We start from the raw sequence: 576,716 nt of genomic DNA on the forward strand, positions 1-576,716 counted from the left end.
ATTACAAGCCCATCCATGTCCTCGTCCCTGAATATGTGCCCTACCCCACCTGGGGGTGTTGCTGTACCGGCTGCGGCACTGTGTGGCACCGACACCTCAGGTGCCGGAGGTGGTCTGTCTGCCTCACGGTGTGGCACAGACACCTTAGGTGCTGGAGGTGGTCTGTCTGCCGCACTGTGTGGCACTGACACCTCAGGTGCCGGAGGTGGTCTATCTGCCGCACTGTGTGGCACTGACACCTGGGGTGCTGGAGGTGGTCTGTCTGCCGCACTGTGTGGCACTGACACCTCAATTGGTGGAGTGATTAGCCCTGCCACTCAGGGAGGCATGGCCACACATGGGAGCAACGAGGTGGATGGTGTGGGGCAGCAGCATTCAAAATCACCGCACCTTGTGGCAGCAATACCTTGATGAGGATCTGCAGGGCATGGTAGATCCCAGCTACATTCTGCTGATGTGCAGCGGTGGCTGCCATCCTTTCCACCGCCATCCGCACCATGTCCTCCATCAGCCTCCGCATGTGTGGCAGCTCACGGCTGGTATCACTGGACCCACTCTGAGCGGACAGGTGATCTGCTCTCCGCGTCATGACTCCAGCGATGTCAGTAAGGGCTCGTTGGATGCCATGGAGCGGGGCTACACACCCAAGGATGGCATCAAGTTTGTTTGCCATGTTGCCTAAGCCCAACCGCACCTGCTCTGCGGTCTCCCTCTGGCACTCCAGTACATGGCGTTGGAAGGCCATGTGTTGTTCCTGGGGGACTTCGGGGGGGGGGGGGCGGGGCTGTGAGTGCTTCCTGCTGGGTGCTTTGGGTAGTGGGTGGGGTCTCCTCAACGCAGCCGGACTGCCCTGATCCTGGAGGTGAGTTGCGGATGAGGTCCATGATGTCTTGGATGGCTTGGGTGTCAATGCAGGTGTTGTCCTCCTCGTCATCAGTGAAGAGTGGCTGGGACTGCTCTGCAGGAGGTGTTGACAGTGCCCCTGCAATTTGAAGGGGAGATGGTGTATTACGATGTGTACACATGTATTAAGCCGCATGGTACATGTTGATATTCAGACAGCATGGCATTGTACATTGTGACAGGCTATGGATCTGGGCGAGGACCCAGAGTCATTCTGGGTGTGCACTATGCTCTGCTTGATTATGCATGTGTGCCATTGTGCCCATCTCCACCCATCCCCCCAGTACCTGGTGGTCACTCACCCTGATTCGGTTCTGTTGTGTCCTGTCGAGCAGTGTCCGATCCCCCGACTCCGGCCACAGTCTCCACACTGATGACTGTCGACACCAGCTCCTCCATTTCATCCAGCTCGAGCTGTGGCTCTAGGCCCCCACCTCCAGTCTGTGTTGCTGCCTACCGGTTGTCGGAGAGTTTCTCCTTGGTCCGCTGCTTGATGTAATTCCATCGCCTCTTGACCTCGTCCATTGTCCTCTTGTGCTCCTCGACGGCATTCACCTTGTCCACAATGTCCCGCCATATTCCATTTTTGGTGCCAAATGAAATATTGGAGGTGACAAACAGTTGTTGATTGTGGTCCATCACCTACATGACTATGATCCTGTTCACCTGCGGACTGAACTTCATCTTCCTCTTCATCTTGTCCTTGCCCTTACCTGTCCCCGAGGTCCCGGGCTGGTCGTCCGGTGTGCTTTTGGGGTTGCACTCGTCCTCTGCGCCTGCTCCAGCTGCCTCCATGGTGCTTGGGTGTTGGTCAGTTTGTGTTTGGGTGTTTTTTCTACTTTTATGGTGATTTTTCCCACCTGCAAGGTGTGTGTTGCAGGCCTGGCACTGCTTATCGCTGGATTCCTCATCGTGCTTGGGCCCATCGCAGGTTTTTTGGTGTTATAGTTTGTGTTTTTGTCTCCATCAAGATGGTTGTATCGCGGACGTTGTCCACAGTTTCGGCAGACTATCGCATGCTACCGCAGTGTTGTGTCCACGTTGACACAGGGTTATTTTCGCGTGATGGGTTGCGATGTTGAAAGTTGCGTTACGCTACTCTTGCGGTTGTCATCACACGTTCTTGTGAATATACTCCTTAGCGTTTACTCATTGTCACCTGGCGCATCTTGTTTTACAGTCTCTACCCACTATAGATATCTGTGCAAGAATGTCATCCTTTTTATGAAGTGTTTTTTATGCCAGGAAGAACATACTAATAGAGGTTACAGACAATCCAGTTGGATTAGACAGCAGTCTCTAGAAGAACCATTTGGGTAATTTAATCTGTGTTGCTTTTTACACGGAAATTATTAATTTATTGTTTTTACATGTACATTTATTAATAAGTATTAAAGCAATTGAGTGGAAATAGGATCGCATGGTTGATCCAGACTTGAGGTTTTTAACCTCCTGTATTTTTCACCATGATTACACGTTTAGAACTGTAAACGGACATAAGTTAACTTAAGGTATAGATGATTTTTAAACTGGTATGGAATGAACTGTTTTTAAAAAAAATGAAATACGATTTGTTAGTGCTTGGTATCTTGTATTATATATATGTATCTATGTGATAATGAAATGAGATTGATAATGTACTGTTTTATGTATTATATATGTTTACTTATGTTTTATGTGCTTTTAAGGTCGGATATATTTTAACCGAATAAAGATGATGAACTGAACTGAGTTGAAGATGGAAAATTGACCGTCCTCGCCCTATGGACCTTTCAGCTGCCTTTGATAACATGGACCTATAAATGGTTCTGCGGTAGATGTCAAATGTTAGCCAGATTTTAGTATTTGTCCAGTCAGTCTGCTTTTTTCATGTTAACTGTGCATTTTGTGCCATCTATTCTCCTGTTTTGAGAGCATCAGTCAGCACATGATTAGATTACTAACCTCCTTCTAGGCTGACCTTCCAGACTTCTTGTGCACAGTCTGCGAGTAAACCAGTCTGCAGCTGCAATACATGGTCTGAAATGGACAAAATACTCATCTGTCTCATCTGGTCGAAGGTCGCTGCGCCGTCTGCTGGTGATGCTGAGGGATCTCTTAATGTTACTGTGCTTTCAATGCAAACATAGTGTGGATCCAGGTAGTATTTTTGGGGCTCTCCTGCCTAATTTCGCTCTGCATAACCTGAGAGCTCTGTTGAATATTTCAGGCAGGCCACACCCTCCTTTAAAACAACAACAAAAGGAGAACAACATTTTTCGGTTTTTACTGGAACAACCTTAGAGAGAATTAAGAAAGTCGTTGTCAGGTAGCCTATCGCACTTGTATGTTGTCCTTGGACAGTTAGCTGTTATGCTGGGCACGTCAGTGCTAGAGACCTTCTTGGTATAAGGTGCTTTATAACTGTAGCTAGTTGACAGATATCTATTGGTGCTTTACAAATATAGTTAGAAGATATCGATTTGTGCTTTACAAATGAAGTTAGTTAGCAGATATCTATTGGTGCTTTACAAATGCAGTTAGTTAGCAGATATCTATTGGTGCTTTCCAAATGCAGTTAGTTACCAGATATCTATTGGTGCTTTACAAGTGTCGCTAGTTAGCAGATGTCTATCGGTGCTCTACAAATGTAGTTAGTCAACAGATATCTATCCGTGCTTTACAAATGTAGCACAGCTCACCTCTGCATCAGTACACCACCACCTCTGCAGCCCCGCCATATCACCAGTGCAGCACCCCTTCAACATAAGTACTGCAGTATCTCAGCATCAGCACAGCATCACCTGAGCACAGCACCAACTCAGCATCACACAGTACCACCTGAGCACCAGTGCAGCACCACCACCATCTCTGCATGAGTCAGCACCACCTTAGCATGACTCAGCACCATCTCAGTATCACTCAGCACCACCTCAGTATCACTCAGCATCACCTGAGCAACACTACAGCACCACCTCATGATCAGCACAGCACCATCTCAACATCAGCACAGCACCACCTCCTCATCAGTATACCACCACCAGTGCAGCACCAGAACAGTATCACCTAAACATCAGCACAGCACTATCTCAGCGTCAGCACAGCACCACTCTGCACCAGTACACCACCACCAGTGCAGCCCTTCCTCAATAGCAATTCAGCACCATTGCAGCACCACTTCAGCATCAGCACAGTATCATCTCAGCATCAGCGCAGTATCACCTTTGCACAGCTCCTAGTCAGCATCACTCAACAACACCTGAGTACCAGTGCAGCACCACCACACCTCAGTATGACTCAGCACCAAACTCAGTATCAATCAGCGTCACTAGGGAGAGGTGTGGCGCCGCGGCCAGGGCATCTGACGCTGGAATCTGGGGACCACGGTTCGATCCCCGGCTCCGGCGGCAGGTTAGCCCAGCACCATGTGACTCTGGGCAATAGCTCGCTTAATCTTCCCGACGGCCCCCAGCGCCTAGAGACCCTTACGGGTGATTGTGCGCTTTACAAATGTGGACTTTTTTTAAAACTTTTTTTACTTGAGCGTCACCTCCACACAAACACACCACCATCTCAGCATCACTCCGCACCACCTCAGTCTGCCCCTGAATCTGGCATCTGTTCATTCTCCCCTAGTGTCCGTCCGTTGCTCGTGTTGTAATTCAGGTGCTATTTCTCAATCTCCAACCCTCGTTGTTTATGTCCTCCCACCCCTAAATAACAAAAAAATATAGAACAAGCATTAGAGCAGGCAGGAAGAAGTTGGCAGCATTACAATGACAACATTTTTTATTTTTTTAATATGGTCGTTCAGTTGTACATAATCTTTTTTTGATCATATATAAGGTAACAAAAATTCTTATAACACTTTTTTATTATAACTTTTCAACATGCTACACAATAGCTACACTCATCTACAATTTAGCTTAAAGACATTGGCAAAGCCTTTAGCTCTGGCTACACACTTATAAGGTCCACAAGGAAAAACCTATTGGTTATGCCATTGCTTGTTTTCCACTTGTTAACACTACCTGGGCATTGGTTGCACCTCATGAGTCACAATTTAACATCCAAACATAGCAATAAGCAAAATAATGGGGGTGACCAGTCAACCTTTGCTAGGAGCCTTTCACCGAACTACAACACGTCGCTGCATTTTTACCAACTACTGATCCCTTTGAGGTAAATGCATTTTTTTGTCGAAATCTGCAGAATATGTAGCAGATTAATGATTACGTGTCAAATGCGGCAAATCTTTAATTATGCGAAAAACGCCACAGCCGCACAGTCGCATAATTCCAGTGACGCGGGTTTTAGCTCAATTGAACTGACATTATTCAAAGCGGAATCTAAAAGCAAGGACAAAAGAGCAGAAATGTGGCATAATTTTGGCTTGGGTGCCATCTACTGGTAAATTGGATCAATTGTCTTTTTTTCTGATTCACCTGAACGTGTGTTTGTGTTCAGAAATGAAGAAAAACCAAAAAGGAAATGATGTTAAATCACTGGAAAGTTGTAAGGAAGTTAGCACATTAAACACTCGCATGTATTAATCTGTAAACATGAGGAGACGCCGGTAATTTTGAGACGAGTGAGGACGTTGACATGATTCCAAAACCTTGCCACATAAAAGTTGCATTTTCTATTACTGACTGGTCAAACGTGGGTGCAGGATATAAGAAATAGCTAGTAAATGGAGTAAGAAACAATGCTTCTAGATTAAAAATATAATTAGATAATTCCATACTTAATAAAATATAATTTGTGTACGACTCGTTAAAGGTTGATAACAATTCTGGGTGGAGTATTTAATTTTTCCTCACTTGGATTTTCAAATCATGCTTGTACACGATGACATGTTAGGCCTTGCCGCTGTTCTGGGTAATCTGTCCATTCGTTTTTGCTGCTTTTCATGGTCCTGATATAGTTTTGCACAATGAATAGTTGTTTTTTTGCACCCACTGGCCACCACAGTTCGTTACTTGGAACACAAGTCCGAAGGTATTAATAGGAAGGGGTGGTGCTATGTGGAATGAGAAAAGGCATCTGTCTCTGTCCCTGTGGCAGCGACAGAGGGTAACTTGGTTCATCACATCAATCTGTCTTCCTCACGTTTCCATTTTCCAACCCTTCACCTCTTCTAACAAGCATAGCAAACATAATAGGTCTGACGTTTTCTGGCTAGGCAGTTGTTGGGCGACTTTGTATGTGTTGCTTCCAATTGTCCTAGAAAGAAAAAAACACAACTAAGCCATCTTTTGAGCTATACCAACATGGAAAGTGGGAGTAGGACCCTTTGTTGAACAAAGTCCATTAGTCGAGTTAAACTGTACCCTCAAAGAAGAGTCTTACGAAAAGGAGTCAAAAAATGAAGTTTGTGTGGGGCGTGGCTTGACGCGCTGCAGAGATGGCTGCCCTTTTCTGAGCTCCGTAACACTGACGGTGCGGACTCTCATTTAATTATGATGTGCCACATGTGATTTTTTAATCATCTTTAAACTCTGGAGAGCGGTGGAACACCTAAGGAACATCAGGACGTGTTTTGTTTCCTCGTGTCAATCAATTTGAAGCTGTGACACGAAATAGAGCTCTGTCAAGATGTTTCTCAATATGGCGGCCGCCGGTGTTATTCTTCACAGAACATGACAACGGGAAGCTAAATTTAGTTATCTAAGCTTCTAATTGCGATTTGTATGTGGCCCAAGGGGCTGTGCTGTATTATCTTTACTCGATACATCGCTGTGTTTATAAATACCATGTTTTGCGCAAGGCTGCTTGCTCTTCAAAACTGGACATTTTAAAATGGCGGCAGCTGACTGAAACTTCTCCTCATACTGCAATCTCTAATAGAATGCCTGTAATTTGGTATTGCACAGGATTATAGTGCTGGCTGCTTACACCATGTAAGTTGGGGGGAGTAGGAGGAGTGAAGACTAGGTCGTCCTCCAGCTATACAGATTCAAAAAGAAAACCCAAAGTCTTGGGTTCAGAGACCAAGGGCCAGATGTAGGTAAATCTATTTTACTGACTCATAAATACCGAATTTTACCGATTCGGTATTTATGAATCGGTAAAATAGAAGTACCGAGATGTAGGTAAATCCAGATGTGGATTTACCGAATCGGTAATATTCGGTATTTACCGATTCGGTAAATACCGATCGGTAATGCCCATTCATTCCTATGGGCTTTGAAGCCCATAGGAATGAATGGGCATTACCAATTCGGTATTTACCGAATCGGTAAATACCGAATTTCACAAGGGTGCAGGGGGTGTCACTTTGACACCCTCTAGCACCCCCAAAACAGGTTCGGGTGCCATGTGGCAGGCATACATGCCCTAACAGCAGGTCTGCCTGTCATATGGCACAGGTGTGCATGCACACATGTGCATGCACACCGGAATCGGTATTTTACCATCAAATTGAATTTGATGGTAAAATACCGATTCGGTAAGGCTTGTGGGACTCAGAAGAGTCCCACCTACATATCAAATTTACCGAATCGGTAAAAATACCGATTCAGAATTTTACAGAATCGGTAAATTTACCGATCGGTAAATTTACCGATTCTGTAAAATTCAGTGCCCTACATACCATTTCTGCAATACCGGTCGGTAACGGCCGAAAATACCGATTTTTGGCCGTTACCAACCGACCTACATCTGGCCCCTAGTCCATAGATTTAAGGCTCTTGACTCGTGAAGTTTAGAGAAAAGCCTTGAAGAAAGAGAAATATCAAAATGACAGTGTCAAAACTGCTCAGATTTCTTACATTAATGACACTAATGGCTCTTGGAAATTCCATTCTCAAGAAATTCTGCAAGTTTTTCATGACTTTTATGAAAAACTTTGTACTCCCAAGGATCAATATGACTTATCTGTGTGTCAGCAATTCTTGTCTTCGATTCCTACACATACTATTTCGCAGTCGGAGATGACTGCTCTAGGGCAACCGATTGATTCCGAAGAGATAATTCAGGCCATTAAGGCGACTCGGTCGGGGAAGGCTCCAGGGCCTGATGGTTACCCTATTGCTTTCTACAAGACTTTTTCATCCTCAATAATAAAATATCTGAAGAAAGTTTTTGATAACTTTGTAACGTCAGGTAAAGTCTCTGGTTCAGCCGCTGAGGCTACTATTTCTGTGATTCCGAAAGAAGGGAAAGATCATTCTGACCCTAAAAATGTCATTCCAATCTCGCTACTAAATATGGAGGCAAAGATTTTTGCCACAACCTTGGCTAAACATTTAGAGAGCCATATTCCAAGCCTTATCCATGGTTCCCAGACTGGTTTTGTAAACGGGAGACTTGCTAGAGATAATTTCCGTACCTTTTGTCATATATTGAATGAAAGCGAAGCTATCTGCTTTGCCATAGGCTCCAATTGCCATTGATGCCGAAAAGGCTTTCATGGCCTTTTTGACAAGCAGTACTCCAATCTCATAACTTAGGGGATTCTTGTATCAACATGGTAATGTCCCTATATGTGCAACCTAGAGCTAATATCAGAGTTAATGGGGCTACGTCTTCCTTTTTTAATCTACGTCAAGGCACTAGACAAGGGTGCCCACTATCACCCCTACTTTTTCTATTGGCTGTAGATCTACTCCTTTGGGGCCCGATGTAGGTAATTCTTATTTGCCACTTCTTAAATACCGAATTTTACCGATTCGGTATTTAAGAAGTGGTAAATATGAAGGGGGGAGATGTAGGTATTTCCAGATGTGTAAATACCGAATCTTTAAGATTCGGTATTTACCGAATCTGGAAATACCGAATCGGTATTTCCTATTGATTCCTATGGTCTGTGAAGCCCATAGGAATCAATGGGCAATACCGATTCTGTAATTACAGAATCGGTAAATAACGAATTTCTCAAGGGTGAAGGAGGTGTCACTTTGACACCCTCTGGCCCCCCAAAACAGGCTTGGGTGCCATGTGGCAGGCATACATGCCCCAAGGGCAGGTCTGCCTGTCATATGGCAGAGGTGTGCATGCACACATGTGCATGCACACCGGAATCGGTATTTTACCATCAAATTGGATTTGATGGTAAAAAAACGATTTTGTAAGGCTTGTGGGACTCAGAAGAGTCCCACCTACATCTCAAATTTACCGAATCGGTAAAAATACCGATTCGGTATTTTACAGAATCGGTACATTTACCGATCGGTAAATTTACAGATTCTGTAAAATTAAGGGCCCTACATACCATTTCTGAAATACCGGTCGGTAACGGCCGAAAATACCGATTTTCGGCCGTTACCGACCGACCTACATCTGGCCCTTGGTTACTTAATTTAAATGACAATATTAAAGGCCTTCAATTTGGTTCATATACAATTAACACGGCTTGTTGGAACTGGCCCTTCTTGCAGGGTCATCCCCAAACTTTTTGCTTCTTCCTCCCTTATTTTTCCGGACCCATGGCTGTTGGCAATAAGACTCTGCGCACTTTACCACTGCTGATCAGTGCTAATGTGCATAGGCTCTCTGTGTAAATTGTTCTTGTTATTGGATATACATGATTGGCATATTTGTATCACCATGAAGTCCCTAGTAAAGTGCACTGGGTGTGCCAGGGCTGGTGATGACAAATGCTACTAGTGGGCCTGCAGCACTGATTGTGCCACCCACATGAGTAGCCCTAAAATGGTGGCTCTGGCCTGCCATCGCAGTGCCTGCATGCAGTCTGTGTACTGCCATGTCCTCCTGGTCAGTGTCCCCACTGACCAGGCCAAACCCTTACCTTTTTGTGCACATTAGTCACCCCTATGGAAGGCCCAAGGTACCCCCCTGGGCAGGGTGCAGTGTATGTGAAAGGTAGAGCATGTATTGGTGCAGGTGACATGCTCTGGTAGTGAATGGCAGCCATTTTCGTTTTTCACTATTGTAAGGCTATCTTGCTCCATAGATTAACATGGGGGATGCTGGCTACAGTGGCTACTAGCATTTCTTCTCATAGGAACAAGATAGGACATAAGAGTCTAGTATCCCTGAACTCAGAATTTAATAACACATCTTTTAGGAAAGGTTGTTTTTAAATCCTGTGTTTGAGAACAGCACTTTTAAAAAGTTGCTGTTCTCTTGTCTGACCCTTCTGTGTGCCTTGGCCTGTTTGTGTATTTACTGTCTGGTTTGAGAGTGACAGGGGCTGGGGATTCCCCAGGAGGCTGGCTGAGTCAGCCCTAGGCTGAATGACTGCATTTGCAACTTGAGTGGTGGGAAGAGTTAGCACCTGGGCCTGAATAGGGCTGTGCCTGCCTTCCACAATGCTGGCTCCACCTCCTGCTGGGCGGCTGACGACCCTGCCCCTCACTCTGCAAGGAAAGGAGAAGCCAGGAAAACAAAGTACTCAAGAAACACCCAGAACTGGTTCAGACCGGGCTCAGGGCCCACTTGCACAAAGAGAACAAAGACTTTTAGGGGTATAAGTACAGGACCCCTGACAACAGAAAATGAGAGCATCCTGGAATCAAGAAGGAACCTCTGCCAAGGAGAAAGCTGAAACTGAAGAAGGAAGACTGCCCTGCTGTTGCTCTGCTGGACTGACCTGTTGCTTTGCTGCCAAGGAGAGGGGAAGGACTTTGCTGTTGTGCTGTGTCCCCTGTCTTGAAGGAAACTCCAAGGGCCTGAGAAGAGCTGACTCCCTGTTCTGAAGTCCCAGGAACAGAAGGACTTCACCCCCAACTTCCCTGAACTCTGCTGAGAGAGTTCTGTCCTTCCTAGAGTGCTTGATCCAGTTGTGGGGCCTCTGGAAGTTGTACCTGTGCTAGGAAGCTTGAAACTTAGCTTGAGAGACTTTTGCAATTGAAAAGTTATCGCATCGCTCGCTGCAGAGCGCATCCCCGACAGTGCGAGGAAATTCCTGCCGCTACGAAGGCCGAGATCGTCGCAGCGCCTGTTGCCGCTGCCAGAGCCGTCGCATCCTTTGTTTGAGGGATGCACCAGACCGGTGTAGGAAAGTCTAACATCGCTGCGAGTGTCGTCGCAGAGCCTGTCGTCGCTGGGTGAGATCGCCGCACCGCTTGCTTGCGGACCGCATCACGTCGCTGCGAGTGTCGTCGCAGAAACCATCGTGTCGAGGAGCTGCGAGAGAGAAGATCACCGCTGGTCCGCGCATCGTCGCCCCGGAGATCGTCGCAACTCCAAAGATCGTCGCATCGTGCCTTTTGCGAGAACAAACTCCCTACGGAACCTCCGCACCGTAATCCATACAAGTGGCCTTCCTCCCCATACATTCCGGATTCGTCGCAACACGCCCGCTGCTACAGCAGGGCTGTCGCAAACGCCTCCCCAGGGTCTCAGGAGCAACGCATCGCTTGTTTTCCACCGCACCAGCTTCTGCTTTTGGAACTTCGTCGCAACTAAAAGGTACTGTCAGTAAACGTGATGCAACTGTGAACTTTTCACGCATCTGTGGATTATTTTATCGCAACCTGAAGAATTTTATCGCAAACCTTAAGAACTCTTTTGAAACCATATCCTTGAACTGTGTATGTTGGATTTTTGTCATTTTGGTCTTGTGTAGTTTAGATTAAATACCTTTATTTTTCTAAACTGTTGTGGAGTCAGTTTGTTGTGTTTTCACTGTGTTACTGTGAGTGTTGGTACAAATACTTTACACATTGCCTCTGGTTAGCCTAGACTGCTTGTGCCAAACTACCTAGAGGGTGAGCAGGGGTTATCCCAGAGGGTTTCCTACTTACCCTGACTAGAAGCAAGGGTCCCTATTTGGACAGTGGTACCTACCCCTGCCAACTAGAGACCCCCAGTTTTAACACGGCTGCTTACGCTGACGATGCTCTCATCTTTTCTGAAGACATTGCTACTGCCATTCCTGCCATCTCTAATACCATTAAAGTGTTTTCATTCATTTCAAGGTATACTCTGAACAGAGACAAGACGGAAATGTTTCCTTTGAATGCGTTGTGCTTCTCTTCTCACATGGGTAACGCCGGATTTAAATGGCAAGCGACTTGCATTAAATACTTAGGAATTTGGGGGCATATTACCAAGCAATAGCGATAATTATCGCTATTGCTTGGTTAGAGACAAAAATTTACCGCTGAGCTGCGGCGATTTATATCGCAAATAAACCTTGGTATTACCAAGGTTTATTGCAAATGCGATAAAAATTGGCCGCAATGCATGAATATCGCTGAAAAGTCAGCGATATTCATGCATTATCGAGCTAATGCTCTCAGCCATGTTATCCACCTCCCATTGGATAACATCGCTAAGAACTGCTCAGGGCAGGTGTTAGCTTTTGGAGATATTCGCGCTTAGCGCGAATATCTCCATAAGTTGGTAATAGGAGATAGCGATGTTAGCGACTGTTTCCAGTCGCTAACATCTTGGCACGCCCACTTTGCATGTCATTAGTGATAAATATCACTGACATGCAAAGTGGGGCCCAAGATGGTCGCTATCTCCTACTAGCTGTCGCTAACTGGTGTTAGCGACAGCTAGGTAATAGGGAGATAATTTTATCTCCGCTTTCTTGGCTTTTAAAGCCAAAAAAGCGGAGATAAACCCCCTTGATAATATGCCCCTTGGTTTTGCAATAACCTTTTAGTCACTATCTCTTATAATGAATCCCATGTACAAGCTAAGGTTAAAGATCTTTTGTCCTCCTGGTCTCCAAAATATATTTCCTGGTGGGGAAGACTTCAAACTATTAAGATGATGATATCGCCTGTAAGATTGTCCTGCTTCTTTTCCCGTGAGATTGAATTACTTACTTCAAAGTTTTTAGGAGTGACAAACGTGCCAGAATTGCATATAAATATCTTAGGAAGCTATCTGACTTGGGTGGATGTAATTTTCCAGATTGGAACTTGTATCAAATTGCTTTTTTTATCGTCTCTCTCGTGCTCTTTGGTTTTTACCAACTTCACACCATATCCCTCCGTGGATATATATTGAACGAGAGTTGTGTTCTCCAATTTCTACCCCTTCTATTCTCACTGCCTCAAAACTTGTGTTACTTCATTCAAGTCGTATTATTTCTGACACAATTAACGCTTTAAAATGTATAGATAAAAAGGCTTCCATTCCCATTCATAAATCGAGATGGTCCTCATTGTGGTATAATCCTAAAATTGTTACTGATATTGATCCTGTTACGATGTTTTCCTGGGCTAATAGAGGTCTTACGTTGGTTAAACATCTTTATGACTCCAATCGTGATCCTCTTCCTTTTTATTCTTTGGCCAGCAAATATAATCTTAACAATATGGATTTCTATTATTTTTTTAAATTAAAGGTTGCCCTCTCTAAAATGACCCTCTGTACAGACTCGGTTACTATTTCATTTTTATCCATGTGGTCTCTGGCAGGTTATACTGCCTCAAAAATATATACATTTTTATCTGCGCCACTTCCCTCACAGGTTACTATTACACAAGATAAATGGTCACATCATTTTAATAGTGATATTTTCAAACAAGAGTCATGGAAGTTAATTGGGAAGGTTTCACTACGGAATAAGATTGCTCCTACTCTTATGCAATCTAAATTCTTTACTATGAATCTTCTGCATTGGACCCCCGCTCGCTTATACAAACTAAAACAGAGGGATAATGATCTTTGTTGGAATTGCAATTCGGTATCAGGCACTCACCAACACATGCTTTTTTGAATGCTCGTTACTACAATCCTTTTGGGATTTAGTTCAGAAGCATTTATCACTAATCTTTGGTATTCCATACAAGCTCTCATTACCTATGATATTATTGGGACCGTGGCTGCTTGTACTCCTCTTACCTTGGAATATACTGATATTCAGCTGTTAGATCTACTTAAATCAATTGCTGTCAAAATTATTTTAATTGAGTGGAAATCCTTTAATCTCCTGTCTTATCATTCTTGGTGGGCTTGGGTATCATTTCTTCGTGGGGCCCATACTCCGGTTGCAGAGGTGGAGTGGAGGTCACTGGATAAATATATGAATCTGTCTTCTCAAGGATTGATAGGCCAATATCCTTTTGTCTCTACTTCATAATTTATTTTCCTTACTGCTGGAGAAGTCCCCCTCTAGCTATCTATCTATTCACTTATTTATTTTTCTTTTTCTTTCTCGTCCTCTTTCTCTTCCTTTCTTTCCTTGTACCTTCTTCTTTCTATTCTTTCCCTTTCCCTTTTTCCTTTTATTCTGGTATTGTTTGGGTTGTGTGCAATACATCTGATTTTTTGTTTTCAATCTGTTATGAGATACTCCTTGGATATTATATATTGACTCAGTACTTTTTGAGATCTCATTATTTTTCTGACATAATTCTATTGTGGTGTCTGTATTTTCTTAAAAGCTTTACTTGTCTATTGACCATTCTACTCTATTGTATTGCACTTATTATAACTGTATGAATTCTTACTTTTTTAAATAATAAAGATATTGAACAGAAAAAAAATGAAGTTTGTGTTATAATTGGTGAAGCTAAAAGGCATAAACATAAAAACATTGCGTAGTGGATATGTTTGACACTGTCAATATTTTTTGGTTCTTTTGTAAGAAATCTGTTGTGAAACAGGTCTTCACTGTGTGAATCAAAAGGATGTACATTAAGTACATGAAATTACAGCAGCAAATTAAAACAAATGAAATTGGAAGGGTGATAAGTGAATGGCAAATCCTTCCCACAAAGATAAACATGATGCACTTCCTAAACAAAAAAAGCCATAAACCAGCATTTAATATCTTGTTGTTTTCTTACCTTAATAATGTTCCCCGCATAACGTTTGATCCGTGGAACCAATATCTTGAAATTCGTAATTCTAGCTCTATTGAAATCATATATCTTGCTCTGGGCTTTCCTGGGATAATGTTTCGGTCCTACTGTCAAATTATTCGATATTATTTACAAGTGTTCTATAATCTGGAAAATTCTTTGAAAGATTAGATGGGGAGGAGTCTCGCGGGATTGGCATTGGATTTATACAGTTAGTAACATTTATTCCAAAGCTTGATGCAGATGGATTTGAAATTTGAAGAAGTGTTATCATGAAGCATAATAGTTTACTGAAGTTTCGTTTAAAAAAGTTTTTGAAGATGAAAAGTTTTCAGGTCAATTTTAACATTGTTTATGGATTAAAAGATTGCTATTGAGTTGTATGTTTGTAAATTGTGGAGTGATGCAATTTTACCTGGAGGCCCATATATGTCCCATTGTAAGAAGAATATTTATGAAGTTTAAATTTGGTCAAATTCCGTTTGGAAAAAACGTTTAGATCGAAAGGTCGAAGTACTATTTTCATCCAGGTTCTCAATATTGGGGCGCTAAGAAACAGGATATGAGTCATGTTTTTTTTTCTGTCCGGGTCTTGTATATTTACAAATAAAATCTATTTATCCTGGTTTTTTTAAAGTATTCAAAAGTAACGCACGATGAAGTACTTCAATTCTTCTTAAATCCACTGACCGTGAATATGTGTTATTGCTTGATTACATTATCTGGATCTTTTCTTAAACGTCAATGATCCTTGTCTTTAAAAAACAAGTTATACTAATGATTATTGGCTGTATTTTGGTGTTATGAAACTGGTTATGAATTTTGTTTTAGGTATTCCATAATTATAAACTATTTACTAGTAATGCACAAGGTTGCACTTTACTTATTGTTACTCTAGTGTCTGAAGGTGAGAGATGATGTGGAAGCAAGTGGTACTCTTTCAGCAAGGGACCAGGATGAAACAAGAACATGAACTGCCAGGGTGCAAGCCTCGACCCTCTAGGAACTGTCCCATCGAAAGGTACCATCGAATCCATTTCAAATACAGTAGGAAAAACCTGAAAAGTCCCTGAGGTAGTGTGTTTATGTTCGAGGAAAACATCATTCTGGTATGTGGCATGCAGGGGCAACATGGGCAGTGGCACTGGCCCCTAGAGTTGGAAGGGGTTTACTACTCCCCAGCTATGATTGTTTTTCTTAATTCCCAACCAGAGGTGGGGTGGTCCATTTGCCTTCCTTGCATTAGAGCCTGTGACACCTCTGTACACCTAAGGACAGTCCCCTTGTGTTGAGGCTTGTGACTGCAGGACCCCATAGGCCCTTTCTGGTTGCAGGTTCAAGCTCAGCAGTCTTACTTGTAGATTGGGTTGCAACAAAAGACTTCCACTGAAACGGTGCACAATGAATGAGGGTTAATGGCTCCTTATGTGGAGTAAATCAGTTGTCTTGGGTTCTCAACATTGAGGGGAGAGGTTGCATGAAGATATTTGCTGCACCTCGCAGATAATGTGAGATGCTGCACATGTTGGGGAGACACAGCATAAAGAACAGTCTTCAATATAGCTGGAACACTCTGAGGCAAGGAGAATCCTTGCTTATATACATTCTTGTCCCCAGAGGTGACTGTCAGGTGGAACAAACAGTCTCATAGAACTCCAAGCTTTACAATCCAGCGGTAATTGGAGCCCCAACACTGTAAACTGTGCCACAACTGCATTGATTAGATAGCTACTCGTGCCCAGGTCCACTAGGTGCTCATCTGTTCCCATACCCAAATAGAACATTGAAGTTTTTGTAGACTGTGTTCCCTCTACTCGTACCATGCTGGCTCCACCCCTGTCCAGGATCAGGGGCTGCTCCTCTGCCAAGGGGGAGGAGTGTCGCCCCACTGCTTTCAGAGCAGTGCAGAGGAAAAATAAAATGATAATAACGGCACGTTATTATCGTTTTATTTTTCCTGTTCCTAGGTATGGGTAGGCCGGGCAGCCAGATCAGGGGCCAGGGGAAGGAGTGGTGAGCACACTTTTAGTGGGCATGACTGTTTGGCCAGCCATCTGGATTAAAAGAGTGCAATGGAACAACTTAAAACATTCGGTTTTTCTGATGAAGAGTCTGCTCTCTTGGTAGGCACCAACAACTCTTTTGGCAATATTTCGAATGTACCTAATCATAATAACGAAGTTTTGATCCAACTCATTAACCTTAAGAAGAAGACCATAATAATAGAAGCCCATGGGGATTTCATGTAGGAATACCTCAAGGCCGGAGTGATACCACAAGGATTAAAGTAAGAAATATCCCTGGTTTGTTTGTTGAGTTCAGGAAATTTTTAGAGAAGTGGAGCATGATAGCCAACAGATGCTCACGAGATTTAATGATATTAATAATTGAAACTGCTAAAGAATTACTAGCTGCCCTAAAAAAATTATTGTTAGAACTAGAGGAGAAAATCATAAAAGGTAATTCATTAGAAGAAGCTAAAAAAAAAAAGAGGCAGACAAATAACTATCATCCTTCTCTGATTACATTATTAAAAGAAAAACAGACAAATTAAAAAAAGACCTATGGTATTACTCTGCAGAAAAAACTTACCCTTACTTGCATGAGAATTGTTACTAACAAAGTCAGCAGCCAAATGAATACAGTGCTAGACCATATGTAAGAACTTTTTCTGACACTTTGGATTCAGAGGGAGAAAGCAACCTCCAGTATCTAGAACCATTAAGATCAAGTTGCCCCTATAATACAAAATATCAGCCTTTTTCAGCGCAGCGTGGGACAGGCAGGATCAGACAACGAGTAAATATTTAACCCCAAACGAGAGGGAATTCCCAACCCCAAATAGGAGGGAACTGCCAACAAATAGAGAATAAACATCTACTAGAAACCAGAAGCAGACAATACTGGACATAGACAATACTATCCCTATATTCAATTTGTTGTCTGAATCGCTTGATCCGACCTGTACTCGTTTGCTATCAAAAGGTTTGTCGTATGTCCCACATTGTCAAACTAACAAATTTGAATTATACATCGATATACAAGCCTTTTTTGGCAAAATTGGACTAAAAAAATATTTAGCAAATGATTCCAACAACCTGGTGGTTTCTACCACGAGCACTAACTTATCAGTTCCCTCTACTTTCATTCCCTCTCTAGACCAAATAGGTCCTGAAGTTGCTGTTTTTGAACAAGTAGTGTCGAAACATCTTGATTTAGCAACCCGATTCATACCTAAACCCAGATACAATCTGGACAAAGAGGAATTCTTGTGCCTCAACTCCCTGGCACAGAATAAGAAAATAACTATAAAAAGCTGTGACAAAGTGGGAGGCACTGTGATTCTAGACACCACCACATATGAGGAAAATATGCTAACCCTTTTGAATGACCAACAATTTTATATCAAACTGACTGCAAATTCAACTAACAAGGTCAGTTGAAAAATCAGTCATCTTTCTAATGCAGCCCTACTAAAAGGAGAGATTAACAGAAAAGTACATGAATACTTGACTAACTCTAAAAGAAAAATGCTGTGTCTATATGGGGTACCTAAAATACATAAAGACCTTTTGGACCCCCCATATCGTCCAATCGTATCAATCAATCAATCAATCAATCATATCATTTGTAAAGCACACTACTCACCCGTGAGGGTCTCAAGGGGCTGGGGTGGGGAATGCTGCTACTGCTCGAAAAGCCAGGTCTTGAGGAGTTTTCTGAAGGTCAGCAGGTCTTGGGTCTGCCGTATGTGGATGGGGAGGATGTTCCAGGTCTTGGCGGTGAGGTGGGATCTGCCGCCTGAGGTCGCTCTTCGGAAGCGGGAGACTGTAGCGAGGGCTAGGTCGGTGGAGCGGAGCTGGCGGGTGGGGGTGTAGAAGCTCAGTCGTCTGTTGAGGTACGTTGATCCGGTGTTGTGGACTGCCTTGTGTGCATGGGTGAGAAGCTTGAAGGTTATCCTCTTGTTGACCGGGAGCCAGTTCAGGTCTCTCAGGTGGGGTGTGATGTGGCTGCGGCAAGGGATGCCGAGGATCAGGCGTGCAGAGGCGTTCTGGATGCGTTGGAGCCATCTCAGGGATTTGGCCAAGGCTCCTGCATGGAGGGCGTTTCCATAGTCCAACCTGCTGCTGTCAAGGGCCTGGGTGACTGTTCTTCACGTTTCAGTGGGGATCCACTTGTAGATCCTACGGAGCATACGGAAGGTGTTGAAGCAGGAGGAGTAGAAGGCGTTGACCTGTTTAGTCATGGAGAGGGTGGAGTCGAGGATGACCCCTAGGTTGCGTGCGTGGTCGGTGGGTGTTGGAGCGGTTCCCAGTGCGGTCGGCCACCAGGAGTCATCCCAGGCCGAAGGGTTGGATCCGAGGATGAGGACCTCTGTCTTGTCCGAGTTCAGCTTCAGTCGGCTGTTCCTCATCCATTCAGCAACGGCCTTCATTTCTTTGTGAAGGTTGGTTTTGGCGGTGTGGGGGTCCTTGGTGAGGGAGAGTATCAGCTGGGTGTCATCGGCGTAGGAGAAGATGTTGAGGTCGTGCCGATGGGCGATGTGGGCGAGCGGTGCCATATAGATGTTAAACAGAGTTGGGCTGAGAGATGAACCCTGGGGTACGGCGCAGATGATCTCGGTGGCTTCGGAGCAGAAGGGGGGAAGGCGGACGCTCTGTGTTCTCCGGAGAGGAAAGAGGTGGTCCAGTCCAGGGCCTTCTCTTGGATCCCAGCGTTGTGGAGGTGTGTTCGTAGTGTGTGGTGACAGACCGCGTCGAAGGCGGCTGACAGGTCCAGGAGGATGAGGGCCATCATTTCTCCGTTGTCCAGCAGGGACTTGATGTCATCGGTGGCGGCGATGAGGGCAGTCTCGGTGCTGTGGTTGATGTGGAACCCGGACTGGGAAGGGTCCAGGATGTTGTTCTCCTCGAGGTAGCGGGTCAGTTGTTCATTGACGGTCTTCTCGATGACCTTTGCCGGGAATGGGAGCAGGGAGATGGGCCGGAAGTTCTTGAGGTCCTTGGGGTCCGCCTTGGGTTTCTTGAGTAAGGCGTTGATCTCGGCGTGCTTCCAGTTCTCCGGGAAGATTGCTGTCTCGAAGGAGGTGTTGATGACTTTCCGGGGATGGGGTGCGAGGGATGTGTTGGCTTTGTTGAAGATGTGGTGTGGGCATGGATCTGACGGAGATCCGGAGTGGATGGTGTTCATGATCTTGATGGTGTCATCGTCGTTGATGTTGGTCCGGTAGAGCAGGCGGTTGGTGCGGATGGTGGTCATGGGGGTGGAGGTCTCAATGGTTGTTGGGGCGGTCGTGGCGTTGAAACTGTAGTGGATGTCTGTGATCTTGCGGTGGAAGAAGGTGGACAGCGGGTCCCACAGGTCTTGTGAGGGTGGGACGTCGTTGGTGTTGGAGCTGGGGTTGGAGAGTTCCTTCACGATGTTGAAGAGTTCTTTGCTGTTGTTAGTGTTGTTGTCTAAGCGGTCTTTGAAAGAGGTCCTTTTGGCGGATCTGATGAGGTGATGGTGTCTGTGGGTGGCATTCTTGTGGGCGGCGTGGCTGTCCGATGTTCGTTCACGGAGCCAGATCTTCTCCAGCTTTCGGCAGGTTTGCTTGGAGGCCCGGAGGTCTTCAGTGAACCAGCTGGCTTTCTTGTTGGTTTGATTGTTGGAGGGTTTCTTGATCGGGCCGAGGGTGTTGGCGCAGTCGTTGATCCACTGTCTGAGGTTGCGGGCGGCGGTGTTGGGGTCGGTATGGTCGGCGGGTGGGCTCTGGTTGAGGGTGGTGGTTAGCTGGTCTTCGGTGACTTTGCTCCAGCAGCGTTCAGGCATCCGTTGGGTGCGGTGGTTCGTGGTGGGTTTCTTGAAGGTGAAGTGGATGCAGCAGTGGTCGGTCCAGTGGAGTTCGGTGGTATGGTTGAAGGAGACGTGGGGGCTTGCGGAGAAGATGGGGTCAAGCGTGTGACCGGCGGAGTGGGTGGGTATTGAGACAAGTTGTCTTAGTCCGAGGTTGGCTAGGTTGTCGATCAGGGTGGTGGAGTTGGTGTCGTCATTGTTCTCAAGGTGGAAGTTCAGGTCCCTGAGGAGGATGTAGTCCGTGGAGGCGAGGGCGTGTGTGCTGACGAAGTCGGCGATGGAGTCGCTGAACTGTGGTCGGGGTCCGGGCTGTCTGTAGATGAGGGTTCCTCTGAGGGTGGTGTTGGGGTCGGTGTGGATCTGGAAGTGCAGGTGTTTGGCGGTGCTGAGGGTGTCGTCGGTGTTGGTCGAGACTCTGAGAGTGTTTCTGTGGACGATGGTGATTGCTCCTCCCGTTCTGTTGGTGCGGTCCTTGCGGGTGATCTTCTAGCCTTCCGGGACGGCTATGGCTATGTCGGGTGCCAAGACGGGGTTCAGCCAGGTCTCCGTCAGGAAGGCGACATCTGGGGAGGTTGAGTCGAGTAGGTCCCAGAGTTCAACGGCATGTTTTCGGGCGGAACGGGTGTTGAGAAGGATGCATCTGAGGTGGTTTGGGTCTTTCCTGGTCGGCAGCATGGTGAGGCGGATGCTTGTGAAGCTGCAGTTCTGGCAGGTGAAAGCTCTGTGGGTGCGCTTCGGGGCGGCCAGGAAGCAGGTGTGTGATCGTCCGGTGTTGAGTGCGTGGAGGGTTCTGACATCATAGTGGTGTCGGGCGTCGTGGCGTTCGTGGTGTCCAGGGGTCCTGGCGCTGGGCGTGGTCCAGGCACGGACGGGCACAGATTGGCTTGCCGTAGGTGCGCCAGCGGGGGGGGCCCGCTGACCACGGCCACGCCAGGCCCGCGGCTTCCATATGAGGGGTTGTGGGAGGAAGGAGCAGCTGGGAGGCGGGAGCGGGGCGGCGAATGGGATTGCAGGTGGGCGGGGCCGCAGGGGCGCAGCAGTGGGGAAAAATGGGCGGGGGCCGCGGGAGAACTGGGCACAGGAAGGAAAAACAAGTTTAGGCAAGAAAACAAGTACAGGCACAGAGGAATAAAACAAGTCTGGGCAAGAAAGCAAGTTAGGCACAGGGGAATAAGAACAAGTCTGGGCAAGAAAGCAAGTACAGGCACAGGGGAATAAAAACAAGTCACGGGCAAGAAAGCAAGTACAGGCACAGTGGAATAAAAACAAGTCTGGGCAAGAAAGCAAGTACAGGCACCGGGGAATAAAAACAAGTCTGGCAAGAAAGCAAGTTAGGCACAGGGGAAAAATACAAGATTAGGCAAAAACAATGCAGGCAGAGCCGTGCACCTATCCACATTAGGTTCAATAACTGAACCATTTTCTAGATACATAGATCAATGGCTTCACCCATATATCTCTATCCCCAGTGAAATGATTTCAAAAGTAGAAGATCTCCCTTTCAATCTTAACCAAGACACTTTAGTGACTCTAGACATAGAGGCACTATACAGTAACATCCCTCAACAAGAAGCTTTACAAGCAGCGTCTTGATTCATTGAGACTTACAAAATCCCATGTCCTAAAATATTTGTTTTAGAGTGCCTTATGTTTGTCCTCACGGAAAAAACTTTCGAACTTGGCAGCAATCTTTACAAGCAAATCAGAGGTGTAAGCATGGGGGCTACAGTAGCACCGTCGGTGGCTAATATTTACATGCCATTATTCGAACAAAAATTCATAGATAATGAAATAGCCCCTATCTATGAATCTGTAAAACATTGGTCACGTTACATCGACAAAATTTTTTTCATATGGTCAGATACAGCAGAAAGCCTGGAGGAATTTCTACTATGGTTAAATGCAATCAATGTGAATTTAAAATTCACTAGCCATAAAAGTAAACAACAAGTAGAATTCCTTGACATTCTGATAAAACTAAATGAGAACCATTTGGAAGTGGATTTTTTTATTAAACCATCTGCTAGAAATACCTTCCTGCACTTTGAAAGTTACCACCCCAGGACTCAGAAACAGAGTATCCCTTTTAGGCAGTTTTTACGATTGCGACGCAATTGTACAAATCTCACCGATTATGATCTCCAGGCTGCCACCATGAAATTGAAATTTCTTGAGATAGGGAATCCTCAGAGACTGGTGCGAGAAGCATTAAAACGGGCTAGATTCTATGATAGGGACTACGTGTTAAGACCCAAGATATCTACTAAAAATGATCAGTTAGTGTGTATAACTAAACATTCAACTATGAACAACCAGGTCAAGCAGATAATTAATGCCAACTGGAACAGTCAACCCTCATATCGTGGAACTCCTCCTGGCATAGCAGTCTTCACTCCAGCGAAGGGCTCTCACTGGCCCTGTGCACAGCAGAGGGGGTACAGAAGGGTACAGGGACCAGCACACAAGCCCTTGCTGCGGGACCTCCTGGTAGAGTGTCCCCTCGTGACCAAAGTCCACGCACAACTCAGCACATGGATTTTCAGATCCTCTATATATACACTCCTCACCCCACCTACCTGAAAAGGCCAGAACCTTCTAGAAGGCTTTCTGTGAAAACCGGTCCCAACTGGTTTTTGGGGAGGTGTAAAGTACCCTCAGCCAGAATCATCAAGCAAAATTGCGATCGCAATAGCTGCGAATTAGCTATTGCGATCGCAATTAACAGAAAAGCAATTCATGATGTGAAAAACACAGAAAATGCGAAATCGCAAAAAATAAATAGCGAATTCGCAAAATACATCGCAGAATCTAGGAGGAACCCCTATAGCGAATCCGAAATAGCGAGAATCCATGGATTCTGCGATTTCTTTGGTGAATTCGCTAAATAATCGCTAACGCGATTCATGAAAACTCGCAATTAGCGAGAAAGCTGAAAATCGTAATTTGCGACGCGCAATTTAAGGAGAACCAAAAGCAGGTGGTAACCAGGAAGGAAAAAAACCCAAAAAAAACTTCTAACGAGCCACAGGTGCAGTCCTGAACAAACACACTTAAGGAAACACAGTAGGAGCATGAGGACTCACACAATGCCAGGACTCTACATGGTGGTCAGGCGGCGAAGGCTCCAGGCTGCAGCACGGAACAGACGCAGGATCCAGGAGCGAATATTCCGCCAGCGGGTCACCCTTCTGGGCCAAACTGCAGAGCAAATATACTCTAAGTACCGCCTGAATGAGGCAATGATCATCAAGTTGATCCGGGAACTAGACCCCCTGATGCAGCACCCAACAAGGAGGACCAATGCCGTGCCCACCCATGTCCAGGTCTTGTGCAGCCTGCACCTACTGGCCTCTGGAAGCTTCCAGGGGATAGTCGCGTTTGCAGGGGGGATATCCGAGAGCACCATGTCCCGCTGCCTACGGAGTTTCCTGGAGGCTATGCTGACCCGGCTACACCACTACATCTCATTCCCGACCACCCAACAGGACTTGAATGAGACCAAGCTCCATTTCTACTACGTTGCGCAATTCCCACATGTAATAGGATGCATTGACTGTACCCACATCCACATCTGCCCACCAGCACAAACGGAATACATGTACCGCAACCGCAAGTCCTACCACTCCCTCAATATCCAGATGGTGTGCAACGCTAAGACTTTCATCACGGACATAGTGGCACAATACCCGGGGAGCACACATGACTCCTTCATATTCCGGCACAGCGGCATTCACACACGACTGGCCAGGGGAGACTTTGGCGAAAGTAAGTACTAGGTAAGTACACATGCCCCCAAATAGTACACTGTGATCATGTAGCTGCGCAGAACAGTCACTCACCCTCTGCTCCTTTTATTTAGGTGACAGCGCCTACGGTCTCCATGAGTACCTCCTCACCCCATATCTCAACCCTGCAACACCACAGCAACGGCGTTACAATGCTGCACACATACGCACAAGAAATTGCATTGAGAGGACATTTGGCCTTTTGAAGAGCAGATTCCGCATACTTCACAAGACTGGTGGGGCCTTCAAATACGAGCCTGAGGTCTGCTGCCGCATCGTGGCCGTGTGTGCAATACTCCACAACATGGCTACCAAGTGCAGGATACCTGTTGAGATCTCTGGCAGTGAGTCGGAAGGGGACAAACGCCCACCTGCACATGTGCGTCATGCACGCGGGGAGAATCCTGCAGAAGGACACAGGTGTCGCAACCACATCACTATTAACTGTTTCTAGTGCAGACATTCCCCTCACACAACACTGCACTCATGCATGACAAATGTAATAATGACATGAGTCGGATTTACGTGAGACCATACATTCTTATTGTTTATTCACAATAATGTGGCCTTTGTTGTCCATGATTGCACATGGGAACAGTATTGCGTCATACGTCCCCATGCAGGGGTAGAGGGCTTGCTTCCAGATTCTGCATGGCCCTGCAGGCAGAGTGAAAAGTGTCACTGGCGCCTCCGTCCAGACGCACCCAGTCGCCTCTCGGTGTCCTCAATTGCAGTGTTGGCCCGTGATGCTGCAGTGGGCCTGCTGCTGCGGCGGCGTTCAGTCACTGGCAGCAAGGACATGCTGCTGTGGCTTGGCGTGCCCTCGCTGGCATCATCACCACCCCCTGGTTCACCATGGGCAGTTGGCTGCAGACTAAGCACTGCTGCTGTCACCTGTTCAAGTGCCCTGGCAACGTCCTGGCAACACTGGACCATTTGCACCTGCATTGCAAGGGACCGGCGGGAAAGTTGTGATGTTGCATTGCCAATAATATGATTGGACCTGGTGTAGGCTGACAGGCGGGTCAGCAGCTGGCGGTGGCGGCGGCGGGTGATATCCTGCTGGGATACCAGGATCTGGTTATTCTCTCGAAAAGCTGCGGTCAGCTGTCCCACATGCTGCGCGGTATTAGTGAGCTGCAGATGTATGGCTGCCAGGTGAAGCGCCGTTCAATGGCCAGGCCAGGATCCCGTGCATGGACAGCCCTGCCCGCGCGTGTTGAGGCGTCACGCTGCTGGTGCGTCAGTCCGTTGGACTGCGACCTGACTGCGGCTGTGCGCCTCGTCTGCCTCCTGGCTGCTGGTGGTGTGGCCTGTACCACTGCCGTGGGTGTCAGTTGGGGTGGTTGCTGGGCACCTGTGGCTGCAGGGGTGGCCCTGTCCACATGGGGTGGTGGTGGTGGTACTGCTGCAGGTGGCTGAGATGGTCCTGGTTCAGGTTGGCCCTCACCCTCAGTGTCCTCCGGGTACTCATCTATATGTAGGGCCTCACTGTCGGTGCTGGGCTGTTCTGCTGCACCTGTAATGTAAATGGGTGCATGATTATTGATATGTAGCTTGCACATGAGATGTTGCTACATGCATGCAGGCCTGCTTTCCCTGACTGGCTTTTGGAATTACTTTGAATTGACAGGTCTGCCAGTGTTGGGCTATCTGGGAATTTGTATTACACTACAACTACCACAATGCAATAGGGCATTTCAGGTGTGCATGGCCTGCATTACTGGGGTTGTCAAATTGCTAGCTCAGGGGTCATGGGCATTGTTAGGGGATGGGCTCGCAGTCGCATGGCACTTACCTTGGGATTGTTGGGTGGGTCGGGACGAGTCAAGCTGGGTGACCCCCACGCAGGCTTAAGGAGTCAGGGTGTCCTCCACGAGGTCCTCCAGTGGGGTGTTGGGTGTGGCAGTGGGGTCTCCTCCACCGGTGGCAAGTCGCTCCCCCAGCCTCTCCGCAATTCGCTCTTTGGCACGCCCTCTGAGGTCGTACCACCTCTTTTTTAAATCGTCTATTGACCGCCGGGTCACCCCGACAGAATTTACCTTGGCGCGGATGCGCAGCCAGATGCGGAGCTTGTCAGTCTCTGGCACCCTCCTGGAGTCCTTGCCAAACAGGCGTGCATGGTCCTTACAGACCCCCTCAATGAGGAACTCAAGTTCTTGCTCCGAGAACTTTATCTTCCTCTTCCTCCCTGGGGCACTGCTCCCTTCTGCTTCCTGGGACATTTTGGAGGTTATGGATGTCCTGCTGTGGTGCTGCAAGTTCACTGTTGTGGAGCTCTTCCCAGTACTGCTTCCACTTTCAGGCTCAGTGATCTGAATGAGGGAGGGAACAGCCTACTACCTGGTTGTGATGTCATCATTGGGCTCGAAATGCGACTTCCCATTTTTGCGATCTCGCAGTTAGCGAGATCGCAAATTGCGATTTCGGTAATTGTGAAATCGCAATTTCAACCAAGAAATCGTCCGAATCTGCGAATATTATGCGATTGGGGCAAAATCGCAATCGGCAATTGCGGCCGATTGCGATTCATTTTTTTTCCTCGCATTTCTTCATGAATGTCATTCTGCGAATTCTTAATTGCGATTCTGTAAATATCGCAATTTGGAATTTGCAGAATGTTGCATTGATGAATCTGTCTGCCTGTCTGCCAGGCTTCCCTCCAAAAGCTGGGGGGTGTGAGACAGACAAACACAGGTGCGTAGCCAGCCTTGGTCTCTTCGAGCACAAAACCTGCAACCCTCTTCAGGCAGGCAGGCACAAAGCAGGGCTTTCTAAAAGTGACATTTCTAAAACATTGAAAATAAACCCATGTACACCATTTTGCAGCATTCATCATTTCACTGCTAACCAGCGCTAAAGTGTCCAGAACCCTGAAACCCACCAATACTATACAGCAAAAAGGCTAAGGGGAAGGCAAAAACTTTCGGGATGACCCTGCAAGCAGGGCCAAGTCCAACAATGACACAGCAGCAATTTACTTTCACAAAGTATAAATAAAAACGCATTATTATATTCACATTCAAAACCAGCACAGTTGAATCATACTCTAAAGACTAACAAATACACATTATCAGCAGGGCCGGACTGAGAACTAAAAGCGGCCCTAGCAAAGTGCTCGGCCGGCCCCCTGGGGGCCGCCAAGCTCTTTGCCGGGCCGGTTTTCGGCCGATTTTGTTACAGGGTCGCTTTTGCAGCTATGCTGCTAAAACGGCCCTGTAACAAAAACGGCCGCCTGGGCCCAAAACCGGCCCCCACCCTTTCGGCGCACCGGGGGATTGCCCGGTGCCCGCAACGGCCAGTCCGGGCCTGATTATCAGCCAGATTCATCAACGGAAAATCGGCTCGCAAAGGGCCAGATTCTGAGAATCTGGCCCTTTGCGAGCGCAATTTTTGCATTTGGGATTCATCACCCCAAATGCAAAAATCGCAAATTGCGAAATCGCTAATTTGCGAGGAATTGCATTTAAGGAATCTCTATTTGAGATTCCTTAAATGCATTTCATGAACCATTTTTGAATTGCGAAATATCAATTTTTTGCCGCTATTTACCGCGAAGTCTGACTTCGTGTAAATAGAGAAAAAAAAGAAAAATGCACTTTAGTGCATTTTTCTACGCTGTATGTTACACACACACATGTCCTTTGGACATGTGTGTGCGCAACATCAGTCTACATTTACATTTCAGGGGTGCTACAGGGTGTCCTTTGGACACCCCTGGCACCCTTGAAATCGCATCCTTATTTACGATTAGTGAATTGCTAATCGCAAATAAGGAATGACTCCCCATTCATTCCTATGGGCCTTTAGGCCCATAGGAACAAATGTGGAGTCATTCCTTATTCGGATTAGCAATTTGCTAATAGCAAATAAGGAAGCTGTAGAAATCGCAAATAATAATGCGATTTCTACATGAATCCCGTTTTGCGAGTCTTTAATAGCGATTCCTTACTAATCGCTATTAAGGACTCGCAAAAGAGGACCATGATGAATCTGGGGGCATGTGCATTGTATTTTGTTTTCGAATTTTGCAAAGTGGACAGAGTCGTAATTGTGTATTTGCCCCACTATTAGACAGCAAGTCGCATACTAAATGCTGATGAGCACTGTTTAAATTGAAGAATAATCTTCTGACTTTGGGACCTACTAAGGACATACGACATTTTATTGCATTTTGCTCTGTGAATGCCTGTCTCACTCACTCGATATATGAAACAAGAGGGTGATGCTCTGTTGAATTGATGCTGCCCTCTAGTGTTCGATTTGGAGATATGTCTGAGAGAACAGAAAGGAATATTTATATGTTTAGCTTAGTATCCATGACTGCCACAGACATTACCCAACAGACACGAATCAGATGCTGATTTTTAAAGGATGACATTACTTTATTTTAATTATCTCCCACCTGATATTGATCCAGATTCAATGTTAGTAAATGGAAAAAACAAATCCCCCGATTTTTCTTCACTCCCTCCCGCTTCCCTGTTTCGAAATGTTGAGCGTATTTACGAAAGCCTAGTGTTTACTGGACCGGTGGCGACAATGAACGGTCACAATGGTTGGGACAATGTAGTTTCCAACATTGACGCTTACTGAATGAGTCCTAGTTTGAGTGTCTTCAGTGGTTGTAGCGAATAAAGAAAATGATGGGATCTTTGAACCGGAGTACAATGATGATGGGGTCAGTGAGTGTGGAGCGGGATCACAGACGAGGCTAACTATTATGTTAGCCTCACCTATAGATAACGCAATATGAAGCATAATGCAGACACCTTGAATGACAAATGAATGTAATTTACATTTCTAAGTAGCAAATGAATTTTCTGGTAGGAAAGCTCGATTGGTTAAAGCGATCTCTTCGGTGTCTGACGGTGTCACGGTAATGTTCACGGTCACTGATGTTAATCCAGGTCAGTGCACTGGGGAAATAGTGATATCTATTTATAGTGCTAAGAGGTCCATGCCTGTGACTGAAAGCACTGTGAATATGTAAGTCATTTTAGTGCTTTAAATGGGAAAAAATACGTGCAGGTACTCTTAAAATGAGCTATGAGCAATGTTCCCTCTAATTTTTTTCCTCTGTGTGCGGCAGTGGATTGTCTCTGTGCGCTGCAACCATGGCTATGTGCGCCAGGAACCAACCCGCGCGTGTCTGCAGCGCCAAATGCCACTAGTTTTTGGTGCCCTTCTGCCCTCTGTCCCACTCGTTTTTTGTGCCCTTCTGCCCTCTGTCCCACTCGTTTTTGGTGCCATTCTGCCCTCTGTCCCACTCGTCGTTTTTGGTGCCTTTCTGCCCTCTGTCTCACTCGTTTTTGGTGCCATTCTGCCCTCTGTCCCACTCGTATTTTGTGCCATTCTGCCCTCTGTCCACTCGTTTTTGGTGCCATTCTGCCCTCTGTCCCACTCACTTTTGGTGCCCTTCTGCCCTCTGTCCCACTCATTTTGTCCCTTTCTGTCCTGTGTTCCACTAGTTTTTCCCTTGTTTTTTGTGCCCTTCTGCCCTCTGTCCCACTCATTTTTTGTGCCTTTCTGCCCTCTGTCCCACTCGTTTTTGGTGCCCTTCTGCCCTCTGTCCCACTCGTTTTTTGTGCCTTTCTGCCCTCTGTCTCACTTATTTTTGGTGCCCTTCTGCCCTCTGTCCCACTCGTTTTTTGTGCCCTTCTGCCCTCTGTCCCACTCATTTTTGGTGCCATTCTGCCCTCTGTCCCACTCGTTTTTGGTGCCTTACTGCCCTCTGTCCCACTCGTTTTGTCCCTTTCTGCCCTGTGTTCCACTCGTTTTTTCCCCTTGTTTTTGGTGCCCTTCTGCCCTCTGTCCCTCTTGTTTTGTCCCTTTCTGTCCTGTGTTCCACTCGTCTTTTCCCCTTGTTTTTGGTGCCCTTCTGCCCTCTGTCCCACTCATTTTGTCCCTTTCTGTCCTGTGTTCCACTCGTTTTTTCCTTGTTTTTGGTGCCCTTCTGCCCTCTGTCCCACTCGTTTTTGGTGCCCTTCTACCCTCTATCCCACTTGTTTTTGGTGCCCTTCTGCCCTCTGTCCCACTCATTTTTGGTGCCCTTCTGCCCTCTGTCCCTGTCGTTTTTGGTGCCCTTCTGCCCTCTGTCCCACTGGTTTTGTCCCTTTCTGTCCTGTGTTCCACTCTTTTTTCCCCTTGTTTTTGGTGCCCTTCTGCCCTCTGTCCCACTCGTTTTTGGTGCCCTTCTGCCCTCTGTCCCACTCGTTTTGTCCCTTTCTGTCCTGTGTTCCACTCGTTTTGTCCCTTTCTGCCCTGTGTTCCACTCGTTTTTTCCCCTTGTTTTTGGTGCCCTTCTGCCCTCTGTCCCTCTTGTTTTGTCCCTTTCTGTCCTGTGTTCCACTCGTCTTTTCCCCTTGTTTTTGGTGCCCTTCTGCCCTCTGTCCCACTCATTTTGTCCCTTTCTGTCCTGTGTTCCATTCGTTTTTTCCTTGTTTTTGGTGCCCTTCTGCCCTCTGTCCCACTCGTTTTTGGTGCCCTTCTACCCTCTATCCCACTTGTTTTTGGTGCCCTTCTGCCCTCTGTCCCACTCATTTTTGGTGCCCTTCTGCCCTCTGTCCCTGTCGTTTTTGGTGCCCTTCTGCCCTCTGTCCCACTGGTTTTGTCCCTTTCTGTCCTGTGTTCCACTCTTTTTTCCCCTTGTTTTTGGTGCCCTTCTGCCCTCTGTCCCACTCGTTTTTGGTGCCCTTCTGCCCTCTGTCCCACTCGTTTTGTCCCTTTCTGTCCTGTGTTCCACTCGTTTTGTCCCTTTCTGTCCTGTGTTCCACTTGTTTTGTCCCTTTCTGTCCTGTGTTCCACTAGTTTTTTTCCCCTTGTTTTTGGTGCCCTTCTGCCCTCTGTCTACTCGTTTTGGTGCCCTTCTGCCATCTGTCCCACTTCCTTTTTCCCTGTTTTTGTGCCCCTTTTGCCTCCTGTTCCGCTCGTTTCCCCAGCCACTCTTGCCTTTTGTTTAAGTATTGATGTTAATCAGACCCCCTTCACGGGCTCCGATTAACAGCAATACTTAAACAAAAGGCCAGAGTCTGCCCTGCGCTTTCCTAACAAAAGCGTAGGCAGTTTCCAAACTGGTCTACGCGTTTCAAACTCTCAAAAAGTTATGGAGTTCTCGTTAGGACCACGTAGCTGTAAGACAAAAAAGTAATAGTTTTGTGTAAGCTCTGGATGCCCTCAACCTCCTTTTTCTACTGTAGTGAATCAGCCACTTTAGTGGTCTGATGCTCTGTGATGACCCTCGATCACCACCTTGTGTACTGACTTTAGTGTGCTATGTTACCTTAGCCTTAATGTAGGATGGTCTTGCATATGCCTATTTCTCTTCTGTTCTATACTCTTGCTGTTTTTCAGTAGAATAATGCTTGCCAAAGAATAGAAGGTATGGGACTGAGGGATTAAGTGCATAGTGTTATTTTAGTTAGGTGAATTATGACTTTGGCCTATTGGCTTTGACGTGGTCTAATATCATTCTGCTTTCCATGTAGTAGAGGCCTATGCTTGAGCAACTCCATATTCTAAACTGCAGCCATCTTCTGAGCCTCTTTAGGTGAGAGGTTATATTTTTAGTTTTCATGTGTTGTTCGCTAGCAGTGAACCAGAGAGGACCGGTTCTTATCGGGTGGAATGTGCTCTCTTCGTGTGGAGTCATAGCAAAACGCTTGGCCAGCTGCTTGTTGTGCTCTTGGTACGAGGTGGTACAGGAATCTAATGAGAACTGTAGGGAGAGCTAGCTAGAAACTTCGATGGAGAGCTGCATTCTATATTAGAGAAAGGGGGTCCGAGAGAGGGTGAGATGCTGGTCTGGTGGTTTGGTGGTCTGATGATACATCACGGTGCAGACGTGCAGTCGTGTTTGTGGAACAGAGAGTCCTGACTCAACCAGAGAGGGAAAGAGAGACGGACCCTTCTTCAGATGACAAGACGCCTAAGATTATGGTGAGGTGTTCATGGTGTACTTATTGTATCTAACTATGGGCCAGATGTAGGTAATCCTCATTTACCGACTCTAAAATACCGAATTTTACCGATTCGGTATTCTAGATTCGGTAAATGAGATGTAGCTAAAAATTCGGTATTTTTTACCGAAGCGGTAGGATTCGGTAATTACCAAATCGGTATTTACCGATTCGGTAATTGCCATTGATTCCTATGGGCCTTGAGGCCCATAGGAATCAATGTCAATTACCGAATCGGTAAATACCAATTCGGTAAAATTACCGATTTGTCAAGGGGAATAGGGTGTCACTTTGACACCCTGTTGCACCCCTGTTTTTGGCTTGTGTGCCATGTGGCACACATACATGCTGTGTGTCACATGGCACAGGTGTACATGCACAGATGTGCATGTACACAGGAATTCGTTATTTACCATGCAATAGTATTACATGGTAAATAACGAATCAGTAATGGCCTGTGGCACTGTTTGAAGTGCCACCTACATCTGGATTTACCGATTCGGTAAATTTACCGATTCGGTATTTTACAGAATCTGTAAATTTACTGAATCGGTAAATATACAGATTCTGTAAATATAAGGCCCCCTACATGTCAAACACCAAATACCGGTCGGTAAAGGCCGAAATCGTCCGTTATCGGTATTTGGTGTCCTACATCTGGACCCTAGTCTTTCATTTTCAGGCTCTATGTATATGTATGTGTTGATGATTGCTACTAATGTTTACTGTGATGTTTAGTTATTTCTTTCTTTTGTCATCTTATTATCATGTAATAAAGAAACCCTAGAGCATATCATTTGTTTGTATTCCTTGTGTGGGAAGGTCGGGACCCTTTTTTACCAAGTACTTACAGAGGGATGGGCGATTCCCTCTAATGGATAATTGTTGATACGGGAGGGAAATCGGCTTCCATCAGGGATGTCTAATTTCTAATTATTCTATCCAATACATTGCTAGGAGGAGCATGCGTTGTGTACCCTCTCAGATGGGGAGGTGTTGTGATTTGCTGCGTACCCTCTCGGATGGGGAGGTGTTGTGATTTGCTGCGTACCCTCTCGGATGGGGAGGTGTTGTGACTTGTTGTTATTTGCGAGCTCCTCTGCAATGGTCCTATATGTTGTCAGTGTTTATTCCTTTCATGGGTAAGTATTGTGAAATGTGGTGTCTTTCTGGATCCTGAGAAAGGATGTGGTAAGTAATGGCCTGGTGACTGACAGAAGCACCAAAACATACAGAGAAGTAGGTCATTATATCTACTTGGTGCCAGATTGTGAAACCGCTTACCTTAACACTGTTCTAATCACCGGACTCTCAAATTGAAGACTATAATAAAAGACAGAAATGCAAACTCTCAATGAACCACTTATGCTAACTCAAACCAACGCTGGACATACCGCACATTCAAACCCGACTTACAAGAGTGTTCTCTCGAGGTGCTCGTCTATTATGAAGTGTTGAATAGTTGCAAGCAAACCTGTAATTAAAAATAATTCCATCTGAACTTCGGTTTACTTTGTTATGCATTTAGTCAAAGCGATGGCTTGAGAGAAATATAACTTACAATGATACAACACAGTCAGTGGTGGTATAGGCTGTCACACTACCAATCTTAAAAATAAAGTGTAATTTCGTTGCAATGTAGTCAGTCCAAATTATTGTTAATAAAGTGATGGTGCCCCTCAAGGTAACAGTAGCATCCCACTACCAAAGATGTCGACTTAAACTAAAATCCCAAAGGAGATCAGTTGTAATAAACTAACTAAACAGTTGTTGTACCTCTATATATTAGTTTTACTTAGAAGCAAATGCTTCTAAAGGAGATAGTTCCCTGTCCTGACCTTCTGACAGAATCACATCCAATATTTGACTGTATATAGAGAAGATCCAAAACATGAGATATCTTTACTGTTTTAATGTCATATTTTGCACAGTTATTGTTTGTATGATGCCATATTGTTAATACATATTACAAAGCTCGTTGTTAGGAGTTCTTCTGTACATATATCCCAAAGAAAAAACACAACAGGCAGCCGACACGTGTTTCGTTACTAGAAAGTAACTTCCTCAGGGCTGCAAACAGAAAATTACAGGGATAAGCAATCTGATTTCTGTCATCATTTTATCTTTTATGCTTGTGTCAAAAAAACTCACAAAGTCAATTCTGACAGATCCCAAGAAAAGACCGAATCGTGATGTTGTCTTAAAGCAGAGAGTGTGCAAAAAAGGATATTTAAGTGAACAAGAGTTAGAAACGTGAGAAAAAAGGTTTCTAAAAGTGAATAAAAAGGAGTGACCCAAGTTGAAAAGATAAGTAGCATGCAATGCTAAAGCGAAGATGGTAGTAATCGCCAAGTGTTTCTAAAGGCGATGAAATGATACCTTTTATTGTTTCCTAGTAAGGATACTTTGTATGCAGCTTTTGAAATTTCAAAAACGAGGGAACGATGAGCCTGCGAACCAACGAAAAAATTTCTTAGTCATAGTTATGAGCAATTCTGGAGATGCCTAATTGTGTTTTGGACAAAATTATGAGATTACCTTGAAATAAGGGTTGAGTTGCCTCTCAATCATGTTGGTCAACTTGCTATTCTTCAAATATTGTGGAGTTATGATCCTAAAAAAGGGATGTCCAGATATTATTAATTTGTAACACGCATTTCTCAAAGGAACCCATAAAACAGGGTTTATTTAGAGACCTTCTTAACTGTGAAGAGGTACCTTATCCAACAGATTTGCTCTGCTGTGTATTACGTATTTATCCACAGCCGATTGATGTGAGGGCCAAAACGAGATTAGATGGACCTGTATTAAAATTCTAGGTGACGATTTGTGCCTCACCTCCAGCAGTACTTTTTCAGGACCTTATATCACAACTAGCTTTTTCAGGACCACCACAGATACAGAACTTAGGCAGGCCACACCGCGACACCACCCGATTGAGAACGTGGATCTTAGATTGCCAGGCTAATCGTCTCTTAGATCCGCTCGTCAAGTAGGCATATCCTTTCTCACCATAATTGACAGGATGCACAACACTCTGATTTATTCAGCTGGACTGCTCTAACCCGATTCTGCTCCAAAGAGGGATTGGGCAACACACTTAATGTAGGGACCACCACCCTCTTTTTGAATAATAAACTCTTAGTAAACGTACACGAAGGATCTGCCTTCAATTCGTCAATAGACTACCCCAACTTTAACTCTCTTCACCACTGAAACAACAGAAAACCACTAAGCACTGTGAGAAGTGCTCGACATGCCACTTTTGATGATTCATCTGCGTCATCTTAACCTAAATCCCAAATCCGAAGACTGTTATTGCTCATAATCACTATAGCAACAGTTATTGAAAACTACAACTTCCAGCATACCATGCTGGGTTACGTAGGAGAATTTATGCGTCGAGAAAGAGCAGAGAAGTAAGAGTCGTATCCGAAAAAAAAGGCCCATGTTTAAAGAAAGTAACACATGCCGACATGGTTTTTATATACATTTACAATCATTTTAAATTCACTTTCACGATTGTTCACAATAAGAGAAACCACAATTCCCAGCAAGACCCAAGGAAAAACGTCAGTAATATCACGTGTACCAACGTCGTGCCAGCCGATGCTCTGTTCGCTTGAATGTGGAAGTAGGGATCGAACCCGGCGTTCCAAGAAAATCCCGAAAGTGAACTAAGGTAATCACCGAAAAATACTATGTGACCAAAGGATGTAGGAACGATATACAGTCCGACGATTGGGATAATGATATTAATTCACACACCGGTTTTGTTTACAGGCACTTTTGGCTCCATTTAGAATAAAGAAATTGGCATCTATTGGAAACTGAAAGGATAAACTCTAAGAGAGCTCTTGGCGCCAAGTAAGTTATATTTCCCTCAAGCCATCGCTTTGACTAAATGCATAACAAAGTAAACCGAAGTCCAGATGGAATTTTTTTTAATTACAGGTTCGCTTGCAACTATTCAACTCTTCATAATAGACGAGCACCTCGAGAGAACACTCTTGTAAGTCGGGTTTGAATGTGCGATATGTCCAGCATTGGTTTGAGTTAGCATAAGTGGTTCATTGAATGTTTGTATTTCTGTCTTTTATTATAGTCTTCTATTTGAGAGTCCGGTGATTAGAACAGCGTTAAGGTAAGCGGTTTCACAATCTGCCACCAAGTAGTAAAAGGAGGTTGAGGGCATCCAGAGCTTACACAAAACTATTACTTTTTTGTCTTACAGCTACATGGTCCTGATGAGAAATCCATAACTTTTTGAGAGTTCGAAACGCGTAGAGCAGTTCTTCTTTCAGCTATAGGAATTTTCAATAACGTATAATTGTGAAAAAATTGTTTGATGTACTGGTATATTGCTTCCCATGGCTGTTTTCTGTAAATAACAAATGCAAAGTTTTTTCTTTTGAAATCATGACTTGGAATGTGTGGGTAGGTTGAGTGGTGAATGTAAGAGAGTGTGATGAGAACATGAGAGAATGAGAGAATGATAAAGAAAATAATGTTTTAGGTAATATGATGTTGTTATGAGGTGCAAATGTCAACGATGTGTTATAATTGTATAAACTGTGTAAATGTTGATATGTAAAAAATTGAATAAAATGAAAAAGATTCATTCTAGACAGAAAGAGAAGTCTAAGAAACATATTGTTGGATATTCAATGTGTCTCTCCAGACCAAAGGCAGAAGTAAATTAGCAGTACTGTGGTGTAATTTATTGAGGCTTGGCCTTACAACTGTTAGCCTCAACCCAGTGGTGGTATCGGCTCTGACAGTAAGCCAGCAGTTGAAATGATTGAACAGACTTGGCTTAAAACAAATGTGCCAGGGTAGACTGTGTGTCTCTTGCTTGGCCTAGTTATCACACATACCTAGCATCATAACACCTCAGATATTCTGTCAAATCACAGAATTGAATTGACAATTTCACTTATTATCGTCCATCTCTCAAACATGCCATACTCCTCAATCACTGACGAGAAAGTGAAGCCGAGCCCGTCGCACCAATGTAAGGGAGGAATGAGTCAACATTGCATAAAGCTGCAGGACCAAGCTGGAGAAATTAACCATCCAGCCAGAGGGAATGAGTAACAATGACTGCAAATGTCCCATGAGGACAACAATTAACATGCTTGAAGAAGAAAAACTATTTTAGAAGGACTCATTCAACATTGTTGGTAGTTCTGATGCATCTAGTTTAAACAGAGAGACCTGGAGGGAGCAGTCTCAATTTCCTGTTATTCTCCACCCATAACACATCCTGTATGAACAAGTAAAGAGAGACATGTGCACTAAAAACTTGATGGATAAATAGACATGGGGAATTGGACTCAATGAGCACAGTGTTATGGGCCTGTAATATAAGTTGGGAGTATATGGTAAAGTACAGGTAAAGGATTGCCCAGCATAGCGCTCGCACCTCGCGCTTTTATCGCGCTGTGTTTTTAATTAACCAGTTTTCTATTTCTGTTGTTGCATTATTTGTATCCCCTGTTTTTAACTCGGGTGTTCTCTCCCTCTTACCTGCACATTAATAGTGTAACCACCGCTGCTGTAGCGGGTCCGGTGTCCCGGGGTGGCTTAATCTTCGGCCGCCATCTTTTAGTGGTGTTTGGCCAGTAGAGGGGCGGGGATTTCGAGCGGACTAGCGCTCTGTGGGTAGTTGCAGTCAGCCTACATAAGGCGACCGGTCCTTGGCTCTCCCTCACAGGTAAAGGATTGCCCAGCATAGCGCTCGCACCTCGCGCTTTTATCGAGCTGTGTTTTTAATTAACCAGTTTTCTATTTCTGTTGTTGCATTATTTGTATCCCCTGTTTTTAACTCGGGTGTTCTCTCCCTCTTACCTGCACATTAATAGTGTTACCACCGCTGCTGTAGCGGGTCCGGTGTCCCGGGGTGGCTTAATCTTCGGCCGCCATCTTTTAGTGGTGTTTGGCCAGTAGAGGGGCGGGGATTTCGAGCGGACTAGCGCTCTGTGGGTAGTTGCAGTCAGCCTACATAAAGCTCCCTTGCGAGCGCAGCGGGATCGCGCAGCGGGGGCGCCTCCACAGCGCCGGAGTCACGCCAGAGTCCAGCCCGTCTGCGCCCGTCAGCGTCCCGGAGGCGGACGGGGCTGGACGGTGTTGCAGGTTTTGCTTTGTGGTTTGTATTATTACGGCTTTGCTGTTTTTATTTTTTTAAGTATGCTGACGTACTCTTCAGCTGAGCTCATTGCTTTACGCCTCCCTCGAGGAAACTGTTCCTATATTTTCCCTGGTGGTAGGAAACTAAGGAAAGGCTGTCCGTCATGTGCTTGGCGTTTCCCAGTTGCAGCTGCAAACGGGCCTGACACTACATCTGCCCCCTTCCAATGTCTCCTCCTCAATACCAGGTCAGTAAATCGCCATTCTACTGACATTTGGAATCTATTGTATAAGTCAAACATTACGTGTTTGTTTTTGACCGAGACTTGGTTGGGTGACTTTTCTGCTCCAGATCTGGCCAATGCCATCCCCCTGAATTACAACATTCATAGGAGGGATAGAACATCGGGCAGAGGTGGTGGAGTTGCTCTTATCGTGGAAGAGAGTATTTCTTGCTCTACTTTCCCGGTGGAGAATTTGCAGGGATGTGAAGCACTTGGTTTCACCTTACATCTCTCCCCCCTCCAGGCCTGTACTGGGATACTTGTATATAGAACCCCTGGTTCTTTAGGTCCTTTTTTTGACGAACTACAGGAAGCACTTGCAGTCCCATGTATCAGATCGGATCACTGCATTCTTCTTGGAGACTTTAATGTCCATATGGACAATAGCTGTGACCCAGACACTATAAAATTTATTGATACCATGACTTCGTTAGGGTTATCCCCCTTTTTGATAGGCCCTACACATAATAAAGGACATACCTTAGATCAGGTATTTTCAACGAAACCCATTTCGGTCGGCTCCATCCAGCCTGTTCTTTGGTCGGACCATTTTTTAATTTCTTTTTCTCTCCCTTTCACTGCCCTATCTTGGGTGAGAAAAAATGCAGCTACGCGAAGTTCACGTCCGTTTCATTTACTTTCTGCGGACATGCTATCCGAGGCTCTCATCTCCTTTCCTTGCCCTCTCTTGGGAAGTTTGGAGGAGAATCTTGTCCACCTACACAATTGGCTTTTAGCAAGATTTGAGTCCTTAATCCCCAAGAAAAGCTCCAAATCCGGAGGGCGTAGGGAGTCAGCCCCTTGGTTCTCCCCTCGGCTGAGGTTACAACGTCAGGAGTGTAAAAGGGCTGAGAGGGCCTGGAGGCGGGCTTACGATTCAATAGAGAAATTGAAATTTCGGGCAGCCATTAAAGCCTATCATCATTCTATCTGGGACGAAAAGAAGGCCTATTTTGAACACCGTATTGATGAGGCTGATAATGTCTGCAAAGAAATTTTTAAAGTGGTCCAGGATTTTATTTCTCCTGTGGTTTGCACCCCTAACCACACTCATACTGATGTGTGGATACAACAACTTGCCACCTTCTTTGTCAATAAGATCACAACTATCCAGGCCTCTCTCTCCAGTGTGCAATCTGATCCATGCCACCTAACGCTACCATGTCCTGTGGAAGACCATGGCCCTTTCCTCTCTGTATTCCCCTCTATGGATCCTAGTACATCTTTGGAGCTTTTGTCTAGCCTGAAATCCGGCTCTCCATTAGATCCATGTCCGGCTAAATGCTTAGGGAAAGTGGCTTCCGCCATTAACATCTTGGTGAACCCCCTGCTGAATACATCTTTGTCGACAGGGAAGGTGCCTCAGGCCTGGAAGCGAGCCATGATTCTACCGCTGCTCAAAAAACCCACCTTGGACCCCCTGATACATGCTAATTATCGGCCAATCTCCCTGCTCCCTGCGATGGCAAAAGTGGCCGAGCGTTATGTGCACAGGATAATTTCCAGCTTCATCGAAGGAAACGACCTGTTGCACACCTCGCAGTCCGGCTTCCGTACTAATTTTAGCACGGAGTCGGCTCTGCTGGAGGTCACGGACGCCATCAGGGAAGTACTCGATCTGGGGGGAAAGGCCGTGTTAGTCATGCTTGACTTGTCGGTGGCTTTCGACACCGTTCCCCACGATGCCCTCCTTGTAAGACTCTGGGAGTGTGGCCTTCGTGGAACGGTGTGGAACTGGCTAAAATCATTTCTGGCCGACCGCCGACAAACGGTCTGGGCGCCTCCTTTTTCCGCTGATATGGCTCCGCTAGAGGTGGGAGTTCCGCAGGGCTCCATTCTCAGCCCTATGCTGTTTAACATCTTTATGGCCCCTCTGGCGGAAGTCGCGGAATCCTTTGGCGCCCAGATCGTGTCTTATGCCGATGACACCCAACTCCTGTTCACTTGTGACAGGGCTGGGTCATTCGACGGCATAAAGATCAGGGATTGCCTTGGTGCGGTGTTTGAGTGGTTCAGAGGTCATGGCTTGAAATGCAACTCTGACAAGTCAGAGTTGCTTTTTTTCGGTTGCGCACCGGAACTTGACTGGAAATCCTGGTGGCCACTGGATATGTCTCCTCCTGACAAAGTCGCTGTTAAGGCCAAAAATCTGGGGGTGATAGTAGATTGTGACTTATCCTTTGGACCTCACATCTTGTCCACTGTTGGGAAATGCTTCGGCATCTTACGGATGTTGAGGAAATTTCTTCCTCTACTATCACTCAACCACAGGAAGACAGTCGTTCAGGCACTAATCGGGTCGCGACTGGACTACGCAAACGCTCTCTTTGTGGGTCTACCGAAATATCTTATGACCCGTTTGCAAGTGGTCCAAAATTCGGCAGCCCGTGCCATCTTTGGACTCCCGAGGAGAGCTGGTGCCACTGCCTTACTGAACACCCTTCATTGGCTACCTATCTCCAAGAGAGTCCTTTTTAAATGCCTGACGGTGGCCTTTAAGGCCCTTCATGGTATTGGCCCCAAATATCTTGGGAAACGTTTTTCCAGGTATGTGCCAAGCAGGACTCTCAGGTCATTGGGTCTGTCCTTGTTGACTGTCCCTGTAATTCGCCGTGCTCGTCTGGGAGGTCGATCCTTCCGCTATCTGACATCCAAGGCATGGAACGAATTACCATTGTCCTTGAGATCGGCCCCTTGTCTCCTTGCTTTCAGAAAGGACCTGAAGACATGGCTTTTTAGGTAACAGTTCCTTTCTCTTTTCCTTTTGTTGTGTGGTTGCTTTTTGCTGTTCCTTTCTTTGCTAAAGCGCCGGGATGCTCCTATGGAGTTGCCGTGCGCTATAAAAGAATTAAAGTAACATAACATAACATAACATATATTCACTGAAAACAAACCAAAGGCTAAAGTGACATTATATTTCAATGTTGAAATGAGATAAGAACTAACTTTTAAAAACTCAAAACTCCCTGAAACTGCTCTCATCACTGCCACAGATTACATAATCATGACTATGGGCAGAGGAAAGCGGTGGGTCCAATCCCCCTAGACCTATTTGCAGCATTTGAAACAGTTACCCACCCCCTTTTTCTTTTAACACTTATATTACTTCAGAATCAAAAGACATGTACTCTGATAGATCGGTTCCTTCCTGATTGGAAGAACTCAGCCAGTCAGCCTGGCACCAGCCTGGCCCCATACACCTCGGACGTCTGGGACCTCATCTGTGAACATCATCCTAGAGGTATCTGGATTCTTATTTTCCACCAAAGAGCCAGGTCTTGAGTCTCTTTCTGAAGTCTGCCAGCAGGGAGTCTGTCCAGATTCGGAGGGGAAGGTTGTTCCATGTCTTGGCAGCATGTATAAGAATGAGCAGCCACCGCTGTGGCTACGATGGATGCAAAGAGTGAATGCAAGGGTGAGTGAAGGTGTCAGGAGGGCTGGTGGGAGTTTAGTTGATGGTTGATGTAGGCAGGCCCTAGATCATGGAGGTCTTTGTAGGCACACATGAGGATCTGGACCTGGCATTTCTTCTGGATGGGGAGCCAGTGGAGGTCTCTCAGGTGGGGGGGCAATGTGAGATTGTTTGGGGAGGTCCAGGATGAGTCTGGCTGCAGAGTTCTGTATGGTCTGGAGTCTTCTCAGGAGCTTGGTAGAGTTTCTGGCATAGAAGGTGTTGTTGTAGTCGAGACACCTTGTGACAAGGGCCTGAGTTACGGTCTTTCTGGTGTTGGTTGGGATCCATACGAACATTCTGCAGAGCATGTAAAGTGTGTGGAAGCAGGAGGAGGAGACTGCGTTGAATGATTGTTTCATGGTTGAGTGTTGAGGATGAAGCCGAGGTTGCGTGCATAGTCGAGGGTGTGGGTGTGAGTCTGAGTTCTGCAGGCCACCAGCTATGGTCCAATGCGGCGATGTTCCTGCCATAGATCAGTACTTCAGTTTTGTCAGAGTTGTGTTGGAGGCAGTTGTCTCTCATCCATTTTGCTACATTAGTCACTGCGTTGCAGAAGTTGGTTTTGGCATTAGAGGGGTCCTTGGTAAATGAGAGGATCAGTTGAATGTCGTCTGCGTAGATGATTTTGTTGAGTCCATGGTATCTGATGACATCTGCACGGGGATCACGTAGATGTTAAACAGAGTGAGGCAGAGGGATGATCCTTGTGGTACACTGCATAGGATTTCATTGGGTGCAGAGGTGAAGTGAGTCAGTTGGTTGCTCTGTGTGTGCACAGGAAGTAGGCGATCCACTTGAGAACATATTGCTGTTTGCCTGTGTTGTAGAGTTTGCTGATGAGGGTGTTGTGAGAGATGGTGCTGAAAGCAGCAGAAAGGTCGAGGAAGATCAGGGCCCCAGTTCCTCTGCAGTCAAGGAGTGTTCTGATGTCACCTGTGGCCGCAAACAGTTTGGTCACAGTCCTGTGGTTGGTACAGAATCCAGATTGTGAAGTGTCCAGTAGGTGGTTTTGTTTCAGGAATTCAGTGAGCTGCTAGTTGATGGCTTTCTCGAGTACTTTGGCCAAGTAGTGGAGCAGGGAGATCGGATGATAATTTTTTAGATTGTTGGGGTCGGAAGTGGCTTTTATTTAGGAGGGGGCTTGACATTTGCGTTTTTCCATCTGTCTAGGAAGGTTGCAGTGGAGATGCAGCAGTTGAGGATGTTGGTTAGTTGCGCACTGATAGGGTTCGTTGCAAGGTTGTAGAGGTGGTGGGGGCAGGGGTCTGTGGGCACCACAGAGTGGATGGAAGATATGATGGCTGAGGTGGTCAGGATGGTGAGTGAAGACCAGGTGGTAATGGTTAGGTTGATGGTCGCTGGTTGGTTGAGTTAGCTGGAGTTTATGGTGGTGGGCTGACATTTTAAATTGTTGTAGATGTTGGTTTCTCCCTGAGCCAGACCCTCTTCAATGCATACATGACCACAGTAGCCAGCATCCCCCGCTCACATGACATCAAAGTCTACTCTTAACTCAATGTCATGTACATCATTCTCTCTCTCACAGACAAGATGCCTAGTATCTGGATCAAGTTCAATACCTGTATAACTGAAATTGCCCAATGGATGAAAAACAACTGTCTAAAGCTGAACACCAACAAGACCAAAATTGTGATCAACAGAGTAACAACTAATTTGCACATGAATGGGTCTGAACTGGGGTGGCAAAGTGAGCTAAAGAATGATGATGGATTCAACCCAGATCTGTGACTGGGGGTGAGTGTCTGAAAGTTTCAGTGCTCTGTCCATCATCTCCTTGTGTTTACTTTAATTGCCATAAGTTGGCAGGGTATGCCCAGACGTGGGTCCCTTGCTCACTTTGCCACTGGATTCAAGCTAGCCTGGCTGATGAGGGGTGTTACCCCGAACCCGGTTCCAGGATGCTTGTTTCTGGTCCAGGGAAGACCAAGCTTGGCAGTTCGGGCTGGACTGTACCCATGAGGAACAGGGTCAAGTCTGATTTGACTGGGTCTGAACTGGGGTGGCAAAGTAAGGTAAAGAATGAGGATGGATTCAACCCAGATCTGTGACTGGGGATGAGTGACTGAAAAGTTTGAGTGCTCTGTCCATAATCTCCTTGTGTTTGCTTTCCATTACTCTGGACGAAAAAAGTCCATGGGTTTGCAACAAAACTGCCCTGCAGGCATAAATCAACAAATGACATGAGAACGTTAGAAAACAAAATTATAAGTCTGGTGGTGAAACACATAAAACATAAAGAAACAGCAGCTGAAGCATGCCACTAAGCCACAGAATGGCGATTTTCATTCATTTCTTCGCCACCCAGAAGGATAAGGGTATATATATATATCTGCTGTAGACACATAAGTACATGGAGATCACATATTGTGCAAAAAATACAGAGCAGTAATACTCTGACCACTCAAACACAACCTACTGATATGCACAAACAACCACGTTCAAATTGGTGTATCTTTTATTTGGGATTCATCAAATAAAGAATGGTTGGACCAAACAGCAAACCAGGGGCAGCAAACCACGGCAAGTGGCGTCAGATAGCTAGTTAATCCTATATAAGAGGAGACACACAGCCAATACCCGGGCTGGGAGAAACAGAATCCTGGCAGCGTAACCCAATATGCTGCAATGTAACCTCCACACCTGGGATGTGTAAGTTTTAAGCATCCAAAAGGCACGAATGAGGGATTGCCACCCAATCCTGTTGTAAGAGGCGATGCAGGGAGCAAAGGAGGAGATGCTGCGAGATGCAGCGCATGGAGGGGGTGGAAGACTGCTTTAATTTATTGCTTCCCAGCAGGATATAAGTCACAAACCATTCATCTAAGGCTCGGATGCAAAATTAAAATGGCTCATCTAGCAGTACACACTCAAGACTCAACTGCAATATCAATTTTAATTAGGGATAGTGTGGGTCTTAAAAGCAGCATTGTCTCAGTCATTCACAGTCATACACAACCTTCAGGCCCTACAACATCACAAACCAGTCCTTAAATGGCACAAGCCCTCACTGGTACAGCCCTCAGGCCACTCCCACTTACCTACTCTATAACCGAATATATGCACAAAATATTGACAACATCCACAATATTGATGTTCCTACTGAAATAAAAAACAGACTCCAGTCTGTGATGGAATGTCGAGAGATGAACATCAGGGTTCACCTAAACCTGACAGTACTGCAATCGATCCTACTTAGTTTAACAATGAAGGCAGGAGAACAGTAGCACTATGGGGCTTGGGCCCTCACAGACTTCGGGGAAGGTGAGTGGACTATATATAGAAGTAATTAGACACTTTGGTGTTTTTCTTCTTATTTTGTGAAAGTCAGACTCCTTCCCCTAACTTCTTGTCCATGGTAAAGTTCCCTTTCAACATTTGCTCTTACCCAGCAGCTTTTGCCTCTGACATTTTTTCAAGTGTACATACACTGAGCACTTACTGTATGGAGAAGAGAAGGCCGGGCTCAAAGAGACTGCTTCATTAGCCGAGTTTCCGCCCTAAATATAGATTTGTGCTGGCCTGAGAACAAGTAGATGCCGCACTTGTACAAATTCACCGCAATCTGAGCCTTTAATGAGTTAATGGCCCTCTGGGCAGCAGGCCTGAGAGTGAGGGTGCCATGTGTGCAGTACACGCCATCTCAGTGCTGGGGGACAGTACCAGCCCTGTGTGACACATGAGTAAACAGCTATCCTGTGTTCAGACCTCAGGTTACGGTAAATATCTTCCGCACATGCGCTAAGTATGGCTGACTGTCCCCTGCTCCTTGATGTAAGAATTCTAACCTGTTTTACTAAACCCACCCAGTATCTGCACCCCTAGTGCAAATGGATATCGATACATTTTTAGGTGGACACACCGCCACCTCAAGTGGATCTTCCATAAGATGGCACTGCCCACCTTTCTGGTGACAAAGGAGAGGTCGCGAAAGCACATCTGGGGCGTAGAACAGCGTGAAAATCACATTTGCTGAACAGGCGCTATACTTTAGTGGGTACTAGGCTGAGAGCCCATGGATTACTGTCAGGAAATGTGGTGTGATGCTTTGATTGGGAGACCTTGCAGTATAATACATTATAGTCGCAATTAATGCTAACTAACTAATTCAGCCAGTGGCAGAATTTATTAGTAATTCTGTGTTACAAAAGTAATACAGAATTACTAAATTCCTCCAATTGTGCCAGTGGAATTAAAAATTCTACCCACCCTTATGCCCAAGTCAATGCCATCACCACCTCATGGTTAAATACTCTGAAGATCCAGAGTAAAATTTTCAAATGGCTCCTAATCATCATCCAGAAAACCGTCATTCACACCCTAGTCACAAGCAAGTTGGACTAAGGGAACACCCTCTATGCTGGGATCAACAAAAAATTTGCAAGAAGGCTGCAGACCATTTAGAATTTGGTGGCCAGAATAACTCTCAACCTTTCATGTCACACTCAGTTCATACCACACGTGTAGTATAGCGGTCACGTGCAGCGGGCGCGCCGATTGTGCGCCGAAGGCGCGCCAAAGGTAAGCCCGTCTACGCCCGTCCGCGCCTGGACCGCGCCCAGGGCCAGGACCCCTGGCCCACGAAGACCCCGACCGACCCGCCTGACGTACTCCGCCGCCACCCTCACCGCTCTCTACACCGGCCGACTCCCAGATTGCCATCAAGCCACTCCACGACGTACCCACGGACCTTTCAGCTGCCACGCCTGCAAGTTCACCTGCATCCGGACCAGCCTCGCACCAGCACCCGCCAAGTCGAACACCAGCAGCACCCACCTCAAGTGCATCCTGCTCAACACCCGCTCCGTCCACAGACACGCCATCGAGCTCTGGAACCTGCTCGACACCACAGCCCCTGACGTTGCCTTCCTCACGGAGACCTGGATGAACGCCTCTTCAGCTCCCGACATCGCCATCGCCATCCCGGAGGGCTACAAGATCGTCCGGAGGGACCGAAACGCCAACCAGATGGGAGGAGGCATCGCCATCATCCACAGGAGCACCATCCGTCTCACGACCAGCACCGACAACACCCTGACCAGCGCCGAACACCTGCATTTCCAGATCCACACCAACCCGAACACCACCCTCAGAGGCACCCTGATCTACCGACCCCCTGGACCACGCACGCAATTCAGCGAGGACATCGCCGACTTCGTCAGCCCGCATGCCCTCCCCTCCGCTGACTACATCCTCCTGGGAGACCTCAACTTCCATCTGGAGAACAACAACGACCGCAACACCAGCACCCTGCTCGACAACCTCGCCAACCTGGGACTCAAGCAACTGGTGTCCACCCCCACCCACCTCGCCGGACACACACTCGACGCAGTCTTCTCCTCCAGCACAGACATCGACTTCAGCCACGCCACAGAGCTTCAATGGACGGACCACAGCTGCGTCCACTTCACCTTCAAGAGAACGACGACCCACCAACACCAGCAACAGGCCGCCCGCAGAAGCTGGAACAAGATCACAGCAGACCAGCTCGCCACCGCCCTGAGCCAGCACCCTCCTGCCAGCTCAGCGAACCCCAGCCAGGCCGCCGACAACCTCACGAAGTGGATCAGCAACTGCGCGGACGAACTCGCCCCACTGAAGACCCCGCCTTGCAGACCCGGCAGCAAGAAGGCCCCATGGTTCACCGACGAACTCAAGAGCTCCAAGAAGAACTGCCGAGCCCTCGAGAAAGTCTGGAGAAGGGAACCAACACCGGACAACAGGACCTCCCTCAAACTTGCCACCCGGAAACACCACCAGCTGATCCGCGCCACCAAGAAAACAGCATTCAAGGACCGGTTGGACAACAACGCACACAACTGCAAGGAACTCTTCAACATCGTGAAAGAGCTTTCCAACCCCAGCGCAGGAAACAACGACATCACCCCATCGCAAGACCTCTGCAACTCCCTCGCTTCATACTTCCACAACAAGATCGCGGACATACACAACAGCTTCAACAACCAACCAACGCACACCATGACCGAGCAACCACCCCCCACCACCACCCTCCACGCCTGGACCCCGATCAGCACCGAAGACACCATCCGCACGATGAACTCCATCCACTCCGGATCACCGACCGACCCCTGCCCTCACCACGTCTTCAACAAAGCCGACGCTGTCATCGCACCCCACCTGCGGGACATCATCAACACATCCTTCGACACCACCATCTTCCCTGAGAGCTGGAAACACGCCGAACTCAGCGCTCTACTCAAGAAACCAACAGCGGACCCCACCGACCTCAAGAATTACCGCCCCATCTCGCTCCTCCCGTTTCCAGCCAAAGTCATCGAGAAGACCGTCAACAAGCAGATGGCCGCCTTCCTCGAGACGAACGGATCCCTCGACCCATCACAGTCCGGCTTCCGAGCCAATCACAGCACCGAGACCGCCCTCATCGCCGCCACCGATGACATCCGAGCCCTGATGGACAATGGAGAAACAGCGGCCCTCATCCTCCTTGACCTCTCCGCGGCATTCGACACGGTCTGCCACCGCACCCTAGTACGGCGCCTCAGCAACATCGGAATCCAGGACAAGGCGCTGGAATGGATCATCTCCTTCCTCGACGGAAGAACGCAGAGAGTCCGCCTACCACCGTACAAGTCAGAGGCCTCCGAAGTCATCTGCGGCGTCCCCCAAGGATCATCTCTGAGCCCCACCCTCTTCAACGTCTACATGAGCCCCCTCGCGGCCATCGTACGCAAACACAACCTCAGCATAATCTCCTACGCCGACGACACCCAGCTGATCCTCTCCCTGACCAACGACCCCGCCGCCGCCAGAGCCAACCTGCACGAAGGGATGAAAGAGGTAGCCGAGTGGATGACGACCAGCCGCCTGAAACTGAACTCGGACAAGACGGAGGTCCTCATCCTGGGCTCCTCACCCTCCGCCTGGGACGACTCCTGGTGGCCTCCCGCCCTGGGCACCACACCCAAACCGACAGACCATGCACGCAACCTGGGCTTCATCCTGGACTCCTCCCTCTCCATGACCAGGCAAGTCAACGCCGTCTCCTCGTCGTGCTTCAACATCCTACGCATGCTACGGAAGATCTTCTGGTGGATCCCCACCGAGACCAGGAAGACCGTCACCCAGGCCCTCGTCACCAGCCGACTGGACTACGGCAACGCCCTCTACGCCGGTACCACCGCCAAGCTCCAGAAGAGACTCCAGCGGATCCAGAACGCCTCAGCCAGACTCATCCTCGACATCCCACGAACCAGCCACATCTCCGGACATCTGAGAGACCTTCACTGGCTCCCCGTCAACAAAAGAATCACCTTCCGCCTCCTCACCCACGCACACAAAGCCCTACACGACCAAGGCCCGAGCTACCTCAACAGCCGAGTCAACTTCTACGCTCCCAAACGCCACCTCCGATCAGCCAACCACGCCCTCGCCGCCGTCCCCCGCATCCGAAGAGCGACTACGGGAGGAAGGTCCTTCTCCTACCTGGCCGCCAAGACCTGGAACTCCCTCCCGACCGACCTGCGCCTGACCCAAGACCACCTCTCCTTCAGGAAGAAGCTGAAGACCTGGCTGTTCGAGCAGTAGCGGCACCCCCCCCCCCCCCAGCGCCTTGAGACCCTACGGGTATGTAGCGCGCTTTATAAGTGTCACTGATTGATTGATTGATTGATCTCCACTGGCTCCCCATTCACAAACTAGCACAATTCAAACTTCTCACCCACACTATCAAGGCAATACATTACACTGGCCCAGCATAGCTCAATAATCGCATTTGCTTTCATAAACCTTCCAGACACCTCCACTAGTTCAGACTCCTACTTGCACAAATCCCACACATACAGAAAACTAAATCCAACAGGCAATACTTCTCCTACATTGCTCCTGACATATGGAACGACCTACCACTAGACATAAGGACCTCCTCCTCAGTTCTTGAATTCGGCAAAAAGCTGAAAACCTACCCTTTTGAGTAGTCCCACCAGGCCTGAGGTGCAGCTAGACTTACTCCTGTTCAGTGTTCTACAAATCTATATAACAAAATCTTACAAATTTGTCTTTTTTCAGTACATTTCTAAGATTTTATTTATTGTAAGCTAAAATCTTATGACAATACCTATAACGTCATTTGCCTTTTTTTTCAGTAATTTTCAAGGTTTTATGTTCATCATATCCACCCATTTTCCCCGTTGAGCACAATGTTTTTCCATACACAATGATAGTTTGGGCACGCCCAGCTCCCATGGCACCCAACCTCTTCTGAGCACAGGCTTTGTCCATGTGTGGTGTGGGGTTGGCCACAGGGCCTGCTCTCCAGCAAGTCCCTGGGGCCAACACCCCAAAAAAGCCAATCCCCTGCAATCACATGTCCCTGACCTCCGCACAATCACCTGCACATTTGTGTTGGGGGATGGCATGAGGCCCCCCTCTCTGAGGTGATTTTGTCCATGGGTACCCAAATTCTGGGGCCTGATGCATTTTTATAACTTGAGGGAGTTATAAAAATGCCCTTCTGACGTAGTGTCTTAGGGACCTCTTGTCTTTAGTTCCATGGCTGCACTTGGTGGTCTGATTTAAAAAAAAAAAAAAGACTCAAATAGTATGTTTCATGTTTCACTTCTAATTATGCTTTCTTGAAAATATAATCACTATCAATAGAAAATTGTAATGTGCCCACTTTTAAAATGTACATTTGATTATAGTTATTGGTTACTTTTTGACAAAGCAAATATGTCTTTTTTATATGTGTTGAAGTGCTGACACCTTGATAAAAACAATAAGACCTTTTTACCTTTTGACAAACCCAATAGGTCTGCCTTACTCAAAATTACATCCTTTATATTGTTGCATGATATAGTAAACCATGTGGGGTGGATGCCCTCATGGGGTTGGTTGTATGCAGGCCCTGTGCTCAACCCGACAACACACTTGGCCAAAGACAGTGTACAGCGGTTGGGTGGGTGCAAACCCCCCCCCCACGCATAGCGATTGATATCTAACTTTACATTAAAAAACATAAGTTCACTGAAAAACAAACGTTAACGTGACGTTATAGTTAAAAATTGTAATATTATGCTGTATTGTGCAGCAGTTCCAGTGCAGAATTTTGGGAGGTGATGTGTCGTGCTGCAATGGTTCTGCTGAGACCACAGCTGGGCTGGCAGAGCACCTTCAATCCCACTTTCAAGGGTCCAGGACTAGGGTGGCACCACTTGGGAGGACAGACCTGCTGGCAGGGTTCAGCTGCTAGATTCAAGGTTGTTGGAGCTTATTCTGTCTCTGAGGATCTGTTCAGAAGATCAGCCACCTAGCCCTTGGAGTCACTCTGGTAGTCCTAGGTTTCATTTGCAGACCCAGTCCTTCTTTTGAGTCCTCCACAGATCCAGATGTTTACTGTAGAGTTGGATCTAAGGATCCAATATTTAACCAGGTGCCCACATTGAAGTAGGAAAATGGTCTAGAGTTTTCCACCCCCAGAGCTGTTTACAATTTCCTGCCTCACTCACCTGGCCCCAGATTGTCTGGGGTCACAATAGACTAATGTAAAACCCTTTGTGATTGTGCTCAGGTAGGGCTGTTGTATGAAAATGTGGTAGGTGCCAGCTCAGCTCTCTCATCAAATCAGAGATGGCCCACCAGGTGAAATCCTATGACCCTTTGTCTCACTGTCTGGGGGCAATACACAAGGACCAGCTTGCTCCCAGCTGCACCTAGTCATGTGACCCAGGGAGAGGCTGCAGGCACCAAATGGTTAGGACAAGACAATACCAACATAAAACTTAAAAGTACATGTCCAACGTTTTAATACACTGCACCGGGCTTTCTGAGCCATTCAGGACTACCCTTATATGTATTAGAAAGAAATATTTGGACCTGGCAAAAGGTTTAGTTTACCAGGTTGAAATGGCAGTTTAAACCTGCACACATGGGCTACAGTGCCATGTCTGAGACATGTTTGCAGGGCAACTTAAGTGGTGAGTGGCACAATCAGTACTGCAGGCCAGCTAGTAGCAATTCATTTTCAGGCTCTGGGTACATAGGGTACTACCTTACAAGGGACTTACAAGTAAATTAAATGTGCTAATTGGGTATAAGCCAATTCTACCATGTTTAGGGGGAAGAGCACAAGTACTTTAGCCCTGGGTAGCAGTGGTAAAGTGTGCACAGTGCAAAGGCCAACAAAACGAGATCAGGAAAAATAGAAGTGTTGAATGCAAAATCTTTGGGGGAAGGCAACCCTATGGCTGACAGGTCAAACACGTGTTATCAGCAACACTTTAATAATTTGTGCCTAAGATTCCCTTATCACAGTTTGTTTTGGTGCATTTTGGCTCATTACATCTTTCTTAATTTTTCTAAATTGTTTTTGGAATATTATTGTGTTATCTTTAGCATTGTTGGTTCTAATTGAACTTGACAAAAATTCCCCACAGAAATTGCTTGCTGCTTGTGCCATTGCTACTGAAGAGGAGAGCAGAGTTTTACTGGGACTTTTTTTGAGAGCTAACTAGGGTGTGTTTATAAAAGTCGGTAAGGTTCCCCTGGCCACTTTAATTAGCCACTTTTTGAAAAATATAATTTGCAGAAAAATATCTCATGTTTTTTGGAACAAGGCTCTGCTGCAAAAGGAGGAACTCACACTGACATGTCACTGCTGGTCTAGTGAGGGCTTTCAGATGGTTGCACTTTACTCTCTTGCTATAAGTACCATCTCAATGCTTTGCTGCCTAGAAGTATTTTAGATTTGCAGTATGTGCTCTACAAGCAAAACAAACAGACACTGTGTCTGCTGCTAAACATCTGCCTCTACGTGGCTGGACTCTGGGCAGTGTCTTCCAGTTCCAGTTGTATGAGTGAGAGAGAAACAGAGAGAGACGGAGCGAGAGAGAAAGAGAGACAGAGAAAGAGTGTGTGTCTGAATGACCTCCCAACCACCCTTTGGGCTTCCTTATCTGCCAACCATATTTCCAGGATGTAGCCCATTGTCTCTCAATTCCCCCTCTGACTAATAAACCAGGCATTATCAAAATAAGAACATCTACAGGAATGGCACAGAATCACTTTTGACCTCATGGAGACATCACAAGTAGTCACACAACATGGGATCCAGATGAGACCAGTTAATCTAGATGGCAGCCTTGAAATAAACTTTGTGACATTAATGACTGAATTATGTGCATTATGGTCAGATGTAACCTCATGTAACATCTCTATCATTAAATATTCCTGTGTGGTGATTTGTTGCCAGTTATTTTGGAAGCAGATGTAAAACATGAGTTTCAAAAAGTGCCCGTATTTCTATGAGTTCATGGTAGTGCAGAAGGCATTTTATTATCGACCCAATATTATATGCTGTTAGGATGTTTTGGATGGTACAATAGTTTAGGACAAATATCTTGGAGTACCGTGTAGCATCGTTACCTCCAACGTACTCAGGAAAATCAACCATACCCACCTGTTGTTAAGGTAGAATCCGTTTACAATACCCTCATCATATCATTTGAGTTGTTTTATCTCATTTTCAGACATTTGACATTTCTGACATAGCCTTTAACAAAATGCAATGCAGCAACGCAATTTGGTGTTCTACATTGTGTGAAAGGGAGATTGTAGAAAGGTGCCATATCTACTAAGATGTGGTACACTTCTGTTCTCTCATAGCAGTGGTGCATTACCGGCAGCATGGTGACAACTCAAGCACTCTTGTGCCATGGTGTAAGGGATCTTGCATTACAGGCAGGAGTGTTTTTGAGCAGAAAAGGACACTGTGGGACTGGGCCCTTTCCCCAGAAATTTTTTGCTTTTTACCCCTTTTAATTTAGAATGCCCCTATTGAAACAACAGTGTGTAGGCCTTGTGTAGTGGAGAAAGGCCTGTGTAGTGTAAAACTAGTGTTAAAGTACAGGTACTTCCTACCCCTAACATGGCCGCCACTGACCTCTGCTGCTGCAGCGAGGTCTACGTTGGCGCATTCTAGTAGCCAGGGGCTGACTGGAACCCTCAGGCAATGTATCCATCTTAGCCTGCCAGCCTGCCCATAGGTAGAGTGGTGGAACCTCCTGGAAGCCTCTGGAACCTTCTGGAAGAGGTGAGGTGACACCAACTGCCACTACCAACTGTCAACTGGCACTATAAAAGGAGAGGGAGGGAAACTTTCCTGTCAGAGACTGAGGGGAGACCTGGGGAAGAACCTACGCAGGAGGATAGGCAGTGAGGGTCAGGACAGGGTCTTATGATACTGGAAGAGACAGGGCCTAGGTGTTGCCTTTCAAGTGTTGAGGTATCCTGTACACCCCCTCTGATCTAGCCCCGCGGAAGGGAACCCCGAGGGACCACTTGAGGGGATTGGCTGAGGAGATCTAACACCAGCCACCAACTTAACCCCCTTCAAGGAAACAAGAAGCCAACTGCTATTTACAAGGGCGCCAGAACATAAAGCGCCAAGAAGAGACTGAATCTCCACAGGACATTTGAAGAACCACCCAGGTATTGGCGCTGTGTTGCTCCCTGTGCCCCCTGACGCCATCTGGGATCCTCTTTCTGGTTTGCCACGAACGTGTGGTCTGTCCTGTTGGTTCTACTGAACTACATGTTCTGCCTGAGCTGCGTTTAGCTCTCCCTGACTAAACTACCTGTACTGCCAGGCGCTGAACTGAATTATTATTGGGACTGCTGTCCTGCTGCATTCCTAGCTAGAACCCTTACAAAGCGCTAAAGACTGCCTGTGCCTATAAATCACTGTGACCTGTGCCTGGACTGCTGTGATCAGCCTCCTTGCGAAGCGCTGTGGTTTTGGAGACTTTTGTGTCTGCTCAGCGCTGTGGTGAATGCCTGCTGTGAACCGTGCTGGGAAAGCGCTTCGAAGTAAACTGCCAAGCGCCTCTGCTGCCCCTGGTGAAGCGCTGTATCCCCGACTGCCATCCTGTCAGGAACTACCGCTAGTGCCCGGTGTGCTCCCAGGCGCTAGATCGCCCCGCAGCTGTGCTATTGTGAAGCGCTGTCGAGCGCCTTGCCGACTGACCCCAGAGTGCTTATCTCAGGTGCCTTGGAATTTCCTCACGCCGGTACTGTAGCGCCGGCATCTTGACCCCCTCGCGGCGGCCCCCGGATGCCAGGAGAGGGCCGCCGAAATTACACGGGAGGAGTAGGCCACGTTAAGCCTTGAGGCCTGGAACGCACACCACGTGACGGGGGTGCCGCATCAAGAGCCTCGCCCCTGCCTAGCCCGCTCCTGATTGACTTCCTGCACTTAGCCCTCCGTGCGAGGACCCTCACCCGGGAAGGAGGGGGAACCTAGAATCACAGCGGAGGAGAGGAGCCTCCTCCGACTTGCCCCCACGGGTTTCCTGCTGCCTCGCGACCGGCGCTGGTGCAAACAGCTCCTTCCTGCACCGCGCCCGGTCGAGCGAGGCCCCCAAGGAATGCGCAAGGGCCCGGAAGGGCCGAACAAAAAGGTAACTCCCTATGGGAGGCGGGCGGAAGGCCGGAAGAGGCCCCGAGTTCACCCCTCCCCTGGGAAAGCTGAGACTGGGTCCCGTTGGCCCCCCTCCCAAGAGCCTCGAGTGTGGCGAGGCCTTACCGGAGCCTAGACCACTGGGGGCCCGGATTTATAAAAGTTAACCCCTGACTAAGGGAGGAGATATTAATAAGAAGACCAGTTAAAAAGAAATGTTGGTCATTGCCAAAGAATGTGTTGGTTACATATTTTAGGGAATGCTTGTGTTAGCCTAATGGAAGGTTCTGTTCTGGCATACTAAGATGGGGCCTGGGTTCTACTGACCTGTACATACCTAATTGAATGCCGGTTACTGTAGCCTTATACATGGTTTGTTTTTGACTAAATGAAATGATCAGTTTTAGCCTGGTGCATGGGTTATCCCAGCTAACTGAGGTGCTCACCTGTGCTAGTGGCCCCACTAATTAGTGGCTAATGCAGGTGTAGGCCTACAGGTAATGTACATTGGCCCCATTCAATGTTTAGAAGCCCCCCCCCCATTGGAGGAAGGGAGGGGAAAGAAAGTGCCTACAGGCCTACTGGGCCTTTGAACTGTGCCAGGAGTCTATTTTCAGCCCTGCTGAACTGCCTATCGAGACCCTTTATATTAGAAAGGCCTTGGGGGGAGATATCATATACTCAGTAGCCCCAGGATATGTGTGAAGTGCTCAGGCCAAGTGCATACATTCAATGTAATGCAGATTTTCTACAAATGTATAGGTCTCCTTGCCTGCTGAGTACTGGAATGGGAGTAATCCTCTAATGAGAAATTGATTCCTAATTGAGGAACTGGTTATTGTTATCTAAAGGAAATGGGGGGCCCTACCTAGTGAATTGGGGTCCAAGTTCTAATGGGATGTTTACCCAGTGAGGTGTTTACCTAAAAGGATGCCCGTTCTTGCTATATAAAATGCCTATGCTTGATTTCTAGGGTAATGTTGATTCCTGATTAGGGAAGGGTTGCTCCTATTTCCCTGAAGTGTTTACTCCTGATTAAGGAGAGGTTTACCTTGGTTAACTAACTGTTCTACATAAGGAAATGTTTAGACTTGCATAGGAGGATGTTGGCTAAGTGGCTACAGGGGTATGATGAAATATTCTTCTTGATTGAGGAGAGGTCGACCCTGCACAAGGGGATGGCTGAAGGGTTTACTTCAGTTACTGAGCTGTTTACTCCAGCCTCATGAAATGTTTTACTCCTGCTTCCCAGAAGGTGGTATGTCAATCTAGGCTACGGCTAAGGGAATTTGTTACATTTACTGAAAGATTGTATATGCCTAATCCAAGTCTTTTAAGCGCAGGCTTGCCTGTTAAAATGGTTAAACCTACCCACGAGGTTGTTTACTCCTAATGAAATGTTTACTTCCACGTAGTGCTATATTTATTAGAAGCCTACAGTGATTTATTTACATGTTGCTGTTCTGAAACGCTCAGCTTTGCTTGGGGAGTAATAAGTAGAAACCTACTGGTATTTATTGAAATGCTTTCTGTTGTAAAACGCTCACCCTTGCTTGGTGAGAGGTGGGTAAAAAGCCCACAGGGCTAATAAGATGACCTATCATTTTGGTTGTCTCTTTAATGTATTTGATGCAGGTGCTGACCAGGGGCAAGGCATAGGTCAGGCCTGTGTTTTACTAAAAATGTATTTATCCAATATTTAATATTTATGGAATATCTAATATTTATTCAACTGAAGTTTAATGCCAAGTGTTGACACACATGTATCTGAAAAAAGAGCTATGAAGCTAATTTTATGATGAATTCCTAATACCCTGATCCTGCACTATCTTAATAAAGTTGACTTGAGTTTTTACACAAGCTCACTGGAGTGGTGTCACTAATTGCGTGCCCATGTTTCTGTCTCAGTGGTTGCGTGTGCTGAATGGTCGCTTAACACATATGCTTTCGGATGCCTACCCGCTCGTGCCATGCTACCCTTGGGAAGCTGGTGACCCCAGTTCCAACATATTGGTGTCGAGCGGTGGGATCCAGGACCTGTGACCATGCAGCACCCTCCATTGGGACAGGGTGCACAGCAATTAGGCTGCACACAGATTGTGTGTGCAAGCCTTAGTAATTGACCCCTCCACTGTCTAGCCTGTGAGTGTATCAAGACCTGTGGGACCTAATTCTGTCACCCACATCCTAGAATCTTTTCCCAGGATTTATCTGAGTCCCCACCTGGCATAATGGAGTTTTATCAGGGGATGGGGGTGCCTGTTGGGCGGAGAACCGTGAAGAAGGAACTCTGTACCACTTTGGGGGCACGGATAGAAGCCCACCCAGAGGGGAGAGGAAATGGGGGACAGGAGGGGCAGGTTTCACCCAGGGAGGCGGGCACACCAGAGAAGCCTGATAGGGGGTGTGCGTCGTCTAAGATGTTAGAGCATGAGAGGGAGAGTGAAAGCCTTGCATTGGATGAAAGGAAGCTGGCGCACAGGCTTCAGCTAGAAGAGTTAGAGCTGAAGGCCTTGGAATTATCTGTACCAGGTGCTTCCAATGGTGGCAGCGTACCCGAGGTTCAGGGTTCAGACCAGTCACAGGGTGTAGAACCTGGACTGGGGTTTCAGGTTCAGGAGTTGCCTGACCTGGAGGGTGGGGTACCGGTAACTAAGGACCCTACCGGTGTGACTTCCAGGGGTACCTCTCTGGGTAGGAGGGTGCGGAACCCTGGAAGGGGGTGCGGAGGGAGGAAGGACTCTCCTCTGGCACCGGTCCAGCCACAGGGCGCAGATCCTGGGTTGGGTGGCCCGGTTCAGGGGTTGCCTGACCTGGCGGGAAGAACCTCTGTATTCAGAGTCCCCCCAGTTGTTGTGACTCTCAGGGGTACTACTCCAGGTGGGAGGGTGCAGAACCCTGGGAGGGGGTGCAGGGAGAGGGAGGACTCGCCCCTGTCACCAATTCAACTTAAGGGTTTAGACCCTAGGTTGAGGAGGAGAGTGGAAAAGGGTACCATGGGCCTGGGGCTACTGCCCCCCACTCTGAGAGAGAGAGCAAGGGCCAGAAACATCTGAATTGTTTAGAGGTCCGTCCTGGCCGCACTCCACTTGGGAACACCAGTGGGGTGGTTTGATTGCTGAAAAGCTGGCGAATGCCATGGTGGTAATGGGCCTGCGTCCACCTTTTTCCGCCCCAAGCAGGAAAGCCCATCAAGCAGAATGATTGGTCTACCCTGGCTTTTGGCTGGGGGGGGAGATGTGTGGGACTTTGCCCTTTCCCCAGAAATTGTTTGCTTTTTACCCCTTTTAATTTAGAGTGCCCCTATTGAAAAAACAGTGTGTAGGCCTTGTGTAGTGGAGAAAGGCCTGTGTAGTGTAAAACTAGTGTTAAAGTACAGGTACTTCCTACCCCTAAAATGGCCGCCACTGACCTCTGCTGCTGCAGCGAGGTCTACGTTGGCGCATTCTAGTAGCCAGGGGCTGGCTGGAACCCTCAGGCAATGTATCCATCTTAGCCTGCCAGCCTGCCCATAGGTAGAGTGGTGGAACCTCCTGGAAGCCTCTGGAACCTTCTGGAAGAGGTGAGGTGACACCAACTGCCACTACCAACTGTCAACTGGCACTATAAAAGGAGAGGGAGGGAAACTTTCCTGTCAGAGACTGAGGGGAGACCTGGGGAAGAACCTACGCAGGAGGATAGGCAGTGAGGGTCAGGACAGGGTCTTATGATACTGGAAGAGACAGGGCCTAGGTGTTGCCTTTCAAGTGTTGAGGTATCCTGTACCCCCCCCTCTGATCTAGCCCCGCGGAAGGGAACCCCCAGGGACCACTTGAGGGGATTGGCTGAGGAGATCTAACACCAGCCACCAACTTAACCCCCTTCAAGGAAACAAGAAACCAACTGCTATTTACAAGGGCGCCAGAACATAAAGCGCCAAGAAGAGACTGAATCACCACAGGACATTTGAAGAACCACCCAGGTATTGGCGCTGTGTTGCTCCCTGTGCCCCCTGACGCCATCTGGGATCCCTCTTTCTGGTTTGCCACGGACGTGTGGTCTGTCCTGTTGGTTCTACTGAACTACATGTTCTGACTGAGCTGCGTTTAGCTCTCCCTGACTAAACTACCTGTACTGCCAGGCGCTGAACTGAATTATTATTGGGACTGCTGTCCTGCTGCATTCCTAGCTAGAACCCTTACAAAGCGCTAAAGACTGCCTGTGCCTATAAAGCACTGTGACCTGTGCCTGGACTGCTGTGATCAGCCTCCTTGCGAAGCGCTGTGGTTCTGGAGACTTTTGTGTCTGCTCAGCGCTGTGGTGAATGCCTGCTGTGAACCGTGCTGGGAAAGCGCTTCGAAGTTAACTGCCAAGCGCCTCTGCTGCCCCTGGTGAAGCGCTGTATCCCCGACTGCCATCCTGTCAGGAACTACCGCTAGTGCCAAGTGTGCTCCCAGGCGCTAGATCGCCCCGCAGCTGTGCTACTGTGAAGCGCTGTCGAGCGCCTTGCCGACTGACCCCAGAGCGCTTACCTCAGGCGCCTTGGAATTTCCTCACGCCGGTACTGTAGCGCCGGCATCTTGACCCCCTCGCGGCGGCCCCCGGATGCCAGGAGAGGGCCGCCGAAATTACACGGGAGGAGTAGGCCACGTTACGCCTTGATGCCTGGAACGCACACCACGTGACGGGGGTGCCGCATCAAGAGCCGCGCCCCTGCCTAGCCCGCTCCTGATTGACTTCCTGCCCTGAGCCCTCCGTGCGAGGACCCGCACCCGGGAAGGAGGGGGAACCTAGAATCACCGCGGAGGAGAGGAGCCTCCTCCGACTTGCCCCCACGGGTTTCCTGCTGCCTCGCGACCGGCGCTGGTGCTAACAGCTCCTTCCTGCACCGCGCCCGGTCGAGCGAGGCCCCCGAGGAATGCGCAAGGGCCCGGAAGGGCCGAACAAAAAGGTAACTCCCTAGGGGAGGCGGGCGGAAGGCCGGAAGAGGCCCCGAGTTCACCCCTCCCCTGGGAAAGCTGAGACTGGTTCCCGTTGGCCCCCCTCCCAAGAGCCTCGAGTGTGGCGAGGCCTTACCGGAGCCTAGACCACTGGGGGCCCGGATTTATAAAGGTTAACCCCTGACTAAGGGAGGAGATATTAATAAGAAGACCAGTTGGAATGAAATGTTGGTCATTGCCAAAGAATGTGTTGGTTACATATTTTAGGGAATGCTTGTGTTAGCCTAATAGAAGGTTCTGTTCTGGCATACTAAGATGGGGCCTGGGTTCTAATGACCTGTACATACCTAATTGAATGCCGGTTACTGTAGCCTTATACATGGTTTGTTTTTGACTAAATGAAATGATCAGTTTTAGCCTGGTGCATGGGTTATCCCAGCTAACTGAGGTGCTCACCTGTGCTAGTGGCCCCACTAATTAGTGGCTAATGCAGGTGTAGGCCTACAGGTAATGTACATTGGCCCCATTCAATGTTTAGAAGCCCCCCCCTTTGGTGGAAGGGAGGGGAAAGAAAGTGCCTACAGGCCTACTGGGCCTTTGAACTGTGCCAGGAGTCTATTGTTAGCCCTGCTGAACTGCCTATTGAGACCCTTTATATTAGAAAGGCCATGGGGGGAGATATCATATACTCAGTAGCCCCAGGATATGTGTGAAGTGCTCCGGCCAAGTGCATACCTTCAATGTAATGCAGATTTTCTACAAATGTATGGGTCTCCTTGCCTGCTGAGTACTGGAATGGGAGTAATCCTCTAATGAGAAATTGATTCCTAATTGAGGAACTGGTTATTGTTATCTAAAGGAAATGGGGGGCCCTACCTAGTGAATTGGGGTCCAAGTTCTAATGGGATGTTTACCCAGTGAGGTGTTTACCTAAAAGGATGCCCGTTCTTGCTATATAAAATGCCTATGCTTGATTTCTAGGGTAATGGTGATTCCTGATTAGGGAAGGGTTGCTCCTATATCCCTGAAGTGTTTACTCCTGATTAAGGAGAGGTTTACCTTGGTTAACTAACTGTTCTACATAAGGAAATGTTTAGACTTGCATAGGAGGATGTTGGCTAAGTGCCTACAGGGGTATGATGAAATATTCTTCTTGATTGAGGAGAGGTTGACCCTGCACAAGGGGATGGCTGAAGGGTTTACTTCAGTTACTGAGCTGTTTACTCCAGCCTCATGAAATGTTTTACTCCTGCTTCACAGAAGGTGGTATGTCAATCTAGGCTACGGCTAAAGGAAAGTGTTACATTTACTGAAAGATTGTATATGCCTAATCCAAGTCTTTTAAGCGCAGGCTTGCCTGTTAAAATGGTTAAACCTACCCACGAGGTTGTTTATTCCTAATGAAATGTTTACTTCCACGTAGTGCTATATTTATTAGAAGCCTACAGTGATTTATTTACATGTTGCTGTTCTGAAACGCTCAGCTTTGCTTGGGGAGTAATAAGTAGAAACCTACTGTTATTTATTGAAATGCTTTCTGTTGTAAAACGCTCACCCTTGCTTGGTGAGAGGTGGGTAAAAAGCCCACAGGGCTAATAAGATGACCTATCATTTTGGTTGTCTCTTTAATGTATTTGATGCAGGTGCTGACCAGGGGCAAGGCATAGGTCAGGCCTGTGTTTTACTAAAAATGTATTTATCCAATATTTAATATTTATGGAATATCTAATATTTATTCAACTGAAGTTTAATGCCAAGTGTTGACACACAGGTATCTGAAAAAAGAGCTATGAAGCTAATTTTCTGATGAATTCCTAATACCCTGATCCTGCTCTATCTTAATAAAGTTGACTTGAGTTTTTACACAAGCTCACTGGAGTGGTGTCACTAATTGCGTGCCCATGTTTCTGTCTCAGTGGTTGCGTGTGCTGAATGGTCGCTTAACACATATGCTTTCGGATGCCTACCCGCTCGTGCCATGCTACCCTTGGGAAGCTGGTGACCCCAGTTCCAACAGACACCCTAGTGCATAAAAACAATCGTTAGAGGCATAATCTGAAGTCAGAACACATGGAAAGAGTAAATAATGCAGGGAAATTTACATATTTCCCCTTGTCTATGCCTCACTTTGGTAGGTGCTCCATTTTGGTACAAACCCAGGTTTACTGTATATAGTGAAACAGACTTTGTGTCAAAATGCAAGGGTGAATGCATGAGAACACCCATTCTCCACCTTGTAATGCAATTCAGCGCAAGGAGCTGTGTGGAATTACTTTTATTTCCAAGGCCATGCAAGGTGACGCAAATCCCCCTTGCTAGTAACATTTTGCGTTGTGGCTGAGCCAACAAAAATAGTAAATCTTGGCCCAGGTCATGTACAGCCTCAGTACTTTGTTTCACTCTTGCAATCCCTCTTCACTCTGATGTACTATAGTGTTAATGGATTTTATTAATATAGTGAGATATCTCATCTCCTACAGCTCACTATATCTTTGATAGCTGATACTTTGGAACTAATAAGGTGTCACTAGGATCAGCCCTCCTTCTGTTGAGACAAGCAGATGATTTGAAAACAACTTTTTACAAATCAACCTATAGAAGCATGAATTAGGCAGTTTTGCTTGCCTTGCCTGGTAATGCTAATTCACAAATCGGCAAAAGATTAACCTTCCATTCATGATTTATTATTGAGGCTTGCGCTTATTCTTATACCCAAAATACAAAATGGCTGCCGGTGCTCAGTATTTATGCCATGAAAAATACTGCTCATTGGAGAAGCTTAACTTGTATATTCAGTTTCCTCAATCAATGGAGAAGATTGGCTTGCTTGACTTCATAATGCCATCATACAGCCAGGTTTAACAGCTTGATTGCATGATTTGATAAGTTGCTAGACACTGGTGACACAGTCCAGTAAGGTTACACTGTTCTCCAGACTATTTTACAGACATGTTGCTTGGGTTAACACAGACAGGGTGCCATGATCACTGTGCCATAGGCCTATACCTATACTTCTCTGATGAGCACTACTAGGCCAAAACCAGTCTGGGGTTGCTTGTGTCCCCGCTTGCAAGGAACATGGCCTTGTAGCTTGGGCGAAATTGTTCACTTTGGAACAGGACCAAGTCTGATTTACATGTGGCCAATCTCTGTCTAGCTGCATAGTGAATTAAAAACCGATGGAATGAATTCTTTATAATAACCATATTGCCTAAGATTTTTTATTCACCATATTTTAATGCTTGTAGCAGATGTAGACAAAGGGGAAAATAAAAGGATCGTTATATTACACAGTAGACCTGCACCTGATGAGAGGTCAACACATGTCATAACTGAAAGTATTTTTTAAAATTGAAACTTTGGTAGGTTATTTTCAGATTGATGAAAGATTTCCTTTGGTGAGCTTGCCACACATCCCACATTTCACAGATACAAATAAGATCCCACTGCCTGAAGCCTGAAGCCTGAAGCCTGGTAACTGGGTTTGGTGTTCCAGGAAGGTTTTGTGCCGTAGAGGAGTCTCTAGGGACGGTCCACTATACCATCTAATAAAATGGAGAACTCCATTCCAGAAATGTCAAGGTCACTCTAGTCATCTCTTGGGGGGGTGGAGGGAGGGAAAGGGGCACAGAGCCTCCATATAGCACGCCTAGGAGTTTATCACCACCCAGGAGTGCCATCTCATGGTCCCCAAGGAAGGGCAGGGGCACCACCAACAATTTAAAGAGTGGTCTGATGGCTGTGAGAAGCGGAGCAGCCTCCAGCAGCGTCCCACACTGTAACTCCTAAATGTCACCCTATGTCTCCCAGGACATGGGATAAATGACCTGAGGAGGCTGTTCATCATTTCTCCAGAAAAAAAGTAATATACACATTGATTTTAATTAATAATGCTATATTAAAAATAGTATACTATGTTATACGGTTTGATCAAGGTCATGAAAATGTTTTATTGACAAGCACAAAGTTAGCAGTCAATAATTCTATATTTTAATGAAGGTCATGGATATATTTTCAACTGCTTTATTGGCAAACACCAAGGCTAACAATCGATCAAGACAGGTCTTAATGAATCACACTGTAAGATGGCTTCACACATATTGATTTAATGGCATTGCATCCGCCTTTTGTGGTCTATTTGTGTTTTAAATTAATGTGGTGACACTCTGACAAAGCCAGTAGGTCTGCAGCTTGATAACATCCCCCATATGTTATCTTTAATATATGTGGAGAATACTGAGGCCTTTGGATTCAGGACATGCTAGGGGTGTGTACTAATAGGAGGGCCTCACCATAAGTATTTCCATCAACATATTTGTGAACAAATGCATAGTATTCAGAAGTGTGAGCGAAATTAAATCTTTTTTGTTTTTATAAAAAAGAACACTGACTGAACAATGATTTATTGAGTGTTAGTTTTTGGCTACCAGTGACCTAGGGTACTATCCCACATTACCTCCTTTAAGTAGACCTTCAACTCTGTTTTGCTACCCTGAGAAATTTAAGTGCTACAATGTGGCACTTGGTTCCCAGTTAACGTAATTTTGCAGAGTCATTACTTCTGAAGGACTCACATCCTTCTCACCTATTAACCCACTTTTTTTCTACCTGCCCTCACTGCAGTGACAAACACTAGCACAACACTTCCCCAACATTCATTTTCACTGTCTTTCTCAAATATTTTCACAAATGACACCTTGTGTGTTTCGAAGGAATTTTCCACCTCCCTCATGGGAAAATCCAGATTTAGAGTTAGGATATTGTATACAGAACCCATCCAACAATTACCAATCAACCCGGTCAGCAGAAATACAAAACATTCTCCATTATGTGAATTTTCCAAAAAGAGGCGCACAATTGATAATTACAAAATGTAAGCATTATAATTAGAGATGTACATATCCATCCTTAATCACATTCAATTTCACATAATAAACATAAACATGTTTTCACTGACATACAGATAAGCTTATATGCACTCTTCATAATATTGAGTGTTCACATGAACGGAACAACGTTTCTTAAATACTATACTACAATGATTATTGTTGAGCCTGCTTTTAATTACACATTACCAAATTCTCTCCCAAAATTCTAATTAATCTGCCAACTATTGAGCATGTCAAATTGTTTCTTTTCAGAGAAATAATCAGACGGTAATTTGTAAAAGGGGTCATCCAAATTCATTTACATTTTATAATGTTAAAACTCCCTTGTACATGAAAAACACCAGAATAGTTACATTTCATACTTGACACAGGCCTGATAACTTATGTTTCATCAGCTACAGTCCAATACATAGCCTTACCTGGATACCCTAAACATTCCTGAACTGTTTGGATGCACATATGGTAATAGTTTCAAAACTCTTTAATGTAGACTGATATACTTATAATGTCCGTAAATGTTGCATACAATTTCAAGCTAACGTTAAGCAAATCCTTCATGTTTTTCATCCGTTTCATGTACAGAGATGACCTCTACTTTATAATATATCATCCCTTTAATCTAAATATAGCATGAATATCTTAAATTCATCAAATGCAATTTCATAATTTGTCTCCAAGGTAACCACAAAGCATTCCTGCACACTTTGCACTTACTTGCCTCCGGTAGACAAAAACAATATTATCTAAATGTGTAACACCTACAGTGTTTGAAACGTCTTTCGAACAATGTTGTTGGACAGCCATCTATGAAAAAGGACACAAAGTCCTGATATATAACAAGGGTGCTGTGTCGTTTTAGTTGGCAGAGTGATCTTGTAGTGAAAGAAATAGATTCCCTACCCAATGTATTTATTTTTGAGATTTGTAGATTTTGACAATACCAGGGTGAGCTCCTTATCTACAACAAGCATTGAAAATGCAATAGGTCTCGCCTTTGATTAAGTTGAAGCCATTTGCTTTGCTAATGGTATTATATAGCAAAGCAAATGGCTTTCACTTAATGAAAGGCGAGACCTATTGCATTTTTAATGCTTGTTTTCTTAAGTCAAACAGAGGCAGGGCAATGAGTTTTACTCAGGGGGCAACACTGTAGCTAAGTTTCTAATCTCCTCCACCTAACGGAGTAAGCTTTGACTGCTCGTCCTTGCTATCCTGAGCTAGTCAAGTGGCCAAAGGGAGTAATTTGTGTATCCAGCTATAGTGCAGATGTATTGCGACCCTGGGACACTGATGGAAATCAGAAATATCCACATGGGATACAGCCAGCGACCACGGAATACCCCTGAACCCCAAGAAAATGACTTAAAGATGAACAATAGCAACTTGCAAATTAAATCAAGCGTTGGAAACATAAGTGTACCTTAGTAAAGTTATAAGAGAGGTCAAAGCCATACACCTGAAGCCGAGTAATCCAGAGAAGCAGTAAAGGTTGGGCAGTGATGTTAAAGGTAGACAAAAAGGAAGACAATCTTGAGGATATCGCAAGGCAGAGGGATTGGGGAGAAGGAGCAAGGGGAGGGTAAAGAAGAGGATGGAGAACAAATATAAAAAAGCATTGACATAGCCAATAGGTCTCGCCTTTGGGACCCTATAAGTGTTTTGCCATGCAACAATTTTTGTTGCACCAAGGATATTGTGCTGCATAGCTAAATACTTATAAGGTCCCAAAAGCGAGACCTATTGGCTATGTTATATATGTTAACACTGTCTAGGCAAAGGTTTCACCTCATTAGAATCAGTTTAATGTTTAAATATAGCAATCAGCAATTGAACGGTGACCAGATAACCAATGGTGTAACGAAACTTGAGGGGGTCCCCCCTGCAAGGTTCATTGAGGGACCCTCAATGCGGCATTTAATCAGGAGCTCTCAGGCCAGAGTACTTTGCTGAGGTGGCCCCCAGCAGCTTGGGGCACCCCTGCATTGCAGGGGCACATTGTTATGCCACTGCAGATATTTTTGGGAAAGGGCCTGCTGCTGCGCACCAACACGCGTGGCAGCATATTTAGAAACATTTGACATCCTTCTTCCCAACCTCCCCGCCCACCTTCTCTCTTAGCAAGCTCCTTAGCACATAGTCAAACTGAAATGCACTGGTTTATTTCCACTGTTATTTTCATTCTGCTCTTGATGAACCTTACCCAATTCAATTCCAAATCGAAAAATGTACGATGGTCCTACTGTTTGTTCACTGTGTCCTATTCATTCACATAACATGTTACTGTTAATGTATCATGTTTTGTTCGAGCATCTCTGGACGACATTAGCGTGGAGGGTTCAGAATAATTATTCACACAGTGAGATAGCGCTTGAGTGGTAACGTAGAGTAATGTTTATCTTTCACGTGTTCTAATTTGTTTAAGAAATGCTAAAATTGCTCCCACCACAGTGAATCTGCAGATCCAGTAACTTCATATGTTAGAATAATATATATTTTTTTCAACTTGATTTTTGGGGAGAGTTTAAAGACTTTCCTGAAGGCTTGGACGCTACGGGGGTGCTGGTCATTTTATTCTTGATTTTATTGCCCATTCAGGGCTTAGAATAATTTCTCATGTTTGCATTCTCTGTATAACTCTGCATCGAGAGCCTTCATGGCATTGACTCTGTTCCGCTTTATTTAAAATCTGGTTATAAAAGAAACCCTCGAACTTATATTTGATCTAGAATTCAATTATTGAGTGGGCACAATTATTTAATGAATTGTATTTGCGAGATTTTGCTGTTTAGGAAGTGCCATAATACGGCAACACATTCCCTCAGGGAACTGAAGATTAACACCGTCTCCGAACCAGTGAAATATGGGAGCTCTAATAGAGGTATTTTGGGGGTATCTAAATTTTGGGTACTCTTTTGCTCCCACAGGTTGAGAAGGTAGGTACGTTGGGCTAGATGTACAAAAAGGCTGCTCACCAAAGCAACAATCGAGCCAAGGCACGCAGCAGTAACAACAGCTCTGCTACACAGTAGTATCCTAGTTATGTCACCCATCACAGTAACAGACAGCTCTGTCCCAAACATAGGAGCAGCTAAACAATGCCACGTGGTACATCAGCGACCCAGTTCTGTCAGGTAGCACAGCGGAGGCTGCTCCCTGCCTCACAGCACTGGCAAACCCCCAATTTCTGGCAGGCACAGCGCCCACAGTTCTGCACACAGCACTGACAGCTCTGTTACAGCGCAGAGAAGCAGCTGGCTCCACCAAGCATTAAAGAACTGCGCCCAACACGTCAAATAAACATCCCAGACGAGGCACATCCCAGAATTTGCCATTGATTAACCTAACGACCATCAGAGCCGGCTTTAGGGCAGCGCGACCAGTGCTGCCGCACAGGGCGCTGACCAGTGGAGGGGGGAACTGACTTAGGGAGGGTGCTGTGTTAAGCAATGTCTTATGATTAGAGATGAGGTCCACTTTTGCCCGGTGGTAGTGAGAGAATCCGAGGAAACAGTCATGGGGTGTGGGGCACCAAAAGTGATTGTCGCACTTGGCGCCACCAGCGCTAAAGCCGGCACCGACCACCATATGCGCTCAATCTAGGTTGAGTGAAAACGTAACTCTGCCTGGCAGAGTAACTTTAGGTTGGTTTGGACTCTTACAGCCTTATTGGTAATTTCAGACCTATACAGTTCCACCGGGGCTTCTTACAGACGCGGGCACAAGATCACACATTCAAAAAAGATAACTTCTGGTGCTGGGATGGGGCACATATTTCAAACAGGCCTGGGGTGGCGGCCATGGTTTATGAGACGAAGTCGGTGTATACCGTCTTGCATGCATATACCCCACTTCTGCGGGAGAGCACAGGTGTGTAAAAGCTGTGGTGTGCGAGATTAGAAAACAGACACACAGAAGCAGCCCCCCTCATAAAATACCCAGGGCTGGTTGTCTGGGGCTGGCCAAGCACGCCTGCTCTCGCGTGTGCTTCTGACAGCCCCTCTTCCACCCTTGTTATAAACACATTCCTGCTCTCTGGCACTTTCCTCCCCCTTACCACGACGAGTTCCTGAACTTGAGCGGTGGCTCTTCCCACCTATGGTAATTCTCGGGGCTGGGACAGCCCTTCCGAGCTCGGCACGGAGGGGAAACCAGCGCTGGGAGCAGTGGCGCAGCCTATACCCACGGTTGCTGTTTGCACTGTGAAAGACAACAATAATCAGGGCTCTGTGGCCCCAGTGCCACTGCACCTGCTGCATCAATGGAAGCTACTCCCCCGACCATAAGCTGCTCTGCGTGGAGCTCCCCACTGGGACAGGTCAGTTGTTGGATGTGATACAATTCTGGGGTTAACCTGGCGATCGGGAGCGTCATCCGATTGCACCCCTCCCCCCCTTTCAAGGAGCCTAGCATAAGCGCTTTTCTTTTCCCTCCAACTGGGGGGGAAGGAATACATTCTCCTTGGGACGTATCGGGCCCGTTGAGCGAAAGTGCGCTGCCCACGATCACACGTGTAGCAAGATGGAAACATGTCTTCGAGGGGGGGGGCAGAAAAAACTAACTGTCAACCTTCGTGCCCTACCAAGCGAATACTGAAGTCAACACCGCTTATGTTCCACAACAATCCAGTAAACACAGCTACATCTCTATACATGTATTTAAAAGCTCTGCGCCGAGTGGTATAAGAAGCTAGTAGGCAATCGAATTAGATGCCACAGAGACAACCGTATCACTCTGGACCCACCCCAGGCATTGGTTATCTACCACTCTGCATCTTGTACATACTAATCTGGCAGACAACAAACCGCAGAATCGGCAGCGGAGATATATAAAAACACAAGATTATGGCAAAGCTCAAATGAAACAATAAGAGAGGGGGGCACGGGAAGCTGCACCCACAGGGGTGTCCGCAGGAATGAGGGCACGTCCTCCCCGCCTCATATATTGGAAAAGAGTTTAACTCACTATGGCACCTCAACACCACACAAGCAGAACCCGTCGGAATGCTGGCACTTGGGTGCCCGGAAGAGCGAGGCGGGAAATGTTATGCTAAATGCACTTGTATAGCGCTTAGTACCTCGTTCATAGTATCCGCATCGCTTAAATAATTCGTAGACGCAGATAACAACAGCAAGATCAGGGAAGACAGAGAGGAAAATTTCACATTAGTTGCTAATCCTGATGGTCAGATTACTGATCTGTCGTGTGTTTAGTGGAATGTGTAACATGGAGTGGTGCGGAACCTGAAACATGAGAGCAGCCCGAGGATCCAGAGATCGGGGAGTCCCTCCCACTAACGATGCCATAGCGGGCCGGATCCCCGGAAGCAAGACCGGAGTGGGATGATTGGAAGAGCGGCGCAGCATGCCTCGGGTGGGAGGTTGTGCAGAAGTAGGTATCAAAGGCAGGTGCATCCGACCAAGGACACCCGCTAGTCGCAGATACTCCAAGGTCGAGTCAAGGCGGAAAGAAGCACGCACAGGTGAGGTGCGCATCATTATTGACCTCTGCACAAAACGCATTGGCAGAGAGGCATTTTATTGTTTTAAATGTCGGAGTGCAGGGGGTGTTGCGATTGAGGCTGACCCTCTGAAAAAAAGAGTATCTCGGTCCGAAGAAAACAATTCGGCACTGGGTGAAGGGTGGGCGAAGGGGGAGGGGGTCTGAGGGCGCCAGCTGCTCGCTCCCGTGAGTGAATAGCCAATCGGGTGCTCCTGGCTTGTGGGTTATTCGTGTTTGCTTGCAGTATGAGAGAGTGTGTGTGTGCACGTTTCAGCTGTCCGCGTCAGTTTTTATAGTACAAATGCACTTATCAGTACAAAATTAGTCCTTATGGCATTACCAGATGGGCCAGTCGGCATAGGTGTCTCGTGATAGCCGGTAAGCAGTCTGCCTTTCATCCACCGGATTCCCTTTCCATTCTAAGCTGACCCGAGGATGTAAGACGGGGAAAAGAGATGACGGTTCATTCTATAGACACAGCATGCATACCCCCCGGCGCCATAAGGAAGTGTTTTCAAGCATGGTCGTCTCGGGAACAATTTGGACAACAGCGTTAACGGGGGGAGTGGGGCACGGGGGGAGGGGGGTCTGTTACAGGCACGAGCGCTCACTGTCCATCCTCCAGCAGTGCGCACAGCCAACTACACAACACTAACGAGAGTAGGGCAGGCAGGCTCGTGGGAGCGGCGACGCATGACTCACGTCGACGCGAACGCCCAAGAGGAGAGTCCCAAAACATTGGAGCGCACGTACGCGAGGATGTGCTCTGCGGAAGAGGGGTGCGCGTTCGACTTTCGAGCCTAACTGCGCGTTCCAATGTGAACAGAGAAATGAAATGTTGAGAAGGAATTAACAAGACACTGCGTCGCCAATGTGCGAGACCTAACAAGAGCCCGGTGAGGTAAGAGGGAGGAGGGGTGTGTGTGTGTGTGTGTGTGCCTGCGTGTGTGTGTGTGCGCGCGCGTGTATGTGTGTGTGCTTCCGTGCGCGTCCACACACCAGAATCGCAGCGCGTGCCCCGGACTGTCTCCCTTGAGAGGCAACTCCATGACAATAGGTCTTGAGAGCGAGACCTGAAAAGTAACAAATGTGGTAGTGTTCCAGGTATTCTCTCAAAATAGTTCTGTTTTTAGCATGACCAAACTGTAAACCACCAAGTACTCCATTGTTAGTTTGATGGTTCCTTTATAAGGCATTTTTTTACAGTTTTTTTAGTTTTTTCCTAAGTTTGTGAGAATAATTTTATATACTACCATATCAATCTAATTGGGTATAACAAACCAGCCCCTCTAACAGAACCCAATAACATTATTAGTGAAAGTTAAATGCATGATGAATGCCCAATAACAGAATGCAGTGAAGGTTCTGGCAATATCTATGAGAAATATGTCAGGCTACATTTTGCATGTAGTGAATTTAAACACATAGGCGCACATTAGAATGGCGGGTGGACTTTGTCCACCTGTCAACCCGTCGTAAAAAGGGCCCGCCCGCCATAAGGGTTGGGGTCCCGTGGGTGCCATTAGGATGCGCCCGCCACAATGGCGGGCGGTGCACTCAGCACCACGTGCCACAATGCCAGGAAGGCATGTTGTGCACTTCCATGCACAACATGGCAGGCACCGCGCGGTACCTGCCATGTTGTCCATGGAAGTGCAAGGGGGTACCATAGGTACCCCCCAGAGTGCCTGGGGGCCCGCCACAGGCCCCCACAAGCAATTCCCGCATGCCATTGGTGCCACAGAAAGGCATGCTTCCGCCCTCATAGTAATATGGCTGGCGGTGTCAAAAAGACACCGCCACCATATAAACTGCTTTTCCGCCCGGTAGGCAATCGGGCGGATTGCCTACTGGCGGAAAACCGGCAGATGGTCTTCCCGTCCACCGGGGTCCCCCCGACATGGTAATGTGGCTGGGGTAAATTAGTAGCGGGCGAAGGTTTTTGGCGGGCGGATCCCCACCCCGATACGGGCGGTGGCGATCTGCCCATTATCCTAATGTGCCCCATAGACTCTAAGTATGCACAATGCCACAGCTGAGTTGGGAGACCTTCATGGAATCCACATTTGATCACTTGTATGTTAAAGTGCCACTCAAATTGAATACATTGAGGCTACTATCACACAGCATATCCCATATAATATGAGTCAGTAGATTCATTAGGATTCAAGGTAGAATGGATATTATAACACATCTTGTAACAATCTGCTTTTCACAAATGAATTAAATCTAAACAGAAACAAAGAACTAACATTACACTGGTTATGTTGTGAAATTATAATTAGGTGACAAAAATAACAAGAGCCATTATCCCAAAAATATTTTATTGAGTTACTTTTTTTAACACCTCCAACTTCAAAACAGAGAAACAGTAATAAAAAATACCTAAAAATGTAGCATACAATATTTCAAATATAAAGCAATCTCAGATTATTTTTGGGATATGTAACCAACACAGTATAACTTGATGTAATAGTATACATTTATGCAAAATCATTTTATGTTTATATGGCTATGATGATGACAAGTAATTAAACGTAACCTAGCATACTAAACTTCATACACAGTACATCAATTTTCAAAATGAACAAAACAACCGAATAGGTACTCATCAGAAGCCACATTTTCTTACTAAAAGTAAAGCTTTGTGTCACATAAACTACGTACATTTATGTAAAAAATAGTCCCATGTTATATCGCATGACATTGTATCTACTCCTGTGACTGCCTCCAGTTACATGTTTCATGTGGCATGTGCCTATATTTAACAGCGCTAGAGGCTACAGGGACAAGACTTGTTATGAGTAGTTTCTGTTTTCCACAGCTGCAAAAGGTTTGTGCAACAAGTGAGGACAACATTCTTATAAACAAGCAACACACAGTCACCATGTCCTTAGCTCAAGTTAATGGTTCACAAAACAAGATCAGGATTTTTTTATTTTATTTAGACTGCCTATTTTATAGTTTATGAAAATGTGTTTTTCTCAAAAGATTGTTGGCTATTTTCCAAAGAGAAATTCATTTGGCGGTGCAAGGGTACCAAATGCTGTCCCTGTGTTGCTGCATGCAAAAACCCATGATTTAACCCTGCTTGGTTACCCTTCTCCATCTGACATTTCCTTTTGGACCTCTTGATATACTATGCGCTTTCTAATTCTTTGAATTTCTGTATAACCAAAAGCATTAAAGAAGTCATATGTTACAGCAAACGTACTTAATTGTTTTTGATGCACATTGTTCGACATGGGTATTTTATTTCACTGCGGATGCTTATTTTCAACAAACCATTACTTCTACAACTGTTCCTTTACTTTAATTACATACAATTGAAACATACACATTATACTTTTTCACATTTTTGGCAATACATTGAAAACTTTTAAAAACAATAATACACTATGATTAATCAATATAAAAATGTCTAATTTGCATTCATACACAACATCATTGATATCTCTTAATGACTGCATTCTGAGATACAACAACGCATATATCTTAAAGACATAGTGAGATCATTGTGGTAGTTGTATACACATTTGTTCTGCTACATTTTATAATTAATTTGTACTTTTGCACATGGAAAACTAATGCCAGACAAGGTTAGTCAGCTAATTAACATTCATTAACAAACAAATGTACATGTACAAACCAGATGGTCCATCTTTAGTCCTCTACTGCATTTTCTGAGTAAGAAATTTTCTTTTAGCAGAACACCTATCATCCCAAATGTAGACACCACTACTGTATGTGTTAAGTATAACATACTCCTATCTCAGAAATGGTGGAGACAGTACTACTCAAATGTTTTGTATCTTGGGCATAGAATTTCCAGGACACAAACCATCAGAGAAACCATAAATGTCCTGATACATCATATTAATCAACAAATCAATAGTATTAGTAAGTGCTTTCTTTTTTATTTCTTCCAGAAGTATTTAAAACTACAATAATATAAACATTGAAGACTCATGGATTAGTTAACTTACATTGTTAAACAAGTTGTCTACCACTTTCAGCCAGGTTGAGAATTGGTTTGACGCTTCATTAAAATGGTGCATTTTCTTTCATGTAAGGTATGCCTGATAATTTGAAAAATACTTTATAGTGCTGTAGAGTTTAATGGGGAAATACTGTCTTATCCAATCTTTCTATTTCAAACCAATACATTTAGCAATTCTCCACCTCTGAATTACCTTAGTGTGACATCATCAGTCAGGAGAAAGGGAGTACCCACATGGTCTATGTTGTTCATCACAGCTGATAGCTATCCTTTTATCTTCTGTGAAACTCTTCCAATTAAGCTAGCTTCTTTTTATTGGTGTACATAAGTATTTCCATGTACACTCTGCTACATTTATTGTAATAAATGAAATATGATCTGCACATATTTTAATTACGAATATACATTTTGTAAAGTAATTTTCGCATTTTCATGAAACATACAATTTACTGCAAGTTTAAAGGTTACTTATGGAGAAAAAAATTGTCCCCGAGGACATCTTGGTACTAATAAGATATGGTGTGACCAAAACAAATCTAATTGGAAGAGTTTAATGGGTAGATGACCTTGTTTTAAAAGCGTTCATGAATTTACAATGATTTGGCGGATCATAAGAGGTAGACAATAACTAGCATCAGATTAGACCCAAAGGCTTCCTCAAATTACAAATGGGGGCTAGAGTCACTGTAGCGAACCAGATTTGGGTCAGAGCTCTGAGATGTTCCAGGTCACTACATGAAACATGTTTTTCACACTACTTTTGCAGCACCTCTTTTGTACATATATATTACATATGTTTTTGATGTCAAAGTTCATTGAGTTACGTCATAGTGAGCAATCTAATCACTTAATGAATGATCCCTGTGGTGAGCACCCCTTTAGAATTCAGCAGTAGACTTTTGTTCTCAATGTGGAAGATGTTAAACTATTTTAAAATCTGAAGGAGGCTTCTCTGTCCCCATATATTTTGAAGTTAGATCACCTTACTGCTTTAGTACGTGACATACATGGGTATATGCCTTTCTCTATTAACCCAGTAATTGTTTCTATCAAAATCATGTAACCAGAGCCTGAATCAAAATTTTTGATGCTTGTGTTGGAAAGGAAATAAAATCTATGAGGAGTGGCATGAAGTCTAATTCTGAATTTTGATATTCGGCATTTTCTCGTGTTTCTCTTAATGCAGGTATCCCCATATCGATTTCCTATCCTTTCTTCATTTTGACTTCTTCTACTACAACATTCAATGTTCTTTGCAACCTGTTGCTGCCACCTACAATTTACACTTAAAATGTCATCCAGTAGGATTTCTCACATAAAATAGTGCTGGTCTAGCAGAAGATATATTTCCACTCACAGTTCACACCCTGCGGTCTAGCCTTTGCAGTCTGCTGATGTAAAGCTGTATTCAATTGAATTTTCAAAACTGAATTAAAGGCTCCTACATGGATTGGTTTACTGGACCCCAGAGACATTCTGCAATCTATGAAAGCCAAGGCAGGTATTCTGAAGTCAACTGAAGGTACAAATTAGGCATTGCAATTGCAGATAGGTATTTGATTGCCAGCTACGTAGGAGAACGTAGCATAGCAGAAGCAGAAAAGTTTGTTCCATGGGCAGGTACTTGCAAAATGTATGCCAGAGATTAAGTATTTCCTAGACGAAAACACTGCCAGTTTTTTTCTCATATTAAATGTGAATTTAACTCTAACAAGGTTAATTTATTTTCAGTAAGTCTGACCAATATTACTCAGCTTTTCTTTAGAAACATATGAGATGAAAATACATCTGAAGAAGAGATACCATATGTGTACATCCTGGTATGTTTCAAATATTTGACATTTAGATACCGTCAAATTGGGCCATTACTCAAATTGCATAAGTATTCTAATGTTTTTGGCTCAGCATTACATCTTTTTCCTTCTTTTTGTTGTTGCAGATAAGAGTGTGGTACAGAGGTGAATCATTGCTACCACTTGTTGGAGTCCCACGCCAGAAACCATCCTGTAAATGTGGACGGCTCATGCCCTTGCTTCACAGTAATAATTGGAATGCCTTTGTCTCGTCCCGAAGGATCTGTCTCAATGTACTGCTTGGCTGTAAAACATTAAAGATTTAATTAAAACAGAAACATTTGTATAGAAAGATCCGTTTTGCAAGAACAGAAATATTATATCACCAAATATGATTTTTTGTATTGCTATATAAACACACATTACTTAAGTCTTAACTCATTAGTATAATAATATGATACTAATTTACACAGCGCGAACAGAACTCTCTTATGCGATGAGTAGCTGTCGTTGTTTCTCGTGCTGTGCAAATTTATAATTTTGTCTGCAAAGTTTAACAAAGATGAAAAGTTTTCAGAATTTGTCACCTTTCCAAAGCTCAGTATCCAAATAAAATTAGCAAAAAAAATATCTTACGAGATGTTTCCCATAAAGTATCATCGCAATTTAATTTTTCTGAAAAAAGTAGGTTTCACAGAGCTTTTTTCCCTGTGAAATATGCTTTTGATGAAAGTTTTCTTCCACTATTTTTTTAACTTCAGCAACTTCATAATTTTGACAAAGAAAGCTAAGTCTTAAAAGTCTTAAACGTCACACTCCTCAAGTTTCCATCCGAATCAGTGCCAGGCTTTTTAGTGGTATTGGAAGAAGAAATGCTTGAGTTGGTCTTGCCGCGACTGAACCAATAATGTATCTTTTGTATCACTAGTTTGTCAGCCAGAATTATTCCCAATTAGTGATAATGTTAATTATACATCTGATGTATTCTCCTCCCACTCAGAATATGGTTATTATCTAATGTAAAGTTGCTTTTAAGATGGGTATGTGTGACAAGATATTTCACCTACGAAGGAATCTGCTAAGCTGAAATATCTGTTCCATTTTAGTTAAGTACAACTTGTGTATCAACTAAAAATAACAGTAAGCAAACGTGAAAATGTGGTATATGTAAATGTTGTGTGCAGCAATGAGACCTCTATGATTGACAAAGGCTAATAAGACTTGTGAGGAAACCCAAGGTAAGCCCAGAGAATAAATACATATGCAACAAAAGATAAACAGATGGCAAATCTTAAGGCATTCATGTAATTTATGTCCCTTCACTTTCTATGTAGATTTGTATCCTTGCTCTATCTTTCAGTGAGCATCGATGTGAGAGATCTTACACGTCATCCTGAGGTGTCCTCATTTTTTGAGAAACCTTGTAGACTGGCATATACTTAGAAACGTTCCTGCCTTCTGAAGGAAGTGCAAGGTCAATTGAATATATTCAATCACCAGCATTCATGAGAGACACCAGCTGAGCTTGTTCAGTACGACAGCATCCTTCCACTTATAAAGATGCAGAGAGGAATGTAAAATTAATATTGTCTGTTTCTGGTTTTGTGAAAGTCAAGCCTAATTTGCTGAAGGATTATAACATCCTAATATTTGCTGTAAGCTAGGGAATTGATGCACAATGATGACGCATGTCAAAGACGGTACCTGCCACCATATGTCAACAGAGATTTCAGGATGTATTCAAGTGTGTGGCCCCTCTCACCTAACTCTGGGAGATGCTCATGGCCTAATCACCACTGTTAGGATGTCACTTTTTATCTTTTCACACAGATCTCTTAATTCCTTTCTAAGGCATTACCAGGGCCTCACATCTTCTGCCTGGTATTCTCCAAGAGCAAATGTCGAGTTGGTTACAATAGCATACTAAGATAATGAGAAATCCGTCATGGTAGTACACCCAGCCCATTACACAAAGGCTCTTCTAGTTCCCATCTAATACATTAGTAATTTCTTTCCAGCTTCTAGTTCTCACGTAGTGCCTCGAATATTATAAATTCGTGCCATATTTTTCACTTAATTTGGAAAAAATATGAAGCTATTGGAGAGGGAAACAAGACACTGCTGGCAAAGACAGAAAGAACAGTACAGATGGAGACCCCCTCCACCTCCTGCACGTATTTTTCCCTCCCACTTTCAGGAACTTGCAAATGCTCTCATGAGTACGCCTGGAAAGCAGCTCCAGTTGCAAACTTCCAGACATACTTCTGGGAAAGCCATGAGACATGTCTAGTGAGATCCCATTCCTGCTGTGCAGAATTCTCCGGTCCTGCTAAGTTTCCCATGTCCACGTGAGATTATGTGGTACAGTCCAGGTTTTTTCTTTGAATTTTAGGACTTGTAGTCATGTTGATCCCTGTATAAAACAAGACTACAATTCCAATAATTCAAACTGGACTGGACCACTGCATCACACATGGACATGGCTCTCTATTCTAGAAGGTCGATTGCTGGTAATTAGTAATGCAGGATAGGTATTTTTCTATAGTGAATGACCCTGTTTAATGCACACTTGCTTATCATTGTGTGAAATGTCTTTTTATAATGTAGGCCAACAGTATTTCTTACCAGACTTTAGAGATTCTTTTCGTTCAACTTCATTAGCATCTTTTCCAATCCAAAGAAATATCTATAATCCAATTAAAACATGTTATAATATATTGTTGGAGAAAACACATTTTCATAAATTCTCTGCAAAAAACTGTCATTTCTTTACCGCTTGTATTCAAAAGGTTTTGAATAGAACTTTTTATTTAAATAAAACGTATTATTAAGCAATCAAAATTGGTACTTGCTTTAAGAACGTTGGAAAGATAAAAAGCTGAATCGACTTTGCTTAAATGCTTGCCTTTGATTTCAGATTACACACAGACCCCAATAACAATTGCTCAGCTTGCTGAACTATTTTATCAGCATGCCAAAAAGTGTCTCTTTTCAAATTCTTGATCGTAACGTCAAAACAGAGTCCACATTTTTCTTGACATTCTTTAACTTCGATATCGTATTTATTTTTAAATGCCAAGACCGATAATAGCTTATGCCTACTTTCCACTATATAATGTGGCTGAGACCAACTTTTTCACTGATAAAATAAAAAATGCAAAAAATTCATCAAAGTAACTTTTTAATACAGTTAAGACCCTGTCTAAAATTATCAAGACAAGCCCTGTTGCACCAGACCAGCCACTGTGTGGCAAAATAGCAGACTTCTTCCTCTCTAAAACCAACATGTATCTAGAGTTTACCACTTTGACAAGAAACATCATGACATTATTCAGACATGAATCACTAGTGTATACTACTACGTCCAACAGCAAACATGCATCACTCCTGCTAACCACTTTTATCCCTCTGACGGAAGACATGGTGGCAAAACTAATTGAAAGCTCCAAATCAGGTGCCCCCTCTGACCCGTGCCTCCCACAGGTTTTACATTCAGTGACAAACACAATAACGCCCCACCTTCAGAACTATTGAATAATATATTACTCATTGGATGCTTTTTAGGTCGAGCCTAGCATTGCAGCGCATGAGCTGCTCGCTCTGCGAGGCATGCTTAAGTAGGGCATGTTTTAGAAGTGGAGTGGAAGCCCCGCCCATCTTTTTCATTGGCTGGCGTCATCGTCCATGGTAAATGCTGGCTTCAGATTGATAATGAGACTTCTTAGTCCCTCCTTGTTACTGCCCTGTCTCCTTTTGTTACCGCCCATCGGGACTGGATCTATTACTTGCTGTGTTACACGAATCTACGACATAATATCGACAGACAGAATATAGACATACAAAAATATTGTCACAAAGATTTCGAAATCAAAAATATCGGAGTTCCATCTACATAAAGGTAAGTACAAAAATATCGAAAAAAAAATAGTAGTACAAAAATATCGAAGTTAAAAATATCGTTTTTTTAAATGTATTAATAATAATGTAAAAATAATTTTAAAATACATATAATTTAGCAATTTAAAAATATAAACATTAAAACATTAAAAAATTAATAACTAATACATACACATTTAAAATAAAATAAAAACTACATATAAATTAATATATATACTTACTCTACATATTGCAACAGTAGGAAAAGCGTTGGATAGCATAGGGGTAAAAATTACTATTCCCACTCCAGAGAGTGCAACAGTTGGGGAAAGCATTGGATAGCGTAGGGGTAAAAATTACTATTCCCACTCCAGAGGGTGCAACAGTAGGGAAAGCGTTGGATAGCGTAGGGGTAAAAATTACTATTCCCACTCCAGAGAGTGCAACAGTAGGGAAAGCGTTGGATAGCGTAGGGGTAAAAATTACTATTCCCACTCCAGAGGGTGCAACAGTAGAGAAAGCGTTGGATAGCGTAGGGGTAAAAATTACTATTCCCACTCCAGAGGGTGCAACAGTAGGGAAAGCGTTGGATAGCGTAGGGGTAAAAATTACTATTCCCACTCCAGAGGGTGCAACAGTAGGGAAAGCGTTGGATAGCGTAGGGGTAAAAATTACTATTCCCACTCCAGAGGGTGCAACAGTAGGGAAAGCGTTGGATAGCGTAGGGGTAAAAATTACTATTCCCACTCCAGAGGGTGCAACAGTAGGGAAAGTGTTGGATAGCGTAGGGGTAAAAATTACTATTCCCACTCCAGAGGGTGCAACAGTAGGGAAAGCATGGATAGCATAGGGGTAAAAATTACTATTCCCACTCCAGAGAGTGCAACAGTAGGGAAAGCGTAGGATTGCGTAGGGGTAAAAATTACTATTCCCACTCCAGAGGGTGCAACAGTAGGGAAAGCGTTGGATAGCGTAGGGGTAAAAATTACTATTCCCACTCCAGAGGGTGCAACAGTAGGGAAAACGTTGGATAGCGTATGGGTAAAATTTACTATTCCCACTCCAGAGAGTGCAACAGTAGGGAAAGCGTTGGATTGCGTAGGGGTAAAAATTACTATTCCCACTCCAGAGGGTGCAACAGTAGGGAAAGCGTTGGATAGCGTCGGGGTAAAAATTACTATTCCCAATCCAGAGGGTGCAACAGTAGGGAAAGCGTTGGATGGTGTAGGGGTAAAAATTACTATTCCCACTCCAGAAGGTGCAACAGTAGAAAAAGCGTTGGATAGCGTAGGGGTAAAAATTACTATTCCCACTCCAGAGGGTGCAACAGTAGGGAAAGCGTTGGATAGCGTAGGGGTAAAAATTACTATTCCCACTCCAAAGGGTGCAACAGTAGGGAAAGCGTTGGATAGCGTAGGGGTAAAAATTACTATTCCCACTCCAAAGGGTGCAACAGTAGGGAAAGCGTTGGATAGCGTAGGGGTTTAAATTACTATTCCCACTCCAGAGGGTGCAACAGTAGGGAAAGAGTTGGATAGCGTAGGGGTTTAAATTACTATTCCCACTCCAGAGGGTGCAACAGTAGGGAAAGCGTTGGATAGCATGGGGGTAAAAATTACTTCTCACACTACTCCCCCTTTAACACACAACACACTACACATACAAAAAAACACAATTAATATAAATATCAATTAATCAATTAATAACAATTAATATTACTAAATTGATGTAATTATAAATGAACTAATTAACACATATTAATTACTAATTAATTAACAAATACCAACAAATAAATACAATCTCTTTAATTAATTACTTTTAATTATATCACACCCTATCCCCCATTAACCCCTACCGCGCTGCCGCGTTTTCCCGCTGTGCGCTGAAATTTAAAAAATGGCTTGTTTATGACAAAGCCAGCTCGTCATCCGCGTAGCGCAGGTAACGCCCAGGACGAGCTGGCTTTGTCATTAGCACTGAAGGGGTTAAACACACATCCCACTACACATAAATAAATCACATCATTTAATCACTTAATAATTATTAATTACCAATTAATTATTAATTAACAATAACTAAAAATTAAATATATTAGCACATTAACTCTAATTAATTTAATTTACTAATTAATATTATTTAATTACCAATTAATTAACAATAACAAAAAATTATATATATTAAAACATTAACTCTAATTAATGTAATTAACTAAATAATATTAATTAATTACCAATTAATTATTAATTAAAAATATTTACAAAAATATATTAATTAATTAATTATTATTAAATTACTTCCCACCCTATTCCCCTATAAACCCACAACCCACTCTGATACTAAAACGCAAAATGTAAACAAAATTACTAATTTTCAAACATACATTACAAAACATATTTAACAAACATATAAACAACATAATAAAATACATAACACTAAACAAAATTTCGATATTAGTAAATTTCGATATTTGTAACATACATACCTTAAAAAAACGATATTCTGTCTGTCGATATTTTGGACATCGATATTCTATACCAGGGGTACTCATAGTACGGCCCGCGGGCCGGTGGCGGCCCGGCAAGCCTCCCTTGGCGGCCCCCGGACCTTGCAGACACGTACCATTTAAAAACAAGCATTAGAAATGCAATCGGGCTCGGATTTATTTGAGTTTGAGCTAATGGCATTGTAAATGCCAATGTCTTTTTGCCATGTGTTATGGAGTGTGTGCATGTGGTGTGTAGTGGAAGTATGTTAGTTGAATTGTAATTTTACCAATGGTGGCATGCTGTGCTTTATATGAATATGTTTAAAAGTAAAGTGTACCATACTGCGATTGCTTGGTGGAAAAGTGCACTGCTGGCTGGAGGTGTGTGTGCCTGGTGGAAGGGTGCACTGACGGCTGGTGGGTGTGTGCTTGGTAAAAGCGTGCACAGATGGATGATGGCTGTTGGTGTTTGTGCATGGTGAAAGCATTCATTGACGGCTGGGGGTGTGTTGTTGTGTGTGTTGTTTTCTGTGTGCTGGTGAGTGTGTGCTGGTGAGTCTGTGGGGGTGAGCCTGGGGAGTGAGTGTGGTGGCGAGTGTGTTGTGTTGAGTGCTGACAAGTGTGTGGTGTTGAGAGACTGAGGTGTGTGGTTTGTGTGTGCATTATGTGTGTGTGGTGTATGTGTGTGTGGTGTTTTCTGCACACTCACACACTGCCCCGTAACATTCACACACTGCTCACCCGCACACTCCCAATGTCACCCTGCATAGTCACACACTGTCACATAGTCACACACTCAGCAGCACACAGCACTCAACAGCACTCTGCCCTCAACAGCACTCTGCCCTCAACAGCACTCTGCCCTCAACAGCACTCAACAGCACTCTGCCCTCAACAGTACACAGCACTCTGCCCTCAACAGCACACAGCACTCTGCCCTCAAAAGCACACAGCACTCTGCCCTCAACAGCACACAGCACTCTGCCCTCAACAGCACACATCACTCTGCCCTCAACAGCACACAGCACTCAACAACACACAGCACTGCACTCAACAGCACTCTGCCCTCAACAGCACTCTGTCCGCAACAGCACTCTGCCCTCAACATTATTCTGCACTCTGCACTCAACAGCACTCTGCACTCAACAGCACTCTGCACTCAACAGCATTCTGCACTCAACAGCACTCTGCACTCAACAGCACTCTGCACTCAACAGCACTCTGCACTCAACAGCACTCTGCACTCTGCACTCAACAGCACTCTGCCCCCAACTGCACTCTGCCCCCAAAAACACTCTGCTCCCAACAGCACTCTGCACTCAACAGCACTCTGCACTCAACATCATTCTGCACTCTGCACTCAACAGCACTCTGCACTCAACAGCACTCTGCACTCAACAGCACTCTGCACTCAACAGCACTCTGCAATCAACTGCACTCTGCACTCAACAGCACTCTGCACTCAACAGCACTCTGCACTCAACAGCACTCTGCACTCAACAGCACTCTGCACTCAACAGCACTCTGCACTCTGCACTCAACAGCACTCTGCCCCCAACTGCACTCTGCACTCAACAGCACTCTGCCCCCAACTGCACTCTGCCCCCAAAAACACTCTGCTCCCAAAAACACTCTGCACTCAACAGCACTCTGCACTCAACAGCATTCTGCACTCTGCACTCAACAGCACTCTGCACTCAACAGCACTCTGCACTAAACAGCACTCTGCACTCAACAGCACTCTGCACTCAACAGCATTCTGCACTCTGCACTCAACAGCACTCTGCACTCAACAGCACTCTGCACTAAACAGCACTCTGCACTCAACAGCACTCTGCACTCTGCACTCAACAGCACTCTGCACTCAACAGCACTCTGCACTCAACAGCACTCTGCACCCAACAGCACTCTGCCCCCAACAGCACTCTGCCCCCAACAGCACTCTGCCCCCAACAGCACTCTGCCCCCAACAGCACTCTGCCCTCAACTCAACTCAAATAAATCCGAGCCCGATTGCATTTCTAATGCTTGTCTTTAAGAGGAGTTGTCTAATGTAGCAAGTTTAGAGTTTGGGTGGGAATGCGAGACCTATTGCATTTCCAATGCTTGTTCTTGTTTAGTCCTACTTATCCTAATGCAGGGTGTGAGAGCACTTTACATCAGACGCGCATATTACATATACAATAAACTATATACGTATGTAAATTAATGTGCAGGATGTGGTACATAAATCTAGGGGATTGCAAGGTGTAGAAGTCACAAATCATCTTCTATAGCTCACTGTGCAATTATCCTCGCAATGCGCTCAAACGTACACAAGCTAGACCTGCTAAACATATATGTAAGGGCTTTAGATCTGATGTCACTTCTTGTGATGCCACTTCCTGTAACGTCAGGGCTTTTGATGCCACTTTCTGTGATGCTACAATTCCTGTGATGCCATGTGCCGTGATGTTGTGCACCGTGATGTCGTACACCATGATGATATTCGCCGTGATGTCACTTGCATACTGCCTAACTAGGTTACTCACCCCAATTCTTTCTTTAGGACTTATGCCCTGTGGTCACACCATCACACTTCCCACGAACCGCTTATATTTTAGTGTCTTGCTTTTTCATATTCTTTGCAGAAAAGAATACAAATAGAATCTGGTACTGAGAAATTAAATGCACCAAAAAGAAGTTAGTAACTTTCAAATATTAAAATCTGTTTAATGCCAGTCAGTATAATAGAAAATGCTGTTGCTCAGACTGAAGAAATATGGATTCAGTCTTTCTTTCAATGACCTCCAAGTGATAAAAAAATTAACTAATAATGCCTTATTTCTGCTGAACACTTTTTGTCTTCAGAGAAATATAGCAGCTGAAAGAAAATCTGGTTCCTAAACTGTAGCTGCAATTCTGCGCTGTGACCTGCCGTTCACCTCGGCTGGCGGTAGGCGGTGTGACATCAGAATTCAAACGTAATAAATTGTTACAGTGATGAACTATGCCAGTTAGTTATTACAGCCGACTAGAGATGTCAAACGTTGCATGTAATAAGAAAACTCCAAGTAGGCTTTTCTATCCGGCTTGCAGGCTCCCACGCGTTAACCTACTTTTGGCGGAACGGTAGGTGCCCCTGACAGGAATGCCAATTGCGGGGCTGACGGAACTGCCGGAGGCGATTGGTTTCTGCTCCAAATGTCCTTAAGTAGGCCTCGCATGGCGGAGAGGGTTCTCCTGCGAGGGGTAGAGCGTCCACAATCACGGGACATGCCAGAGATCACAGGGGCGGCGGCTCTCGGTAGACAGACCTGCCGGCGCTCTGGCCTGCGGGAGGCGGTAATGCGTGCTCCCTTCCAAGCGTCCAGAAGGGGGTCCCCTGGGGCCTCTGCCGCTCGCACGCAATGAAAGCAGCGGCACTTCAAAGCGCCTTGACACACCGTTGCAGACTGAGGAGGTGCTGCAAAACGTTCCTGTCGGCTGTGGGACCCGCAGCCGGAGAGACGACTGTGAATCACTTAATCTCACCGTGCCTAACAAAACAAGGAAGCTGCGCGCTGAGCGCTGCAGAATTGTGAACGCGCCCGGCCATCTGCAGTCACTAACGGAGGCACCCTGACAGCTCCTAATTACAATTTATGTACTTCTTTGCGCAAGCACGCACGAAATATGCCTCAAAATGGCGGAACAAAACTACATTTACCCTATCACTTCAAGCCTATTAAAACGAAAACACAAGGAAGACGAATCACTGGCCAGATGACAGAAAACCCTAAGGAATGTCTGGAATTTCTCTCTCCAAGGCCCTCTTCTTCTTTTTTTTCTCCTTTAACATTAGTTCTCTAACTCCTCCCCTTTCAGGGGGAGGAGTCCGAGCCCTAAAAAAATGTTATCAAGAGAACACCACTGGTTGCAGCAGCCCGGTCTCAGAGAGGCGCTGCTCAATGGGGTCCGGGAGATTCGAGCCATAGAGTGGAGCTGCAGGGGCCTCAGAAGAGGTGAAACAGAACAAAGCCTCATTAACACGGTAATGGTCTTTCAATGACCTGTGAAGTGCTCCGGTGGTAAAATGATGCGAGCCCCTGCTGAATGAAACAGCCTGAATACAGAAACTGGAAGCAGCGGTAAAATAAGGTTTATACACTGAAAGTGCCGCCCAATAATATTCTTAATTTGCAAACAGTAACCGTTTCCTGTATGAAATTAAATAGTCCACCTTCAAACGCGTCATCTTTCTGCACTGCCGCCATAAATATTTCAATGCTCGTTTCGGGCTAGCGCGGCGCAAAGGCAAATGTTGACGCTTTTGTTCTGAAATGTTGAGCTGACTGTAGGGTTGGCTTTTTTAGACGAGAGTCAGAGTTGCGTATTCAACCATCCTACACATTCTTTTCTTTCATTGCTCACCTTTCAAATGTGATAATGAAATGTCTGCCTGTGGCAGGCCACGTAATTGAATTGATTATGTCCCTGGGAGAACTCCAAAGACAGGCAAACTCAAGAATCGTCACCTTTCTCGGGAATAGGAAAGGGCTGAATAGCATTTAAAGCTAAACGAACAGGGCGAAGAGATGAGAAAATGTCTCCACATAAGGTGCTACTAAGGATTCGCCCAAAATTGCATCAAGTGAGGTAGTCAGGGATTAGAAAGATAAAGCAGAGAATCGAGTTATATAGTATGTTTAGGTGTGTGATAATCACGGGGTGCTATATGAAGAATGCTATGCACATGAATCTGCCTTAACAGACTTGTCTTCTATGCTACTATGCTCACTCACAAGACATTAAAGAGAGAGGGAGAGTCAGGGGAGAGAGGGAGAGTCAGGGGAGGGAGAGAGTCAGGGGAGGGAGAGTCAGGGGAGGGAGAGAGTCAGGGGAGGGAGAGAGAGGGAGAGTCAGGGGAGGGCGAGGGAGGGAGAGTCAGGGAAGGGAGAGAGTCAGGGGAGGGAGAGAGAGGGAGAGTCAGGGGAGGGAGAGAGTGAGGGGAGGGAGAGAGTGAGGGGAGGGAGAGAGAGAGAGAGTCAGGGGAGGGCGAGGGAGGGAGAGAGAGGGAGAGTCAGGGGAGGGACAGAGAAGGAGAGTCAGGGAAGGGAGAGAGAGGGAGATTCAGGGGAGGGGGAGGGAGTGAGTGAGACAGAGAGAGTGAGGGAGACAGAGAGAGTGAGGGAGACAGAGAGGGAGGGAGACAGAGAGAGGGAGGGAGGGAGACAGAGAGAGTGAGGGAGGGAGACAGAGAGAGTGAGGGAGACAGGGAGAGAGAGAGACAGGGAGAGAGAGGTAGGGAGAGAGACAGGAAGAGAGAGCGAGGGAGAGAGAGAAAGCGAGGGAGAGAGAGGGAGGGATGGAGAGAGGGAGGGAGAAAGGGAGAGAGGAAGGGAGAGAGAGAGGGAGGGTGGTAGAGAAAGAGAGGGAGGAAGGGAGAGAGCGAGAGAGAGTGAGTGAGTGAGTGAGTGAGAGAGAGAGTGAGAGAGAGAGAGAGAGAGAGAGAGAGAGAGAGAGAGAGAGAGAGAGAGAGAGAGAAAGATGTGTGTATGCTGGGTCTGTTGGCTCAGTGGACGAAGACGTCCGCTGCAGGGGCCTGTGTTCAACCTCATGGTCACAGTTTTTTTTTGGCTCTAGCCCCGCCCCCCCTCTTTCACTGACCCCGCCCCTAACAGTGCGGCCCTCGGCCACAAACCACACTGTAAATTTGGCCCCTGAGAGAAAGTTTGTGAGTACCCATGTTCTATACCCTCGAAATTAAAACATCGATATTATTGTATATTGATATTTTAATTTCGATATTTTGTCTCACTACCGTGTTACACTGTCTCCTTCATTAGTCTGTAAGCACTATTTTTTTTTCATTCTGCTTTGGCAATGACGACAACTTGTTATTATCAGACAATGGTTTTGTTATTCCTCTAAAGTAGCAATACAAAACTTCAGGAAACGCTCCTAGCTAATCTTTAACAAACTTTAAAGAATGTTTGAACCCCGGACTTCTGGGAGGGATGGAGCGCCCCTGTGGTGGTCTTGCATGCCTTCTCTGCGTGACAATCTCTCAGTTTCAGTTAATAAACATGCCGTCAGTGCTGGCAGCATGGCAGGTCGTTTGTAGAACAGTATTTGTATGCTGGCTTCCATGTGAAATTCAAATATCGGCAAAGCACGTCCATCTGCCGAGCCTGCAGTAAGGCTCGTGAAATGCCTGGTTAACACTTTCGCCGTGTTAAGGTTCAGGCACCACACATTTTCCATAAAAAGGACAACGGCTCATGAGCGCAAAAGATGGCATTTCGCTACCGATTTTTAGAGGGAGGAAGGGGCCCGTTTTCAAGAACATCAATCATGTCGGCACCGACGATTCCACTTGTGTTTCGTTTTAACCTAGAAACAGAATGGTCGTTTGTGTGTTTGCTGTGACTGCCATCTGGTGGTCACATGAAGCAAACGCGTTTGCAATGATGTAGGTCTCACATTTTCGCGAATCTGAGCTATGAACATTGCAAATAACAATGCATTTTATTTTTGTTTTCGTTTTTAAAACTTAAATAAAAGGCATTGTCATTTACAATGCCAATAGCTTAAACTCACGTAAATACGAGACATATTGCATTGCAAATGCTTGTTGTTACCCTGGAAGAAAGCTTCCATTCTGCCAGTCTTAAAAAAACCCTGGCTAGATCCCCAGGAAGAAAAAAACTACAGGCTGATTTCTTGACTCCCACTTCCAGCAAACATTCTTGGAAGAAAATCATGGCTTTCTTGGAACCATCTGACATTCTTGATCTGTCACAACATGATTTCAGACCTAGTCATTACAGGGAGTCAGCTCTTACAGATGGGACGGAAGACATCAGATCTATTGTCAACAAGGGTGGGAAAGCATTCTTGATTTTACTGGATCTCTTGCTGCTTTTGATACAGTGGACCGTTTTCTTTTGTTCGACCAGCTGGGACACATAGGCATTAGGGGCGGAGCATTAAAACTACCAGGCTTCTTTTTTTAACAAATAGCCCTACTCTTTTAACGTGTATACCCCTGTCATTGAACTCATTAGATCATTTGGCTTCTCAGTATTTTCCTATGCTCATGACAACCAGATTGTGGTGTTTGTCTCTTCAAACACTGAAGCAGTAACCAAGCAATGTAATGCTTTCAGGAAAAATATTGTTGCATGGATGCTGAAAAATTGCTTGAATCTCAACTCTGAAAAACTGAGGTGCTGCTTTTTGGCAGCAACACCGCCTTCTGGTACACCTTATGGTGTCACTGCCATCTAGGCTCACTTCCTCTGCCATTCCAAAAAGCAAGGAATCTAAGGATCATCTTCAATGCCAAGCTGGCGTTTGCTGATCATATCAGGTAACATCATCCTGTTTCTTTATTCTAAAAACGTTCAAAGAAATCCTTCCCTTTCTTCCTGTAGAGCTATGGAAAACAGTAATATTGGCCTTTGGTAATCTCAAGGTTAGTTTTCTGTGACACTATATGCTGGCACCAAGCAGTGTCTGCTGAACAAACTACAAATCCTGCAAAATGCTGCGGCTCGAGTGTTGCAGAAACTTCCCAAGTTTAGCTCTATCTTATGGATCATCTCAAACCTACACTGGTTGCCAATCTAGGAACTGTTCCAGTTTAAGGCCCTGTACTGGGCCCATGAGGCCCATAACAAGGTCGGCCCTTTTTCCTTCTAAAATATCTTTAAGTGGTATGAGCAGTCCCTAGAAGAAAAAAGGCCCAGTGGGGAGGAAGAGTTTTTTCCCACAGTACCTGTAAATGGTGGAACACATAGCCTGATTATCTTAGGGTCCAGCCTAGCCGGCCAATTTTCAGAAATCGGTTAAAAACCTGGCTTTTTCCTCAAGTAATTAACTAGATCCTGAGCTTGACCATCTTTTAGGACGTGATATAGACACTAGCATGAAGATGCCAACTTGTTTGGTATTTCTCGGGCTCCATAAAAAACATTAATATTTTATTGTCCCCAAAAGTTCCGCGTGTATGCCCTAGCATGATCCTTATTTGAAATGTGCGCTCTTTGCAATCTAGAGAGAGTAGAATATGCATGTGAGTCAGCCACCCAGAACTGCTTCCTTGGTGGTATGAGCCTTCCAGCAATCTTCAACCCACCACTGCAAATAGGGAAGCAGTCCCTAGAATAAAAAAGGCCCAGTGGGGAGGAAGAGTTTTTTCCCACAGTACCTGTAAATGGTGGAACACATAGCCTGATTATCTTAGGGGCCAGCCTAGCCGGCCAATTTTCAGAAATCGGTTAAAAACCTGTTTTTTTCCTCAAGTAATTAACTAGATCCTGAGCTTGACCATCTTTTAGGACGTGATATAGACACTAGCACGAAGATGCCAACTTGTTTGGTATTTCTCTGGCTCCATAAAAAACATTATGTGTATAAGATTGACACTCTGCACTCCTGTGGGAATCTATTTTACTTAACCATCAATTGTTGGTTCTGTATAGGTGCTGTCGCCTGACCTGACTGGCTCACGTCAGTAACAAAATGTAAACACAAACAGATACTGTTTGGAAGCGACGCACTATTCACATGCCCCCTCGGGGTGCTCTATATACCATAGTAATACATAGTTTCACAAAGGTTTGAAAACATTTCTCAAAAAACCATTGTTTAAGTTCATTCAACCCAAATAATATGTATATTTCTGTGCAACAAAAAGGTACAGACAAATCAAATGAAGAACATTGTGTATTTAATCGAAATTTTTCTTTTTTCTTTTGCTTTGTTCTTCTGTCAGATGATACATTGCTTCATGTACATCCCATCCTCTTTTTCAGTTAATCCCAATGCATTTCGGTATGATTATACCTTCATCAGGGGAATACTGAATCTGCGCACTGATCGACTTGTCCTCTCAAAAAGATCCTGTATCGATTCGTATCCTCTCGTGTAATACAGTGTAAACCTTGTCCGCTTTCTCGCTATCTGGTAGAGAAAACACCTCTCTTCTGCTCGTCGTCTTGCGTGCTCCCAAGACGACGAGCAGAAGAGAGGTGTTTTGCATTGAGGGTCCATAAAAAACATTAACATTTTATTGTCCCCAAAAGTTCTGCATGTATGTCCTAGCATGATCCTTATTTGAAATCTACGCTCTTTGCAATCTAGTGAGAGTAGAATAAGCATGTGAGTCAGCCACCCAGAACTGCTCCCTTGGTGGCTGGTTACCTAAATATTTCTAGATGGACATGGACAATAGAAATGATGCACCATAAAAGAATCGACATTCATCATCCGACAAAGAATGATGGAGATCTTGAGACCCAATTTGTGGCTATTCTTTCTTCCAAATAAACCTCCAAAATGAAGGTTTTTTTCTGAAGAAGAAAAAGAACACTGTCAATGGCATATAGAAAGTTTTCTCAATGCATGACAAGGACATTTTTCAACTATTGCAAAAAGTAAATGAAAAGATGGTGAAGCTTCCTTTAATTTTGTGGATAAGGTCCTGGCAGGAATGTCGTACCAGAATACACATTGGGAGCTATTTGTTCGGTGTGTCCAACTGGGGACGGGATTAAAATAGCCATTGAATGTCTACATCCAGTAGATTATGTGAAGAACTAAGGCCCAGCATTAAAAGTAAGTAAGGAAAACATACATAGTCTTCAGTCAAGTAAATGCAATTTCAGCCAATGCAGTCAACACAATTTGAAATGCAATTTACAATATTCACCAGATGGTAGAAGGAGGAGAAAAGTAATGCTTTTAAGGGCAAACAATCGAATAATACCTTTTTATAAAAGCCTGCAAGGCAAGAATAAACTTTTTATCTGTTCTGATGTAGGCAGTGGTTTCCCTAAGCATCCATCAAAGTGTCGTGTTCCTGAGATATCTAAAGGATAGCGTATTTCCATAATCAATGCAAAGCAAAGCAAATTAGTCTTTATTCGATATTTTCAATCATAAAAGACACAAATACAATACATGCAATATCATAAAATACCTTAAGAAATAGTCATTGCGATTTAGAATTCCTTAAAAATATCATTAGAAAAGGAATTTGTCGTTAAAATTGTATGGTTCTATATAAAAGGATTTAATGTCATTTGATGGTGGTAAAAATAGTGGCTAGGATTGATATCCAGGATTAAAAGAAAAATTTAAAACACCATATAAAAAAACAGATTATTCATGGGAATACAATACACAGAGGATACACCTCACTAGATATATATGCAAGTTAATTAATGCAGAGTAGTAACTGCGGTAGCCTCCAAACTGGTTCTTCTAAGGGCCCATGTCCAGCTCAGAAACTTCGCCAGAGCTATAGCTACGTCTTCGCGTGTATCTGTTTTCAAGATACGCAATGCTGTTTGGCAAGATCTTGTGCCAAGGTTTAAACAGATTGTCTTGAGCCATTTGTGTCGAGGACCCTTATATGCTGGGCACACAAACAATACACGCTATAGACTCTTCCATAGTTAAGCACATAGGGCATTTAGTGTCTAAAACATTTTGCCACTGTGACATAAAAGATGTTATGGGGAGGGTACCCACTCTAAATTGGGGATATAATTTCCTATCGCAAGGTCTTGCCATGAAATCCCAGTATGCTTCAGGCCTGAATTCATACTTATCTTCTGAAAAGATACCTGTCAAGGAGGTGCTACTCACCAATGACATGGACTTGTAACTGACCATGTCCCTATACAGTGCTTTGTAATCCTTTTTAGTTGGAAACAGATTCCCTACTGGGTCCTCCCACAGATGGCTGAGCCCCATATCAAATAATGTGCCCTTGATCTTTTGTAGCCAATTAATTTTTGAAGACGTGTCTGCTTCTCTAATATGCTTTACTGCATTAGCATATGGTGCTAACTCTGGTGTTGTCCATAATCGTCTCCAGTAATCCAGAGGTCTAAAACCCGCTGCCTCCTCAAATGAAGTACATCCCAAATCTAATAGTAAGGGTTTAAGAGGAGTTGATTGAGGGAGATCAGTTAGTGATATCAGGAACTTATTTTGAGCAAGGACTAGGGGAGCTAGATTTTCAAAACCTCAGTGCTCTGCACCATAAATTATCGATGCCCTAATTTTCCCTTTATAGATTGTTTGAGCTGGGCCTACGGGTTTAGTATAGGAGAGTCTGTATTCTTTTAGTAGGGCACCTGCTAGCTGGTTATGTCTGAGGACTAACAAATCTATCTGGGGTTTCCAGTTCATCCTCTTACCCATTGTTACACCCAGGTGTGTGAAGGTGTCAGTTTGCTCTAGGACGCATTGTTCATCATTACTCTGCCTTTTACTATTTTATGTTTATGCAACACCATGACCTTGGTCTTATCAACGTTAACTACTAACTCATGGTCATTGCAAAAAACAGTAAATCTGTCGAGGGCACGTTGCAGACCAGATTGAGTTTTAAACAGAATTAAAATATCGTCTGCCAACATTAATAATGGAACCTTCGAGCCGGCAAGAGTAGGGGCATCAGTTGGGTAGGCAGTATAATATGAGAGAACCTTGTTTAGAAACAGGGAGAAAAGTGTCGGGGCCAAAACGCACCTTTGCCGTACCCTCTTATTTACTGGGAAGTGATCTGTTGTTTCGCCCTGTTGACCCCACCGTACCTGGGCATAATTAGACTCATGCAGTTTAATGATAAAAAGTAGGAGCTCAGGGGGCATCCCTGCTGCCTTTAATGTGTCCCATAGCTTCTGTCGGAGCACCAGGTCAAATGCTGATTTTAGGTCTATAAATGCAGCATATAGAGTCCCACCGGCTAAAATCACAGTGCTCCAATAAATCATCATGAATCTAAAGACTTGGTCGATAGTACTGACATTGGGGCAAAAACCCACTTGATAGGTGGATAAAATTTCCTGATCATCTATCCATCTGTTTACTCTACTCAACATGAGTCTGGCCACAATCTTTTGTAATGTGCCGATTAGGCCTATTGGCCTGTAATTACTTGGACTGGCGCGATCCCCTTTTTTTTTTGTATATTGGGATTATTTCTGCCCCATGCCAGGATTCTGGTATGGGGCACCTCTAGCCAGGTCATTGGATATGATATGGATGTATTTAAGCCAATTCTTCCTGTTGTGTTTAAATATGTCGGCCGGAATACAATCCGGGCCAGGGGCCCTGCCTGCAGGGACACCGTCCAAAACTCTTTCAATCTCCCCTATACGAAAGGTAAAACAATATTAGAGGTTATTTCAGGGTAGTGTATGGGGATGCCTATTGTGGAAGCAAATTGGGCCTAATAGTGCAAAACCCATTGTTCTGGTGACACATTATTGACTGGTACAGGCCCTATGTCTCCGCTACCCCATTTAACTGTTTGCCAAAATTGCGGCCAGTTTTTACCATTACTTCCATGTAGCAAATCCTTCCATCTATTTTCATCAAAATTCTTCTTTGCCCTGTGTTGTACATTTTTTGTATTCTAACCTTGCATTTTTGACCTCCTGTGGTACTCTCAACCTGATTGCTTGAGAGAGGTGCCTAAAAGCAATCCTGCATGCCCCGTCATACCATTTTGCTGATTTTTGAATTACATGCCCGGTAGAACTTTTGTTTTCAGTAAAAAAAACTTTCAGCTCATCAAAGAGGTCCTCATGTACCTTCATAATGCCAGAGAGAGAGTCATCATGAGTGTCTAGAGTGGAGAGAGTTGTTAATGTACTTTAAAGAGATAGCTTTATCAGATCTAAAGTGCTCTCATCTTCTGATACCACTGCCCATTTTAGCCGACAACAATCTTGGAACATAATTACATCTGCTGTCACTATTTCGGTACTTGCCCTTGGCGGATCCTAACCCTTTAACTCTAGAGTTAGCAATAACGGATCGTGGTCACTCTCCATTCTACGTAGGATCTTCATATCCAGAAGTCTTGGCCATCATTCTAAATTAATAAGAAAGTAGTCAATTCTGCTACTTCTTATCCCATTATGAAAGGTATGGGTGCCTTCGCTGTCTGATATCGACCTCCCATTAACAGCCCTTAGACCCCTCTCAAAGCATAAGCTTTTTAGCTGGAAAGCTGCCTCAGTCCATTCATTAATTGGGGGCAGAGTTAAAAGCGGAATCCCTCAATTAGAATCCTCATCACTGCTAAGACTGCAATCTTCATGGCCGTGGGGCTCAGAAGTGCAGATGAAGTCACCTGCAATTCCCAAATGATTTACCCAATTCATGGGCACAATAAAGGTATCCAATTTCCATAATCACTTCACTGCAGCCTTTGCTATGTTGGTGTACTTGTTTAAAAGGGTGGTCAGTATTCAGATTCTGGAACTAAGGACGATTGGTGATAAGACTCCAAAACGTAAGCTTAGTGTATGATATATTAAATTAAACAAACTACATGATTGCAATAGGCTGAGAGTGTTACTACATGACAAGTTTACCAATGAGTAATTCTATGTACACCCAGGCATAATTTAAATTACGATGGAGTAATCAGAGTAATTTTAGTAATTCAGCACTACTCTTTGACACAGAATTACTGATAATTAACCAATATCTCCAGCTTATGTAACTCTAAGTGATATGGTAGGGAATAATCCTACTGTGAGAGAACATTTAATGAGCGCAAGCAGTCGCTCACACCCACCATTTATATTCGACTACGTCTAGGGCCATTTATTAGTGCAAAATGCATCACTACATCTTTTTTCGGTATAAGGGTAAATTTTTTGCTAAGCGCTAAATACTGAGAACAAGTTGGGGGAAAATCCTACCCCAAGTGCACATTTAGCGTTACTTCATGGTGCAAAATAAATTCTTGTGCCTATTTTGCACACCAGCGACACTTTGCTCTAAGAACACAGTGCTAAATGACAGGAGTAATTTGGGGGGAATCCTACCCCAGAAGCTCTTTTAACGAGCACAAACAGTTCCTCACACTACTATTTAGTGTTCTGTTGCATTTAGTACTATTTCTTGGGGCAAATGCATTATTACAGAGTTTCTCTTTTCGCATTATTTAGCATAATCTTGTGTCATTCTCAGGTAATTCCATGTGATTACACTACACTGAATTACAAAAGTTATGACTACCCCTAATTGTAAGGTAAAAGGGGTCTCTTAAGGCTATAGAATATATATGGTTCAATGGAACACTTTCCACAGACAGGATGTGGACCATCACTCCTTTGTTTGTCAGCAAATGATAGTACTGTAGCAATCTCCTTCCCATTATCACACATTTTGTGCAATGACATGAGGAAAATGGCATTGAACTTTGTCAAAGAAGCATGGAATTTTTGGGCAGTCTGCCACTGTCATGGGTAGGATGATATCAGTCAAAAGAATACAAACTTACAGCCAGTGTTAGAATTTTACTATGTGTGGACGAATGCCTGGGCATCACAATTTCAGCTACAGATAATCATGTACATGCAGTCACTTAGTCTCACTCACAGTGAGTGAGACTTCACCAGTAAGCGGTCCAAAGTCAATATATCAGTGGGATTTTGCAGGTCAGAATCAGTATTTCGGTGCATGTCTGCTAAGCTTATAATAGGAAAGTGCTAACATGGCTCAGAAGGGGTGCCCTACTTTTAAATAGCTTTGCACTGAACATTTTGAAAATCTTATTAGTGCAATAGAGTCCTTGCTAACGCACAGCATCATTCCGCTAGCAAGGGACCTGCTTTGCTAATTGTTCACTCTTGCACAATCTACCTATTCACTGAGTGGCTTATTTATGAGAGGCCTGTGTTAATTTTGCACCATATAAAGTGGTACATGCATGACGCAGGGCTCCGAATCAGATTTATTAAGCTACGCAAAGCATCCTAGAAGCCAGCACTCACTTAGCAATCCACCATTGAAGCTTACATGATTTATCACCTGCTGCAGGAATACCTCTCTGGAACACTATTTGTGCCATCCATGCTCTGTTGAGTGCTAAGTGCTTAAGCTCTAGTCTAGCCGTCTCTATTTACCATGCAGTTGTGGTGTGTTCAATAATAGTATAGTTCCTATCTCATTCCCACCTTCTAAGAAAGCCATGACCTTCCAAGCTGTTGTTGTTTATCTTAAAGCATCCATCTGTTTCTTTCTGAAGAGAGGTGGTTAATTCATCATCCATCAACTACCGTGCATTTAGTTGCAAAATACCATGCACTGCATGGGCAATGCTGACCAATATCTCAACAGGGCAATGGCTAAAGATACCTCAAGGAAGGATGTGCAATACCATTACCCAATCCAAGTCAGTAATGGGATTGAAGAAATAATCAATTCAGGAGAGATACCAATGTTTAGCCAACTACAAGCCCCTTGGGTCGCCATTGCATCACTTTATTGATGTACTGGGGGCGCAGTGTGCCTGTCCTTATTTACAAGGCAACGTAAAGCCACCCTGCGTGGCTTTTCATGATGTAATAAATATGGCCCCATTTCATGCATTATTGTGCGTGAAAGGGGCATTCCATGGGTGTTGCTGTGGGTGTTCCTACTGTACATCCATGGAACCTGACGCATTTCCAGATTTTCAAGGGCTAATTTAGAGCCCTGACGAAGTTTGAAAGAACGAAACGCGTTGGCTGTGGTTCAATTTGAGAAAACTTAACTTATGGAATAAAGGACAATTTGGATATACTTGAAGCTCTTGTTGACTTCGTTCCTGGAGCACCCTTCTTATTCTAAGGTTTAGGAGAGAAAATGTGTTGAAAAATGCTTTGTTTTGGCCTTTCTGTATCCAAACTTTCTTGTGGGGACAACACCCGCCAAACTCCCCCTAGTAGTGGTTGCTCACTGCGCTTGCTACCTACACACCATGTGGGGGCTGGTCTCACTTTTACTTTGTTCTCTCTGATTCACTACTTGTCTATTTTAGGTGCTCTCTGAAAGAATGTCTATGGGTACATATGGCTGGGTGGGTAACCTGATGTTCTTTAAGATCATCATCTACTATTTACTGTGCTTTGAAAGTTGATACAATTGAATATGTAAGGAAAAATGTGCTGTAAAATTCACCATTTTGGTCTGTCTTTTTCCAAAATTTTCTTGAGAGGACAAATCCCCCGAACCCCCTTAGTAACGGTCGGACTCGCTCGCTACGTGCCGGAAGGGGGCTGGTCTGGCAAAATTTGCCAGGGCTGCTTTCAGTTCCCAGTCCGACCCTGCTTCTCTTTGCTAAATAATTTTTTTACAGTTATGCAAAACTATGCATACTTCAAAACCACCACTTGATGCTTTATATTAGCATTAAATGCATAAAACAAGGATGCATTTTATGCTGAAAAAACACAAACAATAGTCACTTTTTCCTTGTACTCACGCCAAATGTTTGTCAATAACATAGCCTAATTATGCAATGTGGCATAAAACAGCACAATTTAAGGAATTTGGCATAACAAGAGTAATGGAATATTACCTACATTATTTACGATTATGCAGTCATAATGCAAATTTGTCCTGGGCATAGTTACTACTTCAACAAATCCCATCAGACTGGTGCACAGTATAATTGTGGATAGTCAGTTGCCCTAAACATCCATATTTAGGGGCCGATTATGATGGCGGACGGACCTGAGTCCGTCCGCCACCATAGAGAAGGAGGGACCGTCCGCAGGGGCAGCGACGGTCCCTCCGTGCAAATTAGGATGTGACCGCCACCCTGGCGGTCACATCCTGTATTTTTATCATTGCGGCGGGTGCTGCTTGAAGCAGCACCCGCCGCAATGATAAAAAAGTAAGTTGTGCATTTGCATGCACAAAGCGGCAGGCACCTCGCGGTGCCTGCCGCTTTGTGCAGGCAAATGCAGGGGGGGGCCATAAGTATCCCCCATGTGCACCCCCCACCCCCCCTTCACCCCTGGGGGCCCGCAACGGGCCCCCAAACACAAATCCGTATGCCTTTACACGGCGGAAATGCCGCCGTGTAAAGGCATCTTTCCGCAGTCATCCTAATATGGCTGGCGGTGTCTGATAGACACCGCCAGCCAAGTTAATGCTTTTCCGCCGCGGGCGGAATCCGCCCGCTGCGGAAAAGCGGCGGACAGATAGTAAGACCCACCAGCCATCCTAATATGGCGGTGGGTCTTGCAAGGCTCCCCGGCTGATTTCCCGCATCCTCCGGGCCGGCGGTGGCTTCCGCCGGCCCATGGATGCGGGAAATCCGCAATCGTAATCGGCCCCTTAGAACAGTGTTTCGCACCGAAGTCTTTAATCTTCAAGACCAGCAAAGAAAATTGGGAGTAAAGAATGATATTAAAGTGATGTGCAGGTCCTGAAAATCCTCGCACTGTTGTTATTGGATTGACAAGACACAAGAAATATATTTCCCACCTGTTCCCATGTATCGAGCAACATGACGTCATCTTCTGCAAGGTCATCCTGTGTGAACTCTCCTGGAACTTCTTCAACCTTTAGAAATAAAAACATGTATAAATATTTCCTCATGTAGTGTGCACCTAAATGAACTCTACTGCTGCTGCCTGCGCCATAAATGTAGCTTACTATAAAATAATATGTCTGTTTGACAAAGGTTTGCTGTACAGTTTTGGATGGCAACAAACAGGAGTGCATTCATTTTGAACACTTTTATCAAATACTAAATAGAGAGTTAAGCCAACATATTTTAAAGCACTACTCACTTGAAATCAAAAAACATACTTTCAAAGTCAATGACCTAGTTTGCATTTTCAGTTTTAAGCCAGACTTATTGCACTCAAATTGCCAAATAACAAGTACAATAAGCACTCAGATTACCCTAGCATGTGCAAGGATATAATATTTTTGCAGGCCCTGAACTGCAGGCCACATGCATTCATTCATAGCAGCATATCCTTATACCAACTTAATTTTTCTTCAATTAAACACTCATGCCAGCTGACAGAGACCCTCACTCATACTAACTCATCCAGGGCCCTCACTCCTTCACTCACTTACTGCCTCACCATGTATTCTACCACACCAGGTCATCAAATACTCTCACAGCAATGCTCTCATGCATTCACTGTCTCACCAAGCACTTACTCACACCAACTGACTTTTGACATTCACTCAAACTCCCACTGACATCAATGTAGTTTTGCCTTCACTCACTATCTAAAAAGGCACACAGTAACAATAACTCTAGCATGCCCCTCACTCATGCAGTCATTTATTGTCTCACCATGTATTCTACAACACCAGTTCATCGAAGAGTCTCACTCTCAGAAAAGCTCTCATGCATTCACTGTTTCACCAAGCACTCACTGGTACTACCCCACCTTTGACACCTATTGATGCAATCATTGACACCAGGGTACTTTTGCATGTATTTGTCATTGTTTCATGTGGCACACAATAACACTAACTCTAGTGTGACAGTCATGCACTTCAACACACTCAGGAACATGAAGCAGAAATCATGGCAGCAAGACTCTGAGAACCTGATCCCACCTCACCACTCCCCAAGTAGATTGAACATGACTTAATATAGTAAATACCAGGCATTTGGAGACTTAAACATAGCTTATGTATCTGTTAAGCACACACGTTCACTCAAGGGCATCTTGGCGCTGAATAACAGTTACTCAGGTCAATAGTGCCCATTTTATCGACCTCAGAAAAATGAAAGACTTTGTAGACTCACTGGGCTTCGAGCCTGTGACCATGAGGTTAAACACAGGTCCCTACAGTGGACACATTAGTCCATTAATCCACCAGGACTGGCTTCCAAACAGGAAAAAACGTTACATTAGTAGTGAATTTCGGAAGAGCTGTAAATACAGAACGAAACTGTGCATTATGCAAGGTGCACTGGCAATTAATGACCCTCTACAAATACTATAAATAATACAAATGAATACCACAACATGCACAACATGCAGAATCCTGTATTTTTATATAAGTGAAAAATTAAATAAAAAAATAACACATTTCTTTATAGGTCTTTCTTGTGCTAAATGAAGGAAGTTTAGTAAGTGAAAACACGGTGATGACATGGATTCCCAACATAAGAATGTTCTACCAGCAGAGGAGCCACGAGCTGGGGATGTTCTAGATACTGAGACATAATCTCCGGGATGCATTGTGTAGTCTCCTGACCAGTGCTTCAGATGGGCATGTACTGTCAGCTACAGAGTACCACCAAAGTATACACAAAGGTGATGATTGGAATGCTTGAATTAATCTCAGCCACTGGTAATTACTCAGGCAGCATCCATATCCATCGTTATGTTGCATAACATGCCACCTCAGTTTGGACCCAGCTATATGCAAATCAGTCTTGACACTGTTCCAATGGGAGCAGTCCAGCTCGAACTGCCAAGCCAAGTCCTTCCTGGCCTGTACACAAGCAACTCAGGACTGGTTTCATCTAGTTCATCTAGCTAGGGCTCATCAGCCAGGGAGGCTAAACAACGTTTACCACAAAACTTTTTCCCCGCAGGGAATTATAATGCGGTTGTTACAACGACCGCGTTATAATTCGGCATACCATTACTCCGCAAGTCGGAACAATGACTTGCGGACGGGGGAGAAGGTGTTGGATTTAAAATCCAACACCTTTCCTAGTGTCCGCAAAGACTGGAGTTGGAATAGTAAATTAGACTATTCCAACATCTAGCAGCCCCCCTCCGCAAGCCGTTGTTCCGACTTGCGGAGTAAGGGTATGCAGAATTACAACGCGGTCGTTGTAACAACCGCGTTGTAATTCCCTGCTGTTCATAGGACCCATGTCTGGTCATACGTGTCCCATTTAGGACAACACACTAAAGTTGTAGCATCCTCCCCAGCCCGGTTTCATGCAAATGAATTACGCCACTCACGAAGCTCTTGATTACACGTCTTTACTTCTCAGAGTGTAGCCGGTAACTGAAAGGTATAGTGTCATGAATTTTATTTACCACACCCAATCACGTAACACACTACACTAAGGAGTCCATTAGGGACTATAAGGGTCCTACACACAATTATACACAAGACACTACAAAAGTGTACAAAAAGCATGTGCACTGGTTTCATGTTGACTTCTGGGGAAGCAGGACTATATATTCATTCTGGGGCAGAAGGATGGTTTCTTGAGAGTCACCAATATGTGTGTGGTAAGATGTGTATCTTGCCAACCAAAAACTGACATCTGGCCTTTTTGGCACTTTGGCTGATGCATGCTATTCACAGCAGGGTTGTGTGCTACTGCTGTGAGTGTTACATATTCCAATTTTAACAAAGCCAGAGCAGTGGGCACTTACAGGCGGCTACTTCAGTTGTTTGTATTTGTTCCCAATTTTTATGAACAAAGTGGGATTGCTTTCTGGTCCCATCACCACGTTCGAAAGCCAAAAAGTGTACATATGCAAAATGTGGTGGACTCATCCCATACATGACTAACGTCTCAGCATGCCAAAGCCTGAAGTGGGCTAACACAAACAAGCCAAAAGCTGAAGAGGGCTGACCAAAACACCTTTCTCTACATTAAATGATTTTTATACAGCGCAAACTCAACACAAAGGTATAAGATAGCTTTTCAACAGCACCAGTAGTATTACAGATGGACACATTCATTTTGAGGTACAGGGAGATTGTGATTTGCCTAGAATCACAGGATGTTTGAGTCTCCAGCCACACTCGAACCTGGTTCTCCAGCATCATAGTGTACCGCTCTAGCTATGTGTTATCATTTGAGTTGTCCAGCACTTTCTCCTTACACACAAAAAAAACGCTCTGCTGTAATTCAGGCGTCACAGCACAGCTGGGTTGCACTCGGCAGCCCAGCTGGGAACCCAATGATGAAGCATTGCACCAACTAGGCTGGTGGTGAGGTTTATTTTTAAAACCTAATAATTTTTATTTATCATTCCTGTGTATTACAATCTGTCATTTTCACTTTTGGATCCACGCACTGGAACGTCCACATTGTTGCATATTGTTTGTTGAGGCAACATGATGGCTAGCCTCCAAAACAGAAGCTGTCTATTGTCAGACTTAAAAAAAATCACTTAGTGAGAAAAAACGGCACACCATTTATTCATCAGCACTATTGTTGATAAGGCAATGTACGAAAAGCCATTGTTTGACCAAGTGCTTGTTTAAAAGTCATGCAGTGATTAATATATTATGGCAACTAGTAATATCTTTGTATCTGGATGACCTCCCCCTGCTCCCTCCCATCTCCCGGAAACTGCTGATCCAAGGCCTTATTCTATCTAGGCTGGACTACAGCAATGCCATCTATCTGGGAGCCCCCGAAGCCACCTTTAATATTTTACAGAGAATTCAGAATGCCGCTGCCCGGCTTCTCACTAATACCCCACCCAGATCATCGGCTAAGCCAGCCTTAAAGCAACTTCACTGGCTGCCAGTTAGAGAAAGAGTGATGTTCAAGGCTCTCTGCCTGGCCCATAAACTCCTTCATAACAAAGGCCCCCCCATCCTCAAAAACTTTATCACCCCTTACAAAGCCACCAGTTAACTCCGGTCGGACCACGAGCACCTCATTACAGTTCACAGAGTGAAAAAGGCCCGCACGGGGGGACGGGGATTTTCTGTGAACAGGGCGAACCTTTGGAATACCCTCCCCCGTAAATTGAGGATGGAATCTAATCACCTCCTTTTCAGAAAATCACTGAAAACGCTCCTCTTTCCCTGATCTTTCTGACTTCCCCAGCAACCCAGCCTCTCGACTGTCTAGGTTCCAGCGCTGGGATGCTCACGGGTTACTACGCGCTCTACAAAACCCTAATAATAATAATAATAATAATAATAATAATGACATCATCATAGGACTGATTTATAGCAGATACCACAAAAGGTATTACTTCCTTGTTGGTAAGATCAGGCATGCATATATTTAAAAACTGGCCGGACATCTATTGTTCATGTATGTAATGTAAACCTACGTCGTATGACTACCTGCATTACAATGGGGCCACTGAGGCATTGGTGGGGCTGATTATTGAATTACAGTATCTCCCTTGGTGACCTACCATTAGCAGAAGAAGGTAAATCCGACATCTACACTTCCACCTTTACCTCATGGCCAGACGGGAAAATGCTTGAACCATAATGAGCAATGATGAGAAAGGGGACATGCTCAAACTGATCTTAAAAGCACCTTCAAAAGTGGCAGTGTTGGGGCTGGCTGACCACGTTGATAAAATAAGTAAGTCAATTCAGTAGTAATACTGCTATCTCAGGAATTACCTTTGCGATTCAGGTGTGCTACAACTTGATGTAATGGTCGCTACTGAGGCACCACTCTAAAACACTGAGCATGTGTGTTATGATATAGGTGCAGTATTGTAGCGATAACAACTTTTTGCCACAAAAGTACTCCTATTATGTTTCCTATAATGTTTTTTGCAAAAACTCGGTTTGCTAAATATACAGTAATGGACACATGGGAGCTGATGTCCTAAAACGCAGGTCACAAATAGTATATTTGTACAAATAGTGCACCAGTTTTTTTTTTTTACCTGGATTTCATTTTGTAGCACAATATATGCAAAATAGGTCACAACACAAAATGACCAGTTGCAGAGTGTGACAGAATGACCTGCCTAACAAGTATTATTTACGCAGGTAGATCATTTGCAGCACTTTGTTATTGCGTACAAAGGGATTGTGCCCTGCAAGAAAGAATAGATTTAGTACTATTTAAAAAAAAAAAATAGGCCACCATCTCCACATTTTAAAAAAACGTGGCCCTTGTTCCTTAAAAGAACAGAAGGAAAAAAAGTTTCCAATTTGGGAAGACATTGGGAAGTAGGCAGTCTACTTCCCCGGACGCCACACAAAACAATTCCTAAATGGGAAGCTGTCCAACGTGGCCAGTGTTCCCTCTGTAAATAGATTGCCACATCCTTTGAGGTGTAGGTAATGCTCAGGGCTTTGCCACAACGATTTGTGTTTCAAACCAATGATTCTTCATTGTGATTTGTAATTAAGACGGAACTCCACTTTTACACCCCCGTCATAATTGCAATTCAGAATGAGTCTTAAAACTCTTTTTGTGTTTTTGTAAGTTATTCCGAATTTTAAAACGGTTTGGTACATTAAGAAATGTGATTCTGTGATTGCAAACCTTATTATTCTGACAATTGCAGGGCTGGCAATTACAAATCATTTCATACCTCGTATGGAAGATCTACTCCCACTCTCAATACCTTCCTCTACTAACACAGTTGTAGCCTGGATCTTCCCTCTGTGTTTGAGCCTGCCTTGGTTCACAATGCATCCCCATGTATGGATACCAGTAGCTCTGCAAAATGCCTAACAAGCTCTGTAAATAAATGAATATTAATACATCCTATAACTAGCATTCTTTAGTGGTCTCCTGAAGAAGATGGCATCATGTTTTTGTTATTCAGTTATCTTTCAATATAAAAATCATGGCACAGTGCCACTTACTGTTTGTTAGATTGAATAGAGCAAGCAGAGAACATCACAAAAAGCTATGATGAAACATTAGAGTATACTCACAATAAATCTTCCTGTTTTGTTAGAGCATCCGTAGAGTCGGGGTGGGTGGTCAGCCAGGTTAGACTGGAGTAGAGGTGAAGTCTGGTACTCGGTTTTACCTCCTAATGCTTTCCAAAAATCCTCTGTGAACATCAAAAGAGTAAGGTCTTTATTGGCATTGGGTATCATACAAAAAGACTCAAATGTTTATAAAGACTAAGGGGTACAACAAGTGAAGAAAATAATTTAATTGTGGTCCGAAGAGAGCTTATCTTGAGATGCTACTAAGGGCAATGCCTCGGTATGCACAGCTGAAGGAGTTTGCTGAAAATTATTTTAAAAAACTGAAATTCGCTGAAAAGAATCCGCTGTTTAACCCCTTGCATGCGGGGCACGTTCAGCGGACATCGCGTGCACTACCTCGGTAGTGCTGCGCACGTCCGCTGAACGTTCCGACCCCGCCCGCGCAATAGAACGTTCCGCACCAGCCCGGAACGTTCGGCGCAGCAGAGGGGTTAAAGTGATGTTATAGTAAGGAATGTTAATAAGGTCTTCCCTTAAAGTAAAAAAAAATGCTGACATGCACAAAACTAAGGTTAGGGATGTTATAGTTAGGCTTTGAAACAAGGTAAAAGTAATGTATAAATTCTCCAAAACACTGAAGTTCACTAGTTATAATTTACTGAGCTAACTATAACTTACACCCCTGCCATGCACTGCTTATGACCCAATATATTACATCACTCATAGCACTTTAAATAACATTACTGATGACATCATTGATAATATCTCAAATTACATCATATTTAAAATTATTAAATTCCTTGCGAATCTTGTTCGTAAGATTAGTCCATATTTCCTACACTGACTTGGTTCATAAAAACATCAGTTTGAATCACAAACTGCATTTTTATGATATCAAATTAAGTAGCAGACACTCTAACAACTAGTTTCCTTGCGTTATCTGTTTGCCTTTGGGAATATGTTAAAATATTTTCCTTTCAGAGGATTCAAACGAGTGTTGCTCTCTCAAAGTTGTTTATTGAATAGCAACAATGCAAATCTGTTTGCAGTGCATGTATTACAAATCAAATTATTCATTTGTTTACAGTCAAACCAGTGACATTGTGATAAGAGAATTCAGGTAGTCTGATAAAGTGTAGAATATAATGTGTGAAAAATACAGATTATGTTCTTATGGAGGACCAGCATAACATCTGTGCTAGTGAAGTGGGGTGAAGTGAAAGTAAGTGCATTGAGACACCAAATGAGAGATTGAGGAGTGTGTAAAAGATACCAGCTATATCTATATTAGAATAAAGAGAAGGCTTTGTGGGGGAGACCAAGTATTTCACTGTGGGTGGGTTCAGGGTGTGAAAAACCTCATGCTCCTCACTATGGAGTGCGATGAGCCATCAGGACAGAAAAGGTATAACATTATAGTTTCAAGGGACATGACATTTGAAAGAAATAATCTACTTCACTATGAGAGTATGGGGCCTTGGAAGGCAGGCCAGGCATACCAAAATGGAAAGTAAGGCCAGGGGTTGGCAGAAGAAAGCAAGTACATCATCACTGTGGATGTAGGAGTGGTCAATGTGGGAGGTTTAGAAGCAGCCAGGATAGAACATCTGTGACCCATTGAGAAGTAGGGGGGCAGAGTGTTTGACAGACTAGGCCCTTCTTAGTTATAATGTGTTGTGAGTGTAAGGTAGATCAGGTAAATCGGTATGGGAAGAAGCAGCAGGGAGACCCAGTACATGAGTAAAGTAGGAAGGGTCAAAGCACATATGTCATTAAGAAGGACAAAGCACATAAGTCATTAAGGGTGGGTGGCAGTTCTGGAAATGCTATATGCAATGTATTTCACAGTGTGAGGAGGGCAGTGTGAAGAACAGACCATGCACATTTTTAACAGAAGTAGAAATTTCATCAAATACCTTGACCTGTACTATGGACAGGAAGAAAGGGTGTATGGGAGTAAAGGTACCTACATGGAGAATAGTGCCATAGCACCAAAGTTCTTTGGTTTGTGATGTACAGGTAATATAGTAGAGAACAACTATTTCCTTTGAACATGATTACTTCCAATGATTATTTAAGCTTTGTCTACATGCAATAGATAAGAAATTCAATGCCTACCTGGTTCTTGTCCTTCTGTGATTCTAGTGGGTTTGCATTTTAATATATTGGCTACATATTGAGCTCCATTTTCTTCATCACTGCTAGCTCCTTTCCCTATCCAGGTGTATCCAGAGTTATTTTTAAGTTTTAGAACAAATACATCATTTGAATTCAGTGACATTGCCTTTGCATCAACCTAGGATAAAACAAATAAAATATGTCAATAGAAAAATAAAGGTTCAAATGTAAAAAGACAGAGTATATGTCGACGTTATGGTTCTTTCTTGTGATGTAGGGTGTTTACAATTTATAAAATGTAACCCATTGTGGCAATTATATCAAACAAACTGTACAAACATTTTGAATCTAGAGACCATTTTCTAAACTAAAAATCAAAAGTTTTTTTTACCTCATAACACCATTGTTTGCAAATTTCAGCCTGACAACTGACCTATACTGCCCCAGGCTATTTGCAGTATCCCAATTGTCCTGCGTACCAGCCCGTCCAGTGACCAGGTTGCTAGTTCCATGCAGGTGTATTCATAGGACTCATAGAGTTAAGTTCTTATTGTGCCATTCCAACTAAAAAAATCCTCCTAAATCTTAGCGTGTATATTGGTCTTGAGTCCTATGTCCATTTTACAAATAGTTTTGACCGCCTGGAACCAGTCCAACCCTTGAGGTGGTACAGCATCTGTCCATATTTTACAAATTTCTCTCCTAGCAGAAGAATCAGGTAAAAACGTAGGGCCCGCCTATTCTTTGATAAGGGCAAGATCGGCTGATCCTCTAGCCCTAACATAATCAACGTTAAACTGATTTTTATATTAATGCAGAGAATTTAATTTATTGCCTTCTCCACTGAAGACCAGTAGTCCTGTAGTAGGGGGCATTAAAAAAACATATGTCAATTGTCCGGTCTCAACATACCACATCTGTGACATCTTGGTGCAACATCTGTTACAAATTTTGCCAATTTATATGGTGTCCAGAGAAATCAAAACTCTAATAGTCTATTTTAATCATTCTGGTAAGAGAGCTGATATTCGGAATGGGTTGGTATCCCTTGCCAGCAGAACGTGCTGAAAAAAGCAATTTTTAAAAAGAGGGACAATGAAAAAAGACATTTAAAATGTGTCTCAAAACGTGCATATCCAATCACCCAAATTAGGTTTTGTTTATCTTGGAAAAAAGACAAACTAGTTAGTGAATTATAGGAAAGAATCCACATGAGATATAGCTACAACTGATTTGTACCTTTAGATTTTGATGGTTACAGAATGAGGTTCATTTCTGGCAAATACCATTTGTTCCATTGCATCTTACTCCTGGTATAATACAATACATAGTCCTGTCCTGTGTAATGATGGAAATGTCTTTGTTATTCTAATCTTAGTAATCCAGTCATAGAAATGTGCTCATTCTATTGTTGTATCACAGAAATCTGTACTACAACAATGTTAAACACACTATGACAGTTGTTAATAAAAATACGTTATTAACTAAAACCAACCAAACGTACTTTGATTTTCGTTTTTATTTGATCAATTATCACCTCAAACTGGAAATTCTCTGTTGTTCTGAAATATTTATAATAAATACATGCTAAGCCAATTGATTTATCTGCAACAAGGATACAATAGTTTGAAATATTTTGTTGTTGTGCCTTGATGAACTTTACAGTGCTTGCACTGTTGGTTAAAATCTATTGATGTGTTATTTATTTATTGTATTCACTAAATGATTAACGAAAAACGACCTCACCTTTGGAGGAAGACCAATGAATCTCTGTGCTGTGAAATGTCAACACTGGGATATCCCCATAACGGTTGACTAATGCCACTACTAAAATATTTAATACAAATTCACAGACCATTTACAGCCTACATTTGCAGCCAAAGCAGCTCCTTTTATGCCTGACTGCTATCCACAAAAGGATACCTGTTAATATTAAGGATTTACTACTTTTTAGATGTACACCAGAGCAGAGTATAGTTATGCACTAATAAATTCCATTCAAAAGGTATGAAGAGGAAGGTTCAAGTTGTGGTTTGCCTCCAAATCTTGTGAAGAGCTACAAACTCATTAGGTTGTTGGTATTCACAAATTCTTCTCTGACCCTTTCTCAACCTTGAAACAAAGAAAGGTTGAATGCTGCAAAATGCTGGAGGACCTCGTTTTTCAGAGTAGGAAGGAGACCCGAGCTCCCAAAGCGTTGTAGTTTTTTACAACTTAACATGCACCAGATAGATGCAAGGCTACGGTGCAGTGAGCTGCCGGAGAAGTCATGGACATAGCCATAGGGTTTGCCGGAGGGCCCTGTTCCAGACTGCAGTCTGCTTGAATTAAGCTGGTTCTTGACATAGGGGCTTTCCCGGCATCGCATTTCAGGGACCGTTACATTTTTCCTGGCACTTAACTCAGTGATAGTTGCAAATGGCATCAAACCTGGAAGGTCGGTTCTAACGTTAGTGTTTTGCCTATTTCTGAACCTGCAAAGTGGCCTCGTGAGATGCACACCTTCAACCAGTCCTGACTTTGTAAAGAATAGCTTTGTGGGACTTGTAGTTGTAAGTTTTCCAATACAAATCTCTACAAGGTAAACGTTGTTGATATAAAATAAAAACATTTGCAATGCAATAAGTCTCGCAGTTGCGAGAGTTTGAGCTATTGGCATTGTAAATGACAAAGCCTTTTATTTATGTGTTTTGAAAACCTGCAAGAGGTGTGTACACACGCACTTTGTACTTATAGTCCATGCTTACAAGAAGAAAGGCTAAAAGTAACTGCACCTCTTTTACAGCCAGCTTTGGTTCTCCTAATCAAGGACTACAAGTACAAAGTGCATTTTTACAAAGGCATTATCGTTTACAAAGCCAATAGCTCAAACTCTTGCAAAGGCAAGACCTAGTGCATTGTAAATGCTTGTGATATATTCTATCATGCTTTTTCTTTTGCTAACATTTAAAAGAACTGAATGAGTCTTTATTCCTATTGTCATTTCAGACGAGTTCTGAATCTTGCTAAATAAATATGATATATTTAGGTATTCTTAACGTATAATGCCAAGAATAAAAAAAAGAAACCTTCTCACACAATGCAAAACTTAGTCGAAAGCTAGGAGGTCAGGGATAGATGGGCCACGTGGGTGAGCACTTCTTCTAATACCTAATACTTAATATGCTGTCACCACCAGCATCTCTGCCATCCTCTGATGCAATATTGGCATTAATAATACCTGGGTAGAAGATTGGCCAGGTGGGAGGATCATCTTCTGTCCAGAGAGCATGCTGCATTTGGAATCCATATTTCCAAAGGACTTCAAATCAGTTTAACTCCTCCCTCAGACCTCAGTCAATATTACAGAAGGCCCTTAGTTGGTGAGCAAAACTTTTGGATTTGGATGTTTCCACTTAATAAGAAAACAAAGTATGGCAATTGAATATTATTATTTTTTGCGATTGAGTTTTGTTTTTTTGTAGAAATATTTCTCTCTATTATCTTTCCAAATTCAGCAAAAAAACATACCTCCACTATCCTGGTGATGGATGCCAGGTTCCTGCGAACTTGAAACAGGCGTACAACAGCAGGAGGGACCTGCCCTCCTTTTCTTGATGTTCCGTCTTTGTAAATTATGAGTGGTTTATCTTTAAACAAGCTCAGCATGTGTGAAGGCTCTTTACCCTGGGAGACTCGAACCTGAGCATGGCATGGAAAGTAAAAAAAAAGAACAAACACAAGTTTAGTATAGAATTGCAAGAAACAGAAAGTAGCCATGAAGTAAACAGCAAACTGGTTTGTGGCATGTTCATTTACATTTCTGACATTTGTTTACATGAAGTTTGCCTCTCGTTTTCTGGCATCTAGATGAGAGTTTGACATGTTTGCAAGAATAACTCAAGTGTGCTGGGTCTAACTTCGCCAAGGGGACACTTTTTGTTGCTTTGAAGATGGATGGCATTTTTATGGAAACCTAGAGACAGCACTTCACATAACTGCTGTCATTTGTTTTAATTATCCCCTCTCTACTCCTTTCCACAAATACTTTTTTCTCTTACCGTTCATCACTAATTTTACACTTTGTGTATTTTCATATGATTAAATATTGTTTCGGAGTGAGATGCACAGCAAATAAAGAAATGCAAAAGCACATTACGTTAATTGGAATATTTTTTGACAGAGTTTCAAATGTTACGACACAGTTAACAAAACGTTTAGAGAAGATGTAAACCCATGCATGACAGATTTAGATCTAAAAATTGAATAATCTTTTTGGAGATTCCCAAACATCCCACCCCTGATAAGAAAATGTACACAATACTCAAAAAGATATCCTATACCTTAATTGGAGACACCATTTAACAATGTAAATGAATCCTAATAAGAGAAATCACAAAGGAGCCTCAAAGGCTGTTTTTAGACCCTCACCCGATCATTGGGTCTCACTATGGTCCCTATCAACCAGGGTGAGTTCAGCCATGTTCCAGGGAAGACTCTAAATATGAACATTTGCACACATCCGTAGTTTTCCACATCGACCAATGTTCCCCATGCACACTCCAGTTCATTGTTTGCATTGATGGCAATTTGCCTGATTATGGGATTCATTACTGGCCCCATTAGAATTACAGGGCAACTTGTAATGATGGTGCCTGCTTTCACAGGGTGGGAAAGAGCATGTGGTGCTGCATGGGACACCACATGACTGTCCCTCTGCAGCCCAGTTTGAATGCAGATTTTGGCAGCCCTACAGACGCCCAGTGGTCGAAGTGGGGAAAAAAATGTAGCGCAACTATGGGCGGAGTATCAGGAGGCGGGAATAACAGAGGATTGGGTTAGTGGGCGGAGTCAAGAGATGTGGCTAAAAAGAGCAAAACATACCAATTTTTTTGTATGTTTGGCATTTCACTGGCCAGTTACAGCTTATAACATTATTTAATACAACCAATGGATACACGTTTATTTGAGGTTTAATATATGAGTTAATGACATTAAAATTCATTTACAATGTGGGATACGTTTTCAATGACAGAATGTACCAAATACGCTTATAATTGGAACCAGACGCCATTTATCTCTAGAAAGAGAAAAAAACAGGGAGAAATAAAGATATTTCTTCTTGTTGTGCCTCCCTTGGGGAGGCGTAAGATTTCCTTACATTTCCAGGTTTACAAGTCCTTGTAAATCTAGGAGTGCATCAAAAACCATGGGAGGTACATGGGAACACCCACCACAAAGTGTGCCTAGTGCAGAGGAAGGCAAAGCGGCGATTTGTGCTGTGTCGCATTACTCCATATTTATGAAACTATTCAAATCTATGCAAAGTGGCTATGAGTGGCTTCATAAATATGACTTGGAGATTTGCGTTGTGCATTTATCACGTTCTGTGTTGCAAACATGATGCAAGGTCCTTGTAAATAGGTCCCTTAGTTTGGTGTGCGTGCAAATCCTGCATTGTCGATCCCTGGTGAGTTGCACTACTACTGCTGGAACAAAGTCAATGGAGGTATCAATGAGTGAGGCAGAGTGGCTTCAAGGGTCCTGTGACCTCAGTGACAAAGCCTCTGTTTATCTAGGGTGTGCTGCTTCGCATGCCTGCATGCAAAACTGGAGGTGAACTTCAGTATGAATTGTGGTGGACAGGGTTTCAAAGTTAACCCGCCCTGGCCACTGGTAGGGTCCACCTGCTAGTGCTAAGAGACCAGGCCTTCTATGGTCTAGTAGGGGAATGTGCTCCCTCAGGAGACTGTTCTGGTCATGAAGCCTGATCCTGATTTCCCAGTTTCAAATTCGGTAGCTCTGGCCATAGTGCCACATCTCCCACCCCTACCCCCCCCGAACACCTTTTGCCCCACTGAGATAAACTTGCACTGCCTTCAGCTACAACCCGATTGTGCCCAGTTAGAAATACCTGGATGTGACTTAATTTTTGAGAGTGAGAAGTGAGAAATTGTGCTGGACAGTCCTGCTGGTTTTGTTACTGAGGGCCGGTTTTTCAGCCCCCAGTAACAAAACCCGTCTCTCACCCTTTCAGCCTCCTGCCTCCTGCCTCCCACCCGATGCCCATTACACCAGTCCTGCCTTGGTGCCTGGGCCTATTTGTTTTCACAGTCCTACCTTGGATGGGGTACACAAGTGGCTCTGGTGCTCGAGTGTCACAGAACTAGACACCTAGGGCTGCTTTTTATTTCATATCCTTAAAAAAGGTAAACAGTATTTTTAAAAAGACTGCATCCCTGAACACAGACAGAGCAGCATTACCCATTTTATGAAATAAAATAAGGAAAACAGTCAGAGCGCATAGAAACTGCACCCTTCCTGTTTGTATTTGCAGCAGTGCGCCATGTGCGCTTTCGCTTTAATAATGCCTGCTGTTTACTTTAAATACACTTGTGAGATGCCAGCTTCGAAGCCAGTCGTTGTTTTGCGCTCCCCCAGCCCGCTGCCAGTAGTAGAAAAAAATGTTTGAGGCGTTTCAGCATTGCACGTCCATGCATACAAATAATGATAATGCACTTACTGTTCTATACTATATGTACATACTTACATTTAAGGACTGGGCTAGTGGTGGGAGGTTGAAGGTCGAGTTAGACCTCGCTTGAATGAGTTGAGTAATTTTTATTATTATTGTAACATTTGTTGAGCGCTACTGTTACCCGTAGGTGTCCTGGTGCTATGTGAAATCTTGCCTGAGGATCGAACCAGTGTCATGCTAATCAGTAAACAGCCAGGTTTTTAAAGCTTTTTGAAAGGCCATAAGGCTCGACATACCTCTAAGGTATAGGGGAAGCTTGTTCCAAGTTATTTATTTATTTGAATTACGTAAGGTAGAGTGTACCCCTGATGTGATTTGGAAGACATTTATTTCCATGGAAGAGTTTAGAGTAGTCGAAAGAGTTAGAACTTTGAGGGAGCACATTGGGGGGCAAGACAGGGCTTCTCGCGATGAGAGGATGATGGCTAGCTGATCTCATGGAACGAATGGGAGTGTTCAAAGCCACTACCCATTGGGCGAGGTAGAAGGGAATGACTCTGAATGGCTTCGCAAGCGAGACTTGAAAGACTCTTGTAATTCACCCTATGTGTGGCTGATGGCTCACTACTTTGTGTGTGTTTCCTGGGGCAGGAGGGGTTAGACGTTGTGTGCTGTATGGAATGCCAGAGTGTTCACCACGGTAAACAAATACATTATTATTTTATACAGTAGTTTTATGAATCATTAGAACTTGTTTAAAGACAACCTTTGTTAAGCTTTAAAATTGTTAGTTTGTGGTCAGGTGGCTGACTGTGGTGAAAATTCTACTTGAACAATTATAAATGTCTATACTTGAACTGGTATGAAGTGGTTGAAACTGGATCCATTTGCATCCTATCAGTTGTTTATTGTGCATTATTGTACATATGATAAATACAAAATGTATAAAATAAAGAATGTATGTAATTAGGAAGGGGATTTGCACTGGTTAAATACTAGTTTCAATCAATATCAATCAATCAATCAATCAATCATAGGCATTTATACCGCGCACTACTCACCCGGAGGGTCTCAAGGCGCTTTGGGGGGGGGGGGGGGGGTCCGCTACTGCTCGAACAGCCAGGTCTTGAGCTTCTTCCTGAAGGAGAGGTGGTCTTGGGTCAGGCGTAGGTCGGTCGGGAGGGAGTTCCAAGTCTTGGCGGCCAGGTGGGAGAAGGACCTTCCTCCTGTTGTCGCTCTGCGGATGCGGGGGACGGCTGCGAGGGCATGATTGGTCGAGCGGAGATGGCGTTTGGGAGCGTAGAAGTTGAGGCGGCTGTTGAGGTAGGTCGGGCCTTGGTTGTGTAGGGCTTTTTGTGCGTGGGTGAGGAGCCGGAAGGTGATTCTTTTGTTGATCGGGAGCCAGTGCAGGTCTCTCAGGAGTCTGGAGATGTGGCTTCGTCTGGGGACGTCGAGGATGAGTCTCGCCGAGGCGTTCTGGATCCGCTGGAGTCTCTTCTGGAGCTTGGCGTGGTTCCGGTGTAGAGGGCGTTGCCGTAGTCCAGTCGGCTGGTGACGAGGGCCTGGGTGACCGTCTTCCTGGTCTCGGTGGGGATCCACCGGAAGATCTTACGTAGCATGCGCAGGATGTTGAAACAGGACGAGGAGGTGGCGTTGACTTGTCTGGTCATGGAGAGGGAGGAGTCCAGGATGAAGCCCAGGTTGCGTGCGTGGTCTGTCGGTTTGGGTGCGTTGCCCAGGGCGGGGGGCCACCAGGAGTCGTCCCAAGCGGAGGGTGAGGAGCCCAGGATGAGGACTTCCGTCTTGTCTGTGTTCAGTTTCAGGCGGCTGGTCGTCATCCACTCGGCCACGTCTTTCATGCCTTCGTGTAGGTTGGCTCTGGCGGTGGCGGGGTCGTTGGTCAGGGAGAGGATCAGCTGGGTGTCATCAGCGTAGGAGATGATGTTCAGGTTGTGTTGGCGTGCGATGGCTGCAAGGGGGCTCATGTAGACGTTGAAGAGGGTGGGGCTGAGCGAGGAGCCTTGGGGAACGCCGCAGATGACTTCCGTGGCTTCTGATCTGAATGGGGGCAGGCGGACTCTCTGTGTCCTTCCGGCGAGGAAGGAGGTGATCCATTCCAGTGCTTTCTCCTCGATTCCGACGTTGCTGAGACGCTGCACTAGGGTGCGGTGGCAGACAGTGTCGAATGCCGCGGAGAGGTCCAGGAGGATGAGGGCCGCTGTTTCTCCGTTGTCCAGCAGGGTTCGGATGTCGTCGGTGGCAGCGATGAGGGCGGTCTCGGTGCTGTGGTTGGCCCGGAAGCCTGACTGAGATGGGTCGAGGGATCCAGTCGTCTCGAGGAAGGCTGCCAGTTGCTTGTTGACGGTCTTCTCGATGACTTTGGCTGGAAACGGGAGGAGCGAGATGGGGCGGTAGTTCTTGAGTTCGGTGGGGTCCGCCGTTGGTTTCTTTAGTAGAGCGCTGAGTTCGGCGTGCTTCCAGCTCTCAGGGAAGGTGGCGGTGTCGAAGGAGGTGTTGATGATGTCCCGCAGGTGGGGTGCGATGACAGCGTCGGCCTTGTTGAAGACGTGGTGAGGGCAGGGGTCGGTTGGAGATCCGGAGTGGTAGGAGTTCATCGTGCGGATGGTGTCTTCGAGGTTGATCGGTGTCCAGGCGTTGAGGGTGGTGGTGGGGGGCGTTGGTGCGGTCGTGGGGAGCGTTGTTTGTGTGCTGAAGCTGTTGTGTATGTCAGCGATCTTGTTGTGGAAGTAGGAGGCGAGGGAGTTGCAGAGGTCTTGCGACGGGGTGATGTCGTTGATTCCGGCGTTGGGGTTGAAGAGCTCTCTCACGATGTTGAAGAGTTCCTTGCTGTTGTGTGCGTTGTTGTCCAGCCGGTCCTTGAATGCTGTTTTCTTGGTGTCGTGGATCAATTGATGGTGCTTTCGGGTGGCGAGCTTGAGGGTGGTCATGTTGTCCGGTGTTGGGTCTCTTCTCCAGGCTTTCTCGAGGGCACGGCAGTTCTTCTTGGAGCTCTTGAGTTCGTCGGTGAACCACGGGGCCTTCTTGCTTCCGGGTCTGCTGGGCGGGGTCCTCAGAGGGGCGAGTTCGTCCGCGCAGGTGCAGATCCATTTCGTGAGGTTGTCGGCGGCTTGGCTGGGGTTCGCTGAGCTGTCGGGAGGGTGCTGGCTCAGGGATGCGGCGAGTTGGTCGGCTGTGATCTTGTTCCAGCTTCTTCGTGCAGCCTGTTGCTGGTGGTGGTGGACCGTGGTTCTTCTGAAGGTGAAGTGGATGCAGCTGTGGTCCGTCCAGTGGAGTCCAGTGGCGTGGCTGAAGGTGATGTCTTTGCTGGACGAGAAGATGGAGTCGAGTGTGTGTCCGGCGAGGTGGGTGGGGGTGGTCACCAGCTGCTTGAGTCCGAGGGTGGTGAGGTTGTCAAGCAGGGTGGTGGTGTTGCGGTCGTTGTTGTTCTCCAGGTGGAAGTTGATGTCCCCGAGGAGGATGTAGTCGGCGGAGGGGAGGGCGTGCGGGCTGATGAAGTCGGCGATGTCTTCGCTGAATTGAGTGCGTGGTCCCGGGGGTCGGTAGATCAGGGTGCCCCCGAGGGTGGTCTTGGGGTCGGTGTGGATCTGGAAGTGCAGGTGTTCGGCGGTTGTCAGGGTATCGTCGGTGTTGGTCGAGATGCGGATGCTGTTCCTGTGGATGATGGCGATACCTCCTCCAGTCTGTTTGTCGCGGTCTCTCCAGATGATCTTGTAGCCCTCTGGGATGGCGATGGCGATGTCGGGCGCTGATGATTCGTTCATCCAGGTTTCCGTGAGGAAGGCGACGTCAGGAGCTGTGGTGTCGAGGAGGTTCCAGAGTTGGACAGCGTGTCTGTGGACGGAGCGGGTGTTGAGCAGGATGCACTTGAGGTGGTTGCTGCTGGTGTTCGGCTTGGTGGGCGCTGGTGCAGTGCAGGTCCGGATGCAGGTGAACTTGCAGGGCTGGCAGGTGAAGGGTCCGTGGGTGCGTCTCGGGGTGGCTCGGTAGCATCCAGGGGTTCGGCCGGTGTTGAGTGCGTTGAGGGTGGCGGCGTCGTACGTCCAGCAGGTGGGCTGGGGTCTGCGGGGGCCAGGGGTCCTGGCACTGGGCGCGGTCCAGGCACGGACGGGCGTAGACGGGCTTACCTTTGGCGCACCTTCGGCGCTCAATCGGTGCTCCCGCTGCGCGCGTCCGCTGCGCGGTCGCTCTGGGGGCGTCATAAGAGGGGAGCCGGGAGGGAGGGTCTGCGGGGAGGCGGGGAGCGCGGGAACCAATCGGCGGGCGGGGTCTCGTGGGAAACCGGCGGGAAAAGCCTGGGGGCTCGGCGGCGGCCCTGCGGTGGCTGGGGCGGCTCTGCGGCGGCCCTGCGGCGGCTGGGGCGACGTGCAGTGCGAGGCTCAGGCAGCAGCTAAGGAGGAGCAGGCGGGGGGTGTGGGGGCGACCAGGCCAAGGGCGCAGTGGTCGCAATATAGACTAATGGATACCAATTCTAAGATATAGCTGCAGTGAACATAGATGTTCTCGATTTTATTTCCAGCCTGTGCCAAAATCCAGCTGGACAACGTTCATTACTCTTGGGTTTTTGTTTTTGTCACTATTTAAACCTTTTTCTTTGCTGTTAATGACTGCATTGCTTAATGCTCCTAACCGGGTCCAGTGAAACTATGTGTAATTAATAGAAGTGCAGTTCAGTTTAATAACCGCTGATCACGTGTCTTGGCAGATTTTGTACATTGCTTCATGAGTATGTTTATAAGGGTCGATGCTGTTGGACAGAGATCATAATAAATTGTATGGAAACCCCTCATGTTCTCTGTAGATTGTAAGGGGGAAATTTACAAGCCCCTTGCATCTCTTTTACGCCGCCGTTGCGTCACTTTTGTGACACAGCGGCAGTGCAAAAGATGCGCCATGGTGCGGGGTATTTACAACGTGACGCATCTCCCAGATGCGTCACGTTGTAAAGCCCTGCGCTAGAAGGAGGCGTTCCTGCGCAGGCGAGGGGGGGGGGCGTTCCGGTGCAGGAACGCCTCCTAAAAGTGGCTGAGTGAAATCTACAAGATTTCACTCAGTCACTTTGGGGCACATGCTGCATCAAAACCCTGCACCTGCTTGAAGCAGGCGTAAGGATTGATGCAGCATTGTGAGAATAGGTCCCCCAGAGCAATGCTGGAGCTGTGTCGCGCTTGCGACAAAACTCCAGCAATGCGCCGCCTTTACGGCACAGATGCGTCACTCATCTGTGACGTTTTTGCCCCATGGTGCGCTGCATTGTAAATGCAACGCATCCATGGTGGCGGCGGCATGGCGCACAATAAATGGCACATCCCTGGGGATGCGACAGTTATTGTAAATCTGCCCCAAAGTTCTTGCTTTGTTTGCTGGTTTTACGTGTATACTGTGATTTTCTTTGTATCTGCTTTTTTAAATGCGAATTTACTAAACAGCGCTCGCTATACAAGACTGTCAAAGTTTGCTTTTCACAAACATGGACAAGCATTTACAGTGGAATATGTCTCACATTTGCGAGACTTTGAGGTATTGACATTATAAATGACAAACCTTTTATCTGTGTTGGTTTTGAAAACAGGTAAATAAAAGGCATTGTCATTAACAATACCATTACCTTAAAATTTCGCAAATGCGAGACCTATCAATCAATCAATCATACCATTTGTATAGCGCACTACTCACCCGGGAGGGTCTCAAGGCGCTTGGGGGAGGGGGAATGCTACTGCTCGAACAGCCAGGTCTTGAGTTGTTTCCTGAAGGCGAGATGGTCCTGGGTCAGCCGAAGGTGGATGGGGAGGGATTTCCACGTCTTGGCAGCCAGGTAAGAGAAGGATCTTCCTCCGGCGGTTGCTCTTCGGATGCGTGGTATGGCTGCGAGGGCGAGGCTGGTGGACCGTAGCTGGCGGGTGGGCGTGTAGAAGGTCAGGCGGTCGTTGAGGTACTTGGGGCCCAGGTCGTGGAGAGACTTGTGTGCATGGGTGAGGAGCCGGAACGTGATCCTCTTGTCGACAGGGAGCCAGTGCAGGTTCCTCAGGTGGCTGGAGATGTGGCTGCGTCGGGGGACATCCAGGATGAGTCGGGCAGAGGCGTTCTGGATGCGCTGGAGTCTTTTCTGTAGCTTGGCTGTGGTTCCGGCGTAGAGGGCGTTTCCGTAGTCCAGTCGGCTGGTGACGAGTGCCTGGGTGACAGTCTTCCTGGTCTCGGTCGGGATCCAGCGGAAGATCTTGCGAAGCATACGCAGGGTGTTGAAGCACGATGAGGAGACGGCGTTGACTTGTCTGGTCATCGAGAGGGAGGAGTCCAGGATGAAGCCCAGGTTGCGTGCGTGGTCGGTTGGCTTGGGTGCGGTGCCCAGGGCTGGGGGCCATCAGGAGTCGTCCCAGGCGGAGGGCGAGGATCCCAGGATGAGGACTTCCGTCTTGTCTGAGTTCAGTTTCAGGCGGCTGTCCTTCATCCACTCGGCGACGTCTTTCATCCCTTCGTGTAGGCAGGTTCTGGCGGTGTCGGGGTCTCTGGTGAGGGAGAGGATCAGCTGAGTGTCGTCGGCGTAAGAGATGATGTTGAGGTTGTGCTGGCGTGCGATGGCTGCAAGCGGTCTCATGTAGACGTTGAAGAGAGTGGGGCTGAGTAAAGATCCTTGCGGGACGCCACAGATGACTTCGGTGGCCTCGGAGCGAAACGGGGGGAGGCGGACTCTTTGTGTTCTTCCGGCGAGGAACGAGATGATCCACTCCAGTGCCTTGTCTTGGATACCGATGCTGCTGAGGCGCTGGACTAGGGTGCGGTGGCAGACAGTGTCGAACGCAGCGGAGAGGTCCAGGAGGATGAGGGCCACTGTTTCCCCTTTGTCGAGCAGGGTCCGGATGTCATCGGTGGCTGCGATGAGGGCGGTCTCGGTGCTGTGGTTGGCTCTGAATCCGGACTGTGAGGGGTTGAGGGATCCGTTCGTGTCGAGGAAGGCGGTCAGCTGTCTGTTGACGATCTTCTCGATGACATTAGCAGGAAAAGGGAGGAGCGAGATGGGGCGGAAGTTCTTGAGGTCGATGGGGTCCGCTGTAGGTTTCTTCAGGAGGGCGCTGAGCTCGGCGTGCTTCCAGCTCTCCGGGAAGGTGGCGGTGTTGAATGAGGTGTTGATGATGTTCCGGAGTTGGGGTGCGATGGTGGAGTCGGCCTTGTTGAAGACGTGGTGAGGGCATGGATCGGTCGGTGATCCGGAGTGGATGGGTTTCATCGTGCGGGCTGTGTCTTCGGTGGTTACCGTGGTCCAGGTGCGGAGGGTGGCAGTGGGGGGCGTTGGTTCGACGGTTGGGTGCGTGGGTGGTGCGCCGAAGCTGTTGTGGATGTCAGCGATCTTGCGGTGGAAGAACGAGGCGAGGGAGTTGCAGAGGTCTTGTGACGGAGTGATGTCGGTGGTGCCGGTGCTGGGGTTGGAGAACTCCTTGATGATGGTGAAGAGCTCTTTGCTGTCGTGGGCGTTGTTGTCCAGTCGTTCCTTCAGTGATTTCTTCTTGGTGGTGCGGATGAGCTGGTGGTGCTTGCGGGTAGCGTGTTTGAGGGCGGTCATGTTGTCGGTGGTCCGGTCGAGGAGCCAGGCTTTCTCGAGGGTGCGGCAGGTCTTCTTGGATTCCTTGAGTTCGTCGGTAAACCAGGATGCCTTCTTGCTTCTGGGTCTGCTGGGAGGGTTCTTTAGTGGCGCGAGGTCATCGGCGCAGGCGGTCAGCCACTGGGAGAAGTTGCGGGCTGCTTCGTTGGGGTCCGTTGTGTTGGCGGGTGGGCTCTGGCTGAAGGAGGTGGTGAGCTGGTCCGCGGTGATCTTGCTCCAATTCCTGTGAGGTACCTGTTGCGGGTGGTGGTGGGTCGTGGATCTCTTGAAGCTGAAGTGGACGCAGCTGTGGTCGGTCCAGTGGAGTCCGGTGGCGTGGCTGAAGGTGATGTACTTGCTGGAAGAGAAGACGGGATCAAGCGTGTGGCCAGCGTAGTGGGTGGGGGTTTTGACCAGTTGCTTGAGTCCGGTTCCAGCAGGGCGGTGGTGTTGCGGTCCTTGTTGTTCTCCAGGTGGAAGTTGAGGTCCCCTAGTAGGATGTAGTCAGCGGAGGGGAGGGCGTGTGGGCTGATGAAGTCTGCGATGTCTTCGCTGAATTGTGTGCGTGGTCCCGGGGGTCTGTAGACGAGGGTGCCTCTGAGGGTCGTCTTAGGGTCGGTGTGAATCTGGAAGTGGAGAAGTTCGGCTGCGGCGAAGGAGTCGTTGGCGTCGGTCGTGATGCGGATGGTGTTCCGGTGGATGATGGCGATGCCTCCTCCGGTCTGGTTGATGCGGTCCTTCCTGATGATCTTTTACCCGTCCGGGATGGCGATGGCGATGTCGGGTGAAGAGGAGGCGTTCATCCAGGTCTCCGTGAGGAAGGCGACGTCCGGTGAAGTAGCGTCGAGGAGGTTCCAGAGTTCCACGGCGTGCCTGTGGACGGAGCGGGTGTTGAGCAGGATGCACTTCAGGTGGTTGCTGCTGGTGTTAGTCTTGGCGGGTGCGGGGCAGGTTCGGAGGCAGGTGAACTTGCATGTGCGGCAGGTGAAGGGTCCATGGGTGCGTCTCGGGGTGGCTTGGCAGCAGGCGTGGGTCCGGCCGGCATTGAGTGCGTTGAGAGTGGCGGCGTCGTAGGTCAGTCGGGTCGTCTTGCATCGGCGGGGAGGGCCAGGGGTCCTAGCGCTGGGCGCGGTCCAGGCGCGGACGGGCGCAGACGGGCTTACCTTTGGCGCACCTTCGGCGCTCATTCGGTGCTCCCGCTGCGCGCGTCCGCTGCGCGGTCGCTCAGGGGGCGTCATAAGTAGTACGCCGGGAGGGCGGGTCACCTGGGTGGCGGGAGCGGGGCGGCCAGTGGGCAGGGGGGGGCGGAGTCGGCTGGTGGTCAGTGGCGGGAAGGAGGGCCGAGGGCGGCTCAGCAGCGGCTGGGTCGTCCGGCGGCTGGGGGGGAGGCTAACAGGTAGGGGAGAGCAGCAGAAGGGGGGGAAATAGGGAATAGGGAAATAGGGGTACAGAAGGCAAGGGGCAAGGAGAAGGTCAATACAGGAGACAGGAGGCGAGGCGAGGAGGAGACAGGAGGCAGAGAACCAGAGAAAACCAACAGGCAGAGGGGAAAAACGGAGGCAGCAGGAGGGGGGGAAACTGAAAGGCAACGCAGTCAGCCGGCAGCAGGCAGCGCACTGGTGGTCAGCGGGCAGGAGCAGCGGTGGTTGGGGGCGACCTCGCCTGGAATAGGCTCAGCGGTCGCTCAGCGGTCCCTATTGCGTTGTAAATACTAATTTTTAAAAGCGCCAAGGTTTGGGCACAGTCTGCCAGGAATTCTTTGTGGTCAGTCTGAGTGAGCCCAAAAACAAAGGGCAGATGAGGTCAAGGGTGGTGTGTAAACACATCCTGATGTGACCATTGTATTGGTCACAGTGGGGGCAGGCAGGGGGCCGCCTCACTAAATGAGGTGTAAATCACTGCAGCAGCGGGGCCATCAAAAGAAGCCGGTTTCACTGCTGATTGATTGCTCCTACAGTGAAACACTTATCCTACAGTATTGTCGGGCAGGGTCCTGGGCCCAGATACAGACGGGAAGGGGGCAGAAGTCGTGGCGACTTCAGAGGCTTTCCTCCATCTGCATCACACAGGGCTGGACAATCACGCTGTACTTTATACATTCGTACCATTCCTGTCATCCTGGGACGCATTTTTAAAATATAGAAGTAGGGGCACGGACTATGTAAAATTTTAAAAGTAAGGGCACGCCGTGCCCTTCCGTCCCCGCCCACTTCTACCACTGCAGATGCCAGTATCTCTACAGACCAGACAGCCAGAGGTCAGAGGGCAGTGAGAGACAGCAGAAGGTTTACCATTGTAAGTTACAGTGTAACCTTCAAAATGAGACACTTGACAGAGGTAATGTCCATCCATCTGAGGTTTTGATTCCAGGATAGCCTTCATTTAGCCCACTGGACGAATGCCTCACCTTGACCTCAGACGTTAGGCAGTAAGCAGAGTCATTATTGTGAAGATACTACTTCATAGATTGGGTTACTTTTCAAGTCACCATCACAGGAAATGCTGCAATTCTCATAGCTTGTTGTTTATTTTAATTACACAGCTCATCTTCCTTTCTACCTCGCTGCTGTCAGCTGATGCCCAGCCTGCTTCTGGGGAGCATGCTGCGTGCTACAGTGACATGTCTGCAGTCTGAGGATAGATAAACTGTTGAGAACGAGCCCAGCTCAACATGACCTTTCAAGGTCACAAGTCACAAGTCGCCAGACCCTTCTACCGCTGTAGAGGACCTCACTACTCGCCATCTCTACATTTGTGCACCCACCTATCTGGCATAATCTCTGCAGAGTTCGATTAGTGGATGGAATCTGGAACAGTAGCGTTTCACGATTGGACACTTTTAACGTTACACTCGACTCCAGATTTCATTGTGAAAATGTGTACCTGATGTTACATTGCTGTATTTTAATATTAATGTTTTATCCTTATGATGTAGTTCCAGCTGCGGATTCATGCTCATAACCCTCTTTGGTCTTCATACAAAGCCTTGCATGTCATAGATTGGTACATGGTCCCTTTTCTCCGATTGGTTGTCGTTGGCAGTTCTCTGATTTCTTCTAATGGGCTTTCTCTTACAGTCCCTCACTAAGAGTGGCCAAAGTCCCACTGTATTAAGGCTTTTGGTAATTTAGCATCTGTCATGACTGATACCTGCTGTAATGGTAATGCCAAGTTTGCAATGATATAGACATTATAAATTCTTACCTTAGAGGTTCTGCTGGAATGTGGCATAATTTATGGATAAAGAGGCTACACAATCAATTTCTGCTTTTGAAACTGTAATTCCAGACCTATATCCAGGAGCAAGTTCTCCATGTTTGACGTAAAGGATTTGTCCCCAGTAAACAATGTGGTATATGCAGTGTTATCGCATGCAGTTATACTGTAGGACTCGTAATCCATTTTGGGTCAAAATTACTGTTTCTGATCAAAGTTGAATTAAGATCAAAATTGTAATGGGGTCGTAAGTTTACATGTTTGAGGCACTGCAGACACATACCTGGACAGCATTTCCATTGAGGGAGCGGTCAAGCTGTACAGTCAGAAAGGCGGATGTTGTCAGCTCATCTCTTGTTGCATTCATTCCTTGCCTAAGGAAGAGAAACAAAGAAGCAGCATTAGAAACACACATGCCCGTAGAATATTGATGTTTTACGCACCAAGACCCTCGTGGTTCTGGGGCGGACTCTGAACAGAAACTACGTCATATAGGGCAAGGTACTAAGGTGTGTTTAATTTTGAGTATGAGATAATGCACAGTGTTTGAGTGCATGCTGAAGAATAAAGAAGTATTTGACTGCAGCTTTTGTGTGACGTTTTTCATTTGCATGCTCCAGGGCTGGGGAAGACACAACATCTGGCTATGAGTAGGAGATCCGTAGCCCGAAGAAAACAAGAGTGCTCTCCCTGAGAGTTTGCAAGGGTACTGAAAACTGCTTGTGCATGCCATGTGTGGTTCAAATCGATACAAAGCAGTCTGCAACTGGTACATGTGGAGTCAAAGCCCTACTCCAGCCCATGCACGGCTAAAAAAGACAGTGAGGGCACACAGCAGAGGAGCACATTCAAACGCCCACCAAAACCGCTGGTGAAGTAGTTGACAGAGATGCTGCGCTGCTCCCCGAATACGGAACAATTATTCAAATGAAGCAGAACGGTAATGGCAGCGACAACCTGGTACGAGAAACAGAGCATTTACTCACCATCAAAGACAAGTGAAGCATTGTATGACCTTAGATTGGGTGTGGTGACACAAGTTCAAGCAGACTGAAACAAGTTCAAGCAGAAGGGTTGTGCTTGCAGAAGTTGCAGAGGGCAGCTGGGTACAGCAAAAGCTGCCAGGAACAGCACTTGCTCTCATTGCCAGAAAAAGGGAGCGTTAAATAGAATGCAGCCATGTTCCTACAGCCACTACCGCCCTTCCACACTTCTAAGAAGCAGAACATTGGTGACAGGTGGGCTGCAAGGATCAAAACATTAGAAGACTTCATAGATGCACTAGAAGAAGAAGATGAAGAGCAGACCACCAAATACTTAAAAAATCGTGCTAAAGAAAGGTTCACAGACCAAAAAGTAAACGAAGTCCAAGTTCAACCTCTACAATTGGTTGGTGAAACAATAGACACATTTGTTGAAAGACTTATTACACTCATCATACATTGCAAGTTCTGTGATTTCACCGATGAAGAAGCCATATGCTTCAGAGCAGGGACGGCTTTAGCTTTAGCCCTGGTGGCGCCCAGTACGACAATGTTTTTTGTCGCCCCCCAATGACCACCTCCGCCACGGATTCCCTCCCTACCACCCTTTAACAGTCTCCATAACCACTCTCTCTTAGATGCGTTTAATTTGATAGTGTCACTCATAAAAGTGATGGGTGTCAGAGCACTTTACATAACACACACTTTGCACAGAAACTCTCAATCATAGGTGTGTAAACCAGTGTATAGGACATGTTACATAAGACAGAGGACAACAAGGGGTGGATTCACATGTCATCCATACAGTTAGGCAGTATAGTTGAAGAGTACTTGGTTTGGAGAAGCACAAACTCTGATTTTAAAATGTAACACAATGGATTGGGGCTCTCTTTACTAACAAGAACTGATTTGTACCCAAAATGAACCTTTTTGCAACATTAGAATAATGAAAGTCTAGGGGAAATTCCATATGCTCTAATCTATACCTTGAAGTCTGCACGCAGTTCTTTGTTGACAGTTAATAGCTCACTGTAAACTACAACTGACAAAAGGAAATCTCTGCCAAAAGCAGTAACCCACTGACCTGTTTACATTACATTCACTTTGTGATCTGCATGGTACATGTTCTTTGCAGCTGGCATATTAACCCCCGGCACTACCTTACCATGAATCAAAACTTGCACAAGTCAAAACTTGTACAAGACAAAATTCTGATCTTGCCAGAAAGAACATTAATCACTGGAGTTTTCTTGACAAATTAATTGTTGCCTGAAAATTGCTGGAGGCCAAGAACATCGCAGCAGGTGCTTTTAAACACAATATAAACTAGCAAACAGGCACCCCCATGCGAATTCAGCACCCGGTGCTGTGGCACCGGTTGCACCAACCTAGAGCTGGCCCTGCACCAGAGTCATTAATGGCTACCTTTCAGATTCGTTTAGAAGGCACATGTTGAGAGAAACACATAGCCTGGAGTAAATGTTGATGACTGCCAGAGCAGAAAAATGAGCAGACCGACAAGCTGCTGACATGTAAGCAGGAACAGTTCACAATGGATCAGCCCTACCCGTGAAAAGCAAGCACAAGCAAAAACAAGATGCACTTAAGTCGACATCTTTAAAGTAATCAAAATTATTCTTCCGATGTTGATTTTCCTTTCCTTATGAAGATGAATGATCAGCCATCAGGCAGATCTGCAAAGGTTGAACGTTTAACAGTTTATCCCCTATGCCTTACCTCGGTCGATCAGGGTTAAAGGTGTACACCTGGCCCACTTCTGAGCCACTGCAAAGCCAAAGGTCCTTCGCAGCGACAATGCAACGGAAAAAGACATTGGTGCAAGCCCCCATCCACGTTCTACAAGGGACTTCATTGAGTGGCTGTTTGCTCAGCTTTGCACTGCTGCTCACATGGTGTTGATATCCCTCAACTACAAACTCTGCGCTCAGTCTGAGATCATGTGCCAATTTCCATTGTGTTTTCATGGCCTGTAAAAACTCAAGAAAATGGAAGTAGAGCTTCATATCACTGAAGACATTGCCCTGGTGCTCATCGACACTGTAGAATTGCTTTCCATCTACAAGAAGCTGTAGAGAAAGAGTTGGAAGCGCTTTTAATGCACAACATCATGGAACATTCCACAGGGCCCACACCACGGGTTTCGCCCATAGTTGTAGTACCAAAAAAAGGACAGTAGTGGAGAAGTGTGTTTTTGCGTTGATATGCGTCAAACAAACAAAGCCATAGGGAGGGAGAAACATTCTGGTTCACATATAGCAGACATGATCATGCAATTAAACTGAGCCAAAGATTTTTCCCATCTTGTCCCGAATAAAGGATACCATCAACTTGAACTGGAGAACTGCTGGTACATTACTTGCTTTTCGACTAATGTTGCTATCCTCTGCTGCTGAGATATTTCAGGGTGTTATTCGCTGAGTTACCCAACCTGGAACGCATGCTTTCAAATACAGTGATGAAATACTTGTTTTTGGGAGAACACAAGAAGAATACTATAAAGCCCTTAACCAGGTGTACCAGTTACTTGTTGATGCCGGTCTCATTCTGAATGCTTCCAAGTGTGAGGTTCACAAATCAAACTCAAGTTTTTATGCACATATTCTCTGATTTTCATATTCTGTGATGGCTGGAGGACTCCAGATCCAGCCAAGGTGCAAGCATGATCATCCCCTTGCCCCCCAAATGTTAATATACCACAATCCAGATGTTAATATACTACAATCCTTTCTATGCATTGCCAGTTTTTGATCATGATACATTTGCAACTTTGCTACAGCAAGCACCCCATTTAGAGACTTCACAAAGTAAAATGATCTCCAGAAGGCGACAGGAGTTTCAGAAACATTAAACATGCGATTAAAAATGCAACTGAGATAACATACTCTGACCCCAAGTTACATACTGAAATATTGGTCGATGCACACCCGGGAGGGCTGGGGCAATCCTTGCTCAACATATTGAACATCCAAATGTTCAGAGACACATTGTGGCCTATGCCAATCAGAGCCTGTCTGAGACAGATCGTGCATACTCCCAGCTGGAAAAGGAGAGTCTAACTGTGGTGAGGGCCAGCGAACAGTTTCATGTATTCTTATACGGAAAATGATTCACTGTCATCACAGATCACCCGACATTACTCACAATTTTTGAGAACCCGATGGCTAAGATGCCCCCAAGCATTGAGAGGTGTGGGTTAAGACTGCAAGAGTATGACTGTGCCATTGTGCACAAATGGGAAAAGGAAGAAAATCCAGCAGATTACTTTTCACAAGTGCTGTTACATCGTCATAGTTCGACATCCAAGACAGCTGAAGCATATCTCAAATTTATCGTGAGGTCCAGCCGCCAGTGACTCTATTGATAGAATAACTCATTGATGCCACCAATGCAGATCAAAACATGATTATCATTAAAGAATGTATTGCTACGCAATCACAGAGGAGAAGTATCCGGCCTCTTGCTAATGATGCTGAATTCCAAAAGTTCCAAAAATTTGCATGGCCAAGTTAGCCATTACTCCAGAAGGCATACTACTGGAAGGCTCAAGAATCGTCTTACCTGAAAGCGTATGACAGAGGGTCATTGAGCTGGCCCATAAAAGACACTGTGGCACTATAGCCACCAAAATAGTCCTACAAGATCGAGTGTGGCTTCCTTGAGTAGATGAGTGAGTTGAGAAGGATCTGAAAATGCACCACCTTTGCAAATGCTTGTCTGCTAATGTGACACAACACCTAGTGTTGCGTCACCGAGTCTGACCTTCCTTCTCATCCCTGGAAGAGAGTTGCAGTTGCATTCTTGGTATCTTTTGGAAATGGGCACCACCTCATGGTAGTCAATGATGAATATTCACGGTTTCCTTTGGTGGAAGACCTATCTTCAACAACCCATGACAAGATCATAGAACAAATTCATGACATCTTTGCAACGTGGGACATTCCCGAAATCTGCAAATCTGACAATGGCCACCCTTTAACAGAAAAGAGTTCAAAGAGTTTCTTCTCTGACTCAATGTCAAACACCAAACGAGTACACCTCTGTGGCCCCAAGCCAATTGTGTAGCTAAATGATTCATTGGCACCCACAAGAGAGTCATCGAGTGAGCGTCCATAGATGGAGTTGAAACAAGCCATTTGCTAGGCCCTCAGGGCCTATCAATCAATTCCTCACTCCACAACTGGTAAGAGTCCAGGTACCTTGCTTTTGGGCGAGCCGTCAGAACGAAACTACCCCAATGAACCTCTGATCAATCAGTGAATACTGGTCAAGTTCGTGACACCGACGCGACCCGGAAAAGGAAAATTAAAACATGTGCTGATTGGCTTCGTCATGTTCAGGAGACAAGATTTTGGTTAAACAGAAACAAAGACTGAAAATGGACACTCCTTTTGCTGCTTATCCTCTAGAGGTTGTGGTGTGCAAGAGACATATGATAAAAGCACATCCTCCTGGACAATCCATCACTCGGGACACATCACATTTCAATGACACTTGTCGAGTCCTCAAACCATGCGTAGAGCAGCACTGTGAGCAGGTCTGGCTCAACCACCTGAGCCTTTGTCACCATTGTCTGATTAGGGTAGACCTCTATCATCTCGGACCACCAGGTCTGGCTGACAAGTGTAATCACTTGGCCAAGTAATTGAAGAAATTTGATTTTTGTAAGGTTCACCACTTTTTATTTAACACAGGGGGAGATGTGGCATATTGATGTTATACACACTAGGACCCTCATGGTTCCAGGGCGGACATTAAACAGGCACCAGGCCATATATGGGAAGGTGTTACGGTGTGGTTAATGATGAGTTCGAGATAATGCCTAGTGTGTGAGTATATACTGGAGAATATGAGAGGATGTGGTCTAACGGCTAGAGAGGTCAACCTCGAAGCTAGGGAACCAGGTTTGAGGCTCGACAGAGATGCTCAACATCCTGTGATTCTGGGTAAATTACTTAATCTCTCCGTGCCTACCAAAATGAACGTGTCTGTCTGTAACTGGTGCCAATGTAGAGTACTCTGACGCCTTCGGGTCGAGTTTGCGCTATTTAACCACCCCCCCAAAAAAAAGAAGTGTTTGACTGCAGCTCCCATGTGGCGTATTTCATTTGCATGCTCCAGGGCCGGGGAAGATGCTGCACTGCTGTTTACAACAAAGCAACAATCTTACAGCTTGGCTGAATGGGGAACATCCTTTACAACGCAACTTTTACAACGAAGAACCTTTACGACGCAACCATTACAACGCAACTTTTACAACGACTTGCGCTGGGGGGCGCTCTTGGATAGGGAATAGTTTCCAACACCCTCCCTACTATCCACGGGGACTGGAGTTGGAATAGTAAATTAAACTATTCACTATCCAGCGCCCCCCAACGCATGTCGTTGTAACGACTTGCGTTGTAAAACTTGCGTCGTAAAGGCATGCGTTGTAATAGCATGCGTTGTAACGTCATACATCCTGGCTGAATTCATCATCCTTGTCCTTGCACAGCTAAATTGGTTACCTCTCAAAAACTCAAAACTAAATACTCATTAAAAAACTTGCCTAACGTGCAATGGTCTCCATCTAAATATCCCTAAATACCCCACAAAGAAATTGGAAAATTAAGGAAGATCCAGGAGCAGAAAGCAGATACAACCTCCTACCTGATACTCCACGTGTCCACTACGAGCTACCCTACTTAGATTCCTTTGGGCACACACTGAAATCTGAAATATACGTCCAGTCCAGATAAGAAATGCACAACACCCATCTTCCAACAAGCTTTCAGAGGAAATTCCTCAAGTCAAATACCAAAATAGATAAACTTTAACTGATTCTTCCGTTGTCTATTACCTCACGATATAGTCTCAGAAAGACCCCCATATAATAGAAAAAGAGATTTAGACATTCTATATCTCCGACCAAAAATGTAAATGAGGTTTCATAAACTTCTGATTTTATGCAACACACATGAAAGTGACAGAATGGCATTTTTAAAAAAGGTTTGTTTATGTACAGGAAGGGACACCTTCCTGTACATACGCAAACCATGGCAATTTGCTTTTTCCATGTGTGATGCACAAGGCAGCACACTTGGAAAAAGTAAAAACAAGGAGAAATAAAGCATTTATCTTCGTTTTGCCGTTTAAGACCAGGATTTTCCTGGTCTTAACTTTGGTGCTGCCTCCTATTTAGCTGTCCTTGTGAATAGGGGGCAGCGTCAAAATCAATGGATGTTGCAGTGAACCGCCCACCACTGCACGCCCCTTTCATGCTAAATACAGCATAAAAGGCATATCGCCATCGCAACATCACTGAAAGTGGCGTTGTGGTGCCGATAGGGGCTTGTGAATATGCCCCTTAATTTAAAAAAAAGACTGAAGTGTGCGGCAAACTATACTTTTTAGATAGGCTTTCATCTGCGAGGGACCACCTATTTTCCTAATGGAAAGAAAAGACCTCTAGCAACACCATCATTGATCGATCAGTTAAACAAACACCCACCAAGCCAGATTCAGTTACTATTTGTGCCACCCAAAGCATAATCCAACCACGACCCTGACAACACTCTTGCAAGCAGAACTATTGAGAAGGTGCTGGGCTCAGGGAGGCTCTCGTCAGATAACCTTCCGCCTTGACAGGAAGCGGTCAGAAGAACCCAGACCCCTTAGGATGCAATAGACCAGAACATCTTTGAAGAAGCAGTAAGTTGATATGTTATACGATATACAACCCGTATTAAATAATTACATCACTGTGGGGACTGAGAGGGCTGACCAACATAAATGAGACGAAGGGGACTAAGGAAATTTGGCTAAGAAAAAACGAATTAGAAAAGATACGATGCGAATATTATGGCTATAGTCAAATTCTAAATACCTTTTAATGGCCCAGCCAGCCCACAGTTGCATCGGAGGGTGACATTTCTAAAAATTAGAAGTGCTGTTCACTTAAGAAATGTAGTGCACAAACGACGGTATTTTTAATGTGGGAAAAATAACATTGGAAGTTTCTCAATATAGAAACAGTCTCATGTGATAATACAAACATAACTAGTTCAAAACTCGTTTTTTTGTTGAACACTAGAACATTTAAATAGGTTTTAAACACAAGGATAGTATATTCTTCAACAGTGACCAGTTTGCTGTACAAAGTCGATGTATGTTTAATTAAACAGAGGTAAACAGGCTAAACTTACCAGGTGTAGATGATCTGTCCTTTCGGGTACGTATACAATATAATGTAACAGTCACCGCCAAAAAACTGTCCATAGGTGCCAGGATCTACCGGGATCCTGCCATTGCTTTCCACACGCCAGATCTGAAACAAAAATGCACCCATATTTTTATTACAGAAAAGGATAGAACTCAATAGATGATGAATCATGAATACTGAATTTAAAATTCCGAATTCATAGAAAAGAGTACATGCACTCGCACACACAGGTCAAATAAGGCAACTTTTGGGAATTCACACACTTTCCCAGTAGGGTGCTTGGAAGTTGAGGCAGTCACAGGTTTCCAAACATACTATTAGGAATGCTATGCAGGCCTTAATTTATTAAAAAAAAAAAAAAAAAAATGTGTGTGCCAGAGCCCTTCTGAGAAAGCTACTGCAGACTGCACCACCCTCTGCTCCTGCCTCCGCTGCCAATGACGCCATCAACAACTACTAACCATCACGCTCCTACAAGTGTGACAATTCAGACTATTCCAGGCAACCCAAGGCTATGAGAATGTCATTAGTAGCAGGCATTATAATTGTTTTTATGTATATTGACTAATTAAACACAGGTGCTCATCTCAAATTAGACAGACAGTGTCACCATGTGGTGGACTATCACTAGAGCCAGTGGTGACAATTAAGTGCTGAGCACTGGTTCCCATCGGCTCAAATTAAGCACTGATGCTGTGTGACGTGTGCTATGACCCCAGTATGGAGATGTACAGACAAAACAACTCAACCGTGGTCGAAGGCACACTTAAGTTCAAACGTATTTTGTTTTCTTTTTTCTATACGAGTAAAGTAAAGGTTCCATGTATTATATCGTTGTACAAGACAGAGTTGCAGAAGCATACTTACCTAGAGTATTCTTTTCTGTCAGTGTGCACCATCCAACTGAACCCTGCTTTTTTGACTGATGCTGCCTGGGGCACACTGATGCTGCTCTAGGAAATAGATGCCTTAAATTATACGACACTAAAGGGCATATTTACAAACAAAACGCCAGAGCGCAGTGCTAAGCCAAATTTGACAATGCCATGTTCGAACATTTTTTAAAGCAGGGATTCGTCGTACTCACAAGAATGCAGAGCACCCTGTGTTTCTCCCAGTGCTTGTGCAAAAAAGCTGCCTAATACCAGGGCAGGCACCCTGCTGCCATTTTGCAAGTGTGCCTGCGTTACAGGGGCGATTATTTATATGAAAGAAGGGAAATCTTTCTGCACATAAACAACCAATAATGGTGCTTTTCTCTTTCTATGTGTGCTGCAGGATGCAGAACACATAGAAAGAGAAAAAAACCAAGGAAAAACATGTATTTCTACTTGTATCGCCATTCTAAGACCAGGTATTCCCTTGCGTTCATTTTTGGTACAGCCTCAACCTTATAAATCTGGGGCAGTATAAAAAAACAATGGGTACTGCAGTGTAATGCCCACTGCAATACACATTACACGCCCCTTTGCTGCAGAGAACTGCGGCGGTAAGGGGCATATTTACAAGGTGGCGTTAAGTCATGCTAAGTGGCTTATTGCCACATTGTAAATATGGGACATGGAGCTCGGCCATTGGAGCACCCAAAAAAGTGATGCTCAGGTAGCGATAGGGGCTTGCACCTATGCCCCTAACTATCTTAATAACATTACCCTTTAATCCAGTCCAGTTATGATCAGCTTTATTGAACCAATATGTTTTAAAATCAAATTTGGATCAAAGTGTTTATAGCACAGGTGGCAGGGCCCATAACAGTTTGGCCTCAACTCTGTTTAGAATTAGAACATTGGAATGTTGGGAGCTCCATTGAAAACAATGGAGTGCTCTGGGCTTATAATGGCTGGTATAAGCCTGGAGCTCCAACTTTCCAATGGTTCTTTGTTCACAGCTCTGGCTGTGAACAAAGGCTTCAGGGAGCCTGATGGGATTCCAATTCCCTCACGCTCCCATAAGGATTTTCTTTTTTTGTTAGAACATTCTGCCCTCTAGTGGCAGAATGTTCTAATAGCCTTATAGCCCTTCGTAGCTGGGCTATACAGCTATGAAAGTCCCCCTCCCTTTAACGCTGGAGAGGGCCTTTAATAGCCAGTATAGCCCTCTACAGGGGGCTATAAGGCTATATTAGATCCCACCATTCAACATCCATCAGTTTGTGCACTAATCTATTCATTCAGCTGTCTGTCTAAGCCCACCCCTTCATCCATCTATGTGCCTATTCATTCACCTATTGACTCAAATATTGCAATAAGTATATCACTCATCAATTCAAACACACAGAAACAGGCCAATCAATGAACACGCACTTTCATTCTAAAAAAGCTAGAACTATCTGCTTTGTAATTATTGCTTTTATTAGAGCAGCATAGTATTGCCATATAGGTGCTGATGTAGTTTGTTAGGGGTTTGTCTACTCTGCTGCCTCATGATGGAGGATGATTGACTTGTTCATTTCGAAGTCACTTTCTGTAGGCCATGATGCTTGTTGGATAGAGCCCTCTCTCTTAAGAAACTGGCAGCTGTTTACGATAGCTTTGGGGTGTTCTATGTTTTGATACTTTAGGGTTCAATATGCCAGCCACTGCCCCCTTTGGAAAAGGTTATATTTACAAAGTCTCTATGCATCCAAACATGTGAGCAAAGCTAACTAGTGGCTGCTCCTGTATATGCAACGAGGGCTTTAAGTGGGATAAAACAACTGGGGGTGGTGATCTCTTAAAGGGGTGTGGTCAATGTAATTAATCGATATGGCTTAAAAACACAGTAAGCATAAAATCTGGTCTTAGCTTAGTGTGCAGCCTGATTTTGCTGCTTCTGTCACTCCATCCAGATATATAATACAACAAGTAACATCACCGACAGCAAGCCAGGACTATTGGCTTTGTCAATGGTTGTTAGTTGCACAAGATAAATAGGCAACAACTATGGCTTCATTTATATAATAGTAAAAATGCTCCTTCTCTGAAATGACGAGACTGTGAAAGAACGATAACAAGACTCTTTGAAGTTAGATAAAATCAGTGAAGGGTGGTACTGCAGCAGAGTTATATTTTTTCCCCTGAAGGTGGGGGCAGAAATGGAGAGCCCAATAGGGACCCATCTCAGTACCTGCTTTTTGGAGCTTCCAGTGCTGAGCACCGGCAAGACCCGGCCCACTTAAAAACCTACATGCAACCACAGAAAGCTTGATGTCATGTGTGGATAATACGACAAATGTCTATTCTTCAACTAGAAAGACTACAGGGCATATTAACAAGTGAAGCGTGACGTTAAGCAAAAATTGATAACACTGCACTCCACCATTCCGAATATGCAGGGATGCGCCGTATTTACAATGGTATGTCACAACCCTGCTTTTTCCCTAGCGGTGGCGCTAAACTCAACTGCCTAGCGTCAACGCAAGCCCCTTCCACCATAGTCCAAGGGTGCCTGCATTGAGGGAATGATTGTTTATGTGCAGGAATGTGTCCCTTCCTGCATATAAACAATGACAAATGGTAATTTGTAACTCCTATGTGTTCTGCATTGTGCAGCACTCATACAAGTTGCAAATCGTCATTGATGATTGTTTATGTGCGGGAAGAGCCACCTTCCTGCACATAAACAATCATTCATGCCGATTTGCTGTTTCACACATAGAAACAGCACAAACTAGGAGAAATTAAACATTTCTCCTCATTTCACAGTGTTAAGACCGGGTTTTGCCTGTTCTTAATTTTGATGCTGCCCATATTTACGCCACCCTAGTAAATAGAGGGCAGTGTCAAAATCAATGGTTGTGGTGGCAAAACACGCACCACAACACCCATTTTTGGGGGGATTTTTATATAGCGCAAAATAGAAGGTATCAGTGCGCTGTACATGAGCACCAGTTGTGTAACAGACGTACACAATCATTTTTGTTAGGCAAAGGGAAATTAGGTGATTTTCCCAGAATCAAAAGATGTTGACCGTCCCTTCTGAGACTCAAACCCGGTTTCCCAGCTTCGAGGTTGGCTGCCCTAGCCATTAGGACACACCCTCTCCCCCACCCCTTGCCCGCCCCTTTCATGCTGAGTGTAGCGTGAAAGGGGGCCTTTTTACAAGGCTGCGTTAAGCCACTTAATGTGGCTTAACGCCGCCTTGTAAATTGGGTGAAGGGATTATCGCCACAGGACCGTCACAAAAAGTGACGTTCCTGTGGTGATAAGCCCTTGTAAATATGCCCCAACATGCTTAATAAGAATTATACACAGATGAGTGCTATTTTTTCACTGACTCAATCTTAAATCTTCTCTGTAAGGAACTGTGAATTTTCCGATTTGGATCTGGAATATGTGTGTATTATGCACACTTATATATATGTAATTATGATTACTAAATACATGAAAAAGGTAGCCATTTATTTCAATGTTATTTTTACTGTGTTAGCCCATACAACGACAGTGTGGTGCAGGCATGGCTATTGTGTTAGTGGTTGCACTGATGAATTTAGCAGAAGAAATTAAAAGCACATTGAATGCCTGCATGCGCTCCAGGGCTTAACATGACAAATGCATTAAGCATGCTGAGCCCCTCAAACAGGTCCAAGTGCACGGGATAACCCAGCCATAGATGGGTCTTTGATCTTGCTTATTAATACTGAACTTCTCACAATGCCACTGGGCAAATGTCTGCCATGTGATTCAGAATGCCAACATGAGACCTATTTCTACACCATATTTATTCTCATTCCTTTGCATTACAAACCAAACAGACTTGGAAAATATTGTCAGAACAGAGAGCTCTCACAGGCGATTCTTTCCAGCAGAAGTGGGTGAATACCATTTCTGATATTATTTATTTACATCATAGGAGCCACTCCCGAGGTTATAAAATTAGCAATCGTTACAGAGACTGGAAAGCTCTTCTAATAAATATTTGGCAGACCAAAAACAGATACTTTCTTTCTGCAGTCACCTTCTCCTGTCCATGAGGCTGGCTCAAAAAGGAACACATGGACCTCATTTTTGGAAAAAAATTCTATTATCACAAAATCATTCTGTGTGGATTTAATCGGAAGAAAAGAGATGATAATGAAACAGAGCACATCTGTCATAAATACATTAGAGCACAAATTGATTAGCCCAATTATTGCTTTTCATAGAACTCAATTCAGCCAAATGGAGTTGTTTATTTTGATTATAAAGCAAAAGAAAATATACACAAAAAGATATACTTTAAAAAAAATGTACATATAAAAAAGTATATATTTTTGTGTATATATTCTTTTGCTTTATAATCAAACCTGTCTCGGCTGAATTGCCATCTCTTTTCTTCTTGATTAAATCCACACAGAAAGATTTTGTGATAATTGAAAATTGTTTTCAAAAATATGTTCCATGTGAACACAAGCTGAGAAAAAGGATGAAAGGTGTTTAGGCCAAAGCACATTGATAAAGGCAATAGTCACATAGACTATATAGCGCCCAACTTAGAACATGCATGTATGCCTTTTCTGCCATGCTGTCAACATAGAAAATTCATCAGCAGATGAGACAGAAGGAATGATTCTGTTAAAACTAGTGAGACAACAACATGAAAGAAACATGTCGGTTAATGTGACTTCATGCTCTTCAAATGGGTAATTTTTGCTGAGACATACACTCAACTTTGACCCTGGAAGATCCCTAGCATCCCAATGTGGTTCAGTGGCGGCAGCTTCACATTTGTTGAAGTATAGACAGATGTGAATGATGCTGCCCGTGAAAACATAGTGCAACAGTTTTGCAGAATGTCAGTGATCATTGATAGTGACTTAGATACAAGGATTCTTTCCTTTTTTTCCTCACGTACATGAAGGATCCCAGAAAGAGATCAACCCTATTTTAAACAATTGCCAGAGCAAACTAATGGACACAGTTAGGTCACTCACCAAAATTGTGTTAAACCTGGAGGGGATGATGAGTATAGGTGCAAAAATGTCTTTCTTATGGGCAACAAGACAGCTATTGTACAGCTGTAGCATCGTAAGAGTCTATAGACAAAAAATAAACCTAATTTCATAGATCTAATTTCAGCAGAGGCTGCCCCTAAGTTCAAAGGTGACTGTTTAGGTGAAGTTGATCAAATTGATAGAAATTATGGTTTGTCCCTTTTGCTCAATAACCCAAGAATGGGATGTTCTCAACTCACTTTTTAAAATAAATAGCGTTGGGACATAGAAGCTCCACATCAGGAACTAGGCATGTCCGTGCCATATGCAATCCAACCACCCCTCTCTTTAAGAGAAAGAAGGCATTTAACTGAGGTTTTGAAATTAAGAAATTAAATATTATTAGAATATTCGGTCCAGGAAGTAGTTAATCCCACTTCATTTATCACAGCACATCTAATTAAATGCTCTTGATGTGTCCTTTGTATTTTCTCCATGCAGAACATACCCATAGAGCTGGCAGTGGAGGGAAATGTAAAAGGGGATATCATACAGAAACCACTTCAATTGATATACCTTTTGAGGAATATCATTCAAGTTTTCAGAGAAAAAGTTATCAATCGAGCTGCAAACTTGTGGTCCTTCAGTTTTTCTGGTTACAATGAATATTTTTTATTTTCTTTATATAAAAAGTTTGATGTAGTGCTAACAAGACCCTTTCAGGTATCAAAGTGCTGTGCATCAGGGAAGCAAAAAGGTGAGCATACAAGAGTTTACCAATATGTGCAAGAAGAAATAGGAACTGAAAGATTGTAGGATCGTATTCAGAGAGACCAGACTCGAAATGTCATCTAAATATTATGCAGAGTGGCATCGTAGAAAAAATAACGATGGGTATGTAGTATATGTTGCTGTATACCATCTATCTTTTGAGTAACACTTCTCCCATAAGATTTGTTGGCATGATAAGCTCACTGACATCTATTTAGTATTTAATTCATACAAAAGTTTTCAGGATCTTCTTTGGGCAAAGAGATATTGTAATTTACCAGTGTTCTGTTTTGTCTGCTATAACAAGTCAGTGATTCACCAAGGTGCTCAAGCCAGTGGCCGTTTTCTGTCAAACCAGTGTCAGTAGCAGGGCTCATATACCTCAATACAAGAAGAATTGTTCTGTCTGGAAGTAGTTTAGTAGAGTCCTCTAAACTGGACTTAGTAACCCCCTTCCAGCACTTCCCATCCCTGGGAGAGACCTTCTAAAATGTCATAGAAAATGTAAGAAATATCTTTTATACCCTGCTTATGATAATAGAAGGCTTGTCCATGTCCTCATCACAACACCATATCCACTGCCCGCTGGCTGAAGGTCACTTATTTGTTTGCTGACATCTAAACCTAGCCCCTGCTACTCACTATTAGTGGGCCTCCTATGCCAATTACTCACTATCCTGTCTGCATACCAAGGCTGAACATATTGAACACACGTACATAATTTTACATAGTCAATTATATTTACCACACATGTGCAACATTCTTACTTGCAGTCTCCTACAATGCATTGACACAGCTTAATGGCAAACTGAATCAATCTTCCAAACCTCTACTATAAATAAACAATTACACGAAAAGAAATAAAAATACAAACAACACACTAAATACTATACATATGCTGAACACAGATGGAAGTTTGTAAGTGGGGAAACCTTGTTATTTATAGGTACATATGGTGAGGAATTTGCCCTTTTTCACAGTCTCCTCATTTTTATTTTGCCTTTATGAGATGGGGTTTGAAGGCCTGATTTGGTGCTGAGAACAATGAACCTGATAAACGATTCATGCCACTAAACATGGTGGAAGATTAGCCAACTCCAGTTGGCATGTTTACCTTAAGTATGGCCACAGGAATATGGCAGAGGAAGTGCAATGGTGCATAAAGATTAATAGACATGGGGATGTCTCTAGAGTTTTACACTAATCACGAGTGAACTCAAAAGCACTACTTCACCATTTATTCATTTCAGCAATCCCTCAACCCAACTTCCTTCTGTATTGACTGACGTGGGTTTGTATGAGGCATTGTCTCTGTACGGGATAATGTTTACAATTGTGTCTTGCACAATGTTTGCTAAAGAATTGCTTAATAAAAGCATGAGTTAGGACCTACCATTACAGTTCTTAATTACTGTTAGCATGCTGCAGTGGACAGTCAAATGAAACAATTTTTACACGTATAAAAGCATTAAGTCAACTATAAGTATTACTTTTATAATTTTACGGGATAAATGCCTAACGTCCAATAGTAGAGCATCCTAATATTTTGGTATATTCCTGGAGTGAAAAGATACAAAGTTCCTTTTCACTACATTTGCTGTGGTCGCATTTTCCCATGGCAAAAATCTATTTTTTATTAGTCAGGATGGGAAATAGATACAAATCTCAGAGGTACACTGGTCATATTTTTCAATCATCTAATTGATAAAACTCTCTGATCGAAACTCTCCTCGATATCTACTTGCAGATGTCCGACTCCCTTAACTTGGCTCGCCAACTCCACCAATCTCTTCGATACATAATCTCAGAATCGACTATGACTAGGAGATGTCTCTTGCCACCTAGATTAATGAGGTCTCTTCCACTGTTTCTTTCACTGGACACTTCTTGTCTAGTTCCAGTGGCGGCTGGCAACTCGGAACAGTGGGCGGGGAGGCGGGTCAAATGGGTGGTGGATAGATGCATGCATGCAAGGTGAGCGGGGAGTAAACATAAAAAGGAAAAGCCACTTAACTTACTTCCTGCACAATGCCTCACATCCTCCATGCTCTGGTCTAATTCTCACTCATCCAAGCTCCAGCCAATCGCTCATAGCAATCCTGGTGCTGCTCTCATGCTATTAGCCAGCATGAGAGAATGCCCAACCTTGGCATTATCCTGGATCACAAACTATCGCAAGATCTTCAGGACTGTCACACAGGCCTTCATCATGAGCAGGCTGGACTATTGAAACATGCTTTACATGGGAATCACTGCATGCCTAATGAAGAGACTCCAAACACTCCGGAACTCAGCAGCAAGACTTATACTCGACTTCCCCAGAAAGACCCATACCACACCCCACCTCAGGAAATTACACTGGCTCTTGATTCAGAAACAATGCCAGTTCAAGCTGTTGACCCAAGCCTACAAGGCTCTGCATGATGAATAACCAGCATACATCAACAAGCACCTAACCTTTTGACCAACCTTCCAGACTCCTTCAATCAGCCTCCCTCTCCATTGCAAACACCCCACACATCTGCCAAACCTACAGCGGAGGACGTTCCTTCTCGCATCTGGCAGCCAAAGGCTGTTACAACCAGCACCTGCACCTCAGGACTGCATCAACACTCTAACAATTCAGACGAGACCTAAAGACCTGTCTCCACCTACACGCATCAGCAAACAGCCCCAGAGCCTCGCGACCCTCACAGATGATTTGCCACGCTCAACAAATGGCTGATTGATTTGATTGATTAATAACACAAAGGGTGCTGCGGTCCACTTGTGGCTTTTAACTTAGAGGTTCTGGCCACTCTATGAAACCATATTAGGGACTTATTGGTAAGTCAAATATGCCATATAGGTGTATACCAATTTCCTATTGTTGAAAGGAGGGATATAATATAATATGAAAAATGAAATACATAGTTACCTCCACCTGCCCAGAGCCATCATCTACCATATTGTGCTGAGCTGCCATTTGCGAAGATTCATGTAACTTTGAGGCGTCAAATTCAACCTGGTTAACATGAGCAATTTTCTCCGTGACATACGCTTTTCCAAAGCCATTAGTTTGATCTTTATCCCTCCAGTCTTTGAAGAATTGTTTGAAGATTGGAGTTTCTCCCCCTTCTGGAAAAACTTGAATCTAGGGAAAAAGAAAATAATTTTAACATAAGTCATTAACGTTACATATTGCACATTGAATCTGATTTAATATGAGTAGTAATATATTTTATGAAGAACCCAAAAAATAGTTTACAGTTGAGAAATTTGAGTATTACATATGGTTTAACCTCATTCTATAGTACCGGCCCCAATGACATGTAAAATGTGGGATGACCAGTGGTTCTATCTGTAACATCATGTGCAGCATTTGTGGGCTATTGTCATCTAGCACCTTTTGCTGACACATTGAGGGTGTATTGTTTTAATTCATAACCATGACAACTCTTGTCTGGAAGCTTTTTAGGAGAGTTTTTATGTTTTTTCAAACATAAGTCTCTCTTTAGGATAAAGAACATAACATAACTACACTATCAGTACACAAAAAATATATATACACAATGCATAACTGTTTAATATGGTCCTATATTACTAACTCGTGGTTCAGGTTAAATGTATTAACAACTCAGTCTTCAGCCTCATGCTTTTTTAATATCACCAGAGCCTCTCGATATGTTTTTTTAAAATATAAACATGATTTATTAATTGATGTTAGTACTCGTAAGAAAGGTTTAGAGCATTTGAGCATCATCCGAATAGTAGTGATTGTCTCCTTGAGAGTGCAGCTATATCTGTCAATATTATGTTTGTGTTGGGGATAATATCTTAATATTTAATATGTGTTTTTGCAACAATGTGTATTATTGTAAGTCAAATGTTAAATGCAAAGCACATTGTAAGGCAATTTAAACATGCATTCTAAAATGTACTTTTGTTTTGCAGTACATCAACACAATATAGTAGTATTAACATAACATATATAAATCAACTTGCAATGCGGGACAGGTGAATGTTTTCCTGACATGGTACTGTGTTTACAATGTTTGTTTTCGCAGACTGTGTAGGACTTAATGCTGGATGCTTGCAACAACGATGGGCCTGCATGGGCACTCTTGTCAGTTTTATGACTAGTGATGCCTTTATGGTGTTTGTTTTATTTGCACCGAATACAGCTATATTGAATTGACTAGTGATCTAACAGCAGCACTGTCATTGTGAAAGTGTTTTCTTAATCAGCAGTAAAAGGAAGACGAAATACCGTGCTATCCATCCATTTAACACGTTAATGTGCTCAGGGAAGCTAAATATACTGCAAATCAGCCATGGCCACTGCAGGTTAGAGCAGTGGGGCGGTGGGGCCAGGTGAGGGGGGATTTCGAGAGACGACCGTGAGGGAAAATTAATTATTTATTTAATTTTCCCTTGTGGTCATCTCTCGAAATCTCCCCTCACCTGCCCTCACCGCCCCACCGCTGTTCTCTGCAGCGGTCGTGGCTGCTGCAAATGAATTCAGCACTGTAAATTAAAGAAAATAATTAAGAGTATATATTGCTTACAGTTGATTTTCTGTCTATTTCTAAGGGTTTCTACTCCACTTGGATAAAGGTCTTGGGCAAATGAAAAAAACATGATTGTTTAGTAACTTAAACCTACAGTTTGCCAAAATGTCAGTGGATCGTTTCCCACCAGTTTCTCTCTGTCATTCATGTGTGCATGTCTGGTACACCTTGACAAAAGGCGGGCTAGGTTTAAAGTATAGTTATCAAACAAAGCCCCTTCTCCTCTACAAAAGTCCTAAATAGCAGCAGTTGATAATCGAGGCAGATGCTCCTATTTGTGTCCAAGAACAGTGCACTCCCATTGTGATATCTACCACTTGTACGAACCATCAGGTTGTGAAATATGTGGTATAATTCCCCCATCTCACCCAAAAATAGCATGAATTCAACTCATATTTCTCATGGAATTTAACTTGGAATTGACTTGCTGAATATTTACATATGTAGGACAGAAAACAATGACTTATAATGGGTTTATCAAATAAGTGTGCTCTAGTCTTGATAATCTTTCCTCTGCTGTATATTAGGCACAACTTGTAATGGACTTAAGATCAGTGGGTTTAGGGAGTATTGTGAACCATATATATTTTCTTCCTTTAGGGTCTCCGGGATGAATTCAGAGAGACCTGGAGTCGTGCCACCAGCTTTGTAATAGCCAGTACAAAGTGGGATAGAAGTTACGCAAAATGTTCTCCTTCTAGGGAAAAATAACTTTACACATTCCAACTTGACTCTGTGCAAAGTTCAACAATCTCTCTGAAGTCGATGAAGTCCATGGAGGCTACTGTTATAGCGGTCAGTTGTGCAACCCCAAGGTTACTGCCTGACTATAAACAGAAGCAGATGTATCTGTGCACACAAGAAAGCAAATGCAAAACAACAGTTGATGCAGAACAATGTCATACATTCACCCCAGTACAGAGATCTAGGCCTAAGTCCATCGTTTTTTTGCACTCCACACCACCCCAGTTCAGACATGGCCATATGCAAATCAGCCTTGACCCTGTGCCTCATGGGAACAGTCCAGCCCGAACTTCCAAGCCATGTCTTTCCTGGACCGGAATCAAGCATCCTAGGACCGGTTTCTGGCTATCAGCCGTGTTCAGCCAGGATAGCTTGACTCCAGTGGTGTGGAGAGCATGGGACTCACGTCTGAGCATACCCATCCTACCCGGGGTGACAAATGCAAAACAACAGTTGATGGACAGAATGCAGAACAATATCATACATTCACCCCAGTACAGAGATCTGGGCCTAAATCCATCGATTTTTTTGCACTGCACACCACCCCAGTTCAGACATGGCCATATGCAAATCAGCCTTTACCCTGTGCCTCATGGGAACAGTCCAGTCCGAACTGCCAAGCCATGTCTTTCCTGGACCGGAATCAAGCATCCTAGGACCGGTTTCTGGCTATCAGCCGTCTTCAGCCAGGATAGCTTGACTCCAGTGGTGTGGAGAGCATGGGACTCACGTCTGAGCATACCCATCTCACTCGGGGTGACAAATGCAAAATAACAAAAAAAGAAAGCAAGCATATTCTTCAAAGGCCTCTCTCACATGTCGGGGCAGATTTAGGAGCCCCTTGAGTCACATTTGGGCTGCCGTTGAGTCACTTCTGTGACGCAGCGGCGGCGAAAACATGCACCACGTTGCACGCTATTTACAATGAGACGCATCTAGGGAGATGCGTCACGTTGTAAAGCCCTGCGCCACATGAAGCCTGTGTCAGGTTTCATGTGGGCGTTCCAGCGCGGGGGTGGGGGGGGCGTTCCGTCACTGGAACGCCACGGAATAGTGCCTGAGTGAAAACTACAAGATTTCACTCAGTCCCTTTTCCGACGCCGCTGCGTCAAAACCTTACACCTGCTTGAAGCAGGCATAAGGCATGACGCACCATGTTGAGGATAGGCCAGGTTGGAACAGTGCTGGAGTTGCGTTGCACCCGCAACACAACTCCAGCACTGCACCAACCTTACGCTGGCAGATGCGACACGCATCTGTTTATCCTTGCGCCATGATGCGCCGCATTGTAAATGCGTCGCATCTGTTGTGGGGCAAGGGTAAACTTGCATCACGTATCTTTCCTGGCTCATCCCTGCTGATTTGTAGGGATGCGCCAGGAAACGTAAATCTTTCCCCCCGTATTTTGGATTATGTGATGTGATACCTAAAGCTGCCACATGAAGACAAATTAGTGAGACTTGCGCCCCAGATTGGAGTTAATGAAAAATAAAATGTCCTTCTAAATGTAATTATAAATAGGAACTTGAAATAAAATAGAATTTTGACTCCTTTCAAAATTAAGGATGGATTTGCTCTTTCACTAGATCTCGGGGAAAAAAACCTGCATCTGACCTTTTTAAGGTGTTCTACAACAATCTCTAAATATTTTGATGGATGCATTCACCTGTTTTGGATGTTTTTTGCAGGGATTAGCATTGGGATGGTTTTAATTTGTCTTAATACAATCACATATTTTCTAGGTCTGTGAAAAAATTAATTTGATTTACCTCACATCAAATTTCTGCAAAATTACACAAAAGTAAATTTATTATTGCGAAGATGCATTTTCCGATAAAAGTAGTACAAATCAGTAAAAGCACTGCAAACAGCTGCTCGTGTACCCTTGTACTCAGGCATTTGCAGATTTCCACAATGAATGCATGTTTGCAGGACAATTTTACCACAAATGACGCATAAATAAGCGAAGTAGAATAATTTCGAGAATTATTTGCAACAAGTGTAATGGAAATTTCCCTGAAATGACCCAAATTACGCTAGTGTAAATTATATTTAACCCTCAGGCCTTACATTTTTATAGTTTTCATGTCATGCTTTAGAAATGCTTAAATTCAATTGTATCGTAATCTGTAACGTCATAATGTGTACAACGTCAGTTTATAGATCTTCTTTATTTACCCTCCAAACTCACAGATGATTTGCATCAAATTCACTAAATTGTTCACTGCTGGGGCTGAATATGTAGCTCGAAGGAAGGGATTTTCAGGTAACTCATAACTTAAGTGGGATGCAAAGGCAAAACAATGTTCACAATTTCATAGACGACCAATACGCATATGCATCACTTTTCTCTCAAACTATGCCCCTACATCTCCAAATACACATGCCAATGTCATAAAGTCAGATAGCGATGTTTGCAAAATTTCTCTCATTCACACACGTTCACCAACAAGAAGAAATCCTTATAAAAATGTTTTGATGAAGAACTCAAATAATTACTTTTGTAGCCTTTTTTTTACTACACATTCTCTTTTTAAACGTTTGTGAACTTCACAAGACAAGATTGCAGAGTTTTAAGAATACATTTACAAATGTTGAGAAAAAACGTCATCACTTTGCATATTATACTTTTAACACAGTTCATGTTTTCATCCACAAATGCAATTCTGAAGCTAAACAAAGTGGTCACTGATGTAAATGCACAACAGTTATAGCTCAGAAATGAAACATCGAATTATGTGTAAAATCCTCGACATGGAAATTGAAGCTCCACCTTACCTGGGTGTTAGCAGGATACTTCATTTGTTGAATAAATTCTTCAGCTGTCTTCATTGCTGCCTTTCTTTCATCTGGCGTTGCATTCTTACCTAGGAGTACAAACGTGATTATTTCACTTATCCTTGATAAAAACTTAACCGTTGACAAAACAATGACATTGCATATGTCAAAACCACAAAGTATGTAAAAGCAAAATCTTATTAAATCCTTTTTATAGAATATAAGGAGTTTTAACTTTCTACTTGAATATATGTGCACTTCTGTTGGAAGTTGAATTCAGTACAATAATACATATGCCAGAACACTTTTGAAGGAAACTCTTGATGCCATAATAGCATCAAAATTCAATTTCATGTCATGAGTACCTAATCCCCTCCTGTTGGCGTGCTGACTGCTAGCTTCTAAAATATTGTGACTTTTCAAACCAACATTATTTTTGTGTGACTTTTGTAAAATGATCCACTTAAAATGCCCATGTACCATGGAGCAGGGAGCCTTGTCAAGGCATTAAATGGATCTGATCAAGGATACTCTGTGTGGGTCGAAGACTATACTCGTAGGACACTAAGGAACTCTAGTTATAGCTATGGGTCCCTGCCAATCCCAGAATAAGATATTGAAAATGTCCAAGCACCCACTGAAATATTGTAACCAGAAAAGGCCCCATTCAGCAGCATTTCCTTCTTAATGTATTTTAAAGTCTCTATTGAGGTGTAATCTCTATCTATTGAAATCGTTGTGTTTGACAAATCAAATAAAGGCATTGACATTAACACTTTCTCTTCAGTTAACACACTTGAGGTAGATTTGCTGGTGTGCTTTTAATAATTTTGCCCATTCATCTCTTGAAAGACAATTGTGCATAGTTCCAAAAATTCCAATATAAGCAAAGGCAGGTTCCAGACTTTGTGACTGGGAAATCTAAATCTAAAACCTGATTTCCCACTTACAAATGTATAGCAAATGGACTCATTCAAGACAATGCCTCCTAGAGGTCACTGGGAAGCATATAGATTGATGAGATCATCAGTCAGACAGAATGTAGCTGTTAGACCTGCCTTATTTTGGCATGGGTTCCCCTAACCTTTTGCTTACTGACCTCCTATTCTTGACTATGTGCTGAACTTCTTTTATGCTGGGTTTAAGACTGTGCACACTTTTTAACTGCTGACCAGTGCTAAAGCACATGTGCTCTGTGTCTGAAATGTAATGGCATTTGGCTTCTCCATGGTTTGCATATTTGATTTACTGATATGTCCCGAGTACAGTACACTACATGTGCCCAGGGCCTGTAAATCAAATGCTACTAGTGGGTCTGCAGCACTGATTGTGCCACTCACACGAGTAGCCCTTCAAACAAGTCTCAGGCCTGCCACTGCAGAGCCTGTGTGTGCTGTTTTAAACTGACATTTCGACCTGGCAAGTTCACCTACTTGCCTGGCCCAAACCTTCCCTTTTATTACAATGAATTAAAACCCTAAAGCAGGCCCTAGGTAGCCCTATGGGCTGGGTACAGTGTTTTTAAAAGGTAGAACATGTACTTTGGAGTTTTACATGTCCTGGTAATGAAAAACTGCAAAATTCGTTTTTCACTACATCAAGGCCTATCTCTCTCGTAGATTATTAATGGAGCTACCTTGTTATACTTTACAAGTGTCACTTCCATTTGGGAAAAGATAGTAAGAGTAAGTATGGTGCCTCTGGACTCACAACTTAAAAACACATCTTTTAGTGAAGTTGGCTTTTAAATTGCAGGTCTGAAAATGCCACATTTAGAAAATTAAGCAAAAAAACACGTAAGAGGATGCACTCCTTCCCTTATGACTATTAATGTTAAGTTAATACATTTAATTTGAAAAGTGCGTGCGATCAGTGACTCTGAATCACCCCCAGTCACAGTGAATACTGATGTAATCCATGAAGGAGCACTTTCCTTACACTCCAAACTGTCGCACTGCCAATGTGGAAAAAATTCCAGCAATATAACAATTTATCCAGGTTATCCATAGTAAACACACAATTCCAAATATTAAACGCTTCATTCTTCCAAAGTTATACTCTGCTCTTTTCATTACTGCAGAGACAATGTGATTGCACTCAAATTCTTTATTAAAGTCTTCTCATGCGCTGTATGTCCGTCCAGGCTTTGTACAACAACACGTTGAGGTCAATCATTTCATGGAATAGACACGTATATTTGTTGGAACTGGCCCTTCTTGCAGGGTCATCCTCAAACTTTTTGCTTCTTCCTCCCTTATTTTTCCTGACCCGTGGCTGTTGGCAATAGGACTCTGCGCACTTTACCACTGCTGATCAGTGCTAAAGTGCATATGCTCTCTGTGTAAACTGTTATTCTGATTGGATATACATGTTTGGCATAATTGTATCACCATGAAGTCCCTAGTAAAGTGCACTGGGTGTGCCACGGCTGGTGATGACAAATGCTACTAGTGGGCCTGCAGCACTGATTGTGCCACCCACAGGAGTAGCCCTAAAATGATGTCTCAGGCCTGACACTGCAGTGCCTGTGTGCAGTTTAGAACTACCATGTCCTCCTGGTCAGTGTCCCCACTGACCAGGCCTAACCCTTCCCTTTTTGTGCACATCAGTCACCCCTATGGAAGGCCCAAGGTACCCCCCTGGGCAGGGTGCAGTGCATGTAAAAGGTAGAGCATGTACTAGTGCAGGTGACATGCTCTGGTAGTGAATGGCAGCCATTTTCGTTTTTCACTATTGTAAGGCTATCTTGCTCCATAGATTAACATGGGGGATGCTGGCTACAGTGGTTAACAGCATTTCTTCCCATAGGAACAAGATAGGACATAAGTATCTAGTATCTCTGAACTCAGAATTTAATAACACATCTTTTAGGAAAGGTTGTTTTTAAATCCTGTGTTTGAGAACAGCACTTTTAACAGTTGCTGTTCTCTTGTCTGACCCTTCAGTGTGCCTTGGCCTGTTTGTGTATTGACTGTCTGGTTTGAGAGTGACAGGGGCTGGGGATTCCCCAGGAGGCTGGCCGAGTCAGTCCTAGGCTGAATGACTGCATTTGCAACTTGAGTGGTGGGAGGAGTTAGCACCTGGGCCTGAATAGGGCTGTGCCTGCCTTCCACAATGCTGGCTCCACCTCCTGCTGGAAGGAAAGAAGAAGCCAGCAAAACAAAGTACTCAGGAAACACCCAGAACTGGTTCAGACCGGGCTCAGGGCCCACATGCACAGAGAGAATAAAGACTTTAGGGTATAAGTACAGGACCCCTGACAACAGAAAATTAGATCATCCTGTAATCAAGAAGGAACCTCTGCCAAGGAGAAAGCTGAAACTGAAGAAGGAAGACTGTCCCGCTGTTGCTCTACTGGACTGACCTGTTGCTTTGCTGCCAAGGAGAGGGGAAGGACTTTGCTAGTGTGCTGTGTCCCCTGTCTTGAAGGAATCTCCAAGGGCCTGAGAAGAGCTGGCTCCCTGTTCTGAAGTCCCAGGAACAAAAGGACTTCACCCCCAGCTTCCCTGAACTCTGCTGAGAGAGTTCTGTCCTTCCTAGAGTGCTTGATCCAGTTGTGGGGCCTCTGGAAGTTGTACCTGTGCTGGGAAGCTGGAAACTAAGCTTGAGAGACTTTTGAAATTGAAAAGTGTTGCATCGCTCACTTGAGGAGTGCATCCCCGACAGTGCAAGAAGTTTCCCGCTGCTACGAAGGTCGAGATCGTCGCAGCGCCTGACGCCGCTGCCAGAGCCGTCGCATCCTTCGTTTGCGGGACGCACCAGACCGGTGCGGGAAAGTCGAACATCGCTGCGAGTGTCGTCGCAGAGCCTGTCGTCGCTGGGTGAGATCACCGCACCGCTTGCTTGCGACCGCATAATGTCGCTGCGAGCATCGTCGCAGAACTATCGCATCGAGGAGCTGCGAGAGAGAGGATCACCACTGGACCGCGCATCGTCGCCCCGGAGATCGTCGCAGCCCCTACGAGATCGTCGCATCGTGCCTTTGCGAGAACAGACTTCCTAAGGAACCTACGCACCGGAATCCATACAAGTGGCCTTCCTCCCCATACAGACCGGATTCGTCGCAACACGCCCGCTGCTGCAGCGGGGCTGTCGCATCGCCTCCCCAGGGTCTCAGGAGCAATGCATTGCTTGTTTTCCACCGCACCAGCTTCTGCTTTTGGAACTTTGTTGCAACTAAAAGGTACTGTGAGTAAACGTGACGCAACTGTGAACTTTTTACGCATCTGTAGAGAATTCTATCGCAACGTAGAGAATTCTATTGCAACCTAAAGAATTTTAACGCAACCTTAAGAGCTCTTTTGAAACCATATTCTTGAACTGTGTATGTTGGATTTTTGTCGTTTTGGTCTTGTGTAGTTTAGATTAAAATACCTTTATTTTTCTAAACTGTTGTGGAGTCAGTTTGTGGTGTTTTCACTGTGTTACTGTGAGTGTTGGTACAAATACTTTACGCATTGCCTCTGGTTAGCCTAGAATGCTCGTGCCAAGCTACCTAGAGGGTGAGCAGGGGTTATCTCAGAGGGTTATCTCCTTGCCCTGACTAGAATCAAGGGTCCCTATTTGGACAGTGGTACCTACCCCTGCCAACTAGAGACCCCCAGTTCTAACAATATTCATACCCAATGCATTTCGAGCCTGTGTGGCTCTTCGTCAGGGGTCTCTAAAATAAAATAGAAACCACTCAACCAACTGATCTATGGACATTCACTGAATGCTGAACAATCCTATGATTCCCCAAAACATACCCCTAATCTGAACACCCTCATTATCCCCCTTGTCCCAAACACAAGTACTCCACTGTGCACCGAATGAAAAACCAAAACCTCTGAATAAAACCCTCCATGAAAAATGTACTCTTGTAACAAAACTGCTACCCGAAAAAATAAGTAAAAACCTGTGACTTGTCCCAGTGTGTCAAAATTCGTTTTTCCTCCCATGTTCCCCAAAATGTATTTACATGATTCACCCTCGGACAGTGTCCCATTATTAAATTGCTTGTGAAATGTTACCTTGAAAAACGCTGCAACCAGCAGCTTAATATCCTCGTACTATTCTCCTTATTTGTGGCAACCCTTAGCTCTAGTTCAAGATACCTATTATATTCACCCTCGAAAATGTAATAATTATTAACCCCTGCTAAATCACATGACTTCTTCCCAATGAGTGTGCTTCGTCCTGACGGAAACTTAAAAAAAAAAAAAAAAACTCCCACAATGCATTATGTAGTGTTTCCCTGAAATCATCAAAACACCTTCACTCGTGCTTTACCCTCTTCTCAAATGAAAAATACACATTCTAACTGAAAACCCACAGTAACCATGTCCCACATTAACACCCTCACAATGCATACTGATTGTAATTGAAAGTCCATCACTATCAACTCAACCGCAAGATGATAAACAGTTTGTTTTGTTGAAAAATATGCAAATCTAGACGTGGCTGTCACATAGTTTGATTGTTGCAATTCCTTTAAGATATTCGTTGGTGACTCCATAAGCTCCACTCCACTTTTTCACTGTCTCCGGGCTCCTCTGCTGTGAGTTACAAATCTAGTCCTTGGCCCTAGGTAGTGAGTGGTTGGTGCTTCTACCCAAGGCAACAATGTATTGATTGACACCGAAGCATTGATAGGAACAGCACATTCTTTCTGGTATCGATGTATTGCAGATGCCTCCACCGAACCTGTGGGCTCCGCTCGCTGACTGCATGATGCAACAACCTCGACTTACAATGCAGCCCTGGCTTTGCCGACATAGCACCTCTCAAGAACCTCTGCTGCGTGAGACTCAGACACTGCATCACTACGTCAGCGACACACTGTACCTGGTGCATTCGCGCTACTGTATCGTCTACCGCCCAGCGGTTCGACACCGACACCTAGGAAGTGACACAGTGCGCTCTTGAGATTGACGCATCAACGACGTTGCCTGACTTTGGAACTGATGCATTGCCTTTGACAGCGAAGCGTCCACTACATTTTTCAACGCATCGTCCACCGATTTACAACACATCGAAGGTTCTATCAACGGGTCTGCGTGACTCCTGTAACCAGCCTACGCTCCATTGCGGTCAGACTGAACCTTTGGATTTGCTTTGGTCAAGTGCAACCAGATAGCCCCAGTTGGAGCTATTGACTTCTAAGCACTGCATTTTGATTTATTCTTTCAAAATTCGTATCTTGACTCACCTATGTTGGTGTTTTGTCATTTTGGTCTTGTTATACTAAGATATGACTTGGCTAGTTTTCTAAACTGGTGTGAAGTACTTTTGTGGTGTTTTCACTATATTACTGGGTGTGTGTGCACAAATACTTTACAAATTGCCTCTATAGTTTTGCCTGACTGCTCTCTGTCAAGCTACCAGAGGGTAAGCACCTATAAACCTTTGGTACGTACTACACTTACCCTGGCTAGGATTATGGTTCCTGCTTGCACAGAGTGCATTCCACTGCCAACCAAAAACCCATATTTTTAACAGTATCACTCTGACATGAAGCGCAGAGTCACATTACTGAATATAAAGTCAATATACAAAGAATATGTCAATTAGAACAGGGATCTCTTACCTTTCCATACAAATATTTTTCTGTCTGAACTGTGGTCCAAAATGAAGCATTCCTCCGATTTCAGCATATCAATAAGGAATGGATTTTCCTCAGCAACCACTGTTACCTTCATGGAGCCACTGGCATCTGACACCTGAAAAAATAGAATAAATACAATGGGACATGATGGCATTTTAAATTCTTGTGAATTCTAGGTTAACATTAAGGGTGGGCGGCCAGCTACGCTCCGTGCACGGAGTGCACGTAGTGCGTCTCCTACGCATTTTGCATAGCGGGCGTAGCCAGGCGGCACTACGCGCGCTCCGCAGACGGTGCGTAGCCGGCCGCCACCCGCCTCCCTCCCGCCCTCCCTAAATACTTAAAAAAAAGGATAGAAAGCTTTTAAAAACACTTACCTTGTCCGCCGCGTCCCCGGGGCTCCCTCTCGCCGTCCCTGGATTCGCGCCGCCATTTCGGATACTAATGCGCATGCGCGGGCGGCCGCGCATGCGCATTTCTCATGAGGAATGTGCATGCGCGGGCGCCCGCGCATGTGCATTAGTATCCGAATCGGCGGCGGCGCGAATCGCGGGACGGCGAGAGGGAGCCCCGGGGACGTGGCAGACAAGGTAAGTGTTTTTAAACGCTTTCTATCCTTTTATTTCAGTATTTAGGGAGGGCGGGAGGGAGGCGGGCGGCTCGGAGTGGGGCTACGCGGAGTGCGCGGGTGGGCGTAGTTTTGCGCCCACTTCGCGTAGCTCCGCGGAGCCCCACTCCGCACACTACGCCCAGGGTTAGTTAACATCAAACAGCATGATATTAAAACTTTAATTTTCTCTTTTCCATAGATTCTTTTAAATTTTCTATTGTTAAGTTCTTCTCAATTTGTTACATCAGTCATGCCTTAATGAAGACAACCCTGAAGTTGTTAGATCATATTTAGCGCTATCTTCCCACTCGGATGTAGTAAATCAATTTGGGACATTTAAGACTGCGGTACTGCGGTGTGGGCTATAACTCCCCCAAAAGGAACACGTTCCTTAGATTAATAGTACCTACCTGAGCAGTAGTGTAAGTGAGGGGTAGAGTGCAGGGCAAAGAATGTAAAATGAGATTAAAACTATATCTTGGTGGACCTAAGGCTATGTTTACTGGATTAAAAATGAGTAGAATCTACAACCAAAGTGTGAATGCAGTCAACATGTTTCAGCCTTTTTGTCAGTGTCATATTCCAGGCACACTGCACAATTGTGCATAAAACAATGAGGTATACTAAGGTAACATGCTGCAACCAATGGTCCATATGCTTGAGAATGGATCCACCGTATCCTAACTGGGTGAGTTAAAAAGCCTCAACTCCAGGCCTTCTGTCAAGGATAATTCAGGCCACTGCTTTACTGACTGCTGTTTGTGCTGCTCATATTCCCGGGTTGAGGACAACATCTTTTGTGACTTGTACACACACAGTTCAATGTGTGTTTTTGTTCTGCAAAATCCTGCAGAAATGCTTTAGAACTTCCTTGATAGAAATGCCCTATGTATCATAAATTGACACCTGGTAGGTAATCCTGGATGAAATACCACTTTTGGTTAGGTATGTATTACCCACCATGCTTTAACCAACTTGGAAATATAAAAAAAAAATTATGCTTAATTTTAGCTGCATTGCCAACCACAGATGCTGAGATGTTGAGTCACATAGAGGCTGGAGCACATCAGGGTATGGAGAACGTGATTTCCTTTGATGATTTTGTGAGATTTGGGGAACATAGCACAAGGAAAGGAGACACCTGACAATTTTTGACCTAATGACGAGTCTGGCGATCCTCTTACCACCAGACTTGTGATGTGGCGGCAGTAGCGGTCTTCCGCTTGCCACATTACGACCCAGGAGGTCGTGCTCCCTGGGAACGTCACCAAGGAACTGTCGATCCCTGGTGTTGGCGTGGCAGTTTTGAGGCAGTAATATGCTTGGCAGGACTGCTGTGGTCCCGCCAAGCATATTGCGACTTTCATCCCCGCTACTGATTTCATGGAAGTCTTCTCTCCAGGAAAACCGCAGTGGTGATGAAAGAATGGTGGGGGCCCTACAGGCCTGCCTTCGGTCTCATTCCATGTGGATGCACACACGGGGGGCACAACCTGTGTCCCCCTGTGCGCATGCACCCCCAGTTCCTTCATGGCATGGCCTTACTAATCCATGCCGTGCAGGAACTGTTTTTGACATTTCCATTGTGGTGCCTGTTTTAAAAGGCACTGCCGTGGGAAAGCCCAAGAATCCCGCCAAACACAAGTTTAACTTGTAATCTGGTAGGCGGCCTGACCATGAGTTGGGAGTGGGCGAGGGGATGACCCACCGGCGCACTGTTAAACTCGTAATTGGGCCCTTTGTGTTTCGTGGTGAATAGGACTAAATAATGGATGTTAAATTAATGCAGACCTCTATAACAGTTTTTAGGATACACTTCTGCACAGTAGCTTATAAAAAAATGGACTTGCCAATTTTCTAAAAAATTATCATGAATCTCTTACTGATTTTACCCTTTAACCCTTTAAACTCTCTTGCTTGACAGTGTGAGAGCTGACTGCACCTAAAAACAAAATAAATATGTACTGCTGGCTTCATCAAGGAATTCCTGACTGTTTGACAAAGGACCTTGAGGAGAATTGTCTCCAGCTCTTTCCTAAATCTAAGGGCCCGAAAACCTGCTGTACGGCTAGTCATCTGCAAAAATACTACGGGCCAGATTAGTTTTTGCATTAACATTAGTTAATAAAATCGGAATTCTTTCCTTCATTCTTTCATTTTTGTTGCATTTTATGATTATATTTTTTAGCTAGATTGGTTGGGAAGCAGCGTTTACATCACATGCGCTTCAACGTATGTGATTACATTGCGGTCGTTACAACGACTGCGTTGTTACAACGCAAGTATTACCATTTTACGACTTGCTGTAGGGATGCGCTAAACTAAGGAATAGTATAACTTACTGGTCCAACACCTTCCATACTGTTGCACACGCTGGAGTTGGAATAGTAAATTATAATATCCCTAAGTCCAGCACGCCCACTGCAGCAAGTCGTAGAAATTACTTGTGATGTAATGGTTTGCGTTGTAACAATGCAGTCTTTGTAACAACCGTATTGCAATCGCATGCGTTGTAGTGCATGTGATGTAATATCGCAAATTCGGACATTTTATATTGTTTATTTTCTAAACTCTGTTTTTTGTTTTTATTTTGCTTTGTTTTTATTGAACATGTTAGCAGTTTTGAAATCCTAACTCAAAGTTGTCTGTCCATATTGAAAGTGAATACCTATTGCTAGGTATAAAGCCACAGTTAGAGGTTCTAATGGCAAGTCAAGTCAGGCCAATTGAGTCTGGCATTGACAGCATACAAATGCAGCCATTTTTACTGTAGGGGTTGAAAATGTTCTTTTTGTGTCTTCTTTTATGGGCCCTATCTGTATAATACTGTATATACGGTCAATGCATGACCAGAATCAATAGTTTAGTTTTCTCGTGCAGCAATGATCCAGTAGTTTGTATTACACAAGAATAGAAAACTTAGTTATGTCAGAAAAGCTCCTTGTAATAGTCGCGGGTATTCAGGGGTAGACTGTGTGAGTCATGGTGTAATTAGGATGCGCCCAATTGTTTAAACATGCAAAGATGACACACTGTTCTGGTGTTAGGTATTATTCTGTTAACAGTATGCGGCTTTGTGGGTCACCCGGGCATCAACCGGCCTGGGCAGTGAACTCCGCTCCGCTTGCGGAGATTACGGAGTTTTCTGCACTCTGTGCTCTACGGAGCTCACGGAGTGCAGAAAACACCGCTCGGCGTAGTGCAGCAGAGATTTTTGGTGAGAGGTAGAATTTCTACTCGAGCGTAGGAGGATCAGCGCTAATGGCAGTTCGCACTGCACTCCGCCACTTGTGGAAGTCCACAAAGTTCTTTTGTCACTTTGCGGAGTTCCGTGTAGCGGAGTTCCATGAACTACGCCCAGGCCTGGCATCAACACAACCTCAGCTATTTGATTCATGCCATTAACCATTTAAAGATAGTCTGCATCAGCTTCTACTTATTAGTTTATATTGTTCGATTTTCCCAAGCAACTTTGAAACCCTCTGGCTTCTTCTATCAAGATACTCTAATATTTATGTGTGTCCCAATGTACAAACTTGGATGATAGCCCTTTGATGTTACCTCCTACCATTCCGATGGTAAGTTAATTGTTTACATGTTATTCAAATATAAATGCATGTTTGCTTGGTGACTGAGATTTAAATCTGTAGGATATTTAGTTTGTGGCCCTAAACAAGGTTTTTTTTGTTTATGCACAGCACCTATTTGGTGAATCCTGTGCTATTCAAGAACAACCCAGAACAACATGAGTGTGGGTTCATGTTGCTGGAGTCACACTGGTAGCAACTTTACCATGAGTACATCACTAGCACAAGAAGGATATCAACGTCAGGCAAAGAAGGGCCTGTCAGGTTTTTGCTGAGGCTCCCCATGGTGAAGCAATCGCTGTCTTTCATTTGCCCATTATTGAATCAGAGGATCCAAAGAAGCAAAAGCAAAGAAAAAAGAACAGCTTTAGCAGGTTACACGCACCACACACCACAGAGGCTTGCATCAGATGTCTCAGACCCATTCCTCACCCAGGCCTCTTGCATCCCTTTGTGCGCTGATGCCAGCTGGCACCTCTTCTGAAGCTGAAGCATTCATTGGGTGCCCTGCACCAGCCACAGTGGGTGTTAGAATGTGCAGGTCCACATTCATGAAAGACGCCTCATCCTTCACTAACCTGGACAGTGCCAATATGGTGAAGGGGTGGCACACAGCCAGAAAGAAGTAAGTTTGGCAGTGTAGCAAAATAACAACATATAGGAAACACAAGAGGCCAACTAAGGGGAATAGTAGCAACAACTTGCAATAATTATCGCAAACCGCGCTTAGTGCGATTATTTTTACCGCCTCCTATCGCTGGATTTTATCGCAGAGGTAACACAGTATTACCAATGTTTATCTCCATGGCGAAAAAAAATCCAGCGATAGCGGCGAATCCCATCTTTAACGTGAGATTTCCAGCAATAAAAATCCTATTGCTAAGGAAAATCTCGCTAATAGGCAGGTAGGGACTTAGCTGTAGAATCTACTTCTCATTGACTATTATGGCTAAGTCAGGTTTTTACCAAGTTTAAAACCCTGGCGCTGATCGCGGTTAGCTCGCGTTTTTTTATCTCGTCGTGGGTATTGCTAATAGGCGATAGCTGTGTTAGCGACCGCTTTCAGTCGCTACCAGTTTGGGTACACCCACTTTGCCTGTCATTAGCGATAAATATCACTGACATTCAAAGCGGGCCCTAAACCGTTCACTATCGCCTGGAAGCTGTCGCTAACTGCTGTTAGCGACAGCTTGGTAATTGGGCGATAAAAAAATCGCCTCTTTATCAGCAAAAAGTGCTGATAAAGCGGTGATCTGGCCCTTGCTAATATGCCCCTAAGTTTTCAATCTGATGCGCATATTCCCTAATGAATTTGAGGGTGCTATTGAGGGCATGTCATCTTTCCATGCCAATACTAGAATCTGAAGTCACTATTTCACGTGGTTTGTGATCTCCCTTTGCAGCACAGCCTGGGCTCACATGCAGGAAGGAGAGACTGCAGACATCCAGCAAGTAGGAAATCCATCAGGTCAACAAGGCAGCAGCAAACAGGGGACTTGAAGACAGGTTGGACTGGCCTGTGCGGCAATCTGCTAGTGCAAAAAGAGATGGCCTGACAGGTCAGTGTTGGTCGTTTTTTTGGCTGTTTGTGGACCCATAATATGGTCTGCGGGCCTTTTTTGGTGTTGATTTGGCGTGACGCAACAGCAACACAAGGTTTTCATAAATCTGGGCCGTAGTCTTTTCAACTGCAAAACATATTTTTACATTATATTAAAGCTAGTTTCCTAGTTGAAAAAGTATTTTTGACGGGTAAAAGTGCCATTGGCTTCATTGAGAATTATATAAGGACAGGTTGTTAAAAAAACACTTTTCTCTTACTTAAAATTTACAAATTTACAATATGTATCAATAGTTTGCACTGATTGCAATTGCAGTTGCAAACTATTGATCAATTGCCATCTCTCGATTTGGGATGGTAGCTGATTTGCAAAGGGAAGATGTCTATGTGGCACAGATTCTCCTCTAGCAATTGTGTCTGTGGCCATGGTGGGGCAAGCAGAGGTTGTGGGGACCACTGTCAGCTCCCCCATATGATGCCAAACTGGAAACATTGTTTTTGTTTTATACAGCACCATCCCTTTAATGGACACAAATGCTTTTAAAAATAAAAATGTTTCCCATTGTAAATGAAAATGCAGTGATGGAGACCTGCAGTCTCTTGCGGACCTCCAATTGGGTACCAGCGAAAACAACAAAAACACACCCTCACATGAGCTGTTCGACAACCTCGCTGACTTCTTCCATGAAAAGATCTCAAGTATTATCACAGATTTCAAACCCCAAACTACACCTCAACAGATTCACCTTCACTGCAACTGACACAAACCACAGACTGACCACCTGGACCCACCTCTCCACCCAGATCAGCACCTCCATCATGCAATCCATCCACTAAGGAGCTTCCACAGACCCATGCTCCCATCACATCTTCAAACTCGGAAACCAGAAGATCGACCCGGAACTTACTACCCTGTTCAATACCTTAGTCACCACTGCCACATTTTCCGATGCCTGGAAACACACTAAAAACAGCCACTATTAAAAAAAACCTTCGCCGACCCCAGTGAATTCAGAAACTACTAGCCAATCTCCCTACTCCCATTCCCAGCCAAGGTACAGGAAATGATTCTCAACATGCAACTCACGACACACCTGGAGCAGAACCAGCTACTCAGCGCCTCTCATTCAGGCTTCTGCAGCAATCATGGCACAGACACCACCCTGATCATAGCCACCGACGACATCTGAATCCTCCTCGACTGAGAAGAAACTGCAGCTCTGATCCTGCTCAACCTTTCTGCAGCCTTTAACACCGTATCCCACCACATGGCTGATCGAAAGACTCCACCACATCGGCATCCAAGGGGATGCACTCAGATAGATCACCTCCTTCCTTACTGATAGAACAAAAAAGGTCTGCCTACCCCCTTTTATTTAGAAACCCAAAGATATCGTCTGAAGTGTCCCCCAGGGCTCATCCCTGAGCCCCATGCTCTTCAACGCATATATGACCCCACTGACCAACATCGTCATATCTCATGGTCTCAACAAATTATCCTACACAGACGACACCCAACTCATCCTCTGACTTACTGATGACCCCAACACCACCAGGACCAAATTCCACAGATGGATGACAAGCGTCATTGACTGGATGAAGAAGAACTGCCATCCGACCAAGGACCTGCACTCATACCAGCCAACCACGCTATCCGCGGAATCATCACTGATAGCAAACTTACCACAACATCATAGATAAACACCATCTCCTCCGCCTGCTTCTTCACTCTGCTATGTAAGACCTTCAAGTGACTACCACTACGCACGAGACCCACCTTGACACAGGCCCTCATCACCAGCCAACTAGACTATGGCAATGCCCTCTATGTAGGAATCGCTGCACACCTCTTACAAACTTCACACCGCACAGAAAGTCGCAGCCAGACTCATCCTTGACCTCCTCCGATGAACACACATCTAAATCCACCTCAGGCAACTCCACTGGCTCCCCATACAGAAGAGATGCCATTTTAAGGTACTGATTTACGCACACAACACTCTACACAACTAACGACCCATCTACGTTAACCACCGCCTGAACGCTCCACTTTTACACACTCCTCACATCTACCAATGCAGAAGTGTATGATGCTCCTTCTCCTACATCACAGCAAATACCTGAAACAGCCTCCCCACACAGCTCCACACCATCACCTCACTTGCAGAATTCCGAGGGCCCTCAAGATCTGCTATTCGACTCCGCCGTTCCGGGGCCTTCACGCGTCTGGATACCCTATCAGGTGATTGGCAGTGTTTTATCAATTCTGATTGATTGATTGATCCCTGCATGCCAGCTATTTATAGGAGGAAGCAAATTTTAATCTGTTTAATAACTATTCATTTGCAGGTGCCCTTGTGTTCCCTTGCACATACGAACTTTGCACAATAGCAGATGGGTTACATTGCAAACTGCATTTACATTCGCAAACGGATGTATGACGTTACAACGCATGCTATTACAACGCATGCCTTTACGACGCAAGTTTTACAACGCAAGTCGTTACAACGACTTGCGTTGGGGGGGCGCTGGATAGTGAATAGTTTAATTTACTATTCCAACTCCAGTCCCCGTGGATAGTAGGGAAGGTGTTGGATAGTAAATTAAAACTATTCCCTATCCTAGAGCCCCCCCCAGCGCAATTCGTTGTAATGACTTGCGTTGTAATGGTTGTGTCATAATGGTAGTGCGTTGTAACAGTTGCGTTGTAAAGGATCTTTCCCTTCGCAAACTAGTGGGAATGCAAATCAAGTATTCCTGGTTTGTAAATGGGAATAGAGGCTCTGCTTCTTGGATGTTTTATAGAACTACGGCTGCTCTAGTGAATCCATCGTAATTGTAAGATAAGGACACTGTCCTTCTCAGTCTCTCCTTTTAAAGCGTGGGCTTCAATCATGCACCCAAGATAGTCTGCACTATAAAGGCGTCACCTTTCCGTGAGTTTCCACTTCAAACGTCAATGCATCTTTATTTTTAAAGCACATTGCTTATTTTAATTACCCGAATTACATATACCACACAAAATGCATTTTCGAAGACAATCCAAACGAAATATTTTCAGGTCACATTTGGACAGTTGGAGTAAAATCTGCTAAATTAATAACAACCATTTCTAATAGTACAGCCAATCTGTGGAACATGCTATTACTATTTTGCTGTGCTACTGACCAGGTTGAGTTTAAAGAAAACCTTACTTTTTACCCAGCAGGGGGCGGTAGATACCAACTTTCCAAAGAGTATACAACACATTTCAGTTTCCAGATTTTGATCATGTGTATATTGTGCTGTAAATCATCCCGAGCACCTTTTTTTAAGAAAAAAACGTGCACTGCTAGTCATACATAAACGTCATCGCAATCGTTTTTTTGACAATCTGGTGTGTGCGGGTGTGAAATAAGTTATCTTGAAATCAAGACTTAAATATGATTCTCTTACAGATCACGTGCAGACAGACTCACCATGTATAACTTTGCCATTTTCCTGTGGGCGACATCTGCAACACTGTCATCGTTATCGTCTCCTTCTGGAATGGCAATCTTTTTCCCCAAAACCTTCAGAAAAACACAAAATTAAAAATTAAATGAGCATGTTTTCACATTCAAACTCGAATTTTCTGTTTCGAGATAACACCAAAAGTTGTGTACAAGTTTGAAAACCAGGGACCCTTTAACACAAATTGCACTCGGGATCCAACGGACTTGTGCACGCGCTATGTATATCCCCCAGGGCTCTTTGGTATCACACATGGGCTGCAGGCACAGGTGTGGGCCCTTCTGTAATACTGATAGCACTAGCTCGAGAGGGCCTTCCCTCATTTGCATGGAGTCGTAGCTCCCCTTGCGCCCATGCTATCTTATAGATGTGGGCACAACGGCAAAGAAGCCACCAAGAGGTGCAGTGACGGTGCACAACAAAAGGTGGCACACTGTCAGTGGTCCACCTAAAGCCAGCCCTTTGGGAGGACAAAGGGGATCCCACGGACCCCTCAGACACAGTGGCGGCTGGTGACATTTGAACGTGGTGGGCGGAAAATGATTTCTGCACTGTAGCTCACAAGCGCAGCGCGCTTGCCCGAACACCCTTGAGAAAAAATGTGAAGATCGAGTGGTTCATCACAGTACCCTCTGGTTCACCACTGCCACCCTCTGGTTCATCACAGCACCTCTGGTTCATCACAGCACCCTCTGGTTCATCACTGCCACCCCCTGGTTCATCACTGTCGCCCTCTGGTTCATCACTGTCACCCTCTGGTTCATCACTGCCACCCTCTGGTTCATCACTGCCACCCTCTGGTTCATCACTGTCACCTTCTGGTTCATCACTGCCACCCTCTGGTTCATCACTGCCACCCTCTGGTTCATCACTGCCACTCTCTGGTTCATCACTGCCACCCTCTGGTTCATTACTGCCACCCTCTGGTTCACCACTGCCACCCTCTGGTTCACCACTGCCACCCTCTGGTTCATCACTGTCACCCTCTGGTTCACCACTGCCACCCTCTGGTTCATCACAGCACCCCTGGTTCATCACAGCACCCTCTGATTCACCACTGCCACCCTCTGGTTCACCACTGCCACCCTCTGGTTCACCACTGCCACCCCCTGGTTCATCACTGCCACCCTCGGGTTCATCACTGCCACCCTCTGGTTCATCACAGAACCTTTGGTTCATCACAGCACCCTCTGGTTCACCACTGCAACCCTCTGGTTCACCACTGGCACCCCCTGGTTCACCACTGTCACCCTCTGGTTCATCACTGCCACTCTCTGGTTCACCACTGCCACCCCCTGGTTCATCACTGCCACCCTCGGGTTCATCACTGCCACCCTCTGGTTCATCACAGCACCTCTGGTTCATCACAGCACCCTCTGCTTCACCACTGCCACCCTCTGGTTCACCACTGCCACCCCCTGGTTCACCACTGTCACCCTCTGGTTCATCACTGCCACTCTCTGGTTCATCACTGCCACTCTCTGGTTCATCACTGCCACCCTCTAGTTCATTACTGCCACCCTCTGGTTCATCACTGTCACCCTCTAGTTCATCACTGCCACCCTCTGGTTCATGTCCCAAGGGGTTCAACTCTGGCACAATTATGTCCACTGATGACATACTGGCACAGTAATGGTCAATCTTGGCATATATAGGGCATCCTTGGGTGAATCATAGCATAATGGTCGCACGGCTATCCTCATCAGAGCATGAGCACGCGGGGCTAATTGTGGCCTTTATGTCACATAACAGTGGCTGTCATTAGAATATTAACGTCCGTGACTGACACTGTGTGGTGTTTATGCACGAGGGTAGGCAGCCGCTGCACACTTGTGGCGCTGGTACAATGTTGACATCCTTGGCACGTCCTGGTAACACATGTTCTGACGGCGCAGAATCAGACAATGTGATGCAATTGTCTATGGAAATTGAAAGCTGACATTTGGGGGAAAATAGATGAAATCGGATTTTTGAAACAATAATGTACTTTTCTTTAGAAAAAGGAAAGATTTTTTTTGTGCGTTCACCAGAAATGGAAAGTGCATAGTGGATAGAGCACGTGTATTTTGAGAATCTGTCATGCTGGTGTTTGAAAACAGAATGATAAATGAGCAATCCCCATTTACAGCTGCTCTTTGAAGGGTAGTTGGGGGGGATTTACAGCTGCTCGTGTTTCCTCTGTGCCAGGGGGCACTTGCTGCTGTCATTGTTATTGCCTTGGTCGTGTGGGCGCATCCAATCCCCGCCCCATTAGGAGACCGGGGGCTGCGGCATGAGGCAACCCCCGGTCTCCCAAGGGGGAGGCTAGTGCGCATGTCCGCGCCGGGCAGGAAAATGACCTGTCCGAAAGAGGACACGGCACTAGCGTGTCTGCACAGCCCCGCCTCCCCCTTTTACTGATGGTTTCTGGTCCGGCACAGTAACCGGCCGGCCAGAAACTCGTTCCTGAATGTGTTAGGCACACATTGGCAGTCCGGATGGCGGTGGTGTGCATTGGGAGGGCAACGCCCCAACGCCCCAATGGACGCACCGCCGCTGCTCAGACATCCACCTGCAGGCAGATGCAGTCACTCACTGCACCCACCCTCAGGGAGATCTCTGTCCCCTCACTAAAGTGCAGGCTGCCCGGCAGCCGCTCCACATTTCACTGAATGCACTGCCTCTGGGGCAGCCACGAGTTCGTGACTGCCCTTTGTAGCAGCGCATTCACTGTAACCGGGAGCACTGTTCATGTTTGCGCCACGGCGCACCTGTTTAAAGATGCACCATTACTGAAACCGGAACAGGGAGCCAGATACATATTGTGGCCCCAGATTTTCATTCCCTTCACTGAGTCTGAACAGGCATCGCCCTATGATATATCACAGCCCCCCATTTTTTTGTTAAACATCTTTTTTATTGATTTTGCTCAGTACATCTTCCTTTCGCACACTGTACAATAGCACGAACACTCTCCTTTTACAACATCAATGACATATTTTACAATTTCGCAACCCTTCCACCAATTTTCTGTGTCATCCCCGAGGGATCACCCTTCTCTCTTTCCAGTATTTTCAATGTCTTCTTTACCTTCCCTTGAACCGTATATGCTTTTTTAGATTCCTCTATATGTCTTTCATCTCCCCCAAATTTTATCTCATTTTCGTGGGCAAACTCTTGCTATGTATGTTGCCTTCTCGGCCCCTGAGCGCCAGTCTAAATCATTTTCCCAATCCCGAGGATCCGGTGCCCTAACCATAGCCCCAGATTTGTTTCAAAAATTGGCAATGCAAAGGAGGCTGAGGTCCTTTGGGAACAGCATTCCTGACCTTATTTACATTTACTTAACCCCTCCCACGCTGGTGACGGAACCGCTCCGTCACGCCCCTCGGGTGGGCTATGCTTGTGACGTAGCAGTTCCGTCACTGCCCGCTCACCGCGCCTGCGCGGCGCTGATTTTGCACCTGCGCGGCGCGTTCTATTGAGCGGGTGGGGTCGTGACGGAACCGCTCTGTAACAAGCACAGCCCACCCGAGGGGTGTGACAGAGCAGTTCCGTCACCAGCGTCGTAGCGCCGCGCGGCCCCCCCGCCCCTTAGCGCTGCGGCGGAATTGCCGCCGCAGCGAAAGGGTTAAACAGTTCCCTTTTTGTTGAGAAGTAACCCTTCCCGCCCCCTTAATGCTGACCTTGAGTTGCCTCAGACTGATAGCAAAACGGGGGTTGATTAGGAGAGAGCAGGGACAGATATCTAAAGGAGAGACACATCTTCTCACCAGGGTGCCTGTGATCTGAAAGCAATGTAGATGCCTGCAACTGATTAATGAGCAAAACCAAAGGCTGCTCCAGAGGCTTTAATTGATAGACTCCCTTGAAACTTCATGATGTTATTCTCTTTGAGAGGTGATGTAAGGGTGTTACCACTTCTGGAATGATTCCTTTTAATGGAAACGTATAAAGTTCACATAAAAAATACTGCACTGTAATGTGCTTTTTGTAGTTAGACAGTCGCTATTTATATGTTTAGTGCAATGACTGCCACCTACCCCATTCATTCACACTATACCAAGTGGATATGCACACATATAACAAAAAAATCAGTAGGGTTTGCTTTAAAGAATAACTCAATTTGCAACTGGCGGAGCAAGAGATGAACACAAGAATCATTTTCAAGAGTAGAGTTTAGTTTTCAAACAACAATAGTGCACCATGGGATTTTTATGTGATGATGTCAGAAAGAAAGCATCTTCACTAATCTTCTCAAACATTGGCTGAAATAGCAACTTGTTGTGGCTTAAAAGTGAAACAAATCCCCTATGTCTCAATTACATATGGGATAATTTACCCTCTGGTGTATATTAAAAGGATATTGCAAGTCACCAAGGAGTGACTATAGGTAAACAAGACCGAAGGCCGATTTGCTTTATCGGGTGAAACAACTCTGAGGTGGCTTGTATAATCTAACCCTGGGCAAAGCACTACGCTACGCTCGCGGAGTTTGCGAAGTTTTCGCAACTTCGCACTACGCGAGCTGCACGTAGCACAGTGCGAACATGCGTAGTGCAGCGTAGCGTAGTGCAGCGGTCATTTTTTGCTTGTTCGCGGTCCTGAACGTCATGTTCGCGACCGCGAGCAAGCAAAATGCCATCCCGGCGAGATTCTCAACGCGAGGAGGTCAGGTTTCTCATTGTGAGTGGCTGCGCATGCTCGCGACTGCTCTCAATGAGAAACTACCTGTTTGCGTTGAGAAAGCTGCCGCTCGAGTAATAATCTACTCGAGCAGCAGAAAACTACAGCTCGCACTGTGCAAGATGCCGTTTTCAATGCTTGCACAGTGCCGGATGCTTGTCCGCACTGTGCAATCATTGAAAACGCATTTTGCACAGTGCGAACATGCTACTACGCAGCTCGCGTAGTGCTACGTGAAGTTCGCGTAGTGCGAAGTGCACTTCGCGTAGCTTCGCGTAGCGCTACTTCGCGAACTATGCCCACCCTAGTACAATCCTTTCAATGTATGACAGAGGTATTTAGGGGGTTAGTTACAAGCTCAGTGCGCCATCGGAATGTCACTTTTTATGACGCTCCTGCAGCGCAGTGGGCTTAGCCATATCTACGAGGCCATGTAAAGCTACCCAGTGGGGCTTTGCATGGCCTTATAGATATGGTGTGAGGCTAGGCAGTGCAAGTCACTGCATTGCCTCACACTGCAATGGGGAGCTGTGCCATGGGTGTTAAGGCGGGTGTTCCCACATAACACCCATGGCATTTGAAGCATTCCCAGATTCACAATATGATGTAAACCTGGGAATTCATCAAAAGCCTACGCCTCCACAGTGGAGGCATAGGAGTTGTTTTTGTTTGGAAAGGTGTACCTTCCCCCAACAAAAACAACCTAATTTTAACACAGACACACTTGCACCATAGGGCAAGGCAGCCCTTTTTTGCGCCAACGCTGTGATAGAGGACAGGAATGCGCTATATCTCATAGATACGGGCATTCCTTTTTTAGGTGTAGCATTCGAGACCTCTTGGATATACTTTAGTATATCCTTATATAGTTTAGTTTAAACTTCTATGTGTATGTACTTTGTGGGCTCTGGAGATCAGCCCTAGGACTTGTCTGCTTCCGCTTAGGGACTTTTTTTACTTTTCAACTGCCTCTATTTAACTGTCTTGATGAATAACGACCAGGATAGGTCAGTAAAATACCAGAATTTCTTTCTGTTGAGGGACTTTCCTTTTTTTATATATTTCTGGCAACTGCCTCTATTTAAATTTGATAGAAAACGACCAGCAGAGGTCAGTAAAATACCAGAAACTCTTAAGGATTCTCTAGATTCCAGTCCATATAAATTGTCTTCCACAAGCACCCTTAGACAATAATATTGTTTTCGAAACTTGTATTTTCAGTGATATGACCACGGAAGTCCCTGATTCAATATTAAAAACAGAGCTTTGGACTATACAATTTCCCGCTGAAGGCAATATTTCTCTCCAGGTGTTCCCATACCTTTTGTGGCATGCAGTTTGGTGCTTACTTTCCCTCCAAAAAAACAGTAGATGTTTCAGCACCCAGGCTAATGTGCTGCATAGCTAAATACATATAAGGTCCCAAAGGCGAGACTGATTGCATTGCAAAAGCTTGTAAAGAAAAAGACGTCTCTCTTTTATGTCTGTGCCATGCTTGCTTTTTTGAGTTTTGCTTTTCCCCTCTAAATCTATGACTGTAACCACTCGAGTGAGATTTAAAAAACACAACGTTTGTTAACCCTCAGACCTTTGTTTCTGCCAAAAAAATATATTTTTCCCAACTTTGCAAGTATGTAGAGAAAGTGGACCCCCTGCACATCCCAGCGGCCATTAGCTACTACTTAAGCATTTCCAAATGATGGCATGTGTCGCTTGCATGGCTCCTAGTTAAATCTGTTCTTGCCTTTTACAGTCCTGTGTACAAACACGTTTGTAAAGATTAGGAATGGATTAATGAACAGGCTCGCATAGGACAGCTCTGTGAACTACATCGACCCTCTGTGGACATGGAAATGTGGATGTGCTGTATTGTTTACAAAGGCTGAATGTATTCTCAGGTCCACACACATGGCCTTTGACCAAATGTCTCTTTTTTTCCATTTTTCTTCCGTATCTACCTAGTGATGTTAATGCTAGTGTATGAATGAATTGAAAAGCTTTTTATATACATTGTTTTGTAAAGGTCTTTCATGTTCTTTATATTAATCAGCATACACTTATACCCTCCCTGGTTTAGGACTGCGTGTGCTGCTTACAAGAGACAGAAGCAATTTGTAATCGAGACCAAAAATGTTACTCTTTTACGCAAACTGTGTTTCACTCCAACACTATTTAACAGGCACATTTTGGGTCGGAAAGATGGGAAAATGAACAAAGCATTTGCACTGGAAATGTTAAACCCCAAAATGAAACGTTTCCTGATGTTGTCCTCCGAGTGATTCCAGTGCATTTAAATGGACATTTCAGAATGGGCCAGTGTCACAGTGTCAGCACAGTCACCTCACAGGGTCCAAGGCTGGTACCCTGGTGACTTTTATTTATGGCACTGCTTGTTATGGCTCGTCTCTTATGAGGTGACTGTGAAACATTGCTTTATGGAGAGTCATTGCAGAGTGCCAGTGTGGGCAGAGGGGTCTCTGTTTAGCAGGGTGCCATTCACTGTGTGCACGCTCTTGTGCCTTGTGTGTGGGCACGGTTGGCTTCACAGCGTGGGTGGGAGCTGGGGCTGGATTTCTGCTAATTTCTTTCCATGGTCTTACAGTTTCTTTTCCTTTTGGTTCTCTTCTTTAGTTTCAGCTCTGTGATGGCATTACTGTTTGCCCCCCATGCACACTCATCCCCCCCCCACTCCCTCAAGCTTGGCCAGCCATGTGTAAAATGTGTCAGCCCCGGGACCTGCTGAGGGTGCAGCAGGCAGAATGTAACATGCCACTGCGGATTTACTGGTATCCAAGAGCCATTCTCATGATTAGGGTCAGCGGTAGCAACACCTATTATTTTTGCAGCACAAGGAGATTCCAAAGCTGTGAGAGCAAGCGCTATATAAATTCTGGTGTTTTGTCTGATTGCTAACAGATTGCTCTGCATCTATGCACATGTAAATGTAAATGTAATTTGCACTTGTATAGCGCCTATCACCCAGGGGTCTCTAAGCGCTGTACGAATACCACTGTGGAACCCTTCCTGGCCTGTTCCTGTGAGGTGTCCACTCCTGGGCACCCCCAAGGTGAAGCCAGGCATCCTAGCGTTGTTAGGGCTGGTGTGGAGATTAAGCAAGCTATTGCCCAGAGTTGCAGAGTGGAACCCATGATTAGAGTAGGCACCTGAGGCGAGAATTATCGGGTCCGAGGACATTGAGCCCAAGACCCTGCCGCGACGGGGATGGAACCCTGGTCCCAGGCCACACCTCTGCCTCAGGGTCTGCTGCTCTAATCAGTGAGCCACACTTCTCCTACAAATACAAATATACAATTCATGGGCTAGTCGCCTTCCTTTTTTTACGGTCTTAGTTATATTTGGGTTTCCCATAAACAAATGTGTTGAGTTGTCATGCAGCTTAGTAGTTACACACCAGCTACAGAGCTGTGTGTGCCCAGTATGTAATGCCGCTCGCCGAATCCTATTATGATCATGTATTACGTTGTAACAGAGGGTCTTTTCCTGAACATCTCTTGTAAAGTCTCTGCAATTAGGCACTTCCATTGCCGAGATCGATTGGCAATGCCAATGCTTGTTATGTCTACTGTCCTTTCCTGGTCACCACAGGCTCTGTGGCTGAAAGCATTAACATGAAATGTGAAAAGTAAAAAGTCAGTGCAGTGATGGATGAACCCAAGAATATTAATTGAGCAAAACTATAACAGCAGCAAAAGAAGCTTCACATTCTATTATCACTTTTGTGATGCAAACCCATTTCAAAAGTTTAGTAACACTGGCCCCTCGTTCCAAACACTCGAATTCAGATATACTCCAAAGGTAAGACTGCAGTAAGAACCTTCCCATATATGCAAACATTTGCTCTTGTGCTAACACATGACATCAAGTCTTGGTCTCAGCTGGGAGTAAATATTTGAGATTAGGGAAGTAAAGCTGATAAAACAGCAGGTGTACCACATAATCTAAATGTTATATTTATATGCTATGTGTTTCATCTATTAAATCTACTTGAAGAACACCTTTGGATTGCATCTTTTATTTATCACAACACTAAAATATTGGCACTTAGAGTGTTTTTTTTTAATACTGTTTATTTAAAAACAATTTTACTGTGTGTGATATATCAGTTGCTTCAGGTACAGATCGCAGTGGCCTTCACGCACACACTGAGAATCCTTTTGGTGTGTGTATGTGTTTGTGTGTGCGTAGAACATGTGTGCTCACGCAACTGTGTCTTTCCAGATCTGTGCATACTTAAGATGTGCACAACAAAAAGAGAACTTTTTGTATTTTTAGTAACTCAGTACCACCTTTCCCGTGACCCTGAATCAGCAGTTCTACTAGCGCACACGAGATTGCTTCATAAGCAGCATAAATCTTTAATGAGTTACATTAGTTGCAAAATGCATTTAGTACTTAAAAAAGTATTTGAAAAGCCATTATATTTTAAGATGTTCTATAATGCATATATGCAAGAACAAACTACAGCCATTCCTCGGCAATACAGCTCTGTATACCACGAACGTCATTTATGGGTCGCCAAGGGGCTGCAGCTGCGACCCCTGGCTTTCCACTTGCTACCCCTGGCACTGCTTTTGCGACCCCTGGCCTCAGAGGTTGCAAAATCAGTTCCTTGGTAAACTCTTCCTAATGAACGCTGGTTGGAGCTCCACTTGCCTGGTTTCTGTACATTTTTTATTATACAAATAGTGAATAACATTATTCACTATTCGTGTAATAAAAAAATGGAGTACATTAGGTGGAATATGACCCTATCTGGAAGCTAAGGTAAGTAAAAATGCTGTTAAATGTATGAATTATGCATGCTTGTGGTGAGAGTGTGTTTATATGCGCAAGAGTATGTGAATGTGTTAGTATGTGTAAGCATGTGCGTGTGAGTGAAAGTAAAGGTCAAATGGCGTGCAATGCCACTTCCGCTTCCCCTAGTGTTTTGGTGAATTGAAGTCCATTCTGTAAACATGTCTTTTTCTCCCTTGCCATTATAAAAATGCATTAAAAGGATTGCTAACATATCAAAGAACATAAGGAATGGCAATTTTTAATAATACGCTTTAAATTAGTTGTTCATTGATGAGAGAAAAACAATATCTCTCTTTATTTATTTTTATTTTATTTTATTTATTTTTGAAGTTTTCTATAGCGCTAGCTAGACCCGGAGGTATCAGAGCGCTTTACAACCTTTTTTCATAACAGTGTATAACACCAAGAGTGTCCAGGCAAATAGTGAGTCCAAGGAGGTTCATTAATCTGTACACGTCTGGTAGTAATCGATGCAGAGTTGAGAGTTTGATGTTCAGGTAGGGGGGAGTATTGTTCAGAATAGGGGGGAAGTGATGTCAGGTGTGACTTTAACGTAGTTGATGTGTCTTCTGTCTTGTGGTCGGGAATTAAAGCAGATCCGTTGTTACTTTGTGAGGACTTTATTGAGGAAGAGCGCTTTGAGCTGGCTCCTGAAGGCTTTGTAGGAAGAGTTCGTCCTAATATGTATGGCGGTGTTTCCCAAACTGTGCGCCGTTAGGAGTTGCCAGGGGCGCGCGCACAAGTTGGGAAAGAGCTTGTGCCGAGATAGCAGCTAATCATGTGAGAATGTAGTAATTAAAAAATGATGCGTCTTTTGACGCCCTCTGACAGATTCCGCCACCAACGTCAGTACTGCTCTCTAATTAGGGCTCCACTCTACACTGTATTTGTTTCCGTCTGCATTGTTTTTTCATTTTATCTGCAGTTATCCGTATTTAGGTTTTTTTGAGACCATGAACCTGGAACTGGTATTTTTCCTATTTTCTTTCACCAGAAAAGGAACACAGAGCGATTTAAAGAGCTGCTCCATATTTCACTTAATGCACTACCCCGAGGGCAGCGCGAGTTTGTGGCCTCTCTGGGGCAGTGCATTCTATGTCATCCAGTGCACTCTCCCTGTCTACACCCGGTGCACTTTCTGAAAAGTGCACCATCGCTCAAACAGGGAAAGTGCGCCGTATTCATAATACTGCCCGAGTGTCTTAACTACAGAACATGAAAGAACTTTCTAAGCATTATCTGTTGATGATTGATATTTTTGATGACTGGCTTGATTTGGTATACAAATGAGAGATCTTTGTCATACCTTATCGAAACATCGAAGGGAATGTACTGGGACCTCGTTTTCACTGTAAACTCAGACACTGAAAGGTTTTACCCAATACAGTTTTATTCACTAGAAAACCTAGCAACGTCTACACATATCCTGAAATGTATTTCTGATTGGGCTGCGTAGCTCCTATTTCTCTTGATTATTTGACAGAAATCTTTAAGATTGTAGGCGGTTGTCAGGATTTCTCTTTTTGTTCGACTTAAGTGAAGAAAGTTGTCTGTCATCCACCGGGGATGTGTTTCACAGGAAATGTAATATTTGTATCCTGGTCGAAGGGCTTGGCCAGTTGACGTTGACCTTCTCCATCATCTGCATGGGAGATGATGTGAACAAGTATCCTCAAGGAGATGTTAAAGAGAGGTAGAGATAGGGTAGAAACTTCAGGAACCCCACACAGAATTGGCCTCAGAGCCAAAGCTGATGATCCCATTTTTATTTTTTGATTGTGCCCGGAAAGGAACGTCTGGCACTGCTTGAGCAATACCCCCCTAACCAGTGCTTAATTTGCGCCAGTGGTTTCCGGTGCTCCGCACCAGCACTTAATTTGCGGCAATTGCAGGGGTTAATTTTGGCCGGTGCTTGAAGGTGGGCCCCACGGGCACACGTTTTTGGAGACTGGCGCCTGTTTTTCCTCAACAAACTTTTATCCGGGGCAAGAGACCGAGAGAAAAATGCAAAAGGGAGAAGAAAGAGAAATATGGAAAAGCCAAAGCAAAGGGAGAAAGTAGGGATGAAAAAGAACCTGCGAGTGTGAGCAAAAGGGGCAGGGAGTGTCAGATGTGGATGAAGGTTGAAGTGAGTTGGAACTATGGGCACAGAAAAACTCAAACCTCCCATAGTTTAACAATAAAAATATCCAGTCCTGAATGTATAATTCGTTTTTTTACGTATCAGAATCTTAGACGGGAAGAACCGGTGTCCTGTGAAATGTTCCACTTTGCTGTGAGCAACAAGCATTGGCAAAGGCATTAGGTCTCACCTATGCAAGATCTATTGGCTTTGTCAATTATTTTTGAGCCATGCTGTACAGCAGCACAGCTTCTGTGTTCCATTGCTAAAAGCAATGAGGGCGGCAGGATACTGAATGGGAGGGGGAAGTAGGATGTGGCGCTAAAACAGAGCTACCATCCTCAAACCTGGGGTACCTGGTTTGAGTCTTGGCATCAGCTAAACATCCTCTGGATCTGGGCCAATCACTCAATCACCTTTTCTTTCCAAAAATAAAAAATGTGAAGTTGTTCGATGTAATTAGTGCTCATTTGAAGTGCTAAAAAAAAGAAAAATATGAATTTGTGGAATGTAACTGGTGCTCCTGTAAAGCGCTGATCCCTTCAAGTCGAGTTCGCGCTATAAAATAAAATGGCAAAAAAAAGAAGAAATGGTACATTAATCACAGCATTAGCAGCCAATGGACACTAATTAACATTAAGTAATCTGTACTTTGGTCATGCCCTCACAAACAAAATGAAGTGATGCCTCAAATATTCTGCCAAATTCGAAGGCAGCAAAAAAGAGTGATCAGGATGCCAAAAAATGTTAAGTAATGGGTGGGCTAAACGCCCCATTTTAGAGGAGTTTTTTTAGACACAAGCGATCATCACCATAGCGCGCTGCCTGCAAGCGAGACCTAAAAACGGGCTTACATTCCTCCACCGGTAAAAAAAAGTGACATGATGGGGAGCCACGGCCAACTGCCAATTAGGTCGAGGGAGCCACAGGTCGAAAAAGTTTGGGAACCACTGATGTATGGGGATGGCATTCCAGATTTTGGGTGCTTTCCGGTGAAGGACCTAGATAGGGTCTTTTGTTTGCAGGTTTTCGGAGGGGTGAGTAGCAGAGAGTTGGTGCTTCTGAAGTATGTTGTCTGTCCCGCTTTTTTGAGTTTGGCAGCTAGATAGGTGGGTTTGCCATGTGCAGAGCTTTGTGTGTGAGGCAGGCAGTTCGGAAATTGGCTCGCAATTCTACTGGGAGCCACTTAAGTTCAGTTAGCGCGGGAGTGATGTGTTCGTATTTCTTCACTCCTGACACCATTCTGGCTGCTGCATTTAGTGTTGTTCTGAACGGAGCAAGGTGAAGTTTCGCCGTGCCTGTGAGGGTGGCGATCCAGTAGTCTAATCTGGATAAGACAAAGGACTGTGTGGCTTGTTTAAGGTTCGTTGGTGGGATGAAGGGTTTGATTTTGCTTAGTAGCTCTAGAATGAAGAAGGCACCTCTTGCGGTGTTCTTGATGTGTTTGATCATATCCAAGTTGGGGCCCAGAGTGATGCCCAATGACTTCACTGAGTCTGCTGGGATGAGAGTACAGTCGAGAGCATCAATAGATTTTATCCATTCTGTGATTAGCGGGGTCTTTTCCTTGCGTGCTAGGAGAAGAATTTCAGTTTTGTTTTGATTAAGTTTCAGATGGTTAAGGGACGGCCACTTTTGTACTTCTCTTAGGGTGATGTTTAGTCTATGCATGTCTGCTAGGGAGGAGGTTTCTAGGTAGATCTGGGTGTCGTCGGCATAGAGGTGGAAGGGAATGTTGGCTTTTTTGAGGATGATGGTGAGTGGCTCCATGTAGATGTTGAACAATGCAGGTGATAGCCTTGGGGGACACCTCTGTTTATAGGGTGTAGGTCGGACGTGGAGTTTCCTATCTTTATTCTTTGTGAGCGGTTTTGTAGGAAGGAGGTGAACCACAGTGAAACCACCTCTTTTGCTCCTACCCTGTCTTGGAGACTGTTGATGAGTAGTTTGTGGTCGACCGTGTCAAAAGTCGTCGAGAGGTCAAGGAGTAGACAGCAGCGGTTCTTGTCCAGTGATTTGTGCATATCATCTATGACATTTAAGATGGCAGTCTCTGTGCTACAACCTTCTCTGAAGCCTGATTGGTGTGGGTCGAGGAGGTTGTTGATGTCCATGTGGTGGGTGAGTTGACAGAGAACACATTTTTCTAGTAGTTTTGCTAGCAAAGGAAAATTGGAGACAGGCCTGTAGTTGTTAAGATCGTTCGGGTCAGCACCCGCCTTTTTTATTAATGGTGTTACCTGGCCAATTTTGAGGCAGTCAGGTATGATTCCTGTTTCCAGGGAGCTGTTAATAATCCCAGTCCAGATGGGGGGTAAGGAGTATTTGAGTTGTTTTGCCAGTTGTGCGGGGAGAGGGTCTTCTAGTCCTGCATTGCTAACAACCACTAACAAAAGACTACTAGAATAGTGCTTTGTTTAATGAAGTCAGCATGGGTTTTGAGATGTATTATGACCACATTCATTAGATGGACTCTTTAATGGCTTCCATCAGGTTTGTGAAAATCGGGCCAATGATCACACATATGTCTAATGACATAATGGTCGGAAATTATCATATGCTGTGCAAACATGGATGCACAGAAGTTTTGAAGTGGCCAAAATAGTGGGAGGGTTCCTGTGAAGCCATACATTCACTGGTAAGTAACATGTATAACTATAGAAGGCAGAGTGCTTGTGGGAATGCATTTTATTTGCTGTCACTACATAATACTTAGGCAGCTTTAGGAGTTGGGTGATTTTCTGCCTTCTTAGTGAAACAGCAATTCAAGGAATCTCTATTTAAGGAAAACAAGTTGATTACTTTAGAAGGAGCTAAGTTAGAAGAAATCGGAAACTGGTGACAGGGATTTTATATAAATTAAGGAAAACAGCCTATTAGGAGGCTATTGCATTATGGGGCATTGGCAAAATATCAAATATAATCAAAATGTGAGGTAAAAGTTGGCATTATTATAACTAAGAGAAACTTTCAGAAAAGGTAAAACTACTGATACTGGATGCCATGCACTTCTTTCAATATACTAGTGGTAGTCTCTTTTTTTATTTTTATGATCCAAAGGAGCACAGAGGCGGCTGATGGAGCTAAGCACAAGGCTGAGAGTGCAAAGGGTGAGGGAAGTGGTGCGAGGGGTAAGAAGGAGGGACTTAAGATGAGGAAGAGGAGAGACATTGGAAACATGCAAAACAAAACAAATAACAGGCAAGGGTGCAAGCAGCGACATGTGGAAAAGGCTCAAGAATGCTAGAAGGTAAATAAGAGGGATTTTGAGGGTGGGTTCTCGGGAGAAATTGTGGTTTTGGGGGTAAATCGTTTGATAATATAGGAATCGTTGGGTTTACTCTGTCAGCATAGATAATGAAAAGGGAAATAGATATCCCAACATTGTGGAATCGTCAAAATATGTTCACGTTTGTTAAAACACTTTCAGCTCATAAAGTCTTTTATGTGAATTGATAAGAACAGTTTCTCACCCCTTTTAAAAAAGAAATAGGGTTAACATGCCAGTGCAAGTTTAAAGGAACAAATGCGAAACAATATTTAAACCTGCTAATGAAGGGTGACATGGAAAAAGTGTGGTGTAAAAGACCCAACATTTTTTAGAGTCTAAATTATCTAAATTATAGGTGTGCAACCTTGAATTACTGCAATGTTATTTCATCAAGACACCAAAGAGACTAGGAGAGCAGAGCTCGAGCTGTTCATTATGTCGCTTAGAAACAAGAACTGAAAAATACACCTTTATTAGCAGTTATCATCTATAATTTATGTCATGTATGGCCCACCCATGCCTACGCCAAGTCTTCTTGGCGCTATGAGATACATTACAATGGTAAAAGGTCTATGGAGATACTAAGAGGAAGTTACAGGTTAAAAAGTCAAGTTTTTAGTGAACACCTAAAATGTTGTACAAGCCAGAGGGAAGTTATTCCAGTGCCTGAAGGTGATGACCGAGAAGACCTGACCTCCAAAATGACAGTGCGCATTCTAGGGATGTCCAACCACTGGCTGACCTGTGAACGCAAGGGAGGCTACAGATTGTTTAGGGATGTGAACACTGTTGATTTAGTGTAGATGGTGCAGAAAGACTTCTTCACGTTTGACATGACCTCAAATATGACTCTTGAGCAAATTAGCAGCATTTGAAGCAATCTTAGAACAGGGGTACTGTGCACAATTCCGTTCTGCCTATTACAATACATACAAACATATTTTTATGAGTTGAAGCTGTGGGAGAATGTTTTGGTTGGTGCCAGTTATGAGAAGTTACATAGTCCAGCTTTCACTGGGTTCATGAATTTATTACTGTCATATTTACGTTGGGCTCGAAAAGGGGTCGGATATTCTTTACTCACCATGTAGTAAAAGAAGGGTGTGACTGGCAGCACCATTTGGAAAGGGACATTAGATATATGTCTCTACTGATGTCTGTGTCATTCACGGTGTGCTAATGTGTTACCTACAAGATTCACGGTGTGCTGATGTGTTACCCGATTCACAAAATTAATCTGAGACAAAATCCTAACTTTACAACTTTCGGTATTCACAAAAGGCATTTAGGAGTAGTAAAGTTAGGATTTTGTTTGGTCTTATGACAAAACCGTAACTTAAGCTAAACTTGCTCTAGAATGTCCAGTCATGTCCAGTCATGCTTTCTCTAACGTAGGATCATAGGGCCCGATTCACAAAAGTAAACTGAGACAAGATCCTAACTTTACGACTCCTAAATGCCTTTTGTGGAAACCGAAAGTCGTAAAGTTAGAATTTTATCTCAGATTACTTTTGTGAATCGGGCCCTATGATCCTAAATTGGAGAAAGCATGACTGGATATTCTAGAAGCTTGGGCTTCTACAGATAGGGTATGGCCCAAGAGAACCCCGAGACTCTGGGCTACTTTGGAATGGGCTGGTGTGGGGAATCCATACATTTAAGGCCATCATAATGCCTCTGATTTAACTTTGGCTTACTGTACACATAAAATGTCTGCTTTTGCTAGGTTCAGACGCAAAAAATTGGAAGACATCCACCATCGCACGATAGTTTGTGTTTTGGACAAATAATTGAGAACTTGCTGTGGACGGGCTTGCTCAGCTAAGGAGGGATAAAACAGACAAGCTGGGAACCAGCATACGGTCTACCCTCGTAGTTAATGAACTTGCTGAAAAGGGATTGCATTATATAGAAAAAGCCACACCGTGCACACAACATTCAAAGCAAATACAATGAAATAGGCAGGCATTATGCACATCCTTACAGAATCCAGCCAAAATAAACCCTAGGAAGGGGCAGGGCACGCAGCAGCCACACAGCAGCTGCTCGTTTATTCAAGTGCTAACAGAGTATGTTTAATCTAGTATTGCATGGAATTACTCACCATGTAGTAAAAGAAGGGTGTGACTGGCAGCACCACTGGGTGAGGGACATTAGATATATGTCCCTGCTGATGTCTGTGTCATTCACGGTGTGCTTACGTGTTACCTACAAGTGCTGTGGAGAAACCCGTGGATTGTACTCCAAGTACTGAGCACTCCAGTACAACAGGAGTCGCTGCGCTAGCTGTCACTGTACACAGTGCGCCCAACCAGGAAGTCTCTTGCATTGTGTACCATCAGTTAGTAGGATCTCTGGTGGCACTAGTAGTTATGAACTGTAAACCAATGCCTCTGGTGTGTCCTATAAATGATCTAAGAATATCAGCCAATAAGAGCAGTGCTGGTAGACACAATGCGCAGTATTGCCAAGTTGCTCCCAACTCGAAGTGAAGCACGCATCTGAAGACTGCACACACTACTTGATCTGTGCTGCACTCATACTATATCTGCATGTTGGGTTGCAGTCTTAACTGGGATTCTTTGGTTAATCAAGGTATTTTGTAACACAAGGGGAGATTTGTGTTCTGAATGCACTGAGCCTCCATTAGCACAGCGAGAGTTCAGAACAAAACAACATAGACAGATACTAGACCGCAGTGGCGTAAGAAAACGTGAGCACCCCCTGCAAGATATACAGAAGGGGCGCCTCACACTCATATCAGTAGGGGCTGTGGGGGGGCCCCCTCCAGCATGGGTAAGCCTGGGTGCCCACCTGCTCCATGGGGGCTGCGGGGGCCTTTGTTACGCCCCTGCTAGACTGGGGCCACTTGCACGGTCAAACGTGGCAGCTGTGGCTCCAGGTTTGAAGGCACACATGTTGCTGTTAGGAGTGAGTGCACGCCCTAAGAGTGTGGATCCCCTTGGTGGAGGCTCCACACGTTGTCTGATCTATGAATAGAATTCTCAGCAAGTTCACATAGACGGAAGTGGCAAGAGTACGCCTCTCTCCCACCCCCACCTTGGTAAAATCAATCATCTTCTGCCCCAACAATCACTGCCTGTCTGCAGCCTGTCACTCACTGACATGTTCCCGCCTCCTACACCCTTGCCACTGTTGAAAGTTTTACATTCCATAGTCACAGCCCTCCGGTACACACTCTTTCACTGCCCTCTGGCTACCAGTGCCCTACTTTGCTCTCTGTTACGGGACACTTCAGTGAAAGGTTACAAAAAAACAGGTAGACATAATCTGACTTCAAGTGTTGTCAGACCTGGCAGTTGTATTTTAAAGCAACAGGGGAACCCAAAAAGGTCAACCAGGGACCTTGGCAGTTGTGGCAACTGGGGTGCCGGGACACACTTGTGTCCCTGTGTGTTGTGTGGGCATGTGTAACTGTCACTGTGAGGACAGGATTGGTCCTCATTGTGTGGGGTAATCTTGTTTGAACCAGACAAACATTGTCTTTGTGAGGACTGGTGCATTATGAGGATCGGTCTCGGTAGTGTGTTTAGGTACTATAGAGCGAGTGTATCAAAAAACAAAAAGTGCCGGTATATTTGCCCCAATCCGCTTTACAGCATACCCTACTATCAAAGCACGTGCAGAGTTAGAATAGTAATTACACACTTCATTTTGGTGATTGGCCGGTTCTCATAATAATAGGTATGTTATTGTGTGTATGTTTACATTATGGGATGCTCCTTTGACCCTAAACCACTAGCATTGTGGGTGGTATTGTCAGTGACTCAACTAAGACTTGAGCATCAAGAGCTCACAACCGCTCCCCCAACGCTGGGGCCCTACACTAACTGCATTTCTGTATTCTTTATTTCCTGCTTCCATAACATATCTGCACACACTCACTCACTGCCGCCTACACCCATTGCCCACCGGTGCTCATTTCTTCTTGCATACACTGAGCTCTGTCCTCCTTCAGCCTCTAGCCTATTGCACTTCTCCAGCATTCACTGTTCTCCTGCACACCCCACACTCTCTGCCTGCAGCATGCTGCCACTCACCACTCCCCTGCAAACACTACCCTCATGCAGTATGTCTGTGATTTCAGGCGCTTTTACTGCACTTCTAAGCTGAGTTCCTGCATCAGAATTCTGCAACTGGCAGCATTACAAACGGGATTCTCATGTCCAGCATTCAGTCACCTTGAAGTCGCATATTCAATCCTGGTTGAAATCGGATGTGGAGAGAGCCTAGTACCAGTCACACCACACATGAGCAGTTGGACGGTGGATCATCGATTAGCTGCAGCTTGAGCATTCGATGTGAACCAACATCATAGCACTGATTTGTCACAGGTCATGTTTATAATACAGAACTGTCACTTCACCATTAAATAGTATAGAAGGTACTCAGAAATAGTTTACACCTCCATCAATCAATGTTTTTCTATCTAAAGTAGTCACAACACAAACGATTTAAAGCACTTCTTAGTCAGTGGTTATTTTGTAAGAAATTAAGTGCCGGGGCTCTCCTCAGGAGGCAGCTTCGACCAACCCATTTCTCCAGTTAGCGCTGCCTAACAAAGAACCAACAAACCGTACAAGTGGCGAGGATATGGCATAATGGCAAGTGCTGCTGACTTTGGCGCTGGGGAACCAGGCTCAAGTCTCGGCGTTGGCCCAACATCCTGTGATTCTGGGCGAATCCCTTAATCTCCCTGTGCCTACCAAAAATGAATGTGTCCTTAGCTGGTGCTCAAGTGCTGGATGATTAAGTGCCGGTGCTGAGCAGCAGAAACCACCGGCTAAAATTAAGCTAGTAAGAACTAGCAGCAAGGAGCTTGATTTTGTCAAGAATAAGCCGACGCTTCCTTTAAATGGAACAGTAAATCTTACCCAGCGCCCAAACTCGTTTAAAGTGACAAACGAATTCCATTCTATAAACGCTGCATTGTAAATAAGGTATGGTTCTTATGACTGCACATTTCTGATACTGATGATCAGTATTTTTATAGACTGCTAGTGTTGATTGCAAACTGATCACCTTCTAATAAAAACAAACTTTCCAGGATAATAGGCCTTGGCTTGGTTCGCATTGAAAATGTGTTTGGGTATGTATAGGAACTTAAAACCAACACAAAAAATTATTCAAAGCATAGCAGACAAGTTGGAACACAACAGCAGAGTAACCAAATACAAATGGCTCCTGGTTGGCTACACATAGCAAAGTTTCCTAGTTTGTGTGGCAAAGTAACAGGGTATATACAGTGCTTGAAATGGAAAAATAGAAGTGCAGGCACTTTGTACCAGAGTACCTGCTTGTTTCTGAGAAGTGTCGGTACTCTCCAATTAAAGTATTGTACTTCTCTTGAGAAGTGACGGTACTCTCCCTCTCAAAATAAAAAAGTGCTAGTACTACCGGACAGTACCAGCCCATTTAACCGGTTCGGCGCTGATGACGAGCTCAGCTCGTCATCAGTTGCGCCGCTCGCACGCTGACGACGAGCTGAGCTCGTCATGTAACGCGGCTTTTTTAAAAAAGCCGTGCAGCGCGATAAAAGCCGCGGCACGCATGCGGTTAAAGCACTGGGTATATACATCAGAGTAGTGAAAATGAACTGGTAGACCACTAGTTAGCAACACGTACTCAGTCCATAATCTGCTCTCTCTCATCCCCCCAAGCCGTGCTGTACTCTTTCTACCCAGGGCCGGACTGACTACCGAGCAGTTTGGAATGCTGCCGAGCTGGGGTCTGATTTCACTGCAGTGGGGGTGGATTTGGTTCATGGAGACCTACGTGTGCTTCGAAATAATGAAAGCAAAAGAATTTCGTTTAGTACACGCAGGTGCCCATTCAGGCCCCAGCTCAGCAGCATTCCAAACTGCCCGGTAGCCAGTCCGGCCCTGTTTCTACCCCCCGCTGTAACCGCTCTGCTGTGACCCCTCTCTTCCCACTTCCTCCTGTGCCTTCTCCATATCATCCTTGACCTCTCTGCGGATGCCCAGGTTTTGGAAAAAGCATCTGGGAAAGGCAAATCTAGTGCATTTGTAAATGTCAAGGTGTAAACCTGCAAAACTCCCAATACTCGCTTCTTTTGAAATGCAAAATGGCTCAGGGCCTTACTTCCTGTTAAAACCTCTCACTGAGTATCTTGTAAGCATGTTGTTGTAAAGATACACCCACTCATGTTTTAGAGCTGGCCTAGGGGTCTCTGGGCCTGCTTTAGAGTTTGATGGACAGGGAAATCTATTGCAAACATGATGAAATATGCAGCACGCCACTCCCTCGCTCCGCCTGCTCTGTCTTGACCTGGGCAGTACACCAGTTTTCTAATGGCAGTGCCACTGCTGATTACACCTTTGGAAAACTTACTCTAATGTCCCAACAAAGTAGAGGCTGTCAAAGTAATGACATCACATCCCCCACCATCCTGAGGCTGGATTTACACAAGTTAGGCCAGCACTTGTGTACCTACAGCAATTAAATTCACCCCGAATTATGTTTTCATGTCGCAAATTTCCTGGTTGCTGCTATGCGCGTCAGGAAAAAGTTCAACATCCCAGTATCAACCCTATGCGTCTCTGATTAAAATATTATATTTCTTGGTAAATTGGTTTTAGGGTCAAGCACATCCAGATGGTAGTATTTTTTAACATGTTTTTTTAATTTATATTTATGTATGTGTTAAAACTATGTCAAATTGTATAAAATGAAATGTTTAAATATGTATTTTTCCTTTTATATACAATCAAGTTTTTAATTGTGTATTTAATTGTTACTTTATTGTACCATGTCTTTTTTGATATTAAGTTATCGAATAAAGGAATTTTGACTGACTGACATCCCCCACCATAGTTAGAGTGGACTGTCTGATGTCGTTTTTTTCTGTCCATCGCCGACTGGTAAATCCTGGTGGTCTCAAAGAGAAAAAATAATAACCCCTCCACACCTTGTGAAAACCTCGCAGGGATTTGTGGCCATTAGTTTTTGGTTTGTTTTTCTACCTAAACTCCCTATGCCTTGTTCTCACTCCTGCAGGCTCTTGCTTTCTCCCTCTGGCACAGTTGTTTCCATCATTCTCTTGCTTATCCCCACCCACTTGTGTTTTTTTGCTCTGGGTCAAGGTCTGATAAGATAAAATAAGGGTCATACTCAAAAAGCGTTGGCAAGGGCAATATGTCTCACATATCTGAAATCTATTGATTTTGACAATGTCTTTTTTTTTAAAGTTATAAACCTTTTTTAAAAAGGGCTATGATGAGGAAGAACTGTGCAAAAAAGCACTTACAGCCTGATTCATCAAGCTAAATTGCACTTGCAAAGGGCATGATTCTCAGAATCTTGCCTTTTGCGAGTGCAATTTTTGCATTTGGGATTCATCATCCCAAATGCAAAATTCGCTATTAAAGAATTCGCACATTTGCGAAGAATTGCATTTAAGGAATCTATATTTGAGATTCCTTAAATGCAATTCATGAATCATTTTAAAATTGCGAAATAGCAATTTTGGGCCGCTATTTACCGAGAGGTCAGACCTCGTGGTAAATAGCAAAAACTTAGAAAAATGCATTTAAATGCATTTTTCTAAGTTGCATGTTACACACACACATGTCCTTTGGACATGTGTGTACGCAACACCAATGTAGTTTACATTTCAGGGGTGCTACAGGGTGTCCTTTGGACACCCCTGTACCCTTGAAATCGCATCCTTATTTGCGATTAGCTAATTGTTAATCGCAAATAAGGAATAACTCCCCATGCATTCCTATGGGCCTGTAGGCCTACTAAATACCCTCGGGAGTCTAGGTGCCAAGCTCTGATGAAAGGTAGCCTACTGGAGTGCAAGGGGCTGTGGGGAAAGAAGGAGCTATGCATTTAAAAAACAGGTTTTCAGAAAAGTTAGCAGATCAGTCTGTCTTTTCAGTTCAAGAGGGAGGGATTTCCATCTTAAATCAATGCGTTTGTTTGAATGATAAATTTCGGAGGATTAACTCCATCTGTTGCATTATGTACCAGTTAATGCGAGTTTTGCGAATGCTGTTTTGATAATTCACATTTATTTAAGTTCATAAAAGAACAAAATTAATGTGTGCTCTGCTGGGGTAACAATTGGAATGCCCTAGCGGTATGTATATTGACCTCTCGTCACGAAAGCTTAAAACACATTCAGGACTTGAGAATTTTTAAAGTGAGTTCACCCCACTGCATATTGGCCCTACCTAAAGAGGTCGAAACAAATTACTCACAGCAGCTAGTGGTAGGATGTATTGCAATACACTTTCATTCTGCTGCTTCATTGATTTCAGCGGCATTTAACTTAATTGCTAGCACAAACATTCAGATTACGTAAGAGTTAATACACCATAACCAGGAATTTGGCAGCACTTGTTCGAGTGGCATAAGTGCTCCCTGGCAGGCACAGATTTAAGGCACCAGTGGAGACAATCAATGCCCTTAACCTGGCCACAGGCGCTTTTTAGGTCGAGGACCGACGGCTAGCTTGCCAGCCGGAAGTCGGAGAATTATTGATGTTCAGTACGGCAGTTTAACCCGCCTCTCTGCTCTGTCTCTCCTCCATTGGCTGGCTTCCTAAACGGAGGCCAGCCATTGGAGGAGAGAGGCGTCCCTCTAAAGAAGCTCCGTCTCTTTCGAATTCGGGGGTGGTCTCGCTCTATTGGTTTCACTTTTAAGCCACGCCCCGAATCCGAAATTTGCAGAGCTTTGCGGCCGCCATTTTTTTTTCTTGTTTTGCTCTGTGGTGCGTGTTGCCGTTCTCAGCAGCCCATCGGAGAGCACTGCTTTCCACCAGACTCTCTTTGCCCGAAAGTTTTTTTTTAATACTGCCTGGGAAAAAATGAAATGTCTGAAGAGGGCCAGTGCACTATTTTGGTGGCCGTGGGACATCAAAGGGATTGTTTCGTTATTTGTTGACTATAGCGGAGCCTTGCAAACTTTCTTCTGGGTTTAGTATCAGATGCCATTCCCGTGCCTCCCCAGGGTATTTACTATTAAGCCCGGGAGCTCAAAGACACCGCTTCCTCCGGCCCGCCAGCTTTCCACTTTTATAGTAAAGCATACCAGTGTGCGGCTGTAAGTTAAGACTTCCACACTTCAGCCTCGTGAAAATGCTTGTCTGTGCCCGGGGGGCGGATCGGGTTGCAGCTGTGTGCCGGCGCCTCACCTTGGCTTTGCCCTCGGCACACGCAGTTTCCCAGCAGGCTGACTAATGTTCTGACCCGGCCCGGGCCTGGTTGAGCAGCGCCTGTCAGACCTGTTCGCGTGCTCAGTGTCCTGGTGTCCGTCCTGCAGCCCGGTCAACGAGGGCACTTGGGAGACCTCTCACTCCCAGTGAACCCAGGGAAGCCCTTTAGGAGTAGGCTAACATTTTGGCTGATGAAAAAACACGTTTACCTGCATTTTCATCATTTTCGAAATCATTCGCAGCTTTTCCCTAGGAAAAACACATTTACCTGCATTTTCATCGTTTTCGAAATCGTTCGCAGCTTTTCCCTAAGAATATTCAGCTTTCGGATGGGTGTGGTACCTACTTGTGGGAGACTCGTGCACATACCACGACTTGCATGTACGGGGACTTATCACTTTGCACTTCCCGTTTCTGACTAGCGTTTTTCTTTCGGGAGATGACTGGGTCAGGAAAACCTAAAATTATTTTTTTTTCTGTTGTTTTTCACAACATGAATCCTCCCGCGTCCTGACAGCTGAAGCTCTGCTGCTGCCGCGAGGACATTTGTAATCAAGGTGTGTGCAGGTGTGTTTGCAGGTGCATTCACCCTGCTCCCCTCGGGCCTCGGCGCACGCGGACAGCGGGCCGCCTTTCTGAGGGCAGCTGTCAGTGAAAAGCCTGCAGGCGCCACTCCTGCCTACACTACAGCAAGTGGCCCTGAGTCCACACCACCGGCCAGGAAGTGATGCGCTTGCGAGGACACCCTGCATGGTGACGGGACACTGTGAGGGGGCAGACAGCACTGCTGTGAGAGGACTGCGAGCTCTCAGGGGAAACAGTGAAATAACTGGGATTTGTGAAGAAACAGTACTTGTGAGGGCAAAAAGGGGATGTGAAACGGGACACGCTGCACTGTGAGAGGATACTCCATACTGTAAAAGGGCGCAATTCGCATGGTGGAGATATACTCCTTTGTTAAAGGTTACAGCATATTTGCTCTCAGTGGACTCTGCGGTGAAAGGATGAACTTCAGTGTCAGCACACACTGCAGTGTGAGAGGAGACTCTAGGAAGTGAGGCCCGCTACATTGGGAGTGTGCAGCACTGTTAGTGACTGTGCCGCATAGCATCTGGGTACACTGTGCACTTTCAAGATATACAGTGCACCGTGAGTGGATCTACGGCACTGCGAAACTACATACTACAGTCTGTGAGGATACAGTGCACCGCCAGTGAATCCACTGTGAGAGGGCATACTGGCACACTACGCAGTGAAATGATACACGGCACCGCAGGTGACTGAGCTTCACTGTGAGAGGATACACTGAACCGTCATTGTGTCCACTGTGAGAGGTTAAACTGCGCCGTGAAAGGACACAGCGCGCCAGGAAATGGTTACACTGCGCTGTTGAGTGCAGAGTGCTGTGTGCTGTAGAGTGCTGTGTGCTGTAGAGTGCTGTGTGTTGTTGAGTGCTGTTGAGTGCAGAGTGCTGTTGAGTGCAGAGTGCTGTTGAGTGCAGAGTGTTGTAGAGTGCTGTGTGCTGTAGAGTGCTGTGTGCTGTAGAGTGCTGTGTGCTGTTGAGTGCAGTGTGCTGTGTGCTGTTGAGTGCAGTGTGCTGTGTGCTGTTGAGTGCAGAGTGCTGTGTGCAGTTGAGTGCTGTGTGCAGTTGAGTGCTGTGTGCAGTTGAGTGCAGAGTGCAGTTGAGTGCAGAGTGCTGTGTGCTGTAGAGTGCTGTGTGCTGTAGAGTGCTGTGTGCTGTTGAGTGCTGTTGAGTGCAGAGTGGTGTTGAGTGCAGAGTGCTGTTGAGTGCAGAGTGCTGTAGAGTGCTGTGTGCTGTAGAGTGCTGTGTGCTGTTGAGTGCAGTGTGCTGTGTGCTGTTGAGTGCAGTGTGCTGTGTGCTGTTGAGTGCAGTGTGCTGTGTGCTGTTGAGTGCAGAGTGCTGTGTGCTGTTGAGTGTGTCTGTGTGAGGGTGGCTCTGTGTAGGGTGTAGCTATTGGCATTGTAAATGACAATGCCATTTATTTAACGATTAAGCTATTGGCAATGTAAATGACAATGCCATTGATGATTTAACCCCTTCCATGCTGATGACGAGCTCAGCTCGTCATCAGCGTTACCTACAATGTGCTGATGACGAGCTGAGCTCGTCATGTAACGCGGTAATCTGAAAAATGCCGCACACAGCGGGAAAAACGGCCGCACGCATGCGGTTAAAAGAAAAAAAAGAAATTTCATGAGCAATGCCAATAGCTCTACCTTTAATGATGCCGAGACCATTGCATTGTAAATGCTTGTTGTGATCTGCTTCTCTATACCAGCTGGGGAGAAATTCACTGATTTTTCGACCTTTCCAACAACCTCCGTGAGGCGTCCTGACTAGGAGACGACACACTCGAATCTCACAAATTGTTGTTAAATTTGCACTTATTAGTTACTAACTAAGGTTTCTTGGATACAAATGAATGCAGTGGATAAGAGCCGCCGTTAGTACATCCATTGCATATTGAGGCAGATTGGCCTTGACGTGACTTTCCATTTATTATTTGATAACATGTAAACTTGAACCCTCAGCAGCTAAAACTACACTTAGTTTGTAGAAGTAAGAGGGTTCTTTTTTTTGTTATGGTGGGTGGGGGGAGACAGGGGGTAATAAAGACAACGGAACAGTGGGGTTGAGAAGGAAGCTGCCACACAGACAATGAGAGGGTGGAGACAGGTGGTAAGAGGCGACATGGACAACGGGTATGAGATTGTAGTGGCAATGTGAACAGCAGGGGTGAGGGGCGAGGGAAGAAGCAACATTTACAATGGAAGCGTAGGGGTAGGGGTAAAACATTAGAATTAAAATGAGTCCCTCAATCACAGCGGCAGCAGTAGGACTCTATACCAGATGACATAATCTGTACATCCATGCTCCCAGGTAAGAAGAGGAAGTGAAGCCGGCATGCTCGGCCCAATTAGGAGGCTGAAATCTAGAGTGACAATGAAGCTGAGAGAGCACAAATCTGAAAATGTAGAAGTGCACCATATTTACAAGCATGTAGTATTAGCTTAGTGTGGAATATACAAGAGTGTCAACTTATATAGAGAAAATATATGAGTGTTTGTTTTTAATTAGAATAGATGCATATATAAGTGTGAAAAACTAATGTAGAGGTTGTAGAAATGTTAAAATGATGTTGGAGTCACACGTTAGATGGCTAAGTGAAAACGAAATGTAATTCTGCAAACCATGAAAATGTGTAGGCCACATGGCATTTCACAGGAAACGAAAGATGCTGCTACACTTTTAGTGACGTGGATTCTAATGTCATTTGAGTGCAAATGTATTATTAGGCATAGTATTGAAGTATATGTTTTACATAGATGTGTTATATTTTAGTATATGTGCGTTAGTTAAATCGTTTAACCAACGAAATTAAATGTGCATATTGCAGAGGCCCGTTTCATGTAATTCTGGTAGGCCTGAATAGATAAAGTTGCTTCTTTGATCTGCAAGAGCTCGTTAAGGAGAAGTCGCACAGAGCACGAACGATAGGTCTGTTCAAGATGTTTTATGACTCTTAGATATGGTAGAGACTGGAATTTGGGGCCTACCAAGAGAGTGTCTGTCTGCAGGTGCAAGGGGAACTTAAATCAGAGATAATGAATAGGCCCTTGTTCAGAGGCGCCAGGCACAGGCCTGTAGGAGTCTTCAGGAATTTTAGGGGGTACCGCTTGGACGGAGAGAAGCCTGGGAAGCAAGGTCAACTTTAATGAAGAGTCCAGAGGAGCACCAGCCCGGAATTTGCCGCTTAAAACTGCACCACGTAAGAGGCGTCTACAGGGGCGTTCCTATTGGAAATGTGATTTTTGTATTAGGGATAGCACCCCGGGGTGGAGTTAGAGCAGATGATCTGAGGAGCCTAAGAGAGCGGATGGGTAGGCAGATAGAGAACTAACAGACTTCAATTTTGAGACAAAGACTAAGGGAAGTGTGTGATCTTCTTTGGAAGTCACCACTGCTGACACCTTTTTAGGTAAAGATCTTGTTAAGTAGGGATGTCACTTAGTCTAGTGTAGGGACAGACTAACCTGTATTTTTCTTTTCTGTAAATGACTCTCAAGTTGCAACTCACAGCGATTCTTGCAACCTTAATGGTCTTTGAGATATTTTTGATAATTTCCTTTTGTCGATTGAGAGCATTCAGAGATTATCTTTTTATACTAATACCTGTATACCTTTTGAATCTTATTCTGAGATGTTTGTATCTCCAGATACTATTGACTTTGAATTAAACTTTTTAACCTTCTTCAGTGGTAAGTGGTTCTTTAGAGTGGTGTAAGTTCATTCTTGATTAACCTAGGAGTGGATTGCCTTTTACTCAATGACAGGTACCAACGATTCAGTCGACCTGAGCTGGGATCTGGTAAGATAACAATAGACCAGAAATCCCGCGTTATCAGTTGGTAGCAGAGTGAGGATGGTTATCTTCTTGAGGAAGGTAATCTAGACTAGGTTAGTTTACCCCAAGGTCCCTAGAGTTCGAGAGGTGGCCTGCCAAAGAAGGCGCAGACGGAGAGAGAAAAGCAGCAGTATCAGACGAGAGTGAGTATAACAAGGGTCATGCGTGGACAGATTACGGTGTTTTGTGTTGTATTTGTATTGTAATGTCTTGCGGAGTTGAATGCCTGTAGCGTGATTGTGAGAAGGTTGTGAGCGCTCGCAACCTGGTAAAATCTTACGTTCGTGGTAGAGCTTAAGTGGTTCGGGTGTATCGAACATCCAGAGTAATTGTCAACCAGAGTAAGGGGGTCATGAGGTACCATTGACCGCCGCAGGACCGAGATAGGGGGAGTGTAAGAGTGAGTGTGTGAGTAACGGACGCTGGTCGAAAGTTACTGTGTGTAAGTAACCTATCAGAGAAGGCGATTGTCTGGACGTAAACGGAAAGACATTTCGCCAGTTAAGGTGACAATTACAGATTGACTGTGGGCGTACAGTCAAAGAAAAGTGATCGCTTGGACGGAAGTAATCATTTTTTCGAAGTATGAATGGGACGCATGCATAAACGCGGAGACGAGCTGAAAAAGGAGGGGAACTGCTGCGAAGGGGGACGAGTGACGTCGGCAAGAGCCGCGCTGAGATAGGGTGGCTAGTGAAGAGCCGCGACGCGATAGGACGGTTGGTGTGACGTCGGCAAGAGCCGCGACGGGATTGGGCGGCTGGTGTGACGTCAGGGAGAAGTCACGTTCTGATAGGCCAGTTAGCGAGAACCGAGCTGAGATTGGTGGATTGTCATCAGGAAGTAAACAAATGCGGAGAAAATAGAAATATTGTAGGTTTTGAACATGAAGTGTTTTAAATGTTTGAGAGAGATTTTTAAGAGAAAAAGAAGGAACTCTTATTACGGGGAAGAGGCACCGCCGGAGGGTACACCAGCTTATTATATGGCAGCGAATGTTGGCTTGCATACAATACTATGGATTAGTGAATGGAATAAGATTTCGGAAGGGAATGAAGAACTGACGTTTCCTAAGTATGGAACGTTCAAGTTAGAGGCGTTACATAGGCTGAAATCAATTATGTCCTCATTGAATCCTCAGCCTAGACCAACCCAGTTCGAGGCCCTTAATGCGTGGCTTAGGGCGGCACACGACAGAAATATGAACAGGCGCCAAGACAGGTTGAAGCGATCAGTAAGGGCAGTGCGAGATGCCAAATGGGATGCGGATGCCAAGAGATGGAGGGTACAGGCTATTGAGGTGGATAAGTTATACCCAGTGAGAGAGGTGACAGGAGAACAGAGGCTCATGGAAGAGGATGAGGAGAGCGAGTCGGAGGTCAACTTGATAAATAGGTTGCTAATAGATAGACCGCCTCCGAGCGTTGGGAGAATGGAGGATAGGGGACTCGCAAGGGATGATGGGCCTGCCATAGAGGGATATGTGACAAACAATATATGTTATCCTGAGCACTCTGTAAACTCTTTCAACAAAGATTGCTTTAAATTTCCTGGTGGGAGCCCTCGTCGTCGCACGTAGCCTGAACGTGCCTTGGAAACTGAGATAAATATTGAGGTTAGGACCACTAGCCTCTAGACTGGGCTCTCCAATTATCACGAAAACACAGTTTTCTCATAAGGTTATTCACATTTATTTGCAGTTCAAAATTTTTCAAAATCTGTTTTTAGACTTGATATTTGCTGTTTGTATTTCTTGCCAACATAATACCATCTTATGTTGTATTAACCATAGTTGAATTCATCCAAAGCTTTCAAATTTTCAAAATACCCAATGCATTTCGGGTCAAACAACAGCCATGACCCTTCGTCAGGGGTCTAAATAAAGGAAACCAAACAGGACCAAATTAGTCACCCGGCAACATGGTCAAAAATCTCGCTATGGCTCTCACAGTAACGGAAAACGAAAAAGGTGGTGCAAAAAGAACCCAAAAGAACCCGAGTCAAACAATACATACCTGGCTAAACTATGCAGAAATGAGCAAAAGGAAGCTCCACCTATGTGCTTATAAGAAAATCTACGCATTAGTTGCTGGTTTAAGATAAAACGCACTGGCATAACTGTACACAAGCGAAATGCAAACCAATAAACAAACTTACAGGTTTAAACGCGCGTTCGCGCTTCAGTGGATAACAACCGGTTTGTCACTCCCCAACTAACTGCGTACTCATAGGTTGTACTACATGTCACGTGATCGCGGTTGCAACCTATAGCGTTGCAGGACGGCGGCCACGTGAACTGAGTATAACGGCTTCAAAACAACAAGACAACAGTGATCGCGTTAAATAAATATGCATTAAGCGCATAGTGGACACCAAACGTAAAACATTGCGACTGCATGAAAGAACTGAATGAAAAACGGAACACACATGTATACAGTAAAACAAAAAAATTGTCAAAATAATTTGACAAAGCTACTATCGAACATAATCTCATGGCAACTAGACATATATAATGTAGGGAAACAGGGTCTGAGCACAAGACGATGAATCATAGAACCCACGCGTGCTCTATGCGATCATTCAACCCAATCGGCTGGGCGGAGTTCAATTTTTTAATCCAATGATACTTTGCTTTGAGTCTTTGTTTCACAGGATCCATGTCAGGGCGCTGATGGATGACCTCTAGAACCATGAATTTTAACTGCGATATCTGGTGGTTGGATTCTTTCCAATGGCACGCTATTGCTGACTTCAGGTTACTGAGCCTGATGTTACTTTTATGTTCTGTGATACGGATTTTCACTTTTCGCTCGGTTTGACCGATATATACCTTGCCACATGGGCATTTTATTAAGTATATACAATTCATAGTGTCACAACTGCCAGAATACTCCAATTCAATAGGGAAGCCTTTGGTTGGATGCATCAAGGTGTTACCGCAAATGACGTTGTTGCAATGAATGCAATTAAAACATTTAGTCATTCCTTTCCAGTTCTTTTTCTCTTTACTAGGGGTATTCAGCAATTCCTTCAAATTTTTGGATCTTTGATATGCAAAAGTGACATGATCATTGTATATGTCTTTTAAATCCGGCTCATTTTGTACCAAGTGCCAATGTTTGTTGATGATTCTTTTGATTTTTGCAGAATCAGTGGAATATTTCAATACACATACGGTTTTTTGAATGGTTGATTTGATTTTAGGTGTCAATAGATCAATTCTCTTTATTTTGTCAACTTTTGCTAGGGCTTGTATGAGAATATCATTAGGGTACCCTCGTTTTTTGTACTTGGCTGTTTGTTGCAACATTGATTGTTTGGCTTGTTCTCCATCTGATGTTATTCGCTTCAGTCGAGTGTATTGCGAGAATGGCAAATGTTTTTTCAGTGGCTCCGGATGGAAGCTTTGGAAAAGTAAACTCGAGTTTCTATCAGTGGGTTTTTGGAACACTTTAGTACTGATCTCATGATTGACGATGTTGATGTGTACGTCAAGAAAAGATATCGCGTCTTGAGATATGGTGTAGGTAAATTTGATCCTTTCATTTTGATCATTGAGTGTCTTAATGTTGTCTTCCAATGTTTCTCTAGAGCCGCACCAGATCAAAAAAATATCGTCGATAAATCTTTTAAACATGGTCAAACCTTCAGTCCATGTTCGGTTGCCAAGTATATGATCATTTTCAAATTTTTGCATAAAAATGTTCGCATATGAGGGGGCCCCCCCAAAACCCATGGATGTTCCATTAGATTGATTATAAAAAACTCCATTCCATTCAAAGTAACTGTGATACAGTGCATACTGCATCAGTTCCAATATCAAGACTCTCTGATAGTCTTCTAAGTCACTGTTCAATAAACTCCATTCCAACGCTTCAATTCCCTCTTTGTGTGGAATTGAAGTGTATAATGCCACGACGTCAATCGTGCATAACCAATATGTGTCGCTGGGTGATAGTTTAACACTGTTTAACATATTCAAAAAAGAAGTGGTATCCTTGATGTATGTAAGGCTTTTTTGAACAAGCGGTTGTAAGAATTTGTCGACGAACTTGCCAATCGGTTCCGAGATCGACCCACAGGCCGAGACAATGGGTCTGAATGGTGGTCTCATGGGGTCTTTATGTATCTTGGGCAACATGTAGAGTTGCGGTCTCCTGGGAAATTTAAGATGAAAGAAAGCGTGAGTCTTCTGGCTTATCCATTTCATACTCAATGCGTGGTCTACAATTTGGTACAACATTTTTTGATACTCTGATGTTGGATCTGCAGTAAGTGGTAGATAAATGTCTAAATTCTGAACATGATCATTAACGCTGGATGTATAAAATTCAGTATCCATGACTATCAGGGCGCCGCCCTTATCGGCTTTTTGGAAAGTAAGCTCTTTATCATTGCTGAGGTTTTTTAGCGTGTTCCATTCTTTGATGCTTAAGTTTGATTTCTTGGCTTTGCTAAAGGAAATTTTTTGAATTTCAGACATCACTGACCTCTCAAATGCTTCTAATGTTTTGTGGGTGGTTGGAGCACAAAAGGTGCTTGGTGGTTTGAATTCTTGATCCCACACTGGGATGAGATCGGTTTGACTGGTGTCTTTAAAGAAATATTTCAACTTTAAGTTCCTGAAAAACCTAAAAAGTGAAAGTTCTGTCTCTCCAATATTCGACCTGTATGTAGGTACGAATGTGGTGCCTTTATTTAGTACTGCCAGCTGCATGGAGGTTAATGGTTTCTCCGAGATGTTGATCACTAGGTTGTTTTCTGTACTTGACTCCGTGTTCGCATCGCGATTTCCTCTGCTGTTTCTTTTCCTTTTTGCCCTTCTTGTTGCGACATTGTAGGTGGAGCGTTTGCTGCTGGACTTATGTCTAAAAAAGTTGGTTGTGACACGTTTGTTTGGCCGGCTGATATTGCTTCTGCTTGTTTGCTGGTTTTCGTTAAGGGTGGTCTGTTTTGCGCAATATCTGCGTCGGATACCACGCTTTCTTGAGAGGATGTGGTTGCTGATTGCTTTTGTTGAGCTTGTGGTTGCCATTTCCTCTTATTGTATATTTCAGCCCAAGAATAAACCTCTTCCAATTTGTAATCTAATGTATCACGGCGATACTTGCGGATTTTTCTTTCGTTTACCTCCTTAGCGTATTTGTCAAGTTTTAAGTTTATATCCTCCAATAATTTTTCTAGATCAGGAATATTATTCAGTTGCTCTTTCACAGTTTTGATCTCTTCTTCTATTTCTATCAGCACTGTCGATAGTTCCTCGACTATCAGCAGTATCAAGTCTAGAGAACACTTGTTCAGAATTTGGTACCACTTTTCCCAAAATTTTTTGTTGTTAGAGCAAAGCATCGGCTTGAGCGCTATCCTGAGTCCCCTGGGGATCCTTTGGTTTTTGTGATAATGAATGAGAGTGGTTGCATGCAACCTTTGATTTATTTCTTTTTTGCTTATATATTCGAATTGCCTGAGAATTTGCGCGGTGGTAGTTTTTTGAGGGGTGATTCGTCTGGTCTCCTGGATGAGTCCATATATTTCATTGGCGGCTTCTGTTGTGTAAACTAAAGTTGCAGCTCTATTGGTGGTAGAGAGTGCTATATCATCCAATTGCATATTTGAGATTGGTGCTCAAGGATTAATGAGGCTGAAATCCTGTGACAAACAATATATGTTATCCTGAGCACTCTGTAAACTCTTTCAACAAAGATTGCTTTAAATTTCCTGGTGGGAGCCCTCGTCGTCGCACGTAGCCTGAACGTGCCTTGGAAACTGAGATAAATATTGAGGTTAGGACCACTAGCCTCTAGACTGGGCTCTCCAATTATCACGAAAACACAGTTTTCTCATAAGGTTATTCACATTTATTTGCAGTTCAAAATTTTTCAAAATCTGTTTTTAGACTTGATATTTGCTGTTTGTATTTCTTGCCAACATAATACCATCTTATGTTGTATTAACCATAGTTGAATTCATCCAAAGCTTTCAAATTTTCAAAATACCCAATGCATTTCGGGTCAAACAACAGCCATGACCCTTCGTCAGGGGTCTAAATAAAGGAAACCAAACAGGACCAAATTAGTCACCCGGCAACATGGTCAAAAATCTCGCTATGGCTCTCACAGTAACGGAAAACGAAAAAGGTGGTGCAAAAAGAACCCAAAAGAACCCGAGTCAAACAATACATACCTGGCTAAACTATGCAGAAATGAGCAAAAGGAAGCTCCACCTATGTGCTTATAAGAAAATCTACGCATTAGTTGCTGGTTTAAGATAAAACGCACTGGCATAACTGTACACAAGCGAAATGCAAACCAATAAACAAACTTACAGGTTTAAACGCGCGTTCGCGCTTCAGTGGATAACAACCGGTTTGTCACTCCCCAACTAACTGCGTACTCATAGGTTGTACTACATGTCACGTGATCGCGGTTGCAACCTATAGCGTTGCAGGACGGCGGCCACGTGAACTGAGTATAACGGCTTCAAAACAACAAGACAACAGTGATCGCGTTAAATAAATATGCATTAAGCGCATAGTGGACACCAAACGTAAAACATTGCGACTGCATGAAAGAACTGAATGAAAAACGGAACACACATGTATACAGTAAAACAAAAAAATTGTCAAAATAATTTGACAAAGCTACTATCGAACATAATCTCATGGCAACTAGACATATATAATGTAGGGAAACAGGGTCTGAGCACAAGACGATGAATCATAGAACCCACGCGTGCTCTATGCGATCATTCAACCCAATCGGCTGGGCGGAGTTCAATTTTTTAATCCAATGATACTCTGCTTTGAGTCTTTGTTTCACAGGATCCATGTCAGGGCGCTGATGGATGACCTCTAGAACCATGAATTTTAACTGCGATATCTGGTGGTTGGATTCTTTCCAATGGCACGCTATTGCTGACTTCAGGTTACTGAGCCTGGTCAAGTACGGAGTCAAGTACAGAAAACAACCTAGTGATCAACATCTCGGAGAAACCATTAACCTCCATGCAGCTGGCAGTACTAAATAAAGGCACCACATTCGTACCTACATACAGGTCGAATATTGGAGAGACAGAACTTTCACTTTTTAGGTTTTTCAGGAACTTAAAGTTGAAATATTTCTTTAAAGACACCAGTCAAACCGATCTCATCCCAGTGTGGGATCAAGAATTCAAACCACCAAGCACCTTTTGTGCTCCAACCACCCACAAAACATTAGAAGCATTTGAGAGGTCAGTGATGTCTGAAATTCAAAAAGTTTTCTTTAGCAAAGCCAAGAAATCAAACTTAAGCATCAAAGAATGGAACACGCTAAAAAACCTCAGCAATGATAAAGAGCTTACTTTCCAAAAAGCCGATAAGGGCGGCGCCCTGATAGTCATGGATACTGAATTTTATACATCCAGCGTTAATGATCATGTTCAGAATTTAGACATTTATCTACCACTTACTGCAGATCCAACATCAGAGTATCAAAAAATTTTGTACCAAATTGTAGACCACGCATTGAGTATGAAATGGATAAGCCAGAAGACTCACGCTTTCTTTCATCTTAAATTTCCCAGGAGACCGCAACTCTACATGTTGCCCAAGATACATAAAGACCCCATGAGACCACCATTCAGACCCATTGTCTCGGCCTGTGGGTCGATCTCGGAACCGATTGGCAAGTTCGTCGACAAATTCTTACAACCGCTTGTTCAAAAAAGCCTTACATACATCAAGGATACCACTTCTTTTTTGAATATGTTAAACAGTGTTAAACTATCACCCAGCGACACATATTGGTTATGCACGATTGACGTCGTGGCATTATACACTTCAATTCCACACAAAGAGGGAATTGAAGCGTTGGAATGGAGTTTATTGAACAGTGACTTAGAAGACTATCAGAGAGTCTTGATATTGGAACTGATGCAGTATGCACTGTATCACAGTTACTTTGAATGGAATGGAGTTTTTTATAATCAATCTAATGGAACATCCATGGGTTTTGGGGGGGCCCCCTCATATGCGAACATTTTTATGCAAAAATTTGAAAATGATCATATACTTGGCAACCGAACATGGACTGAAGGTTTGACCATGTTTAAAAGATTTATCGACGATATTTTTTTGATCTGGTGCGGCTCTAGAGAAACATTGGAAGACAACATTAAGACACTCAATGATCAAAATGAAAGGATCAAATTTACCTACACCATATCTCAAGACGCGATATCTTTTCTTGACGTACACATCAACATCGTCAATCATGAGATCAGTACTAAAGTGTTCCAAAAACCCACTGATAGAAACTCGAGTTTACTTTTCCAAAGCTTCCATCCGGAGCCACTGAAAAAACATTTGCCATTCTCGCAATACACTCGACTGAAGCGAATAACATCAGATGGAGAACAAGCCAAACAATCAATGTTGCAACAAACAGCCAAGTACAAAAAACGAGGGTACCCTAATGATATTCTCATACAAGCCCTAGCAAAAGTTGACAAAATAAAGAGAATTGATCTATTGACACCTAAAATCAAATCAACCATTCAAAAAACCGTATGTGTATTGAAATATTCCACTGATTCTGCAAAAATCAAAAGAATCATCAACAAACATTGGCACTTGGTACAAAATGAGCCGGATTTAAAAGACATATACAATGATCATGTCACTTTTGCATATCAAAGATCCAAAAATTTGAAGGAATTGCTGAATACCCCTAGTAAAGAGAAAAAGAACTGGAAAGGAATGACTAAATGTTTTAATTGCATTCATTGCAACAACGTCATTTGCGGTAACACCTTGATGCATCCAACCAAAGGCTTCCCTATTGAATTGGAGTATTCTGGCAGTTGTGACACTATGAATTGTATATACTTAATAAAATGCCCATGTGGCAAGGTATATATCGGTCAAACCGAGCGAAAAGTGAAAATCCGTATCACAGAACATAAAAGTAACATCAGGCTCAGTAACCTGAAGTCAGCAATAGCGTGCCATTGGAAAGAATCCAACCACCAGATATCGCAGTTAAAATTCATGGTTCTAGAGGTCATCCATCAGCGCCCTGACATGGATCCTGTGAAACAAATACTCAAAGCAGAGTATCATTGGATTAAAAAATTGAACTCCGCCCAGCCGATTGGGTTGAATGATCGCATAGAGCACGCGTGGGTTCTATGATTCATCGTCTTGTGCTCAGACCCTGTTTCCCTACATTATATATGTCTAGTTGCCATGAGATTATGTTCGATAGTAGCTTTGTCAAATTATTTTGACAATTTTTTTGTTTTACTGTATACATGTGTGTTCCGTTTTTCATTCAGTTCTTTCATGCAGTCGCAATGTTTTACGTTTGGTGTCCACTATGCGCTTAATGCATATTTATTTAACGCGATCACTGTTGTCTTGTTGTTTTGAAGCCGTTATACTCAGTTCACGTGGCCGCCGTCCTGCAACGCTATAGGTTGCAACCGCGATCACGTGACATGTAGTACAACCTATGAGTACGCAGTTAGTTGGGGAGTGACAAACCGGTTGTTATCCACTGAAGCGCGAACGCGCGTTTAAACCTGTAAGTTTGTTTATTGGTTTGCATTTCGCTTGTGTACAGTTATGCCAGTGCGTTTTATCTTAAACCAGCAACTAATGCGTAGATTTTCTTATAAGCACATAGGTGGAGCTTCCTTTTGCTCATTTCTGCATAGTTTAGCCAGGTATGTATTGTTTGACTCGGGTTCTTTTGGGTTCTTTTTGCACCACCTTTTTCGTTTTCCGTTACTGTGAGAGCCATAGCGAGATTTTTGACCATGTTGCCGGGTGACTAATTTGGTCCTGTTTGGTTTCCTTTATTTAGACCCCTGACGAAGGGTCATGGCTGTTGTTTGACCCGAAATGCATTGGGTATTTTGAAAATTTGAAAGCTTTGGATGAATTCAACTATGGTTAATACAACATAAGATGGTATTATGTTGGCAAGAAATACAAACAGCAAATATCAAGTCTAAAAACAGATTTTGAAAAATTTTGAACTGCAAATAAATGTGAATAACCTTATGAGAAAACTGTGTTTTCGTGATAATTGGAGAGCCCAGTCTAGAGGCTAGTGGTCCTAACCTCAATATTTATCATAGAGGGATATGTACCACTCCCTATATCAGAGTGGACACCGCCCAAAAGAGAGGAGACACCTCAGCCTAGTACAGTACCGACAGTAGTCGGAAGGTTTGTGGTGCAGAAGGTACCGGAAACAGAGAGAGTTGAGTCCTATGGGTTGCCAGACGCTCTACAAGTACCCGTTACCATAGGTCCTATAGTATCGATTTACAACCCCGAGAGAGACAGAGAGGAAGAACAGATGAGGTTAGATAGAGAGAGAGCAGAAATGGAAAGGAGAAATAACACGACAAATGCCTGGAGACAATTGCCAGGACCAGTGACGTGGAGCACCCCATTTGAGCCAGCAGTGGGTCCCGCAGCAGAACAGGGGGGTCAGAGAGGACCGATGGACTTGAGGGGACCACGGCCGAAATCCTTTAATGAGCTGAGGGTCGATTTGAGAGAATGGGAGGGGTCCACAGAAGCACCAACCAGTAGACCTAGAACAGAAGCAGAATGGGGAAGCCGAGGCAACGGAACATTGTCTCACTGCGGGGCTAGTGCAAGTAGTCAGGAGTGTGAAGGTAACAGGCCGGAGAGTAGAGGAGCTATACGTCATACTGACGGTGGGAATGAGCAGGAGAGACGAGAGAGGAGTACAAGATGTGGGGAGACACCTCGTTTCATTCAAAGCGAGGGAGATCAGCGGACCCAAGAATACAGAGAGAGGTTTAGATGTACGCACCATGCACCTAATGAGAATGTACAGCACTGGAGTCGTGGGAGCACGGGGAACAGTGAAGGATCTTGCCATGGGTCGAGAGATCAGGGACCACCGGCAAATGATGAGGACAGGGGGAATAACGGGATGTCTTACCATGCATCTAGGGAAACCATGCAGGATGGGACTGGTGGGATTACGAGAAATGGGAAAGTGTTTCACCATACACCCAGAGAGGATGGAACTGCATGGGACCTGGAGAGGTGGGAACAAGGGAGGACTCCCCATAACTCGCCTGAGCCTAGACGTAGGACTCGGAGCTGGGATGGGAGAGATGTGAATGGACCCCATAGAACTAGCATACTGAGAGCTGCAATAAAGGCCAAAAGACTTGATGTCAATAGCTTAAAATCTGATCTGGATGAGATAATAGATGGGACGTTGCCCTTAGAAAGGATCGACCTGTATGAACAAGATGAGCTACTGTTCATAGCAAAAGATGTTACCAGAAAGGCAAGGGCAATTCATGAGAAACTGTCTGGACTGGCAGACAAGTATATGGTAGACTTGTCCAGAACGAGGACCTTACAGAGTAACCATAGGTTGCAGTATTCAGATCAAGACTTAGATGAGAAGAGAACTACAGGATTAAAAACACACATTAGGGAGTTGATAACAGGAATAAGAGTGTGGAGAGATCTGGACAAGTGGGAAGAGAGGTGGTCCAAAAGGGGTACTGTTAGGAGGAGCACAAGTGTGATGTCTCCGGAAGGAAGGGTAATGCAGATGGAGGCATTTCCTTTGAGAGAAATATCGAATGGGAACTATGTGCATGTGCCCTGGAGTAGAGGAGATTTGGCTGCATTTACCAACTCATTTCCTAAGTTAAGGGACAACCCGGTTGAGTGGTATAAGCAGGTAGAAAGATTTGTGAAAATCTCGAAAGTATTGTGGATTGATTTGAACACCTTGTTTGACATTGTGGTGCCAGGAGATTTGTGGACAGCATGCAAGACTAGTGTCGAGTGGCCAACGGTAGAACCCGAAAGGAATGCTGCCACAAATGGTCCGTCTGAAACTGTAATGTTGAAATATGAAAGAGTCATAACTTGGCTGAAGGAAAAGGTCCCACCACAAGACATAAATTGGGTAAAAATAGACCGAACAAGACAGGAACCCAAAGAGACAGTTCATGAGTTTTATGAGAGATTGCTGAAAACATTCAAACAATACAGTGGACTCGATGTAATGGACCCCAAGGACATAGGACAGTTTGTGTCAAAATTTGTATTGGGGTTGAGACCTGATATCTGTTTGATGATTCAGCAACACTTGATTTGTTGGCAAAACAGACCATTAGATGAGATTTTGAGGTATGCCAGGTACTGCAGTGATGAAATAGACTCCAAAGCAAAGAAGCTAAAAGAGAAGCTGATGGTAGCACAGATGCAGTCAGCTGGAAAGGGCGGACAGCAGCAGCAGGGTAAGATAACAATAGACCAGAAATCCCGCGTTAAAATGTAAGCGATGGGTGGGCTCCACTGGTCCCTGGCTGTATACAATATCGTCCTCAAGCGAGAGCATATGCAACGCATGCGCTTTCGCAGATGAGACCTAAAGAGGGGAGCGGGTGGGCCCCATCTGCTTTCAGCAGCTCAAATTATTTAGATCAAGGTTGTGTGACCTTCACCAATCTAACAGCGCAGTCTGCAGTGCCTAAAATAATGCATCTTGTGTACTGATGATCCAGGCCTCCAATATTCTACGCATAAATGTCAAAGTAAATGCACAATGAAAGAATTGTAAAAATGTATATCACATTAAGCTAGAACCTAATAAATACTTTCTCGTGATTTCATTAAAAGAAGTCTTGTCATTGATGGATGTAGAGTGTTGAAATTTGTTTTTATTTTACATTAGGAAACGACGTCAGTTGCTACAATTGCCGCATTCAGGCTCAGTTTTGTTAACCAAATCCGTTTCGAAAGGCCAGAAACCACAGGGTTGCGTGGGAAAGACGGAGTCGCAGAGAGCACACAGGCCGTGGCCATATCAAATGCACAGCATCACCACATACTTATTTTATGCTAGCCAGTTCAAGCATGTAAATCACAATACTTCAGCATCCTAATTTGTTAATGGTTAAGGTTTCAAATAAAATGAGGTAAACATTACTTATATAAAAGGAGCAATTTCACGGTGTGAATAAAGAAATACAAAAAAAACAAAAAAAAACGAAAGGAAACATCTTTGTCTTCATTTTCTTGCCATGTTTTGTTCACGTTGCATTTGAACATATTTTTCATGAGATAATAATTTTCTAAAAGATCACGTTCTCCAAGTGCTTCTAACTGCATTGCTCTTAGCAGTCCAATCGGCTGACGCTGATATAGAAGAGCTATATGTCTCATCTATTCTCTTTGCTTGAGTATTTTTATTAAGTAAAAAAGTTAGGCTGATGTCAGAACTGTCTAAAATTATAGTAAAATATCTCAATTGTTGTGGCATGCGATTGGTTTTGAACTAGTAATCCAAAATTGATCATTACTCATTTACAATGGCTGTGGCTGTCTCAGACATTAAAGTGTAAGGTACACTTATATTGTTTAATATTTCTGTGAGATCACCATACGAATCTAATAGCCAGGTCGATTTCATATAGGAACTGAATGATAATAATAATAAACGCCTCATTACCAGTTGCCCGGGGTGGTATTTCTGCTGAGAAAACTGTTCCAAGCAGCTACCAGATGTCTTTTGTTTCTGAACCTGAAATTATCGCATGGAAGCTTAACTAGAGAGAGAGAACTGGCGTGAAGATAATTTCCTCATACTATTGCTAAAGTAATTCATATTTTTATGTTTTTTGTTTAGGGATAACCAAGCGATCCCAAACTTCCACTGCTTTGCACGTGCTTTGGTCATGTCTTTCAAGCACTATACAATGAGTGGGTGATGTCAGCCATGTGCGTAAGACTCTTGGAATAGGGTCAGATTACCCATTGGGCTGAGTTTGAGAGGCCTGCATGCTACCAGGGTGGCGATTCACACCCCAAAACATTTTTGAAAGCAATACAATTGACTAAAGCCAAAAGGACCAAGACTGGATAAAAGGGCAGACCACCACTGGTTAACTGTTTTTGAGGGGTGATGAGGTCCTGGATTTGTGTCATATTGGGTACTCATTTGAATGACCGTTGAACCTGATGTCCATGTAGTGGGTTACCCCAACCTTCTACCTTCAATTCTCCTGTTTTTTATAACTTTCTTTTTTGTAGGCAGTAGACTCTGCAAACCTTACCGCTGCGAACCAGTGCTAACATGCTTGTGTTCTCTCCCTAAACATAGTACATTGGCTTCTACCCCATTGGCACATTTAATTGACTTGTAAGTCCCTAGTAAGGTGGTACCCCATTTACTCAGGGCCTGCAAATTGAATGCTACTAGTGGGCTTGCAGCACTGGTATGTGCCACTCACATAGCTCGGTAAAACATGTCCCAGGACTGCCATTGCAGTCTGTGAGGGCTATATTAAACTGCCACTTTGACCGGCAAAATACAATTTTTGCCAGGCATAACCCTCCCTTTTAATACATATAAACCACCACTAAGTTAGACCCTAAGCAGTAGGCCCATGTAGAATTATTGGTGGAATTTGGGTTGACTCTACTTTCTGCTTGTAACACAGAGTTCAGCCAAATTCTGGCAATTGATACATGACAGAATTATTCAGCCGTTCACACCTAGAGGGAAGGAGAGGCTTCACAACTCACGCTTGTGAGAGCGAGCAAGATTTGCAATCTAGTGGCATGATTTCCAGTCGCCACGGAGCCATCCAGTGCCATCTTATGATGCCAGCGTATCTGAGCAGTTGTCTTCAGAGAGGACTGCTGTTCGAGTAGATTTGATGCTGCTCGAGTAGATTTTCTTTTCGAGTGTCAGTAAAGTCAACCCGAATGGCCGCTCGCTTTTGCCCAACGCATGGTACCATTTGTGCTTATTTTCATTGCTGTGCACACTACCAGTGCTAAATTGCAGTGCAAGCAGCAGATTTTCCACCCGTTGGCAGAAACCAGCGGAATCTCACAGATTTTTCTGTAACTCCACAGAATTCCACTGAGTGAAAACCCATGAGTTCCGTCTACCTCTACTAAACAGTCCATAGGGAAGGGTGCAGTGTATTTAAAAAGTTGGACATGTACTTTTCAGTTTTGCATATCCTAATAGGGAAAACTCCTAAAGTCGTTTTGAATTAAGCAAGGGAGAAACAAGGAAAAAGTTCACTAGAAATTACTACCAACCTTACTATTCACTATTGAAGTAATCATTTCTAGTCAACTTTTTCCATGTTTCTCACGTGCTTAATTCAATGCAAATGTAGCTCATTATTTATTGCTTTATGTATCTGTGATAGAATCTCTCTTATTGACAAGACAACCTTTATTTTATAGTTTCATCAATTGTTTCCACTGTGGCCCTCTTCCTGACGAAGGCACCCCTGCAGCGCTGAAACGCACGTAGAATACCACCAGTCATTCGAATTTGTGCCACTCAATTTCTCATTGAAACTGCCTTTTATATATTATGTTATCTTATCATTTTGTGCAAATTGGTATCATTTCAACAATGTTTTAAACTGTTTTCAGTGTGTCTGTGAGTCTGCATGATTGACATGAAAGTGAATGAATGATTATTATAATTTTTCTAACTGTTTAATACTCAATAAATGCTCATTTTGTATTTTTTACAAATAATTGGTTGTCTTTGGTTCTTTTTGACATTTTCACTGTTTATTGATTAGCATTCAATTATTATTTAGTGAATGGCTGCCTTAAATCTTTACATTGATTGATTTCTTTCCCTACTTTAAGGAACCTCATCTTAATTAGTAGGGGGCCTCTTTGTTTGCGCTCAAATATCCACATCTCTGCACACCTTAACAGTCTCCACTGGCTCCCAGTCCAGAAATGCCACCTCCTCATCCGGCTTCCACATCCTGCGGAAGTTTGGCAAGATTTCCAAATTGTACCCACTAAATATGAGATGAACGGTCACCCAGGCTCTCATCACAAGTAGACATGATTACGTAACTGCCCTCTACGTTGGAATTCCAGCCCATGTCCTACACCAACTCAAAATCACCCAGAACGCTGCTGCAAGATTCAGCCTGACTATCCAGTGAAATAACCACATCTCTCCACAACTGGACAATCCCCGTTGGCTCCCAGTCCAGAAAAGATGTAAGTTCAAGCTACTCACCCACACCTATAAAGCTGTACACAACACCGGTCCAACTTACTTCAACCACTGCCTCAACTTCTACCAACCCATCAGCCACCTTCAATCTGCATCCCAGGAAAGAGCACACCTCCCTCCCATCAAGAAGACCAGAAGCAGAGGGCACTCCTTCTTATGCCTCGCAGCCAAGACCTGGAATGGCCTCTCAAACACCTAAGTACCTTATCCTCCCTCATAGACTTCCAAAGGAACCTCAAGACATGGCTCTTCCAGATGAAACAGGCATGGTTTACTTCTCCCATTCAGACCTGCCCTGGTCGGAGCTTAGATAACCTCATGGGTGATTAGCTGTGCTCTAAAAATTCACATAACATAACAGAACCATTGCAAATTTCTGGTTATACTAACTGAATTGTTGTTGCTTTTGTGCCAATTCATTTATAACACTTTACTCTATTTTTTAAAATTGGTGTGGAATTTGTTTTATGTGTTGTGTTTTCACTTTATCAATGTTTGAGTGCTGCATACATACTTTACACATTACCTCTAAGTTAAGCCTGACTGCCTTTGTGCCAAGCTACCAGAGGGTTAAGAAAATGTTAATTTGGGTCTGCTTGTGTTTCACCCTGACAACAATGGTGGTGGCTGCTTGAGTAGGGTTTCACCACCTTTAGCCATTAACCCAATTTCCTACAATGACAAAATACAATTGCGGTATAAAATGGGTAAGTGTGATATGATGACTTGAGGGACAGGAATGCCCTTACTCAAGAAAAAATTGTTCAAATTAGGGATGAATTTTATGCGGACTGAAAAATGATGCAAAACAAATGAGAGGTTTCCCCCTTTCAGTACAAAGGGAATTGGGCCGAGGGACAGTCTCAAACCCAACATTTCTTCATGTGACAATTTTTTTAATAAATGCTAACCCATCTGGAATAAGGGTAGGGCATCTTCTTTGCATCTCAGAGAAGGTAGCAGAATTCCATTCTCATGAAAATTGTAGGCAATATTAGAAACGACAAAGAAGGCAGTCAAGATAAAACATACTATAAATTGTGGCTCTTTTTTTGGATGACTGAATATGTTTCAATTTGCATTTTTTTGCTAGTGTCTTGAAAAGATGATAGCAACACGTAATTATTTTGGTATTTTATAGCACTACATAGTACGTCATAAAGGAACTGATATGATTTGTGCACAACTACGTTGTCATGTTGCGAGAATACATAATACATGTTAAAGAATCTGATAAGGATTCTTTGCAAACACAAGATGAGCCCCCCATGGGTACATAATAAAGTAGATTAAAAATTTGGTATCGATTATATTGGGTCATTTAACCTTATATGGGAATTAAATCCTTGCTGCAAGTGTTGGACACATTAGCATTCTGAAAGATTTAGGAAGTGCTACTTTGCAGACATTTTAGACTAATTTTTCAAAAGCTATAAGAATACTGATATTAAAATTTTGAATTCTACTTATCATAAGCATGAATGAATTGAAACATATATTTTTGACCATTCCTCATCTGAAATTGCAATCTACGTTATCTTTCATTACTGCCTCTTTGGAGGGCTTATCTTAATGTATTGAGGTCCGCTTTCATGATCGTACCCCTCACCTGCCACTTGCTTCCTAAGTAATCATCATAAGTTGTTTACCATCTATATGTAAAGGTATAGCACATCTATATCACTTTTTACCATGCAGGCGACAGTCCATAAGAACCATTATGCTCAAAGATTTCTTTGCGGAGTAATTTACAGGACTGTGTAAGACTATTAGGCACATATTATTTTGGATCAACTGTATAGGAGGCACCTTTGATGTTTACCGTCAACTGCTGTCATTTTTTGTCTTTTACCTTACTTAAAATCAACCAAGTCCTATAAGTAACTGTTCACATAGTTATGCAACGTTACTTCCTAAGTCAATATTTTGCCCATCATTTTCAATATGTTCTCTAATGCATGATTGAGACTATATTTTAGCAACAATAAATATGTGCCTTGATGATACATAAATAAACAGAATCCCTTTAAAAAATCTACCCTTTTTAGGTCAAGAATCAGTGCGCAGGCACTTTCTGCAAGACATGTTGTAATCACTATATTGACTGTAATCCTGCCTGCTGCTTACCATAGGATTATTCCTGCATTGCTCTTCTTTGCAGCCTTCTAATTAGTTCCCAACCAGATACATCACTTTAGTTTTGTTGCTCGGGAGCACCGCTCAACTACAGATTGACTTCTGTTCATTTGAGGTCACCTGCTTTTATCAGGTATTATTTCTTTGACCCCTCCTCGCATTCCCCCTGCCCTCCATTTTTCATAAAAAATAAATTCACGTGTTGCTAAGCACTTACAGTGCACACACCGTGCTTTCAAGGCTCCAATTTTTTATTATTTATTTGATGTGCCACCAAGCATTTCTTGCCGCCAAAGCATTTTTTTCTAGGCTCCACTTTTCATTTTTTTTAATGTAAAGCAAAGCAGTTACAGTGCAGCACACCACACTTTCAATGCTCTGTGGGACCTGTTTTACAAGCTGTAATACATTTAAGCCTCGGGACTGAATCGGTGTCATTTCATGTAGTCTCTGCTTTGAAGATTTGTTTGTCATTCTATGTTGTGTGGTTTAGCAACCTTCTCGCCTCCTGGGCAGCTGTGCTGGTAACCTGCCTTTTCTTACATGTACATATGGCCTATGACTGTACAAGGAAGGTAAGTAAGTAAGTAAGTAAGTATATTGTGAAGTTAATTAAAACCATTACAAAAATTGACCATCTCTTATAAGCAATAAAACCTCAGTTTAAAAAAGGCTAATAGCCATAGTTAAAAACAAACGTTAAGATTGCGGTGAAGATCCACTCTATCTAATCCATAATATTTTTTTTTCGTTTCAGTTGGCAGATATTAGCAGCAGTTCGTGAGATAGAATTACCCCCCTTATCAGAGTCTTGGCTGCACAGTGATGACAGGCCAAGAGGTGCCGGTTTAAAGTGCATAGTGCCACCTCAACTTCCGTTGGTTTGTGCAAAAAATATCATGTAGTTAGCCTATTGATGATTTCCTTTAAGGCGTACATGTGCAAAAGTTCTTGAAATTGTGTGCTTAAAACACTGTTACGATTGTATGTGCTTTTTTAAAACGAAGGTCAGCTGCAGTTAAAAACTTTACCAGACAACAGCTTAGTTGAGTGTCTTCGCCAGAAAAGCTTGCAAGCACCGCTAGTCTGCACGACCGTATTTGGTTTTTGTTGAAAATAGGTCTGAGTAGTAGCCGGCGCTCCTGCATCAGCTCACGGCAAATAGTTATAATATGGACTATGTCTTCCTCTCCTTCCTCGCAAAGACTGCACATTGCTAACTTTGAAGGGCGCAGCCAAGGGGGAAGATGGTGTACCGTCAGTAATATACCAGGCCGAAATTTACATGTACAAGGAAGGGGCTGATGCAGAGTTCAAGTTCAATCAAGCTGTACAATTAATGCGAGACGTTAGCATTGCTGTCAGCCATGGCCATTATTCCGTGCTGATGCATTAATTGGGCGTCTCAGCGAGTAATTGTTCGCAGAAAGGTATCAAGCTGTACCCGCTGACAAGCTACTGTCAGAAAATAACATTTGTTACTGTAAAACATATTTTCAACTGTTGTCGACCCGCATATATGAGTTATGACTTGTCATGTACCCGGTGTAACATTTCTTGAATGCCGACCAGTTTACTGGCTTCCCAAACTGTGGAGCTTAATAGTTCTTAAACAATCGATATTACAGAAAAATAAATGCTTATGAACGGTTACAAATAGTAGACAAATCCAGCCTCACAGCACTTCATAAAACCATTTCTCTGAAAACACAAGATATTGAAATACAGTGGACTCTCAAAAACATTAAAGTGCATAACAGGATATTGAGGTTGAAGGGTTAAACAAAGAGATACTTTTATCGTAAAGATTGTCATCATACACTGTTACTTTTTTACAGTAAGCACATGGTTGGCTAAGCGGCCATTGTAGAGCCAGAATATAGTGTTATAGCCTGCTGCTGGGGGTATAACAGTTCTTAGTGGCCCTGAACCTAAGTTATACGCCTGTGCTGCAGGCTGCCCTCTTTTAAGAGTGCCCCTTATCCTGTCTCGTAAACATCTCTACGGTGCCTGTGTATTCATGGTTGTTGTAATTATAAGTGCTAGGAGTTTAGGGTCGAGGGTTATAAGGGCATGTTTGAACCCCAGATCAGATTTGATTTTTTTCCACCTGAGCTGTCATGATGTAGTGTGGGTGGAAGTTACTGCTCTAGCTTAGGTCTGCATATTAAAAAGTAGAAAATAGATAGTTTCTCATAGAACTTGGGAGTGTTAGTTTAAGCTGCTAAGCGCTCCAAGCAGTTTTAAAGACTGAACTCAGACCTAGTAGGCCGGATACTAGATAACCAATCAAGAAAACCCAATTAAAGAACCCCCTAGTTTCTCACTTGATGAGTTAGCACTCTGAAGTGATCACATGCTGGCATTTAGAGCTCTATAAAACGTAATAAGGAAGATCGATAAATGGTCAGAATTTCCTCAAATTCAGGGATATTGCAAACATCTACTGAGACTTAATCATTGTTAGAACCGGGAGTCTCTGGTTGGCAGAGGTAAGTACCTTAGACCAAGTAGGGACCCCTGGTTCCGGTCAGGGCGACGGAATAACCCTCTGAGATAACCCCTGCTCACCCTCTAGGTAGCATGGCGCGAGCAGTCTAGGCTAAACAGAGGCAATGTGGATAACATTTGCACTTAACACAACAATAATCCCCAATCCACCACAAACTGAGACCACACAGGTAAGTATATTTTATAAAAATATATAGTTTTATCTAGTTTCAGCATGTAAATGAAGCAGTTGCATGATAATCACTTCTTTAGCAAACGTAGCATTTTATCTTAAGGGTTGCATTTAATTCTTAATGGTTGTACTTGTAAATAGGAAGTTCTTATGTGAAAACAAAGATAGTCTCAAGTCTCTCCAATCAGAAGGTAAAAATAATGCCACTGATTTCTAATCACTTAGCTCTAAAAACGAGCAGTCAAAGCAGTGCCAATCCTAAGTTATCCCCAAATCAGCTTTCTGAAGCAACGAAGCCCAGGTGCGGCAAGCACGCCTCACCGGATAGTCCTGGGACTCCTTTGTTGCCGATCTCACTCAGCATCGCATCCCCGAGGGACTCAGGCGCACCGCACCCAACGGAGCACACTCGCTCCTTGCCCCAGCCGGTCCCCGCAGCCCTCTGCCCACTCTCGGTTCCTCTGGGAGCGGGGGGGCGCAAGTTTGGTGTTCCGAGCAGGGACAGACAGGCCAGGGGCAGGGGTACTCACGGCGCTCCCACGGCGAGGCCCTCAGTCTTCCCCGGTCCCGGCGGTGATTACTCGGCAGCTGCAGCGGTTCGATGACGGGGACCAATCCTGTCGCGGCGTTTGGTCGAGCCTCCAGCAGCACCCGGAGTCAGCCAATGGCAGTGCGGCTCCCGGGAGAGGCCTTCAATGACGCTCGGCTCCTCCACCAATCACAGCTCGGCAATGACGATGACGCTGCGCCGCACGGGCCAATCCCGTCGCGGCGTTAGTGAGGGGGCTCGGTCCCCTCGACCAATGGGAGCGCGGCGGCTTCGATCTCCGGCCCCGCAGCTCCTGGACACCGAAGCAAGTTGCAGGGGGTGTTGCTGGCCCCGGGCCGCGATGGTGATTTGACGGCAAAGGGTTTTCGAGGGCGCTGGTCACGAAGAGACCCCCCTCTCGACCTCCCCACCACTTTGGAGCGGATTCCACGAGGGGAGGCGCCACAAGCCTCCGACCCTCGCTGGAAATGTGCCGATGAGCACACCGATCCTTTCCTCACGCTCCTCAGTCAAGCACCACACGTTCCAGGGCACAACAGCACGATTTGGCAGCTGTTTTCTGGCAAAGCTTTAGGAACCTGTAACCCTGGGTTCCCAACAGGAGGCCAGCTCTTCTCAGGCCCTTGGAGATTCAGTTGTAGACACAGCACACAGCAGAGTCTTGGCAGTTTCAAGTAGGCAGGGTCACAGCACACAGCAAAGTCCCTTTCTCCTCCTTAGCTTCCAGTTGGACAGTAGAACAGGTCAGCCCTTAGAGCACACAGCAAGGCAATCTTCCTTTAGTTCTCTAGCTGTCCTCCTTCCAGCCGAAGTTCCTTCTTGGTTGCAGAATTTCAGAATCTAACTTCTGTAGTCAGGGGTCCTTTCCTTATACCCCTCAATGTCTTTGAAGTCTTTGTGCATGGAGGCCCTTGGTCCAGTCTAAACCAGTTCTGGGGGTTGCGGAGCACTGAGGTGTCTCTGGTTTTCTTCTTCCTGTCAGCTTCAGGGCCAGAGGTGTCCGTTGACCATCAGGAGGGGGCTAGCAGTGGGAGGCAGACCAGCACAGCCCAGCACTTATCAGGCATTCCTTCCTCCCACCTCCCAGGCAGGCAGATGTGCCCTTTCATCCCCGGGATGGCTCCGACCCTCTCCTCTGGGGCTCTGCAGCCCCCCCTGTCACATCCAGACCAGGCAGGCATTCCACAAACCCAGGCACACAGAAAGGTTTAGACAAGAGAACAGCCACTTTCTAAAAGTGCTATTCTCCACCACAGGATTTAAAAACACCCTTCACTAAAAGATGTGTCATTAATTTCTGAGTTCAGGGATATCTTTCACTTATGTCCCATCTTGTTCCTATGGGAAGATAGGCTGGTATCACATGGGCCCAGCCTCCTCCATGTTACTCTATGGAGCAAGATAGCCTTTCAGCAGTGAGCACATAACATGGCTGCAGCCCACTACCAGAGCATACTACCTGCACTAGTACATGCTCTACCTTATCCATACACTGCACCCTGCCCAGGGGGGTACCTCGAGCCTTCCATAGGGGTGACTGATGTGCACAGACAGGGAAGGGTTAGGCTTAGCCAGTGGGGACACTGGCCAGGCTGACATGGCAGTCACTGACTGCACACAGGCTCTGCGCTGGCAGGCCTGAGTCACCATTTTAAAGCTACTCACGTGGGTGGCGCAATCTGCGCTGCAGGCCCACTAGTAGCATTTGTCATCACCAGCCCTGGCACACACAGTGCACTTTACTAGGGACTTCGTGGTGATACAAATATGCCAATCAGGTATATTCCATCAATATCACAATTTACAGAGGGAGCACTTACACTCTGACACTGATCAGCAGTGGCAGAGTGTCCAAAGCATCTTAATCAGCAAAAACGAAATCCAGCACAGCATCACAACACATGAGTCAGAGGCAAAAAGATGGGGGAAGAACCACGCCAAAAGGTGTCAGGTCTAACACGTGTCCCCTCCAGCTGAAAGTGGGGAGAACTACCCAACCTCTTGGGAGTCCTCATCACTAAGGCGGAAGAATCTGGACAGACCGTCAGCATTGGCGTGTTCTGTACCAGGGCGGTGCTCCACCGTAAAGTCCATCCCCTGTAGGGAAATGGACCACCTCAACAATTTTGGATTCTCACCCCTCATCTGCATTAACCACCTGAGGGGCCTGTGGTCGGTCTGAACACGGAAGTGAGTCCCAAACAGGTAGGGCCTCAGCTTCTTCAGAGCCCAGACCACAGCGAAAGCTTCTCTTTCGATGGCACTCCATTTCTGTTCCCTGGGGATTAGCCTTCGGCTAATGAAAGCCACTGGTTGGTCTCCGCCCTCATTATTAATCTGTGAGAGCACTGCTCCCACGCCTTGCTCTGAAGCGTCAGTTTGCACAATGAACTCACTGGAAAAGTCAGGTGCCTTAAGCACCGGTGCTGTGCACATGGCAGTTTTGAGGGTGTCAATAGCAGTTTGACAGGCCTCAGTCCAATTCACTTTCCTGGGCTGATTCCTAGATGTCAGCTCTGTCAAAGGGGCCACAATGGTGCCATAGCCTTTGACAAACCGTCTGTAATACCCGGTGAGACCTAAAAAGGCTCTCACCTCAGTCTGGGTCTTGGGGGGTTCCCAAGCCAGAATGGTATCAATTTTTGCCTGTAGGGGCGCCACCTTGCCGCTCCCCACCTGGTGTCCCAAGTACACCACAGATCCCTGCCCTATCTGGCATTTACTGGCCTTGATAGTGAGGCCTGCCTTCTGCAGAGCCTTCAACACTTCAGTGAGGTGTTGCAGGTGTTCCTCCCAAGTGGAGCTGAACACCGCAATGTCATCCAGGTAGGCTGCGCTGAATTGCTCCAGCCCTGCCAGTACCTGGTTGACCAATCTCTGAAATGTGGCGGGGGCATTTTTCAACCCAAAGGGCATGACACGAAACTGGAAGTGTCCTTCTGGCATTGAAAATGCTGACCTCTCCTTTGCCCCGTCAGTTAAGGCAATCTGCCAGTACCCTGAAGTCAAATCAAAAGTACTCAGGTACTGGGCAGCTCCCAACCGATCCACCAGCTCATCAGCTCTGGGGATGGGGTGCGCGTCATTCTTGGTGACCGCATTGAGCCCACGGTAGTCCACGCAGAACCGAAGTTCTGGGGTGCCACCGGGGGTAGCAGCTTTCTTAGGCACTAAGACCACTGGGCTAGCCCAGGGGCTGCTGGAGGGCTCAATAACCCCAAGCGCCAACATCTTGGAAACTTCTTCCTTGATGCTAGCTCTGACCTTGTCAGCCACTCTGTAAAACTTCTGTTTCACAGGCAGACTGTCTCCAGTGTCCACGTCGTGGACGCACCACTTGGTGACACCTGGGGTCAGGGAGAACAGGGGGGCGAACTGACCCAAGACTTGGCGACAGTCCTCCTGCTGTTCTGGAGTCAGGGTGGGGGAGAGGACCACACCATCCACTGACCCATCTTGCTCCTTGACTGCCAGGAGGTCAGGGAGTGGATCACTATCCTCCTCCCCTCCAACATCTGTAGCCATGAGCATAGTTACTTCAGTCCTCTCAAAGTGGGGTTTGAGGCGGTTCACATGCAGCACCCTCAGGGGCTGCCTGGGAGTCTTCAGGTTAACCAAATAGGTAACCTCGCTCTTGCGCTCCACCACCTCATATGGCCCAGACCACTTGTCACGGAGCGCGCAAGGCTCCACTGGCGCCATCACCCACACCTTCTGACCAGGTTGGAACTCAACCAAAGAAGTGTTCTGGTCATACCACCTCTTCATTTCCTCCTGGCTAGCCTCCAGGTTCTCTTGAGCGAGCTTCCTGAAGCGCTTGGTCTGGTTGCGGATGGCCAGCACATAGCTGAACACATCCTGAGGGGTTTTCCCACGGGATTTCTCCCACCCCTCCTTCACCAGAGCCAGAGGCCCTCTGACAGGGTGGCCATACAGCAACTCAAAGGGACTGAACCCTAAGGATTTCTGAGGCACCTCCCTGTAGGCAAACAACAGGCATGGCAACAAGACATCCCATTTACGCCTCATGGGCTCTTCCAGGCCCATAATCATGCCCTTCAATGTGCGGTTGAATCTCTCAACCAAACCATTTCCTTGAGGGTGGTAAGGCGTGGTGAATTTGTAGGTCACCCCACACTCACTCCACAGGGACTTCATATACTTAGAAATGAAGTTTGTCCCGCGGTCTGAGACGACCTCCCTAGGAAATCCCACCCGGGAAAAGATCCCCATCAGGGCACGGCCCACCACTGGGGCGGTGACTGTCCTGAGCGGGAGGGCTTCCGGGTACCGAGTGGCATGGTCCACCAAGACCAGGATAAACCTGTTGCCTAGGGCTGTCTTGGGATCCAGGGGCCCCACGATGTCAATGCCCACCCGCTCAAAAGGGGTGCTCACCACGGGAAAGGGTTGGAGGGGGGCCACGCGCTTCCCTCCACTCTTGCCACTGGCCTGACAAGTCTGGCAAGACTTACAAAAGGCAGAGACGTGTGTCTTCATCTGGGGCCAGTAGAAATGGGTAACAAGCCTGTGATAGGTCTTGTCTTGCCCCAGATGTCCTGCGAGAGGCACGTCATGAGCCAGACCCAGTAGGAAGTTCCTGAAGCGCTCCGGTACCACCAGCACACGGGCTGCACCGGGCTCAGCGAACTTAGGCTCACTATAAAGTAAGTCATCTTCCCAGTAGATCAAATGCTCCTTGGACCCCGCAGCCTGCTGCCGCACACCAATGAGAGAAGGGCACTCCTTCTGAGCCTGGCAGAATTCCTCCCTGGAGGGACCACCCTCTTGCTGCCACTGGGACAGCTCAGGCAATTCCCCTAGTTCGGCCACCTGCTCCCCTGTAGGTTCCAGGGCATCCCCTTCCGGGTCTGCCTCCTCCTGGACCGTGGGAACAGTGGGGGCCGGTTTCCCGCGCCCTCTACCCCTTCCTCTCTTGGCAGGTCCCTGGGCCATTGTTCCAGGCTCTAGCTCTGTTAGACCGCCCTCTCTTGCTGTCATTGCACGGGTGGACACACAGATCCACGCAGGCAAACCCAACATTTCCAAGTGAGTCCTGTGCTCCACCTCTTTCCAGGGGGAGCTCTCCAGTTCATTACCTAATAGACAATCTACAGGCAAGGCATCACTTACAACAATCTCCAAAATACCGGAGACTCCTCCCCATTCAAATGGAACTTTGGCCAACTTGCAGTAGCGCACTGAACTGTCAGCTGCCACCACAGGCCGGAGTACCTGGGGAACAATTTGCTCTTCAGACACCCACCGACACCTGACAGATGTCACGCTGGCCCCTGTGTCTCTCAGAGCCTCCACCTCCTGTCCATTGATGGTCACCTTCTGCCCGTATTTCTTAGTGTTTTGGGGCAGCAAGGTTTCCTGGGCCATCTCTTGGTCTCCTAGAGAGACAAGGGTCATCAAAGCTAACCCCTCCTCCCCACTAGAAATCAAATCCCCTCCCAAAGCTACACTAGCTAACGCCGGAGCTGGAGCTGGAGCACCAGTGGGTGCAGATTTCTTCTTTGGACAGTTTGGAGCAATGTGCCCCACCTCCCTACATGCATAGCAAGTGAGGGTCTTCTTGTCCTGCGGGCCCTTATGGGGCCAGGACTTCTTAGGCTTGGGGGGTTGAGACACCTTCTCTTGGGAACTACTTTGGGGCCCTTTAGAAGACTCCTTTTGATTACCCGTGTCCCCCCCACTCTTCTGCTGGGGACCCTGTCCACCTTTGGCTGGGGTACTTACCACCCCCTTGTGGACCCTGGTGCTAGTCCACCGGTCCGCCTCTTTAGCAAGCTCACTGGGATCAGTTAACTTGCTATCCAAAAGATGCTGGCGCAGCTCTGGGACACATAAACTACTTAAGTGCTCCCTACTAATCAAGTGACACAACCCCACATAATCAGTAACTTTGCTGCCCTTCATCCAACCTTCCAGTGCACGCGTGTACATACTCACACACTCCACCCAAGTACTTGAATCAAGCTTCTTGAAGTTCCTAAACTTCTGGCGGTACTGTTCAGCAGTGAGCCCATACCTGAGGCACAAAGCCTCCTTCATGGCGGAGTAGGATAAAGCATTCTTTGCTTCCAAGGGTGCCAAAACATCCCTCCCAGAGGCCTCAAAATGCTTCCACAATCCTGCTCCCCAATTCTTCTCAGGCACCTCATTCATCTTTAAGGCAAGTTCATACGCTCTGAACCACGCATAAATATCCTCACCCCTCTGATAATTCTGTACCAGATCCTTTGGTATGTATACCTTACCCGCCTGTTCTGGTTGTGCGCTGCCACCATTAGAACTGGACCCCCTCTCTTTATATTTGAAGTCCAACTCCTTCATGCTCCTCTCATGAGCCAATTGGAGCTTCTTTTCCTCCAAAGCGAGAGTATGTCTTCTCTCCTGCGCCGCTCTCTCCTGCGCCTCTTTCTCAACTTCTAGGCGCAGTCTCTTTTCATCGGCTTCTGCTCTGAGCTTCAAAAGCTCAATCTCATGGGCCCTAACTCTCTGATTCTCCTCCACCTCCTCTGGAGAAATAATCCTACTGGAGTGGGTGCTGCCGGCCCTAGACGCTGGCTTCGCCACTGGCAAATCACTAGGCAGAAAAACAATCTCCTGTGCGCCACCCTCTCCAATAGTAGCTTCTGGTTCACCATGTTTGGCCTCCCACCAGGCCCTCAGAGCTGTCCGTAGCTCTTCCTTATTTGCGCCGCCCCTTACTGGGCATTCAAGCTGTCTGCAGACTTTTCTCAGTTGCTCCTTGTTATAGGTGAGCAACTCCTTGATGTCAAATTCCACTTCCACTTCTACATTCACGCTTTGCGCGTTCTGAGACATGGTACTTCCTACCCTTTTTCAACTAAAAAGGTTTCACCAAAAAAGAAAAAATCTTGTGCAACCTGTTCTGCTAAACTAGACTAGTGATGTACAAGAAATCACTGCAGGTCAAGTGCAATTATTAGTTCAAAATCCGCACCGCGAGCCACCAATGTTAGAACCGGGAGTCTCTGGTTGGCAGAGGTAAGTACCTTAGCCCAAGTAGGGACCCCTGGTTCCGGTCAGGGCGACGGAATAACCCTCTGAGATAACCCCTGCTCACCCTCTAGGTAGCATGGCGCGAGCAGTCTAGGCTAAACAGAGGCAATGTGGATAACATTTGCACTTAACACAACAATAATCCCCAATCCACCACAAACTGAGACCACACAGGTAAGTATATTTTATAAAAATATATAGTTTTATCTAGTTTCAGCATGTAAATGAAGCAGTTGCATGATAATCACTTCTTTAGCAAACGTAGCATTTTATCTTAAGGGTTGCATTTAATTCTTAATGGTTGTACTTGTAAATAGGAAGTTCTTATGTGAAAACAAAGATAGTCTCAAGTCTCTCCAATCAGAAGGTAAAAATAATGCCACTGATTTCTAATCACTTAGCTCTAAAAACGAGCAGTCAAAGCAGTGCCAATCCTAAGTTATCCCCAAATCAGCTTTCTGAAGCAACGAAGCCCAGGTGCGGCAAGCACGCCTCACCGGATAGTCCTGGGACTCCTTTGTTGCCGATCTCACTCAGCCTCGCATCCCCGAGGGACTCAGGCGCACCGCACCCAACGGAGCACACTCGCTCCTTGCCCCAGCCGGTCCCCGCAGCCCTCTGCCCGCTCTCGGTTCCTCTGGGAGCGGGGGGGCGCAAGCTCGGCGTTCCGAGCAGGGACAGACAGGCCAGGGGCAGGGGTACTCACGGCGCTCCCCCGGCGAGGCCCTCAGTCTTCCCCGGTCCCGGCGGTGATTACTCGGCAGCTGCAGCGGTCCCGATGACGGGGACCAATCCTGTCGCGGTATTTGGTCGAGCCTCCAGCAGCACCCGGGAGTCAGCCAATGGCAGTGCGGCTCCCGGGAGAGGCCTTCAATGACGCTCGGCTCCTCCACCAATCACAGCTCGGCAATGACGATGACGCTGCGCCGCACGGGCCAATCCCGTCGCGGCGTTAGTGAGGGGGCTCGGTCCCCTCGACCAATGGGAGCGCGGCGGCTTCGATCTCCGGCCCCGCAGCTCCTGGACACCGAAGCAAGTTGCAGGGGGTGTTGCTGGTCCCGGGCCGCGATGGTGATTTGGCGGCAAAGGGTTTTCGAGGGCGCTGGTCACGAAGAGACCCCCCTCTCGACCTCCCCACCACTTTGGAGCGGATTCCACGAGGGGAGGCGCCACAAGCCTCCGACCCTCGCTGGAAATGTGCCGATGAGCACACCGATCCTTTCCTCACGCTCCTCAGTCAAGCACCACACGTTCCAGGGCACAACAGCACGATTTGGCAGCTGTTTTCTGGCAAAGCTTTAGGAACCTGTAACCATGGGTTCCCAACAGGAGGCCAGCTCTTCTCAGGCCCTTGGAGATTCAGTTGTAGACACAGCACACAGCAGAGTCTTGGCAGTTTCAAGTAGGCAGGGTCACAGCACACAGCAAAGTCCCTTTCTCCTCCTTAGCTTCCAGTTGGACAGTAGAACAGGTCAGCCCTTAGAGCACACAGCAAGGCAGTCTTCCTTTAGTTCTCTAGCTGTCCTCCTTCCAGCCGAGGTTCCTTCTTGGTTGCAGAATTTCAGTATCTAACTTCTGTAGTCAGGGGTCCTTTCCTTATACCCCTCAATGTCTTTGAAGTCTTTGTGCATGGAGGCCCTTGGTCCAGTCTAAACCAGTTCTGGGGGTTGCGGAGCACTGAGGTGTCTCTGGTTTTCTTCTTCCTGTCAGCTTCAGGGCCAGAGGTGTCCGTTGACCATCAGGAGGGGGCTAGCAGTGGGAGGCAGACCAGCACAGCCCAGCACTTATCAGGCATTCCTTCCTCCCACCTCCCAGGCAGGCAGATGTGCCCTTTCATCCCCGGGATGGCTCCGACCCTCTCCTCTGGGGCTCTGCAGCCCCCCCTGTCACATCCAGACCAGGCAGGCATTCCACAAACCCAGGCACACAGAAAGGTTTAGACAAGAGAACAGCCACTTTCTAAAAGTGCTATTCTCCACCACAGGATTTAAAAACACCCTTCACTAAAAGATGTGTCATTAAATTCTGAGTTCAGGGATATCTTTCACTTATGTCCCATCTTGTTCCTATGGGAAGATAGGCTGGTATCACATGGGCCCAGCCTCCTCTATGTTACTCTATGGAGCAAGATAGCCTTTCAGCAGTGAGCACATAACATGGCTGCAGCCCACTACCAGAGCATACTACCTGCACTAGTACATGCTCTACCTTATCCATACACTGCACCCTGCCCAGGGGGGTACCTCGAGCCTTCCATAGGGGTGACTGATGTGCACAGACAGGGAAGGGTTAGGCCTAGCCAGTGGGGACACTGGCCAGGCTGACATGGCAGTCACTGACTGCACACAGGCTCTGCGCTGGCAGGCCTGAGTCACCATTTTAAAGCTACTCACGTGGGTGGCGCAATCTGCGCTGCAGGCCCACTAGTAGCATTTGTCATCACCAGCCCTGGCACACACAGTGCACTTTACTAGGGACTTCGTGGTGATACAAATATGCCAATCAGGTATATTCCATCAATATCACAATTTACAGAGGGAGCACTTACACTCTGACACTGATCAGCAGTGGCAGAGTGTCCAAAGCATCTTAATCAGCAAAAACGAAATCCAGCACAGCATCACAACACATGAGTCAGAGGCAAAAAGATGGGGGAAGAACCACGCCAAAAGGTGTCAGGTCTAACAATCATGAATTTGAAGTGGACAAAACATTGACATAGGTCTTCTACCTTGGAAGATTCTTTGGTGTCCAAACAAGAAATAAGTATTTTAAGTTTTTTGATGCGTCTTTACTGATACCCCACATAGGGTGTACAATCTAGGTGCTACTTATTTCTAAATTGCCATTTCTCTTCACAAACCACACTTTGCCTAAGCCTGAAACATTCTCATAATTAACTTCTCATTGGGCCCTAAAGCTGTTTTAAAAAAGAATTTTAAGACGTGCACTTTGTGAAGTAATAAAGCACATATGGAACAAATAAAATGTTTAAGTAAAAAATGGAAATGCCCCTAGATATTGATCCAAGCCTAGAGATGGAGTTCAAGCCAGTTATCTAGTGTATGCACTTTCCTAAGATGAACCAATGTTTTGAGTCTGTTAAATGAGAGTGTTTGATGAAGGTCAGAGTGTATGGGGATCATGAAGTTCCTGGTGTAGTGGGGTTGAGTGGTGCAACTGGACAATAACGAGAGAGATGATGGTTCTGGTGGAAGTCTTTCAGTTTTATGAAGGCATTGATTAAATGACTACTTCACAGAGGGGAAAAAGCGTGTTTGTGTTTTGAAAAGTTTACATTATATTTATGCAGATGCGCATATTACAGTGTTCTTTAGAATGTCATTGTTGAGTGAAGGCCATTTTGCCCCTTCTCGGCCTTAGTAATGCTGAGCAGCACACACTAAAATAGGACTTTCGACAAACGCCCAACACAGCCAACTATGCAACTTACTGGCCATTATGCTATCTAGAGACACTTACTGCCTAGAGTTCCTTACACATAGTAATAACGTTGCTGTGTATGGCCCCAACCCGTCTGCCTGCTCTGTTGACTGATACCCAGGGGCAGAAGAAGAATGGGGGTGCTATACATGTCACAGCTTCTCCTCCCTGTCCCAAATGTATTTAGGTCGAGCGTCAGTGCACAGACACTGTCTGCAAAACATTCTGTAATCATTATACTGACTGTAATCCTGCCTGCTGCTTACCATAGGATGATTCCTGTGTTGCTCTTCTTTATAGCATTCTAATTGGTTCCCAACCCGATACATCACTTCCGCTTTGTTGCTTCAGAGCACCGCTCAACTACAGAGTAATTTCTGTTCATTAGTTGCCGTCCGCTTTTATCTGGTACTATTTCTTCTACCCCCCACCCATTCCCCCGGCCCTGCATTTTTCATAAAACATAATTTCAAGGTGTTGGAGGTGCCGCGGAGCTCTTTGCCAGGGCCGGATTTCGGCCGTTTCTGGTACAGAGCCGATTTTCCATGTACCAAAAACGGCACCTAGGGGCCCAAAACCGGCCCCCACCCGTGCGGCGCACCGGGGGATTGCCCGGTGCCCGCTATGGCCAGTCCGGCCCTGCCTCAACAGTTGTCGCAGCCCCCCGCTATTTTAAGTCTTCCACCCATCCCTACCAAGCCTGCATGTTTAAAAACTGAGGACATGAAGACATTGAGACAAGTTGTTCGTACAAACCAACAAGACCCCCTGTGAGTTTTCGGTGTTGGACTTTTTTCTGTTTGGTTTTTATGTACGTTTGAGAAGTGTTACAAAAGGGGGTGGTGATGGACGGAGAAGTGCAGCACAAAGTCGTTTGGTCGACAGAGTTAACTTGAACATTACCCGATATTAACGCCTGAAATTTAAATAGTGGTTTGAAAGCACTAGCCTCGTGGTTCTTGGTGCTGACTTTGTTCTCAGCTGTACCTTCGGATACACAATATTTGTCAAAATTGCATGTCAATTGATGTTAATAAAGCCATATGCAGTTTTAAGCTTTGTCCTGATGGTGATGGCAGAATTCAGAGTTAAATTCAGAAATCCATCATGCTGTTAAATAATTTGTGATAGTGCTTGTTTGTACATTTTATAACTTGCCTGGTTTGATGTCGGAGGATTTTAGGTTCAATGTATCATAATTGCTGAGTAATGTTTGACTTCAGAAGCTAGCCAGCAGTACATAACAGAAAACCAATTTTTACCCCAGGGATCCGCAGCTCAAAGTATATTCTAAGTGTTTCGTAAGTAGCCCAGCACGCTGACTGTGCAGCGCTGGCTACTAAAAGCATATCATATTAAAAAAACAGGTCTCTCATTACCAAACGTTCGCGCTATTGGCGTTGCAAAATATATACCACATACTTGTAGGGATTATGTTAGCACTTTAGTATAGTAGGGGACTAAGGCCAAGACTTACAAAAAATCCATTTGCAAAAGAATGATTGCAAATTGTGCACCAACGTTTTGCAAACTGATCATAAAATCGAATATGCCAAAGAGAAAGAAATCGATACTTTGTTCTGAAGAAGGAGTGATGGTGGTAATCATCAAGCATTATTTGTTTTTAGTATTTAAGATGTTCTGTCACTTACGATATTTGTCTGACACTTGCAGATTCTAATGTAACTCGTGCCCTTTCAGTGCAAGTGTTCGAAAGGCAATCTGTGATATCTCTTGTTCTGAAACTTTGCCTCCACGTATTATCATAATGTACTTTGCATGTCAAAATGTTCAAGAATTATAGTGTAACTCTTGGTTTAGTACATCGTGTCGAACAGAGGGTAAAGGTGGCCATTGCAATAGAGAAAATCATGACATAATCAAGGCGTTGGTGTTGTAGTACATAGGCCAGGAGTGGAGAAATAAATCAATGATTAACTTCGTAGTATGACTGTGCAAAATATATGAGCAACCCTTAATGTATGAAGCAAATGACATATTAATTCACTGTTGGGAGCAGCCAATCCTGCAAATCGTTGCAGAATGAGTGGAACATCAAAAATGACCTTGCCCCTTGTCACCCCAGCCACTGGAATCTGATTCATTCTTGCCAGATTATAAATATCATGCATGGGCCCATCCTTATAAAAATAGTTCAAAAGGTTCTCTTTATTTAAAAACTGTCAATAAATTGAACACCTGTGCTAAGTTAAACAATCTTGGAATTTTAATGAAGACTTTTCCTCCCTCCCTGACTTTGCATTTAGTGTCTCATTAGTCATTACAAGTCCCCTGCAAATCGATATTCAGCACTCTTCTGCACACTTCTTTGGACACAATTCCTCATTTAAAAAAAATGATCACAAATGCTATAAGAAACTGACTGCAAGTAATGAAAACACATTGTGATTGGGTGCACCCACATTTCGATATGACATTTTTCATTCAGACCTCTGATCTCAGAATGATGCATGAACAGCTGAACATTTTGGGACTCATTTGCTACAAAATGAGTGCTGCAAGCTATTTTACTGTGCTGAGCTGTGTCATTTTAAAAGCACTGGGATGCATCACATTCACAACAATACATCACATCTGTGTGCTTTCCCCTGCACTGGCGCACAATTGGCTACCATGCACCAGCACAGGCACCCTTGCGTCATTTTTCAAGGTTGCCTGTGTTGCAGAGATGATTGTTTTTGTGCAGGAGGCACCTGCCTGCACACAAATTATCATGGATGGCCTTTTCCTCTTTCTGTGAGTGCTGGAGAATGCAGCATGCATAGAAAGAGGAAAACACTAGGAGAAATAAAAGTACTTCTGAGACATTACCAGCTTTACAAAACGCTGTAAGTCTGGGAATGTTTCAGGGTCCATGGATGATGCGTGGGAACACCCACAGCAACACCCATAGAACACCCCTTTCATGCAGAATAATGCATGAAAGTAGCCCATATTTACAAGGCCATGAAAAGTCACACATGGTGACTTTACGTGGACTTGTAGATATGGGTAAGCGCATTGCGCTGCCAGTGAATCAAAAAAAGTGATATATCAGTGGCACAATGGGCTTGTAAAAGAGGCCCTTTGTGCACCCAAAAAAATTGCAAAATGTAATGTGGCGTTTAGTAAGAATTTTGCAATATATTTACTAACATTTGCATTGGAGCTTACTCTGTGCGCGTAGGCCTTCGTAATGGGCAGTAATTAGATAAATGAAGTCTATTGTGTTGCAGTGACATGATCACCCTCGCAAAAATTAACATAGCCCTATTTTTCAATTTAATTAAACAAAGTAGCATTTTGGGTTCAATTCAGATCTGAAGCTGTGTTCACATTTTAGAGTTCTGAAATCAGTTAAACACTTTCCCAAAATATTATATCATAAAGTTTGTAATGCCTGACACAAATAACTGGTTTCCTGGCACCGAGGAAAAGAAAGCAGCTGCAGGGGCAGGACCAAAGATTTTAGCTTCTTCTGAAACTTACTATGGCAGGAGATCTTACAGATGAAGATGGGTAAAGAGTTCCAGTGGTTGGCCACGAGGCCGGAAAAGGAGCAGCTGCCACTGTGACAACGTTTAAAAGGGGCGTGACCACCAGGCGGTTGATCTATGAATGAAGGGGGTGATGAGGGTGCTAAATAGATGAGAAAGTTCCTTGTAAGATAGATGAGTCCAGGATAGTTGAGAGCCCTGTGAACAAGCCAGAGTGATTGGAAGACTGACATTTGCCAGAGAGGGGACCAATGCAACTTCTTAGGATGAAAGTAAATACAGATAGGAGTAGCAAGGTTAAGGATCAAGTAGGCCACAGCATTTTTAACAATCTGCAGGCGATGGAGAAGATGGGACAGAATTTCCAGGTAAAGAGAGTTTCCGTAGTGCAGAGGAGAAGTGATGAAAGCCTGATGACAGCCTTACTTGCAATAAGAGGAGAAAGGGGAAATAGTTCATAAGCATGTTAAGGATAGAGGAACAGATCTCCGCAACCTGGCTACCTTGTCAGGAAAGTGTCAGGTTGCAGTCTTTTCAAAAGCCTAATTTTGTGCCAGATTCCACAGGAACTTAGATAGGGTCTAGATTAGAGGGGCACCAAAGAGAAGAAAGGAACTTTGGTATTATCCCCATTTAGCTTAATGAACTTCAACTTTATCCAGCTGGACACTGAGGACATAAAGAAACTTACTTGAGTGACGAGTGAGAATTGTAAAATTTTAAAACAAAAGTGCCGATCATTTTTAATGGCACCTTTGTACGTCCCCTGCATGCAGATCAGTGGTATAACAGATGTCATTTTGTGATGTGACTGATAAAAGTTTTAGAGGGCAGAAGAATCAAGAGCAAAAGAGATTCATGTATGGAAGTTGCCTGTTGCAGAGGAAATGTAATTGGTTAAGTCAAGAGAATCTTCCCTTTTTAGAGTGGGCCGATGATTCTGAGAGAATTGGCTGTGAGCAGGAGTGACCTGCAATTGTCGTATTCCTTATTTACTCCTGCCTAATGATTATGAATCTGACCCTATGTGTTCTTGAATGTACGAATAAAAGAACGTTTTTTAGCACAAAAGCTGCCAATTGTTTACCTGATGCTGACTGGCTGTATAAGTGCAAGAATCTGATTTGACAATTAGGAAGAGCCAATTCCACATGCTTACAGAGACTGAGGAAAATGTAAGATACTATATGTTTTTTAACGTTTATTTGATACAGGATTTTATCTCGTTACAATTGCATGTCTACTTTGTAGACATTTTTAAAGTTGCTTCACAGGCTATTATTGGTTCATGTTTTTAGCCAATATTCGTCAACTCCTCTAAACTTCATCTACGCAAGAAAGGTTGCAGATTTTGCCTCTACCTTCCTTCACAGTTTATGTAATGTTTGAGAGGTGATCTCATAAATCTGAGCCTAGTCCGTTGGTTTTATCCAAAGCTATCAGAAACCCATGTTCTGTGTATTGGGTGGCAGTGTCCACGTTAGAAATGAGGTCTTAAGTTGGCAGAGGTATGTACCCCATCCACGTAGGGACCCACACTCTAGACAGGTTAATTGTAGTATATTAAATGTTTACCTGTGCTCACCCTATGGTAGCCTGGCACAGAGCTGTCAGGCTAAAACTAAAGAGACAATATGTACAGTATTTGTGCACATACTCACACTACTACAATGAAAACACCACATAAGTACTCCACACCAGTTTCGAAAAAGTCAATATTTATCTGAGTAAAGCAAGACCAAAATGACAAAAACCCAACACACATATATCAAGATATGACGTTTTGAAGATTAAATCAAAATGCAGTGCTTAGAAGTCTATAGCTCCAACTGGGGCTATCTGGTCACGCTTGAACGGGACAAATCCAAAGTTCAGTCCAATCGCGATGAAGCGAGGGCAGTACACAGGAATCACGCAGACCACCTTACAGTACCTTGGATGCATCGGAAACCAAAGACAAAGCATGGCACAGAGGAGGTGAGGCGTCATAGATGTAGGTGGTACACAGGCTGTGAGAATGTATCAATGTCACAGCGAGATGCATCAATTCTATGGCGTCAAAGTTGAATCACTGGGCTGAAGGCGATACACCGGTCGAAAGCCTTGCAAGCTGGGACTGTGTTAGGGTTGGAGCAGTGCGTCACATACTTTGGTGAGGTGATTCTCGAGACTCACGTAGTGGCAGTTCTTCTGAGGTGCTGTAGCAAAGTGGGGGTTGCGTTGAAAGTAGAGGTTGTTGCACCACACAATCGGCAAGTGGTGTCCAAGTCTTCGCTGCAAGCAGCATTGATGCATCGGTTTTGCTTGGATGCATGGGTTACAACCTGACACTTTGAAGTTGATTCATCTGTTTCATGGTTGCAGCACTAAATTCACCTCTAAGGGCCTAGACTGGGTTTGGCACTACTTGGCTTGGCAGGACTCACAGCAGAGGTGCCCATGTGCTGGTTTCAGGCGGCATGTGAAGTCGTTGATGTCCCTGAGACTTCAGTAACAGCATACCAGCTCAGTCAAGTGCTTGGAGAACCTTAGAAAGCAGTATATAGAGAGTAAAGTCCAGGCCTCTCACTCCCTTGCAAGAAGCAGCAGGCATAAGGCCAACACTGCAAAGCAAGCACGAAAGTGGCAGTCCCTCATGGCAGCAAAACACCTCTTCTTCCTGGCAGAATTTCCTCAGCCCAGAGTGTTCTGAGTATATGGTGTCAGAGGTCCAGTACTTATACCAATTGTAAGCTTTGAAGTAGGGAGACTACAAATAAAGGTCTTTGTAGTGTACAAGACTCTGCTTTTCCTGGACCTGTCTCCAGACATACTACAGGGGTGTGTGCAGCTCTTTGTGTGGAGACAAGCACAGCCCATTTCAAGTGCAAGTGTCAACTCCGCCCATCACTCTAGCTCAGGAAGACCCAGCAGCCTGGTGATGGTCCATCAGGATATACAGAGAACACCTCAGCTCCGCTTGTGTGGGACTGTCTAGAGTGAATTCACAAAGCACAGTTGTCACCCAGAAGTGTATTCTATGGTCAGGTAGAGGCACAGAATGGTTTAAGTAAGAAAATGCCAACTTTTTAAAAGTGGCCTTTTCAGACCTGCAATTTAAAAACCAACTTCACTAAAAGATGTGTTTTTGAATTGTGAGCCCAGAGACACCAAACTACAATTTTTCTATCTACTCCCAATTCGAATTTACACTTGAAAAGTGTTAAAGGCAGCTCCAATTCTATGCTATGGGAGATATAGGCCTTGCTGTAGTGAAAAAGCTAATTTAGCAGTTTTTCACTACCAGACATGTAAAGCTCAACAGCACATGTCATACCTTTTAAATTCACTTTTAAATGCACCCTGCCCATAGGGCTACCTTGGGCCCACCTTAGGGGTGCCTTACTTGTAGTAACAGGGAAGGGTTGGGCCTGATAAGTAAATGAACTTGCCCATCAACATGGCTGTTTAAAAATGCACACACAGGCTCTGCAGTAGCAGGCCTGAGGCAGATCTCAAGGGCTACTCATGTGGGTGGCACAATCAGTGCTTCAGGCCCACTAGTAGCATTTGATTTACAAGCCCTGGGCACATGTAGTGCACTGTAGTAGGTACTTATTAGTAAATCAAATATGACAGTCATGAAGAAACCAAATGGCATTATATTTTAGACACAGCTCATGCACTTTAGCACTGGTCAGCAGTGGTAAAGTGTCCAGAGTCCTAAAGCCAGCAAAAATGAACTTCAGCACACAGTCAAAAACAGGAGGTCAGAAGCAAAAAAACAGGGGAACCATGCCAAAAGATGCCAGGTATAACAGTCCACCAGAGATCTGCATTGATCAATACCAGAAAGCAAAAAGAAGAGACTATTTTCCCAGTTATACAGCACCCATGGCAGCTCCGTGTCCTGTTGGACCATACTGTCCAAGAATAGGATGAATGTGTTAATATAAGCACTCTCAGCCATGCCACTCTTGAATTTACATGGCCACAGAAGAACATTTCCTACCCGGAAAAAGGGCATAGCAACTGTGGACCACCTGCATAAACATGACAAAAACAAAGTCTGCATGAATGCCTCCTTAAGTGTGAGCAAGCTCTTTTCGATTCTCTTTAAAATTCAACTACCTTGCCACTATTTGAATATTGTAGTTGCCATACTTCTTCCCTCCGCTCAGCCCAGCTCTCCCTTGCAACGGTACCACGCACACACAAGACCAGAACAGGAGGACGATCCTTCTCCCTCCTTGCGGCCAAGGCATGGAACTCCCCCCCTCTCCACCTACAACAGACACCAACACTCCCCAAGTTCTAGAAGGACCTCAAGAACTGGCTCTTCGACGAATCATCGTGAACCCCCAGGAGCTTTGCGCCGCCCCCTTCCCCCCCACAGCGTCTTGAGACCCTTTTGGTGCGTAGTTTCACTTTACCTATCCCCTGATTGATTGATTGATCATGCTAGAGTCTTGTGGCTACTGCGTATGATACATGCATAACCAAACAAACCAAAACCATTACCGTTCATGAATTCCAAGGTGATCAGGTATTAGTTGTCTGAAAGGAACTGTCACTACTCTCCATTTAAGCTCCTATCTTTCAATGGAATAGGAAGATTTTCTGTTAGTAATATTGGGTTTTTGCCAGATCAGCCTACACCATTTTTTTATGGAGGACTGCAAAGCCTTTTCTGAAACCACTGAGAAGAGGGTTAAATTGAGCACACTTAAGATAGATACCCAGGTAAAAAGAGAGCTGCTAGCAAAATGTGTGAAAATGCTAAATATTTACTTAGTAGAAGTGGTCACATGTCTTGTCTCCTGTGAGTAGACATGCTTTATAATTTAATTTTGCCATGAACAACTGAGAAAAATCAGAAGCATCATTGGAGTGTGCCGAAATGTCACAAAGATGCTGGTAAGTTATTTTGTATTATTTGTGAGTTTTGCTAATATACCTCTTGTCATAGTGCTGTCTATGCAACTATTTACTTAACACCAGCAAGACAGGCTTTAAATTCTCTTATCTTTAAAGTTTAGGAATGACAAAGACGCCAACAGCTAAGAAAAACCCCTTGATATTGAGGGACCATTCACAAATATGAAATGGATTCCAGAAGCTTTGAACCCATCAGCTACTACCACTGACTCAGTGGTCCCAGAAGCATGGAGGGATATTGGTCCTGATGTTTAAGGAGGGGGTATTAACAGGTAAGGGTAAAGTGGGTTTTGGATAATAAGCACTTGTTATCCTGAACCCTGAGATGATAAATATGTCCCTCTCTCTCTCCGGTTGACTATCAGAAACTCTGATTAGTTTTGTCACTGAAATAACCAGCATTATCTACACTGCCTCGTGAAGGCAAATGGCTTCGTAATCTCACTACCCTAAACCATTGCAATAGATTGCATCATTAGGGACTTTGTCCACAAATAAAGACTCTCTGACCTACTGGGCCTCTATCATCTATGTCCAGAATGTAGATCAGTCTCAACCCCAGTAGGGACTGAAACTCTCAGGAGCTGGCCCACCCTCAAACACCCCTCTACTTATTTAGCTTGCAGGTGAACACACTTAATCTAGTACAAACCTTGCCAAGAAGTAATGGATTTCAGAATATGGCAGGCAGTCTTCTGCTGGGAGAAAAGGAGGTGAAGGCAAGGGCCTCTACTGACCCGGCTGACCTGGAGGGCTGCCCTTTAACTTAAACTAATACCCTAAGTCAAAGCACTCTTGCCCAATCCTGTTCACTATCTTTCATTCTGTTTTCAAGCAATTAGGAAAGCAAAACATTTTCACACATGTTCTACTAAACATAAAAACGAGTATTATAAAAGAAGTTGAACAGTACTTGACCATAACTGAATAGGTCAAACAAAGGCGACTCACATTTTTTTTTCTATCAGAAGCATAATATACTTAATCGAATACCTTGCTGTGAAGTGCTCTGGAGGGTGCTGGTGGGTGGTCAGGTTTCTGGGGCGACTTTGCTGGGACCACTGCTGGTGACCAAACTGGCTGTTCTGAGAATCACTTTGGGAGCTTTTGGTGATCTGGTCATGTTGTGTGGGCAGACCGGAACCCTATGGCCCACATTCACCAAAGACTTGCATCACTTTTGGAACTCTTTTGCAGCACACAATTGGGTGCAAGCACAACACAACCCTTAAATGTGATTTGTCAAGCCATGGAAGGCCACCTTCCATGGCCCTGAGTGACTTGATAAATTCAGGGTAACACAATGCAATGCAAATTGCTGTGTTGCGTTACTCTTCGCCAGGGAAACGTTCCATGGGTGGTGCATGGATGTTCCCATGCAACACCCATGGATTTGGATGCATTCTCAGATATACCATAAGTAGTACACCTGGGAATGTGCCAAAACTACTTTGTCTCCCGAGGGGAGTCATAAATAGGTTTATTTCTACTCGTTTTATTCCTCTTTCTATGTAAAGTGCGATCAAGTGTTGGAATCCCTACCATGGCTAACTAAGCTCGTCTTGCTTCTGAGTTCAATAATCCCAAAATCATTAAATTGAGCTATAGCAAACATCTTTTTTTCTAGCTTTACAGCGCACGAGGAGCCAGAAAAAAGGGAGGGTGCCTTAACACGAGAACCTCAGTCGACACTAGGGCTTGTGCAGGGTGTGGATGACACTGACAGCTCCAAGAGCATGATGAGGGTGGTGGGGCAGAGGAACATATTTATGATGCCTACGGAGGCAACACACACACAGCCTGGTGACACCATGGTTGTGTGCTGATGATAGCTCGCTGCAGTCACACTCCTAACCTGAAATTCCTGCTGTGTTCCCTGGGCTCACGTCGCTGCTTTAGCACACAGACCAGTGTATTTAAACCAATCAGTGAGGAGATGTTTTGGGTAAATGCTGCATATTATTAGCAGCCTAAATAAAGAATGTGCTGGGCAAATTAATCTCAGCTATGCCTGTTCTGGAATAGGTTATCTGAGGTTACTGGAACTAAAGGGAAAGAAGGTAGCAAGTGAGAGACAAGCGGGGTCGGGGGGGTGAAAAGTGTGCAAAGAACGAGTTATCCAAGTGAAAGACAAGGGCACTGGGGTGACGGGAGATGGAGGAAGAGGAAAATGGGGTTGAAGTGACGGGGAGATGGTAGGGGTTCTTAGAAGGGAGCAGAAGAAGTATGAGGGGCAGAGTGCAAAATAGAATGTTCACTTAAATTGGGGCGAAAAAGGTTGGGGCCAAAGCTGGGATGTGCAGGACGTGAATAGTTGTTGGGATTGGGAACAAGAAGTACTTTATTATTGACACTATTTGAATTTGTTTGCCATGTAAAAATTGTTCCCTGCATAAAGTGCTGCGCATTTGTGTCTTTTCATTTGGCCTTACAGGGATAAATTGGGGTGTTCTGTTTATTGAGCCATTTTAAGGTGACAGAGAGGGGACATCGAACCTCGATTTTTCCTAATGATAATCTGAACAGTTATCACAACACACACTAAAACCAAACTGACTCTGTCCACGCGATTAATAATGATTCAGCGCTGATTCATTTTGATCAACCTTGCAATGATGAAACGTGGACTCATAAAGCCCTTTCCAAATGAATTATTAAGCAAGCACAATGTGATACCCGTTCACTGCTGCTGACGTCTCTTTGCTACACTTAGAGCCGCTAAGTGTGATTATGTAGCATAGCAACTGATCTTTGTAACCCTATGTCCAAATCCTAAAGTCGTAGTAGAGTCTACCTTTCATCCTTCGGAGGTTGTTAAGAGGAGTGACTTTACCTAAATTAGTGTAGGTGCACTTCATTAGTTCAATAAACAGTGAACAGTGTGGCCTCCAGCCCCGCCGTGACACAGCACAGTTGTGTTGTTTTGTGGAAATAGTGAATGGAATGTTGTAGAGCCCAGGTGGCGGGTGGTCACTGCAGTACCAGTGTTGAGTGGGAGGTTTGTTGTCTGGCAGCGCATGTGGCTCAGCAGACAGTATGAGCTCATGGTGAGAGGCCACATAAACCTGGCTAGTGTTGTATGTTTTGGTGGACTGCCTGCTGAGCTCTTTCAACATGTCATTGGAAACAGTTGCGTAAGGCACTCTACCTTCGCTCTCAGCCTTTCATCCTAGCCAGCAAATACAAGGAGCGCATTAGGCTTGTGTTTTACTTGTACTTACAGTACAGTATTGGCATTACTACTCATAAATAAATGTACGAAGTATAGTCAACAGGCAACTTTCAAGAAGTAGACCCGACCCCCTCGAAAGAGGAGGCGGACTTCAAGGTAGCTCACACAGCTCTTCACCAAAGACGCCATGGTAAATTGAGTGCAATATAATGAATGTGATTACACTGCGCTATACAAAGAAATCGAAAGTACGTCCTTAAACTATCCCAGATGCCTCTTAAGATCTACCTTCCCAAGATGGCCACAGTAGACACTTACTTGTCTTAAGTTTTGCCCGTTCAGCACAAGTAGCTGTCTCCATGGGTCAGAGATACAGGAAACTGCACTGAAGTTAAGAGTGCAAACGGAGGGGCTTATTTATGAGCCATTGCGTCATTTTTGTGCCGCTGGACGCACCAGCAGGGTAACAAATGCGCCACGTTGCATCATATTTACAAAATGATGCATCTAGGTAGATGCGTCACTTTGTAAACTCCTGCACCACATTATACCTGCAGCAGGTATAAAGTATGCAGGGTGGGAGTTCTGACGCAAGTAAGCCTCATAGAAGTGACGCAGTGAAAGTTATGAGATTTAAATGAATAAACAAGTGTGGCTGACCACAGTTTAGCACCTCAGTTCCTAGATTAAAAAAGAAATTTAGAAAATCTGTGCAACTACTTCCGGAGTTCGCCGCACTTCCACTCCACTGGAAACCAGATAGATAAATTCGTAGAGAGAAGGAAGGTGCACCAGAGCAGAGTCAATGGGCTCCAGATGTATCCAGAGAATATCCTTTTTTGTAGTATTAGTTAAAATTGGACATCAGCCAACACATTTCGTTCTGAATGGAACTTCGTCAGGTCTTAGCTATAATGGTCTCTGTCCAATCGTTCTATATATGTGTGTCAATAAATCCCAGAGGATTGTAAATCCAGACGAGGGACCTATACTGTGCACGTCGACATCGACCGGGATTATTGGCCGCAACACTTGCCTTGAAAACACGTGACGCAGAAGAGAAAGAAATATTATTTGTGACGTTACAGCGTTAACGTGGGTGTGGAGGATTTGGCCAATACTTTGGGCCACCCATTCAGGACGCTTCTGGAAAACTATATGATTGAGACTTGGGCCACCACTTTGGGCCACCTAGTTTTGGATGTTATGGGATATCATTCAACTGATAAGTAGCTATGCTTAACAGACTCTATCTACCATGTTTTGACTCTGGGATTTATTGACGCGCATATATAGAACGATTGGACTGAGACTATTATAACTAAGCCCTGGCGAAGTTCCATTCGGAACAAAACACATTGGCTAATGTCCAATTTTAACTAATGCTACAATAAAGGATATTCTCTGAATACGTTTGGAGCCGAATTGACTCTGTTCTGGTGCACCTTCCTTCTCTCTACGAATAAATCTATGAGATGTCACGGTGTCACTTCTAGGACGCAAATGCATCAATATCTTACGCCTGCCTCACAGCAGGCGTAAGATTGACGCAGACACATTTGAAATCAGACTTGCTCATGTGAAATTACCCATTAATGGATTTGCGTCACTTTTGTGACACACTCCAGCAATGCGTAATTTTTGCTCCTATAGATACGTCAGAAATACTGATGTATCTGTAACTCCTTGCCACATGATACATCATACTGTAAGTATGACGCCTCCAGCACGTCGCAAGTTGGGCGCAATGAAAAGTGATGCATCACTGTTTTCACGCAGCGATGCGTCACTTTCCATAAATGAGGTCCGGAACGTTTAAACAGGTATTAACTTGAGTGTACACGTTTTGTTGTTCCTGGTGCCGTTTGTAGCAGCATGTAGGTGTAAAATCGATCCTTGCCTTTCAAGGATGCCAAACTATACCGGACTCATGCCCCGTGCCTAAGAATCAATAAGCTGTACAAGCTGCTCTACTGTTTTTTGGTTGGGTGAGCAATCCCCTCAACCATGCGTTTAGCCAGCAGTTTACCACCCAGGCGGCCACAATTTACAATACTTTGGAAAGAGAAAACATCACCGACTGTTGCCACTGACAACGGTGCGAGTGCTCCTGAAATAAAGGGTTAAAATGACCCCTGCGTATGTTATGGGACAATAGGTCATTGCTGTCGCAAGGGCTGAACACGGAAAAGAGGCATGATGCATGCATGCCATGGACCAATGGGGAGAAGGACTAAAGGAGCGATATGGGAGCCAGCAAATGTCAAGCCTATGGACTGGCTGAATCCCACAACACTAGATACAGCATATCTCGGTTCGAGACAGCGCATGCATGGCGTCTAGAGCCGAGACCTGAACAGCACTGAACAACACATGTAACATTTAGGCCCTTGTTTAAGAAAGGAAAAAAAGATGTTTGTTATTGCTAGTGTCCATATTTCCTCATGAAATATTCTCCAGAAATTTGCATAAAAAAGGTGGCAGTAAAGATACCACAAAGCAAATATGTTATACTGATGGTTGTGGTGATAAATTACGGGCTATTGCTTCTAAACAAGTCCCAAAAAAACACAGACGATTGCTTTTTTGTTGTGTTTTTTTACACTAATTAGGAGAAAACAAGTGATAATTGGCTTTCAAAATTGAAAAACAAAACAACAAAAAAACAACCATATGAAGGATTGGTCGACTTTTTCCAGCAAAAAATACGTAGGATTCCTTTTAGCATATTTAATGAAAAAAGAAATGCAAATTGTGAATTTTGCCAGGGAGAAAAACTTTACAACCTTCTATATAAATTAGTCTTCTGAATAACCTTTCTTCACTCCATATTAGAAAATTAACATTCGTACATGATTGATGTTTGGAAGCATGTGTCTACTTGGTAATCTCCCAAGCATGAATTTCTAAGAGAAATTAGTTTCTTGAAGTTTGTAAGTGAGGCATCATGAAAAGAAACTTCTCTACACTTGTATAACTGAGCATGAAACATTTAACATGGCCATAAAGAAACCACTTTCATGAATAGATAACACACTTGTCATTAGTGAAGCGTCTGTCAAGGGACACATTTATCATGATGATGAAGAGAGATGGATGCCGGAGTGGGAAGCCTTCCTGCTGTTACAACTTTGATGCTGTGGGGAAGAAGGGAGCACTTCGCTGTGCAGATGGGAAATGTTCAACTCTGGAGGATGCAACCTATGAATCCCAGACATCAATAGTGGATAGTCTTAACAGTGTAATGCCCAACAGGGCGAGTGCGTGTGGGTGGTTGTATGTTACCAGGATGTGCGTGAATTTAAAAAGAATGAATCTACATTTCATTATGGTAAATGGCTAGTCTTAGTACAAATAAACATACCATTATGTATGTGCGTGTAAGTGTGCATGTCCCCGTTGGAAAGTGGCGTTCTTCCTTAAACACCTTTTTGACATATTACGTGAGTGTTTTCTTACTGCCCTGCATGCCAAGTTTAAATAGCAGTGTGGCTGACATCTTGTTTTCAGATCCAGTTTGTTCAGATATTGCTAATTTACGATAGAGGTTTATTTTGTTTGATTTTGTAATGTCCTTGTAGGTGGACTTAACCCATCACCATGAAAAGAAATATTATTGTACACAGAGAAGTCAATCAATGAAATGGAAGGGGCATTTAATTGATGTTTAGATTGGGTGGGTGCAAACATGTTTGGGAAAATTGTTCCAGGTTACATGGACATCAAAAAATTGGACTTTCCTCTTCTAGGTTTAAATCATGATTTCCAGTGCCTGAGTATGCCTCTAAGCTGCAACACGTTTAATAGCTTTGAAATGTCCTCTTAAACAGTTGGGACATGTGTTAAAGATGTTTTAATTAGTTTACAATTCAAGTGAATTTCCTAAATCTATGCTGCCCTTAGTTGCCCGCCCAGGGGCTTTAAAAATACCCCTCTCAAAAGCAGACCCTCTTCCTTCCCCTTCATAATTCCTGATGGATTAGGGAGATCACGGAGTGGATTCTGTTAGAATGGCCACTGTCATACTACTGAGTTTTGCACTATGGGGAGCCTTTGTGAGTTTTTACCATAAATGTGTGATGAACGAATGTGTTGTAAAAGCACATGTGTTCTAAAAACGTGTGGTAAAAAATGCATGGTACAGGTACAGCGTGGTAAAAACCATGTTGTAATGGCTGTTTCCCCTGTCCTGCTTTGATTTTATTACTGCCTGCAGGTACTCTCGACATATGCCACATTTGCATACAGATGTGTTAATAAAACTTTACCTGGGAATTAGAGGAACATAAAAGGAGTGCTGTATCTACTCCATGGTGTATATAACTGTTGGCTCAAGACGCACAAATAGTTTTCAGCTCCCACAATCTGTTACTTGTTACAAGTGCCAGAGGGGTACATCTCACATAGTGAACTGTGAGAAAGATATACTCCTTCATTTGTTATATTTGTACCTTTTCGTTGTGTTCACTGCTGAGACAAAGGGTCAGATTTATCAAGGTCAGAGTAGCATCAAAAAAGTGTTGCAAACCAGAGTGAAGTCTTCCTTTGGGATTTACTTTCTAGCTGGAAAGTAGCCTATAACAAAGCTTTACATTACTTTGAATCGAGGGACCTCCCATGGGCGGAACATGCGGGTTCTCATGCAACCACCCATGGGTGTTGACGTAAAACCTTACTTACTAGTACTTGTGCCAAACAAATGACACTTCCTCATGGCAGGTGAAACATTGGAAAAAAGTTTTCTTTTCTGAAAACATTTCTAACTTTGATTGTATGTTGTAATGTTAAGGCACACATGCCACGCTAGAACATTTTTAAACTAACTCTAAGCCAAGTATTTTGTACTGGAAGGCTACCCTTCCAATGCAAAACGTATGCTATACATGACACACACACTCCGCAATGTGGTACAAAGTTGTGCGCGTGGTGCAAAGCCGCCTAAATTGCGCCTCCTTCTCAGAGGATGACAGCAACAGTACCGCATCTTAGTAGATAGGGCGCCGTTCTCCCTTTGATACAACGCAGTAGGGCAGCTTTTGCTGCTGCACTGCGTTGCTTCAAAAACATTGTAGCTTTATCTCACAAAGTCTAACAACACCACATTAAAACAGAACAGTAATACTGATAAAGAACGATTCTGCATGCTTTTCCCACCCATTGTAAACCCGCTGATACTAGAATGCACATCCTGTGAACCTTAACTGTACACAAAAGCACCTGGCACACTAATATTTGACTGTGTGTTCCTCAAGAGCAGAATGGGATAAATCAGTTGATTTAATGCCAAGCCTCTGCTGTGTCATGTATGCAGATATTCTGTCCACGGTGTATATGTTATATGGAGGACAATAATCTAATATTTTAATACCGTGCATTAGAGTGACTTGTCATTATGACACTGCCATTACCAATGCAAAGTAAAAATTGAGTTTGTGTTGGCTTCCTGTGCCCCAGCATATCCTTGCATATCTCCCCTATGGCCGGCAATATAAGTAGCTAAGTTGCTGGCTTAAAATGTATGACCGACCCTTTTTGTATTTAGGATGGACGAAATCCATCCATTAATCACAACCCACAAACCGAACCATCCTAGGGTCAGGTTCATTATTGTACATGAGTGTGAGGAAACGTTTGTCCTTGCTCCACAAAAGGACCGCCCACAAAATGGAGGTAAATCCATGTACTTAGAGTTTGCACTTTATATGGGAAAGAGATATAAAATAAAGTGCATCTGTTTTGTATACCCAGCAATAATTTTACCCTATCATAGATGTATAAAGTAGAAATGTAACCACCATCTAAACTAGGGCTAGCGAGGCTGGGCTAGCACTGCTAGGCACCGGTGGGCGCTGACAATCTTGGGCCGGCGCTGAGAGTCTAGTGGGAGTTCACGGACACTGCTGGGTACTGATGAGTATTGGTGGGAGTTTGCAGCCTCTGGCAGGTTAAGCCTCACACAGACTGGCATAGGTGCAGGATCTGGCTGGCTTCAGTTGGCAATAATGGGCACTAGCCTCAGAGAAGGAGACTGTGCAATATGCAGTGGCCCAGTAGGATTTGGTAGGCTCTGGGATGCTGTAGCGGACACAAGTCTGCTCCCTTCTGGGTCTGGGAAGCATAAGCAGATATAGTATCTGAGTACAGTTGAGCTATTCTGGGTATTTCTTCTCCTGTTGGGATTTGAATGCACAGGTGAACACTTGCACACTTTGCAACTCCCTGGCCGGGACTAATATTCTCCGGTAGACACATGCAAACACTAAGGACAATGGAAGGGCAGGAGGACAAGGGAAGCATGAGGACGCTTTAGAAGGCCCTGGTAGCTCTTCAAGCCCATCCGACCACTGGCAATCTAAGGCACTGGCATGCAGTGGAGACTATCGTCTGACTCCTGGACGTTAGCTGTAAATTTCAGTAGAAGTAATAGTGAATAATCACCAACGGGTGACTGTCTCAGCCTGTTGCACAACAGCATGACGTTTATTTCTAGATTTGAAGTGTAAATGGTCTCACAATAATGCTGATGATGCAAAGCTTTGCGATGATTGGAATTTATGCAACTTCTCTCCAATAAACACAATGAGTTGTGACTAAACCAACTATCATATTGCAAGAGTGGCATACTGCCTCCAGTTGAGCATTTGTCTTAGGTCACATGATGCTCTTTCCCTGCTCATCACAAATAGATGATAGGGGCATATTATCAAGAAACGGCGTTAACATTATCGCCGCATTAGCGGCAGAAAACTGCTGCTAAACCGGCAATAATGGGCTTGATAATACGCCCTTGTGAATTCCCATAGAAGCCCATGTTCTGGTGTGAACATGAGCTTCTATGGGAATTCTCTACGGCGTATTATCAAGCCCAATGTTAATGCCGTGCTTGATAATATGCCCCTAAATGAAGAGATGTGAATCAGGAGCCCCCTGGTGGTGAGCTACCATTGCAGGGGTCCCAAGTCAGTCTGTTCAAATTGTAAAGGATGATTAAATGAATTTCACAGAGTTATATAATATTACCCCTAATGACAAGACAGCTCACGTGATAATGCTCACCACTTTAATGATCAATGTTTACATATTTTATAAGGTGTTTTGTTGAGTACCATCATGTTGTTTTGCCACGGCCTCAGACAACTACGTGCAAGCCACATGGGCGCGTTAGTCACCTATGATGAGTGAAAGGAGCAAGGCCCCTTTTGGTTAACTTATTTGGCATGCTCTTTCAGCAGGTTGTAAACCATTGATTCAAATAGGAGAGTAAAGGCATCATTCGAGTTCCCTCTTAATCGCTATAGTGCTTGTAACAGGAGTTACCAGCCCCTTATCAGAACTATGGGGCATATGTACAAGGGAAGTGGTGGAGAGAGGCGTTAGCCTTCCTGGTTTAATGCCTCTCTCTGCCACTTCAGAAAGGCTGGGCTGCACCATATTTACAAGGATATGGTGCATCCCTGCATTTCCCCCTGTGCTGGCGCTACACTTAGCAGCTTAGCACCAACGCAGGCACCCTTGCACCATAGTGCAAAGGTGTCTGCGAGCAGGGGAAGATTGTTTGTATGCAGGAAGGTCCCCATTCCTACACATAAACAATCTTTAAATAGGAAGGTCCCTCTTCCTGCATATAAACAATCTTTAAATGCCGTTTTGTAACTTCTATTTATGCTGCTTAAGGCAGCACACATAAAAGTTGCAAAACGGCAGTTTGAAAAAATGTTTGTTTATGTGCAAGAAGGGGGACCTTCCTGTACATTGACAATCATTGCTTTTTGCTGTTTTCATGTGTGCTGCACAATGCAGCGCACAGGGAAACAGCAAAAACGAGGAGAAATTAAACATTTCTTCTTGTTGCGCATGGGTAAGACAGAGTCCTTAAGTGCTCAGACTTCAGCCTAACCTTTACTGTAACCATGAAATTAAAACTGAGGGTTTTGTCTGTGAAGCACACATTCGTGTTATAATTGTGCTATGTTTGCACAATTCACAGAGGCTGCAAAAGCTCAAATGAGTCCAGATTCTTCAGCTATTAAGTCATTACAGCCCCCGTTTGTTGGCCCAGTTCCTGGCAACAAACACAGCAACTTCCTCACGAGCTGCCTTAAAAGTTGCTGACGTGCACTTCTGCTAAATAGCAGGTAATCCCTGCGTTTGATGTCGCACTTTTGCAGCTTCCCACCTGTTTCCTAGCTCCCTGTCTCAACATTCAGTTGCCATGGAGATATCTGTATGGGCTAGAATTGTGATGCCAAGAGAAGAAGGGAAACCTTCAGCACAAGCTTGCCAGTACATTTAAAACTGAGAGAAACAGAGGGAACAACTTTTATATTCCTATGTAATGTTAAAACGTAATATTACAAATATGTAGACGTTATATGTATCTGTTTGTACAAAAGGGCAAAATTAACTAGCTCGTCTGCAGCTAATATGTGTGCATTACATCAGGGGGAACAATATTTAATATCATTATTCTCAGAGGCGCAGATTAGAATTGTGGAAAATTATTTCGAATATCCTTTTAGTCGAGAAACACAGAGACTGTTTCTGAAAAACATTTTTAAACTAAATGATGTTATTATCTGTGTTTATGAGAACAACAGTGGTCCCATGCAACATTAATCAAGTACACAGATAAATACAGACACAATGGAACCTGTATTTGAATGACTTGTCCAGCCAGACAGTGGTCACAATCATTTAATAAATTCAACTGGGTAAATAGAGAATATCCTTCGACACTCTCACGTCGTGGGGTACAAGCCTGTACCACATTCAACCACACATAACACTTTCAAAGTGTACAGAAAGGGCTTTTAGGCAAAAAAAGCAAAGTTGTTCTTTAAATCATAATACGAACAAGTATTTCCAAACTGCGCCATTACAACGACATTGTACATATTATATACACATAGTATATGGCACACAATTATGTCGACGGCGTTTCGATCCCACTTTTTAGATCAAAGGGATCATCATCAAGACTTTTAAATTAGTGCCTAATACTTTCAAGCATCTACAACCTAAAAGGAATTGGAGAAGGAAAGCTTTAAAACTATGAAACAATGTATTTGTCAGCGTGACATTGAGTGCAAAATTGTGATTGAAAAACTGTCCAAGGATTATTCAGGTGACCAGCTGATGGCATGTGCATGGCTGAGGATGGACGTGACGATCAATAAAAGTGGCTTATCTGTGAGTCGATAAGGTGAGATTAAAAGGTGAATTCATAGTGAGCTGCGAACAACCGTGCGCCTAGCCTATCAGGTAAGGGGAAGTCAGGAGGAAGACGTTCCTATTTACCGAAAACGGGATATTTAAAAAGGGTTAGCAAAACCCCAGGCCGGCGATTTCCAGGTCGGGGATGATGTGAAGGACGGCGCGGTGAAGATGATGAACCGGCGCAGTGAAAATTAAGAGCTCACCATGCGATAACGTGGGATACGGTCAGATTGTCAGGTTGCCACGGTGGGGGCCAACCATGCTGGAGTGGACCGGTACCTAAAATATGGAGTAATACAATCCGTCAAAGTTGTATTCTGTCCGCGAGTGTCATGCAGAGGCAGGACTGTGTTAGCGTTGTAGAACTTACCGGTTTAGTCGGTATCAAGGGAGTCTCGGCAATGCGAGCTGGATAAGGCTTGCGGGAGGCGGTGGCCACGCGCATTCTTAAGTTAGACGAGGAGGACGTGATGGAAAGTGACGAGGGGCTAAATGGCCCTGTATTGCTCGCGAGTACGGCGGCCACATTAGAGAGACAAAGTGAGCCCGGGAGGGTGGGTGAAAGTGACAATAGTGCTCGTGGGTGACAAGGTGATAAGTCATGGTCATCAATTAAGGACTATAATTCATATCCACTAAGGTACAATAAATTAAATAGATCTGCAAATTGAATGAGAAAAAACAATAAAATAAAACTTGCAGATTGAATGAGAAAAGACAGGCAAAGCAAAAACCAAGATAGATAGTTATTATCTGTGTGGCACACCCCATACTCTTCAGTTGTGTGTTAACTCTAATCAGGTGCTAGAAATGTTTCATTTAATAACTCATTAAGCACCTTTATTTATTTTGGTTAACATTGGTGAACATTGATCATTTTTGATAAGTCTGTAGTGTGAGTTGTGCCAGTACTTAAAGTAAGCTTCAGTGGCGGCTTGTGCTTAATTTTTAGATTCTGTCAGTTGTAGAACTGAACTGCTGGGTGTATAGTGATTAGTATGTTATATAGTTGAAAGGACATTTAATCAAACATTAACAGTATGATAATATTATAAATGAATATCCTGGTACATAACATTCAATGTCTTGCAAAGACAACATTTTCCAAGCCCAGAAGCCATTAAAAAAACTATAGATTTTTTCAAGCAATGTGAACTACCTAAACTGAAGTGTTGGAGTCCTCGAATCCCTGTAGCTCAAGTTAAAAGCCTTAGTTTCTTAGATACATAACACACCACCACACCACTGACACGTGATGCCTGCTGATAACCACACAAGGTAGAAGGTCATTCACAAGGTGCAAGTGATAAACATTGCATTTAATACTTCCTCTTAGGAAAGGCATACAGTTCACATGCAAATCTAGGGCAGCCTGCCAGTTCACCACATTGATCAGATGCACTTGAAGGGCCAGATTTACAAAAGTGTTGCAACGCAGTGCAGCAGCCAAAAATGCTCTACTGCGTTGCATGACAGAGAGAGAGCAGGAGAACGCCATATCTACAAAGACATTTTGCGTTTTTTTCAGGCAACTTTCCAGCACAAAACAAGTTTGCACTGGCAAGTAAATAACAAAGAAAAAACATTTTCTGCTGGTCTGCGTCACTTTTGTGCCATTGTGTTCAACAGGTTAGTGGATAAATATGACAAAAAATCATGAAACATCTGCAGATTATCTCCTTACGGCTATAGTCAGATAACTCATCCTTGCAGGAGATTTGCCATTTAACAGATACTCAGAAGCATCTCTATATTCACAATTGGGGTTAAGTGTTGCCACCCCACTTCCACTCCATAAGGATGCACAAGAGTTGCTACTACTAAATAATGTGTATTATGTGGTTGACGAACTGTGCTGTGAATCCACGGGAACAAAAGACGTAATACCGTAGCATGAAGCTTGGTCAGTTGGCTCAGTGGGTTAATGCATCGCCTTCAGGGATCTGTGTTTGCCCTCCTGGCCCCAGGTTTGAATCCTGGTGTTTCCACTCAGCCTTTCATCCCAACAAGGACTTTCAAATGAATATCATTGAGTAGAGTAACAATAAACATCTGCTGTTCTGCATCATGATAATCACTAACAACACATAAGTTATGTTATGAACTGTACAAATCAGATATTTCTTAATAATTAAGCAAGGGTGACTGATCCAAAGCGACTTGATTATACAGAGTGGACCAGTGCAGAAGTGATTTTTGAGGCACCAATATTTGTACTGCCGCACCATTTCAATGGCAAGAACTTCAGCCTAATATTGAACTAAGCAAGCAAGTAAAGCAAGGATTATTCTCCTCCCCACCAAAGACTTTTTAGAAAACATGAGACCAATCCTTTCATATTGGACGTCCATTTCACAAACAGATTTGGTCAAATCTGTAGGTATTCCAGGCCATTCTGAAGAGAAAATCCTGAAATCTCCCAGCATTCAAAGGTCTTGTACATAAACCACAGCATTATGTCTCAGCAGCAGTAAATCTAGTACATTCTGGTAAGTAAATTGTGAGCCGCTCAAGTGCTGCTTTAGGGCTGCATTGACTGAAGACCCCTCGTTCCATCCCGCCTTAGGAACAGTCGCCTCCTGCTCCCTGTGTACCGGTGGTTCCCTGTGTCCAGCAAGGATAGTGCAGCCCTGCTTTTGGGAATCCACTCCTGAATGTACTTCATTTAAGAGCCACTCAATGCCTCTCCACAGACATCCTTGCATTCAAGAGCTATGATGGCTCTTCCGTTCACCAGTTCTAAAAAATAAACCTCCATTGAAATCGAAGTACTGATGTTTCATTAGTGTAATGTGTGTGCAGTGCTTCAGAAAACTAGCTTAATCAATGACGGTGTAATATCCTACCTAAAGTGAACCCAGCTAGATGTCCCAAGGCTGAGGAAGGACCAACACTCCTTCTTTGTATGTTCATCCTCTACTGTACCCATGATGGTCAAATCCTCTCTCACACCACTGTCCTATTCTGGTCTGAAGATGTGGAGGTGTCAAGCTCCTTCAGGTGTGAGCAGTTTCAATCATGGTGCTTCAGGCAGGACGTATCTGGGTCAGACTCATGATGCTCTCTTATATCAGGACTATTGATCACTCCTCATCAAAAAGGCGGGTCTCAGTTGCAGTCACTTAGACATGAGGGTTCTCTAACAGGGTCCCTCATAGGAGAGGTTTTTGGTAAAAGACGTTCAGACATCAGAACAGATGCTCAACATAATACATGTATTTATTATTTTTTTACAATTTTATATAGTGTAAACTGGGCCTGAAGGTATTGGAGTGCTTTACATGAGCAACAGCTACATTACACAAGGTCACATTCTATATATTTTTTTTAGGCATGGGGAGATTAAAAGATTTTGGCCAGAATCACGGATGCCGAGACTCAATCCTGGTTCCCCAGTTTCATAGTCGGCAGCTCTGGCTGTAGCACCACATCCTCTCAAAGACTTGCACATTTGACTCTGGCCTGCATAGATTTGAGTCTGGCTCTCCATCAGTGCTTAATTTGAGCCGATGGTTTCCAGTGCTCAACACCAGCACTTAATTGTCAACACCCGTACTTATTGCAGCTACCACATGGTGGTGCTGTTTGTGTAACATAGAGATGAGCACAACAAGAGTTTTGTATTAATCAAATAGACTTTAAAACTACTAATTCATACCTCCCACGCCATTGTTATAGTTTTTGGGGACCTCAAACATTCTAAATTGTCACACTTTTCGCAGTGCGATGGCTAGTTGTTGTGTTTGTACTGTCAATGGCAGTGCTGGCAGTGGCAATGGGTGTAGCAAGCTTTGGTGGCATACTGACGTGGGCCCTGGCACTTATATTTTTACAAATTAAGCACTGCTCTTTGTCCCTATTGCACATGAGCTCCATAATAGCGAGACACTATGAACCATGATGTTGACGTGTAATTTGTGTCAAAGACAGAAGCAAGCTTATCTCAAGCAATCTGATTGCTGCAGCAGCCTGAAATCCTCCCTTTATGCTAACATCCACCGATCTGTGAACTCATGGTTTCATTTAAAAGCTTATTCCATTTATGTTATATTATGTGTGTACACACTCTAAAGGCAGAGGGGCTATGAAGTGCATATGTTACATTTAATGCATTCATGCATTTCATTTATATTTCATATTTGCAAGAGTTTTCCTGTAAGGAGCGAAGCGATCAAATTCACCTTTGTACTTGGATGAGTTGCCAGGTATAATTAAGTCAGTAACAACGTAACTGGTTTCTCTCTGCTGTAATTACCGGATAAACCTGCACTTCTGTATGTGGTATGTGGCCCTTAAAGCCACCTTTGTTTGATTGTAAATCCACCAGATAGTTCCTGGAAAGGTTCAACGTTTCTTGTGTCATGACTGAACTAAGAGTGGTGTAACTGGATTTTGTATGCTGGAGCTAATGTTACCTCTCTTCAACAAATATTTGACAATTAATTTTCAAAAGGGATTTTCTCACTCTTTAGAAACGAACTGTCAGTCAGGTATATTTCTGCTATCAGAGGAGTTTTGAAAAGTAGGTGAGCATGCAAGGGTGCTTGGGTCAATGAACTGAAAGCTAAAGCCACAGTCAGGTGACAATAATTACAGGTTTAGCTCTCGCACTTGCCTGAACAACTGAGAAAAGGTAGCCTGACCTATATATTCGCTCCCTGGAAAAATTCCACCCACACCTTCCACATCATTATGTCTCTCCTTAGAACGAGTCCTGAGAACCCAGAAGATGGCTAGTTACACAAGTAGCCAAGCAAAAGACTTGGGGTGGCAGTGGAAATGTCTGCATGACATAATGCAATTTCCCCGTATGCATTACCTTCATTACAGTCCTGCTTTTTATTTCTTAGTGAAATGATGCTCATGTGGCTTGGAGCCCTTTATTGTATTCCCTTGTTTCTTTCTATGTCATGGAAACTATAGAATGACTATAATGAAGGCTACATTGCAATCCAAACTTTATTTCACATAGAAACAAAAAGTGGACTTTAATACAGGCAAATGAGCCTCCAACATAGCCTGACTTAAGTTTATTTAGCGCCTGGCTTTAATGGGCTAACATATAGTTTGAGAGCATGAGCACCTACTGCTAAGAGCTCCAAAGCAAAACAAACAAAAAAATATATATAAACCCTTCCCTTCTATCCCTCCACTATCCTTTTCAATCCAAATAACAGACTAACATGTCTACCACTTAAATTAATTTCATATTTCACTTCACCAATTCACCACTAACACTGTATGGGTTCCAGAGTAGCGTGCAACTTGCCGAAAAAGCACTTCAACACCCCATCAGGCATGGCCGTTTCTACCATTAGGCAAGACTAGGCAGCCGCCTAGGGTGGCAAAATGGCTAGGGCGGCAAAAGGGGGATTTTTTTTATTTATTTGAACCTACGAAAGTAAAGCTAGGTGGCCGCCTAGTCCTGCCTAATGGTAGAAACGGCCGTGCTCCTCCTGCAACACTTCACTATGGAGATAAATGAAAACCTGCTTTGTCTTTCCGCCCCACACCTCCCTTTGTTCAGCCCTTAGACTGCGACCTCAGGCCCAGGGCACAACAATGAGCACTTCCCCGGGGTCTAGGAATGGGCCCTTCGGGGCATTGGGTGCCCTTTGCAGTATTGTCAGTTTAACTGGCTCCTTTATTGCTGAAAAAAGCGCAATTAAATAAGGGGTAGGCGGAATCTGCCAATCAAACTTCGCTCTCTTCTTTCTCTGCTGGGCAGCAGTTCCCACTTTCAGTTAAAAATGAATGTGTCCTCATGATGTAACGTAACTTGTGCTTGTGTAAAGCGCTCTGGTACCCAATACTTATGGGTCAAGTTAGCGCTATATAAAACTCTGTAAAAAAAAAAAAAAGAACTGACCACTAGCCTAGTGTCATGCCCGATACCGCCATCCGGTAGTGACTGTTTAGGCCAACATCAATGTCCACGCTGGTATTTTTGAACCAGTGCATACCCTGTTAAAAGTAAGACTACAAATCCCAGAATGCAGTTCACAGGTGGCCGCAATCCCGGGATTGGTTAAAGGTGTTCCACCACATGGAACCACTTGTAAACTGTGGTGAAGTGTGCATTCTGTCTTGCACCGGCTCAAATTCTGGTCAGGATTACTCTTATAGCGGTACCACGCACAAGCTTGTCAATAACTTCTATTCACAGCGCCAAGAAGCAGTTAATTCTGTGTTGTACGCCAATATTAACGTCTTGCCATAGTCTCTGATTAGCACTGATTTGAGCATCATGAACTATAATCTCCCAGACGTGGAAATCTTTTAATTGTTGTGATCAGCCTCTATAAAATGGATACAATGGTAGATGATAACTAGTTTAGGTGCCTCAGTGAAAGAAAAAAAACAAGCGTGGCAAAACCACTAGGTCTGGCCTTGGATGATGGAGCAAGTTATTATTTTTGTTGTTTCTGGTTTTGAAAACGAGGTGCACTGGATGCCTCGTTGTATTTAAACACAAGGCTCTATTGGGCACCGGTGTACATAGTTCTGTGAGTGTATGGCTACCGTAATGGTCTGGCCTGGGCCTTTCGTTGAGGTCGTTTGCTGGACTGACTGTTGTGATCGTGTTTCCTGATAGTAAATGAGAGTAACATAGAAGGGTTTGGCAGTAGAGGGTGTGCCTCTCTAGCCCGGATGACAGGGGGAGAGAGTGATGGTAGTAAAAGGGAGGGGGTGGCATTTTTCAATTCTCGCCTAGTGTGGTAAAACCCCTAGAAACGGCCCTGCCATCAGGGGTAGCAAGCGCTATATGAATGCAGAACTGTATACCTGTTCTACCCCTTCGCTATCCTTCTCAATCCAAATTACTGACTAACATATCTACCACTCAATTTACTCTTATATTTCACTAAACCAATTCAACACTAACACTGTATGGGTTTCAGAGTAGCGTGCTACTCGCCGAAAAAGCACTTCAACACCACATCAAGGGTAGCAAGCTCTATGTAACTGCAAACCTTTTTCCCTTCTCTATCCCTCCACTATCCTTCTGAATTCAAATAACTGACACATACCCACCACTCAAATTACTTTCATATATTTACTATACTAATTCACCACTAATCATTTTTGGGTTGCAGAGTAGCGTGCAGCTCGCCAAAAAAGCGCTTTGACGCCTCGTAAGGGGTAGTAAGCGCTATATAAATGCAATTACAATACAATACAGTAATCCCAGACATGCTGACTTTACCAATGCTTGCATAGCATTGTTTTGCCATTTAGGCTGCTTTCCTGTTCGTCTTCTGCCTTTTTAGCCCTCTTTTAAGCTTTAACAAATTGTCGTGTTTAAAAACATTAAAAGAGAAAACTGTTTCTTTTATATGTAACCAAGTGTCTGAGTACCTTCATGGAAACTTCCTTTTTCCTTGACCCTCATCAGGCTGGTTTCCGCCCTCTTTATTCCACAGAGATGGTGATTGCGGCAGTAATGGACACATTGAGAACCGGTGCCGACAATAATATTCCTCAAGCCCTTGTACTGTTAGATCTGTCGGCGGCTTTTGACACGGTCGATCATACCATCTTGATCGACCGTGTCAGCAATGCCGGCATTCGCGGCGTTGCCCTGGACTGGGTTCGTTCCTTCTTGCAAGGCCGCTCCCAGGCAGTCCACCTCTCCACCTTCTCTGCCCCTTTTATCCCCCTCACCTGTGGTGTTCCCCAGGGCTCAGCTCTTTCCCCTCTCCTCTTCAACTTATATATGCAACCGCTCATGGCATCTCTTCGTCACTTCCCAGCTACTATATATAACTATGCAGATGACTTGCAACTGATTTTTCCTTTGGATACCTCACCCTCTTCCCGTCTTAACTTCCAAACTACTATGCTACTCATCTCCGATTGGATGGCTCACAGCCAGCTCATCCTGAATCCGGCTAAAACGGAACTTGTGCTGGTGGGCGGCCCTTCCAACCCTTGGGATGACAACTTTTGGCCCTCTTGCCTTGGCTCTCCCCCTCGCCCGGTCAACACCGTGAAAAGTCTAGGAGTGATCATCTCTGAGGATCTATCCATGAAACATCAGATCTCAGCAGTAACATCTTCCTGCTTTTTCCAGCTGCGCAGGATCCGCAAGATCTGTAGATTCCTCACCAGAGAGGCACTCATACTAGCTGTATTGGCTTTGGTCATCTCCAGGGTTGACTCTGCTAACATCTTGTATGTGGGGATCCCGGCCTACCAGCTTCAAAAACTTCAGCTAATTCAGAACCAGGCTGCCCGCCTGGTGTTTCACCAACCCAAACACCAGCATGTTTCCCCCCTCCTGAGGAGCCTCCATTGGCTCCCGGTGGCTAAACGGTGTTTCTTCAAACTTGGTTGTACTTTATTCAAGTCCCTTCACAATCTCGCTCCTGAGTTCATCTCCTCTAAACTCAGGCGCTACCTCCCATCTCGCAATCTTCGATCCTCTGCCGATAATCTTCTATGCATTCCATTGAACCGCCGCAAAAAACACGGCGGCCTCCGTTTCTCTTTTTTAGGTCCCACCTTCTGGAATTCCCTCCCTTCTTCCTTTCGCCATTGTCCCACCTACGAACTGTTTCGAAAAACCCTGAAAACTCACCTCTTCAAGTTGACTCTTGAGTAATTCTCCCTGCCCCGGCTCGTCAGGTCTGTTATGAGCGCCAAGAAACCGTCTCGGTGTACGTGCGCGGTACAAATTGTTTAACATAACATAACATAACATATCAATGTTTTATCTATCAGTACTTTTGTTATTTTCGTTGTTTCATTTTTGTGCAGGGAAGACCTTTTCTCAATGCAGTCGCAATTCAGATGCCCTGTGCCCCAAGGGTGGAGAGAACTCGCCATTGATTCAACCAGCTGGTTTGAGTATTTTTTGCTACATGCAGTCCTTTTAAACTGAGAGGGTATGAAACATATGCAATCCGTCGGTCAAAAGTGGGCACAAATTGTTAACGGTTTTCTTACTCCTCTGCGGTATCACACTGCACAGTGTTCCATTGTGTCAATTATACAATCACACTGTATGCCGTTGTATACAGAGAAATCCCTAGGATATCAAATAAACAACTTTTAATCACATTTTCCATTTCAGAGGTTTTCCATTGCTTTGTAAACCTATGGCACAGGGGCAGTAAGGAAGACAACTGTGTTTAGTCAAGTACCAATAGAGCTTCTCTGCGTGTGTGTGCGTGTGTGTCTGTCTGTGCGTGTACGTGTGTGTGTTAGACAGTAACAAGACAATCAGTGCAGACTGACTCTGTGAGTACTTAAGGCAGACAATCAATCCATATCTATAAGGAATGTCGCACTGGTATGGTTTGTTGGGATGAGTTTCAAGTGTACACATTTCACATTAACACTTTGCGCAGGGGGAGTGTTGTCGTTTGTAGGTTATAGAGAGCGCAGTTCATTGAAGACAAATAATAGTGCTGTGAGGGTACTGAGTTTCTGAAACATCACACTATATGTATAACCAGAGCATACATTTAAGAAGATTAGGATAAAGTAAACCAGGATTTGGGCTGCTGTATTTTAGACGAATCTACTTGAAGGTTGTGGAATTGTGTGAGAGTGTTCTTCATGAGGGAAGTGCACATCCAGGATGAGTTTATGTTGCCTTTAAAGAAGAGAGGGTGTATTTATGTGGATGTGATTGTGTGCAAGTGTTTGTGTATGACAAGTTCTCATATGTCTTCAAAGGAGTATGCCGTCATTTTTTTAAACAGTGGTTGAGACACATAGAGAAGGAACGAGTGAGTCAGTAGCTAACTAACACGTCAGTGATTTTGTTACAGTATGCATTGTGCTTAATCTGAACCGGTAGTTGCAAGTGGGGCCAGCCATCACTCATTTCAGGGGACCACACTTATTTTTCCTCATTAATCTGCGACCCACAGCAAGAAAGGCAAAAGCACACAAGGGCGAAAGAAGGAGGAAGAGAAAGGCAAAAAAATGACACAAGGAGAAAACAGAGAATAAAAAGCCTGCAAGGGCGAGATAAGGTGGCAGGGAGGGTCTGGTGGTGGATAAAAGAGGGATGAGATCCAATCAGGGCTACACAGCCTTGGTGTTCAGCATCCCCTATATTCGTTTTACCCGTCACAGGCTTCAAGTTCTGACCAAAACTATGTGTCCCAGCACTTATTGTTTTACAAATTAAACAAAGAGCGCACAAGGAGTCAGAAAAAAAGACATCATAAAACTGAAATTATCAGATGAAAGTTGAGTACATCTATAGAAACATTAGGATATCTGTTAACGCTGTGAGTACATACAAATGTATTTTTCTAACGTATTGCGTTACAGCATCGAGCTGATTTCTCATACGATCATTATAAAGCCAGGCATTATTAGGTTTTCATTTCAGATATTCAAGCAACTGTTTCTGAGGTCTAGAACACAACATGAGAAGTGCGGTCCACACTCAGGCGGTCAAGAACCTCAGGGCGCAGAACAGAGAGGTCTGGGTAGGCGCTTACCTTTAAAAGCTCTGGTGATTCACTCCCTTCTTCCACCACGATCAGCTGCGCACGCCCCATCCTTTCATTGTCTCGAATCCCACAGGCCACTTGGGCAGCCTTGAAACGCTCATACTTGTTGCACGTGGAGCCACACCACTGGTAAATTTCCTAGAGTAAGGATTTAAAGAATTACCATCAAATTTCTGTATAGAGCTGTCGAAAAGGGATAACTAACTTGAATACTACAATTTCCCAAATGCATTTGGGGCTTATTTATGAGCCCCTGTGTCCCTTTTGCGCCACCAGTGCGTCACTTTTTGTGACGCACCAGTGGCGTAAAAAATGCGTCATATTGCGTCATTTTTACAAAGTGACACATCTAGGTAGATGTGTCCCTTCGTAAACCCCTGCGCTACATTATACCTGCGGCAGGTATAATGTATGCAGGGTGGGCGTACCCCCCGCAAGAAAGGGTCATAGGAGTGGCGCAGCGACATCTATGAGATTTTGGTGCACCACTTCTAGGACGCCAATGCGTCAAAACCTTATGCCTGCCTCATGGCAGGCTAAGGGTGACTCAGGCCCTTTCACATGGGGGTTGCCCCATGTGGAAGGAACATTGCTGGAGTTGCGTCAGGCTTCGACACAACTCCAGCAATGCGCCACTTTTTGCACTGACAGATACGTCAGTTACACTGACGTATCTGTCCTTCCTTGCGACATGATGCGTCATATTGTAAATATGAGGCATCATTGGTGTCAGAAGGAGGGTGCACTGAGAAGTGGCGCATCACTGCGTGAAAGCAGCGATGCGCCACTTCTCGTAAATAAGGCCCATTAGTTTTACTGTGAGCTTTTCCACATCTTTACATATTGTAGATGTACAGTTGTGTTTCCTTCTTAGCTTGCAGTAGCCTGGAGCTCCTTCCTGTGTTTATGACCATAGACAAAGAGCAGAGTTATATGTGGTTTGTACGTGTCAACGTCTCTGGCTTGAACCAGTTTCTTCTCATGATGCGGTCAGGGGCGACACTGGTGAGTGTGAATGACCCGTAGATGGAGGCGCCACTTAGCCCAGCTTTTAAATGTCTCTGAGTCTGAGCTAACCTACTAGGTTCATAGGACTAAAGTATTTTAGTTACATCACACAATGCTGGAATCTCTGGAGCCATTTCTTATTTCTTTCTTGCTTTTCAGGGTATGGGAACATGAAGTAACAAGCTAATATGAAAATGAGAGAATCACATTGACTTGCATCTGTTGTTTTCATGTACCAACATACTTACAATATTCGGGTTAAGAAGTGAAGAGATGTATTGCACTTGTGGGAGGATGGGTGAGAAATATGGAACTTTTGGAAATCAATAGCTCCTCGTTGACCAGATAATGCTAAATAGACGTATTATGTCTGGTGTTCAAACGTGTTCAAATGAAGATTAGTACCCTGAAAGCAATTCAATTGTATTCCAGTTTGGAAGCCATGCAGTAAATTGCTTGAAAATAATGTTCACATGACTATTGACTTAATATTTATTTATTTATAAAGTTTTAACTTTGAATTTAAATGCCAACTTTAATCACACAGTCATTGACAGATACTCATAGGTTATTTTTCCTCGTTATATCAAAATCTTTAGATTGTTTCATTTTTCACTTATTCTTTACTGAGAAAATATGAAGGAAATGATCATTACTTCCCCCAAAAATATGAACAGGTCTAAATTCTAATAACACCATCCAAATTAATTCAGGTAAATCCAGTCATGCATTTTTTCTTAAGAAATACCAACGCATTTGTTTGGCTATAACTTCCTCGAAGCAAGAGCCCTGATTGATTGTACTCAATTTTCCTACACGTCTGTCAACACATGACAATGCGTCGAACACATTTACTCCTCTGGGTTGGGCAAGAGTTGGCTGGGTGTATGGTGATCTGTCATTTAGTTCTAACATTATCCAGTGCTTAGGTTAGTTAAAAATAGTGCCACCCACATGAGTTTTAGTTCCTGCTCCCTCACCTCCTTTTGAAAATACCGTAGAAATAATTGTATAACCAATTTAAACTGTAATACTTATCAATAGTTAGTTTTGATAATTCTACCAATAAATAAGAAATGGTTAGCATTGCACAGAATTCCAAAAAGTAACACATTAAAAATACTCCAGTCTTGTGGTTAGCAAATTAGACCTTAGCTCATGCGGTCATCATCATGTGATCTTCTAATTGCAACATGTGATATTGCAAAAAACTAATGCAAATACCGTATTTTCAATTTTCACAACTGGATACCAATGTCAACCCCTCTTCTGGTACATGAGCTATTAAGAGAAGAAGCTTATACATCTCTAAATTTGAATGCCAGAGGCTTCAAAGGAGCATCCCTCCTCTCCTAGGTAGTTTTATTAACAAATCCCAGTTGCTGACATTGTGTTGGTTAAATGCCCTGAGATAATGTATTCATATTTCTATTTGTAGAAGAGCAGCCTCTGTGAAGGTGAAACGAAGAGGTTCTGTTGTCCATCCTGGTACCTTGCACGATGCAACCACATGACTCAGCAAACACCTAGAGATTGGCATTAGAGTGGGCTTTCAGGTTCACCCTGACTGTAGGGTGTCATAAACATGTGGCATTTTAGCCTCCTGCTATACCTCTGAGGGAACTTAGGAAGCTGACTTTGACTGTAAGCAGAGGTGGAGGGGATCACAGAGCTGGGTGACTTGAGCGTGAAAGGATCAGGGGGTAGATTGTATTAATGTAGTCCAATGCTGAGGAAGCCACAGCTAGGACCAAGGTGATACAACCAGGAAGGTTCAGCAAGGAGAGCACGGCATAGAGTAAGTACTCACAGGCGTCAAAGACACACAATTCTCAAACTAACTTGCTGGAACAGGGCAGTTTTTAGTGGAACTTAATCACAAGATTTACCCCATTCTGGATGTGATCCGGATGCGGGACAGATGAAATTAAATTTTGTTGTGTCAGTTGAGCTAAGCTGCAGGATTTTTGTCTTTTTTTTAGCATTTTCTGTCTTGTAGCCCCTCCACGCAGAAGCGGACTTGCTCTCTAGCTCTTCTGTTGTTCTTGGTACACTGGTGCATCATCAGTGCACATGTTGCATGCAGTGTTGTAGGATATGCTGGCTTAAGTAAGAAGTGCTTGTGAGTATGTCCGCACTAACATCTTTGGGTACTATGCGTATTCCTAAACATGCACAGGGTCGGGCTTGGACGGAAATTAGGCCCTGCACTAAAACATAAGTGGTTTCCGTTAGTGAATTAGATAGCTAAAAATTAGCCCACGTTTGCAAATTGGGGCAGTTTTTAACTTGTAAATACACACTGTGTAGTATGAGAGTATGCAAAGTATGAACAACTGCACTTATTTGTGCTTGCTACAGGAAATGTTTGTTTTAATATTATTGAAATTCACAGTAAAAATCAGCGCAGCCAACAAGAAAATATGCACACAAACAGCCAAAAAAAGTCCCATACACTGACTGGTCAGACCAGCCCTTCGGGCACTGCCTGATTTAGTCCAACTTTGACATACTATATACCCGAGTAGTCCATTTGGAAGCAAATCTGTTGGATTATGCTGTGAGAACTGGGTCATGTACAATGATGCAAATGAGATAAGAATCCAGTACCAGCTGGGGTTGTTGGGGGTCAAGAGTGTCAAGCGTATGTGTGGACTCAGTATTTTGACATTTGCTAAAAGAGTGTATACTGCCTCCTGGCTAGGCCCAAGCTCTGCTGAACCTCTGCTTGTCTGACCTGCTGCTGAGCTTGCCCTGTGTTAAAGCTCCTAACCAAGCCCAAAAAGTTATGTATCGCTGCTGAGAGAATGAATCCATTCAACTCCTTAGCATGAGGCGGAGGTGTGCTTTAAGCTACAATATCAGTGACTCCGATGTTGATACGCTACTGCTGAGCCTGTTGTATCCTGCACTATTCAGGGAGAGAGGCTGCCTGGGGGCAGTGGTTAATTTGTAAAATATTAAGTGCCAGGGCTCTGGCCAGGAGGCCACTGCAGCTTGCACCATCCATCGCCCCTGTCATTGCTGCCAAAACAACTACTAACCATCTTTCTCGCATGTAAATGCGACAGTTCAGATTATTCCAGGTCGCCAAAGCTAAAGGTATAGCTGGAGAGGCAAGTATTAGTAATTTCTTTATGTATATTGTTTTCCTAAACAACTGTTATACTGCTCATCTCTAAATTTCTTGAGCAGCGCAACCTTGTGGCAGACTGCCCTAAGTGTGATGTTGACAATCAGGTGCCGGTGCCGAGCACCGGAAACCAATTAAGTGCCAGTGCTCAGCACCAGAAAGCTCCGGCTCAAATTAAGCACTGCCTGGGGGATTGAAGGCTTAAAGTGCTGATGCAATAGTGGCCACTCAACTTTCACACATTGCTGTACCAGCCTCTCCTATTTCATCAATTACTTTTGTTGTTTCTTTGCCCTTGCTGAACGTAGCGTTTGGCTATTTGGTTAGCCAGCACGCTGTAGCTGCCATGCAGACTTTATGACTGCATGACCACACACAATATTTGTGCACACCTACAAAGTAAACACACGCTGTTTTAGAACACCTTATGTAAATAATATCTATCTCTTACACAGTCCTACACACGGTATTGTAATCAAATTAAATGTGTTTTCTATTCTTTGTGAAATGTTTGAGCACAGTTGCGTGGTAGGTGGGGTGGGAGTGGGTGAAGGATACATCAGGAGTCTGGGTGCTGAGTACAGTGTGAGGATATTATTCGGTGCTCTGAGGTTGCTGAAGGGGTTCTTGTTCTAGAGCGGCTTCAGCATTCATAGAGGGTGTGATTAATTCATGAACAGCTGCCAAACTGGGACTTCCATGGAAAGAGCTAGATTGTTTTACAACAGAAATTCCACAGTGGTGAAGTGCCTGACATCGGAGGGCAAAGTATATATGTACTAATTGAACCGCAGATTTTTCTTGCTTGGAGAATTACTAATAATCACCTAAAATCCTCAGCCAGCTATTTGATACTTTAATCTTATGTTTCACTTTTTTGTCTAGCTGGCTGAAAAGAAGAGAATTGCGTATTATGTACAGGATAAAATAGTAACAATGCCACTATGCCACTAACGACTGCTTGTAAAAATAATACACTGTGGTCATACTGAGAAAGAGGGCGTGAGTCATATGCAGGGAGGGTCACATCAGTCAATCATTAGACTAGGAACTATTTCAAATGGTGTGCAGAGATACGCAGTAGGTGAATTCCCCATTTGTTACCTCAATCTGTAGACACGCAGATATTCCTCGTCAAACACTGTTGGACATGTTCCTTCTTAGAGGATTTCCCTAAAATTTTTGCTTTTTCCCCTCCAGGTTTTCGCTGATTCTCTTTTCGTGGCCTTAGGACTCTTTGCACTTTTCCACTGTAATGCAATGTGAATGCGCTCATGCCCCTCCTACCCATGCTAGGAAGTGGTGCTTACTTGATTGATTTAGGTGCTGTACCTGTGAGTGCCCTGTAAAAAGGTACACCACATACCCAAGGCCGGCACTGCACTGGCTGATTGATTATTTGATGGATTTACACCGTCTTTTTATGTAACAAGAGTGTATTGAGGGCACTGTGCGCACTTGGAGAGTGCAGCCTTGCAATGTGCTCCTGGCTGTGCGTGCATGGTTAAATGCTCGTGAATGTTCTTCTTTGTTTCTAGCTCTGATCATATCAGAAAGAAACATTGATACGGAAAAGGTTTTATCTGTTACTAAATGAACGTTCGTGTCAGGAAGTAGATTATGCTAAACAGTTTGTGGCTCTCGTGTAGAGAGGGGCGCAGGAAGTACAACCGCACGGCAGCGCAGCCAGGGCGCGTGCAGTGGTTAGAGCAGGCTCGTCTGGGCTGCCGGAACTGCAAGAGAGTTACGTCACTGGGGAAGAATAACGCGTGACTGTAAAGACAAACCCTAGTTTATGTAGAATCGCTAGAGCAACGTATGAAGATATTTTTAAAGAGAGGCCAGACACATGGTCTATTCAGAAGTGGTCTGTTATTTTAGAATGCTTTTTTACACCAACATACACGTTCTGTGCACTTTCAACAGACTTTCTATTGAATATCTTTTAGAAAAGGAATATAGACCTGCATGACAGGCCAGGTTCTCTTTGAAATACCACAACCCTAAATATATTTTTATCGCTCTGGTGTCGGAGACTCCGCCAATAAAATGATAGGCCTGTCCTTTTCTCTGACCGACTATGCAGTTGTAAGGTTACTATTAATAAAAGTAAACATGTATTTTGTGAATTCCAAAATAGTGGTAAACTTACCCAAAAGGGTAAGTTTACCTTTGTGAATCAGACCATACATGTTTGGGAATCAGGCAGCAGTGGCCTAAAAATAAAAATTGGCACAGTTGGTAGTTCCTTTAAAATATTGCAAAAGACCATGTCATGTTGCACATTTTAAGAATCCCTTGTTAGAAGCTCTTTTTCGAAACTGTGGGTATATCTGTGGTAAGCCACTCACTACAGTTTTACATACTTCTCCAAACTGTGTGGGGACCAGTTCCTCAAATACAGTTTCTTAATGTATTTCAACAGACTCTACATTTTACAAAATGCTTTGTTTCATGTCATGTGGAATCCAACATGACCCACACATTCTGAACTAGATAGACTGGGAGATTACACCCACCAGCCAAGGTTTGATGTCTTATCCTAAGGGTTTGACTATTCACCCCTTTCCTCCCGTAACATTTTGACAACTTGCATTTAGGCAGAGAGACAACACTGCAGAAATAATATGTTTTTGTTTTCCCGTCTGACCTCCACTTTACAGTTTTGCGTCTTTTTCTTCTGCTATACCACATGTATTTATTTTATTGTACACATACTGTACAAATTTTCCATAATGTAATTTATAAAGAGCTTTAATTTCTGCAAATGACATTACACTTTTGCGAAGTACAGTCAATAAGTTATGGAAAAATGTGTACCCTTTGGAGATGAATTCAGTGTAATGGAAGAAATTAACAACCTGGCAGGCTTGTGTTTTATTCAAGCTTGGTATGCTGCTGAGAGAGCACTAGTCTGAGAAAAAAATGTATAAGTGCATCATATTTACAAGCACGTAGTTAGTTAACATATACCTTGCACCAGAGTGTCTTATATTTAGTAGTGAAACGTATAGAGTGTTTAAGTAGGGTAACAATAATCGTAACAATGTGAGACAATGTAGAAATGTTGGAATGAATATGAAAACCTCACGTTCTCATGTTAAAGGAATCATGTAAGAGTTAAGTGGAACTTTACGAAACCAGTATATTGTGTAGGCCTCATGGCAATTCACAGAAAATCTAAACGTGCTGCTAAAATAATGTGAGGTGGGGTTAACATGGTTCTTCCAAAAAGTATTATCGAATTTAGTTTGAAATATATGCTTTATAGATGTGTGCTTTAAGAAATGTATGTTAGTTAAGAATGCTGTTTAAATCAAGTTAAATGTTTTCAGAGTGCAGGGACCCGCTTCATGTAAATCAAGTAGGGCCCGAACTGATAGGGATGTTCTTTTTGATCTGTAATGTGCTTGTTAGAGGAGAAGTCAAGAGGTGCCAAGTACAGAGCTTTCCATAATGCTTTATGACCTATAGATATGGTGGAGTTTGGAATTTGAGGCCCACTGTAGGACGGCCTGTATGCAGGTGCGAGGGGTCCTAATCAGTCGAAATGAATGGAGCTTTGTTCAGTGGCGCTTGGCGCAGGCCTGTAGGAGTCTTCAGGAATTTCAGGGGGTATCGGCGCACTGGAGAAGAAGCCTGGGAGCCAAGGTCAACTTTAACGAGGGTCTTGAAGAGTACCATCATGGAGTTGCAGATGTCTGTGGGACACCGAACCGGGAGGGTCAGGGAAGTGAACCTGATCAGAACTGATCCGATCATTACAGTACAAATACTGTTCCTGCTACCGGGGGCGGAGACCGAAAGGTTGCTGACACTCGACATCGTCTATCCTCCTCTCCTAAGCGGAATAAGAAAATTGATTTTAGAAACAGTTGATTTTCCGGTTTGCTGTTCACGATATCCAGTGTTGGAGGGAACTCTTCTTCGACTGGAAATGCTTGAGCGGGTAGTGGAAGTTCTTGGAACACTCATTGTCTTGGATTAATACCTTGTGGTAAATGTCTTCAAAGGGGCGCAGAACTGGGAAAGTGAAGAAGGTGATCCTGGTCAGAACGGACCCCTTTGTAACTGTGGATGTAGAACTGATAGTACCAGGAGTAGAGATTGAAAAGACATTAACTCTTCATTTTGTTCGTCCCCTGGTCCAGAGTGAAATAAGGAGAATAATCCTAGAGACAGTTGAATTCCCATGTTGCTGCAAGGAATGCCCAATACTTGAGGGAATGTTTCTTCGTATGGACATTTATGAAGACGTAGTGTCACTCCTTGCAACATACATAGATTCTGCTTGATAAAAGACTTTTGAAAAGGACTTTGAAAAATATTGTTGCAGGATAACCTAGCGCTGAGTGGAAGAAGAAAATGATAGGGTCTCCCTTTTAGAGGATGGAGAAGGGCTAGGGTTGTCTATTTTCTACAGGACTTTAAACTGTTTTGCGGAGCAAATTGTCAGCTTCTAAGTGTTCAAAAGAGAGACATTGTTTGAAAGAAAGTCTTTGTTTGGAGAGAAGAAGAAGTTGATGCTGGAAGAACATCCATAACTACACTGTTTGAGATCATGGAGGCTGGCAACCCGAACCGCAGGGCAAAATGTATAGTTGGCACACTCTTAGTGGTGGTGATTTCACTTATAGTTTTAGTGGTTACTGTTTCATATATAGTGGGAAACGAGAGAGATGCAACTGCAGTTAAGGAAATCAAGGGAGTGTCAACACAGAGGACAATCACTGTTAATAGTAGGGGAAACATCAATGATAAAGACAAAGCGTTGTTAGAAGCGGAAATAAAAAGATACACAATATAAGAGTCTGAAGGCATTGGAGACAATGAAAAGAAGTGGTACTGCCACGACTTCACTTTGAAGAGTCCTACATTTTTATGATGGTGTTTTGATGGTGATGACCTCTGAAGGTCATCAAAGGGGGGACTGAGAGAGCACTAGTCTGAGAAAAAAATGTATAAGTGCATCATATTTACAAGCACGTAGTTAGTTAACATATACCTTGCACCAGAGTGTCTTATATTTAGTAGTGAAACGTATAGAGTGTTTAAGTAGGGTAACAATAATCGTAACAATGTGAGACAATGTAGAAATGTTGGAATAAATATGAAAACCTCACGTTCTCATGTTAAAGGAATCATGTAAGAGTTAAGTGGAACTTTACGAAACCAGTATATTGTGTAGGCCTCATGGCAATTCACAGAAAATCTAAACGTGCTGCTAAAATAATGTGAGGTGGGGTTAACATGGTTCTTCCAAAAAGTATTATCGAATTTAGTTTGAAATATATGCTTTATAGATGTGTGCTTTAAGAAATGTATGTTAGTTAAGAATGCTGTTTAAATCAAGTTAAATGTTTTCAGAGTGCAGGGACCCGCTTCATGTAAATCAAGTAGGGCCCGAACTGATAGGGATGTTCTTTTTGATCTGTAATGTGCTCGTTAGAGGAGAAGTCGAGAGGTGCCAAGTACAGAGCTTTCCATAATGCTTTATGACCTATAGATATGGTGGAGTTTGGAATTTGAGGCCCACTGTAGGACGGCCTGTATGCAGGTGCGAGGGGTCCTAATCAGTCGAAATGAATGGAGCTTTGTTCAGTGGCGCTTGGCGCAGGCCTGTAGGAGTCTTCAGGAATTTCAGGGGGTATCGGCGCACTGGAGAAGAAGCCTGGGAGCCAAGGTCAACTTTAACGAGGGTCTTGAAGAGTACCATCATGGAGTTTACCGCGCAAAGATGTACCACGTGAGGGGCGTCCCGAGGGGCGTTCCTATCGGAAATGTGATTTGGTATTAGGGAAAGCGACCCGGGAGGAGAGTAGAGCAGATGATTTTGGGAGCCTAAGGAAGCGGATGGGTAGGCAGATAGACTGATCAGGAGAGACCCGTTATCAGAGAAGAGACAAAGAGAAGTGCGTGATCTTCTTAAGAAGTCACCACGGCTGACACCTAGAGGGGTAAAGATCTTGTTAAGTAGGGATGACACTTAGTGTAGTGTAGGGACAGACTAACCTTAATTTTCTTTTCTGTAATGACTTTGAGGTTGCAACTTGTATCCATTTTGGCAACGCTCATGATATTCGAACTTGTACTCATTATTCTGTTTTGTAGACTCAGATTATTCAAAGAATTTATGTTCATAGTGATACCAGTTTATCTTTTGAATCTCATCTTAAGAAGTTTGTATCTTCAGTTATCTTTGACTTTATATTAAATCTTTGAAACTTAATCCTGGTCAGTGGTCATTTAGAGTGGTGTAAGTTCTTAATTGATTGACTAAATGTTAGATTGCCTTTTACTCAATGACAGATACCAACGATCCAGTCGACTTGGTTTGGGATCCGGTAAGGTAACTAGTAACCAGTAATCCCACGTTAACAGTTGGTAGCAGAGTAGGATGGTTATCTTCTTGAGGAAGGTAATCTAGAGAGGTTAGTTTACCCCAAGGCCCCTAGACATCGAGAGACGAGCAGCGGAAGAATCGTGCGCCTGAGGTGCAGACGGTGCGAGAAAAACGGTGCGAGAAAAGCAGCAGTATCGGAGGAGAGTGAGTATAACAAGGGTCATGCGTGAACAGATTGCGGTGTTTTGTGTTGTATTTGTATTGTAATGTCTTGCGGAGTTGAATGCCTGTAGTGTGAATGAGAGAAGGTTGTGAGCGCGCGCAACCTGGTGAACCGGTTACCTGGTAAACGGGTGAACTGGCAAATCTTAAGTTCAGGCCAGAGCTTAAGTGGTTTTGGGTGTATCGAACATCCAGAGTAGTTGTCGACCATAGTACGGAAGTCATGAGGTACCATTGACCGCCGTGGAACCGAGATAGGGGGAGTGTAAGAGTGAGCGTATGAGTAACGGACGCTGGTCGGAAGTTACTGTGTGTGAGTAACCTATCAGAGAAGGCGATTGTCTGGAAGTAAACGGAAAGACATTTCGTCAAGTTAAGGTGACAACTACAGAAAGACTGCGGGCGTACAGTCAAGAAAGGTGATCGCTTGGACGGAAGCAATCATTTTTCAGAGTATGAATGGGACGCATGCATGACCGAGGAGACGAGCTGAGAAAGGAGGGGAACTGCTGCAAAGGGGGACGAGTGACGTCAGAAAGAGCCGCGCTGAGATAGGGTGGCGAGTGAAGAGACTCGACGCGATAGGACGGTTGGTGTGACGTCGGCAAAGAGCCGCGACGCGATTGGGCGGCTGGTGCGACGTCAGTGAAAAGTCGCGATCGGATAGGCCAGTTAGCGGAAACAGCACGGCGATTGGTAGATTGTCATTAGGCAGTAAATAAACGAGGAGGAAAGAGAAATCATGAAGTGTTTTAAGTGTTTGAAAGGGATTTTTAAAAGAAAAAGAAGTGAACATTATTACGGGGAAGAGGCACCGCCGGAGGGTACACCAGCTCATTATATGGCAGCGAATGTGGGGCTGCATACGATATTATGGATAGGGGCTTGGAATACGCTTACGGAAGGAAATGAGGAAATGCAGTTCCCAAAGTACGGAACGTTTAAGCTAGAGGTGTTACATCGGCTAAAAGCAACCATGTCCTCATTGAAACCCTCACCTAGACCAACACAGTTTGAGGCCCTTAATGCATGGATCAGGGCGGCACACGATAGAAATTTGGACAGGCGTCAACAAAGATTGACGCGATCGGTAAGAGCAGTGCGAGATTCCAAATGGGACGAGGAGGCAAAGAGATGGAGGGTACAGGCTATTGAGGTAGAGAAGTTGTATCCAATGAGGGAGGTGGTAGGTGGGAGGAACCTCATGGAAGAAGATGAGGAGAGCGAGTCGGAGGACAATGTGATAAATAGATTATTGATGGACAGACCACCTCCGAGAGTTGAGGAAATTGAAGATAGAGGGCTCGCAAGGGAAGATGGGAATGCCATAGAGGGGTATACACCACTCCCTATATCGGAATGGACACCTATCAAAGGTGGGGAGACGCCTCAACCTAGTACAGTACAGAGTGTAGTGGGAAGGTTTGTGGTGCAGAAAACGCCAGCCACCGAAAGGGTTGAGTCTTGTGGATTGCCAGACGCTCTTCAAGTGCCTGTTACCATAGGACCTATAGTATCGATCTATAACCCTGAGAGAGATAGAGAGGAAGAACAGAGGCAATTGGATAGAGAAAGAATCGAGATGGAAAGGAGGAATAACGTGACAAATGCATGGAAGCAATTGCCAGGTTCGGTAACGTGGAACACCCCATTAGATACAACTGTAGGTCCCAACGCAGGACAGGGAGGTCAGAGAGGACCGATGGACCTAAGGGGACCGCGGCCAAAGTCCTATACAGAATTAAGAGCTGATTTGAGGGAATGGGATGGGTCCGCGGTAACCCCGAATAACAGGTCAAGAACAGAACCAGAATGGGAAAGCAGAGATAACAGGTCCGTATCTCATTGTGGGGCCAGCGAAAGCAGTCAGGGGCGGGAAGGTCAAAGTCAGGAGAATAGAGGAGTTACACGTCCTACGATTGAGAGGGAACAACAAGAGCAAAGTGGTAGGAGTGTAGAGTGTGAGGAGATGTCCCGTCTCTGGGAGAAAGGTGGAGACCAAATGGTACAAGCTTTTCAGAATAGGTTTAGGTGCCTTCATCATGTACTAGGAGAAGACGTCCAACATTGGAGAAAAGAGAACAGTGATAGGTCCCGCCATGCCTCGAATAATCAGGAATCACAGGGAAATAGTGAGGATAGAGGGAGTAACGGAATATCTTACCATGCATCCCGTGAAACTAGTCAGGATGGGGAACGTGGGGCTATGAGGCGTGAAGGAGTGTTTCACCATCCACCCCGAGAAGATGGAAAGACATGGGACCTAGAGAGATGGGAACAGGGGAGAACTCCCTATAACTCACCAGTGCCTAAACGTAGATCTCGGAGCTGGGATGGGAGAGATGCGGATGGAGTAACTAAATTTAGTGTGTTGAAAGCTGAAATTAAGGCAAAGAGACTTGATGTCACCAGTTTAAAATCAGATGTTGATGAGATAATTGATGGTACATTGCCTTTAGAAAGGATAGAATTGTATGAACAGGATGAGTTATTGTTCATGGCAAAGGATATTACTAGGAAAGCTAGAGCGTTTCATGAGAAACTGACCAATTTGGCAGACAGGTATGCCGTAGATTTATCGAGGACAAGGGCATTGCAGAGTAACCACAGATTGCAGTACGCAGACCAAGACCTAGATGAGAAGAGAACTACTGGATTAAAAACACACATAAGAGAGCTGGTATCAGGAATAAGAGTGTGGAGAGAACTGGACAAATGGGAAGAGAGGTGGTCGAAAAAGGGCACTGTTAGACGGAGTACAAGTATGATGACCCCAGAGGGAAGGATAATGCAGATGGAGGCATTCCCTTTGCGAGAAATATCGAACGGAAATTATGTACATGTGCCCTGGAGTAGAGGAGAATTAGCTGCGTTTACCAACTCATTTCCGAAGTTAAGGGACAATCCAGTAGAGTGGTATAAGCAGGTAGAAAGGTTTGTAAAGATCTCGAAGGTATTGTGGATTGATTTGAACACGTTGTTTGACATTGTTGTTCCATCTGACTTATGGACCCCATGCAAGACTAGTGTTGAATGGCCGAATACTGAACCAGTGAGGGATGCTCGGACTAATGGACCGTCCGAGATTGTCATGCAAAAGTATGAAAGGGTAATAGCCTGGCTGAAAGATAAAGTGCCTCCACAAGATATAGATTGGGTAAAAATAGACCGAACGAGGCAGGAACCCAAGGAGACAGTTCACGAGTTTTATGAGAGATTATTGAAAACATTCAAACAATACAGTGGACTAGATGTAATGGATCCCAAAGATATAGGGCAGTTTGTGTCAAAGTTTGTCTTGGGGTTGAGACCTGATATTTGTTTGATGATACAGCAACATTTAATCTGCTGGCAGAACAAACCACTAGATGAGATCTTGCGATATGCGAGATACTGCAGTGACGAAATAGATTCTAAAGCGAAGAATCTAAAGGAGAAATTGATGGTAGTGCAGATGCAGTCAGCAGGGAAGGGTGGACAGCAGAAGCAGGGGATGGGACGAAAACCAAACGGTCAGAACAAAGATAATGAAGAAGGGCAGAGACCTAGGGTAGACTTTGCCACTTTGAAGAAAACGACAAAGTGCCATTTGTGTCACCAGGTGGGACATTGGCGACGCGAGTGTCCCTTTAACCCTGAAAATGGAGAGCTAGAAGTAGAAGAGCAGGTTCAAGAAGTTCCAGCTCCAAAGGTGACAGTTCCAGGAAGCAAGGTGGCCAAAGGGGGGACTTCGGCTCCACGGGCACAGTTCCCACAGCCACCGAAAATAGCGACAGGGGGAAAAGTCTTTAAACAAATGCCTCTCTTTATCGAGGAGGAAAAGTGTTATTATATTGATCCATTAACCGGGCAACGTGTGAGTAGTGAAGAGGACTGTACCCTCGGGGCAGTCCTAGAGGTGGATCAGAGAGGACCGTTTGTTGAGGCAGAAGTGGCAGGGTGTCCCACAACGTTCTTAGTGGATACTGGAGCTACTCGATCAACTCTGAGGTCAGCAGTGGTTCCAGACTTGCCGATGTCGGGGGAAACAATTCAGGTGGTAGGAGTCGCAAACAAAAGGCTGACTAGTCCATTGACAGAACCAGTGTCTGTGAAGATAGGAAACCATATGAACGAACATCAGTTTGTGGTTTGTGATTCGAGTCCTGTATGTCTGTTAGGAAGGGATTTGTTGTGCAAATTGAACTGCACCATATACTGCACCCCACAAGGAGTGGAGGTACAGACTACAGACGATGACGCTACTTTCAAGGTAGCCAATTCAAAATCCTGTGTAGAATTATATCCTACTCTGACAGTAGAAGATCTTCCCCAAGACTTGCGAGATGCAGTAGCGCCAGAGGTATGGGATTTCACAGGAGAGGAAATAGGATTGATTAAAGGGGTAGAACCAGTTAAAATAATGGTAAAGCCAAATGCTGAGTTTCCAAGAACGCCTCAATACAAATTGTCTCAGGAAACGATTGCAGGAATAAAACCTGTGATCGAGTCAATGATACAACAGGGAATACTGAAAGAAATCGTGGGTAGTCCCTGTAACTCCCCGATTATGGGTTTGCAGAAACCTAGCGGGAAGTTCAGGATAGTTCAGGATTTACGAAAAATTAACAATATAGTCGTTTCATGTTGTCCCGTGGTACCGAATCCATCAGTGATACTGTTTCAAATACTATGTCAAGCAGAATGGTTCACAGTGATAGATCTTTGCCAGGCTTTCTTTTCAATCCCATTGGATGAAGAGAGCAGATACCTTTTCGCTTTTAAAATGGAAGATCGCGTTTTAACATGGTGTCGAATCCCACAAGGATTCACAGACAGCCCCTCTATCTTCAACCAGTTGTTGAAGAAGAATCTCGAAAATCTAGTACTGCCGCAGAATTCGGTTCTGGTCCAGTACATAGATGACCTACTTGTTGCGTCAGAGACTGAGGAAGCTTGTAAAGTAGATTCCATTGCCTTATTGAACCATTTAGCTGAAAATGGACATAAGGTATCTCCGAGCAAGTTGCAGTACTGTCTAACAGAAGTACAGTATTTGGGGCACCGGTTAGAAAAGGGAAAACGCAAGGTGTCCCCAGAAAGGATTGAGGCAATAATGAAAATGAATGCGCCTACGACACAGAGAGAGGTTCGGATGTTTCTAGGAATGGTTGGGTATTGTCGACAGTGGATAGTTAACTTTTCACTGAAAGCAAAACCCTTACAGAAACTGACGCACAAGGAGGTGAGTGATCCGGTACCATGGGATGACGAATGCCTAGTGGCGTTCTTGCAGCTGAGAGACGACTTGTGTCGTGCTCCGGCTCTGGGGATGCCCGACTACGAGAAATCATTTTCACTCTATTGCTGTGAGAGGGAGGGATGTGCTTTGTCAGTCTTGGCACAGACCCACGGAAATGCCCGTAGACCAGTTGCATACTTTTCGGCTACATTAGATCCGGTAGCCGCAGCGTTGCCCGGATGTCTCAAATCCGTTGCTGCAACGGGTGTCAGCATTGAAAGGAGCGAGAGTATTGTGATGGGACATTCGTTAGTGGTGTATGTACCGCATTCTGTAGAATTGTTAATGACCAGGACGAAGACGCAGCATCTGACTAATAGCAGGCTCACGCGCTACTAACAAGTTATTCTTGCCGCGGAGAACGTGACCCTCAGGAGATGCTCTGTCTTGAATCCTGCTACTTTGATGCCATTACCTACTGTAATAGAAGGCGAAGGATGTGAAGACCACGATTGCCTTGATGTGACTGAACTATGCACGAAACCCAGACCAGATATTGTGGATGAGCCGTTGTCTGACCCTGATGAAATTTATTTTGTTGATGGCTCATGTTTAAGAGACGATACTGGTCGGTTGAGAGCAGCTTATGCTGTTTGTACCATTACTGGAGTTGTGGAAGCCGCTTGCCTGGAAGGAGTACATTCCGCACAGGTAGCAGAAATCATTGCCCTAACTCGTGCCTGCATAGCAGGAAACGGGAAGAGAGTCACCATCTACACTGACAGCCAATATGGTTTCGGTGTGGTTCACGATTTCGGGCAGTTGTGGTCTCAGAGAGGTTACATGACCTCCTCTGGTTCGCCCATTCGAAATGGAGAATTTGTGCGATTATTGTTAGAAGCACTACAAGGTCCAGCTGCCATCGCAATAGTGAAATGTGTCGCTCATACTAAGAATACAGATTTTGTGTCACAAGGCAACAGGTACGCTGATGAGGTCGCACGCTATTGTGCGGAACAAGATTATTCTTTTTCAAAAGTGGAAATAGATGGTGCTGAAGAAAAGACAGAATTAAGCATGATGTTAGAGACTGTAGACACTTGGGAGGATTTAAGAGTGATGCAGGAGAACGCACCTGAAACAGAGAAAAAGGCATGGGAAATAGCAGGTTGCGTGCAAAGTGAAATGGATTTTTGGATTTCAGCAGATGGGAGGGCTGTGTTACCTGAGGAACTAGCGAATCCCATGGCAAGGCAAATACATGGTCCTGTACACCTAGGAAGAGACGCTATGATGAGAGTATTTAGGCAGACTTGGTATTGCCCTAAATTTAGAATAGCAGCAGAATCAGTATGCAAGCGATGTGTTACCTGCCAACAACTGAACATAGGCAAAAGGACACCAGTCACACTGAGTCACATTGGGAGGTCAGGGGGGCCTTTCAATAGAATGCAATTAGACTTTATTGAAATGCCAAGAGTTAACCGCCTTAGGTATGTGCTGGTGGTTGTATGTATATTTTCCAGATGGGTTGAAGCGTACCCTACACGTAGGTGCGATACACTCACAGTGGCTAAATTGTTACTCAGGGAGTTGATACCGCGCTTCGGGGTGCCTGCCTCTCTGGAATCGGACAGAGGAAAACATTTTAACAGCGAAATAGTGAAGATGTTGTGCTCCACATTAAAGATTGATCAAAAACTGCATTGTAGTTATCGACCAGAAGCCTCAGGAATTGTGGAACAAGTGAACGGCACTCTGAAGAATAGATTGGCTAAAGTAGTGGCGTCCACATCTTTGAGTTGGCCAGATGCTCTTCCTTTAGTGCTCATGAGCATGCGCAGCACACCTGACAGGAGGACAGGTCTCTCTCCACACGAGATTCTGATGGGGAGGGCCATGAGACTTCCCACAGTTCCAACTGCTGCCCTATTGAATATTACAGATGATCTGATCTTGGATTATTGTAAGGGACTGTCTGACGCCATCCATTCTGTGTCCCTTCAGGTGCAGGCGGCTGAAGTTCCAGCATCAAGGAATCTGTGTCATGACCTGAACCCAGGAGATTGGGTGTTGGTCAAGAAGCACGTCCGGAAGAACTGCCTAGATGTATGCTGGCGTGGGCCCTTTCAGGTAATCCTGATCACGAACACCGCGGTGAAGTGCGGGGGGCTGCCAAATTGGATCCATGCATCCCATACTCGAAGAGTTCCAGCACCTCTAGAAGAAACAGCTCCTATCCCAGACGAAAGTCCAGACGTGGAAGAAGAGTCACAAGAGGGGATCGGATCGGCTGAGGGGGTGTCGGAAGAAGTTGGGAACGCATCGGATCCAGAAGAAGAGAGAAGACAGGACGGCAGTGAGACTGAAGACGCAACCGAAGGAGAGAGCTGCAGTGAATACGACACAGACACAGATCAGTACCAGAGCGACCAAGAACCAAGTGTGAGGACAAGAAATAGGGGAACAAGGCTTAGAGCTGCCACTTGGCCAGAAAGGAGAAGGAGGCTAAGTTTAAGGTCGGCTCAGGAAGAAACGCTTGCTCCTATATCCGAGGACTCGGATCCAGAAGAAGATACCCAGGATCAGGCCGAGGAGGGTCTTAGAAGATCAAGAAGGGTGCGAATGCCTAGCAGAAGGTACTCTACTCCCGATTGGACCTACCTCGTTGCAGATGTCTGTGGGACACCGAACCGGGAGGGTCAGGGAAGTGAACCTGATCAGAACTGATCCGATCATTACAGTACAAATACTGTTCCTGCTACCGGGGGCGGAGACCGAAAGGTTGCTGACACTCAACATCGTCTATCCTCCTCTCCTAAGCGGAATAAGAAAATTGATTTTAGAAACAGTTGATTTTCCGGTTTGCTGTTCACGATATCCAGTGTTGGAGGGAACTCTTCTTCGACTGGAAATGCTTGAGCGGGTAGTGGAAGTTCTTGGAACACTCATTGTCTTGGATTAATACCTTGTGGTAAATGTCTTCAAAGGGGCGCAGAACTGGGAAAGTGAAGAAGGTGATCCTGGTCAGAACGGACCCCTTTGTAACTGTGGATGTAGAACTGATAGTACCAGGAGTAGAGATTGAAAAGACATTAACTCTTCATTTTGTTCGTCCCCTGGTCCAGAGTGAAATAAGGAGAATAATCCTAGAGACAGTTGAATTCCCATGTTGCTGCAAGGAATGCCCAATACTTGAGGGAATGTTTCTTCGTATGGACATTTATGAAGACGTAGTGTCACTCCTTGCAACATACATAGATTCTGCTTGATAAAATACTTTTGAAAAGGACTTTGAAAAATATTGTTGCAGGATAACCTAGCGCTGAGTGGAAGAAGAAAATGATAGGGTCTCCCTTTTAGAGGATGGAGAAGGGCTAGGGTTGTCTATTTTCTACAGGACTTTAAACTGTTTTGCGGAGCAAATTGTCAGCTTCTAAGTGTTCAAAAGAGAGACATTGTTTGAAAGAAAGTCTTTGTTTGGAGAGAAGAAGAAGTTGATGCTGGAAGAACATCCATAACTACACTGTTTGAGATCATGGAGGCTGGCAACCCGAACCGCAGGGCAAAATGTATAGTTGGCACACTCTTAGGGGTGGTGATTTCACTTATAGTTTTAGTGGTTACTGTTTCATATATAGTGGGACACGAGAGAGATGCAACTGCAGTTAAGGAAATCAAGGGAGTGTCAACACAGAGGACAATCACTGTTAATAGTAGGGGAAACATCAATGATAAAGACAAAGCGTTGTTAGAAGCGGAAATAAAAAGATACACAATATAAGAGTCTGAAGGCATTGGAGACAATGAAAAGAAGTGGTACTGCCACGACTTCACTTTGAAGAGTCCTACATTTTTATGATGGTGTTTTGATGGTGATGACCTCTGAAGGTCATCAAAGGGGGGACTGAGAGAGCACTAGTCTGAGAAAAAAATGTATAAGTGCATCATATTTACAAGCACGTAGTTAGTTAACATATACCTTGCACCAGAGTGTCTTATATTTAGTAGTGAAACGTATAGAGTGTTTAAGTAGGGTAACAATAATCGTAACAATGTGAGACAATGTAGAAATGTTGGAATGAATATGAAAACCTCACGTTCTCATGTTAAAGGAATCATGTAAGAGTTAAGTGGAACTTTACGAAACCAGTATATTGTGTAGGCCTCATGGCAATTCACAGAAAATCTAAACGTGCTGCTAAAATAATGTGAGGTGGGGTTAACATGGTTCTTCCAAAAAGGATTATCGAATTTAGTTTGAAATATATGCTTTATAGATGTGTGCTTTAAGAAATGTATGTTAGTTAAGAATGCTGTTTAAATCAAGTTAAATGTTTTCAGAGTGCAGGGACCCGCTTCATGTAAATCAAGTAGGGCCCGAACTGATAGGGATGTTCTTTTTGATCTGTAATGTGCTCGTTAGAGGAGAAGTCGAGAGGTGCCAAGTACAGAGCTTTCCATAATGCTTTATGACCTATAGATATGGTGGAGTTTGGAATTTGAGGCCCACTGTAGGACGGCCTGTATGCAGGTGCGAGGGGTCCTAATCAGTCGAAATGAATGGAGCTTTGTTCAGTGGCACTTGGCGCAGGCCTGTAGGAGTCTTCAGGAATTTCAGGGGGTATCGGCGCACTGGAGAAGAAGCCTGGGAGCCAAGGTCAACTTTAACGAGGGTCTTGAAGAGTACCATCATGGAGTTTACCGCGCAAAGATGTACCACGTGAGGGGCGTCCCGAGGGGCGTTCCTATCGGAAATGTGATTTGGTATTAGGGAAAGCGACCCGGGAGGAGAGTAGAGCAGATGATTTTGGGAGCCTAAGGAAGCGGATGGGTAGGCAGATAGACTGATCAGGAGAGACCCATTATCAGAGAAGAGACAAAGAGAAGTGCGTGATCTTCTTAAGAAGTCACCACGGCTGACACCTAGAGGGGTAAAGATCTTGTTAAGTAGGGATGACACTTAGTGTAGTGTAGGGACAGACTAACCTTAATTTTCTTTTCTGTAATGACTTTGAGGTTGCAACTTGTATCCATTTTGGCAACGTTCATGATATTCGAACTTGTACTCATTATTCTGTTTTGTAGACTCAGATTATTCAAAGAATTTATGTTCATAGTGATACCAGTTTATCTTTTGAATCTCATCTTAAGAAGTTTGTATCTTCAGTTATCTTTGACTTTATATTAAATCTTTGAAACTTAATCCTGGTCAGTGGTCATTTAGAGTGGTGTAAGTTCTTAATTGATTGACTAAATGTTAGATTGCCTTTTACTCAATGACAGATACCAACGATCCAGTCGACTTGGTTTGGGATCTGGTAAGGTAACTAGTAACCAGTAATCCCGCGTTAACACTGCTGGAATCAGTCATTTCCCACACTGCAACAGCTACCAGTGTGAAGTGGGGGTTCTGATCTGTAACCCTCCCCGCTCTCCAGTTTCTTTTCTTTTGGGGGGTACCTCCTAGTTTTTGGATCTCTGCTCTGGATAGTCCCTAATCAAGCCTCTCTTACTGTAAGCTTCTGCCAACATGATTTTGAGCTGTAAGCACCAGTGTCTAGTTTTTAAAAAAAAAGTCCGCTGCTGTAAGGGGCACTGCGCTGCTTACACATGAGCACATATGCACATGCGTTTGCACCTGTTTGCATGCTGAGAGAGGAAGTCTGTTGTCTGACTCACTCGGGCATGTATGCACAGGAAGGTCTGTCTCAGATGTTACCCACGATAAATTGGTTAAGGCCTTAAAACTAATGTGGGATTGCAAAAAGAAATGTTCCCTTTTTTCTGATTAAAGATCGTTTTATTTCTGATTAAAGTGTACGTCTGAAATACTTAACTGTTTTACACCGTGGGTGACAAATACAGTTTTGGATTGACTCAATGTAGAAACGTCATTGATATACATTTTTCTACGCTTCCCTGGGCCCTAAACACATATAAAATATGGGGCAGATTTATGAAGGCCTTGCGCCGCCGGTGCGTCATTTTTAACATGGGAAAAAGTGACGCACCGGCGGCGCAAGGCCTTCATAAATCTGCCCCTATGTATTTTGCCCATATGTGTTTCAGTATTTACTTTGACAGTTATATTTCCCTGAACAGCTGGTTGGCCTGCAAGAAGTCAAAGCCATCCACTAAACATTAGGCACATTTGGGAAGGTAAGCCTTCTCCTAAAAGAGTAAGGAGGTAAGAGCAAAATATGACTAGGGTGATTAGCTGCCTTTCTCTTACAAGAATAAGCATGCCCTTCTCACAGAGACAAAGGGAAAGCAGGCAGAACTCAGACATCAGACCCACCAGGGGCTCCCTTTAAAGGTTTGGAGGGAAGAAACCAGTTTGGCAGTGTTAGTTAGGGGTGGAGCCAAGCACAGAAGGGAGGTCTTCCAGACAATCACTTGAGCCTGCCATCTTGAAGGATCCTTGAATCCTGTCCAGCAGAAGGGCCAGCCTGTGGAATGCCGCCAGGAAATGACAGTTAGCGGGGGCAGAGGTAATGTGGCATCTGTGGATTGTGTTCTTTCTCGAACTCTCCACCTTTAAACCCCAGAACAGGGACAAAAACGTTGAAGTGGGTGGAACCACAGAAGGACAGACTAGACCTCTAAGGATTTTTTTCTAGAACTGTGGCCTTGTACTATTGGGACTCTGTTATATTTAGATTCAAGAGCCAGTGTCACTAGAATCCTCGCTCACTCTGGAGGAGAGTAAAGGGTAGAGTTTCTAGCGGCCCTAAAGGAAAGGGTGCCCTTGGAGTTGTGGGGGTAACCCTGAAAGAGTTGCTGTTGAAGTCTGATGGACACATGGGCACCCTGAATGTGGCCCGGAGACCTGGGGTTTAGGGACTGTAGATAGGAAGTGTAATCTAGACTGAGAGCCGACAGTGCTGCTGTTGGAATACCCCAGAGCAGGAAACTTCCAAAGTTGGGGCCATACGCTAGGTCGCTAAAGGTCTGTATAGGTAAGGAAAGTGCTTTGAAACAACCCAATAAAACCATCTGAAATTGTAAAGGCCAGCAGTTCACCCAAAACCACTTCTGGTGGATAGAGCAGGCCACTAGAAGCAAAACAGCAACACAGAACTTAAAATGGCCCACTAGGGCCAGAGATATTGAGGTTCAAATTGTTCCCTCATGTGCAGCATTTCATGTGGTCTTTGAGGAACACAGAGTACAGAGAACCTTTACTGAGATATGATTTATCTCTCCCAGAGAGCATGTGAACTGATGGCCCGCTCTAGAAAAAAAAAGTCTGAGTGCATCTTATACATCCTAGAGAGGTTGCCCCTTTGAAGAAGTGAGGGGCCGCCATATGAGACCAACTAGCCTTGGAAGCCCTGGACCCCATCTATGCAGTCTGTGACAAGAATTAGGCTCTTTAGGGACAAAGAGAACCCAGTGCTTTCCCTTCCCAGTCCTTGTTCAAAGAAGACACACACAGGGCTGCAGGAAGCAGCAGGCTTGTCCATCCATCCCCTCAGTGGAGTGCGATTGGCAAGGGTGAAGAAGGAAGACCACTTATGACCACTGCATAGTGCAATAGGAATAGCATGCATGTAATTAGGAGACCTGCTTGGGAGAACCAAAGCTAACAGGCACGTTGAAAGGGCATAGGAAAAAAAACAGCCAGGTTATCAGCTGGGTTCAAAGAAAGCTCTGAGGCATCAAGAATCCCCTCGAGCGTGCTGTGAATGTAGCAAATACTCTTTTCTTTTGCCCCAAGGTAGGCAAGGGAGGTATTGGAAGACAATGACGGGTTCGTGGCCACCCAAGTGAAGCAGTGCCCCCCTAGGTGGAGCGGTGGACCCCAGCTCCCCCACTGCAGTCTTTTAAATTGTGTTACCTTAAGTCTCCCAGGTGAAAAGTGCATGAGCATGGGACTTCATGTTCTCCCAGATCTTGGGTTTTAGGTCCAGATATTTTAGGGTGCACAGATCTTATTTTGTTGGGTATGTAAAAATGTTAAAACTTGAATAATTCTGGCAGCATTTGAAATGTTCTTCTATTGGTGAAATGTTTTATTGAAACCTAATGGCTTATATTGGATTGTGTTAGGCATTGAGGGTAGTTTCTTGTGTTTATATGAGTCATGGCCTTCTGGCTAGTGCACAAACAGTTTGAGGTACTTGTGACAGATGGCGTCTAGGCTATATTTAGGAAATTATAAGGTAACCATGATGTCTTGTGCATCCCCTGATCCCCTGCAGTTTTCCAGGCCCTTTAAACCGAGTCTCCTGAGGCATTTCCACCTACCAGTTTGAGCATATTTGTGAAATTGTCCTCAATATTAGGTTTTGTGTTTAGTAACCTACTTTTTACACACTGGCTGCACAGTGATTATTTAACTGTTGTTATTATTTTGTGTTGCTGGTTCTAAGTCTGTAGCCCACAGCACTTCCCTTGATTAATCCTTAAACTGCATTACCCCACTACCCTCAGAGTCAAATAATAAAGGCAGAACATGATTCCCAATTAGCGATTCGAAGCATGGGGACTCCCGGACCCTAGAAGCAAGAAATTCCACTTGCTAGAATAAGTAAGCTTCCGAGCCAGATTCCTCACAACCAAGTTTTTTGTAAAAAGCACTATGAAAAATACTTCTCAGTTCTCCCAGACAGTCATGTACCTATCAGGTATGAGTCAAACTTAAAAGAGTGATTCAAAGGCATTCTGGGTGGCCTGATTTTTACTGTTTCCCCCAACCTGTCAACCCTGGCATCTAAATCCTGTACTAGATCTACAGAGCACACCCCAGGCGTAGTTAGAAAAGTAGTACACATGTACCTGTAGATGTTTGTCTACGTGTGTTTTCAAGTTTAAAACTTTTTGATATTCAACAATATTCACATAAGCACTCTGGAAAAGCTGTTCCTGGCACATGCTTCCAGGCATGCTACTGGAAATGGGAGGTATCCCTTCTCTCTGGGTCCTACGCATGCTGCGTGCCAGTCTCTGTACATTGGTGAGGTCTGCACAGGAGAAATCAAGGCCCTTTTGCAAAGGCACACTTTTTCCTCTACTAAAACATTTGTTCCCACAGACAAAGTCCTTCTCTTACACCTTACAAAATGTGGGGGTGATTTGTTCTCCTGCCAATCTTTGAATGCAATTTATTCCAACCTCTTTTTGAAGTAAATCTCAAACCATTTTTAGAACGGGGAAGGATGAGAGAGGAGTTCATCAATACCTACAAATGTGCATGTTTCTGGACATTAACAACATTCCAAAGCAAACCATGCCATTTGGTCATAAATTAGTGGATGAGATAAAATTTACTTCTACGAATCGAGGCCACACTATTCTGCTTAAAACCATCAGACTGGCTAAATGTCTGCAAACATTTACTTTATTTAAACTAGTAAACCCGGTATTCCAGGCAGTACAAGCAACTTCCTTCAGCTGCCTCTCATAGACCACTACAGCCTATATCCCAACATGGAAACTGCGCTCTGCCAGGCAAAGCATCCTCACCGCCCCTTAACCATGTTCTGCAATATCAAGTTTCTAAACAAGGATGGTATCATCCCTACTTCACATGTTCAAGACTTCCCTTAGTGTTCTCCTCTTCCTGTGCAAAACAGTTATAGTATAGAATTTCTTATCATACCAAATATCATGAGGTGCACCTTTACTTTTGCCCACTCAAACTCATAGTGACAACATGCACTTATTGTTTTACTGTGCAATGTAATTGTTGTAGAAATGTTCCTGTTCTCCTATTGCTATCTGTTTCCTTTGCTGCAGCGGGCATTTATATCTATTGTTATCAGCTCTGTTACTGAAACCATTACTTGTACCTTAAATCTCGCGTTTCTGTTTCATTCTGTTAAATCCTCCCCACCTTCAATCCACTGCTGGGTCTAGTCTGATGCACTTATTTGCATTTTGATGCTTTTTCTGTTTTCCCTTGTGGTAATCTGTGCCTGGTCGCACCCCATCCCCACAAAAGCAATCCCAATTCAATTGTAGCAGAGGAGGAAATACAAGTCTACACATGTTGGGGCCTCCCACCCCAGTAGCCTTTCAAACCTCTCTCAGGCCTGCCATAGCAGTGCCTGTGTGTGCAGTTTACTGCCATTTCGACTGGCCATTTAAAACTACTTTCCAGGCCATGAACTCCCCTTTTATTTCACATAAGTCACCCCTAAGGTAGGTCCTAGTTAGCCCTAAGGACAGCGTGCTGTGTAAGTAAAAGGTAGCAAATTAACTTTTAAGTTTTGCATCTCCTAAAAGTGACACACAGGTAAATTATTTTTTTTACTCCTGTGACGCCTACTCCTCTCATAAATTAGCATTGGGAATTCCTTTATACACTTTTAAGCTGTAATTCCTGATCAGAAAGGAGTAGCTGCATCATGTTTTATATCTTTGGAATGGTAATGATAAATCCTCTCTACTGGTACAGCTGGATTTAGCATTACTATTTTAGAAATGCCATATTTAGAAAGTGGGCATTTCCCTGCTCTTACTGCTCTGTGTGTCTGCAGTCTGTCTCCAATACACGTCTGCGGTGGGTGACAGCTACACTTTGTGCATTCCCTCTAGATGACCACAAACAGAGGAAGGGTGGATGTGACAGAGAGATTATCTGCATTCATCTAAATACTGATAGCTCATCTTAGGCAGATAGAGAGGGGGACGCTGACATTTACACCTGCTTCCCACACAAAGGGCTGGTTATCCCCTACTGATAGTCCAGAGTCAGGACTGGGAAGAAAGTGGGACCTGTGCACTTCAAGGTCCTGCTTTGAAGTCACCTCCACTTCAAAGGCACAACTGGATATAAGTGCTGGGTCTTTGACCCTACAAAGACAGTACAAAACTGGACCTGTGAAGAACTCAGCCAGGACTAGAGACTGCTGTGCTACAAAGATGCCACTCTGCTTCACTGATGCTCTGGAAGAACTGACTGTCTGCTGTGCTGCCCTGCTGCCTGCTGATCTCTGCCCTGCTGAGCACAAGGACTGCACCCATCCCACTTGAACCCAGAGTTACTCAAAGGGCTTACTGGCTTGTTCCATGTTCTGATATTTCAGGGCCATCAAAGACTTCCTTCAACCCTGAAACAGCACCTAGATTCTGTCATCTGTGAGTCGTGCACTTCCAAGTGGTGCCATTCCAGTCTAGGGCCATTGAAAGGGGACTTCTGCTGTACAGAACCATCAAAATCGATGCAGTGACGACTCTGCATGGATTGGAACCCACACATTGCCCTATGACACCATTGCAAGAGCTGATCAATGACATTACATTGAAGGACTGTGTAGCTTAATGATGACGGACAGCATGGCTCAACGATGACACAGTGCCTACGTCGTTAAGGGGTTCATCAACAAAGCCTTTTTCACCTATGCAGATCGTGAACTGATGCAGCGAGTCTTCGACGTCGATGCTTGCTCCATCCAAAGTACCTTTTCAGCAGTATCTGCGAGAGTCCTGAAGCCGGCTTCCCCTCCACCATGGTTGAATTTAACTTTGAATCTACTCTGTTCCAGCGCAACCTCAAGTAACACCCTCAAGTAACCTCTAAGATCTATTTGCCCCTATGAACTACTTTTGATTTATTCTTTAAAAATGCATAACTCTGGTTCTAGTTATTGGATTTTTGTCATTTTAATCTTGTTTTACTCATAAACATTTAATTTATTTTCTTACCCTGTTTGGAGTATTTTTCCTTTTCAGATAAACCTGGCTCCTTTGTGCCAAGCTACGAGAGGGTGAGCACAGGGTATCTTTTTGCGTTTGTCTAGCTTACCCTAAGTGGCGATTCCTGCTTGTACAGGATGCATATTCTGATAACCAGAAACACCATTCCTAACAGTGGAACACTCAACCTATCATCTGCATTTCCAGCCATAAGAGAATATTGGATAATAGAAGGCAAGATGATTATGCCACCCTTTGACTTTCTGAAGGGTTCCTCTCCTAGCCAGATGTGACTCTTAAGAGAGAAGATTGTATATTTTTCTTTCTTGACACTAACATTCATTATTAGCAGTTCATAACTGAAATAAGGACTATATGTTTTTCAGTTGTGAATATCCAATTCGTTTTACGTATTTCCAATACTCTCCATGCCACTGACTTTATTTATTAATATAGCATATTCATTTTATATCAAGACATTGCTCCTTGACTAAGCATATTTATTCTCAACAGATTGCTTGATTCTCCTTCATATCTTCGCCAATATACAGGTACACATGACAGCTGTCTCAGAGACACTGAACCTAACACACCTACACTTGAATGTAGGAACAAAAGACATAGAACGTGGTAGAAGGAGACTGGTAGAGGAACATTGAGAGAAAGGCACTGGGTCAACACCTTGGATCCTGACAAGAAGACTCTCACACAAGATAAGAACACCAGACCATGGACACAGATACCTGATAGTGGAGACATGAATGTGGGGTAATTTGAACATGAGCAAAGGAGCAAGGGCCTAGTGGTAAACTCCACATTACCACAAAGACATTAGCATGGAAGCAAAGACAAGACACCAATACACAGACATGGGACATGCGTGTTTGGACAACCCAATGGGTATATTGTGCAAGGACAACAGGAATCTGGCACTGCCTGCATACACCAGGACACTAACCTTGAGGCATAGGCAACATTAACAGGATACAATGCTACTCTGCCAACCTACTCCGCCTTGAGGCATTACAGTCAGTAACTGTAGCTCTTCTCGTGTGAAAGAAAAATAGCAATTCAAGTCGAAATCCACTACTATGTGTGCTTTGAGTTTTGTTTTATAATAGCTAGGCTTTCAGGAATGTCATTTAGCTCATACGTATGGTACTCTTGAGTGTATTTTTAGGTCTCGCCTGAGCCAGCGCATGCGCTGCCTAGCGAGACTTTTAGTGAGTGGGCATTTTAAAATGCGACCACACGCTTTCTGTGTGGCCTCAAGCATGCGGTTACGCGCACAGTCACAAGCAGAGGCGCCAACTGGCTTAGCTCTCTCGTCATGCGCTCAGCGCATCGCTCGCGGGCACACAGAAAGCGTGTGGATGCTGCAGATGCTTTCACCTTTGCAGCTGCGCTCCCACTGCTTTCACTTTTGCAGCCGCGCGCCCACTTGCTCCAAAAGGGTGTGGACGCTGCAGCTGCTTTCACTTTTGCAGCCACGCTCCCACTGCTTTTACTTTTGCAGCCATGTGCCCACTCCTCCGAAAGTGTGTGTACGCTGCAGCTGCTTTCACTTTTGCAGCGGTGCACCCACTCGCTCCAAAAGCGCGTGGACGCTACTGCTGCTTACACTTTTGCAGCCGCGCGCCCACTCGCTCCGCCCTGTCCGTGTCCATTTTGAAGACCGCTTGTTAATTTGTTGCTCTGCCTTCAGGCACGCGGCTTCATACGCCACCGCGTTGGTCCCAGCTCTGATAGAAACAGGTCCCCGCCATCATTTCTTAGTGGTCACTTCACCCCAATAATAATGAACAAGTCCAGCAAGGCTGGTATTTCCTTTAATCTCTCTCCTCATATTAAAAAAACATACAGCCAGCCACATCATTATTGCGGCAGGCCCAGAGGAGCGTTTCCAGGTCATTACTCCTCTTTGTTTGAGGGCCTCTGGGTCCTAAAGGGGTTTGCTTTGCATGCATTAAGGCACACGTCTGCAACAGCTCCCCAGAGCGCTAGGTGTTAATGTGAAAGATTTTCCGCCAGGCTGTGAACACTCTGCGGCTTAGCATTCCCAGTCAACGTACATTTATGTTTTTATTTCTTTGGCCTCCTGGCCTAATTTATTTTACAACGCACGGAACCCTGGACCCCTACCCCACCTTTAATTTCGAATTGTCAGCATCCAGACCACATTAAAGTGGGCTCTTTTTTACAGCTGCAAGCAGAATTCGTGGCCAGTTTTTAACAGATGTATGCTGTGTTATTTCTATTTTTTTTACACTGTGCCCGCATTATATTCACCGGCTTTTCCATTTTTAATTTTTTTCCAGGAGTGCGCGTAAGGACAGGATTTTGTAGCTGTCACCTTCAGAGTGTATGACTTCCCTTTGATACAGTCCTGGGGTAATAATCAGTATTTAAACTTCATAGCAGGCTTTGTAGACAGTAGTTTTCTTCCCAGGTACTCCTTCTGCCAGGCTGCCCCACAGACTATCAAGGAATCACAGTGTAAAAGGAAAACCTCCGGTCTTGCTTTGATAACACAAAATAACAAGCATTGGCATAGCCAATAGGTCTTGCCTTTGGGACCTTATAAGTGTTTAGCCATGCAACAGTTAATGTTGTTGCAGTAAGGATATTGTGCTGCATAACTAAAGACTTATAAGGTCCCAAAGGCGAGACCTATTGGCTATCCCAATGCTTGTTTTATTTAGTTTTAGCAAATGACCTTCGGACTTCTATCAAATTACGTTTTTGCTTGTCAGGATTGTTTGGTTAATGTCCTATCACCTATACATGTTTAGTGAAGACCTGCTTACCAGAGTGGGATAAAAGAGCAGCGATATTATTTATGAAATATCTTGAAAGTGAGTAGTAGTTGTTGATAGAAATAAAGTCAATGGCTTTGAGGTGGGGCACACAGTGGTACGCCATCCCTGTTCTATAAAGACCGGTGATTTCTCTCTCCTTTGGATTCAAGGATGTCAGTTAGTGGTCACCTGGGTAGAAGCAACCTCACCTTGCTTTCCCCATGGTAACCCTAACAGTTACCTTTCTACACCTTGTACCTTGGGACACGAAAGCAGCAACAAAAATATGAATATGGCCCTGCAAGGTTTGTCCTATTATAGACCCCTGCAAGAACCTGAACGTTTCTGAGCAGCCAAGAAGTCATCCCTGTGAAGTTAAAGAGTGTATGATGTCACTTGACATCACGTCATTGAGGGTTAGAAATCAGACTCTTGATTTTTGTGTGCAATTATACCAATATTTGTGAAATGTGTTTTTGATGCCAGTGGCTATATGTAGGGTAAAACAACGCTTTTCCTCCTGGGGAGTCATAACATCTCTGTTAAACAGTATTGAAGTTAGAAGGAATATATTTTAGGGCCACAGCATAAAAGCAACATCTAAAAAAGATGATAATGACTTTGAGGCGTGCACATACTTTTACATTTACTAACTATGGCAATATTTTGAAATAAGTATTATATTTAACCAATCCGAGTATTCTGATAAAGCGAGTATCCTGATAAAGCAGGAAACTACTTTGATGTGTGACTGGGTCATATAAAATATAATCAAAAATCTGCAAGACATTTTTAGTTCTAGTGCTTACTAGACAATTCTCTAGTTTGAAATTGGCCCACCATCCTTTGTCTATTCTTCTCAACTGTGCCTTTTTCACTGACCCGTCAGATCATGTCCAGCTCCATTTGATGCTTTGTCATCAGATACAACTATCTGGGTTGACTAATAGGACTGATTAATTTTCAAGAAAATGTGAATTCTGGAGGTAAAACCTTCGATGGCACAAGACGCAACATTTATCCAGACACATGAACTCCAATCCATAACAGCCTCACTTACATCCACAAGGTCCCACGTGAGGACGTTGACAACATTTCAGGATTTACCTTTCTCTAAGTAACCTACATTAAATGATTGATGTTCTATTGTCTTTAAGAAAACGTTTTTAACTTCAAAATCTACATAGTCTCTAATAGAATTTCTTCATTTTTATTGGTTATGGCTTTATGTATACTTACTTTTACATCAAGCTTGATTGGGAAATTTAATGCTCCACTTATTTTACTGCATTGTTTTTGTAACAATTGTTATACAACATGACACACAAACATAACGTTTTGCCTTGCTACTCTGGAGAGCTTATCCATATGGGAACTAAGGCTACCCTTAAAGGAAATGGATGGACCCTTGTGGATTCCTCCGTTAGGGAATGATTTAACAAATAGCCCACCTCAAGACTGTCGACGCTCTCGCCCTGTCTTCCAGTCTGAAGTATTTTTGCAAACCTATGAGGGAATTGGCTAAGTGGGCTATTTGACAAACCTCGCGAAATGACTGCAAAGTCATGGTTTGCTGTGCGACATGAAGTTGGTAGTGTTACTGGAAACTCCACAAGAACATTTGCCCATAAGTAAAGTTGATTTTTCAGAATAAATAATTCCATAAACTGTGCACAAATATATTTCATCTTGATCCACACACACTCTGTGTAGAGTTCAATCGCACTTTCTATTGAAAAGTCATTTTATTTTGTCTTTAGCTTTGGCCCCTTTCAAACGGTTTGCACCAAATTTGGCACCTCTTAGAGTAAGATCCAGCATGGCAAATGTTGTACAGTTCTGATCAGGTGAAAAAACGAAGAGGGGGTCATAAAGATTTGTTTTCCCATTTTAGCTCCCGTAGGACACTGTGCTCGCACATACAGCCAAAATCACTGAACAGATTACATCAGACATGGCATAAATGTAGAATTTTACTCAGAAATTGTGCTTTTTATAGTTTGCTGTAAATATGGTCAGGAGTTTGTAAGATATTAGCATTTGAAAAATGTGCTACATGAACTTGAATGGGTCAATTATTTAGTATATCTCTTCAGCTGACAAAGTATTTGTTAACTTGTTTATAACTTTGGCACTGTTTGTCAGATATGTTATGAAATTTGGCAGACACTTCTGGCCAGATTTATTAAATTCTCATGCTGCGCAGCAGCTAACAAATGCTGTTCTGCATTGCGTGTGGAGGATCGAGCAGGAAAGCAACATATCTACAGAGATATGGCTCACTCCTCCCCTCTCTCTAGCCCTGGCGCATAATGTGGCTGCTGTGTGCCAATTACAAATCTTTGCACGATAGTGCAAAGGTGTGTGCATGAATCTAGCATAGGTTTTGTACTGAAGAGTACCCTTCCATGACAAAATACTATGCCTAGACATCTTTTCGAACTTTCCCTACTTTGTAAGTGTGCTGTACAGTGCAGTACACATGCAAAGTCAGAAAAAAAGGAGAAATGAAACATTTCTCCTTTTAACACCTGTTTTCAAATGGCATTAGTTTTTGTTGCAAAACCCTTTGTGTCACAAAGCATGGGTGTTTGCATGGGAACGCCCATGTAATGCCGTCTAGACGCTTCGCACTACTTTGCGTTACTTTTTTGGCAATTTATAGTGCAAAACAAGTTTTGCAATAGAAAGTAAATAACAAAAAAACATTTTGTGCTGGTACGCATCAAGGTTGTGACACAAACACAGCGCAAAATGGTGGTAAATCTGGCACATAGTATGTTGAGATTACTATTGGCATTTCAAATTGTACAGATCCTTCAAGGGGGGCCCAGTCAAAATACAGGGAGTGAGGTGCAATAAAGTGTTAATTTGCTAATAGATATGGCAGTGCATTATGAATCTGCACACAATTTGGCAGAGGCTGGGAAGGATTCGTTTTCTATTGAGAAGCGAAGACTACAAAAACAGACATATAGGCGGGCTGAAAGGAGATGGAGGGTTAACTATGAGGATAAGGAGAAAGAAATCTACTGCAAGTCATTAGCAACCTACAAGAAACTAATAGCTGAAGATAAATCGGCTTATTTCGTAAAGAAAATAAAGGAGGCCAAAAACTCAATTAAGGAACTCTTTGCCACTGTCAAAAAGCTCACTGAGCCAGCAGCTAAACATATAGAAGGCAGCTTAGGTCTATGTAACGAGCTGGGGCATTTTTTTTATTGACAAAGTAAAACTTATTTACGAATCTATCTCCACCCCTAACAGTGACAACCATTTAACAGGAAATACTCAGCCTAGCCCAGATAAACACTCAGAATCGGTTAATACAGATTTTCAGTTTTCAGCCCTGTCCGCAGAACAGATATGTAAACTTATACTGACAACTAAGTCAGGGGGTCCAATGAACCCTTGTCCTCCTAAGGTCTTGCACATGTTTCCAGAGCTACTCGTCAATCAACTCCAGCTGCTCTTCGCTTAAATAATACAGGCAAACTGTTTTCCGAATGCGTGGATAGCTGCTTCTGTTCTGCCACTCCTGAAAAAGCCTAACCTAGACCTGTCGGTCCCAGCTAACTATAGACCAATATCAAGAATTCTCTTCCCTGCCAAAATTTTAGAAAAGCATTTGAACACACAGCTCTCCGGGTTCATTAGGGCCTCCCAGGCATTAGATGTTTCACAATACGGGTTCCAGGAGGAACATGGGACTAAACCGCTCTGATTATGGCGGCAGAGGAGATCAGGAGTATGCTGGACGCAGGCGGGAAGGCTGCCCTGATCCTGTTAGATCTATCGGCAGCCTTCGACACCGTCAATCATGGCATACTCCTGACCCGTCTAGAGGAAATAGGTCTGCATGCAACTGCAGTCGCATTGCTGGCCTCTTTTCTGGGAGAGAGATCCTTCACGGTTCCGCTTGGGGAATTCTCATCAAAATCCTTTAAATCCCCCTGGGGGGTACCACAGGGCTCGTCACTAAGCCCAACCCTCTTTAATATATATGCTGTCCCATTAGCAAACATTATTAGGAACTGTGGATATCTCCCCATATCCTATGCTGACGACACCCAAATAGTGGTGGCGATCTCGAACAACACAGATGAGACAGCAGACACATTTAGGCTCTCTATGGACCAAGTTAGCTGCTGGATGCAATTAAATTGCCTAAAATTAAACGGAGATAAGTCAGAGGTCATGCTGCTGGGGGCTGGACCGAGCATTTGGTCACTTAATTGGTGGCCTGACAGTCTAGGCAATTGTCCGTCACCAGTGGACAATGTAAGGAACTTGGGGTTCATAATTGACTCCAAACTAACATTCAAGGCCCAGATCAATAAACTCTCCTCCTCTGTATGGCACACGCTGAAGCTGATATGAAAGCTGCTGCCATATATCCCTTTAGATACCAGCAAAACCCTTGTCACTATGCTGGCATTATCCAAAATGGATTACGGAAATGCTCTGTATGCAGGGCTTTAAAAACAGTTACTACTAAAGCTTCAGCGCTACCAGAACGCTGCAGCCAGGCTAGTTTTGGACATCCCTAGGTTTGAGCCGGTGGCCCACAGATCGAGAAGTCTCCACTGGCTACCAATAGAGAAAAGAATTCAATTTAAGTCAGCTTGCCTGGCGTGTAAGGCCTTGCATGGGTCATGTTCCTATTTTCTGAAAATTAACCTAAAACAGTACGATCCACCAAGGACTCTTAGGTCCAGCAGTGCTAAGCTACTCAAGACTCCCGGATTTAAACAACTAAGATGGGGGGGGAGAGGCTTTTTGCTGCATACACCTAAAACCTGGAACCAGATACCAGTATCAATAAAAAACATCCCATCACTGCTATCTTTCCGAAAGACCTTAAAGACCTGGCTCTTCTCAGCATAGTTCTGGTTCTTCTAACGCACTGTTCTTCTCCCACTTCCGGCAGGCATAGTCATTCCTAGTGCCAAGACGCCCTCGGGCATTCGTGCGCTCTACAAATTTGGTAATCAAATCAAATCAAATATTGGTATGCCAATGTCTGTACCAGTCCATCATAGCAGGGGTGGTCAAGCTTAAAAGGGGGGTACAACAACATTTATATTTGCTCATAACTTTGGCCATATTTGATGAATCTGTTTCAAAGATGGTAGGCGGTGAGTACGTTAAACCCAATACAGATACATCTGGTGTTGGGCAGAGTAAATAGTGAAGGAGTTAGAGTGGTCAAAACAGTTTTAGGAGCATATTCACATTCAGTGACTTTATGGTGGCAATAGGGGCTTCACCTTATTCACAAGGCAGCATTAAGCCACTTAACGTGGCTTAACGCTTCTTTGTGAATAGGCCCCCTTTCATGCTGTGTTTAGCGTGAAAGGGGCGTGCAGTGGGTGTTGTGGTGGGCGTTCCACCACAACACCCATTGATATTTACAATGCCCCCTATTCACAAGGGCAGTGTAAATAGGATCTAACGCCAAACTTAAGACCAGGAAAACCCTGGTCTTAAGTTGGCGATACAAGGAGAAATGCTTTATTTCTCCTCGTTTTTGCATTTTCCATGTGTTCTGCCTTGTGCAGCACACATGGAAAATGCAAAATGCCATGGTTTCTTTATGTACAGGAAAGTGTCGGTTCCTCTACATAAACCAAGATTTTGTTTTAAAAATGCCGTTTTGTAACTTACATGTATGCTGCATGAAGCAGCACACATGTAAGTTACAAACTGGCATTTTAGGTTTGTTTATGTGCAGGAAGGGACACATTCGGGTACATAAACAAACCTCCCTGCTTGCAGACACCCTTGCACTCTGGTGCAAAGGTGACAGCATTGGCGCTAAAGTGTGAAACTTAGCGCCATCGCAGGGGGCAAAGCAAGGCTGCACCATGTCCTTGTGAATATGGTGCAGCCTTGCTTTTCCAAAATGGCGGAGAGAGGCGTTAAGCCAAGAAGGCTAATGACTCTCTCCGCCAGTTCCTTGTGACTATCCCCCTTAGTTTACTTAGTTTAGTTTAATAACTTTAGCACCGTTTGGTGGTAGCACACACAATTTGTTAAAGACTCAGCATGATTAGCTTACTCTTGGTTTTCTCAATTTCATGTTAGTTAATCAAGTGTATATTTCAAAGGAGAGTCATATAAGAGTTATTTCTAATAAATTTGCACTGCTTGTTAAATCCACAAAAACTTGGCAGATGTTCATAAAATTTAGGGGTATATTATCAAGGGGTTTATCTCCGCTTTTTTGGCTTTAAAAGCCAAGAAAGCGGAGATAAAATTATCTCCCTATTACCAAGCTGTCGCTAACACCAGTTAGTGACAGCTAATAGGAGATAGCGACCATCTTGGGCCCCGCTTTGCATGTCAGTGATATTTATCACTAATGACATGCAAAGTGGGCGTGCCAAGATGTTAGCGACTGGAAACAGTCGCTAACATCGCTATCTCCTATTACCAACTTTTGGAGATATTCGCGCTAAGCGCGAATATCTCCAAAAGCTAACACCTGCCCTGAGCAGTTCTTCACCATGTTATCCAATGGGAGGTGGATAACATGGCTAAGATCATTTGCTCGATAATGCATGAATATCGCTGACTTTTCAGCGATATTCATGCATTGCGGCCGTTTTTTATCGCATTTGCGATAAACCTTGCTAATAGCAAGGTTTATCTGCGATAAAAATCGCCGATGTGCGGCGATAATTTTTGTCTCTAAACAAGTTAGAGACAAAAATTATCGCTAGTTGTTGGTAATATACCCCTTAGTTGCCACCTGGTTATGTCCAATTTTGAACAGATCCATCAAGTGAAGGCAAACATAAATGGGGACAAGAAAAACTTCTTTCAATAATAACTTTGGTGCTGTTTCATAAAACAGCATGACATTGCAGATAGTATATTAAATCCAGTGCATGGACGAGGAGGACCGGCAACCAATTTCTGCTGTGCACAGCTAAAGTGGTTTAGAAATAGGGCCTGGATGAGGGCTGTGCAGAGCACAGATAGGGTATTTACAGGTGAATGTGGTATATAACAAAACAAACTTCACTGAAAAACCACAGTTTACGTTATGTTATGGTACAGTGAACACAAAACTGAAAAACCTCTACGGTTTGCCAGATATGGCGTGCAATGCACAATACACACCATGACCCAAGCTCCTCGCCATGCTCAGTACACTCTATAACCAATGGCTTGTTAAAACCAAATCTGTCTACAAAGACAAAAACCATGTCAGGGTTTTTTAAGTTTTGTGTTTGCTGAAGCATTACTTCCTTTACTGTGTTTTTTCAGTGAATATTTATAGATCTATACCACCCTAACTTCAGAAAGGAACACGGAAGGTTTTTATCAAGCTTACATTTCCTCGGGTACTGGTAGCCTAAAAAATAAGGCTACTAATTATAGTAAACCTTTTACATAAGTATCTCAACAATTTATTAGCTATCTCACAATTTATAACACCCTATCTTTTGTAAAGATATCTGACTATTTTCATCTCTCTGATATAAACCGTGGACACAAGATAAGGAAATGCTGAGCATCACTATCACGCAGGCAATTGCTTTCCAATATGGAATTTCCTTTCAATTACCTTAAGTAATTTGAAAAGGCATACTTAGAAATCCCATTTCATTAATCTATTTTCAAACACATAGGGGGTCATTAGGATGACGGGCGGACTTAGTCCGCCCGCTATCCTATCGGGACCGCCCGCCATAAGGGCGGGGGTCCCGTTTGTGGTATTAAGATGCGGCCGCCACAGTGGCGGCCGCATCTTGCATTTATAACATTGTGGCGGGCGGTGCTCTCTGCACCGCCCGCCACAATGCCATAAATGCATGTATGCATTTGCATACACAGGCACCGCGCGGTGCCTACCGCATTGTATATGCAAATGCAGGGGGGTACCACAGGTACCCCCCCCGTGTGCACCCCCCATCCCTCCTTTACTTTGGGGGCCCGCAGGGGGCCCTCAAAGTGACGACCGCATGCCTTTCTGTGGCGGCATTGCCGCCACGGAAAGGCATTGAAAAATGCCCATCATAATATGGCTGGCGGTGTCTGATAGACACCGCCACCATATTATTCCTTTTCCGCCCCGGCCGCAAGGCGACCGGGGTGGAAAAGCGGCAGACGGTCTTTTCGTCCGCCGATGTCCCTTCCGCCATACTAATATGGCGGGGGGGGGGAAACGAGTGTGAATGTCGGGCAGATTGTCCCCGCCAAGCTGGTGCTGGCTACCGCCAGCACCGCGGGGCCAATCCCCCCGACATCATAATGGGCCCCATAGTGTTCTTATAATAGATATCTGTGTTTCCCCACTCAGCTAATTCTTAATTGTATGATGTTCTACATTTGTTACGTTATGTTTTGCATATTCTGAGTTTGTTTCTTTGCTCATATATCCAAACACCATCAATCTACTTCTAAGGTGGTCACTGATTGATGCACATATATCTTGGAATTACAGTGTTCTGTGGCCCCACTGAAATGGCTGTGAATTAGTTGTTAGTGTTATTGTAATGCCAATTTTCACTTTGTGCTACTTCCTCATCAGCATGCTTAACAGTAACGAGGAACAGTAGGTGGCTGCGTGATAAAGGTTATTGGGTAACTCATCAGAACAGTTCCAGAAGAGCCCCCAGCTTAACCCAGTTTGCAAAGAGAAGCAGTTTGGCAATGTTATCAACTTGTGGTGCATATCATACTTTATATGAATTAATATTAGCTGCACTTATAGGATTGCTAAAATCCTCTTTAAAATGTGATTTCATACTTCTGCATCTATAACTTAGTAATTACACAAACGTGAGCACCATCATGTAGTCGTCCAGCACAAACCACCAGAGCCTTTAAAGACATCCAGCAAACTATTTTCTCATTCCTGTGTCATTCTCATGATGTATGTGAGGTTGTTGCAATCACTTAGATTTGAACACAAATTGTGACTTTCACACACCTCAAATCTACATCTTGAAGACTCTCACCATGTACTCTGGATCTGCCCCTAGATTAATTTCTTACATGGGTGTTTTTTACCCTTGCAGGCAGCTTTTGCTGCATACCCAAATGGTTTCATCATAAGCAAAATTTAAAATATATTTGCTTATGTATTTTGAAGTTGATGCTTTCATTGATTTATCTTTATACATATTCAGAAGTATGGAAGTTATGAACCTTGGAAGAAATACTAAAATGCCTACAGAACCTCATTAAGTAATCTGAAGGACATAATCATTAGTAAGTCGGAAACTCTTCCCACCCTCTCCCAGTATCTCTTCTGAATTTACTACTTAAATCTATACTTACACGTGCAGAGACTCCGTAGTCGGGTTGGAGAACTCCGCATACATAAGTAAAGGAAAAACGTACATTTTTAGTACGTTTTCTAGCACTAGAAAACATAGTACAAAGTGCAATTTGTGAATCAGGCCCTTTAGGTTTAGGACTTCCTCTTTCTCGTTGTTGGAACTGGCACGTTCTGATTGCTGAGGCGAGGCCCTAACCATGCAAAGCCTACCACTCCCGTCAGGGGTGGGTGAATACACTCACTATATAACCTATGTACACTCTTGGGCAGCTTAGCACTGAGCAGTCAGGCTTATCACAGAGGCAATTTGTGAAGGATTGACACAGCACTCTCACACAATAAATGCACTGAGCAAAAGAGACTTCACATGTGATGTATGTTAATAAAGTTTGTATTCAACACACACATTAATTACCACAACATGAACATCATGTCTTTTCGGGCATCAATCACATTCGGAAATATCATTAGCAGTACTAGGCCTAACCGTGTTAAAGTGACATCAGTAATATGCACACTAGGAAAATATCCTACTTTATGCCCCAGCACCCTTATGTGGTGCAAACCATTGTCAGAACTAAGCCCAGCTTGGCAATTATTATAATTCAATACTATACAGTTTTAGGATGCACCCCAGATCACTACGATATCAGAAATGTGTACGCACAGATAATTACAACACTTTTAAACAGCACCGGCTGTAAACCAATGTCAAATGCAGTATTCTTTTGGCAAGAACACAATGTCTAAACAACACACATACACAGCACTGTAATGGAGTGCAACTGATATCCAACAGGTCAGTTGGTCATACACATGCAGACCTCATGGTCCAAGCCCTCCTCCACCATTCAGCTAACCCCGACTCAATACACCCATGTGCTGGAGACAACGAAAAGCCTCCCCCCTGAATCTAGGTAGATCTTGGCCTGAGTCACACTTAGTCAGGCTAATTATGCAGCAGCCGACAAGGGGAGGTTCGGCCACTACTATGGAAGTTCACCCACAGTATGCAGATGATTCCACAATGTGTCTTCCAGCACTAGCTCAGTTCTCCGAAGCACAAGGGGTCACACAGTCTCTTGACGCACTTCAGATCACTCTCTAAAGCGTTCCTTTGCCCAGTCAATTACTCTCACAAACCACGCCCAATCCAGGCAATACTACCTGGCAACACAAAGTCGTTGGACACGGTGAGGAGACAGAAGTTGGTCCCCTGCACTGCGGGTACAAAAGGAACAATCGAAAAATGAGGGATGATACAAGGGAGGGGCACCCCATCAGACACACATCAATTAAAGTAGCACTTAGGCAATTCGGGCACCCCAGAACATGAATCTGCTTCTCTGCACCTCTCTGGAAAGGGGAACAATGTCTAGTACGAGTTGATCTGAGTCACACCAGACAATTACAGACACACGCAAAGAAGAGTTGCAAATTCTGTACCTCCTTTGAAATGAAACACAATGTCTGGTGCGCCTTAATACGGGCTGCCCAAGACAATTCTAGTCACACACAAGCTCAGCAGTGCCTCATGAGGTAGAATGAGGCACTACAATGGCTACGCTCCCACCTCCGAGGGTCACAACCTGTGAATCGGACACAGCACGCAATGAGCATACAGTCAGTGTGTCATATGAGAGAGATGCAGCATGATTGAGGAAGCGGGCCACATGGGGGCCGGGACCCGGTGAATCCACTCACCACCAACAAGATGCTTATGTGTCTTGAGTCCCCATGATTTAGGGGCCAGACTCCTTTAATGTGGGCAGTACTTTTGGGCTCCGCACAAGGCAATCTGGTATCCAGGCACAAAAATTAGCTTGACACTCAAGCCACACTACCAGTTGGGATCCGGCAGCCAATGTGGACACTTAAGAGGGCAACAAATCAGGTGGGGGGGGATGAACCACTTGTCCTGTGTTCCCAGGGTCTATGGTAAAGTGCACGGGGTCATATTAGTAAAAAACCCTCATATGCAAACACAAACGTCAAACGTCAGGTGGTATATCTTTGTTCTCTGCCATTTTAGTGTCGCAACTGCATTATCATTGGGTCTTTTCCTTTGTATGTTATGCTGACCTCCATATGGAGGAAGACCAACTGGAATGACAGTAGTGGCCAGGAATAAAAGAGGGTGTGTTAGTGATTAAGTGGGTGTGGTTTAAAATTCCTTATGACCAGCCTCAAGTGTTTTTATTCTGTGGATGACTGGCATAGGAAGCTAAAAACAAAAAAGTATGTGTTTAGGCCTAGTTACTAGCCTGTCGCACTTGTGTAAGCGATCAACATGTTTCTGCCTCCTGGCATCTCTAGAGGCTTTCATCAGGATCAGGTGATAGGAGTATATTTTGGCTCCTAAGTGGAAAAATGGTGTACTCACCACTTAAATTTTATAGAAGGTAGATACATCGAGGGAAACGGCCAGTTACAGCAGACCTGTTGTGGTGCCACTGTTGCAGAGACTTGTTCTGACACTGATTCCCCCCACTTAAGAGGGCACCACTCTCCAGGTGTCACAAGTATATGGTGTGGGTCCCTCACAGAAGGTCTTTGATGTCCCTGAGACCTCCACAAGAGAACAGGTGGCAAGCAAACAAGAACTTCGAGAGTACACGTCAGGGTGTCATATAGCAGCAGGTAGTCATCCCAGCCAGGCCATTATTCAGGAAGGGTGCACGGTCCCTTCCAATGGCAGTAATCCTTCTTCTGCACAACAGATTCCTCTGGCGGTGTGCACCTCGGAGTTCCAGGATTTCCAGTGCTACGTCCCCACAAGTGTATCACTACCCTGATGAAATATGGCACAAGTATTTCTACTGTAGTGTGCCTTTGAAGTTGGGGGCAGTTCAGAGGGTTCCCAGAGGCCAAGTGTCAAAACATTTCCTAGGATAGCCACCCAGGCCCTCAAATGGCAGAGATCTGTGGTTCCAGTCGTATGCCCAATGTTCATAGCTATCTCTGGGGAATTCACAGATGTTTTCCCCCCAGCCTCCATTGTGGATTGGAGTAAAACTAAAAGGCACACAAAAGTTATTAGATCAGAGACATGCCCACTTTCTAGAAGTGGCATTTCTAAGGTATTAATGACAAATCCCTCTTTATCACAGGAGAGGGTTTGTCATTGTGAATCCAATTATGAAGCTGCTCCACTGTAATTAATCAAGTAATTTCAACCATTCCCCCAGTTAACTTATGGGAAGAGCGAACCTTATAGGTAGTGAAACTACACACAGGTATTCTTCACTACCTGGGCAGGGACCACATGTGTGTACCTGCCTTGCCTTTTACCTACCACTTGCTTCACCCCTTAAGACTTAACCTAGGTGTGACCTAGTGGTAGTGAAAGGTCCCCTCAGGATTGGCCAGCGGATTAGAAAGGAGAACCTGAGCATAGGACCAATTGCACACATAAAGGCCTGCAATGTCAGGCTTGACATATGTTTAAAAACTTTTTAGGTCCAAGTGCGCACCCACAGACCTACAATGGCAGGCTTGAGACATGTTTAAAACCATCAGGTAAGCACCACTTCCTAAAGTGCTTAGGAAGGGCGCGCGGACTTTCATACTGCATTTACAGTGGAAAAAGGCCTTAGCCCTAAGGGCACTAAAAGAGAATCAGCAAAACCCATGAGACATAAGAGTGTCAGGTCTAACACTCACTATCGATTCCTGTGTAGCAAGGATATGGATGTCACACAAACCCTTATCCCCCAAAACATTTACAATAAAGGAAGAATGTCCCATTCAACGAGCTGGTGCTTGATGATACCTGCAAAGATTTCAATGCATCTACAAAAGGGTCTTTTGACAGGGTATGGTGGCTTAGTGGACTTATGTGCCCACTGTAGGGACCTGTGTTTGACCTCTTGGTCACAGGTTCGAATACTGGTGGCTGCACTCAGCCTTTAATCTTTTTGAGGTTAATAAAATGAGGACCTTTGGGTAACAATAAACATCTGATATTCAGTGCCAAGATTCCCTTCTGGGTAAACGTGCACTTTACAGATACAGGTTGTTGCTAAGACTATTTTCTATTGAAAATCACACTCAGACAAAGGTTTGGAGTTTTAGGTCAAACGTATTTCAGATCCTGAGTCTTTTCAATACAAAATTTACTATGTAAGTCCTACTCTGCATAGCTTCATAGTCTGACCCTTCAAAGAATATGGAAGTGATATTCATCAGAAACATGTGGTTGCTAAACTGTCTGATTAGAAATACTATTTTTACTATAGGTTTCTCAGTACTAAAGTATGTTGCTACATAGTGATTTTGTGGCTTTTTAAATCACAAGATCAAAAGACAATGATGCTGGTAGGTGACGCTGAAAAGAAGAAAACCTCAGACATAGAAGCAGTTTCCTGTAACACTATTCTTAGAAACCAGTCAGTCTGCATTTGAGATTGTGTTCTACTTCTTCTTTTTCTTCTTAGTGTTATCGCTGCTACAAGGTTGCGGATTACTACTACTACAACTATTACACCTCCTCCTTTTCTTCCTGCTGCCAATACTGCTAATAATATTAATAATTCTGCTAATGAAAATAACAATATGTAAACATAAGCAGCAGTTTATTTTTTACAATATAAGTATAGGTCGACATATTTTACTTGACATGTCACTGATTACTTCTACCAGATCCGGAAGGTAGTGGGGAAGTGCTATGGTGCCATGAAAACTCTGAGGAAAGTTATAGATCTATTACCATCCAAAGCCAGGAAAACCATAGTACACGCAGTAATCACTTCGCAATTAGATTATGGCAATGTACTGTATTTAGGTGCTTCCAAAAAAAGGCCTAGCTAAATTGCAAAGGGTGAAAAATGCTGCAGCACGCCTGGTTCTCTGCCTTCCAAGGAGAACTAATACTAAGAAAGCTCTGACTACCTTACACTGGCTGAGAGTGGAGAAGAGAGCCATGTTTAAGGCAATGTGCTATTGTCAACGCATCCTCTCACACAAAGGACCTAGATACCTGCAACCACTGCTGACTAAATATATCCCAGGACGAAATCTGAGATCCATGGACATGGCTTTAGTGAAGGTCCAAAGAATATTCAAAGCCAGAATGGGGGCTTGCTCTTTCAGGTATTTAGCAGCTAAAATCCAGCACACCCTGCCAATCACCATAAGAACGGAACTCAGCGAAGGTTGTTTCCGCAGACAGCTGAAAACATGGCTGTTCTCAAAAACGGACGAAGGGACAGAGTAAGAGCCATGTAGGAACAGCAGTTACTCATCTGGATATGTCTTAGCGCGGGGACACACTGTTGGTGTAACCATGCGCTCTACAAATGAATAAATACATAAATAAATAAATGACACACCAATACACTCTATTGTTCTTTACTCCATACAACGTTACACCACTCCACTCGACTCTACTCCACTGTACGAGACTTTATCTCATGCTATGCTACTATACAACAATACGCTCTAAGCAGCTCCACTGTTTCACACATTACTGAACGCTATAAAAATCCACTCTACAACCCTCTACTACACTGTATGCCACTTACCAACACTTTACTTCTTTCTATACTCCTTCACTCTGCTGTACATCACTGTACTCTGCCGTATGCCACAATACAACACTCTACTCCACCCTACTCTACAATACTCTTGTTCACTATACAACACTGTACACAACTCTTTGTATGCCACCGCATCCCTCTTTACTCCACTCTACTCCGACACAGTACTTCACTCTACTCCACTACTCCACTGTATGCCACTCCACTCTATGCCATTGTACTCTATAATGTATGCCCATTCACTCTAACACACTCTACAACACTGCACTGTACTGTATACCTCTGTACTCTACAAAAGTCAACTATACTGTATGCTACTCTACTGTAGTTTACAGCACTTTCCAATACTGTACAACACCCCACTACACACTACTGTGCAAAAAGGTACTCCAGTTTATGAAACTTTACTCAACCTTATGCTACACCACCCACTCTACTGCATGACATACTCCTATAGTCCATGACATGCCACTCCAACATATTCCACTTTACTCTACTGTGCAGTATCCCACTCCACTGCACTTCACTCCACTATACTCCACTCTACTGCCATTTATCCTATTCTACACCACTGCACTATACTAATGAATGAATGAATGAGGGCAATTTGTATTGCGCTACTAAAACCCGAAGGTGTCAAGGCGCCTTTGCCACTCCACTGTCTGACACTGTACTCCACTGTATGCAACTCCACTACAAACATCAATATTGTCACTGACGTTATTAATTTCTACGGTTGTTTTTGAAACAAAAACAGATCTTTTTCTCACACCTAAGTATAAAGTTACTTTAACCTTTGTTTTTTTCGGTGAATATATATATATATAGCTAGCTTTGGAATATCTACGTGTTTTCGCCCTCACGTAAAGCAGACTGGTGGGAGAAGCACATGGCCTGGGCAGGGGAAAATGAAATATGGCTTGACAAGGTTGTACTATGGGCTCGAAACATAGATGACCTCTTCATTATATGGAAGGGGTCGTCAGATGAGACGATGAACTATGTGGCAGCCCTGAATAATAGCAATTTGAACCGAAGGTTCACAGAGTGTATGGGCAGGACGCAGGTTCCATATTTGGACCTGTTGGTGCACATTAATGACAATACTATTGAGACAGCTTTGTATCGAAAGCCCACAGCGGGAAACAGCACCTTACATGCTGATAGTTTCCACCCAAAGACTGTTATCAGTGGGGTCCCTTATGGAGAACTAGTAAAGCTAAGGCACAACTGCTCTATGGATGAGTATTTTCAAAAAGAAAGTCAGGATGCATTAAACAGGTTCAGAGATCGAGGATACAGGCAGGAAACCTTGGGGAATGCAGTGAGGAAAGTAGAAAACATACAGAGAAAAGATCTCCTAATAACAACCAGGGAGAAGCCGGGTTCGGCACTAGAAGAGAAGGGAATGGTTAGAATGATAACAGAGTATACGACCAGCTCTTCTGAAGTATTTCAGATTTTTCGAAAAAATTGAAGGGTCTTAAAAGCTGATAATATTATAGGGCCACAGATTTCGCAAAGTCCACTCATACAGGAGAGGTCACGGAAACAGCTTGGTGTCCGTGCGCTGTATAAATATTTTTTACATTACATTACATTACAAAGACCAGATAGTGAGGAGTCATTTCACCAAGGGACCCAAAAAGAACAACCCGGTTACAGGGCTTTATCCCTGTATGAGCTGCAAAGCTTGCAGAAATAGTCAGAAAACGAAAGACTTTCAGGTACCGGGTAGAAAGACTAAACGAAAGATCGAAAAGTTAATGAATTGTAATTCCGATTTTACTGTGTATTGTTTAACTATGTTGGGAGTATGATTCACCCAACTAAGAAAAGGATCCTCGACACATGCGTGTCATAAAAAACTGTGATTTCACATACCCAGGTGCACGCCATTTCCAAGAGAAACATAATTCGAACCAGAATCGCCTTAAGTTTTTCTGCATAGATCAGGACCCCAAAACAGAGAGAGGAAGGGATAGAACTATAAAATTAAGTAAGTTGGATTCTCAATATATTGTTGAGTTGCAGACAAGACCCCACAAGGCCTAAATAATGAAGAGGAGATTTGGGTTCATATCTGATGATCAGACAAAGATTTAATGAAACGAAACCTGGCTTTTCAACAAACCTGAGTGATCCTCTGCGGCTCTGTCTCAGGCCTGTCCTCTTGCAGCGCTGGGACGCCTCAGGGTAGCCACCGCGCTTTACAAATCGTCTTTTCATTTCATTTAATTTCATTTCACAAGTGGTTAAAAAGTTGCTGTATAGAGGTGAAAGCTATTTTTTTGTTTTTGTTTATGTTAGTAGATCATACACAGAGAATTGACTTGAGATATTGCAAGCATTAGGAGAAGATAAAAGGATTAGTGTACATAATAATTTTCTGCCGGAGATTAACTATTGGTGACATACATTGTGGGTAAAGTGCCCATTCAGGGCTAAATAACTACGAGAAATACTCAATGTAATGCAGGCTGACCCGACAAGGAGGAATTTTGTTTGATCGAATAATAACGTCTTGCATACAAAGGTCCTGAGGGGTAGGAAAGCCCATTCAGGACAGAATTTGTAAACGGCGGTTAATATACAATAACAATGTCAATTCATCCTAGTGGAGACAAAAAATAATAATGAATTGATGAATTATACATTTGTCTTGATGTAAAAATAATGTAATTGGATTGAATTCCCACAAGATTTATGAAATAATAGATAGGTGGTGTGGAGTAGGATAGATTAATTTAAACCATGCCAAGATGGCCGCCGTAGAAAAACCACGATGCTGAGCCTGTAAAAAAGCATTGCTGTTGTCTCTGTTCATGATTGGAATGAATTGTGGTTTCCTTTCTTTGTGTTTACAATGAATTGTATTTTAAATATGTTGTTCCTGTTGATCCCACCGACATTGAGGAAGGTGTGCAGCCGGAACGTGTCTGTCCGGGTAGTAGTCGTGTGGCAAATAAAACTTTAAAATGTATTTTTCCAGTGTGCGGCTCACTTTGTTACCGTGGAGTGGAGGTCACCTTTTGGAATATAAATATATACATATATAAAACAATCTGTTTTTGTTTAAAGTACGACCTTAGAAATGTAGTACATATAAAAGAAACAAAGGTTAATGTGACTTTATAGTTAGGTGAAAATTTCAATGATAATGTAACATTTTAAACTAAAAAACACTGAAGTTCACATGCTATAGTTATCTTTAAGTGCCCTAAGGTAACTATAACTCGCACCCTCACCATGCACAGTCTTGTCATCAATGATGTCATTTGTAATGCTGCAGTGATGTTATCAGTGTTGTTATAGAATAGAGCAGGTCATGAGTTATGCAATATATGGGGTACTTAGCTGTGTATGGAGATAGCACGAGTTATAGTTACCTTAGGGCACGTGACAGGGCACGCTGGTCTAAGTATGCCTACCCAGCGCAGTGGCGAACAGAGGATCTCGTGTGTTGGGTACCTGTTTTTCCTTTCCAGATATGCAACATGTAAATTCCAGTATTTTATAGGCTCTCAAATGAACCCTTATGCATATTCATGGGCTTATTTGTATGCATGCTCCTCCAGGCAAGAACACTAAACTCTCTGCAAGATAATCAGCGTCTCTAACACTGGGCTGACAGCTAACCTACTGTAGTCATGGATTTTATTTGGCAGTCTAATCAAAGAAGAATAACAGCGGATTCAGGAACAATGTGCTTTAATTTGCTTGATTCAGTTATGTAGCTTCCTTGACTGCATCAAAGACTGAAAAGCTCAATGTAATGCAAACACTGCTCCCTCAAACAGCTGCTGTAGAAATGTATTGTAACTCTAACATCAGGTTGATAGAGAACCCAGTGTAGTCCTAGTGCAGATGCCTTTTATTACATTAATGTTGAGTAGGATTGCTGTACACTACAGAATTACTTCCTTCATCCAGACATCACACATCAGAATTCAGATGCCATGTCACAGTATTTTCCTAGCGAAATCTGAATCTGGAAATCTGTATACCCACAGGGGAGCTTCTCATCTTGCACCCTCTACTGTACTCACGCTACTTCATGGTTACCACGAGCAGCTCCACCCCAGACACCTGCCATCTCTTTGGCACTCCAAGAAAGCTATCAAGACACACTCTCTTCCCCTTCTTCCTACCTCCAAATGGCTCATTCCTTTGTCTCCTTCTTTCACCAGGATTATTAAAGTATGCTATGCTTCCTTTATGAATATCCCTGCATGTCTCTATTACTCTTCCTAGCAATACTGTTGGGAACTGAGGTCATATAATAAGTGAAGGCCACTAAGGCGGGCCTTACAAACGTCTCATCAGAAGGAAACAAGGAAGTCCAACTCTTATAAAGGTCTTAGTTATCAGACTTCAGCAGAGAGTGAAGCAGGAAATGTTATTTATTTAAAATGTTCCAGGGTAGAAGGATTTATTCACCTATGATGTCAGGTATGGAAGACCGAGACCAAAGACTAGCCCAGGAATGTTACAGTTACCCCGGGAAAAAGTGGGAGCCATTTGAGTTCCCAAACAAAACACAATCTTTTTCAGGTCAGTAACAATACAACCAGCAGTCATCTGACATTTAGCATATATCCTAATATTATATGATGGTACAGTGATTCAATAATGAATTAGGAATAAAATAGCTGCACTCACTAAGAGTGCAGAGTTTTTCATCTCAAGATCCTACATAAGGTGATTTGAGGTTTGAATGTTGAAACAATGGGGCATATTATCAAGGGGGTTTATCTCCGCTTTTTTGGCTTTAAAAGTCAAGAAAGCGGAGATAAAATTATCTCCCTATTACCTAGCTGTCGCTAACACCAGTTAGCGACAGCTAGTAGGAGATAGCGACCATCTTGGGCCCCGCTTTGCATGTCAGTGAAATTTATCACTAATGACATGCAAAGTGGGCGTGCCAAGATGTTAGCGACTGGAAACAGTCGCTAACATCGCTATCTCCTATTACCAACTTTTGGAGATATTCGCGCTAAGCACGAATATCTCCAAAAGCTAACACTGCCCCTGAGCAGTTCTTAGCCATGTTATCCAACGGTAGGTGGATAACATGGCTAAGAGCATTAGCTCGGTAATGCACGAATATCGCTGACTTTTCAGCGATATTCATGCATTTCGGCCAATTTTTATCGCTTAGGAGATAAACCTTGATAATAGCAAGGTTCCTAAGCGATAAAAATCGCCGCAGCACGGCGATAAAAATATTGCCGCTAAGCCAACATAGCGATAATTATCGCTAGTTGTTGGTAATATGCCCCAATATTTTTTTGTCCACTGCATCTATTTGGTGCAACAGTTGTATCTTTCTTAAAGATGTTGGATACCAAGATAGGTTCAAAAGGTTCGCCAAGGATGAATGTAGAATAATTACTCTGAAGTTATGGAATAGCCTTTTAAATCAAAGAAAATATTTTTACTAGAAAGATACCGTTGGCTATCCCATGATCTATTTTTCTAGTCCTGCCAACAGGATTGAAAATTGTTGCATTGATGTGACCCCTAATAAAGAGTGGTGTGCTGCCTCCACAGGACTAGCCGGAAGCTGGAAAGGTCAATGAGTGGCTCCAGATAAATACATTGAATCCAGACTGACGTGTCTCTACCAGACGAAAAGAATATAGCTTCACATGTATGCTTTGAGAGTGCCCACCAAGAAATTATCTAAAATAAGCAGAGAATACAACACTACTGAATAGTTAAGCAAAACTCAGACATTACCCACCATTTGATTCACTATTTTCTTTGTTTCTCCTGAATAATAAGCCACACGTATATTCATCCCTTCACAAGGCCTCAACCTGCACTGCATGTGGGATAGGCTGTCTAGAAAATTCAGATTGGGCTGGTGATCAGTGGGGAGTACCATTTCCATCAATTTCAAAAATAGGGGTGACTTCCCCCTTAATTGTGACAAGTAGGCACCATCAAAGTTATAAAGCTACTGCCAATTATGCCATAAAAGGTAATGCTCAACAGACTCTTGCGGGTTAATGGCACCCCGACAGATGCACAACGTGGGAGTGAACTAAAGTTTTAATGTCTCCTCTACTTTAAACAGGATGATACGCCATAAACCAGGTCCTAAAAGGTTGCACTCAGTGGTGTGATCATAATGTGAACATCTAAAGTACATTCATGTGTAAAAAATAAGGATCTGCTAATGCCTAGAACAGGAACAGATAATGAAATGATATTGCTTTGATTTATGTTCTGTGTCCAATAAGTGAGGAAGATGATATCTCAGTAGATTTTTACTAAGTACAGTATGCCATAAACTCTCTTGTTAAATGTACTGAGCACATTTAATTATTTATCAAGTCTCAAAAGTGCAACCTTTGAAACATGCTAAGAGGAAGCACAGTAAAAATAAGCAGAGCATGAAAGATAACAAATGAGGAACTCTCCTTACTGGCGTTTAATCAATCAATGATAGGAGAAAAGGAAGGTATTATGTCAGTACAATGTGTTACTAGTTCTATACATTCGATAAAATTCTAGATGCATGCTGCAGAGTCAGGTTGATGCCTTACTCTAACATCACTGCAGCATTATGATTTTAAAGATGGTTTTATACATTATCTTCCTTCATCAATTACAAAACCATAGCAGAATATGAGGTAAGCTTTGTGGCAGAATTTGCAAATAAGGGTGTAGTTTGGGTGTTTGCTTCTGTACGTAGACACTTACGGTTCCGAGATCAACGATGAAGCAGTCGCCTTTGTTGAAGCTGGACCATCCCATGGGGACCTCTGTGGCCCTGACGACCCTCCGGCCCTTAATATGAAGAAGCCTTCTGGCACTCAGGTCATTTGTTACTACATGGTTAAACCCAGATGCCACACCACCTGCCTGAAAAAAGGGTAGAAGGGATATTTAGTGTAAAAGAAATATTTAGTTGTCGTTACACAGTGACACATTCTTAGACCTCTTCATAGAAAATAAATATCTAGCACAGGAAGCTATTTTATATATTTGACTGCTGAAAATGCTGGTGCCATCAGCCCTTGGCCCCTGGATTTTGCCAGGTTATTAAAGGAGAGAAGAGATTTTCATCTGTTTCTTACCGTGAATCAATGGAGGTTTCACTATGGTGAACCCCTTCACTGACATGAGAGGATTCACCCATTTCCCCTTATTTCATTCAGGCTTGTGTAAAATATGGTAAATAATCGTCAACCCAAGTTTATACCAACAGATGAGGAGGTTCTAGATTGGTGGTCACTGCCAATGTTGGTCAATTACAAAAATACCCCCACTTTCAACTTTTAATTAATAGCAGACCTAGTAGTATCAAGTGGGTGGTGAGTTCAATCAAAGCGGTGAAACGGCAAAGGCACATGCAGGATTTGGACTTTCAACTTAGAGTGGCCTTTTAAATACTGCATGGGTACAGAATGTTGGTGAATTAAATTGATTAAAAAGAGCAACAACTATATGCAGTTCCTTGCAAGGGTGAAACCTACTAATTACTAACCACAAAATATAAAAAGATGTATTTATTATTATCTTGAAACTCATTAAGAATGCGTTGGATATGGGAAGAACCTAGTTAAAATGAAACTGAAATACTTTGTGAGGCAGAACTGAAGTAGGTATTGCGGCTGCTTTCAGTTCTGCATCCAGTGAGCAAAACGCAAGACTTTCATCATCAGTTAACAGGGAAGTGATTCAGTAAGACCATTGCAAATTCCTTTGTGAAAGATATCCACATCCACTTCGAAAGCGAAGTACAAGCCAACAAAAAGGATGTAAAAGTTGCATGGACGCATCATTGCTCTCCTTGCACAAATACTAAAGTGGTCAAGTGACTCTGTAGGACTGTGTACGTTAATAAACCTGTATTTAAAGTCTGGTAATTGCCCATCGGGTGATACAACTGCTTTCATTATACTATTGAATAGAACAACATCAGTATGCAGTTAATAAGACACTTTACATTTGTATTTCTTGTATTGGTGGAAATGTTCTCTTTGGTATGACAAAATATCAACACAGGGCAAAAAAATAAAACATGATGATTAAAGATTTTACACAATACAAAGGAGATGTGCAGTTGAAAACCCTTTTTTATTCTGAAACGCTGTATCATCATCCAGTTGATCTAAATGGGGATCCAAGGCAGACATTCTTACCATTCTGGTGTTTGTGACATTCTGCTGTGGTGCTAATGAAGTGTGCAAGAACACTTTTAAAGGGAAATGAGCAGAGTTGCTAGGTGGTGAAAGAAGTCCAAGGAAGGTGAAAGCTCTGCTTATTTATTGAAAATTACACTGTGGTGAATTGTGCTCCAATTGTATTTAGTGTACCAGAAAAGTGATTGACAGTCAGAAGCTTTTGGAGGGTGTAATAGTATAAATATTCTAGATGGTGCAAATTGTTTTGGATGGCATTCCTCACTGTGGTGAAAAAAAAAGGGATAGTGATACAGTTATACCCGGGTTGCTTGAATGGGAACCGACTCTCTTTGATATCTTTATATTGTGTAACCCCTACCCTGGTTGATGGTGTTTGTTTGTCCTGATAGCAGCTGACTTTCATGGTAATTATTAGCTAAGCACGTAAAGCTATATGTTTTTTTTCTTTTTTTAACTTAGAGAATATTGATAATGTTTTTAAAATATTCTGCCACAATACTAAATAATGATTGAGGATACGATAGGTCCTGATAATTTTAGACTGCTCTCATAAGAATATTCTTGTACTTGGGTTTATAAATGGGGGTCTGTTGTTGGCAGTGGCTTGAACCCCGTCCCAGTAGGAACCTTTCCTTCTAGTCAAGAAAAGAGAGTTACATGCCTAGCTAACCCCTGCTCACCCCCTTGCTAGCTTGGCATGCGCAGATAATCTTATCTCAGAGGCAGTGTGTTAAGCAGTTCTCCCAAAACAGACGGTAACACAGTGAAAACACTACAAAAGGACACCACACCAGTTTAGAAAAATAAAATATCTTTATCTAAACCAAAACGACAAAATATCCAAAATACACTTCTCACAATATGACTTTAAAAAGGTTTTAGCCATTCTTTCCATAGAAAACTATTGATGCAGGTTTTTTTCACAAAGTACCTTAGGATTTGTCAAAATGTGAGGCGCAGGAAAACACATCAATGTATCGGATCCTGAGCCTGTGGGGAGGCGATGAGTCAGTTCTGCTACGTGAAGGACAAGTGTTGCATAGAAACCAGACTGTAAGGGCCTGCGATGGGTCGATTTCTGGGCAGCTCAGGTCTGAGAGTCTCAAACATGGTGCACAGGTGTGATGCGTGGGAAATTCCAGGTGCTGCGGGTCAATGCAGCGGTGATCCAGGTGCTGTTTTAGTTTCTGCAGTCAATTCTTCCAGGCTCATGGTAGGCTTACGTTATAGTCGAGCAGGATTTTTGGACTTCGGAAACTCGGTGCTCAAGACTCGGGCTGGAGTGATGTCTCAGCTTGCACACAGGCACTGCGTCGTTCCTTTCGGGCGCACCCCAGCGGTGCGTGTGTTTTTGGCCACACAGCACTTTGCGGCAGGAAAAAAGGCATTGGAAGGGCGATGCGTGGATTTTCACCAGGAAAGTCAGGAAAACAACCCTAAAGGGCCCAGAACTGGATTAGGCACCACAGGGCATGTCAGAACTCCCAACAGCGGAATTCAAGGTTGCTGTCGGTGATGTCTTTGTGTCCCTAACACTTCTTAACAGGAGGCAAGCTCTACTTCATGCCCTTGAAGAATCTTCTCAAGCAGCTTTCACAGCAAAGCCCAGTCTTTGGCCTCTTTCATGCAGAAGCAGTAACTACAGGCCAACCCAGCAAAGCAACAAACAGCAAAGGGGCAGTACTCGTCACAGATCTTCAGCTCTTCTCCTTGGCAAAGATTTTTCTTATCCAGAAGTGTTCTAAACTCTTGGGGTCAGAGCCCCAATACCTATGCTACTTTTTCCATTGAAGTCAGCACAAAGAAAAGTCTCTCTTGCACACAAGAACCAGTTCTGTCCTGTCCTGGCCAGGCTCACTACAAAAGGTGGATATAGCATTGTGCAGGGCAGTCACAGCCTATTCGGGTGCTAGTGACAACTCCGCCCACCACTCAAGCTCAGTATGGCTCACCATCATAAGCAGGGCACAGCTCAGCTCCCTTTGTGTGAGTGTCTGGAGTGAATGCACATACTAACCACTGTCAGCTAAAACAAGACATTGATTCCACAAGCAGGCAGAGGCACAAGATGGTTAAACGAGAAAATGCCCACTTTCTAAAAGTGGCATTTTCAAACATTGGATTTAAAAACTAACTTCACCAAAAGATGTATTTTTAAATTCTGAATTCAGGCAACCAAAACTCCATCCGCTATCTTGTCATATTTGAAAGTTACACTTGTAAAATGTTACAAGGCATCTCCAATTAGCACCTATGGGAAAGACAGCCTTTTAATCGTGAAAAATGAAGTTGGCAGTATTTCACTATCAGGACATGTAAAACACACCATTGCATGCCTTGCCTTTCACATACACTGCACTCTGCCCATGGGGGTATGTTGGGCCTACCTTAGTGGTGACTTACATGTAAGAAAAGGGAAGGCTAGTGCCCAGCAAGGGGGTACACATGCCAGGTCGACATGGCAGTTTAAAAAGTGTGCAAGCAGACACTGCAGTGGTAGGTCTGAGGCACATTTGAAAGGCTTGTGTGGGTGGCACAATCATTGCTACAGGTCCACTAGTAGCATTTGATTTACAGGCACACGCAGTGCACTTTGCTAGGGACTTACCAGTAAATCAGCAAGTGTTTATTCAAGTTTACGACAAACTGTCCTTCTGCACACTAAGCATCATATTAATGCGAGCCCCAAGGAGGGAGAGAGTCACCGCACGCATTCCAACATGTGCGACAACGTAGAGGGTGGCTGGTTGATTGCAAACGTCTCGTGAAATTGTGAAGCACGCTGAGAGGGCATGCAGTGACTCTCTCCCTCCTTTTGGCTCGCATTAATATGACGCTTAGTGTGCAGAAGAGGATGCCATGTTCCAATGAAGAGACAGTATGGCGTCAACTTGAATAAACACTTGATTTATGCCCACGGAGAGTGTCCCATTAATGTGGATTGTATCTTGATGTCCAGTGCTGCTCATTCTGGGCGATGTGTGTTCTTTGTACCCTTGTCCTGATGAGGCCCAGATGAAAGGGCCGAAACACGTTGTCCGCATGAACAAAGAAGAGTCCAATGAATAAAAGATTTTGTGTTAAAAACTTTACATAAACACTGTGGATGGGTTCAGAGGTGGAAGTATTTACCTCTTGTGTATACAGGATTACCTTGAAGTGGGTTGATGACAGTTATAGAGCAAACCTGAAACTCCTAGCTTGTGGTAGAAAGGAATATAGGATTATGTGTATTAGTATGTGCAATTGATTGTATGTAATTGTTTTCTGTGGCTGTTGTAATTATCTATTGTATGTAATTGTTTCTGTATTCATATAAATCATGAATTGTTTTGTATCTACATATATTAGAGAACAATGACAATAATTTACTCATTGTTCCTATTTGCAATCAGAGCTGGTATGTGCCTGAATGCGAATACATGCAAATAGGCAGGGACTGTGTACAACAGAATAGGATTTACTGTGTCCTATTGTTAATGTTATCATATTGATTCCTCCACATCACTGTCTGTGTATAGTTTGATACTTCCTTGCTCAGATGGTGAAGGACGATTAGGGCAAACCCCGTTGGTATATCATCATCCCTAGGACTTCATAACATACATGTCTAGACTTGCTGTTGGCTCAATGGACACAACTTCCTTGCTCAAACCACTGGAACTGGCTTAAACAAAACATTATTTTAAATTAGAAAACAAGATTTTCCATTCAGCAAAGCCTTCCGCCAAGCTGGCTACAAGCCCCTGTGAGTCAGCCGAACTTGCTTGCCTTGTCGCATACCACTTCTGTATCAGATTTTAGCATTTTTCTTTGACTAATATTGGACTCTTTGACACCTTTACTTTCAACAGGATGATTTTAATTTTTCAACACCACAGATATTTTCATTTTTTTGTTTTATTTATTCTTTGTTCTGGGTTTTCTCTTTTTGCCTTCTCTTGCCACAGAACTACATATAGTGGTGTTTCCTTGCTTTGTGACTACAACACCCCCATGAGTATTCCATGAGAGCTGACTTGCTTTTCAGGCTTAGCAACTATAGAAGAGATGAGGATACCCTTAATGAGATCCATTTCTCTTTGTACATCAGTGAGAGAAATATTTTGAAATGCTCCAAGCGTGCAGAAGTAATTATTTATTGATGAAGTAAACAAGGTCAAACCGCAAGCTCTCCACCTCAGGCAACCATTGCTAGAAAACAGAACTTCCAGTCCATCAATGTAGTTGGAACTATATTAAACCACAAAGAGGAAGGTTAGTATTCTCAACACTAAAGCGTCCATAAGGTTTGAAGAACACATACATACTGACAGAGCAGCGTGTTACCGCTCATCTATTTACAACAAATTTACACAGAAATAGTTTGCAACACAATTTTACATGAAAATGACAAAATGTGTATTCGGCTGCATGTTTCAAGAAACAGGCAAATGAAGTTCTGATTTAGATACTGCATTGTAAAAGCATGCAGAATGTTAGAAATAGTTTTCTGATAACACATAACCGTCAATAAGTAGATGTTTTAGTGGCATGTGTTTTTATGTTTAGATAAAGTGATAAATAAACGATAACAGAGATTTTTATGTGAGAATTAAATGCTTCATGTGCTAGATAATGGATAGCAATATTAGAATGCATAACATGAGCAATGGCAATGACAAGAAAAAGTAGGTGCTACAGGACGGTATGTTAAGATTGCATTTCGTAAAGTTTATCTTTGATGTGCCTTTAAATCTTGTATGCTCTAATAACATATGCAAAGTGCAAATGAGACTTACAAAATTCTACATGAAGTGATGGTGATTTATTAAAAGATTTTATGAGTACCTTATACTTACATAAATTAATTACAAATTATATTGAAGTGACATTAATACGCTTAATTGAAGAAATAATGCACTATTCTATGTAACACAAGATTCATATTTTAGCACAATTTCATCATATATGAGCTTTCCTAGTATGAATTTATGAACTAAATAGTCTATAGCCTATGGGAGCCTTTCATAAATTTGCCACTTGTGTTCTAACCCTCAATCGTCTTCTTTGACATTTGTAGCTTATTTGACTAGACTTGCAACAAAAGTGTTACTTCCTAAAGCAAATACTTGAGAATGGACAGACAAGGGATGAAAGCATGAAATTGTCTACTTTCTAAATGAAACAATGATTGTATGACTAAAACTATAGTGCTTCTAAAGAAATTGGGAGTGATGGATTACTTATTCTTCCAGATCTGGAAATCATCTCATCCTATCAAGAGCAACCAGTGGGAAAGAGTGGTCTGACAAATTTGGTGATGTCTGTCAGAATGTAATATTAAGTACCAATTACTGAAAATGCAAATAAAAATGTAAAAAAATGTAAAATAATTAGTGATGTCAAGGGGTATAAACCTGGAATCGATGGAGCATAATTACCTAAATATTGAACTCAGGGGATTCACCCCTCTACCCGTCCTGCAGTGCAGATTGACAATTGGGACTTCCAGAAATAATGTGAACTGTGATGAAATTCTGCGATCATGCTGCGGGCTTGTATGCTTCGGCAGAAAGGGTTCATGTCAGAGCAGCTGTGGCATTGATACTGCAGTGCGGGCAGAAGCAAATGATTCTGTCCATGAACTGAAACTGGTCATTTGGAATTTACTGAGCTTTCATAAAGGGTTGTTATGAGACGCAACTGATTTACCTGCTAATCCACTTTATATCTGAATCCCGCAGAGTTTGAAAATGCATTTTTAAACTGATCTAATTTGAATTTAGGCTGCATGCTATTCATTTGAAACCTAAATAGAAAATACAAATTAAGATAAACTACTCTGCTGTTTCTGAGTCATTATTTGTTTGTGACCCAGTTTAATTTGATTTGGTGGTTATCAAAACTAGGAGGGAGATCACTTGAGAGATTACTCATAATATTGTATGTGTGCAATTATCTTATTCCTGATCATCATTTGATAATTGCTCATTCTCTAAATATTGCAGTCCCTTTCAGCACGGAACAAGATCCATCGGAGGACCAAAGAAATTTGCTATGGTGGTTAAAAGTAATTTGGGATAAGAGAAAAATTAAACAATAAAATAGTTCATGAGGCCCAACACATTAACGCTACACCAATACCCAATTTCAATAAATAACAAGTTAATCATAGTTACATGTTGAGATGGAGGAATAGGTAACTGCATACCTGATGAACAACACATTAAAACAATATTTTGATATGGAAGTACAGGTAAGTATATAAGTGGGATAACAGGATCATTGATTTACTTGACAACATAATCCCTCAAGTATATTATGCTTTGCATGTCTGATTCCGAATCCCATCCTTGTCGCCAGTGAAATGAAGTGAAGTGCACTCAAAGAGTGAGAAACTCATTTTTATTGATGAAATAAACAAGGGGCAAGCTTCCAGCTCTTCACTTCAGGCAGCAACTGCCATAGCAGAGAACTGCATTGCACAGATGCATTTGGAACTATGGGGGTGATTACAATGCCGGGTGGACGAACCGCCTGACTAAGAGTCAGCGGTCCCGCTGCCCACATTATGATGCAACCGTCTTCATGGCGGTTGCAATGTGTATATTTTGGATTGCGGTGTGTGATGCAGGCTACAGCACAGGCCACAATAAAAAAAAAACACATTTAAAACATCCCTGTACTATGTAGCAGGCACTGTGCGGTGCCTGCCACATGGTGCAGGGATGTGTAGGAGGGGCACCATAGATGCCCCAGGGCCCATAGCGGAGGGTCATGGGGAATGGGGGCCTGCTCAGGGCCCCCAAAGTCCCTTACTGCCTGCCTTTTCATAGCGGGTTAACCGCCATGAAAGGGCAGGTGAAAAGGGAGATTGTAATCCCTACTGTAATGGCTGAGCAGGCACCGCCCCTATTGTAGACATTAGTGTCCCTCCGACAGGCCAGTGGGCTTCGTAAGCCTGTCAGAACCGCTGTGGATGGTCCCTCCACAAGATGCCTTTGCCCGCTGCATCATAATGCGGCGGGCAGACCTGCAGGGGCCGATGGCAGCGGACCACCACTGACGGCCTGATGGTCGTGGTCTCACCGCCATCATAGTCAGGCCCTACATTGCATCACAATAACGAGGGGTAAGCTATCGCGACCCTGTACTGCATGAGGCTTGAAGAAATATACATTACTAGCAATGATTATTTATAAAAACTTAAGAACAATGCATTTGAAGTTCCACGTACCTTATATTGAATGCCTCCTTTGAAATAGCCAACAAATGTATTTGACTCATATCCTTGGATCTCTCTAAACTGCACTGGCTTCCCTCCAAGGTAATCATCCAGTTGAACTGCAAAGATGGCGGCAGATGTGCTCTCATCTTGGGAGCATTCTTTTCCTGTAAATAGAAACCATATCTAAATCAATTTGCTTGCTGGTGTATAGGTTATGTTTTTTCCATTGTGTTTTGCCAACGATTGTTCATAGCGATTCTGAAACATCTGGAAGTCGTATTTAAAATGTGATTAAAACAAAACTGTCATGGCAGTACCTTAAAGCAAGATACACTCTATTGAAGGCATTTATAGAAAGTCAAAATATTTTTATTACCATTTGAAATTAGGTTTATAGTCTGCAGAAACTGCAATATAACCCTCTGGTAACAACTGGAGAAACTGTGGATTTTAAAGGTCACCTGTTCCAATAGTTGTTACATTCCTCCCTTCGACATGCATTCAAAAATATATCCGTAGAACGAAGCATAAAATAATGCAATTTTATATACAAATGAAGGTCACTATAAAAGCCACGTTTCTTAACTAGGCAGTGCCCTGCATGCTAAATTGAGCTATTTTAAGTGAGTATTTTATAGCGTCGCAAGCAGAGCTGAGGTGTGTCAGTGAATGTGCTGCTGTAATACATATAGCGATCAGGGAAAGAAAAATAGCTAGGAGACTTGATAGGATGCTAAATCGAGAGCTGTGTAGACAAAGAATCCGAACAGTTTGTTCTATTACTGGCATAGTCCATAAAACATGTTAACCTCTTACCTATGCTTTAAACTGTCGGGGTCCTCCACTACTGAGCATCAGTAGTAAAAAATTTTTTTTTTTTAAATGGTCTTGACAGGAGTCCTACCTGGAAATCCCTTTCTGTCCAAGACAAGAGCAAAAATTTAAACATAAATACATAATAGATGTAGGTTAAACAGAGGGACTGGATAAGAAGATAATGGTTTTCCATAATGTGCTGTGAGCACTCTGTGTAGTTCCCCACCTTCTGACATCACTTAGCGACCTTTATAAAGATTTAATTTGGATAGCTAAGTATTCTGCCAAGACTGCATATTGATTGGCCAGTGTACTGCTGAATGAGAATGGAGATCACCTCACGTGCACATATAGGCCTACATCACAAAACATTTTTCTCTGGCGGTATTTCATGTCCTTGCTAGTAAATTAAGACAGTGCTTAAACTTCTTTACCACTGTATTATGAATGTAGGTTTCTGGAGGTGCTAATGCGTGGCAAGAATGTTTGTCCACATTTGTATTAGGTGTTTGTAGTGGAGTGTGTTCTGTGATTTTTGTGGTGCTGTGCTTTGTGCTGCATCAATGCAATGTGATGGTACACTGTGGTCGTTGTGTCGCATTATCCTTTGGCATTGTTGTTGTGTTGGGCTCAGCTATTTTTTGTTTTTGTTTTCATGTTGCTTTGTGTTTTTTATTGTATTATGTTCTGCTCTCTACTTTAAGTATGTCATGCAACACAAATCCGTAATTGACGAGTGAGGGGACTCAATACAGGGGTGTGTTTTTTTCATGCATTTGCAAAATAAAACCCGCTCCCCAGGTTAGGTTCAGTGATACGTCAATCACAAATTTGTGTTGCATTACAAATAATTAGGAGGGTGAACCTAACTGTAACTTCCTTCTCCCTCTAATTTTGTTTGTACTTTAAGTATGTCAACAATTGCTGCTAGATTTTTCCGCCAAAAGAAGAACAGGCCTTTAAAGTTTACCTATCGAGCAAATATCAGTCACTGTCTAAGGTGAAATAATAGTGTTGCTTTACATTTTAAGAGAACTGTCAGCAAAAAACTGGGGCAGATAGAGGGGGATATACTCAAGAACGTCTGATACTCATCGCAAAATTAGCTTAAAGCAACTTCGCACATCGCAGTCTATAGCGGGAAAATAACGCTGTGTTAACGTTGTATTCTCAACACGTCTGTACCATGCGATAGTCTCAAGCTAACATGTCAAATGACGGCGATAAAATGTTCATGACGGCAAAAAAAACGCAAAACACGAACGCGAAAAAAGTTGCAATGTGGCCCACTGAGATAAAAAACATCAACGACAGGCCTGCAATTCCCACACGTCATGCGGGAAAATGCACCATAAAAGCACCGAAAAACACAAACAAAATAATGTAAACTGCCTAACACCATAGAGGAAGCCGGAGCAAGTACAGAGTACGACCAGCACCCTACAAGCACCGAGGAGGACCAGCCTGGGACCTGGGGGGATACGGAAGGGCAAGGAGAAGAAGACAAGGAAGACAAGGTTCAGTCCGCAGGAAAACAGGATCATCATCACGGAGGTGATAGAACACCACCAACAACTGTTCGTCACCTTCAACATGTCATTGGCAAATAAAAATGATATATGGCAGTCCATCCTGGACAAGGTAAATGCAGTCGGAGTGAGGAGGAGGTCGATTGGAGAGGTCAAGAGGTGCTGGAATGATGCGAAGCGCAAAACGAAGAAGAAACTCGCTGACCATCAGGCAGCAATGCAGACTGGAGGGGGCAGTCCAGCGGAACACCAGGAGCTGGATGAGATGGAGGAAATGGTGCCCACAGTCATCAGTGGGGAGACGGTGGCTTGAGTTGGGGGTCCCGACACTGCTCAACATGACCTGACACAACAGCACCAGGGTGAGTACCGAACAGGGACTGGGGGAATGGGGGAGATGGACACAATGGCACACATACACAATTAAGTACAGCACACTGTTTTTTAAAACATTTTTATTCATTTGTAGAGCGCTCTGTCACCTAACAGGCTTCCTGGCACTAGCAAACTCAGAGTGCAGACAGCAAACTAGGCTTTAGGGAACAACCAAGTTTTTAGTCTCCTTCTAAAAAGAAGGAGGTCACTGACTTGTCTCAGCTCCAATGGGAGTTCATTCCAAAGTCTAGCAGCTGCTACACCAAAGGTTCTGCCACCCGATTTAACTTCCCTAAACCTCAATCTCTTAAGCAGCCTCACCGATGAGGATTAGAGGCTTCTAGCTGGAGCTTACCACTCAAACTTTCTCTGCATAAAAGAAGGCCCCAACCCATGCAGGGCTTTAAACACTAGACAAATGGACTTAAACTGAATACTCTGTCTCAACAGGAGTCAGTGCAGCACTGCCAAGGCCGAAGAGGAGGAGGACCTTCTAGGCCAACCCATGGCCAGCTTGGCTGCCGTTGACTGAATCCTCTGAAGTCTATCCAGATGAAATTTCGGAGACTCTAACAGAAGGGCATTGCAGTAATCTAATCTGCTTAGAATGTTACCTCCTGCCACTAACTAACGCACGTGAGGGGGCAACAGGGGAAAAACCTTCTGCAGAGACTTAATAATAGCAACAAAATAGCCCACATTTTAGTAACCTTAGCCTCCATTGTGAGTTTGTTGTTGAACATAACGCCCAGGTTACGGACCGTTTCAACTGGCCTAACTGCGGTCAATGTATCGATGGGCCAGAAGTTACTGGGCAGCACCAAGGCCGTCTCAGTGCCGAAACCCAAACTGAACCTCCTCCAACAGTTTGTGCTGTTCCACATGATTAGAAAGAGTACTGCTAACCACTTGTTCTACAATTTTGGCCGGAAAAGGCAGAAGAGAGATAGGCCTATATTTCTTAGGGCACTCCGGGTCGAGAGAGGGCTTCTTTAACTAAGGTGTAACCAGTGCCTGTTTCCAGTGGGACGGAACCACTCGGTTAGAAAGGGATTTATTGCAGATTAACCGAAGTGGGGGAAACAACTCTGCCTCAAACTCTTTCCAATTTTTTTGTGGCACAAGATCCAGAGGGGATCCAGAAGGGATACCACGTGCCAGCCTGCTGAAGTCCTCCACTGCCAAAGGCAGAAACTCCGATAAGTAATTGACAGCCATACTTTCTAAGATGTTAAAAGAAGCATCAGTACCACTCTCCACAATACCACTAAGAACCATAGTATCTATAATTCCAGACGCAGGTTGCTGGTGACCCCCCCCAGGTCATGAATAATACGTTTGATTTTATCATGTAATAACCTAGCCAAGTTCTCACAAAGGTCTTGAGAGGGGGGTATCAGATTCCTAGTGCAGTCAGGGCTGGTTAACCTGTTCAAAATGTTAAAGATACTTCTAGAGCTGTTAGGGGCGTTAAGAATCATATTGGAGAAATATTCTGCCTTGGCCCTGTGGATCTCCTTCTTATAACACACAATCCTAGATTTCCAGGTGTGCTTATCCTTATCCTTATAGCCCCGTCTCCACCTCCTCTCTGCATGTTTACAATCTAATTTCAGGTTTTTTAGGTTATCATTAAACCAAGGGGCCGAAGGTCTACCCCTACTTCTGTGATTTTTTAAAGGGGCTAGCATATCTAAAGCTGAAGTAATCTTCAAGCAGAGAGATGCATAGTTCTCCTCCACCTGCTTATCTAGTGAAAAGCAGTCCTCTACCTGAAACAAGGGGGCTGGACCCCTCTTACGCAGGAGAGCCTTCCAGTCTCTACCGACATAGTCGCTCGTAGTACAGGCTGCCTGATTATTATGAGTAGCAATGTTCACAAAGAATGTAATCAAAAAATGATCAGACCAATCCATAGGCAAAATGACCACAATTTTAAGATGTTGAGCCCCTGAGAAAATGAGGTCAAGTATGTGCCCACCCTTATGAGTGGACTTTGACACCTGCTGAAATAGGCCATGACCTTCACATGAATGGAGAACTTTAAGATAACCTGAGTCAAGGGATCCATTCAGCCAGAGATTAAAATCACCCAGAATCACTAATCTGCGGTGTGCGGCCGCCATGTTGGTGAAGATCTCCAGCAATGAATGCTGCTGAAGCACACTACAAACCCCAGGGGGTCTATAACAGATAATCCCTGTTAAAACATTGCCATGATCATTCTTAATGGCAAAGCCAAGTAGTTCAACCACATCAATATCAATGGTGACCAAGTTCCAGGTGTCTTTATAGATCACACCAACCCCCACCACCCCTCCCACTCAATCTCGGTTTATGGCAAATTTTATAACCAGCGGACAGGCCGAGCCGGGGGCCAACCTCACATTCTAAGTGAGTCCAGGGCTCTGTCATGAACAGAACATCTAGTTCATGAAATTCCAGCATCAACTGAATTTCCACACTATGCTTGGGCAGAGATCTTACATTTACACAGAAAATAGCAACCAGGGACCAGGGATGCCATTTTATACTAGACGGACCGCTGCAGATTGCCCCGATGCGAAGGAGCTGTGAGACGAGTGCAGCCTAGCGGACCAATGTAATTTGTAACTATGCTCTGAAACAATGCTCATCCTCATGTAAAGTGCTCTGATACCTCCGGGTCTTTCCAGCACTATATAAAACTTTTCAAACAAATTAATAGCCCACAAGTTAAAAGACCTTTTTTTAAAAAGTCTGAAATCGGAAAAGCAGACTCAGCCAAACTAAAATCCCCCTTTTCTTTACCCTACTCACCAATATAGTGAAGCTCTTCACTGGTGTAGCTAATAAGACGACACCCACTATCAGATCCCAAACTTTCAGCAAAAGGGGCAGCGTGGCTGGTGCTGAGCGCGTCCTTAGCGTGGACGGGCACAAACGGGCTTGCCTTTGGCTCGTCGCTAGAGTGCCCGCTGCGCTCGTCCGCTGCACGCTCGCGCCATCATCCATTTTTATTCTGAGCAGGCGTGGAGAGCTGAAACGCTAACTCCCAAGATGGCGGGTCCGCTCGCAAGGACGGGCCCCGCAGATAAGGGAGAGCAAGTTAGTCCTGGCGGGAGGGAGATAAAAAATATCACCCCCTTAGCAGCCAAATGAAAATAATTAAAAAACAAGAATCTTGGTAAGTAGAGCAACCCCCCGTTAAAAACGTGAGTGCAGAGAGATTGAAACCACAATAGCAACACCCTGACAACACACAAAGACACAGCCTCTGAGAAGCCTATCGAACGCTGCGCACTCGCGTCAATTTTTATTCTAAGCAGATGTGGAGAGCTGAAACGCTAACTCCAAAATGGCGGGTCCACTCGCACGGACGGACCCCACAGATCAGGGACAGCGCGATAGTCCTGGCGGGAGGGAAATAAGAAATATCACCCCGTGAGCAGCCAAATGAAAATGATTAAAAAACAAGACCCCTGGTAAGTAGAGCAACCCCTGTTAAAAAAGTGTGTGCAGAGAGAGTGAAATCACAATGGCAACTCCCTGCCAACACACAAAGACACAACCTCTGAGAAGCCTATCAAACGCACACACCCACGATGACTTTGGATCATGTCCCTGATCCTATTGGCACACTGCAGCACACATACAAACAGCAAGTAGGCCCCCGTCCACAATGGACACAAAGGGGTTCCCCCCACACAGCACCAATCTCACAACCAACCCATGCACATGTGTTAAAACCAGCAAAGCTGCGTGTCTGTGAGCCACACTGACAATGCAAGTGACACTGCATGACGAATAGCATGGCTGCAGTCCAATTATCATGACATGGTGCACGCCACAACACTGAGGTGGCTGAGTGTGGAACACATCCGGAAAGGAGCAGAACACACTCTGACACATACAAGTGCACAAACAACCCCTGACGTCAACAACACATCTGCGGATAAACCATTCCCAATAGTCCAAAATCTGAACAAGAGCCAAAATTAGCCAAGTCTGCAACGTCTCAGCACTGTAGAAGCACAGGCACATCGCCTCAAAGGGATAAGGGGCAGCGAAATCACAGCTGCAGGGGTGACTCTCCCACAATGCATCAAACGCACACAGCAATAACAGCACATCAACATTGACGACAATGTGGTACAAAGTGCAACACTTTCACTACAGAACAGAGTACACAACTGGTTCCGCTTGTGAATAGAAACTGGCCAATCACATCTGGCATTGCAGGAAACTGTGAGATGATAATGTACATGTAAAACCTCACATCCTTGATGTAGTTCAAATGACCACTGTCCCGCATCAAATAGCCAGCTCCTCCCAAACAGTCACAATGTGCATTGTCATGCAGTCTGTATGTAAACTTGAACAATGCGTCAACATACATGTCAACACAATGTTTAAATGCATCTTCCCTTCACATTGCAGAGGGACAATCAACACCTCCTGCAGAACAGACCAGATAACTCATCAGTGATGATAAAGAGGACCTCCACAACTTTGACACTGATGCCCTACTACAGCTCATAGACAGCTACGACAACCCACCTCCAGGAGCAGGGCAGCCCAGCTGCATCGAGGAGACCCCACTCCCTGCACAGATCACACAGCAGAGAGCACCCACCACCACGGCTGGCTCCCAGCACCTCACCGAAGAACACATCGCATTCAAAGGCCAGGTGTTAGACTGCCAGAAGGAGGTGACTGAACAGGTGCGGGTGGGGTTTGACCTCATGGCGGCCAGACTAGATGACATACGTGAGTGTCTAAGTCATATCAGGGACTACTTACACTCCCTAACGGACACCCACAGTTCGCCCCATGATGTCTAACAATCCAGGCCTGACATCGCTGGAGTCATGACTCTGAGAGGAGAACAACTGTCTAGTCTTAGTCTCAGCGATGCCAGCCGAGAGTTGGCACAGATGCTAAGGATAATGGAAAACATGGAGCGGATGCATGCGGAAAGAATGGCTGCCACGGATGCACCCCAGTGAAAAGTTGTTGGTATCTTCCATGACCTGCAGATCCTCATCATTGCATTGCTGCCACTAAGGCAGTCGCTGATGAATGCTGGTGGTACTTCTACACACACATCTCTGTCCCCTGATGTGTCAGTGGCACACAGTGCTGCAGACCAAACATCAGCACCCACATATCAGACAGATGATATAGAGGACGAAGATGCGGGTGATTCCACCTTTGTATTAAAAAGGAGCCAGAAGCAATCTTCTCCGCCATATACCCTGTTTCAGCTTGGTTCTGCCCTCTGCATTATGCCCTGTTACAACACCTGTCTTCCGAAATACTCTGCGACACTCACCTTGGACCTCAACATGGACTGCCATATTGTGTTTACTTACCAATGACACAGCAAACAGACTGCGAACTGTACTCTTCCTCTTCCGATATAATTGTAAATTCCTAAATGACTCTGCCTGGCCCTCCACTGGGCTGCAATGTAATGTGGGGTTTGCATGGCCATGTACTGCTCCAGCTCCGACACTTCAGTAAATGTGAATAAATCGTTCAAATTCACACAGATGTGTTATGTCCATAATCGAAGTATGGATGAATGTAAGGACATTTATTGCACAAAAAGGTACACCCTGGAAATGAAAGTAATGCACATATTTGTCCGTTACACATATACTCAGTGAGATGACTGGGAATGTGTGTACTAGCTGTGGCCTCATTGCTCTGAAACAACAATCCCCCAATTTCACAACTTTGCCCCACGCAATGTTAGAAATAGGGCTGTGTATGAAATGTCAAAGTTGTTGGCAGGCCTAAAATAGTGCCCCCTATCACATTTGACAACAGAAAATCTCTTTGCTACTGGGTGGACACAGCCTGTAGTGATGGATCACATTGATTCACATGGCAAGAAGTTGGACACCATATTCACATTGCTGAAGACACGTAAGTGCACAGGTCTATCAGCAACTTTCCCAACGACAATGTCTGGCTCACAGAGGTGGAGCTGGCAATAGGGACTCACCCCTAAGTGAAATGCGTCAGTCAGTCCCTCACTGTGTACGGACAATGCTCATTGAGGCACACGATTTGTCATTCTAATCAACACTCATCACAGTTGAACACTAGTGAAGTTGTGTAGACTTAATTAGCATGTTCTTATCAAGATAAGGGCCTCAACATGCAGACCAATGCATCAGACACTAACAGGCAGCATTTGGTCAGGGTACAGTTCCACGTGACAGGCGTTGTGCATGTGCCTGGGATGTTCTGCCATTGCGTTGGTGGCTCTTGTAGAACCAGCACTCTTCGGACCTGCGGCAGTTATGTGGATGATATGCCACAGTTCGGAGCAATGAGTAGTATGTGTGTGCAACGTTTGGACGTATGGGCTGTTGTGCACGTAAGTGTTGAGGGCATTTCATGCAAGAGTACCTCGAGCAAGAACATATATGTGTGGGGTGTGGATACGTTGGTCTTTCATTAGCGTTGTGCGTAGTGTGGGAGTCGTCATCATCTGCTATGGTTTCTCTCTCAGGGGGTGCCTGCCGCATGCAATACCAAGGTCAGAGGTGCAGATGTCCTTCCGTCTTATGTATTGAGACAAAGGAGCTTTCATCCCTAATGTTAGTCTGACTACTGTTTAGTAAGTAAAGTAAAGTAAGTAAGTAAGTAAAGTAAGTAAAGTAAAGTAAAGTCCACATTTGTAAAGCGCACAATCACCCGTAAGGGTCTCTAGGCGCTGGGGGCCGTCGGGAAGATTAAGCGAGCTATTGCCCAGAGTCACATGGTGCTGGGCTAACCTTCCGCCGGAGCCGGGGGTCGAACCGTGGTCCCCAGATTCCAGCGTCAGTCGCCCTGGCCGCGGCGCCACACCTCTTCCACTACTGTTTGCATTCTGGAAATGTGATGTGGCTTTCACGCTGCAATTGAGACTAGGCCTTAGGCTTATGGTGCACCAATAGGGATACACACACAACAGTTGGCATGTATGAGCCAAGAGCCCGAGTGGCCTTGCGCTCCTTGCACAATCCCTTCATGTGCAGCAGCCCTCTGGGTGCATGCAACATTTTCGATTGCGGGCTGTGTGGTGCAGACACTGCGACAGAGACACACGCATCAGTTGGTTTCCTGTTCAGCCCAGAAATGAACCATGCCAAGTGCCCAGGGATGATTATTCACACCCCTACGCTGGCCTGGCGTACGCCGACCCCACCCACTCGGCTTATGTATAAAGGGGGGGAACGACAACGCCACGTGTCCCAGTTCTTCCCCAATGCCGTAGGTGACATGGCAGCATCCGCCTGGCATATCACGAGACTCAATCAGAAAGCGTCCATGACTTGCGTTGCACAGAGTTGGTGGCACCTAGTACACTGCATGGCCTACTTCCACGGGACAGTGAATTTCGGTGCACTGAGGTAGGGGCACCTTAAGTGCTGAGCGGGTGTGCAGCCTGCGATGATGCACCGACCTGGTGGTCCAGACTGGTAAGGATTTCTGTGAGCCCTGCTGGACCGCAGTGTAGGCCTGAGCCAGCGTGCAGCGCAGGCCTACCGCCATGTGGTGTTGCCTCGCGGTTCACAGAGTTAGTGGCACCTAAAGAGCTGAGTGGACGTGCAGCCTGTGAGGATGCAGTGTGCACTGTTATGATCTCTGCCATTGTGAAATGAAGACCCAGAATCACATTTGTGATCTGGTGGCCCACGTCGCGGGCTGCATGATGTGGAGGCTACCAATGTCATGGGCCCCGGGCTTGGAGCTTGCACCGACACGTGGTGGACCCTCTTGGTGACACGCCGGTGGCGTAAGGTGAACAGTGAGACCTGGGTGCGCAGTGGTGGGCAATCACCGCTGGGCGGCGGGAGGGGCTGGGGTGCAACCGCCTGTGTGTGCAGGGGCGGGCAAGCGATGATGGCATGTGCAATGATAAAAACTCTTCCATTAATGAATCTGGACTCTGTTTCAGATAAGGGACCTGGTGGACTGCAGTGTATACTGGCATGTTGCTGGAGACACACCGGTGTCAGCAGGTGAGCAGTGAGGCCTGGATCCTCAGTGTCGGCACTCTCTCTCCCTCTCCCTCTCTTCCTTTCACTGTCTCTCTCTCTCTCCCTCTCTTCCTTTCACTCTCTCTCTCTCTCTCTCTCCCTTTCTTTCTCTCGCTCTCTCTCTGTCCTTTGATGAGCGCATGACACACCTTCTTATCTTGAATTTTGTCTTGCAGGCTGTGACTTACAGATTGTCCAGAGAAGTCTCGCCATGACTCTTAAAATAATTGTTCTTGAAATTCAAATATGAATGAATGATTCTCCTTTTTCTGACCACACATGAATGTTAATTGTTGTAATTGTGCCACATCATGCGAATTGTTTTCATGATTTCGTAAAGTTGATGTAAAATATCTATGTCCGGCTGGGGTTCTGGGGGAGGTGGCGGTGGGTGTTGTGGCCCTCTTGGATGTCCGTGCTGCATGATCAGTAGCTCCATGGCATCTGTTGTTCTTCGGGGTGGCTGTGGGCTGGGCTCCCTTTTCTGGTGCAGGTTATCGTCCGACTTAATACCAGGAAAGAGCAGGTGCTAATTCCCTGCTGCTACGTGCCTTATCGTATGTTTTGTGATCTTACAGCCGATCTGGCTGGTTGTTGAGAATGTTGCAAAGTGGTGTTGTCGCAGCTTTTTGCACGGGAATGCCTACTCTGCATCTCATTACCGTTAATTGCTGGTGTCATCCGTGGTGATGTTTTATGCGGCTGCTATCGCAGGAAAACTGGTAATATCGGCTGTTTGCACCCGCTTGTGAATAGGGAGATAAATCTATCGCCACTTTGGCTGCGTTAATGGGCTGCTAATTCGGCGATAAATCCTTGAGAATATGCTCAGAGTGTCTTAAATTAGCATTTGCACTGCTCAGTTGATAGGACAGGATCCTAAATCTCTGAAACATCTACTTGCTTGGTCATTTTGTATTGATTATCAGCAATGAAAGAAGAGTATTAAAGTTGATTTGATGAAAATTCAAACTGTTGTAAATGTGCACCAATATCCCTCTATAAAATATAATACTAAAATAAAATATGACTAAAATTACTTAGTATTTCCCTTCTTTGAATAGCATATCCGTGACAGAAAAATCGTGTTCTGGAAAATGTGTATGCCTCACGCTGTTTGCTATAGTTCTTGCAAGAATTAGTGTTGTTAATCAGTTGCTTTGATGTAGGATCTCTTTATTATTTCTCTTACAGGGACCAAAGGGATGGCTCACATTTTCTTTCAGGGGTAATCGCTATGACTTTAACTTGTGTTTTCATAATTAGAGTAGGTGTAATGTAGTAATGCAGTAAAAGAAAAGCTGGAGGGGGATCAGGAGAAAACAAAGACTACTTACTATTCCATATAAAAATTAGCAAAATATGATTCTCCGCATATATCAGGCTTCATTGTATTTAAAGATATTCTCCTGAATTCACATACTAATAATGACCATGCACAAAACGCACAAAAACAACTTGCGTCTTGCCACTTCAGCCTCAATTGCAAGGTGAGTGGAGGGGAATTCCTGTGCGGACTTCTGCTCAAACAATCATGAGTGGCCGTTGTCCTGCACCCGGATTTGCCAGGTTTGGGTAGTGGCGGCTCCTCAGCTAAGGTGGAGGTGCAGTGCCTCACTAGACAAAAAGGACAAATAAAATGACAATAACGGATGTTATTGTCATTTTTTTTTTTGGATTGCATGCAGTCAGTTGCCTATTTGCAGTGTTGGGCGGGGCTGGACAGAGCAGGGGAGGAGTGGTTTGCACACCAAAAGTGTGCATGAACTGTATGGCCGGCCCTCACAGAGCCTGGTGAGGAACATGCACAGGTTCCCTGTTCCAGTCTGAGCGCCGTTCCACACCGCTCAGACCAATCACGACGCTGCATTGAAGCGTTTTAATTGGCTATGGGGAACATGTGTGCCAGGTGCTTCTTGCTGCCGGACGGACTGCAGAAAGGAAGAAGGAAGAAGTCGCAGGAGGTCTGCCATTCCAAGGTAAGTGTTTTTGTTAATTAAATACCACCCCTGTCAGGGAACAGCCGCTACTGGGTTTGGAAACAACAGACCCAAATTTGCCAGCTGCTAAATCTGGCCAGTAAAATTCTATTGGGAATTGTTTGTAATGCAGCCTGGACCGGTTCCCTGGTGCTCTCCCAACCCATTCCCAAGGCACAGGGCATGCTCCCCCTTGTGAAGAAATGTCTTTTCCTTCCCTCCTTTACCCTCCCCAGCCTCCTTCTACTACTCCATACAGCACCAGGCCCTATTCATATTTACCACCTTCTGAGTGTTAATGCCTACAGAAAAGGGAACACCACGTGAAATTCAATCCAGTAAAACTCGACCCATAGGACAGTCCCCATTCTGTGGGAATCAACTCATAATTGCATGGTACTGCTAAGGTTGTATTACACTGTATTGGTGTTTACAGGTGTGCGATTACCACCTCGTCAGCCTTGTGTAGCTTCTTTTCAGGGCTTCATTAACAGATGTTTATTAACAGCAAACTCAATGGTACTCCAATAGTAACTCTCAGAAAAATTAAATTTGAATTCGTTTTGCAAAGTTTCAAATCTCAGCCATAGGCTGATAGGATGGGGCCGATTCACAGAACTAATTTAAGACAAAATCCCAAACTTACTACTTTTGGTATTCACAGAAGGCATTTAGTAGTAGTAAAGTTAGGATTTTGTCTTAAGTTTGACTTAAGACATACTTAAGACAAACTTAAGACAGACTTAAGGCAAACTTACGACAGACTTAAGACAGACTTAAGTCAGACTTAAGACAAACTTAAGACAAAATCCCAACTTAAGTCTGTCTTTCCATCACTGGAACACTGTTTGTTGTGAAAGCGCAACGCATCATAAGGTACATTGACGCAAAGTGTTGCATCTTAAGAACTGAGCTGAACTAAGTTAAAACTACTATTTTAAGTATAGTATTGTGGATTTTTGTAATTTGTGGCCTTGTGTTAAGTCTATATAAAGAATACTTATTTTTAATAAACAACTGTGTGGGGTCCATCTGTAGTTTTGTCACTGGGTTACTGTATGTGGTCACAAATGCTTTACACACTGCCTCTGAGATAAGCCTGTCTGCTCGTGCCAAGCTACCAAGGGGGTAAGCAGGGTTTATTTTAGGAGTGTTCCCCCTTACCCTGACTAGAGGCAAGGGTCCCTTTTTGTCACAAGTACCTACCTGTGCCAACTAGAGACCCCCAAATCTAACACTCATGCATCCCAACCCCTTTCATTATTAAAACCTTGCCCCTCACCCTCTTCGTGATCTGACCACCGCCATGCGCCAAAATGGCAGGCGGCCAGTTTAAAAGCATGGCAACCAGTTTAGAATGTTTTTTCTTACGCTTCAAAAATAATCCCTCAAAGATGGAAACCATGTGTGCACCCTCATTGGTAAAGTATATCTTTGAATTATATGGTGACCAACTTGGGGAAAACAAGCATTGCCAAAGTGAATAGGTGTCACAAGCAGCACATATTATCTTTTTGAATACTTGTTGATCTATATGAAACATTTGTTTTTATAAACAACCAGCATTAAACCCTGCATATTTGACTCCATTTCAAACACCAAAACATAACTCGCCGTCCATGGGCACAGAGCACAAAACGAGAAATAAATATTTATTTTTGTGTCCTCTATCTTCTTTTTCTTGGAATTGTTAATGTTTCTGAATGTAAGAGCATATTTCATAATCTAAAATAATTAAAAAAACTTTATGTGACAGATTGTATTATCTGCTGTTTATGGAAGGATCATACTGTTGTTTTTCAAGTTCAATGCTAATTCAGTATCAATATTTGCCTTGGAAATGTCTGTGTGCACAAAACTTCCACACCATGGACAAATCAGATAACAAATACCATGCAAGATTTGTGTCACACCAAAACCTTATCTCACTTATTCCAGGATACTTTTAAATCTTAAGTGTTCTACTGGCAAAATAAACATTTAAAATAGTGGACGCATAAACAATGTCTTTTAATCTATTTACAGTAGCAGCCACATCACCTCCCACCATTAATGCCACGGTCACGGTATCCATACATAAGCCCCTTGCAAATGCACATCAGCAATTAAAAACAGAATGATCATTGCATGCCGGATCTAAGGGTCTGATTAGGATGGCGGTGAGATCGCCACTGACTGCCCGTCTGCCATCGTAAGCAAGTTTCCCGCCCTCTACATTGAGGTGGCGGGCAATGTGTTGGCGGTCGGAAAGACCGGCCACCACACATCCGAAGGGCTTCTTGAGCCCGCCGGTGCATTAGAGGGGAATCATATCCCTACAATGGTGGTGGTGCCTGTCAGGCATTGCGGTAGGGATTATGATTAGGGCTCCCGGTTTTCCGTTTAAACGGATATTTACATATAAATACAGACGGAAAACTATTTTTGCTTTGTCTGTATTTATATTTAGAAGCAGTAAAATACTAGCAAATTTAGCGTGCGGCCATGCTCCAGCTGAGTTGACTTGCCATGCCCCTCATCTGCAGGGCCTTACAGTTTGTGATTTTCTGGAGATATCTTCCAATTAGGGTCTTTTTTGACCTGCTGCCGTGCACCTGAGCCAATCGTGGTTCGATCCAGGCGTCACCGTGTAGGCGTGTCACCATTTATCAGGCCCCACCCTCATATCTTATGCCCTTTATTTTTGGGGGGATACAAAAGGGGATGATGGACGGAGCGTTTGAACAAATCAAACACTCACCCCCAGTCAACTGATCTGGGTTTAATCCATCACCATTCTTTAGTTCACTCAGCCACCCCAGTTCAGACATGGCTATATGCAAATCAGTCTGACCCTGTGCCTCATGGGAACAGTCCAGCCCGAATTGCCAAGCCATGTCTTCCCTGGACCGGAAACAAGCATCCTGGAACCGGTTTCGGATTCATAATCCTCATCAGCCAGGCTATCTTGAATCCAGTGGCCAAGAGAACAAGGGACTCACGTCTGAGCATACCCTGCCACACTTAGGGCGAACAAAGCGATACAAAAGGGGATGATGGGCGGAGCGTTTGAACAAATCAAACACTCACCCCCAGTCAACTGATCTGGGTTTAATCCATCACCATTCTTTAGTTCACTCAGCCACCCCAGTTCAGACATGGCTATATGCAAATCAGTCTGACCCTGTGCCTCATGGGAACAGTCCAGCCCGAACTGCCAAGCCATGTCTTCCCTGGACCGGAAACAAGCATCCTGGGACCGGTTTCGGATTCATAATCCTCATCAGCCAGGCTATCTTGAATCCAGTGGCCAAGTGAACAAGGGACTCACATCTGAGCATACCCCTGCCACACTTAGGGCGAACAAAGCGATACAAAAGGGGATGAAGGACGGATTAAACCCAGATCAGTTGACTGGGGGTGAGTGTTTGATTTGCTCAAACGCTCCGTCCATCATCCCCTTTTGTATCGCTTTATTTTTGGGGGTCACCCCCTACTTCCTCCTGCTTTTACCTTCACAGTGACCACCCTGAGTGCAGTAGCACCCTCCCTGTCATCATTTCTGTTGCTGCCCCAGCCCTTCTCTCGCCATCTCCGGGGCACTGCCACTCGAGTGAGCTCTGCGCCAGCCCGTCGCCATTTCAAGGCAAAGCTAAGTGTATTTTTCCCGACGTATGTACTATTGGGGGACAGATGAATGGCAGTCCTTACATAATTGGTGCAGAAAGGTAAAGCGCTCCAAAACCTCTATCGCGCTATAATATTTAAGTATGCAACAACATGAGGTGGCAAGATCAGTATAGCCACAAACTTGCTGAGTTTGTGACCGGATTGTTCTTTAAGTGCAGTACACAGTGTACAGTCACTTAATATTACCGTGAAAACCAAAAATGAATGTGTCCTTACGTAATTGGTGGGAAAATGTAAAGCGCTCCAATACCTAGGTGCCGAGTTTGCGCTATATTTTTAAATCCGCAACAACATGTGGCTGCAAGAATAATGCAGCCACAAACACTCCTGCCACTGCATCTTCAAAGCCGAGGGAAGCTTCATGGCACCTTCACAGTCAGTTCCGGAGTGTTTGCAGAGTTTGTGGCCAGGTTGTTCTTTAAGTGCAGTACACAGTGTACTGTCACCTAATATTACAGTGAACACCAAAAATGAATCTGTCCTTGTGTTACGTATTTGGTGCACGTGCTTGTTTATTTACTTGTGCCGGGCTAATCTCCGATCTCAAGCACCCTGATCGCATTCTTTGTTTCTTGAGTAGAAAGCCGATGAATTTTCTGAAAAGGAGTTATAAAATGTTTTAATTGATAAAGCTCTATTGAGAATCGTGGTTTGTATAGGCTTCAATGTGGATGCGCTCTTTAATGCTTTCAGTGGTGTGTTCATCGACCCAGAGGTCCGTCTAGATTAATTTCGGTCCCACATTAAAAGTTTTTATTATTTTGGATGAAGGTGGTCAGTTATACTGATGGATTTATGTGGTCTCAATTAGGATTCTGAGTTGAGTTAACACTGATTTGCAATTTCCTAATGCACGAGTTGACTGCGAGCGGATCATCAACCATAGTGTTTACTACCGTAGTGATCCAGAATGTAGAGATGTCACAACATTATCAATCCAGACAAGTAAACTCCATACATGTTTTGCATAGCTGTGCTGGGATGAGAAGTGTGGTAAGAGCTGACAACACTACAATAGTCATGAGTGTAGCGCTCTAGTGCTCCGAGGGTCTCTCCTGAGCCCCGGAAGCACTATCACACAATGTAACACTTTCTGGCCAGGCGTGGCCAGAAAGAGATAAATAAACGGACTGAAGTGGCACGGCACTTCCTGTCCAGACCAGCACTCTCTGTGTGTGTGTCCCATCTGTGCATGCCTGCAGCGCGCGCGTGTAGTGACCCCCAAGGCCTCAGCGGTCAGCAGTCCCCACACTGGCGACGAGGGTGGGATGCACCCAACTCCACAAGCGGACCAGCTGACGGAGGCGCCGGAGACGCCGAGCTCCGGATCGGCCTAGACCCCACAGGCCCAGCACCGGAGGCCAACACGAGGGACCCAGAAACAAGAAAAGAAAGAAATCGCCTACCGGTAAGCAGCGTATGCAAGAAGCTGCGTGAGGGACCGGTACCGGCGACGCTCTGCAGCGGGGCAAGAAGCGCCGGAGGAAGGCCCAGCCAGCCGGCCGAGAAGTGCGCGCATGCGCAGAAGAGTGAGGCCGACGCAGGCTTCAGACTCTCACCGCGTGAGCACGCGAGGGAGGGAGGAACGGCGCGCAAGCCCAGCAACACCAGACGCCGGGGGACAGAGGCAATAATAAAGCGTGCACCCAGCAATCCAAACAAACACCTGGCAATACAAGGAAAACAAAAGGGGCACAAGGCAATCCAACTGTCCCAACAAGCACAAGGCAATACAGGGCAATCCAACAGTCCAAACAAGCACAAGGCAATACAACTAAGCGCAAGACAAGTTGAACCAGCGCCAAAAGAGCGGGTAGAGCATAACCCACGCAAGCATGTCTCAAGACCAAGGAGGGGCCACCGGAGGTGCACCACAGGTAGCAGCGCCCCCTGCAGCTCAGGTTCCAACACCCTCCTCACATGCACAGTTACAAGCACTACCGCCCTTCAGCGAACTGATTGACCCAGGGACAGCGGCACCCCGATGGGCAGTGTGGCTAGGGCAACTCAACAATTACTTCACAGCCACCCGAGAGAAAGACAATGAAGTAAAGCGTTCTCTACTGCTCCACTTCGGAGGCACAGAACTGTACAAGCTATTTAGACACCTCCCCAACACAGGTGCCGCCAATGACTTTGATGCTGCTGTTAACGCGCTTAACGCCCATTTCGACCCCCAACTGAATCCCCACTACGAGAGGTTCAAATTCCGACAAGCCAAACAACGGGAGGGGGAAACAATGGACGCGTTTCACGCGCGATTAAGGGACCTGATAAGCACGTGCACCGAGGACGACGAAAAGAAAGAAGTCACAGCACAACTCATCCAGGGCTGTCGCAACAAACACCTACGAACATTAATCCTGAGACAGCCGCGGATATCCCTCGACGAAATCTTGATCCTTGCGCGGTCCCATGAGCTATCTGACGCCCGCGCCACCGCGATGGAGGCAGCCCTCAACCCACACCATGAAACAGGAACGGTGATCAAGACAGAACGGGTGGATGCAGTGCGCGTATCGAGCCGAGGAAGCAGGGGTCGAGGGCCGACGCGAACACGACGCCAAACACCGTGTGGCTACTGGGCAAGGGATGAACACACCCAAGATGGCTGCCCAGCACGAGGGAAGACATGCTCCAAGTGCGGTATCCCCAACCACTTCGCCAGCGTGTGCAGAGGAGGATCTCGAGGACGGAACGCTTCGGGAAGAAGGTCAGCCGCTGGAGCGGTCAAACAACTGTCGCTGGACGAACCCACAACATCACGCTCAACTAGGTCACACAGGACACAGCAACCCCAGTACGATGACTCGTCTACAGACGACGAAGACGAATGCTATTTCCTATCATTTGTCAGTGAGCTGAAGAAAAGCCGACGGCCGCAACCCAAGTGCCAGATACAGATCCACGGATCACCAGCAATCGGAGTCATCGACACCGGAGCCACGGTGAATGTAATGGGCATTCAGCATTACAAAGCACTAAACCCGAAACCCACACTTGTTCCCTCTAAAGCCAGGATCTTCACCTATGGCAGTCAGGATCCCCTCCCACTGCGGGGCAAGATGGTAGTACAGGTCCGAGCAGAGGACCAGGAAGTCACGACCACGTTCCATGTGATCGACAAAGAGGCAGACCTGTTGGTAGGGAGCAACACGGCGGAGGACCTAGGCCTCATTGCCTTCGCAAACGCAGTACGAGCGCTGCAAGTAGAAGACATCCTACTCATGTTCCCCAAGCTGTTCACAGGCCTTGGAACTATCAAGCACCCACCTATCAAGCTACACATAGACCCTGCTGTGCAACCAATTGCACTCCAACACCGAAGAGTGCCATTCCACCTACGCGCCGCAGTCGAGCAAGAACTGAACCTGCTGGAATCACAAGGAGTGATCGAAAAGGTGTCCGGGCCGACACCATGGGTGTCCCCCATGGTCATAGCCGAGAAACCGAAACAACCGGGAAAAATCCAAATTTGCATTGACATGAGGATCCCAAACAAAGCCATTCGCCGTGAGCGACACCTCACACCTACAGTCGACGACATCCTGACTGACCTAAACGGCGCCCAATGGTTTTCTAAATTGGACCTCAATGCAGGATATCACCAGCTGAGACTAGCCGAAGAAAGCCGATACATAACAACTTTCTCGACGCACCTTGGATTGAGACGCTACAAGAGGTTAAACTTTGGGATCTCATCTGCAGCTGAGATCTTCCAGAACACGATCAAAGAAATCCTCTCTGGGCTCCAAGGAGTGCTGAACGTCAGCGACGACATTTTAATCCACGCCAAAACGAGCGAAGAACATCACAACAGGCTAAAAGCAACGCTACATAGACTTGCACAGTATGGCGTGACCCTTCACAAGGACAAGTGTCAGTTTTTCAAGAAGTCCATCGAATTCTTTGGCTATGTGTTCGGGTCAGAAGGAGTCGCTGTTGACCCCCGCAAATCGGTGGCCATCAAGAATGCCCCTGCACCAACCACGGCGTCAGAAGTGCGAAGCTTCCTGGGGATGGCGCAATATTGTGCGAGGTTCATCCCCAACTTAGCCACAATTGCAGAACCGCTGAGGAACCTAACGAAGAAGGAGAACGCATGGCGATGGACAGAGACTGAAGCCAAAGCATTCGACCAAATAAAAACAGCGCTGCTAGACAGCACCACGATGGCCTACTTTGACACATCCAAACCCACCGAAATAGTAGTAGATGCCAGCCCGGTTGGTCTAGGAGCCTTGATATCACAGGAAACCGAACCCGGAACATGGTCGCCACTAGCATTTGCCAGCAAAGCACTAACCTCGACTGAATCAAGGTACTCGCAAATCGAGAGAGAGGCCCTGGCAGTGAAGTGGGCATGTGCTCATTTCCACTTATACATCTCTGGACACCCTTTTCGCATGGTAACAGACCACCAGCCGCTGATACCCTTGTTCAGGGGCACCGCTCCTCATCCACCCCCGAGGATAGAACGCTGGGCGATACAAGTGCAGCAATACCAAATGGACCTCACCTACCGCCCTGGGGCCAAGAACCCCGCAGACTTTCTATCCAGGCATCCAGGCCCAGAGGAGTGCCGCCAAACAGAACTTGAGAGCACCACCGAAGACTTTGTGAACATGCTGTCGGCTGCCTCATGTCCCCAAGCTCTCACGGCTGACACCATCATACCTGAGTATGTGAACGACGCGGTCGTCCAGCGGGTGGCAGATGCCATACAGTCAGGATCCTGGGAAAACTTCCTGCGGAATGTTAGCGATTGGGGCGAAGAAGACCGAACACGCCTGACACAATTCTGGAGAGTGCGACATGACCTGAGCCAAGCAAGCAATGGCCTCATCCTCAGAGGCCACCGGGTGATCATCCCCAAGACTCTACAAGAAAGGGCGACTATCCTAGCACACGAAGGACACCAGGGCACCCGCCGGATGAAGGCTAGGATGCGAGAGAAGGTCTGGTTTCCCAACCTTGAAGAAACTGTTGACACCGTGGTACGCCAGTGCCGAGCATGCCAAATAACTAGCTCAGCTGACGCTCCCGCGCCAGTAATCACGGAAGAACATGCCCCATCACCATGGTCATGGCTCAGTTTGGACTTTGGGAGCTTCCCAGATGGGAGAGTCACCGTCGTGCTGATTGACAACTATACGAAATACCCGATTGTAGATCTTGCCACTTCCACTAGTTTTGCCAACATCCGCCCACTCTTAAGCAAGTCCTTTGCCATGTTTGGAGTTCCTCTTGTCATCAAGACAGACAATGGTCCCCCATTCCAGGGGAGCGAATTCCGGGAGTTCCTGCACAACCTAGGCATCCGACATCACCGAATCACGCCCCAATGGCCTCAAGCAAACGGTGAGGTGGAGCGGTTCATGAGGACAACCAACAAGATCCTGCGAATCGCCACCGCTGAAGGAAAAGACCCAGAGGAAGCTCTTCAATCATTTCTGCGGGAGTACAGAAGCACACCCCACAGCACCACGCAACAATCACCATGGGCGTTGATGTTCGCCGGACCAAGAAGAGACCTGCTCCCCATGGCCGACAACTGGGCACCAACACCCTACTCCCCCGGGCGCACCCAAGAGAGGCGGAGGAGAACGAATGAAAAAGCAAGTCACAAGAGGCGTGCTCAGTCCCGAAATATAAAACCAGGCGAGACTGTGCTAATCCGGACCAGAAGGCCTGGAGGGAAATTCAACACAGCGTTTGAGCCAGAATCGTGGGTCGTCAAAGAAACACGGGGCACAGCGGTCACAGCTCGCCGGGACGGAGAAGAAGTAACTAGGAATGTCTCCTGGTTCAAACAAATACCGGCTACTCGACAGCACACCCCCGACCAAGTGGAACCGGCGGGAGAGGAGTCCGAGACAGGAGCAGGAAGGTCCAGTGATGCGAACACGCTTTTGAACGCCACAGACCAAGGCGAAGCTAGTACTTCAACACCTAGCCCGAGGGCTGAGCAGGTACCAGCCCGAGGCAGATGGAGGTATGACCTCAGACCTAATCCTAAGCCGAGCCAGAAGCTGGCTGATTTCAGATGCTGAACTACCACTGACTATTGTTTTCAGATCCAAGTTTTCAAAATCCAAGTTGGGGAGGGATGTAGCGCTCTAGTGCTCCGAGGGTCTCTCCTGAGCCCCGGAAGCACTATCACACAATGTAACACTTTCTGGCCAGGCGTGGCCAGAAAGAGATAAATAAACGGACTGAAGTGGCACGGCACTTCCTGTCCAGACCAGCACTCTCTGTGTGTGTGTCCCATCTGTGCATGCCTGCAGCGCGCACGTGTAGTGACCCCCAAGGCCTCAGCGGTCAGCAGTCCCCACAATGAGGATAGGAATTGACGCTAATAGAGGTTTGAAGGGCTGAGCCTCCTTTTACTTATGCCCTTTTAAATACTTTGTGACAAATTATTTAGGAGGATTAAAAAAATCTACATTGGCACATTTAGCAGAGTTAAGCTGAATTATATGCATAAGATAAATAATAAACAACTACGGCTTTGTTCTATATAATTTTAAAAATGCTTCAGTTTTGACATGGTGAGACTGTTAAAGAACTATAACGAATCTCTTTTAAGTTATATCAAAGCAGCAAAGTGCGATACAGCTGTTAAAATTTTATTTCCCACCCTGAGGTCGAGAGCAAAAATAGAGAGCTTAAGACATCTGTGCTGCAACTTAAATTGGTGTAGCATGTGACATACGGTGTTTGTAGGTCATTCTGGACTATATGTGAGGTGTCTGTGTTAACTTTCTGTTTCTTGCTTTTAGTGTGTTGCACTCTCCACGCCCACCAGAAACTGCAAGGTCCTGATGTCACTTCCTGTTTGACACTTAAAGTAAGCCCATCTACCATTGCACTTCCACATCATTATTAGCACACTCTGTAACATGGTCACAGTTTTGAATACGGTGGGCCCACTCAGCCTTTCATCCTTATTAGGTCGATAAAATGCCTATCTTTATGTCATGGTAACTCTTCAGAGCAAAAGCACATCATAAAAAGATTAAAAATAACCATTTGTCTTCACTGGACAAAACACAATTGAAAGCTTTATTAAAGCTACTTTGTTTCTGCATTTTTAACGCAGAGTAAAGTGGGAACAATAAGTTAATGGACAATTCTAAAACTAATTCTTTTTCATAGTTGTGGCCATTATGTCCTTTGGCATTGTTTTTGTTTGTGATGTGCCAGATAGATTACTAACATCAAAAAAGATTGCAGAGGTCAGATTGCATAGCACATCACCATTGCCTGTCTACACTCGCCTACACTACCCTGTCAACAGAAGCACAAGCCTGAGGATGCTCCTTCTCCTATCTCCGAGAAAAGAAATGGAACAGCCTTCCCCTCCAGCTCCAGACCGAACCATCTGTACTGGAATTCCAAAATGATCTGAAGCTCTGGCTATTTGAATGAGTCTCTTGGACTGGCTTCTCTCTGCTTCTCGAAAACCTGAAACTGAATTAGCCATCTTGAATGGCATGGACGTACTTTGATGAATAAGATACAAGAAATTATTTGCAACTAAAAATGTACATATATGTATCCAATTCCACAGTGCAGAGTGTTCTGTCCTGGTCATATGCAGTGTTTTAAACATTAACCCAATGGCTGCTTAATTGTTGAATCCTTACATTTATAGAGACGGGCCGCAAATGTAAGGACATTGATGATTACGTACTGGAGTATGCAGAATTTGAATCTGTGTCCCTTAAAGGGATGAAAATGTTCACCTGCAAGTCATGTTGAACAACGGTTGACAGTGAAAACAGGACAGCGGATAATATCTAAGCTCACCTGAGGAGTAAAACCCGCGAGAGACTTTCTTCTCTAGTTGTAAAGAAGGCCCGTACGGAGCAAATGACCATGCAGCAAGGCACAACTCATGCACACCAAAATATTGAAGAGGCTGCGGATATCCTGTGCAAGGTTGTGAAAGCTCAGTGTGAAGGTGGTGCTTCACTTCACCAGACTGATGGTCCAATTGGAGAGCTGATTAGGCAACTGTGCCCTGCAGCAAGGACAATGTGCAAATCCAGCAAAATGTATGAAAAATATTTCCCCGAAGTGTTTGAAGAACAGCTTGGAAGCATACTTCAAGCTGTAGCTGTAGCAAATCTTCCTATCTCTTAAACAATTGACGAAACCACAGAGGTGCATGGTGACCTAGCCATTGGAACATTGGTCCCATATTACAATGATGATGAAGAACAGGGTCGCCGCTCAGCCTTAGTTGACATCACTGTGTCTGATGAGAGTAATTCTACTAAAATTGCCCCAATTGTATACAATGTGCTTCAAAGGTTGGGTAAATCATGGCATGACCTTGTTGCAATATGTTCTGAGTCTGCATCCTAAATGACAAAGGCAGCAAATGATTCACTCGCGGCTCAGAGGATTAATTCCATTAACATAAAAGTTCCATGTCTACTTATACATGCAGCTGTTTCCTATGCTCTGTCTCAGCCTGAGAACTGGGACATGTATGATTTTATTATAAAGGCTTGGAGCACGAAACTTAAAACGCATTTATTCGCAAGGAAAAGTAGATGTGGGAATAAGCTATCCAAGGGCAGTTGTTGTGATCCGATGGTTCAGCTGGTATGAGGGAGCAGTAAGACTTTTAGAAATATGGCACTACTTTCTTGCTTTTGTAAACAATGAAGAAGCCACTAGATCCTAAATTGATCACCTATGGAAACTACTCGGCCCTAACAGTGTAAACAACCAATCCTTCTATGTGAATTTGCATTTCATTTTTAAAACTCTCACTAGTATCATCAGCATTCAGAAGAAGCTGGAGTCAGAAGAAACACATGCCCACCAAATATATTCAGCCAGATGTTGACATGGCTTTGGCATTGGAGCAAGACTATATGCAAGACCTAATGATCACGAGCCTATTGCAAATGTTACCACCAAAAAAAAGCAAATGCCCTAAAAAAAAAGATAATTACTTTTAAAGATGCACTGAAAAACAAGTGGGATGCTGTCCTAGCTCATAACATAATTGGGCAAATGAGTTACAGCTCTTTTTGGAAAGTTCAGCTTAGTCAGGATTTCAATGATTACAAAAATGTATTCTTGTTGGTTGGAACTTCTGATGACCTAATGAATGTTGTTAAAGAAGAATTCAACCAATATTTAATGCACTCTATTGCACAAAAATAAATCAGTGCAATGACAAACTGGCATTCACAGAAGCAAGAATGGCCAACACTGTGTAATCTTTCTTTGAATCTTTTTTCCATTCCAGTATCATCAGCGAATATTGAATGGATTTTCAGTGGTTTTCATTTCATTAACAAACCAGAAAGAGCCTCAATGTCCTCAAAGTCTATTGAAATGCACTGTGCTTGTACTACAATGGAGAAGTTTTCAAATGAATGTATTGTGTTGACCAATAACAATCTAGGGCATGTGTGCATGGTCAATTTAAATAAATGTGGCAAAAATAAATATGGATAAATACAGATAAAATGCCAACACAATAAATATGGATAAATACAGATGGAAATGGCAAAAAATTAAATACAATGAAACCGGGAGCCCTAATTAAGATGTCCCTTTCTGCATGCTTTTTTATGGTGGTTAACCCGCCATGAAAAGGCAGGCAGAAAGGGACTTTGGGGGCCCTCAGACATGGGCCCTGGGGGGCACCTATGGCACCCCCATACACATTCCTGCTGCATGTGGCAGGCACCGCATGGTGTGTAGTGCAGGGGTATGTGCAGTGACCCCTTTTTGTCTTGCGGCGTGAGCTGCAACCAGCAGCACCCGCCGCAATACAAAATATAGGCATTGCGATGGCCGTGGTGGCGGTTGTATTGTAATGCCTATGTCAGGACTGCCAACAGCCTTTTAGGCGGTCCTGTTTCTGTTTGGGTGGCGGGCAGACAAAAGTCCGCCTGCCATCCTAATAAACCCCTAACTATGGAAACATGAAAAAGGGTGACCAAACTGAAGGGAAAAAGAGGGGATGCCAAAGTGGGCAAACCACAAATCCGCTCTCTGGGCTTTTATAGAGACTGAAGTGGTAGTTCTGATAATGAATTCTACCCCACTCACACACTCACACCATGACGCTAGAGGCGGGTGTGAGGTACACGCCATGTTCTGTTTACTGTCAACAAATGCTGCTATGGTTCTAGTCACAAGCCACACATTCCTATAAATTCCAGTGACAACCATTTACCAAGTCTGTGGTGTTCAGCACTTCAATGACTGAAGGCACCGGTCAGCCCCAAACTGTGACAGCTGCACCATGTGAGACACCCACTCCTGAAATGGAAGCTCCTCACTGTGTATGACTCACTTCTGAGGTGCTTAAGAAAAACACAATGGTACGCTCCAGCAAACGTAAACAGAGGCACTGGCGTAAGGAAACTGGAGGGGGCCTCCCTGCAAGGACCCCTCTGGGCTCAATCAGGAGCTCTGCAGCCAGAGTGCTGTGCTGAGGGGGTCCCCGGGAGCTCGGAGGCTGCAGGGGCCTGTGTTACGCCCCTGGAAAGAGGCATGCTCCGACTCAATGGCGTTCTGTCATCTCCTCAACAGATAACATATTTTTTAAAGAAAGCAACATTAAAAATCAAAAACTTTTTGGGCACCAGCTGTAGCCTTTTTCAGAGTCGGAAGGAATGCCCTCCTTGAAACTGTTTCTGCTGCAAATTTGAAGAAAAACCTATTGCTATCACAATTTTACCTCCAGCTACTGGGAATACATCATCAAAACAGTCAAAACATAATACATCACAACAACCACCGTGCAACTTCACACTGCCATAATGCCAAAATGCTGAATGCCTCACTTTGCCTTTCTAATCTAATTCAGAATCCTGGTGGAGTTCGCTTGACCGCCAACATGTGCTTGGTTAGCTTGTTTGGGTGAAGGATATTGTGCATTCTAGATCATTCTACCGAAGGACATCTACTTCACTGACCATATGAATTTCAGGAGGGCATTGAAAAACTGCCTTTTTCCCCTTAAACATGGCTGCTGCTCATTTGTTTAGTGATCTATAGCATCAAGATGCCTACAAGGCTATGCTGTGTTTTCTATAGTTTAATTTTGTATAGCTCTTACTGCCGCTGAAGAAGCATTGAGCTATATGTTACAGTATATGTTAAGTTGGTATAATATATCATTCTATATTATTTATCCTAAAGCATAGAATATAATTCTAATACGTCAGTGACTTGCAAGTATTATCCTAATCCTTTGATTGTGTGTCTCATTTCACGTAAGTACTGTTAGGAAAGAGCAACAATTCCCAAATTATTTCTAATTTATGTCAAGTTGCTTTCATATTTCATATTCACTTTTACATGGAATCATTTCTACACATAAAACTGTCAGAACTGGTGCATTTCTACGATTGTCACTGATTTCCAAGACTGCTCTTGAGGATGTTGGTGAACTACCAAAAAGTAAGAAATCTACTACAAATGTACTCTAAAAAAAAGGAGGAAACCTACAGGAGTAGATGGTTAGCCTTTGTGAGCAGGACTTTGTTAATCGGGTAAATTGTTAGTATGAATATAGGTTTCTACCTCTTTCCTTTTCTATAGTATTTTCATATCTGGTTTCCTGATAATTTAATCCCTGCCATTTACTGGCACTGGCTTGTGGCCTACAAGAGATTAAAGCAGCATGACAGATGTTATGCAGTGCAGTACAACGCAAGCATGCAAATATGCTATATTTGATTAACAGTATGAATATCGATTTAATAGGGCGTGTAACTCAGCTGCCTCTCTGTACAGCCTATTAGTGAAAATAAGGTTTACCTCGTCTGGTTCTTACACAACATGAAGCTCATTGTTCTACCCAAGGATACTGCTTGTTCTACCCAAGTACACTGCTACAGTAATCGTACACTCGCTCAGTTCAAGTGAAAAACAAGAGATGTTTCGAACTATCATGTAAAATGCAAATCTGTTTATCTGCCTAAAAGCTTTGTGTAAGAATGAATTCCATATGTAATCTGTGTAGCTGTTCCACCTATGTTATTTTAGGTCTGACTTGAATGGCATCTTTAGCTTCTTTCTACAGTGCTCTGAATAAAGAAAATAGAAAATATTTATTCGATTCATTATAGCGCTTTTACCCAAAGCGCTTGAAAATACAAAAAAAGGTAAATAATAAGTGCAACGGAAACAATTTACAGCAGTCTGGTGAAATATGGCTGAGAAAATGTAGGTTAAATGTTTTTTACTAGAATTTTTACATGATGGCATCAAGAAAGCAGGAAATTGGTTCTTTTGCCAAAGAGCCAGTAGCTCTAACGACCCAGGGGAATATTTATCAAGCTTTTGCATCGCCCCTGCGCAACGCAAGGGGGTGCAAGGGCGATGCAAAACCTAAGAGAGATTTATGAAGACACATAAGGCCACCTTGCGTGGCTCTGCATGAATTGATACATCTGGAGTAAAGCAACGCAGCACAAATCGCAGCCTTGTGCTACTCTGCCCCAGGGAGCCCTTTCATGGGTGGAGCCTGGGTGCTCCCATGCATCCACCCATAGAATTTTGCGCATTCACAGATTAGCCATTACTGGTTGACCTGATTTTACGAATGTTTGCATGAGGGAAGCAAGATATGTTTATATTAGAGTCAATCTGAGGTGCAACGTTCAAATAAGAAGTGAACAGAAAATCTAGGTTTCGGGCCAAAAAGAGTAAGGGATAAAAATAGATGTAAAATGAATAAAAAGGTTGAAAAAACAGACTGAGTGTGCAGGAAAAAACGAATATCAGTTATGCAAGGATTTATTCTGGGAAAATGTGAAACCATCAAAACTTCAATCACAAGTAGACAGAATGAGAAACAGTGCTGAAAAAGAAAAAAAAATGTAATCATCAGAATAAAAATGAGATTGAAGACTATTAGCAGAAATAATACTGTACAGATGAATAGTAGGAAAAGAGAAGAGCAGTGGATCGAAGCCTGATCCTTGTCAGACCTCAAACTGAAGTAGGTAAAGCCCACAGACTGTGCCTTTCCAGAAGACTGAAAAAAAGGTTCCGGAAAGGTAAATACCTTGAAAGAACAGAGCCTCTAATGTGCAGACAATAGAGAATAAAAAAGAAGAGTGGGATTGTTCCCCATGTGTAGAGCAGCAAAGAGATCAAAAAAGGAAAGGGTAAAGTAATGGTAATTGTGGCGATGAGTGATGACGACAGGGAGACAGGGTGAACGCTGGACTGTACATTTGATAGACTGTGATGTTTGATGTGTGTAGGTCGAGCAGCCTGAGAAATGGCTTGAATATTAAGTTCAGAAACAGATTTAAAGCAGTGCATGCAGTGAGGAAATAGATCAGGGGGGGATGCCAAGCCTGAGCCAGACACAGATGCCTGAGAAATGGAGGGAGAAGTGAAAGAATCATTAATACTAGAAATCATTAAATAAAATATGCAAATTCCAATGCCTAGCGTGTGATTTGGGGCAGTCCCTTCAAACAGTGCTTGCTGGAAGTGTTGTTGATATTTTGGATCAGCCTATAAGGAACCCCATGCTGGGCTGTAATGTCACCTATTGGCAACATACTTTAATGATACTTTGCTTGTGACCTTCTGAGTCCGTCTTCAGTTATCACCACACACACCTGCCAATGTCCCCCTACAACCACCTCTCGCTTATGGGGGGTGACTGCATCAGCTAGCATGGTACTCAGTGCTGGAGCAGCATGATCTGAAATGCTCTCCTGGGCCAAACACCAACCAGACTGTTCTTCATGCAGTAAACCAGGCTTACAGTGACTGAGGCTCAGAGCAGATTTAGCTGAACAAATGCCAGGAACTGGAAAAGGAAGCTCCATCCAGCACCATCCAAGGCCTGAACATGGCAGAGCAGGGGGCACAAGGTGCTAGATCATCACAGTGGGGGATGCTGATTGCAGCACGTTCTTGGTTGCAGGCTGGCACTGGCAGGCCATCATTGCAGGCACGGCTCCTCCGCTATGACGGAGGAGAGTCGCCCTACTGCTAAAACGCAGCAGTAAGAAGAAAAATAAAATGCAAAAAAACTATTTTATTGGCATTTTATTATTACTTACAGCCCGCTGAGTCGGGGGCGGGCCAGGCAGCAGCGTCACACAGCAGGGGGAGTGGTGGTAGGCAGGCACTAAAAGTGCGCATGTGGGTTTGGCCGGCCATCCACGCCTGGCCAAGCCCACATACATACTGGGATATCTCCAGAATGTTCCCTTGGAGACATCCTAGAGCTCAGGGGCACAGGTTCCAAGACCCTGCAGGAATGCAAAACGGGCCCGCTCTGCCCAATTCCAGCATTTTCCTCATGCTTGAAGAAGCGCTGGGATTGCGTGGTCTTTGGGAGCCTCTGCTCATGGGAGTTGGAATGTTGTTGGGACAGGAGCATTGGAGCAATGCAAAAAGAACAATTGATGGACAAAATGCAGAACAATGTCATACATTCACCCCAGTTCAGAGATCTGAGCCTAAATCCATCCTTTTTTTTGCTCACCATGCCATTACAGTTTGGACCCAGCCATGTGCAAATCTGTCTTGACCCTGCGCCCAATGGGAGCAGTCCAGCCCGAACTGCCAGGCCAGGTCCTCCCTGGACTGGAAACACACATCCTAGGACTGGTTTTGGACTTTCAGCCCTCATTAGCTTGGATAGCTTGACTCCAGTGGCAGTGCAGCAACGTGGCGGGAGAGAAGAAGATCGTGGCGGCTGACAGGAAAGGTAAGTTTCGATTTTTATTATTATTATTTATTTCCTTTAATGGATCCCCACCTTGGATTGACAGCAGCCGCCTGCAGTCATTGAATTGTGCATTGTGTGCATGGCAGTAGATGGCTCCTTGCCAAGGTGCTGGTCAGTTCGGTGACTCTTGTCAACTGCCGTCCTCCTTCATTGAATGAGAGGCAGAAGGCTAGGCCCTGCAACTCTACACACCCTTTGATGTGCAGTTATATAGCAAATGTTCTGCGTTTCAAAGTGTCCAAGTGGAAATGGGTGGGTGTGGGTTGTTTCAAAGACATGTCTTTCAGAATGTTAAAGGAAATCAAGGATGAGAATGGTTAAAACTCCCAAAAAACACTGCCTAGCTCCCAATTTGCAATTATTGCAATATATTTGCATTCTGTTAAATGAGTGAAGCTCCTGTAACTCAAAGCAGGTCACATATCAAACAGTGCATTGTTGCTCTACCAGCCGCCAGTCTTCTGTGTATTTATAGTGACACATCTGGGCACAAAAGCAGCTCCGGTATTGCATCTTCATTGAGGTTTTTGGAGAGTACAGACTGCTTGACGCAGCAGTACTAATCTAATATTTCAAAAGTAAAGTCCTGTATTCCGGAGAGCACGCAGGGTTGAAAATCTCTTTAAAATTTCATAGCAGCCAATGGCAGAGCAAGATGCAGAAATGTGGATTTTGCACACACTGGACATACAAGTTGCTCACTGCACATGGTCTATTTTTAGACTTGACTCTCTTGGGTGCTAGCCCAAAAACCTTTTGCCTTCAACCCTCCTATTTTGCTGAAATCGTTTTTGTTGGCCTTAGGACTCTGTGCACTTTACCACTGTTAGCCATTGCTAAAGTGCTTGTGCTCACCCTCTAAACAATTGTGAAATTGGCTTACTTCTGGCAAATTTAATTTACATATAAGCCCCTAGTGAAGTGGTATGCCATATACCTGGAGTTGGTAAACTAAATGATACTAGTGGGCCTGCAGCACTTACTATGCCAACCACTTGCGTAGCTCTTTAAAACATGTCTCAGGCCTGGCATTTCAGCATGTGTGCACTTTTAAACTGCCAATTCGACTTGGCAAAATTAATCCCTTGCCAGGCCTAAAACTCACTGTTTAATACATATGTCACCCCTAAGGTGGGACCTATGAAGCCCATAGGGCAGGGTGCAGTGTATTTAAGAGATTGAGCATGTACTTTAAGTTTACATGACCTGGAATCTCACAAATTCATTTTTTATTACATTGAAGACTACTTCTCCCATAGGATAATATTGGGTTGTCTTATATCATTTAATAAGGGATAACTTTTGTTTGAGAGCAGGTAGAAAGGTCACGCTTGGTGTCTGAGGAGTTTCAATTTAAAATACTCTTTAATGGTAAAGTTGGATTTTAAGTTACAGTTCTGAAAGCGCCACTTGTAGAAAGTTAGCACTTTCTTATCCTAACCATTTGATGGCTGCAGCCTGTTTCCTGGGCCACGTGATTAGGTGAGGTTGGCAGTTGGCCTTTGTGTATTCCTCCCAGACAGTGGCACAATAGAGGGACAGGTATTGGCAGGATGGGCCATCCTGACTTGATGGGAGAGGGGCAGGGCTGCCACCTGTAACACTTGCACTTCAAAGATATTGCCTCAGCTCACACACAAAGTACTTTCCAAAAGCCTATTGTACCCCTGACATCCAGGAACCAGAGCAGGGAGGTAAGAAATCCCACACATTTCTGAGGGGCGGAGGAGGGACTCCAGAAGTTTCTTTCACTTCAAAGCTGGCACCAGGTATGAAATTATGAAATTCAGGCCCATTCTTCTGTACACTCCTGGACCTGTTGGCACTGCAGAATACTGCCATGCTGCTTCAGGCCTGTCCTGCTGTATGAGAAGGAAGACTGGAGCCGCTCCCTTAATCACAGAATGTTTAAGTAACTCCAAGGACTAGTTAGCTGGCCTCATATTCTGAGCTACAGGGGCACGACAAGTTCTAGAGGCCGCCCTGCAAGCGCCCAGCTAGCCTGCTTCACTGAATCTGCCTAGATCTGCAACTGGACCATCCAAGCCCTTCTGGACTCTGCCGGAGTGAGTACCTGATCCCCAAGAGGTGCATCCCTAGTCCTGAACCCTCAATGTGGCATCAGTTGAGCTCCTGCTGGAGGAAAGTGAGAAATCCTAAAGTCTTGGGCACTTCACGACCAAGAAAAGACCCATTTATGCCAAGATCTTCTGCCCATGCTTATGATAGTCAATGCAAAGCTCTGGTGAACCTGACTCTTCATGATGCAACAACTGCTAGGGATGACCGGCAATGTGAGATCTGCCACTTCATCATACAGCATTGACAGTCTGCGGTGACCACCAATGAGAACCACCAGTACTAACCATCTGTGACAGACGACAGAATCTTCTCACTACAGAGACAACTATCTGCAACACCCTGTCAGCTCTTCACACTGCAGCGACAACCATCCACGATGCTCTCTCCCTGCTCCTAGTAGCCTTCTCTACTGCGAACTGGACAGTTTGTGCCAGACTTTGAGTAGGTAACTTTTTCAGCGACGCTACCCTGGTCTCTTTATCTCACCCACACTTCATCGCTGTCAGCCTGAACTTGTGACTTTCGCCTGATATCGCATGACCAGAAAACCATGAGTGGTGCTTTGTACTTTTAGGTGTTATACTTACCTCAATTCTTTGAACTTTAACATCTCTGGGTCTACTGATTGGATTTTTGCCAGTTTGGTGTCAAATAATGTATTAAAGTTTGCTCTATTGTTCTGAAGTGATGAGGATTTTTTCTTGTGTTGTGTTTTCACTTTTATACTGTTTAGGTGCTGCATAAATACTTCACACATTGTGTCTAGGTTATGCCTGACTGTTTTTGTGTCAAGCTACCAGAGAGTTAAGCACAGGATAATGTAGTGACTTTTGTGAATCGCAATGACAAGCATTGATACAGTTGCTTGAGAAGGGCTCACCCCACCCCCTCAAAAAGTACTCAATTTCTCACACCTACTGTAGTAACATGCTTAGACACTCCCATTAAGTCTGGCTTTTTTTTAACTGTTTCTTGGTTGATTTGAGTGGTTGAATGCTAAAATTAGTCAAAGGGTAGGTCAATGGATGGATGATATAGATTATGAAATTGTTGATTAGGTGTCATTCATACATGTTCTCACTCATTCATCAATACATGTTATTGTGGAAGTTAGAATTTTTTATGTAAAAGTAGCCTAATAAGAACATAGAAATGTATTTTAACTTTAACATAGGAAATGCGTGTTCATTTAGTAGTTAGAGAAAAATGATTTTTTCAATTAAATGTGCCACACAGAAAATGCTGTTTATTTTTTTAGAAAGCTCCCATTTTATCTTGATCTTTCACTACTAGGCCTCAAAATTATTCTTATTCTTTTCTGTCCTTTTAATAATGATGAATGGTTTTATTTAGATGCTGACTGAGCGTTATAATTGATTTGCAAAAGTTGACTTCTTCGTGAAATATGCTATTGCTGCAAAAATATTTTTTAGCACCCCATATCATATGATTTCATTGTTTTTACATAGTTTTCTCTGCCACATGCTTATAATAAACAAATATATTAATGAAAGAATATGCTTGCCATGAGTAAGGGAGGGCAGAGAACTTCGATCAGCCAGCGGAGTGTGAGGAGTTTTGCCTACTCCACGCTCCACTTAGAACGCAGAGTTTAGGCAAAATTCTGACTCTGCAGCGGAGCAGAGTTAGCCAGCCCCCATGCTAAAAATAGGCTCTGCGCCTCACCCCCATAAAAGATATTTTTTTAAAAATTAAAAAAGAAAATAACACACTTACCTCTACTGCATATGCTCACACAAAGGGCAGCCCGGAGACGACACAGTAAATTTAAGTTTGCTTTTTTTCTTTTTAATTATTTTTAAAATATTTTTTATTAGGAGGAGTGGAGGGGGGAGTGGAGCAGAGCGGAGTTCCACTGCATTTTCTTCCCACCTCCGTGGAACTACGAGTAGTGGCACTACGCCAGCTCTGCCCGGGGTTAGCTATGAGCTCTGATTTCCATGATCTAAGCTGGACATTCTAGATATTAATGTTTCATTTCATAGAGTAGGCTATTTTTACACAATAAGACACTGAACAGCTGACAGAGTAGGCTCATGAGAACCGTCCTAGATGTAGCTTTTATAACATTTTGTAGACATTTTCAAGCAACAACATGTCGACATGTACGTTTCCCATGGAATTCGAGGAAGAAGATGACAGAGCATCGGAAGATTTTTTCCAATTGGCCAGAGATGAAGTCAGCAGTTCTAGTTTGCAACATGTGTTGCGCTTTTCTATACAGTACATATTCATGGCTAGAGAGTCAATGCATTCTATGCACACTTTCCCTGCCATGCTCCTTAGCACTTTATTGTGCTACTCTTGCCCAGGATTTCTGTAAGCTACACCTAATAGTGATTTTCTTAGATTTCCTTACGCTTTGTGAAGAGACCTCCTATCTTTATGCTAATCACAGCCACTGCTGTGATTATTTCTTATACCTAATTTCCCGGTTATTATGCCAGCTGTTAGGGAACTCGGCTGAGTTTCCAGAACTACTTGTTATCTGGTCATCGACCCTTCATAGCTATTTGCCTTTTCCTAAATGTACTAGATCTTTTCCAAAGGAATTCTTTGTGGGTTCTCATTAGGATAGGTTAGGTCCTTTACATTAGGATAGGGACACATTCCTTAATGGAACACACTGTAATTGTATGCTGTCTCTAATTAAAAAAAATATTATTTCTGTAAACTGATTAATTTGACTAACCCGAATAAAAAGAAAAAAAACTCTTTAATGGGAAATAAAACTTTAAAACGTCATCAAACCTCTCATCATTAACTGAGCATTAAATGGTAGAAGGTGATGATTATTTTAACAATGTATTGAGGTTGTGCTCGATTCTACCATTGGCAAAGATTCATCGACCAAAAGAAGAAGTACGCATGGAAATTGGAGTTTCACCTAGTTAGTCTTAAGGCGGAGGTAGATATAAAAATTGTATGTGATTTCCGCACTTGCATTACCTATCAGTCATCCATTTTTAGTTTAAATGCTGAGGGTTAGTTGGAGAATTGCCAATTCCCATAGAAAAGCAAGGACAGCCAAATACTCCGGACCTGAAACTCCCTGCCGCAGCAATCACCATCGCTGCCGCAAAGGACCTCAAGACCTGGCTCTTCAACAAAACCACAGACCCCACCCCCATTAGCACCTAGCTACCCTCATGTGCGAGTAGTCACGCTCTATAAGATTGCTGATTGATTGATTCTGCACCTTCTTCTTCTCAGGCTACTCCAGATTTAACTACCTTGGGTGACATACAGACACGACTCACAGTTTATTCTGTGAGAAGTGTAAAGGCCAGCCTTTCCATACACCCCTCATTGAAGTAGAACTCTGGCCCAATCTCATTAGTTAAATTAGTTTAGGTGGAAATATAAAGTTTAAGAATGTACAAACACTGAGTCGCGGTGAGGAACAGACCATTTATTATGGACTGCCAACAGAGGAGCTGCTCTTTAGCTTGCAAATAATCTGAGCTGAATCATGCCTATGTGGACCTAGCTCTGGTGCTTCCTAAAGTTTGAGCGTGTTATGCTCCTTTCCCCTGGGTTAGGAATTGGAAAGTCTTGTTTTCATGAATGTCCTGAAAAATGATCTATTTAGTCTGGCTTTATAAATGGGTTTTCTGGGCTCACAGCGGGCATAATCACAGAATATCACCTATGGACAGCTAACCTACCTGACTGGATTTGACAATCTCTTACATCACGATTGCCAGATTGAACAGCGCTGCTATCTCCTTTGCCTTTGGAATAACCAAAAGATTACATATAGCACAATACAAAACTCCTAAATGAATACATTAATAAATACTATGAACCTGATTTAGACTTTAACAGATGTGGTAAGCCATCCCAAATGTGATGGATATCCAGTCCACTTTATTACAAATTCCATAAAATATCATGAACTTATAATAGACAGGTTATCATCCTTCGTTGTGACTAAGTAAACCATCGGCCAAACTGGAAATGAGGCCCTGCTGAAACGGTGCTTGTCCGACCTGCTGCTGGTGTCACTGTTAATTTGGAATGCCAAAAGCAGTCCAAGGAGTCCAGCTGTGTTTCATATGTAAAAAAACGTAAGGCCAGGTCCCTCCTCACGAGTCCACTGCAGCTTGCACCATCCATTGCCTCTGCGAGAGCTGCCAATGACAGTACCAGCACAACTACTCATCATCACACTCCTAGTGTGACAATTCAGACTATTCCAGGCCACCCAAAGCTATAGGAATAGTGAGGGTGGCAGGTTGTATTCATTTTTAATGTATATTGAATTACTAAAAACTGTTATTGTGCTTATCTTAAAATTAGACAGACAACGCCACCATGTGTTGGACTGACATTAGTGCTGGTGTTGAGAATTAAGTGCCCGCACGGGGGACCGGAAACCACTGGCTCAAATTAAGCACTGAGTCGTCCAGGGACATAGACACAAAGGGACGCAAGGGGCTTGTAAATCTTCCCCAAAGGAGCTTATTTACAAATCCCGTGCAACACTTGTGTGTCATTTAACATGGGAAAACTGAAGTCGCGGTGGCGCAAGGGGCTTGTAAGTAAGCCCCAAAGTACCCATAATCTCACTATACCTCTCACCAAATACCGTAGGCCGAATTCCTATGAAGTGATCATCTACAAATTAATTTGAAGTGAGTTGTGGCTCTGTCTTGCAAGCACAACTCCTCCCTGTGCCAGTCTTCGGCTTACTGTTTGTTGTTAATACTTCTGGTATCCCACCACCTACTTACCCTTTCCGTGGCTGCTAGATAGTGTTCGGTAGTGCAGTGATCTTTTCAGTGTAGTCAAGTGTATAAGGAAAGAAAGACAGTGAAGGGAAAAATATATTTTTTTTTTAAAAAGCCACTTAAAATATGCATATTTACTGTCTGCAATCGACTGATAATGCCATGTCGAGTTAGAAAAAAAGCACACTTCAGCAATCTACCCGAATGCCATTCACTTAAGAATGCCAATCTTAGTGTGTGGTCTTTCTGCATGCTGAACGCGCCAACGGTTGTCTATTGCCAAATATTTGTAAGTGACCCGAAGACTTGGGGACAAATAACACATGCAGTATTGTTTATCTGTGTGGCAGCGTTCTAGTGTTCCTAGAACGGAACAGGAAACGAGAGAACAGGAAGCGGAAGTCGGCCATATTGTCTCTGGCGCCGACCGCGATAGAAGCTTGCCCCGGCGCTCCTACAATAAATAATCTTGTTTGCAATCTGTAGCGGTGTCCGCTAATCTTTACAATGGCGACGAGTCGGGATTCTTAACGCCCGAACGCACGCGACCCCAGCGATTGCACGCATCACGCGTGAGAACACGGAAAACGACCACGGAGCGCGGCAGAGGAGCAGGCAAGGCGGCAGGAAGAGCGGAAAGAGCGCCAAAACACACACCAAGCCAGAAGGGGACCCTACATGGACACATGAGCCCAGAAAAGGCAAAAGCACAGAGAAACAACACCCTGAAGGGGTGGAGGGCATAACAAAGCAGCAGAAGACGCCCACTGGGACACAACAAGGTACCGAGCCCCGCACCATCACGGCAGGCCCTCGTTAGTGCCCTAGCGCCAGAGAAAGGAGGCGCACGCTGGCGGAGTCCGCAGGTCCATCGAGTCCCAAGACAGGAGGCAGCTCACGAGCAGCATCTCTCACCACAGAGGGTGGACTGGGAGAGGACAGCGAGGGAGAACACAGAGAAGACGAGGGAGAAGAGCAAGGCGCCCCAGGGAGTCCATCCAGGCAAACAGTAGCGGCACCTCAGGCCAGGAGGAACGCCCCAGCCATGGCGAGCCAGAGCACATCCCTCACCCAACTAGTTCCATTCCTCACGAAAAGCGGTGAACCGGAAAGGAAATGGGAAGACTGGAAGAGGTACTTCCTTAACTATCTGGAGGCGCTGGAAGAAGAAGGCGACACCCCATTCACAAGTAAGAGGAAAAAGAAGATCTTGCTCCATAACTTAGGTCCAGAAGGGCTCAGGATCTACGACACCATTGTGAAGGGAGAAAGAGTTGCAACGGATACGGAAGTGTTTGATCATGCCATCGAAGACTTAGACGCACATTACAGGCCTGTGGTGTGTGTCGCCATTGACAGATTCAACTTCTTTCAGAGGAAGCAGAAGAGCGGTGAGTCAGTTGACGAGTACGTCGTAGCACTGAGGAAGTTGGCTGTCACGTGCAAATTTGGGGGACTACATGATGAACTCATCAGGGACCAAATCATTATGCATACCTCAAGTTCCCACATACAGGAGAAGTTATGGGTGAATGGCGACGCTCCACTCAAAGAAATCTGGGCTATGGTCAAGAAAGCTGAGCTATCGAGAAGGTGTGCTCAAGCAGCGAAGAAGGACGCCCAGGAATCGCAAGCAGTGTGTAGAGTAATGGCGCCAAATAGGAACGACCGTTGGAAGCAAAATGAGACGCAGAAGACCCAGGGAGGAAATAGAGCTGATTTCTCCACTAAATCACAGGCGGACAGCAAGTCACACAAAACAGGAAAAAACCAGTGTTACAGGTGTGGCAGCAACAACCATCTGGGAAACGACAAGGCGTGCCCCGCCTTCAAGGCCAGGTGTTCCTACTGCAACATCTTTGGACACTACGAGAAGGTGTGTCGCAGAAAACCGAAGAATGCCGTGGTGCGCTTGGTAGACCAAGATCGACGAAACGATTCCAGCGACCAGGATGACGAAGGTGAGGAGGAGGAAGTCCTGTACATCGACGTCCAAGTTCTAGAGATGGATGGTTCCAACTCAGACAGGCCCCGACTTGACATGCACATAGGGGGCATACCCTTGGAGATGATCGCGGACAGTGGAGCACCCATTTCCATTATCCAGAGGCAGGTATGGGAAGATAACTTTGCGTCGAAGATCGAAGAAACACTCCTACCAATGGATGTGAGGCCAGTTACGTACACTGGACAAAAGATCCCCATGTTAGGATACTGCCCACTCTTGTTTGAATTTAGAGGCCGTCATGCGCAGTGCAAGCTGTACGTAGCGGAGAGAGGCCCGTCCGTGCTGAGTTGGAAGGACCAAGGAGCTTTGGGGATCCAGCTCAACCCGGGAGGCATAGAGAAAATCCTACTCATGGATATGGAAGTCAGGGAAGACGTGCAGCTATGGCGGAAGACATATCCCAACGTATTCAACGGGCAGATTGGCGAGCTGGGCAAGTACACACACCTCATCAAACTTAAAGAAGGAGCAGTACCAGTAGTACACAAAGTAAGGAACATTCCGGTCCGCAGCAGAGAGGCAGTACAAATAGAACTGGACAGGTTGGAAAAGGAGGGAGTCATCAGGGCGATAGAGAGTGCAGAGTGGCTGTCTCCCCTGGTTGTAGCCCAAAAGCCCAACGGCAAGGTACGTCTCTGCGTGGACTTAAGAGAGTTAAACAAAAACATTGTCGTCGACAAATTCCCCTTACCGCGCATCAGTGAAATGCTGGCGAAAACGAAGGACGTCACATGGTTTTCCACGGTGGACCTCTCGTCGGCCTACCATCAAGTGAAGCTTCATCCGTCGTGCACCCACCTCACGTCGTTCATCACGCCATTCGGGTGCTATGAGTTTGTGAGGATGCCTTTCGGCCTGGCTTCCGCCGCGGCCGTGTTCCAGAAAATCATGCACAAGCTCTTAAAGGACCTGAAGGATGTCCTCTTCTTCCAGGATGACATTCTGGTAATGGGAAGGTCGAGGCAAGATCACAACGTGAAACTTCACAAGGTGCTACAGAAACTGCAAGACAACGGATTGACAGCCGAGTGGACAAAATGCAATTTGGGAGTTCAGTCGGTCACATACCTCGGCCATGAGGTGAGTGGACGAGGAATCACTCCGAAGAAAACTAACATGAGAGCCATCATGGAAGCGCCCACCCCGGAGAAGAAGGAAGATGTTCGGTCATTTCTAGGAATGGCCGAGTATTACAGCAAATTCATTCCTCATTTCGCAACAAAGACACACTACATAAGACAACTGCTCAAGGAAAAGAACAGGTTTCAGTGGGGAACAGAAGAGCAGAAAGAATTCGACGCACTCAAGCAAGAAATGGGAACAGACATTCTCCTCAAAGGATTTGACCCCAAGGCAGAGTATGTTCTCACCACGGATGCCAGTGACCGAGGCCTAGGAGCGGTGCTGATGCAAAGAGAGGAGTCAGGAGAGATGTCGACGGTCAGCTTCGCCTCCCGCTCGTTATCGCCCAATGAGGAGAAGCTCAGTGTGGTGGAGAAAGAAATGCTGGCAGTGGTCTGGGCAGTAGAGAAATTTAGACAATACTTGTGGGGTGCCAAGTTCTTAGTGAGAACCGATCACAAACCCTTAGTTCGTGTCCTGACATCAAGTGGACATGATCATGCTACGCCAAGGATCGCCAAGATGACCCTACGGCTATTGGACTTTGTCTATGAAGTCGAGCACATCCCTGGGCCACAGAACAAAGTGGCCGACTTCCTAAGTAGAGCAGCCGCCATGGAAGAGGCAGGGACTGAAGAAAGGCAAGAGTGGGATGGATACGTGGTAGCCACCATTCAAGACACAGAGGAGGTGATAAGCGCCCAGGACTGGGAGGAGGCCTACAGGGAAGACACAGACCTGGAGGCCGTAAAAGGATATGTAGTTCATGGCTGGCCTGAGAAAAGACACTTAAAAGAAGAACTTAAGAGATACTGGGAAGTCCGAGAAGAACTGTCTTTGGCTGAAAACCCTACATTCTTACTCCGAGGGGACAAGGTAGTACCGCCCAGGAACATATTGGAACGATTGATGTCCTTACTGCATGAAGGGCATCAGGGCATCACGAAAACGAAAGCTTTAGCAAGACAGGCATACTGGTGGCCAGCCATCGACGCGCAAGTAGAAAGACATGTGCGCTCCTGCGAGTCTTGTGCAAGGTCGGACAAAGCTCAGAGTATGTTGAGACCACCGCTGGGAAGATTTCCGATTCCAGATGGCCCGTGGGAGATGTTGTCGGTGGACATAATGGGACCAGTCCTGAACAAGGAGGGTATTCAGAAATACGTGGTGGTTGCCATTGATAGATATTCCAAGTGGCCTGAGCTACAAGTCTTGGAGCGTGTGGACACTGAGGCAGTGATAAAGTTTTTGCGCACCACTTTTGTCAGCGAAGGTATCCCGAAGATCATTACCTGCGACAATGGACCCCAGTTCACTTCGGAGAAGTGGACGGCCTTCACCAACAGAAACGGAATCGAAGTGAAGCACACCCCGATTTACCACCCAGCGGGAAATGGCCAAGTGGAACGTTTTAATCGGGTGATAATGGGCACCATACAGGCAGCCATTGAGGATGGTATGGATTGGGAAAAGGAGCTTGAGAAGATGATTTGGGCTTACCGAATCACACCGGGTAGCACAGGCTACAGCCCCTTCAAGATCTTAAGAGGCAGAGAGGCCTTCACCAAAGATAATGCAGCATGGAGGAAGTTGATTGTCCAGAGTAAGTGGTCACCGGCAGTGGTCAGAAAAAACTTAGAGAGAGCCCAGGAGGTCTACACAGCTCATTACGACAGAAGAAGGAACACTCGCAGTACAGAACTGGAAAAAGGTGATTGGGTAAGGGTGAAGCTAGCCATCATGAAGAGGAAAGGGGAGAGCAAGTTCTCACCTCCCCTCAAAGTGGTGGAACCCTATGCCAGATCAGCTCTCCTGAGCGATGGTAAGGTTTGGTCCATGGACAGAATGGCGAAGTGCAGCAAGATACTAAAGTGGGAAGATGAAGTGGAAGAAGGAACAGAGAATGTCTTCGAGGAAGGAGAAAGTGAAGGGGGAGAAAGGCAAGGAGAGAATGTGAACGGAACAGAAGGACAGACAGCAGGTGAAGAAAGAGTAAGAAAGGAGACAACGGAAGGAGGCGAAGAACGGAGGGAGAAGAAGGCAAAGGACGAGGAAGCAGAAGGTACGAGAGAGAGAAGGGAACACGAGACTACGGGAGGAGAGAGAAAAAGTGAGAGAGTGGAAACTCGAGCAGGACGGAGAATTAAGGTACCAGAGAGATTCAAGGACTACGAGATGGACTGGAAGTAAGGATATGGACTAGAAGTAAGACTATTGTAAATTGGTTGTTGTGTTAAAGGGGGGAGATGTGGCAGCGTTCTAGTGTTCCTAGAACGGAACAGGAAACGAGAGAACAGGAAGCGGAAGGCGGCCATATTGTCTCTGGCGCCGACCGCGATAGAAGCTTGCCCCGGCGCTCCTACAATAAATAATCTTGTTTGCAATCTGAAGCGGTGTCCGCTAATCTTTACAATCTGTTTGTATGAATCGGCCCCTACGAGTTCATATGTTGTACGTTCACTCTTCTAGACATCACCCCTGGAGTCATTTTCAAGGGGTCCTGAGAAAAAACGTGGAAACAACCCAATAGTCAATAACATTTTAACGAATCCAGCATAAAACAATGATGCCACTTATTTTATGTGTATTTAAAAAAAAAATTACATTGCAGATTTTGGGCAAGGAAGGAATTTATTGAAGCTCTTTAGATGAGCACCAGTTACATTACACAAGGTAACATTATTTTATTTATTTTTTAGATTAAGTGATGTGTCTAGAATCACAATGTTGGACTAATTACATACTAAGGAAAATAACAGTAAACAAAAGTATGGTATATTGCATGCATTTAATTGCATTTCGCATTCAGAGAAACTGCCAAAATATTTGGGTCCAGTCCATAACGCTGAAGGAGAGCGGGTGGTTTAGAGTCTAGACGCTGAGAGGAGCTGGAAGCAATGTATTCCAGATAAAACCAATATTTGCAAAGTGGTTTTTAACACTTCCCCTCGTGAGAAAGTAAACTGAACGGCAGCTTCAGCAGAAGGGTTTATCTGCTTTCTTTTGTGCTTACTTTAAAATTCATTGTGTTCACACGCCTTTTCTGAATCCACTGTAAGCAGAATGTGTTTGCTATGACGGACTGTGCGTGCACTTAAAGCCCCTACAGCCTTTAATAGTCGGGTTCTTGTGAATTCAGTCCCACGAACTGCATCTAATCTAACCGCTTCGTCCTGCTCCGATCTATGGGGCATATTATCAAGCCCCTTATCGCCGCGTTATCGGCACTTTTCTTCCGATAACGCAGCGATATTTGCATCGCCCTATTATCAAGGCAGTGGTAATAGGGCCCCTTTCACGATAAACTCATCGTGAAAGGGGGCGTGCAGTGGGTGTTGCGGTGGGCGTTCTATCGCAACACCCATTCACTTTGAAGCTGCCACCTATTATCAAGCTTGGTGATAATAGGTGCAGCGCCAAATTTAACCCCAGAAAAATCCTGGTGTAAGGGTAGCGAAACGAGGAGAAATGCTTCATTTCTCCTCGTTTTTGCTTTTTTCATGTGTGCTGCCTTGTGCAGCGGATATATGACGTTACAACGCGGACTTTTACCACGCAGACCATTACCACGCATTTTTTACAACGCAGGACCCTTTACCACGCATACCATTACAACGCTGGTATTTACAACGCAGGTACTATTACAACGCATACCATTACAACGTAAGTATAGGTAAGTAAATAATATGGTAAAATAATTATTAATAATATTTTTTTAAATTAATAAATTATTATTTTAATATTTAATATTTTAATTATTTATGTTAATATTTAATTATTAATTTTTAAATATATATGTTAAAATACCCCTGTACCCCAAAACCCAAACCCAGCCCTAAAACCTAAAAATACCCAAGAACCCCAAAACCCAAACCCAGCCCTGAACCCTAAAAATACCCCTGTACCCCAAAAACTGAAAACTGACCCTGAACCCTAAAAATACCCCTGCACCCCAAAAACTGAAAACTGACCCTGAACCCTAAAAATACCCCTGTACCCCAAAAACTGAAAACTGACCCTGAACCCTAAAAATACCCCTGTACCCCAAAAACTGAAAACTGACCCTGAACCCTAAAAATACCCCTGTACCCAAAAACTGAAAACTGACCCTGAACCCTAAAAATACCCCTGTACCCAAAAACTGAAAACTGACCCTGAACCCTAAAAATACCCCTTTACCCAAAAACTGAAAACTGACCCTGAACCCTAAAAATACCCCTTTACCCAAAAACTGAAAACTGACCCTGAACCCTAAAAATACCCATTTACCCAAAACCCAAACCTAAAATATTTTAAATAAAATTATATACTTACCAATACTTACGTTGTAATGGTATGCGTTGTAAAAGTACCTGCGTTGTAAATACCAGCGTTGTAATGCTATGCGTGGTAAAGGGTCCTGCGTTGTAAAAGTTGCGTGGTAATGGTAGGTCGTGGTAAAAGTTGCGTGGTAAAGGTTGTATACCTTGTGCAGCACACATGGAAAAAGCAAAACGCAAGGTTTCTTTATGTAACATAAAAAACCTCTTTTCAAAAATGCCAGTTTGTAGCTTACATGTGTGCTGTGTAAAGCAGCACGCATGTAAGTTACAAAATGGCATTTAAGGTTTGTTTATGTGCAGGAAGAAACTCCTTCCTGAAAATAAACAAACCTCCCTGCTCGCAGACACCCTTGCACTCTGATGCAAGGGTACCTGTGCTGGCGATAAGTTGTAAAACCTACGCCATCGCAGGGGGAAACGCTAGGCTGCACCATAACCTTGGTAATATGGTGCAGCCTAGGGTTTCCGAAGTGGCGAAGAGAGGCTTTGAGCCAACATGGCTAACGCCTCTCTTCGCCACTCTGTTGATAATATGCCTCTATGTTTTTATTTTTTTATCGATCGCAATTCCCCTTTCTAATGAATTCAATAACTATTTCCATGTGCGGGAAAACTACTGATACGGCAAAAATGTACATAAAACATATATCCACGATGACATTTTCTAGTTAGGAAATGATCGGGGGTGTGGGGAGCACACATGAGGTATAGAAGGCACTGTGCATCTGGAGAATCGCACAAGGCTCGCAAAAGCACAGCCTCTGCTCATTTGTCTTAATCAATATTCGAATGAATCACATATATTTACTCAAAATCCTTCACACCTAAACCCCTCTTCGTTTACCTCCCCGTTCCAGCCAGTTATACTTTATGTTGTCAACACCCCTCAAACCCCACTGATGCTATGTATTCTTGGGTCTCGAAGCCTTTGTTCCAACCTCACCCCAACTTTCTCATGTTTAACCTCATGGTCATGTCCTACTCACACCAGTGACCATGAGCAGCAAAGAGCACGAGGGCCAAACTCTTTTCAGCATGTTCAGGTTTCATGTTATTTTACATTCAGTCATTTGTCATTTATATACTACATATGAAACCAGGATAATAAAACTTAAAACTAGATAATGAAATGAAACTCCTTTTCTGTTTCTGTTGTCCATGCCCTCTGCTTCCTTAGCTATGACTACTGGTGGTGATGTTTATTCCACCAGAAAGAACCCTCAGCAAATTATGTTGAATCATGTGCCCACTCTCAGGACTGCTCCCTCTTTCAAAAAGCAAGCCACCAGCATCTGATGTGTAATTATATGGATTGCTGTCCTGAGGTAAACGAGATTACCGCCGTCCTGTCTGAACAAATATGCACATCTTGCTGTGAACTCTAGGACGCAGAAGCACCCCATGCCAGGTTCCCTAACAATAATTTCTGCCTCCATGCTACATGCTGTGACTTCCTAGCCTCCGCAATGGGGAACATCCTTTACACCGCAACTTTTACAACGCACTACCATTATGACGCAACTTTTACAACACAAGTTATTACAACGCATTGCGCTGGGGGGGCGCTCTAGGATAGGGAATAGTTTAATTTACTATCCAACACCTTCCCTACTATCCACGGGGACTGGAGTTCGAATAGTAAATTAAACTATTCACTATCCAGCGCCCCCAACGCAAGTCGTTGTAACGACTTGTGTTGTAAAACCTGCGTTGTAAAGGCATGCATGGTAAAAGCATGCGTTGAAACGTCATACATCCTCCGCAATACTTCATTGCGCAGGACACAGGCTCAAGGAGTCTGGGCTTATTCCCTCTTATCTCCCCCACATCTGTTTAAATCACTTTTTAAGGACAAGCATGTGCCTTGTACCCTTGCCCAAAGTACCCTTGCCTCAGATGCGAAATCAATGAGGTAGTTGGCACTTCAGGAGGTGCAGAATTATATACAGCTGTGCCAGTCGGATCACCCGTGGACAAGCAAACAGTTTCTACTCATTCAAAGCTATAACACAGCCGTTTCACAAATGTTATTCCTCTGCCTCTCTGGCTGCACAGCTACTAATGGAATGTCTTCCCGGCACATGTACAGCGCAGGACTTCTCTCATTTGCCAAATTCCCATTCGTGAAATTTAAATCTTTCTCTCTGGCCACCCCAATTCTGGCCTAATGAACCCGAATTATTTTTGTTCAATACACACTCTCACCAAACCTTTCCCCAATCTCAACAAACCTTTCCTCACATCCCTAAAATCTGAATGCTGTTCACTTATTACTCCATACTGGTGTACGAGCAGTCGCTGACCCACAAGCTTTAAAAATTCTACATCTCCTGTATAGACAACAGAAGGACCAACCCTCCTCATGGATCTATCCCATAGTATCTTTATGCCTTGTCATCCCATCGTCTAGTTCAAGTCCATGTAAACCGTAACCACATCTCTCCTTACTCCATCCTCAATTCCAGTCTGTTCTTCTTCCCTACTAACCCATAGACCTTAATGGTCTCAAAAACATTGCAATAAATGTTCTTTTCAACATACTGGCATTGCATCTACATAACACATCAGTTAAACTCTTTGGAGACATCAACAGTCACTCATACATCACCTGCATCCTCTCATCCTTATTCTTGCCCCTTTCTCTGGATCAGCCTCCTACAACGTACTTCTCCCATACACCTTTCATGAAGCTAGAACTATGATTCACACAAAACTTCCTTGCCCAAAAGATGCATCAAACGCATAATTATATGTTAACATGATTTTTTAAGGGCCTAATTATGATGTCGGGTGGACTTACGTCTGCCCAACACTGTTGCAGTCACGGGACCACCAACCTTGAGTCTGTGGTTCCAACACCGCAATTACAATGCAACGGCACATGGTGCAGTTCCATACTCCCATTTGTCTATGGGAGCTTGTGCTGCGGCCGTAAACCGGCTGTAGCACATAGACAAATTGGAGAATCTGTTCATGTCTGCGGTGCCTGCCACATGGTGCAGGAATTAACAGGGGGCACCTAGGCACACAACCAGAGGCCACAAGGTGAAGGGGACCCTGCTATTGGCCCCCAATGTCACTTTCCAACAGGCTTTCTATGTCAGAAAGCCCGACATGGAGAGCCTGTTGAAAACCGAAATTGTAATCCTTATGGTGGAATACCATCAATAGGGATATGGGGCAGGCCTCCGACTGGCTGACGTGCTACTTGAGCCCGTAGGAATCCAGCCGGAATGACCAACCAGTTTCACTTTCGATCGTAATGATGCGGTCAGAACTGAAATTGCGATGAGACTTGGAAAGCCTCCGACCAGTGGTTGGAGGCTTTCTGACACTCTTCGTAATCAGGCCCAAAGTGTGTCCCTGAAAAGATCCTTTGTAATAGGCATTATACAAAAAAATGCTGTATAAATAAAAAAGCAATGGCAAAGCCAACATGCCTAGCTTTTCTAAAACATGAACTGGTAAAGCATATTGGCTGACTTTTTGTTAAAGGAAGTGTTTGACAATGGGTGAAATGTTGTGTGGTCCCAAGTGTCCAGACAGAAAAGACTATGATAAAGCAACCGCTTGGTCTACAACATTATTGGAGCTGCAAGTGGGGCCTCTTCGCTAAATAATCTGCATCAACAGAGTTAAACTGTACCCAAAAAGGAGAGTATTTAAAAAGGAGTTAGAAGATGTAGGTTGTGTTTTAAGCCATCACAAGCCTTTCCTCAAAGTATAAATAGAAAAACATTTCATATTCGATACTTTTGACTTTTTACTAGTGTTTTTTGGCAGCTGTAGAAAGGTTATGGCGGTTCACATCTTTACTTCGTGGAGAAAAACGTTCTACATTTGGTAATTATTATTAAAGCAAAGTAAATAATAAACTTGTAAGGGTTATTAGTAATCAGCCTTAGCTTGCCAAAAGGCATGCTTCCTAAAAAAAACTGCAATTAAAATAGCAATGTCTCAATATAGTAAATACATCAAAGAACACACACTGACTCTGAATAACAAGCTATGTCATGTTGCATCTGCAGTGTAACAAAAGGACTACATGAGTAACACTGCCAAGAAGAACACAAATGGTAGTGTAGCCATCCTCTAAATAGCATTGCCATGAAGGAAAGCCTATCTAAGCAATGGCAACTGCTGAAAACGATGAAAGAGACTGGCTCATGTGGGCGGAGCTAAGCCCATTCTCACTGTACTACTTCAAACATACATTTTAAAGTTTTGGTAATTTGAGGTCTCCCAGACAAGTAAAGCTGTGTCTAAAGAAAACTAAAATTGAAATGAGAATATAATATAATATGACAAACTACATCAGTTGGGTGTGTCACAAAAATGTAATTGACAGAACATAATCTGACATAAATAGTGTGTCTTGAATGTCACATTTATAAATATGTCACTCACTCACCTATACAGTTATACATACACCAACTCACTTATTCATACACATACTAACACATACTTACTCACCTATACAGTCACTGACACAAGTACACACATTCAGCCACTCTCACAATTTCTCACTCACACATACAGTCACGTATATACTGCAACACTCACCTATACTGCCTTTCCCATCCAGTTACTCTCCCATATACCACTGACATCCAATCACTCAACGACACTGCCATACGGACACCCACTCACACATACAGCCAGCTCTCATCCACTCTGGCTGGGGGTGTCACAACTTGAGAGGTGGGCTCCTCACCTGGGCACCACGAGCCCGATTGAGGTTTCGCTGGGCGAACCCTGGAAAAGCAAATTGAGGACCCGCTTCACAACAGGTCGCCACGGTGTCTCCTCAAGAGGCGGTCAAGATGGCCAGCGTTGGAGGGAATGCTGCGACCCTCTCTCGGAAATCTTCGGCGCAGGTAACCCCAGAATCATGAAACTTGTTTCTCGGTGATCGCAGTTTGTGGTATTCCTGTGGCGTGCTGCAGCGAGAGGTGGATGGAAGGGTTATCCGGGGATACATACCAATTTTGGTGATCCCCAACCCGGGAGCTCTGAGGAAGAGCTCCTACCTGGTGGCCATGTTGGTGATATCCTATGGGAATTACATTACAAACACAACCGTATTTTGCGACCCAAATTTTCAGTCCCCACTCCACAGATCACCCCCAAACTTTCCCAATCAATAGTTCCCACTGTGACATTTTTGGGGGAAAATGTCATGCAGATTAGTCAAACGACGCCTAAGTTATAGCCAGGTCAAAAAATGCTTTTCCAATGGAAAATAGGTTCTAGCTATAACTACCTACTGGGAACCGCGCGTATGACATGCAGTCCCTTAAAATTAGACCTGACGCATTTGTCAAGTTTTCAAGTTCCCTCTACCCTTATGGTCTGTACTGTAAGCAATTGCCATTAATATCTTCTCTACGTGCCTCTGTGTCACCTGCATGGACAATTCCTTCGTAATGTCAGCTAGCCACTAAACTTTCAGATGTGTATCCTCCACTACATTCGTAGTATTTGAACCAACTAGAACCCATAGAAGACCAACCACTGTGCATGAGTTAGCACACTAGCCACCATTTTCTCTATAAATGAAAGTGTTGTGCTGTCAACAGTAGGATCCACTTCATACAAATCAATACAAATCTCCTCAAAAGCCACAAAATGTAAGAGTCCCTGCAATTGATTTGCTGTCCACAACAAATAACATCCACTGCATTGCAAACATCCCAAAATACGAGTGAACAACCACTAGGAAATCAAAAAATTATGTTGTGACAATGTGCCAACTGATCTGCTACCCATCTATTGTTTCGCAAAAAAATGCCAAACTCTAGAACCTGGTGGCTCTTCTGGAAATATTTCCAGCTGCCATTAAGCTGTAGATTCTGGTAGTCACCTTGACACACCACTGCATATTTCTAAATAACCTTCAAGATGCCCACACCCTGTCACACCTTTTGTATTGTCCTCACTGGGCAATCTGGCTGCCACGTTCATTTAATGTCAAGTAGCATGTTTAGTGAAAGTATTTGGTTGAAGTTTTATTTTTGGAGTATAGATACAAAAGACTTTCTTCTTGCTTCACAATGAATAATAGTCTTACGAAATATATGCTGAGTAAAGCATATACACATGTGGCAGATCAACAGAATCGAGAATAATTTGTGTAGGTTTAATTACTTTTTCTTCTTTTCTAGTACGAGCATTATAATAATCCATAGCTTATGCCAAGAAGGATTCCCCCAATTTCCAATATTCTGAAATTGCTAATGTAAGATCCCGTGATGATGCAGGATTTTAGCCTATTCTTGGGGAACATCACTGAAATGTAACACCTAAAAACAGGGAGTTACTGATTTCGAAACCACAGGCGTCATAAAGTTAGCCACAGTAATGATGGACTGACCTACTCCAACCAAGTAGATGAACGTGTGGTAAATCCTAAACTAGCAACAGTTTCATACAGCATTACGGATAGAATGAAATGTTAGCTTCTGGTACTCGATTAGGTGATGCCAGAAGCGTCAAAATGTATTCTAGCATCTTTAAATAGCAAAGACATCCGTGAAAGATAGAGCCCATGTGTGTATCCATTGATACGCTGGAATCAACTATCATGACCACCCTTTTAACTGATGTGAATGGAAGAGGTCCTTAAGGCCCAGCTGTTCAGACCAGAGATGGACAGATGGATTAATGAAGTGGGGTTCGATTTTGTCAGCACACGCCAGTCTTGATGAGATTTAAGTTGGTTTGCACCCAATTTCGCCTTAATGCTAGAAATAATTTGAGAATCAGCTGCATGCACAAAAGTGGACATTTAAGTTCAATGCAAAGGCTTAGCCTAGCTCTGCAAATAATAGCTAAAAGGAAGCTCATATGCCTCCTACAATGGTAATGCCACAGATCCAGCATGAATCTATAAATAAAAGTTGACACATCTGAAGGCTATAAAGTGAACTCCAGTCCAACCTTGGAGACTAAAGAGGACTGAATGATTAACAATGTCAAATGCAGCTAATCAAACTAGGAGGACCAACAGTACCACAAAATACATATACTGTAAATAGTCTACAGTAGACAGTCGTAAGTGCTGTGGTTTTAAATGCAAAAGTCACTCCACCCAACAGTGACTGCAAACAACTCAATATCCATTTTGTTCAGTCTACTACCTCCCCGCCAAACCTTGAAGTGCCTTGAAGAGTTTCGAGGATAGTCTTGTTGGAATTAAATTCTAAGCACAAAAACACTTATGCTTCTCAGCCCACATGTGTATAGCATTGTCTGTGAAAATCTTAAACCCTTAATTGCCCTCATGCAAATTAAACCATGCAGATAACTTCCCTTTCCTAACTTGTGTATTTTCTTTGTAAATTTGTAAAACCATGTATAATCTAATTTTTTGTGCTGGGGGTCTAAAGGCTGCTTGGGTGGTAGGGATGATTTTGCTACGATTAAATATATGTTTCAAAGAACTTCACTTAAAACATAGAAAACATAAAACATTGAAGAGTAATTAGAGTAAGAGTTAGATGTAGAGATATGTTTAGTATTAACATTAGAGAAAGAATTAAGAGTTAGAGAGTAGTGTTAGGACCTCATTACGAGTTTCGTGATCGGGAGCAGGACCGCCCCACTCCCATACCGACAACCCATGATTCAACTGCCCGCAAGATTAGGAGTAGTCTCCTGTCTGTCAGGTGGTTCTTTGGCATTCCCACGGCGGTGCCTATGTAATAGGCACCGCAATGGGATTGTGAAAATCAGTACTTGCACGGCATCAACTGCTGCAGATAGGGGGGCACAACATGTACCCCCCTGAATGCACCCCATGGCACAGAAGCGCCAGGGGTTTCTTCACCGCCACACTTTTCATGGAGGTTGCACCACCATGAACACTTTTCATGGTGGTCTCACAGCCATGAATAGTGTGGCGGTGAGGAAATCCGTAATATATTTTGGGGGGCCGCAGCGGCCCTGCCAAACATTTTGCGGCTTCAAGACCATTGTGACACCGCTCTGATACCTGGAGGTTGCGGTGTTCCTAGGGCGGCCATACTGCCATGGTCACAATAGGACAGTCAAAACACTGTCACCATTGTGCGCCCGTGAGTCTGGCAGTCTGTGGACCAACAGACTCATAACAAGGCCCTTGGTGTGAGGATTAGAAGTTAAGCCTAGGGTGATGCTCAGGGTCAGAATTCAGTTTTAGGTGCACGTTGCAGGATTAAAGTTAAAACTCTGATGTGGAGGCATGTACGTCAGCATGGAAGAGTTCTTACTTCCACCATGCCAAGGGTCCTCCAAATTTAGAGTTGTCAGCAAGCCTTGCGGACAACTCTAAACCTCATCAGGAGCCCCTGGCACTGTGATTCCAGTCAATGAATTAAAAGTTTGATAGATGGCACTGTCAAAGTCTTTGTACCCTCCCTCACCTTTCAACATGTTTTAGTTTTTCAAAAACAAAACCCCCAAAGCAGGATCTTGTTTTTGGAAACAAAAAAAAACTAATGACCCCCATACAATGTGAGTTCTCTGCTGTAGGGACCACACAATTATTTTTACTGTCCTTTAATGCGCTATTTTTTCATGGTGGTAAGTAAAAACTGGACATTGGACCACCTCCTCTAAATAGACTGCCATATTATGGGTAAACAAAATAAATAATTATGGAGGAATACCTATTTAAGGTCCCTCCTCTGAGATGGATTGAGGTCTCTGATGTGGTTGAAAGGGAAAAGGGCAAAGGGCCTGTTAACTGTGGCAGAAATGTATCACTTCACACACATGTGTGACCTTACAATGCATACATTTACAACGCATGCATTTACAACACAGTTTTTACATTGCAACATTCTTTACAACGCATACATTTACATCGCATGCCACTACAACAAATTTTTTTAAACTACATTTACAACCCATTCCATTACATCGCATTATACCTTTACAATGCATACCATTACAACACATACTATTAAATTGCATTTAAGGTAAGTGTTGGATAGTGTAGGGGTAAAAATTACTATGCTAACTGCAGGGGGTGCAACAGTAGGGTAAGTGTTGGATAGTGTAGGGGTATAAATTACTATTCTAACTCCACGGGGTGCAACAGTAAGGTAAGTGTTGGATAGTGTAGGGGTACTATGCGTTGTAATGGTATGCGTCGTAATGACATGCGTTGTAGTGTCATGCGTTGTAGTGACATGCAATGTAATGGCTGCGTTGTAGTGACATGCGTTGTAAAGGATGTTTCGATGTAATGACTGCGTTATAAATGTAGTGCGATGTAATGACTGTGTTGTAAAGGTTGTTTCCCCTTCCCACAGCTGAATGATGGAGCCAAGAATATATCTAGGCATTGAGTATCTGCACAATGCTTCTTTCATTGAGTGCTTGACCTCTCATTGTTGACATTCACTGGTCACACCTCCCACAGCACACAGATTCCCTTAATAAATTACAAGACCAGGGTGCTGCATTATCTGGTCACACATTGCAATGAACAGTGAATGGTGGGCTTTAATTCAATACCTCTCATCTATCCTGACACCAAAGGATCAACAGCAATAAACAGGGATTTACACGCCTTACCTCAGGAACATGTACAGCTGGGCAGTGTGGTCTTCAGACAACAGATCAAGTAATGTTCCTGGGCACTCTGCCAGGCCTTATAGCATAATGAAAAAGTTCATTTAGAGCTCCCTGTACAACCTAGGGCATCTGCGCACATTCTTTTTAGAAGAATAAGCTTTACAGCACACCACTTTTTCCACATTTGATACAAACATATTGTGGTGAACATTATCCACCATCACCTTCCAACAATGATTATACGGGACTATTGAATTAAATTGGACACGTTTGTGAATCACTGTAGGTAACAGCAGCAATTATCGTTACCTGATGCAAACCTTAAATATGTGACATATTGTCACCTATTGTTCCAAATGCTGGCAGGGGACACACCTGGTCCATATACCTACACTGGGATGCAGTATATGGAACACTTTTGGAAAATGCTTCATGTTTCTCTATCGCCTGAGCTATAAGTGGGACAGGTTTATCAAATCTGAACTTTGAAGTGGTTCCCTACAGGTCTCTATATTCATTTCCTTAACTAAACTGGCAAAGCATATTGATGTCTCCAAACCGAGTGTAAAACCCTTAGACAAAGCACAAGTCCTATAAAAAGCAGTGGGGGACTGACCAACTAAGACAATATGCAAATGACCTCATGACGTCACGATGTAGTGCTATAAAATAAATAAAATAGTGCTATTTAAATTATTTGTGTAAATACTGGAAATGACTAACCCATCTGACAGTCTTACAGTATCTGCATTTATATACATGGAGAGATCAAAGGCAAAAGCATGCCTCTCTTAAGTACCTGCGAAGAGATAGCAAGCTGTGTGCCTTTGTATCCCCTCCGTGGCATTTACATTTGTGTGAGGTTACAGGTGCCTCCAGTCAAGATATTCAAAGAAAAGGAGGCCTTATGGCCCCTAAACTTCGGCCCAGCTTGAAGTGAAAAAAGGCTCCCTCGCTGCCTGCACGTTGCTGCTGGGAATGGAAAGCAGGCAATGTGCAGGTGCTTCTGAACGTGTCCCGGTGTCTGAAAATGACACAGGCACATGTTCAGCATACTTCTGTGGGGCCCAACTTCTTGGCAGGGGGGACGGCGTCCACCCTATGAAAAGAGTGGGGGGACACGGTCACCGTGTACATGAGTACAATCCCGACTCGAGCCCTGCCCTTACGGTATTGCATGCCAAAGATGGAACCCCTGTTTACATTTCACATGAGCCCCTAAACCTTGCACTCCCGAAGAGTATTGGCTTATTTCAACATGTTGTTTATGCGACAAATCACTCTTGTATAGTGCACCCTTTGAACTGAGTCTCCACTAAGTATCGGGGAGTTCGGTTGTGTGTGATTGTTTATGACAGCACACAATTGAGAGCTCTGAAGTAGAGGCAGAAGGCTGTGTGAGCTTCTCATAGTGCCTGTCTGTGGGTCATACATGTGTGCAGACTGGATGCACATTCAATCTTTAGCCTCGCTGCAGAGTATACAGAGAGATGGTTGCATATGACTATGAGCCAACAATAATTATAGGAAAATGTGAGATATACAGGTGGAGGATTTCAGAAAGAAGGGGTGAGGAATGGGGGGAACATGTATAACAAAATGAGAGACTGCAGAACAAAGTTGTGTGTAGCGGAGACGGGAGTGTCTGAGACACACAGAAGGATCCTTACTGTAGTGATGTAACGGTCTAGCTTATCTGCGCACACGCATCCACACATCCGCAGGCCAGGCGTGGCCTGCGGGGTCCAATAAAAGGAGGACGGGCGCTCGTGCACGTCACTTCCGACCGTGACGAGGTGTGTGTGTGCTTACTGCCGCGGCACCGCGTCAGGCCCCTGCGCAAGCTTCAGCCACCACAAGGGGCCCAGTACACACCCCCACAACACTGGCGACGAGCGGAGGGGGCCCAACCCTCGCCCGTCCACCAACAGCCTGCCCGGAGCGGTCTGCTGCTCTCCGCGGTGCCTGACCGCGCGCCTCCAAGCTGCGCCGCCTGCCCTCCCTGGGCCGGCCCACGTGTCCCTGGCTCGTGCCGTGAGTACCTCCTCTCCTTTCACCCCTACAGCTACAGGGGCATTGACACTCGCTCTTTGGGAGAGGCGCGAGGGAAAAGGAAAGGGACAGCGCCATCGGCACCACTTCCGACGCTGAGACTGCTCCGGCCGCTTAGATACGCGACCGGTTGCCAAATATCACGCATTCCGTGTGAGTGCGGAATCGGCGCGGCACCCTGCCAATGCTCACGCATTGCGCGTGAGCCACGGAAAACGCCCTGTGGTCCCCCACGCATTGCGCGTGTGCTGGATGCCGGCAAGAGAAGGCCCTGCCACGCCCTAGAGGGACACTACCGACGACCTGGTACCTGCAGGAAGATCCCAAGAGGCGACTCAACGCCCTCAGGCCGCGAGAGGATTGCCACAACCGCGACGGAATCGAGGTAGGCCGCACAGCCGCCACGTGGCACCGCAGAGCGGCGCCGGAAAGACAGCAACGCTTCCTGCAGCGGACCACGTGCCTGCGGGAACACTCTCGACATGGGGGACGAAGATCCACCTGCCCCCGTCATCAATATCCCGTTTCAGCATGCCGCTGCGGGGGTGCTACCACCATTCAGCGAGGCAGCGGACCCCTCTACAGCCTCGCCGCGATGGAAAATTTGGCTTGAGAGGCTGGAGAACTACTTCGTGGTCACGAGAGAAACAGACAATGCAGTAAAAAGATCGCTATTACTCCACTATGCGGGGGATGAGATCTTCAGGCTCTTCAAACACCTACCCAATACGGGTGCTGCGGACAGCTATGTCGCGGCCGTTGCAGCCCTCAATGGCCACTTTGATCCCCAATTAAATGTAGACTTCGAAGTATTCAAATTGGGCCAGGCACGCCAGCGAGAGGGTGAGTCGATGGACCAATTCCACACTCGCGTCAGGGAACTAGCCAGCTCCACTGACGAGGACCAACCTAGAGCCATAAGACGACAGCTCATTCAAGGGTGTAGAGACAAGACACTGAGAGGGTTAATCCTGCGAAAACCCGGAATATCACTGGAAGACATATTAATCCTGGCCAGGTCCCACGAACTTTCAAGCGTCAGAGCCACGGCCATGGAACAGGCCTTACACAGACCATCAGTCAAGCCTGAACCCATCAAGGCAGAACGTGCAGATGCTGTGCGGCCGCGACCACGTGGACCGCCACCGAGGGGCCATGGGAGAGATCCACCACAAGCTCGGTGTTGATATTGCGGACATGAGCCCCACGCAGCTAAAGACTGCCCAGCTCAGGGGCAAACGTGCGCGAATTGTGGGATCCCAAACCACTTCGCATCGGTCTGTCGCAGGAAGAACCAATCCAAGAACTTCAAGGGACCACGAACACCTACCAAGGCCATTCGCCAACTATCACTAGCTGAACCACCCCTGGCGAAAGCAGAAAGACACTTACCCACATTGTATGATGACTCGGAGTCGGAGGATGAAGAGGCCTACATCGTCTCGTTCGCACGGGAACTCAAGCAAAGACGACGACCACAACCAACATGCATTGTCCAGATGGGGAACAACGAGGTCAAGGCCATTATTGACACTGGTGCCACGGTCAATGTAATGGGATTACAACAATTCAACAAGCTACGCCCCCGGCCTGAGGTACTACCATCCAAGACAAGGTTTTTCGCCTATGGGGCCGACACACCACTGCCCCTCAAGGGTAAAATCATAATACCCATCCAAGCCGACGAGTCATCAGTAATGGCGACAGTTCATATCATCAACCGAGAGGCTGACACGCTGCTAAGTAGCCACACGGCGGAGGACCTGAAATTAATAGCATTCGCCAACCGCATACGAGCACATCAAGTGGATGAGCTACTGGGACGCTTCCCGGAACTCTTCAGAGGACTGGGATGTATAAAGTGTGAACCTGTCAAGCTCCACATTGACAAATCCGTCACTCCCACCGCACTACGCCACAGGCGGATACCTTTTCACCTCCGCCCCCTCGTGGAAAAAGAACTCGAGAAACTAGAAGGCCTGGGCGTCATCGAAAAGGTCACAGGACCCACTCCGTGGGTCTCACCCATGGTGATTGTAGATAAACCGAAGCAACCGGGCGAGATCCGCCTGTGCATCGATATGCGGCTACCAAACACCGCCATTCGAAGGGAAAGACATCTAACCCCGACTATGGACGACATAGTGGCCGACGTCAATGGGTCGAAATGGTTTTCCAAAATTGATCTCAACGCGGGATACCACCAACTGCCACTAGCGGAGGAGAGTCGCTTCATCACCACCTTTAGTACCCACTTAGGTCTCCGGCGCTACAAGCGGCTGAACTTTGGCATCTCATCAGCGGCAGAGGTGTTCCAGAACACAATCAGAGAACTCCTATCTGGACTACCCGGGGTGATAAATGTCAGCGATGACATCCTGATACACTATGCCACCGCGTCTGAACATCACAAGCAACTCCGGGATGTCCTAAAGAGACTGAGCACTTCTGGAGCGACACTCCACAGAGAAAAATGTCAATTCTTTCAACCATCAATTGAATTCTTTGGCTATGTGTTCAATCAGGAGGGGATCCAGATCGACCCGAGGAAGTCAAAAGCCATAAAGGACGCCCCAGCGCCGAAATCCCCGACGGAGGTGAGAAGTTTCCTGGGGATGGCCACGTACTGTGGCCGGTTCATTCCGGGACTGGCTCCCCGAAGTGAGCCACTGCGAGCACTGACCAAGGCGGACGCCACGTGGCAGTGGAGCCTGAGGGAGGATGAAGCCTTTCAGGGTATCAAGGACGCCCTCTTGGAGAAGGCCACTCTCTCCTACTTGGACCCCGCAAAGCGCACAGAGGTGATCGTCGATGCCAGCCCGGTGGGCCTTGGTGCCGTCTTGACCCAAGAATATGAACTCGGCCAATGGACAGCATTAGCATTCGCCAGCAAGGCTCTGACCCCTACTGAAACAAGGTACGCCAAAATCGAGAGAGAGGCCCTCGCCATCAAGTGGGCCTGTAGCCATTTTCACTTATACTTACTTACTTACTTTCGTAATGGTCACCGACCACCAACCTTTAGTGCCTATCTTCAAAGGATCCGCACCGCACCCCCCCTCACATTGAGCGCTGGGTGATCCAACTCCAGTCGTACGAAATGGAGGTGGTGTACCGCCCAGGGGCCAAGAATCCTGCAGACTATCTATCGCGCCATCCCACACAACCGGCGCCGGCCCCCGTGGATGACGACTGTGAGGAGTACGCACAATGGGTGGCGCTCACCTCCTGCCCACAGCACCTGTCGATAGAAGATATCAAGGAAGCAGCCACCGCCGACAACATATACCTGAGGTCGCTACAGGCAGTTCAGGAAGGCTCGTGGGCTGACTACCTACACCCACCTAACTCCTGGGTTGCGAAAGACAAAGAGGCGCTCACGAAGATCTGGCGCGTCAGACACGAGCTAAGTACCACCGAAGATGGAGTGCTACTCAGAGGATCAGGGCTGGTGATCCCACAAAGCCTGAGGCACCGGGCAACGCAACTCGCCCACGGAGGACACCAGGGTGCAACGAAGATGAAGGCACGTATGCGGGAGAAGGTGTGGTTTCCGGAGCTGGAAACCGCTGTAGAAGAGTGCGTGAAAAACTGCCTGGCCTGTCAGCTGACTGGCGATCTCGAGAGACCTGCACCCGTAATCACGGAAGAGGCTTGTACGGCACCATGGACCAAAGTCAGCATAGACTTCGGCAGTTTCCCGGGGGAAGGACACACACTAGTGGCCATTGACGCTTACTTGAAATACCCTTTGGTGGAGAGGGTCGTCTCCACTGCATTCACACATGTTGGCCCGGCACTAGAAAAGATATTCTCCATGTTCGACTACCCTACCGAAATACGAAGCGACAACGGACCACCCTTCCAGGGAGCTGAGTTTGCCACTTTTCTGAGATCCAGAGGCATCCAACACCGTCGCATAACACCTCAATGGCCCCAAGCCAATGGGGACGTGGAAAGGTTTATGCGAACACTCAACAAGACATTCAGGATAGCAGTAGTGGAGCAAGCTGACCCTGAACAGAGGTTACATGAGTTCCTACGGGAATATCGGGGAACCCCCCACTGCACTACGCAAAGGAGCCCCTGGACCCTCATGTTCCAAGGCCAACGACGTGACCTTCTTCTCAGCGTCCCGGAACCAACGCCGGATCTGGTGTCCACCAGGGAGACTCAAGAACGGAGGCGCCTAGGGAATCAGCGAGCGAGCCGACGCCGGAGAGCGACTCCAAGACTCCTGAGGCAGGGGACCCGAGTGGTCCTACGGAATAGACGCCCGGGAGGAAAATTTCAAACACGATACGAGCCAGACATTTGGACTGTAACCTCCACCAAAGGCACCATGATCACGGCAAGAAAAGGCGAAGAGGAAATATCGAGGAATGTCTCTTGGTTCAAAGCAATCTCAGCAAAATCGAGACCAAGCGTGGAAGTCCCAGGAGAGAACTGCGGATTGCAGGTGGCAGCCACGCCGGAAGAAGAAAGTTGCTCGCCATCCGGGAGTCAGACGGAGAGATTGGAACCGGAATTGATGTCCACGACTCCGCCGGACACGGTCATAGACAGTTATCAGAGCATAGAAAGTGGCCGGGGCCACGCTCAGAGGTACAACCTGCGACCCAATCCACCACCGAGTCAAAAGTTAAAGGACTATGCCTGTCTGCTGAGGCCCTGATGTTGACACCAAGGGACATGCAAGGACAGGAGCATTTTGATTAGAAACCCGCACCACAATGTACAAGAAAACATCGGACTTTTTGAAAATGTTTATAGAGTTGGATAGGGATCTAGTGATGTAACGGTCTAGCTTATCTGCGCACACGCATCCACACATCCGCAGGCCAGGCGTGGCCTGCGGGGTCCAATAAAAGGAGGACGGGCGCTCGTGCACGTCACTTCCGACCGTGACGAGGTGTGTGTGTGCTTACTGCCGCGGCACCGCGTCAGGCCCCTGCGCAAGCTTCAGCCACCACAAGGGGCCCAGCACACACACCCACAACACTTACTACCCATTCTACAGACCTTAATAAAGTTTAATTCACAGTCTCTTATTTTCAGAAAGAAAACTTCCTGAGTACAATTATTCACAACGAAAGTATCGCTATTCATGTATCTGATACAGCTGACTAGCTTTGACAAATCCCTCAGGTGTGCCTTATTTTAGGTGCATGCATTTGTTTTTGGGCGACGTCTGGAAGCAATAACATTAAATTCACATAAGGCAGCCAAATACTGATCAGGTGGCACTGTGTGAAGTACGGGATAGTATTACACAGGTTTCAAGCCATGCTATTACACCACGTCTCTTGCACAGGATTCCCAGTTCCTCCTTTGGCCACACCCCTTTTAAAGCCACTCCCCCGAAACACACACACGCCTTTTTTCATCCACTTACGGCACTGCCTTATCGCCTTGGAGAGAAGCACGAACGAATGAATGGTGATTGAGTGCTCCAAGTTTGCTCGAGTCAGGCGACCGTGACTCTGATGTGTGTCTAAGTGTCTCACTCTCGTCTCCACAGCATGTGATCCTGACCCCGGGCCTGTGTCCTGTGTAATCCGGTGAACACATACTTGTGTTCTGCACAGAGCAGGTTCTACCTGCCGGAGTGAGAGAGAGCAGCGAGCCACGCAGGGCGTGTGCTCACATCTGTCTGACACTGACAGCTCTTCCCGGCACCGCTGCCCGCAGCCTCCGCCTCGTCCCTGAAGACAGTGGCTGGAGGCGGGGTGGAGGCCGCTGAATAACATGTTAATGTTTGCAGAAACATGGATTTATGTTAATGCTGGGGCTTAAAGCAAGGCATTACTACATTCAATCTGAAGAAATCAACCTGGGAGAGACCACGAATCCCCATTTTATGTGCCTCCGCCCTGGGAGGGGAGAGAAACTATTTGGGACAAAAGAGGGCGGCAGACAGGGGTGGGGTGTGTGTGTGTGCAGGGCCATCTTATGGATTTTGGGGGCCGATGCTGATTGTATTTTGGGGCCCCCTGTTCAGAACAGTTTTGAATTTATGACCCAGTTTAAGCTCCTTCATGCCCTATTTGGCCAGGTCACTGTCAGTGCAGTCGTTCTAATTCTAAAGTTGTTACATCTAATATTCATGGACAGTTATGCGTGTTTTTAATATTGTAATAGAACAGCAGCTCACCATTACTACAAATATTCTCTGTGACAAGATCCTCCCATTTTTTATATATGAGCATATTTTGGTCTAAAAAATCTTTACTTATGGATGTTGAATGAAACATAAACACAATATTTCTCTGCAACATGTCTGTAAAAGATTTTCACACCCCTCACATCAAAAAGAAATGAAAGAGAAACAGTATTTAAAATAATCTATTGAAGAATTATTCAAGGACATCAAGTCAAGCCTCTGCAGAACAGAGATGGCCCTATCAGAAGGGCCCTTAAAAAGCTGGGGCCCTGGGCCAGAGCCCACTTTGCCCATGCCTTAAAACGTCTCTGTTGTGTGTGGAGGGGGGGTAGCCAGAGTGGAAGAAGTGCAGCCATCCCTGCAGAGTCCAACACCAGAAGTGGCAGCTACACCGCAAGCGTTGATCAACAAAGTGTGACGTGGTGAGTGTGAAGCTCACACACAGCCAGGCTTCTGCGAGGTGTGATCCTGGGCAGCAAGCTCTTTGCACCACAGCGTGCAGACTCGGGACTTTAGACCCTCTGCGTTTTATGACTGCTGTTTCTTAGCACCCGCCGCACCCTCGGCATTACTGCTGTCAGCGAGAGACAGCAAAGTGACACATGTTTGATTGTTGATGTTAATAAAGCACGGAAGGGGACGTTGATCTGTCAGGCAGCTGTTTAAAGGTGCAACAAAAATGAGAGAACACGCCATGTACGTGTTGAGTAGACATTAAATGCCCAGATGGACGACACTCTCTCTCTTTCTCTCTCTCAGCAACCCAAGCGAGTATGCAACTCCTGCATAGCAGTCAAGTTGTAGTACAAGGTGTTGTAAGTGGTTGGAAAAAGAATCCTATTAAAAGAAGTAGGGTACTCGCGGGGCCCCCATCTCCAAGTAAAGCCAGACCCTAGACTCTCAGTCGAAGTCTTTAGTTCCCCGAAAGCCTTCTTGCTCAGAAAAGCGCTAGCATTACTCTAAATTACGTACCCCCAAGAAAAGTGATGCGCGGAGCCTGCCTGCAAATTTCTCACCATCAACTGCACGAGATGAAACGGACCGGGTACCCTTTAATGATTCTTCTCTCGTTGCTGCATGAAAGTAGTAGTGACTAATTAAAATGAAACTGACTCTGCAGCAAAAAAGCCAGATGTTTTCAAGAGAAAGAAACATTGCATCAGAGCTGCAAAAAGGACCCGCACGTTAGCAATCCTGTCTGCCAACTTTGCATTACTGCCTGCATCTAAAGTTGCATTCGTGCACAAGCTTATCTGGCTCGTGCGACTTTTTTTAATGATGCTGAGCAGGCTCGCACCTCCATTTCCAGCCTCAACCGGTGCTTCTCTGCGAAGACGCACTCCGAATCTTAGCTAAAGTTTCCCAAAGTCTGTCTGCTTTCTTCACTGCTCAGCATAAAAGCACGCCTGGTACTCACCCAGCCAGTAGTGCAGGTCGTACGAGGTGGAGTTTTGCCTGATGACCGTGTGCAGCACCAGGTATGCGTCCCCCACATAGAAAGCGCCGTGAAGACTCCCGGGCACTTGAACCAGGTCCATTTTCTCGATCCTCCAGATCTGCAGCCCGGGTTTCTTGCCAGCTGAGGCGAACTCTTTGTGATCGAGCACCATGTTTGCAAAAGCCTCCTCCTTGAATCTCGGACAGAGGGCAGGGGGGGCCGCTTAGCTCCGTCGCCTAATTCCACTTCGCAGCAAGAACTGAACTGCAGAAATGCCAGATTCTGCAAGAACTGCCCAGCTTTATACTAGAGCCGCCTGGGATGGAAGTAATGCCGAGGAGGCGTGTCCTGAATCCACACACACACACATCAGCCAGCAAAGTACACAGACGGGGAGCGCGCACACCCACTTGTGGTAAATCACACATGACTGCATCCTTTCACTCCCGTGCTCAGCAGCTCAGAGCGGCCCTGCAGCCGGGTGGTTCATTTAATTTATTAATTTATTTACTTAATGCAGTTTTATATAGCGCAGACTTTACCCAAAGGTGTCAGAGTGCTTTACAATAGAACCAAGCAAGTTACATAAGGAGAATAACACATTAACAAGTTGCAAATACAATCAGGATAATTGAAAAAGTAAAGATAAAATAAGAGGGGCAAGACTTTGTTTAATACAGGTAAAGAAGACATATTCACAGCGTTGCGTCAAATGATTGCCAAGCAGCCTTGAGGGTCAACAGAGAGAGTTGAATTATGCCTGCAAGGGTCTTATGAAGAGAAGATATTTAAGATCTGTTTTGAATGTCCGGATAGAGGCTGTGGTTCGGAGGGTTGGAGGAAGTGAGTTACAGATTCTAGCCGCATTGCCTGAGAAGGATTAAGTCATGCATCTTTCCCTTTTGATAGTAGGGGGCTCGAGCAGTAGTTTTTCAGTATTGCGTGACGGTCTAGAGACGCCAGAGATTTTGAGTTTATTCTCCAGATAGCGAGGGGTGAAAGTGTGTAAGGCTTTGTGGGTGATACAGGCAGTCTTGTAAATTGACCTTGCTTCAATGGGAAGCCAACGAAGAGAAGACAGTATGGGAGTGATGCGATCATATCTTTTGGCCCCATATACGAAACGTGACACTGAATGGAGGAAGGATTTAAGAGGAGAAAGGTGGGCTTTGGGCAGGCCAGCAAGGAGAGTTGCAGTAGTCCAATCTGGAGAGAACCTGTGATTGGACCAAGGTTTTTAAGTCTTGCACAGGAAAGAAACGCCTAACCCTCCAGAGAAGGTGCAGTGGTAACGGGCATTCTTGGCAATGGTAATGATATGGGAGTGTAGGTTGAGCCTTTTATCAAATATGAAACCTATGGATTTAGCGCTGTCGACAACAATAGGTTTGTTGTTAAGTAAGTTTAGAATGTCCATCCTTGATTGAACAGAAGAAAGAGAAAGTGACGTACAGAGAAAAAGGAATTCCGTTTTGGAAGGATTCAGAATAATTTGATGAGTTGACATCCAAATTTGGATGGAGTTGAGGGTGGTGTTGAGGATTGAGATGTCATGTGTGGAGGACACCGTAAGGTATATTTGGGTGTCATCTGCCTAGTGGTGATAGAGGATCCTGGCTTTTTTAAGGATATTTCCCAATGGTTGCATGTAAAGATTGAACACAGTGGGTGCAAGGATAGAGCCTTGAGGTACCCCTTATCCAACAGTCATTGAAGTAGAGAGAGCGTTTCCTATTTTGATAATTTGAGATCTATCTGAAAGGAATGAAACACTGTGTCTTCAAACACCATCCTTTGTTTTAAAATGTGCAGGAGACTGTTGTGGTTGATAGTGTCAAAGGCTGCGGATAGGTGCGAACCACCGGTGTTAGATAGCGAGGATGACTCTGAGTGAGGGTGGAGTGGGCATGTGGACCTTAAACACTGTACTGGGTACTTTCATTGCCATAATTATACATATACCTCTCATATGTATATTCAAATTGCATATTGCATTTGACATTCTCTACATATGCACTGTATGACTAATGTATGCCCTATGTTTCATCAATAAAATAATAAAAACTGTTTTAAAAAAAAAAGGCTGTGGATAGGTCAAGAAGAATGAAAAGACAAGACCCACCAAAATGAGGTATACGCAGGACCTCGTCAATCACTTGAAGCAGGGCTGTTTCAGTGCTACTGCCTTGCATGAAACTAGAATGGAATTAGTCAAGGAGGTTGTTATTCTTGATGTGATGGAAAAGTTGCTTTGCCACACAGCTTTCTGTGATTTTCTCAAGAAAAGGGAAGCTGGTAATAGGGCAGAAGTTGTTGAGGTCATTCACATCAGCAGAGAGTTTCTTAAGAAGTGCAATAACCTGTCCTGCTTTAAGAGCAACTGGAACGGAGCCTTGGTTGAGGAAGAGGTTTATCAGGTTGGTCCAGTAGGAAAGAGTGTGGGTGAAGCAGTCACTGGCATTGTCACTAGGGATGGGGTCAAAAAGAATGATTAGAGGGTTTTGTTTCTAAAATGCTTTTGAGGAGGGCATCCTCAATGATGACGTCAAAATACTGCCATGCTACTAATGATTTGCGGTCCTCAAGGGGGGTAGGGTGAATGACCTGATCCACAAGCGATTTCACTTTCTCATCAAAGAATAGAGTGAAATCTGCTGCTTTCTTGGGTGGGTCGTCAAATATGATGGTTGAGGGAGACGTATTGGTGCTTTTGATGAGGTCGAATAGCTTTTTAGGTCTGTTTTTGGCTGCATCGAGGAGGGTTCTGAAGTGCAACGCTTTTTCACGGAAGATGTGGGTGTGTATCTCGAGCTTGCTAAACATAGATTAGAGAGATTAGTGGTGGAGGGAGATTGTCTCCTTTGTTTCTCCAGATACCTCAAATTCTTCCTTTCTTCATAGAGGGATTTATTGAACCATGGTGCAGAAGCAGTAGGTTTTTTCTTTTTGCTTTGTAGTGGAGCAACCTTATCAATTTTGATTGAAAGACTGAAAAAGCTTTGGGAGGTGTCATCGTTGACATCAGAGTTGGGGTCTGTGATTGGAAGTGAATTGCACAGAATGTCAAGGTCGATGTTTTTGGTGTTACAGAACCAGGAAGAAGTCCGTTTAGGTTGTCATGGGTTAAAGAGCGGCATAGGTGCAGCGAAAAAGGGATGAATAAGTGATCAGACCAGTCTACTGGTATAGGGTCAACAGTAGTTAGCAAATCTGCTTTAGATATGACAAGGTCAAGAATGGAACCCTTAGAGTGTGCCGGTTTCATGCTGTGTTGGAGAAGATCATTTCCGAGGAGAAAAGTGGCCATTCTGTTGGCAGCCAAGTCTTCCAAAGAGCCCCTATGCAAATCAAAATCTTCAAGAAAAATCGGTCTGTCATTTTGAGAATATTGGTCGCTGGCAAAGTCAGTAAATTCTTCTGTGAAGGCAGAACTTTTACCAGGCCGGAAATAAATGGCATGACACCTGAGAGGGGAACAGTGCTGTACTTAGAGCTCCGGAGAGAGGCATTCGAATGTATGAAAGAAACTGTTGGGAAGAGACTTGAGTTGAAGGAAGTTCCTGAGGTTTAAGGTTCAAGCATCCCCCAACTTTATCTGCTCTATCATTTCTGATTATGGAATAGTCAGAGGGGAGCAGAAGATTGAAAGAAGTATGAGAACTCTCATTGAACCACGTCTCAGTGAGGAGAAGTATATCAAGAATGTGTAGATTGATTGAGTCTGAGATTTCCAACTTGTGTTTGTTTGCAGATCTGCAGTTGTGAAGAATAACAGCGCAACTCTGAAATTACTGTTTTGGTGAAGAGGGTCTTAGGGCTTTTAGGGGTGATAGGGATACAGTTCCTGACTGATGGTGTCTAGGTAGAACAGGTCTGATGTTTAGTGCGGGCAAGGGAGATGGTCGGAATAGTGCAAAGATTAGAATTATCTGGAGAGGAGAGAGTGAGGGTGCTGGTGTTAGAGGTCTTGTAGCTAGCCAGTAAATTGTAAATGTCTGTAAGGGACAGATTGTGCATGGCTTTTTTAGGGCGTGGGAGGAGGGTACTCCTCTGGAGTTTGGGGAAGTGAGTGTTCACCAGGGAAATTGGGTTGCTGGGTAAAGTGGAGGTTTTAGCATTTAGGAGTGAGATGGTAGCTTCAAGCTGGGGGATAGTGTTGCAAGGATTTCTGCTCATGCACAGAACTGTGCACAGAGACCTAGGACATTAGTGAATTGTGGTGTACCAGAAACTCACCGCAGTACCTAGAAGAACCCCAATCAGCTAGCATCAGTGTCACATTAGCTCTTCGTCCTGTAGCAAAGTAACCAATGGTTAGACAACCTAGAACATGCGACTTAGGACCATCTCAGGAATGGTGGGAAGTGAGAACACTCTTTGGTTATACTCTCATACCAGTCTACAACAGGAGTAAAAAAGAGACACAGTAAGGTTAAAATATTTATTTTAATGACATGATCTCATGTGAGGTATTTTAGCCGACATAAGCATACATATGATTAAGAATAATATGGTCACCATGGTTACAATTCCATAAAATACAAAAGGCGGAATCGTATTACAATGATAGTGAAAACAGGTCCTATAGCGCCTAGTTTTTACACCCTCCCTACAGAGGAACTATGGGGCATATTATCAAGGGGCTTTATCTCCGCTTTTTGGGCTTTAAAAGCCAAGAAAGCGGAGATAAAATTATCTCCCTATTACCAAGCTGTCGCTAACACCAGTTAGCAACAGCTAATAGGAGATAGTGACCATCTTGGGCCCCGCTTTGCATGTCAGTGATATTTATCACTAATGACATGCAAAGTGGGCGTGCCAAGATGTTAGCGACTGGAAACAGTCGCTAACATCGCTATCTCCTATTACCAACTTTTGGAGATATTCGCGCTAAGCGCGAATATCTCCAAAAGCTAACACCTACCCAGGAGCAGTTCTTAGCCATGTTATCAAATGGGAGGTGGATAACATGGCTAAGAGCATTTGCTCGCTAATGCATGAATATCGCTGACTTTTCAGCGATATTCATGCATTGCGGCCGTTTTTTATCGCATTTGCGATAAACCTTGCTAATAGCAAGGTTTATCTGCGATAAAAATCGCCGATTTGCGGCGATAATTTTTGTCTCTAAACAAGTTAGAGACAAAAATTATCTCTATTGGTTGGTAATATGCCCCTATGTATTATAAACTAAAGAAAGTCTCTTGGGCTGTTTTGGGAGACCCCATTACCTTTCCACTCAATAAGAGTAAATTACATCTGGATCAGCATAGTCTCTCTGCATCCCTGGAAACGAGAATCTTCCAAGTGTGTGAAATCATGTTGAGTGTGTGATAATAAGGACGCCAGAATCTTACTTGGCTCACAGCTGCCAAGCTGTTGTATCTAAAAAGCGTTACACGGACATGTCGTAAAACAGCTAAAATGTTTTGATAACCTTGACGGCTCAGCACTCACTGTTCAGACTAGGGGCACGATGTAAGTCTAGAGCTAACATACAAAAACAGAAATTCAGTGTTGTGTGCAAAATCAGCGAAAGGTAAAATGGCGTTTAAACTTCTAATAAGCCATGCTAACATAACATGCACACAAAGCAGGCCCTAGGCCACACAACACCCTCCCTTGTTCGGGGAACGCACAATAAAGGAGGCAAGATTTATAGAACGCAGAGTTCAAGTTCGAATGAGACAGAACCAACTTCAGGAATTTTGCCAAACTTGATATTTGGGAGTAAAACTCGAATGAAAAAGAAACCAACTTAATGAAAACAGTCACGGGTGACCATGGTGTGAAAAAAGACCTAAAAAATTAAGAAAAACATTAAGGCAGTACAGGGGGAGAAAAAAATCCCACACAAGTTCAGTACGTGTCTATGAAGCAGAAAAAGTCACACTTCAATCCAACAGCATATAGGCACCATACGTCGCAACTGCCTCCAATAGGAAGTCATTGTCATCATCCATGAACATTTCAGCCATCATATTAAGTAACGGAAATGAACATACATGCTTTTCGATTGCCGGAGCCTCTAGCACCATCAGAGGACAACTCAGGCTTACTTCAAAGCAACTCCGCGCCAGAAAGCCATTGGCAGCAGTCCAAATGTTCCAATTGCCTAGAACCCCATGAGCTGCTGCGCAGGCCATAATCCCGAAACTAGAACAATCTATTTCATTAGCAACTAAGGGACTCTTTAGTAGATTAAAATCCAGGTCAGGAGAGACCGTGTTGCAGAAACGCAAATCCAGGGCCCATTCAAATCCACAATCCAAGCAATAGAGAACAGGCTGTACACAAGTGAAGAATGAGAACCAGAAAGATAAACCATATGCCACACTCAGAGTCGCCAGAGGCAGCGATCCATAGTATTCTAACATCCGTTTACGAAGCAGGAACAGTCAGAGCAGATCGTCGTGGGGCACAAATTGCGTATCAATTCTGGAGTAAACAAATTAATAGCAGTATGCCCGCTCCCAATGCGAGAACTAATGGCAAACCGCTGAATGCACTCGAAAAAATAGAATGAAAAAATGCAGGGATCACACCAAATATAGTTTGAAATGAGGTCACAAGGCCAGAACATACTACTTAAAAAAGTGTGCCTGGCCAGTGGTCGATGAGGCATTAAAAATTGTGTGAATCTAAGCACCAAAATGCAGGGTCAGGCCTGTGTTTAATAAGGCATTCACTTCAGTAGGAGTATTTGCAATGTGAAGGACAAATGTCTCACGCGCAGATGTAAGGGGGACTTCCTTCTGGGACAAAAGAGCACTTATTCGACTCATATTGTTGAACTCTGCTTTCAAGGTCGGGATAGAAGGCCAGATGGAAACATCGAGCCTCCCATGTGGAGGAGGAATGAAGACATTCTTACAGCAAACCACACGCTGGGAAACTGTAACAATATAAGGAATACCGGCAAGCATACCACAAATATCTTCATTATTTATAATAAATAACTACAGTTTGCAAGCAGTGTGAAAGTCGGTGTAATAGCCGGGGTGGGGGATGCCTCTCAAAACACACGCAAGATTTGGTGCCTGGACATTGCAAGAACCGTGCAATTGCAAATTCCTAATGAATGGTCCGGTGTGGATGTGCAATCTTCACCTTTCAAATAAACTTCCTTTCCTTCCCTCAAACAACTATATGTGAACGGGAGATTCCAAACTTCATGAAGATAAGCACTACATAAAGGTTCAAATAACCTATGGCATAGTGTTTCATGCAAGACTCAAATTTAAACAGGGGAAAAGGGAGAGTGATCAACCATTGGATAAGCCAAACTGCAGAATTCGACTAGGCGACTGAAAATGGTAACAGCTCTAGTTTTTCAATATGCAACAGTGAAAACGTGGCATCCTCCAATGACATAAATTGTTGTTTAACAGTCAAATTAAAAGGTAAAAATAACAAACTCATGTTCATGTGATCCCAAGGCACCCTACCATTTTTCAACGTCTGAAGAGTCCATGCAAACTGCATAACAGAACGCAATTGATTCTGCCCATGGTATAGTACAGCAACGTCTTCTTGCACAATATGAACAACAGATGAAACAATATTGTCCAAAGCGAAAATGCGGGAGGAAAGAGTGTTAATGCTATTATCTACAACGGCAAGTACTTTTTCTAAATTGGGCTGATCGATAGCTCTGAGCCTAGAAGCAGCTTCAATCTGTGACAGTTTCCAAACCTCGTTGTAAGCAGCATATATCCATATTTTCGATCTGCCTGCAGCAGGACATTTAACAAAATCATTTAAGTCGATGGTGTCAGTCAGCTTGGACAAATGTAGCTTAACAGAAGCTAAGGTTGAGTGTCTGAGCCAACTCCGACATAATTTGCCTACAAAATAGGTGGTGACTGAATGTTGAGTCTGAAAACGGGGATCCACTCTAACCTCTGTATAGCCAGGGGTCAGACTCAGAAAACGGTGCTGGCAGGAATATGCACTTTTTTGCCATAGCAGCCAGCCTTCGGGATTAATGCTGGAGTCATTAAAAGAGACATTTTTCAACAGGGCTTGTAAATCACTTAGGGAAGTACTGGTGTAATTATTCCAATGGGGAAATTCACCTAATCAGGAAATGAAGGAGCATTTAATTTTTTAGAAGTAGCCAATCCAAAGCAGGTGGTTTGTGAAATAGTAGCATTCAGAAATAACATATGGTTTCGGATGAGACATGCACGATGCAAACCTCAGTGCCTTGCACTTGCCAACTTTTAGAACCCCAAACAGATTTAAGATCAATGGTATCTTTCCACATTTCATAGCCCCCAACAGCCAACTGGTCAATAAAGGACTTCGAATACAGTAATTTAGTGTGGGTAACTCTAACCTTGGAAGAGGACTTCTCAGTCAACTTAAAATAAAAAGCATCAGGGTTGGATTGATTAAAATAAAAAAACAGCGTTTCTGAGCTGTCTTCCACTGGGCGGGACAATGTTCCCACTGTGTGTAGTTAACCACATTTTTAAATGAATTTGTTTTATGCAGAAAGTGATTACCAAAATGCTGGTAACAGTACAAATCACGATAGTTTGCAGACTCTAAATATAATTCTTCAGGATCAAAGGCAGCATAGTATTTCAAATCAGAAAACAAAGCCTCTACGGCCTGAACGTCGCAATCATCAGAGGGAATATTTTGTATAACCACATCCCCCATAGGAACTCGGAGTACATTGGGAACATTAATAACCTCTGTGGGACCATGAACTTGGAACTTTACAGCATCCCATACAATCCCATCTAAAACGGGCCAAGCAGTTATATTCACAAATGTCTGGTCCCTCTTCATCTTGTGTGAAGAGGAGTGGGGGGCCAAAGTTCCATCAATCAGTCTAATTGAAGTTCTTTCTTGAACGTAGTGTCCATTAAGTAAATGAAACAAATACACCACAACTCCGATGGACATGAATAAAAAAATTGCAAAAAGCACCAGCCAAATGTAAGTCCAAGGGGAAAATGTTTTTTAAACCAGGTAGCAAAAATGGAAACTTTTGAATGGTCCTTAGATGTTGTAGAGCCAGTGTCAAATGAAAAAAAGGGTTGGGTAGCCACACGTGTCTCCAAATCAGGCATAGACAAGTCAGTGGGGTAAGTATATTCAGTATCATTAACAGGATCACCAACAGTTGAATTCAATAAAGGATTCGTAACTGTATTCAGTTCAATGACAACATCAGGGCTGATGACAGGATCCGGAACTAAAACAGAGTGTTGCACCATTGCTGGACACAAAACAGCATGAGTCATACTATGAAGAATCGGCCACCCTGTGTAGTTTGACATTGTCAATGGAGATGTACCTGTTCTCCTTTCACCCAGGAAGAGGTGGTAAAATGACTGTTCTTGTACCCTGCACGCCAAGCACGGCAACTGGAGCTTGATAAAAAGGACCGAATTCTTTCTTGTTGTCGATCTTCTCTCGGACCAGTTCTCCAACTTGGAGTAGCCAGCCGACTACCGGAATCTGCAATGCAGCATCAGATGTGGAGGGCAAGTATTCCTTTGCAAGACTGTCTCTGGTCATTTGTAGGTTCTGCAAAACATTAGAATGTTCATCTACGTCAAAGGATGCAGCTGCCGCCGCCATGTCTAGACCATCAAGGTCCGGGACAAACATTTTGATGCCAAGGAGCATTTCGTATGGGGTCCGCCCACCCAGGGACCTTCTAGGGAGATTATTTAGTGCACGATGTACGCTATTGAGGTGGTTAAGCCAATCTCTGCCAGTACCTAATACCTTCACTGTCAAGGATTGCTTTAAGTCACGGTTCATCCGCTCCACAACACTATTACCCTCAGGTTGGTATGGAGACGAAAATTTGACCTGGACCCCCAATGAAGCCATGGCATCCTTGTACGCCTTAGAGGCGAACGCTGGACCCTGGTCCGAATGGAAGGTACCACACGCAAAAATTCCCACAAAGACATGCAAATCCCTTATGACAGTCCTGGAATGAGCACTCCTTTGAGGCCATAGCCACACAAAGTGCGTGCAAGAGTCAACTGCTACTAAGATGTACTTATACGCAGTATCAAATGAGAAAGGACGGCAGTGATCTAAATAAACACACGCAAGTTGTTTATTAGATATGTACAATTGAGTTTGGGGCGGCGTGCAGCAGTATAAGGTTTTATTTGCTGACAAATGCCGCATTGAAGGACATAATCACGCTTTTGTTTGTATAAACCCCGCCACCAATATCGTTGCTGGAGAAGAGAAACAGTAGCTGACACGCCAGGATGAGAATAAGCCATCCCAGCGTGGGCTGGTGTAATCAAAGCCTGCCTGCGGTCCGCGTTGGGTATTAACCTGTCACCAACGTTGTTAATTCTCACATAAGGAACTTTATCAGGGCTTAAATGATAAGAGTATTTAGAAGGGAAACCTCTAGGGTAATTACCTCCCTTCTCTGTTGCAGCAATAGCTGCCAAGATGTCATAATCAATCTTACTTTTGGAACGTGTAACCGCTGCTACTGCATATGGTGCAACTGCTGTCTTCCCAGCCTCGTCTGCGAGACAGTTGCTAACAGCGTGAACTCCAACACGCTGATGACCCAGAGTATGAATCACAAAGACAAGTGGAAGCCGCTCTTTAAGCTCAGCCACTTGAACCCAGATCATTTTTATGTTTTATTGTGTGCCCCTTGGAATCATGATAATCATTTTGAGTCCAAAAGGGTAGATTGTCATTGTATGATTGAACACAGTAGTAAGAGTCACTTACAATAGGAGTAGTCACACTAGGGTCTGCGTACTCCAATGCAAGCATCAGAGCACGGAGCTCTGCCAACAGGGCGGTACAATTCTTCTAATTTCTGAGTATGGACGACATCGGACTTGAATTCACTATCCACCATAGTACCAGCCACAATTGAGCAGGCCGAAGAAAATGCGTGCTTTGAAACCATAGCCGCTTGCGCACTGCCATCAGTGTAAATGATACAACGGAAATACTCAAGTGGGCGCATATTCAGAGGAGCAGGATGAACAAATTCATACTGCAAGTACTCTTGAGTCTGCAGCGAGGAATCAAAAATGAACGTGACATCCGGGAAGTCAAGGACGTGGCCCATTGTGTCCATCAAGGGGGCAAAGCTTTAGAATTTGGTACACTGGCTTTCATTACTGCCTCTAAGGCAGGATACAGAGTAAAACCCAAAATGCATTTTCCCTGCGACAGTGCACGTTCTATAAGAATCACCATATGCACTACCGTCAAAACATTTTCCACAGTGGAAAACTGCAACTCAGCCGAAGTGTACAAGTGTGACTTGTAAGAGATAGGGGGTTATCATCAGTAAAGATCTTTCGATGAAGCCCCAGATAAATGCCACTTGTTTTTTCCAACTGCGAAAAATCCGGAAAATCGCGCGCTTTCTTACCGCCGAGGTGCTTACCTTAGCCCTCCTGGCGTTAGTCATCTCTAGGATTGACTACGCCAACTCCTTGTACGTAGGCATCCCAGATTATCAACTTAAACATTTGCAGCTTGTCCAGAACCAGGCGGCACGCCTCATCTTCCATCAACCGAGGCACCACCATGTCCGCCCCCTATTAAGATCTCTGCACTGGCTCCCTGTTTCTGAATGCTACAAATTCAAGCTGGGTTGCCTTGTTTTTAAATCTCTGGCTGGCCTAGGTCCCACCTTCATCTCCTCCTTCATTCACCCCTATGTCCCCTCTCGTAATCTTCGCTCGGCTCACTCGGCTCTACTCAAAATCCCGAGAGTCAAGCGTAAGAAATGGGGAGGTTTAAGATTCTCATTCCTTGCTTCATCTCTCTGGAATTCCCTCCCATTGGACATAAGGCATGCTTCTCCCTATACCCATTTCAGATCCCTCCTCAAGACTTACCTGTTTCGCATTGCGTACAATTAAAAAGTTTTCTCTTTCCCCAGTCTCCTTATTGTTCTCTTTTTTTTTTTTTTTTCTCTGTTGCCGCAATGCACTCCCTTGCCCTGCCCAGGTGGTGCCCTCCGTTCTTTCTACACTAGCGCCAAGGAACTGTATAGTGTACGTTGCGCTTTACAAATACCTTTCACATCACATCACATCACATCACATCACAGGGACTGTGTCACCCTCATTAAAAGTGAGGTACGTGAAACCCACCGCCCCAGGTACGATTCTGATCACCAGGTTGGTGTGGTTATCACGGGACAGCAAGAATTTAGATTCAAGCACATCAGCCTGCAAGGATTGCAAGATGGCTAAATGCTCAGGCAGCCAGCGCGATTTGGAAAAAGTAGGTTTTATCAAAGCATACAGAGGCTTGATACCCATGGCATATTCGTCAATTTAGGTACGCCCAAAATTCTAAAAGCCCAGTAAGGACTGTAGTTTCTTCAGTGTTGTGGGAGCTCGCAAAAGTGCACATTTTTCCAGGAAGTGAGGAGCCAATCCTCGACCTTCATTGTTGAGCTCATAGCTCAGGAACAACACTGTGTACTCTGCAATGTGAGATTTGTGGCCAAAATCCGCAAAATTGCAAATTATGCGGTCCACTCAGCACATATGCGGCCATAATTCGTCGTCTGTGAGATATATGTCATCCACATACGAACATGCATCTGTGTCAATCCCTTCCAAGAGAGAGACAACACGAGCAGCAAATACGCCCAGACTGTTCTTATAGCCCATAGCCAAATGGCGAAAGTGGCGCTGTTTGCCACCACTGGTAACTGCTGTCCATTGACTATTAAGTGAGGACAGATTGTGGGCAAAAAAAACATTGGATATGTCAATTGTGGTTTTGAACCGTTTTCGCACAAGACTATCCACAAGAGCAGAACTGTGAGTATTCTGCACCTCGCACGTACGACAATGTGAGTTTAAGTGGCGTTAATCCAATACCAAACAGTACGAACCATCTGGTTTGGTCACAGTAAAAAGGGGGTTATTCATCGGAGACACAGACGTTTCAATTACACCTTGATATTCCAATTGTTCAAGGATTTCCGCAACGGAAGCCTTTGCTACTCGCTGCATGGGGTATTGGGGTTGAGGCTGTGGCATTAACCGCAAGGGAATCTCATGTCGAGTGGAAAATTTGTCCCACCCACAGTGAGTACGGTACAAAGCCGGCACAAGCGCCTTAGCCCAATCTTCTGCAAAATGCTGCACCTGCTCTTTCAGCACTGTGTGCGCAAAACTAGAGAGGATTACCTCCTCCCCTTGGGGAGCAGCTAAGAAAAAGGGTGGGGGCCAGTCGAACTCCGCCAACAAAATATCATAGGTAGTAGTAAGATTTTCCCAAAATACCCCTTTTATGGTACGTTCTATGTCACCTTCAATTACAATGACAATTTCATAAAGCCTGTCAAGGGGAGCCAATCTAGTGTTGGCTGTCTCAACTACAACGAAGGTGTCAGTCGCTGTCACCTTCAGTAGTGGACGCAGGGCCTCTCGCAGTATGGTCATCCCCGCCGCGTTGTCCAACAGCGTCAGTGCCCATGTCTGATTCTGAAGCTGCGTTCTATCTGTGGCATATCTCGCTGTTACAGCAGCAACTGTCTTCTTTTGAAACTGGGGTCTTTGTCGCTATGGTTCGTCTTGCTTGCCTTTTACGACAGCCTTGAGAGGCTGCTCACGGCTCTGCTGGGTACCTCGACCTCTGCCGCCGCCTCCTCCACCGGTGGTTGAGACTGATGTTTCCCGCAAAGAGCGAAGAGAACATTGTTCAGGAACTTAATAGTACTGCGGTCACGCAACTTATATGTATGCTCAGTAGAGGCAGGAGTAGGTGAAGCAGGACGGGACCCCTGTTTCAGTTGCTGTTTCCCCTGTTTTTTGTTCTTACTCCAATTTTGTTTCGGAACTTTTGGGCAGTCATCCTTATCAGATGACGCTTGTTGAGTTTGCTGCTGTGTTTGTTTTTTAGCAAAAGGCTTAACACCCAAACTATTACAGCCAACGGTCTTATAAGCCTACGTAATAATATTCAGTAACTGGCGGGGTTTGTCGGCGCAAAGCATTAGACACATGGAAACTCACCGCATCCCCCTTAACATTTGCAAGGACAAGATCGCGGACCATGTCAAACGCTCCCACGACTCGCATTCCCAATTCCACAGCCGCCTCCGGCCCGTGTTCATCCTGAACACGCTTAATGACGGAGGGCAGGACAGCCATTGACGGGGTGCCGAAGCACCTAGTATAGACTGCCGCAAAAATCACACCCCAAGTTGTACAGTCATTTACGTCTGGCACTAAGTCTTTCTGCAAACTTATGGTAAGAATCCTGTACTTCTCCACAGGAGTAGTGTTCGGGAATACTGCTTTCAGTTGGTCGAATTTCTCGGCAAGCCAAAAAGGCCTCTCATCCTTATCCTGGGGACGCTTGCCCATGACCGCATTAACCATGACGGGACTAAGCTTCAGCCTGCCCCCACCAGCTGGATTCGCTGCACCACCCGGGGCCCCACCCGGGAGGTTGCGCGTAATGTAATAAACCAGACCCCTAATAACTGTCACTGCAGAGGCATACAGGGGTCTTATTTGCGGAGCTGTTAACGCACCCGCCTGAGAATGCAGGGTGTAAGCAGCTAAAACAGACCAAGTTGCGCCTGGGATTGACAATGGCCCTTGTCTGACCGCCGTTATTACATGTGGGAGGGCACCATTAAACCAAATGGCATGCTGCCAAGCAGAAATTGGAATTTTCACTGTCTGATATGGAGCATACGCTGCAGGAGCATCAGCAGGTGTGTAAGTGTGAAATACACCAGACACAGCATCTACCGCAGGAAAAGTAACCCATGAGTAGAACAACTCAAACGGGTCAGCTGAGACAACAAAGAACACTGCCTGTCCCTCTAAAGAAACGATGTAGTACTGCAAATGAGTTCGCACAGCCAAGCAACTATGTGCTGGAATATCAACAGCCATATTGATGCAGTGATAGATAAGTACAATGCAAAAGAAAAAGGCACAACTGGGTAGTAATTCAATAGAAAATCGGTTTTAAAATATCAAGCTTGAAAAGACCTATATAACTATAGGTAGGTTTTATCCGTCACTACAGTCAACCGGAAACAATATTGAGGGGGTCATAGACTGATATAAGCACTACTCAAGTGTCTTACAATAAGACCACACTCGTTGATGGCGCCATGTTGCAAGGATTTCTGCTCATACACAGAACTGTGCACAGACACCTAGGACATTAGTGAATTGTGGTATACACCTAGAAGAACCCCAACCAGCTAGCATCAGTGTCACATTAGCTCTTCGTCCTATAGCAAAGTAACCAATGATTAGACAACCTAGAACATGAGACTTAGGACCATCTCAGGAATGGTGGGAAGTTAGAACACTCTTTGGTTATACTCTCATACCAGTCCACAACAGGAGTAAAAAAGAGACACGGTAAAGTTAAGATATTTATTTTAACAAAGTTATCTCATGTGCAGTATTTTAGCCAACATAAGCAGACATATGATTAAGAATAATATAGTCAGCATGGTTACAATTCCATAAAATACAAAAGGAGGAATCATATTACAATGATAGTGAAAACAGGTTCTATAGAGCCTAGTTTTTACACCCTCCCTATATAGGAACTATGTATTATAAACTAAAGAAGGTCTGTTTTGGGAGACCCCATTACTTTTCCGCTCAGTGAGATTAAATTACATCTGGATCAGCATAGTCTCTCTGCATCCCTGGAAACGAGAATCTTCTAAGTGTGTGAAATCATGGCGAGTGTGTGATAATAAAGACGCCAGAATCTTACTTGGCTCACAGCTGCCAAACTGTTGTGTCTAGAGAGCTTACACAGACATGTCGAAAAACAGATAACATGTTTTGATAACCTTGATGGCTCAGCACTCACTGTTCAGACTAGGGGCACGTTGTAAGTCTAGAGATGTAGAAAAATAAACCTTTTCTCATGTGTAGACCTTCGTGAAGGCTAACATAGAAAAACAGCTATGCAGTGTCGTGTGCAAAAGCAGCAAAAGGTAAAATGGCGTTTAAACTTCTAATAAGTCATGATAACATAACATGCACGCAAAGCAGGCCCTAGGCCATACTCCAATAGAGGAGATGAGGTAACCTAGTTTATTTTCTAAGGAGAGTAGTGCTAAGCACGGAGTGTGAAGTGGCTAGAAAGGTTCAGGAGGGAGATAACCTTGAGAGGGAGAGCAAGGAGAGGGGGGGGAGTTTTGGGTGTGGGAGTGTAAAGTGGAGGGAGACTTGTGTAATGTTGCTTGGTAGTGATTATTGGTGCAACTGTGGTGGAGAGAAAATTGTCTGGGCAAACATTGAACAAAAAAGAAGTATTGAGTTAAAGTTTAGGAAGAGGCAGGTGAGGGTAGTGGTGGGAGAACGGAATGAGGGGAGGGGATAGACGGGATTCACAGAAGGGCAGAAGGTCGGGGGAGGAGAATGGAGGAAGGGCTGGAGAGATAACAAGGGTTGGGAGAAATGAGTAGAGGGGTTTGAAACAAGCACGGAGGGGATGATTGACCCGGATGGTAGTCATTTAACCAAAGCAAGGAACAACTCAGCCAGGTCGACATTTTAAATAGTATCTGGTAAATCATACCTACTTATTGCTTGACCATTCCTCTTAAACTCTCTACCCCTCCGGAATAAGTGTATTGTGCCATCAGTTCTTTAAAAGGAGGGTCTGCGTCTCTTTAGTTACTCACAGTCTTGCTGCTCTTTCTAAAATTGAGAGTTTGTCGTTTCGCCAGCCAGCATAGAGTACATGACTCCATGGATGTCAATTCACCAAAATGCCAGGGGTATCGGAAGTGACATTGCACGCCATTTGACATTTATTTTGACTCATACACACACATATCCTTACATATACTAACACATTTACGCACTCTCATGCACATAAACACACTCTCAATCACAAGCATGCATTCAACATACATTTAACAGCAATTTTTACTTACCTTAGCTTTCAGATACGGTCATATTCCAGCTAATGTACTCCATTTTTAGCTCGAGCATCAACGACGACCTGCTGTATCTCTCTGTGTGGCTTTGGCAAACCTACCCATTGCTATTGGCTGTTAGCTGCATCATTCCGAAATGCTGTATTTTTGTTAGTGTATTGTTGAAGTCCCTCCTTTGTGTGTGAAGCACTCTTTCTGGCAATTTCACTCAGAGAGCATTTTCGTTGGTCATCACACAGTACTGTGTGTGATGGCCTCTCCTCCTTGCTCTGTAACTTGTTTTGGTTTGTCTGACCCTGCCTGTGTTTTCATAGGCGTCCAACTTCTAAGCTTTCAGCCCTGCCTATCCCCGCCCGCACACACACAGAGGAATGCTAACTGTTTTTTTTTTTGCAACTTTGTAAAGGTATGGGATGACGATGATATGGTCTGATGGCGCACTCAATTATCACACTCACCTGGGCCCATAAACATACACACTTATGAACAGGTAAATCCGGATACTACCTTTGCCAATCAGGATTTTGTTTATTATTTAGGACTTAAACCTATATATATTGACTTACCAATCCTTGTCACCCGTATTAAGTCCTAAAGGATCAAAAGGAGTTAGCATAATAGGTAGAAAATAACATTTGCATTCATAAAATAGCCACAGAATCGTGAAAAATGTAAACTCTTTATCTAGGTAATTTCTTAAATGTCAAGGTCCATACAAGCGATATTAAAGCCTTTTTAATTAGGAATATAATAACTAGTGCAATGATGTGAGAAATATTATAAGATTTCTCTTAAACATTGATACCTCGGAAGGGTGAGAAAGGGAAACAGCTCACAGACATGCCCACACAGATTATATATTTACCTAGGATGGTGTGAAGACCAACCCTGGCCACGGGCTGGGACAAAGAACAGGACTTCCAATAGTTCAGGTGCCAACAGGTCAGAACAGGTTCATATCAGGACAGGTGAGGACCAAAATCAGGATAGGTGGATGTCAGGACAGGTAACCTCAGCTAAGTGCGAAGCCAGCATCACACCCCTCTCTGCGACTAACAGTCTGACCCCTATTGGGTTATCAATTCTCCTTCCAAACCCGATTGTGTTATCGATTCTTCTGACAGAGTGCTCCGCCAGCACCTCTGCTCTCGATCTCCTATTGAGTGCCTTGGGGCAGTGACAGGTCAGATATTTGCACAAGTCGGACAAAAAACTAACTAAGCCTACCTTAGATATACCATTTTCCAGGGCAATGTAACACCCCCCAGTGTTGCGAATTCGTGTGTTCCCTCAATTTGATTGGTCAAAAGACGAGGAGGGGTCATCACCCCATACAGGTATGGGATCATTTTCTCAAATAATGCAAATTATCATTCCCACCCATATTTTATTTTCCCATGCACTTCTATTCCACCCAGCAATGGATGTTCTAATAGTAAATACATTGTTAAAACAATTTAGCAAGTTGTCTTCCTCTTGGAGGGTCACGGGGTCGTGTTCCCAGGTGCATCGCAGGCAAGACTGTTGTTGGCATTAGTTCAATGTCACTGCTCTAGGACTCTTTGGAAATACTGCACATGTGCGATGAGCCTCTCACATTTCCACTGGTTCTCTGTACTTCTCTTGCAGTTTGACCTTCGGACAGATGTGAAATTTGACATCAAATATTAATAAAACTGAAGAAGATTGTGCTGCACCGTACGAGGCTGTACCAGCCTGGCCAGCCCCCGTGCATCACAGTGCTTATGAAGACCATCCCTGCTCGTTAACTTTTTGAACATCCCTGAGCAGGAAACACTGCCCCTGCTGGCCAAGGTTCTCCGGTGTCCACCCTACGAGGAGAGGGGAGTGTACACGCTTCACAACTGCAGGCAGGGTCGGATTGGTAATGCTGGCACTCGGGCAATGCCCAAGGGGCCGGTGTCCAGTTCCAGCTGTGGGCTGCTTTTTTGAGCAGTCTGGGGGCCGATTTGGGTGGTTTCTGCATTGTTCGCATACCACTAGCAGCCCAGAGGGGGCCTCAGTGACCTTTCTGAGGCCGATGGACGTCCATTACCTCTCTTTTATCAATGGCAGAGGTGCCACTCCCTTTCTCTCCCTGGGCCAGCCAAATAATGTGTGCATAGTGAGCGGGGGCAGGGGGCCTGAGCAGAAGTGGCCTCACTTGTTTTCTGGTGTATTTCACTAGTGTAAACTAATTTCTGCATTTTTTTTACCCCTCCCTCTTTCTGTTAATAACATTTTGCAGAAGCCTTGTTTTGCGAATAGCAATATGCAAACGTGGGCCACTTTTTTTTTTTACCGTGCCCGGGCCGATTTTTAATCCCAATCTAACCCTGACAGCAGCAGCAGCATGGCGGATGCTGTGTACCTCCAACGGCAAGCAGTCAATATAGGTAAGTACCAATGAGTCATGGATGTCTGTGCCCATGAATGCGTGAGGTGAAAGCTGCTTTATTCTGCGCGCTACGCACTGGGGGCATATTCTCAAGCAGGGCTATAACAAATTATCGCCGGTTTAGTGGCCATTTTCGGCCGCTAAGCGGCGATAATTCTATCGCCCTATTAGCAAGTTGTCGCTAACTGATTTTAGCGACAGCTTTTAGGCGATAGCGAGCGGTTTGGGGCCCGCTTTGCATGTCAGCGATGTTTATTGCTAATGACATGCAAAGTGGGCGTACCCAACCAGTTAGCGACTGAAAGCAGTCGCTAACGTCGCTATCGCCTATTAGCAAGGCAGGCGTAGCGATGGAAATATTCGCACTAAGCGTGAATATCTCCAAATACTAACACCTGCCCAGACCAGTTCTTAGCCATGTTATCCAATGGGAGGTGGATAACATGGCTAAGAGCATTTCGTCGCTAATGCATGAATATCGCTGTATTCTCAGCGATATTCACGCTATCGCTGGATATTTTAGCACAATGGAGAAAATCGTTGCTAATAGCATGTTTTCTCCGCTAACATATCCAGCGATAGGCAGCAATAAAAAAATATGCTAAGCCCATTTAGCGATAAATATCGCTATTCCTTGGTAATATGCCCCTGGGTTTTACGGAAACCTTCTGCTGTGCACCAGCTGCCTGTGACTGCTGCATTAAGAGAGGGCACGCTCCATTGCTCCAGTCAAAAATCCGGGTTCCATGTGAGGTGTGTAACTGGTCCTTGTTTATTGGAATGGTCAGTGTTGTTCCAATCCTGTATTTCTCATACCTCATGGAGTCTGCGTTTTTCAGTACCTACGAAATGGGAATGATGGGAACAGATTTGTTTGTGCGGTTTGGCAGTAGGTGACACGATTCTCACGTGATTTGGGACACCGAGTTCCAATCATGAACAGTCATGCATTTAAAAACCTGTTGAATTGTAGGAGTTGTAGTATTTGTCACTGATTCAGTTTCACAAGATATCTACATTACAGTGGTTTGGGAAAGGAAAACCTGGCCTGGAATCTGCTATTCCTGAGGACACAGATTCACCAAGTAACCTTCACAATGGAACTATTTCAACTGGTGTGTGATTGTAACTAAACACTTTTTAAAAGATGTCGTATATTTTATGGACTGTAAGTCCACGGAACAGGGATATTCAGTATGACCATTGACATTGAGGTAGAAAATAGGTCACTATGAGCTGCTTTTGTCCATTTGTTTCTGTTCACTCGGGACTTATAGTCCTGGTTTTCTACTGGAATAAACCAGACTACAACACCTGGAGTGGAGAATCTACTCATGCATGGGCTGGGGAAATTTAGCACAGCTGATAATAAATATTATGGGGCAGATTGACAAGCCACTTTTGCGTCACTTTTAACATGGCAAAAGTGACGCAAAAGTGGCGCAAGGGGCTTGTAAATCTGACCCTATGTCTGCAGAGTTCATCAAGTGCCTTCTTCACCCTACGTCCTTAGAGCACCATTTCAAGCCCTAGACTTTAATTTCACAGGTTGTGTGTTCTGGGAGTTGTGGTCCTGTGCAACTTCCATTGAGCAAACTGATCTGAAAGACCTCAAATCAATTATAGTAACAAAAAACCTTGAGGCTCTCACCCCGCGCTTTACAAATATTGAATGATTGATGGAGAAGAGTCCAGGACTTGAACTATGGTGTTCTGAGGACAAGAATGTAGGTGGCACCCACAGACACCTCAACAACAGGGAGTGCAGCATCGCACGACACCCCATGCAGATGTGACTGCAAGCAACATAACTGAGTGTTTGTTGAGGTTTACAAGCAGGCCCGTATCCAGGAATATATTTGGGGGGGGGCCATGGCCCGAGCAATGACAGCAACATAGAGTGGTTCAGCAGATGGGAAAATAAGGTTTCTCATTGAATTGTTTAAAAATGTTACATATTGATGAGATTGTAAAGACTGCTGAAAGCAGGACATGCAGTGATAGTAAATGTATACATTTTGGGATAGTGTAGGAATGACTCACAGAAGGTTTTTGCATTAGATAATAAACACAATGACCATTTCTTTGTTAACCATCACAGAAACAATATATTTCCAAGCACTTCTTTGCCAAAAACAAAAGGGGGTTAGAAATGCATACCAAATCGAAATTTGGAAGGGGTGGGTTCAGTATCCCTGTTGCATTTAAAAATGCTATGTAACAATTGTTTGCATACGTAATTGGGTCGCAAACCTTTCTTAGGTTACCAACTCTTAAAAGGTGGTTGCAACCCATTCACAAAGGCAAAGTGGTCATCTTGAGACACTTTCATGTTGTGAATGTAAAACAAAAGTTTGAAGTGGGAAGTGGTCCAGTGGAACTTTAATAAACACAATTTTAAATGCAGCGCTGTTTCTTTCAAGACAAAGAGGCTACTTTTAAAACAAAAAAATATTAAAAACAATATTAGACATGGTAATCTGGTGAGAGCAGGCCACCATTCCTCTAATGGCCATCCACTGGAGTCAATTATAATTTGCTACCAAATTCATGAAGAGTAATGGGGTAGGTAGGATTGTGCGTCACCCCAAATCCTTTTTGTGCATACCAACCTATTAATACGTAGGTCGGTTCACCAAATGATTTAGTTGCCACAAAAATATATGTTGCAAATTATGTATATCTGGCCATAAGTTTCTGTTATGAATTGCTACTGATAATTGCATAGTAAATGTCCTTTGCAGAGGGTTATACAAATAGCTGATTTCTAGTATAATCACTCTTCTTTTTGTTATTGGTTCAAAGAGATAGGGAAACTGTTCCTCCCCCCCCCTTAGATCTCAACACAACATACACAAAGAACAGGGCAGGGTATTTTGCAATGCTCACAGTTGTTCCTTGGGAGTGTCTCTCTCCTTGGGGGTAACATCTTTATATTTCCAGCAGCAGAAAACAAATAGGCCTGTTGCAATTACCTAATGTCTGCAGGTAAGTGAGGAGGTGGTCAAGACTTCCAACTGGCCCCAAAATGCAGGGCTGACTTCATTTAGTTGTGCTTTTTAGCCAACACCTTTTTGGTATTCTGGAATTTGCAGACTCACTTTTCCAAACAATGCATGAGTTGTATATTGAAAAGTGTTGTTGGCTATAAGGTGGTCTGGCTCAAGATGTCAACGGTGACAGTTGACAGACATTTGTGAGTAAGTGTTAAATAGATAGGCTATCTTATTCCAATTAAACAACTTCAGTCCATGTAATGAACTAATCTCATAGAGTCCTCAGGTATTACTTTTGACTTGTGCACTCTTGGTGTTATGTGTGAGTGGTCTTAGGTATCCCACCTACGTTCGAGAAAGTCAGAATGCTTAAATGCATCCATTTGTTGCAATTGTGCTTCTAAAGTAGTCTGAGCTGAAAATGTTTCCTCCTCTGCTTTGTGATGTTTTTCCACCCATGTGTATAGAATTATGTTCAAGTTATTGGGTTATGATCATGCCCTTTAGCCCCTTGCTTCCTCCCTGCCGGTGCACAGAAAGAATATTGAGTTTTGAATGTCGACATACACAAATATCGAGTTGGAAATATCATGATGCAGAAATAGCAACAGCTAGAATATTGTGGTCATGAATATCGATTTGGAGGTAAGAAATATAGTTTTTGAAGATATCAAAGTAATTAATATCATTTTCAAAAATATAGTTGTTTAAAATATCGATGTTTTATTTAGTGTTACGTATTTTAGCATGTATTTTAATAGTATGAATTAATTGTTTGTAAAAGTATTGCTTTTGTTTTTTAAGATATGCATCACATTTGTAGTAGTTATTAATTTTATTTTAATTACACTTTATGTTTTTTAGTTCTGTAGTGGGTTGTGGGTTTATAGCGGAATAGGGTAGGAAGAAATGTAATTACAATAAATTATTTTTTATTTATTTATTAGTATTTATTTAATTTAGATTTTATAGTGTTACTCATGGGAATTAATGTATTATCAATTAATTATTAATTGGTTGTTAATTATTATTAATTAATTAATTGGTAAATATGTTAATTATGTCACTTTTTTGGAGCGGGTAATGGGTTTATAGGGGAATAGGATAGGAAGTAATTTAAGTATAATACATTTATTAATACTTATTTAATTTACATTTTATAGTGTTAATTGTGGAAATTAACAAATTATTAATTGTTGATTAATTGGTTGTTAATTAATATGAAGTAATTGGTAATTTTGTTAATTGTATCATTTTCTTAGGCGCAGGTTGTTGGTTTAATAGTGGAATAGGGTGGGAAGTAATGTCATTATAATAGATTTATTAATATTTTTTGTTTATTAATATTGTTCAATTCGTATTTTATAGTGCTAATTGTGTTAATTAATTTATTATTAATTAATTGCTTTCTAATGATTATTAAATTATTAATTAGTAATTCATTATGTTAATTGTGTTATTGTTTTTAGGAGCGGGTTTATATGGGAATAGGGTGGGAAGTAATTTATTTCTAATTGATTAATAATTATTTGTTAATAAATGCTTACTAATTGATAAAAATTTAAATATGGCTATTGTGTAATTCATTTTAGATGTGAGTTGTGGGGTTTATAGTGCTAAAGGGTGGGAAATAAAATCTTTTAAATTAATTAATATGTTGTTGTTAATTGACATTAATTTATTAATGTAAAATTAGTTATGGAAATTGTGTAATGATTTTTAGATGTGGGTTATGATGTTTATTGTGGTAGAGGGTGGAAAGTAATTTACGTTCAATTAATTAATAATTAGTTGAACATTAATATTAATTCATCTATTCATATATATTTATGGTAATTGTTCATTTTATTTTGTGTGTGGTATTCGGTTTTATAGGGGTAAGGTTTGGGGAGTAAATACATTTTATCAGTTTTAATTTGTTTTTTTAATAAATTATATTTCTTTAATTAATAATTATTTATGTTAATTATGGAGGTAAATGTTTTCTATTTAGATGTGTGTTGTGAATTGTGTGGTGTTATAGGGTAGGAAATAGGGTAGGAAATAACATGTTTTAAATTTATGTAATAATTGATAATTTTGATTATCTATTCTATTTTAAAATAGTTATTTGTTTGTAAATAATAATAAAAAAATCTTACTAGGTATTTGTTTGAACTTTTAAGCATTATAATATGTTTTTGTCAGGAACTAGCTGGTTGCGCCTGCCGAAGTATGAAACTACGAGTCCCAGGATGCTCAGCGGTGGAGGCGCGGTTAAATAGAAGCAACGCGCACTTCTGCGTTCCTTGCGGAGACGTTTGGGATTCCAGGACGTGAGGAATCAAGAGCTGGAGTTAACGGTTCATGAAGTAGGGAGAGGATTCACCCTATCCGGAACAGGCTAGATTCGGGACGCATCACGGCAAGGTAGGGAGAGAAGAGTCCGGACTCGGCTCTGTCTCTCTGTGCTATCTTGCATTTTTGGGACAGCTATCCCGGAGCACGGCAAGGGATCTTCCATGAGGTAATGGAACCTCCCTCTTGCTCCGTTATAATTAACAAGGAGTTTTCTGCAGCGGACTCTTACTCTAGACAGAGGAGCCGCTCTGGAAAAGCACAATTGGCATTGGGAGAATTATTGTTCTTTGGGAAGCGTGTTGATCCCCCGTGAGGAGGAGCGCTATATAGGGCTTTGTTAATTTTGAAAATACTCCTCAGGACAGCATGTTGATATCCCGGGAGGAGGAGCGCTGAGCTTACTTTGTAGGAAACGTTTATAGGAACACTCGGAGACATCGGAAGAGGGCATTTTTCTTTATAAGAGTGTTGTATTACGAGACTTCCTTTTATCCCCTTCCCTGGATTCTGGTACTGTGTTCCATATAGACCGGGTCTGGGTGTTTATGTTTTGGCTTTGGTTTCTGGGTCAGAAAGAGGCCTTGCTGTTTACCTCAATCTGGAGAGGACATATAATTTATTCATGAGTTCTAGGCACAAGGGTCTGAATTGAAAGGTAATCAAGTTTTTAGTGAGATCTAAATGAGAGTAGCAGTATATGTGTTTGGAATGTGTTAATGTTGTCTGCTTATGTATTACAGAGCCTTTGTCCCTGCAGCCCCCTTCCGTCCTTCATCCCCTGCCTGATCTGACTAGAACTCTGTGTATTACATTCTGAGTTCGGAACGATCTGGAAGCGGAACACTTATAGCATCTTCCTGACCCTGAGGAGTGTGAGAAGCTTGACAGTTGTTATCTTTTGTAATTTTTTAATATTTTTATATATGTTTATTTTTTAAAATCACTTGTGTTGTAGTTAATATTTTGTTTGTTTTTCATTTTGAACTGACTCCAATTATAACAATATTTTATACCCCTCTGCTATCCAACACTTTCCCTACTGTTGCATCACAAGACTGAGAATAGCAATTTTTACCCCTCCGCTATCCAACACTTCCTCTACTATCCATAATTGTCCCTATTGTTGCACTCAATGGAGTGGGAATAGTAATTTGAACCCCTCCTCTATACAACACTTCACTTACTGTTGCACTCACTGGAGTTGGGATACTAAGCCCTACCTCTCAGCTATCCAACATTTTCCCTACTGTTGCACTCACTGGAGTGGGAATAGTAATTTGTACCCCTCTGCTATCCAACACTTTCTGTACTGTTGCACTTACTGGAATAGGAATAGTAATTTTTAACCCTCCGCTGTTCAACATTTTCCCTACTGTTGCACTCACTGGAGAGGGAATAGTATTGTTTACCCCTTTGTATTGCAATATTTTTCCTACTGTTTAACTCACTGGAGGGGGAATAGTTATTTTTCCCCCTCCGCTATCCAACACTTTCCCTACTGTTGCACTCAATGGACTGTAAAATTAAGTTGAAATATTTTAATGTTTTAATTTATAACTAGGGCTCCCGGTTTTATGGTATTTATTTTTGGGCCATTTCCGTCTGTGTTTATCCATATTTATTTTTGGGCCATTTTATCTGTATTATCCACATGTATTTTTTTCCACAAGCAAAAGACTACGCTACAGCTAGTATTTTTCCACATTTATCTAAATTGACAATGCACACACGCGCTCGGTTGTTACTGGTCAGCACAATACATTAATCTAAAAACTTTGCCATTGTAGTACAAGTAGCCCCAATGTGGATCAGCAGCCAATGAGGTTCATTGGATGCAGATGTGTTTGGGGCCAAGCTTCTATTTCCAACTCTACCCAAAATTTCAAATGTTCCACTTGAAAAACCGAGTTGCTGCGCTCCTCAGAGCTTTCCTGTGCAGTGAGGCTTAACCAGGCAGTAACAGAATGTTTTGAATGCATGCTGCAGTGCACACAATCAATTGTTTAATTCATGTTTAATCACTAGCGTGGGAAGGGGGAAGTTTGTCACAAGTCTGAGGGCAGGTGAGCAAATTGTGAATACACAAAATACATGCAGGACATTAGGAGCATTGTCACCAAAGGATTTATTAACACTCCGCTTTTTACTGGAACTCGGAAGCCATCACAGGACAGATAGCGATAGCCTTTATGCCGGATGGTGGGAGGCACAGAGTTTAGGCATAGAGAAGCCTGAGGCTGGCAGCAAGTCCCACCTTTAGGAGAGCATGATGCACAGTGGCTAGCATGGCACAAAAATGTGTTGACAACATTTTCAATAGCTGCCTATTAAAACAGCTAATCCCCCAAAAAACGGAATGAAGGCATTAGAGGGCATTTCAGTCATTCTACAGTTAGTCACACCGATCACAATAAACACAAAATGAAAATGAAAACAAGACCACAAGACAGGGGGAGCGAACACCGGATGCTGCCGCTTCATACTTGGGGTGGACGAGGGAGGGCAGGAGCCCGAGGCTGCAGAGAGACAGACAGCGGCTTTCAAGGCGTATTGATCGGAGGCCACATACATAAAATACACGTACTTTGGAAGTTTCAAATGACGGCGGGCTGGCGTAGAGCTAACTCGGGCTGGAGGTGTTAGCACGCCCATACAGTGATGCTTTGATATGACCACGATTGGCTCAGGGTCACGGCCATCACTAGAAGACCCTAAGCCAATAGGTCCACACCACAGCACGTCACTGAAAGGAATTCTCAGTATCAGAACATGGGCGTTGCACGGCAACTCTGAATCACGGCAGCACAGCAAAATCTTCTCGTATTTTGCCATTTCTAAATATAATTCAGACAAAGGAAAAATTGTTTCCCGTCTGTATTTATATGTAAAAATCAGTTTAAACAGAAAAGCAGGAGCCCTATTTATAACATAATGTTTTTTTTTAGATTTTATGTTACAGATATATGTATATATATATATTTATTTGTACATCTTTATATATTTATAATATTTTAAAATGAATTAAAAGGAATAGTTTATTAATTATTTTAAAAAATTATATATATATATATATATATATATATATATATATATATATATATATATATATATATATATATATATATATATATATATATAGTAGCCAGTAGGTATATAAAGTTAGGATCGATTTCCATAGGAAAATCGCAACATTCTATTTAGAATAACTTTGGCGCCGGTTGAGCAATCAGGGTGAATGTTTCAGCAACTTTGCCTCGAGGGTCTCCGCTCCTTCCCTGAAAATTTGGGGGGGATTTGTCAAGCGGGGGCTGAGAGAAAAGGGGGGTCCCAAAACGTGTTTTCTCCATGTTAATTTCCATAGGGCGGTCTGTCGCAGTTTTAGCTCGAACGGCTGAATGGTTTTCCACCAAACTTGGCAGGCAAAATTGTAGGAACTGGTAGCCCGATGTGCCTTTGCTATGTCTCAAGATATGTGCTCCAGTGGATTTTGAGTAATTTAGGTTTAAAAAAATGTATATATCTGTAAGCGCGCCCCGGTACGCTTACCGGGGAGCGCTCCGGGCACGCCACGCGACTTGCGCACGACAAGCTGATTGGTTCTCGGGTGTCTGTAAACATTCGAAACAGTCAGCAGCGGCCGCCATCTTGTGTCTCGGTAGGATTGAGATACAAGAGGTGGCAAAAATCAAAGGGGGAAATGAGCAAAAGGGGGCAGGGTACACCCCCCCTGACCCCCTAGGTTTGATGTGGGGGCCATAAAAGGGTTCCGTGGGACAACATTTTTTTTTTTTCCAATTTTTGCGGGGGGAGCGCCTGGTACGCGCACCGGGGAGCGTACCAGGGAGCGTACTTAGGTGAAAAATAGTGAAAATAATAGTGTAAAATAATCATTTTGAGTGATTACAGGTAGGGTAGCTATGAAAAGAGCTTTTGGGTTCTGTGGCTGTTTTAGGTACCTACAAGTGTGTCCCACACACACCCACATGCACACAAACCCACACCCACACACACTCCCCACACACACTTCACACACGCACACTTCCACCCTCACTCAAACACCCCACAGCCCCACATCGACACCTTACACATCCACACCCACACCCACATCCCACACACCCACACTCAAACACATACCTCACCCCCTTCCACCACACACACACACACATGCACATACACACAAATATCTCACAGAGACACCCCACACATACCACACACACATCTCCCCCCACACACACAGAGACAACTCATAGACACATTCACACATCTCATACATACATACACATCCTACACACATACCTCCCACACCCACACACACCCCACACACACCTCACACACCCACACTCCCACCTACACTCAAACACCCCACAAACTCACACCCACACACACACCTTACATACCCATATCCCCAACCACATCCATAAACCCACACACCTATATACCTCATCCCCCCTAGACACACACACACACACATACACACCTCACAGACACCCCCCACACATCCCCCACACACACCTCTCGCACGCCTACACATGGGGAAAACTCAGTGAAACACTAAAATAATAATTTAAAGTGCTTAGAGGTAGGGTATCTCTGAATAGAGTTGTTGTGTTGTTTGGGTGTTTTAAGTACCAACATGTAGGTACCAATGCTGAGTCTTAAAGTCAATGTACACCGTCTCCTCTGTAGATAATTTGCATGTTGTTACAGAAGTTATTGTGGTATATGGAATATATACCATAGTCTGTCAGGGAAGCAGAAACAACATGGAGGCAGGAGATGAAAAAGAGATGTCAAATACACATTAGAGATAATATAGTGGGAGAAAGGAAGTAACTATGAGCAAAATTATTATGTAACAGAAATACGTTGCACAGTATACTATAAGTCTGAGTTTATATTATAATCAATTTGGTGCTAGTTTATGATTTACATATAATAATGAATAATGGCTCGAACAATTTTTGATTATTAAATATAAATTTATTTTTCTGATTATTTTTCAAAATTTAATAGAACGTCTAACATTTGACTGTCCGAAATGTCTTCTTTTTGACTGAACATAACTTCCAACATTTGAGTGTCAGAAACGTACTCATATTGAATTAACAAATCCACAGATTCTACACATTGTAGAAGTTCATGGTCCCGTGATTCATCCATGAATTCCAAGTCAATGGGTTCAATGATTTCCTCATTGTTCATCTCTTGGACAATTTCAAAGGAAATGTTCTGTTCTCCTTCCATTTTTGTGCTGAAATTTGCATTAAAAAAAATCAGTAGAAATATGGCACTGTTGGGTTTAAGTTCAGACAGGTAGTTTTGATTTTTTAACAGTGAAGTTAACTTTGGGTAGTGTATGGTAACAGGCAGGAAGTAGAAATATTAAAAAGTGCCTGTGAAGAAGTGTAAGTAAATTCATAATTATAGCAGAGAAGCCTAAGTCAATCTATAAATATAACAGAGGAGCCTATCTCTATCTATAACTATAGCAGAGGGACAGTAAATAACTATCAGAAAAAGTTTTTAATAAATAACTTAGAGTGCCCCTTAGAAATTATCAACTTACTTTATAGAGAGGTGAAGAAGACAAAATGCGAAAATCCTTCCAAGATGTACCTCAGGTAGTTGTAGTCAAAATGGCCGTGTTTCCCTCTCATTTTTCATTTATATTCATGTACATAACCAATCAAATGTCAGGAAAAGAAAATAGAAAATGAAAGTAACATTTTAATTGGTTGTCAATTCTAACACTTCAGATGTGTTTTTATTATGTAATTTCACTCAGGATATTTAGACAGGGCTACATGTCAAATGAATCAATGGAATTCCACCAAATTTGGGAAAATGGTAGGGACTGGTATGTAGTATGGCCTATTCTATATTTGGTGAAAGTGTCTCCAGTGTTTTTTATGTAAATTACCTTTTATCATTTTTTGGAGCGCGTACCGGGGCGCGCACCGGGAGTCCTCCATTTTGTGTTTCGGTAGAATTGAGACACAAGATGGAGGATAAACAACGTTGGGAATGGGTATAAGGGGGCACGGTAGACACCCCCTGACCCCCTAGGTTTTCTGAGGGGGGCTTAGGAGGCCCATATAGGTAAAAAAAAAAATATTCGCGGGGGAGCGCCCGGTACGCGCACCGGGGAGCGTACCGGGGAGCGTACTATGGTGAAAAATAGTGAAAAAAGTTTAAAAAAGATAATCATTTGGAGTGATCAGAGATAGGGTAGCCCTGAAAAGGGCTTTTGGGTTCTGTGGCTGATTTAGGTACCTACAAGTAGGTACCAATGCACAGTCTTAAATTCAGGAGGAATATTCTATTCCCCTCATCAGAAAAGTGCACACCATCTGCTCTGTAGATATCTTGCATGTTGTAACGCAAGTTATTGTTGTATATTGAACCCATTCCATAGTCTCTCATGTAAGCAGAAACAGATTTATACACATGTTTCCGTGCTTTCTCAAACTGTGGACAAAATTGATTGGACCGCTACCATTTCTGTCTTTGGCATATATTGGAATATACCAAGGCAGCTTGTGGAGAAAGTGCCATCAAATGATCAAAGGTGTCCTTTAAAAGCATTTCCAGACCTACCCCAGTCAAAGTGCCCAAGTCATTTCCTCCACAGTGCACAATTAACAGGTTAGGGTGTGGCAAATGCAAAAAGGTTTTCACCAATGGAATCAATTGGTGACATTTTAATCCTCTGTGGCCAATCCATTTTATGTTCACGTTTGATAAATCAAGGTTTTGTAAATTTCTGGTAGCTGCATACCTTTGAGCCCAGTGGATATAGCTATGTCCAATAATCCAGACAGAATACATGGTCAGAGGAGATTCTGGTGCAGTTAGATGAAGTGTGGAAAAGAAATGGCAGTTGGAATAATAGAAGTTTGCAAAAAAAAACCTGTGAAGTGTCAGTGCTTTTGAATTACAAGCAATGATTGGTAGAATGAGATAGGTGAAAACTGAAAGTTAGGGTGCATGGTTGTGTTCTGTGTAAGAAGCAATTCGAATGGTTAAAAAAAAGTAATTTAAAGAAACCTTGCACCAGATAAGCTGGTGTATTTGCAGGTCAAACATCCTTGCAGATGTGATTTGCAACATTGTAGAATAAACTTTTAACCCTGGCAGGTCAGTAGGGAGGGAGTTGCTATGGTAACAGGTAGAAAGGGCTGAGAGGGGAAAGGGTGTTGGTTTGAAAATACAGAGGGAAGAGTTTTGATTGGTTGCCATGAGTAATAAGTGTGTAGAAGTAGAGGTTTTCTGTGCCTTTATGGTTTGCAGTGACCGGAGAACATACCTTTTGCTCTGCTAAAGAAATATTGGTGTGTGTATCTGACACTGTTCTGAATCTCCTAAAATATTTGTAAAGGTGAGTTATGATTCATTTAATATACATAGAGACTTGTATACTCTATGGAGAAGATTTGGAAGCAAATGGTGTTTTTTTAATGTTGCTTTGTGTCATGCTTTTTGATAATGCTTGGTAAAAAGTTTTTACTGCATAGAGTAATTGTATTTTGTAAAATTGTGAAGTTTTAGTCGTGACATGGAATGCTTCTACATAGGACCTGTGCTGTGTTTTGTAAATGTGATGTAAAAAACGATTTTGGGGAAAATAAATAGTTTTTACATTTTTTAAAAGGAATAAAGAATGTGTGCATGTTTAATAGAAATACATTTGACTCTTTACAATGATGTTACCTGTGTTAACTCAGTCTAGGAAGCATATTGAGTTTGTTTGCATATAGGAATTGTATTTTGTAAAATTGTGCAGCTTCATGTGAAAGCTTTTGCCTTAGTCTTATCCCTGCTGTGAGGCAGATGGTTGCACATAGGATCTGTGCTGTGTTTCCTAAATGTGATTTCAAAAACGATTTTGGGGAAAAGAATGTTTTTTACATATTTGAGTATATTGTGGCGCAGAGGTTTAAAACGTGACGCATCTAATTACATGTGTCTCTTTTTAAATATGGTGCAAAAAGGTACATGTCTGGGTTTTCTTGTGGAGCGTAGGTGGTGAGGCTTGTGTCTAAGAGTGCAGTGGACTAGACTTCATGAAGCCTATCCCTGACTGCACTGTTCGACACAGGTGTGAATTTGACTCTTTACAATGATGTTACATGTGTTAACTCAGTGTAGGAAGCATATTGAGTTTGTTTGGATAGAGGAATTGTAATTTGTAAAATTGTGAAGCTGTATGTGAACCTTTTGCCTTAGTCTTATCCCTGCTGTGAGGCAGATGGTTGTACATAGGATCTGTGCTGTGTTTCCTAAATGTGATGTCAAAAACGATTTTGGGGAAATGAATGTTTTTTACATATTTGAGTATATTGTGGCGCAGAGGTTTAAAAAGTGACGCATCTAATTACATGTGTCACTTTTTAAATATGGTGCAAAAAGGTACATGTTTGGACTTTCCTGGGGAGCGTAGGTGATGAGGCTTGTGTCTAAGAGTGCAGTGGACTAGGCTTCATGAAGCCTATCCCTGACTGCACTGTTAGACACAGGTGTGAATTTGACTCTTTACAATGATGTTACCTGTGTTACCTCAGTGTAGGAAACATATTGAGTTTGTTTGCATAGAGGAATTGTAATTTGTAAAATTGTGAAGATTCATGCTTTTGCCTTAGTCTTATCCCTGCTGTGAGGCAGATGGTTGTACATAGGATCTGTGCTGTGTTTCCTAAATGTGATGTTAAAAACGATTTTGGGGAAATGAATGTTTTTTACATCTTTGAGTATATTGTGGCGCAGAGGTTTGAAAAGTGACGCTTCAGTAGCGCAAAAATGACGCATGGATTTATAAATGAGGATCAATTATGTCATCTGCGTTACCTGAGATTAGGAAGTAGATTGTGCAGATGAGGTGAGACATGTCCAGAGGGATAGAGGAGGTGAGGTTTATGATCAAGACTGTAGTGGGACAGAGGCCTTTCTCGGGAAGCATAGGTGGTGAAGCCTGTGTATAAGAGTGCAGTGGACTTAGACATAGGTCTCATCTTCTTTGTACTTCTGTACAAAAAAGAAAGAATGTCTTTCACATGAATCTTCACAATTTTACAAATTACAATTCCTCTATGCAAACAAACTCAATATGCTTCCTACACTGAGTTAACACATGTAACATCATTGTAAAGAGTCAAATTCACACCTGTGTCTAACAGTGCAGCCAGGGATAGGCTTCATTAAGCCTAGTCCACTGCACTCTTAGACACAAGCCTCACCACCTACGCTCCCCAGGAAAGCCCAAACATGTACATTTTTGCACCATATTTAAAAAGAGACACATGTAATTAGATGCGTCACGTTTTAAACCTCTGCGCCATAATATACTCAAATATGTAAAAAACATTCATTTCCCCAAAATCGTTTTTAACATCACATTTAGGAAACACAGCACAGATCCTATGTACAATCATCTGCCTCACAGCAGGGATAAGACTAAGGCAAAAGCTTTCACATGAGGCTTCACAATTTTACAAATTACAATTCCTCTATGCAAACAAACTCAATATGTTTCCTACACTGAGGTAACACAGGTAACATCATTGTAAAGAGTCAAATTCACACCTGTGTCTAACAGTGCAGTCAGGGATAGGCTTCATGAAGCCTAGTCCACTGCACTCTTAGACACAAGCCTCACCACCTACGCTCCCCAGGAAAGCCCAAACATGTACATTTTTGCACCATATTTAAAAAGAGACACATGTAATTAGATGCGTCACGTTTTAAACCTCTGCGCCACAATATACTCAAATATGTAAAAAACATTCATTTCCCCAAAATCGTTTTTAACATCACATTTAGGAAACACAGCACAGATCCTATGTACAACCATCTGCCTCACAGCAGGGATAAGACTAAGGCAAAAGCTTTCACATAAACCTTCACAATTTTACAAATTACAATTCCTCTATGCAAACAAACTCAATATGTTTCCTACACTGAGGTAACACAGGTAACATCATTGTAAAGAGTCAAATTCACACCTGTGTCTAACAGTGCAGTCAGGGATAGGCTTCATGAAGCCTAGTCCACTGCACTCTTAGACACAAGCCTCACCACCTACGCTCCCCAGGAAAGCCCAAACATGTACATTTTTGCACCATATTTAAAAAGAGACACATGTAATTAGATGCATCACGTTTTAAACCTCTGCGCCACAATATACTCAAATATGTAAAAAACATTCATTTCCCCAAAATCGTTTTTGACATCACATTTAGGAAAAACAGCACAGATCCTAATTAGAACCATCTGTCTCACAGCAGGGATAAGACTAAGGCAAAAGCTTTCACATGAAGCTTCAACATTTTACAAATTACAATTCCTCTATGCAAACAAACTCAATATGCTTCCTACACTGACTTAACACATGTAATATCATTGTAAAGAGTCAAATTCACACCTGTGTCTAACAGTGCAGTCAGGGATAGGCTTCATGAAGCCTAGTCCACTGCACTCTTAGACACAAGCCTCACCACCTACGCTCCCCAAGAAAGGGATTTTATAAATATAAAAAATATATAAAAATCTTATCACTATACTATTCAATACAGGCCTCACCTTTTGTGCACCCCTGGAGAATCCTCACCTGATCTGTAATTTTGAATAGATTGTTTGCTTTTTGTCATTGTTTTGTTGTTTGGTACTAGTGGTCTACAATGTGTTATTTTTTTCTTTAACATAGATTGAAATCGTTATTTCAAGAATAAGGAAAGATGCCCACGAGGGAAACGTCAATTAAACAACGTAAACGGGAAACATTAAAAACAGCAACGAAATTACAGCATTCTTCCACAACAGATACTTCAAAAAACAGGAACAAAGCTCCTGGTAAGACAACTAAGTCTTTTTTACGCAACATATGTACATCCAGAAAAAATAATGGACACCATGTACAAAAAGAAAATGAGAGAGTAAAATTGAAAAGGAAGGAGAGAACTTCAAAGAATCCTAAATCTGGAGCAGGAGAGAATAATATGTATAGGAATAGAAGGCAGAATCAGTTTAGAGACATTCGTAGACGAATGTTTCGTAATAGAGTGGTTTTAAATTTGTTAAAAAACATTAGGAAAGGTAAACAGAGAGCTGTTTTCTATGAGAAAAAGAAAAGTGTAGAGAAGATGGTTGATCAGGCTTTTGAAGTTAAGAAAAAATTATTTATTTTAGTAATTAATAGAATTAGGACACTTAACAAGACAATTGATGTTTTCAAATCAAACAGTAGATGGAAAAGAGTAATTAATCGGACTAATTTTTGTAAAGTTTTTTCTGGAGAATGGATGCACAGTTCAAGTTGTGAGCCATTTTTTAATGAGGAGAGTTACTTCCAGGAGAATGATTTAGTGCATGCAGTTGACACCAGTGGTCGAGCGTATGAAGTGAAAGATGGTTGTCCGATTGAAAAAGAGAAACTTGTGCCTAGAGAACCAGAAGAGGTGTTATCTGATGGAGTTTTAGGGAGACGTTCTAAGGGTCCAGTGTACACTTGGAAGTGTAGTAGTATTTGCAGTATGCGACAGGAATCAATTGATTTGTTTTGTAATTTCTTACGTACATATAGTAAAAAAAGTATAAAGCAGAAAGTGAAGTTGTTGCAAGACTTAGATCCTTGCAGAGTGAGAGGAATCACAGGTTTGCAAGGCCATTCACTGGCTTGTCTTTCTAGAAAAGTCTGCCAGAGTGTTTTTCATCATTTTAGGATGTTAGCAGTGCATCATACCAAAATGAGGAAAATAGTGGGAATGATGTATTATGCAAAAAGTCTAGCACTTAAGCTTAAACAATTAAACAGTGCTCTTTTGCATGGAACAGAATTAGATGTGAAGAAGATTTGTGAAGAAATTGAGATTTGTTATTTTCGTGAGCAAGAGGACAGTGTAGAAATTGAGACAGCAATTCAAGGTAATGTGGAAGATAATGTACAGATTTCAAATACAGAAAAGTTTGAGCAGGAAATTACCAGGTTTAAAGTGAAATCAAGTGAAAGGCCGAATTTTACTTGTGTATGTTGTCGACGGACTCATTATAAGATTCAGACTAGGTTAGTTGATTTATATGCAAAAAGTGAAAAGATGGATAATTATGAGTGGAAAGATTTAGCAACTTATTTGTGGGTGGAGAATTGTTTTGATTTGAGTTCTGATCAGCGTATGTGTAAATATTGTTATGGTAAATTAAATCAAAACAGAATGCCTGCTAGAGCTGTTCATAATAATCTGGAGTTGGTAGACATTCCCCGTGAATTGATGGATTTAAATACACATGAGTCTATTTTGATTCAATGTGTCCATCCTTTTCAGGCAATTGTTCGCATGGAGCCTAAGATAGGGAAATTGCCTCCTACAGATTTGCAGAGAGGATTAAAGGGAAGAGTTGTTTATTTGCCCCTAGATTTGAAAAAAAAATATTGATACAATTGGTATAGAAAAAGTAGAAGAGGAACCTTTAGTTATTCTAGTTAATGGGGTTCCAACAAAGAGTAAAAAAATCTGGCAAGATTTAGTGGATGTTAGGAAAGTCAAAAAGGCAACGTTGTATTTAGTCAAAAACAATGAGTACTACAAAGATGTATGTATTGCAGCAGAGGAAAAAGCTGCAGATGAAGACAGTGATTGTTCAGGCGGCCAAATTGAAAAAGTTGATGTGTCTAAAAGTGAAGAGATATATGAACATTATACTGTTCATCCTTTGCATTCCAAGGAAGTAATGGGGAATGCAATTGAATTGTTTCAAATGAAAGCAGCAAAAGGAAGTCCCATTAGTGTATGGGAAAAAAGTTTGGAAGCTCGTTGTTTTCCACAGCTATTTCCAACAGGTCGAGGTGGACGATATGATGATCGACCACTTCAAATTCCAGCATCTGAATATCGAACTGTAAGATTATATGCTGAAGATCCAAGATTTCGACAATGCATTCCCTATTTGTTTCATCTACTGTATGAAAGTGACTTGTCTGCTCTTTCTTATGCAGTAAATCATATACTGAAAAGTGGAGCACATCTGCAAAATGTTTCGGCGAGGGACTTTATGGAGAAAGTGAATCTGCAAGATAATATTTTGGAATCTCATCTAATCAATCTCATGGCATGTCAGCATGGTACAAATGAGTATTGGTACCGTCGCCATGGGGAATTGAAATGTATGCTGAGAAACTTAGGAACCCCTACATGGTTCCTTACTCTTAGCTGTGCCGAGTATGCATGGGAGGACTTACTTCAATTTTTACGAGAGGCCAATGCTAATATACAAAATATAGAATTCAAAACACCTGGAGAACTGTGTTCTTTGGATCTAGTGAATGTATGCAGATATTTCAATCATAGATTTGAAGCTATGATGTCTTTTATTACCAACAAAAAAAATCCTCCCCTTGGAGAGGTTTTGGATTTCTTTTGGAGAAAGGAGTATCAAGCGAGAGGTGCTCCTCATATACATATGTTGTTGTGGATTAAAGATGCACCAAAATTTGGAACAGATTCGGATGAGACAGTGATGAGCTTCATTGAAGAGTATTCAACATGTGCTGTTCCGAAAACTACGGAAGAAAACAGTTTAAGGCAACAAGTTTTATGTTCTCAATCCCATCGTTGTGGAAAGTACTGTCGTCGAAAATTCAGAAACAAGGACAAGTTCTACACAAAATGTCGTTTCGGCTTTCCACGACCAGTGATTTCTAAAGGAAGAGTAAATAATTTGATGTCTTCTCTGCGACATACTGTGACGAGGAAATCACCAAAAAATACTTACAATTTAAAAAGAGACGAAGAGTCCAAGTACATCAACGACTACAACCCAGTGATTTTGTCAATGTGGAATGCTAACATGGATATTCAATTCGTTGCTGACAACTCTATTGCTGTGGCTCGATATGTGACGTCTTACATCACAAAAAAAGAAAAGACAGAACTAAAGGAAATGTGGGAGGACATTTCACATGAAAAGAGTCTAAGCAAGAAATTATAAAGTTACAGTCTGAAGATGTTGTCGCATCGAGAAATTGGAGCGTATGAATGTTCTGATCGATTGTCGTCAGCAAGTCTCTATGCCAAATCTAGAACCATCATTTGGATAAGTCTAGGTCTTGCTGCAACACGAAATCGAGTTTTGAAATCTGTACAAGAGATAGAGTATTTGGCGGAGAAAGAACCAGAAAGTACAGATATTTTGAAGACAAACATGTTGGATACATACTATTCAAATAGAAGTCATCACCTTGAGAACGCTTGTCTCTATGAAGTTCTGCAAAGATATATTTATAAGAGGAACATCAGAGAAGATATCAATAATGGAATATATGGAGTCATTGGATGTGAAGGATGTCTAGTGAAACAGAAAAAAGGTCATTTGATTAATCATCACAAATTGAGTTGTGATAATCCAGATAATAGAGAATTTTATTATTTGGCTCTTTTGCAACTGTTTAAACCATGGCGTGAAGAAGAGGAACTTCTTGGAGATTTTCTCTGTTATGAAGACTCCTTTAATGCAACGAAGGATACCATAGAATGTCCTGTTTTTCCAAATTATTTGCAATGTTGAATGAAGAAATAGAGCAAGAAGCCACAATTGCTGCAGAGATTGCGAGGGACAGTTCTCAAGGCAGTCAGAGTTCTACTTCATTGAGTCAGGATCCACTAGGAGGACCAATTATCCAAAATGAAACAAAGATTTGTGCAGATTTAGATTGTGTAAAAGAATATAATAGGTTAAGAAGTGAGTATGCTCCACATTTGCCTCAATATCCTCTGATTGAAAAACGTGTTGTAGGCCGAAAAAGAAGAAATGAGAGTAATTGCAGTGAGGTATCAGCAAAAAAGCATAAAGTAGATAAAAGTGTAATTGTAAAGAGAAACAAAAAGGATTTTGTTGAAGATGTTGTTGGATTTCAGTTTGAAAACAGTTCTGGTGTCAACTGCTATGCTAATGTAGTAATAAATGTTGTTTTTTTCCTTCAAAATTTACAAAGACAGATTGTTGAAAATCGGGAACAAACATTGTGCTGTTTATTGAATTCTGTGTTAGACAAATGTAGTAGTGATAGAGCAAAAATAGAAAGTGCTTCAGAAATTAGAAATCTGCTAGATATATGTTCAGGTCAAAATCAATTTTCACAGAATATTCAGCAGGATTGTCAGGAATTTTTAATGTATATGTTTGATGTATTACAAGATGAAGGAGTAGATATAAAAAATCTATTTGGCCTTTCTTATCAATGGCAACATGACTGTGATAACTGTGCTTCATCAAGTACTACTAGAATAGACTCTGAAAGATTTATATATTTAACTTTACCAGACTGCAAATCAGTGTCTTTCAATAATCTAGTTAAAGCAGCGGATCACAATATGGTGTGTACCCAATGTAAGTCTGCAATGCTGTCCACATTATTTCTACAAAATTATGGTCACTATGTTATTTTAATGTTCCAACGATGTAGACCTGATGGAACTAAATTGACAACTTCTATTAAAAATTTCGTGGCTTCTCAGTTATCGATATCAGGAAGAACCTTTGAAACTGTAGCTATTATTTTTCATGACGGTCCTTCTACAACATCAGGGCATTACACATGCTATTTAAAAACTTCTAAAGGTTGGACCCAATGTAACGACAATCATTTGACTTTCAAACAACATTTGACTTTTGGCTTTATAAATTCATATCTAGTGTTTTTACAGCCAAAATTTAGGTAAAGGTAATTGGCCTATGAAGACGGGAGGAGTACTCATATATACTCATACATCTGACACTATTTGGCCAAATGGAAAGGTGCAAGAATGAGTAAAGAGTCATGACTGAAAAAAGGAGTATATTAAAATTTTGAAAATATTTCAGATGTTCTTGGAGCTTTTCTTGTAGAAAGTCGATGAAAAAAAAACTGAACAGGAAAATACTATGCAATGAGAAAAGGACCTCCATGATATACTATTTGGCCTGAAGGAAAAGTAAGTCAGTCAAAGATTAGCGTACATTTGTCATTTGTCAGTATGTAAGGGTTTTTTAAAAACACAATCTTTTAGATTGTGGTTTTTTTTTCCCCGCTGTCATATGATGAGTAATTTGAACTCACTGCTTTAAGTGAAATTCAATATATTCTGAGAACAGCAAAAATAAACTATGTAACATGTTGTAGAAGTTATTCTATACTTTGGATTGTGTAAATTAAATTGTATTCCCATTCTCTGACATCCACTCTCCCTCGCTTATCTTTGTTTGCTCCTTACTTTTGACCTCTTCTCTCTATTTTTCGTTCACTACTTCTCTGTGCTCAGTGCCTCACTCTACTTGTGTTATTTTCACTTGTGTTTATCTACCTTCTATCACTTGTTTTACAACAACTTCACTGCTCCTCTTTCGTCGTTCTTCATCCCATTTCTTTTACTCTGGTTCCCTTACTATCCATCATTTCCTTTCTTTCAATGTCCTTCTCTTTACTTTCATCACCAAATTATTTTCTCTCAGTAGCACTGTTTTAGTCGTGTTTTCCTCTCTTTCCTTTTTTTGCTTACTTACTTTTTTTCTTTTCTCACTCATTGTACTCCACCTCACTCCGTTTTTCTCTTAGTGTGTCTACCTTATAACTTCCTTAGTCCATTTCATTCAATTGTTGTATATTATTCTGTCTCCCTTCATCCTTTCATTCTATGACTGTTCTTCACTTACTCTCAGTTATCTTGTATTCCTCATTCTTCTAAATGCATCCTTAATTAGACTGTTTTCTGTCTCAGTCATTATCTTTTTACTTACTTCTGTTTCCTGATTTAGTTTTGCTAACTCACATTGTTTTAGTATCTTTCTTACCTTCAGTTAATTTCTCTGTTCTTCTCTCTCTTTTTGTCAGTGAATCTATATGCCTTACTCTTTGTAATTTGCTCTCCTTCTATTTCTTTTTCCCTCTTTTTGTCCTTCTACCTTAGTTTATTTCCCTTTCTGTGTTCTTCACTATAACTTTATTTCTAAATAGAGTGTTATGATGTTTTTAGCTCTTCATTTGTATCTTTTAATTTAAAATACATATTTTACTAATTATAACTTATTTTTTTTCTCTCTTTCACAGAAACCAACTGTAGTAAAAAAAATTATAGTTACATTTATTATATGGTAAGTATGACTAAAAAAATGTAGTTTGTTATCACCCTTTGCTTTAAGGTCACTAACATTTTCTCAATCTACCTCACTCCTGTGTTTTTACTTTGCTTCTCTCACTTATTCTTATTCTCCATGTTTACTCCCCTTTCATTATTTACCCTCTCATATTCAACTTCTTTTGATCCCTATTCTTTACTTCACTTACCCTCTGTTCCCTTCTTTTGCTTCTTTACTCATTCTCTTTTTCTTAATTATTTACCTTACTCCTACACATATACCTCATCCCCCTCCCAACACATACACACACCTTTAACATACACCCCACACACATACACCTCATACACCCAAAAAAACCTCCCACACACACTCCTCAAAAACACACACACATTCCATACACACACATACATCGAACACATATACACCCCACACTCATACACTTCTCAGACATATTTCACACACCCTTATTTCTACCCACACCAAAACACTCCACACAACCACACCCACAGACACACCTTACACACCCATACTTTGATATACACCCACTAACTCCCTGTAAGTCACACACACTGCATTACTTATCTTTTTTTGCTGTTGTACTCAAGTCCATTCAGGTACTGTTTCCTTTACTCTCTTTGTCCTCTCTCTTTGTCACTCACCATGTGTTATCCTAATTCAATATTTCTCCCTCTATCACCCCTCTTTACTTTTACTATGGGTAGCGCACCGGGGAGCGTAAAAAGGGGAAAACCAAGAGAAACAGTAAAATTATATTTTAGAGTGCTTTGAGGTAGGGTAGCTGTTGTGTTGTGTGGGTGATTTATTTACTGCACTCCTTCCACTCCTTTTCTCAGTCCCTCTGTTCTCACAGTTCCTCATTCCCGTTCACTGAGTCCGTCTATCTTACTGTAATTGTCTCTGTCTCTTCACTCTTTCACTACTTGTTCATTATGCTTTCTCCCTGAAGTTCAAGCACACTACGTTATTTACATTTCTTTGCTGCTTTAATTATTCCCTTTCTGTTACTTCTTCTTTTCTTCTTTTAGTTTTTTCTCTCTGTCAATCCACATGTTTTAACTTTATTCGATGTTATCCATCTTATTTCATCCCTCTTTAGTTATGCACATTACCTATTTCTCTCTCTCCCTTACCAGTGTTATTTAAATCTGGTTCCGTTATTACCTTTTATTTGTACATCATTTTTTCTCTTTCCTTTTACTCTTTACAGCCACTCACATTCTTCATGTGCCTCTGCTTTAGTATTCTTCTTCTCTCTTTCTTTGTTTCACAGCCTTATATTTTTTTCATTTTCTCTCTTACACTTTGTTATATCTTTGACACTGTTTTACTATGTATTACTCTCTCTTTCTCTTTCTCTTATGCTCTCCTTCTCTTGTTTTTTTTTTCTTTTTTTTTGTGTTGCGCTAACGGGGCGCTCACCGGTGCGCGTACCCGGAAGCGCACCCATGAGAAAAATGAAGTCAAGAGTGTTAAAAATTTTCGTAATTTTTTTAAAATGGGAGGTAGTTCTGAAAAGAACTTTTTTTTAATGTTTTTGTTGTTTTATATTTTTGTATTTTTCAGAACATTTTTTATTTTTTTTGTATTTTTTTTACAATTTTATGTTTTTTTTTGTTTTTTTGGGGGGAACAACGAAAAACAGGCATTAGAAAGGGCTCAACAGGAGCAAATTTTTTTGTACTTTTTGGGGCGTTTTGAGCACTTGTGGTTTTCAAATGCTCTGTTTATCAAATTGGTACTCATATTCGCACATGAAAGTAGGTCACCACAATAAAGGCACACTATCTTCATGTGCACAAAATTCTGTTGGATGTTTGGGACCGTCTCCCTCGCCTCTGGTCCCGATAGAGTTACTTGTGCCGATATACTGGCCACAGGAGTTCGTAGGTTTTCTTGGAGGTGACGCATCTCTGCAACACTGTAATTAAGTGGATGCCACCTCTGCATATGGCGGTGCATAGTATAGTTACCGTAACTATATTTTTTGTCTGTACCTCTAGACAAAACATCTTTACAAATGAGGCATGTCACATGTCGTGCATTGACCTTTTTTTGGCATTGAGGGTATGAATAAAATTGCCAAATAAAACTGTCTTTGTGGTGGGATTTCCGGGGCTCTTCACGTAAGAACTGCCTCGGCTCTACGTCTTCTTCCTCTTCTTCTTCGTCTTCCTCTTGGTTGGGAAGGAACTGTGGAGGTGGTCCTTCCTTCCTGGGTGGTTGTGGTGGTGGTGGGGGTCCACCAGCTGCAGCTACTACAGATGCCATAACTAAGGTCTTCCTCTCACAAAGATGAAAGTCAGAGTGAGGAAAGAAGGAGGGTTTTTCATCATTTGGGAAAAAAAAGTTCTAAACCAATGAAAAGTGTTATTTACAGGTCACATGACCTGTTACGCTTACGTTACGCGTCCCGCTCCGCGCCCGGAGCGCTTCCGGTCTGCTGCGCTTCGCGCCTCGTTCGCGCACCGGAGCACTTCCGAGTGCGCGAATGCGGCGCGTCATAAGACGCATTACGTGATGTCATTTGAGATGTCATCAGTGATGTCATCAGTGATGTCACTGACCATGTCATGAATGATGTAATATGTGACATCATCAGCAGTGGATTGCGGGTGTGCGAAATATATAGTTAGTGCAACTAACTATATATGCGAATTTCAATGGTTTTGTGTGAGTAAAATAAGGTTTTATAAATGCTAATGCCTAACTATATATGGTCTATAACCTATGGTTTTTTCAGTGACTATATATATATATATCGTTACAGCAATCCACAAAGTCAGCGTGCTCTCAGAAAAGAAACAGACACGAAACCGTCAGAGTGTCTGTAGTTTACTTCACAACGCATTTCACCTCGGAAGGCTTGATCACGTGAAAGGAACAACCAGTGTTACACGGCATAAGTAGTGTTCAACATTAAGTAACAATCAACATAGGACTATCAAATAACATTGGCGGACATGGTTGAACGATACTTTTGAATGATGAAGCATAAATAATGAAATGTTGCTCCGTTATAACACAAAACAAAACACATATAGGGGCTGACTCCGATTCGGTAAAAACCCATCCAAATCGTTGTACGGATCCTTTTCCCCGTACGAATCGTACGGAGAACCGAACCCGTACGTACGATGTAGTACAATGAGTAGCCAATGCTGTTCTCCGTACCAAAGACCGTACGACTCAATGATTCGTACGAATCGTATTCGGAACACGCAGTAAGCAACATCTGCCCCAGCAAGTACAATTCGTGTAGAGAGCACTCCGTACGACGCTTTTGCTACCGGAGTTGAAAACGTCCGGAAAACCAGATTTTAGCTCGAAAAGCGTACGGAACGGACCCCCCGTGTACGGTGAATACAGCCCATCATTGCAGGGGTATGGTGCATCGGGGTACGGTGCGTACACCCCTGGATTAGAGGGGTACGGTGCATATGTACCCGTGCGTACTCCCCATGAATGTAGGTGTACGGTGCATAGGGGTACGGTCCGTACCCCCAAGGTTGTACGTGTATGGTGCGTGGACCCCCTGCATACTCCCCTTGGATTTAGGGGGACGGTGCTCATGCGATAGCGTAGATCTGCGTACGAATTGCTCCGACGTATCCGTACGAATCGGTTCCTCCCCCCCGGTCCGGATCGTACTAGGCAGGTCGTACGGCATGTTTACGATTCGTACGGTTTACTGTGCGGGTCTATGTCGTTTGGACTCAGCCTTGACTTTCGTATGGTTCGCGACTATTCGTACGTATTTCGAGCCAACGGATCGTACTACGCGATTCGGACAGATTCGGACGGATTACTACGAATCGTGCTGAAAAGGCTACGAATACGAATTGTCATACGGATTCGTTTCCCAAATCGGAATCGACCCCATAATGTATTGCATGTTAATCGTGAAAAGAACAAACACCTCGAATTCGGCTGTGAAATAAAATTACGTTTCACGCTGAGTTAGCTAATACAGTTACCCCAATCATGTTCAAAGTTACACAATGCTTGATACGTAAATAACGAGTTGGGTTGCTGACTGAAAGAAAAATAAACTCATACACCTCCCTCAGTAGCGTGTTTCAAGCGCACTGTCTTAATGATGCCACCCTCTCAACCACAATAAGCTTGCCCGAACTCACGCCAAACGTGTGAGTGGTGTAGCAAGCTCTGCAAATCCACCGTGGGTAACAGTGTACTTCATGCCCTCAGCAGCCATCCAGAGACTCTCAAGTGAAGTATTCCATTTGGGGAGCTGCTGAGGGCAAAAAGGTACTGTAACACAAAGTCAGCGTGCTCTCAGAAAAGAAACAGACACGAAACCGTCAGAGTGTCTGTTGTTTACTTCACAACACGTTTCACCTCGGAAGGCTTGATCACGTGAAAGGAACAACCAGTGTTACACGGCATAAGTAGTGTTCGACATTAAGTAACAATCAACATAGGCCTACAATCTTGAAAGTGAGATAATCGTACAAAGATTCAGGGAGGGGGGCTACCCTAATTGGGTGCTTAGAAATGCCCTCAAAAGAGCTGGAACAATAGAGAGAACACAGACCATCTCAGATAAACAATCGTCAGGCGAGGTACAGAATGAGAAGACCAGAATGATATTCACTTACAGCTCAGATGCGCAGGCCGTTAAAAGATTATCGCCAAGAACTGGGAAATTCTCAAGAATGACACGGTCATTGGCGATATGATCCCAGAGAGACCCAGCATTACATACCGCAGGGGTAGAAACATAAGGGACATGCTGGTACGGAGTGATATTACCACCTATCCTCCTACCGACATGGAGGGCCTCTAGGGGTTTTTACCATTGTGGTCACTATAAGGCCTGTGCACAAAGTAAATGTCACAAACAAGGGAAACATAATGGAATCACCAAGAATATCACCCAATTTTTGAACTGCAGTTCTGTATTTGTTGTGTATGCCATAGTTTGCCCTGGCAAATTATGGTATATAGGTAGCACCACATGCATGGCCAAGAAGAGGATTTTGGAGCACAGTTGTGCCATCACTAACTTTGATCCAAAATACCTGGTTTGTCATTTCAGAGAGTACCATTTTTCCAATGCTAAGGAATTGAGCCACATCATCTTAGAACAGGTACAAAAAAATCCCAGAGGGGGAAATAGAGTCCTGAGGTTACGCCAGAGAGAGTCCAAGCTTATTATCGACTTTCAAACTAAAACACCTAAAGGCCTTAATCAAGAAGAAGAATCATCAGTACACCTGAAGGAATAATATCCCACATTTTAATGGATATTTGCCTTACTGTAGTTGTCCTCTCTCGGTAATCCATGTAACATTATGTCCCCAAGTTGTTAGAAATGCTTATATAGGGTCTATTGATCTTGTGATTTTAATCTCTATTTTTTTTGTTTTCTTTATTTCACAGGAGGAAAGGAAGGGGCCCAAATCACCAGCACTCACCTTAGACGGGCTTCCTCCCATTTTTCTCTTTCCTGTTTTGAAGAGCACTGCGATACAAATCTGTATTACAGCATGGCTAAGTATAGTGGTGACACAGTAATTTTTCTATAATGGACTATACAGCAGGACTGTAGTTTATTACCTAGAGGGTTGAGTGAAAGTGTATTTTGTACAATTGATTTATGTAATAATTCTCATCCTCCTACCCCTGTCTTTTCCTCCCTCGCCAACCCCCCTTTTTTTTTTCTTTTCATTTGTGTCGCCCTTTTTGTTCATTGGACAAAATTGTGTGTTTTTTCTGGAACTTGATAATACGTGAGGGAAATGCCCCCTTTTGTCCCTGACTTTTATTTCACTGTGAAGTAATGTATCACAGGTGTGCAACTATGATAAGAGTTTGGTCCACGCTATATTACATCAACATGTGTGATTTCCATACATATTGTTCATTCTTGGAAATTGCCTATTTGCTTGCCTAACATTTACATATAGATAATAGTGGCTTACAGCCTGGGATGAAAGTTCCGTGTTGTCTATATAACTGTATTGACAAACAGCCTGCAACACCACTCACACGTTTGGCGTGAGTTCGGGCAAGCTTATTGTGGTTGAGAGGGTGGCATCATTAAGACAGTGCGCTTGAAGCACGCTACTGAGGAAGGTGTAAGAGTTTATTTTTCTTTCAGTGAGCAACCCAACTTGTTATTTACGAATCAAGCATTGTGTAACTTTGAACATGATTGGGGTAACTGTATTAGCTAACTCAGCATAAAACGTAATTTTATTTCACAGCTGGATTCGAGGTGTTTGTTCTTTTCACAATTAACATGCAATACATTATATATGTTTTGTTTTGTGTTATAACGGAGAAACATTTCATTATTTATGCTTTATCATTCAAAAGTATCATTCAAACATGTCCGCCAATGTTATTTGATAGCCCTATGTTGATTGTTACTTAATGTCGAACACTACTTATGCCGTGTAACACTGGTTGTTCCTTTCATGTGATCAAGCCTTCCGAGGTGAAACGTGTTGTGAAGTAAACAACTGACACTCTGACGGTTTCGTGTCTGTTTCTTTTCTGAGAGCACGCTGACTTTGTGGATTGCTGTTACAATTGAATGCCGGGGGCTCTACCAGCATGCGCGCCACCCTCCACGGGTCTCGTGGAGTCCAGTAGGAGCTTTCTTTGGACTGATATATATATACATATATATATATATATATATATATATATATATATATATATATATATATATATATATATATATATATATATATATATATTCACTGAAGAAACCATGGATTTCTGGGACATTATAATTAGAAATTAGCATTGAAAAAATCTTAGAAATTCACTGAAAAAACCATAGGTTTCAGGAACGTTATGGTTAGTTGGACATTTCACTCTTACCAAACCATAGAAATCACACTGTTATAGTGAGTTCAGCTAACTATAACTCGCGCCTCCGCAATGCACTGCTGATGACGTCACATATTAAATCATTCATGACATGGTCAGTGACATCACTGATGACATTACTGATGACATCTCAAATGACATCACCGATGACATCACTGATGACATTTTCCATGTGAAAATGTGATGCACTTTCTCACACTCTAATATAACCTTTGGTACACCGTCTCCAAAATACAGAATACCATTTTTGAAACCATAGACACACCATTTGCTGTTACTACATATGTAGTCACTGATTTTTTGGTCTACACATGCATCCACTCATTCACTCATAGAATCACTTATACATGCAGTCAATCATCAATACAACACTATCATATGCACTAATACACCTACACTTCCAATGTGTTTCACCTCTTTAATTTGATCACATTTAATCTTCAAAAAATTCAATCCCATCTCTATTTCCATAACTAACAAACTCAATCACTTTCCCTATTGCTTCATTTATTAAAGCTTTTTCAACACCCAAATTATGCCATAATATTACACAGCAGTTATAAAAACCAGCAGTCTTAGCTACTAATATTTCCAATTTTAACTGCAATTTCTCTGACAAAAAAAAGTTACTCCTTCATGTTCTAGTTTATCAATAGGTACCATTCTCATTATCGATTCATTCTCCAGTTTCAACAGTTCCTCATTGAATGTAGAGCATTCTTTCAGTGTTGGTATAGGGCAAATTATAGATTCCTTTTCTGCAATTCTTCTGTAGTTTCTTTTATCTGCAATATTTTCTTTTGGAAACAAGTTTTTTAGTAGCTAACTTTCTAAAGCATTTTTTCGATCCTTAAGACACCAATTTCTAATATTTTGAAGAATATTTTCATAATCTTCATCATTTGCTTGTTGCATGTTCTTGATAAGTTCCTTATATTCAAAATAACTCCAACTATTCACGTTTCTAATACTTACCAAAGATTTTTAGTGTTTTCATTAAGAAGGGTTTTAAAAACGGGTTGGCCTTTCACAGGTGTGAGTTGTACTAGGTCACCAAATAAAATTACATAATTTCCTCCAAATAAAACATTGTAATTTATTTTTTAAATCTGCTGCATCCTCAAATGTACAAATGCAAGCATTAACTTTGACACCATGCTTACTTCATCAATTACCAAAAGTTTCATTTTTTTTAGCACTCTTCAAACTTCGAAACAAGATTCTCCAGAAAGCTTGTGTAACTAAGTATAACTTTATTTGTTGATTAATAAAAATGATTACAATCAAGAATAAAACACAATCGGTTAAGAGCATTATTTTTTCCGATAGAACACATATACAACTTTATACTAAAAAGTTAGCAATAATTAAAAGTACCTGTGCCAATCAATAATTAAAGTACAATTCTGCAAAGACATATATTTAGCAGCGATAATTAAAGTGCAGTTGTGCAGAGTTTAACAACAGTAGGACATTTTCAAAAAATGTTATTAAAAATAGATAGTTTTCTTCTCGACAGAACAGCCCCACAAAATACAGATAATTGTGCGTGTTTAAAATAAGACCAATTGTTGCAAACAAAAAATAATAATAATTTAAAACCATTTTTTTCTCTGTTTTTAAATCTTGAATTTGTTTTCCAATCACTATACACAATTTAAAACCTTTTAGAACTTCAGATTCTCAGTTGTACACAAAACTTTAGTAACAAATTATCATTTTAGCATTAATGGCTTAGGCAACAAGTTCCTGCAATAACAATTATTATCACTCTAGGCAGGCGAATGGTGTTGGCAATCACACTTCGATTAGAACCTGCTTTTCTACAATAAAAATGAACTCAGGTGGGGCATATTCCCAGTGAAATAGCTTATAAAGGCTTGTTGACATGTTCTCACCCCTAATTCTTTAAAGATGGGTTTCAACAGAGTCTTCAGCTCTTCTAACAGCTGAGGGCCCGTCGTTACAATATGTCGTAAAGATTCATTACACAAACCACATAACCTACAGTTTGTGGTATTCCAAGTTATTTTCATGTTCTACTGGTAACATAAGTAGACAATGTAATGTAATCCCTTTAATGTTGTGTGTTGCTAACCCAGTAGGAGCAGGTACAACACAAGACAAATGTGAATCCATTGTTTTCTATACATAAGTTGACAAACATTTAAACAACAAACATATCCCCATTCCAGCTTGTCCACTGATATACATAACAATAGGTCTAATGATGTACATTGGCAAACATTGTTTTCATGCAGTAATCCATGTAGTATCTGTTGTGTAACTTGGTGATGTATTTCGTTCTTTTCAGTATTCAGACTTTCCTCTAAATCTTCCAAATCAATATTGTCCTGTTGTGCTTTTTGCATCACTGTTTCCTCTCCACTCATTGCTATTGTCGCTTCATTTTCAAGTATACCTTCTCCTAGTGGATCTTGACTTTGTGAAGCGTAACTCTGACTATCTTGAGAACTATCTCTAGCAGTAGCAGTATTTCATATAAACATGTGTTTTCCAGGTATGGAGTTGTATTTGCATGGTACGTATCCAACATATTTATTTTCAGAAAAACTGTAATTTCCGGTTCATTCAGTGCCAAGTATTCAATTTCTTGAACAGATTTCAAAACTCAGTTTCATGCTGCAGCAAGACCTAGACTTATCCAGATCATTCCTCTTGACTTTGAATATAAACTTGCAGATCTCAATCGATCCGAACATTCGTAGGATCCAATTTCTCGATGTGGAAGCATGTTCAAGCCGAAGCTGTACAATTTTGTGCTAAGTGTCTTCTCCTGTGAAATTTCCTCCTACATTTCTTTAAATTCTGTCTTCTCACACTTGGTAGTATATGACGTGACATAGCGAGCAACAGCAATTCAGTTATCTGCAACATATTATATATCCATATTTGCATTCCACATCTTCAAAATCACAGGATTATAATCATTAATGTACTTCGATTCTTTTGTTCTTTTTACATTATAAGTATTTTTGGGTGATTTTTGAGTGACAATATGCCTCACTGCTGACATAAGACTGTTCACTCTTCCTTTTGAAATTGCTGGACGTCCAAAGCCAAATCGACATTTTGTGTAAAATTTATCCTTTCACTTATATTTCCATCAGCAATTTTTCCACATCAATGACTCTGAAACCGTAAAATTTGCTGTCTTAAAATATTTTCTCCTCCTTTTTTGGAATCTCACAGGTAACATAGTGTTTAATAAAAGATAAAACAGTCTCAAACAGTCAAACAGGGATGCGTGCTGGACCCCCTCCTCTTCAACCTATTCATTGCTGACCTGTCAAGCACTCTAGAGAAGGTAATCAGCCATCCACCCAAAGTAGGAGGTACGGCATTATGTAATCTCTTATATGCCGATGACCTGGCACTGTTCAGTCTCACCAGAGTGGGGCTACAAAGACTCCTTGATGCCTTAATGCAATACACGGCCAACAACCAGTTAGAAATTAACATGAAAAAAAACATGATTGTCCCGTTTGGCAAAAAATGCTACAGCGGTGGAGGCTGGTCGATAGATAAAGAAAGCCTCTCAATCTGCCAATCTTACAAATACTTAGGGGTCCATCTAGACTCCAGGGGCAGTTTCACCAAACAGAACACTGTGATTGCAGCCAAGGCTACAGCTCTATTGGTGTCCTCTCTCAGGCCCCACTGTCTTGTCCCTACTGGAAGTGCTTAGAGCAAAGATCGGGCCCATACTTTCGTATGGCATAGAGATTTTTAAGGGTAAAATGAATAACACCTTAAATAAACTTACAACCAAACTCTATAAGAAACTGCTTCACTTGCCGAGTTCTTCTTCGCCAGCACAGGTCAGACTAGAGCTGGGCTTAATTAATTATGAAGCCTCCAACGTTGGCTCATATCTTAAGTTGATCCACAAATTAAGACAGGTAGAAGCAGGTACACTGGAATTCCTAGTCTGGAAGGAAATCGGTGTGAACAACCCGGGGGGATCATTTGGCCGCCTCCTAAATGACCACATCCAACAAATGTCTGCTGCGCATCTCTGGGCTCTTAATCCAAGCCAGACTGTCTTTAAAAACACAATTAAAAAATGCATAAGATTGAAATCCCTGATTATGGACAAAGCTCTACTTGCGAAACGTAGTCATGCTTGGGCAGTAGCCAACTCTTATAAACAACTATCCCCGGCCAATTACCTTTCGGTAACATTTTCTCATCATCTAAAGCGATGTCTGATCGCCCTTAGACTGGGAGACTGGCGTTTCCTTCAAAATCTCCCAGTATGGCGCCGAAAAAGGGACGATCTAATGTGCAGAGGGTGTGGGGCAGCAAATGAGACTATTCTGCACATGCTTTGTATATGCCCTTTCTTTATTCTTCAACGCAGACGCCTACTCAGGCCAGAATGGAACAGGCTGGGAGTCCGGACTTGTAGGCACGCCCTTATTGCTGCTCTGTCTTTAGAGAATACTGTTTTAAATATATAATTGGGCAAATTCGTTCAGCAAGTTTACAGTATTTTAGAAAAATTGGAAACGGCTAAGGCTCTGCTGATAACTGTGTAGAATGATATGTATTTTAACTTTATCTGCATTGTCCGGGAGTGTTAATTTTTAAATTGATATGTCGCAGTAAGCACTGATAAGAAAGGCCACATTTTATTTTCCTTTTTTTTACTCTTTTAATCTGCAAAATTGTACTTAATGTGTTGGAAGAATCTTTTAAAGATATGTTTTTATATATCTAAATAAAGAATTATTACTACTATAAAGCAGTCTCATCCGTATCAGTTCCAAATTTCTGTGCATCCTTGATCCATAAAAGCATATGTATATAAGGAGCACCTCTAATTGGTATTCTTTTTTTCCCAAAAAAAAACAAATCAAAAGTTCGCCACTAAGTGGATTTTTTTTTATTACAGATCAAAGACATCACAGCTGCAAACCTATGATTAAAATATCTGCAAACATTTACAGGATCCACAGAACACAGTTTTCCAGCTGTCTTCAACTCAATATTTTCTATATTTAAATTTGCTTCTTGTAGAAAATCCAGTAAATCATCATGTGCGTACTCAGCCCAACTAAGTGTAACAAACCATGTAGGGGTTCCTAAGTTTCTTAACATACATTTCAATTCACCATGATGTCGATACCGATATTCATTAGTGCCACGTTGACATGCCATCAAATAAATTAACTGTGATTCTAAATGTTTGTCTCTTTCTTCAAGTTTGTCCATAAATTCCATTGTAGAAACATGTAAAATATGCTTTACCATTTTGGATATGTGGTTGACTGCATATGAAAGTGCAGACACATCACTCTCAAATAAAAGATGAATCAAATATGAAATACACTGACCCAATCTAGGATCTTCTGAGTTCACTTGTAAACTATGATATTCTGCAGCTGGAATCTGAACTGCTTCTTCATCATATCATGCACCTTTTACAGTAGAGAACAGCTGTGGAAAACAACGAGCTCCCAAACTTTTTTCCCACACACTCATGGGAGTTCCATTTGCTTTTTTCAACTGGAAAATCTAGAACAATTCAATAGTATCCCATATCAGTTCTTTTGAATGTAGAGGGTGTATTGTATAATGTTCATACATTTCTTCTTTTCTTGACTTTTCTATTTGTCCACTTGAAATCTGTGTTTCATCTTCTAAAGTAATTTCTTCTTCTTCTACATTTACATTTTTTTAGTAAATATTGTTTTGCACCAGATATAATGTAGCATTTTGGACTTCCGTGACATATACTAACTCTTGCCATAGTTTCTGACTCTTTATGGGTACACCATTAACAAGAATGACTACAGGTTCAGTATCCTCTGTTTCTACACCAACAGTTTCAACATTTTTCTTAAAATGTAAAGGTAAATACACAACTCTTCCTTTTAAACCTCTTTGTAGATCTGTTGGAGACAGCGTACCTGTTTAAGGCTCCATACGAATTATAGCCAGAAAAGGGTGTAGAGATGATATAAGGATGGCCTCATATATTTAAATCTTTAAGTTCAAGAGGTGTAGCTACTAATTCTAAGTCATTATGGACTGCTCTACCTGACATTTAGTTTTCTTCTAATTATTGTAACAATATTTACAAATACATTGTACAATACCTAACTCAAAACAACATTCCACAAACAGATAAGCAGCAAATTCTCTCCATTTATCAATGTTTTCTTTTCACTTTTTAAAAACACATGTACATTCCTAGTATAAATTTTATAATGAGTACATTGCCAACAAATACAAACATAGGGGTCGATTAGGATGGCGGACGGACAAAGTCCGTCCGCCATCCTGTCTGGGGCAGGGACCGTCCGCTACAAGGGCGGAGGCACCGTGCCCCGAATTAGGATGCACCCGCCACAGTGGCAGGTGCATCCCGCATTTTTAACATTGTTGCCCATGGTGCTGAAAGCACCGTCCGCCGCAATGTCAAAAATGCATGTTGTGCGTTTCACAGCACAACATGACAGGCACCGTGCGGTGCTTGCCATGTTGTAATGTAAAATGCATGGGGGTACCATAGGTACCCCCATGTGCACACCCTACCCCCCCTTCACCCTGGGGACCCGCAACGGGCACCCAAAGCAAAGCCCATATGCCAAGGCATCTGCATCCAGCCATCGTAATATGGCTGGAAGACACCGCCAGCCATATGAACCCTTTTCCGCCCCGGCCGCAAGGCGACCGGGGCTGAAAAGCAGCGCGTGGTGTTTCTGACCGCCGCCGTCCCCCCGCCATTGTATTATGGCAGCGGGGAAAATGGTGGCGGACGGGCACAGATGGCGGACGGATCGCCACCGCCATGCGATCTGTCCGCCATCCTAATCGGCCCCTCAGTTGGGATTTTCACCAGTAACTACTTTCAACTTTGTTATTTATTTTTCAAACTTCACATCAGTAGTATCTTGCATCTCTTCTTCAACACCTACACTTATCAAACTCTCACTTTGAATACACTCTTCTTCACCAGCAAAGAAAGATAACTCTATATCATCACACATTCTTTTTACATCCAACACTAAACATGCAAAATAACTGTATTAATTTAATTGACAAATAAAGCAGCACTTTTCCTGTAGAATAATCTTCTAACTAACTTTCACATTTCGGAATGATGTACTGCTAACATTCTTAAATGATGAAAACGACTTTTACACACTTTCCTAGAAAGACAAGCCAGACAATCACCTTGCAGCCCTGTATTTTTTGTCACTTTGCAAACATCCAGTCCTTGTAATATCTTATTCTTCTGTTTCACAGTGTTTCTTCTATATTCTCTTGAGAAATTTAGTAAAACTTCAATAGATTGTTGACGTATACTACAAATACTACTGCAATCCAATGTAAACACTGATGCCTGGCTACATTTCCCTTGAACTTCCTCAACTATTACTTCCTCAACATTTCTAGTAACTATCTTTTAATTTTGAAATGGACAACCAGTTTGCAGTTGTTAATAACGACCACAGGTATCAACTGCATGCACTAAACTATTTTGTAGAAAATAAATTTCTTCATTAAAAAAAGGTTCCGTATTAGAAGTATGCTTCCATTCCTGCAAAATATTTGAGAGAAATTTGTTCTATTTACAATTCTTCTTTTTTTACATTTGTCCTTCATACGCTGCATTATTGTATTTAAAGTCTTCAATCTGTTTAAAATTAAAATAAATTATTTTCTTGTCAATTCAAAGGCTTCGTCAATTACACTTAGAATCTCATTTTTTGTCTGTAAAATATTGATCTCCTTTCATACATTTTAATTTTTTTTAGCAAATTTTGCAGTCCTCTTCCGATTATTCTTTGAATTTCTGAAAAGTGTCTGTCTTCCAACATAATCCTTTTTCCGAGAATCCAATTTGCTACTTTTTTGCAAAATTTTTGTTATCTTTTTCTTTCACTGTTCTTGTTCTCTCTGTCTCTTTTTCATTTTTAAAATTAGAAACGCTGATTGCAAGTTTTTTTAAAAAAATGATGTTTTTTTTACATAAGACTTTTTCTTTAAAGATCCATGTTGTACTTGATGTAATTGCTCTTTTCCTTTTATTTACTAAATAAATCCTTTTTTTCCTTCTCTTTTTCTTGGCTGTTTTCTCATCATTGTTACTCTTTCTTAATAATTATGCAAAATATCTGTAAAAAAAGAAAAGTTAAAAAAAATGTAATATAATTAAAATAAATATATATAAATATTCACAAGTATAACAATACAAATACATACAAAGAAACTACTTCAATGATTTCAGCAATAGAACAGGGCTACCTGCATAATTGTAGTAGTGCATGAGTAGTGTGAAAGATACTAGAGCACAGCATTAGTAGTACACATCTAATTGTGCAACTGCATGGTTAGAATCTGTATCATTCCATGAGTACATGGCTAGTGACTAAAAGATTAAAATACTACAAGGAGACTACCTGAGTGCATATATAAGAACTTAGGTTTTGGTGGACTGATAGGATAAGTAGATATAGTGCTGGATGGTGTTTAGAAAAGTGCATGGGACAGACAGGAGGATTCCTACACTGCATGCATACTAACTGAGCATTTATAGCTGTGTACCAATAGTATGTAGCTGCTTAGAGGTGTCCATAAATAGTGCATAGAAGATTGTAGCTATACTTGTCTTAGTGGCTAGAGTATTCCATTAATATATAACTACTAACTAGAATGATTACCGTGCTGCAAGCAGACTACATGTTGAATTTATAACTGCTAGAATAAGTAGATAGTGCTGGGTGGGTGATTGGAGAAGCGCATGGGACTAACAGGAGGATTCCTACACTGCATAACTACTATCTAGATATTTACAAAACTGTACCAATAGTATGTAGCTGGTCAGAGGTGTGCATAGATAGTGCACAGAATATTATAGCTGTACTTGTCTTAGTGGCTAGGCCATTCCATAAGTACATGACTTGTAAGTGGAATAATTGCACTGCTGCAAACAGAGTGCATGATGAACTTATAAATGCTTAGGTATTGGCAGAGTGATAGGATAAGTAGATAGTGATAGATGGTTGATTGGAGAAGTGCATGGGACTGACAGGAGGATTCCGAGACTGCATAAGTACTAAATACGGGGCATATTTACAAGCCCCTTGCACCACTTTTGCATCACTTTTCCCATGTTAAAAGTGATGCAAAACTGGTACAAGGGGCTTGTAAATATGCCCCTACATATTTAGAGGAGTGCATCAATAGTCTGTACCTTGTTAGAGGTCTGCATACATGCTGCACAGAATATTGCAGCAATACAAGTGTTAGTACCTACGCCATTCTATAACTACATGACAAATAACTAAAATGATTACAGTGCTGCAAACAGAGGGCATGGTGAATTTATAAGTACTTAGATACTGACGTAGACATAGAATAACAAGATACTGCTGGATGGATGATTAAAGAACTGCATGAAACTGACAGCAGTATTACTAAACTGCATGGCGTGCACAGGAAGAGCTGCAGGCCGACTGGCACAGGAACACCTGCGGGCAAAATACTATAGTGAAAAGTACGAGCCATCACCTTGCAAATGGATAGCTTTGACCGGTGATGTCGGAAGACAGAACATGAACTGTATATCTCGTAAGCAAAACTGCAGTATATTTCCAGTGTTGGCTTCCAGAGGTACAAAAGCGGGCCCGACGGCTCGCCGATGAATAGTTGCAAGCCTAACAATGGTTTGCACAGGGAGAGCTACGAGCTGGCGGGCTAGCTCATAGAGGAAGACCTGCGAGGTGACTGACTGGCTCGTAGAGAGAGAGCTATGGGCCGGCTCACAGAGGAACAGTTGCGTACCGGCAGACTCGCTCATAGAGAAACAACAGCAATCCTACTGGCTGGCTTGTTGAGAGAGAGCAGCGGGTCGGCTCAAAGAGGAACAGTTGCCAGCCAGCGGGCTGGCTCTTAGAGGAAGAACTGCGACCCGACTGCCTGCTCGTAGAGGGACACCTGCAGGCCGGCTCACAAACGACTAGCTGTGGCCCATCAGCTCGCATAGGGAGAGTTGTGCGCCGGCTCGCACAGGAACAGTTGTGGGCCGACTACTATAGGGAAAGGTGCACGTCGTCGGCTTGCAAAAGCATAGGTGGGGGATGGTGATATGAAGAGAGGGAGTGTGAAGGGGGTATCTCACAGAGAACCAGCTGCGGTATATTTCCATTGTTGCCTTGCAGAGGTACAACTACGAGCTGGTTCCAGAGAAAGAGCTGCAAGCCCACTGTGGTTCGCAAAGGGACAGCTGCAAACCAGCGGGCTGGCTCGTAGAGGAAGAACTCCGAGCCGACTGACTGACTCATGAAAAGAGAGCTGCGGGCCGGCTCACAGAGGAACATTTGCAGGCCGGCGGGCTGGCATGCCGAGAAAGAACTGCGAGCCGACTGGCTGGCTCGTAGCCGGAGAGCTGCAGGCCGCCTTGGACAGAAACAGTTGCTGGACGACTATTATAATTAAAGGTGCGGGCCGTTGGCTTGCAAAGGCATAGGTGCAGGACAGTCATGTGGGGAGTGGGAGCGTAAAGGGGGTATCTCATAGAGAGACAGCTGCAAATTATTTGCAGTGTTGGCTTCCAAAGTTACAACTGTCAACTGGCTCGCACAGAAAAAGCTGCAAGCCGACCAGGGACAGCTGCAAGCCAGCAGGATGGCTCATAGGGGAAGACCTGTGAGCTGATTGGCTGGCTCGTAGAGAGAGAGCTGCGGGCCACCTCACAGAGCAACAGTTCCGGGCCGGCGGGCTGGCTCGTAGAGGAAGAACTGCAAGCTGGCTGGCTGGCTTGTAGAGGGACACCTGCGGGTCGACTCACAGAGTTGTGGTACATTGCTTAGGGAGAGCTCTGGGCCAGCTTGCACAGGAACAGTAACAGGGCGACTACTATAGGGAAAGCTTCCAGCTGTCGGCTTGCAAAGCCACAGGTGTGGGACAGTGATGTGGAGAGAGGAAACATAAAGGGTTATCTCAAAGAGAAACAGCTGCATGTGTTTCCAGTGTTAGCTTGCAGACATACAACTGCGAGCTAGCTCGCAGAGAAAGAGGTGTGAGCCCACAGTGGTTTGCAGAGGGACAGCTGCGAGCCAACGGCCTGGCTCGTACAGGAAGACCTGAGAGCTGACTGGCTAGCTCATACAGAGAGAGCTGCTAGCCGGCTCACAGAGGAACAGTTGTAGGCTGGTGGGCTGGCTCGTAGAGGAAGACCTGCAAGCTGACTGGGTGGCTCGTAGAAGGAGAGCTGCCAGCCTGCTCACACAGAAACAGTTGCATGCTGGTTACTATAAGTAAAGCTGCGGGCCGTTGGCTTGCAAAGGCATAGGTGCGGGACAGTGATGTGGAAAGAGGAAGCGTAAAGGGGATATCTCGTAGAGACAGAGCTGCAATATATTTGCAGTGTTGGCTTCCAAAGTTACAACTCTGGACTGGCTTGTAGACAAAGAGCTGTGGGCCGGCTCACAGAGGAACAGTTGCGGGCAGGTGGGCTGGCTCATAGACGAAGACCTGCGAGCCGACTGGCTGGCTCTTAGAGGGAGAGCTGCTGGCCGGCTCGCACAAACAGTTGCGGGCCGACTACTATAATGAAAAGTGCAGGCCGTCCAGTCATACATGCGGGATAGTGATGTGGGGAGAGGGAGCATGAGGGGGGTATCTCGTAGACAGACAGCTGCGATATATTTGCAGTTTTGGCTTTCAAAGTTACAACTGTTGACTGGCTCACAGAGAAAAAGCTGCGAGTCCACCCTGATTCGCACAGGGACAGCTGCGACCCAGCAGACTGGCGCGTAGAGGAAGACCTGCGAGACAACTGGCTGGCTCGTAGAGGGACAGCTGCGGGCCGGCTCGCAGAGGAATAGTAGCCAGCTGGTGAGCTGGGTCGTAGAGGAAGAACTGCAAGCCAACTCGCTGGTTTATAGAGAGAGACCTGCGGACCGACTCACAGACGAACAGTTGCGGGCTGACTAGTATGTTGTGTTAATGGTAATGTTGATGTTACTGAGACTTCTAGAGCGCTCTGTTACCCTGAGGTGCCCTGGCACTATGCATTACCAACCTGGAGAGAGACTGTGGCTGTTAAATAAGATGTTTGAGGGAAGCAACTTAATGCTCCACCGGCCGCACAATTGCTTGATGCCGCTCTGGCAGTCAGTTTCTTCACCATACTTCTATAATCCAATATTTTCCATCATTCAACTATTCATCATATATTTTGTCTGAAATCTTCAACCTTTTCCATCAGTCCATAGACGGGTAACTGTGCCATTTTCTAGTTTCTAATGTAAATGCTGTGCCCATCCAGACCTCTTGCATAAACATGACAGATGCAGGGGGTTCATCCAAAACAGCGTTTATTAAAAACCAATGCATTTCGAGCATCAAGTGCTCTTCGTCAGGGTACGCTGAAATCAATACAGAAATACATTTCATTAGCATCATGTGCAGTGATTGATATATTTAGTCATTGTTCTATAATAATACCAAATGCATGCTAATTCATTCGTAGCGTAACTCTCTTTCGACTAAGCTACTAGTGTAACACCCTCTGGGGCCATCTCACACTGCTCACTTATCCTCCAGTGTTTACACGAGCTAAGAGATAACCTCTTGCCTCTAAATTATCTATACATCAACATTCGTCACTGCTCTCCTGGGCCTCTCAAAATTACCGTCATTTGCGTTCCAGCATCCCCTTCCAGGTTAACATCCCACCTCTTTCCTGCCGTGATTGTAATGATCTGCCACCACCCCATCTTGCACTCGCTATTTAATCACAAGCTCGTTGGCCCATTCACACATTCTACATATTTTCCGTATTCACATGCAGCCGATACCCCTTAGTTTTGGAATCGGGTTTCCTCACTATCCTACTCACATAAATACCTCACAACGGAAACACTGAAACTCTAAAGAAAACAAAATCTTTTGTTTAATCGTCTACTCAATCTTCCGCTCATTCAACTCTTTAACCGAACAGACCGCTTGCTCCCACACATTCACCCAATCAGTTCCAAACCCATTTTTAACACGCACTCACTCGGTGCTTAAAACAGATCAATCCTCGTACCTGTTACATGCGCTCTCGCTACTCGTCAACCAAGTACTTCTCTCAAAGTGAACTGGTCACCCCCCTTGATTTAACCCCTCTTTCACGACACATCCCTTTCTAATTGCAGTGCTAATTGCCGGCTAATACTCTCCCGCTGTTTAAGTTTTTCTAGAGGCAGCAAATGTATGAAAACTACATGACCCATAATGCCGATGGCTGAATAATCAAGTGCTAAACATTCACGTAAGTTCTGAAAGGAATACTCTCATGTGCGCTACTGCTAAAATGTCCAAAATACTCTGCTGATCACCAGCTTGTCCATTCCAAATAAACTCAGCTTTATCCAAGAACCCAGATGGTTGCTCCGACATGTGATCAGTCTTTTTATCCTCTTTATCTCAATTCTTCATTTTTAAATCTGGCGGGTGCTACCCCAACGATGGGTTTCAGTGAAATTCAAAAATTGGGGGGTGTGGGGTGCACACCTAGCATTTACATTAGAAACTAGAAAATGGCACAATTACCCATCTGTGGACTGATGGAAAAGGTTGAAGATTTCAGACAAAATATATGATGAATAGTTGAATGATGGAAAATATTGGATCATAGAAGTATGGTGAAGAAACTGACTGCCTGAGCCGCATCAAGCAATTGTGCGGCCGGTGGAGCATTAAGTTGCTTCCCTCAAAAGTCTTATCCACATGTGCCTTTGGGTTTGGCACAATTCCGACCTGCACGCTAATGAGGAATAACATAAGGAGTGGACAAAACGTTTGAGAATGTCGAGACTAGGTGTGCACCCCACACCCCCCAATTGTTAAATAAGATGACCATTTAAATAATAATTTGAATTCTTTCCTAAAGGAGAGTAGCTCAGTTAGATTTCTAAGATGGAAAGGCAGGCTATTCCAAGCCTTAGTGGCGCAGTGACGAAAGCTCCTACCACCCCAACTAATCTTCTTGTAGCGGGGTAGGATCACTTGTTTGGCTTGCGAAGAGCGCAGAGTCTTCCATGAACGTACCACTGTATGGAATGTTTCAAGAAGTCAGGACCAATTCAATAAGGGCCTTAAAAACTATACACAAGGCCTTAAACTGTACCCATTGTTCAACAGGGAGCCAATGAAGAGTTCTAAGTTCCAGCCTCACCGAGACAAACCTGGGTGTACCTGTAAGCAGCCGGGCTGCCGCATTCTGCACGATCTGGAGTCTGACCAAGTGTCTCTCATGGATGTTGATTTAGAGACTATTGCAGTAATCCAGCCATGACTGAATGAGCGCTGTGACTGCTATCTTCAGGCTGTCTTCTGGGAAGCGGAATTTAATTTTCCTCAAAATTCCAAGAATGAAGAAACAGGATGAGACAATCTTGCTAATTAGGTTACAGAAGGAAAGTTTCGAATCGAGGATCACTCCCAGAATTTTCACCCTGTCCACAGGGACTGGAGCCATGCCCATTGCATTTGGCCACCAATCAAGGGTCCAGAGGTTAGTGATGTTCCCAAGTACAATCACCTCGGTTTTCCCTGCATTAGTTTAAGGCAGTTTGATGCCATCCAGGCTGCAATCACCTGCATACAGTCATGGCATTTAGAACCAGTCTCAGCCTCTGACCCTTTCCGAATGGACAACACAATTTGTATGTCATTGGCGTAAGATGTTAACTGGAACCCGAAGGATCTGATCAAATCTGCCAATGGTGCAACACATACATTAAATAATGTAGGACTAAGCGAGGACCGTTGCCGCACTCCATAAGGGAGAGAGAAGGGCTTGGATCTATCTCTGCCATGGTCCGCAGTTTGTAATCTACTGGACATGAAAGATTTCAAAAGATCCCAAGCCTTGCCTTGGACCCCGACCGCAGATAGACGGCCCATCATAACTTCATGATGGACCGTATCAAATGCGCCCGAAAGGTCCAGCATGATGAGTATTGCAGCACCACCCAGGTCCAAGGCCTCTCTAATTTCCTCCGTAGATTTGATCATATAGGGAGAGGTGCAGACCATCCACTTGTAAACATACAGGTGCAGGACGGTGATGTTGGGAGAGGGATTGTGAAGTGGGTATCTCATAGAGAGAGAGCTACGGTATATTTCCAGTGTTGCCATGCAGAGGTACAACTGCAGGCCCAAGGACTCGAAGAGGGAGAGCTTATTCCTAAAACCATGTAATCTTTTAAACATATGCCACGTCCCTTTTGTACCATTGAAACTCATTACAACCTTCTTTGTACACTACATGCCAATAAAAGTATAACTGCTATTTTTATACTGGATAAAGCTCTATTACTTATTTTTTATAAACTCTGCTGTTGTGTGCACAAAATGGAGACTGTGAGAGGAGGAGAGTAAACAGAGGTGTAATTCCTAAAGGTGTATTGTACTATACCTTTAATATATAATAATAATAATAATAATCGCTTTATTGCATGATTAATTAAAACCTTTGCAAACAAATAAAACATGTGTTAGAAAAAGAAAAACGAATTTATTAAATAATGCTAAAAATTGCTAATATACAGTAATTCCATAAAATTGCAAGGGAGTAAAAGCTAGTGTACGAGACAGCCAGTGAAGGGGATCAGATGGCGCAGAGTACATTTGTCGGAGTGCTAATCAGTGGGTGCACCTGTGTAGTCCCAATTCCTTTAAAGTTAATAATAAAAACTTGGATCTTGAAGATGTTTTGGAATGTTACTGGGTGGCAGCGAGCCTGTTTTTGACGGTAACGGAATATAGTTTGTCATGACGCTTGCTCTCCTGGGTCGTTGCGCCCCGAGGTAAAAATTGTGTATGAAAATGTATGTCGCTGTGCTGGCTTCCGGCCCAAGGTGGCTTCAAGAGAGCGTATGAACCATGGCAATAGATAGATTTGCCAGAAGAAATCCTAATGATCAATGTTGTTGTACTTCTCTCATAAACCAATGGGCGTGAGCTGAAGACCAGTTTGTTGGAGTGCCTCCGGACTTAACTTTGCATTTGCTGTACTCATAAACCGGACAAGGCTACAGGCCAGCCGGATGTTGCTGCCCTCAAAACAGGCCTTTACCGCCTCCCTACATGATCGTATCTGGCTTGTGATCAGGAGCGGCTTTAATAGCTGTCTTCGTTCCGCTCCCAAGCCATTGCAGATGCATAGTAGGTGTAATATGTCTTCATTGAGATCTCCACACAATCTACAACGGTTTGAAGTGTCTGTGCATTTCCACGGTGGGAGGTGATGCTTTGTGGGTAGAATTCCCAGCCTCAGAAGCAAGAACCTTTCTTTTGTGATTCTCGAAAAACCTATTCCTAGGTATGATTGGGGCTTTGTCGACAAGTAACTCTGAATTACGAACCAGCCGTGGGCCCTCCTACTGAGGGCAGCTTTGTCTTCTACAAGGGATGCAATCTTTACTGATTTGTTTACCAGGTCCTTGAAACATTTTTGGGATGTGCTAGATTCCCATAGGTCCTGTAGAGCTAGCAGCCTGATTGCTGATTGAAGGTTACTCATGGCTGGGCTGTCGTTTTTCCTTGTGATTTCCTTCCACAGGTATGAGTTCAATGTGCCCGGCTCGGGTCTCTTTATTTTGAACCAGCACTTGGCGTAGGCACCCTTCCGTGAGATTTGCTGCTTTTGAAGCCCGAACTCTAGCCTTATTTGAGCTGGCGAAGTAAATTGCGGAAGATTGAATATTATTCTTAACGCCTTGGTGACCACATTGTCCAAGGTAAAATCGTCTCTTCCTCTCATTGGTTCACTGCCATAAGTGATCGAAGGTAGAAGTCTCACTCAAAGCACTTCTAACAGTGGAAGAAGACTAGGGCCAGTTATTTTTTGCTTGATGTTTTTTAATGCAACTGCCAGTGCGATCCCTCTACCTTTAATGGTTGCTTTCTGTTTGGTGAACGAGCCGTTTCTATCAAATATTACACCCAAATACTTGTACTCCTCTGCTGTCTCCAGCAGCCCGTTCCCCATTGTCCATCGTGGATGGTGTTTGTTGGTCCGTTGGTTTAATACCATAACTTTGGATTTTTCAAGATTTATACTCAGCCCGTTCTTGTCGGCGAAGTTACTTGTGGTATTTATCAAATGCTGGAGGCTGACTGGAGTACGGCTGATTAGTAGCAGGTCGTCTGTGTACAGGAGGTTCGATAGGGTTAAGCCCCCCAGATTCGGGGTATGATGGTTGCACTTATTCAACTCGGAGGTGAGGTCTGACACGAAAAGTTTGAACAGGGTTGGGGCCAGTACGCAACCCTGCTTCAGCCCTTTGGTAGTTGGGATTCTTCTAGACAAGGTGTCTCCCTCTCCAACTTTAATTTGTAACCATGTTTCAGAGTGAAGTTCAGGAGGTTCAGCTGGTTCAGGAGGTTTATAGGTATTCCCCACGTTGCAAGTTTGGCCCAAAGTATCCCCCTGTCGACGCTATTGAAAGCAGCTTTGTAATCAATAAAGCAGAAAAATAGCGGCTTGTTGATGTTTTTGGTAGCGTCTATCAAGAGAGAAAGAGCAAGAATGTTTGTTGTGGTCCCCAGGCCTTCCTGAAAGCCGGTTTGGTTGATGGGAATTAGGGCTTTTTCCTGAGCCCAGACCGTAAATTCATTTAGTAAGAGCCCTGCATAGAATTTGGCTTCAATATCTATTAGTACAATGAGCCTATAGTTTTTTGGCTCAGTCATGCTGCCCTTTTTGTGGATCGGTCAGATGATTGACCCTTTCCAGGAGTCGGGAATTCTCACAAGTTCCAAGATGTTGTTGTAGAGGGGTAATAGTGCTTCAACCCAGTAGTTCAGGTCCTGCTTATATATAATTGGCAGTAGGCCGTTGGGCCCAGGAGCTCCATCTTTCCGACTTTTCAGGATTCTACCCGCGAGCTGATTGGTTGAAAAGAAGATGGGATGTTCTGTTCCTTCGAATCTGAAATGCTGTTGTTCGCTTTGGCACACCAATGAATCTTCCGCGATTTCGCCGACTTCTATATTAAAGTGGCTCTGTGGGTGCTTTGCCCAAATATCCTCCGTTATATGTGAGTTAATTCCTGGAGCTGATGGGTTCTCTAAGATTCTGACAGTCTGCCAAAACCTGACGCTGTTGTTGTTTTTTGCGTCATATATCAGTTTTGCCCATGTTGATTCAGCACTCTTTTTTTTTTAGCGAGCCAGATGTTTTTTTTTGCGTGCCTTAAGCCTCCTTAATTCGGACTGGATGTTATCAACTGGGCCATGTATACGGAGACTGCGTAGTACCCTGTTGATATTGTTTTTTAACTGCCTTAGTTCGGCGTTCTGATGTCTTGAGAAGTGAATTCTTTCGCTACTTGCCGGCTTACATGATGCAACCCCGTCTTTCTTTGATTTTCTATTCCTTTTGTTGGCTTATTTTTGGACTTAATTGGGTGGCAGCTTTCAATGAAGTTCTCCCAGGCCGTTAAACAGTTCACGCTCAGCTGCTTGCTTTCCTCCCATCTTTATTTCGAAAGGGCCTGAAGTTTTTCTGGATCACGCATATTGCATTTGATTCGCCGGTGGTTTGATGTGATCGTTAGGTTTGGATCCTCCATTGGATAAGTAGTTGCCGTTCCGTGAGCATCAAGTAAAATCTCTTGAGGTAGATGGTCACTATTATCCGGCGTTCCAATTCTAAACCCTTTTATTAGACTGAAGAGCGATACAGAAGTGAAAGTGTAATCTATTGCAGTATTTGAGAGGGCAGTATGGAAAGTGGCAGCTTGTGAGCGGTCTCCCGCAAAACGGCCGTTTAATGATACCAAAGACAGGTTCATCAACTCGTTCAAAAGATCCCTCGAGATTTTAGGTAGCTTGCCCCATCTACAATCGTCCTGGCGTGGAATACCCCATGCTGCGTGATGATCTGCTGCCGGACTGTCTGGATCGACCCCCCCTGTGAGGGACATGTTGAATTCCCCTGAGACGATGTAATTTGAAGATGGTTCTTCGGTGGCAAGTTTTGATAGTTCGGCTACCAAAAAATGTGCGCCGATTTTTTTGTTGTGGCGGTGTATGTAGGTATTGACGAGTATTAAGTGTTCTTTATTTCTGGGGCCTGATATTTCTATCTGTATTATTTTTATTCTGTTTGTTGCAGTGTTTTTGCTTGTTAGCTCCTTCACAGATGTTATAGATTTAATTGAAGCATAGGTTGTGAGGCCGCCTTTCGAGTGCCCAAATTGTGAGCTTCTGGTGCCAGGGAGATGGTATGATTTGAATCCTTGTAAGTGGAAAGGATCTTCTAACCATGTTTCTTGTAGGAGGATTATGTAAAATTGTTGGAGATACATCAGTAATCCTTTGTCAGAAGTTTTCGCCCCGAAGCCATTTATGTTCCAGGAGCAGAATTTTAGTTTTGAAGTGCTTATTACTTTTTCTGCTCTCTGTCATTGAGTCTGCAGTTTATAGTTTTTGCAATCCATGACCAGTCGTTTAATAATTCCTTTCCTCTTTCGTCACGTCTCTTCGGGCGGTAGCTCCGCCGTATTGTGTGGCCTCAATGGAGGTGCTACGTGCACCTTTAAGCACGGAGTTGCAGGGTCCAGAATTGGCATTATTTTTGGTCTTGTCTACGTTAGGTTCTTGATGCTGTTGGAGAAGTGGTTCTGGATATCCCACTTGGCGGCGAGCATGTAATCAAATCCCCCAGACTTGTAGTTGGGGCTCCTCTTTAAGAATTTTCTCTGTTATTTCCTGATTTGCCCAGGTTGTTTTAGTTGCTTCCTGGTCCTAAAGATATTTAAATGTTTCGAATTCAACAGATATTAGGTCTTGTGCACCAATCACTGCCAAATTACTAATGGCAGTTAGTATTCGAAAAATGTTGCCTCTGTTGAGGATATCGCCCCGTCCTTTAGATTTATATTCTGGGATGAACAGAATTGACTGGCTGGTGTCCCGTCGGAGGCTATTCGGAGGAGTAGCACGGTGCGGGACCGTTTCCCTCCCCACTGAGGGACGGGGTGACTGTTTTGCAGATCCCACTCTATCTACTGATTCAGAGCTTAGCCCTTTCTTCCACCACCCTGTGTTAAGGGAGGTAGGGCCGACTGGGCCCCCCTTTTTTACTTTTTCCATTTTTAATTTGGAATTTACTGTTCCTGATAGCTTGAGGGAAGTCTTTACTGCTACTTTTGTTGCTGGGGTGGTTCCCCCTATAATTGGTGGTGCCGAGTTGTTTTTTGACCATTCTACTATGTTGATGCTCTCGGAGAGTTTCGGTTACTTTAAGTGTGTATTTCCTGTGTTTTCTAGCGCTCTTGAGCGTGATGCCGCGGGGGAGCTAGCCCTGGACTGTGGAGTTGATTGCTCTCTCCGTGCTCTTTGTTCTGACTGGTGTTCACTCAAAGCTTTCGTTGATACTGGAAAGAAAGTGTTGATGGCTGGGTTTTCATTCCTCCCTTTCCTCCTCTGTTTTCCACATTGTTTGGAAGATTGTTTTTTATTTAGTAAAACTTCCCCTTCCGCTGGTTGGCTTGAGTGCTTATTGCAAGTGCTAGATCTCTGCTCCACCCATAGTTGTTCTAGAACGTCCGTGTTGCTTTGTGGAGGCAAAGCTTGAGTGAGTGCACACGCTGTCCCTGCCGTGGATTCCTAAATCATCTTGTAGTGCCTGGTTGATGGCCGCTTCTTCTCCAGATGATGGTTCGGTTCTGGCCTCAGCTGAGGTAGAAGCCAGGCTGTTTCTGTTCTTGTCTGTTATGGGCTGCTCTTTGTTGTCCTGGGCGGACGTTTCCCTATTGTTTTTGAAGTTTCCTTTTTGTTTAGTATTGTTGGTATTTGGTTTGCCTGTATTTGCCTGTGTTCATTGAGTCGATTGTATTGATATTTTTAAAATCCGTTAGAAGGTCGTCCATTACCGTAGGCAGTGTTGCAAGTTTATCGATGATTTAATATATGTATATTCAAGTCTTTGCGTGGGATAAAAAATTGCTGATATTTGAACGGGGCAGCAGTGTACACCACAGGTAAGACCCAGTCCACTTAAATGCCTGCGTATATTCAGCACAGAGACACAACCTAACAATTTTCATCACTTATATTCACAGTTACTTTACTAGTGTGAAAAAATCGTACAGAAAATGTACTAAAACTTTTTTCTTTTTTATCTCTCACACATTTATAAAATAAAGAAACGCCCCTCTCCACCTTTATTTTGTAAGAACGAGCAATGAATAATCCGTTTAGCAGCATCTACTCACTAACTACTAACACAATGCAGTATACCAAAGTGTAAAATCCAAACACTATTTAGATTATATCTTAAAGCATCATCAAATTATTCTAACCATGCATACTTACAGAAAGCAACATATACGTTCACTTTGTCCATTTACTTTCCATGTAATCTGTGCACATTATGAATGGGTTCGCACTATGATACCTGTCTTCACTTATATTCAAATGTACCTCACAGTGTAAAATGTAACATCACAACCTATGCATATGTAATATTTCCAACATAATACAGTGCAGTTTTATACCATTGAAACTGATTGTGACATTCTCTATATATTACAAACCCTACCAATATAGCAATACACTTAGAACTCCTATTTTCATAATACAAACAGCTATATTAGACTATTTTTATAAACAGTAACGCTGGGAGCACAAAATGGTGGTGGGAGCTGCACAGAGTATATAAAGGTGTAATTCCCTTTACTATACGTATATTAACAGCTTTAAGTGGTGATGAAGAATTTGGCAACTGTCTTAAAAGGGTGACGAAGCTCACAACCGACAAGACCCGGACCACTTAAAGGCCTGCGTATATTCAGCAGACAAACACACCCTGTAAATTACCTTCACTAGTAATCGCATTTACTTTAGCACGGTGCACAGAATCATGCAGAAAATATACATAAAACATTTTCATTTATTTTTCATCTCTCACATAGTTATAAAAAATGTCTTCTAAAAAACGCTCCCCAACAACTTACATTTCATAACAACACCAAAATCCAAAGGCTCCCAGTAACGCACCAGACTTCACTGACATTGAAATCTACGTCTTTCTGTAAAAAATAACACCACCAATTCCCCACATAACATTTCTGGTTTCTGTTCCATCTCTGTTAACTTAATAACATATACATTTTCTACTCTTACCCCTTTCCTACTATTTCCACACTAAGAATAATTTGGAAACATTTGACATTCTGTTTATCTCATCGCAATACATATACAAATCCAAATTAACGCTACATATAATTTTCAAAACCATACAGTCTTTTACAGATGACAAGTTACATCTTTTCTATCTGAAATACTCCTAAACATATATAAAATAGTTCTTTAACAATTAGTCACACTTTATCCATGTTTTAGAACCAATGTGAAACACCACACTTCACTAACACTGTTGCTTAGAAATAAAAAATACTTTGAAAGTTAAAAATAACACATCAAATACTTAACTATTACTACACAACACATGCCACACCTTCTTCATTTCTAACTTACGTTCGTAGTTGGTATGCAATTGTTTCTTTGTCACATAGTACATATAATACACCGCTCTCATCAACAACGGAACCAGTAATGCCACAATTTCCCTGTAGCTACACGCATAAATACATGTAAAGAACAAATCAGAATACTTCCTTCATTTTCTCAAATTGCAAAACTTCTCTCTAATGGTTATTTTTGAACTTTCCATCTTATCATTTTTTTTTAATCTAAGGGCACATACAGGTAAGAAGTTCAACGTATTCTATCAACCCACTTTCTAGAACATTCTACAACATTTGCAGGTTAAAAGTTCACCATTGCTTTAAGTTCCAACAGTGCTTTCCATATACAAGTAGCAGGTGTGGTTCGACTCAGCAAATTGTATTCTATCATATGAACTCCACGTTCAAACTGCTTTTTATTAACCAATGACAAAGGTGCTTTTCCACAAACTAATGTGCACCCTACTTTAAAAAAAACAATGCTTTTCATTTCCCAGTCAGTTATCATTTTGAATGAGAAAAATTAGTAGTTCCCCATATTTAAACATATCTCTTATTCTACAAACGGACTGCATGAGCTACAGACATCTATCCAGTCCTCCCAGCCATACCTTCAAAATGCAAGTGTGGATCGAAGGACATAGCTATGTTTTCTGGTGCAAGAGGTATGCAGAACTGTGACATATTGACTTAGACTTAGGTTTACAAAATGTGGACAATAAACGGTTTGGACCTCATGATTGTCACTGTGGTGGGAACGACCTAGGCACATTGACTGGGGTAGGTTTGGAAATACTAATGAAGGACACCTTTCGACAATTGATGTTGCATTTGCTTCAAACTGTCTTTGTATACTCCAATATATGCCAAAGACAGAAGTGGAAATGGTCAAACCAATTTTGTCCTCAGAGTGAAAAATCTAGGAAGAATGTTAACAAAGCTGTGTCTGCATACCTCAGAGACCATAGAATGAGGGGGACTCTTCAGCCTTGGGGGAGAAACTGACCTGGGAGCTCTCTGCCGTGTCCAGGTCCGCCGCAGCACCAGCGCTGCATTACCACCGCCCATACCGGGTTTCCTAGCAGCAGGGGAGACGAGGGACTACATCCCCCAGCACCACTAGCGCAGAGGAGTTGCGCACATCCTGTCCCGCCCCCGGAGGTGCTCAGAAAAACAGCGCGAGCCCCGGGGGAGCGGGGGACTCTTCAGCCTTGGGGGAGAAACTGACCTGGGAGCTCTCTGCCGAGTCCAGGTCCGCCGCAGCACCAGCGCTGCATTACCGCCGCCCATACCGGGTTTCCTAGCAGCAGGGGAGACCAGGGACTATATCCCCCAGCACCACTAGCGCAGAGGAGGCGCGCACATCCTGTCCCGCCCCCGGAGGTGCTCAGAAAAACAGCGCGAGCCCCGGGGGAGCGGGGGACTCTTCAGCCTTGGGGGAGAAACTGACCTGGGAGCTCTCTGCCGAGTCCAGGTCCGCCACAGCACCAGCGCTGCATTACCGCCGCCCATACCGGGTTTCCTAGCAGCAGGGGAGACCAGGGACTACATCCCCCAGCACCACTAGCGCAGAGGAGGCGCTCACATCCTGTCCCGCCCCCGGAGGTGCTCAGAAAAACAGCGCGAGCCCCGGGGGAGCGGGGGACTCTTCAGCCTTGGGGGAGAAACTGACCTGGGAGCTCTCTGCCGAGTCCAGGTCCGCCGCAGCACCAGCGCTGCATTACCGCTGCCCATACCGGGTTTCGTAGCAGCAGGGGAGACCAGGGACTACATCCCCCAGCACCACTAGCGCAGAGGAGGCACGCACATCCTGTCCCGCCCCCGGAGGTGCTCAGAAAAACAGCGCGAGCCCCCGCGTCGTGGGTACGCGCGCGGGTCGGCGCCCGGGGCTAAGCCCGGGCAAAGGGCGGGCCCTCTGTGGCCCTCAGAGGACCTGAGGAGGACGGGACGGGCCACCCCACTTAGTTCCATCACAGAGGGAGGTATCGTGCTTTTTTTTTTTTGTTTGGCATTTCTCCAAACTATTACAAACACGATGTCCATATGGGAGGAACTCAACGCTCTGTGCGGTACAAAGTACGCCCCTGATCTTATAACCTCCCCAACTGTGGATTCTTTTTGTCTTAAAGCAAATGGCCCCCCTGATAAAGCTCATAACCAAGTAAATGCCGCGCCCCTGGGTTCCTACAATAGATGGAAGTATGACATCGAAACTAACTTTAGGGAACAATACAAGTACACAAATACTGTGCACCAATGTTATACCATCACTTGCTAATCCAATAGCATTTATCAAGGACCCGGCCGCGGACAAACCAGAGGACCCTCTTTTGTCTCTCAATACGACTTTATTGGCCAAAATTGAGCAACTGCTGGTTGCTACCATCTCTCCCTTGGTCACAAAAATGAATGATTTAGGGGAAAGGCTGACCAATATTGAGTCAGTAATAAGAAAGCACCCGCTTCCAGCTACTATTATGGCCACATGCGTCTGTCCTAACCCTACCACCGCCCCCGAAATGTATAAATATGGCAATGGGGCCACCCAAATACAGCCATCACGCACATCTACTCAAATAGGCCCCAAAGTATTTGTCAAACCTGCACCAAAAACCCATACAGTGGCTAGATCCGCCTTGGCAAGAATGCCACATATCAACCTGCCCCCTGAGGCCGCCCCGTATGTGTCTGTCCTCTCTGGGGTCCCTGCCCTCACCCAGGGAACACGCAAAACCAAGCAGGATTTGCTAAATAAGGCCACCTACTGGCTAAAAAAGAATAGACCGTTGCCGCCGGGGCTAGACGGGGGTATTTTGAGTGTCAGGAGGGTGGGATGGTTAGGGACGCTGCCCAAATGCATTGCTGGGGATCTGGTACTAATTAAATTTAAAAACACCAATGTTGCCCCCTTTTTACGAGTTTGTACCCCCAATGAAAGACAAGGCACAATTCGCATTTGGGATCTGTATGATTTTTACCCGAGCTCCCCTCATATTACATAGGACAAACTCTTAAGTTTTTTAATGGTAACTGAATCTTGCACAATAATTGTTGAATGATGGCCTTTTACTGTGTCTATGAAATGAAACGTTTATGGTTTTTTTTTGTTATTACTTCTGTATTGTCGATGCTTTCATGATTTTTAATTAAAAAATCGAATAAAGCTTATTTGATTGATTGATTGAGGTCGATCTACAACAAAAACATATGTTTTGATATGGCTGATATCTACAGAAGTGATGGGGTACACTTCACAGATCAGGGAAATCAAGTTTTTCTGAATAACTTGAAGCTGTGCATCCGCACTTATATGTAGCTCAAACTAATAAACAGAAGGGCTCTTTTTAGAGCCACCTTATATTCCCAATATTGGTTCACAGTGTGACAGCCGTGATCCGGCTAGCACAGAGAGACCTGGGGGCCATCAGGTAGGCTTGCAGAAGGACAGCTGTGGCCCCTCGGCTCAGCTCGCATAGAGAGAGCTACGGGCCGTCGGCTCATCGGGCTGGCTTGCAGATGGACAGCTCGAGTCTAACTCACAAAGGGACACCAACAGGCCAATGGCCCTGCTAGCAGAGAGCCTGTGGGTTGCAGTCCTACACCATGTAGTGCTGTCTCCCTAGGGCACTAGATTGGCTGCGAAAAGCAGCTTTGGTTTCTTCTGAAAAACGTTACTTCACTCGTTGTATCCAGTATAAAACATAGATATTTTTATTCGCTCAGTTCATTTCAGATGTTTAATTCACATCATCGTTACATGAACTCATTGAAGTTTTCAATATTTTAATACATCCGTGTTTAAATGCTCCTCCTTGTTTATATCCAATGCATTTCGGCATGTAACGCCTTCATCAGGGATATTTCTATAAACATAAACATATTAAACATGTACATTAATTCTTTGTTTCAGGGGGTAACCTTTTAGACATATCTCTGTCCTTATACTTTATTTTAACAGTATTCGTCATGCCCCTCCCCGTAAATTATTATCTGCCAAAATTCTACTAAACGCTATCTGTGTAATATCTAAGAGTTCTTACCTCTAGGTTTTTCAACTCTACTCTATAATCTCTGTGAAACTATACACATGTTATACAGTGCTATCATAGTCTCGCGTGTGGTGGTTTCTCGTGTATGTTTATTACATAGTCTCTTATTCTGGCGGGTATCTGACTTGTTTCTACTATTTGCTCTAGATAGCACGGTTTCGCGTTTGTCAGCCTTTTAATCTTCAGGTTTAAGGGAAACGCCTCACTCTGTGCGCGTTCTCGCTGTTGCTAAATGTTTATAACAGGTATTTTTATTGCTTCCGTGTTGTGCCGAAGTTCTATCTGCTGTTTAAGCATTCTGTCGCTATTGCCGCTAATACCTGCTGTTCATCTTTTTTAAATGCACATGAGTTTCACCTAGTTGTGATATCGGGACTATATCTGATGTATAAAGAGCGCCGCTGCTTACTCCCTACTAACCGCTGCTCGCTATTTTTTTTAAAGTTCCTAGCGTCTTACCGCGTTACGTGCTCACTCTGCTTCTGCGACCGTCCTCGCCGATGTTGTTCACTGACTGTGTATAGTTTTGTTGAAACCACCTCTGTTTTGTTTTATGCTTATGCGCATGCGCGTATTTGCTTCTCCTCTATTATAGGAGAAGCGTTCTTGAATTTCTGTTGAAACTTTATAGAGTTAATTTGTCCTCGTGCGTGACTGTTTGCAAGTATGTTTTTAATGGGATCTAGTGAAATGTAGTGTTCTTGTTATGTGAGAATGTAAATAACATACTTTCAATGTAATTAATGATTAATGCTTTTCGCTGCCTGAACGTGTTCATGATTGATGCTACTGTTTTACATACAAATTACTCTGTTAACTCAGAATGAAAATTCATTAAAGGTAACATGTGAATTATGTCCTTTCATTTAAGCCATGTGGCTTCAATGCACTTAAAAAATATATCCAATGATTTTCCCTTTTCAGGAGATTCTTCCTGTTGTCAGTGCCTTCCTTCTTCTGAACAACTTCCCGAATGAATGCTTTAAGTTGGCTAACATAATGTTTTGCCTCTAAGAAGTGGGTTGTAACTGTGGATTTCATCATTTTTGTTCTAATGTTACTTTGAACAGCTAAGTAAACAGGATATAACAAGATTGAATTATAAAAATAGAAGTAAATTCACCAATATGACGGCGAAAGAATTTGGAGCTCTCACTTCAATAGCACAGAACGAACAAATAATTTGTCAGAAAGCGGATAAAGAGGGAGCACTCATAATTTTGAACAAGGACTATTACAAGTTGCAAGTTATCACACATCTGCAAGATGAGAATTTATACATGTAGCTTGACTTTAACCCCACAAATGAAATTAAAAAAAACCCTGCAACTGATCCTACAAAAGGCAGTAGATCAAGGAACTATCAACGAAAAGGTCAAAAAATATCTCACTTCAGAAAATCCAGTAAGCCCTAGTTTTTACATGGTACCCAAGGTACATAAGAACCTCAACAGGCCACCTTGTCACCCTATTGTTTCCACGGAAAAAAGTTTACATGAACCAGTCGGAAAGTATTTGGATAGATATTTACAGCCACTAGTTACCAATACCAGATCCTACATTAAGGGCACAACGGACTTTCTGAACAAGCTCTAGGCTATAAAACCGTCACAAGATCAAAACATCGTAATGGCAACCGTAGATGTAAAAGCTCAATACACATCTATACCACACCGGCAGGGTTTAGAAGCAGTGGAGAAAGCTCTAATAAACAGTGAATATGCAGAGGATTTAAAGATTTTTCTAATGGAACTATTGGAGTTCACACTCATACATAGTTATTTCACACACAACGGGAAGTGGTATCTACAAAAGAGCGGGACCTCTATGGGCAATTGTGCAGCCCTAACATATGCAAATCTGTTCATGACGGACTTTGAAGAAGAAAACATCTACAACCAGGAAGAATGGAAGAGTAGCAGGGAAATGTACGTCAGATTTATAGACAACATATTTATTATGTGGAAGGGCACAAAGGAAACACTGCAGAAACAGATTGAAACATTGAACACCATCGATGATAGAATACAGTTTACGTGGGAGATTCATGAAGAACAGATTCATTTTTTGGACGTGGAAATCACAAGGACATCAATTGGATTTTCAACAAACTTTTTTAGAAAAGCCACGGACAGGAACAATTTCCTGAGATATGAAAGTTATCATTCACCTACATTAAAACAGCATCTCCCCTATTCACAAATACTCAGGGCAAAACGAGTCTCAGTACCGGAAAAACTGCAACAACAAATAACACTCATGACACATCGCTTTAAAAATAGAGGATATCCAGAACAAATTCTTCAACAGGCCATAAGTAGAAACAAAGATAAAACCAGAGAACAACTCCTGAAATGTAAACCACGTAAGACAGAAAAAAGGATAACATGCGTTAGCAAATATTCGAATATGAGTATACAATTTAAAGCCATCATAAGAAGACATTGGACCATATTAAAAATGGATCCGGATTTCAACAACATATTTACTATAGAGCCATTGTTTGCACACACAAGAGCTAAAAATCTGGGAGAAATTCTGAAACAACCGAAGGAGAAAAAGGCAATCACAACATATAAAGGGACTGTTCCATGCATGAACTGCAGTAATTGCCACAATATTATAAAGGGCAGTCATATCACCCACCCAATGAAAGGACCCAAAATACAACTAAAAGTAAATGTGACTTGTGACACTATGAATGTGGTTAATATGTTGAAGTGCCCATGTGGCTCAATCTACGTGGGTCAAACAGAAAGAAAATTGAAAATCAGATTGAATGAACACAAGAGTAACATTAGAACAAAAATGATGAAATCCACACTTACAACCCACTTCTTAGAGGCAAAACATCATGTTAGCCAACTTAAAGCATGCATTCTGGAATTTGTTCAGAAGAAGGAAGGCACTGACAACAGGAAGAATCTCCTGAAAAGGGAAAATCATTGGATATGAATTTTCATTCTGAGTTAACAGAGTAATTTGTATGTAAAACAGTATCATCAATCATGGACACGTTCAGGCAGCGAAAACCATTAATCATTAATAACGTTGAAAGTATGTTATTGTCAGGACTTGGGTGGCTTGCGGTCTAGGGCCCGCCCCACGTCATGTACCATGTCCTAGGCGTTAGTGTGTAAAGGTACATTGCTTTCCTTCAAAGGGGCGTTGGTGGTACCATTGTACAAAACTGTGATGTACTGTGATGTAATGTGCTTTTTATGTCCTGCACTGTACACTTTATATGCAGTTTATCCTCCCCTGTCCGCCTAATGCGTGAGATTTGGCACCCTGAACGTGTCCGCGAGATGCGTGAGGTTTGGCAACCTCAACGCGTCCGCGAGATGCATGGGATTTGGCAAGCGGTCGAATCCGCGAGATGCGTAGGCGTTTCCTATGGACGCGTGTAGGGGGAAAACATCGGGCGTAGTCACGTCAACGTACGCGACCACGCCCAGACCCCTTTGCTCACTATTCTAGGGATTTTGAAGGTGTGGCAGCTTCCTCCTGATGCTCTGGTTTGGAAACAGAGCTTTGGGAAGCAATTTTGATTCTCGTTGCAGAAGGCAAGTTGTATCCGGCAGAAGGTCCTTTTGAGAAGGCGATTCCAGTTGAAAGGTGGAAGTGGAGAAGTTTGCAGTTCCTGTAAGTTAAATCTCTGAGGTTTTGGATTTCTGCAGCCACGCCCTTCTATTGAGTAGAGTAGGTCGTACTCTACAGGTAGGACCAATTGAGTTATTTAAAGGCTCTAATTTGGCGCAATCATTGCAAAAGTGTTTTTTAGAATGTTTCTTTGGGAAAATTAAAACATTCATTGTGTCCTTTGATATAATTCCGTGAGAGTTTAGACTCAATCTTCTTGAGTTCATCTTTGAATAGTTTAGGTCGCTATCCTCAACAGGCGCAATTCAGTTTATAGTGTATTAACAAAAGAATTCATTTTGTTTAAAGAGTTATATTCATGAGCAGTTTTTGGGGTTTGAAGGTTACCAATGTAAAGTGAATATTTACAAGGTAAAGAGACATTTGAGGTTACCAATGTAAAGCAAATATTTACATGGCAAAGAGATATTTGTGGCTATCAATGTATAGAGGATATTTACAAGGAAAAGAATCATTAAGTACTTTGAAGCCTTGAGAAGCTAGTGTGTTTGTTAATACGCAATTCAAGATATTGTTGCTTTTTGATGACTTTGGAGTTAAGGCTGAATTTAAAGTCAAATAGCCTTTAATTTAAGAAGCAATTTTAGTTATTTGATTTGTTGCAGAGTTTCGAAAATATTAGGAAAAACTTGCAGCATTAACTTTTCCTTTTCAGATCTCCCTCCCTGCTGTTCCCTACCTAACACCCTTTTCCCCCCGCTTGATCACTTCAATATTCTGTGTATTTACTACAATCAGAATTGGAGGTATCGAGAGGTAGGCCCTTATATCAACTCGACAGATCCTGAGGAAGACCTTGTCTGACAGAATAGTGAGCCCACAAATTCTTTTCCTCCCGATCTGTCTGGGTTGCCATAATACCCACCATTGATGATTTGATGTCAGTTATAGTAAAGATGCAGGCTGATTTAAATGAAACCATGAATGCAACCACGTTATTGGCTGAAAAGGTGGAAAATATACAACTTCAGAGTACTCCACTTCCTGATGAGATTCAGGATACTGGTGCTAGAGCTTCTACTAACATTTCAGTCACTGTTCCACCGCAAATTCCTTTAGCTTCTCCTGAACGTTTCTCGGGGGATCCTTCGAAAGTGCAAACATTTTTAACACAAATTGAGTTACATTATTCCTGTAGACCAACCGCCTTTCCTACCCCTTAATCTAGGATTGCGTTTTTAATTTCCTATCTGTCTGGAGATGCTGCTAATTGGGCGGTTCCATTAGTTAGGCAAGATAGCGCTTTATTGTATAATTGGAGACGCTTTGTTGAGGAATTTGAAAAGGTGTTTTATAGGCGAACAGTCACTCTATCTGCTGATCGAGAACTACTACAGTTAAGACAAGGAAGCAGAGACCTCATTACATATCTGTCTCATTTTAATAGACTGGTTGCAGAAACCTCTTGGCCTGAAGAAAAAAGGGCTGCTCTCTTTTATCAAGGTCTGAAAGATGAGTTAAAGGATGTTCTGGCCCAAATTGATCAACAACCAACAGCTTGTTCAGATTTGATAAACTTAACCTTACGTCTAGATCATCGACTCTCTGAAAGAAGATTAGATAAAAAAAAGGGCAAAAAACCAAGTTGGAAGAATGAACCAAGATCTCGAACCCCATTTGCCCATTCCGAATCAAGTTCAGAACCAATGGAAATCGGAACTCTCCGGCAACCTGTAACTGAGAACATTCGCCAATTATTAGATCAAGGTGAAACGGCTGCACTGATACTGCTCGATCTCAGTGCAGCCTACGATACCGTCTCTCACAGTATCCTTCTCAGTAGCCTTGCCTCCTTTGGCATTTGTGACAAAGCCTTGCTCTGGTTCTCGTCTTTTCTCACTGATAGGACTTTTCAAATCTTTTCTAATACCTCCACTTCCAACACCTATCTTTCCCCACATGGTGTTCCCCAGGGTTCCATCCTTAGCTCTCTTCTCTTTAATCTTTATGTTGTTCCGCTAGCACATGTCGCAAATCACTCTGGTCTTAATCTCTTTACTTACGCTGATGATTCTCAGATTGTGGTTTCTTTATCTCAAGCTGACCCTTCTTCACCCTCTTCTCTGCAATCTGGTCTTAGTAACATTCCCGCTGGATGAGCCGTAATTTTCTTAAGCTCAACAGCGATAAGACGGAGGTGCTCGTCTTTGGTAACAAGCCTGACCTTTGGAGTACAAGACATTGGCCGCCAATCATGGGCGACTTACCCATTCCATCGGAACGAGCAAGAAATCTAGGGGTTCTTATCGATAGGGATCTATCGATGAAAGACCAGGTCAATAAAGTTACAGCCACTTGCTTTACTATCCTTAGATGGTTGAGGAAAATCTTCTGGATTTTGCCATCTGACACCCAAAGATCAGTTGTGACGGCCCTGGTGACCTCAAGATTAGACTACAGCAATGTGCTCTATCTGGGGGCCACCAGGGCGGTCATGCGTCGTCTCCAACTGGTCCAGAATGCCGCTGCGCGGCTTCTATGTGGATGCCGGAAATATGATCCAATTACGGAACGTATCAAGCAACTTCATTGGCTTAATCTTGACAACCGGGTAAAATTTAAGGCACTATGCTTTATGCATAAGATTAAGATTGAAGCCGCTCCCAGCTATCTTCAATCACTCGTTAAACCTTATATACCCGCACGCTCTCTTCGATCTTCTTCCCAACACCTGTTTTGCGTGCCTAAGTTCAGGCTTTCAAGAGTAGGTGGCCGTTCCTTTGCTGTACTGGGACCTAAACTCTGGAACTCTCTTCCCCTGGACCTACGAATGGAGCAGTGCCATCTTCGCTTTCGAAAAGCCTTAAAGACCTGGTTTTTTGCCAATGAATTTTTTCTTCAGGATCACTTATGCTGTTCACTGTCAATTAGCGCCGGGAAACCCTCACGGGTAGCTGTCGCGCTCTATAAGATTAATAAATAAATAAATAAATAAAACCTTTATCAAAGGAAGAAAAAGATAACAGACGAAAAAATGGTCAGTGTCTTTACTGTGGTCGTAAAGGGCATTTTGTAAAAGATTGCATGATGAAACCCAAAAATAAATCTCCTGATATTAAAAAGGCAGCAGTCATTGAAAGAACCGATCAAACGTCGGAAAACTAATTTGCCCAAGATGTTTAGAAGGGGATCTCTTGGGTACCTTCGCTTACCCTTCCATAAACTCTTGTGTATCTAATTACAAAGCTCATTTTAGATTAGCAGTTCAAATACAAATAACTCTAAAAATCTGGCAAATGGAAGTCTTAATAGATTCTGGAGCCACTGGAAATTTTGTCGATCTAGAAACTGCTCAACGGCTAAGTATCATCTGTGAAAAAAAAGAAACACCAGAAATTGTGCAAGCAGTAGACGGGAAAATTTTGTCTGGAGGGCCAGTCACGATGCAAACTTCCAGGGTGATTATGGTTTGTGAAGATTCAAAGAAACAAAGACATAGAGAAATAGTGCAATTTGATGTAATACAAGCTCCCCAATATGGATTTATTTTAGGAATGCCCTGGCTTTGTTTACATAATCCTTTGATTGATTGGCAAAAAAGAGAACTTGTATTTCTTTCTGATTTTTGTCAGTCATCCTGTCTAAAATCTTTGGAACCAACTGTGAGTCAAATAGCAACTGCTGAAGAAAAGGAGACAATATTACCCATGGTCTATAAAGAATATCAAGAGGTATTCAGTGAAGAAAAGGCTGCAAAACTCCCATCTCATCGTAGTTATGACTGCCAGATTGACCTCATACCAGGATCTTGTGTACCAAACAGTAGAATTTATGCTTTATCGGAAAAGGAAAATCAACATCTGAGAGACTATTTAGATCAATATTTGGAAAATGGTTTTATCCGCCCTTCTAAATCACCAGCCGCCTCCCCTTTGTTTTTTATCCCAAAAGCCAATGGGGAATTAAGAACTTGCATTGACTATAGGGCGTTGAACAAGATAACGATTAAGAACAAATATCCCTTGCCTTTAATCCCTGTCCTTTTAGATCAAGTTAAGACAGCAGTGATTTATACTAAACTTGATCTTAGAGGGGCTTATCACTTGGTACGAATAAGGCAAGGAGACGAGTGGAAGACTGCTTTCAAAACTCGATATGGCTTATTTGAATATTTGGTAATGCCATTTGGCCTTTGCAACGCTCCAGCGGCCTTTCAGTTTTTCCTCAATGATGTTCTAAGAGAATTTGTGGACCTGTTTGTAATCGTTTATATAGACGATATTCTAATCTATTCGGACTCTGTGGAAAAACATGAAGGTCATGTTAAACTAGTTTTGAAAACCCTGCAAGCTCATAATCTGTATTGTAAGTTAACTAAATGTGACTTCCATGTTTTTGAAGTAGAGTTCTTAGGAGTGCTTCTCACACCAACTGGCATGAAAATGACTGATAGAAAGATTCAAGCAGTAGCTGAATGGCCCATTCCAAAGTCTGTTCGAGATGTACAATGCTTTTTGGGATTTGCGAATTTCTATCGTCGTTTTATAGATCACTTTTCAGCAGTGGTTGCTCCTATCACTCGATTACTAAGAAAGAAGTTGAAATTTGAATGGACTCCAGAAGCTAATGATGCATTCCAGAATTTAAAGAAGGCATTTACAGCAGCTCCAATTTTGATGCATCCAGATGTTAACGAACCTTTCATTATAGAAGCCAATGCCTCAGATGTAGCTATAGCAGCCATTCTTTCTCAAAAACATCCCAAAACTGGCCAAATGCACCCAGTTGCATACATGTCTCGGAAATTGAACTCAGCAGAACAAAACTATGTTATCGCAGAAAAAGAATTGTTTGCTATTCTAGAAGCGTTCAAAGAATGGAGACATTATATAATGGGAGCAAAATTCACAGTAACAGTATATACAGATCACAGAAATCTGCAATTCATGAGTTCAGCCAGAATGTTGACACCAAGGCAGTTAAGATGGATGATGTTTTTTGCAGAATATGATTTTATAGTAACTTATCGTCCAGGACAAGATAATAAAAAAGCAGATGCTCTTTCCAGAAAAGACTCCTCTTTGCAAAGATTTGAAGGAGCTCCACAGGCGATCATAGATCCAGATAAAGTACTTTGTTTGTTGTCTGCTGACCAATTCCTAGAAAACATTTATGAAAACTTTCCTCTTTCTCAATGGAAAAAATGGGAAAATAAAGGGGAGAATCAAACAATCAAAGAAGGAATACCATTCCATGGAAAACAAGTTTATCTCCCTACCAAAGAACTACAAAAAAATGTATTCATCTGGTTACATTCTCATCCAATGGCAGGGCATCCTGGTCCTAAAAAGACCATAGAAAAAATACAAAAAATATTCTGGTGGCCAACTCTTCAAAAGGATGTAATTCAAATGACTCAGAATTGTGAGACTTGTGCAAGGTTTAAAACAGATCACAGTAAACCAAAAGGGTTATTACAAATTTTACCTACACCAACCAAACCATGGGAACATATTTCTCTAGACTTTATTACAAATCTCCAACAAGTCAATCAGCATTCAGTTATCTTGGTTGTTGTAGACAGTCTAACTAAGTATGCACATTTCATTGCTTATAAACGATTGCCTACGGCAGGACAATTAGCGCAAATCTTTCTGGAGAATGTAGTACGATTACATGGTTTGCCGTCAGTATTGTTATCAGATCGAGGTTCTCAGTTTTCCTCCAAATTTTGGCAGCAATGGTGTCAATGTCTACAGATCACTTCAAATATGTCTACCAGTTATCATCCGCAAACGGATGGTCAAACCAAACGTTTAAATCAATCATTAAAACAATATTTGAGATGCTATGTAACAGATTCCAAATGATCTTGGTTAGAATTGTTGTGGATTGCAGAAATAGCTTATAATTCATCTCCTCACTCATCTACAGGTTCATCCCCTTTCGAAGCTCTTTATGGATATTTGCCAAAGACTATCCCTTTAACACTGCCCAAAGAGGAAAGTAATGCACCAGCAGTACAAGACACAGTACAACTCATGCAGACTGTTCACCAGAAAATTCATAAAAGATTATTGCAAAGTAAGGAAGAGTACAAAAGACAATATGATAAACATCATCGATCAGGACCAACGTATGGATCAGGAGACAAAGTGTGGTTGTCCACAAAGAACTTACATTTCAAACATAAAAACATATTTCATCCCAAGTTCATCGGTCCATATCCAGTGATTCGTCAGGTCAATCCAGTAACATATAAACTACGACTTCCCAAGACCTTACGGATTCATCCTGTATTTCATACGTCTTTGCTAAAACCAGCTAAACAAAATATAACTCGCAAACCAGCACCAATCTTAGTTCATGGCAATTGGGAGTATGAAGTACAAAAGATACTAGACTCTAAGTGCAGGGGTACAAAGCTATGGTATCTGGTGTCCTGGAAAGGTTATGGATCTGAGAACGATTCTTGGGAACCAGCTGAGAACATACATGCCCCTCGTTTGTTACGCAGCTTCCACCTCCTCCATCCTACAAAGCCGGGCCCTAGACCGCTCTTGGAAGGGGGGAGTACTGTCAGGACTTGGGTGGCTTGCGGTCTAGGGCCCGCCCCACGTCATGTACCATGTCCTAGGCGTTTGTGTGGAAAGGTACATTGCTTTCCTTCAAAGGGGCGTTGGTGGTACCATTGTACAAAACTGTGATGTACTGTGATGTAATGTGCCTTTTATGTCCTGCACTGTACACTTTATATGCAGTTTATCCTCCCCTGTCCGCCTAATGCGTGAGATTTGGCACCCTGAAGGCGTCCGCAAGATGCGTAAGGTTTGGCAACCTCAAAGCGTCCGCGAGATGCGTGGGATTTGGCAAGCGGTCGCATCCGCGAGATGCGTAGGCGTTTCCTATGGACGTGTGTAAGGGGAAAACATCGGGCGTAGTCACGTCAACGTGCGCGACCACGCCCAGACCCCTTTGCTCACTATTCTAGGGATTTTGAAAGTGTGGCAGCTTCCTCCTGATGCTCTGGTTTGGAAACAGAGCTTTGGGAAGCAATTTTGATTCTCGTTGCAGAAGGCAAGTTGTATCCGGCAGAAGGTCATTTTGAGAAGGCGATTCCAGTTGAAAGGTGGCAGTGGAGAAGTTTGCAGTTCCTGTAAGTTAAATCTCTAAGGTTTTGGATTTCTGCAGCCACACCCTTCTATTGAGTAGAGTAGGTTGTACTCTACAGGTAGGACCAATTGAGTTATTTAAAGGCTCTAATTTGACGCAATCATTGCAAAAGTGTTTTTTAGAATGTTTCTTTGGGAAAATTAAAACATTCATTGTGTCCTTTGATATAATTTCGTGAGAGTTTAGACTTAATCTTCTTGAGTTCATCTTTGAATAGTTTAGGTCGCTATCCTCAACAGGCGCAATTCAGTTTATAGTGTATTAACAAAAGAATTCATTTTGTTTAAAGAGTTATATTCATGAGCAGTTTTTTGGGTTTGAAGGTTACCAATGTAAAGTGAATATTTACAAGGTTAAGAGACATTTGAGGTTACCAATGTAAAGTAAATATTTACATGGCAAAGAGATATTTGTGGCTATCAATGTATAGAGGATATTTACAAGGAAAAGAATCATTAAGTACTTTGAAGCCTTGAGAAGCTAGTGTGTTTGTTAATACGCAATTCAAGATATTGTTGCTTTTTGATGTCTTTGGAGTTAAGGCTGAATTTAAAGTCAAATAGCCTTTAATTTAAGAAGCAATTTTAGTTATTTGATTTGTTGCAGAGTTTCGAAAATATTAGGAAAAACTTGCAGCATTAACTTTTCCTTTTCAGATCTCCCTCCCTGCTGTTCCCTACCTAACACCCTTTTCCCCCCGCTTGATCACTTCAATATTCTGTGTATTTACTACAATCAGAATTGGAGGTATCGAGAGGTGGGCCCTTATATCAACTCGACAGATCCTGAGGAAGACCTCGTCTGACAGTTATTTACATTCTCACATAACAAGAACACTACATTTCACTAGATCCCATTAAAAACATGCTAGCAAACAGTCACTCACGAGGACAAATTAACTCAATAAAATTTCAACAGAAATTCAAGAACGCTGCTCCTTTAATAGAGGAGAAGCAAATACGCGCATGCGCATAAGCATAAAACAAAACAGAGTTGGTTTCATCAAAACTATACACAGTCAATGAACAACATCGGCGAGGACGGTCGCAGAAGCAGAGTGATCGCGTAACGCGGTAAGACGCTAGGAAAAAGTAGCGAACAGCAGTTAGTAGGGAGTAAGCAGCGGCGCTCTTTATACATCAGATAGAGTCCCGATATCACAACTAGGTGAAACTCATGTGCATTTAAGAAAGATGAACAGCGGGTATTATTGGCAATAGTGACAGAATGCTTAAACAGCAGATAGAACTTCGGCACAACACGGAAGCAATAAAAATTCCCGTTATAAACATTTAGCAACAGCGGGAACGCGCACAGAGTGAGGCGTTTCCCTTAAACCTTAAGATTAAACGTCTGACAACGGCGAAACCGTGCTATCTAGAGCAAATAGTAGAAACGAGTCAGATACCCGCCAGAATAAGAGACTATGTAATAAACATACACAAGAAACCACCACACGCGAGACTATGATAGCACTGTATAACATGTGTATAGTTTCACACAGATTATAGAGTAGAGTTGAAAAACCTAGAGGTAGGAACTAGGAGATATCACACAGAAAGCGTTTAGTAGAATTTTGGCAGATAATAATTTACGGGGAGGGGCATCACGAATACTGTTAAAAGAAAGTATAAGGACAGAGATATGTCTAAAAGGTTACCCCCTGAAACAAAGAATTAATGTACATGTTTAATATGTTTATGTTTATAGAAATATCCCTGATGAAGGTGTTACACGCCGAAATGCATTGGATATAAACAAGGAGGAGCATTTAAAGACGGATGTATTAAAATATTGAAAACTTCAATGAATTCATGTAACGATGATGTGATTTAAACGGTATACACCCGTTACAACGGATCTTTTACTCCGCACTACCATTACAACGCGACTTTGACTCCGCATACCATTACAACGCATTGCGCTGGGGGGCGCTCTAGGATAGGGAATAAGTATAATTTACTATCCAACACCTTCCCTAGGGTCCACGGGGACTGGAGTTAGAATAGTAAATTATACTTACCACTATCCAGCGCCCCAAGGCGCTATGCGTTGTAACGGTATGCGGAGTAAAAGTCGCGTTGTAATGGTCTGCGGAGTAATAGTATGCGTTATAACGTCATACATCCGATTTAAACATCTGAAATGAACTCAGCGAATAAAAACATCTATGTTTTATACTGGATAAAATGAGTGAAGTAACGTTTTTTAGAAGAAACCGAAGCTGCTTTTCGCAGCCAATCTAGTGCCCAAGGCAGACAGCACTACATGGTGTAGGATTGCAACCCACAGGCTGAAGCATTCACATTCCCGGTGGGGAGTGAACCCCAGGAGCACAGTAAACAATTCTTTCAATGCAGAAGTTATAATTTAAGCAGTGCACGACCGCATCTAAAAGCCTGCTAGCAGAGACACATCTATGACCTAATGGACTGGCTCGCACATGTACAGCTAGGGACACGCCAGCTCGCAGACGCAGACCTGCTAGCCCACAGACTGGTACTGTTTTATGGTTTAGGGTAGTACAGAAGTGTTTGTATACTGTAGGGGGTTGTCCTGCGAGTACAGTTTTAGGATTTAGAGTAGTGCAGTGTGTTTGTGTAGTGTTTGGAGATTCGGGCTGGCAATAGTGTTTTAGAGTTTAGAGTAGCGCAGTGGTATTTGTGTAGTGTAGGAGGTCATGCTGAGAGTAGTGTTTTAGAATTTAGGGTAGCACAGTGGTGTTTGTGAAATGTAGGGGATCGTGCTTGGGGTAGTGATTTAGGGTTTAGGGTAGTACAGTAGTGTTTGAGTACTGTAGAGGGTCGTGCTGAAGGTAGTCTTTTAGGATTTAATGTAGATCAGTGGCGTTTCTGTACTTTAGGGAATCATGGTGGGGCTAGTGTTTTAGGGTTTATGGTATTGCAGTGGTCTTTTTGTAGTGTAGCGGTCCTGCTGAGGTAGTGGTTTAGAGTTTATGACAACGCAGTAGTGTTTGGGTAGTATAGGGGGTCATGCTGGGAGTAGTGTTTTAAAGTTTACAACAGTGTAGTGGTGTTTATGTAGTGGGTCCTGCTGAGTGTAGTCTTTTAGGATTTAGGGAAGCACTGTGGTGTTTGTGTAGTGTACGAAGTCATTCGGAGAGTACTGTTTTAGCATTTAGAGTAGTGCAGTGGTGTTTGTGTTTGGGAGTTCAGGCTGGGAGTAGTGTTTTAGGGTTTAAGGTAGTGCGGTGCTGTGTGCGTAGTGTACAGAATCATGCTGCAGGTATTGGTGTAGAGTTTACGACAATGCCTTGCTGTTTGGGTAGTCTAGGAGATCGTGCTGGGGATAGCGGTTTAGAGTTTATGACAGTGCAGTGGTGTTTGGGTAGTCTTTGGGTAGTGTAGGGGATCGTACCGACAGACTGACTCACGGAGCTCCGAGCCGACAGACGGGCTTCTAAAGGCATAGACGTGACCTGGTGATATGAGGAAAAGAAGCGTGAAATACATATCTCACACAGACACAGATGCGAGTGTTGCCTCGCACAGGTAAAACTGTGGACCCGATGCCTTCTACATGGAGAAATGCAAGCTTACGGAGTGAATCACAAAATGGTTGCCAACACTTCCTGGTTTCAACAGTTCACAGCCAATGAGCCCCAAGCTCCTGAGTGTTACCCCTCAGCAAATCAGATGACAGAATTCTCAAATATCGATATCGTAAAATTTTATATTTCTCAAAAACTACTGAATCGATTTACATCATGTAAACAACAGCGTCCTTTCTGGACCATCGCGTTTCTCCTTGCCAAATTTGACCCCCTTTTTTCTCAGCAAACTTTCAATATAGGACCTAATCAAAAGAAGACAAACTTTTTGGATAATTTCGAAAAGATTTGTCAAACGTCACCAAACTTGTAAGCACTGTGGTGGCTCTAGGAGGGGGGCCACACAACCCACCTCCCAACATGAGTGAAGCCCCGGGCTGCACGGATCCCAGTGGGCCATCGCTGCCCCAGTGAGCTCTGCTATTAAATTTTAAGAAATACATCAGGAACCTAGCCCACCCAAGGCCTCATTAAAAGAAAACGTGGGAACCTGCGACCCCAACGTCAATTTTATTATTATTTTTATGCTTTTTTGGACCTTGGAAGTCCTTCTTGGACCCCCTGAGCAGGCCTAGGGGCTGAGGCTGTTTCTACCCTGCCCCCTTCTCTTGTTTTATACCTTTGTTTCTCCCTTTTTGGGTGACTCACTTCTACCGAGCCACAAGATGGCTGCCAATACTTCCTGGTTTGGACTACTAGCAGCCAATCACAGTAAAGCTTGCGCACGCTACTTAGGCTCCCCCTCCCCCCCCCCCCCGATATCGAAACTTTTATTTTTCGAATTTCTCAGCAATTACTGAACGGGTTTACACCATTTAAAAAAAAGGCTGCTTTCTGATCCAGAGCGGTACAAAAGGGGGTGGTGATGGACAGAGCATCTGAACCAATCAAACACTCATACCCAGTCAAGAGATCTGTGTTTGAACCATCACCGTTCTTTAGCCCACTCTGCCACCCCAGTTCAGACATGGCTATATGCAAATCAGTCTGACCCTGTGCCACATGGGAACAGTCCAGCCCGAACTGCCAAGTCATGCCTTCCCTGGACCGGAAACAAGCTTCCGAGGACCGGTTTCTGGCATTACAGCTGTCTTCAGCCCGGCGTGCTTGAATCACCCTCACACTTTCAGGATAGGAGCTGACCTGGATAGACTGGATAGTGTTTGTTTTCATGTAAACACGCAGGACTGGGTAAGCGGCAGGGCGAGAGGTCGTGTTGACCTAACGGAAGAGGCATGTTTTGTGAGACAACACTCCAAGAGGCAGCAAAGGATATGTTTGGGAAACACGGGGAATGGCACGTTCTACTATGCCAGACCCCAGACAACCAAAGTATAAATTAAATGAGATCATGTCAAAATTAGAGTGGCTCTAAAAACGCAAAACACGCAAGTGGTGGGAGGCAACAAGCCTACAAAGTTACATAGACGAAAATAGGGTTCCAAGAGGATCACAAGCATACACAGTCCTCTTATATGAAAATCGAGACCCGCAGCTACTTACAGACTGGGCAGAACATACTGCACAATATGGCCAAGGGACCTTGGGGATACTGGAGAAATACGCCTGGAGTGATCGCGACAAGCGCTCAGCGAAATTAAGGATTTGGAAGCTGAGCTGGCAAATGAGGAATATAAGAACACAATTGAATAACTTAAGGGGCTAATGAATATAAGACTGTTGAAGTATGAACAGAAGATCAAAACCAGGAAACAGAAGAAATTTGAGCGGGACGCAAATGATTATTTGCAAGGAAGAATTCTAACCTTCGCCCACAAATTTGACGGTCCTAGAAAGGAACTAACTCAAAGATCTAAGCAAACAATGCCGCAAAGAGTGGAGACTTCAGAATCTGATCTTACAGAAAATTAATCAGGTGACAACCAAGCCGGAATGTCTGGGGAGGGGAGGAGGACAACAACCCCTTTTCACGACGAGTTCCAGATAATTCACCAGTAATGGCTACGGGGGAAAGAACAAACCACCGGAAGGAGACATAGAAAAACGCGACGAGCGGGTGGGGGCAGGAAGAGGAAAAGCGCCCGCATGGGTGAATTGCAACAAGAAGTCGAGCAAACACAAACTAGAATTGACCTTTTCAGTTTTGTATGAAAAGTAAAACTACATCAGTATTTTAAATTGAGACCTAACATCAAAGACACTAGAACAGTAGCATTGAGAATAACAGCTACAGACACGTTAACTGGAAAGGATTTGCTAGCTACTGAACTTTTGGAGAATCTTCGACTAGAACAAGAAGATGATCCAGCCATTAATGATAACATGGCAGAAAACGCAAAGAAAATAGGTATTGATCAGGAAAGAGAAGAAAGTCCATTCAAACTCAAATCTTTTTTCAATCCACAAATGCCGCTTGATGCGATAGATATATTCTTGGAAGCCATGGTCAATGACCTGCTGAAATTTAGATTAAAAAACACAAAAGGACCAGTGAAGAGCAACATAACAATGGCGGAGAAAACAGCATTAAAAAATCTGATGCAGGATGTGTCAATAATAATTAAACCTTCAGACAAAGGTGGAAACGTGGTTCTTCAAACCAGGGAACAGTATTGCAAAGAAGCCTTACGCCAATTGTCAGATGAGAAATATTACCAAAGAACAACAAGTGACATCTATCAAAGAAGCGTAAAGGCATATGATGGTTTGATCAAAAAATGGTATGATAAATCTTTTTTGGGGACTGATGAACATCTGTTCCTTCGCCGTACAAATCCGGTGGTTCCTACTTTTTACCACACCCCAAAATTGCACCAGGACAGTGTGCACCCACCCGGCAAGCCGATTGTGTCCTCCTTGAACAGCTTGACTGAACATTTATCTATGTTTATTGGTCACTTCTTATTTACTTTTGTGGTACAGTTGAGATCATACATAAAAGACACTAAAGACTTCCTAAATAAAATCATGGATATAATATGGGAGGTGAGCAGATCTAGAGTGTCGCTGGTGTTGAGCGTGCTCTAACAGGAGCTGTTTCCACCAAAACTTGAGAACTACCCAGAGTTCGCTCCTTCTTTTTTGCATAATTTATGTGTCACTCTATGCCTGAAAGGGTTTTGTTTTGACTTATACTGGGTACTCCGTTGTGTCTGGACAAAGCTATACCTCTCTGAAGAGCTCTAATTAGAGCGAAACACTGTGTCAGGGGTTGCTTTTATTCATTTCAGGTTGGCTTGAGTTGGTACTTTACCAATTCAAAGCTGTAATACTGTGCCTGGAGTGATACATGGCTTTTGTCATTTTACAGCTCAGCAAGGACTGCACTGTGCTAGTTCTATGCTTAAAGACTTTGCTGTATGAATGGCAAAAGACTTTGTCCTTTTCTATCTCGGCGTGAATAGCACTGTGCTAGTCCTATGCTTAAAAACTTTTATAGAAAAACAGACATTTGAGGTGAGCAGGTCTAGAGTGTCGCTGGTGTTGAGAGTGCTCTAACAGGAGCTGCTTTCCACCAAAACTTGAGAACTACCCTGAGTTCCCTCCTTCTTTTTTGCATAATTTATGCATCACTCTATGCCTGAAAGGGTTTTGTTTTGATATATATATCTATAAAGCATAAATACGAGCATCACCCATCACAGGATTCAGCCAATACTTCACTACGAGAACCAGCATGCATATAGCAATGACCAGCCCGTTTGAGGAGACCACTAGGGTGCGAACAGCTATAAGGAGCAAAAATGGTGAGTGAATTGTTTGGCTGCGTGGATGCTGAGGCGACTTCCCCCGAAGAAGGTCAAGGTATTGACCGAAATGCATCGGGATAATTACGCCGCAACTGCAAACAGAAAAATAAATGTTTTTAAATTGCCAGAACGAGTGCGACTCATCCTTGTCTCCGTGTGAGACATTCTGTGGATATATATATATATATATATATATATATATAACTGGCGTGTCTCACAAAGTGAATTGCATGCGCTCTCGGACATATATATATATATATTCACTGAAAAAACCATAGGTTTGACACCAGTTATAGTTAGCTGGAAATGTTACTCGCATAAAACCATTGAAATTTCCACGTTATAGTTAGTTGGACTCACTATAACTTGCGCGTGCAATGCACTGCTGATGACGTCACATATTACATCACTCATGACATGGTCAGTGACATCACTCATGACATCACTGATGACACCATCCTTGTGACAGAGTGACATACCTCCTTTCAGTGTAATGTAACCCTTGAAACACATATTCAAAAATAGAAACTAAAATTTTCAAAAAAATAGAGATACCCATACCAGTTACAACAACCAATTCAATAATACCACCATCTATATACACATCCACTCATTCACCAACAGTTCTATATAGTCACTCATACATATATTCACTCATCATATGTAGTGAAACACCTATACATCCTGTTACACACCGACAGTCATCCAAAAGTTACTCACACACATAATCACACATGCAAATAAACTATTGAACATCCATTTATTTGCATATACAGCTATACACACAGTACCACCTTACTTCTAAGGAAACTTACACATACATACTCTTTTAAACAATCACTTATAGAAACACATACTTATTTAAACAAGAACTCTTTCAATCTCTCACTCTCACATATACTCACTAATATACATCAATACTCACATATACTAGATTAAAACATATGTAGTTACTGATAAAGACACTAGTGAGACAGTCATTCACCCACTAACACACACATATACACACTCATCCACCCATACAGTCCTGCACATATGCTGTCTTCAAAACACATACAAACAGTGAGTCAGTCATTGATGCATCTACGTGCTAAGTAACACCCCCACCAAACCATACAGACACTCATATTGATACTAAAAAAAACATCTAATAACCCATATACACACACATGTAGCTACTCACCAACCCATGCAGCCACTTATACACAAAGTGAAACACTGATACAAACATTTAAATATTTAAACATTACTCACTAATATATGTATTCACTAAGATACACTTAATAAGCCAGTTAACCAATCAATTTTTTTTTTTAAAACATCCATTTAGACAGTTATTTAAACATTTATTCTTCCATCAACTTTTACATATATGTATATAAAACATATTTAATTTTCAGAAAGACACACATTCACTGGATGGTGTCATCAGTGGTGTCATGAGTGATGTCACTGACCATGTCATGAGTGATGTAATATCTGACGTCATCAGCAGTGCATTGCACGCGCAAGTTATAGTGAGTCCAACTAACTATAATGTGGGAATTTCAATGGTTTTATGCAAGTAAAATTTCCAGCTAACTATAACTGGTGTCAAACCTATGGTTTTTTCAGTGAATTTCATAGGTTTTGTTAATGCTATTTCCTAACTATAACGTGTGTAAAACCTATGGTTTTTTCAGTGAATTTCATAGGTTTTTTAAATGCTACTTCCTAACTATAACGTATGTAAAACCTATGGTTTTTTCAGTGAATTTCATAGGTTTTTTAAATGCTACTTCCTAACTATAACGTGTGTAAAACCTATGGTTTTTTCAGTGAATTTCAAAGGCTTTTTAAATGCTAATTGTTAACTATATCTTGACTGTAACCTATAGTTTTATCAATGAATTTCGACAAATGTTTTTATCCGAAAAAAAAGTTTTCTTGACTCGCAGAGTTGTTTAGGGACTCCTTCTAAAGCTCTAGAGGATTAGGGAGTGTCTACCTTGCCTTCTTTTTAACGTTTTGAAACGTGTCAGTAAATGGACGAGAACGCCTTTTTAAACTTTCATGCGCGACCGGGTGCGCGCACCCCGTTATTTTTTTAAGAATAAAAAAGTATTATAGTTCATTAATATTCTTCTTGGGGCCCCTTGAGAAGGTGTACAAGATCAGGGAGAGTCTACCTTTCCTCCTTTTTATGTTTTGAACCTTCATTAAATTAGACCGATATTTCCAAATGACGTACGTGACCGGATACTGTAACCGCGTACAAGTCCTAATGCGCGCATGTCAAGTCATGTGACTCGAAAACAACACTTCCTATTGGTTCATAGTAGTTTCTATTCTGGAATTTTCCAGAACCCCACCCACTTCCCTCACTATCTTTTATACTCTCAAGGGAGAAGAACCTCTTACATCTTTCTGAGGAGTTTGGTGAAATGTCTGCCGCACAGAATTCATCTTCTGAATCTGAGGAAAATTATCGACTACCTTTATCAAAAAGGAAGGAATCTTTCATCTGGCAATTTTATTCTTATCCTAAGGAGCTAAAAAAAAGAAGTGAATGCTCCGAAAGTTACTTGCACAATATGTGATGCAGTTCTTTCAAGAGGAAATCCTTCGAAAAAGTATTCCTTTTCGATACATACGATGTTGAGGCATGTCAGACAACTGCATCCTGTGCAATTTGCACACGCTTCTACAAGAGCTCTGGCAACACAACTACCACCAGCTGTGGCCAGCACATCATCTGGAAGACGACCTGCATCTCCATCCACTGCACGGTTGGACTTGAGACCATATTTGTCATCAGTGCATGTGAAATGCAACTTCTGTTCAGAAATGATTGTGTATGGAGAGCAGAGCCTCTTATTGAAAAAAGAATTAATGATCATCAATGCTCCGACAAAAGATGATTTTTTTACAATTTATTTTGTTCCTGTTTCACAGTTTTACTGTTCAAAATTTCGGCTCCAGTTTAAAAAAACAAAAACAATATAAAACTTGTTAAAAAAAAAACACAGAACTACAAAACAAAAAAAAGTTCTTTTCAGAACTAACTCATTGTACTAAAAAGAGCTGTATTCACAAGCTGAAGTATCGCCGCTTTCTCAGCACAATTATTTAAAAAAGCGGCGATACTTGGGGCATATTATGAAGACGTGATACGTTATCGTCGCTTTTATCGGCACGACACTGCCGATAAAACGACGATAATTGCCTTCATAATATGTTCTATGAATTCCATTTGAAACCTATGTTAGATGTCTTTATTTCTAACATTACGTTCGATTGCAATTCATAGAGCATATTATCAAGGCCGTTTTCGCCCCCATATCGGCAGTTTCCTGCCGATAAAAGCGGCGAAAATGTTTTGCGTATCCTTGTAAATATTCCCCAGCACCTTTTTGAAAACATCATTAGAACGCCTGCCGTAAGACCACTTTGCATGTCTGCCACACAGAAAGTTAATGACATGCAAAGTGGGCGTACGTCAAACCACATGCAAAATGTGGTTGGAGGGGAAAAGACCCTATCACGAACACAGGAGTTCCGAGAAAAAGAGTTGGTATATACTTGTTTATCGTATGACTGCCAAGGCCTGCTCTGATCAAGCATTTGGCAGCGTTAACATGGGGGTGTTGAAAATAAAACTGAATCCACCCCCTCCCCTAATTACAAGGCACACATTAGTGCGTGAAAACAACGCATGTTTTCACGCGGTAATGTTAACTGCCGCCGGCTGTTACAGGATTTACTATCACATATGTGTTCGCATTGATAATAACACACTAACACCGCGGAAAATTCTGGTGGTAGCCGCCGAAAGTCAAATGTGCGATCTTCGGGGCATATTACCAACAACTAGCGATAATTATGACTATGTTGGTTTAGCGGCGATATTTTTATCGCCGAGCTGCGGTGATTTTTATCGCTTAGGAGTCTTGCTATTATGGAGGTTTATCTCCTACGCCTGTGGTTCCCAAACTGTGCACCGCGGCTCCCCCGTGCGCTGTAACGAGGTGCCAAGGGCGCCGCGCACACTAGAGTGACCAACCGTCCGTAAATTCCACGGACGTCCCTACCCTGTTATCTGTAATTGTGGCCATTACAGGGAGCAGCGCTGCTACCCTGTGAGAGGCCTCACCCCCGCTGCTGGAACGGCCTCGCACTCCTCCAGGAGCACAGGAGCAGCCCCTCCCGCCCATTGAAATTCTATATGGGGCTGATTGCCACTAACTGAATGAGAATGGGGCAGTCAGCAGTGTTCAAGCATATGGCACTCCTCCTGCCTCAACGTACAGAAGGGAATCTGTTAGATTAAAAAAAGTAAAACGCCCACGCTGCAATGTTAGAAAACACTTCATTTAAAGAAGACTATGAAATAAGTTTAAAAGAACAGGTTAACGTTCTTTCATTGTCTCATCATTTTTGAACAGAAGTATTTTCAATATTATATTCAACAATGCCATGCTTGCTGCTTTTGTATTTTAAAGAACTAGCAACCATTGACAAAGCCAATAGTCCTGGCTTGTTGTTGGTGTAAAGATACTTGCTCTATTATATATCTGCATGCAATGACACAAACAACATAACACCAGTCGGGCGCAACACTATGCTAAAGACAGATTTTTAGCTTAGGTGTTTTAAACTGCCCTCGGAATTACATCCAACACCCCCTTTGAAGAGACCCCCCCATTTTTTTTAACCCTGCTTAAAGCCCTGGAAACAACACCATTTTACAGTAACCTCACATCCTGGCACTGTACATAATCTGTGACTCATAACTTCTACGTTTTCAGTCTGCCTATGTACAGAGGCATTGTGAACTCTCCCCCACCGCACCCCTTGCTGTAGTTTGTTCTTGATAGGCCTCTTCTCCCTCCAACTCTGCAGACAAAGGCTCAGCTCATAATGTGGAAAGGTGGGTGAGTAAATAAGTATGGACTATCTGAATGGCTGGATGGATTACTGAAAGGATAAATGGATGAAGGAAAGGGGAATGGATATATAATCAAACAAAAGATGGATGGATAAGCAAATGAGTGGAAGTATAGATGAGAGAAAAGGTAAATAGATGCATGTATGGCTGGAAGGGTGGATGAATGGGTAAAAGGATGGATGGGTGTGTTAAAGGATGGATAGATGAGTAAAAGGGTACCTGATGGATGAGTGAATTGGTGGATGGGTGTGTGAAAGGATAGATGGATGAATGAATAAAAGGGTAGATGATGGGCAAGTGAATGCGTGGATGGATTAATTGATAAGTGAAATGGTGAATGGATGGATGAGTGAAAGGGTGAATGTAAGGATTCATAAGTTAGTAAAAGGGGGTAGATGGACAAAAGCATGGATACATCGGTGAAGTGAAAGGGTGCATGGAAGAGAGAGCGGATGGCTGGACCAGTGAACGGATGGTTGGATGAGTGAAAGAATGCGCCTCAATTACTTTAAGGAAAATAACAGGAGGTACATACCATCCACCCACCGGTAAAACAAATGGATGGGGAGCCACAGCCAACTGCCGAGGAGGTCAAGGGAACCACAGGTCAAAAAAGTTTGTGAACCACTGTCCTAAGTGATAATAATCGGTCAAAATGCATGAATATTGCTGTACAGTCAGCGATATTCATGCATTACTGAGCTACTGCTCTTACTCATGTTATCCACCTACCATTAGATAACATAAGTAAGAACTGCTCAGGGGCAGGTGTTAGCTTTTGGAGATATTTGCGCTTAGAGCAAATATCTCCAAAAGTGGGTATTAGGAGATAGCAATGTTAGCAACTCTTCCCAGTCGTTAACATGTTGGCATGCTTACTTTTCATGTCATTAGTGATAAATATCACTGACAAGCAAAGCAGGGCACAAAATGGTCGCTATCTCCTACTAGATGTCGCTAACTGGTGTTAGCGACAGCTGGGTAATAGGGAGATAATTTTATCTCCGCTTTCTTGGCGTTTAAAGCCAAAAAAGCAGAGATAAACCCCCTTGATAATATGCCCCAAAGTTCTTTAACACACATCATTTACCTGCAATGTTTCCACACATCAGCGTTGGTGAACTGACTCAGTCAAATGTTGATGATTTCATAAAAACACTTTTAAGGAGCTCCTTGTGACAGTGCAGCCAATCCTGCGTGGAACTGCTCACATAAAACATAACACTGGTATAACCAGGATAGACAAAGAAATAACACAGTGATGGAAAACTATTTTTATTTTTTATACTTACCTAAGAAATAGTAACAAAGTAAAACTAAAATTCTTTAAAAAACATACGATCTGTGGAAGAAAAGTAAAAATAAGGTTATAATGTTCATTTCATAAAACAAAACAAAGTAGAAGTGGATGAAACAGAAGGTGAACGAAAAAAAGCTTGAGGGAGAGAGAGAGACAAAGACAGAATGTGTAGTATATAAATCAATGAGTAAAATAATTAATTAAAAGAGATAATAGCACTGAAAGAATGACTGTCTAAAGGAAAGTAAACTGAGAGAGAAAATGAGAGTATAATCAGTGATAATACACGGAACAAACAGTCTCTAATAGAAACTGACTAAGAGTACGGAAATGTCTTAAAGAGATAGATAAAATAAATAAAGAACACTAAGAGAAACTGAGTGAAAAAGGGTGAGTAACAGAAGATGAACGGGGTAGAAACAGACAAGGACTGTAAGAGAGAGATAAAGAGAAATGAAGTAGGATAAGGGAACTAAACTATAGATTTAAGTTTTGGAATTGAGCATAATTAATGAAAGCAGAGTAAGGAAACAAATTTTAAGGTACAGTAAGACAAAGAAATTAAGATTCAGGAAACAAAGGTGATACAGGGTCAATAAAGGTGAGTCACCATGAGACAACGTAAGTAACAAACTGAAGAGATAGATAGACTGAATGAATTAGTAACAGAAAAGATGTAAGAGAAACAGGAAAGAAAATTTAACAACCCAAAATGTGGATGAGTTAAAGGGAATAACCGTGACTAAACAGCACTGACAAAGGAAGAGGATGAAAGGAATAAGGATAAGAGAGATCCAATGTAACAAAATAACTTAGACAACATATTACATGATTTATTTTTGCTGTCCTCAGAATATATTGATTTTCACTATAAACAGTGATTTCAATCGTAATCATCATGTAACAGCGGGGAAAAAAAACACAATCTAAATGATTGTGTTTAAAAAACCCATACAAGATCTCTATACTTAATATAAATACCTGAAAAAAACATGTCATAAATGTTTTTCTCTAATTCGCAATTTCTTGAGTAAGCACAGTACATACTCCTCAGTTACAAACTAATTAAACCATACCACTTACTTTTAAATACCTCTCAACAAAGGTCCGGGCAAGTATGTTCTAAAAACATTTATCTCAAGTACACATTTTGTTGTCTCATTCTTTTCCGCGTGGCCAAATAGTATGAGTTTACTCGTTATTTTTTAAATACCTCTCAACAAACTTCCGTGCAAGTATGTGCTAAAAACATTTATCACAAGTACACATTTTGTTGTCTCATATTTTTCCGCGTGGCCAAATAGTATGAGTTAACTCGTTATTTTCCCAAATTACTTAATCGAAGTCTTATCCATTCTTTTCTGAACCTTTCAAGTAAAAATTCCAACGTGCTCTGTACCATTAAACATTAAGGAAACCTATACCTGATAGTATCACTATACCAAATGCACGTTTCATTTCTAAATTTGCACACCCTCAGTCACATGATATTTCTAAACAACAGAGTTTCATATCTTTACAGTATTAATCTTCCTACCCCAAGTCATTTTACTGAAATTTAGGTTCCATAAATAGCAGATAAGAATTAGTTAAGTCAAAAGGCAAACGTTTCTTAAAAGTCAATTGACTATCATTGCACAGCGTCCAGCCTGTTGAAGACTTCAAATAAGCTATGTAATGTCCTGATGATATTGAAGACCCTTCATGAAAAATATTTGCAACAGTTACAAATGTTCTTCTAGAAATAGATATTTGAGAAGCCACAACATTTTTAATTAAAGTTGACAATTTACTCCCATCAGCTATGCATCGTTGAAACATTAAAATTACATACTGTCCATATCTGTGGATAAACAATGTTGATAACATTTCTGAGTTACATTGAGAGCAGACCATGTTCTGATATGCATCTTTAACTAGTTTATTAAAGGACACTGTTTTACAATCTGATAATGTTAAATATATAAATCTTTCTGTGTGTATTTCAGTACTACTTGAAAATGAACAATTATCGCAATTATGTTCCCATTTATAAGAAAGGCCAAAAAGACTATCAATATCTACACCTTCATCTTGCAGAACTGTAAGCATATGCATAATAAGTTCCTGACAATCTTGCTGAATATTCTGAGAAAATTGATTTAGTCCTGCACATATGTCTAAAACATTCCTTAGTTCTGAAACACTTGCTACTTCACTATTACCACTGCTACATTTTTCAAAGACAGAATTTAACGAACAACAAAATGTTTGCTCCCGATTTTGTACAATCTGTTGCTGTACATTTTTTAGAAAAAAACCAACATTAACCACTACATTTGCATAGCAGTTGACACCAGACCTGTTTTCAAATTTAAATCCAACAATCTCTTCAATACTAACCTTTTTCTTACGGCTACCAATGACAGCTTCATCTTTTTTTCTTCGTTTCTCTACTACTTCACTACTTTTTTCCTCAGTTCTCCTTTTTTGCCCAACCATACACTTTTGAATTAAAGGATATTGAGGTAAACTTGGAGCATATTCTCTTCTTACCCTATTATACTCCTTCACACAATTTAAATCTGCACTAATCTTTGTCTCATCAAAATCAATTAGATAATGTCCAGATAAAGTTCTAACTCGAGATAAAGCAACATACGCCATACCCTCTTTGAATACAGTGCTTCCAATATTTACCAAAGCACAATCTACACTTAAACCTTGAGATTTGTGAATAGTCACTGCATATGCCAAACAAATTAGAAATTGCTTCCGACGGACATATAAGTCTTTCACAAGCAAAAAACGAGTTGAACAGCGACTGAATTGTTGAACTTCCTTAATTCCATCAAATTTGATTCTCAAAAATTCAATCTCATCTCTATTTGGGTAATTCACAAAACCAACAATATTACCCATTGCTCCATTCACCAAACCTCTTTCTACATTTAAATTTCTCCGTAAAATAATCCGACAATTTAAACATACATACAAATTATTTTCTAAGCCAGCAGTTTTAGATATAGATTTCTGAAGAGAATCCAATTTTAACTTCAACTTTTCAGACAAAACAATAGTACTTCCTTCATGCTCTATTCTATCTTTAGCTTCCAGTTTTTTAATTTCTTGATTTTCTAACTTCAACATTTTTTCATTGAAAACCGAACATTCTTTTAGAGTTGGCATCAAGCATATGACTGACTTATCTTCTACCTCTTTACTATATATTTTCTCAGGTACATTATCTTCATTGGGAAACAACTTGGAAAGTAATGGTGTTTGTAGAGTTTCTTTCGCAATCTTCAGTTAGTTTTCCAATCCTTATATCTTGAAGAATATTTCCATATTTACTATCCTTTGCCTGTCGCATATTTTGAATCAGTTCAGTATATTTGAAATGTGACCATATATTAACATTTCCAATACTGCCCAGGCACTTTCTGGTGTCTTCATGTGTAACCGTTTCAAATACAGGTTGTCCTTTCACAGGAGTTAGTTGCAGTAGATCTCCAAAAACTATGACATGTTTGCCTCCAAATATCACATCATAGTCTGTTTTAAGTATCTGTTGCATTCTTAAATGCACAAAAGCAAGCATTAAATTGGATACCATGCTTACTTCATCAATAATGAGAAGTTTCATTTCTTTAAGGACTCTAGAAACTTCATACCAAGCTTCTCCAGATAGCTTGTGATATTGTAATTTATTTTCATTTTCAACTGGCAGCATCAGTAAACGATGTAAAGTAATACCTTTAATATTATATGCTGCCAATCCAGTTGGAGCAGTAACAACACAAGACAGTGTTGACTGAGTTCTTTGCTGTAGATATGTAGTAATTCCTTTAATTAGAAAACTTTTACCAGTTCCAGCTTTTCCACTTACATATAGTCGAATAGGTTCAAATGACATACATGAGCATTCTTTTTTCTCATGACGAAAAGCATGCTCAATGTGCTCTGTCACTTCATCATATATCTGTGTTTGCTCAAGATTAAGTTGCTTCTCCAATTCTTCTAAGTTTATTATATCCTCCTGAGCTTGCTGCATTGCTCTTTCCACCTCATCCATGGCAGTGGCTGCTTCATTTTGGATAATTGGTTGTCCCAGTGGATCTTGACTCAACGAAGCAGAACTTTGACTATCTTGAGAACTGTCTCTAGCAATCTCCGCTGCAATTCTTGCTTCTTGCTCTATTTCGTTGTTCAACATTTGGAGATAATTACTAAAAACAGGACATTCTATACTACTTTTAGATGCGTTAAATGAATCTTCATAACTATGAAAGTCACCAAGTAGTTCCTCTTCTTTACGCCATGGTTTAAAGAGTTGCAAAAGAGCTAAATAGTAAAATTCGCTTTTGTCAGGACTTTCGCAACTCAGTTTTCGGTGATTAATCAAGTGTCCTTTTCTTTGTTTCACCAGGCATCCTTCATGTCCAATTACAGCATATACACCTTTATCAATATTCTCTGTAATATTCCTTTTAAAACTTTATTTTACAAGTATTTCATACAGACAAATGTTTTCAAGCAGAGTACTTCTATTTGGATAGTATGTATCCAACATATTTGTTTTCAGAATGTCTGTACTGTTTGGTTCTTTCTGTGCTAAATATTCAATTTCTTGCACAGGCTTCAAAACACGGTTTCGTGTTTCTGCAAGACCTAAACTCACGCACAGGATAGTTTTAGATTTCGCATAAAGACTTGCTGATGATAATCGATCACAACATTCATATGCTCCAATTTCTCGATGAGATAACATCTTCAAACTGTACGTATACAATTTCTTGCTTAGGCTCTTTTCATGAGAAATGTCTTCCCACATCTCCTTTAGTTCCGTGTTTTCAGATTTCGTGATGTAAGACGTTACATATCGAGCCACAGCAATAGAGTTGTCCGCAACATATTGTATATCCATGTTAGCATTCCACATGGACAAAATGACTGGATTATAGTCATTTATATATTTGGACTCTTCACCTCTTCTTAAATTGTACGTATTTTTGGGTGATCTTCTTGTGATATTATGTCGCAAAGATGACATAAAATTGTTGACTCTTCCTTTTGAAAGCACCGGTCGTGCAAAACCAAAACGACATTTGGTATAGAATTTATTCTTTGATTTGAATTTTCGCCGACAATATTTTCCACAACGATGTCTTTGAAAGCGTAACACTTTTTCTCTTAAGTCCTTATCAGTTGTACTATTAGGTATCTCACAAGTGGCATATATTTCAATAAAAGACAATACAGTGTCATCCGAGTCTGTTCCAAATTTGGGAGCATCCTTGATCCATAATAGCATATGAATATGAGGAGCACCTCTCGCTTGATACTCTTTTCTCCAAAAGAAATCCAGAACTTCACCAAGAGGTGGATTTTTCTTGTTTGTAATAAAAGACATCATAGCTTCAAATCTATGATTAAAATATCTGCAAACATTAACCGGATCCAACGAACACAGTTCTCCAGGTGTCTTGTAGTTTATATTTTCTATATTTGCATTTGCCTCCTGAAGAAATTCAAGTAAATCTTCCCAAGCATACTCGGCACAGCTTAGAGTTAAAAACCATGTAGGTGCTCCTAAGTTTCTTAGCATGCCTTTCAAATCTCCATGACGACGGTACCAATACTCATTAGTACCACGTTGACATGCCATTAAATTAATAAGGTGAGAATCCAAAACACTGTCTTTCTGTTGCACTTTATCCATAAATTCCTTTGCTGAAACATTTTTCAGATGCACTCCACTTTTTAAGATATGGTTAACTGCATAAGAAAGACCAGATAAGTCACTCTCAAACAGAAGATGAAACAAATATGGAATACATTGACGAAATCTTGGATCTTCTGCATATAATCTTGTTGTCCGGTACTCAGAGGCAGGAATCTGCAGAGGTCGATCATCATATCGTGCACCTTCACCTTTTGGGAATAACTGTGGGAAACAACGACCTTCCAAACTTTCTTCCCATACACTAATAGGACTTCCTTTTGCTTTTTTCATCTGAAATAATTCAATAGCATTCTCCATTGCTTCTTTGGAATGAAGTGGATGAACACTGTAATGTTCATAAATTTCTTCACTTCTGGACAAGTCGACTTTTTCAATTTGTCCAGTAGACAAATCATTATCCTCTTCTTCACTTACTTCCTCTTCTACTACGTATACATTTTTATAGTATTTATTGTTTTTGACTAAATACAACGTTGCCTTTTTGACTTTCCTAACATCCACTAAATCTTGCCAGATTTTCTTACTCTTTGTAGGTACACCATTAACTAGAATAACTAGAGGTTCCTCTTCTACATTTTCAACACCAATTGTCTCCATATTTTTTTTTTAATCAAGTGGCAAATATACAACTCTACCCTTTAATCCTCATTGTAAATCTGAAGGATTTAATTTCCCAGTCTTAGGCTCCATACGAACAATAGCCTGAAAAGGATGTACACATTGAAACAGAATAGTCTCATAAGTATTTAAATCCTTCAGTTCCGATGGAATATTTATCAACTCAAGATTATTATATACAGCTCTTGCAGGCATTCTATTTTCATTTAATTTATTATAACAATATTTACAAATACGTTGCTCAAAACTCAAATCAAAATAGTTTTCTACCAACAAATAGGTCGCAAAATCTTTCCACTGACTATTATTTTCATCTTCACTTTTTAAATATAAATCAACTAACCTAGTTTGACTTTTGTAATGAATGCGTCGACAACACACATATGGAAAATTTGGTTTTTCAGCTGCAATGACCTTAAACTTTGTTATTTCCTGTTCAAAATCTTCAGTATTAAAATTTCCGACATTTTCTAACACATTTCCTTCTATAACTATATCAGTTTCTGCATTGTCTTCATCTCGACCAAAATAACTTACCTCAATTTCTGCACAAATCCTCTTAACATCTAATTGACATCCATGCAAAAGAGCACTATTTAACTCTTTAAGTTTAAGTGCTGGACTTTTTGCATAATACATCTTTCTCACTAATTTTCTCATTTTGTTATGATGCACTGCTAACATCCTGAAGTGATGAAAAACACTCTGGCATATTTTTTTAGAAAGACAAGCCAGAGAATGGCCTTGCAGACCAATTCTTTCTCTCACTCTGCAACAGTCTAATTCTTGCAACATTACAATCTTTTTTTTAGACTTTCCTTAGTGTACTTACGTAAGAAATTGCGAAAGAAATCAATTGAATCCTGTCGTACACTGCAAATACTACTACAATTCCAAGTGTAAACAGGAACATTAAGACGTCCCTGTAAAACTTCTCCAGCTATCACCTCTTCTGCATTTCTAACCACAATTTTCTCTTTCTCAATAGGACAACCATCCTTCACCTCATATGCTCGACCACTGGTGTCAACTGCATGCAACAAATCGTTACTTTGAAAGTAACTCTCTTCATTAAAAAATGGCTCAGAATTTGAAGTATGCATCCATTTCCCAGAAAACACTTTACAAAAATTACTTCTATTCATGTGTCTCTTCCATTTACTCTTAGCTTTTAAAACTCTGATTGCCTTATTCAGTGTATTTATTCTATTAATTACAAAAATAAATAATTTTTTTTTTGTCTCAAACGCGCGCTCAACAAATCCTCTATATATTTTTCTTCTTATAAAAAGCAGATTTCCTTTTAGAAACTTTTTCCTTTTTTAATAAATTCGAAACCACTCTGTTATAAAACATACGCTTCCTGATTTCTGCAAACTGATTAGTACATCTTTTACTGTACATATTTTCCTCACCGCTGATTTCAGAATTTTTTTTCTTTTTTCTCGCATTTCTCCTTGTACATACTGACAACTGTTTTTCCTTTTGAACATTATCCAATTTACTTTTCGTTTGAGTCAACTTTTTTATGAAATCCTTGCTGCTCTTACCAGGAGCACTCTTGTTTTTATCCGTCCGTTGTTGATTACGTAATTCTTCTAATTCTTTCCTCTTCAAATGGTATGTCCGTTTATACAGCTTTCTTTTTTCATTTCTGGTCGGCATACTGATTGATGTTTGTGATAAAAATGACAATCTGTTAAGAAAAAAGTTAAAAAATATTTTAGACCTCTACTAGCATATAACATAGAAATTATCACCACTGGTTTATTTTATAAGTACATTAAAGACAAAGAAACAGTCTCTGAACAGAGTAGGAAATCCTGTAGTGAATGTTGGTTCTAAATTTATGACAGTCCATAGTTGTGTCAGCATTATAGACATATTTTCTGATTCAAATTTTTCAGGCATATGGACACTACACTAATTTTCAAGCGCTGTATGTGATCCTAGTGGTTTTAATTTTTTTGACTATAATCTCTTATACACTTCATGAAAACATTTATTCTCATTCTGAGAAAGCAGATCATCGACGAATAGTACAAGAAAACTGCCTTCAAGAATATTTTTCTATCAAAAATAATTTTATTCATTTAAAAGTTCATATTCTAAAATGACTTGTAGCATAATCTCATCAGGTACTTCTTCATAATCAAAATTTTCATCATCCAAATTCTGTTCTTCCCCTTCCACCAATTCTAAGTAAGCACTGTCGAAAGTATTGTCCATAAAGTCCTCATTTTCTGACTCAATTTCCTCTTCAAATACTCCATCTAGTAATTGCTCTATCACTTCATTAGCAATTTCAAAATGTAAATAAATGTAATCGGAGTAATTTTCCATTTTAGGAATCTTTCTGTTTCTTCTGTAGCCTTCTAAAAAAATATAAAGACTAAATTATATCTTTTTCATGAATACATAACAAAAAATTACATTTACTAATTTTTAAAGTACATACATTTTCATACTTTGTAACACATTAACTACATAGATTAAGATAGCACCTTCCTCTTGTTTGAAAACAAACTGACACTATGATCCTACACATTAACACTATCCCTTTTAATTTTTTTTAATAAATTCTGCTGTAAAAAGACATCTTACTGTGAAATTTGTTTTTAGGTTTTCTGGACTGTAGAACTGTTGATAGACTTTATAATTTATTTTTACGGATCTATTTTCTGAGTTCACCACTACAAACTGCTATTGAAACTGTATACAGACTGAAGGGGGAGCTCACAATGTACAAATGAAAACATTCACTAAACAGATTACTACTTCCCACAGAGACAGTTGCTTTTACCTTTCAACAGCATACTCAGCATGTGAATTTCATCATAGGTACAAAATTTCATGCTAAGCATGAGGAACAACATCATAATAGACCTCTGCAAATACATACAAAAAGGGTGCAAACAGATAGTAGAGTCACAGACATGCAGAAGAAATGCCCATCACACCAACAGCCATATCATAATACACCTCTGTAAATGAAGAAAAACGACTGCACACAAATGATACAGCATAAGTTAGAGAGATAATGAAGACTTAGCAAGAATTAATCCACGCAAACAGCAAACTCTTACAGTCAAAGGATAGATGACCCAGAACTGCATAGAAAATAACACATGGACCAGCCCATAAAAAGATACTGCCAACAGACAGTGGAAACCTATCTCAAAATACATATCTAGTGCAAGCAGGTACAGGCATGGTAAATATAGAAGATAAAATCCGCCAGCAAAAGAGAAGCAGTGCAAATATTCTTAAAAATCTTGATTATTATTTTAATCTGCACAAAAATAATTTGCCTTAAAAAAAAACTTACCTGTAAAAAAGAATTTGATCGTTGAAAAGTCTATCAAGTAGAATACAGGTTGTTGCTATTCAGCACCAAACACTATAAAAAAGAAAAATACTGAAATGTAATTAACATATTACAGACATATTTATTACACAACATACACCCATTGTGCCAAATAACAAGCTAACAGATATATTCCCTAATATTCTCTACCATTAGATATCCTAAAGCCTAAGTTCAATAATTGTTCTTTAAACACATTAAATAACCACATTTTTCACCCACATTAATTTAAAAATGAAACTTCATTTACAGTGTAATCTCCCACACATTTCCAGGATACTATATGCAATCTTTATGATTTGCACTGCTAGACAATCTTACTTAGCATATCTGTTACCCATCTTACTTGCCAAAATAAATCACCATGGAACACCAACATCACACTGTGATTAAAGCTTCTTTTTACATAATTGTGGGTGAATAATTTGCTTTTGAGTTTTATATTTAGATTCTATTAATTATAGTGATTTGTTTTCTTTCCTACATTTTCGTAATCACTAGTTGCACAAAACTAATGACAGAGATGGAGAGAGATGGGGACTAGGAAACAGACACAGGGCAGGAGGGACACACACCACAGGACACAGAGAGACAGTAGCAAGGACACAAACATGCAGAGAGAGACCAGCATTGAAAGCACAAATGGAGAGAAAGAAAAATAACAGAAGGCAGAGAAAAGTCAAGAAAAAGAGGGAACATACAAAAAAGAAAAAGATGAACATGGACAGGGTATCACAGAGTAGAAACAACAGACAGGGCACAAAGAAAACAAATGTAGGAGGCACAGAGAGAGAAAGGACAGCATGCAAACAGCACAATAGGGAGAGAGAGCACAAAGTACGCAAAGATGGACAAGCAGAGTAGAAGGGAGATGGAATATTTATCAACTCAAGATTATTATATACAGCTCTTGAGGGCATTCTATTTTCATTTAATTTATTATAACAATATTTACAAATACGTTGCTCAAAACCCAAATCAAAATAGTTTTCTACCAACAAATAGGTCGCAAAATCTTTCCACTGACTATTATTTTCATCTTCACTTTTTAAATATAAATCAACTAACCTAGTTTGACTTTTGTAATGAATGCGTCGACAACACACATATGGAAAATGTGTTTTTTCAGCTGCAATGACCTTAAACTTTGTTATTTCCTGTTCAAAATCTTCAGTATTATAATTTCCGACATTTTCTAACACATTTCCTTCTATAACTATATCAGTTTCTGCATTGTCTTCATCTCGACCAAAATAACTTACCTCAATTTCTGCACAAATCCTCTTAACATCTAATTGACATCCATGCAAAAGAGCACTATTTAACTCTTTAAGTTTAAGTGCTGGACTTTTTGCATAATACATCTTTCTCACAAATGTTCTCATTTTGTTATGATGCACTGCTAACATCCTGAAGTGATGAAAAACACTCTGGCATATTTTTTTAGAAAGACAAGCCAGAGAATGGCGTTGCAGACCTATTTTTTCTCTCACTCTGCAACAGTCTAATTCTTGCAACATTACAATCTTTTTTTTTAGACTTTCCTTAGTGTACTTACGTAAGAAATTGCGAAAGAAATCAATTGAATCCTGTCGTACACTGCAAATACTACTACAATTCCAAGTGTAAACAGGAACATTAAGACGTCCCTGTAAAACTTCTCCAGCTATCACCTCTTCTGCATTTCTAACCACAATTTTCTCTTTCTCAATAGGACAACCATCCTTCACCTCATATGCTCGACCACTGGTGTCAACTGCATGCAACAAATCGTTACTTTGAAAGTAACTCTCTTCATTAAAAAATGGCTCAGAATTTGAAGTATGCATCCATTTCCCAGAAAACACTTTACAAAAATTACTTCTATTCATGTGTCTCTTCCATTTACTCTTAGCTTTTAAAACTCTGATTGCCTTATTCAGTGTATTTATTCTATTAATTACAAAAATAAATAATTTTTTTTTTGTCTCAAACGCGCGCTCAACAAATCCTCTATATTTTTTCTTCTTATAAAAAGCAGATTTCCTTTTAGAAACTTTTTCCTTTTTTAATAAATTCGAAACCACTCTGTTATAAAACATACGCTTCCTGATTTCTGCAAACTGATTAGTACATCTTTTACTGTACATATTTTCCTCACCGCTGATTTCAGAATTTTTTTTCTTTTTTCTCGCATTTCTCCTTGTACATACTGACAACTGTTTTTCCTTTTGAACATTATCCAATTTACTTTTCGTTTGAGTCAACTTTTTTATGAAATCCTTGCTGCTCTTACCAGGAGCACTCTTGTTTTTATCCGTCCGTTGTTGATTACGTAATTCTTCTAATTCTTTCCTCTTCAAATGGTATGTCCGTTTATACAGCTTTCTTTTTTCATTTCTGGTCGGCATACTGATTGATGTTTGTGATAAAAATGACAATCTGTTAAGAAAAAAGTTAAAAAATATTATAGACCTCTACTAGCATATAACATAGAAATTATCACCACTGGTTTATTTTATAAGTACAATAAAGACAAAGAAACAGTCTCTGAACAGAGTAGGAAATCCTGTAGTGAATGTTGGTTCTAAATTTATGACAGTCCATAGTTGTGTCAGCATTATAGACATATTTTCTGATTCAAATTTTTCAGGCATATGAACACTACACTAATTTTCAAGCGCTGTAGGTGATCCTAGTGGTTTTAATTTTTTTGACTATAATCTCTTATACACTTCATGAAAACATTTATTCTCATTCTGAGAAAGCAGATCATCGACGAATAGTACAAGAAAACTGCCTTCAAGAATATTTTTCTATCAAAAATAATTTTATTCATTTAAAAGTTCATATTCTAAAATGACTTGTAGCATAATCTCATCAGGTACTTCTTCATAATCAAAATTTTCATCATCCAAATTCTGTTCTTCCCCTTCCACCAATTCTAAGTAAGCACTGTCGAAAGTATTGTCCATAAAGTCCTCATTTTCTAACTCAATTTCCTCTTCAAATACTCCATCTAGTAATTGCTCTATCACTTCATTAGCAATTTCAAAATGTAAATAAATGTGATCGGAGTAATTTTCCATTTTAGGAATCTTTCTGTTTCTTCTGTAGCCTTCTAAAAAAATATAAAGACTAAATTATATCTTTTTCATGAATACATAACAAAAAATTACCTTTACTAATTTTTTAAGTACATACATTTTCATACTTTGTAACACATTAACTACATAGATTAAGATAGTACCTTCCTCTTGTTTGAAAACAAACTGACACTATGATCCTACACATTAACACTATCCCTTTTAATTTTTTTAAACAAATTCTGCTGTAAAAATACATCTTACTGTGAAATTTGTTTTTAGGTTTTCTGGACTGTAGAACTGTTGATAGACTTTATAATTTATTTTTACGGATCTATTTTCTGAGTTCACCACTACAAACTGCTATTGAAACTGTATACAGACTGAAGGGGGAGCTCACAATGTACAAATGAAAACATTCACTAAACAGATTACTACTTCCCACAGAGACAGTTGCTTTTACCTTTCAACAGCATACTCAGCATGTGAATTTCATCATATGTACAAAATTTCATGCTAAGCATGAGGAACCACATCATAATAGACCTCTGCAAATACATACAAAAAGGGTGCAAACAGATAGTAGAGTCACAGACATGCAGAAAAATGCCCATCACACCAACAGCCATATCATAATACACCTCTGTAAATGAAGAAAAACGACTCCACACAAATGATACAGCATAAGTTAGAGAGATAATGAAGACTTAGCAAGAATTAATCCACGCAAACAGCAAACTCTTACAGTCAAAGGATAGATGACCTAGAACTGCACAGAAAATAACACATGGACCAGCCCATAAAAAGATACTGCCAACAGACAGTGGAAACCTATCTCAAAATACATATCTAGTGCAAGCAGGTACAGGCATGGTAAATATAGAAGATGAAATCCGCCAGCAAAAGAGAAGCAGTGCAAATATTCTTAAAAATCTTGATTATTATTTTAATCTGCACAAAAATAATTTGCCTTAAAAAAAAAAAACTTACCTGTAAAAAAGAATTTGATCGTTGAAAAGTCTATCAAGTAGAATACAGGTTGTTGCTATTCAGCACCAAACACTATAAAAAAGAAAAATACTGAAATGTAATTAACATATTACAGACATATTTATTACACAACATACACCCATTGTGCCAAATAACAAGCCTAACAGATATATTCCCTAATATTCTCTACCATTAGATATCCTAAAGCCTAACTAAGTTCAATAATTGTTCTTTAAACACATTAAATAACCACATTTTTCACCCACATTTATTTAAAAATGAAACTTCATTTACAGTGTAATCTCCCACACATTTCCAGGATATTATATGCAATCTTTATGATTTGCACTGCTAGACAATCTTACTTAGCATATCTGTTACCCATCTTACTTGCCAAAATAAATCACCATGGAACACCAACATCACACTGTGATTAAAGCTTCTTTTTACATAATTTTGGGTGAATAATTTGCTTTTGAGTTTTATATTTAGATTCTGTTAATTATAGTGATTTGTTTTCTTTCCTACATTTTCGTAATCACTAGTTGCACAAAACTAATGACAGAGATGGAGAGAGATGGAGACTAGGAAACAGACACAGGGCAGGAGGGACACACACCACAGGACACAGAGAGACAGTAGCAAGGACACGAACATGCAGAGAGAGACCAGCATTGAAAGCACAAATGGAGAGAAAGAAAAAAAACAGAAGGCAGAGAAAAGTCAAGAAAAAGAGGGAACATACAAAAAAGAAAAAGATGAACATGGACAGGGTATCACAGAGTAGAAACAACAGACAGGGCACAAAGAAAACAAATGGTAGGAGGCACAGAGAGAGAAAGGACAGCAGGCAAACAGCACAATAGGGAGAGAGAGCACAAAGTACGCAAAGATGGACAAGCAGAGTAGAAGGGAGAAAAATATGGAGAGAAGGAGGCTGAATAAGACGGAGAGAGAGATACACCACCATAGAGATAATGCAGGAGAAAGACTGAGAGCAGGAGACAGCGAGAGATACAAAACGAGCATGGAAAGGAGAGAGAGATCACAAGGGAGAGGGAAGGCAAGAGCGTGATTCAGGCCACAAAGTAAAAGAAGGACAGAAGGGAAAAAAAGAATAGTAAAAAAGGACAACAGAGAGAGGGAGAGCAAGAGATACAGAAATAATAGAACAAAGAGTGAGGGAGAACAAAAACAGGATAGAGCGAAAATACATGAGAGACAGGAAGGGTAGAAATCAGAGGGTACACAACATGGAGCGAAACTGCACAATAGACAGAGATACAGAGAACAAGCTGGACTCACTGAAATATATGAAGGAACCAGCACAAAGATAGAGATGTTAAGAAAAGGGAAAGAGGAACACAGATATATGTATGCTAACTCCACTAACTTAGTGCATGAAGGCATCTGCTGCAGGAACTTCTGTATAACGTCATAGTCACAACTATTTGTTTCCCATTAGCCCCACCCCTTTCCCCTCTGACCTCTCACCCACCAGTACAGCCCTCGGCCACAAACCACACTATACATTTTGCCCTCCATATCATAGCATGAGGGTATGGTACAACAGGTAACATCATACCTACAGCAACTGTGGACTATTGCCTTTGACACAGATTCATAACTGCACTAGTTAAATAAACATAAATTTTGACCTCTCAATAATTTTCAGAAAACTTCAACTTACAGTCCGTCCGGGTGACACCACAACAATATTCTTATACTTAAGTTTCAGAAAAAAAGGGAAATCTACACTAAAAATGACTCTCTTTAAAGAATGTCCGTTCCTTTACTACACTCACCTACCATGATCTCATTGCGTCACTTCTCCACTAGTCACAACTAGGCAGTGTCAAAAGTATCAATACCACACATAATCTACCTGCACTTTCTGAACGTGTCTCTATCGGGCTCTGTTTTTTCCTCTGCCACATTTTCTTGAACTAATGCAACACCAGGCTGTCACTACAGGCCGGCTAAAAAAACAGTCTGCCTATACCAGGGCTCAAAAGTGCAGCCCGATAGACACCGAGCCTAGCTTTAAGAAACTGCCTCTGCTCAGACCCGAAAAGACCCGGCCAACTTAAAGCCCTGAAACTATCTTAATGTCTCCTTTCTCTTTGCACCTTTAAATTTGACTTTCAAACCACGTTTGCTTTCCATGACACACACTTCTTTTTCGGTGTTACACATACAACGCCTAGACACTTTACCCTTTTTAGTATCAGAAGCCGCAGCTGCAACATGGCTAATCCACGAATTAATTAGTCTATCTTTTACGCTTTTTCAGTGTTCAAATTCCATATATTATTTTAACATAAATGGATACAAGCGGCTCAGTACCTCCTACTGCCATGAAACCAAGTCGCTCCCTTTCACTTACAAATTCCTTAGAGATGGCAAAAAAAGTTATATCTGTATAGAGATGAGTGTACTCAAACATGGGATTAGTCGTTCACATCCAGGCACTTCCAATTGCATGACTTATTTAACTGGAACCGCTGTAATGTTGCATGTGTTTTCAAAGGTACACCGGTGCCTGCTATAATGCCGACTTTTACCTTATTGCTCAAAAGTGGTTATTTATTTTCAAGCAACGAGAATTGCTATGAGTTATTAAACGACAAACCTTACGCTGTAATAGTCACTCTGCATATGCTTCTCTGTAAGAATGTAGTTTAAACACCCCCGCATGAGAACCTTGATGTTTCCATCTGGCCGCGAATTCCGGCCTTGAATTCAAAGTTCAATCATAAGACATGAACAAGAGCCTTATTGTCACAAAAACAAGTTACCCTAGCATCTGTTCACAAACATATCTCCTTCACTTAGCTAACATTCGCAGAGAAGTGCATATCTTATTAAATAGTGACCTTCCTTTACAATTTGCTGAGGTGACTCCCATATTCTTTAACGCATCCTCCACTTCACGGCTGGCCTATTTTTTTTATAAGTACTAAGCAATGGTTTAGTGACTTCTTTGCCCGAAATGATTTGAAGTCTTGCTGCTACTCTTCACTCCATATTCTCCGACCTACGTTTGTGGACTTCCTGTTCTACTACCAGTGGCTCCTACTTTTGTGTTCCTATTTTGTTTTTTACAAAATGGATGTCCGTCCTGTCTTCGCAAACGAGCCGGAGCACTTAGAACTGTTTCGCCACAGGATGCTTGAGTACTATGGCATCCTGCCACTCGCGACTTTGAGTGCTTCATATGGATTATCATTTCGATTTTCCTATTTCACCTGTGTGCAGCCTGTATTTCATTGCCTGAGCTGTGATTTCATGTGGGCCCTGGACTTATGTCTCTGCAACTTGGAATCTCCTGAAGTGAATTACAATCATCTCATGAATCCGTTAATTGATCATGAGCAACTTTATTCCGACGCGGGGATTATGGCCTTTGCAGCGATACATGGAGTTCTGGGTCATTGGAATATATTCGCAGCGGCGCAAGATTTCTTGGCACACAGCTACATAGAAAAGTCACTGAGTTGTCCTCTGATGGTACTAGAGGCTCCGGTAATTGAAGAGCATGTATGTTCTTTTCCTCTTTTCAATTGGATGGCTGACTTGTTTTCGGATGATAACAGTGACTTCCTTTTAGAAGCGGTTGCTGCCTATTTCACCTACTCAATTGTAGGATGACTCTTTTGCAAGCCATTGACGTCTTAATTTTTTTTTTCCTCCCTATCTTTCTCAAGTTTTTGGGACTTCTTTTTTTATATAAACAGACCTATTGGCTTTACTAACAGTGGACATTACAATTCCGTGCTGGTCAGATTTTCGTGTTTTATGTGGACTACATTTTTTTTCCTCACCTGCTCGATTTCGAACTGAAAATTTCATTGAACTCTAATTTCAACAATTCACTTGCTTATCTTATCTTATCTTATTTGAAACAAACTCGAAGCAAGGCAGGGTAATATATGGTTAAATGTGCCCTGATAAATGTGTAAAGTTAGCATGAGTTTTTTATAAGTTTAAACGCCATTTTCCCTTTCTGCTCCTTATTTGCGCCTCACACACATCTACTGCTTTACTTTTCTGCCTAGTGAAATTTTCTGGATTCATACGAGAAAAATATGTTGTTACACTGATATTACCCTTGCTTATCGAGCTGTATCTGACATCGAGTACTGAAACCTTCAAAAGATATCTCAATACAGTAGTTGTTCTGAACACTGATTTTCGAACGTCCCTACAGATAACATACATGCAGCTCCAGCCAAGTTCTCGCTTTTGGCGCGTTTTTTATTTCCTTACACAATAGCATAACACAAACTTGATAGTGCTTTGCATTCAGAGAACTGATTGTTAATGAGGTGATGTCTAACCACTAGCATTTTCATATATGGTTGCTGAACTTAAAGTCAAAACACACCTTCTTAGATTTAATATAATTTAATATACTTGCTCAGGAGGGTGTAGAATATGTTTTGTTAAACCCTATTCATTTTGCATCATCCTATGCTTGCACCGTTTGTGTTCTATGGACTAGTAACTATGCCGATTACTTTGTTTCTTATAATATCTTTACGCGTATTAGATAATAAACTTCGCTTCAAAGCACTGCATTAGTAAATAAACATTTCAAATATACACGTTCCCTCTTTTAATCCATATTGTGAACTGAAATTATTGTATACTGAAAGTATATTCATGTGTTCGACGTAACCTCAGCTGTACTAAGTTCATGTTTTCTTTTGTCGACCTGAGTTACTCATACTGCAACCCGTTGGCCTGTGACGGCCCGTCAAGCCTTTCTTAGCGGGTCGCGGACCATGCAAACAATCGTACCTCTGGTAAAAAAATAATTTATTACTGTTACCAAGCACCGCCGCAGTTGCGCTTCACTCACACTGATAATCACTGCTCCCCCGCTTCTACAGAGCAGACGCTATGTCGTATTTCACTACTTATCACCCTTTCATCTCCACTATAACAAACACTTCTCCGCCAGCCACCAGAGAACAGAGTGGAAAAACAAACGAACTAAGTAGTGAAATACGACAAACCCTCTGCTCTGTGGAACCGACCGAGCGGTATTTGTGAAAGTAGACATTCACTAGCGCTTCAAAAAAGCATCTCAATTATATAAATAGTGTTTTGAAAACCTGCCAAATACTTTGATACGAATATCTGTGTGTGCCTGCATAGCAAACTTCCTCAGCCCAGACTGAACGCAGACACAGACAGACGCACACACACTAAGATAACACAGAGCAACGGATACGGAAAGCAGCAGGGAGATGAAGATGGAGTCACACGGCAGGAGGGAGAGAGATCTATATATACTCGGTCTGCTACCTCAATGTATGAAGGCATGTACTCCACGAACCTATGTACAACCTCATGGTCACAAGTTTTCATTTTATTTCACTCGGCCCCCTCCCCTTCTCACCCCACCCCTACCAATGCAGCCCTCGGCCACAAACCACACTGTAATTTTATCCTCCGACATAAAGTTTATAAATACCTTAAGCATTAGCACTTTTTGACGATGGTATCACATATAATCTACCATTTTTCCCTCTACCTGCATTGTCTGTGTCTCTGCTAATACCATTTTTTGATCTCCAAACCAACTTTACAGATTATACGGAAACGCTCCCAAATCACTCAAATAATTACTGTCTATTTTAAACATATTTTATATACCATTTATTCAGTATACCAAAAATATATGCAAAACTATAATTCACACTTGAAAGAAAGTGAAGAAAGGGCGCCCAACCCCCATTAAATTTACAGGACTTCAGCCCCCCCCCCTCCCGTCTGCTGTGGAAGCCCAAGATAACATACATCCCAGATACACACAGAGCTGCATCTAAACATTTCACATCTCTATGAAGAACCATTTGAATGTTAATTAGGCCTTGCAGTTGTTTTACCCCTTCTAAAAGCCCCTGCAGCTTTACTCTGCCTACTGATTAAACGTTCAGGTCCCCCTAACAAAAAAAATGTGTTCCCCCCCCCGAAATTTCGTTCCAGTTCCGTCTCCGACTGACAGTGAATAAAAAGAACTTACAGTAAGGGATAACCTAAGAACATGACTGAAGACCACTGAGCTTAGTCAATTTTATTAATCAAAATTTAAAACTAATAATTGCAAACAAATAATGTATATAAAGAGTGATGAAACGAAATGGAAGAGTAGTTGAAAAAATAGAAAACAGTGCCAAAGTCAAAAATGAGGTTACTCAGAGACTGTGAGGGAAATATACAATTATACTGACCGAACCACATTTTACGGTACATCGCAAAAGAAACAGTTAGAGACTCACCTTTACCAATGCTTTATAAGATGTAGAACAATGACAGTCACAAAACAGATATTCGTTTGACGGGACTCTCAGTAATGCTTCTATCACTGCAACCAAAGATTAATGGCACATATTTCCTCTCAATACACACTCATATATGTCTCTTCAACCAATCATATTTGTTCCCGCACAATTTTAAAATCAAATTAACATTTCAGTTGGTTATCCCTTTCAATATTTTCAAAGTCACATATAGGTCACCCTTCACCCTCTGCCTTCTCTGGCTGTTACCATGGTAACAGCTCATTCTGCACCTGGCTGAAGGCACAGGTCAAAAGTTCATATCTCAACGTTCTAAATCAAAGCAACAAGGCTCATTTCCCTCCAAACACACCTGCCTATCCACTGTTTTTTTACATTTCATTTTTTTTCACGACCAATAGTATTTTTCGTTTTAAAAAAAATAACATGCAACGTAGTCTTCAATCTTGAGGTATAAGAATCAACCAATCATTTTTAGTTTTTCAACAACACCAAACTTCATCCACTTTTTTATCCTGACTTTCAGCTTCTAACTGCCATTCCACTTCCAGTACCCATCGGAGTACTACTGCATCTGCCTTGAAAATGAAGGTCTGGCTTGTAGGACACAGCTATATTCACTGGAGTGAAAAATATGCAGCAAACAGACGAATTTCCAACCTTGACTTACCAAATGTGCACATTACGTGGATTGGACAAAGAGGATTGAGATGTCACCAATTGATACCATTGGTGAAAACTTTTATGCATCTCCCTGAACCTAACCTTATCATTGTGCACCGTGGTGGGAATGATCTAGGCACATTGACTGGGGTAGGTCTGGAAATGCTTCTAAAGGACACCTTTCGTCAATTGATGACACTTTTTCCTCGAACTGTCTTGGTGTATTCCAATATATGCCAAAGACAGAAATGGAATTGGTCCAATCAACATTGTCCACAGATTGAGAAAGCAAGGAAACATGTAAATAAATCTGTTTCTGCTTTCCTCAGAGAATACAGCATGGGTTCTATATACAACAACAACTTGCGTTACAACATGCAAGGCATCTATAGGAGAGATGGTGTTCATTTCACGGATGAGGGAAATAGAATCTTCCTCTGTAACATGAGACTCTGCATCGGTACTTACTTATAAGTGCAGAAAAAACTCAATTAACACAAGGGCTCTTTTAAGAGCCACCTTACATCTAATCACTCAAACTTGTAATTTATCTCCATCTTTATTTATTTTTTTGTTCGCCGTGCGCAACCGGGTGCGCACACCCCGCAACTTTTTTGCAAAAAAAAAGGTACTTTTACACTTTTGGCGTCCTTCATAAACCCCTGAGGAAACCTACGAGATCTCCATCCTGCTCCCTTTCCAAGCTCTCCACTATAGTTTTTCACAGTTTTGTGACTAGGGGTGCACTACCGAGTGCGCACACCCCGCAACTTTAAAAAAAAAAATAATATATATATATTTTCGCATTCAGGGTCCTTACTGCACCCCCTGAGAAAAGCTACCCAGCCAGACAATCTCTACCTTCTCCTCTTTCCTTGTTCTAACCCTTTGTTCTGTACAATATATTCACTCGCACTAACAAAATGGTGGTCAACACTTCCTGATTTCCTCTGAATCGAATGTTGACAGACGTTAAACAGCAAATCAAAATTCTGCTCGCGCACAGCCGTATTAGTGCACGCACCCGTGCTCGCTTACAGATATATAATTGAATTCAACTTTAATTTTCTCAGCAACTACTGAACAGATTTACACCATTCAAAGAAAAGCGTAATCTGCGAGCTGGACTCTACCTTTCTACCAAATTTCTTATAAATCCATTCAGCCGTTCGAGCTGTAGCCGTGTCTAAACGTACTATGGAAAATAACATGGGGAAAACGTGTTTTGGGACCCCCCTTTTATCTCAGCCCCCACTTGACGAATCCCCCCCAAACTTTCAGGGACGGAGCGGAGTGGAGCAGGCCATCTTCTTTGAGAAATTCGCAAAGATTCGTCCACCGGCGCCAAAGTTATTCTCAGTAGAATGTGGAAACTAGGTCCTAACTATAACTACCTACTGGCGACCGCCAGTAGGTAATATATATATATATATATATATATATATATATATATATATATTTCTACATAACTTTGCCCAGAGGTGAAGCCGCACTCTGCTGCAGTAGGTAAGTATAACCACTTTATTTGATGAAAACATGCAGCTTCTCATCCCGTCATTAGTCTCTGGCCCAACGCGTTTCAAAGCCTCTTTGCTTCTTCGTCAGGGGCCATGTCAGAGATCATAATTATTGCTGCCGCATCTTCCCTCGTATGCCTTGTGAAATCATTGGCTTTCGGTGCGCCCTTTAAGTAGATGTCCATTAACTACTGCACACTGGGACTTGTAGTCCGTAGCATACTTTTACCCTCCAGTAGGTTGGGTCTCTGACACTAACTTTGAGATATATGTAAAGCCCTCCATTAGGCTCCCGGATGAGACTTTGCATGCCTAATTAGTTCTCCTGCTGCGCCCATACAGTAGTGAATTTTTCCACTCTTGCAGACCCTTTGGTTGGTATGTGGGTGGTGTGTTGCTTCTATGGCCTGGAACCGCTGTGATTGTATTTTTGCACAACTTTGCCCAGAGATGAAGCCGCACTCCGCAGTAGGTAAGTATAACCACTTTATTTCATGAAAACATGCAGGTTCTCATCCCGCCATTAGTCTCTGCCCCAATGCGTTTCAAAGCCTCTTCCTTCTTCATCAGGGGCCACGTCAGAGATCATAATTATTGCTGCTGCATCTTTCCTCGTGTGCCTTGGGAAATCATTGGCTTTTAAGTAAATGTCCATTAACCAGTGCACACTGGGACATGTAGTCCATAGCATACTTTTTACCCTCCAGTGGGTTGCTGGGAGAAGCTAAGTCCCAATCTCCCCAGTATGATGAACAAATAGGGTCATTCCAATGCGTCAAACGCTTTTGTGGCATCTAGAAACACCACAAGCGCCTTGGTGTTAGGGTATATATAATGTAGCACAGTGAAGAAGGTGCAAAGATTGTGGGCTGTAGACCTGTCAGGATAAACCTGTATTGACCGGGTCTTGCTATCATGGGAAGCAAGGGCTGCAACCTATTGGACAGTAACTTCGCCTAAAATTTAGCATCTATATTGATTAAGGATAGCGGCCTGTACAAGTCCATTTCTTGGCTGGGTTTCCCTGGTTTCTGCAGCAGATTATCGCCTTATGCATTGATGGTGAGAGCTCGCCAGTATCCTGAGCTACCTGAAATACCGTTAGTAGTTGAGGTGCTAATATATCTGCGTAGGCCTTATAGAATTTGGTGGTTAACCCATCGGAGCCAGGGGCCTTGGCTGCATGTAGGCTGCCTATCACCTGCAGGACTTTATGAGTAGTAAAGGGCTCATCTAGATATTCCCTATGGGCCCTACTCAGCCCATAGGGAATGCAATGCGTGGCTGTATATAATTTGGTGTAGTATTTTGTGAAATTCCTCCAGAAACTCATAGAGGCCTCTAATAACAATAGAATCCCCACCATTAATTTCGGATATATAGGCAGTTGAGCGCGGCTGTCGCAGCAAATTAGCTAGGGTTTTCCCCGGTCTGTCACCCTCCACGTAGCGCCTAGCTTATGTGTATTTTCCTAGAAATGTTACCTCTCGTGTGCCTCTTCTTCAAGTTCAGAGACAAGCTCCCTAATTCTAGGTAATATTGTAGGGTCTTCGTCCTTATAGTAGTTGGACTCTAGCTCCCCGATACAGGTTTCTAAAGAGGCCAGAGTGCACCTGATGGCCTTAAGTACCCCTGCATCTTGTGATATGCACTTACCTCGCACCACCACCTTAGACGCCTACCATAATGTTGCATGTGTGAACACAGAACTAGTGTTCATATAAAAACATTCTTCAATGTCCTTATGTATCACCTCTCTAAAGGCTGAGTCGAGTAAGGCATTTGGGGCCAGTCTCGTACTATACATTTGAGGTGGGGTGTTCGGAATCATCACTTGCAGCAGGCAAGGGGCATGATCAGATAGCATCCTGGGGTAGTGTGGGCTATCAGAGGTCCAGGCAGCGATGTCGCGTGACACCAGCCAGAGGTCTAATTGTGACCATGCCCTATGTTATGGTGACACACACGTACCTTCCAGGAGCACAGGGTGTCTAGTCCTCCAGATGTCTGTCAGTCTTCCCTCAAGCATCAGTGTTTTCAGGACCTCGCTAGTGTTGGGGTGCTAACTGTGAGTTGTGCCTTTCCTATCTAGTGTATCATTCAGTACAGCATTCAAATCCTCTCCCCATATTATCTTGTCACAGCCCGTAAGCTGAATTTTGACCCAAACATGCCGAAAGAACTCAGGACAGTCTGTATTAGGAACATAAATGGCCACTAGTCTCATTTTCACTTACCCCCAGTAGCCCACAAAGTATCACAAATCTGCCAACAGGGTCTATTTGTGATTCTATCATTATACAATTCAGTCCTTGTCATATCAGTATTGCTACGCCTCTAGCATAATTTAAATATATAGAGGAGAAGGTGTGTCCCCAGTGCTTGTGATGTAATTTTGCATGCGATGTGCTGTTTAATGGGTTTCCTGTATCCTACATATATCTATATGATGATGATTTAAATAGGCTTGGACTAGCCTAGTCTTCCTGCAAACATTCAGTCCCCGGCATTCCAAGTTAAAAATCTAACATAAGTCATGTCTTTTCAGTATCCATATAGCCATTACATAGTCCTGCCTGTCACTGATGTGTTTGCGCAAGTAGCATTTCATGTGCTTCCATTTGGAGATACGGCCCGCCCAACCGTTCTGAGCCATGGATACCCTTTGTGTGAGTTGCAGTAGCATTTTGTATAGAGATGTAAATTGCTCTCCTGACCAACTTACCAACTGTAAAAAACCCATCCCACCCCCCAGCCACACCAACCCCCCAATTAGGTAGTGCATTAAACTCACCCTCCCAAAACAGTTACATCAAGGTAGCCCAGGACAAGACCTAGTGGTAGAACATGGAAGGTTCCCCTGGGGCGTGGAGTTACCGGCATACAGCCCAGCCTGAAGGCGGGGTGGCTAAGAAATATACAGCGCACCTGTGGTGTACTTTCAGCATCTAGAGACCGTGACCATGACATATTTTGTCTCCACAGAGCTGGTCCAGTCAATAACTGGGTGAACCGTGTTGCAGTGTCTATGGGTTTGCACTATTAGAAAAGTTGGCAACTGGACATAAATCATCAACAACAAGCATCATTCAATCATTGTCACTAAGAGTGTACTCTGGGCTCATCTGTCCTTTGGCACCAGTGGTGCGTCTCTGCCCCCCATGTGTTTTACGAATTTCATAGCTGACTTAGCATCTGTAAAGAAATGAGGTGTGCCGTCATGTGTGACCTTTAGTTTGGTGGGGTACAACAGTGCATAGGTAATCTCCGCCTGTTGTAACAGATGCTTAACTGGGCGGAATGCACACCTCGCTGCCTGGACCATAAGGGTGAAGTCCGTAAAGAATGAGATTGTGTTGCTCTTGTATTGAATGGACCCCCGCTCCCTGGCCAGGCGGAGCACCACATCACCGTCCCGGTAGTTCAACAGTCGGGCCAGGATCGGACGTGGAGGGCGCCCACAGGTGGTGTAAGGCCCATAGTGTGGTGAGCACGTTCCACAATAAAAACTGGAGAGAGGTAGGCCCCAAATAGGTCACGCAGAAAACTCCTCCACATATGCCTCAATTTTAGTAACGGCCGTCATTTAAGGAATTCCAATTATGAGGAAATTGTTACGCCAGGACATGGCTTCTAAATCAGCATTTTTGGCTCTGATCAGGGTCAGAACCTTGCCCATTTGCTACAAACGTTCTTTGGCCTCCACTTGAAATTCATGCATGTCTGATGATTGGTTCTCTAATTGATCCAGCCTAGTTTTGTGCGTGTCAACGCGCTTCTTGACCTGATCTACTTTGTAAGGTAAGTACATTAGAGTTTGGTGTCGATTGTTTTAAGGCTGGCCCTCATTTCTAGTAGTAAAGAGTGCAAATCATCATTGCGGTCATCAGTATGTCCTGAGGGAAGTTTATCACTGTCACCTTTAGTTCCAGAGTCTATTTGGTGTATCTGACGTTTATTATCAAAGGACAACTTGGTCTCTTTGGGATCTGTCTTCCCCATCACTGCACTGTTTCACCGCTCTGAAGCAGTGCAGCCAATATCCTTCAACACTTGCTCAATTCACTGCAGGGAGTACTGCTCAGGGCAGTCGGGTACCACAATCTTGGGCAACCCCCTTCAACTGTAGCCAATGGACCCTACTGACGATGCTGTTCCTGGCTAAGCACCGATGATCCGGTTACGCTTGAGTATATGACGGATCCCTGCATAGACTACCGCCCAGTCTCTATTGCTATGCAGTAGGCCAGCTCACTCACCACTGCCCACCTCTTGGCCGGTGCTTGCCCAATGTATCAGTGGGGGGGCCGCGACAACTCAATAATGTGGCATAGGATCACTGCAGCGTTGTTAGGCCTCACATGTGGGCAGCACCTACAGTCACAGCCCTTTTCTTTCCATTGGCTTTGGTGCACTGTGGGGTGAAAGCGCGTGAGCCTCACAAGCCACAAACGCTTGTCTAGCGCTCGGATCTCTGCTCTTCAAATGGGGGCTAGCAGCATGTCCTCCACCCGCTCTGCGCGCGTTGCAGGGGCTTACCGATAAGGGAGGCCTGTGCCAGCTCCTGGGCACCGTGTGAAGCGGGATGAACCCCTCACCCACTCGGCTCCCCCATAACCTCTCATCAGCGCTGGGGTCCTCAGAGTGGGCAGATCCCTCCAGCCGGTACAGGATGCTTCTTCCGTATTGTCTCCTGATTAGCTTTTCTGCATGGAGACTCTTTCAGCGACGGTGCCGGGATTTCCTTCCTTCTTGTTCCCATACCGTAAGATGGCAGCTGTTCCGACTTCGGGGACTGGAGACATGCCGTTGTGAACGGATCGACGTTTCTGTGCTTGAGCTGCTCAGCAGGGAGGGCGCCCATGTCTCTGTGCCTACACCGCGGTTCCGGATGGTCTCCACGAATATTGACGTTGACTTGTGGCGATGTGCTACGCACACAGTTCACCGTCCACCATGCGCATTGCTGGGTCGAGCATGGCATTAAGCGGCAGAGTCACAAAACGCTCACCTCGCCCCCAAAGCGGTATCAAACTGCTCCGCTCAACGTCAGGGGATCGATCTCCGACGTTATTTTCACCTCAGCTGCTAAATGAGGATGGGATCATACCGGATCTTGTCTCAGCTGGTGGAGCTCGCCCAGGGAGCGGCCATTTCTCTGCTCAGCCAGACCACCGCAATTAGTTTTTTTTAAATTTACTTTCCAGTGCAAAACTTTAGTTCCCTCAAAGAAACGCATAGAAGCCCTTAATTTTGCATTGCTCTGCAAATGAGGCTGTTGCATGGGTGGTACGCAAACAAATGATGGACAGAATGCTGAATAAATAAATAATACATTCACCCCCAGTGAAGAGATCTGAGTTAAATCCATTTGTTCTTTTGCTCACCATTCCACACCAGTTTAGACATAGTCATATGCAAATCAGTCTTGACCCTGTGCCTCTTGGGAACAGTCTAGACCAAACTTCCAAGCCAGGTCCTCCCTTGACTGGAAACAAGCATCCTGGGACTGGTTTCTGATTATTACCCTTCATCAGCCAGGCTAGCTTGAATCCAGTGGCACAGTGAGCAAGGAACCCACGTCTGGGCATACCCATCCCACTTAGGGTGAAAAAGTTCTACACAAACAAATGATGGATAGAATACTGAATAAATCATACATTCACCCCCAGTCAAGAGATCTGAGTTAAGTCAAATGTTCCTTTGCTCACCATGTCACCCCAGTTTAGACCCAGCCATATGTAAATCAGTCTTGACCCTATGCCTCATGGGAACAATCCAGACCGAACTGCCAATCCAGGTCCTCCCTGGACCGAAAACAAGCATCATGGGACTGGTTTCTGGGTATTACCCTTCATCAGCCAGGCTAGCCTGGATCCAGTGGCACTGTGAGCAGGGGACCCACGTCTGGGCATACCCATCCCCCTTAGGGTGAAAAAGTGCTACGCAAACAAATGATGGACGGAATGCTGAATAAATTATACATTCACCCCGAAATCGGTCCAAGAATGCTTGTTTCCAGTCCAGGGCGGACCTGGCTTGGCAGTTCAGGCTGGACTGTTACCATTGGGCATAGAGTCAAGACTGATTTGCATATGGCTGGGTTCAAACTGGAATGGCATGGTGAGCAAAAAAACAATAGATTTATGCCCAGATCTCTGTACTGGGGTGAAAGTATGACATTGTTCTGCATTCTGTCCATCAATTGTTGTTTTTGCATTTGTCACCCCGAGTGGGATGGGTATGCCCAGACGTGGGTCCCGTGTACTCCATGCCACTGGAGTCAAGATATCCTGGCTGAAGAGGGGTAAAACCCCGAAACTGGTCCTAGAATACTGATTTCCATGCCTGGCAGTTGGGGCTGGACACTTCCCATTTGGAAGAGGGTCAAGACTGATTTGCATATGGCTGGGTTCAAACTGCAATGGCATGGTGAGCAAAAAAACGATGGATTTAGGCCCGGATCTCTGTACTGGGGTGAATTTGTTAGGCCTAGCATATCTTGGCGTGATTATCCTAGACATTTTTCCTCTGCCTCCTTTGCTTTTGAAATGAAATGAAATTTGTACTTGTAAAGCGCACTTATACCCCAACTGGGCTGTCCTGGCGCTGTACGCATACCGCTGTGGAACCCTTCCTGGCTTTTTCCCTGTGAAATGTTCACTCCTGGGCACCCCCAAGGTGAAGCCACGCATCCCAGCGCTGTTGGGGCCGTTGTGGAGATTAAGCAAGCTATTACCCAGAGTTGTAGAGTGGGACCCATGATTAGAATAGGCACCGAGGAGAGAATTATCAGGTCCGAGGAAATTGAGCCCAAGACCCGCTGAGGCGGGAATTTAACCCTGGTCCCGGGCCAGACCTCTGCATCAGGGTCTGCCGCTCTAACCATTGAGCCACACTTCTCCACACTTCTTCTTAGATGCTTTGAGTTCTTTGCCACTTCTGATCAGTGTCAAAGTACAAGTGTTCCCTATGTAAAGTGTAATGGTAATTGGTCGGCCATGATTGGTATGTTTGCCTTACTAATAAAGTTACTAGTGATGTGCACTGTGTGCACCAGAGCTATTAATGCAAAGGCGCTCAGAAAAGGAAACTCAGGCCTGCAGTGTAGGGCCTACGTGCATAGTGCTAAGTTAGCATGCTGTCATGACAAGTGCAAACACTTGTCAGGCATTACTTTCCCTTTTACATACACATTGGGCACCCCTGTGGTAGGTCCCGGGTAATCCTTGGGCAGGGCGCATTGTAGGTAAAAGGCAGGACATATTCTAAGGTGTGTGTTATATACTAACAGAGCAAAACACTCCATTTAATTTTTCCCTGCTGAAAGGCAATTCTGCCCAAAGGACAGATCGGGGGAGGCTGGGTGTTGTGTTTGGTAGCCTAGTTTCGAGAAGTGAAGTTTAGTATGTATGAACTCACAGTGTCATAACACGTATTTCTGTGGAAGTGATTTTGTCACTGTGTGTTCAGAAACCACTCTTTTAGAAAGTGGCTGAGTTTTGTGCTTTAAACATTTCTGTGTGTCTCTGTTGAATGTGGATTCACTGTCTGGATCTGAAAGGTGAGAGGAGCTGGGAGAGGTCTTGACTCAGGTTGGGGTTGAGATGGCACCAGGCTGCCCTGCATCTGGGGAGTACGGGGAGGAGAAGCCCGGAGGTGAAAAGGCCTGGGCTGGTGCTATAAACGAATAGACCCATCTCGCGATGAGTAGTTAAGGATCCAGACCCCCAGTATCAAAGGGAGAAAGGTGACACTGGGAGGGAGACACCCTGAACTGATTTAGAGAAGGGTCAGGGACCCCTGAGCACAAACGAATGTCAAAGACATTAAGGGGTATAACTATGAGAGCTGAAACCCCCGAACATTGAAATGGAATAGAAATGGATTGAGACTGAAAAGGCTTGGTCCCATTCTGTGGTCAAAAGGAACCTCTGCTAAGGAAGGAGCAACTGAAGAGACTGCTGTTGAAAGACTGATCCTTGCTTTGTGATCTGGGTCTGGTCTGCAGTTTGCTGTTCTAACCAAGAGAGAGGCTGTTGGGACTGTGCTTGGAGGCGCTGGTTCCCCCTGCTTGATGAAGACTGTGCTTTGTGCTGTGTCTTGAACCCCAAGGGCCCGAGGTGAGCTGGCTTTCTGTTTGGAAACACAGCACTATAAAAGTTTTCGGAGAAGTCCCAAGCAACGTGGTGTGCACGTGCTTTTGCAGCTTGAGACCCTTAGAATTTGTGCCTTGTGATTGTCGGTACGCAGTAGTAAGCTGAGTCTCGTATGTGCAGGGTGAGTGTTGTGGTGCAAGCCAAGGCGTTGGTGAGGAGTGCTTGGTCGTTGTGTGCACAGGGAGATGTCAGCGTTCTCCACTCAGAGGGGCACTACAAGTTCAGGGTTATGCCCTTTGGGTTGAAGAACGCCCCTGCCACCTTCCAGAGGCTGGTTAACTAGGTGCTCAGTGGGCTGGAGGGGTTCATCGCTGCTTACTTAGATGACATTGCAGTGTTCATCTCCAGTTGAGAGGAACATCTGCAACACCTCTGCGAAGTGCTGAAGGCCCTAAAAAGGGAGGTCCTGTGTATCAAGGCAAGTGAGTGCCAGATAGGGCAGGGGTCGGTAGAGTACTTGGGACACATGGTGAGGAGCAGCCAGGTGGGGCCCCTACAGATAAGGATTGATACAATCCTGGATTGGGAACCCCCCAAGACCCAGACAGGAGCGAGGGCTTTTCTAGGACTCACTGGGTATTACAGAAACTTCTTAAAGGGATATGGCACCCTCTTTGCCCCCTTGACGGAACTGACATCCATGAAACAGCCCAAGAAGTTGGTCTAGACCAATGCCTGCCAGACTGCCCTTGATGCCCTGAAGACTGCCATGTGAACCGCACCCGTGTTACGGGCGCCAGATTTCTCCAGGGAGTTTGTAGTGCAGACAGATGCTTTAGAGCATAGGGTGCTTTCACAGATGAACAACATGGCGGGGACCAACCCGAAGCTTTCATTAGCAGAAGGCTACTTCCCAGGGAACAGAGGTGGAGTGCAATTGAAAGGGAAGCTTTTGCTGTGTCTGAGCGCTGAAGAAGCTGAGGCCTACTTGTTTGGGACCCACTTCTTGGTTCAGACTGACCACAGGTCCCTCAGATGGTTGATGCAGATGAGGGGTGAGAACCCAAAGCTGTTGAGGGGGTCCATCTCCCAACAGGGGATGGGCTTCATGGTGGAACACCGTCAGGGAATAGAACCGGCCAATGCTGATGGTCTGTGCAGATTTTCCCGCCTTTGTGATGAGAACTCCCATGAGGGTGGGTAATTCTCCCCGCTTTTCCACTGGAGGGGACACGTGTTAGACCTAGCATATCTTGGCGTGAGTCCCCCTGACATTTTGTCTCTGCCTCGTTTGCTTTTAGATGCTTTGGGTACTTTGCCTCTGCTGATCAGTGTCAAAGTACAAGTGTTTCCTATGTAAAGTGTAATGGTAATGGGGCCATTGTGGATATTAAGCAAGCTATTGCCCAGAGTTGTAGAGTGGGACCCATGATTAGAATAGGCACCGAGGAGAGAATTATCAGGTACGAAGAAATTGAGCCCAAGACCTGCTGAGGCGGGAATTTAACCCTGGTCCCAGGCCAGACCTCTGCATCAGGGTCTGCCGCTCTAACCATTGAGCCACACTTCTCCACACTTCTTCTTAGATGCTTTGGGTTCTTTGCCACTTCTGATCAGTGTCAAAGTACAAGAGTTCCCTATGTAAAGTGTAAAGGTAATTGGTTGGCCATGATTGGTATGTTTGCCTTACTAGTAAAGTACCTAGTGATGTGCACTGTGTGTGCCAGAGCTAGTAATGCAAAGGCGTGCAGAGAAGGAAACTCAGGCCTGCAGTGTAGGGCCGCGTGCAGAGTGCTAAGTTAGCATGTTGTCCTGACAAGTGCAACCACTTGTCAGGCCTTACTTTCCCTTTTACATACACATTGGGCACCCCTGTGGAAGGTCCTGGGTAATCCCTGGGCAGGGAGCATTGTAGGTAAAAGGCAGGACATATATGACGGTGTGTGTTATGTACTGACAGAGAAAAACACTCCATTTCGTTTTTCACTGCTGAAAGGCAATTCTGCCGAAAGGACAGAATGGGGGAGGCTGGGTGTTGTGTTTGGTAGGCTAGTTTCCTGTAAGTTTAAAATGGAGAAGTGAAGTTTAGTATGTATGAACTCACAGTGTCATAACGTATTTCTGTGAAAGTGATTTTGTCACTGTGTTCAGAAACCACTCTTTTAGAAAGTGGCTGAGTTTTGTGCTTTAAGCATTTCTGTGTGTCTCTGTTGAATGTGGATTCACTGTCTGGATCTGAAAAGTGAGAGGAGGTGGGAGAGGTCTTGACCCAGGGAGGGGTTGAGATGGCACCAGGCTGTCCTGCATCTGGTGAGTATGGCGTGGAGAAGCCCGGAGGTGAAAAGGCCTGGGCTGGTGCTATAAACGAATAGACCCATCTCGCAATGAGTAGTTAAGGATCCAAACACCCAGTATCAAAGGGAGAAAGGTGACACTGGGAGGGAGACACCCAGAACTGATTTAGCAAGGGGTCAGGGACCCCTGAGCACAAATAAACTTTAAAGACATTAAGGGGTATAACTATGAGAGCTGAAACCCCTGAACATTGGAATGGAATAGAAATGGATTGAGACTGAAAAGGCTTGGACCCATTCTGTGGTCAATAGGAACCTCTGCTAAGGAAGGAGCAACTGTAGAAACTGCTGTGGAAAGACTGATCCTTGCTTAGTGATCTGGGGCTAGTCTGCAGTTTGCTGTTCTAACCAAGAGAGAGGCTGTTGGGACTGTGCTTGGAGGCGCTGGGTCCCCCTGCTTGACGAAGACTGTTCTTTGTGCTGTGTCTTGAACCCCAAGGGCCCGAGGTGAGCTGGCTCCCTGTTTGGAAACACAGGACTATAAAAGTTTTCGGAGAAGTCCCAAGCTATGTGGTGTGCACATGCTTTTGCAGCTTGAAAACCTCAGAAGTTGTGCCTTGTGATCGTCGGCACGCAGTAGTAAGCTGAGTCTTGTACATGCAGGGTGAGTGTCGTGGTGCAAGCCAAGGCGTTGGTGAGGAGCGCTTGAACGTTGTGTGTACAGGGAGATGTCAGCGTTCTCCACGCCAGAGGGGCACTACCAGTTCAGGGTTATGCCCTTTGGGTTGAAGAACGCCCCTGCCACCTTCCAGAGGCTGGTTAACCAGGTGCTCAGTGGGCTGGAGGAGTTCATCGCCGTTTACTTGGATGACATTGCAGTGTTCAGCTCCAGTTGAGAGGAACATCTGCAACACCTCTGCGAAGTGCTGAATGGGGGAGGCTAGGTGTTGTGTTTGGTAGCCTAGTTGCCTGTACGTTTAAAATGGAGAAGTGAAGTTTAGTACGTGTTAACTCACAGTGTCATAACACATATTTCTGTGAAAGTGGTTTTGTCACTGTGTGTTAAGAAACCACCCTTTTAGAAAGTGGCTGAGTTTTGTGCTTTAAGCATTTCTGTGTGTCTCTGTTGAATGTGGATTGACTGTCTGGATCTGAAAGGTGAGAGGAGCTGGGAGAGGTATGAACCCAGGGAGGGGTTGCGATGGCACCAGGCTGTCCTGCATCTGGAGAGCAGGAGGAGGAGAAGCCCGCGAGGTGAAAAGGCCTGGGCTGGTGTTATAAACCAATTGAACCATCTCCTGCTGAGTGATAAAGGATCCAGACTCCCAGTATCGAAGGGAGAAAGGTGACACTGGGAGGGAGACACCCAGAACTGATTTATGGAGGGTTCAAAGACCCCTGAGCACAAACGAACTTCAAAGACTTTGAGGGGTATAACTATGAGAGCTGAAAACCCTGAACGTTGGAATGAAACAGAAATGGTTTGAGACTGACAAGGCTTGGACCCATTCTGTGGTCAAGTGGAACCTCTCCTAAAGGAGAAGTAACTGATGAGACTTCTGTGGAAAGACCAATCCTTGCTTCGTGATCTGGGACTGGTCTGCAGTTTGCTGTTCTAACAACAGAAGAGGCTGATGGGACTCTGCTTGGAGGCGCTGGGTCCCCCTGCTTGACGAAGACTGTGCTTTGTGCTGGGAATTGAACCCCAAGGGCCCGAGGTGAGCCGGCTCCCTGTTTGGAAACACAGTCCCAAGCAATGTGGTGTGCATGTGCTTTTGCAGCTTGAGACCCTCAGAAGTTGTGCCTTGTGATCGTTCATGCCAGAGTACTCTGAGTCTCATATGTCCAGGGTGCCTGTCGTGGTGCAAGCCAAGGCGTTGGTGATGAGCGCCTGGTTGTTGAGTGCACAGGGAGACAAGGTGAGCCTCGGACGTGCAGAGTGCATGTCGTGGTGCAGCCAAGGCGTTGGTAAAGCGCGCCTGGTCATGGTGTTCACCGAGTGAAGAAGTGAGTCTCAGACTCGCAGAGTGTGTGTCGTGGTGCAGCCAGCGGTACAAAAGGGGATGGTGATGGACGGAGCATCTGAATCAATCAAACACTCACACTCAGTCAAAAGATCTGGGTTGAATCCATTACCGTTCTTTAGCCCACTCTGCCACCCCAGTTCAGACATGGCTATATGCAAATCAGTCTGACCCTGTGCCTCTTGGGAACAGTCCAGCCCGAACTGCCAAGCCATGTCTTCCCTGGACCGGAAACAAGCTTCCGAAGACCGGTTTCTGGCATTCCAGCCGTCTTCAGCCCGGCTTGCTTGAATCCAGTGGCAAAGTGAGCAAGGGACTCACGTCTGAGCATACCCTGCCACACCTATGGCGGCCAAAAGCGGTACAAAAGGGGATGGTGATGGACGGAGCATCTGAATCAATCAAACACTCACACCCAGTCAAAAGATCTGGGTTGAATCCATCACCGTTCTTTAGCCCACTCTGCCACCCCAGTTCAGACATGGCTATATGCAAATCAGTCTGACCCTGTGCATCATGGGAACAGTCCAGCCCGAACTGCCAAGCCATGTCTTCCCTGGACCGGAAACAAGCTTCCGAGGACCGGTTTCTGGCATTCCAGCCGTCTTCAGCCCGGCTTGCTTGAATCCAGTGGCAAAGTGAGCAAGGGACTCACGTCTGAGCATACCCTGCCACACCTATGGCGGCCAAAAGCGGTACAAAAGGGGATGGTGATGGACGGAGCATCTGAATCAATCAAACACTCACACCCAGTCAAAAGATCTGGGTTGAATCCATCACCGTTCTTTAGCCCACTCTGCCACCCCAGTTCAGACATGGCTATATGCAAATCAGTCTGACCCTGTGCCTCATGGGAACAGTCCAGCCCGAACTGCCAAGCCATGTCTTCCCTGGACCGGAAACAAGCTTCCGAGGACCGGTTTCTGGCATTCCAGCCGTCTTCAGCCCGGCTTGCTTGAATCCAGTGGCAAAGTGAGCAAGGGACTCACGTCTGAGCATACCCTGCCACACCTATGGCGGCCAAAAGCGGTACAAAAGGGGATGGTGAGGGACGGAGCATCTGAATCAATCAAACACTCACACCCAGTCAAAAGATCTGGGTTGAATCCATCACCGTTCTTTAGCCCACTCTGTCACCCCAGTTCAGACATGGCTATATGCAAATCAGTCTGACCCTGTGCCTCATGGGAACAGTCCAGCCCGAACTGCCAAGCCATGTCTTCCCTGGACCGGAAACAAGCTTCTGAGGACCGGTTTCTGGCATTCCAGCCGTCTTCAGCCCGGCTTGCTTGAATCCAGTGGCAAAGTGAGCAAGGGACTCACGTCTGAGCATACCCTGCCACACCTATGGCGGCCAAAAGCGGTACAAAAGGGGATGGTGATGGACAGAGCATCTGAATCAATCAAACACTCACACCCAGTCAAAAGATCTGGGTTGAATCCATCACCGTTCTTTAGCCCACTCTGCCACCCCAGTTCAGACATGGCTATATGCAAATCAGTCTGACCGTGTGCCTCATGGGAACAGTCCAGCCCGAACTGCCAAGCCATGTCTTCCCTGGACCGGAAACAAGCTTCCGAGGACCGGTTTCTGGCATTACAGCCGTCTTCAGCTTGCTTGAATCCAGTGGCAAAGTGCAGCCCGGGCATTGGTGAAGAGCACCTGGTCGTCCTGTGCACCGGGAGAAGAGTTGAAACTCGGACATGCAGGGTGCATGTGGAGGTGCAAGCAGAGGCGTTGGTGAAGAGGGCCTGGTCATCGTGAGCACCAGAGAAGAGGCGAGTCTCGGATGTGCAGAGTGCGTGTTGAGGTGCAACCAGAGGCACTGGTGCGGAGTGCCTGGGTAGTGTGAGTATCGAATTCGAAGTAAGTCTCCACAGTGCTGAGGGCGGGTCTCGGTGTTTACTGAGACTGCCGGAAGGAGTACCAGGTCATTGGGCCCTCGGAGTGAAACAGCAGCGGCCCACAACTGAGCTGAGCGCCGGCCGGAGCTTGGCGTACCCATTGACGGAGTTCGCCATACCCATTGACAGAGTTCTGCATCAAGGCCCTTGACGCTGAAGGAGGAGAGGAGAGTGGGGTCACGCCCCCCAGGTAATGTGGATCACCACCTGGGGTGGGGTGCGACCCGGAGGGACCCTCTCTTTGCCTCTCGCTGCAGTCAGCTGTGCACGCCTGTTGCTTCGGCTTGGATCTAGGCCTGTGCTGGCCCAAGGATGGGCAGTATTGAGGCCGGAGTGAGAAGCGGTACTTTTGTGTAATCATTGATCCATATTAGGGGCACTATTAATGGAGCACCTAAACTGTCGCATTATTGCTGCTAACGAACTATTGAACTGTCGTTTAACGATTGACTTTATTTGCGCCTGACGAACTACATGCGTAATGCGCTATACACTGTGTTATTTTTCCCTTGCTGAGTATATGATTGTAATGTAACACATTGTATTATTTCTTCATCACACAGTATCTGATTATAACGTGGTGCAGTCCATTATTTCTTCATTGCACAGTACATGATTGTACTGTCACGCATTACTTTGTTTTCTCCTGGTACAGTGCATGCTGGTAGTGATACGCATTTCATTATTCCTTCTATTGCAAAGTACATGACTGTGGCGCTACTTATGGCATTGTTTCTCTGCTGCACAGTCCAAGAGAATATCGTTATGCATTGCAGTGTTTCTTTTCTTTTGCAGCGTGTCTGATTCTAGCAATACAACTTGCCTAACCTTTTGGAAACGGGTATAAGTAAGCTTAACGGTTGGTTAGAAGCAGTGGTTGGGATTAGAACATACCAACCCACCTGGAGGTATACTACCCATTCTTATATGTTGGTTTTGGATCATGTGTTCATATCATATAACTTCTTATATAAAGATTATACTCATTTTATAAAAACTTGTGTGGATTCTATTTGTGGTGACATCATTGGGTGGCTGTGAGTGTGTGGTTGAACATACTGTACGCTCGTTCCTTGGAGATAAGCCTGGCTGCTTGTGCAAAGCTACTAAGGAGGTGAGCAGGGCTATCCCAGACGGTGTCCTTATTTAGCCTAACATTGAAACGAGGGGTCCGGATCTGGCACCTGGTAACAGCGGTGTCGGACAGGAACTCTCGCCTGCAGCATTTGGTGGCGGCGGTGAGGGATAAGGACCCCCACTTTTAACATTTGGCGGCAGAGCGATGGGATTCGATCCTAATATAATTTAAACTCTCTCGGCCTCTCGCTTCTGTCAGCTGTGTGAGCCTCTTGCTTTGGCTCAGATCTAGGCCCGTGCTGGCCCAAAGAGGGACTGTACTGGGGCCGGAGTGAGAAGCGGTACTTTTGTGTCATCATTGATCCATATCGGGGGCACTGTTAACGGAGCACCTAAACTGTCGAATTACACTTTGCATTATTGCTGCTCACGAACTATCAAACTATCGTATGACACCTGACCTTATTTGTGCCTGATATACCACATGTTTGGTGCGCTACGCACTGCGTTATTTTTCCCTTGTAGATTACATGATTGTAACATGGCGCCTTGCATTATTTCTTCATTGCACAGTATCTGATTATAGAGTGGCGCCATGCATTATTTCTTAATTGCACAGTACATGATTGTAGCATGACACATTGCTTGGTTTCTACCTGGTACAGGGCATGCTGGTAGTGAAATGCATTGCATTATTCCTTCTACTGCAAAGTACATGTCTGTGGCGCTACGTATGGCATTGTTTCTCTGCTGCACAGTACAAGAGAATATCGTTACCCACTGCAGTATTTATCTTCTTTTGCAACGTGTGTGATTGTAGCAATATGACTTGCCTAACCTTTTGGAAATGGTTAGAAGTAAGTTTAACTGTTGGTTAGAAGCAGTGGTTGGGATTAGAACATACCAACCCACCGCAGGGAAAATTACCCATTCTTATGTGTTGGTTTTGTATTGTGTGGTCATATTGTTTCTTATATAAAGATTATACTCATTTTATAAAAACTTTTGTGGAGTCTATTTGTGGTGACATCATTGGGTTGCTGTGAGTATGGTTGAACATACTGTGAACTAGTGCCTTGGAGATAAGTCAGGCTGCTCCTGCCAAGCTACTAATGGGGTGAGCAGGGCTATCTCAGACGGTGTCCTGACGTAGCCTAACTTTAAAACGAGGGATCTCGCACCTGGTAACAGCGGCATGGGATAGGGACTCCCACCTCCAGCATTTGGTGGCGGCGGTGAGGGCTAAGGACCCCCACCTCCAAGAGAATATATGACATTGTTCTACATTCTGTCCATCAATTGTTGTTTTTGCATTTTTTACCCTGAGTGGGACGGGTATGCCCAGATGTAGGTCCCGTGCTCTACATGTCTTGAGGCCCATAGGAACCAATGTCAATTACCGGATCGGTAAATAACGATTCGGTAAAATTACCGAATTTACAAGGGGGACAGGGTGTCACGTTGACACCCTGTTGCACCCCTGATTCTGGCTTGGGTGCCATGTGACACACATACATGCCCTCAGGGCGTGTATGTGTGCCACATGCCACAGGTGTACATGCACAGATGTGCATGTACACAGGAATTCGTTATTTACCATGACATAGTATGTCATGGTAAATAACAAATTTTTAGGGGCCTGTGGCACTGTTTCCAGTGCCACCTGCATTTAGATTTCCCGATTTGGTAAATTTACAGAATCGGTATTTTACAGAATCGGTAAATTTACCGAATCTGTAAATTTACCGATTCTGTAAAATGTAGGCCCTCTACATCTCAATCACCAAATACCGTTACCGACCGGTATTTGGTGACCTACATCTGGCCTTTAGTGTCCTAAGAAATTGACTCCATGGTCTGTGTTGGAGATAATGGCCAGTAACAATAACAAATCTGGAAGGACACACAAATATCAGTACCCTTGTGGTAAAGGTTCTTAAGTGTACCTGTATGTCTGGTCGACGAGCAAGAAGTCTCTTACCTTGTGTCGTCCCACTTCGTTATACAGGGATCGGTAGTTGACACAGTGAGTGTTGTAACTATAAATAATAATTATAGACAAACTGTTAACTTAATACCTCCAAATATGTGGAGTTAAGTATATCAGATATTAGTCTGGTAGTAACCAGATAGTAATACATGGATCACCCTTCTAACATTATCTATGGCCTAAGGTATAATGGGGCAAGGTACACTCCATACGGGTTTCACCATACCTTGATAACAGTGTGTTTTAAAATGTTACACTGTGCACGAGGTCCAGAGGGAACCCAATCAACTGGGTGCCGGCAGATGGCAACAGCCATACTGCCCAGAGGGTCATGTCACGTGAAGCTAGGACAATATCTAATTTATAAAGTACTATTGTAAGGTCCAATACAATTTGCAACCGTTTCTTAACCAGTACAGGTTCTAAGTGTACCTCTAATTGTAGATACAGCAAAGTTATGTTATGTTAAAAGGTATTTGTAGAGCACAGCTGTTACTCCGGGAAGCATGAGGTTTCTCTAACAGATTGTTTGGCGGACAGGGTGGTTGAAGCTTTAAGAGGATGATTTAGATGATTGCTCTACATAGAGCATCAGGGGCTGTGACAAGCCAGGTTTTCAGGGTCTTCCTGAAGAGAGTTTCTGATTGAATGAAACAAAGGTTATTAGGGAGTTGATTCCAGACTTTGGAACCTATTACCTATCAGGGAACCTATCACCTATCAAGGAAGAGGTGTGGCACTGCGGCCAGGATGACTGACACCAGACGCTGGGGCTCACCGCTCACGGTTTGATCCCCGGCACTGGCGGTACGTCAGCCCAGCACCATGTGACTCTGGGCAATAGCTCGCTTAATCTTCCCGAAAGCCCCCAGCGCCGGGATGCCTCTGGGTAGCTGTGCGCTTTACAAATACTGGATTTACATTTGGATTTCTTACCATTATTGATTTCCCCCCCTTTTGAGACACATCTGAAAGCAGGGGGATTTAATAGAGGGGTGCGGCATGGTAGATAGTGTGTGAACCTGGATTGGAGGTACTGGGGGCCTGAGGAGTGAACATTTTTAAAGGTAATTGTCAACATTTTGAATAGGTTTCTTTTGTGGATCGGTAACCAATGGAGTGCTTCCTGAGCAGCCAAAGCAGATGATTTTCTAGGCCTTTTTAGAACTAGATGTGCTGTAGTGTGTTGTACAATCTGAAGTTTGTGTAGGACCGATTTGTTGGCTCCTGCATAGAGGCTGTTGCAGTAGTCCATTCTAGATGTAATTAAGGCCACTGCAACAGTCTGTCTTGCCGTGATGTGGAGTAGGTCAATAAACATTTTTCAGTGATTTGATCAGGTGGAAACAAGTGCCAGCCACTGATAGCGATTGCTGGTGGAAGGACAGGGCTGCATCAAATTTGACCCCCAAGTTTCTGGCTGCCCTTACTGTATTTAGGTGGTTGGAGGGTGTAGGCCACCCACGATTGACTGAGGTAAAAAGCATTCCATGTTCTCAACGGCATAATTTCAATTTTTTCTGAGCTACGCCTCAGGTAATTGGCTTTCATCCGGTGAAAAAACGCTGTGAGACATTGATGGAGGGTTTCCTCAGCTAATGTGGAGTTTTTATCTAAGAGCAGGATTAGCTGTGTGTCGTTCGCATATGATATGGTCTCGATGTTAAAGGAAATATTAAGCAGATCAGTGGGGCCATATAGACATTAAAAAACACTGGACTCAGGATGGAACCTAGTGGGACCCCGGAGAGCAAAGGCTTGTCTGCTGACTGGTATAGTCCAAGTGTGATGACTTGTCTTTGGTTATAGAGGAACAATTTTAACCAAGTCAACGCAAGGTAGGCGATACCATAGGATTCGAGACGGTCAAGGAGAATGTCATGCAAGACTATGTCGTAAGCCCCTGATAGGTCCAATAGGACCATCACAGCGTTTCTTCCCTGGTCAAGGGTGGCTTTAAGGGATTCAGCTGTGTAAAAGAGGGCTGATTCAATGAAGTGCTGTGTTCTGAAACTAGATTGGTTTGGGTGTAGGATATTTGACCCTTCCAGGTAGGTCATAAGTTCTGAGTTAACTAGTTTTTCCATGATCTTACTTAGACAGGGCAATAGAGAGATAGGGGGAAGGTTGGTGAGGGTGGTGGAGTCGGCGAGCTGTCTCTTTTGAAGAGGTTTGACTGCCATGAGTTTCCACCTATTGGGAACTTCTGTTAGAGATAGGGAAGCGTGTATTATATTGTTGATGACTGGATTGTGGAGAAGTGTGGCTCACTGATTAGAGCGGCAAACCCTGAGGTAGAGGTCTGGCCTGGGACCACGGTTCAATCCCCGTCACGACAGGGTCTTGGGCTCAATGTCCTCCGGCCCGATAATTCTCCCCTCGGTGCCTACTCTAATCATGGGTTCCACGCTGCAACTCTGGGCAATAGCTTGCTTAATCTCCACACCGGCCCTAACAAAGCTAGGATGCCTGGCTTCACCTTGGGGGTGCCCAGGAGTGGACACCTCACAGGAACAGGCCAGGAAGGGTTCCACAGCGGTATTCGTACAGCGCTTAGAGACCCCTGGGTGATAGACGCTATACAAGTGCAAATTACATTTACATTGACGTTGTCTATCAGAGCATGTAATATTAGGGGGGCAGGGGTTGAAAGGTGAACCTGATTTAACAGCCTGCGTGGCCTGACGTGTTTGGTCTAGACTGATATTTTGTAAAACTCGGAGGGAAGGTCTCTTTATTTCAGAAACGATCTTAGTACTTGTAGGAGGGAGAGAGGGTACAGGGAAAAAGTCAGCTATACGGTGGAAGAGAGATTGTGAAGGGGGAATCTCTTGTTTAAGTAACGTGGATTTTAAAAAAGAGCTGACTATCTTGAAGATAGTTTTTTTACTAGAGTTGGCCAGTTTGAGCATTTTGGTGAATTGAGATTTCTTGGCCACTTTTATGTTTTGATAGTTGTTTTTCAGGGCGGCCTTGAACTCAGTTTGTTCTGTCTGGTTATATTTTAGTCGCCATCTATGTTCCAATTTCCTGCATTTCTTTCTTTTTAAAAAAAATAAACATTTTGTTTATTAATCACCATCAGTTAATTAATTTGCTGTTACACAGAGATTTTTTTTTTATGTAATAGAAGGAGAAATAACAAGAAAGAAATAAAATACAGTTCCGTACAAATGTTCCTTAATCAAATTGAACTGATAATAGATACTAAATTCATTTCAAACATTGATGGGAGAGAAAAGGATAAGACAATAAACACCTATCTACTACAGTTATATTAAGTTGTACCCTGTTCCCACCCTTCAAAATAATAAGAATAGCATATATACTGCAACAGTTAAAAACGGCTACTAGCCTCAAGACCGATGATTATAACTATGGTCCCTCCAATCTGATTTTCCAATCTATTACAGGAGCCCAGATCCGTTTCCCTACCTGTCTTGCTTTCCAACCTTTTTTTTTCATATAGCCCTTTTTCCCAGCTGTATATGGCTAGAAGACGTGACACCCAATGTTGAAATGTGGGGGGGGGGGGGGTAGGATCTTTCCATGCAGATGCCACACAGATCCTAACAATAGCTATTGCAAGAAATACAAATTCATGATGAGCTACTTGGGCACCGTCCCTGGTACCCCCAAAACCACTAGTTTTTTAGTTAACTTTATCTGGATACCCAGAGTCTGCCCTATAAAAAGCTCTATCGCAGTTTTCAGGGGGGCCAACATAGGACACAAGGCGAGCATATGGATCGTGTCAGCTTCTACACTATGACAGCGCGGGCAACAAATACCACTTGTCCCACTCCATTCTTGCTGGAGTGAAATATAGTTCAAAAATAGTTTTAAAATGTTGGGCTTGAAGGTTGGCCACCTTTAGAACCATACACCCCAGCTTAAGCGAAGCTTTAAACTCATCCCCTTCAATGTTCAACTTCCCCTGCCATTTTTCTGAAGTTTTTTCACCATGGGGCATAGGTTTTCTTAAATTGGCAGTTCTTTTGAGGACTGGGGGATGCAAAAAGATCCATCAGGGTGGATATCCACAGCGTGAAATGTTTGTTGTCTTCTACTGGCATTCTGACAGTCTAGGTTTACATACTGAGGCTTCCAGATTAAGGTCAGGATGGACTGCCATCACATTCGACCTGGGCTTTGACCTTTGGGTGGTGGGAATGTGGCCTTTATACTTTTTCGTCTATTTGCACCTTATGTCTAGCGGCATAAACTTATGATCAGACCAGGTAAGGCTAACTGGGTCCTTAACTGTGAAGGTCCTGAGGTTAGAGCAGACAACATCCAGGGTGTGACCAATGTTATGGGTGGGAGTAAGTATGTACTGTTGTAAGCCAAGTGTGGCCATGGTTTCTCTAAAATGTGTTACACCAGGATCACTTTGGACATCTAAGTGAATATTGAAATCTCCTAATAAGGTGAAATTGGCGAATCTAAGAGCGAGTGAGCTCACAACGTCTCCTATGCTGTCCAAGAAGATCTTATTGGGGCCTGGTGGGCTGTAGACCAAGGCTCCCGAGAAGGCAAAAGAGTCCTCTGGTTGGAAGAAGAAGTCGATACTCTCTGCTTCTCTAAGGTAAGATATTTTGGATACTGAACATTTCAGCAAGCTGCGATAAAAATCAACAGACCTCCTCCCCGCTGTTCTGGTCTGTCCCCTCTGTGAATAAGATAGTCAGGGGGAGGGCAAAAAAGACGTCTGGGTTGCACCAAGATTTAAGCCAGGTTTCAGTTATAAAGAGGCAGTCTAAATTGTCACTTAGAGTAATGTCATAGATGGATTAAGCATGTTTGCATAGTGATCGGGCGTTGATGAGACCTCCTTGCAAGTGGGTCAGTTTGGAACTGTTATCTGTCAGTGTGTCTTGTTCGGGCTCAAGGACTGTTTTGCAGCTTTGACAGCAGATTGGGCCCCTCCATTTAGCAACATTGAGAGCATTGTTACAATTGTGAGAGCTACTATTGAGGCCCAAGAGAGATTGAAAGTTGGGCAGCGTTTCTGGCACTGGACGCATTCTGATGCGGACGGGTGCAGATGGGCTTGCCTTTAACAAGCCTTTGGCACACCAGCCGTGCTCTCGCTCTGCACTTCTGCTGTGCGTTGGCGCCATCCCCTGGTTAAGTACAGAAAGGGAGGGGGCTCAGGAAGGAGACTAGACCGTCTCCCTCCCAATATGGCGGCCGCTAATGGCAACACGGAAATGAGGAGAAAATTATGTCCTCCCTCCACTCAAACAGCAAGATTGCTGTGGTGGACCGGGGAAGATTAGCACTTGAGAATAACAGCGCTTGAGACTCGGTGAGTGAACAACAATAAGAGCAGTACACTGATAAAAACAGGTGGAGGATGACTAAAAAAACAGTTGTCAACAATTTAGTAAACGGTGCATGGATTAGATTAAAATAGACCGACTTCCAAAGGTGCCTATCCGCAGCTTATCCGCTGCACATCAATGCCATCCCGTAGTTAAGTACTGAAAGAGAAGGGGTTCAGGGAGGAGACTAGACTATCTCCCTCCCCATATGGCGGACGCTAATGGCAAGACAGAAATGAGGAGAAAACTGAAAATTACGTCCTCCCTCCACTCAAACAACAAGATTGCTGCGTGGACCAGGGAGGATTAGCGCATGAGAATATCAGTGCTTGAGACTCGGTGAGTGAACAACAATAAGAGCAGTACACTGATAAAAACAGGTGGAGAATTACTAAAAACACAGTTGTCATCATTTAAGTATACAGTGCAAGGATTAGATTCAAATAGAACGGCTCTCAACGGTACCTGTCCGCAGTTTATAGCCGAAAACCTCCCAAAAAATACATAATGAACGAATAATGGCAATATGTAAGGTACAAAGCACTATTGTAAGGTTGTAAGGTTCAATACAATTCACAAACATTCCATAACAAGTAATGTTCTAAGTGTACCTCTAGTTATGGATACAGCAATAGCCGGAACCCAGAACATGATATGCGGGAGATTACAGTCTTAAGCGCGATAGCCCCTAAAAACGTGAATAGTGTAAATAAAAACATGCTGCGTCTCCCATCAGGAAAGCCGTACTCTTCCTTCCTGATCAAGCTGTTCAGTGTGCTGGCCGGGTAGAGTGTATTGGCGTTAGGGAGACGGCAACGCAGCCATATTAACGTTACTGTCTTCGAATGTAAGCGTCCTCGTGCCCCGAGAATGGGCTCAAACCAGGTCAGAATATGCCGGCCATCTTATAGTGATCTTATAGTGCATATGAAATAGGTCTGATCTAAAAGTCCTACGCTAATTGTACGCATATGACACAAAGAAGTAATACTCTGTGCTATAATCCCAGTAGTGATTGGGTACAAAGCACAGCCATTCGAAATATGTAGTTCAGACAGGTTTACACTTTTCATTTCAGTCAATACGATTTTAGACATAGTCACAAATTATTATGGTCATGAATATTTGGCAATCTGTATGTTTTAGCTAGGTCTATTATCAGGTCAACATATGTCATTCAGAATCTTCTTATTTCATGATTGTTAGTCACATCAATATGCATACTGCAGAGAGTCGTACACTCCTTGTTACACAGTCAGAAAGTTTCAATACTCTCTAGTCATCACGAAAATAATGTAATTTACTTCAATGTTCAGACCCATTTCAACTGCTTTGAGACGCATTATCCAAATCACTTCTTGCCATCTCAAATGTAGTTCTTGGTTTCCACCTCTCTCATTTTGTTGAACCACCTCTAAGCCATGAAATTTAAATGATCTGTGATGGCCCTGCTTCACACAAGTTAGAGTGTGTAGTGTGTAGTTCAACTCGATCTCCTTGTTTCACCGCCATGAAATGTTCCATCATTCTTTCTTTGGCCATCCTAATTGTGCTGCCTACATAGATTTTCTCACATTTACATATCAATATATACACAACAAACAGTGTAGTGCAAGTGATGTTATGGGTGATGGGGTATGTCTGGCTGTTTTTATGCTCAAAGTTACTAAGTTCTTTAGTTAATCTACACATTGTGCAGAGTCCACATTTATGAAAACCTACACTGAGGTATGTCAACCAGTTGGAGCCAGTCTTGGCTACTGGGTAGTTTGGACAATTAGTCCTTCAACATTTTGCCTCTCCGAAATGTTATGCCCACATCTTTGTTAATGTATTTTGCATTGTGATTATCTTCTCTCAGGAGGTACCAGTGTTGGTTTAGGACCTTACTTATAATGCCAAGATTGTTAGTTAAGAGAGTATTGGCCTGATCAATTTTTTTGAGGTACCTTTCCTTGGTCCCTTGTGGGCGAGTGTCTTGTTTCTCTCTAGTTTGATCGCCCCTTGATGGGCCTGATTGATCATTTCCTTATCATAACCTCTTGTGCAAAATCTCTTTTTTATGTCAGCGAGGTTATCTGCGTAATCCATGTCTGAGCTACAGTTTCCTGGCTCTTACCATTTCGCCAAAAGATATGGCTCTAATTTGATGTTGTTGGTGGGCACTGCTTGCATGTAATATGGCATTGCATGATGTGTCTTTTCTGAAAATTCTGCTCTGTAACTTAGATTCACATGTGTACAGTTCAATGTCAAGAAATTGAATCGCACAGTGATCGAAATTCATAGTAAAAGACATATTATAGGGATTGTCATTCAAATATGCTTGTAGTTCATCAACAAATCCAGTCCATTTCATTAGTATATCATCCATAAATCTTCCCCAGTAATGGATGTGTTTAATCCAGCGAGATCCTGCGCAGCCCCATACCGGCTCCACCTCAAACCAACCCATGAAGAGGTTGGCAAATGAAGGAGCCGACCTGGATCCCATTGCGGTTCCGCTGTTCTGATGATATAATTTACCTTTAAATATGAAGGTATTATTATCCAATATGTGTCATATCATCTAGAGTAGCATTTCCGTGTGTGAAAGTAAACCAGCAGGTCTCTTGTATAAATAATGAGTCATTGCTAACATACCAAATGCAGTTAATATGTGGGTATATAATGATACCGCATCAAGTGTAACTGGAATCATGCGTTTGTCCCAAGTAATGTCACTCATCAAATTTAGAACATGTGTTGTATCTTTGATATGTGAGGGAAGAATAGAGACCAATGGTTGTGGGTTGAAATTGACAAATTGTTATTACCGTTGAGTGGGTCCCCATATTTAAGACATATTAGGCCTACTTGGAGGGAAGGAGGCTTTCTTGTGGATTTTTGGCAAACTATACAAAAATGGGAATCTCGGTTTTTCCACTCTCAAGAATTGGTAGTCCTCAAATGATAGGATTCCTTGTTCGAGCCACATCTTGCTATTGTGATTGATGTTATTTGCAATGTGCGACATTGTATTCGTGTCAAGTGAACAATAGCAATTCATGTTACTCAACTGTGAGTAGATCTCATTGTTATAATCAGTTCTATTCATCATTACAATACACCCTCCTTTATATGCCTATTGTACAATGTTACTATCATCATCTCTTAGTTTCTTTAGTGCTTCTCTTTCTCCTGCTGTTAAGTTGTCAGTGACTGCCCATTTTTTTGTCATAGCTTTGTTAGAAATGTCATCCAAATCTCTACATACATTTTTAAAGATATGGTCACAACAGTTATATGTTGGGAGATTTGGAGCCCATTTGGATTTGGGTCTCAGTCCACTTTTACATTTTTTTTCTGTATCTATATCCAAGTGTGTTAGGAGTCCCCTGACATTAATTCCCCCATCATCATCTGATGTGAGTGAGAGTAATGCTGTGGTATCAATTGCATCCTGTATAGAGAGTATAGAGTGTAGGCACCAATTTGCTTGGTTTTTCAGCTATCTCATGTTTGGAAAAGTATTTTTTAAGTTTCGTCTACGGACACATTTGTACCTGTAAATCTTGACCAGATCTATATTCAAATTTGTAGATGGACAATAACTGGGGCCTTTTTTCAGAACTTTATTCATATCATCAGATAGAGTTATGTCAGATAAGTTCACAGTTATTACATCCATTGTTTCATTTTCACTGGCATTATTCCTAACTTCCTCTTGGTCCATGACCTTGTACGCATTCCTGCTCTTTCTTTTGATCGATCTCTTCGTTCCCTTCCCTTGGCTGGTTTTTCTCCACGTCCTTGACGTATATTGGGCTTCATATTGCCCATTCTTATCGTCTTATTTCCTCTAAAAAACTGTTCTTTCTTTGTTCAGATGTACTTTCACCGGGATCTAGATTGGTCTCATTATCAATTGATGGTATTCTTGAAGAACTAGTACTATTGGTTTCAGTTAATATTCTGGTGTCTTCCGTTAGTTGTTGGTTAATTAGGTGGTCAAATTTTCTAGCAAAGGTAAAAACCCTTCCCCCTAGGTAGTCATCTTCATCCCTCTTTAGTTTTCTCATTTTGTGTAAACACTACTGGGATAATAGCACAGCGAATTACTTCTTTATGTCCTATACCTACAACTAGCTTAGGACTATTGGATCAGACCTATTTCTTATGCACTAAGACAACTACAAGATGGACGCCATATTCTGACCTGGTTTGAGCTCATACTCGGAGCACGAGGGCGCTTACGTTCATAGACAGTAACATTAATATGGCCGGTTGCAGTCCTCATAATGCATTACACTCTACGCGGCCAGCACACTGAAAGGCTTGATCAGGAAGGGAGAGTACTGCTCTCCTGATGGGAGACACAGCAGGTATTTATTTACACTATTCATGCTTTCAGAGTCTATAGCGCTTAAGACTGTATTCTCCAGCATGTCATGTTCTGGGGTCCGGCCATTGCCGTATCAATAATTAGAGGTACACTTAAAACCTTACTTGTTAGGGAAGGGTCCCAAATTGTATTGTAAATTATGATAGTCCTTTGTAACTTAGATATTGCCATTGTTTGCTCACTATGTAATATTTGGGAAGTTTGCAGCCATTGCAGTATCTACAATTAGAACCTGCACTGGTTAAGGAACAGACGCGAATTGTATTGGACCTTACGATAGTGCTTTGTAAATTAGATATTGTCCTAGGTTTACGCAACATGACCCTCGGGGCAGTATGGCTGTTGCCACCTGCCATTATAAAAAAATCGGGTAACCCAAATGTTGTCTACGGACCTTGGTGTCAAGTACTACAGAAAACAGTTGGTCCTAGACTTATTTATCACACAGTTAAGTCGAAAGATATTTATGATTTGAAATACAATTTAGGCATGCATACAATCAGCAAAAAGGTATCAAATACATACAAAGTTCTCAAATGTGCACCTCTACATAAAAACAGTGGCATCCATTGATTCTTTAGGAAAATATCTGTTTTTATTCACAGACACATATTAGGCTGGTAGGCACGTTACCATGCTCTGTATTAGTTAAGAGGTTGCCCCAAAGGAAGTGAGAAGTGTAGTGCTCATGCGTGAAATAGGTAACGTGAGAAAAAGGGGAGTTTCAGAGTGAAGATGGTTCAATAAAGAGAATAATTAAAATGATTACAATCATAACTGGTTATAGGTAGCATCAAAACCAGTTAATCATGGCCTGTCCATCATCAATCACTTCTATTTTCGTTCTCGATAATTTCCAAGAAAACAGAGAGATATAATCAGTAGATTGGACGGGATAATGGTGGTACAAGGTACAGGCCCACTTGGAAATGAATGTCGATGTTTCAACCCGACTTAAATGCATATAGGGTAACTATATCCTCAACTCTTGGGTCTGCCTCAGGATAGGGGCATTACAGTCTGTTAGTACACAGTACAAAACACAATGTTATCAATGTGTGGTGAAAAACGTATGGAGTGTACCTCGACCCATTATACCGTACGACATAGATAATGTTAGGAGGCTGATCCATTTATTACTATCTGGTTACTACCAGACTAATATCCAATATAATTAACTCCATATATTTGGAGATATGAATTTAACAGTCTATAATTATTATTTATAGATACGTCATGCACAGTGTAAATTACCGATCCCCGTATAAGGAAGTGGGACGACACAAGTAAGAGACTTCTTACTTGTTGACCAGACCTACAGGTATTCTTAACAACCTTTACCACAAGGGTACTGATATTTGTGTGTCCTTCCAGATTTTTAATTGTTACTGACCATTATCTGCAACACAGATGTGAATTTCTTAGTACACTAAGTGAGTAACATCTTCTCAGTTTCACATTCTCACCTTTAAACATAAAGAATTCCAGCATTTGGGTAGTAAGTTATTCCTGCACAATGTCTGATGGTTTAGGTGTTTTGAATGTAATGATTTGCACTATGCTACCAAGGGAGTCCAGACAGCCACCACCCTATACTGCCTGATTGCAATCTGTTACAATTGCATTAAATAAGTCTTTTTTGGTTGGTCTCCCTGAGCAAGAATTGTTTTAATAATTTCTCTCATATGAGTTCACAATGCTCATAAGTCAATCAGTTCAAACAATGACAATTATACGAATAGAATGTCCGTGATCTGCTTTATTCTTCTTTGATTCTTTTCTCCACATGGACTTGTAAGACAGATTTCTTCAAAAGTGTATATCTTGTATTTAGGTCACAACACTACAGCCAACATGCATGTTTCGTCTTTGGTACATCCCAAAAAGACTTATTTAAACATAGACACTGATGATTATCACCAAAAGATCTGTCACGATATCACACGCAGTATTTAATTTTCAGTGCACTGCGGTGATTCGACCTACACACCTCCTCATTCACGGATTGGTGTAATCACGTTATAAATTCCTCAAATGCACACAGCATGTCTGGGGCTTTCCATCCCAGTTTCTGGGCCCCTTACTAAATCTTAATAATCTCAGCAACTCCTCCTAAAACTGATCATGACTTTTTTGTAGATACTAAGCCCTGATGAAGTCTGCTGAAACTTGATCAGCCTGAGATGAAACACGATGTTGGCAAAGGGCGCACCAAAAGAAATATGTGAACTTTTGATGAGCTTTTGAAACCACGACCTCAACTTTATTTCTGTGTGCCTGAAGAATCATATTTACATCTAATGTGAAGTCAATAGGGGTGATGTACCAAGGTTTGGAGGGAATTTTGGGTTTAATAAAGCTTTTTTTGTGATTCAGATTTATTTTGAGCACAGACTTTACCAGACTTGATGAGCATTGTAACATCTTTCATACTAAATGGTCACCAGAATTTCTTTCTGAATAAGTCTTCTGTGACTCTTCTACCTCTTCTACCTTTTCAACCTCTGTGTAAAGAATCATGACATGGTTGAATTATGATTCTTTGTGAATGTTTTGAAGGAATAAAGAGTTTATTTTGAACAAAAATCAAACCATTTGTATTGTGGTATTATGGAAAATGTTTTTCCAGGTCATAGAGATTACTACTTTTGTTTTCTTGACAAATTATCTTCAGAAAAGTGGAAATAAAGGCTTCAGGAGCAATTACTTTCTTCATGGCGCTGACATTTTTAAGTTCAGGTAATTGTCTGGATAAGGATTCTGCAATAACATTTTCTGATCCGTGAATTTTGGGAAAGAAAAAATCTAATTATTGAAACAAGAACGCCCAGCAAACTTGTCAAATATTCTGACATTCTGCATGTTAGAGAACTTGAAGATTTCTGTGATCGGCGTGGACTGTTACTCAAAATTGGGCTCCAAGTAAATATATGTCTCTACACAATGAAAACTTATTTTATAGCAAGACGTTCTTTCTTTAGAGCTGAATGGTTTCTTTCTGTTGGGGAGCATTTATAAGAGAAAACTGTGACAAGATGCTCTTTACCAACTTGACTGACCTGAATCAAAACAGCTCCCATAGCGTGGTCTGAGGTATCAGTCTCAAGAATTAAGGGTTTGCAGACATCAGGTTGCTATAAAATGAGAGCTGGAATTATCTCTTTCTTAAGCCGTTTGCAGCATAAGGTGGTACTGTGAAAGGTCATGTTCTTTTTGATAATGTTGTGGATCAGCCCAGAGCTTGGAGAAATTCTTGATGAATGTCTGGCAAAAATTTGCCTTGGTTAAAAAAACTTTGCATTTTCTTAACTGATGAAGGAATGGACCAATCCAGGATCGCTTGAACCTTCTCAGAGGACATTGCTATTCCTTCTGATGAAATATGTAACCCAAATAGTGTACTGAATCCTCCTCAAAGAGAAACTTTTCTGGTTTGGCGAGAAACGTATTATTCCTTAGATGGTGCAGGGCTTGTTTGAGATGAGGAAGATGGTCTGCCAGTCTTTTGGAAATACAAGCATGTCATCTAGATAGACTTTTTTCTGAATGATCAAATCTGAAAAGATTGCATTTATAAAGCACTAGAAGAAAGTAGAGGCTTTACAAAGACACAACAACATCACACATTATTCGTAATGCCCAAAGGCTTATCTAAATGTTGTCTTTCACTCCTCAGCTGATCGGATCCAGGCCAGGTGATAGTCTTCTCTCAGATCCAATTTAGTGAATATTTTAGCCCATTGGACAAGTTCAGAAATGAGGGGCAAGAGTCAACGGTCCTTGATGATTACTAAATTTAAACCCCTGTAACTGACACAAGGTTGAAGTTCAGAAGAACTTTTCTTTGGCACAAACAACAAAGAGGCTCCAGAGAGAGAATTAGATGGAGTAATAAAACCATGCTCTAGATTACTCTCTTAGAGCTGGAAATTCCAAGAGAGTTAAGGGAGAGATATGTCCGTACAGAATTATAACACCAGGAAGGAATTTGATAGCACAATCAAAAAATCAATAAGGAAGTAACTCCTTAGTGATCGACTCCTGGAAAACATCAAGGAATTTATTATAGGTTTCAGGGTCTTCAGATAATTCTGCAACTCATTGGATGAAACTACTTTGAAGGACTTCGGAACTTTCAGTAGAAGAAATGTGATCAGAGGCGATACACACAATTCTGAACCCAAGTACATGGATTTGCAGAATAGTTTATATAAGGGCTGTGTCAATATAGTTAGTTAATGCCCAAAAATGAGAGGATAACACTGAGATGAAATTAAATCAAAGCAGAGTATCTCATAATGGGGAGCAATCCTTAGAGACAAATATTAGTTCTCTCAGTGACTAGGCCAAAATCCACTAACGCCTCATCAACATCAACTAGAACTTTCTTCTTTCAAACTGGGAACTGATGGTTGGAATGAAATTGAATATCCATACCGAGACTGGAGGCTCCAAAGTCCAAAGGAATGGGTGCTAAGAGATGCTAAGAGATATTGAGACTGGATCAGTAATTCCCCAGGCAACATGCCAAAGTAAGAACATTTCAGAGGAGAAGGCTGGGATGTCTGATCAATACTTGCCTCTATTCCCTGCACCAGGGGCAAGCTTTCTAATTCCGACTCTTTAAGTTAACAAAGAGAAGAGCTAAGAAGATTACCTTTCTGAAAGCAGTACAAACATAACCCTTGTTAATGCTGCCTTGTTCTTTCTTCTTCAGTCAAAGGACCTTTAGTAAAATGTGAATGGGCTCATTATTGGATCAGAAGCCTTAGTTAGTATCTAGAATGCAGGTCTAAAAAAAGTTTTGGATTGAGATTGCTTTCAACATTACATTCGTCCTTCTTGAAGTTGACTGTCAATTTGCATAGTCTGTTGAATAGGATCTTTTAGAGATGTTGTCCCACCAACTCTTGCAAGTTGTCTTTTAAGTCTTCCATAATAGAGTGAACAGAGCTGAGTCACACCACTCAATCTCTCAAGCTAAGCATTTGAACTTGAAGATGAAACTATGCAAGTAAGTCCTCGGAACCTTGATTGTATTATACAATGTCCTTTTGTGCAGAATACTTCAACTCTTGACAGTTTAATTTTTTTTTATTTCATAAGAACGGCTTGAAAATTATCCAGAAAAAGCCTGGTATCGGAAACTAAAGGCATGGCCCACACCAAGGCATTTCCAGTCATATTACAATAGACCCCACCTTGGATCTATCGCTGGAATAAATATGGAGCTTAAAGATGAAGTAGACCTGACACGTGTTGAGATATAGCTTCAACTTCCTAGAGTTCCTGTCATATTTTCATTCTGACAAGTCAGCCAGAGGAGGCCCCAAAGAACCTTATTGCAGGACAGGCAGAGATTAACATAAAGAAGCATTTCACTTATCAGTCTTTGGACTTAGAGTCAAGTTGTCTACCACTGTTAACAATTCCTGGACGGGATCCATTTTAAGATTCTGTTTGCATTGCAACCTGTCAAGAGGAGGTCTTCTTCGCAACAGTCGTAGGATCTTCTTGGTGCATACAAAGGGCCAACTATCTCAGGGAACAACTCTAGATGCCAGAATGAAACCAGAAGTCTACATTTGCTTCAGTAAATAATATTCAGACAGAAAGAAAAAAACAGAAACCAGAAACACTTTTCAGCTGTGCGGGCCAAGCAGCAAGGTAAAGAGCAAGGTAAAACAAGGCAGGATGGAGAATATAAAACTTCCATGTGTTCAGTGAGCAAACAGTCAAGCAAGCACAATTGCAATGCATAAGGACTCAAAATGTACTCCCCTCATATAGTAAAAAACAGAATGTGATATAATTCAAATTTGGTTCAGACGTCTTGGATTGGGGAAAAGATGAGTAAATAAGAAGAAATACATACAGGTAACTGTTCAAATATATATGCCTTTTTATCAGAAAAACACTACTTAATACGTAGGTTACCTCCGTGACTTTTTAAATATAATGTTGTAGGCCTTAGCAAATCTCCCTGTTTACAGCATTTCAGTGACATTAGTATGTAGGAAGGAAATCACTCCCAAATTTTCTGCCTGACTTCCAAGACACACAGAAGAAAAGATGGCTAGGTGCAAGGATATCGCAGCGGCCTTGCCAATCCAGAACACATGTTAGGAGTAGCCGTGGCAGAGAGCTCCACCCAGGCCTGAAGAGATTAATATGGTAAGTATAAAACTCTTATCAATAGATTTGTTTGCAGACGGATCAAAGAGTGTGGTTAAAGATGTTTTGCATGGTTTGGGGATCCTTTCATGGGGGGATGGATTTTGTTGTGGAGAACTGGCCCAAGGGGATCCTTTATGCATTTTACCATCTTCTCTTTATTTTCATAAGCTTGTGCAAGATCCGTAAGGAGTGCTAGTGGTTGGGGTAGTTCTACTATTGTGGACTCACAGGAGTTGGTTTCCCTGAATATTATTAATGGCAGGGAGACCTGACTGGTGGTTGCCTAAAGGACTGAGTCTGATCAAGTTGCCAGTATTGACAGAGGTTACATTGTTTTAGCTGAAACGAATGGTATTGTGGCTGACAGGTTAGCCAAGTTTAAAAAGGGGTTCATGTGAAGCTGCAGTTGCCGTACAGTAGCCCAGATGTTTTTCCACCAGGCAGGCTTGCACTCTTCATTGAGTCTCTTTTCACTTATAGAACTTGTCAAAAGGTTTCTGTCTCTGGTCTTCCCCACAGAAAACGATGGACTTTTACTGAAAGGTTTCCATAGCAGTTGTGTATCAGAAACTGTTAAGGTACAAGGGTAGCTATCAAAGCTGTTCAGGCTTCATGTAGTGGATAGGAGTTCCTAAATTCACTGCCTTTCACATTACTGCAGGGTATTGTTATTTTGAATTTTCCTAGAAAGATAGTTCTGCCTTGACAGACCTTCCTTTGGTTTACTCTCTACAGAAGCCCCACTTTGAGTCACTGAAACCATTCATTTGGAGCTTCTTACTTATAAGATGGTTATTGACGGCCATGTTTTTCTTGTGATGGCTTGGTGATTTCATTTGTGCTCCACATCTGTGTATCAAACTGGATGCATTGGTTCTTCATTTAAGACTTTCTTTGCTGCCCAAGGTGCTGTCTCTTTTTTTCTCCTGGATCAGGAAATAGTCTTCCTGTATTCTTGGTTAGAAGGGTGTAAATAGGGCTGTTATCTAATATTTAGATTGCACATCTAAATTATGATCCTGTGAAGCACTTTGTTTTACTACAGGTCTTACTAGAAATGGTCTAAACAAACTACGGCTATAATGAGTAGATGGACAAGTACTCTAATATGTCAAAGCACATGAGTTGGAGGGTGCAGTGCATCTGTGAACATTTATACTGCATTTAAGAAACCTAGCAAAGTCCATCTTATCTAGATCACATGCCTTTACCACTACAGAATACGAGCACACAGCAGGTTTAACATTAGAAATTGTTAAATAAAATTTTTCAGAGCTCGACTTTCCCGTGCTGCAAGAATTTTTAGGAAGAAGCTCACAGTGTGCTGATCTTAGGATTGTAGCTACTTTTAAAGGATAATTCCATGGTTTTTCACATTAGGCTTATCAACGGTGCCAGGATGAGCTATCACATGTTACCAATGAATGCTTATTGTTTCTTTGAATATGCTGCCTAGATATTTCCTGTGTTTAGAAAGGTATATCTGCCATGATTAGCAATGAACTGTTAGACATGCAGTAGCTGAGGCTGGCTTAAGATGTCCTGCCAGCTGGAATAAAACCCTTCACTTTCAAACAAAACCCCTGACTAAGAGTGTTAATTGAATTATGCTTTCACACTTCCTCCAGTTATTCGGGGTAATTATCATTGAGGGATGGCAGCATAAAAGCCCTCACCTTCAAATATCTATTTGGTTGATGTTTGCCGGGCAACTTCCTTGGCCTTACTACATATCTTTAGTACTCATTGTCTGTTGCAGCTAGCATCAACTCTGGCAGCAGCTGTTAGTAGAGCAGTTTTGTCTTCATACATATTATGCACACATACAACTAAACGGGGAAAAAACAGAGGTGTTGATCTTCGGAGGCAAGGAAGAAACATGGTCAAATGATTGGTGGCCTCCCGCTCTTGGGGTCTGTCCTAAGCCCTCCCAGTCCGCTCGAAACCCGGGTGTAAATTTTTGACAATAAACTTTCTTTCAACAAACAGGTCAGCAGGACGATCTCCACTTGTTGTGGAGCTCTCAGAACCCTGAGGAAGTTGGTGCACTATCTTTCCCCAGAAGCCCGTAAAACTGTTACAGTAGCTCTAATCTCCTCCAGGTTAGACTACTGTAACGCACTGTACTTGGGTATCAATAAACAGCAGGTACAACGCCTGCAATTGGTACAAAATGCAGCTGCTCGGTTTGTCGTTGACGCCCCCAGACTTTCATCAGCAACCTCCATTAGGAGGGACCTTCATTGGCTCCCTATGCAGGCTAGGATAGAGTTCAAGGCTATATGTCTTACCCACCGTGCCCTGCATGCCGATGGATCAGCAGAGCTCAAATCTCTGCTAACACCCTATATCCCCGATAGGGCCCTTCCATCTGCTAATAAAAATCTTCTTGTGCCTGATGTACAAAGGTTTTGCCAGTTGCAAACCATTCTCAAAATAGTTTTGCAACCATTAAAATGAACGTGTACAAGGCATCAAGTGTCACTACAAATTGGTTAATTAAAACTGCACAGTATACGGAGGGCAGTATTTAGAACTTAAGTGGTGCAGGGCATTGCAGCAAGTCACCTCGCTGCACTGTCCTGCATCACAGGGAAAGGGCAGGAATGTGTCGTATTTATTAAATAAGGCACATTCCAGTCCTTTTTCCTTGCGCTGTCATTGTTTTGGCTGCCTAGCCCCAACGCAGGCAATGTTGCACCATGGTGCAAGAGCGCCTATGTTGTAGGAAGGATTGCATTGGTGTAGGAAGGTGCACCTTACTGCACATAAACAATCCTGAAAAGCATTTTCCATTTTCTATGTGTCTTGCAGAACTCAGGACACATATAAAGAGGGAAAAAAGGAGAAAGAAACTTATTTCTCCTTGTTCCACCTCTCCTGGGGAGGCGTATCTTTTTGGCGCATTCGAAGGTTTACATCGTCTTGTAAATCTGGGAACGCATCAAAACCCATGGGAGTTCCGTGGAAACACCCACTCAATGCCCATGTTACTCCTACCCAGGGCAGAGTAATGTTGTGTGGTTCGAAACTGACACAAACCGAGTCAATAATATGGCCTCAAATGTTTAGGCAACTCTTATTTATTTAAATTTAAATATCTTAAATTGCGATTTCCATTTATCAACCGTAAACCATATGCACTAAGTATTTGCAAATTGGGAACAGCTGTGAAAATAGCAAATAGCATGCACAACTTGCCATTTAGTAGAAGCAGATGAGAACCAAGTGCAAGGTATGAACACTTGCAATTCCGACTTTCACAATGACTGTACAAACAGCAGCGGCTGCTGCAGGTAAAGAGTGTTGAGGTGGTGGGACCGGCTTGGGGGGTGGCGGGATTTCAAGAGATGACCACAAGGGAAACTTAAATAAATAATTAATATTCCTTCGTGGTCCTCTCTCGAAATACCCCCCAGTTGGCTGCAACGTTGCACCGCTCTTACCTGCAGCAGCCGCGGCTGAGTACAAATGCTATGGTGAGGAAGATGCAGGCAGAGGAGGAGGAGGATAAAGGGATAGAAGTTTTAATTAGATGTTGACTTTTGTTTTATCAAATTGAGGAGGAGGTTTTTTGATACCTTTACATTTAGTAAGTAGGTGATTCCTAAATAGATTAACTTTTATGAACATCTATTTTAGAAGGAAAGAAAACACTGTACTTGTATCTTTTATTTGTGTCTTGAACTTCTAATAACAGTTCTGGCACGTGGTGTTACACCACACTCTCCCTAACCACTGTGGCTTTTTGGAATTTGTGTTCTGCTTAGATCAGACTGTACAGACATGCCGTTAGCAATTAAAGCTTGTTTACTTTCAATTAGTGTACTATTTGGAATATTATCTGCATTAGCTTTCTGCATTTCCTCAGTTATATGTGCCAAATGTGAAAGACTTCTATTTACATCGCCATTATGATGACGAACAACCTCTACTTGAATATGTGCAAATCCTCTTCACATTATTGTAGTAGCAGATGTCAGCTTTTCTACAGAACAGTCCACAGTCTGTAGGCAGAGTTTTCGTGTGCCTTTGTCAACTCCTGTTTGCCTCTGAGCCAGCCACAACAGCTTGGTACAGATCCCTCACTGCTTTTGTGATATCAGCCACTTCTTAAAAAATGTTTTTTTCTTATACATGGTTTTTCTAATTTCCTCAAACCACAGACTGAGTTCAGTCATGGCCGGATGCTATTTTTGTTGTATCACTAGTACACATTTTTCTACAAAATGAAATTGCAATACCATTAGCACCATTTGCTATGCCCCTAATATTCATGAACAACTTGTGTGCTAACAGTGGGTGTTATAGTGGAAGTAGAAATGGATTATGTGGAAATGGATAACAGTCAGTGCTTTTATTTCTTCCATAATATCTTCTCTTGTTGTTGGAGTATTTTCACATGCTACAGCTTCTGCTTGTAACATTGTCTTCCTGCTAATGGTTCTTTGTCTTTTTCTGCTTGGTTTCTCGGGTAAGTGGCACTGTTTGGGGATGCTGGTTATGGTATTTTATAATATGTTGTTTGATAATTAATGTGTGTTTAAAATATGAAGAAACATTGCTTATGTTATAAAAATATTATAATGCACATTTGAAACAATATAACACTTTGCATATGCTACACATAACATATTGTTTTTGCTTTACCCCTTATAGGTGTCTATTGTATTAATCATTTTGCTAATAAAAAAGAACCAAACTACAAAATCTACAAAGTTATTTCAAATGTAAAGAATTATATCCTAACATGATAATAGTTTTTACCAAATTCAAAATAAAGTTTTTTTTTAATGTACATACACAACGATTTTTGTTTTGGAGCTGATGTGTCAATTGTTAAAACACCTGCCACTGCTTCTGTCTGAAAAGTCAGTTTGGTTAATTATTCTATTACAGATTGCAGTGCTTAAGTGATGATCGTTCCACAGGCTGCTGCAGCCTCATGCCTCCTTTTTGTAATTTCTTCTTGAATCCTAGACCTTAGGCAATACCTATTCTTTCATATCTCCTCTGTTCTCATTTTGGTGACATTATGTGGTAATTAGTACTTTAACCCCTTCACTGCTAGGCCTCCCCCCTCCCCGTGCTAAGCCTTTTTATTTTTGGCTATCTTCGGTAGTTTGTGCTTATGCCCCTGTAACCTTTCGACCACAAAGGTATCCATGTCAAATTTGCATCCTTTTCTTCCAACATTATGGGGATTCTAAAGGTACCCAGGGTTTGTGGATTCCCCTGAAGGGGACCTAGAAATTAGCCAAAATATGGCTAAATGTTGCTTTTTTTTAAAAAAAAAATGAGAAAAAGGGCTACAGTTGAAAGCGTCTGTTTTTTCCCGTCAAATGGGGGGCTGAAATCACCATTTCCCAGCTTTCAGGCAGACTTTTGTCAGAAAACCAAAATGTTTTACATAGTTTTGGGTATTTTTCTGGGACATAGTCTATTTTTACTCTTTCTTGCGCTTTCAACCTTCTTCCAGTTAATGGTAGACATGGGTATGAAAGCAATAATTGATCCTAGAAAACTATACATTTTAGAAAAATAGACAAAATTCTGAATTCAGCAAAGGATCATTTGTGTAGGTCCTTCCAGGTTTCTTTATAGAAATTAACAGTTGAATATAGGAAAAATTTCAAAATTTGTTTGCAAAAAACAGCTATTTGTGTCAACGTTTTCACCTGTAACTTCTAATTACGACTCCTGTTTGAAAGCAATATACTGTTAGATCCGCTGGACCTTTGTTGTTGTGGAGATATATAGGACATGTAGGTTCACCAACAACCAGACGAACCCAGAGCCAATAACTGAGCAGTGTCTTGCAATGGTGTTTCATTATGTACCGGGTATATATCAATCAATTTGGGAAAATATATACATGGAAAAATCGGTATGAAAGACACCTATGTACTTCTGAAATTTGAACAAAATATAGAGTTTATAACAGTAGATCCACACAGATTGCACAATTTTCCACCACAGAAATGTGGGGAAAAAGGTGTTTGTTTGTTTTTTACAAATTTTGAAGTTTGGAAGGGATTCTGGGTAACAGAACCTGGTGAGAGCCAGATAAGTCACCACATCCTGGATTTCCCTGGGTGTCTAGTTATCAAAAATGTATAGGTTTGCTAGGTTTTCCTAGGTGCCGGCAGAGCTAGGGTTCAAAATCTACAGCTAGGCACTTTGCAAGAAAAGGTCAGTTTCCACTGTGAAAATGTGGTGTGTCCAATTGCGTGCAGGGCCGTTTCCTGTTGTGGGTACTAGCCCTACCCAAACTTTCCACCACAGAAATGTGAGCAAATATGTTTTTTTGACAAAGTGTGGGGTTTGCAAGGGATTCTTGCTAACAGAACCTGGTGAGAGCCAGACAAGTTACCCCATCCTGGATTTCCCTTGGTGTCTTGGTGTCTGTTTGCCCCCCTGGGGGGCAGACAGAGGGGAATTTCTCTGGGGGGTATTATCATGCCCATTTTGCGCAGCTCCCACCCCTACATGAATAACAAAAATAAAACCCTGGTTTCTAGGGGGCTTTCTTCCCCCTTGGGGGAGCAGATTGGGGGCTACAGCCCCCATATGCCACCCAGGGGGTCAAAAAGACTGTCATTTTTGCAGGGGTGGGGCATTGGCATTCCCGTTTTGTGCAGCCCCCACCCCTGATTCGAATTGACAAAACATACCTGGTGTCTAGTGGGCTTTTTGCCCCGGGCGGCAGATTGAGGGCTACTGCCCCCATCTGCCCACCAGGTGAGACAGAAAGGCTGTTATATTTGTGGGGGTGGGGGCATTGGCATGCCCATTTTGGGCAGCTCTCACCCCTAACTGTAATTGCCCCAAAAAATCCCTGGTTTCTAGTGGGCTTTCCAGGGGGGCAGAAAGACTGTAATTGTTGTGGGGCGCATTTGCATGCCCGTTTTGAGCAGCCCCCAACCTAATTCAAATTGCCCAAAAAAAAAACTGCCATCTAGTGGGCTTTGTGCCCCCCCCCGGGGGAGAGGAAGGCTGTAATTTTGGTGGGGGTGAGGGCATTGGGATGCCTGTTTTGGGCAGCCCCTACACTAATTAAAATTGGCCCAAAACAAATTCTTGTTTCTAGTGGGCTTTCTCCCCCGGAGGGAGATTGGGGGCCACTGCTCCCATCTGTTCCCCAGGGGATGCAGAAAGACTGTACTTGTTGCGGGGGTGGGAGCATTGGCATGTCCGTTTTGGGCAGCCCCCACTCTAATTTAAATTGCTCCCAAAAAAATCCCTGGGGTCTAGTGGTCTTTTTGTCCCCCCCTGGGACGTAGATTGGGGGCTACTGCCCCCATCTGCCCCCTAGGGGTGGTAGAAAGGCTGTCGTTTTGGGCAGCCCCCAACCTGAATAAATATGGCAACAAAAAAATCCCTGGAGTCAAGTGGGCATTCAGGGGGGCAGAAAGACTGAATATGCCCAATTTGTTTGGGGGGAGCAAAGGCCCTTGCCCAAGGGCCGCTACCCCTCCCAGATCCCTGCTTGGTGATCGCTCTCCTGGGGCAATCCCCAAGCAGAGATCCACTGGTGAGGGGTACCATTGGAAAGGGGTGATTCTCCCCTTTCCAATGATACCTCTCCCGTTTTTCTACGTGTTCAGGGGGCTGAGATAGCCACCTGAGCACGTAGAAAGTGAAACTGAAATGAGTCCAAATGCTCATTTCAGTTTCGGTTTCTGTGAAATTACGTCAGCGCGACATGCGCGCTGATCGTCATTTCACAGAAACGGGGGGGGGGCCTCGGGAGCTGGGGAAGCTCTTCTCCAGCTCCCGAGGCTTTAGGGGAGAAAAGGAAATCCCTCTGGTCACTGCAGCAGAGTGATTTCCGGTGCCATGTGCCAGGACGGCCAGGAGCCATCCTACGTGCACGAGAACCGTTGCGCAGGACCTCTCCCAGCCGTCCTGCGCATGCAAGGGGTTAAGCACTTATAGCGCAATGTGTTGTATCTTTAATTCTATATTCCTTCACCAAGTTTTTTTCACTGACAGCATTCAGCCCTTTTAGTGTGTTTACCTTTGTTCTCATTAGTTCTCTGGTGAATCTATGTGGAGATTCTAAATTGCTTGGGGGATTCTCTTCAGTTGGAGATTGTTCTGTCTGGTACGTGAATGCTAATAGAGTCCAATGTTATACTTGAAACTTGAGCAGTGCCTACTTCTTTTTGGCAACGAGCGTTGACGAACCCAGCAGGGAGGAGCATGCACTCTCTACCGCATCGTCTACGCTCCGTTTCCGGCCACAGATTGTATTTTGGGACCACACCGTGAAGACTATATTCCTGCATCGGCCTCCATTGGGTGCTTGCTTTCACGCCCTGTTCTCTGACGACAAAGGCTCTGGTTGTGTGGCAAAGGTTTAGTAGATTTTGGGCTGATTGCAAAACGTTGTGTAGCCATGCTGGAGCCACCAGTCCAAGGGGATCCATCGGAACGGTTAGTGGAAGCCGTGCATGCGCACAGTTTGCTCAATGTTTGTATGATACATGCATTCCTTGCACTACGTTGGTTACCCAGAAATCACATCAGCGTGCTTACGTGATTGGTCAGCATGCTTTAGCAGCCATATTTGCTCAATTCTAATCTTTTTCGAGCAATGCAGTGGGTTACCCAGTAAAGTTTTATTTTTTCAAAAAATTGCAGAACATAGTGGCTTGCTAACGCACATGCACAATAATTGTCCCTTTAACCCGATCGCGCATGCGTGGGTTGACCGTACAATACCCAGACAGGCATCTCTAACAGCACCTAGGGGCCCTCGTAGTTAGTGTGCCGGACCACATACACCAGACATAGACTTTTTAAGAGTCTCGCCTACCTCCCATCAGTTACCCCCGGCCATAGCTTCTGTACCGCAACAGGGTACAGGCGGAAAGGTAAGAGAAATGCAGCATGTGATCCTTTGATGTTTATCATCATGACACCAGCTGTCCCCTATAATCTGATTAGCTTCTGACCCATTAGGTCCTACACTAGTCTGGTACGCATAGCAGTGATTAGTCCCATTGTTTGACTATAGAGCACCACTCTGCCAGATTGGTTATTTGTCAGTGCTCGATAACTCCTTATGAGGCTGCCTCTTAAATCAATGTTCGCGGCAAACTCTTGTGCACATCTTGGTAACTATGGCATTTGGAATTGCTCCGTATTTGAACATCTTTGAACCAGGCTAATCTTTATTTCTCACACCAGTCAAATCCGCTAGATCTGTCTTTTTATCTTTGCTCCACGACTTCTAGTGAGGCTGCCTACGATTTCCTAAATTAGCCTGTAGACCCATGGGAGAAGGCTACTCCAGTGAAAAAACTCTGCAACTGGGCCGCTTGAAATCAGTCCACAGTTTAACTACTCGAGTAAGGCTTTTTTTCAATTCAAACATGAGTCTCTCGACATATGCTAATTGAGATTGTTTGATTATTCTGCAGTGCACCTCCCCTTGAATAGGTCATTTGGTAGTTCTCCAAATCCAAACATCATCCTTTGAGATTTTTTCGCTATGTGGAGACATGAAACACAATCATACTAGATGTTGCGATCTATTAACTACACACCCGATAAGCAACCAAGGGGCATATTAGCAAGAACCTCATTAAAATTATCGCAGTTTTAGCAGCAGGAAACTGCCGCTAAAGTGGCAATAATTGGCTTCCTAATATGTGTTATAGAATTCCAATAGAAGCCCAGGTTAAATGTGCAGGACATCTAACCTGGGCTTCTATTGGAATTATATAACGTATATTAGCAAACCCATTATCGCTGTTTTAGCGGCAATTTCCTGCCGCTAAAAGGAGATCATTTTAACGAGGTTCTTGCTAACATGCCTGTAGGTTCTTCATGGTTGTTGGGCAGACTGCTACTTACTAGACAATAATGATCCAAACCATTCTGGTGTTTTTCTGAGAAGTTACGCTTTTATAGTTCCCATGCACTGTACTAAGCCCAATTGGGATGGACTCACCAATACATCTCTCTTCAGATCAGTGTCTACATTTAGTTGTCACTATGTGTGACACATGGTCTCCTTTTTATTTTTTACAGAGATTTGTTCATTACATGAGATTAGTTCATTACATGGATTGAAGTTGACTAATTGGAATAAGATAGCCTATCTATTTCACGCTTACTCACAAATACTTGTCAACTGTCACCGTTGACATCTTGAGCCAGACCACCTTAAAGCCAACAACAATTTTCAATATGCAACTTTGACATTGTTTGGAAAAGTGAGTCTGCAAATTCCAGAATACCAAAAAGGTGTTGGCTAAAAAGCACAATTAAATGAAGCCAGTCCTGCATTTTGGGGCCAGTTGACAGTCCTGACCACCTCCTCACTTAGCTTTAGACATTAGGCCATTGCATCAGGCCTATTTGTTTTCTGCTGCTGGAAATATAAAATGTTACTCCCAAGGAGAGAGACCACCCCAAGGAACAACAGCGAGCATTGAAAGTTCCCTGCCCCTGTTCTTTATGTATGTTGTGTTGAGATCTGAGGGGGGAAGTAACAGTTTCCCTATCTCTTTGCACCAATAACAAAAAAAGAGTGATGATAATAGAAATCTGTTATTTGTATAAGCCTCTGCAAAGGACATTTACTATACAATTATTAGTAGCAATTCATAACAGAAACCTATGGCCAGATGTACATAATTTGCAACATATATTTTTGTGGCAGCTAAATTATTTGATGAACTGACCTATGTATTAATAGGTTGGTTTTCACAATAAGGATTTTGAGTGAGGCACAATCCTACCTACTCCGTTACTCTTCATGAATTTGGTAGCAAATTGTGATTTACTCCAGTGCATTGCCATTAGAGGAATGGTGGCCTGCTGTCAGCAGATTACCATGTTTTATCTTGTTTTCAATTTTTTGGGGTTTTTAATGTAGTACCTTTGTCTTGAAAGAAACAGTGCTGTATTTAAAATCTTGTTTCTTAAAGTTCAACTGGACCACTTCCCACTCCACACTTTTGTTTTACATTCACAACAGGAAAGTATCTTAAGATGACCACTTCGCCTTTGTGAATGGGTTGCGACCACCTTTGAAGAGTTGGTAACCTAAGAATAGTTTGCAACCCAATTAAGTACACAAGCATTTGTTACATAGCATTTTTAAATGCAACAGGGATGCTGGACCCACCCCTTCCAAATTCGATTTGGTATGCATTTCTAAACCCTTTTTTGTCATTTGGCAAGGGAGTGCTCGGCAATCTATTGTTGCTGTGATGGTTAACAAAGAAATGGTCCTTGTGTTCGCCGATTGTTGGCGGCAGGACCCGCCTTATATGGGTTGCTGCCGGCTGGGCGTAGCCGCAACCCTGCCCCACCTTGGAAGTTTCTAGAGTGGGGGGTGTTCTGCTGACTTTTATTTTCTACAGTTTACCGTTCTTGTTTCTAACGTTTCCTGTTGTTAGGGCATTAATAGGTGTTGTTATTACGTATTGTTATTGTTTCTCGCTCGTTATGTTAAAAAAATAAAGTTCATGTTCATCAGTGGCCTACTGATTTCGTTTTCCCATTCCTTTCTTTCCAGGTTGTTTCATGCTAAAGCTTCTGTTAACACAAGTTAAGTAACACGGAAACACAGGCAGAGGGATGACGTAGATTCATGCATCACGTACACACAAACTCAGACGGGGAGACAGTACAAAGACCCAAGACAAACATACAACAGTTATTGGCCATAATTATCTTTTTCTGTATGCTGCGCATACTTATTGTTCTGAGTTAACCCTTACCTCGAAATACCCTAAACTTTTCCCTATTTGGCTAAACGTTAGAATGCTTGATCACGTGTGTACATTATTCTTTTTGCTTTATTCGGGGTTTGTCGTGGTTGATTTAGAGCTAGACTGGGTTTCCCGTCTTAGCGCTGTTTGGTCTATGAGGACTCGAACATGTCGCTGAAATCGGCCTGGCGAAATCTGTGCCATCGGGCATAATCGAACGTGGTGGTTCTATCTGGCCTGTCCATGTCGGTCTGATTCATCTTTGTCTCGCGCCTTTTCCCTTTCTGCCGGCCTGTTATTCCTGTCGGCCCTCCACTCCTACTCTTGTTTAGTAGAGTCGGACATTGGGCTTTCCAGTGCCCGGCATATTTACAAAAAGCACATTGGTTTTGCCCTAAGTCTGGTCGCCCTGTGCGCAGTGTCGGGGGATTACTTTCGGGTCGTTGTGTCCTGGGGTTGTCCTGTCGATATATTCCTTTACCTACTCTGTCCTCGTCTTTTTTCTTTTGTTGCATTGCTTCTTTGCGCCACATACCGAGACTGTCGAGCATAATAGGCGTTGTCTTATTATCACGAAGGGCTATTTCTAACGTTTCTATTTTATCAAGATCGAAGGATCCTATCAGCGGCCACTGTTTCTCTTGATTTTCTTTGGTATACCTGTGCCACAGTTTACTATAGGCTATGGTAACTAATCCATAGTTTATGAACATGTCTTTATTAGGGGTGCCTTCCAGCGGAGCTAGATGATCCACCTCTAATAAACGGTCCGGGCTGAACCAACTATCGACCAGTGGGGAGAAGACAGACATGACGGCTCGCGAAGAGGACAAAAAGTCAGCACTGCCTATCTTATCACTGCGTGCAAAGACTAGACAGAATATTTCTATTCTACGTTGTTTGCAGGCAGTGAATACCTCATGAACCAATAACAAATAAACAATAAACGACCAGTGGGGAGAATAAGTAGGCCCGCAAAAGGTCTGCGTCCTCTACCCTTTCACTATCTGCAAAGGGGAACCTGTTCTTTCCTGTTTGCAGATAGAGAATCTCCAGAAAACAATCCGCGAACAGTAGTTCGGGGTAAAAAACAATTAATCAGTGCCGAGAAACATTTAATCAGTGGGGGAGAAAGATAGGCACGCTGGCTGCGTTACTTATCCTTCACTGTTTGCAAAGATGGACAGTATGGACAGTTTCTTGTCTTCCGAATCCAGCGCCCGATCGTCCTCTTTTCCTCGTATTCCTCGTGGCACTCCTGATGGTTCCCAGTCAGGACCGTAGATCACTCGAGAGAGGTCTGTTCGGAACCAGTGAAGTTTGGATGATCGGCTGCCAGACAAGGGTCTATTGGGCAAGAGCTCTCCCGATCGTTGCAGTCGTTCACTCTGTCGTCAGGACCTCTCCCACTGGATCCACGAGTCACTGATGGGCCCCACGCTTGGGACGCCAATTGTGAAAACTCAGGTCAATGGACAATCGATATTTGCCCGGCGTTATCGCCTCTGTAACCCACGAAATATTAATCAATGAAGAGGCAGGCGCTGGAGACGGGAAGGCAGGAAACAAGGTTTATTCTCTCCGGAGGAGAACACATCAGTTCAGACAGCAGGTATCGTCACAAGGTGCTCTCACCACATCTCAGAGGCCTGGCCTCTTATACACAGTTAAATGAATTTTATTGCAGGTAACACAGTCTTGTAATGCTTTGAAGTATGAAAGGACATCCTCTGAATCTCCCCTACAGGCCCGTTCCCACACACATTTACAGTTGAAGTCCCCACCCCGGTCACAACAGGTGATGATTATCGTGCAGCTGGACATTCCGCCGATTCGCGGAATGTGGGGGTTTGATCGGATCTCTTAGGGTGGGGGCTTTGATCGACTCGGGGGTCCTTTGATGAGGGAAGCTTTCTACTGTACGGGGAGGGGCAATAAACAATATCGGCAGAGCTAGGTGTCGGCCTGGGAAAGAGGAAGACAAACGGGCACACAGGAAAGGGGTTTGTATCAAAGGGCCCGGGACCATGAAAGGAATGAAGGGAGGCGTCGCGCTGGGAACAGGATGGGGTTCTGAGGCAGAGTCGCGCTGAAGAGGGGTTTATGACCCAACGCATGCGAGAGTGGGGGGGTTGTCTGCGTGCGGGCTTTGCGAGGGCGAAGGGCTATGCTGGGGGCCGGTGGCATGCGGAGGGTGGTTCTGATCGGGGCACCTAAAATGGCGGGTGCGTACGACAAAAAGTGTGGCATCAGGGAAAAAAGGGCAAGATGGCGCAGATAATGTTTACCAAACCGTATTAATTTTCCACACTGGCGCTGGCCTATGTGATGTTGGTGGTGTGATGCAGTGGCATATAAGTGGCTGCTGGGCTGGGTGCCAGTGTCATGCATTTGCCCTACCTGGTACTTTTTTTTTTACTACAAAGGTAATTTTCCATGCTGTGCATTTCCATTGCAGTCTGAGTTGTGCTCTTCAGGTTTCTTCTGCATTGGTGTAGTCTGGGGAATCACCTTGGGAGGGAACGGCAGTGTTTCCAATCTGAGTGTGACTTCATCAATGCGTCCATTGCATGCACCCAGATTGTGGAGGCCTAGACATCTGACAACAATGTGCACCAGTCTTTGGGCCCCAAAGTATAACACGGTGGGTGGCATGGGGGCATTCCCTTTGTGGACTGTCATGTTGCAGTCTGTTTTTTTTCCATGGGTTCAACCTTTGCTCCCAGCCTAGCCTGTATTTACATGGCTACATTTGAGGAGAGAGTAATCGAAACACCACTGAACCCCTACCTGGGCAAAATAACACTCTGGCGTCGCTTTATTGACAATATCCTGATTTTCTGGAAGGGAGATCGCACTTCGTGTGAGGCCTTCTGCACCTGGATAAACGGACAAAATCCCTATCTCAAGTTTACAGGGACTATCTCTGACACCTCTATCCCCTTCCTAGATCTCAGGATCAATCTAGAGGCTGCTGGTCTGAAGACCACACTCTATCGCAAGAACACAGATAGAAATAGCTTACTTCTGTACAATAGCTACCACCCAAAAGCCCTAAGGGACAATCTCCCGTTTGGTCAATTTCTGAGGGTCCGCAGAAATTGCACCACCAGTACTGACTTCAGACAGGAAGCCGCCACCCTTCAGCACAAACTGTGGGACAGGGTCTATCCCGCTAGATTGGTAAAAAACTCTTACAAAAGGGCACTAAACAACCACAGAGATACACTACTGGAGACCAGAGTGAAAGACCCTGAGGATGTGATCACTTGTGTAACCACATTCACAAAGAACTCTACCTTCATCAAGAAGACTATCAATAGACATTGGAACATCATTAACTCCTCGCCCAAGGTTTGCATTCAAACGCACTTCCAATTTGAAAGATGCTCTGGTCCACACTAGACCGAAAAAACAGAATGCAGACAACCAGAGCACCCTATGGAACCTTCCCCCGGTAGTTGGTCATTTTCCTTGTGGCGGTTGCACAGTGTGCCCCCAAACCAGTGTCATCAAAGAAATCCAGTTATCCCACACGTTTACCTGGCGAATGCAAAGACACACCAATTGTAATAGCGCCAAGTGTATTTACCTCCTCACCTGTCCCTGTGACCAACAGTACATTGGCATGACAATGAGACAGATAAAAGTGCGCATCCAAGAACACAAAAGTAACATAAGATGCCAGAAAACTAACACCAGACTCTACCAACACTACACACAGTTGGGACATACAGCTGACAGTATTCACTGGTTAGTTTTAGAATGTCACCCAGGAATCACAAAAGAAGGCTTGTTCAGGATTGAACAAAGGTGGGTCCATCGCCTCAAACTTGATACACTGGGTCTTAATGACGCTGTGCCCTGGTCTTCTATTCATAATTAGACCCTCTCTATGAACGCAGACCACTCTAGTGACCTTCACTTGCCAAACTTACTGTCACTTGACTTTTGACCTTTGGTTTGAAAAATTGACCATCTTCGTGCATTGGTGCAACACAGTAGCCTGCTTTTCACCATTCGCCTAGACTCGCAACTCACTCCCTGGCCGAGCCTTGCACCAGCCTTTCCCACTCCCGATCTTGCCTCAGCCATGTGAGCAGACCGTCTAGGTCACTGACATTTTTACTATCATGAGCCACTATCATTTAGCTCACTTGAACTCCTTCCATGCTGAGATGTATGGAATTCAATCACTTGACCCCGATAAATTGATCCTTTCTCTAAATAGGATGTGACAAACATCTGGGTTCAGCAGACATAAGGGCTTACACTGTACTGCCAACTCACCCAATATGGCCGACAGAACCACCCACTCGATCCCCTCAACCTCCGCATAGACCAACAAGCTCTGCTTGCTAACCTTTGCGCATGCGCGGGATCAGCACGCGCGACCCCGCCCACCGCGGCAATCATCGGAACTGGGAGACGCAGGGTACAAGTATGCCGTCACATCGGCGACCTCGTTACCAGTCGCTCCGGATCCCGCACGGATTGTACGTGGGGGTAGGTTTGCAGGTGATGACCGCACGCCGTCTGGGTAAGTTTCCCCTTCCCCTTCCTTTTCCTTTTAATGTGGTTGGCTCGCCGAGGAATTGAGCCTCATTGAAACACTCGTGGTTGTCGGGTTAGTCGGGTGCCGATGTTCGTTGTGGAGTTTTGAGCCAGGCTAATCTTTGGCACTCGGGCTTCTCAGAAAACGGGTGCCGTACCTTGCCCTTCCTTTTGGTGGATGTTACACTGACGGGAGAGCGCGGGCTTCTCTTCTCCTTGCACTATCGTGTCTCCAATCCCTTGTTGACGCTTTAGACTCAAGGAGCCGGGCGGGGCTCGTGTTTTCCTTAACAGTCACCACCCAGATAGAGGGTAGGGCGGCACACTCGAAACGCCATTCTGCAAGCCTTACATTGCTTCAGTTACTGCTCAAGGAACTGGACACTGGGCACCGGTTACAGGATTGACCAATTCAACCCGATTGTGAATGCTCTTTTCCAGCAATTACATAACCGGCCCCCATTTAAGGGAATCGTTTTTCCTTTCCCTCCTTCCCTCCTCCACCTACCCTCTCTAGGTCCCTGACTCTTCTGTGCAGGTCCCACGGGAGCTGACCGCGGGGAACCTTAGGGACACACTTAGGGTAAGCGCATGTTTGATCCAATCTTCTATTGTTTTTGACTCATTTGAGTCTTGTTATTAAGTAGTGTGTGTTTTTAATTTTTCATACTTAGGGAACTACACCTAACTTCCAGAGGAGAATCATTTTGACAAACCATCGTATATGTTCTCCCTCTCCCTAGGTTGCTCCACTTGAGGCAGGACCAGTTGGCCTGCCATTTACAGACCTACCAAATCAAGGTTGTATAATAAGTTTTTAATTCACTGTGTAGTACGAGACACCAAGGTCCTGAGGAATTGCTAGAGTAGCACGAAACATGTCGACCTAAATAGAGGGTGTAGATATCTTCGCCACCTACCTTCGTAGCGTCTATCTCCCCTCCCACCATTTTAACCAAGGGAGTTAGCCACGCCAATAAAAATCCTTGTGGACTAACTTACCTTTTTTAATCATCACCACTTCACCACGACTACACATTTTCCTGCCCTCTCACACGCATGCACCATATGGCTGGAACAAAAGATCTCCGCTAAAGAGCCCCTTCGCGGGTGCCCGTCAGGCATTGCAGCGCCAGTCTGACGAGGAGCAGGACCCATATGATGAAGCATGACACCTAGCTTGCTGGGTGTGTGAGGGTTCTAGTTCCGAAGAGGGAATTTTCCCTCCTTTCTTTCCCTCTTATCTTTCTCTATACACACACACTTCCTCTTTCTAGTCCTATTGGGGAACCTTGTGCTATATTTTGCTATTAATGTTGCAGTCTGTGTCTGTGTTGCCCCCTCCTGTTCCATCCAGATCTGTCAGTGGCAACAAGTGGTATGCCTCTATCATGTCCCTAGGTGTGCGCAGAGCTAGCAGGGTGTTGTGCTGTGTGGCCATCACATGGCTCAATCATGACTGAAAATCTGGGTTACACGCACTGTTTGAGTCTATATAGGGAGTTGCCGCAATGTGATTGCAGAGGGTTTTGTGCAATATGTAGATTTGGTCAGCTTTTGTAATGCATTGCTTGCATAGGCTTGTTCTGTTGCTGCCACTGACCTGACCCTACATCTCTCTCTCATGCAGAATCTCCTGTGGTCACGGAGGGACAGGAGACGGACACCAGTGGGGGTGAAATTAGCACAACAGCTGCACAGGTGCCCAGTGACACAGATGTCACCAGCGCCTCAGAGGGGGACTGGAGTCTGCAGAAGGAATCCCAGCCTGAGACGCAAAGTACCACATCATCTGATGCCAGCGAGGATGCATCCATGTTGGCGGACACAGGGAATGGGGAGGGGACTCTGCATCATCTTTGACCACACAGCGGCCAGTGCCCACCCTCCCAGTCACTTCCTCTGGTGCTGCCCGTGTCTGGCTCAGTAAGAGGGTACGAGTTTCCTACACACCTGGCACCACTGCTCCTTCCCCTGTCCCCCCTGCTGCCATCAGTGCTGAGTCTGTGGAGCTTTTGCGCCAGCTGTGTGTAGGCTAGACAGCTCTCCTCAATGCCTTCATTGACCATGACAAACATTTTTCCCAGGTGGTTGCTTTCATGGAGGGCATACATTCAGACATGGGTGGGCTGCACCGTACTGTCCAGACTTTGTCATCCACAGTGACGTCTGCCCTTCAACAGGCACATACTCCCAGTCTAGCTCTGGCACCTTTGTCCAGCCCCCAGGTAGTGGCCACATCTGACGATAGTAACCACGATCCACAGACCTCAAAGTCACGCTACAGCTCACGAAGCACACAGCAGCAAAAACCCAAGCGGTCCTGCCCGCAGACGCCATCCCTGCAGAAGAACAAAGCCAACCCAGAGTGCAAAGACAAAAGCCCGTCAGGCAACAACATAACCCAAAAAGCAAAGAATCAGACCTCAGGCTTACATGCCTCGGAGGCATCCCCAGCTAAGGACTCCCCTGTCCTTAAAGCATCTCGCAAAGAGAGGCATGCAGTTTCTGTGCCCACTGAGGAGGAGGTGCATGGCAAGGGTACACCTAAGAAGGGCTCCAAGGCAGATTCATCCACCACCTCGACTCCCATTCCAAGCCCAGTGAAGCATTGGAAGGATGGCATTTTAGGAGTTACACCTGGTAATCAGGGGATTGAGGGGCAAAGGTGAAGCCAGGCAAAGTGTTCCGCTGGATCCAGCATGTCCCCAGAGGGAGTACCACCGTCTGCACCTAATGCAGCTTTGGTGAAGAGTGTCCCTGTTGTGTCTGCCCCACCTCCCACTCCTACCAAGACAGTGAGACCATTTAGACTCCCCAAGAAGTGGAAAGGCACCCCTCCACAATCTCCCAGCCACACTGTCTCACGTCAGCATGACCCCACCTCCACGTGCCACTACACCACCTGGTCCAAGCAGCCCTCCGGCTTGTCAAGCCACTGATAGTGGGGCCGCTCTCCCGGGTCAAGTGCTCCTACTGTCCCCATCACACAGGCAGCTCCCAGTCTGCCTGACAGCCAAGTCTGAGTGGTAGTCACCCTCACATATCTGTCTCTCACACAGGTGGGCCTGTACTGCCCATTGTTGCCCCCTGACTGTGTTGATGATCATGCTAAGGTACAGTCGCACACATTCCCCGTGCAGCTTTGCATGTACTCGCTCTGCACTTTGCCTGGACATTGGCCTTCCCGTTTTGCCCTTGTCTGTGCAGATACTCATGGGCATGCTCTGCACTTTGCCCTGGACACTGGCCTTCCTGTTTTGCCCTTGCCTGTGCAGATTCTGATGGGCATGCTCTACACTTTGCCCTGGACACTGGCCTTCCTGTTTTGTCCTTTCCGGTGCAGATACTCATGTACTCGTTCTGCCCTTTGCCCTGGACACTGGCCTTCCTGTTTTGCCCTTGCATGTGCAGATTCTCATGGACATGCTCTGCACTTTGCCCTGGACACTGGCCTTCCTGTTTTGCCCTTGCCTGTGCAGATTCTCATGGACATGCTCTGCACTTTGCCCTGGACACTGGCCTTCCTGTTTGCCCTTGCCTGTGCAGATTCTCATAAATATACTCTGCATTTTGTGCCTTGCTCTTCTCTACTCTTGGTGCCTATCTGTGCAATATGTAAATAAAGACAGTTACTCCCATTGTCTGTTTTGTCAGTGTCCTTACTGAATAAAGTTATTTTGGTGTGTGTATATTGTTTACTGTGCCCCATGGTCTGTGTGCCACTTCAACATTGACAATGTCTTGGCTCCCCTACACTTTGTTTACAGGGGTGACAGGGACTTCAGTTCTTCATGTCCCTGATACTTGTGGTGTCTATGATGTCAATTTTACCTGTAATGCAGTTGTCAGTTTCATGATTTTGCTAATGTTAGCTATATTCTTCACATGTCATGTTGGGGGGCACTGCCAGCACAGAGTGTGATTCTGTCCACAGGTTTGCAGGTAGGCTGGGCAGTGTCGGCATGTATGTGTGTACTTCCTTTGTGTGCCCAGTAGTGTATGTGTGTGGTCATCTTGTGATGGCCAGTCATCCTGGTCCCATGGCCTACCTTAGATGTGTGCTCTTGGGTAATCAAGAAGTCTGCACTGTGAAGGGTGTGACTTTGTAGGGAGTGTTGATGTGTGTGTGCCCCTGCATTGTCAACTACACACATGTGTTACCCAGGAATTGGGTGCCTGTTGTTTGGATTGTTCAGCCCTGTAGATGGTGTTGTATGCACATGTATGAGTTGTATGTTGTGCACTGTGCAGTGTGTTGGTGTGTCCATGCAGTTCTGTCTGACTTTTACTTGTTTTTGTCACTTGTGAGTATGCAGAGTGTGTGACTGGCACGTCAGGGTTGTGTTTTGTTAATGATCCATGTATCTTGATACTGTTTGTGTTAACTGTGCAAACCTGCTGCTAGGCACTGCCATTGTGGTTGTCTTTTATCATGCATTGCTGTCGCATGGTGCCTTTTTGCCTCCAGTATGGTTTGTTGTGTGTGGTGTCATGCTATCCCCTATCTGTGTTTCAGATGCCTACCCATTGCGGGTCTGCACTCCCTCTATCTGTGTATGGTGCACTCCTGCCATGTCCACTACTGAAGTGCACCACACTTCACTTAGATGTCAGCTGTCCCCTTGGTTTACATGTGTGTGTGCCTCCTCATCTCTTCATTTGTGACACTGTGCTTTGTGATGCAGTTCTTTGGCCAGGAGCAATGTGCCACTCAGGATATTTCCCCAATTGTTTATTTGCGATGTTCTTGTGCTGTTTGTCAGTCATGGTTGCTCGTCTGCTGTTCAACTGTGTGTGCTGCCCAGTCCTCTGGTCAAGTTGATTCCACCTTTGTATCCCAGACTTGTGCATCTGCTGTTGTTGTGTTGGATGTATGTGTGTTGTCTGTGGTATTGCTTCACTTCCTGGGTGTGCTGTTGAGTTTGTGCTGTGCTGATTTATGTTGTGTGGGTTGATGTTGTGTCACTCATGTCTGTGTGTGGCTGGTATGCTTGGTGTGCACACATTGCTTGTTGTGCGTGCAGTGCTGTGTGTGTATGTTGCCTTGTCATTGCCTAGTGTGCATCCCCTGGTGTCCTACTGTGTTTGGTCTGTTTTTTGGCCTGTGCATCTGTTGCTTGTTTGATGTGGCTATGTTGTTCTGTGATGGTGCACTTCTCGTGTGCGTTGTGGTATGTTGTCGGTGCATTGTTCTGGAGTGATGAGGTTGTGCACTCCTGTTGTGTCTTTGTTACCATTGCCTTTCCACAGTTTGGCTGCACAGGGCATGTCTGTTTTTGTTGTGGGTCTGTGTGTGTTTCTGTTGGGTTCTGTGTTTGTCTTTTGTTTTTATGCAGACACTTGTTCTGGCATCCCTTTGTGTGTGTGCTGTTTGTGGCTACACCCAGGATGTGTGTGTTTGTTTGTGTGTGTATAGACTGGCAAGTATTGCCACCCTTCAGTGTGTTTGGCACTGGTGTTGTGTGCTGCAGGTGTGAGGGGGGTATGTGTGTACATTCCTCCTGGTGTTTGGCAGTCATGGAGTGTGTCAATGGGCCCTGTGTGTTGTGCTGCTGGTGTACTCCTGTGATGTAGTTGTATACACATATGGCTGTTCACAGTTTGACTTTAGGGCCTTCCTTTAATCCGTGTGCCTATGCATGGTTTGCCTTGCTGTCTCCCTGTGTTGTTGCACTGTGGTGTCTGTGTTTTGACTTCACTGACTGTACCAGCCATATGTGTTTTTATGGTCTGAGGGTGTTGTTCTATGTTCCTTGTGTTGCATGTGATGTGCACATTCTTGTTGTATGTCACCATGGCCTTCCATTTGTGTGCATACCACTTTGGCATTCCTATTAGTTGTGCTCCATTGCTGTTGGCATTTGGGGTGTGTATGTGTCTGTGTATCAGTCTGTGGTGTGTATTTGTGACTATACAGGCTGTGTGTCCATTTGTACGTCGTTCCTTGTATGTGTTCATTTGGTGCTTGAACTCAGTGTGGTGGTGTGTGTGTTTCCATGGCCCTGTGCTACTGTGCTGTGTGTTGTGTATTCCTGTGCAGCCACTCCTGCTGTGGCTGTCTCCCTGGTTGTTTCTTGTGTGGTGCAGGGCTGGTTTGATCTGGCTTGTTGTTGTGCATGGCGGTGCACAGGAGGGGCACATGGCATGTGCCTTCATGAGGTGTGCTAATGTTTGGTGGGAAGAGGTGTGGCACTGTAGTCTTTGTGCTCTGCCCATGTCTGGCACTGGCCCTGCCTTCTGCATTTTGCACATGTATTCACCGCTACGGTGACGTGTCCGGGACATTGCAGCATAGTCGCGGAAGAGACTTTTAAACCACAGCGCGATCTCACAGGCTGCACTTGATAGAAGACAGGAACCTGTGAATTTTTATGCTCAAAATCGCTGCGCTTACCGCATTCGCTCGATTTTAAAAATCGTCGGTTTCTATTGCTTTAGGGTAATATTTTAAATTGCTGATTGAGTGTACCAGGCTCAATATTCATTCCGCTTACCTGCACACTAAAAATCTACCACCACACGCTATTTCTGCGTGATTACACAAACCTAGGCTGTCACTGCGCCATTTTGGGTGAGGCAGGGTCACGGCCATCGACAGGCGCCATCTTGGGAGGTGCTCTAGTCTCTGTAGATGCTCGGCGGATCACACGGCCCAGCATACTTAAAGGGGAAAATGCAAGCACGCAGCGGGCGCGCCGATTGCGTGCCGGAGGCACGCCAGAGGAAAGCCCGTCTGCGCCCGTCCGCGACCCGGAGACGCACGGCGCAGGAAGTGCTGCCCGTCTGGGAAGCGATCAACCACGGATAACATATGGTAGAGAACGACTTCTGGAGTTGGGTAAGACGGAGGCCCCCGTAGGAACTGATGGAAAGACACTTAGGGGAGGGCTGATTAATTGCCGCTCAGTCGCGAAGCATGCCACAGAGGTCTCGGACTTGATTGAGGACGAGAGACTCAATGTATTACTTCTAACTGAAACATGGCTGAACGAAGAGTCTACCGCTGTACTGGGATTTGTCTGCCCTAGTGGCTATAAAATTCTGCATAAGCCTAGGGCCACGGGCGGGGGGGAGTGGGAGCGATTTTCAGAGAGGAGCTGGACTTTAGACTTCTGCAGATTAATAAAGTGGAGGGTATTGAAGTGTTGGGGTTCTCATTATATTCGGCAAGCGGGAACCTACTTACTGGACTGCTCTGCTACAGGCCCCCGGGGGGCACAACAGACTACCAGAACTTCTTTGATATTATTACCAATCTCTCGCTGGCTCACTCTAGAATGGTTGTTCTTGGTGATTTTAACCTCTGGGAAGATGGGAAGGCTAATGGCCATCTGCGAGATCTAAGACACACTTGTGCGAATTTAGATCTCACCCAGATGGTGGAAAGTTCGACTCATAAAGGAGGGCATGCTCTTGATCTGATATTCTCCAATCAGGCTACAACACAGGTACTAAATATAGTGCCACAGAGCTGGTCAGATCACCATTTAGTCATGTTTAGTATCAGGATGGAACACTCGAGGGACAGTGCAGACAAGCAAAGGACATATAGGATAGGTAGGGAATGGGCAAAACTGGGTCAGATTAGATCCTCAATATTTGTTCCAGAGACCACGTACTTCAACCCTACGCAAACTGTAGACGAGAATTACGTGGTTTATACTAACCACATATCTGCTATTTTAGACCAGGCAATTCCTATGAATAGGATAAAAAATAGGAGGAAGGCCACAGAGCCTTGGTTTAATGAAGAGCTGAAACAGCTCCGCCTGCTTTGCAAGAAGGCAGAGAGGAAATGGAGAAGGGGATATGGGGAGGATGAAAAAATGGAACTAACACAGAGACAACGGTTTTATAAGGAAAGTATTTTTAAGGCCAAAGCAGATTATTATGCCAGGTCAGTTGTTCATGCATCAAATGAGACAAAGGCGCTGTTTGAGATTACTAAAACACTGTCTGCCCCTAAGTGTATGGACAATAAAGTGGCACCATCGCAAAAACTTTGCGATGAAATCGACTCACACTTTCAGGATAAGATCGCTAAGATTGTGGGTAGCCTCACTGCTAATACCAAGGCTGAACAACTTAGTCCTGGACTGCGGGGAGAGGAAGATCAACAACAACTGGCATCTCTGAGTAACTTCCAAACCCTTACTAAAGATGCATTTGACAGCCTGGTGGAGAGTGTCTCCTCAGGCTCCCCAAATGACCCCTTCCCCTCCAGAATTTCGAAGACAGCTGGCCGGAACAATCTTCCTGGGTTAAGGCAGATATGTAATCAGTCCCTGGAGGAAGGAGCGGTTCCAGAGGAATGGAAATTGGCGGTGGTGACTCACTGATTAAAAAGCCTTCCCTGGACCCGTCAGTGCCGGCTAATTTCAGGCCTATATCCCTCCTACCCTATCCAGTGAAGATTTTAGAAAAACAGTCAGTAGGGAACTGTCGTGCTTCTTAGAGGTAAACTCCTTGTTTGATAAGGATCAGTTTGGCTTCCGCCCTGGCCACGGGACGGAGACGGCCCTGGTTATAATGGTGGACATCCTAGGCATGCGGGCCGACAACGGTAATGCGACTGTGATAGTGCTTCTCGATATGTTGGCCGCATTCGATACGGTGAACCATCTGATCCTATTGGGAAGATTACAGAAGCTAGGAGTGAAGGGGCGGGCACTGCAGTGGCTACAATCCTACCTAGCAGGATGGCACCAGGTGGTCACACTAGCTCCTTTTACTGCCAATAAATCACCGGTCATCCATGGGGTGCCGCAGGGCTCCGCAATCAGCCCCATCCTATTTAATATTTATTTGCAGCCCCTGCTACCCATCATAAAGTCTGCTGGAGTCTGCGTAGTTAACTATGCGGACGACACACAACTGGCCTTCTCTCTGGAGGGTGATGGAGCAGTACCTCTGGACGTGTTCCAGGAATGCATGCGGAAAACAGCTGACTGGCTTAGAAGGAACTCCCTACAATTTAACGCTGGAAAGACCGAGGTGCTGTACTGTTCCTCGGGTAGGTTACCTAGACAGTTTCCAACTGAATTTAGGCTTACCCCAGAGGAGGAACCACTGACCCCGGCTAGTAAGGCACGTAATCTGGGGGTGATGATTGACAATGACATCCAGATGGAATCACAGGCAAGCAAGACAGCCAGTGTCTGTTTCGCTCTAATACGCATGCTGCATAAAATACTCCCCTTGCTGCCTAAGGAGGCGCGGCCACTGGTCGTAAGTAGTATAGTTGGCAGCAGGCTGGATTACTGTAACTCCTTGTATCTGGGGGCCCCAGCTTACATCCTACAGGGACTCCAAAGAATCCAGTCTGCAGCTGCTAAACTAGCCCTTGGCTGGCAACGCTGCTCCTCAACCACACGGGCTCTGAGAGAACTGCATCGGTTACCAGTGATGGAACGTATTCGTTTTAAATCCCTATGCCTGGTTTTTAAAGCGATACATGAACTTGGCCCTGTTCCTATGAGGGAAAGGTTCTCTTGGTATCAACCTAGAAGGCAGCTCCGATCCTCCAGTGCCGGGCTTCTCACGATGCCTAGATTTAAACGGTCCAGGCTAGGAGGAAGGGCATTCAGTGTGGCCGACGCACGACTGTGGAATGGACTTCCCCAGAGTCTTAGACAGATCAGCGCCTTGTTAGAATTTCGCAGGAACCTGAAGACCTGGCTTTTCCTAGGGCCTAGCCTGAGTACTCCCTTCATGTTCAGTTGCGACCTATTCCATCGTGGTTCGGTTTTTAGTCTGAAGCGCCAGGATACCCGTAGGGTGACAGATTGTGCTATATAAGTTCTAAATCAATCAATCAATCAATCAATCAAGATGTATGTCCAGGATGCCGAGGGGTTACTTGGTGGCAGGTGGATCATGTGTGGGTGCCCTTGTGGATGTGTTCCTGTCCCCAGCAGGGTGTCTGATGTGGATTTGGACCCTGTGTCAGCCCATGTATTGTGTGTTGTGTTTGTGTAATTTTGTACCTGCGGCGGCATCCATGAGTTGCTGGTGATGAAGCAGGTACAGCAACGGAAAAATGTGTAGAGCTGGGTCCATGGTGGTCGTGACTGGGTGGTGTGGACCGGGACTCTGGTTTGCACTCCGCTGTCGTGCTTCCGCCATCCCCGATTGTGCGGTATCTCCGCCGCAGTGCATCTGCTTGTTTGGGGCATCCAAATTTGTGGAGCGGGAGGATGTCATTCAGCACGGTGGTGAGCCTCCATTGGCTCCCACCGCCGCAGCAGCTGGCGCACTTTGATGGGAGTGCACGTCGCACTGCGGGGGATGGGAATTGGTCTATGTTTGGCCATACTAATATGGCGGACTTGAGTACCGCTGCTCGCGGGCGGAAAAATGCATTTTTCTGCACCGCCAGCACCGCGGTGGTGCCACCGCCCGACATCCTAATGGAACCCTTAATATTGAGTGGAATGGAAATAGTAATTTATCTATTTTTATTGACCAACACCTTCCCTGATTTAATGTTAGCTGGAGTGGGAGTAGTAAATTAAATATGTTTACTGTATAGCATTTTAAATGTTTAATAGTAAGTACAATTAAGAGATATATATATTGATATGGTATTTTTAAATAAATAAAATATAGACATTGCATAAAAATATACATTTAGGAACATAACTATTGATAAATGTTTAATAGAGAAAGAATAACACTTTTTATTTGTTAGCATAACTTTATTATTTATTAATAACAATCTTAAGGTAAATACATACATTTTATTAAGGTAGTACTATAACATAGATGAAACATAGAAAGTAAATATATGTTTTTAATACATGAAAATGAAATATTTTGCATACATATGTTTATTCACATACATTTTTTTAACATACATGTTTACATTTTTACATTTTAAAACAGGTATAATATTTGTGGATTAGGAAACATTTTTATGCATTTTTGTGTAAGAAACATAATGTTTACAACATGTTTTTACAGTTTTATTTTTGTATTTGTAACATTTACAAAATATTGATAGATGCTTTTGTATGTTTAATACATCATATTATACATAGTTTCACATAAAACAACAAAAACACATTTTAATAATTTTATAACATTTTATATATTTTTTTAATTAACATTATTAATTTATGATACATTATTACATTATTTTAGTACATTTTAGCATTTAAAACAAATATGCTTTTCTAAAGGTTAAATTCTTCTTTAACATTTTACACATTTTAAGCATTTTTGGATATACATTGTAATGATACAAATTAATAAGTAATTATAATAATTATTAATAGTTTCATATTAATTACTATAATTTTACAATACATAAACAATTTATATTATTTAAAAAAAATATGTACATTGATGTTATATTTTTAGCAAAAAATATTTTATGTATGTATGTTTCCTTTGTTTTAAAATTTTTTTGTATGTTTTTAATTCTTTAAGCAGCCGTTTTTGTTTATCAGGGACTATTTTTTAACTGCTTACTGTTGTTTTTGGTCATTTCAAAGGGGAGAAGCTTGCGGTTAGATGCTTCGTAGCATCGATGAAGGTAAGCTTAATTTAGTACCTTTATATTACATTTTTACGTGTAAGTGCATGTTGTTAAGTGATAGTTAGTATGTCTAGTGGTAGGTTGTTGTGTTTTTGGTGCCTTTTGGTAGTTAGTTCTACTTTAGCAAGATATCGAGATTTTGTGTTTGCGGCCCAGTGTAGAAATGTTTTGCTATGATTCTAAGTGTATCTTTAATGTATATGAAGTGTGTATATATGTTGTTTAATATATTGTATGTGTGGGTGGGTATGTTTTTTTCTCTCCTTATAGGTTTGGTTTTCAGAATCGTGTTTTGGAGATGATAGCATTTTTTTTATTAAGAAGTATGTATTAGTATTCAATACTAATATTTATTTAACACTTTCTTAATTTTTCGGGTTTTCCTGGTGCGTTTCTTTTTTTAAACACTATTTTCGGGTTGTTTATGGTTTAAAGTCGTTGGATTTATCGATGCTGGGTTATTTTTGGGGAACAGTTGTATTTTTACATTTTGTTTGGGTCAATTTTAATTATTATTTGGATTGAAAGATACCTGGATGGATTCCCGAGTTTTGGATTACGTTTTCTTCAGCTACAGAAACCGTAAGTGTTTTATTTAATAAATGTGGGAGGGTATTTTCATTATGTTATTTGATATATGTGTGATGTTAGGTAAAATGTAAATACAATGTGAATATATCTTTTTATAACTGCATTTTACATATATGACATATTATTTATATTTTACATAATTAAGCTAGATTATATGTACAGTTATCAAATGTGTTTTGTAGGAAAGTCTTTTTCTATTGCTTTAAGGAAGTTTTTTATAGAATTATTGTTGCTATTAGTGACAGGTATTCCAGCCTCTAATAGTTGGGTATAGTGTTATTTGACTTTGTAGTAAGTGGTACATTCTTTTGGTTTGTTTTGTGAGTTTAGGGCCTATTTGAGTTACAGATTTTTCCGTCCTAAATTCCTGGTAACTTTGTTCTTTTTGTAGGTATCGTAGGTATCCCTATTCCTGTTGTTGATTGGAAGGCATTTTGCCATTCAACAACAGCATTGTTGTATGTGGCTTGTATATTTAAGGTGCTTAAGTAGACATTCCACCATGGAATGTGGAATTTGTGTAGTCTTCTGTACCCTGATCTGTGTAGTCTTCCCACCAAGGTATCCTCAAAGTAATCCAATAGTGGGCTTAGTTTTTCTTCCCATCTTTTGTAATATGGACGTTCAATTAGGATATTGTAGTGTTCTGCTACCTCAGTTACTGGAACATAGGCCAGTTCAATTAATTTCTTAACTTGATACTCTAAGGAACTGTCCGTTGCATACTCAACGCTTAGGGTTGACTTTTGTAGATGTCTCCAGAGACATTGATTAAAGTGGTAATAGCAACCCTGGATTGCTGTATGGGGGTAGCATTTTAGTATACTATTGATCATGCCATGCTCAAAATCACTAATTATTTTCTGAGGGAAAAAACTATTGGTTTTATCTTTTATTTGCTTTAACATTTCAAATTAGGTAGATTGTTGTTTATTGGGGAGTAGGGTATAGACAAATTGAATATTACTGTTTTGGAAAAAGCCATGTATTGTGTATAACACACCAGAATGGTTAAGAACAAATTGTGAATGTCCCATCCATCATCCAAGTATTACATTGTTGCAATTTAACTAAATAGTTTGCAGTAGCAAACATAATAATTTGTTGGTCTTTGCATTTATTGTCAAAAAATATGAATGGTTCATTGCTGTGCGCGACACTTAGATCAGGGGGAATCTACCTCTTGAAAGGTTCTAAGTCAGGTGTACTAGTTGTACTGGCTTTTTTTGTCTTGCTATGGTTCTTTTTAAGGAGTCAATATATGGTAATTGACTAGATGACTGTTGAGGCACTGTTAGTAAATGCTCCTTCAGGAAACAACCTTTACTACGTGGTAAAAACACTGCAATACATTCACAGCGCAGCTTTTACAACGCAAGTCATTACCACGACATGCACTGGAGGACACTCTAGACTAAGGAATAGTGTGATTTACTATACCAACACCTTCCCTACTGTACGTAGGCTAGAGTTGGAATAGTAAATCACACTATTCCTAGGTCAAGCAACGTACAGCGCAAGTCGGGGTAACGACTTGCGTTGTAAAAGTTGCGTTGTGATGTACCGCGATCATTTTGATCGCATTGTAACGTCATACATCCTGTTCCTTCAGTATCTCAGTTGTAGGTCTATCTGTGCTAGTGCTAGCTTCTTTTATATTTTCAAGGGTAGTTCTAATTTCTATCTCTGTTACATTTGGTGAATGGTTATGTTCTTTAACAGATGTAACAGTCGTTTCCTGCGCAATAGCCCTACCATAGCATTTATTAGAATAATATTTACTGCATTTCCAATACACCTTTAAACCAATCTGTTTTTCTTGGCTGTACTCATAACCTATATAACACAATAACATTTTGCCTTTTTGTGACGTAATAAATTGGGCTCCTTCCGTCATGCTGGTCTGTTTAGTTCTAAGGGAAATATTTATATATATTAATTGATATAATACAGTACATGTTTAAGGAAAATACATATACATTTCATTGCATATACTTTCAATGTTGCTGTTGAAGTCACTGAAGATGATGTTGGTTATTTTCAAACTTCTCTTTTCTGTTGGGAAAAAGAAATATAATGTTATAATGTTTGTTCTATGAATTTATAGGTGATAGGGAAATTGGTGATAAGTGGGTTTTTTAGTGGATACTTTAGGGAATTGTGGAATATAAAACAGAAATATACCTACTTTTTAAAGGACGTTTTTGTTGATGTAGTAGAAGTAGTTTTTGGATGCCTTTTAGAAGGTATCTGTAGAGTAGATATAAGTGAACGATAGATATATTAGTATATGACATTTTGAAATATTTTTAAGTGAAAAGTCTAAGTAGTGTTCTAGTTTAAATAGCGTTTTACTTACTTGGTGGTGTTGTAAATTTCTTTCAGAGTAGTAAATCTGCTTTCTCTGAGTAATCAAGCAGAGTTTCCTCTTTATTTTCTGTAGGGTTGTAGCTTGCATTATGTGTAAAAATTGTTTATAAAGTGTTTGTTTAATTGATGGGATGGTTTTATTGGTCTATTTTATTAATTCGAGGTTTCTATTCATTGTTCTTTATATTTTTTTTAGGTTGTGGCGCTTATTTTCCATATATAGAAAACGCTAATTAAGAACTTGTTAGTGGTAATTATTTTTTGTAAACATATTTCTTTGCTTTTGTATGTATAATATAGTTTAGAATGTATAGCATTATTTGTAATAATATTTTATGTGAAGTTTAATAGTGATTAGTAAAGTTTTGATGTTTTTATATGTTTATATGTCATAATATAGTTTTAAAATAAATATAATGTGTGTAGTTAATGTTTATATAGTGAAAATACGTTTTGGAGTTGATATGTTCATTTTAGTTACTTTTTTAAATGTAGATATTTAAATAAAACCGATATAATTGCATTATATATTTTTGTTCGATATTGGGGACATTTTAATGTTTATTAAAGCAACTTCAAAATTTATTTTAACAATATTTATGTTTTCAATAATGTAGTGTACGATATTATTGATGTACGATAGTTTGTGTTCGATATTTCTGTAATTTCTTTAATAGGTATTTGTAGTCAATATTAATGTAATCGATATTTTAGCGCAATATGTTGGTAACTCAATATTGTGCTCGTCGATATTATATCAGTGATTCTCTGGTATTAGGACTTTGTGCTTTGTGATGGTGCCTCACTGTGCATGCATTGGCCCTAAAAAAATATAGTGTAGCTTGTGGACTGCAGTGTATATTTACACAACTCAGATAATTAACAAACATAAACAAATGCCAAGAGCATCACAATGCTCTGACTGAGAGCATGTGATGCAGTGTGAAGTAGCCACAGTATTGCCCCATCACCACTTTGACAAAAACAGGATATGATTAATACAAACCTTACTGATGACCCTTTACAGAGTGGCTCCCTGCTACTCTGTTGTTTTTCACTGACACACAGCATTGTTTTTAGCATGATGCTTGTCTTGGTACTCCAGGTGCATAGTTAATGCTCCTCTTGGCAGGAGCCTGGCACCCATCTAAAATGAATTCAGGGGCCCCCAAGTGAGGCCTGCCCCATAGTTTGAAGACCTCTGGCATAAGGTGAAAAGGAGTCAGGAAGGGTAGAGAAAATTGCTCAATCACTAGCAAGTGCAACAGATAGGACTGGTACATGCCCACAATCCTGAGCACACTACTAGACCTGGGAAGAAAGATATGTGAAGCAAGAAGACTCCAAAGGAAGATGCACACTCCAGAGCCCATATTATGATAAGGGAGCACTTTCCCTGTTTGTGCCATGGCTCACCTTAAAACAGGTGCGACAGTCACAAGCAGGGAAAGTGTGCCCTATTCAAGTTCAAGTTCAAAATCACTTTATCCGGATACCGTAATATCCATAAAAGCAAACATAACGGTTTTACAATACACAAATAGGGAATCACAATGAAATCCACTGGTAATATACATAAATACACATGATAAAAATATATCAGGTTATTACGAAAACTCATGTACAGACAGTATAAGATCTCAGGGATTAGACATCATCTGGCGTGCTTGCACAGCAATTCTCCAAATATTGCCTGTGTAGAAAACCAACTCTCCGTCAGCCACGGTAAGTAACCTAAAGTAACCTTTTTCCAGACCAATGGGCGTGAATGTTTTAAAAAATGGAGTTAAATGCCACTTTAACTCCATACTTTAAATAATATTTACAGAAAAACTAAAAATGTCAAACGGTTTGCCCACTCTGGCCATCGCACGGGCAAGGTAAGTAGTCAAGATTTGCATGATGCCCAATAGGAAAGCACAATGCAAATTTTACAGTACCAGCCCTAAGGCAAAAGAGGAGACTCCTCTCTCAATGACTCATTGGCCGGGTAAGATAGCTGGCCAAGGGATGCACAGTCTGTTCGATGGTCATATAAATAAGGACGGAGGATTTCTTAGATTCCCTTTCAATCTTCTCCGTGCTCTAAAGTGAATAAAGTGCATTCCTAAGGACATTGTTATGCAGGGTCTCAGCTGTGCTAGGATTTAAAAAAGACTTCCTTTATTAACACTACATAAGCTTTGGTACACTCCTGACAGCCATGGGATTTCCTTCCCTTTCTCACACCCAATACAGTCATCTATGATCTCTCTTGTTAGAGATGCAAAAATCCTCTATGTAACTTAAATTAAGTTCCTTGTGGCAAATGTATTGAGATGTGGAAATTGGTATGCCTAATAGCTTCCTGCAGAATCTATTCTCTTCTTGCTGGATACAGTGGCTCTTGGCAATACCCCTGACCTCAGCGCCATACGTGGCTGTTGGTACCCACTGTCATTTAAAAAAAAATTCAATGGCTAAAATAGCATCTGTTTTCTTTGGGTGTGAGAGACTGAGAATCGAGTTAGAGGCCTTTGAGACCTTGCTCCTGGAGTGAACCATATGTTCAGTCCAGGAGCCGTTTGCAGCAAAGACAACCCATGGTAGGGAAAAGTACTAGTACTTATCAGTTTCTGGTCTCCTACAAATATAAAATTAAGATGACGTTTCCTAGGTCCCCATGACATTATAAAAGATTTATTTTAATTAGTTCTTAGATCCAGTGGATCCATGTGGTCAACAAAACCCTGCACTAGAATGCGAAAGAATTAGGAGTGCAGCCCATAAGGACTGCATCATCTGAATAAAGTAGTACAGGAAGTGTGTTGCCATTTATTTTAGAGACATCATAAGTCAATGATTTGTGTGTTTTATGCAGACCGCTGATATAGCTAATGAAGAGAAGGGGGGCTAGAACACAACCCTGTATAACCCCCCTGCCTACTTTACTTGCTTCTGTGACCTTACCCCCACGGCTTACCCTGACCTGGGCATTAAGATTTTTGTGGAGGTGCGCTAGAAAGTGCACCAGGGGCTCATTCAATCCATTGGCTAGAAGGATAGACCTGAGCTTTGACCTATTAACAAGGTCAAAGGCAGAGGTCAAATCCATTAATGCCAGATAGATTGGTGAAGCCCGCACTATGGTATATTTGCCCATAATTAAATTAAGATTTAGGCACTGTTCGTTGGTGCCTACTTTACTTCGGAAGCCCAATTGACATGGCTCTAAAATGCAGCTTTCCTCAGTCCACTCTAATATCTTATTGTATAGGACTCTGCCCAACATTTTTAGAGTGTTGTCTATTAAGGAGATAGGCCTATAGCAATTGGGTTGGGAGCGGTGGCCCTTTTTAAAATCGGAACAGTAATACTTGTGGACCAAGTACTAGGGAGAGGGGCATGCATTAGATTCTTAAAAATATTTAAAAGAAGGGGCGCCCAGAAGTCTGGTTTACATTTAAGAAGGTCAATAGGTAACCCATCTGGGCCCGGAGGTTTGCTGCCCACGCTCTGTTGAATGGCTTCCTCCACCTCAGACAGAGTTATCTGTATTCTAGTTAGTGACCCAAGCTCACAATAATCTTCCTCTTGTGCAGGGTCAGCATAAACCTTTGCAAAGTGCTTTTCCCATGACTCGCTCATAATGGTACAGCTAATGGAAGTTAATAGCTGCCGTATGATTCTCAGGTCCTTCACAGCTGTCCAAAATGTATTACCCTTTTTTATGCTTGTGGCTTTGAATAGTGCGTCCCAATGATCTTTTAGGATTTCCCCTTTCCTGCTAGTAGTCTCAGTTTTGTACCTCTGCCTGGCCAATTTCACATCTAAGTTACACCTTGGGTTGAATGACAAGGCTCTGCACAATAGTCTACTTGCCTCAGAGCACTCGTGGTCAAACCATCTAGGTCCACGTTTCATAGGGGGGATGATCTTTGATAGTAGGGTTTTGATTTCTAGGCAAAGTTTGGTGAAATCATGAACAACCTCAGGATGTGGATCCTGGGCTGATAAACATGAGTTAATGAGGTGCATATTGGCCTTTGACAATGTCTGAATCAATTCTTTATTGTTTGATACCCGGCCAAGTCAGTCTTAAATTATCGGTGGAGGGCTTCAAATTCCTGGCCCCACATTCAGAGATGAATGTGGGCCGGGGGGCTAATCTCAACACTTTTTTAATTGGATTATGGTCACCATGACTGGTAACGATGACTTCTGCTTCGTTAAATAGTCTACGAGAAGAAGGGAAGTGAAGAAAAAATATATAGTGGAAGAACAATCCCTCCCTCTGAATGTTGGCTAAGGATGGTTGTTGGTGTGTGTTACTCCCACAGTTTCCATGACATTGGTGAGGTTGTGTGTGTTCAAAAATGCAGCCAGCTCTGTGCCCCTGCGACAAGTTGGGCTGGAATTGTGGAGCCCTATACTATGTGGTATGTCTATTAGTTTTGCATTAAAATCACCACCCAAAAAGATACCAATGGTTTTAGCTGATTCTTGCTGACAGTCTAAGTTAGAAATAAAATCAAAAAGCTTAATAAAATTCCCATTGGGAATTGAATGAAAGTCATTATGATAAAAATTAATCAAGTAAAAAGAAACTCTCCTTTTATAGAGTATAGCTTGGAAGTTGCAACTGTTGGTTGGTAGAACCCTAATACTGCTGCCAGCGGCTATTTTGATCCAAATAGATAGGCTCCCCGAAGGGCGACCAAACTTGGGGGAAGGAGCAACAATATTCTAACATTTGAACCCATTGATTTGTAATTCCTGGGTAGCCCAGGTCTCTTGGAACATGACTATGTCTTGTTTGTTTACTAGGTGTAGCCAGTCTGGATCCCTCAGCCTCGGCTGAAGGCCTGCTACTTTCCAACTCAGAATATTTAACTCTGTGTCCGCCTGGGCCTTGGTTAGTACTTGCTGATCATCTAGCGTATCATTGAGGGGGGGATACAGAGACCTGGAAGTTATCCGGAGGGTATGAGTGGTGTTTGAATGGAGGTGGTTGTCAGTCCTGGATGTCTAATTCTGATAGGGCCTGAAACCTGTTGAATAAAGAGGGGAGGGCAACCTCATTCACGATAGGCCTAAGAATTGGTTTGTAAAAATAACCCAGAGGTAGCGCACAGATGCTAGCGCTTTGGTTAGATGTTTGCTCACAAAGTCTCAATAGTCAACGTACCATCTGGGGCTTAGGAAACTTGATCACGACACAGTCACCGTCCACATTCTTAGGGGATGGACCAACCCACCTAACTCTACGGGCCATGTTGATCTCATTCATGTCGCATGGGTGAAACCTTTTATGCTTATTTAGCCAATCCACACTCTTATTACGTAAGCCGACCTAAGACTCCCGCTGGACCCCTGTAAGGGTAGGGACACTGGCCAAAACTAATACACATGGACAAGCTCAAAACATCTGTATTAGGTCTCAGACGGTTATTCCTTAAGTTATTCCTTAGGCTATCTGTTGCACTCCTATTTGGGTTACTTAGCGTAGTACCCGTATGTAAGCGTTTGGGATAAATACTACATAATTCTAGGATCTCCTAATTTGGTTCCCGGGATACGTCCCGTATATTACCCTGCTCAAAGCTAGATTTCAGCATGAAGAGTCCTTTTGCTTTACGGCATGTAACACATGAGTTATCAAAAAAAGGCTCTTTATTCAGAGTGGGGGTTGGGATTGGTGTGTTGAGGCTTGAATTGACATCTGTTGGAATTGGCAAGCCCTCCCCTACAATAGCATCAGACTGTGAAATCACTTTTCTACTGCTCAAATTATCCATTACAGTGCCCTGGTGTTCTAACCGATCCCAGAGAAGGGTAAAGTTCTTATCTATTGACTCTTTGATGCAAGCAAATGCAATTTCCAAAGCAGTCTTCACAGCAGTGACAAGAGCAGCGTCCCCTGTGATGCCATGATTTAATGTAGAAGATGCAGCATCATTCTGTGTGCTAACAAAGTTAGTTTGTGTTGCTTCAGAGTTGGCAAATCGAAGCCCTTTTATGGCTTTAGCTTTTTGAGTGCCAGAACCCATCCTTCACTTCACTGGTGGCTCTCTCACCTTATTCTCAGTTAAAGGTTTGGAGACCCATGCCCTTGTGGCTGTACTTGGCCCATTTGAAACAACCATAGGGAGTGCGTCCGAGGTTGCTGCAGGGGAGGGGTCGAAGACAAACTTTGGGGCATGGTATGCTGGCACGTTTGAGGGGAGTCACCCAGATTGGAGATACCTAATGACGAGTGTCTCTGTGATATTAAAGGATCTAATCAGAGTCGCCCTCCATCATTTCGATCTTGTGGCTAAGCAGTGACTCAGCCCTGACGATGAATGCATCCAGAGTGCCCGCTACTCCTTTGCGTTTACTCATTGTGGGACCAAATATCGAAAGCAATCAATAGCCCGGACACAGTGGTGCACTGCTAATAGACAGAGATAGAATTAGGCGCAACAGTACTTGAGAGCTGGGAAGCGTGATCAAAGTCCATTAGCCGGATGTCAGAGGGTGGCCCAGCCCTGCCTCTTCTGGGCTTCGCACGGGCACGGCACGGGCACACCTGCTCACTGCGGGACGCTTGGGCTGTTTTTTTACGCCTCCAGGCGCGGTTGGATCACGTGGCATTGCCAGGCGTTAGAACCACTGGGGGATGCAGTCCCCAGACCGAGTTTGTGGCATGAAGAGATGCAGCATGGTAAACAAGCTCCTGCGTTGCGGGAGGCTTGGGCCGGTTTTGCGTTGTGAAGAGATGTGGCAAGGTAAGCAGGCTCTATTATTGTGAATGCCTTTCCCCTGGGTAACCCTGGGCATAGTTTGCGTAGTCGCACTACGCATAGCTGAGCAATGTGTTCTTTTCACTACGTCGTGCTACGTGTAGCTACGCAAACTGTGTAGTGCGATAGGGAAATGCTATTCGCAATGATTGCACAGTGCCGGATGCTTGTCCGCACTGTGCAATCATTGCGAACGGCATCATGCACAGTGCAAGCGGTCGTTTTCTGCCGCTCTAATAGATTTGTACTCAAGCTGCAGCTTTCTCAACGCGGACTGGTAGTTTCTCATCGTGACCACTTACAATGAGAAACCTGACCTCCCTGCATTGAGAATCCCGCCGGGAGGTTCATATTCCACGCTTGCGATCGGCAACTTGAGTTTACCGATTGCGAACAAGAAAAAAGTCTTGCAGGGATGTTGATTTTGCTTGCTCGCGTTCGCCAACTTGACGTTGAGGACCACGAGCGAGCAAAAAAAGCCTGCTACGCTGCGTGCTTTTGCACTGTGCTACGTGCAATTTGCGTAGCGTGTAGTTGCGCTAGCTACTCAAACTCTGCGAGCGTAGCGTAGTTTTCCACCCATTGTTACCCCTGGGCAGCTGCAAACTCATGCTGCCCCAAGTCAACGCATTCAAGTGAAATACGGGGCAGCTGCTTTCTAAGCTGCTCCAAGTTTTACAGTCCAGGCGGCACCCCACCTGCACTTTGAAGAGAGGAGAGAAATCTTTTGCAGGTGGGTGCAGTGAGTTACTGCACCAGCCTGCAAGGGGATGGCTGCGTAGTTCATGGAATCAGTCACACACTGAGAAGTAGGAGAGTATAGATCGCTTTTTTAGAGAGGTAAAACAGGAAAAGTACAATTCCTTGAAAAACTGCCCTTACCCACAAACGGATGTGACATGCTTCATTATTTGGCTGCTAGACACACCTCGGCGCATACCAATGAATGAGGTGGAGCAATACGGTGGGGGAGACAATACAAACATATAGAAAAGGTCGGGATCATAAAGACAATAAGTGCAGACAGTCTGATTAAAAGTAACTCAGGAATATCCCACTGTCTATTTTATTCATGGACTCCCTGATCAAAGCTAAAAGGTATCTCAATACCAGTGGATGGTGGTGAAGCGGGTGTATTAGGCACCATACATCCCTCCACTCTGCAATCGAGATGTTTCAGCCAGATATTGTGTCTTCTCTGGCTTTCTGTAGAATTGGTAGATTCCATATTTTACTACCTTTCTTATCGACCTCAGTTGCTATACTAATTAGTACACCTGTTATTTTACGTAGGTCCTGTAATCACACTCCATACAGGATCTGTAAGTGAGAAAAAATAAATGTACAAGAGAAAAGAAAACTGAAAGCCATCACAATTAAAATGTACATTTCAATTTCAATTTCAATTCATCTTTATTTCGACAACAGATGAGTCATAAAAGATACATAGATCAACAATTCTTAGTAAAATCATTTTCACAATTACACAAAGTAAAATCTATACACAATATGTAATACAAAAAAATGGAGGGGTACGAGTCTTATAATATAATAAGCGATTAATTACATAGATTGAAATACATGCAGGGAAAGAATTAAAATCGAAATTCCATTTGAACTACATTTGACCAACTTTACAGTTTACAACCATTCCTTTTACGGATAAAATTTATAGAAAGTAAAAATCTACTAATACAAAAAACAATCGTTCTCCTAGTGTCAGATTTGACAATTCTAAGGGCCTCCTTGCAAGTTCTTACACCAAGGAGATTGCATAGGGGCTTGATCCATTTTCTCCTTGCTGTCACATAAGCAGAACAGAAGAAAAGAATATGTTGGTCGTCTTCTTTAGAATTGTCCTGGCACATAGTACAGACATTGCTTAGTGATATATCATTTTGATCTGCATTGCCCTCCCCTGCCCATCTGGTCAAGGTTTCATTGTGCATAAGATTGCCATACCTAAATTTCATAAATAAGCGTTTGGCTAAGGGTGGTTCAATTTCGTCTAGGAATGACTCAAAACAAGCACTGTCCTTGAAGGTCAAAAATCTGTTAGTTAATGTTCCACCCTTATGTTCATTTACAAGGTTATGTGCAATATATCCCCAAAAAAGGTCTTAAGAACCTTTTTTGCATTTTGAGGTAGATTTTCCGGTGCATCCCAATAATCGGCCCAACCAATTTTCTTGAACCAGAAACGAACATGCTTAAGCCAGTGGTTTGCGTTTAACACGTCCAGATTCATTATTTCAATTAGGCCATCTTGTAGTCAACAAGCTCTGGTATAGACCAAAGCCTTACCCAGAATGATAGGGGCCGAAAATGGCAAAATGATCCGTACGTTTCACATTCAAATCCAACAACAATGGAACTAAGGGTGTACCATTTGGCATCTTCACAAGATTTCTCAAGAATTTATTTTCATTTATAGCAAAAACATTCTTGGACATTGACCCCCAAATTTCCGCCCCATATAATGCTGCAGAGTGGACCTTAAATTTGAAAATTTCTAACGCTGGTGTAACGGCTTTGCAGGTGCTTTCACCGTGTTTTTTTATAATTGGAATAGTGTTCTGTGTAAACACCAGTTTACTCTTCTCTACCTGTGTCTTCCATGTAAATTTAGAATCAATGGAGACGTGAATAAAAAATCTCCTACTTTGCCCCTCTCAACCTGCAAGGTGCAATGCAGCTTATTGATAATTCTATCTAAATTGCCCCCTTGCCAGAGCAA

At 43.6% G+C, this 576,716-nt stretch overlaps 1 protein-coding gene across 1 annotated transcript; it reads right to left on the reverse strand.

Moving 5' to 3' along the window:
* Positions 1 to 73,122: 73,122 nt before the first annotated feature.
* On the reverse strand, positions 73,123 to 381,830 carry SCIN (scinderin). The gene is made up of 16 exons (XM_078663781.1): positions 381,386 to 381,830; positions 316,782 to 316,936; positions 308,115 to 308,276; positions 256,189 to 256,338; positions 164,473 to 164,565; positions 155,239 to 155,371; positions 148,671 to 148,759; positions 143,516 to 143,731; positions 133,921 to 134,042; positions 126,019 to 126,109; positions 111,979 to 112,149; positions 108,469 to 108,646; positions 106,348 to 106,469; positions 100,228 to 100,305; positions 79,236 to 79,296; positions 73,123 to 76,914 (listed from the first exon to the last, which is right to left on the reverse strand). The coding sequence occupies exons 1-16, from the start codon at positions 381,576 to 381,578 to the stop codon at positions 76,787 to 76,789; spliced, it is 2,142 nt and encodes a 713-aa protein (XP_078519907.1). The 5' UTR covers positions 381,579 to 381,830; the 3' UTR covers positions 73,123 to 76,786.
* Positions 381,831 to 576,716: the final 194,886 nt, after the last annotated feature.

This window comes from Lissotriton helveticus, chromosome 10 (assembly GCF_964261635.1).
Source record: "Lissotriton helveticus chromosome 10, aLisHel1.1, whole genome shotgun sequence".
Taxonomy (NCBI): Eukaryota; Metazoa; Chordata; class Amphibia; order Caudata; family Salamandridae; genus Lissotriton; species Lissotriton helveticus.

What these genes read in the sequence shown, in the direction of transcription:
- SCIN (XM_078663781.1), bottom strand. Translation starts at nt 381,578, where the DNA reads ATGGTGCTCGATCACAAAGAGTTCGCCTCAGCTGGCAAGAAACCCGGG. An exon ending in AATCACCAGAGCTTTTAAAG is followed by an intron (nt 164,566 to 256,188) that starts GTAAGCGCCTAC and finishes GTTTTTCTGAAG; the next exon opens with GTTTTGGGGAAAAAGATTGC. An exon ending in TCAATGGAAATGCTGTCCAG is followed by an intron (nt 112,150 to 126,018) that starts GTATGTGTCTGC and finishes TGCCATGCTCAG; the next exon opens with GTTCGAGTCTCCCAGGGTAA.